This window comes from Saimiri boliviensis, chromosome 7, assembly GCF_048565385.1.
Source record: "Saimiri boliviensis isolate mSaiBol1 chromosome 7, mSaiBol1.pri, whole genome shotgun sequence".
In the NCBI taxonomy this organism is placed as follows: Eukaryota; Metazoa; Chordata; class Mammalia; order Primates; family Cebidae; genus Saimiri; species Saimiri boliviensis.
Genome location: NC_133455.1, coordinates 59,275,201 through 59,851,916, shown reverse-complemented (window position 1 = coordinate 59,851,916; position 576,716 = coordinate 59,275,201). Strand labels below are relative to the sequence as shown.

Here is a 576,716-nt window from a genome sequence, read left to right as displayed (position 1 = left end):
AAGCAACTTATTTATATTTCTACTCATTTTCTCTCCTCTCAGAAATGAGGATAATAAAATGCATATCCACTTAGCTGCCCTAAAAACTTGGTAGACAGGGAAAGAAAGAATGAATAAATGAAGTAATGTCTGCAATTACCTGTAATATAAAAGATTCTTTTTTGCTTCTGTGCAACGACCTCCAGTAAATATTATAAAGAGACCTGATCAACTAATTTTTACTAAGGTATAAATGATTGATAAGATTTTAATACTATATTCAACTCAGGGGTATACATCACTCATATTCAAGAATGTACTTTAATTTTTAATAGTAAGATTTCAAACTTTACAGGTAAATGAGTATTTTGAAGGAAGAATGATGGACATTATGGGTAGATGTTTTCCTTGTGTTTTTTTTTGAGACAGAGTCTCACTCTGTTGTCCAGGTTGGAGTGTAGTGGCATGATCTCGGTTCACTGCAACCTCCACCTCCTGGTTTCAAATGATTCTCCTGCCTCAGCCTCCCAAGTAGTGGGGATTACAGGCGCCCACCACCATGTCTGGCTGGTTTTCATATTTTTAGTAGAGACAGGATTTCACCATGTTGACCAAACAGGTCTTGAACTCCTGACCTCAAGTGATCCACCTGGCTAGGCCTCCCAAAGTATTGGGATTACAGGCCTGAGCCACCACACCCGGCCTCAGATAGACATTTTTCTATTCAGAGAAAACACCCTCTCACTATCATACCTTGAGTAATACCAGCCCTCCAACTTTCCAGCTTCTCAGTGTATACAGACTCTTGATTATTTCACCATCCCAAAGGAAAACAGGAAGATTTACTTTAGAGTTAACATTATAATAGCAGGACCTGCTAAACAGGCAATAACATGTACCCTAGATGCCCTGGGTATGAAATATGTAACTTGAGAGTGGAAGAAAAATTAAAAAAAAAATTCAGGGGCTGGTCACCTTGGTGAAATATCTCAGAGACCTATGATTTGGGATATGAAGGGATATTCCCTCCAAAATGCCTCTAAGAAGGAGACATACTGTTTAGGGGGTTGCTTTGGATTTTGGAGGCAACATATCCCACATTTGGGAATGTGCTCTGACCTGTCTATTGAGGGAACCTAGAAAGCTATCAGATTTGAGTGAGAGTGAGAGTAAGACAAGACACTGCAGCTAGTTGAAGCCTCGGTGCCAAGCTCTGCCATTTAGTTTTTATGAGCCTACAGATCCAGTGGTGCTTGAAGTGTCTGTAGTTTGAGATGTCCTATCTACAGAGGAGATAAAAGACACATATACAAACCCCACCCACCCACTCAAATATGCACTACAAGCATCCAAACAAGCAGTATTCAAAAGTAAAAAATATCCTACTCTTGAGAAACTGCTCTTGGCTTGCTACTGGGGCCCACTGAAAGTCTGACCATGAAAACATAGTCTCCAATAATGACTTGAGTGTTTTTTGCTTCAACAGGTATTAATGTCAAGTCTTTCTAGCTTTACTCCAGCATCGAGTAGAAATGGCATCTGTAAGATCAGGCTTAGGCCAAACCTGTAGGCACTAAAAAATTGTAAAAGCAGGTGACTCACATTTCCAACATACCTACTCCTGTTGCAGTGCTACCTCACTGTCAACCAGCTGTGGCCTCATGAAATGTTTTCTATAACTAGCTAATTGAGGAAGAAAAAGTTCAAATCTGGCCTATATGGAACCCTGCCTGATAATCCAGCAGTGCACGAATGCCCTGCTGTAGCATTTTAACCCAGGGAGGAGGTGGGCCTAGAGCATAACATGGAAAGAAGATTCTTTTAGCAGGCAGAAAGTTGCATGGCATAAGTGATTTTCTACTTTTGTCTGAATGGTCAGAATCATGGCTTAGTACCAATTCATGGAAAGCATTTTGGAAAGACAATGATCGGAAGACTGGTGATAAGTAAGTTTAGTGAAGAAATATGTGAATAGACTTCTAATGATGGGCCCAGAATGTAAAATTATTTGTATCCATGTGAGTATTTACCAAAGTTCCTCCTCTGTTGAGATCTTCTGTAACCTTGCAGACAAAACCACTTTTCCTGTAGATGTCATTACATCTTTCCCCACCACTCGGGGACTTTCATAGAACACACTCGTCTTGTCATATATTACGTCACTTACAGACAGAAATCTTTATAGAAAGCTTAATGGGCTCTATTTAATACTGGTTAGTGGAGCTTATGGCAGAAGTGATTTGATTCTGGAAGTAGGAGCTATTGCAGTGGATTCCTGACTCTACAATCAGCTGCTGCTTTATATAGTTGTCTTATTGTGTCAGCGACAGTAGCTCTCATAGGTCCAAGTTCTAGAATGAGATTTTGTGCATCATTCCATGAATCTCAGACTACATTCCATTTCCACAGCCCTTCTAAAGATGGTTATTTAATAATACCCTATAACAATTTACATGTTTCTTCCAGTTAGTAAGAATGAAGTTTGTTTTTTCTCTTTCTGAACCCTGACTGATACAGGCAGGAAAGTCTTTCCTAATATCCTAAAGTTCTGCAGACAATTGTTTACATATAAGTGAAGATAATTTTAACGAGTGCCTTTTAACATGTGGAAATTTCAGAATGTTTCAACAGTAACTGATTCTAGTCTACCCTTAAAATATTTCATTGTTGTCATAATACTCAGAAAAATTTGAGAAACGGAAAAACAGTGTATAGATATTAGTTCTTTGGGAGTTTAAGTAAAAAAGATGTAACAGTGAGCTAGCAATAATAAAAAATGTTTGGAGATGTCCGTGGGATGTTTTGTGATTTATAAGATGTGCCATAGAATTAAAGTGTAAACAAGCCTTAATATCGTGCAAAGATAATATCTATTCGTTATTTTTAAAAAATCAGAGATTGAAATATTTTCTAAAAACAGAATCCTCCCACTGAAGTTGAGCAGTAATATAAGCATTAGTAAAAGCTGTCTGCCTAAGAGTCTCTAAATAGAAGCTTTTCTGGGTTAGCTTTATAGATTGGAAAATTTGGGGAAATTTCAAAACACGAAGTCTGTACTTCCTGGATCTCACTTTGTGCATCTGCTGACCTCATTTCTCATCATTATTATCAAGTGCTACAAGTAATAATTATAAATGATGCTTGTAAAACTTAGTGATTTTATGTAATATTAGAGGATATTAGTGCAGGGTCTACATGGACCTGGATGACCAATTATCTGTGTTAGTGCTTCTCAAACTGGGGACTCATTCAGCAAGTTGGAATGGAGCTTTAATTTCTGCATTTATAACAAGGTCCCAAGTGATGTTGATGCTTTGGGTCTTCAGATCACAATTTGAATAGGAAGAAATTTTAAGCAGAAGTTTAAAATATAAATCAATTAGTTGTCTTGTCTTTTTAAGATAGCAGCAATACTTTGATTGACTTACTCTTATAATCAAGAGAAATTATTTGGATGCTGCATCTAACCTAGATCCAATGCCAACTTAGGATAAATATTTACAAAGTAGAAAGAAGGGAGAGAATTTAAGGCTATGATTGAAAGCACTGACAGTTTGAACTCTAGTTTAACTCTCAGGCTTTTCTTTCTACATTACAAAGCAGAATCTGCTTTGTAGTGTGAACTTTGGAGTTAGCAAGACCTGGATTTGAAGCCTGTATGTAAAGTTCTTGTGGTGGTGGTATAAACTTGGCTAAGTTTTTTTTTTTTTTCTTTTAAACTCCTAACCTTGGTTTCCTGATTTGAGTGTCATAGAGTTGCTGTGATTTAAAAGGGACAACACAGGTAGAATGCTTAATTGAGTGCTGTAAATAGTAAGTGCTCAAATATTACCTATTTTGCTAGTTACTATCTTCAATAAGCCAATGAGCTTAGATCCAATTTAATTGTGATTTTTATTGGAGTAAGAAGTCTTGACCAAAAGTCTATTGGCTGTAACCAGTGAATGAGGCAGTTTTGTGATATTAGTTTATCACCATCATCCTCGTATCATCATATCATTATCAAATAAGAAGCTGATAACCACATCTAAAATATTTTGTCTGAAAGAAATTATGAATATCAAAGTTGGATAAATTTTATTTTCAGATGCTTATAATGGGAAATTATCTCATTTAAAACTTTTGGCTAAAATCTTTAAGTATCAGTATACTAAATTTTGTAGTTGTTAAAAATATATAAAGAAAATAAAGTTTGTCTTTATAAAGATTTAGCTGTGTAGTTGCCTTAAAGCCTCTGATGAATTCCATAAACATGCAGATTAATATTTAATATGTATTCAGCATATTCCATTTCAACCTCAAAAACTTTTTTTTCAATTGTGGAGGCATTTGTGCAGTTGTTTGCATCTGTAGAACCCCTAAAACTGTATTTATGTAAAATTACACTTCAGGATAATTGCCTATGTAATTAACATTCAGGAAGAAATTATTTATTCAGTAGCACATTTCACAATTCAATTTCAGTCTGTGACAAAGAGGCTTTTTAAATGTTAATCTTATGAAAGAAAATGAAGCAAATAGTAAAGCCTGTGGATTAATACAAGAGGCAGCTATTTACAGCATAACATTTTCCCCCACTGGGAATTACCTATTTTCTACCGGAGAGTCTAGGCATGTTTCAAACCTCACTGGGAAGTAGTGGGTTGAATCTTGTGTTTTGTGCATGTTAGATGGTTTCACATCAGGTGACCAAATAAAAAAGCAAAATGATTACCGATAATTTTGTTCTTGAAGATTTAAAAGAGACAGAAAGAATAAATACACAGTATGGTAGAGTTAAAAAAATAAAAAAATAAAGAGAGATGTTTTCTCAGTCTCCATTCTATGGAAATTTTCTGTTTTGGATAATAATGATTTCAAAATTCATCAACAGGATCCTCACCTCCCTTTCATCAGCTATAGCTTTTTCAGTAACTTATAGCTAATATCTGTTGAAAAACCCAGGAGCTATTCCTATCACATACCTATGATTGTGGTAACTGGTGGAAGAATGAGGGAGATAAGAGTAATTAAAAATATTATCATCTATTATTTGCATTTTTTAATGATTCCTGAATATCATGTTGAAATAAGATTAAATAATTTGATAAACACTCAACAGAACATAAAAATTTTGGGAAAATAATTTTCTAACCATACATGTGATAGGAGATTAAAACCTTCTTTGTCTTTAATTACTCTGGGACATAATGTAAGAGTTTGAGTTATTTAAAAAATAAATGTATGAATACCCATTTAGAAAGATTATTGATATTGATCAACAGAAATGAGATAACATATATTCTAGTTTAATCACAAAATAAAACTTTGTTGTATTTGTCACTACCTTAGTCTACGTCACCAAAACCTCTCATTTGTGCTATTGCACCAGCCTTCTTATGGAGGTCCTTGTTTTCACACTTGCCCAATTGCCTATAGAGCTACCAGAATGAACTTAAAAAAATATCAACTTTTATTTTAGATTTGGGTGGTACATGTTCAGGTTTGTTACCTAGGTGATGCTGAGGTTTGGGGTACTGAGCATGGTACCCAATAGTTAGTTTTTCAATCTTTCCCCACTTCTGACCCCTTCTAGTAGTCCTATTGCTGTCATCTTTATGTCCATGAGTACCCATTGTTTAGCTCCCACTTAGAAGTGAGAACATGCAGTAGTTGGCTTTCTGTTCCTGTGTTAATTTGCTTAGGATAATAGCCTCCAGCTGAATCCATGTTGCTGCAAAAGACATGATTTCATTCATTCCTTATTATGGCTACATAGTACTCCATAGTGTGTATGTGCCATATTTTCTTTATACAGTTCACCATTGATGGACGTTTAGATTGATTCTATGTGTTTGCTGTTGTGAATAGTGCTGTTATGAGTATATGTGTCTTTTTGGTAGAAAAATTTATTTTATTTTGGATACATACCCAGTAATGGTACTACTAGGTGTATTAGACTGTTCTCATGTTGCTATGAAGAAATACCTGAGACTATTTTATAAAGAAAAGAAGTTTAATTGACTCATAGTTCTGCAGGGTTGGGGAGGCCTCAGGAAACTTACCATCATGGTGGCAGAGGAAGCACACATGTCCTTCTTCACAAGGCAGTAAGAAGGAGAAATGCCAAGCAAAGGAGGAAAAGCTCCCTATAAAACCATCAGATCTTGTGAGAACTCACTCACTATAATGAGAACAGCATGAAGGTAAGTATCCCCAGGATTCAACTACATCCCACTGGGTCCCTCCCATGACACATGGGGATCATGGGAACTACAATTCAAGATAAGATTAGGGTGGAGACATAACCAAACCGTATCACTGAGTCAAAGGGTAGTTCTGTTTTAAATTATTTAAGAACTCTCCAAACTACTTCATACAGTGTCTGGAATAATTAACATTGCCACTAGCAGTGTGTCAGCCTTCCCTTTTCTTCACAGCTTCACTAGCATCTGTTGTTTTTTGACGTTTTGATTGTAGCCATCCTGACTGGTGTGAGATGGTATCTCATTATGGTTTTGCTTTGAATTTCTCTGATGATTAGTGATGTGGAACATTTTTTTCATGTTTTTTTGGCCACTTGTATGTCTTTTTTTTTTTTTTTTTTTTTTTTTTTTTTTTTTTTTTAGTAGAGTCGGGGTTTCACCATGTTGACCAGGATGGTCTCGATCTCTTGACCTGGTGATCCACCCGCCTCGGCCTCCCAAAGTACTGGGATTACAGGGTTGAGCCACTGAGTCTGGCCTCTTTTTTTTTTTTAATTGTACTTTAGGTTCTGGGGTACATGTGCAGATCATGCAGAATTGTTGCATAGGTACACACATGGCAATTCTCCATCCCTCCGTCACCAACATCTGGCATTTCTCCCCATGTTATCCCTCCCCAACCTCCCATCCCCCTGCTGTTCCACCCTTGGCTCCCCCAACAGATCCCAGTATGTGATGCTCTCTTCCCTGTGTCCATGTGTTCTCATTGTTCAATACCCACCTATGAGTGAGTACATGTAGTTTTTGATTTTCTGTTCTTGTGTCAGTTTGCTGAGAATTATGGTTTCCAGATTCATCCATGTCCCTACAAAGGACATGAACTCATCTTTTTTATGGCTGCATATTATTCCATGGTGTATATGTGCCACATTTTCCTTATCCAGTCTATCATTGATGGGCATTTCGGTTGGTTCCTGGTCTTTGCTATTGTAAATGGTGCCACTATGAACATACAGGTACATCTGTCTTTATAATAGAATGATTTATAATCCTTTGGGTATATGCCCAGTAGTGGGATTGCTGGGTAAAATGGAATTTCTATTTCTAGGTCCTTGAGGAAGCACCACACTGTCTTCCACAATGGTTAAACTAATTTACACTCTTATCAACAGTGTAAAAGTGTTACTATTTCTCCACATCCTCTCCAGCATCTGTCTCCAGATTTTTTAATGATCACCATTCTAACTGGTGTGACGTGGTATCTCAATGTGGTTTGGATTTGCATTTCTCTAATAATCAGTGATGATGAGCATTTGTTCATATGTTTCTTGGCCTCATATATGTCTTCTTTTGAAAAGTGTCTGTTCATATCCATGGCCCACTTTTGGATGGGTTGTTTGTTTTTTCTTGTAAATCTGTCTTAGTTCTTTGTAGACTCTAGATATAAGTCCTTTGTCAGATGGGTTGATTGCAAAAATGTTTTCCCATTCTGTTGGTTGCCAGTTCACGCTAATGATTGTTTCTTTTGCTGTACAGAAGCTCTGGAATTTAATTAGGTCCCATTTGTCTATTTTGGCTTTTGTTGCCATTGCTTTTGGTGTTTCAGTCATGAAGTCCTTGCCTATGTCTATGTCCTGAATGGTTTTGCCTAGGTTTTCTTCTAGGGTTTTTATGGTGTTAGGTCTTATGTTTAAGTCTTTAATCCATCCGGACTTAATTTTAGTGTAAGACCGGAAGGGGTCCAGTTTCTGCTTTCTGCACACTGCTGGCCAGTTTTCCCAACACCATTTATTAAACAGGGAATACTTTGTATGTCTTCTTTTGAGAAATGTCTGTTCATTATTTTGACAATTTTAAAATGAGGTTGTTGTTTGTTTTGCTTGTTTATGTTACTTATAGATTCTGGACATTAAACCTTTGTCAGATTTACTTCGCAAATATTTTCTTTCATTCTGTAGGTTGTCTGTTTACTCTGTCAATAGTTTCTTTTTCTGTGCATAAGCTCTTTAGTTTAATTAGGTCCCACTTGTCAATTTTTGTTTTTGTTGTAATTGCTTTTGAGGACCTAGTTATAAATTTTTTCCCAAGGCTGATGTCTAGAATGGTGTTTCCTAGGTTTTCTTCTAGGATTCTTATAGTGTGAGGGCTTTCATTTAAATCTTTAATCCATCTTGAATTAATTTTTGCATATAAGGTGAAAGGTATGGGTCCAGTTTTGTTCTTCTGCGTATGGCTAGCCAATTATCGAAGCACCATTTATTGAATAAGGAGTGCTTTTCCCATTGCTATTTTTTTGTCAGCTTTATCAAGGATCAGATGGCTGTAGGTTTGCAGCTTTATTTTTGGGCTCTCTGTTCTGTTTCATTGGTCTGTGTATCTATTTTTTTGTACCAGTATCATGTTGTATTGGTTGATTGGTTATTGCTGCCATACAGTATAGTTTGAAGTCATGTAATATGATGTCTCTTACTTTGTTCTTTTTGCTTAGGCTTGCTTTTGCTATTTAGACTCTTTTTTTGGTTCCATTTAAATTTTAGGATAGTTTTTCTAGCTCCGTGAAGAATGATGTTGGTAGCTTGATAGGAATAGCCTTGAATTTGTAGATTATTTTGGGCAATATAGCCATTTTAACAATATTAATTCTTCCAACTCATGAACATAGAATGTTGTTTTCATTTGTTTATGTCATCTATGGTTTCTTTCAGCAGTGTTTTGTAGTTCTCCTTTTATAGATCTTTCACCTCCTTTTATAGATGTATTCTTAGGTATTTTATTTTTATTTTTACAGCTATTTTAAATGGGATTGTATTCTCTCTGTGGCTCTCAGCTTGAACATTATTTGTGTACTGGAATGCTACTGATTATTGTACACAGAACGAACTTTTAAAACTCTTGATTATATCCAATTCTTCGGTTCTCCCTGAGCCAACTTCAATCACATCAGTCACCACTATTATTTTATTGAAGTTATTTTAATCAGAGTTTTCCAATGACCCCCACATTGCAAACAAAATTCAACAGTCAATTTTTAGCCTCATTTTTAACTGAGCTGCAACCCCATTTGACACAAATGATCATTTTTTACTCCTTGCAACACTATATTTAGTAAGCTTCTGGGCCATCAGAATTTCCATTTTCTTCCTACCTCACTGGCAGCTCCTTTTTAGATTTTCTTATACATGCTCATGGTGTGCTTCCTCACTTCCGTCAGGACTTTGCTCAAGTATCACATCACAGTGGGGCTTTCTCATTCCACTCTATTAAAATGGCAACCCATATGGTATACCCTATCCACTTTCCTTTCTTGGCTTTATAGCAGGCACATTGCCATCCACATACACTAGGCTTCATTTATTTACTTATTAGATAGCTCTCCCCTTCACTAGAGTAGTAGTTTCATGAAAGCAAAGGATTTGTGTAATTTTTTTATGGCTGTATTTCCTGTTACAAAGCAGTGTTTGATACATAGTTGGTGATAATTAAGTTTCTTAAATGAATGAGCAGATGTAACTCTTTTGCTTAAAATTTTTACATGGTTTACTTTTGGACTTAAGGTAAAATCTAAAATGCTTACTATGGCCCATAAGTTCTGGGTGACCTTCTCATTCCTTCCTCGTTAACTTCTTCTGTTCCTCTTTTTCTTGTTTCTACTTTGAGTTCCCAGAACACACCAAACTGTTTTCTGCCTCAGGGTCTTGATATTGTTCCCTATTCCAGGAACACCATTTCTTCCTTTGTGTGTCTGGATCCTGCTTATACTTTAGATATGGGATTAATAATTACCTACTCAAAGAGCCCTTCCCTGGCCATCATCGTATTTTCTAGGTATTTCTCTATTATTATCTATTACTGTACCCTATATGCTTCATTAATATCTCTGAGTTCTAATTACATCTTCTATATTTAAAATTGCATATAATCCACATGACACAAATTTGTCCCTTTAAAATATACAGTGTAGTGGTTATTAGCATATAATAAAAAGTTGTGCAACTATTAACACTATCTAATTTCAAAATACCTTTATTACCTTCAAAGGAAACCCCATACCTAATAGCAGTCATTTCCTTATTTTCCCCTCCTTGTGGTTCCTAGCCAACATGAATTTACTTTTTGTCTCTGTGGCATTGCATTTTCAGGATGTTTCTTAAAATAGCATTATATAATATGTGACATTTTGTGTCTGGCTTCTTTCACTTAGCATAATGTTTTCAAGGTTCATTCATGTTATAGCATGTATAATACTTCATTCCTTTTATGGTAAACAGCATTGAATTGTGTAAATATACCACTTTTTAAAATCCATTCATCAGTTGATGGACATTTGGGTTGTTTTTGCTTTTTTTTGGCTATTAAGATACTGTTATGAACAATTATGTACAAGTTTTGATGTGGATATATATATTCATTTATCTTGTGTGTATATAATTTTAATTATATGTTTATCTGCTTGTTCCTTATTTAATTGTCAATATTAAAAAAAGAATATGTTTTATGAGGTCAGGGATTATGCCGTATTGTCCACTTGTATAATAATTACTCAGTGTCTAGAATAATTCTTGGCCCACAACAAGCACTCAGTAGGTATTTGTTGAATAGTGAAGGCTTGCAGTCATACTATACACAGCCTGCTTTTTCAGCTCGTCGTTCAATGAATAGGTTAGCGTTTTATAGTGAACTTTTGTATTGTAGGAGTTCTGGATTCTAAGCTAGAATGCCTGGCTAAAAGTTTTTTCTGCCTGAACTGGATATGTGGCTTTGGGCAAGTTCTTAATATCTGTGGGCCTTACTTATTTTTTCATTCGTAAAATGGAAAGATTAGAGTAGATCAGATATTTTCCAAATATTTTATGTCAAGGTGAGTGTAATAGTCCATTTTCACATTGCAATAAAGATACTACCTGAGACTAGGTAAATAAAAAACAAAGCAGGTTTAATTGACTCACAGTTCTGCATGGCTGGGGAGGCTTCAAGAAACTTACAATCATGGCAGAAGGAGAAGGGGAAGCAGGCATGTTTTACTATGGTGAAGTGGTGGAGAGAGAGAGAGAGAGAGAGAGAGAGAGAGAGAGAGAGAGAGAGAGAGAGAGAGACAGAGACAGAGACAGACACGAGGTGGGAACTGCCACACACTTTCAAACCATAAGATCTCTTGAGAACGCACTTACTATCGTGAGAATAGCATGGAGAAAAATCCATCCCCATGATCTAATCATCTTTCACCAGGTCTCTCCCCTGGTGCTGAGAATTACATGAGATTTGAGTGAGGACATAGAGCCAAACCATAGCAGTGAGTGTGAGGTTTCTCAGGCACTATCCCTCTCCTTTGGCTGGAGTGACTATGTGCTTAGAGTAACATGTTTCTACATATTATTTTATTTAAAGATCACTATAGGAGGTATGTCAGAGCTTAAAAAAAGCAGCTTAACTCTTAAATATTAAATAAAAAATTAAACATTAAATATTAAAGTGACACAACAGAGGTAGGACAAGCTGCTCTCAGCTCTAACTTCCTGTGATTTTAAGTACACTTGGAAATCAAAGGAAAGAGGGGCAGGTTGAATGCCAATGACTCGGAGGAAAATTTTCAAGTACTAGCTGGATGGGGCCTGTTGGTGAAACTATCTGGAAACCATGTATGCCAAGCTGTGGTAGCATGTTGAAGGGTCAAAGAAAAGACCACATGGAGGATGAGAATATTACATAGATTGCAGTTAGAATTTGGAAGGCTGTAGATACCAAGTAATATTTGTGACCCAACACTCCTACAAACATTAAAGAGCTACTGCAGTGGTTTAAACAGGTGACTTGATTAAAAAGGAAGGACGATAAAGACATAGCAAACTAGCAGCCCACTCCAGCAACTGAGATAGGCCTTCAAGAGGCAGGCAATTTGATTAAATTACTTTGTTCACTGTTCATTCAGTGAATTAGGGACTTGCCATTTAGTTCTTGGATTATGTGAAGATTTTTCTGGTCTCTATATACCAGTGCATTTTTATTAGGAAGCTCACACTATTTTTATGTTTGAATCCTAGTAAGAATTTAAATTCTAAAGGGCTAGCTTGTTTGAGGTTTCTTTTCCTTTGTATTAAATTTGGTCTATTGTGGTGAAATTAGGTTGAACTCTTTAGAGTCCCTGTAGTGGTTATATGCACATGTAAATTTTTTACTGGGGATATTTGTGTCTCTCAGCTGAATGTAGGGTATAACTGAGTAGTTTTACGGAGTTCTAAGGTATTCCCCAAGTGAATAAAAGAGTGACTAGAGAGTCTTTTTATTTCTTGCATATTGATGGATGGAGATTTATTTGCAATTGACTGTGTTCCTCCAATGGGATAAGAACAGTGTCAGTCACAACCCATTAAGCTGACATTGCTTGTAATTGAAAGCTAAACAGGTTTGTGTAGTAAGAATTTTTTGTGTATTTGTGGATGTATTGAGGAGATGGAAGGTAAGATAGAAAAGATAGTAAGGAGGGAATTCTGTAAATATAATATTGAAACCTCAGTGTTTTTAAGGAACTTGAACTCTACCATAAGAGAGCTCCATTTAGTAAGTCATCCAAAAGATGTGTGTTAGAATAGATACCTGTTGCCTGAGAAAACCGATATCTCATCTTGAGTTATGTTTTCTACAAAATTATTTTTGATAATGGTTTATATTATTTATTATGAAGTCAGAACATGTATTTCTTGAGCATAAGTGGTGAATATTGACTATTGGAAAACAAAAATTATAAAGCTTGCTTTTATGGCTGGATTGGGATATGGAGGGTGTCAAAAGGAGATATAATGATAAAGTAACTTTTAGAGTTCAGGTTGTATTGTTAACAGCTAGTAGAACAGTGAGGAGGCAGTTTTGAAAATTGGCAGTCTAGATCAAGCTGAAGGTAATGATTAGCCATTTGTGCAGCTTGTCCTGCTTGCAAGGGTCTGGTTGTCTAACAGAGAAAACAAAAAAGTAAACAAGCTTCTATAATACAGATGGGGCTAATTGTATAGAATGTTTATAAGTGTGCAAAGACAGGGCACCTAAACCAATTTTGTTGATGTGGGGGGTCAGGGAAGTATTTGGGAATAACTGTGAGCTAAAATGAGCCTTAGCAAGGAGTCTGGAGTAGGAGAGTGATACAGGAAGACTTCCTAATAGAGGTAGCAGCATGCGAAAATTGCTAGATGTAAAGCTCTGGAGTACTATATGTCATTAGCTGTATTAGTTTACTTAGCTTAGTGTTCCTGGAGGTCTCTTTGATCTCTCTAGGACACCTCTCCTGGAGTGGAACTAGGGGAGACTGGAAAGAGACACAATTGAAGCAGTAAGCAGGGACCAGATCATGGAGGCTTCATAAACCAGGTTAAAGAATTTCAGTCAGTGAAATAAAAATAATTAAAGGAGAAAAAGAAATTGCCACAGCTGGAACCAATAACAGAGCCGTAAGATCGGAATCCAATATCTTACATTTACTATAGATTTTTTGAGTGGAAAACTTTAGGGAGGTAGAGACATGTCAAAAGAATAAAGTAGAAAATTGGAATAAGGAGAAATCAATACTTTTGGCTAAGATTTTGAAGTTAGGTTCTTCCCTAATTTAGCCTAACTCTGTTAAGCTTCTAGCTAATTTCATGTAGTGCCTCTACACAAGAGGTGACTTGAGGACTCCTCTAGGCTACAGACCCTCTGTGAGAAGAGTCTCCCATGGATCATAACAGGGATCACCACAAATGCTTGAAGGAGTGAAGTAGGTAACCTAATGGAGTGAAGTATGCTGGGAAGTGAGCAAAACATGCTGGGAAGGGAGTAAAGCATGCTGGGAGAGGAGTGAAACATGTTCCGGGGGAAACATGGGAGGGAAATTGAGCATGCTGATCCAGGCATGTGCCATTGAAGGAAGCAGCAGTTACTAGGCCAGCCGATGGTTGCCATGCAGCAACCCTGCCACGGTGTTGCCACATCTGCTTTTTCAAATATTGACAACAGATTAAAATGTCCTCTGGTCTCTGTATTTGCCTATATCATAGCCACATCCTATTATTTATGTTGTTAGAATCATAAAACGATGGAAGCTACCACCAAAATTTTCATTAAAAAATAATCAACATACAATTTCAATTTTTAGTAATTCCAGAACTCTGTCTTATTAGTTTTGAGTGCAAATATAAAATGCTGACTGGATGAGATATTTGCACTGGCCTCAACTGTACTGTCTCTTTTGGCAAACAACCTTTATGGACAGCCAGTTAATCACAGTTGCTTGGTGAGATGACTGAAATCAGATTTTGATTTTAATTTGCATCCAACTCCATGGTAGGCCTTGGTCTTAGATGTGCCTCTGTTCTTGTTTCTTTGTTGCTAAAATTCCCCTTTTGTTTATCAGTGAGATCCCTTGTCCTCTGGTTTCCTGATTCTGGCCAATGGGGAGCCTTAATCTTACAAAATACTTTAGTAAGATTAAGGAGTTCTGAGGGAAGGAGAGTAAGGTCATGTATTTATTCATTTAGATGCCTCAGGGAGAAATTGTAGAGCTGTTGAGAAGTTTCAGTAATATGAATTTAGCATAGTCACTGGTATATATACACTCTCAACAATACTTTTCTAAATTAATTTTTGTTTTTATAAGAGTGATTAATATAGCTTAGGAAGTCAAACATTATTTTTCTGTCTCTACTCTGGGAAGCTGATGTCCCTTTGGGTCTAAGGTTGGTTTTAGCTTCACTTCTAGTTCCAGATTTCTGCTTTATCCTTTCTGGCTCCCTATCTCCACTCAGAACATTAAAATGAATTTCTTATTATGCAAACTCTCCTGGAATTACTCTAATGTGACTGTGCCATCCTCTTCCTGTGGGAATCCTGATGATTCAATACTTGCAACCATTGTCATCTCTAAGTTACATTTCAGGCAGAGCCAACCTAACATGCAATTCAGAACATGCCACTTCTCTTCTAATATTCTATATATGTCCATTAGATTAGGCATTTGCTGATTGTATCATTTAGAATCTTTTATTCTAATAAAATATTTATCTATATTATTAAATTTCTGAATACTCCATTTGTTTCTTTTTTATGTTTCCCATTCCTTTGTTCTAGTGTTCAGATTTTTCCTTTGGGTTTCAGCTATTTAATATTTTTATTATTGTAAACGTATTTTATATTTTAAAAAATTTTATTCTGTAATCTCAAGTTTTCACAGTTCCAATCACAGATAGTTTTTAAGTTTGCTATCTCTTGCATATAGTGAACTATTCCCTCATGTTTTTTATAATGCTTATTGTCAGTTCATCTTTAATTTGTGTGTGTATGAGAGAAAGAGAAACAAAGATATGAGAGAGAGAGAGAGAGAGAGAGAGAGAGAGAGAGAGAGAGAGAATGGTATAATGATGCAGAATGTGGGAGAGTCACTGCAATTCACTCATTTATTCCAGGAGCCCTAGGAATATCAAAAGTCTGAAACCTATTTGATGCTATTTTATGTTAATTTATTGTCTTTGAGGTTCTGAACACCACACACCAGCACAGGCCTATTTTTTGGTATGTGATATTTCTAATAAACTTTCTTAGTTGTTTACTCACTCAGGAAGAGTTAAAGTAAATTACCATCTGCCTGTGTGCTAGGGGATAAATTTTTTCTAGTATACCCCTAAGTGAGCATATAACCCTTTGAAGGCCCTGGGTTTATGAGGATACCTTGGTTGCAACTCTCCATATACATAGGCCAGACAGATTCTTTTTTCCTTGTGTTTGTCAAGTCCCAAAATACTTTAGTAAGATTAACAGCTCTCCCTTTGACCCACCCCCAATTTCATTAGCATCAGCTAATGTCATCATATGGTGGCTTGAGGATCTCCATACTCTTACATGGTAGTTTGGGGGAATCTTGTTTGGCACCTGATTATTTCACTTGATTTTTTTCTGAGTTTAGTAATGCATTTCAAGAATGTTAAATTATAGCCAGATTTCTTACTATTTACTGTGGGAGCATTTCAGGTTATCAAGTCTGTTATATTTTTGGAACCGTACACTCTTGAATTGACTCACTAGTCTACTCAGTCTTTCTTTTTTGGCAAAGTAGCCATATAGTTGGTAGATTCAATAATATGTTTCTGTTTTCCTCCTACTTGGCTGCTGCAGCATTTGATACTCTCATCCAGATTTTCCTTCATTTAATACCCTATCTCTGCTTCCAGGTCATTTCTCACTTCTGATTTACCTTCAGCCTCTCGAATTACCTTCAGCCTCTCAATTTACCTGAAGCTTCTTTTATCCTCCACCCCTCCATTGCTGTGCTTCCTGTTTTTTTTTTTTTTTTTTTTTTTTTTTAAATAGAAACGATCATTTTTCTCTTACATATTCTCCCTGGGTGATTACATAAAATCATAAATTAAGCAATCACTTTTTGTTTGATGCCTCCCTGTGATTTTCTTACTAGTCAAATTCTTTCCTGAGCTCAAAACTCTGATTTAATTGATTAACTATTTTCATCTGATGTCCTTCAGGCATCTAAAACATGTCCAAATTTAAATTCATTACTTTTCTTGCAATTTCTTCCCAATTTTCTATTTTAACTTTCAGTATCATTGTTAAATTAGGCAGGAATAAGATTGAGTCTTTAAGATCAATAACTATATTTGAATAAAAGACTTTGACAATACCAAAATGTATGCTTATATATTTATCAGAAACTATATAATGAGCTTCCTATATCTTTTTTCCTCATTAGTATTTTCAATGTTTATGTTTATTGGGTTGAGTTGCTTTGCCCTGTCAGGCCATGAAAAACAGCTGTCTAAAATTTAAAGGCAAAAAGGTCAGGATTAAGTGGGCTTACCATCCTTATTTCTTTTTACACTTTCTAGGAAGAGTGCTAAATAAACTATGATGTATAATATTTTTACAGTGAGGACATAAAATAACATGGTATGCTGGTAAAATAGCTGTAAATTGTTACAGATAATGGAAAAGATATTATTGTCCTTTCAAGGAACTTGTTTGATAAATGGTCTGAGATAATCCCTCCATAGCCTATGTTCCAGCCATTCAGACTGCTTATTCCTCAAACAATCTATGAACTTTCACTTTGGGTCTTGGTTCGTGCTTTTCCATACCCTTTGGCACATCCCTATTCAAAACTTAGGTCAAATGCTGCCACTACTCTGAAGCTATAATCCTCTGAATTAGAATTAATACCCTTCCCTTCACTCTTCCCTTCGTGTACCACAGCGCTGATTTTTTCTTTTCTTTTTTTTTTTTTTGAGAAAATGTTTTATACTAAAAAGCATATAACATAAACTTATCCTTTTAAAGTTTTTAAGTGCACATTACAATATTGTTAACTATATGTACATTATTATACAGCAGATCTCTAGAACTGTTTCATCTTGCATGACAAACTTTATACCCGCTGGAAAACAATTCTCCATTTCACTCTTTCCTTAGCCCTTGGCAACCATTATTCTACCTTATTTTTCTATGAATTTGATTACTTTAGATACCCCATGTAAGAAGAAACATGTAGTGTTTGTCTTTATGTGATTGGCTTATTTCACTTAATAGCTTCAAGGTTCATTCATGTTGTGGTACATGACAGAATTTTCCTTTTTTTAAAAAGGACTAAATAGTATTCCATTGTATGTCCATACTGTATTTTCTTTATCAGTTTATCAACTGATAGACATTTAGGTTGCTTTCATATTCTGAATAATGCTACAATAGACATGGATGTTCAAATATTTCTTTGAGATCCTGGTTTTAATACTTTTGAATATACATCCAGAAATGGGATTATTGCATTTTATGGTAGTTCATTTTTAATTTTTTTGAGAAAACTCCATGCTGTTTTCCATAGCAGCTGTGCCGTTTTATAATCCCAGGAATACTACACAAGGGTTTCAATTTTTCCACATCCTTACCACCACCTGTGAATTTTCTGTTTTTTGATAATGCCCATCCTAATAGGTGTGGCACGATATTTCTGCCTTGCATTTTAGTTAGTTGTTTACATGTCTATTTTTTCACTAATCATAGAGTAGAAACTTTACTTGTAGTAACCTCACAGTGCCTAGTACATAGTAGGTGTTCAATACACATTTATATGTAATTCCTGTTAGCAGATTCTCTATGTCTTGTTGGTTATACATCAGAAAGTGCAGCTCTTTTCAATACCAGCCATATACTTCTTTTTAATAGGAAAATATGAATTGTGTTTCAGTATTATCCCTTTTCCCATGGAATTCTATTTCGTTCATGTATTCTATTACTCTTCCAAAATGAAAATTTTAAAGAAGAAATATTAATACATAATTATAGTACTTTATATGTAATAGCTTTATTTTGATGAAATGTTACATTCTATAAATCAACATGTAAATATTTATGTATAATATGTTTATCTACATATACTAATATATATAGGAGAAGGTATTTTGCATGTGATGAATTGAACTTGAGACTAATGACAACTCACCATAAAGGAACAAACTTGTTGAAAACAACTGGAACTACATGATTTATTGAACATAAAGGGATGAAAATAAGACTTTTTACCTTTATCTTTTAGTGTTGTACTCTAAGGTTCTCACGATTTTCTATTACAGCTTGCTAAAGTGAATCAATAAATCTCCACATTTTACTTGCAATGTTATTTTATCTTTCTCTTGGACATCTGCTCATACTTCATCCTTTTGAGAAATATTAAAAGGCTGTTTCCCCCCCTAAGATGGCCTGTTACAGCTGATGACCAGAAAAGATATGTGCAAAATAGAAAATGGGAGGACAGCAGGGCTATTACATATGGTCCAGTCACATTAGCTTAGATCAAAAGTGCTTATTCTGTTTTTTATCCCGTGTCACCTGATCCTTGGAATCTGACTTTAGGCAAACAAAGAAAGCACAAGCTCAGTGGGGCAGTTTAAAAGGTCACAGTTGAATATTTTAGGACTTGAATTGAACCTGGTCTAGAGTGACAAGGTTCAGTACCATATGTCAATACCAGTGAAAGAAATGCACAAAATTTCCACAATAGGAGATAAAATTCCCTGACAAAAAGGAAAGCAACTTTAATATATGGCTGCAATTCAGTGTTTATGAAATTATTATAAAAATAAACCTCAACAAAAAAGGCACCAATAGATCATAAGCTATTCTGGTACGATGTCTGTGTTGCCCTTTATTAGCAGAATATGTCAGCAGCTGTTCTTGACGTGATCGAACACGATGGTTTATGGTGCATTGCACTTGCTCTTCCCTGTTTCTTTGTATACAGCAAACTAGGATATCCATAGGTCTCGCCAGTCTCTGTAAGCAATGAAGCCACATTAACATTAATAACTGCATTTTGCTGCTTGTAATGCTTTTCTGTACAACTGTGGAATAACAATATTTTCCTTCTCCCATTTGAAATCTCCCCTGTTTATTTCTAGGCATCTCTGGGATGGTTCTCATAATGTCTAAAGAAGAATTCCATTAATCTGCTTTTGTCTCTGATGTCAGCTGCTCATGAGTCACTGTTGGAAGTGTCTCAGCACTGTCACTGGTCTTGGTGCCATGCTGAGCATCTCTGTTGCCCCTCCATAGCTGTTCCAAATTTTAGCCCTTGGGCTCTGCTAGGCCTGTGTAAATCATAAGTCTCAGGGAGTTCCTCTTAAACACAGCCTTTCTAGCTTCTGCTTTCAACCTTCAGCTATTTGCTAATTTCCACCTTCCGTTTTCTACTCTCTGCCCTTTAAACACACATCTACACACACACAAAGACACATGCACACAAATATACCCCTCATACCCTTCACACAGTTCAGACACTCAAGAGCCAAACCAAAAACAAGAGTCCTTCCTTATTTCAACTTAAACAGATGGGTTCAGAAGAGGAGGGGCAGGGCACATTCCAAGTATTTGCAGTCATTGTTCAGGTTCCACATGAGAATCCAACCTGATATTCATAATATAAGAGAAAGGGAAAATCAGGGTAAAACAGGTTAGATAGGGAAATGAGAGTATAAAACAGAAAGAGATGAGCTCAGTCATTGCAGCCTCTTGGGAAAAAAAAGGAATGAAAATGGCACACAGTAGTGCTTAGGAGTAGAGACTGTTGGGTTTCAAATCTAGCTCTGCTACTTACATGATTTGGGGCAAGTTACTAAAATCTGCATCTATTTTTTTCTGATCTGCAAATTGAAAATAATAATAGTATCTATCTGACATAGTTATAGTGAGGATTAAATTAGTAAGTGTATGCAAAGTACTTATGAAGGGCTATGTACCTATTGACTATATTAATTATTATTGTTTGCCATGAAAATCATAAATGAATCCTAGATTCTATATCCATGCCTTCATCGGGAGTTGAGTTAATTCATGCGCATCTGCCCATTTTGAAGCCACAGTCAACATTTCTGAATCCAGTGACAAGCTGTGTTCAGCAGGTTGTTAAACATCCCACCCTTCTTAGAATCTGAAATCCCCAACCCTGTTCACCATTGCTGTTCTTATGATTTCACTGGGACATATGCCATAGATAATCCCTGCCTTTCTGCTGCTCCGAGCCTACTACCTCTGCCTTCTTGACATTTTCAGATTGGCCTCCTTGTCTATTTGTCATCATAGAGGATTTTTCACGTCTTCTGCTTAGCTGGACTTGTGGTCTTTGTCTCTCTGAGTCAGTCCTCTCCTGTTGAAGCTGTACCCTGCCATGACAGGACTGAATATTTGGAGATTATAAGCAGATGGATTGTGATGAATATGATCTATTTTGCCCTTACTCATCTCAGTAACATGTGGCTGCTCGGCCAGCTGGGGTCTTCTTGAGGAAACTCTCCCAGGCCTCGCTCTGACCATATGCACTCTTGTCCAGATGGTGACATGGTTCCCCAGAGTCCTGAATCAAGTAATGGGAGATGGCAGGCCTATGCTGATTTTGCCTAGGGTCTAATACAAGCATGAGGTTTTTGAATCTTATTTCCTAATTTGGGAAAAAGGAACAAACCCTATGTGAAAATCATGTTCACAATGTGGTTTCAAATTCTCTCACAGGAAATCTAAGTTTGTGTGATTAAGTTAACATTCATAAATGCCAAGGCAAGAAAACAAATTAATTTAACTTTTGTAAAAGATAAAGATGATTTTGGATTATCTAATAATCTAATGTATTTGATTATTATCAGTCTGATTTCTCTTTGTAAAGATTCTTTATCAGTCTGATTTCTCTTTGTAAAGAGAATTTATCAGTCTGATTTCTCTTTGTAAAGATTCTTGCTACATTAAAATAGGGGCAAACATGTTTATTCTGTTAAGAATCAACTTGCTAAGGGGTAGAGACAAGTTGCTTTCACTTAAGGTTAAAATAACGACTTTACACTGTTTCCAGAACTAACTTACTTTCAAACAAATTATGGCTTACAAGAACAGTACATATTTGCTTAGAGTTATCTCTGCATATACAGTGTGTTTTCTGATGCATTTATGCAAGTGTTGATTAAATCCTTCATGCTGCTCGAATGCTTATTATCACTGAATTGTTGGTTAAGAAAATCAGAGAAATATGTTCCAGGGCCAAGACACAGACATTTTCGAGGCTTAAAAAAGAATAAATAATAAGGACATTATTTAAGAGCTTGAGAATTTAAAATAACTGCAAGGGGAATAGTTTATGGATTTTTTTCCAGTTAATATTAAAACCCTAACTATTTAAAATTTCAATATTAATACTTTAAAATATGAGCTTTGTAATATCTAGAAGCACAAAGATTTTAGGTTCTATAAGATCTATCTACCTATCATCTATCTACTTTCTGGTAAAGTGGCATACCTATCTTTTAGGTATGTATACCTTTAGTGTATGACATTAAAAGTTTCAGTAACATCCTTCTCAGTAACATGGCTTATTCTTGACATGACAATATTCTGATGATGATCTCCATTGTTTCCCTGTGCATCATCTATTTTCAATGTGTCTGCTATTGTTTATTTCTCACCCTGAAGATTAAGCCCAGTGAAAAGGAAAGAAAGGTTAGGAAAGGGGAGAAAAGTAATAAAGCACAAAAAGATCAGGGCAACAGCAATAATGTTGCCCAAATGATGTTCAATATTTGTGTTTATGGATAATATTTTTAAAAGAGAAAATCATGACCCTTACAAATATGAAATGAACATATGTCAAAAATTTTATTTAACTTTTTAATTAATGAGAACCAGTAAGTGTTACAACCGGTTAAAAGGAGAATGTAACTTACAACAATTCATATGTTCCTTTGGACAAAGTCTATTTGCATTTGTATGAACAGGAGTAATTTGCATAACTTTGAGCAAGAAACATTTTCATTACTATCAGTTTTCTAAAGAGTGTAGTCAAAACAACCAAAGGTAGAGCTAATCTTAATTGTTGAGGCATGACACCAACTTCTTTTCTTTTTCCTTTTTCTTTTAACTATTTTTAAATCATTCATAATGCTTTCTGACTTGTACACATAATGCCTAAAAATCTCAACATAACATTCATAAGGCAAAAAATTTAAAAAGCACTGTTGCTTTATTTCAAAATTAATGAAATTTTAGAACCTTAGCCCCTGGCTGGCTTCATAATTGATGCCTATCCATTGATTTCACCACCCTCTTAGACTTGACTACGGTTTTTGTTTCCTTATACTTAAAGGGAACTCCCTGGGTCACTGGAATACTGTGGAAACAGGAACCCTCTGTCTCTTTCCTGCTTCCAGACAAAGCACTTTGCTTGCCAGCCCAGCTCTTTGGGATAACAGAGTTTCCACACTAGGAGTGGCAAGCAGAGAAGACCAGAGACCACCATTCCCATCTCTGTTAGGGTGGTGCTAAGCTTCTCCCCAAAAGGAAGGCAAGCTATGAGGATGAAGAGCTTACCTTCCTTCCAAAGAAGGAACTAACTTTGTATGTAATAGATGGAAAAATATATACAGTGCAAAAAGTAACCATGAAAAAGCTAAAGTGGCTATGCTAGTATTAGATAAAGTAGACTTTAAAACAAATAAATATTTCTAATGATAAAAGGGAACATTTTATAAAGATAAAATAGTCACTATCAGGAAGATATAATAATCATAAACATATATTCATTAAGCTTTTGATAATTTAATCAGTGATCAGAAAATAACAGCATACCACTTCTAAAATATTTGGAGTTGTTGATAATACATATTAATTCCATCAACTATTCATCACTATTTTGGTCCAGGAATTTTAACAGGCCCCAGGGACCCAAAACTATAGACTGACTGCTAGTCTTGAAGAATTCAGGAGACACAGATATTTTTAAAACTTGCTAGTTTAATAATCTAATGTGATAAAGGATTTTAATCTAATGTGACAGAGTACTTGGAGAAAGTATTTTAAGAGAAAAGACTAATTTAGTACAATAATAAAATAAAGCTAATTTACTCTATAGATGAAGTCTTACAAAATGCATTTATAACATTGCATTTGATGATCGCAAGTACTTGCTTTTATGCAGCTGAAACAGTTGAAGTTCAGAAAACCCAAGTCCAAAAAACTGATATGCAAATATGCTTACAATATATCAAAGAAAAAACCTGTCTACAGAACTATACACATTATATCTTCCCACTAAAATGTATATTTGTGTACATACTGTATATATATACACACAAAAATTAGAATATGTACACAGGAAATAGGTTTTGGAAGCATAAACCAGGGTGCTAGAATTAATTGTTTTAGAATAAATATAATTATGGATGTATTTGGTTTTATTGTTTTTGCATGTAAGTATTTTCTGATTTTTCTCTAATGAACATGTATTGGCTTAGACATGTTAAATTGACAAAACAATAAAATTAAACCAAAATGTAAAAAGATAAAACAATAAAACTCTTAGAAGACTTAGGAGTTAGTATTTATGACTGACTTTTGAGAAGCAATACCAAACGTATAAGCAACCAAAGGAAAAGAAAAGATGAACTCCATTCAAAGTAAAACATTGTGGTATGAATAATAACATCAAGGAACTTAAAATAATTCACACAATAAAAGAAAATGTTATCAAACCACATATCTGATAAGAATCTTGTATCCAGATTAAATAAATATCACTTACAACTCAATGATAATATAACAAACAATCCATTAAAATGAATAAAGTGTTAGACATTTCTCACAATAAGTTATACAAATGATTAATAAGCATCATCAGTTATTAAGGAATTGGAAATTAAACTACAATGAGATATCCCTTAAAATACACTAGGACAGTTATAACGTAAAAGACAGACAATAACAAGTAATGGCAAAGTATGGAAAAATTGATATTCTTCTAAATTGCTAGTGAATGGCACAACCACTTTGAAAAACAGTTTGGCAGTTCCTTAAAATGCTAAACCTAGAGTTATCACAGAATCCAACAGTCACACTCTTTGGCATACACCTGAGAAATGAAAACACAAATCCACACAAGAACTTGTGCATGAATGCTCATAGCAGCATTATTCATAATAGCCAAAAAGCAGAAACAACTCTAATGTGTATTACCTGATGAGTGGTTAAATAAAATATAGTATATTCTTACAGTGGGATATTATTTGGCAATAAGGAGGAATGAAATACTGATACATGCTACAATATAGATAAACCTTATCCATATTAAGCTAATGAAAGAAGATAGTCACAAAAGATTACATGTTATATATATGATCTCATTAGTATGAAATGTCTAGAATAGACAAATCTATAAATATGGCAAGTAGACTAGTGGTTACCTTGAGATGAGGGTGAGGGAGTGTATTGAGAGTGACCGTTAATGGGTTTTGGTTACTTTTCGTGGGGACAAAGATGTTCAAAATTAGGTTGTGGTGGTTGTTACACAATCCTGTGACTATATTAAAAACATTGAAATGTACACTTTAAATGGGTACATTATACTGCATATGATTTATATCTCAGTAAAGCTGTTGAAAGTATTACCTTTTGAGTGCATCACAGTTAGCAAAGGCACTTTTCTAGATATTTTTCTTAAATGCTACAATAAAATTTGTTGGTATTTCTTAATAATAGGCATCATTTTCACACAAATTTTCAAGAGGAAACTGCGCTTCAAAGAGAGACAGTGACTTGCCCAAGGTGCAATTAACAGAGCTAGAAGAGGGATATTAAATCTTTTAAATTTAAATCTCCTGCTTTTTCCACTGTACCATGCCGTTGGTTATATCACACCTGCAAAGATCAAATTCCAACATTTTCCATATACTTACCTAACTTATGTGCCTGGATTTCTACTGGAATTTTGTAAAATTCAAAAACAAATTACTTGGCATTATTTGCATGCCATAACATGAAATGAAATTTGTTTAAACTTCTGTGAGCCAATTAAGAGGATTAGATATGAGTTGAATAATTAATTTTATTACAGTCGCAACCCACATCGCATAGGTCATCTAACTGGGAACTGAGGAGGAAAATGAACTCGATGTAACTTCTACTTTAGATCCCCTTATCTTTCATATGCATATTTTGTATGCTAAAATTCCAAATTTAAAATAAAATACAAGCTGCAAAGTGAATGAAAACAACAACCCTTTTAATCCTTGGTCAGTGATACATAATCGGATGTTTCTGTTTTCAGGAAAGTTAAAATTTTGTACTTTTACTCAATGAAGATGAAGAGCAAACAGCTTGATAATTTTATTACAGTTTGTAGGAGAGTGCCTTAGAAGTGGTGAAGGGTTAATATACTTACTAATCTGATGAACAATTTTTAGAGACGGCATGAAGTGCTCCTAAATTCTGCTGCAGTTCTTTTTCCAGAGCACTGCATGCTGAATACCGAAACACAACACTTCTTAGAATGTAAAATAAAACATTAGTTCTCTTTGACCCTATTCCAGGATAATTTGACTAGAAATTAATAACTGTCAACTAGAAATATTTTGCTGGCACTAAGGCAAAATGATGCGTGATTCCTCCTTCAGGTTACTCACACTGCAGACCACATTTACATTAGAAAATTAAGTTACTGGCTGGAGTGAGGAAAAGGATTTTAATTTGCAAAACAATTATTACTTTTTCTGAGGTCATGAATTTGGTTTTCTAGATATTTTGAAGTGCTGCCTCACTCAGTTGCTGAGTAACAAGGCTAATGATAAGGTTTCAATGACTTTGTGATAAAGTATTCAGTGTTTTACATTTGAATGGATCTTTACGAAACATTTGAAGCAAAATTTTTCCATGACAACAAAACAATAAAAACAAACAAATAAAATTAGTAACACATGTTTACCTAGTGCTGGATGAATACACACACATGTTTTTGAAGAAAAAAATAGACCTTATAAGACAAAACTTAAATTGTGATTAAAATCCATATTTAATTATACTTTTTTTCCTTTGAGATCTTTTCTCTTCATCCTACTCCTGGCCAAAGACACAAAATATATTTTTTCTCTCTATATATTCTTCTGTGCTACAGCAGCAGTAGTCCTGAATCTCTGAAAGTTTTTTAGACATCATTAGAAAGAATTGTGTCTTTTTCACTTTTTAATTCCATGCAAACAATCATTTATTGAGAGCCTTCTTTGTGTTAGTTGCTCCTCCCACATGACCTTTTTGCCAGTGATGGGAAGCACATGGGTTAGAGCCAGTTCAGTTTCCTTAATTCATTATCTACTTTTCTGCCTCTCATTCAACAACTGTTTGCTCATCTTTGACTGCCCTTACCAAATCATCATGGCAATAGTGTAGTTTGGGATCCCACAGCTTTGTTTTCAGGGCTGATGATGATTTTGATAAATTTGGGGTCATGAGGCAGCTTTGTTTTGTGTCTTCATCAAGAGTTTGAAAGGACAGATGGAAATGTGCCTATGGCATTTCAATGTCTTGGAATCCACTGGATGGCAGCAATGACACCTGAATTCCCCCGGGGTGGGGGTGATTATCCCTCAGAAATGGCTGGAGACTGACAATTTGGAAACTAAGCAGCTACCTTTGAATATAGAAGAAGATTGTGGTTGCATTAGTATTTCACGTCCGAATACACACTTTAGCCAAAAGGAAAAATTTGGATGGGCTATAGATTTAGTTGGAAAAAGTTGGGGTATTGTAACAAGACATAGCTGGGTTTACATGACATCTCTTCTATTCTACTAAATGACATTAGGCAAGTTAGTAAATGTGAGTCTTTTTCTTTATTTGTAAGATACAGACAGGAAAATTTATCACTCTAGATTGTCATATGGATTAAATTAGACTATACATAGGCTTAGATAGAAGGCATTTGAGTGTTAGAAAGCTTTATACTTTCCAGGAATCTAGTGAATAAGGACAACCAAGGAAAGACTGGGTAGATTTTGTGTTCAATTCCATGAGACTTCTAGGCTAGCAGCCTAGAACTCATTTGTAGCTGCTAAAGCATGCCAGCTCTCTAGCATTTTATGATTTACTGAGCATTGTCAACCCATTATTTCACTTTATTTTTATGAAATCCTTTTGGTAGATGTAGGGCCAGTATTTTATATGTATACCATTTAAACTCCATTTAACACAGATGAGAGGACTAATGGTCACAGAAGTATCGTGACTTAGCCAAAGTCACAGAGTGCTTTCATTAGGGGCCTCTTGTGAAAGGAGGGAATATGGAGGTCTTGCAAGCTTCATGGCATTCAGATCAACTTCAACCTACAATTTCTACTTCGTTTATTTTCTTGTAAAATATGTACCTCAAAGAGAAAAGAATGCCTTTTAAGGGAAAACACAGAACACATTCTAGTAATATTTTTGTATGCTTGACAATTTATGCTGATTGATTTGTTGTGTCCCCAAACAAATATCATTTCTATATTTTCAATTACCATTTACATTTCCTCTAAGATTTTATACCAGTCTAGTCATCTAATGAATTAAATTTGCATTCATTTCACTTCAGAAAGGTTGAGAGAATTTCCTATTATAAATAATTTAACAGAAAAAATTTACATAAATTGAATTCTTCAAATTTCGTTTTAATGGTATTGGCCATGAAAAGTAAATAGCAACCTAACTTGATGTGTACTTCTGCATTTTGTATCTAAACAAATTTTAAGGTAATGCTAGTTTTTTTTTTTTTAAGTAAGATTGTATTAAAGAAATTGTTCAGATGAGCAATTATAGTTTTCTGATTTTACTCTATACACCATAAATGATTTCTTTGGGAATGTCAGTATATTGCTGTCCTAAGAAAAGAAAATAGGAAGTGGATAATGTTTACTGATAAGAAATCTTTAAAAAAGGTGCAGAAATCAAGGTATGGGGAACATATTCATATGCACAGTGTCTTTACTCTCTCTCGCTCAGGCAATCAGGCCTAGTAATGAACTTTGATTGTTCCATTCAATTTTAGCAAGTAGCTATAATGAATCAAGTTACTCTATAACCTCATTAATACTAAACACCTCCCTTTCTAGCCTTTGGTTTCCTAAATAACTATCCATCCACATCTTGGTTAAGGACTTTTCCTAGTGCTCTTAGTAATTAATGGATGGTAGCATTACTCCACAGCTTCTTAAAAAGCCAAAGATCATTTACTATATTTGGAAAAATTCAATGGATGTCTGACAGCACGTGAGAGTTCCTTGCATCTGTCAATCTCTTATTTGGTCATCAATGTGCAGTCTGTCTGTTAGATGGTCTCTGTAGGTAGAAGTAAGCCTTGTTAATCTCTGTAAAACCCAGGAATCGCTGCTCCATCATTCCAACTTAATGGCTGATTTTTTATATGCTGGAAGAACAGTGCGTATACATTTAAAGTAGCAAGATCTCTGCAGATTCAACAGAATGCTAAGTGAAACAGAGATGCTTTCGTTGCACAATATAATGAATCAGAAACATGAGAAACATAAAAATTTTAAAAACATAAGCTTAAATGTCAGATTTTAGAACAACAACAACCCAAGTTTTTTACTATGTTTGATGGGAAAATGTTAGAACAAAATACTGCACTTCTCTTACAGAAACCTAGAGTCACATATACTAATTTATTTCTGCATATTATTAAAATAAACTTTAAGATCAGTTTTAAATTTTAATTTTTTTGTCTATAACAAAAATGGATACATAATTATGATTGGTGATGTAGATCATTCCTGATCTAGCAATGGCAAATAAGTAGTCTACATCAATAGCCTTGAATTTTACTTTCATTCATGGTCATTCATTTATTTATCCAAATAAAGATATATTTGTTTATTCAAATAAAGATACTAATGTGAATTACAGATAATATAGGCACAGAAAAAATGTGAAGTTACTTTCCATATGATCACAATTTTGTATCAGTGAGATTTTAAAAGGAAAATAATAGAAAATTTCATCATTGTGGTTTCTGGATCAGGTATAAATTTGGCCAAACAAGTTTGATTAAAAATCTAGCTTATAGCTATGTATGATTACCAGTTCTCAGCTAAAGGAAATGCAAAGTTGGGAAATTGTCACTTTGATATTCTTCTTCTGACATAAAATACCAAATATAGTGGCCTCAGACTAGAGATTCTTGCAATTTCTTACACTTTCATGATGCTGTTTTTTTTCCCCCTCACTCTTCAATTTGAGTAAGTTCATGTATTAGTTTCCTAAGATTGCTGTAACAAATTACTACTAACTGGGTAGTTCAGGACAACAAACATATATTCTCTCAGAGTTTTAGAGCCTACAAATTTGAAATCAAAGTATCAGCAGGATTGATTTCTCCTGGAGGCTCTAAAGGGTGGTGCATCTCAGCCCTTTCTCCTAGCTTCTGGTGGCTTTGGGCAATCCTTGGGGTTCCTCAGTTTCTACTGCATACGCATAACTCTAACTCAGTCTCTGCCATCATATGGCCTTCCCATCTGTGTCTCAATTATCCGTCTCCCTTCTTCTTATAAGGAGACTTGTTATTGGATTTCGGGCCCACCTTAAATCTGGATGACTTTATCTTGTAATCCTTAACCTAATTGTATCTACTAAAATGCTTTTTCAGATAAGATACTGACGGTTAGGACTTGAACATATCTTTTGGGGAGCCATTACTCAATCTATTATACCCCAGTTTCACAAATTGGTCAGGTCCAATCTAAATTCTGCCAGATGGCAGAGAAATAAAAGAATCAATGACAATAAAATTTTCACAAAGTCAAACGAATTCAATATATAGTTCTTTTTTCTGAGGTTAGTACTCCCTAGTTTCTTCTTATTAAAATGTGATAGTAATAGTAGATGGTAATTATTTTAAAACATTTTGGGTATTTTTTTTCTTGGCACATTTTGGAAAAGACTGTACTAATGCAATGAAACTCCCAAACTGATTTATCTGTCAATTTATTAGGACTCCTATTTGCCAGTGGCCAAAACTCTGTCTGAGAATGTAACTCTTTGAAGCTTTGGACTCATTCATCTGACATATATTTTTAAGTGCTTAATTTGTGCCCATCACTGTCTTGCTATAAATAAGACTAAGAATGTTTTGTTCTTTTGAAGCCTAAATTATAGCAATCCACAGTTTTTCAACTTTATCACCAAGAGGTAAAAAATATCCACAGCTACAGAGAGAGTCATTTTGAGAGAAGGATTCCAACTGGCTCAGCCTGAACCATGTGCCTTCCCACCCTTGAACCAATCACTTTCCCATTTTGGGTCACATGCCCAGCCCTGAGGGTCCACATGATAGGCCTATTGCTAAAAGGAGGTAAGAGAAACTACATAGACAAAAACAGAAGATGTTGATGACCATTACTAAAGGTCATCAAAAGTGTGTTTTTTTGTACTGCAAGTACAAGTAGCATTCAGTTTTGGTTTTTCCTTGTTAGTCCATGGTCCTTTTGTCCATCTTGGTATTTATTTCATGCGTGTGTTCTGTGGAGGTCTGCTGAGATGGGCTTGATGTTGGGAATGCAAATATAAATAGAACGCAGGCGCTTCCCCAAAATAACTCACAACTTGCAGGCAAGAACAATTGTGGACATTCAATTAAAATATAACATGGTAACTACTCTCATTGGGATCTGGGAAAAGTGCTGTTTGCAGAGATAAAGAAATAACTAAACAAGCTGGGAATGGGTTACAATTCACAAATAAAGGAGAAACATAGAGTGAGCCTTACAGGCATATACACAAAATGGGATGTGAAAAGGCACAGGCTTTTGAAGGGGAACTGCATACTTTCAGATAGTTTTAGGGTAGTTAGATCAGTTTAGGATGTGTGATGGGGACAGTGTGAGACGGAGTCAAAGGCTGGAGAGTGAAAGCCTTATATGACTTGGATTGCATCTTTTAATAAGCCTCTTAAATGTCTTTGTGGTGAGTAGTTTCTTCCTTCTTCAGTCCTGAATGTTGTTATCTAGTACTTCTTCTAAATGCTTGTTTTGGTCACGTTATCTTTTTGTTGAAAAACCGACATAGACTGCTATGACCTAAAACATACAGTGTGGCTTGGAGCTCTTGTTTTTGAGATGATACAAGTGAAGCACTTGAGACAGTAGCTGGCAGACACATGACCAGTTCTCATTTCATGTAAATTACTCATGTTATTTGTGTTGTTAGCCTGGCATTCCTGCATTCTCTAGGTTATTTTTTCAATTTCTTGTATCATCACTTTCCAAACTGTTCAAAACTCAAGGAACTCATTGTTTCCCAAATGTGTCTTTTTTCTCCCAACTTTGTTGCTGTAGTATCTTCATAGGTTGGAATCATACTCACATTTCAAACTCTCACTCAAAGGTTACTCCCATCTCCCTTAGTCAGAAGTTATTTCTTCTTTCTTCTTTTATAATTTTACTTGAACTCCTTTAAAGAAATTTAACATGGATTTTTATGCTGTAGTTATTTATGCATGTGACATCCTATCTAATTTTTACATTGACTTAACTCTAATTTTTTTTTTTTTTTTTTTGCTGTTGTTGTTGGCTAACTTTTCTTCTACCAAGGACTGCTACTGGATATTTTTGATGTGGGTTTTTTTGTTACCTTTCCTTATTGTGAATGCTGGTATGGGTGTGTTTGTTTCTAAAAGAGTTTTAAATAAATATAACAACTTTTATTTTTAAAAATGTATAAAAATTATTAACTTTTTCTGAAATCTTTAGCCAATGAAACAAGATAAAGAAATGAGGTATAAAAATTAGAAAAAAGGCAGCAATATTATAATTATTTGCAGAAGTTATAATCATTTACTTGGAAACAAAGTCTATTCAGTGTATTTGAGAGAATAAATTGAAAAGCTTTAGAAAGATTTAGATTTTTTAGTAAGGCAGTCATAAACAGACAATACTTTTGCAATATGCCAGTTAGAAAATATGTATGTATGTGTATTTGGGGAAGAATAATGCAATCTAATAGCACTTACAACAGAAGTAGAAAATGCTTAAGAATAAATTTATGAAGAAATCCTCAGGAGCATGGAAAGAATCAAACTCAAGGAATACTATCATGAAAGAAAGCTTAAGTAGATGAAGAAATACATCAAGTTCCGTGGGACATCTTACTATCATAAAAGAAGCTAATCAGTAATTTTTTTGTTTATCTTCAGATCTTGAAAAATTGTCCTAAAATTCATCCAGTAGACTAGAGATAACACTATCAAAAATGGCCTATTCACTATTAAAGAGTCCTATTCACTATTAAAATGTATTATTTAAAATAGTATAGAAAAGGTGCAGGACTAGGGAGACAGACAGTAGTTTAAAGGAAAAAGTCCAGAAATAGATGCAAGAATATGAACATATTTGACCTAATAAGTGTGGCTTTATAAGGAACAAATAGAAGGTGGACTATTTCATATATGACATTTGGATAACTGACAATATTTGGGAAAAAAAAAAACCAAGGTTAGATTACTGGAATAGCATATGTTGAGCTATCTACTAACGAATAGTGGCTTAAAACAAGACCCATTTTTATTATCTCTCACAGATTCTGTGGGTTGTGAATTTGAGAAAAGCACATGTGGTTGGGTCTGGCTCATGTTTTCTCATGATGCTGCAGTTCAATGGTGGTTTGGAGCAGCTGGGTTCTGGACCAGCATCTCTCTGTGTAGTGTCAGGGCCTCTTCATGTGGTTTCTTCTCATGGGTGACTTCTGGCTTCCTCACAATGTGGAAGCTGCAGGGACTCCAGATTTTTACATGGTGGTTGAAGGCTTCGGGACCAAGATTTCAGCCAGGAAGACAGAAACTAAATTGTATTTTATTACTGAGCTGTGAAAGTCTCACAGTACCATATCTGCCACATGCTCTTGATTAATACTGAAAAAAAGGTCTGTCCAGATTCAGGGGTAGGAGACATAGATCTGCTTTTCTGACGGAAGGATTATCAGTATCATGGTAAAAAGAGCATGTGGAATGAGAGAGATTGTTCCTGGTAAGAAGAGCATGTGGAATGAGAGATTGTAGATTGTTCCAGCCATCTTTGGAAAATACAGTCTGCCACACTATGTAACAGCTTGCTGACTGGGACTTCTTGGATAAATCTGAGGGAAAGTCTCCTCACCTCTCTACACTGATAACAACCATAATAGATCAACAATTTTCAAATGTTAGCATTTGTGAGAATCATCTGGAGGGCCTCTTAAAACAGAGATTTCTGGATCCTTTGGCTGGGTTTCTGATTTATTATGTCTGGGAATAAGAGGGTAAGAATTTGCATTTCTAGTAAGTTCCAAGGTGATATTGATGCTGCTGGACTGAGAAACACATTTTGAGAACCCTCGTTCTACATTATAGTATTTGTTCCTTTTTACTTACTACTATCCTTTATGTGGATGTCACGGGCTGAGTAAGCATTCCTTTTCCATGTGTTAAATTTCTTTCAGGATTGTTCCAGACCCCCATCTGCATTCATAATGGTCCTGGGGAGATTAGTAGGCTAAGGAGAATCGGAGAAATTTTCAGGTTTTGTGAATTTCAGCCAGCCTGCACCTCTACCATTTGGAGTGCAAAGGTTACTTGAGTTTTTGGTGGAAAGGAATACTACAGAAGATAATTTGTTGCCATCTGACCCCTTAAAAAACTTCTGCATCAGGTGCCCAAGATGAAGCTCCTCCTTTGTTAGTATCTTCCATTAAAGGGCTGCTGATAATCTAAGACAAGTTCTATCTACATAACACTGTGGTGATGGGCCCTGTATGACAAGTGTTGCTGAACTGCCCAAAACTTTTCACCACATCAGCATAGCGACCTGAAAAAGAAATTACAAGAGGCAATCTGGGATCCCATCAAATTTAAATATTCTTATAGTCTTCTTTTATGACTTTAAAAAATTTCAGGTGTAATTAATCCATGTGGGAAGACCCGAGTTTAGCTGTAAAATCAGAAAATGAGGGCAGATTGTACAATATGGTCTCCTGGGATCTGAAATTGGTGATGATGTTGTGGAAGCTTGGCATCCGGAGGACATCTGGAGATTTATTTTCCTGGTTTTACAACCCCAGGTTAACAGCTCCGAACTTTGTAGAAACCCTGATACTCTGACTGGAAAGCTTATTCACAGTTGACTTAAAAACTCAAGCCAAATAAAGCAGGCAGAGAAAGACATCTTTTCCCATAATTGTTCAAGGGCAACTTTGAATATTGGGCTCTGAGTCTCTTCATATTTATGTAAGATCATAGTTCTGTCTCATTGCACATAGAATCTTCCTTGTTCAATTTTTAAAGAAGATAATTATTTTCTAACCCCAAATTACAGATCTGCTAATGTAGTAGAAATTTATCTATCTTAATCAGTATATTCAGCAAAATTAACTCAGCGGTATATAGATTTAAAAGACCATAATTTTCTCCAATAATTGACTTCAAACATGCTCACTTGACATGCCCTATTTCGTCCATTATATAGAACTTTGACAGATGTCATTGTTTTTCAGTCCCTTTCAGGTTTATAAAGTTCAGTTTAAGGATTCCATCTCGCATCCAGCTCAAAGCACTACCTAAGCTCTCATTCATCCTTGGCCAGGTAGGGATTCATGCTAAGAAAGGGAACAGAAGCTATCATTTTTCTTCCTCCTTTCTTTCTGGGCTACTTTATCTTTTGGGATATTGAGGCCAGACATGAAGGATGGGTGAAGGAGAAATGTCTCCTATTTAAGTCACACTACTGTGGTCTTCCTTTATAGCTGATGGCTTCTGTATAAGGGGCACCCCAAACCTGAACTTCTTAGGGTCTATGTGTTTGTTTTTCAGGGGCCCCAGGGAAGAGTCACTACTGAATCATCCCTGACATGGGAGATGTGCTCCTGCAAGACTTCATGCAAGTCCCATCAGTCTTGGATCTCAGTGGTACACCCAAGCCTCACACTGCTGGGGCTTCTCTGTTGGTCAGGCAGTCTCTTTGGTTATTTTCTATGGTGTTCCCTTTCACTGGAACTCAATGAGACTTAAATTCTTGCCGCTTCAAATCATAAGTGTGCAGGCCAGCCTACTGATTGTTCTCTTCTCTTTCACTATTTCACTTTAATGTCTCCTCTACTGTTCATCTACATACACAGTATGGATCACTAATATGCTATGTATGGGTATCTCCAATGAGGAAGTGAGATGCGAGTCTATTTTCCTTGCAACCATTCTTCATCTCTGTGAGTGGCTTTCAACTCTGTCATACCCAGTGCCCTCTTTTAAAAACACATACTTTGTATTGTTTCTTTTTTAAATCATGAAATGAAATTCAGAGATAATGAAATTTTATAAAAGAGCATATTTAATTGTTAAAAGAACATAAATTTGAAAGAACAATACAACGCTCTAACTATAAAGGAGAAAGAAAAAGAATGAAGTTTATAATGAAATAATATGCAATGCATATTAATATGTAAGTGCTCTGACATGATTATACTAGAAAACATAATGAATATAGTCACATTCTTGCTACTGTTTATGATGAATATTTGGATTTAAGAGTTTTAAAAATCTAGAAGCCATTCTGTATATAGAAAGAAAATTTAAAGGTCCGAGCAATGGGTGGGCCCTAGTTAAAACTAGTGGAATGATAAGTAATAATAGCATGACTTATATGTAAATGGTAAAAGAAAAATAAAACAACCTTAACATGGTAGTGATAACAAGCCCTGGCAAACTACAGACTCAAAATGGAGGAAATTTAGAGTCAGCAAATGAGCTAGTCTTATTTGTAAGTGTAATGTGAAAATAGTTTCTATCTTATGACATTAGGTTAGTCAGTGTAGAAATAACAGAGAAAACATATTTCTCATTTTGAAATGCTACCACACATCAGGGTGCGTATTTAGTATCTGCATGTCTAGCAGAACACACTGGAATTAGGAAGGTGCAAAACAAATCTTCACTGAGTGGAATGCTCTTGTGTATTGCAGGATATCTGAAACCCCTGTATCCTTCCTGCAGAATGCATGTAATGCCCAACAAACACAGTGAGAACAACAGCGATAATAAAATCCTCTCAAAATTTCCAAAATGTTCTCCAAGGGATGGTTTCTTTCTTGTTCTTGCAAACAACACATTTTGATTTTTTCTTTCTTAAATGAAGCCAGATCATCTCATTGGTGTATTGCAGTGAATGCTGCTTTCACTTAATTAAATTTTAGCATGATGTCACTGATTTGCCCCAAAACTTAACATTGTATTTTCTACAAATGTAATATTGAAGATACTCTTATCACATGAGTTCTTTCTGTGCAGACTAATGGTACACATTTATTTCTGACTCCATACTGGGCTACTTCAGCTTCTCCTGAGTCCTACTCACTTTCAGTCATGTATCTAATCACATTTCCCTCTTTGTGTGGGGCAAATGAAAGCCTAGAGTCAAATTTCTGGCCTGTGTTCAGCAAGCTGATGGGATAGCATAGAATGCCTTATATCTACTAACTTCATACTTGATTAATGTCTTATTTTGTACCCTCTTTTTCCTTGTGCTTTTATCACTTCATGTACATACACAAAACATTACAAAATTTTATCTTCTTTTTTTTGAGGGAGAGTCTTGCTCTGTCACACAGGCTGGAGTGCAGTGTTAAGATCTTGGCTCACTGTGACCTCTGGCCTCCTGGGTTCGAGCAATTCTCCTGCCTCAGCCTCCTAAGCAACTGGGATTACAGGCTCCCACCACCACACCAGGGTAATTTTTGTATTTTCAGTAGAGATGGGGGGGGTGGTTTTCACCACGTTGGCCAGGATGGTCTCAAATCCCTGACCTCATGATCTACATGCCTCAGCCTCCCATAGTGCTGGGATTATGGGCATGAGCCACCATGCCTGGCCATCTGTTTGAAAAATAATTATTTTTCTCTTCTGTTGGGACAAAAGAACTCACTACTTCGAGTTTTAAGATTGCAAATGGAACACATGGTATAATTTCCTCCCTGAATCAAATCCCTAGAAATAATTATATTTGTGTCCAGTCAATTAATCAGTCAATCATCTATCTATGCATGTATCTATTTCAAAGTGTAGTTGCAAATATGAAGGACCCCCACTAGGTAGGCCAGAACCAGAGCTATAAGGATAACAAGCCACTAAAAATTTCTCGACCTTTCCAAGTGATGTCTGCCCAAGAAATGCCTATTGGTTGTGGAGCTCAGCAATAATGGATATGGTGACATGGGAAGGCCAGTCAGTCGGGTTGATCTCTCAATATCAGGTCCTATTCATACCAATTTGCTCCATATCACTAACTGGACTTTCGTGACTGCAAAATATTATTTTTTTGCTTGGAATTTGATTGTGAGAGCATCAGGCCACATGATTCCCCCAAGGAAGGGTTGTGGTAGAGATTACTTTTTAGAGGTGGTAGTAAGTTCTGCATCCTTAGGAAAGAGTGGGGTTCTCCGTAGTTTTTCTTCATATTGGGGAGTCCCCTGGATTACCATTATTAGCTACTCATACAAAGATAGCAATCAACAAGCTATACTTCAGTAACAACAAAAATTCAGTGCTAGGATATAGTTTTATACTGATGAGTATTTTGCAGCATATGTATTTTATAAACCACCTTAAGCCATTAAGGTGAGTTATAAACATTCTCAGTAGTATGATTATTAGTCATCTCTCTCCACTAATGCAACTATGCAAATAGTTACATTTTAAATCATCTTACCCTCCCCTCTCTTTAAAATACTTGTTATCTCACTCAGTATTTCATATTTTAATTCTGATGTTTATTCTGTTTTATTTATTAATGCTGGATCCAAATAATTTTAGGTTTACTTTGATATTAATAGCACAAACTCCATTTGCATTGATCTTAAGTCAACTTTCCTATACTTGAAGCACTGGAGTTCTGCAGAGAAATACACCTCTTCCTGGCAAATAATAATATAATAGTATGCTGTCTGTCATATACTAAAATGATGTAATTGACCAACTTTCAGGAAATGTTCTCTAAAGTTTTTTTTTTTCTAGTCATCATGTTGAATTACTCTGTTGGCTATAGTTAGAGACGCAGTCTTGCAGAAAGATATTTCTCTCTATGAAGTTAATTGACTCAGATAAGGAATGAATGTGCAACATTAGCCTCATAAGCAGCACACCCTCTAATCAAGTGAATTGCTGAAATAATATTTATCACCATCACATATAAGAATCTATTGTTTATTAAAAGCTTAGTGCCATTTGCTTCTCACATAGCATTAATTTATCTCCAACTATCCAGAAAGTTAGGGAAAAGCCAGTGGAAAGATAGAAGAAAGCCAGGAAATAGGAGACAGTAATGGGATGATGAAGTATCAGTTAGCTTTAAGTGCAAGCTCTGAAATCCATTCAAAATCTTTTCATCTCAGTTTGGAAAAAATAATTGTGTTGGTTTTCTTATATAAAAGGTGAGTTATTAAGCATTTAATGTAGTAATATATAAAAAGTTAGTGGCATTATTTCTTTTCTCCTGTTTATAATCACACTATTCTCCTTGGGAGGTGGGAGATCAGTTATTGTATTCCTAAAGAAACCAGGAAAATGAATAATTTCTTTTGTGGTCCTGAGGTTTGAAGTTACATGATGTGCCATTAAAAAGGGGCCAGGAAAAGAAAGGCTAGGTGTTTGATTTTTTCCCCAGGGGTTGGAGAAATGAAGGTTTGACCTTTCAGGCAGTGAGAGAATTCCTCAGGGAAGGAGAAACCAGAGGCCAATTGTTCATTTGTGTGGTGAAGGCCAGGATCTCACCAGAAAGTAGCATCTAAGAGGTGTCATGACTCCCCAAATGATATTTGTCTAGGTGTCAGGGAGGATTGTGTACCAAAAGCTCTCCTATGGAGACCACAGATTAGCTGGATGCTAATGATATGAATGCTATCTGCAGAGCAGTCCACCTTTGGGTGTGCATAGGCATGATGAACATTTCAGTTCAGACCAGGACTCTCCTTTATTTCCTCAGCATTTTGTAAGCTCAGGTGTCTTTTTAATATTCTACAAGAGGGAAGGAAGCCATTTAAAATGACTGACATTGCTGACCATGGAAATTGAGGGTCCAGAGGTAGATTTATTTGATATAAAAAGAAAACAGAACATTCTTAGCCTTTGTGTATGAGAAGAAAATGCTCACATTAGCATGCACACCTTACCTTGTTCACTCCTGAGAGTTTCTAAAGGGATTAGTGCTATTCCTTGCTGTTAACATTCTTATTCCCTTTGAACTCCTATATATAAAGAAGTGTGGGAATAATATTTTTATTTTGTGAAAACTCTTTAAAACAGGGTCAATTAGTTTTAACTGCAGCATATTTGAATAGAAAAATAGTGATGTTAATAAAATATAAATTACTTCCGTTTAGTAGAAATTCAAGTCATGATCTTTAGCATATGTAAAATAAACAGACTGTAAGCCTTGTTGCTGATTTGTGAATTCCAGAGACTAACTAGTAATTATTTGACTTACTGCAATGAAGATTACACCAAAGTGATAAATAGAATCATCATTTAAATGTACTGAGGCTGGCATAATTGAATATGTCATGGAGTCAGTATAAAGTATTTAGAGGTATTCTAAAATGAACAACAAACATAACCTCTAATTGAACTGGCACATGGCTGATAAACTACAGATTTTTGTTAGGATTCTATCAGAGAATAATTAGCTGAAAAAATAAGAATGGTACCTAAGATTAATGATAACATCAGTAAGCTACTTGAACTCAACAGGCTGATAAATGAATATGTGGAACTCAGCAATTAAGCACCTTTGACTTAAATAAAGCACCCTTAGTTGCCAGGAAAATTACCCATGGCATTTATGTTTCCATTGGGAAATATTTCTTGGGATTGGGGCAACCAAAGCATTTCAAAAACAATGGAAACAATAATCAAGATAAAAATATTTTAGAAAGAAATAAAGAAATAAAGCCTTCCTGACCATTATTATCTTAAGTTCTTAGCAAAATAACAGAGTAGATGTTAAGAAAAAAAAAGTATATATATGTATTAGTCTGTTCTCATGCTGCTAATAAAGACAAACCTGAGACTGGTAATTTATAAAGGAAAGCAGTTTAATGGACTCATAGTTCCACATGGCTGGGAAGGCCTCACAGTCATGCCAGAAGATGAAGGAGAAGAGCAAAGGGCTGTCTTACATGGTGGCAGGTGAGAGAGGGCTTGTGCAGGGTAACTTCCCCTTACAACATCATCAGCTCTCATGAAACTTATTCACTATCACGGGAACAGCATGAGAAAGACTCACTCCTGTGATTTAGTTACCTCCCACTGGGTCCCTCCATGACTTATGGCAACTGTGGGAGCTACAATGCAAGATGAGATTTGGGTGGGCACATGGCCAAACCATATCATTCTCCTCCAAAACCTCATGTCCTCACATTTCAAAACCAATTATACCTTCCCAACAGACTCCCAAAGTCTTAACTCATTTAAGAATTAACTCAAAAGTCCACAGGTGAAAGTCTCATCTGAGACAAGGCAAATCCCTTTTGCCTATGAGCCTGTAAAATTAAAAGCAAGTTAGTTACTTCCTAGATGCAATGGGGATACAGGCTTTGGGTAAATACATCCATTCCAAATGGGAGAAATTGTCCAAAATGAAGGGGCTACAGGACCCATGCAATTCTGAAATATAGCGGGGCAGTCAAATCTTAAAGCTCCAAAATGATCTCATTTGACTCTGTGTCTCGTACCCAGGTCATGCTGATGCAGGAGGTGGGCTATCATGGCCTTGGGCAGCTCTGCCCCTGTGGCTTTGCAGGGTATAGACCCCTTCTGGCTGTTTCATAGGCTGGCATTTTGTGTCTGCAGTTTTTCCAGGTGCATGGTGCACGCTGTCAGAGGATCTACCATTCTGGTGTCTGGAGGACAGTATCCCTCTTCTCACAGTTCCGCTAGACAGTGCCTCAGTGGGGACTCTGTGTGGGGGCTCCAACCCCACATTTCTTTTCTTCACTGCTCTAGCAGAGGTTCTCCATGGGGGCTCTGCCCCTGTAGAACACCTCTACCTGGACATCCAGGCATTTCCATCCAGCCTCTGAAATCTAGGTGGAGGTTCCCAAACCTCAATTCTTTACTTCTGTGCACCTACAGGCCCAACACCATATGTAAGTTTCCAAGGCTTGGGGCTTACCCTCTCTGAAGCAATGACCTGGGCTGGACATTGGCTCATTTTAGCCATGGCTTGAGTGAAGGGGACCAAGTCCAGAGACTGCACAAAGTGTCAAGGTCCTGGGCCTGGCCCAGGAAACCATTTTTTTCCCCTCCTAGGCCTTTGGGCCTGTGATAGGAGGGCCTGCTGTGAAGACCTCTGACATGTCCTGACATTTTCCCCATTGTCTTTAATTATGTATATTTCTGCAGCTGGGTTGGCTTGAATTTCTCCTCAGCAAATGGGTTTTTCTTGTCTATTGCATCATCAGGCTGCAAATTTTCTAAATTTTTTATGCTCTGCTTTCCTTTTAAATATGAGTTCCAATTCCAAGTCATATATTTGTGAATGAATAAAACTGAATGCTTTTAACAGTACCCAAGTCATATCATGAATGCTTTGCTGCCTAGAAATTTTTTCTGCCAGATGTCCAAAATCATCTCTCTCAACTTCAAAGTTCCATAAATCTCTAGGGCAGGGACAAAATGCTGCCAGTCTATTTGCTAAGGCATCACAAGAGTCACCTTTTCTCCAGTTCCCAGCAAGTTCCTCATTTCCATCTGAGGTCACCTAAACTTGGACTTCATTGTCTATATCACTCAGCCTTTTGGTCGCAACCATTCAACAAGTCTCTAGGGAGTTCCAAATCTTCCCACATCTTTATGTCTTCTTCTGAGCCCTCCAAACTGTTCCAACCTCTGCCTGTTACACAATTTCAAAGTCACTTTCACATTTTCAGGTATCTTTACAGCAGCACCCCACTTCTGGTACCAATGTCTGTATTAGTCCATTCTGATGCTGCCAATAAAGACATACCCAAATTGGTAATTTATAAAGGAAAGAGGTCTAATGGACTCATAGTTCTATATGGCTGGGGAGGCCTCACAGTCATGGCAGAAGATGAAGGAAGAGCAAAGGCATGTCTTACATGGCAGCAGGTAAGAGAGAACTTGTGCAGGGGAACTCCCCTTTTTAAAACCATCAGATCTCCTGAGACTTAGTCATTATCATGAGAACAGCATGGGAAAGAACCCCCCACTGCCATGATTCAATTACTTCCTACTGGGTCCCTTCCATGATGAAGGAATTGTGGAAGCTACAATCCAAGATGAGATTTGGGTGGTGACATAGTCAAACCATATCAATATGCATCCAGAGAGTAGTGAAAGCCTGAGTGATAAGCAGCATGGGCTGATACAGAACAGATCATGCCAGATATTGAATTGCATTCCTTTGATCAAATTACGAAATGGATGAGGGTAATTTAGTAGATGTAATATATCTGGACTTTACTAAATCATTTGCTTAATGCAGGTGTCCCCAAACTTTTTACACAGGGGGCCAGTTCACTGTCCCTCAGACTGTTGGAGGGCCACCACATACTGTGCTCCTCTCACTGACCACCAATGAAAGAGGTGCCCCTTCCTGAAGTGCAGCGGGGGGCCGGATAAATGGCCTCAGGGGGCTGCATGTGGCCCGTGGGCCATAGTTTGGGGATGCCTGGCTTAATGCGTTATGAAAGCTTAATATTTTATCAAAAGTAGCTTAACTATTTGTACAGATACATAGCTTGATATAAAGTCATACATAAAAAAAGGGAGATGAGATTTAGCAGCAATCTATGGAGTAAAGAAGAGGGTGGTGAAAAACTCCCTAATGCATGCTAGAAGAACAGTTGGTCTTTAAAGATAATGAGAACTGTCAAAAGAGGAGATAGGTGAGATGCTAATACCATGTTACAGGTCAGAAGGAACTTCTCAGATGTGATAACTCAATATTCATTTTAAGAGACATGGGCAAATAAATATTTTTACAATATAAGAAATGACACAAATATTGTCAATTTCTAGATGTACTAGCAAGTGGGTCTCTGGTCTGCCACCACCTAATGGTTTTGTTTCTGAAAAATCTCTGAGTTATCAAAAATTGTGTTATAAAAACTGTTGTGCCATCAGAACACAGGGCCTTAAATCTTAAAGAATCGGAAAAAAATGTGCACAAATAAAATTGTGTTTTCTGTAGAAATTTTAATAAATATTACCTTAGACCCTATCTAGGTTTGGGTCATTAATGATGCTCTTTGTTTTCTTATCACTATTAACTATACCACCAGCTCTGTGCTTCCATACATTCTTATCATCCTTATTACATCTATTATGATAAAGAAAGCAGCTGTTGTAACAGTTGCTTCAATTTTACTTCTTACATGAATGCGTTGGCAACCAGGCCTGATCCTGATATAACCAATAATCTGTGTTTTGTAAAACATGTTTTCTAATGTATCAATCACATCATAGTCAATTTAGAATATGGAAATTCGCTCTGTCAAATAAAAGCTGTCTATAGAAGTAAATTGTTCAGCCACACACCGAAAATAGATCTCATTCACAGTAACTGGCTAAAATTTGCAGTAGCTGCTACTAGATGGTGAAATCCTATGATGGCCTAGTATACTGATATTTTAACAAATTCCAGAGCTTCCCACTCACAACTCTTAAGCTTTTCCCAGAGTGGCTGATTGCAAAAGCTCTCAGGACACCCTAGCAGAAAGACCTATCGACCTTATCAAAGCAAGGAGATGCATTTTCCTTCTACTTTCCTTACTGTAAAATCCTACTGCAGCCAAATATGCTTATAAAAGTCGATTGTGCCTTATAAACTGCCCAAGTTTATAAACTAGAAAAGACAGCAATGTAGCATAAAACTCTTTTTAAGGCAAACATACTGTTACTATGAATCATTATTCTGTTTTCATCGCTGTGTAGAAATGTAAATGAAAAATAATACACTGAGGTTATTTTAGGACCAAGTATTAATATAAACTGTGAAAAAGAAGTAACAAAAATGATATTGTCATTTTGGAATTTGGACATTTATTATCAACACTTGGATATCAAAACTATGTCATTCCCATAGAATTAAGTCACATTCTAGGCAGAAATTTAGCAGATGAATTTTGACTGTCTTTTGATAAAAAATTAGAAGTGCATAAAACTATATATCTATGTAACAACTAAGGACAGGCATGAAAATTTTTTAAAAATTAGCACACACAAAGGCAACTAAAATATTGAATGTTTCCCTAGTCACTGAGACAACTGTAATATCTGGGGTCAGGTTTTTATGGGTTCTAGCATTTATTTACATTCCCCTCCCTCTCAAAGCATAGTCTAATGTGCCAATATCCAAGTTTGAAAAACATATGATGAAGTAGTGACAAAATATACTTGTTTAAGGAAGTCCCTCATTTCCTTTTGGAGGAACATTAAGTTTGATAAGAGTTCTGTTGTCTGATAGTTTAAGAAATTAACTTATTAAGTTCCTATCAGATTTGGAGTGGCCCATGAGGCCATTCCTGCCTTAGCTGCTTTTGTGTTATCAAACCAAACAGGTGTTTTTCTTAGAGTCCAGAAAATGCGGAACATAGAATCTCTAGGGAAACCAGCTTGTTATGGTCTGTAGGTGGTTACTTCTAAAAAGCTATACATTTTCTTAGGTCACAAGATCTTCTGGAAATACTATGCTTAGCTCAGATCTGGATACCTCCTTGCTGAACATACTGCTTACATTTTAGGTGGTAGATGACATCTGATTAGGAAGCACCACTTATATTAAAGAGTTAATGGTGTGGGCAACTGGAGTGAGGCTATGGAGTGATGTCAACAGGTGATGGTTGTATAATCAGAACTGGAGTAGAATTCTTTTGGCCATAAGGAATAACTTTTTTTGTAAGAAAGCTCATTCATATGGCTTTTAGTTATGGCAAACCCAAGACCTAGTCTGAATGGAAAGAAAACTACCCCTATTTCTCTGTTGAGGGATAAAATGAATTTGTAAGTTGTCTACTGGCTGCTAGGTAGGAACTTGTTTGAAAATGTTCTTGGGATTTTGGGTTTATTCAGGTATGGTGGGGCCAAGAGATAAAGAGACAACTGCCACTGAAAAGATAGTTTGTTACTCATAGTTCCCAAGAGGAGGGGCACACCAGACCATGCAGAGCCATGTGAGAAATGTCAGGATCAGTCAGGAGATAGAATTGTGAAGGGCACACACAGACAGAGGCTTTGCTGTGCTTCTCACAGGAAGAAATGGGCCAGGAAGGTGAGCTGCTCAGCAGGCTTTGGATTGAACAGTGTGAATAACTTCAGCAGGCTCTGGCCTGTAGAAGTGGTCCCTCCTTGTCTAGTACCTGGCCCTAGGGTAATCAGGGCAGGGGAATGCTGCCTCCTGGTGTGTAAAAGTCAGACGGAGGACGTGCTGGAATAGGGGCTGTGGTTTGGTAAGTTTGTGTATGAAAAACTCCATTCACTCCATGGGGAATAGTTTGCTATTTTTAAGAATTGGCTACATCTAGGAGTGGCAATCTCTCCCTAGTCAGTGAGGCCCCAGATAACAGAGCACCATGAAAACAGAAAACAATAACAAAAACATAGAGTTAATACAGAACTCTAGAATCAGGAGAAGGGTCTAGGTGTGAGAAATTTGAGAACAGCCCTAGCATCCTCATTGCTAGAACTCTAATATACCAGGGAGGCTCTGACCTCAGGGCCTTTGCATTTGCTATTTTCCTCTACCTAAACCACTCTTGCCAAACATAACATCATGGCTTCTTCCCTTATTTCCTTTATGTCTTTTTCTAAATATCACCTTTACAGTAAATCTTTCCCCTACCATCCTTCTTAAAAATGCACCCCTCCCTAAAGTTTCTCTGCCTTCTCTGCTTTACTTCTTTTGAAAACACTACTCTCTAACTTACCTACTTTACTGATTTATTTTGTTTATGATCTGTCTGGAATAAGTAGACTGCAAACTCTATCAAAGCTGGGGATTTAATCTGTTTTGTTCACTTCTGTAGCTCCATGATGTTGAATAGTGCCTGTACAGGGTACGAGCTTAATAAATATTTGTTAATGAATGAGTAAGTGAATAAGAAGTGACAGTCAGCATTCAGTTTAAAGCTGTTTTCTGTTTTCCATTCTCCCCAAGCCTCCAGTAACACTCCGTTATACACACAACCTTTACTAAGTGTTCTGGACAATGAACCAGAAGTACTGTCCTACTTGGAATGAAATAGTGCCAAGAAGGTGGAAACTCCAGGAGAAACCTCTCTTATGAATCAAGAATTAGGCAAGAGCAGGTATTCAGAGTAAAACTGGAATAAGGACGTATCCAGAAGAATTTGTAGGCAACACTGCCCTAATTCTCAAGGGGGGCAAAAAAGGATTTGTATTTCCCGTAGCATGTAGTGTGGGGAGTCAAATCATTTTATCTGAACATTCAAAAAGAAGTGACTCAAGATGGCTAGAGGGCTGGGGCATGCAGGCATTATAGTGACATTGCAAGATGGTCTTAGGTAAAAGACAGAAGCCTTAAAAAAAGTTTAATGGTAAGAAGCAAATTTGTTTTCTAAGGTAAATGCAATTCATAAAAGAAAGAAAGCACATAGGTTTTGTTGAAGAGTGAGTAGACAAGGCCATTACTTAGTGTTACTCTAGGTACTTGATGGTGTTTTCAGTGCATTTCACTGATAAATAAGAAACACAAAACCTCAGCATAAAATTTCATAGTTTGTGAGTCAACAGTACACGAACATGTACAATAAATAATATAGCAGCCTCTAGATAAATAAAAACTCTGCTATTATTTCCAACTCCTTGGCAAAGTTATTCTCTTTCACAAGATTCTACTTTTTTCAAGATTCTACTTTGAGGATTTTTTTCAGCCAATGCAATACTTGCTTTGTTTTGTCACCTAATTTTTCAGTAGCCTAGTTCTAGCTGATAATAAAAGAAATGAATAATATCCCAAGTGTATGCTCAATTCTGTGTTGTATTACTAATGGTAGGAACTATTTGTACATAACAGTAGACCATTTCTCTAAACTGAGGATAATTAATTTTTATTTGTGATATGACATATCTACTGTACACCTATGAAACAAGAAAACACCAAATTTTATTGCAAAGCTTGCTGATGGGATACAGTAAACTTCAAACATATTTTTGTATAAGTGAATAAAAGAATTTTTTTTCTCTAAGTGATATCGAGGAAATATTTAAATGTCAAGTAAAGCCTTGTAATTTTTATGTTCACAACTTTGTCAAAAAGATGTTATCTTCCCAGCAGCATTGTGTTATCGAAGATGCAAGCCTTAAATCAACAGCTGTTATTCCTCCAGCAAGTTATGAATTTTTCCTGATTTATAGCAATCATTCTTTTTATTTCTTTTCTCAGTCAAGCAGGGAAATTAAGGCTATTTTCATGTAAAAGATGCACGCATTGTGGCTTAGTATTTTACATAATCCACATGTCTTACCTTTTAAATTAAATTTCCACTGAAATGAATGTGATCTGAGGGCTCTTTTTGATTAATAAGAGAAATAGTGTTAGTAAATGGAAGGTAGAGACAACATTGTTTACATAAAAATAAAATGAAGATAACAGAGACATAACAAGAATCATTTTTATGATTTGTATTATAATGATAAATCAGAACCAAATGAAAATAAAAGCTGAAGAGATTTTGGGTAGCAGATGAGAGAAAATAATGCAGTGTTGTTTTTGTTGGTTTTAGGTGCTTTTTATAAAAATCTATTTTGTCTTAAATTAATCAGAAGTTACCTTTTAATGAATTTAGGTAAACAACACTTTGAAGTTAAAATCCACTTCTTAATAAGCTAAAAGTGACCTTGTAGTTCCTAAAATTGAGAAAATTAAGGACAACTAGCATTTATTAAGTCTTTGCAATGCAATAAATATTGTACATGAAGATTTTCTATAGAGCATCTAATTTAATACTGATAACTGCAGAACTAAGAGCTGTTATAGCACCTAGTTTACTGATAAGAACACTGAACACTCAGTGTCTGGCACAGTGCTTAGAGAGTGAAACAAGAATTCAAATCCAGGTCATCTGACTCATCAGAAGAGTCTTCAACATATGGAACACTGAAGCATTAGGTAGCACGAACTCTTGATGATGCTGAAGACAGTCTCTGGGGAATCAAGCACCCTCTGGAAGAAACAACAAATATAGAAACCATCATGTTCTTGATAGGGGTCTTTAGGGGTCACATTTATGAGTGAATGAGGTTTATTTTATTGATCTGGTATATACTATTTCAGAGGATGCTGTGTACCAGGCACTGTTCTAAAACCTTTATAAATATTAACTGCATGAGATAGACATTATCATCATCCCATTTTACAAGTGAAGAAACTGAGGCATAATTTAAATAACTTGCATAAGGAAACACAACTGATAATTGTAGAGATTTGACATAAAGGAGTTTGGCCTTATAGTCTGTAGTCTTAAACATACTACACTAAGGCGGCCTGTCTGTATTAGTCAGCTATTGCTTTAACAATAATCAGTGTCTTCCAACAAGCATATAATTTTCTTGCTCACAGGGCTTCAGGTTAACCATGGTTTGGCCAGTGTATGAAGGATTCAGCTGGATGGCTCTGCTTCCAATGGTGGGTTAGATAGATGGCTTTCAGTCCAGGCTATAGATGGGATTCAGGTTAGCTACGTATGTAATTGCTGGGAGGCTTAGGCTGAAGGGCTAGCAGCTTCCCACGATATGCTTCTCAGGCAGATCAACAGAGCACTATAGCTAAGCCCAAACTACAAGAGTATACTTAACGGCCTCTCCTCACAGAACATCTGCTAACATGCCGTTGGCCAAAGCAAATCTGGCCAATGGACAGCATCAGTAATGGGAAAGTATATTGTTGCACCAGAGCGAGGCAGTCAATATGTACAAATGGGAAGTTTTAAAGTCCCAAAGCAGATGTATGAGTCTTTTGAGAAAAATATTTTGTGTTGGCATAATTTTCCCAGAGCCACTTAGAACAGACATTTCTGTCTGGTTTTATGAAAGTATACTGTCTTTCTTCAAGGTTCAGAAGAGTCACATTTTTCCAAAATTAATGTTAATCATTTTTACTGACCGTAACTAGTTAAAACTCTCCATCATTGCATAGCCTCATGGTTTTTTGTTTTTTTTTGTTTTTTGGTATATTTTTAAATATAAAATTAGGCAGAAAAAGCAGATGGAAGATGAAAGATTAAACCTATTCTTTTATAGTGCCAAATCAAGGCAGAGTTGCAGCTATAATATGAAAGCAAATATTCAATTAAAGATGTTATTCATGATATGACTCACCAGTTACTAATACAATTGTAAGTCTTGTTGCAATGTAAAGCAGTTCAATCATATCAGAGCAAAATAACCCTAAAATATAAAATGGTTATTTCTTACCTTTTTATTTGTAGGAATTTGGAGCATCAAAATCATATCTTGCAGCTGTCACTTTTCAGTCATTATTTATGTTAAATATATTATTGACTGATGAAAGCCAGATATTCCTTTCTCCTCTTAAAACACTTAAAATAGTTGCTCTTGTGTTTTGCATTTTTGAGGAGTTCTTTTTGTGTCAAAAACATATTATGCCATAGCATAAAATCATTGCTTCAGGCCCTGCATGCATGATTTTTCTAAATGAAGATAAAATCTGTTAGGTTCCTTTAAAGTAAAAAAACTCATGCAACAAAACAAAATCCAGAAAACAGTATCCTACATACCATCCACAGCCTTTTAGATCAATTTATAGTACTTGCTTTGCACAAGTTTAATTGGAAATGTAAGCAAGACTTTTTTTTCTATTAATAACGTGAAAACAACAATGATAATTTTAATTAAGAGAATACATGCTTTAATTGATTTGTTATTTTCTTGGGAATTTCTGTATCTTGTACCCTAACAAAAGAAATCTTACAATGCTGTCAAAACTTATATGGGTTTTGGGATTTTTTTTTAAAATTTGGTTTAAATGGCCCTGAGAAATATTTCTTTATTTCCTGTGTCTCTCCTCTTTTAAGTAAAATATTTGGTTCATGGGTAAGAGCTATTCTCTAGAGTTAAAGCAGCTGGTGTATCAATATCCATATTTTTAAGTTGAAATAGCATAGTGAGATCATTGTGGATAGAAAAGAAGGAAATAAATCAGCTTGTGAGATATTATCATTCACTCTACATCGTGAAAAACAAATACAGCTGTTATATGCTAACATTCACCACAGATAAATTGAAAATGTATATCATAATTTAATGCAGTGAAAAAAGAGTTTCTATCACTAAAGGATGTACAATATTTTGGTAATATGGTTTATTAAAGCAAAGAAAATTGGCTATTGGGTGGTAAAATTGCAAGGAGCTTATCAAAGTGATGAATTGGAGACTCAATGTATAGAAAAAAATCATACCTATTTTGGAGCAAACCATATATTAGTGTTTATTAATCTCTAGAATAAGCTATAACATTGTGTGGTATTTTAAAAATATAAGAAAATATTGAAGTACATTTTTATTTTTTGTTTTCTCTGCACCTCTTATCTCTTTTGGGAAAAGGACTCAGTTTCTTTTGAAGAATACTTCTTCTTCCTTCTCTCCTATTCTGGTCGGAAGGGTTATTGCCATTCTGTAAACCTGCATTTCTGACCTTAGTGACTACTCTGGGGGCTGAGGGAGTCCCATAACCAAACTGAGCCAATCATAAGATTTTACCCTGTCTTCTCACAGTGGATGTGATTTCAGCAGGGGCTATGAGAGTCAGTACTTCTCCAGCAGTTTTATTTTTTTAACTACAGCCAGAAACTGGGAGTTTCACTGTAGGTCTGGAATAGGAGAGAATGAGGCTCAAATATAGCAAGAAGCAGAGAAGAGAGAAGTAAGAATCTTGTTTATTTTTCAATTTTTGTGTCTAGGTTCTAAAATCCTGGAAGCTGCTGTACAAAGGTTTGGTTCCTGGGCATTTTTTCAGTTTTGTGAGAATCCACAGTATCTTTCCTATAAACATTCCCTACTTTTTTTATTTTTGGTTCAGGAAGTTCAAGTTATATTTCTATCATTTTCAAGCAAAGGAATCCTGGCATATCTGTATATTCAATGCAATCGTGTATTGTATATGTTAATGAAAATGTTTATTTAAATCAGGTAAATATTCAATTAAAACTCCAGCATTTTTAAAGACCAAGTTGATGAATTTTAATTAGATAATAAGGCATTTTGGATTATGTGTCTTCAAGGAATGTTTTGTAGCATATTTACTTGTCCTCAAAATCCCTGAAGACAAATTTTTATTTTACTTCATTTTGATAGCTGGTGAGAAAACAAGTCTCTAGGCACTTATTTGCCATTTATGCAGCAATATTCATTGAAAATTGCTTTATGCTAGGTACTGTTCTAGGTGATATCATATTCAAAATAAAACAGGCATTATGGCTGTCTTCATAGAGCTTACATTTTAGTTGTAGAAGGCAGACAGTAAAATGTAATAAATACAAAAGTAAGAGTATATCAGGAGGTGAAAAGGGCCATGGAGAAAATAAAATCACAAAGCAGGGAAGGTAGGTAGAGGAACTGGGGTAGGGGTTACAATTTAAAATCAGATGGTCAGAGGGTCTTCAGTGAGTGGGTGAGATTGAACAGACTTGAAAGAGATGAAGCAATGAGCCATCAGGAGGGTGGCTATATAATTTATTATCCCAATAGAGACAATTTGAAGATTGTGCCTGTTATGCTGGGGTAGCAGCACAGATGGGAACTGATACAATTTGGCTCTGTGTCCCCACCCAAATATGATCTCCACCTGTAATTCCCATGTGTTGAGGGAGGGACCCAGTGGGAGGTGGTTGGATCATGGGGGTGGTATCCCCCATGCTACTGCTCTTGCAATAGCGAGGGAGTTCTCATGAGAACTGATGGCTTAAAAATGGCAGTGTACCCATGCAACAATCTTGCATGTTCTTCACATGTACCCAAAACCTAAAATGCAATAAAAAAATGCTAAAAAAAATGGCAGTTTCCACTGAGTATACTCTCTCTCTCCTGCCACCTTGTGAAGAAGGTGTCTGCTTCCCCTTTGCCTATGGCCATGATTGTAAGTTTCCTGAGGCCTCCCTAGCCATGGGGAACTGTGAGTCAGTTAAACTTCTTTTTGTTTGTAAATTGCCCAGTCTCAGGTAGTAACTTTATAGCAGTGCAAAAACAGACTAATACAGGGACTCTCTGTTAAAACCAGGATCTAGGCACACCTAGCTATGTGGGATCTGGAAAAGAGCCTTCCATGTAGCAAATAGAGCTATTGCAAAGGCCTTGAGGCAAGAGTGTGTTTGGCTGGTACAAGGTCCAGCAAGACCACTGTGGTTAAGGTCAATGAGCAAAAGAGAGGGAAGAAGGAAAAGAAGGAGGCCAGGCATTTCATTAGTGGCCCTGAAGGCCACAGTAAGGACTTTGGTATTGACTTTGAATGAAATGGAGAGTCCCTGGAGGGATTTATCCAAGGAGTGACGTGACTTAACTTGTGTTTGAAAAGGATGGTAGAATGTAGGTGGCCTAGACTAAAAGTAGGGATTTCCTTTAGAAGCCATCACAATAAGCTAGGTGAGGAAAGACGGTGAATGGTGCTGGGTGTGGGTGATAGCAGAAGCAGTGGTCAGATCCTTGATATATTTTAAAGGTAAAACCAGTGGCATTTGCTGATGAATTTCAAGGTGGAGTGTGAGAAAGAGAGAGGAGTGAAGAACGACTTTAAGATGTTTGGCCTGAGCAACAGAAGGGTGTAGTTGTTCTTTCCTATGATGTTAGAGATCATAGATGGAGCAGGTTTTAGGGGAACTATTAGATATGTGAACACATGTCACTAGACATGAGATATCTATGAAATAGCCAAAATAGTTCTCCTAAATAAAACTGAGATACCATCATAAGAGAATAAAGTCTTGAACAGGTCAAGTCTGAGGACATAGCATCAATTACTTGTTACGAATTACATGTAGTACCCAGAGAAAAGAAATGAACTTTGTCTGTCATGACTTATTTTCAGTGAGCTTAAGCCAGAATTTTAATGATGCTTCTTTTCTACATTCTCCAAATCTGTTCTTTCAACAATTCGGCATAGAATTTTCCTGTAGTTTTACTGGAACTACTTTTGCATGTTTTCTGTTCTCCAAAAGTTCTTATAGCGCTCTGGAGTGTATCTAATTGTTAACTTTTAAATAAAAATCTATGTGTTCTTTTAACACCCCTTCATTTTGAGCTTCTGTTTTCTTAAAGTTTCTTTCACCTTTTTTCATTTTCAAAATCACTTATTCAGTTTTATTTCAAAAGTAATACGTGTGAATTATAGAATATTTGGGAAATACATATACACAGCAAGATTAAAATCCTACACCAAAAATAAAAACTGCTAACATCTCAGGGTATGTCCTTCTCACATTATATAATACACACACATATATATATATGATGTGAGGACATATATATATATATATATATATAAATATATTTGTATATATAGTTGAATATATATTTATGTAAATCAAATGACATTATATTGTACATTCTGTTTTTGTAAGTCACCATTTTTATATGTAAGGTCATCTTGACATGAGGTATAACAACAATCAGATAGTTTCAAGCTCTCTCTGTCATCTGTTAACCTTATACCATCTGCCCTTAGCAGAGGGCTTTTTGCTTCCTTTTCTTTCTCCAATTAATTTTTTTTAAAAGACAAATTTTTCTGGGCATTACTTTTTCACACATCTTGATTCAACCTAGAAATTTAGTCATTGTCCTTATTTCTAACAGCTTTAAGCCACTCTCTTACCTTCATTTGTCCATTGTGTGCCTATAGTGATCACTGCCGGTCATGTATTATTGGACACTCATTCCCTTTTTCTTCGTCCTAAAAGGACTCCTATTTGTTTTAATTATCCCAATCCAACCCTGCACCCCACTCCCTATACATGCATCCATACGTCTAATCAATTCCATTTAAAACAATTAACATACAATGACTTTTTTGGTGTACAATACCAAAACTTTTAACATGTATAGATTCATGTCACCACTGCTACAATCAAGATACAGAACAGTTATGTCACCTCAAAACACATCACTGTGCTATCTCTTTGTAGTTGCACACACCCCCCTTATTCCTAACTCCTGGGGACCACTGATCTAGTTCTTACTACTCTCATTTTATATTTTTGAGGGTGTCATGTAAATGGAATCTACAGTGTATAACCTTTTGAGATTGGCCTCTTTCACTACACATAATGCCTGTGAATATATCCAAGTTGTGTGCATTAATATTTTATTTTTGCAGAGTAGTATTTTATTATAAATATGCACCACAGTTGCTTATTCATTTGTTGTTCATTTACATATCGAAAAACATTTCAGTTGTATCTAATTTGGGGAATCAGGAATAGAGCTGCAGTAAACATTTGTGTGTGACTTTTTGCATGAACATTTTTCTAGGGCAAACACTCAGGAGTAGGATTACTGGCCTTATAATAAGTGTATATTTAACTTCATAAGAAGCTGCCAAACAGTATTCCAGAGTGGCTGAGTGAGTTTTTGTTGCCATCAGCAATTTATGAGAGTACCTGGGGCTCTGCATGTTCACCTGCTTGTGGTATTGTCATGAGTCTCGTCTTATTTTTTTTAAATGTAGTCATTCTCATAGGTGTGTAGTGGTCTCTTGTCATGGTTTTAATTTGAATTACTCCAGTGGCTGATGATGATTCACATATTTTATGCACTCCTTTGCTTTACATATGTCCTCTGTGAAGAAGTTCAAGTCTTTTGCTTATTTTTAATTGAGTTATTTTATTATTGAGTTATAACAGTTCTTTTTATATTATGGATACAAGTTCTTTGTCAGATATATGATTTAAATATAATTTCACCAATTTATAAAATATTCCAGTATTATATTTAAGCCTCTTTTATGGAGCAAATTTTTAAAAAACATAATGTTTAATTTATCAATTTTTAAATAGATTATCTGTATGGTGTCATATCTAAGATATCTTTGCATAATCTTGGGTCATGAGGAATTTCTTTGAATTTGGTTATCAAAGTTGCTTTTTTGAGCTCTTCCTTCTCCACTGTCTCTCCAGCAATTTATAGTTCCCTGTGTTCCCTTTTTATAATTGGAAAGCTGGGGCTTTATTTACCTTGCTCTGCCACATTTCCAACTCCACGGCTAAGCATCAAGAGGCAAGAGAGAGAAAAAACTAGTGGGGGTTCTTGCCACCCTCCTGGGACCACAGCTCCTCTGCTCAGAGAATAAATTTATGCCAGGAATATCTTAAAGTACAGTATTCTTTTTTCTATATTTTGTACAAGCTGTTTGTTTTGGGTGCTGTAGGCTTCTGCTGCCATGACTATTGGTGCCAGTCGACTCTCCTGCTTCTTCAGCAGGAGGTAGTGGGCTGCTTCTTGAGACCTCTCCATCCACACCAATGTTCACATCTGGTTTTTGGGTTGTCTTGAGATCAGGCAGTGAAAGACTAGAGGGGAAAAAAACGATAACTCACTGCTGGTCAGAGATGATTTGAATCCCATCTCATTTCCCAATCTGCCTGGTACTATTCACTTTAGGATGTGGAGAAATAGGAAAACTTTTACACTGTAGGTGGGAGTGTAAATTAGTTCAACCATTGTGGAAGACAGTGTGGTGATTCCTTAAGGATCTAGAAATAGAAATTCCATTTGACCCAGCAATCCCATTACTGGATTATATCCGAAGGATTATAAATCATTCTGTTATAAAGACACATACACATGTACGTTCATTGTGGCACTGTTTACAATAGCAAAGACCTGGAACCAACCCAATTCCCATCGATGATAGACTGGACAAGGAAAATGTGGCACATATACACCATGGAATACATGCTGCCATAAAAAACAATGAGTTTATGTCCTTTGTAGGGACATGGATGAATTTGGAAACCATCATTCTCAGCAAACTGACACAAGAACAGAAAATCAAACACTGCACTTTCTCACTCATAGGTGGGTGTTGAACAATGAGAACACATGGATACAAGCAGGGGATCATCACACACTAGGCTATGTTGGGGGGAACTAGGGGAGGGACAATGGGGGGTAGGGAGTTGGGGAGGGATGTGAGATATAGGTGATGGGGCGATGGAGGCAGCAAACCGCATTGCCATGTATGTATCTATACAACAATCCTGCATGTTCTGCACATGTACCCCAGAATCTAAAGAGCAGTACTCAGGTAGATACTTGAATTTTGTCCCATGAGTTTTGTCCCAATTTTATTACTGCATTCAATGGGAGAGACAGGTTGGAGAATGGCTACTTCATCTGAACCAAAATTGGAACTCCCCATATATACTTCTTAATGGTGATTGGCTAAGGAATGACATTTAACTCCACTCTGGTTAATGAGATATGGAAGAAATCCTAATGGCAGCAGTCTCTGCAAAGTTTTCTCACTACTTTTACTTCTGAATGCTATTATATCAAGATGTGACATCTGGGACTACTGCTGCCATTGTGTTACCAGCCTTGGGAAAAAGGCAACACACAGATGGCAGAATAAAAACATGAAAAGAACCTGGTCTTTGATGACATGATTGAGTCTGCCCTACTTCAGGACTTCCTGCGATAAATGCTACTGGCTTTCCCCTTTAAGCTTTTTTGAGGTTTGGGGTTTGAAGCTTTTACTTGCTGCCAAAAGTATCTTAAAGTACAGTATTCTTTTTTTTTTTACATTTTGTACAAGTTTCTTGTTTTACTGAACTTCAGAGAGTTCCTTCTATTGTCATCTATTTTCTTTAAACCTGTGCTGTCCAGTCATATGTGGTTCTTAAAACACTTAAAATGTGGCTATTCTGAATCAAAAAGTGCTGCAAAGTGCAAAATATCAACCAGATGTTGAATAGTTTTAAAAAAGAAGGCAAACTATATTGTTAATAATTTTTGTATTTATTGCATGTTGAAATAATAATGTTTTGAAAATATTGGTTTAGTAATTATGCCATTAGAATAAATTTCATTTGTTTCCTCTTACTTTTTGAAATGTGACTACAAGTAAATTTAGTCACATATGTGACTCACATTATATTTCTATGTAACAGCACTGCTTTTGAGAATTCTCCCTCTTCCTGTTCATTGTAATATTTTATATTTGCATTGTCAGACTGTTTTAAGAGCTTTACAACCATCTTGATTTATCTTTACTTTTAAAGGCTTCATGGCTATTTTTTTCCTTTGCAATTGTGGAGTTCTCTTTTCCATACACTAAGTTGTTCTCAAATATGACAGACCTGAAGCTTGGAATTATTGTAAAAAATATTTTTAGTCTTATCCTCTGAGAACCTGATTAATTAGATCACAGAGCCCAGGTTTCTGTATTTGTATTTCTCACCCACTGATCAAGTATGTAGGGCATGGATAGCGAATAGTCCTACCCTCAAATATCTGTTTATGTTGACTACATCATAATTTTCCATCATCTCCCATCATTCACTAAGCCTGGTATTCAGTGTAAGGCTCTATTCATCACCCCGTGCTATTGGATTTATGTTATTATCCATTGTTTGCACATTGGTGTATAGATTTTAGAGACTATGGTGTTACTACCCACTACCTGGTGACTTTCTCATGTTGTCTATTGGATCTTTGCCATCATTTTATGTTACCCTGACATACTTCATAACAGCAGTCTTCAACCAGAGGCACACATAACTCTAGGAACAAATGAGCTTTCCCAAAGGATATTATATTAGAGTTGGGTATTGCAAATGATGCATTTAACAACACTGTAAGTTCAGCTCCTAATAATGGCCTAATCATTCTTTTGGCTATTAATTTCCACTGGCCCCTCATTATAGATAAAAATAATAATAAATCATCCATGGCTACATGAACTAATTAAACAAAAAGAGCACCATCATTTCAATAAAAGACAAATTCCAACTAAAATTTTACCTTTATGTTTGCTAGTTATACTAATTTTAAATATATTTATGATTTGAATAATTAATAATTTTAGTGAAAGTTTAATCCAGAAGAAGCTTTGTCATACTTAATGTTCCCATAAAATTTTTAAAAATTAAAAATTAACTTTATTTCCTTTTTTTTTTTTTTTTTTTTTTTTTTGAGACGGAGTTTCGCTCTTGTTACCCAGGCTGGAGTGCAATGGCGCGATCTCGGCTCACCGCAACCTCCGCCTCCCGGGTTCAGGCAATTCTCCTGCCTCAGCCTCCTGAGTAGCTGGGATTACAGGCATGCGCCACCACGCCCAGCTATTTTTTTTTTTTATTCTTAGTAGAGACGGGGTTTCACCATGTTGACCAGGATGGTCTCGATCTCTTGACCTCGTGATCCACCCGCCTCGGCCTCCCAAAGTGCTGGGATTACAGGCTTGAGCCACCGCGCCCGGCCTTATTTACATATTTTATTGAAGGTAATATGATAGGTTGATCAATAAAATATTTTTAAGCATAAAAATATATTAAATTAAAATAAAATTCTTTGGGGTTGCAGAAATAAAAATGTAAGATCAGAGAGAAAAAGGAATGAAATAAAATCCTGACTGCCAACAAAGAACTTGCTGATAAATTATTATGGTATTTAAATAGATTTCACTCACATTAAATGTGTAGACACAATTCTATTTTTAAATGTAATTATTTAAAATACACAAGAAATTTACATCCTTTATAACCATTTATACTTATATGAGAATTTTTAGATGTTAAGAATGTGAGAGGCATGGGAATAATTTTACAACATCTTTTATGGGGTGCAGGAAAGACTGATGCTCTAGAGTAAAAATTGTCAATTTATCTGGGCATTTTTTTTTCTTCAGCTCATCCTATTCAATATAAATTTCTCTTGAAGAAATCAAATAATGTGTGGTCCATATCTTGCCAGCTGTGTGACATAAATACATTCCTGACTCACCATACCCATGGCTTAGAAATCCAATCACATTCTTTCATTATATATCTATGTCTGTGTGTATGTATGTATGTGTGTGTGTATATACATATCTGCATACATATATATATATATGTATATGTGTATATATATATGTATGTAGAGAGATGGAGAGGTGGATTGGTAGGTAGATAGATATATATGTAGATATAGGTATAGATATAGATGTACATATAGATACGAGTGAATAGCTGGAGAGATGGAGGCTTTCTACTTTCCTATCTCTCCAGCTACTTACTTCCTATGTATTACTTTTCCTCCAAATTCTCAACCTTCAAAGGGAAAACAATAAAAACAATCTAACATCTTACAGCCCTACAAGGCTATAAATCCTTCAGTTTTCTAAGGTTTCATAGTCCTTCTAGAAGTTTCTTCTCTGTGGGAATTTTCCATTCTCTAGTTCCAACCAGAAGCAGCAGAATATTGTTTTATTTACAAAAGGTTCACCTTTACTTATACAAGTGTGTTTATACATCTGTGTACATAAAAATATGTAATTAAATTTTCAAAGTATAAAATATCAAACTATAAGTTTATAAAGGCAAGAAGTATTTATGTGAATGTATGTATGTATGGACACACACACACACACACACACACACATATATATTCAATATATTTTTCCCACATCATATTCCTCTATCCAGGAACTCATTTAAAAAGTTTTCAATATACTTAAGTTCATTCACATACACATGTATTTAGTGAAGGAATTTTCATATAACTGGGAGTATAGTATATATTCTGTTGATCTATCTTGTTATTCTAACTACAACAATGTACAAAGTAGTGTATTATATTTAATCATGCCCTATTATGGCCATGTAGAAGATTTACAATGGTCAGGCTCTTTCTCAGACACAAACATTGTTGTGAAAAACATTCTTGTTAATATATCTTTGTGCTCATGTTTAATTATTTCTCAAGGAGGGATACCTATAAATGGGATTATTTGATCAATGGTTATACATTTTCACTTTTTTTTTTTTTTTTTTTTTTATTGCATTTTAGGTTTTGGGGTACATGTGATGAACATGCAAGATTGTTGCATAGGTACACACATGGCAGTGTGCTTTGCTGCCTTCCGTCCCCTCACCTGTATCTGTCATTTCTCCCCATGCTATCTCTTCCCACCTCCCCACCCCCCGCCCCTCCCCCATTTCCCCCCAACAGACCCCAGTGTGTAGTGCTCCCCTCCCTGTGTCCATGTGTTCTCATTGTTCAACACCCGCCTATGAGCGAGAATATACGGTGTTTGATTTTCTGCTCTTGTGTCAGTTTGCTGAGAATGATGGTTTCCAGGTTCATCCATGTCCCTATAAAGGACGTGAACTCATCGTTTTTGATGGCTGCATAATATTCCATGGTGTATATGTACCACATTTTCCCTATCCAGTCTATCATCGTTGGGCATTTGGGTTGGTTCCAGGTCTTTGCTATTGTAAACAGTGCTGCAATGAACATTCGTGTGCACGTGTCCTTGTAGTAGAATGATTTATAATCCTTTGGATATATACCCAGTAATGGGATTGCTGGGTCAAATGGGATTTCTATTTTTAGGTCCTTGAGGAATCGCCACACTGTCTTCCACAATGGTTGAATTAATTTACATTCCCACCAACAGTGTAAAAGTGTTCCTATTTCTCCACATCCTCTCCAGCATCTGTTGTTTCCCGATTTTTTAATGATCGCCATTCTAACTGGTGTGAGATGGTATCTCAATGTGGTTTTGATTTGCATTTCTCTGATGACCAGTGATGATGAGCATTTTTTCATATGTTTGTTGGCCTCCTGTATGTCTTCTTTTGTAAAGTATCTGTTCATATCCTTTGCCCATTTTTGAATGGGCTTGTTTGTTTTTTTCTTGTAGATCTGCTTTAGTTCTTTGTAAATTCTGGATATCAGCCCCTTGTCAGATGGGTAGACTGCAAAAATTTTTTCCCATTCTGTTGGTTGCCGATTCACTCTACTGACTGTTTCTTTTGCCGTGCAGAAGCTGTGGAGTTTGATTAGGTCCCATTTGTCTATTTTGGCTTTTGTTGCCATTGCTTTTGGCGTTTTGGTCATGAAGTCCTTGCCTACACCTATGTCCTGAATGGTTTTGCCTAGATTTTCTTCTAAGGTTTTTATGGTATTAGGTCTGATGTTTAAGTCTTTAATCCATCTGGAGTTAATTTTGGTGTAAGGTGTCAGGAAGGGGTCCTGTTTCTGCTTTCTGCACATGGCTAGCCAGTTTTCCCAACACCATTTATTAAACAGGGAATCCTTTCCCCATTGCTTGTTTTTGTCAGGTTTGTCGAAGATCAGATGGTTGTGGGTATGTTGTATTTCCTGTGAGGCCTCTGTTCTGTTCCATTGGTCTATATCTCTGTTTTGGTACCAGTACCATGCTGTTTTGATTACTGTAGCCTTGTAGTATAGTTTGAAGTCCGGTAGTGTGATGCCTCCCGCTTTGTTCTTTTTGCTTAGAATTGACTTGGCTATGCGGGCTCTCTTTTGGTTCCATATGAAGTTTAAGGTGTTTTTTTCCAGTTCTGTGAAGAAGGTCATTGGTAGCTTGATGGGAATAGCGTTGAATCTGTAAATTACTTTGGGCAGTATGGCCATTTTCACGATGTTGATTCTTCCTAACCATGAACATGGAATGTTTCTCCATCTGTTTGTATCCTCTCTTATTTCGTTGAGCAATGGCTTGTAGTTCTCCTTGAAGAGGTCCTTTACGTTCCTTGTTAGTTGTATTCCTAGGTACTTTATTCTCTTTGTAGCGATTGTGAATGGCAGTTCGTTCTTGATTTGGCTCTCTTGAAGTCTATTACTGGTGTATAGGAATGCTTGTGATTTTTGCACGTTGATTTTGTATCCTGAGACTTTGCTGAAGTTGTTTATCAGTTTCAGGAGATTTTGGGCTGAGATGATGGGGTCTTCCAGATATACAATCATGTCATCTGCAAATAGAGACAATTTGATTTCCTCCTTTCCAATTTGGATACCCTTTATTTCTTTTTCTTGCCTGATTGCTCTGGCTAGAACTTCCAGTACTATATTGAATAGGAGTGGTGAGAGAGGGCATCCTTGTCTAGTGCCAGATTTCAAAGGGAATGCTTCCAGTTTTTGCCCATTCAGTATGATATTGGCTGTTGGTTTGTCGTAAATAGCTTTTATTATTTTGAGATACGTTCCGTCAATACCTAGTTTATTGAGGGTTTTTAGCATAAAGGGTTGTTGAATTTTGTCAAAAGCCTTCTCTGCATCAATCGAGATAATCATGTGGTTTTTGTCTTTGGTTCTGTTTATGTGGTGAATTACGTTTATGGACTTGCGTATGTTGAACCAGCCTTGCATCCCCGGGATGAATCCTACTTGATCATGGTGGATGAGCTTTTTGATATGCTGTTGCAATCGGTTTGCCAGTATTTTATTGAAGATTTTTGCATCTATGTTCATCATGAATATTGGCCTGAAATTTTCTTTTCTTGTTGAGTCTCTGCCGGGTTTTGGTATCAGGATGATGTTTGTCTCGTAAAATGATTTGGGAAGGATTCCCTCTTTTTGGATTGTCTGGAATAGTTTCAGAAGGAATGGTATCAGCTCCTCCTTGTATGTCTGGTAGAATTCAGCTGTGAACCCATCTGGACCTGGGCTTTTTTTGGGTGGTAGGCTCTTTATTGCTGCCTCGACTTCAGACCATGTTATTGGTCTATTCAGGGTTTCGGCTTCTTCCAGGTTTAGGCTTGGGAGGTTGCAGGTGTCCAGGAATTTATCCATTTCTTCCAGGTTTACTAGTTTATGTGCATAGAGTTGTTTGTAATAATCTCTGATGATGGTTTGGATTTCTGTGGAATCTGTGGTGATATCCCCTTTATCGTTTTTTATTGCATCAATTTGGTTATTCTCTCTTTTCTTTTTTATTAATCTGGCTAGTGGTCTGTCTATTTTGTTGATCTTTTCAAAAAACCAGCTCCTGGATTTATTGATTTTTTGAAGAGTTTTTTGTGTCTCTATTTCCTTCAGTTCTGCTCTGATCTTAGTTATTTCCTGTCTTCTGCTAGGTTTTGAGTTTTCTTGATCTTGCTCCTCTAGCTCTTTCAATTTTGATGATAGGGTGTCAATTTTAGATCTCTCCTTTCTTCTCATGTGGGCACTCATTGCTATATATTTTCCTCTAGAGACTGCTTTAAATGTGTCCCAGAGATTCTGGTATGTTGTGTCTTCGTTCTCATTGGTTTCGAAGAACATCTTTATTTCTGCCTTCATTTCATTGTTTATCCAGTCAACATTCAAGAGCAAGTTGTTCAGTTTCCATGAAGCTGTGCGGTTCTGAGTTAGTTTCTGCATTCTGAGTTCTAACTCGATGGCACTGTGGTCTGAGAGACTGTTTGTTATGATTTCTGTTCTTTTGCATTTGCTGAGGAGTGATTTATTGCCAATTATGTGGTCAATTTCAGAGTAGGTGTGATGTGGTGCTGAGAAGAATGTATATTCTGTGGATTTGGGGTGGAGAGTTCTGTAAATGTCTATTAGGTTTGCTCGTTCCAGGTCTGTGTTCAGGTCCTGGATATCCTTGTTGATTTTCTGTCTGGTTGATCTGTCTAATATTGACAATGGGGTGTTAAAGTCTCCCACTATTATTGTGTGGGAGTCTAAGTCTCTTTGTAAGTCATTAAGAACTTGCCTTATGTATCTGGGTGCTCCTGTATTGGGTGCATATATATTTAGGATCGTTAGCTCTTCTTGTTGCAGTGATCCTTTTACCATTATGTAATGTCCTTCTTTGTCTCTTTTGATCTTTGTTGCTTTAAAGTCTATTTTATCAGAGATGAGAATTGCAACTCCTGCCTTTTTTTGCTCTCCATTTGCTTGGTAGATCTTCCTCCATCCCTTTATTTTGAGCCTTTGTGTATCCTTGCATGTGAGATGGGTTTCCTGGATACAGCACACTGATGGGTTTTGGCTTTTTATCCAATTTGCCAGTCTGTGTCTTTTGATTGGGGCATTTAGTCCATTGACATTTAGGGATAGTATTGTTATGTGTGAATTTGATGCTGTCATTTTGATGCTACCTGGCTGTTTTGTTGGTTAGTTGATGCAGATTCTTGATTGTGTTGCTGCTTTTTTACCATTTGGTGTGTTTTTGGAGTGCCTGGTACTGGTTGTTCCTTTATATGTGTAGAGCCTCTTTCAGGAGTTCTTGTAGAGCAGGTTTGGTGGTGATGAAATCTCTGAGTGCTTGCTTGTTCACAAAGGATTTTATTTTTCCTTCACTTATGAAGCTGAGTTTGGCTGGATAGGAGATTCTGGGTTGAAAGTTCTTTTCTTTAAGGATGTTGAATATTGGCCCCCAGTCTCTTCTGGCTTGTAGGGTTTCTGCTGAGAGATCTGCTGTGAGTCTAATGGGCTTCCCTTTGTGGGTAACCCGACCTTTCTCTCTGGCTGCCCTTAGCATTTTCTCTTTCATTTCAACCCTGGTGAATCTGACGATTATGTGCCTTGGGGTTGCTCTTCTTGAGGAATATCTCTGTGGTGTTCTCTGTATTTCCTGGATTTGAATATTGGTCTGCCTTGCTAGGTTGGGGAAGTTTTCCTGGATAATATCCTGAAGAGTATTTTCCAGCTTGGATTCATTCTCTTCATCACATTCAGGTACACCTATCAGACGTAGATTAGGTCTTTTCACATAGTCCCACATTTCTTGAAGATTTTGTTCATTCCTTTTTGCGCTTTTTTCTCTGTTCTTGCCTTCTCTTTTTATTTCATTGAGTTGGTCTTCGACCTCTGATATCCTTTCTTCTGCTTGGTCAATTCGGCTGTTGAAGCTTGTGCATGCTTCACGAAGTTCTCGTGTTGCGTTTTTCAGCTCCATCAATTCACTTATTCTCCTCTCTATGCTGTCCATTCTCGTCAGCAGTTCGTCCAATCTTTTTTCAAGGTTCCTATTTTCTTTGCGATGGGTTAGAACATGTTCTTTTAGCTCATTGTAGTTTCTTACTACCCATCTTCTGAAGTCTGATTCTGTCATTTCATCACCCTCCTCCTCCATCCGGTCTGGTTCCCTTGCTGGTGAGGAGTTGTGATCACTTTTAGGAGGAGAGGTGTTCTGGTTTCGGGAGTTTTCATCCTTTTTACGCTGGTTTCTACCCATTTTTGTGGGTTTATCCACCTGTTGTCTGTCTCTGTCCCAGGGAGTTGGAGCTTTATGAGTTTCCGTTGCACTACTGCCTTTTTTGATTTTTTGTTTTCAGGTCGGACCCGCCCAGCTAGCAGGACGCCTAGCCTCTGCCTGCCCGCAGGGGCTTTGCTGAGCTGCTGTGGGCTCCGCCCAGCTGCCCTGAGCTCTTCCCTGTAGTCCTTTTTATATGGGCGTAGTTAGAACTGTCTGGGCAATGGTGGCCCCGCCTCTGTTATGGCGGACTCTCTCTGTTGTGGCAGGTTGCCTCGGCAACGGCGGGTTGCCTCGGCAACGGCAGCCTGCCTCGGTAGCGGTGGAGAGTCTCAGTAATGGCGGAAGCCCCTCCCCCACGGAGCCGGACCGTCCCGGTTCAGCTGTGCTTGGTTTGAAGGGCTCAACCCAGAGGGTTTCCAATTACTGTTTTTGTTTTCGTTGTTGTTGGGGGTGGAGGGGTGGGACCAACCGAACCTGATCACCTGGCTCCCTGACTCAGAGTCTTTTCTTTTAAGTTGAACGACCCCGCGTTCCGGTCACTTGTTGAAAAGGCGCCGGGATCTCCCGTGCTGCGACTCACGGAGTCGGCTCGAACCGCGGCGCCGGCTCCTGGCGGATTTTTTGCCTAGGAATCTCCTGGCCTGGCTCGCTATTTCAGATGAATGGGCTATTCTGCCGTCTCAAGGCTCTGCTCGCCAGCTAAGAGGGCTCCCAGACCAGTGGCTTTTGTACGGAGAACCGCAGCAACAGGGAGTGGTCACAGCAGCCGCGCGGGCGGAATCAGCCCCGCGGGGGCCAAAACAGCCGCACCGGCTGGGACTGCGACGCTGGCGACCCCTCTGCCTGGGTATCTCCTGGTCTGTGGGCAATAAGAGTTCGTCTGGAAATGCAGCGTCCACTCACCCTCTGCACTTTCACTGGGAGCTGAAGTCCTGAGGTGTTCTTAGGCGGCCATCTTGAAAGTCGGTCCACATTTTCACTTTTAATTGATATTGTCCTTGAAAAAATGGTGCCATATTATGTTCAGATAACAATGAAAAAAAATTCCCTATACCTTCTGCAAAAATGCATATAGTAACTCTTAAAATGTGCCAACAAAATAGAGAAAGACTGAATTCTTGTAGACATTTTACTTTTCCGTCTTTGACTTCTGTTGCATTACTCATGAGAAGTGACATGCACTTATTTTGCGTTTCAGTAATACTGTGTTTCTTTTCTTTCTCCTGTAGGCCATATTTATTTACTCGCTATTGTTTGAATATGGCATTTGATTCCCCTCTGACTCTTAAGAAACATATTTTCCAGTTTTCCTTTTGGATAATTTCCACATTTCTACTTTTGTCTTCATCTTTCTTGATCAGCAGTATAGAGAGGTCTTCCTTGGGCCTGTTCACGTTCTCCACAAGCAGCTGACTTATTTAACATAAACAGCTCAATATTGCTTCTGGTAGGGACACAAACTGAGGACACACCCTGAAGGGCTAACGGAATAATCACCTCACCTTCTATTCCTCTTGCTTTTGGTTAGTTCTAATACTTTGTCATTAAGTGTTGGAAAAGTCATTTTCTTCTTCATATTAAGGTGGTGCTTTTGAAACTTTTCCAACAAATTGTTCCTATAAGCACAGAAGAGTGAACTTGCAAGTAATGTTATGTTTTTCTTATTCTGAACCTCTGAGTAAATTAAAGCTGCAGGAATATTTGTCATTTTCTTCTGTCGATTCTTTTACTCTCTGACACAGAATATCCTGGGTAAGAAAAACTATATTAAGTTGGGTGAAGGTCAAAATCATGATTAATTCAATTCAACTTTACAACAACTTATATATTGCATACTAAAGCTCAACTTAGCAATTACAGTAATCCTTCAGTATCCATGGGGGATTAATTTTAGGACCCCACAGAGACCAAAATCCATGGGTTCTCAAGTCCCTTATATAAAATGGTATAGTATTTGCATATATCCTGTGTATATCCTCTCATATACATTAAAGCATATCTAGATTACTTATAATACCTAATACAACATAAATGTTATGTAAATAGTTGTTTTACTGCATTGTTTAGAAAATGAGAAAATATCTGTACATAATACAGATGTAAATATTAATTTAAAAATATTTTTGACCTTCTACGTGGTTGAATACAAGAATGTGGAACTCATGGATAGGGAGGGCTGACTGTATATGGGAATTTGGGGGAAAGTTTTGACCTTTGACATCACGGAGCCCCCCGAAAGAGTCTCAAGAACCTCCACTGGTCCATGGACCATATTCTGAGAACTTCTAATCTAGAACAGTGGCTCTCCATCTGTCTGAACATGATGGGTACTCTGAGCCTCAGACCCAGAAATTTTGATTCAATTAGTTGGGATAGGCCTAGCAGTTAATATTTTGTAAAAATTCCTGAGGTTATTTTAACTTGCAGCTGGAGTTCAAAATCACTGCTGTAGAACATAGCATAGTGTTTTTCATAATAGACACCTAAAGTATATTTTGGGATTGTACTGAAGTATCTGAAAGTGCAAAAACATTTAAAATACAATAACATTATCACAATATTGGGCTATAATGTGTAGATTAGGGTTATTTTGTGTGGAGACTGAGCCAGAGCAATTTCAAGACCTTCTTTTTCAGAATTACTGACACCAGAATGGTATTTTGGAATTTCGTTTGCATTAGGTATAGACCACTAGTTTATCTATCAATCTACCTATTTATCCACCTATCTTATCTATCATCTATCTGTTTATTTATCATCTATAAATCTGTCATATCTATCATTGATCTGTCAATCATCTGTCTCCATATGTATGTATGTATATATGTATGCACATATATAGCTAATGGAATAGAATATTTAAATTTAATGGTGAAGTGTTTATTCATATGTGTTTTCAAATACATTTTAAGAAACAATCAATATTACAAATGCTTTTTCTAACTCATTGTGAAACTCCCTCCTAAGTTTTCTGAGACTAACCCATTTCAGAGGATAAGTCACTGGAAATGAAACATCAGAGAAGAGTAAAGAGAACGAAAGCATAAGGTTGAGAATTTACTGATTGTGTAGCAGTTTTTCCAACTCTTGAGTACAGAAGAAGAACAGAATTTCTGTTGAGTCCTCTTGTTGTCATGTCTTCTATGCAAACCCTATTGAGCTGTGAGAATTTCAAGAGCAAAGACAGAACCAGAAGTATAATTCTTGAACATAGCAAAATTAAGGTGCAAATTCTTATAGATAATGCTTTTGCCTTGGCAGATGTGAAATATAGGCAGTTTCCTAAAAAACTAAACAGTTTACACATTTGAAACCCTCACTGATAGATCCTAATGTTCTTGTTTATTACACTGTTGGTAATTCTTTGGTTTTAAAAATAAAACACAGATTCTCTAATAGGTTCACTTATAATAAGTTTAATATTAATGGATACAAAGGGTGTTGAGCTCCGGTTTTTATTATTATTTTTAACCAAAAGAAAATTAGAGTGTATCCTAGGCCTAAATATAAAAGATGTAACTATAACACATCTAGACAAAAGCCTAGGAGTACCTCTTCGTGACCCTGGGGTAAGCAAAAATTTCACAGAAGACAAAGGTAGCTAATAGCAAAACTTAAAAAAATGGTAGATCAGATCTTAGTAAAATGAAAACACTGATCTTCAAAGACATTCTTAAGTAAAACAAAAAAGTAAGCCATGAATTGAGAGATAATTTTTAATAATCTGTGTACTTGACAAAGAATTATATCTGTAATATATAAACTCAGTCATAAGAAGAGAAACAACCCAACTAAAAATAAGCAGAAGATTTTAGCATATGCTTCACAAAAGAAAATATATGAGCTGGGCATGGTGGCATGTACCTGTAATCCCAGTTACCCTGGAGACTGAGGCAGGAGGGTTAGTTGAGCCCTGGAGTTTCAGATCAGCCTGGGCAATATAGTGAGAGCGCTCAAAAAATAAAAAGACATGAAAGCTGGTAAGCACATACAAAGATGTGCAACATTATTAGTCATCAGGAAAATGTAATTTAGAACCACTTGATATACAGCTATACACACACCAGATTGGCTACAATCAAAAGAATAAGCAACTGTTAGCAAGAATGCAACCGGAACTCTCATGTGTTGTTGATGGGAATGTAAAATATTCTAGCATTTATAAAGTTAAACAAATATGCACTTACCCTTAGATTCAGTCATTCCACTTCTATTTATCCAAGAGAAATGAAAGCATATGATGGCATACAAAGACTTATATTAGCTTTATTTGTAATAGTTCAAAACCACAAATGACTCAAAACATTCAAGTACAGGTAAATGAATGAACAAAATATAATATCTCTTATAAAATTTATATAATGAAAGACTATTACTCACCAACAAAAATAAACTGATAAACACAACTGCGTGGATAATATAAAAAAATTATGCTGAAGAATTTAAAGAAGCCAGATGACAAGAGAATATACACTTTTTGCTTTCACTTAAGTACAATTCTAGAACAGATGAAACTATAGTGATAAAAAGCAAAATAATTTGCCTGGGGCTGGGGATCAGAGCAAGAGGCCAAGGGAACTTTTTAGGGTGATGGAAATGTTCTGCTACTTGATTATGACGATGGTCACAGAGGGCCGAATTCATTTGTCAGCTTGGTATTAAACTTACACTTAAAATGAGTGGTTTTTATTGCACATAAATAAGTTTCAATGTAAAATATACATGTTGGTATAGGTAGTAATTGTTATAGAAGTTTGGAGATGAGAGAGATTATTAAGGGCTGACAATGTAGAATGTAGAGATGTCAGTTCTGGCTGAACACTATGAAAAGCTGCTGAAGGCAGTAGGAGGATCACACTGGCTTTGGAGTCAGATAAACCAGCTTTGAGGATGCTTCCTCTTATCTAAATTTTAGTACAGATTGGAACAGGCTGAAAGATGTGTTTCTCTGTATGATAAAGGTCAGAGAGTAATCAGGAACCAGATAAAAAGAGAACTCATTGTGTATAGTCAGAAGGCAACTTAAAAAAAAAAAAACAACTTTCTATTAAGTTGCAAACAGACTCTTAGTGGATGCTCAGAGAATGTTTGGCACTAAGCTGCTTTGAAATGCTATCAGAGGTGTCTCAGTCTCAGAAAGGCTTCAGAGTAGATCTGAGGATTTCTTTCCCTTTGGCCAGAGAAAAGGCCAGATATAGTCTCACAGCCTAATGTTAAAGCTAAAAGTGTATGTTCCTGCTTTTACTTCTTTGACTTTTACCCAAAATGGCGCGTAACTTTCAATATAATTTGCAGATGTATAATTGTTTGATTTTTATTGCATACTTTAAAGCAATCTATTTAGAGCATAAGATTGCTCAGATTATCTCATTTTTCCTCTGGAAAGCCACTTTTTGGTCTCTCTTATTTATTTAACTTTTTATTTTGAGATCATTGAGATAAATATGCAATTACAAGAAGTAATACAGAAAGATTCCATATATCTATCACCCAGTTTCTCCCAATGCTAACATCATTTTGCATAACTGTAGTATACTATCACAGTGGGAAAAGTGACATTGATTATAATCCATTTACCTTATTCAGATTTCACCAGTTTTACATACATTCGAGTGAATATATATGTTTAGTTCTATGCAATTTTATCACGTGTAGATTCATATGACTACCAACAGAGTCAAGAAACAGAATAGCCCCATCACCATAAGGTTCCCTTACATTTATAATACAACACTCTTCCAGCCCTCTCACCCTTACTGTATATACCCCCTGATAACCACTAATCTTTTTCCCACTTCTATAATTTTATCATTTAATAAATATTGCAGAAACAGAATCAGAGTACATAACCTTTTGGAATTGGCTTTTTTTTTTTTTCCCACTTAGCACAATTCCCTGGAGATGCATTCAAGTTATTATGTGTATCAACAGTTCATTCCTTTTTATTTCTGAGTTCTATTTCATGGTAGATACAGATGAACCATAGTTTGTTTAACCATTCCCCCATTGTAGGACATCTGAGATATTTCCAATTTTTGGCTACTATGAAAAAAATGCTATTATGAACATTCATATATAGGTTTTAGTGTAAACAAAAATTTTTATTTCTCTGGAATAAATGCTGATGAGTAGAATTGCCAGGACGTATGGTAACTCCATGCTTAAATTGTAAAGAAAACTGAAATGGTTTCCCAATGTGGCTGTACCTCTTTATGTTTTTTACTAGCAATGTATGAATGATTCACTTCCTTTACATCCTTGCCAATATTTGGTGGTGTTACTATATTTTAAACATTTTAACCTTTCTGATAAGCATATACTGATAGCTAATTATTGCTTAATTCACATGTCCCTAGTGATTTATGAAGTTGATATCTTTTTACATGCATTTTTGCCATCTGTATATCCTCTTCAGTGATGTTTGCTCATATCAATTTTTTAATTGAATTATTTCATTTTTACTACTGAGTATTGAAAATTGTTTATATATTCTAGATACTAGTCCTTTGTCAGTTATATGGCTTGCAAATATTTTCTTTCAGTCTGTAGCTTGTCTTTTTTATTCTCTGAAGAGTGTATTTTTGCAGAACAGAAGTTTTAAATTTTAATAAGGTCCAGTTTATCAACTTTTCCTTTAATGAATTATGCCTTCGATGTCATCTAAGAATTATTTGCCTCATCCTAGATCCTGAAGACTTTCTTCTATTTTTGTAAAATTTGTTTTATATTTTACATTTAGATCTATTACCAATTTTGGTTTAGTTTTTGTTTAAGATGTGAGGTTAAGATTGATACTCTTTGTTTTTGCCTATGGGTGCTCACTGCTCCAGCATCATTTGTTAAAAGGCTATCCTTCCTTCATTGAATTATTTCTGCACTTTTATCACAAATCAGTTGGAAAACAATCAGTTGGAAATATTTACATAGGCCTATTTCTGTGTTTTCTCTTCTGTTCCATTGATCTGAGTCCATGCCTTGGCAAATACTGCACTGTCTTGATTACTGTTGCTGTACTGTAAACCTTAATATCAGGTAGAGTAATTTTTTTCACTTTCTTCTTATTTTTAGATTATCTTAGATATTCCAAGGTTAGTGCTTTTCATATAAATTTCATAGCAGGCTACCCAATGCCTATAAAAAACTGCCTTGAATTTTGATAAGCATTTTCTTATACTTAGAGATCCATTTGAGGAGAATTGACATTTTTACTACATTAAGTCTTCTAATTTCTGAATACAGTATGTCTCTCTGCTTATTTGTCATCACTCACCTCTTTCAGCAGCATTTGCAACGTTCAGCATCAGATGGTACACATTTTCTGCTAGTATTTCATTTTCCTTGGGTTGATTATAAATGTTTTAATTTTGTTTTTTTTATATGTTTATTGTTACTACAGTAATTCTCATGTAATACCATTGGTAGGTTCTTGGAAACTGTAATCTTAAGTGACATGATGTCTGGCAGGTCCTGGAATAATGTGGTTTTGCTCAACATCATTTTGTTAAAACTTTGATGATGAAAAATTGGGTTTAGTTTTATGTTGTTTTGTTTAAAGTCACAGTTCCCAAGAATCTATTGATGGTGTTAAGGAGAGGACTTACTGTGCATAGAAATGACATTGGTTTTCATCTTGATCTTATATCCTGTGATTTTGCTGAAATCACTTTTTAGGTTCTCGGAGTTTTATTTTTGTATGACGCAGGGGATTTGCTAAATAGATGATCATGTCATCTGCAAATAGGGTCCGTTTTATTTCTTCCTTTTGAAACTGTATGCGTTTTATTTCTTTTCTTTTTCTGCTTCTCCCCTCCCCCATTTCAGTGGCTAGAACTTGTAGTACTGTGTTGAACAGGAGTGGTGAGAACTGAATCTTTGCCTTGTACCCTGTCTTAGAGGAAAGCATTCTGTCTTTCACCATTAATAATGACAGCTGTAGGTTCTTAAAAAAAATGAGCTTTATTTTTTACTGCAATTTTAGGCTCACAGAAAATTGAGTAGAAGGTACAGAAATTGCTCCCGTATCTCCTTTCCCCATACATATTTAGCTTCTCTCCTTATCAACATTCCCCACCAGAGTGATATATTTGTTATAATTGATGAAAATACTCAAGGTTTATAAAGACACTCTTCATTAAGTTGAAGTAATTCCTATCTATTCCTAACTTACTGAGAGTTTTTAATTACAAATGAATATTGGATTTTATCAAATGCTTTTTCTGCATTAATTGATATAATCATCTTCTTTAGCTTGCCAATTCTTCCTCCTTATTCTGTTTGTTTGGGGGCTTATGATGATGAGGCTTGCTAGGAAAATTGAGTCTTGGCAAAAAGCCAGGTGTCAGTCATGAAGTATTATAAATTAAATTCAAAGGAATGGATTCATAATACATAGTACAGGAATTCCCTATGGTACATTAAAGTTGAGTGGCAGTTAGTAGAATTAAGCATGAATTCTTAATAGTACAGGAAAGGATACATGTATGTTGAGTTCTGGAGCAAAGAGGAATGTATTGCCTAATGAGGAAAAAAAAGCCACTATTTTCTAGGATTAACTATGTCTTAAGCATAGTGACCTCATTTCAGTAACTAGTACTGTATAATAATACTTATGGAACTTTACAGAGACCTACAATCTAATCATTCTATTTCATTTTCTTTGTTTTTAACCTTCCACTCCTCTTAGCCCTACTTTCCTTCCTACCCAGTTTTGATTTTGGTCCATGTTTCTAATTGCTCCCCTGCCAATATCCTTTATGGTCCTTGTCCCTCTCTTCCCTGGTTGTAATTGCTTGACTCTCAATCCTATTAAATCCATCTCTCCAACTACTCCAGGCCTGCACACACATGCAAAAAGTGGCCCCAGAGAAACTTCACATTTGTGACCACTAGTATCATATAAGCATTTAGGCCCAGGATTCCTAAGGCCCAGCATTTTCATTATCTATGTTCTATTTACTCTCCCTCTTAGATTAGTATATCCTTTTCCTTTTTTCCCCAAACCTTTAACATCTTCTTCCTCATTTTCATTCAGCTGATGGTCTTGCTTCCCACTTTATTGAGAAAATAGAAATGACTAAAAAGAAAAGAATTTTTATAAGCACCCACTACCACAGGTACCCACTGGTTCTTCCTACTGGTTCTTACAGATGAATTGTCTGACTTCAAACAAAGACCCATGCCTTTTCTGTTAGAACCCACCCCTCTCACCCATTATAGGACAAAATTCCAACAAATCCCTTTCTTTCCTGCATCATCAATATTTTCTGATCACTTCCATTAGCATATAAACATGCTACAATTAACTCTCACCCATCCAAAAATGATGTCTTTTTCTCTACCACTCTTTGAAGAAAAGCCCTTGGAAATATTTGTCTGTCCTCTCCATGTACTACTGCTCTTTTCCCATTCACTCTTGAACCTTCTCCATTAGGCTTTTTCCTCCAGAACTCCACTGAGCCTGTTCATGTGAAGGTCACTGATGGCTTGCACAATGCCAAATATAATGATCAATTCTTGGACCTCATATTCTTGACTATTAGCAATACTGACACAAAAATCTTGATCTTCCTCTCAAATTGCCCCTCCCTAAACTTTTGCCGTCTTAATAAATTGTGAAGTGGGTTCACCACAACCAGTCCCAAGAGAGGACTTTCAATCTGTGAAGGACAGCAGAGATCATCACTCTGGCAACCACAAGGAACAGGAGTCTGAACACCTCTGTCCACTGCATCCTTAGCTGCAGTGTTACCAATTCCCTGAGACCATGAGACAGAAAATACTTATATGCAACGTGTTATATGAAGCAAGTTAATTACTTACAGATAGGCTGCAAGAAACAAAACAAAAAAGCCAGTGATTCATTGTGAGTAGGTTCCCCAAGGTTTGACAAAGCTGCTTCAGGCAGATGGAGTCTTGATTGTGCTTGCTTCAGTTGAACCACAGCTGAGGAACCTGGAAAGGCAGCCTGCCCTTCCCCACAGGGGCACTGTGACTTGGTGGATAAGCTTTGAAGTTAATCCTGCTTCCCAGGAGAGAAGAACAATCCACGAGCTGTCCCTGGCAGTTCCTCTTTAACTCAAGATGTTACATTCCCTAGGAAGTACAGAAATAAGGTCCAGGCTGTTTCAGGCAGTTCCTCCCTATCTCAGAACATTGCATTACTGGTACATTCTATAGTTATTCTTGATAACTACCAACAAAAAAGAGGGAGAACTGGGTGGGTCCAGGGCTATTCAGGGAACTGTCCTGTGATAAATGTCAACTTCATCCATCTAGCTGCTCAGATCAAACATCCTGATATCAACCTTGAGGTTTCTCACCTACACTCCATGTATAATCCTTCAGCAAAACCCAATCACTTCTCATCACCCCTCTACTACCATCCTTATCCAAGCTACAATCATCTCTTGCATGGATTATTTGAATTACCCTAAAACTGTTGTTTTTCCTTTTTATCTTTCAGTGCATTTTCACCAAATCTATCAGGACTTTTCTAAAACCTACAGTAGATCATGTTATTCCTCAGGTAAAAAGTTGACCATCTGTCAACTTTCATTACTCATTTTTTAAAAAATGGTCTATCTCTCCTGTTAGAATGCAAGCTCCACAAGATCAGGAATTTTCATCTTTTTTGTTTACTATGCCAAGAACAGTACCTTCCACACAGTCGTTGCTTAAGAAATATTTGTTGAATGAATGAATAGCAGAGATGACAATCTTTGGACAAGTTTCCAAAGAGAAGCCTCATGATCTAATACTGGCATTAGTTACCACATTGAAAAGAGACTGCTGTAAATTGAGGAACACATCCTAGCCCCTTCCTGTGGTACCCAGAATATCTAAGGAGATCTGCAGTCCTTTGAGAGGTGTGGAGAAGATCCTGGGCTGGAAGAACAGACCCAGGCTCTCATCAGCACAGATGAAGCTTACTGAGAATGGCTCCACTGGATGACAGCAAATAGCACTCATACCAGCTATGTCTGAACATGGCATCATGTGAAATAACCAGTAACTGTGGTATACAATTCTAGTTCCAATAGTTTTTGATTGTAAGGCTCTCAGAGGGAGTTAAGACATTGGGAATTATTTTCATGAGGCCAAGTGGCTTAATTTTTTTTAATCATCTTCATTGCCATCTTTATGATTATCCTTCATAATTATTGTAGTGATTATAAGGAGGAAAGCACCAGGCTATCTAACACAGGTTGAATATCTTTAATCCAAAAATCTGAAATCTGATGTTCTAAAATCCAAAACTTTTTGAATGCCAACAGGATGCACTCCAGGTCACAAATGGAAAATTCCACAACTGACCTAAGGTAATGGGTCACAGTCGAACAGTCAAAACTTTGTTTCATGCACAAAACTGTTAAAAGTATTACATTATCTTCAGGATGTGGTTTTTTAAAGAGTATATAAAACATAAACGAATTTTGTATTAGACTTGGGGCCCATCCCTAAGATATTTCCCTAAGATATGTGCAAATATAACAAAATCTGAAATCTGAAACACTTCTTGACCCAAGCATTTCAAATAAGGGATCTTTGATATTTCCCAAGTTTCTGTGAGTCAGATTCAGGCAAGAGAGCTAAAATATCTCTCCCAATGTAACTTGGGGTCAGTGTTTCTCAGATGTTTTAGATGAATGATTATTGCTGGAGATTTTAGACAATGTGATGATTGTTTTCTTTCCACCTCCCCTTTTATTCCTAAAGAATGGTAGTCAAGGTAATTTGAATTTAGATTTTCTAAAGTTCCTTCTCTTTTAATAACTTCACACGTTCCTGAAAAGTGCTATTTAGAGTGACAGACTGTTGCAAAGCCCTGACTTAATGCAGAGGAAGATGGCTTAGAAAATTAAGAAGTTCAAAAAGGGGAACGTTTACATCCTGATTCTTTCTTTTCATGTTTTAAGTGAGGAGTTTGAGTACTTTAGATTATAGGGGCAAGAAAAATTGCTGGAGGTTGACTTCTCTTTAATTAATTTTTAAGAACAGTTTAAATCTCTGGTCCAAAGAAGGGAAAATAGTGATAAAGAGGAAGAGGGAGGAGAGACAGCTGGGTAGAAGATGAGGTGAAGAAGGGTAAATGTGTAGTTATTCTTTTCTCTTGTCTCACCAGATGCTACTTAACCTGTTTGTCAGGGGGATGAACAGGATGAGGCAAACTACTTTATGTTCATAATAGGTTCTTCCAGTAGGGTGAATGCAACTTCCAAAAATAAAGGAGAGTAGAAAGGAAAATAAGTAGAAAAGGAAAAAAAAAATAAAAGTAGTGCAGAAGGTATTCTCAAGTATCTTTTGCTGTGTTTAGCATGAGTACATGGACTATGTGAAGGGAAAATGTGAATAGGCAAAGCTGGAGCCTACAGGATGTCAGCAGAGTAGATAAACCCCAAACAGTAAAACCTGTTTTAAAAAAAAACTAGTTTGTTGATGTTATGTAATTAATTCATCTTCTTTTCGATTTTATTGATGCTATCATTAGCTTCCCATTAATGTCCCTTTCTCAGCTTGTATAACTAGAGCTGCACAATCAGAGCTTTAAAAAGAATTAATGAGAATAAAATTGCTTCTCTTCTAATTTTCCATTTTCAAATAATTTCAAACTTGCAGAAAATTTCCATGAATGAATTTAATAAATTTGCATGAATAGTATGGTGGACTCCTGAGTATACTTCTCCCAGAAATTTGATTCAAGTTTTGCCTGTTGTTCTCATAATGTCCCTAGAGTAAAAAGATCCAGTTCAGGAGAGCATATTTTACTCAGTTGTCTGTCATATCTCTCTATCTTCCTTTAGTCTGAATGAGTTCTGCAATCTCTACTTGACTTTCATAACCTTGACATTTTCGAAGGTCAGTTATTTCATAGACGTTCTCCAAATTTCTGTTGGCTGATGTTTCCTCTTGATTATAACCAGCTTATAAATTTTAGAGAAGTGATGTTGTGTTTTTCTCATTACATTTCATTAGGTGACATATGATATTGATTTGTCTCATTACTGGGAGTGTTAACTTTGATCACTTAATTCAGATAGTGTTTCTTAGGTTTCTCCATTATAACGTTAACTTTTTCTCCCTTTGTAATTACATATTTTGTAGAAAGATACTTTGAAACTATGTAAGATTCTGTTTCTCATCTCACTTTCATTCACTAATTTTAACATTCATGGATGTCTTACTTGAACTCCTTTTGCATTTATTACTTGGCATTCTAATGTAAGAAAGAATCTCTTACCCAAACTCTTACCCATTTATCTTCTTCCCATGTATCTATTTACTTATATAATTGTGGATTCATGGGTTCCTCTTTCATTCAGTGGATTATAATCCATTACTCTCATTACTTATTTTTATGCTTAAATTGTTCCACATTTGTTAAGCAGGAGCTCCTTCAAGGTGGCTCCTGGATCCTTTGGTCACGTTCCAATTGTTTTCCTGAGAAATTTCTTACCTTCTGGCCCAATGACATGTTCAAAGCTCCTTATTCTTTCTGTGCTCTACTTTTAGTCTCGATAAACTTTTGTTTCTTATAGTGGAAAGATGCATTTAGAAATCAAGACTAGGCATTAAATTTGCTCATTGCTGCTCAGGCATTGTTGCTCCCAGGTCCCTTCAGTGGATGCACACAGCCACGCCCTTAAATTCGTGTTTATTTACATGCCATGTATACTTATATATCCACTCTTCTAATTCCAATCTAATACCACAGCATTCATCTCAACTTTTCCTCTTTCCATGTTTGTACCTTCTCCAGCACTAGGAAAGTGGATTCCCTGTGTGGAGTCAAGCATCTGATTCTACCAGCCTCTGCCCTGTTTAGCAGCCCTCCCTCCGCAGACCCTGATTCCTGTCAAACTGCCTTCACGCCAACTCCAGCTTCCACTTTGTGTGGACCCTGACACTCACTGGATACCCTTTCATTGGGAAGAAAGAAAGGCGAGCATTGGCATCATTTTCTAACTGGCCTTTCTGCATTGGCTGGCTGTTTAGGCATCACATAAACATAGTAGTGAATTGGTAGTGTAAGTTAAAACAGCAGAGTTACAACATGTCAGTGTTTTATTCATTCAAATTCAACTTAATTAAAATACTGAAAATATTGTAAGATTGCACATATCTTCTAGGGCCATCTATATATACATGTTGCTGTACAGGAATGGATCCACAGAATCGTGGTTTTTTGCAATGTGTGGACAGTTTAGGAATTTTTTTTCAAGTGCGAATTTGTCATTAGATGCTTCTTACCTTATATGTTGATTTCAAAATCTAACTCTTCTGTCAAATATGACTCTATTGTATAGCGTAAATTGTCTCAACATCTAGCCAAATTATTTTTTCAGGAGTATCATTATTTGATTTCCAAAAAGGAAGCTGAGAGGATCCCACACTGATTCTAGAACATATTGCTGACCCATTCAGGAAAAATAATACAGTTTTTCTTTGGTAGGTAATCACTACCTCTCTAAAATGCAGACTAATGCTCTGGTGACAAGCTTCTAGGCTAGCGCTAGGGGAGAGTAGGGTCTTGGCTGTGGGGCCAACTCCAATAGAGTGGCTCACTGGGGCAAGTCACAGGAGGCCAAGCTGAAGAGCACCCTTATCAGGCATGCAGCCAAAAGCGTGCTGGGCAGGGAAGAGGATATAAGCTTTAAACCAGAGAAGGGAGTAGTAAGGGCCAAGAAAGTGATGATGAGTACCACTAAATGGAGCCTTCATTCATTCAAAATATGCTTATGGACAGTATGTCCCAGAATCTTGCTTGCTATGTGGATATGGAAATGAATACATGTATTTCCTGCCTGGAAGAAACTTTCTTTCTAGTAGAAGAGAATGATGCCAACAGTTACAAGTATCTCAAGAGTTTTGCTACAGTCTTAAATTTGTGAATTTTGACAGCCGTTTCTAAATTACTTTCCATAAGGCTTATACCAAGTTACAGAGTTGGAAGTCACTTCTAAATGCTACTTTTAACACCACTTTCATACAGTATTTTATGTCTTTGAAAGGTATAGTTTGAGAAAGATTTAGATTAAAATTTTAGATATTTCCCCCCTTTCTTTCATTTCTTGAAATATTAAGTAAGTATTTAAAAAGTAGATAATGAATTTCTGAGAAAAAGTCAAAATGCCTACTGGTTGTATGTTCCCAGATCTTGATGGTACTGGACTGGACTCCAAAGGGTACAGAAAATTATCTTTCAGTTAAAGCACTAAGTTATCATTTTGTTTAGTGTTCATTTGTTCATTTACCATACAATTTTGGAATCGCTTTTGGGTAAACGAAGGTTATTAAGCTTAGTGTAAAGTTATCTGGACATTACAAAACCAGGCACATAACAAACTTTTCTGTAGGTGGTAATGTGGCTGGCAGAGACCTATTTTGAGGATTTTAAAAAATGATAGATTACTCTTAGTTGTTATACATAATAAGCAATGCTATCTGTGATATTTACCTACCGCAGACTTCTGGCTTTTGAAAATGGAATTCGGCTCCTTTCTCTTTAATTTAGATACTTACTGTTTGTTAGTGAGCTCTCTTTTATAGTTGCTAGTGGAACTTCTTTTGCTGCGGACATACTTTCAGTTCTATAGAGTTTGTGGGCAAAACGGTATTAGAAAAGCAAGTAAATCATCGTGATGTTCTATATATTACCTTGGCAAATAATTCTTTGGGCAAAAGCTCTAGACTAATAAATGAGAGCATGTGGATAATTTATAATTGTTTCTTTTTTAGAATCAATAGCTTGGGAATGGAAAAATTCAGAGTGCTTTGTCATGGCATTATTGTTTGAATTAATTTTTTACAAAACAATTTCAGTTCATTTGGAACTGGCTCTGTGTCTCTTCAATTTGTACTCCCGAGAAAGAACTGAAGGATACTGAACTTTGAAAAAAAATTTAATAAAGTCAGTTTATAATGGAACACTAGAAGATAAAGTTCCTCAGGCCTAATTCTTTTGGAATTGTGGGAACAGACAGGGGCGAGGGTCAGCAGCTGTCCATCCATCTGCAGAGCAGAAGCTCCCCTCTCAGGCTGGCAGTAGCAGGCAAAGGCTGGTGAAGTGAGACTGAGGTCAAGACTACAATTCGTTCTTTTGTTTTAGTGCAATTTCAACTAGCTAATATGTACAAGGTATTTCAGGAGCATTAACATTTTGAGCCTTAGGCAATCAGATCTGAAGGCTCATTCTGTTTGATTCATAATGTGGATTATATTTTATAATGTTGCTAGGACTTGATTATTTGCACATCCTAGAAGGTATAGCTCCTGCTCTGAACATTTAAAAGGAAACTGCTATAGAACATTGAATAATAAACAGAAAGCGACTATAAGTAAATCTCATAGAATTAAAAAAATTCTGTAATCACAGTGTTATAATTAAATGTTTGTAAGTTTATTTTTACTGTCTTGGTAACCACTAAAAATGGAGGAGTAGCACAAGGAACCATTGGTGCATTTTATGCAGGTTAGCATAGTGATAAATACTTTATTCAGACCATCTAGAAACATACACATTCCTCCCTCATCTACTTGCAACTATATCTTTACAGATAGATATAAAGACATATACATACCCAAATAAGATACAAGGGCCACGGAAAGTGTTTGTAAACATTAATGTTGACTTGTGGACATACATTGATTTGAAACAAATCCTTTACTTTAAATAGCTTTGATTTTCTGTCTAGAAGATGAAAGAGAACATTAATAGCCATCGCTTATGAAGTTTACCTAGTTGAATGTTAGCACCTCTAAAAATGAATCAATATTCATTACTTTCCCACATTGGAAGGTAAAAGGAATAAATGATTTTTTGAAACTGAAAATGAAATTCTCAGAAATGCCAAGAAAATCTTTAGTGCAGTCTCGTTTTAAGAAAAATTGAAGAGAGATCATCAAAATCTTTTCATATTAAAAAGGCGATTGGTATATAATGTAATCAAATCATTTAGGATCTGCTTAATTTGAAATATGTAACAGAGTAAAGGTAAAATATGTTTTGCTTCTTATAACTTGTTTAAAAAAAACCCATATAATTAATAATAATGAGAAGAGGATAAAATGTATTCTGGGAATTGTGTGCTGAAGTATCAGCTATTTGTATATAGTTCAGTCTACACTCTCCCCAAAACTGTATGTGTTTAAGAGGTTTTCTGGAGGGTCCCATGCAGAAGTTTGTTCAACTTAAACTGAAGGAAGACCTACTCTCACTATTAAAGCTGAAGTTGAAGCATGGGGGGCGGAGAATGGTCAAAACTTTTCATGGTCCCCAGGTTAAAAAATAAGCCCTTTCTCTAGTGTGTGTGTATATCTTATTTTTATTTTTATTTTTTTGGTTCAACTATAAGAACATGACTTGTTCAGTGACAGCCACATAACGGTTAAATGGAGAACTATAGATTAAATGTTACCATTCTAGTGCATCTTTTAATTTGCTCTTATACCAAATCTGTAGGAAACTGGATATATGTTAGAATGTCATGGAAAGATTGATATATCAATAGGTATAGCAATTAAAATGCATTTCCTGAATTAGAAAGCACAATACATTGCTTTTAGAGACAAAGCATAGGATTCACTCATTAAGAATAATGAGAGTTAAATTCTAGGGTTTCTGCCGTCTTACTCATGGTATTTGACTGCCCTGGTTCTATAATCGGATTTTAGCAAGCCTATAAAAATGCTTAAAACTTTTTTGTTGTTGGTGGTGTGCTTCCAGCATAGATAATAAAGAGTTTATGTCATTCAGGTTTTAGGTCAAATCTGAGGTCTTATTGCATAACCGGGGAAAATTACTTTTTGAGTAACGTACAGTATAACCTTCAACTCTTAATAGGGCAGGAGTTCAGACACAAACACTTACACATTCAAAGTGACCAGATTACATATGATTTCTACTTGTTCTGAAATGACTCTATAAATGCAATTTAAAAATTTATTTGTCCACTACAACACATGAAAAACTTAGCAATAAATTCTAACATGTTCAGGTGAAACCATTTGTTTTCACTTGGCTATTCAAAACATTATTATCACATCTCTAATACATGAAGAATGTTTGGAAACCTATAACACATTTCCCGTGCGTCTCAATTAAAAAAGACATTTCGATGCACTATACTGACTTTTCCTTATTCCCTTGTAACGGCAACATAATTAAAAAATAAACTGAGTAAGGTAACTCAATGCAAATTCAATCTGATGTTAGAAGTAAGTTGCATGTGAGACTAAATCAGATACGGTAGATTTTTCTAAAACAGGATTAAGCAGTGTTTCAAATCATCTAGAATCAATTATCATGGGACACTGTTGTAGAAATGATGATATTGAGTTAAAAAACATTTTTCTTATTAAAAAAAATCACAAGTCAGAGATTGTCACTTATGGTATGCAAGATAAGTTTGGTGATGATTCTGTAAATGAAACATCAATTTTTGTGTAGACTCCAGTATTTCTAATCTATGAGAAGCAGGTGTCTCATAGATTCTGGTGTCCAAAATGGCCAGTTTCAGAATCTTCTTGTGAAGTGGTTGTGTCTCTGAGAAAACAAACAAAATTGCCTCACATGTGAATCATATCACATTTCTTTATAAGTCTAGCTTCAATACAAGCAGAGTTAAAAACCAAAAACACCCGCCAAATCCTATGTATGAATTGTTGCTGGCTGACCCACAAGGTGGCACTAAAGAGAAAAGTGACAAAAGTAAAGATCACAGGCAAGTTAGATATTAAATCAATTCTATTATGAGAATACCATCTATTTCATTAAATGAGCATCCATATTTTAATATGGTGATAACTCAAAACAGTCATCTTTAGGTTCATTTTTTAAAAATAGGGACTGTTCTGGAGCCGAAAATTTCATTCAGTCAAGCAGCTGGTTGTTTTCAAGAGTTAATAATTGAATTTTTTGTGTAGTTATTTTATAGGAAAGTTATTTTTTTTCTAGAAACAGACTCCATGGCTATTATTTGATTATAAACTCTGACTGTTGCCCTTTTATCTTTTGTATTGTGCCTAGTGCTTAATGTTAATATAAATGTAAAAAAATCCATCATATATAACTTTATAATACTAAGTATACTAACATATATAGATTTTTATATTTTTAATTATAGCATGCAAATAAATTTTTAAAATGACCAAGAAAAAGTCATTTTAGCCAAAGCCTAATTGTTTGAATTTCAAGAATAATTCTTGGATCCCCAAACATATTTTTCACCTGACTTTTAAGGTGCCTGGAGAGTAAGTTCTGAGCTTGTATAAGGCCGTGAATGGAACAATGCTCTCAGAAAAACATGTACAGAGAAAAAAATGGCATGATATTGGTGTAACCTTGGTGTGTAACCCTAGTGGAATCTTATAGTGTCATGTGGTGGAAGAAATTGGTGATTTTCTAGCAAACATCTCTGAATATAAGCAAGCAAAAGGGATGGATCAAAAAAGAAAAAAGCGATTTTTCAGTTCACGATTAAGAAGATAAATAATTTATGTACTTGATCTAGTACTTGAAGATCTAGTACTTGAAGAAAAAAAATAAGAATACATCATTTTCCATAGTTTGAAAGTAGGAATTCAGTGAGGTTTTAAAACAAAACAATTGCAATTACTGTTGTGTATTTGTTATATATTCTCATATTGTGATATATTCTCTAACAGAAGGTGTGCTTCTCATGTTGACATGACTGTACCTTTGACCAGAATCCTCACTTGGCAAAACTATGTATATTTTATATTATGTTATATATTATTAAAAATAAAAAAAGCTATGGTTCAAAATTAGCTTTAAAAATCTACATACAGATATATAACCTCAATACTAGTGATATTTCATTATCTAAATGAAAAATGTCACCATATTTCTTCTAATTTCTCTTCATCAACCCATTTACAATAACCACGTGTTACTCAGGTTAAAAAAATACCATAATTACTTCACTTAGACAGCTATATTGATAAACATTTACATATTAAGCAGAATCTATCTGTAGTAAGTGAATTTTTAAAGTGATAAGCAATATTTTATTATGAAATGAAGGAATGGGGAATAAATTATTAGAAGACAGAGAAAATATATATGGACTAGAAGATACATGTGGATGAAATAAAGCTGAATATTGTATGTCTTTATTTAACTTTACATTAATATTTATCTATGTGTGTCTTTGAAGCAGATACTTTCACGGTTTGAAAGAGGTGAGGCACCATTCAGATTACGTAAATTTGTACTGTCAAATAAGCCTGTGTTAAATATATATTTTTGGATGCATTGAAGAGGTAAAATTCCTAAAGCATGTAAACTGTTTATTCTGCAGTATGAAAATAAGCTAGTCAATTTTTTTAATTACTTAGTTCTCAATCCAGGAGGAATAATATTGTCGGATTTTCTTTTTATCATTATCTTACAAAATTATAATTATTTCTCTGTTCAGGGTCATACTACATTATTCTCTATTCATTTATTTAACAAACACGTAACACTTCTCATGTGCCAGGCACTGTCCTCTTCAAGGAGATTATAGACCATGTATGCGTCAGTGCTAAATCCCTAGCATAGTGCCTGGCACTGACTTCACAATTAATGTAGCAAGTACTCATTAGGCAGTTGGGTAGATTATATTTGGCCTACCTTTCAGGAAGTTGTATGACATAAAGGTTAAGTATACAGGTGGTAGAATAACCTGCCTAGTTTTGAATTCCAGCTTTGCCACCTACTAATTAAATGACTCAGGGCAAGGTAATCTTTTTTCAGCCTCAGTTTCCTGATTTGTCAAATGGAGGAAATAATAGCATTGACCTCATGATTTTCATGATTACATAAGACAGCATAAAATGCTTAGACAAATACTTGGCACAAGTTAAGCCCTTGACAAATCTATGCTATTATTATTATATTCATACATTTTTCCTGCCATATCTATCTGGAAACATGAATTTGAGCAATTTAAGTTCATGGTAACAATTATATGGGTACATTTTAATTTCTTGAGTAACTGGACAAATTAACTAGTTCAATGGAAATATTTCTGGAACAATACTTAATTTCTATTGTTTGTAGACGTTGGTTTATATTAAGTTTGCAGGTTTCATGAATAAATTGTAAATATTTCCATGATATATACTTTGCCTTTTGATAAAGCTTTCTTATAGAAGTCATAAACCAAAGAGACTATAGTGAGCACTAAAGAGTTTTAACATAGCATTAGAACCCCTCAAATAATGATATAACTTCATTGAGATACTAATTCTCTTTTTGGATATAACATTTAATGCTAAAATTGGGAATAACACTTGAATTATTTGTTCATTCTTTTCTTACCTTTGTTATTTAGACATATCCATTTTATGCTGTGAGGCTTGTTCTAGCTTGGCTTAAACATAATCATGAGACTTTTCTGGGACTAATAACATATAGTATTATATTAATCAGTTAGGAAATGTTTCTGTTAAAAACAACTTCAAGTATGAGGCTACAATGAGCTCTCATCATACCATTACACTCCAGCCTGGGTGACAGAGTGACATCTAATCTCTAAAAAGAAAATATAGTAAAAAGTAAAAATAAAAAATGAAGAAAGATAAAAACAATTTCATAGTTCCACAGATTTTTATGAGGTAAAAAGATATCATCAGATTTAGATGTAATTTCCATTTAGATTAATCCTTTTAAATAAACAAGTCAGACAACTAACAGTTAAATCAAGGTGTTAATTGTTGTGGACAAACTGCAGAGATCGTGAAATTTCACTATCTCAATTATAGCTAATTTTAAGTAATTCTTTCCTCATCTTCAAGATCTTAAGGAATGTTCTATCTGGAAGGGTGGTGCTTATATGAAACCCCTCAACAACATCAACAGATCAGTGGGCCAAATGTTATGAAATTTTGAAAGTTTGCAATATAAAAATATTAATAAACTTTGCAGTAATGTTTATTTCTCCAAATTAAAAATTTCATCAAATGATCAGTTTCAAATTTCAAACTGATTTTTTGCTGTTGCCACATGGCGGCACCACTTCAGTTGCTAAACAGAAAGTTCACCATTCTTTTTTCACAGTGGTCTCCAGTTGTGGGAGGTCTTCAGAAACATATCCCTGTCATATGATACATCAGCCTAGTTTTGACTGCCAGACTAGTAAGATTTGTTTGTTTCTTCCTGTACTTTTTCTTGTACAGTGTGCTTTTATAAAATTTACCCATTAAAGTCTTAGTTTTTGATGAATTATTTTTTGCTTCTCATGAAGATTAATTAAATATTTCTTGAGAACATAAAGAGGGTAGTATATTAGCTCCTGTATATTTTTCACAGAAGTCCAGAGCTGAAAAATACCCACAAATCTAACTGCTTTACATGAACACATTGAGAAATTGAGTCCATGAAGTAACTGAGTTGGGGCAATGGAGGGATTCCGGAGCTGAACAGGGTCTAGTTCTTTCTCCTGAGTCAAGCTGTTTCTGGACATGAGGTTTTACTCACATGTGAAGAGACACCATACACAAAGGCACCTAAGTATGTGGTTCTATACACAAACCAGTGTGAAAAGAAAAAAAAAAAAGGCAGTTCAAGTGTAAACAATCAAAAGGTAAGACCCTGAAGCCAATGCATTTACTCAAGATAGTTCATTTTGATCATTTCAGGACCGAGGTGTAGATTTTATTAAAAACAACTTCCATTTGGCCTCATACATATTAAATATTCAGACTGTTTTTACTTTTACAAGTTTCTGAATCAAATGTGGCCACATCATGACTTGAATGATATTTGTTGGCTAAATAAAGTAATCATAAAATTCTCCTAACAAACAAACATGTTTCTGAGAGAAGCATCAGGCTCTTTGGGAAGTTTAATTTCCTTGTTTACGGTACTGCATGGCTCTAGTATTGGCAAAATCAAACTTATCTCAGATCCAGTGACCTATAACACTGAAAGGAACTTTAAAAAGGAATATTAGTAAACTATGTCTTTAATATTTTTGTGAGGTGCACACTCTGAAATGTCACCCCCCCCCCTTTTGCTTTGGAGGTAGAATGAACATCCTCTAGAAAAAGAATATTAAAAATTGTTTTACCAAAGTGCTTGCTTCTTTGGGAAAGCATGGTATATACATTCAGAAATTAAAAAAAAAAAAAAAAAGAAAGAAAAGAAAACTTGCTGAAAACCTTTCTAACATTGATATAAAGGAGATAAATATTTGCCTACTTGATCTTAATACTAAGTTTTATTATGCAAACCTACATTTAAGGAGAATCCATGAGCTAGTAAGTTGTGTCCACTCTATATTAATAATCATATGTCCACTCGGGTCTGAAAAAATAATCCATTTAGTAATTTAATCACAGTAAGTAGAGACTTTACTAACTGATAAATGCATTATTTAATTCTGACATATTTGAGATTTGCCATCTAGTAATTTTCAGAAGTACGTAAACACATTGATAAAATACAAAGAACAACAGATGGAGGTAAAGAGTGGAAAGAGATAACAGATTGAGAATGCGAGTGAGGGAAAGAGGAAAGGTGAAGAAAACTGGGTTAAAGGGTACAAACATACAGTAGGACAGAAGGAATCTAGCTGTTCAGTGTTTGAGAGCAGAGGAGGGTGACTATACCTTGCAAAAATGTATTGTACTCAGGTGATGGACACCTTAAGTATCCTAACTTGTCACTACACATTATGTGCATGTAACAAAATTTCTCATGTATCCCACAAATTTGTACACATTTTAAAAAAAAGGACAAACAGAAAAAGCCTTCTTTGAATCTTTTCTTGACTAATGTTTTAGAAAGAGAAAATCTTACAGATCCCTTAGTGGGTAACCTCTTCCTTTAGGCAGTGGTTCTTAGAATTTTGGGAAGGATTCCAGAAGCCTCTGGTAATCAAATGCACTAAATCCATGGATATTGAATCATTAATATTGAATTACCAGTTTAAAACCTGAAAGTCAGAGAAGTCTGGTGACCTGCTGAGGATTTTGGGACTCCTCTCACTTGCTTGCACTATAGCTCCTGATTCTGTGAAAACAAACCAATGAACCCCAACTCCTCAATTCTTAAAATGCATACAGCCAGATACATATGGACAGCAAGAGCACAGACATTTTAAAACAGAGCAGAAAAAAGTAACTTGAACAGAATGTGGCATTTCCCTTGGTCTGTTGCTAACGGCCCACATACAACATGCTTAAAAAATCCCACCCTGGCACTTATTTTCATCATCACTTAAAAATGATTCAAATGGACATTTAAAATGCATGGCATTGAGCATGTATCCCATCTGGGGATAAATGGAAAAGGGCTTCCTCGAGCAGGGCTGTGTTTTTTTTAGTGGTTATCAGACTAAGGTTGATCTGTAATTGGTCTCTTCTCTTTGGTCATGCTTTTAAAGGCAAACACAATATTTTAATTGTCTATTTTTAGTACTCCAAAGTCAGAAGCATTAACCATTCCTTTTTGTAATAAAATAGCTATGGACACGATTTGTAAAATGTCTTCAAGATTTGAAGACATGAAAGAAACATGTAAAAAGGAATTACCTCATGTTCTTTCTAGTCACTTTTTTAATTGACCCAGAAGCCAATCATATTTTGTTTTATTAAACACTGGAGACTCCTGCTTCTTAGCTGTCACCTTTGGGGTGGCTGTTTTCTGAATATTGTTCCAATTAAAGTTCTTCACACAAATTGTGAGGGTTGGATGTCCCAGATACTTATATACATACTCTTCACTATATTTTTAAACTCCAGTGTGCTCAGGCAAGAGTCCATAACCAGCTACGATCCTATTTTGATGCTGCCTGCTGTCAGCAAACTGTCTATTGATAACTATCTTAATAAAGTTTAAACAATTTTCATGGTAACACTGGTAAGCTGCATGAAAGTAATTATGGCTAGGTGCAATGAAACACTGACCAGTCATGGAATGTATTCGTTCACTGTATTAAGCTCATAGCCCAGCTTTTCTCAGTCTCAAGCTTTTGGTCCTGAATGTTACACTGTAGGCATTGTGTTTTAATCATTTCCCCAATCTAAACATAGAAATTATCCTATGGGGAAAACATCACCTTGCTTTGGTCTTTACTTCCGGAGGATTTTAATGCTTCATTGCTAACCATTATTTTAGTGCTGCACACCTGGACACATCACACAGTATAATGTAATATATGTAGTCAGGCTTTGGAGAATTTATTTCAATTTACATACAATCCTCCAAATCCTCTGTCGAGCTTGATGTGAAATCTGACACAGCCACATCTCCCCAGCAGGGTCTTTCTTTGCTCTCTCTGTTAATAGCCAAAGGCTCCAAGGATCTCTCCGTGGAGCGCGGTGGGGCTAAGGAGTCAGGAAGAGGGGTGACTGCGGGGCTTGTTGCGCTGAAGATTTACAATGTACTTCTCGCAGGCGGCTCAGCAACCCCCTCTGTGGCTGTGGGTGTCTGGTGTGACAGAGCGGAGAAAAGCTCTCTAATCTCCCAGCGCCTGCCTCTGCCGCTCAACCGCTCCCCTCCCTCCCGCCTTTCCTGCCTCCTCGCGCGCGCTCTCTCTCTGCCTTTCTCGGGGAGTTTCAGTCCCTCAATGCAGCTGGAGTAGCCCTGGCAATCTAAACCCGGAGCCTGTGTATATTCACACACGCACACACACGCACACACATGCACACGCGCTCGCACATACGCACTTCGGCTCTCCCCCTGGGGATATGGAGCAAACCCAGAGCTTCATCTACCTGAAGGGGATGGCCCGGCCGGACACTTCTTTCTCACTTGTCATCTCCGGAGGGCAGAGCAAGATTGGAAAGAGGGAGGCTCGCTGTCGGGTCTGCAACCTCCTGCTGTTTGCCGCCACCGCCGCTTAAAGTGCCCAGGGTGGAGGAGAAGGCTTTTCCAGGACGGATCTCGGTCGTAGCTTCGCGGCCCTAGGACTTCCTCCTGCTGGTTCACTCTAGTCTCTCCCACCTCGGCCATCCTCTCCTCTCCAGCTGCAGGGTGTATGGCTCGGGTGCCTCCCGTGCTGTGGCCGCCGTCACTGCTGCTGCGAGCACATTCCACCCAAAGGACTGAACGCCGCCGCTGGAGTGGGGGAGAAAGCGGAAGCCCTAACTTCCCCCTCCACACCCTCGCTCTCCCCACTGCTCCCGTCCTTCTCCCCAGCCAAGGACCGGTTGGAAGCCTCCCGCGGAAAGCGAGGCGAGAGCGCGGCGCAGGGGAGGGACAGCCGGGAGCCGCAGGCGCGCAGGGGCGGGAGCAGCATGTGCCCCAGCGCCGGGTGCTTGCCCGAGAAGTAGCGCGCGCTGGGCAAGCAAGACGCTTTCCAAGTTGGGCGCGTCCCAGAGCTCGCAGCCCGGCGCCTCGGCAGCCCGAGTCCAGAGTGAGGCGGGGCTGATGGGGGTCGCTGAAGCTGCCGTCGCTGGTGGCCAGAACCCGTCTTAAAAGAACCCGGGCCAGCATTCCCAGTAGCGCGCCCTCGGCCCGCGTGCGCTCTCCCATGCCTGCTCTGGCGGTGGCCCCGGTGGCCCGCTCGCGGGGGGTGCGAGAGGGGGCGGGGGAGGAGGAGGAGGCGGTGTGATGGCCCTGGACGGCGAGCTGGGGGAGCAAGAGGAGGAGAAGAAAAAGAAGAAGAAAAAGAAGAGGAAGAAGAAGAAGGAGGAGGAGGAGGGGGCCGAGAAGAGCAGCTCACCCTTCGCGGCCACGATGGGGGAAGACGACGCCGCGCTTCGGGCTGGCGGCAGGGGGCTCTCGGACCCGTGGGCAGACTCCGTGGGAGTGCGACCCCGCACCACGGAGCGCCACATCGCGGTACACAGGCGGCTTGTGCTGGCCTTCGCCGTGTCCCTCGTGGCATTGCTCGCGGTCACCATGCTCGCCGTGCTGCTCAGCCTGCGCTTCGACGAGTGCGGGGCGAGTGCCACGCCAGGCGCCGACGGTGGCCCCGCGGGCTTTCCGGAGCACCGCGGCAACGGGAGCATCCCCGGATCGGCCCGGCGCAACCACCACGCAGGCGGGGACTCCTTGCAGCCCGACGCTGGTGGGGTGGCCAGTCCGGGAACCCCGTCCGCCCAGCCGCCGTCGGAGGAGGAGCGGGAGCCTTGGCAGCCGTGGACGCAGCTTCGCCTGTCGGGCCACCTGAAGCCGCTGCACTACAATCTGATGCTCACCGCCTTCATGGAGAACTTCACCTTCTCCGGGGAGGTCAACGTGGAGATCGCGTGCCGGAACGCCACCCGCTACGTAGTGCTGCACGCTTCCAGAGTGGCGGTGGAGAAGGTGCAGCTGGCCGAGGACCGGGCGTTCGGGGCTGTCCCAGTGGCCGGTTTTTTCCTCTATCCGCAAACCCAGGTCCTAGTGGTGGTGCTGAATAGGACGCTGGACGCGCAGAGGAATTACAATCTGAAGATTATCTACAACGCGCTCATAGAGAATGAGCTCCTGGGCTTCTTCCGCAGCTCCTATGTGCTCCACGGGGAGAGAAGGTATGGAGGGAGGCGGTGCCCCGCGCCGCCCCACCCCGCCGCGCTGCTCGAACCTCAGGCGGCCGGCGACCCCCGGGACCCAGCTGGCTTCCAGTACCTGGGAAGCCAGGGGTGGGGGAAAGAAACGAAAGCTGGGTAGGGCAGTCAGAACCTCGGGGTCTCCTAGATGCCTCGGGGTCTCCCTGCTGCCAACTCCGCAAACTGACTCACCCGTGCCAAAAGATGAATGCCGCCCCCTCCTCTAGTCGGGACCTCTCCTCTTCCCTTCAAAGTTCCTTAGCCATCAAAACGCAGGGCTCTTTTTCTGAAGGATAGTTGGTAATCTGAGCGATGCCAGAATGACAGGAAAAGCTTGCCAAGTTACCGTCCAGGGAAAATTCTTGAGCGCCAAAGGTCAAGACAGCAGCGCATCCAGGTTAGGATGCCAGGGCAGGTCAGGGACATACCGTCCCTCCCCCGCCCCAACATGCCCATCTCCCCTGACTGTAGTAGTCCCCTGCCAGGTGCAGAGCTGAGGATGGGCTTTGGCTGAATAAAGTTTCCCCAAACTTCAAGTTGAGATTCGGAGTGAAAAGAGTGGTTTTCAGAGATAGGCTGAGAGAACCCGGACGGGGGTGGAGGTTGCAAAGGCCAAACCCAGGGAGAAGCAGCTGCGCGGGCGCTGCCAGCTCTGTGCTAAGTCAGGGCGACTCCAATTTTTTCATGAATTGCTTGTTCATGAATTGCTGTCTCTGGAGATGATTCCAGTGGTGAAGGATGGAAAAGGTAGTGGTCAGTCCCAAATGCCTTGTTAGTGAGTATCTTTGGCGGGTTTTACATTTGGGTAGTATTGTATTTAAAAAAAAAAAAATTCTGAGAGGCCATGGAGCTTTTCATCACTTGTTCAGATCTCAGACTTCATAATCCAATAGAACTGAGTTCGAATCTCTGCTGTTCATCTAACTGTGGTGATGGTTTGAGGAAGGTAATTAACCTTTTCTTGACGTGACTACTTCTAGTACTTATTGCACACCCATGAACTCAATCCGACAAGAACTCTATGAGGTAGATGCTATTATCAGCATTCCTTATTTTACAAGTGGGGAAATGGAGGCACAGGTAGGTCACATAGCTTGACCAAGATCACCAAGAGTGAGCAGACAAAGCACAGATTTAGACCCTGGGAGTTTGGCTCTAGAGAGTAGACTTTTCATTCTCACTTGGGGATACCAATAATAATATCCTACTTTAGAAGTTGTATAGATGTTTATGAGTGAATGCATTACAAAGCCCTTACCCCTGTGCCTGGCATATAGAGTGCCCACCATAAATGCTAGCTCTCTTGAGTGTCTTGTGGCAGTAAGCTCTCAGGTATATTGTGGAATGAGTAAGTGATTCTTTTTCTTTGCTCTAACTCCGTCATTGCTAAAATAACTTCAATTAATTAAATGGCTGATGAACAACCAAGTCGAGCTTAAAAATTAAACCAACGACTTTAGAAGAGGAGGCAGGTTATAGATCAGTAATGAGGCAGAGCCTCTCCTTTTCTCAGGTGATTCTTACAACAGCAGAACACTGGGGCTCAGAGAAGCCCAGAGCCCTGGAGGTCAGCAGGCTTGTCAGTGGAGAGCTAGGACTTGAACTCTGGTTCTCCAATCCCGGGTCCAGACAGAGCTGATGCGGTTTGGAACCTCTCAGAAGAAGTTATTGTACAAGAGGCTGTGGAAATTGCAATGTGTTGTGAAAGTAAGCAAAAGTTGTATTATTTATAGAGTTCTATGAAGCAACTTCCTATAAATAAAATACCCAATGCTTTAGTAGTTGTATGATAGTTAAAACCTCCTATGAGTGAATGTATAAATTATTCACTTTCTAACTCCTGACATCAGATATGGATCATTTAAATCCCCTTCTACCACTTCCTCTAACATGTTCTAAAGAATACAGATTAAAAATCGTTTTAAACCCAGAATTATATCAAATATGGGGGAAAGGCATAGAAAACAAATTTGCATGCTGTGTTTAAGAACAAGCTTGTTATGTCAAAATGTCAATAGTGGGAGTTGCATATCATTACTGATACATCTTGCTGTGGTGAAATAAATGCTTTCAACAAGTCCTGTTTTTTGAGCCATGCCAAAATATATTTGGCAGAACTGAGTTTGTTTTGGTCAGTGCTTTCAAATTAAAAGTACTTTTAAAAAGACCAGATGTTTCTGCTTGACCCATAACTGATTTCCTTTACCCCTAGTGCACATTTGTATTCAAACTCTCTCCTGTAGTTTTCCCCAAAGAAGTAAATAAGTTGGGTGGAAGTTTAACCTAGTTCATACATAGTTAAACTCTTCATCCCAATAGAAATACAGGACTCAGAGTTCTGAAAATCCCAGCATTGTTTTGTTTCTAAACAGCATCTTAGAGAAAGTCCTTGTTCCTCATTTTTCCTTTCTTCGTTATTATTACCAGAGTGCTGATAATTTCTTGGATGTTTCTGCTGGAATTGATAAGGCAAAAGAAATGAATCTAATAAATTATTTCATAGTTATGTAAACTTTCTACTTATTAAGCTTTTTCTTTGTTACTAAAGCCACTTGGAGCATTTTTAAAGAGACCCATATCAGCATCTCAGATAGGGTTATACTTTTATTGGTAGGTTTGTCCACAAAATGTAATGTAAATTGGCATTTTAAAACCCACTTTCATGTAGGGCACAGATGCAAACACTGAATTTTTATTTGATTAATAATTAAATATTTTGGTCTTTCGTTAGATATGATTTTGTCAGTTTAATTATAGGATAATATCTGTAATAAAAACAAATATTTAATCTGGCAAAGGAAGTCATATTGAGCAACTTGAAATACTTAAAAGACCAATACTACCATGCAGTCCACTTCTCTTAGCCTATGTGGAAACAATAACTCGTTAAAATCCTATCAGTTCTGATTCTTCAACTCGCTTCTCAGAGATCTGAGCAAAAGAATTTTGGTGATGGCAGGAAAATTAAATTCCACTGTGTGCTATATACCTTGGACCCCTGGAAGGTTTTATCCACTGCTGGGTGTTGTAGGTAGTCTGGCTTTGTACAACTGGGAAGACTTGCTTTTCCTGGTTTCCATACTGTAGTGTACAAAGGTTAAAAGATGAGGACCCTCTTGAAGCCCAAGGTTTTTTCAAGTTGAGACAAATTCTCTACTCTTGTTTACTACACTTGTTGAATATTGAAAATAAATTCTCTTAAAATCAAAATGTTTACAAACCAAGCAGTAAATTAGGCAGAATACATACTCACTTTTTCATCAACTAGGTGTGCAGCAGGCAGATAAAAATGGATATGTATTTATGCCATAGTCTACGACAAGATAATATGCTTGCTTAGAATTAGATAAAATGTTCATTTACCTGAAATAATTGCCGCTTTTGGGTAGCCAGATGGAGAGCACACCCATGTTCAAAGTAGGGTACCTTAATTTAGATCCAGATGGTTGGATTGAAAGGTAAATATAGCCAAGATAAAGAACATTCTATTCAATTTCAAAAGGGAGACTATTTTCCTTGACAAACTTTGATAGGGTCTATAACATGCCAAAGTGAAAGATGACATTAAAAATAGGAGGTCCTTTTCTATAAAGGGTTGTTTACAGAGAAACTATCATCTCCAGGTAAAATGAGAAAATAATAGTGGTAGTTCTCAAAGAGAATTGGGACCATCCTTTTGCAAAAATCTTGGGGAGAGAATGGAGGATTTTATCTCTGGATAGGCATTTGCTCTACTGTGGTGTTAGTGTGTGTAATTTGATGCCTTCTAATTTTCTCAGAATGAATTAATACTCGTGATATTTAATAATAACAAGAAATTCACTACATTAGTTTTAGATTGAAAGCAGCTTCATTTCTCCCATTCACTTTGCTAAGAAGATAGCTTAACATGAGCAAGTAGGATCTTCCTCTATTGAGGGCTGTGAACTGAAAAAATCTTTTGAGAACCATTTGTTTCTGTAAAAACTTTTTTCTATGTATGATTCCTTAATGGACTTAGCTCATTGTTTTTATGTCAGGCTCACATAACCATATGGCAAGACTGAGTTCAGTGCAGGATTTTGAACACAATTCAAAATTCCACCAGTAAACCGTATCTCGACAATGTTTACTAAAAAAGAAGCTCTGACCATTTAATAATGACTCACTCAGGGAGAAAATTTATGCAATTGTTGTTTGTCTTGCTGTGATTTCTGTAGTGCCATTCGATTTGATCACCCTGGATAGTAAATACACAGTTTTTTCCAATTATTTTGATTGACATAAAATTGTATATATTTATTGTGTATAACCTGATGTTTTGAAGTATGCGTATATTTGGAACAAATGTAGCTAATTAACAAATGCATCACCTTGCACAGCTATTTTCATGCTGAGAATACTTATCATCCACTCTCTTAGCATTCTTCAAGAACATAACATATTGTCATTAATTGTAGTCACGCTGCTTTACAGTAAATCTCTCCGACTTATTCCTTTAATGTAAGTAATTAATGTCCTTTGACCAGCAGCTCCTCAACTCCATTCTTCCCCTAACCTCTTAGTGTCTGGTAACTTCCGTTCACCATTCTACTCTAATTATATCGGGGTGACTTTTTTAGATTCCACATATGACTGAGATCATGCGATCTCATTTGTCTTTTTATGCCTGGCTTATTCACTTACATGAAGTCTTCCAGTTCATCCATGTTGTCCCAAATGACAGGATTTTCTTCTTTTTATGGCTGAATAGTATTTCGTTAGTGTGCGTATACATTTATTTCTATTCGTTCATTAATTGATGAACTCTTAGATTGGTTCTGTATCTTGGCTACTTTGAATAATGCTGCAATAAACCATGTTTCAGATATCTCGTCAACATAATGATTTATTTCTTTCTTTTCTTTTTCTCTTTCTCTCTCTCTTTTTTTTTTTTTTAGACAGAGTGTCACTCTGTCACTCTGTCACCCAGGCTGGAGTGCAATGGCATGATCTTGGCTCACTGCAACCTCCACCTCCCAGGTTCAAGCAATTCTCCTGCCTCAGTCTCCTGAGTAGCTGGGATTACAGGCATGCACCACCACACCCAGCTAATTTTTGTATTTTTAATAGAGACAGAGTTTCATTATGTTAGACAGGGTGGTCTCAAACTCCTGACCTCATGATCTGCCTGCTTTGGCCTCCCAAAGTGCTCGGATTACAGGCATGAGGTACTGTGCCCGGCCTCAACATAATGAGTTATTTTTCTTTGGATATATAATTTCCCAATAGTGGGATTGCGAGATCATATGGTAGTTCTATTTTTAATTTTTGATGAACCGTCATACTGTTTTCCATCATGGCTTTACTAATTTATAGTGTACTAATTTCCACCAGTAGTGTACAAGGGTTCTTTTTGCTCCACACCCTTGCTAACTGTTGTTATCTTTTGTCTATTTGATAATAGCCATTCTTATAGGTGTGAGTTGATAATATCATTGTGGTTTTGATTTGCATTCCCCTGATGATTAGTGATGTTGAACAATTTTTCATATACCTGTTGGCTATTTATATGTCTTCTTTTGGGAAATTTTCATTCAGGTCTTTTGCCCACTTTAAAAAACCAGGTTGTGTGTTTTCTTGCTATTGAGTTGATTTCCTTATATATTTTGTTTATTAACCATTTATCAGATGTACAGATTGCAAATATTTTCTTCCACTCTGTAAGTTGTCTTTTTATTCCGTTGTTTATTTCCTTTGCTGTGCAGAAACTTTTTAGTTTGATGTAATCCCATTTGTCTATTTTTTTGCTTTTATTGCCTGTGCAATTGCCTTTGTTTTTATTTATTCAATGTAACTCCAAACTGAGCCTATCTGCTTTGGATCTCTTTCAAATAAAGATGGATCCGATACTGGCTTTCCCAGTATTTGTTTAGTATGTACAACATGTTTGTTTCTTTAAACTGATTGTTGCCACTGCTTGTGTGGCTGGGCTTGAGAAAACAATGCAGGATGATGTTTTAGGTGTGCTTGAGAATGGTGACATCTGGTCAATATGATTACAAAAATAGGACTTACCTCTTTAAGTAGGACTTCAAAGACTGATAAAAAATGGTGAGGAAGAAAGAATTTACCTTTAAGGCATAAATGTTTTACGTCTGTAAAGAAGGGCATCCCTCCTTCGCCCCCAGGTTCATCCTCCCAAACCCCAGCAATCATAATCTTCATCATCACCATCATCATCATCATCATTTCTTAATTCTTCGCATGTTCTTTACTTCTTCCCAGATTTACATTAGTGGCCAGCTTCCACCAGGATTTTTCAAAGTTCCATGCCATCCGACTTTATACTACGGGAGAGTGCATGCTTTCTCCCACAGACAGAATTATATTGGGCAGAATTTTGGAAAATTCAAATGTGAAAAATGTTTCCTGCTTTTTCCAGGTTCCTGAGCAACCTGAAATGGCACACAAACAGGCACAGCTGCATGATGGTGGTGGAACTGTGAGGGTAGACTAAGATTGGCAATGTTGCATGGTGCTGAGTTAGGGTGAAGAACCCAGGCTCACTCTTCCTGCCCTCTTTGCCTTCAAGCGTCTGAATGCCTGGGTGGGTCTGACATTTATGAAGCTCTGGCCCCAGTTGTACAGGGACAGGATAAATTAATTCCTCCCAGTGCACACCTATGTGTGTGCTGCAGGATGAAGTTTTGTTTTAATCATTCAAATCTTTCCTCACTATACAACTAAAAAAAAAAGTCAGAGGATAGACAAAGAAAGTACTTTAAAAACTATGGTTGTTGGTTGCTTTCAACATCTTTTAAACATAGATTATTGTAAAAAATTTTATATTTTGAAAAAAAAAATAGTCCACTTTTGTTGTGTTGCTGGATGGAAAAGTGTGTGTATTTAGTGTGGTCATTCTCTTCCCCCTAAGCAGGGACTGTGGAACCAGACTGCTTGGCCTCATGTCCTGTCTCTGCCACTTATTAGCTTTAAGACCTTGACCAGATTTCCTAATTGCTGTGTGTCTAGTGTCCTCATCTGGAAAGTGGAGATAATGATATTTTATTGTACAGGGTTGTTGTGACAATTACATCAGTAATAAAGCACTTAGAACTGTCCGATAATTGGTAAGCACATCCGTAGTTATTAAATATAATTTTATTATTCCATGGCTGGAGATCTATTACTTGGACTAGTACCAGGATGTGTAGGATGAACATTCTTGCTTTGAGGTTTCCCCTTGCTGACAGAACAGTAGAGAAATGGTCACCATGGACATTCCTTTGGCTGATGTTTGTTTTTCCAACCTAAGCAGAGTTCAAAAGACAGGGAATGGGAAAAGAAGGTGGAAAGGAAGAAGAAGAGCCTGGTTACCAGAAAGAAGAGAGAGAAAAGAAAGGCTGTGGTATTTCAGCCAGAGAACCCCCAGCTTGGATCAAATACTGTGAGATGGAGAGTGCTGAGTGAGCAGAAAGACTGAGGGAAACAGAAGAAACACACAATTCTCTGATTTCAGCACTGCTCTCTGTTAGCAGTGAGAATAGCAGGAACCAGAGACTGAAGGGTTAGCAGGGCACCAGGACAGCAAGAAGAAAAGCCCTAAGTATCAAGGAAAGGTATCTCAGTCATTAGATATTGTTCCCAAGACTTTATGTGAGTTTTGACAACAGCAGTACTTTATAATGCTTATATAATGTTTTGCCTCTCTCCAGTAAAAAAAAAAGCAAATGAATCTCAGACACTAATTTTATTTATTTTTATGAAAACCTAATATTATGGCCTGGGAAAGTTATTTTAATGCACTCATAATATCCTTCAACAATGATGATCAAGTACTCAGTACATATTTTTGGTAAGCATATTTAGTACATAAATGCTGAAACAATTATGAATATTATGCTCTGTTTTTATAACACGATTATTCACATATGCACCACTTCCTACATACATATTGCTGGCATTATTGCCTTATGTTTTTAGTTTACTCCAATGGTTATTTAAAAAAAAAATAGACTACACACTTGCTTATAGTATTGAATATTCAGCAGGAGTACTTCCCTTCTGAAATAGCAGAGGTTTAATGACTCATTGAAGTGCATAAAAACACACAGTCTAAACAACGACCCATTTTGGCTTAAAGAATTTTGTCATCGGGTAACAATTTGCATTTTGGATTAACAATTTAAAACGGGACACGTGTAACTTCCATGACCTTGTAACAGTCTACTTACTGCAATCAGTTGAATAGTAACTAGATGTTCCACTGAAACTTTTCTTTAGGTCTTGGGAGTTTTTATTACCAATCTTAAACTACTGCAATATTAAAGAAATAAGTAGGTTCAAAATCAAAATCATTTCACTGTGTTATGCATAGATGTGGCCAAAAAGGAAATCTTTCAAATGATCCATGCTGTTTGTGAGGCTTTCTCGTTTTTGGTGGATTCCACAGTGAAATGCCTTGAATCAATCTGAATAATACTAACCATGTTATGCAAATGTTTGTCTCCTCTGCATATCTTACCTTTATGAAAAGGCAAACTGAAAATAATAGAGCAGAAATTGTTTTGTATCACATACTGTAATTTGTTGGCAATATCAACCAGCATTAATGCATTACTTCTGCTGGATGTTATCATAATGACTTGACACAAGTAGCTTGCCTGGTGAACTTCCGCAGAAATAAGAAGAAATCAATTCTCTATATCCTTCAGAGGCAACATGGAGCTTTAAGCCTTCCTTCTTAGCTCAACCAAAATGTCAAATAGACAAGTTGTTAAGAAAATAAAGTAATTTATTTTAGATAGAAGAGAATTAAAATACATGTATGTTATTCACATTTTTCCAGTTATGCTAAAATGACATTCGAGGAATCACACTCCCAGAATGTCACTTTTGAAAGTGGAATTTTTTTATGGTAACAGACAGATTCATTAAAAGATAAAAATGATTTTGTTTAAAAAAGCAGGAGCATAACAGACAGCAAAATACTTATCCCATTATCTTCTGCCTTTTGCTGTTTTGTTTTACTTTTTGCTGTATTTACATGTATTTTCATGTCTATACTATATATTAACATATTTCTATTTTTAATCAATTTTTTTTTATTTCTTACACTTGGCATCCTGCTTACCACCTCAAACTCACCACAAATTCACTCCAAACTCATTATTTTATTTTCAAAATCACTGTTGCTATGGGCCTCTTTGATGTTTTTAATGACAGTAAGAAGAAGAGAAGTCTCACTTCCACCAATTAAAGGCAACCATAAAATATATGCAGTGAAGACAAAATTATAGTTTTGAAATTCTACAGGCATTGTTGCCTGTTAAGGGCACTGACTGACCTGAAACTGGCTCTCTTTGTTAGAAAAAAGAGTATCAAGGGTGAAAAAGATGTTACAGATGAACTTGAAATACTGAGATCTGATGTAACCACAATCTACAAGACAGAAGACAGGGCACAAGCTTAGTATGTCAGTGAAAACTTTATTGAAGGCTTATTTCTGTGCTACCTATAGTCAACTTACTCATTTCTCCATCCAACTCTGACCTTTAAACTTCTACCCAGGTTTTAAGACCAATTCTTATGCTTTCTTTTTCATAAAACCTTCTTTGAGTTGTTTAAGCTGGTGACTTTCAACTGGGACAATTTCTTCCTACAGTGGACATCTGCAATGTCCAGGGACATTTTTGCCCATCTCAACTGGGGAGAGATGATACTGGCATCTAGTGGTAGAGGCCAGGGATACTGCTAAAGATCCTTCAAGGCACAGGACAGTCCCCACAACAAATAATTATCTAGTCTAAAATGTCTGTAGTGCCAACATTGAGAAATTTGCTTTAGAAGAATGTAATTTCTTCATACATTTTTCCCTCTTTGTCATGGCTTTTTGTATAATAACTGTCCAGGTATATGTTTAATTTATTTTATTAGCATAGAAACTCTTTGCAGGAAGGAAACATATATATTTATCTTTTTCTCCCCAGTATTGAACACTCAGAAATGAATGATTAAAAGAAGCAAATGCATTATAGGACTTGTAGTAAAAAGCTATTTAGTGGTAGTGTAATTTAATATCTTTAAAAACCTATCATATTTGGGGAATATTTTATTTCTGATGTTTGTTCAGTATATGATCTCAAGCTTGGAAAAGACCTTAAATGTAATCTAGTCCAACTGCTTTTCTTTACCAAGGGACTTTTTTGATTTTCTAAGTACTGAATTGAAATTCAATTGCAATCATCTTCAGGTGCCAGACTGTGAAATTGGTATTTCCTCATTTGGACATTATCAGAATATATGGTGGCCCTCTGTGCATAGATATATACTGTGTGTATGAATTCATTAAGAATATTAATTGCAGAAGAAGTCACTAGGTGATCTTTATAGTTCTTTTCAACCCTGAGGATCAGTGATTTAAATTGCTACCTTCCCTTACTTACTTATTTGGTAAGGCAAAAAGACTGTACTATGTTTTTTCTCTGCATAAATATTTGTTCTATCAAATTATCCTTAGCCCAGAGGTATTTACATCTTTTACACCTAATAACTTCTTACCCACTAATTACTTAATATCAAAGACATCTTTGATTTTTACTTAAAGGCTAATTCATCCTAATTACAACCTCTCTGTTGAACTCTTGCAGAACTCTTCCCCTAGTATTATTAGTTGTCCTTTCATTTCCCATGAAAAATATTATACATATACATATATATATTTCATGGAAAATATATTTTTCAATTAGACTGCAAAGGCCTTGAATACAAAATTGGTAGTATGGTAAAAAATTATACAGAGTACCTAATACAAGGTAAGTATCCCCACTCCAAAAATCCAAAATCTAAAGTGTTACAAAACCCAAAACTTTTTGAGCACCAACATGATGCTCAAAGGAAATGTTTATTGGAACATTTTTTTATTAGGACTTTTGGGTTAAAGATGCTCAGATGGTAGTATGTAATTCATATATTCTAATATCTGAAAAAACCCAAATTCTGAAACACCTTTGGTCCAAAACATGTTGAATAAGAGATACTCAACCTGTATAGTATAAAACTCTCAGATAGCAGACAATATTCATTCAGTGATTGAAATGGAGTTCTCAGATATTTCAAAGTTAAAAGGGAATAACTTTGGCTCATATGTAAAATCCCATGGGCATCTTTTAAATAGCCTCACTGAGAAATATTAAGCTCAATGGACATTTTAATTAATAAGTTGAAAGATAAGATTCATGAGCATTATGTAAGGTAAAAACATAGGAAGACAAAATTTTAAATAGTACATTTTAACTAAAAGGTACTGACATTGCATTAAGCAGAAAGTGTATTACTAGCAGCAGAAAAGACTAAGAAAAATATTATCATGAAACTGGCAAATTGGGAAAGAAGACTCTTTGATACCTACAGCTGAATTAAGACATTGTTTATAAATTATGGCTAAAAGTTAATTTTACTGTTTTGAAATGTAATTCAGAAAATGTGAGTTCTAGACCCAGCTTTGTGCTAATTGCCTGTATAACTTCAGACAAATCATTTAATCCTATTGGATCCACTTTTTCAACTTAGAAATTTATGACAGTAGGACAACTTGTTTCTAATATTGCTTCCAGCTTTAACTTCATATTTGTATGATTTACAATTAAAATTTATTTTCCATATATTATCTCATTTTATTATTTTAACTTTTGTAAGAGAAGCCTAGAAAACATTGTATTTTCCTTCTACTAATGAAAAAACAGGGTCAGACAGTTAAGTCACTTAACTAAAAGCCTGGCGTGTAGCAGCCTGATGCTGTTTCCAAGATAACTCTCAAAAACCTTGTCTATGAGAACAACAATTAATCTTTAAAAGGTTTTATTTTTCTTTATTCTAAAACTAAGCTTTAAGAAATTAGGTCCTCAATGATCAAAGTAAGCTGTAATTTAAAAATAGTGTAAAATTTGTACCTCGTGCTTCAAGCTAGGGATAGCCAATAAGATTCAATACGCATGCCAACCCGTATTGATTGGCAGTAGTCATCTGAAATGCTGTGCTGAGAGTAATTCTGAGGCCAAGTCTGGGTTGAGTGGGAAAGTTGCCATGTTAGATTAACCATGTATATCATGAATAATGGAGAGAGGAATGGTGGCAGAACTACTTCAAGCCTTTTAAAGAAATTGCTTCAGAACGCAATAATATTCTATTAACATTCTAATATTGACTTGCTTTATATCGTTTCATAACTAGTATTATTAAAAAGTTTAATTAACCTTTGTCATGTATGATTTCTTATTTAGAAGAGTGAACTTCTATTTTTTTTTTTTTTTTTTTGAGACAGAGTCTCACTCTGTCCCCAGGCAGCAGTGCAGTGGCACAATCTCGGCTCATTGCAACCTCCGCCTCCCAAGTTCAAGCGATTCTCCTTCCTCAGCCTCTGGAATAGCTGGGACTTCAGGCACATGCCACCATGCCCAGCTAATTTTGTGTTTTTGGTAGAGATGATGCTTCACCATGTTGGCCAGGATGGTTTTGATCTCTTGACCTCATAATCCGCCTGCCTTGGCCTCCCAAAGTGCTGGGATTACAGGCATGAGCCGCCACACCCGGCTGAAGAGTGTCCTTCTTAAAGTACTTCATCTTTGCCTTCATTTGTAACCATAACCATAAAAGAATATAGAAGGTGCTTTCTATAGGAATTTTAATAAGATACCACTTGAAACATATACGTATATGTTTCACTCAAGTTTTCAGATATACATATATATAGGTATACATATATAACATATATATACCTGTATATATGCATATGTGTGTGTGTACTCACACTGACATACTTATATTCATATATTTATATTAATATACATCTGGTATATTAACATATATTAATATGGCATATATTATGAGTAGTAAAAAACAATGTTTTCCAGACTATTCAGTATAAACATTTGTTCCTGTGCTCCAAGAAAGTTTGAAGATATGAATCAGCAACTGCTCCATGCTATTCACGGTCATAGGTGCTTTACAGCCTTTCTTTTCCTCTAAGCTGTATAATACTTTTTGAGTTAGACTTGATTATTTATTTTTTCAGCAATGACCAACTACATCTCAGGAAAGTTTAATAATTGCCAAGATGGCACAGCTAAGAAAGTTGTGGAGCCAAAATTCAGACCAGAATTTATGAGATCTTAAAATCCTTTTTCTGAACAAAACCAGGCTGTGTCTTGCTGAAATTTTAGGGCACAGATATTTCCTAAGTGATGATCTATATCTACATATATCTGAGGACAGTTTTTGGATTTTGGTTTCATTGTCCTTATTTGTTGTACAGCTTCAGGGAAGAAAGTGAAGCACACCAAAAAGGAGAATCATCACTTTCTAGTTCAGGCCAGTGTGATGCCATTGAGCTGTTTTTCCTATCGTATGTAATGTTTCATCTAACAAGCAGTCTTCTGGGTTTAGAGAATTTATTTTAATTGAGACAGAAACCTCCCTGAAAAACTTTTATTGTTGGAGAAATATATTACATATGGATTGTGCTTTCATGCTATTTATGGACTTAAGTTTGGTTCAGAAAAATATTGCAATTTGAAATAATATATTATTTTATCAACAGAAGCATGTAATGTGGCCATAACTTAATGCACAACACAAATGTAACTGAGAATGTCATTTTCTTTTTTTCCAGATTCCTTGGTGTTACTCAGTTTTCGCCTATACATGCCAGAAAGGCATTTCCTTGTTTTGATGAGCCAATCTACAAGGCTACTTTCAAAATCAGCATCAAGCATCAAGCAACCTACTTATCTTTATCTAACATGCCAGTGGAAACTTCCGTGTTTGAGGAAGATGGATGGGTTACGGATCACTTTTCACAGACCCCTCTCATGTCCACGTATTATTTAGCCTGGGCAATTTGCAACTTCACATACAGAGAAACTACCACCAAGAGTGGGGTTGTAGTAAGTATTTTCAACTTAATGATGTTTTTGGATAATGTACACTCTATAAAGTAACCTGATTTCTGGATTAACAATGAATCATTTCTAACCTTTTTATGTCTTATATAGTAGAATTCTTTCTTTAGTTCTTTTGGGGGGTTATATGTTTTGCTGGTTTCAAAGTGTCAGAGAGGAACCTCTCTTCTATAGAGCACCCTGACCACCTCCACCTCCCTCCCCTATCATCCTTGTTCCTCCTCATCTCTGAATTTTCTTATAGACACTATAAGAAACTATTGTACATCTATCGTACATCTCTGGAATAACTGCTGTCGTCGGTTTTGGCAAATTGCCTGCTTCTCTTTGTATGATTGGGAAAGCTACTTCTTTTTATTGTAACATATTTTAAATATGTACAGAAAATGTGGTGAGTAATATAGTAAACACCATAGACCTACTAGTCAGTACTATAGAACTAAACATTTTACCATCTTCGGTCTAAGTTTATTGCTGAGAAAGTAAAACCTAGGGTGTAGTTGAAGCTCTCTGTATAACCATTCCTTGATCTCGTTGCGTTGGCCTTGATCCCTTAGAGATCAACACTGTCCTGAATTTGATGTTTGCTATTTCCATGCATATTATCCTACAATTATTTCATATCTGTATGTAGACACACACACACACACACACACACACACACACACACACTTTTACAATACATACCATGCTTTAAAATTTTATGTAAGTGATTTTCTATTGTAGATAATATCCGGCAAGTTATTTTCATTTTATTTTCTTAGGAATCATGAGATAGAGGGAGCCTTGTCTGTATTAAATTTATAGTAAGAATCAATTAGGTTTTCTTTGATGACTATCGTTTGTGACATCATGGTATTCTAGGCACTTTTCACATGTAATTGTATTGCATTAGGGTAGACTATACCATGTTGAATTAACATTTCAATGGCTTACATGATATATATGCATTTATTTTAATTTTTATATTAACACTAAGGCAAGGTATTATGATTCCACTTTTTTCCCAAATGAGTAAATCGAGTAAAGTTTAAGGAGTAAGTAACTTGCCCAGGGTCTAAACATGGGCAAATGTTAGACCTCAGACCTCGGTTGATTTAATCCTAAATTTTGAGCTTTTTCCTTTGTGCCCTATGAACTCTGTGTTTCACCATTTCACTTGTGTGTCTATAAGAAAATTCAGATTGTGACTTTCCTCTTCCAGTAACCTTTGTATTTCATGTTGCTTGAACACAGCAAAATAGGTGAATAGAAATCTATATTTTTAATTTGTAGGAAGTTCATAGATCTAAAATAACCTAAATTTTGAAAAATAGTTTTGGCTAAAGAAATTTTCCTCACTGTTACTTTTAATTTAAATCATGATGGAATCTGTTTAAAAAATAAAATCTGACAGCATACAAAATCAATGTCATTACTGAAAAACCGCTTGTAATGAATTCATCTATCAAATCATTAGAATTATGTTTTAAATGCAGACTTGTTAGAAGGCTAGTAGGCATATTACTCTTTGGACTTAGAATCATTTCATATGTTGAATTCCTCTGATGTTTGTTAATATCTTCTATGTGTATTTTGAGGTTGTACTCATTGGACCATACACAGACATGGAACACAAAGACATCTCATTTCCTTTTATGTCTTCAAAAGTTTATGACTGACTTGCTATAGGTCAGCTAGCATAGAGTACACTGGAAATTCTTTTTTCTAGTTTGTTTTCTTTAAAGTATCTTAAAAGTGGTTCTCAGCCCTAAACAATGTTGCTTGTTTCTAAATGACCCATATTTTAAAGCCAGATACACTTGTTATTTAGATGTGACTTTTTATTAGAGCTAAGAATCTCTAAGTGATTAATAAATACTTTTAAATTCCTGCTTAATAATTTTTACATAGAAATGATAAAACATGCTACCGGAGAACACTGAAAGGTGAATTGAAATAAAATTTTAGATTGCATAACCTAAAAATACTAAAATCTATAAAAAAGAAAACAAAATTCCCATTGGGAGCTCTTATTTATCAACTGTGGAAATATAGTTTAAAACTCGACTCCTTTTTTTCTGTCACTCCTTTGAGAAATCTAATCTGTTTTCTTTTCACTGCCTTTCCCCTTTATTATTCAGAGCATATGAGAATGACATTTCTCAACACTTAACAGCTAGAAGGAGTGAAAGTTTAGTTTTAGAATCTTGGATGTGGGATGGTCACATGAAGTCCAGGTGGTCATTTCAGATCAGAAGCCGAAGCAATTTTCTTTGCTATGTGAAAGAGGAACTTGAGTAGCATATTAATAATGCACAGCTGAATGGTAACAGATCCCCAAGTGTGAATATTTGAGACATTTTCATCACTGTTGCTATTTGCTTACCAAGCTACCTACACTTTGCAAGACACTATTCTAAGTAATTAGAAAGGTTTTTTAAAAATCTAAAATTCCTCTGGTACAGAGATTGCAAATTCAAGCATTCAGACTGAATCCAAAGCTGCAGCTATGTTTTGTTTATCCATCCCCAAAATGGCTTAACAATTTTTTATAGTAGTTGTCAACATTTAGAAAGTGGAAGATCACACATAAACTTACTTATTTCTGGCTTTTCTTGAAAAATGTAAAGCTCTTGTAACATTAAGGTCACACTCCTATTTGGTAATATTTGTTCATTCATGTATTCCTTCCGCAGATATTTACTGACTGCAAGCCAGCTATTGTTCTAGGCTATTATGATATAGCTGCAAACAAGGCGGAAAAGATTCCTGCTCCCAGGGAGCTTATATTATAATGAGGTGAGAGAGCCAATAAACAAAAAAATACAAAAACTATGTCCAGTAGTAATATATGCTAGTCAGAAAATCACTGTGCTAGAGCTTGGTGGTGGGGAGTTTGCTTCCCAGTTTAACTTAATCCAGACCACTTTTGTTCATTTGCATCTAGTCCATTTCACTAATGTTTATTTTCTGTTTGGATCAATCCTATAGACATTTGGAGTTGAAAATCCAGAGGGTAGCTTATGACTATGTATAGGAAAAACAATGAATTCAATAATTGTGATTTAGGAATATTAGTATTCTGTATTCATGAATTGCTTTGATTGAAAGTTGTAGAAAATAAGTTCAAGACTAGTTGAAAGAGGGAGAAATTGTTAAGGCTTGGAGTCTAGGGGTGTGCTTTATGGAGAAGATAGGATTCAGTATGGTCCTGAACGATGGTTTGGTCTTAGAGAAGCAGATAATGTGTCTATATAATTCTTTGCCAGGGAAATGTTAATAGGAAAGACACAGGAGTAGGGATATCTCTGTGGAATATAGTATAGTATGATGATTATAAACATTGATTTTAGAATCAGATTCATCTGTTTCAGGATTATTCCTCTGCTTTACTTCTCTGCAAGCTTTGTTAATTAACTTCTTTTTATTCTGATTTTCTTGTTTGAAAACTAAAAGTATGGATTCTTCCTTTGCAAGGTTGTTCTGGTTTCTATCATGTCATAGAAAACTACTCCAGAACTTAGTGGCATAAAGCAGCTATATTATTATACTCAATGCTTGTGTAGGTTAGGAATTTGGAAGGGCACAATGGTGGCACCTTCTCTGTGCTCAGTGATGTCTGAGGCCTCAGTTGGGGAAGTATGATGTTTGGGGGGTGACTTGATAAGAAGGGGCCAGAATCGTTTGAATACATCTTTCTCTGGTGATTGTGCTGTCAGTCTTCTGGAATGTGAGCTGAGGCCATCAGCCATACATCCATGTGTGGCCTCTTCATGTGGCCTGGGCTTGTTCAAAGCACGATGGCCTTAGGATGGTTGGTCTTCTTACATGGTAGTTCAGAGCTCCAAAGATGCGTGTCCTAAAAGAACTAGGTGGGCATTATGTGGAATTTTTAAACTTATCTTCAGAAGTCACAGAGCATCATTTCTAAGACATTCTATTGGTTGTAAGCGAGTCACTAAGGATAGTGCTCATTCAGCAGAAGAGGGCATGAGACCCCAGCTCTTGATTGGAGGAGTGTCAAAGAACGTGTGGGCCAGTTTTAAAACTAACACAGTCTGCTCTCTGCCTGCAGACTACTAATATTCATCCTACAGACAATAGATACTTGTCAGTGGGTCTCATCCCATGCAACAGCAGGCTCAGACTTGAGTCCAGGCCTCAACATCTAATTTAGGTTCAAGCACAGAAGAGATAACTTGGGTTTGTTTTTTTGGGCATAGTTTCTCTCATTCTGAAGACCAGTTAACGAAAGATACAAGCTATCTTACCTTGCTTTTCTCTCTTCAACAGACAATAATAAGACTGAAATATGGTTATGACAGAAGCCATTTCCATTCAAGAATGGAGGAAATGGGAAGATACGGTAGTCACTAGCCACTAGCCCATAGCAATTCTGAAACCCAACTGGGCACATGTTACCAATTCCTTAATTACGGATGAATGGCCCGTCCCTGTGAACTGTTCTCTTTGGCATTTGGCCCCACCCTCTGGGCTGTTTGTTTTGCCTTCTGAGCCATCCTTTCTATTCCAATTAAAAAGTAGTTTGTGTTTAAAACTAAATATTGATAGTTGCATAAAAGTATACCCAGTGCATATCTATGGGTTCTACATCCCTGGACTCAACCAAGTTCCCTGGACTCAACCAACTGTGGATTAAAACCATTTAAGAAACATTATTTTGGTATTGAATAAGAGCCAGACTTTATTTTTCTGGTTCTTCTTCCCTAATGTGGCAACTATTTACATAGCATTTACTTTGTATTAGGTATTATATGTAATCTAGAGATAATTTAAATTATGCAGCAAGATGTGCATGGGTTCTATGCAAAAACTATACCATTTATATATGGGAGTTGAGCATCCATAGATTTTGGTTTCTGTGGGAGGTCCTGGATACCAAGGAATGACTGTAGTTTGTGTTTGCAATTGAATTGAATAACCTCAGCTTGCTTCCTACCAGTAAAATGTTGGGCCTACAAAGACCTATTTTTCTTTTGTATTGGCTCCATTACATTCAGCCCAAGCAGGTATACTTATGTTAAAAAATGTTGGCTTTTTATGTATCAAGTTATATCCACTCCATTAGACAAAATGACACCCACAGATCTCTTTAAGATGAACCTTTGTCAACTTTGAGGCTTTGTGGAATAAAAATACTTAGTTGCTCTTTTATTTAACAGGCTTTATGAGGCATGCCCTTAAGATCTTTATAAAACCTTTCGCCTTTTTGAAGAGGTTATGGGGCATCACTTTAAGAGTTTCTAAGGTCTTGATAAAGACTCGCCCTTGGCTTCATTCTTAGACCATTTTTTTCCTGACAGTGACCTGAATTTGTTGTTTTTCTGAAGCTGTTTCTTACTATGAGAATCTTCTGTTATCTGAAGAGGCTGAGAAGAAGAAAAAGTTTTAATTTCAAAACCAGCAAGCCCTGGCTCTTTTATATTTTCTCTAAATTTTGCTTGAAAACTGGACAGTTCAATTTTAACCTCATCTCTTTTCTTTTATAATTTTCATGGCCAGTGAGAAGAAGCCAGGTAGCACTTTTAATGTTTTGCCTGAAAATCTCCATAGCTAGAAAATATAGCTCAGTGGTTATATTTCTCATTTTTTCCCAGCATTACAAGTAACGAGGTTTCCATACTTTTCTCTGCTATATAGCAAAGGTCCCCTTTTCTTCAGCTTTCAGTAACATTTACCTTGCTATCCTTCAAGCTCTCACCAACAGCCTCCGTAAGCCCTAGAGGCTTCTGCTAATATCCCAAGGCTTTTTCAGTTTTTACTCAGAGTCTAGTCTCCAAATCAATGCCACCTATTTCAAGGCTTTTATTATGGCAGTGCCCTAATTCCAGGTATCAAAATTGGTTCAAATCAACATTGACGAATAAGAAATAATTTTAAAATATAGCAACAAAAAGTAACCATTTTTAATGCTCACTGTGAAGAGTATTGTGAGCATGAAAATTCTGTGAAGAGTTTGAATGGTACAGAGCAGATAACAACTTATCTCTGCTACACAATGTCTAGGGCCTCAGCAGGAGAGGCCTCATTGATTGGGGTTAACTTGATTGCTGGGGGTAGCAGTCTGACTGCACCTTTACTAAATGACTTTACTTGATGTCGTGTGTTTTTTGGAACCTCAGCTGGGGCTCTCATCTGGGGCATCTACCAATGGTCTCTCCAAGTGGCCCCAGCTTCCTTGTATTAATAGCATAGTGGTCTAATGTTGATGGGATTATTTGTTTTTTCCTTCATAATATGTTTGAGTTTTTTGTAGATTCTGGGTATTACTTCTTTGTCAAATTCATAGCTTGTGAATATTTTTTCCTACTCTGTGGGTTGTCTGTTTACTCTGTTGATTATTTCTTTTGCTCTATAGAAATTTTTGGTTTATCAAGTTCCATCTATTCATCTCAAAAAGGGAAATTTATCAGAAAATGATCAAGGCATGTCAAGGAACCCAGGTTAGGGATGGACCTAGGGCTTGGAGCACGGTGGGCAGCTCAGAAATTCTATTTTGGGTCTTTGTCAATGCTTCTTCTTTACTTTACTCTCTTACTAGGGACAGGCTTCCTCTTATCTTTGGTTTATATGCTGGAATATGCCTGCCAAAAGTTCCCAAGTTTTTCATACTGATGGGAAGACCCCAAGAAAGAAATTGATGATTATTAATTTCCAAACTCGTAGGAGTGAGTTGAGTGCCCTGGCTTGAGTTAGTAATCACTGCCAGTTACTGCGCATAGTATGCACGTGACATCCTGTTGTTATGGGATCTTTGGGGTGTCGTTTTTCTGTCTGGGAACCTGTGGCCAATGGCACCTTTGCCTGAGTTTTACTTGAGCCTGCTGGGCTCATTTCACTGACTTTGCCTGCAAGCTGCGCTTGGCTCACACTACTGGCCAAGGTCTCACACTCGCCAAGGGTGAGTCAGGTGTGGAATGGTGAGGGGTGTGTGAGTGTGAGGTCCAGCCACTGTGAACAATCAGATATGGCAGGTACTGCAGTGGGACAGGCAGCTCCAGATGCTGTCATAGGCACCAGACTGGGCGCACCATAAGCAGCTTTTGTGGCGGGTACTGGGGAATATAGTGGCACCTGGAGACTTGGAGATGTCAGGAACCACAGGGTTCCAAAGAGGGAGTCCCAGCCCTAGCTCAGGGAGTTGCCAGGTCTGGGCTCCCTGAAAGACTGCAGCCCTTCTTTCCTTCTCTTTGCCCACAACATGGCAAGCAAGGGGCATGTCTCAGCCCTGTTTGTGTGACAGTTCTTTTAGCCTCACCATTCGATGGGTCTTGAGTTCTTGTCCTATGACCAGGAAGAATGAGGTACATAGACAAGTGGAGGGTGAGCAAGATGAAGAGGAGCTTTACTGAACGATAGAAAAGCTCAGAGGAAGCCCGCAAAGGGGGCAGCTCCTTTCCACAGCCGGGCTATCCCAACGAGTGTCCAGCTCCTAGCAGAGAGGGTATGCTTCTCTCGGTAGCTGGTCATCCTGCTGCTTATGCAGCTTTCAGCGAGGAGGCCCTAGAGTGTGTTGCTGCTCTGTGCATCCAGTCGTGTGGACATCTGCTCAGTTATGACTAAGCCTGGGGTTCTTATGAGCCTCAGAGGGAGGAAGTGTACATCAGTTGGTCCATGGGTGGCCATGGGTGGGTCTGGAAAAGGCACCACAAGTTCCTACTCTGGTCCATGGGACTGGCAGCCTGTCCCCTGGCCTCACTGGGGACCCACCCCCTTCAACCCAGGAAACTGTTTGCTTCCTGTTGCCCTTTTATGGCACCCATGGGGCATCTGCAGGCCAGCACTGCGCTGCCCTTACTTAGCCCCGCCTTGGCTTCCCTCCTGTGGTCATTGGTACCCAAAATTTGGAGGGCACTGAGGCGGCAGGGAGCTGCCACGTCAGCACTGCCCTGAGCATGTGCACACCCAGATGCGCTGTGACAATGCTGGAGCTTGCCCCGACTTTGCTCCAAGATAGGAGCAGGTAAGAACAACAGGGAGAAACCAGGCAGTGGGAGCAGGCACTTCTGAGCCTGCAAAGGCAAGGGGCGGGGGCTTTCCTGGGCCCCCAATAGTGTAGGGATGCTTGGGTCCACAGCTGGAGTTTGGGTGGCTGCAGCTATGTTGGGGGTTTGAGGGGTAGGAGGATTTGTAGATGGGGCTTCTGCCTGTTCCATGGAGAGGGAAACTTGGGTGTTCAGCCTAGTTTTGGCAGCTGCAGCAGCACTGGGGAGCCCCCGTCCCAGCTCAGAAGGGGTAGGGCTCCCACTTGTCTCTGGCTCTCACAGGCTTCATGGGGAGTGCAGCCCAGGCCGCGCCTCCCTGCTGCACCCAGTGAGATGGCAGTGGCTGCTCCAGATGGCCCACCGCTGCCATCACTAGGATAGGAACATGGTATCCTCTACTTCAACCTCATGGGCGGGAATATATGTTGCAAAAAAGAAGGAAGTTAAGAGAAGGGATGCTTGGCAAAAGACTGCTACATGTACTCAAAACATACTGTTTAGTTGTATTGTGTGGACTGACTACAATAGGAAGGACACACAAAATTTACAGCAATGGTGTGTATATATTTATATCCACATCCAGGAAAGTACTAGGCACATATGTATAATGTACATTCCTGCTGCTTATTTTTCTAAATGTGACATTCTGTATATATACTTAAAGCAAAAGACTATTCTGTGAAGTTTTCTACTGAAAACAAATTAAGTTTTATTTTAATGAGGGAACTAGTGGCATGTAGTTTAATGCACTCTAAGCATATATTCTATTTTTTTTAAATAAAATCACATTAGTAATAGAAGTCCTGTTGTCATTATACATTCTAATAAGATTGCATTACAAATGTAATAATAGCCGGGCGCGGTGGCTCAAGCCTGTAATCCCAGCACTTTGGGAGGCCGAGGCGGGTGGATCACGAGGTCAAGAGATCAAGACCATTCTGGTCAACATGGTGAAACCCCGTCTCTACTAAAAGTACAAAAAATTAGCTGGGCATGGTGGCATGTGCCTGTAATCCCAGCTACTCAGGAGGCTGAGGCAGGAGAATTGCCTGAACCCAGGAGGTGGAGGTTGCGGTGAGCCGAGATCACGCCATTGCACTCCAGCCTGGGTAACAAGAGCGAAACTCCATCTCAAAAAAACAAAAAACAAAAAACAAAAAACAAAAAACAAATGTAATAATAGTCCATAAAGAAAGAAAAAGAAATAGTAACAAAAGAGTTGGTTTATCAGCTATTTAGGAATATAAGTAGAGGCTTTCTTCCTACCCTAGGAAGAGTTAGTCATCTTCTTCCTCTCTACTTTCTGAAAACCTTTTACACTAATCTCTTATAGCTAGCTGTCTTCCTGCTGTTCATAGAACTTTCTTATCAGCTCCCTTAGACTGTGAACTCTTTGAAGGCACCATCTTTGTAAGATTAGCAGTTCATGTTATATATAGAAAATAACAGATACTCAGTGAAATTTCACTGGTTGTCTGAATGAGTGAATTCCTATCAGAGATATCACAATGTCAAGGATTTTTAAAACCTTTTGTCTCGGTTAATATGTGAGGCCTGAAAATTTCTGAGAAATAATTTTGACCAATATTGAAATAAAAATAGAAAATGTTATAATATCAATATCATCACTTTTCTTTTTTTTTTTTATTGCATTTTAGGTTTTGGGGTACATGTGAAGAACGTGCAAGATTGTTGCATAGGTACACACATGGCAGTGTGATTTGCTGCCTTCCTCCCCTTCACCTATATCTGGCATTTCTCCCCATGCTACCTCTCCCCACCTCCCCACCCCCCATCCCTCCCCCATTTCCCCCCAACAGACCCCAGTGTGTAGTGCTCCCCTCCCCGTGTCCATGTGTTTTCATTGTTCAACACCCACCTATGAGTGAGAACATGTGGTGTTTGATTTTCTGTTCTTATGTCAGTTTGCTGAGAATGATGGTTTCCAGGTTCATCCATGTCCCTACAAAGGACACGAACTCATCATTTTTGATGGCTGCATAATATTCCATGGTGTATATGTACCACATTTTCCCTGTCCAGTCTATCATTGATGGACATTTGGGTTGGTTCCAGGTCTTTGCTATTGTAAACAGTGCTGCAATGAACATTCAGGTGCATGTGTCCTTATAGTAGAATGATTTATAATCCTTTGGATATATACCCAGTAATGGGATTGCTGGGTCAAATGGAATTTCTATTTTTATGTCCTTAAGGAATTGCCACACTGTCTTCCACAATGGTTGAACTAATTTACACTTCCACCAACAGTGTAAGAGTGTTCCTATTTCTCCACATCCCCTCTAGCATCTGTTGTCTCCAGATTTTTTAATGATCGCCATTCGAACTGGTGTGAGATGGTATCTCAATGTAGTTTTGATTTGCATTTCTCTAATGACCAGTGATGACGAGCATTTTTTCATATGTTTATTGGCCTCATGTATGTCTTCTTTTGTAAAGTGTCTGTTAATATCCTTCGCTCACTTTTGAATGGGCTTGTTTGTGTTTTTTCTTGTAGATCTGTTTTAGTTCTTTGTAAATTCTGGATATCAGCCCTTTGTCAGATGGATAGACTGCAAAAATTTTTTCCCATTCTGTTGGTTGTCAATTCACTCTACTGACTGTTTCTTTTGCCATGCAGAAGCCGTGGAGTTTGATTAGGTCCCATTTGTCTATTTTGGCTGTTGTTGCCAATGCTTTTGGTGTTTTGGTCATGAAGTCCTTGCCTACGCTTATGTCCTGAACGGATTTGCCTAGATTTTCTTCTAGGGTTTTTATGGTGTTAGGTCTTATGGTTAAGTCTTTAATCCATCTGGACTTAATTTTGGTGTAAGGTGTCAGGAAAGGGTCCAGTTTCTGCTTTCTGCACACTGCTGGCCAGTTTTCCCAACACCATTTATTAAACAGGGAATCCTTTCCCCATTGCTTGTTTTTTTCAGGTTTGTCAAATATCGGATGGTTGTAGATATGTTGTGTTGCCTCTGAGGCCTCTGTTGTGTTCCATTGGTCTATATCTCTGTTTTGGTACCAGTACCATGCTGTTTTGATTACTGTAGCCTTCTAGGATAGTTTGAAGTCCAGTAGTATGATGCCTCCTGCTTTGTTCTTTTTGCTTAGGATTGACTTGGCTATGCAGGCTTTCTTTTGGTTCCATATGAAGTTTAAGGTGTTTTTTTTCCAGTTCTGTGAAGAAGGTCATTGGTAGCTTGATGGGGATAGTGTTGAATCTGTAAATTACTTTGGGCAGTATGGCCATTTTCATGATATTGATTCTTCCTAACCATGAGCATGGAATGTTTCTCCATCTGTTTGTTTCCTCTCTTATTTCGTTGAGCTGTGGTTTGTAGTTCTCCTTGAAGAGGTCCTCTACGTTCCTTGTTAGTTGTATTCCTAGGTACTTTATTCTCTTTGTAGCAATTGTGAATGGCAGTTCGTTCTTGATTTGGTTCTCTTTAAGTCTGTTATTGGTGTATAGGAATGCTTGTGATTTTTGCACGTTGATTTTGTATCCTGAGACTTTGCTGAAGCTGATTATCAGTTTCAGGAGACTCTGGGCTGAGATGATGGGGTCTTCTAGATATACAATCATGTCATCTGCAAATAGAGACAACTTGACTTCCTCCTTTCCTATTTGAATACCCTTTATTTCTTTTTCTTGCCTGATTGCTCTGGCTAGAACTTCCAGTACTATATTGAATAGGAGTGGTGAGAGAGGGCATCCTTGTCTAGTGCCAGATTTCAAAGGGAATGCTTCCAGTTTTTGCCCATTCAGTATGATATTGGCTGTTGGTTTGTCATAAATAGCTTTTATTATTTTTAGAGATGTTCTATTAATACCTAGTTTATTGAGAGTTTTTAGCATAAAGGGTTGTTGAATTTTGTCAAAGGTCTTCTCTGCATCAATTGAGATAATCATGTGGTTTTTGTCTTTGGTTCTGTTTATGTGGTGAATTATGTTTATGGACTTGCATATGTGGAACCAGCCTTGCATCCCTGGGATGAATCCTACTTGATCATGGTGGATAAGCTTTTTGATGTGTTGTTGCAATCAGCTTGCCAGGGTTTTATTGAAGACTTTTGCATCTATGGTCATCATGGATATTGGCCTGAAGTTTTCTTTTCTTGTTGAGTTTCTACTGGGTTTTGATATCAGGATGATGTTGGTCTCATAAAATGATTTGGGAAGGATTCCCTCTTTTTGGATTGTCTGGAATAGTTTCAGAAGGAATGGTACTAGCTCTTCTTTGTAAGTCTGGTAGAATTCGGCTGTGAACACATCTGGACCTGGGCTTTTTTTGGGTGGTAGGCTCTTAATTGCTGCCTCAACTTCAGACCTTGTTATTAGTCTATTCAGGGTTTCGATTTCTTCCTGGTTTAGGCTTGGGAGGAGGCAAGTGTCCAGGAATTTATCCATTTCTTCCAGGTTTACTAGCTTATGTGCATAGAGTTGTTTGTAATAATCTCTGATGATGGTTTGAATTTCTGTGGAATCTGTGGTGATCTCCCCTTTATCCTTTTTTATTGCATCAATTTGGTTATTCTCTCTTTTCTTTTTTATTAACGTGGCTAGTGGTCTATTTTGTTGATCTTTTCAGAAAACCAGCTCCTGGATTTATTGATTTTTTGTAAAGTCTTTTGTGTCTCTTTCTCCTTCATTTCTGCTCTGATCTTAGTTATTTCCTGTCTTCCGCTAGGTTTTGAGTTTTTTTGATCTTGCTCCTCTAGCTCTTTAAAATTTGATGATAGGGTGTCAATTTTAGATCTCTCCTTTCTTCTCTTGTGGGCACTCATTGCTATATGTTTTCCTCTAGAGACTGCTTTAAATGTGTGCCAGAGATTCTGGTATGTTGTGTCTTCATTCTCATTGGTTTTGAAGAATGTCTTTATTTCTGCCTTCATTTCATTGTTTATCCAGTCAACATTCAAGAGCAAGTTGTTCAGTTTCCATGAGGCTGTGCAGTTCTGAGTTAGTTTCTGAATTCTGAGTTCTAACTTGATTGCACTGTGGTCTGAGAGACTTGTTTGTTATGATTTCAGTTCTTTTGCATTTGCTGAAGAGTGATTTGCTTCCAAGTATGTGGTCAATTTTAGAGTAGGTGTGATGTGGTCCTGAGAAGAATGTATATTCTGTGTATTTGGGGTGGAGAGTTCTGTAAATGTCTATTAGGTTTGCTTGTTCCAGGACTGAGTTCAAGTCTTGGATATCCTTGTTAGTTTTCTGTCTGGTTGATCTGTCTAATAATGACAATAGGGTGTTAAAGTCTCCCACTATTATTGTGTGGGAGTCTAAGTCTCTTTGTAAGTCATTAAGAACTTGCCTTATGTATCTGGGTGCTCCTGTATTGGGTGCGTACATATTTAGGATGGTTAGCTCTTCTTGTTGCATTGATCCTTTTACTATTATGTAGTGTCCTTCTTTGTCTCTTTTGATCTTTGTTGCTTTAAAGTCTATTTTATCAGAGATGAGAATTGCAACTCTTGCTTTTTTTTGCTCTTCATATGCTTGGTAGATCTTCCTCCATCCCTTTACTTTGAGCCTTTGTGTATCCTTGCATGTGAGATGGGTTTCCTGGATACAGCACACTGATGAGTTTTGGCTTTTTATCCCATTTGCCAGTCTGTGTGTTTTGATTGGGGCATTTAGTCCATTTACATTTAGGGTTAATATTGTTATGTGTGAATTTGATACTGCCATTTTGATGCTAGCTGGCCGTTTGGCCCATTAGTTGATATAGAGTCTTCATTGTGTTGATGCTCTTTACCATTTGGTTTATTTTTGGAGTGGCTGCTACTGGTTGTTCCTTTCGGCGTGTAGAGCCTCTTTCAGGAGCTCCTGTAAAGCAGGCCTGGTGGTGATGAACTCTCTGAGTGCTTGCTTGTTCACAAAAAAACTTTATTTTTCCTTCACTTATGAAGCTTAGTTTGGCTGGATGTGAAATTCTTGGTTGAAAGTTCTTTTCTTTAAGGATGTTGAATATTGGCCCCCACTCTCTTCTGGCTTGTAGGGTTTCTGCTGAAAGATCTGCTGTGAGTCTGATGGGCTTCCCATTGTGTGTAACCCGACCTTTCTCTCTGGCTGCCCTTAGTATTTTCTCCTTCATTTCAATCCTGGTGAATCTGATGATTATGTGCCTTGGGGTTGCTCTTCTTGAGGAATATCTTTGTGGTGTTCTCTGTATTTCCTAGACTTGAATATTGGCCTGCCTTGCTAGGTTGGGGAAGTTTTCCTGGATAATATCCTGAAGAGTATTTTCCAGTTTGGATTCATTCTCTTCATCACATTCAGGTACACGTATCAAACGTACATAAGGTCTTTTCACATAGTCCCACATTGCTTGGAGACTTTGTTCATTCCTTTTTGCCCCTTTTTCTCTAATCTTGCCTTCTCATTTTATTTCATTGAGTTATATATCTTTGACCTCTGATATCCTTTCTTCTGCTTGGTCAATTTGGCTGTTGAAACTTGTGCATGCTTCACGAAGTTCTCGTGTTGTGTTTTTCAGCTCCATCAATTCACTTATATTCCTCTCTAATTTGTCCCTTCTTGTTAGCATTTCATCAAATCTTTTTTCAAGGCTCTTAGTTTCTTTGCATTGGGTTAGAACATGTTCTTTTAGCTCACGGAAGTTCCTTATTACCCACCTTCTGAAGTCTGATTCCGTCATTTCATCACACTTATTCTCCATCCAGTCTTGTTCCCTTGCTGGTGAGGAGTTGTGAACCCTTGTAGGAGGAGAGGTGTTCTGGTTTTGGGTGTTTTCATCCTTTTTGCACTGGTTTCTTCCCATCTTTGTGGATTTATTCACCTGTCGTCTTTGTAGTTGCTGACTTTTGGATTGGGTCTCTGAGTGGACATCCAATTTGTTGATAATGAAGTTATTTCTGTCTTAGTTTTCCTTCTAACAATCTGGCCCCTCTGCTGTGGGCTGCTGGGGTCCACTCCAGGCTCTGCTTGCCTGGGGATCACCTGCAGCAGCTGCAGAACAGTAATGGTTGCTACCAGTTTCTTTTTCTGCTATCCTTGTCCCAGAAGGATACCCGCTAAATGTCAGTCTGATCTCTCTTTTATTAGGTGACTCTTTGGATATATGGGGGTCAGGGAGCTGCTTGAGGAGACAGTCTGTCCTTTACTTGAGCTCAAGTGCTGAATTGTGAGCTCTGTTTTTCATTCAGGGCTCCTGGGCAGGTACGTTTAGGTCTGCTGCAGCAGAACTCATAAACACCTTTTTTTTTCCCCAGGTGCTGTCCCAGGGAGTTAGAACTTTATTTATGAGTTTTCACTGTGCTACTGCCTTTTTTTTTGTTTTTTTTCAGGACTGCCCTGCACAGCTATGAGGCAGCCTAGTCACTGTCTACCTGCAGAGGCTTTGCTGAGCTGCTGTGGGCTCCACCCAGCTGTCCTGTAAACTTCCCTGCAGTCCTGTTTATATGGGAGTAGTTAGAACTGTCTCGGCATTAGTGGCCCGCCTCTGTAATGGCGGAATCTCCCTGTAATGGCAGGTTGCCTTGGCAATGGGTTGCCTCGGCAACGGCTGCCTCGGGCAATGGCGGACGCCCCTCCCCCACAGAGTTGGACCATCCCGGGTTCAGCTGTGCTTGCTGTGAACTCTCAATCTAAAGAGTTTCCGATTGCTGTTCTTCTGTGGGGGGTGGGACCAGCTGAGCCTGATCACCTGGCTCCCTGCCTCAGAGCCTTTTGCTCTCTGGGGCACCGCAGCTGCACGGGCGGAAACAACCGCAGGGGTTGAAAAGGCCCAATTGAATGGTAGACTCTCTCCCAGGTGTTTCAGTCGCCTGCTGAAGAGGCGCGGGGTCTATGTGATTTCCCCTGCGGCGACTCACTGCGCCAGCTCAAACCGTGGCGCTGAGATTCGCGGGGACCTTTTTTTGTGTTTGTTTGTTTTTGCCCGGGAATCTCATGGCCTGGCTCCCTGCCTCAGACCCCCCTTTAGTCAGATGTATGGGTGACTGCGCCTTTCCAGGCTCCAATCGCCAGCCAAACGGGCACCCAGACGAGTGTGCCGTGCCGGGGCACCGCAAAGCAGCTGCACGGGCCAAAACAGCCATGGGGACCCAAACGGCCGCGGTGGCCGAAACAGTCGGGTTGGCAACCCCTGCGGTTCCTCCACCTGGGAATCTCCTGGTCTGTGGGCAATAAACATCCGTCTGGAAATGCGGTGTCCACTCACCCTCTGCGTTTCAATGGGAGCTGCAAACCCGAGCTGCTCCTAAACGGCCATCTTGGATCCTCTCCCAATATCATCACTTTTAAGGACGTTTGCAGGAAAATGTAAGTGAAAAGAGTTACAGAAGAGACTCAAGTACTGAGGAGGAAAGTTTTACTCCCAAACAGGGAAGCGAATACAGTGCAGACTCTGAGGAGAAATGGGATGGTTACTGTGAATAGAAAGACAAAGAATTGTCTCTGTTTTTCATTAGGAAAGCAGCACCTGGGTATTGTTGATTTGCTGGTAATAGCTGAGTCATAGCCAGATGGGGTCTGGGGTGGTTCGGTGGTCTGCGGCCATGTGGATACCTTTATTGCTATTATGATGTCCAGCTCACCTCTGCTGCATGAGAGCCATGCCTGAGTCAGGTATGAGTCACCCAGTCAGGTCTGTGGTGGTATCAGAAGGCTACATGGCCAGGTCAGAAGTTTATTAGAATCAAGGAGTTAAGAAGTTAAAAAGAAAAGAATAAAATTGATGAGCCTCCAGAAATTTCATTAGTGTAGTGGAAGCAGAGCCAATAGGCTCTACTACAGAGTAAGTGTAGAAAGAAGAAATGGATGTAGTGATTGTAGACTATGCTTTTAAGAGTGCTAGTTAAGAAAAGGGATAAGAAAATTATTTATTCAGAGCCTGTTGCAAGGGGTTTTAGATTGTGGGAGGGCTGAATCTGTAAGAAGAGAACAAAAGGTTTCCAGAAAACAGCCACAGACTACCTAATGTTTAATGGCTTGTGTCTCTAGGGGAAATAGCAACACTCTGTTGTGCCTTTCTGCAAGTCTGAAGAACTCAGAAATAGGAATAGAGAAAGCAGATGTAGGGAGATTGAACTTGGGGAATCGACAAGGCACACATAGCCAGCAGTTAGGAAAGTTCCAATGTGTTGTTGGAATCATTGGCCATGGTATCCAGAGAAGCAAGGAGGCAAGTGACCCCATAATAGAACTAATGCTCAGAAAAATGCATAGTAGGGATGGAGAATACAAGTCACCATGAGAATAAAAAAAACAAGAGTAGAGAGATGAAGTGGATGAGCTGGAAAGATGGTATGTGACAGAGAGGAGGGTTTCAGATTTCAGGGTGAATTGGAGAAATTTTAAGCCTGTTATAACAAAGTTGGGTGGATGAAGGGAACAGAGGATAGAATTACAGAGTGAGCAGAAATAAAGTAATCAGAAGGTTGTGTTGTAACAGATGCCAATAACATGGAGAGGTGATCCTTGAACAGGTCGAGAGAATGTCTGAAAAAGCTGTAAGTCAGGTTTCAGATTTGTGAAAAATGTTCAGGAGTGTTACCTTCAGGGCCAGATAGAGAAGAAGAATAGTGAAAGCAATGAACTCTAAAAGAAGAGAGTTGTTTTCAAGCAAGTGGAGGAGCAGTGGTGTACAAGCAGCAATGGCAGGAGCTGGGAAAGTGCTCATCCTTCTCTCTGCCTCCAAGGGTGGATGAGAGCATATCTGCTTAAGGATGAGAGTGTGGGCAGAAGCAGTGGGAGTCAGGGGTTTGTGCAAAGGATGAAAGTATTGAAAAAAAGGATTATTTATACAGCAGACAGAATGGTAGACTGGAGGGACATGTTAACAACCGAACAGGGGGAGGACTGAGCAGGCCAAATTTAGTTAGTGGAGGAGCTTATAGAACCATTGAGCCCCAGGGTTTCCATTGGGATACTGATGTAATGGCATGGTCCTCAGCAAATCTCCATCCCCTTGTGGCTGGCTTGGGCTGATGGTGGATTCAACGATGAACGATAATGGGTTTTGTTATATAATCCACGATTTATCAACTTTCCTGAGGTTTAAGAGTCTACATATTGAAGAGGCTGACAGAGCTAGTAGAAAGAGCTTGAAGTGAAAAACAGATTATAAAACAGAACAGTTTGGTCGGTGTATCCATGATTATGCTATGTTTATACTTGATAATGTATGTGATAGATTGCATGGTGCACAGCTAGGTCTGTTTTTCTTTCAGTAGAGAGGAAGGGGATGATTCTGGCTGTGATCTTCCTTCCCTTTCTCTTCTTGGTAGAATTTTGGGTGACTGCAAAGGAAGTTGCCAGTCCAGTCGTCTCTTAGATAAGGTCCTGGCATATCGAGAGTAAAGTAATGGTATCAAGTCTGGTAATATTAAAAAGTTTGCTCTTTTCTTTCTGGCTTCAGATTTGTGTTTATTTTTTGACTTTCTTCTCCTTTTACATTCCAGTTCTTTAAGACTTTTAAGGACTGTTTTTGGCCAAGCCTTTATAATCCAAGAAAGGTAGAGTGTTGTGTAATACTGAGGAAGAAGGGATTATGAGGTTGGAGATCTATGCAGGAGCCAGATCTTGAAGGGGTTTGTATGTTATATTAAGGAGATTTGATTGTATGCTTTAGACAGAGGGGAACCATTAAAGGATTTGAGCTTGGGAGGGCTTTAGGGTTATATAAGGCACATTCTTTAGAAGCATAGAAGTAATACAAAATGTCTTATCCTCTTTGTCAAAAGACTCTCAATTGCTTTTCTACATTATTTACCTGACCAGGATCTGTTTTCCTGTTTCATTAAGGCTGCCATATGGATCTAGCTCAACTTTCCTGAGGATTAAGGAATAGGCATTAAGTAACTGTCTGGGCAAGCAAGTAGAGTTTAGGTTGCAGCTGGGATAAAAAAGTGGGCAAACTTTTGCACAAAATGTGCTGCAGTACAGAGAAGAATCTCTGGGCGACCGTGATACAAAACAAATGATAAGACAAAATTACATTCTAAAGATTGGTGTCACTGAGATTCAGTGGTTCTTATAGGATTTGACATCAAATTTCAGAAAGATTAACAAGACATTCTTTTGAGATACATTAATATTTCTGGGGATGAGACTTGTATGAAACAAAGAGACAAATTATTTCCTGGAGAACCAAATATTATTCTTGAAAGGCTTTGTATTCAGATGGATAAATAAGGTTGAATATTCAGAATGGCAGAAGATAGCAAAAGTACTAATAGTACGGTCTGTCCTCAGCCACTGCCACCTACTAATGTTTCTTGATTTCCTTATCAGACCAGATGGCAAGATGAAGACTTGCTGGGTCTGTGAGATGCTGTTGTTTTCTCATTAAGTTTAATTTGGGGAGGAACCAGCAAATGCCTAAAACCAATCACTACCCATATGTGCTGTTCACATGGTACTGAAAATCATTTCTTACTGTCTATCTTAAAACCATAGAAAAGCATTCCTTTATTCATTCACAAACATATATTGGGAACTGTGTTCAATAATGAACTGAAATATTTTCAAAATTCTGTCATGATTAAGATCAAAGAGAGAAGTGACTGAGCAAAATTCAACAGAAGTTCATATACATGTAGGACTTTGAGTTACAGAGAGAGGAAAAATTTCTAAACTTTTCTGATTAACCTTAATCAACTCAGTGTCCTTTTTGGGCTGAGCACCATGTTAAATGATTTTGTTTTCATGGGGTTTAGGAGCCAGATGATAAGACAAGATAAACATGCTATCACACACTACATGGTACAAGATGTTGTTTTACGAAGAAAAGATAACTTCAGTGGGATGCTAGTTGTTTGAAAAGAACAGAGAAGAAGACCAATGAGGGTATGCATAATTATTGAAAAGTATCGGATCTTGAGGGATGAATAGACATGGTAGGTGGAAAGCAAGTTAGAGAGTTTTCTTTGTGATAGGAAGAGTGTACACAAAAAGGATGACCACTGGGTTTTCTTAGAGCCAGAAACGTCTTTTTTTAGTTTCAAGAATGACTGCAATTTAATTACTTAGTGCAGATTTAAAGAATATTGTTATAACAAGGAAGTACAAGAGGATAACTGTTCTTCCAGGCAGTGTTAGGCTTCATTTCCCCCATGCAGCCTTGCCCCAGCTGGATTGTTTTCATTCTTTGAACTGTAATAGGCTTTCCATGTTTTAATCATTGGACTAATACACTTATGTTGTTGCTTTCTCACATTCTTTTCTCACTTAGTAGATTGCAGGATCTGTGAGGACAAGAATTGTTTCCAGTGAAAAACAGACTCATATAATATGTATACATATTCCTGGGCAGCTCACAGAGATAGGTATTATATATATGTGTGTGTATTTTATATATATGTATTTTGTTTACACAGACACATATAAATACGTGTGTATATATATTTATTATATATATATTTGGCACCTTGGGAGGCTTATAGAAATAATGTATGGCGTGTGTGTGTATATATACATATGTTCTCACATGATATATATAGTATATAAACACACATATACACACATTATATATGTGTGTGCATGTATGTGTATGTGTATTTGTGTATGTGTGTGTATATATAATCACGGTACATAGCATAGCACAGCTCCTTGGCAACTGTAGTCACTCAGTAAATATTCAAAGCATGATTGATATAAGATGCAGTCTGAAGAAAATTCAATAGGTCTTGATGAGTGCCTTTACTTGAGTGACAAAAAAATAGAAGTGAATCAAAGAAAATCTCAAAGTTTCAGGTTGCCTGACTGAGTAGATGGTGCATTAGCCCTGTGCTGTTATTTCTGGAAGTTTTTCTCTTTGCATTCTTTCCCTTCCTCTTTTACTTTCACCCACTCTTCTCTGCAGAATTCCAGGTTCAGGAGGAGGACTGGCCAGAGTGAAAAATTTTGCTTCCTTTTCCACTTAACGCTATGTGATCCTGTCGTACCAGTGAGAGAAAAATGAAGAAATACAGAGTTCTTTTTTTTTTTTTTAATATGGCAAATTTATTACATGTGTCTCTCTGATGAAATGTAAATCTTTTAAATGGCAAGTCGGGATGAAAGTTAGGTTATCTTCACACATGCCTAGAATTAATGCAGAAGTGTCTCAGTATTTCAGATAGGGGAAAAAAATAAAGTACCACTTTGTCTAAGTGGGAGAGTGGTCTCTTTTTTTTTTCCTTTTAGTAATTCATTAGACAAAGAGAAATCCCATCAGAAGGGCCTTTGTGGGAATGTAAGAGATGTTTACGGTGGAGACAATCCTTTTACCTTACCTTTTCCCAGGGAAAGGCAATGTGAACAGTGAGAGAGGGAAATAGTCCTATGCAAAAGAATCAATGGAGAATTTAGGGATCCTATTAAATGATGTGTTTTTAAAAGATCATAGAGGAGTCAAACACAGGCTGGGCAGAGAAAGTGGAAACAACATTGGTGTTGGGCAAGTTGTGATTGGATTTTGAATTCCATCACTTAGTAGAGGCAAGTTCCTTGACTAGATTTGTATTCTCTTACACAGAATGGAGATAATGTAGATCTTGTAACACAGTTGAGAAAGTTAAAAGGAAGAGTGGCCATCAAAGTACTTGACACTTAAGAGTGTGCAAAGCTTGGCAGCTACATAGGCAAGATCAAGTTGATGTCTCACCAGTGAGCAGGCTAGGACTGTAGGTAGGGTGAAGGAGAATGAGCACAGAAGGTTAAATGGGAGCCTCTATGGGGACAGCTTAAAAAAAGGTCATTTGCAAAAGGCAAGGAGACATTGCTTATAAAGTGAAGACAGGAATACTGCTTTTTCTGTTACAATACTGCTATACCTACCAGCATAATGCCACAGTGGAAAGTGTTGCAAAATTTGGTTTATTTTTCCTGTGATTACCAACATCATGCAAATGACTTATAACCTAATTATTAGAGGAAGTGAGATGTTTGTGAAGTATGTTCATTTATGATTCTGTTACATGTGGGAAGATGAAAAGTTCTGGGGTTTGTGAAAGAATTGCTTCCAGGAAGGAACCAGAGAGAAAAAGGTGTTTGAAGAGATAGAGATTAAATCAGTAACCTAATGCTTCTATGCTTTTTATCTGTGTGTGTGTGTGTGTGTGTGTGTGTGTGTCTTTATATACACAGTTATATCCTGCTAATTATCAGGCTGTGATTAAAGGTGGGGTGGAGGAAAACAACATACAACTTGAAAGATGGAAAAGAGGATATTTCTGCCCTACTGGAACTTCATAAAATTCATTCAAGTTGTTTTATTTAAAAATTGGATTAAAAAATAATTTGTTATGTGTTGGGTACTATTGTAAGGTCTTTACAAAGATTATCTCATTCAATATTCATAACAATATAAGCATGTTTCTACCACAGCATTTTGATAATCTGTAGATACAGAAACGGAGGCTGAGAGAGATGGCGTAACTTGCCCATTGTAAGTGCTGGAGCTGGGCTTAAGCTCAGGTGATCTGACTGCAGAGATCCTGCTCTTCACTGTTTGGCAGATGCTATGATTTAATGACTATAGGCAGACACAGGGGTGTCTTGTTCTCTTCGTGGAACTTACTTGTTAGCTAGACAGGAGACACTTCTCAGAGAATGTGTATTTTGAGTATTCTAACCACAGATCTGTTGAGGAAGGGACCCCTCTGGTGCCCTTTGGAACAGGGTTTCTCAAGCTTAACACTCTGGACCTTTTGGACTGGTTAACTTTTGTTGTGAGAGTTTGTCCTGTGCATTGCAAGATATTTAGCAGTGTCCCTGGCCTCAGCTTACTAGGTGCCAGTAGTACACTTGATGTGACAACTGAAAATGTCTCTAGAGATTGCCAAATGTGCTCCGGCAAAATCCCTGGTGAGAACCACTATGCTTGAATAATGACGCTGGTGATTGATGATCCTATGGTGGTGACTCCATCTGGAGGTGTGAAGCCCATTTGGAGCTTATATCCAAGGAGTGACATGAGCTCATCAAGACTCGTTTCACTCACTCATCTCTACTTACTTCTGCAGACAAACATGGACTCAAATGCAATGAATGGATACCTAGTACACATCACTAGAGACATTGGAATTAAAGCAAAAGGAGTAAGAGATAAACATTTCCTTTTAATTATTGGAAACAGCTACAGATGTAGAAAGAACACATGAGAAGGAAATTTTTATAGTATCTTCTATGGTCAGGGATTGTTTGGAGGCTTTAGGGATGGTTTGAGGGTTGTTCCATTTGCCATGTTTCCAATGCACTATTTGTTCATTTACCCTTCATATTCTAAATGTATGAGACTTGATGGAGCCCTTACAGCAATGGCTCTTAAATCACATGTGCATATTAGAGTCACTGGGGAACGTTGTTTCAAAATTGACATTTATGGACCCTACTCTAGACTTAGTGAATCTGCACCTCAGATATGGAAGCTCAGCTTTAAGGGTATATTAAAAGTCTCAGAGGTACACCCTGGAGTAAGAAGCATAGACTGAAGTTTTTCTTCCCATGCTCTCTATTTGGGATGATCTTTGGTGGCTCTGCTTTTCCTCCTTACGGGCACAGTAGTCACACATAGGTCATGTCTTTAAAATTAATATTAGCCATAACGTTCTTATATGCTATACCTAGCTGCAGACAATGTTGGGAAATATAATCTCTGTCACATGGCCATGTGTCAAGCTAAAAATGAGGAATTCTTAAACTAAGTATCTAGGGGAATGGACATGGGTGGATAATTAGCAGTCCTTGCCACAGACTGTTAAAACACAGCCACAGTGTCAGACAGTTGTTGAACACAGAACATGTTCCAGGGGAAGAGAAAAGCAACCAGGTGGTATGACTCCTATCATTATCCTTACTTTATAAATGAGGAAATGGAATCTGGAAGGACTGAACACGATCATTGTCACATAGCTCGTGGATGTTAGAACTAAAATATTAAATAGGTTCTATCTGGCTTTACAGGTGTTTTCCACTAGACTATCTAATTACACTCTCTTAATTTCCTCAAGCAATCTATTAGTTACAGTTTTTAGAGTCTTTAGATTTATAAATATATATAGCATATTTGGCCCTTATTGGTATAAGAATGTCAATAGTCTTAATCATTCAGATTTTATTAGAATCATATTACTGTATATCTTGAATTTAATATCTGCTTTGTTTTTGTAGTTTTAAATGAGTAAGGGAAATAGCACCATAAGGTGGGAACAGCTGCAGAGGAAGGTTGATGTTATTTAGTAAATTTGGCAACATTTTGAGCTTATAGTTCCCAATAATCCAGAGGATCATACATTAATAAAAGGAAATCTTCAAGTTGTCATAGTGATCTCACCAGGGTATGCGTCATAGAAAATCTAATTTGGATTTGTATGAATATATAGGCCTTTCTCCATGATAGCTAGTTGATGAATCAAGTAGAAAAAAAAATCTAGTTAAGCTTATTTATCATCTTGAGATGACATAGTCAAACAGCTGTCTCTAGGAAGTCTTAGATCAATGTCTGTCTATTCCAGAGGGCAGTTAATATGAGTCCTCCACAGCTAAGTCTAGCCCTAAAATGCTTACTCTCACCTGGAGTTTTTCCTTAGAATTATTTTGATTCCCAATATCATCATGCCAGATTACACATATAAATGAACTAGGAATGTTTTAGGAAATTATTAATATAGGAAATTTATTTCTCCAGGCTATGATTGACTTTTTAAATGGTGAGTAATTCATAGCATGCTACTGTCTTTAGGGAAGTATTTCCTCTTTAAGTAGGTTGTATGGGATTGTAGGTCGCAGATAAGCAGAAATTGGTCTTAATGTCCCACGTGTCTGTCATCTTATCCTGTGGTTAAAGATTTAGAGGAAGAGAGAGCATGAGAGAGAGAGAGAGAGAGAGAGAGAGAGAGAGAGAGAGAGATAGACAGACAGAGACAGTAGGTAGATAATAACTTTTTTTCTATTAGAATACTCCACTAGTAAAAAAGACCTCAATGAAATTTCAACAATAAAATCCCTTGATTATAGGAAATAGTTACCTGAGTGTTATCTCATTTGGCGTTCTTTTTTTTGTATTTTTATTTAAAAGTATTAAAATCCCAACAATAACAGCAAACAACTCTGACCAAGTTAGAAAGATAACATTTTGACATGATAATAATAATAAATGTTATTCCATAAATTAGGTTAAATTATTTCAACAATCCTGAAAAATGGATCACTAAATCTCACTAAAGGCTCCAGCCTAGGTTCATTATGTACAATTACAGAAAATTATGATGAAACATTGTTGTTGCTCATGGTTTGACTTCTACAAATGAAATCACAGAATCATAAATTGCCATTGGAAAAAGTTAAATAATTTGTTACCTAATGGTAATTATGCATCCAGGAGGATTTTGGCTACAAGAATCATTTGCCTCTTCAGTAACAGGTTCTAATATTTTCAATAGGATTCACCCTAACTGTATGAGAACAGTTGTGTTAGGATGTACCTACAAATGGAGAAAGGATATTTCTGTATCTGGTTTAATATGCAAGAGAAGGGCATCAAATGCTTGGGGATTCCCAAGCTGGCAATACAAAACAAAACAACAAAACCGAAAGTCAACAGCAGTGAGATTTTATTGTTGAAGATGTGAAGGCTGTGTAAAAGAGTAGGTGCAGTCTGAAAAGAGTAGATCATTTACTGGTTTCACTGATTCTGTGCCTAAAACGTGAATTCTTCTCAAACATGGTTATATGAATTCTCCACACACTCCAAATCTTAGAAGACACTCCTCGGTTTCTCTATTGGTGTTCTACCTCTCTTTGCCTTGGCCATTATTACTTTTTAGCTTATTTGTACTTGACACTCCAGTGGTACAGACAGTTCCATCTTGCCAGGCTTATTACAAGTAAGAAGCACTAATCCAAAGGCAAGTCGCATGCAGTTTGGGTTGTTCTGTTATTCCCTTTTCCCCTCTGCTGCCTCATGGCTGAGTGTTTTTTCTGCTGGTGAGTATCAAATTAAAACTCAGTTTTCTTCTAAAAAATTAAATTATGAGATTAGATGACTTAATCTAATATTTTGCAAGAGAAATAAATAGGACTTACATACATCTACTTCTTACAAATGTCTTCTACATTTGTGTATTCACTGAAAACAAACTAGAGGACAGTATTCATTGATGCATCCATCAGTTTTTGATTCCATGTCAGGAAGTAATTATGAACTAAGCATAATATCTCTAAATCACAGGCTAGTCAATACTTTTTGAAAATCGGCATAGTACTAACACTATTAAATCAGAGTGGGGAGGACTTATTTTATGATACACAAAATTCCAGTGTTGAACTATGTAAGGCAGACTTTTGCCCTAATTTCTCATTTATTTTAAATTTACATTAAACAACTTGGCAACAGTATTAGAGTAAGTAGTACATACTTCAGCAGTAGCAAACAAGAACATAAGCAGTGTTGTCTGTGTAGGTATCATGATTTAATTTATTCAGTCATGCAATAATGTTCTTTTAACCAATACTTACTTGAAGTTTCACATTTTTCCAGGCACTATTCTGGGCACTGGGACAGAATAAATAAAATGGGCAAAACTTCACCGAGTTTACATTCTTTCTATTCCAGTGGGGCAAGGTTGACAGAAAAATTAAAATGTACAATATATAAAATGGTGATATATGCCAAGGAGAAAAGCAAAGCAGAGAAAAGGAACGATGCAATTCAAATAAGATGTTAGGAAGGGCCTCTCTGAATGTGAGTGTTTGAGGAGAGACTGAACAGAGAGAGTGGACCTTGGGATATTTGGAGAAAGAGGATTTCATACAGAGGGAACAGGAGTTGAGGCAGGGGAATGCCTAGAATGTTTCAGGTGTTGCAAAGGCATTAGGAGGAAGAGTAGAATGGTAGGTGATAAGATCAGATATGATTGTGTATGTGTGTGTACATGTGTAGGTAGGGCCTTATGGGTGAGTATAGGGACATTTACTTTTTGTCTGAGTGCTATGGGAAGCCTTTGGAAGGTTTCAAGCAGAGGAGTAACATGTCGGACTTCTTTTTTTCTTTTCTTTTTTTTTTTGAGACAGTTTCCTTCTCTCGCTCTGGCTGGAGTGCAGTGGTGCGATCTTGGCTCACTGCAACCTCTGCCTCGCAGGCTCAAGCAGTTCTCATGCCTTAGCCTCTCGAGTAGCTGGGATTACAGGCATGTGCCACCAGACTCAGCTAATTTTTTTTATATCTGTTTTTAGTAGAGATGGGTTTTTTCCACTTGGCCAGGCTGGTTTGGAACTCCTGGCCTCAAGCAGATCCACCCATCTCCCAGAGTGTTGGAATTAAAGGTGTGAGCCACCACACCTGGCCAGACTTGTATTTCAAAAGAATCTCTTTGGCTGGAGTGTGGGTATATACTATAATGGGGTAAGGCTGGGGGCAGAGAAATTATGTAAGTGGTTTCTGCAGCGTGTGGAGTGCAGAGAAGTAGTGGGATTTGGGATATATTTTGAAGGCAGAACTTTTGGAATTCATGATACGTATTTGATATGGGTTGTGAGAAAATGAGAGAACTCAAGGAATACTCTGTTTTATGTTAATACAATGCCTACCATTTCCAGGTTATACAGGGAACAGCTGAGCTGTTGCTCATTGTTGACAGAAAGAACAGTTCTGAATGAGCTCAACTTAAACTAAAATGAAAATCTTTCCATTGTTTAAATGGATAATACTAAATAACTTAACAAGGCAATTAATGAAGGCTTTGAGGATGAACTTTGCAGCTAACACATTTTATGTGCACCTGTAAAAATGAAGTTTTTATTACAAATCACATGCCTTATGGTCAAGGTAGGATTTTTGTTTGTTTCTAGTTATGCCTGTCTCTTTCATGTTATATGGTCTAGCGTGCTTAGGATCCCACCAATAACTGCCTGGAAGCTTCAGGAGAATCAAGACTGATAGTGTATTTTTTGCTTTCTTGAAAATCATCCTCTGGTTTACATCATTATGGAAGGAGGACCTGGAGAGACTATGAGTTGGGCTCTAAGAGCAGTGCAACTCTGACTCCTGCATTTCTTGGTGGCTGAAGCACATTTTGTTCTCCTCTGGTCCCATAGACTGTTGGTACTTCATGTGCGTGTGGGTGAATGTGAGGATAAATTGCCTGAGATTTGGTATTTGCCAATAACTTCTACAGACAATTGATATCTGAGAGAGATCATTTAACAGGCATGTGGAATATTCATTCATTTTATGTCAGTAGATGTGTATGGCACAGAGGAAGGACTTTAAAGTTTGACAGATTCTGGAACTGATTCTACTATGTGTTAGCTGTGTTACTTAACCACTTTAAATAAGTAATCTAATCTAATAAGCATAATAAAAGCTTGTTAGATAAAATGAGATTACATGTGTAAAGTACTTGGCATGTGGAAGACAATTTTTCTTCAATTTTTATCTATTCTTGCAGTGTATTACCTTGTCAGAAACTAACAAGCCCAGTCTAGATTATGTCAGTAGCTCTAAAAATGCTTTTATTGAGTAATAATTTAATGTTATACACTCATTTTTTTTTAAAAAAAGAAGGTGGTACATAAAATGTCCAATTAAGTATTGTTTTTATATATTTTTCAAAACTGTTATGCTATCTAAAATCTCACAAGTAAAGACTAAGTGATCATGGTATGATATGAAGTTATCATACCATAAAGAAACTTCTCTAATCCAGTATTACTCCCTCTCTGACTTAGTTGAGAGGAAACTCCCATCTCAATTTAGTGTCTAGTTGCATAATTTATCTGACTTCACCTTTTGATAATTCTAATCCACTTCAAGTTCATTTCTTTGTTCTTTTTTAAATATTAGAACTCTTGTCACACTGAGCTTATTTTTAATTAACTTTTTGAGGTATAATTTATGTACAGTGATGGCGCCCTTTTAAAATGAACAATTCAGTGGGTATTGACAGATGCAAAACCACTGCTACAATCAAGGCAGTTTCCATCACCCCCAGAAGTTTCCTCTTGCTCCTCCCTCTGTTTCCAGTCCCTAGTAGCTGGTACACTGAGTTTGAGCTGGTGAGCCTTTTTACAAAGTCATTTTTGAGGTAGAAGGCAGATGGCATTTGTTTGAGAAGCAAAGAAGAGGTGAATAGGAAAGACAGAGAACACCTACTCTTTCAAGCTATTTGTCTGTGAAGAGAAAGTCCGAGAAAGAGAGTCAGACACAGATTAAGGGAAGGATTTTTTTTTTTAAATTTTAAATTTTAGCATGTGTTATGTGCTGATTGGAAAAAGCAGAGGAAAGGGAGATTTTGAAACTATTGGAAAGATGTGATCAATGATGCAAGAGGGCCCCCAAAGTGATAAGGGGCTGGGACAAAAAGCACAGTTGGGGAATAACTGGAAACAAGAGGAAAAACAGCTTTTCCTTGAAAAGAGATGAGGTGGTCTAATATGCAGATAAGGGGTATATTACTATACCTGGAGAGAATTGAAGAATTCATATTTGATAGTTCAATTTCCTCAGTCAAATGCAAGAACAATTTAGATGTTGAGAGATGCAGAGGAGAAAAAATATGAGAAGGTGTATTTTTTTTCCTTCCAGTTGCTCTTTTTTTGATGCTGGAGAGAATTTGCAGAGGGTGTAGAGGAAAGACGGGAAAATCAGGAAGTTGAATGCTTGTAATAGAATGGTTGATGCTATGCTATGCACCATGAAGTTTAAACAGATCAGGAAACTGGTCAGAGTCAGGAGTCAAGGGGTAGAGGTAAGGTGAAGAACATTTTATTTTCCCTGATAGATCTGAAGTCCTATTTAAAATAATACAGTGAAACGCTGATCATTCTATTTTGTTGTTAATACAATTCTGTTTCCATTAAAACTAATGAGGAGAGAATATACATCTGTGAGACTGGGACGTATGCCCAGCACAAGAATAATGGAAGATGCTATGACACACAGTAGTTCATGGTGCTGGACCGTGGAATCTGGAGCTCTATTGCCTGTATTGCCTGTGTTTGGATTTTCTAGCTGTGTGATCTTGTGCAAGTTACATAGCCCTTTTATGTCTGACTTTCTTCACCTGTTAAAGGGAGACAATAATAGTATTCACCTCATAGTGTTGTTGTGAAAATTAAGTGTCTTAGTATGTGCCAATACCTAAGTCTAGCTTGTATTATTAGGAGTCAGTAAACCTGAATTCGAGTCTCGTGTCTAAATTCAGAGCCTTCGGTCTGCACCTGTGGGTAAGCCATTCAGCCGTTGCTGATTGCTTTTCACTTACTTGTAAAATAGGTTTAATAATCTTGACTGCATATATTTTATTGATAATTGAATGGCATAATATACATAGAAGTATTCCATAACTTTGAAACACTCTATTTCCACATAATGTATTAATTGCATTCCAGTTAAATAGAATAAAGCAGTAAGTGTGAAAATGCTATGAAATATGAAATGTTTACATAAATGTAGAGCCACACTGGGAACTGAAAATGTTTTGTCAGTTATTGTTATAATACTTTTGATTATATAGTTATATGACTATGTTTTTAACTTGTAGCTCTGAAGAAAAAAAAATGGCGAGAAAGCAGCCATTTAAATTCCTAATTAAAATGAAGTTTTTGCTTTCCTCATGGATCTATTTCCTTCCTTAGCATGTGGAGTGGAAATTTGACCGTGCCTAATCAATACCAATTTCAGCTGATTCCGACCTCTAATGGTATTGAGTCAAGAATTTATTCATGTATAAAATGTTGCAAGTTTTTAAAAAAGATTTCTGACAACTCTGCATTCTAGCTTCTTGAAGTATTATTGGAGAAAAAAATCAGAGCATATTTTGTCACTCTGGGTATGCTACTTTCTTTTCCCTTTTCCAATTAGTTTTTATTAAAGCCAAATTATTGATATATATGTTATATACAATGATATTTATCCTTCTTGAGTATATAGTTCTAAGGATTTTGACAAATGCAGATAGTTGTTAACCACCACCACAATCAAGATATAGAACATTAGCATCACTTCATGTCTCTTTGTGGTCATTCCCTTACCCCGACTCCAGGCCTTGGCAGCCACTGATCGTTTCCCTTTTCCCATTGTTTTGTCTTTTCCAGAAAGTCATTTATATCAATTAGCTATTTTTTAAATGGGTTCTGGAAACATGTTATTGGACTTCATTATCAATGACATCCAGATGTATCCATCATCTGTGCATGTGTGAACAAATCAGTCTATGCATCTACAGTGTGGTCGTCTATGGGCAGTTGAATAAAGATGGTGCTAATGAGTTTACAGATACAGGCTTCATTCATAACTTAGAGCAGCTAGGGCTACTGGTGCAGTCTTCGTGGATGGAATCAGCACATTAACATCTTTGAAAATCAAGCAAAAGTGAAAAACGGAATGTTTTTCACTTGCTATTCAGTAAATATTGCTGACTATTCATCAAATAAGTGATACTTTAATGGGATTCTAACTAAATAGCTTTACCTACTGTCAGGGAGAAACTCAGTTAATCCGTATGATGAGAATGATAATAATGACAGTATTAATCCTATTTTGTTCATTATGCTGGCCAATTTGGAGTATCATAGTTGAGTCAGTACATTTTGGTAGATATCCGGTAATACAGAAGCTGGAGAAAAAATTGACAGCAAAATGGGCAATTGAGGGGCAATATAAATTCTTCCTGTAACGTGGGGAAGAATAAAACTCATTATTTAGCTGTCTGCTGTGATAGCATCAAATCATTTAGTACTTTCCTTCCAGTAAGGCATCTTTTCTTACACTTCCTTTTTTAAAAAAATTCTTATTTTCTTCATTAAGACTATTATGTAAATTTCAGTGTCTGGATTGCAGCATTAGCATGTAGAGAGAAATGGAAGCAAAGTGAACCAATACTTGCCGAGTTTCTGCCACATGTGTTATAGACACTTAAAATACATTTTGCTTTAATCCTCACAAAAACCCTGAGAAGTAGGTACTGTTATCCGTTTTACAGATATGCAAACCAAAAGAAAGCTTCTCTAGGGTCACACAGCTAGTAAAGTCAGGGCAGCTATGACTGCCCTCAAAGGCCATAGTCAATTACTTCACCTTGCTGATTTCCTGTATTGCTTCTCATTAAGCGGCATGATGACTTTTCAGCGTCATCCCTTATGCTCTATTTATCTACTGGCTAAATGTATTGATATTGTTCACAGAGCATCAACTTTATGATTATGTACAATTGTTCAACAAATAACAGGAATTGCTTTTCATTTTCTATATTTAGGAGGTTAGAACAACTTATAATAAATATGATGACCTTTAGGTCAGACATTTCCTGTAAAGTAATGACCAGACCTTCTCTAGCTTGCTATTAATTATGGTCCAAGAGCACTCAGCCATTATTTTAAAAATAATAAAAATAAATAACACAACAAATGATACTTCGGTTATTATGGAACAGTGTGGTGGGTGTTAAAAAGGTAATATTGGTAGCCTACCACCATTTCCCGTTACTTCACTCAGAGAAGATGAACACAGTTTCCGGGAGGCCACAAATTTACCAGATTTCACTGGGCTATATTATTCTCTCAAACCTTAATAAAATGTCACAAAGGTTATAGTTCCACTTTTTAAGGATATGCCACTTAAGAAAATGAGATAAAACATCAGCTTCTTAGGTAGTGAAAAAGCATTTGGTCCAGGAATTTTATTAAGTAATAAAGTAGTGACCCACACCTCCACTATTTTCCCCCTTCCTCCCTCTTCCTTCCTGCATGTCTGCCAATATACATCAACAAACATCTAGTTTTTGAGGATCTTGAAGCAAAACTTTTCTTAAAATTTTAAAAAACTTTTAAAGAAAGTCATCTTTCCTCTGTCCTTCAGACAGAGAAAGAGGAAGCTCTTTCGTTCTTTGTTTTTAGCCATTTGAAATATTTTTACTCTTGTGATATAAGCCTTTTAAACTGTATTTGATTGGAATATAAACATTCAAATTCTTTAGAGCTATCAGGTTTATGATTTCATTATTGTGGGCAATATTTACAGTCTCAAACAACTGGGCCAGATAAATAGTTCTACTGTTTTCTTAAAACCAAAATATTTGGCTGCTTTCAGCATATTGACAGATTTTAAAATATTTTCAGAATTTCTTGGTACTGTAGAATACCTGATAGACCAAATATCAATACAAGATTTTTTTCTTGTCTCTGTATTTTTTCTTTTCCTTTTGTCCTTCTATTTCAATTAAAACATACAAAAATATTTTTAATACTTCTTAAATGTTCAAATGAGTGTTTTTTTAAAAAGCTATCTTAAGCAAATGTGATATAACTGTGGTAGTATAAGATACAGCCCAAAATATATTACTGTACTGAAATTCTATCATCGAGAGGGTGTAATAATTTTTATATTTTTTTCTTTTTGTTGACTCCAAACTGCGCCATTTTATCATGGAAAAAGTATTCTCCTAGAACATTTTTTTTTTTTTTTTAGAAAAAAAAAGAATAATAAGAAAAAGAATAAAGAAGAGGAAGAAAGAGAAAGAGGAAGAGGGAGAGAGAATGGGGGTATTGCTTTATTGCCTGGGCTAGAATGCAGTCTAAATATGGGTATGCCTATAATTGTCCTTAATAATGGAGACATAAAAGAAATTGAGGGAAGAAATAACAAACAAGGAGCCAACCAACATTTCGTTTAAACTTCTAAGTTGATATGATGTGGTACTGATAAGAGTGTATATTCTGTGTATTTAAAGTGGAGAGTTCTATAAATGTTAATTACATTTACTTGTTCCAGATCTGAGTTCAAGTCCTGGATATCGTTGTTAATTTTCTGTCTCATTGATCTGTCTAATATTAATGTTGAAGTCTCCCACTATTATTGTGTGGGAGTCTAAGTCTCTTTATTAGTCTTGTATGTCTAGGTATTCCTGTATTGGGTGCGTATACATTTAGGATCTTTAGCTCTTCTTGTTGTTGCATTGATCCTTTTATCATTATATAATGTCCTTCTTTGCTTCTTTTGATCTTTGTTGCTTTAACGACTATTTTCTCAGAGGCAAAAATTGTAACTTCTGCTTCTTATTTATTTATTTTTGCTCTCTGTTTGGTTGGTAAATCTTTCTCCATCCCTTGTTTTGAGTCTTTGTGTATCCTTGAATGTGAGATGGGTCTGAATGCAGCATACTGATGGGTTTTAGTTTTTTATCCAAATTGCCTGTCTTTGGATTGGGGGATTTAGTGAATTTAAATTTAGAATTAATAATGATATATGTGAGTTTAATACTGCCATTTAATATTAGCTGGCTATTTTGCCTATTAGTTGATGTAAGTTCTTCATTATATTGATGCTCTTTACTTTTTGGTATTTTTTAGAAAGGCTGATACTGTTTGTTCCTTTCTATGTGTAGTGGTTCTTTCAGAAGCTCTTGTAAAGCAGGCCTGGTGATGATGAAATCTCTGAGTGCTTGCTTGTTCACAAAAAACTTTATTTTTCCATCACTTATGAAGCTTAGTTTGGCTGGATGTGAAATTCTGGGTTGAAAGTTCTTTTCTTTAAGGATGTGGAATATTGGTCCCCACTCTCTTCTGGCTTGTAGGGTTTCTGCTGAGAGATCTGCTGTAAGTCTGATAGGCTTCCCTTTGTGGGTAACCTGACCTTTCTCTCTGGCTGCCCTTAGTATTTTCTCCTTCATTTCAACTCTGGTGAATCTGATGATTATGTGCCTTGGAGTTGCTCTTCTTGAGGAATATCTTTGTGGTGTTCTCTGTATTACCTGGAGTTAAATATTATCCTGCCTTACTAGGTTGGGAAATTTTTCCTGAATAATATCCTGAAGCGTATTTTCCAGCTTGGATTCATTCTCTTCGTCACATTCAGGTACACCTATCAAGCGTAGATTAGGTCTTTTCACATAGTCCCATAATTCTTGGAGACTTTGCTTGTTCCTTTTTGTCCTTTTTTCTCTAATCTTGTCTTCTTGTTTTATTTCATTGAGTTGGTCTTCGACCTCTGATATCCTTTCTTCTGCTTGATCAATTCGGCTGTTAAAACTTGTGCATACTTCACGAAGTTCTCGTTTGTGTTTTTCAGCTCCATCAATTCACTTATTTTCCTCTCTAAATTGTGTATTCTTGTTAACATTTCCTCAAACCTTTTTTCAAAGTTCTTAGTTTCTTTGGATTGGGTTAGAACAAGTTCTTTTAATTCACAGAAGTTTCTTATCCACATTTTGAAGGCTGCTTCTGTAATTGGAACACACTCGTTCTCCATCAAACCTTGTTCTGTTGCTGATGAGGAACTGTGATCCCCTGCTGAGGGAGAGGCGTTCTGATCTTGGGTATTCTCAGCCTTTTTTTGGCTGTTTTCTTCCCTTCGTTGTAGATTTATCCATCTGTGGTCTTCATAATCATCGTCTTTGTAATTGGGTTTCTGAGTGGACGTCCACCTTATTGATTCTCAGCACCAAAATCTGAGCAACCCACTGCGCCGACTAAATCGGCGGCATTAAGATTGATGGTGCTTTTCTGACTCTGCACCAAGAACCGACGTTCCAAGGCGCCGGCAAAACCACTTCGCAGGTCACAAGAGTTGCGCTGGGGACCCGTGGGGCTCCTCCTCTGGGAATCTCCTGGTAAGTGAGCAACAAGAATTCATGTGAAGAAGGTGTGGCGTCCTCTCGTTCTTTGCGCTTTCACTGGGAGCTACAATCCCGAGCTGCTAGTGATCAGCCATCTTGGATTTCTCTAGAACATCTTTTTTTTTAAGCAAAGTGTAGAAGTATTTAGAATAAATAATCTTAGTGAAGTATGAAATATATAGCACAAAACTTTTGGGGGACAATTCTCTAAGGTTTTTCTACAAGTCTTGTGAAACCTTTTGTTTAATTCTGGATTATCCTTTAAGGATGTTTGCATAGTAAATAAGTTTCAAAGCTAGAGATAGTGTCTACCTCTGGGGAAGAGGGCAAATTTGTTCCCTGATCCGGACAAACTCCTTTAGGGACAAAGATTAGGCAAGTTTGCTTACAGTTCACTTTATAAGATTGAGGATTTTTCAAGCTTGGGATTGCTCAGATCCACTGTGTGTGCAGCATCCATCTGCTTTGTATCACTCCCTCAAGACCTGGGAGCAAGGAGAGCCCATATGTAAATGTAGCTCGTGCTGCCTGCTCTTCTATGAATAATAAAGTTATTTTTCTCTGACCCAAGGGTCTCATGTCTTTTGTCAGCCTCTATGAAACTGTGGCAGGCTAAACTCTTAACTTGCAAGCAGTGTAAAATCTCAGACCCTTAGCAGTTCTTGACAAAAAATTGTGTTTTATCACATGTGAGCTGAATTGAATACTAGAACACCAGACATCTGGTCTTTTCCTTTCTTTTCTCTTTTATTTTCCTTTCCTTCCTCCCCTCCCTCCCTCCCTCCTTCCCTTCCCTTCCTTCCTTCCTTCTCTTTCTTTCTCTCTCTCTCTCTTTTTAAAAAAAAAACCTTATAAATTGCAAACTTAAAATCTGTTGCTCTGGATTTCCGGTTGATTTTGCAAATTAAATGCACTAAGAATGAGCCATTCATATATAATATTTTTCTTAGAAACATTATGTACTATGGCAGCATTTACTGTAGACACAGTACATGAATATGAAATTAATTTTATTTGCATAAAGTTGCTACTGATTCAAATGAATGTCACTAAAGGAAAAATTGTAGGAAACACTGAAATGATAGTTTTGGGTTTGATATATCTAGAGTTTGTAGTTCTGTGGAGTGCTTCCCTTGGGACCTACCAAGAGTCTCTGGTGAAATTTATATTGAATTGTGGCAAGTATATTAAAAAAAAAAATCAGACTTTTTAAAAGTAAAGATGCCTGGTAACTGTGAGTTTAATGTTTTGTGTTTGGCATTGTGTCTTTTTATTTTTATTCCATATTAGCTTCCCTGATTAAATGTTAGAATTAGGAATTGGGATTTGGAAATGTGGTTACACTTACAAAACATTTTTTAAAACAGTGCATTTAGGACTAATGCTCAGGTGGTTAGATGGCAAGTTTGCACTCACTGAACTACAAATACCTTTTTAATATAATTCATGTTTTAATTACACATTTACCAAGTTAACTTGTTGCTATTTGGTTGTTTGGGCAGTTATATCTGTGTAACTTACATTAGGATGATTTCTTAAAATGTATTCAGAATATTTTAACCCTTAGCTTTTTAAAAGAATATTTTTGTTCAATTTAAAGGGAAACTGTGTCCTTTATGTTTTTAAAACAAGTTGACTCATTTGAAGAGTTTCTCAGCTACTTGCCTCAAAAACCTTTGCATAATTTAGGTGAAGAAGATAAACTTTTACTTTAGACTCTGGGGAGATTAGAAAGTATTTTAAAGTGATAGCTAAGAATTGCTTTCTGCTAATTTTGTAAGAAAAAAACAAACTGATAGGTCTTACAGAAATTCCTCAAGGTGGCAATATTTTATGGAACAAGTAGTTTAGATTTCGTAAGTCCATATATACTTAAATTTTTTTCAAGCAGCCATCTGTGCCATAACTCATGATTTCTTGTGCATTTTAATCAGCATCTAGTTATGCATAGCTCCAGCCTTATTGCCGTCTAAATACTTAAAACAGTAAAGTGCTGCAGGATATTAAGACATGTAGCTGTAAAATTATGGTATGCACTTTCTCTCTGTACCTGAGCAGATGATCTGCAAATCAAACTCTCTCAGAGGCACATCTGCAGAGCTGCTGGAAAATGTGCTGGCCACAGGAGTCCAAGACTGGTGGTTGAGCCTGCCAAGGAGCCTAGGTGTCTTTTGGTCTAGCCTTGGGTCTTCCAGTTAGGCAGCACTGCCTGATGTCCTCTTGCCCCTAACTCACTTTGATCAGCCTGCGGGTACTGATGGGAAAGGAGAGCTGGCAATGAAGCATTATTGCCATGTAGCCTGATTTTCTGCAGCATTTTTTTTTTTTAGAAAAAAAACCACAGAGCTTTATTATTCTCATCACCAGTGGCAGCGGTCTCTATAGGACAGGGGAGTGAGTTCTGTTGACTGACAGGGATAGGTGGCTCCTACTTGCCGGCGATGAGCGGGTTCCTCAGGACCACAATGACTGAGTCTGCACGCAGGAACATCTTGGAGATGTGGAGGTCTTTGTTAACTGGCTTCAGCTTCTTCTTGCCCTTGCCGCTCTTGGGTGCCTCAGTCCACATCTCCTTCACGTTCTCCAGCACCATGTTGCAGGGCCTATCGAAGGTCTTCACGCGGCCCAGGAGCTTCTTACTCTCGCGGCAGTTGATGAGCACTTGGGTGTTGCTCTTGACGGACTGAGTAAGCACAGAGTGGACCCGTGTTAAATTCCGCCTCCTCTCGCTTCTGCAGCTCCTCCGGGGTCATCTCACTCTTGGGCTTGTTGAGGAGGCTCATGTTGGTCCCTAAGCTCTTGGTTCACTCCGGTTTCCTCTGCGTTGCTGCTCTTCTGCAGCATTTTAATTGCATTGTGTGGCCTTGGAATTATGGTTACTTTAAATGGATGCTCAATGATCTTTTCCCTCGTTTATATGTAATTTAGCTGGGGGAGAAAAACACACATAAATTCCGTTTCAAACAGAAATGTGTTGTGCCAGCTGTGGATTGAGACCTGGCCTTGATTTGCAAATTTTCCTAGATTCAGAGGATGTTCTGCCAGTTGCCAGCATAATAGCTGGGATATGGCTGAAGGGGTAGCTTCTCATTGAACATATTCTATTCCAGCTTCTGAATGCACGAAATCTATGGAACTTTTTCCTTGAAAAGACACTGATATATTTACTTGGAATAGCATTATACACACATAAATCAAGAGTTCTGGCAAGAAAATCAGTACTTGCAGGTTTTAGTTCTGAGTCATGGATTTTTTATATGACTTTGTGGTAGTTATGCTGCTGCACCTTCTCATTTTAAAAATAAGGGCATTGCCTGTGAACAGGTACACTAAGAGCCTGGAAGCTACACAGTGTATAGCGAATGCTCACAGCTATCACTGAAATATACATACAGAAATGTGCTCAAGTCATATGCTTATGTCTCAGTGACTTTTTGCAAGATGAAAACACCCCAATAACTACCACATAGATCAGGAATACCACCAGTACCCATCATGGCCCTCTCAGGTTTCTCTTGGTCACGAACTCCACCTCGTTCTGAAAGGAAAGTGGTGTCCTGCTTTTTACACCGTAAATTAGTTTTTGTGTGTTTCTGAATCTTGTATAAATGGAATCATCCATACATGCTCCTTTATTCTTGGCTTGTTTCACTCACTATATGGTTGTAAAATTTATTCATGTTGATGCAGGTAGCAAAGATCCCATCATATAAATATGATATGATTTATCTATTTAAAAAATAAGAATGCATTGGATTAAGTGACTCTGTAGTCTCTCCTTGGTGTATAGTTGAAAATGGGATGATTGTTCAGGGAAATGTGTCATGGTGTATAAGTTACATGATTATCTTGTCGTAGCTCATATAGGATAGCATTTAATACAGACTCAAATTCCTGAGAAAGTAAAATATAGTAATTTTTAAAGATGAAGATGTTTGAGCCTAATAAATATCAAAAGAAGAATTATGTGTTTTTATTATGCCCTGTACTACTAAATTCACTAAACATATACTAAGCATCAGACACTATATTAGGAACTTTTAGTTTTAACAACAATTCTGAGGGTATCATAATTCCATTTTTATAGGTGATGAGACCGTCTTAGAAAGTTAAAATTAGTTGCCTATTTTTATACAACTTCTAAGTGGCAGAACTGTAAATTTAGTCTGCTTCATTTGACTTAAAATTCATAGTTTTTCTACTGTATTTCCTTAAAGATGACCAAGGTATAATCTCTACATGCTTGGAGTATGCATTCTTGTGGGGTAGGGAGATACGAGTGGGCAAATTAAATGAGAATTTTAACATGACAGATAAATATTGTAATACAGGTGTCTTAGTTTGTTCCTGCTGCTATAATACAATATTGAAGGCTGGGTAATTTATAAACAATAGAAATTTACTTCTCACAGTTTTGGAGGCTGAGAAGTCCTTCAGAGAAGTGGGAACTATAGGTACATGTAAAACTTTTCCATGTAAGGAATTTATAGCCATCAAAGTGCTTTCATTATGAGAGAATCATGATCAGAAGCTGTACAGCACAGCAGTGTCAATGTCTTTTAACAGAAGACCACCAGTAACACATCTTTAACTGTTCAGGTTGGATTTACTGTATGCTTCAGTGAAGGAAGGATGGAGAGAGGACACAGTTGGTGAGAACTAAGGCTTAGGAGTGGGAACAGGACAGTGTACCATGGCTTGGGATTGAATGAACTGGCGTCTGGTGAAGGCTCACTCTCTGCTTCCAAGATAGTGCTTTGTTGCTGTGTTCTCACAGCAAACAGGACCAAACAGGCTCCAATAACCCCTTTATAAGGACACCAATCCCATTTTTGAGGGCTCCTAATTGCTTCTTAAAGGCCCTATCTCTTAATATTGCATTGGAGATTAAGTTTAAATTTTGGACATAAACATTTAAACCATAGCAACAGGTGTGGGAACTATAGGTACATGAAAGAGGGACACCAATGTCAGCCTGCAGGGTAAGGAAGGGGTTAGAGAAGGGGGGAATTGGAGGATGGAATGGGCAAAGAACATTCAGGGCATAACAGTGGCATATGTAAAGGTATGAAATATTTGGAAAACAGTGCTGTGGTAAGACGTTCAAGATGGGTGGCAGGGGTGAAGGGGCAGGAGGAAGGATGTGGTAGGAATGAGGCTGAAGAACACGGCACAGATACGATGTTGGGGGAGTGAGTTTTTCTTCCCATGAGCTAAAACTTTTCCATGTAAGGAGTTTATAACCATCAAAGGGCTTTCATTATGAGAGAATCATGACTAGAGGCAGGACAGCACAGCACTGTCAATGTCCTTTCACCAAAGACCACCAGTAACACGTCTTTAATTGTTCAAGTTGGATTTACTATATGCTTCAATGAGGGAAAAGTACAAAGCTAAGAGCAATGGCAGGGCTGTGTCTCAAAGGGTGTTAGAAAATACTTGCTGGATTTGGATTATGGTTGGGTGATTTTGTGGAGTCCAAAGAAATGGGGGTACATTCTAGATAAGGCTCTCAGTAAACAGGACAATACAGTGACTTGGTTCCTCAATACATCTTATCTAGAAGGAAGGCAGACAAGTGTAGGCCTAAACTTGTAATTGGCAGAAAGCAACAGTCACTCATATTAGCTGGGAGAAGGTGATGTGTGATATTTTTGTGAATTTGCACAGTGACCTTGTTTGTGTGTGTGCTTAGACACGATTATGAATTGGTCTTGGTGCTGGTCTCAGTTTATCACAGTCACAGTGACCTTGGCCAGTGCTGATGTTCCCTGAGATTGTTTTGCCTAAGAGAACATCATGGCTCAGCTGTGAGTGTGAGGCCAGCTCTCCCAGGTGTCAGACACTTCTCGTTTTCAGTTGCTAGGAGTGCAGTGTGTGAATTCTAACTGATCCTTGTTATATTCTGGCTCCATTATGTCTCAGCTGAGGGATCTTTGAAAAGTTATTTATTTTGGAGGGGGGGGGCTTAATTTCCTTGTCTAAAGTGGAACTATTTCAGAGTTATGAGGAATATATGAAATAATAAGTACTTAGAGCAATTCCTGGCAGGTGGTAAAATCTCAATCAATAAATGCTATTATTATCATTTTGTAATGATTACTCTATCAGACTGGGGGAGGGTATGTGTGAAAAAGGAATGGCAGAGAAATCACTGGTAGGATGACTCTGGAGGGCAAATGAGGAGTTTCTCTCCTGAATTGACATAGTAGAAATAGGCACGAAGAGAGGGCACAGTTGGTGAGAGCTAAATGTAGGGAGAGAGGGCCGGGCGCGGTGGCTCAGGCCTGTAGTCCCAGCACTTTGGGAGGCCGAGGTGGGTGGATCACGAGGTCAAGAGATCGAGACCATCCTTGTCAACATGGTGAAACCCCTTCTCTACTAAAAATACAAAAAATTAGCTGGGCATGGTGGCACGTGCCTGTAATCCCAGCTACTCGGGAGGCTGAGGCAGGAGAATTTCCTGAACCCAGGAGGCGGAGGTTGTGGTGAGCTGAGTTCACGCCATGGCACTCCAGCCTGGGTAACAAGACTGAAACTCTGTCTCAGAAAAAAAAAAAAATGTAGGGAGAGGAAACAGGATGGTGTACCATGGCTTGGGATTAAATGAATGGGTAGGATGGGAGGTCACCATTAAATACTGGGAATACAGGAATAGAAAAGCACATTTTAGGGCAGACATTATGCCAGATGGAGATGTCCAGCAGACTGCTGATGACACAGGACTGAAGCTCAGAAGAGAGGTTAAGTGCTGTAGCCTCTGTTGCTTTCTGATGTCTCATAGAGGGGTCAGCTGTCTAGGTGGAAAGAGAAGTGCTGCTTACCTTGACCTCAGTTCCTTCCTTGACTTTCCTCTGCAGGACTGTGGGAGTGGGTCTCTTTATTTCATATTTGGCATCAAACCTAGGCATACCTCAGTAGACCATCAGAAGTTATGGATTTTACTTTAATCAACAACATGAAATGTTTGTATGTCAAGAACTTGTCAGAGATTTTTAACCTCGAACTCTTTTCTATTCAATACTTAATCAAAACTTGGATGAAAAAAATGGTACATATGGAATGCCGGAAAGGTATGCTTTTCTAGATACTTTCTTAGGTGGTAACCTCATCTCTCTTTGTCTTTCTCTATTTATCATCTATCACCACCTATCTGTTTTTATTAATGTGGCCCTCAGATTTTCTGAGTACCTGGGCTGGACTATGTTGGCTCTTCGCAGGATTGCTTTTTACTGAACCATGATTTGGCATTATGCTGGCGGCTTGCATTGAGAGATAATAAGAACCATTGTTTATTTTTTATGCATTGTTTTGATATTGTGGATAATCTAGTTCTTTATATCGCCCAAAGGGGACATTATGAGGACTCTTGGGAAAAAAATGTTTCCTAAAAATTAATAACATGTTTTTTTTCCCCTCCTGGACATAATTGAATTGAATAGCTGATGATGTTTCCCTCTTTCTACTGACTGCTAGGAAGTTCAGAGTAAAATAACACTCCCTCCTAAAGTATATGATAATTATGGTATTTAATTATGGTACTAATGATACCTCTGGCTTAAAAAATTATTTATTTATTTATTTATTCTCCAGGTGAAACTTGAACCCTTTGATGTTATTTTATCTACCCTACTTTTATTTTCCCTTACACATGATTTTCTCAATTAATCTAGTCTTGTAAATTGTTTCAGTTTTTGTTTGGAATGAGGAGTGTATATGCATACACCAGTGTACCTACACATACACAGAGAGGCATGTGCATACATATACCTACAGCCCTCCCTCAATATGCCTGGGGGATTTGTTCCAGGACCCACTATAGATGCCAACATTTGCTGATGCCATTGTCCCTTATATAACATGGCATAGTATTTGCATACAATCTGTACTCACTTTCTGTATATTTTAAATGATTTCTAGATTACTTACAATACCTAAAAGAATGCAAATGTTATAGAAATAGTTGTTATAGTGTATTGTTTACGGAATAACGGCATGAAAAAAATCTGTACATGTTCAGAGCAGATGGAACCTTTCATTTATTCCCCAAATATTTTTTATTTGTTGTTGGTTGAATCCTCAGAGGTAGAACTTATAGATACAGAGGGTTGACTGTGTGTGTGTGTGTGTGTGTGTGTGTGTGTGTGTGTGTGTAGCAACTAATGGAATTGCATTGGCATTTCTATGTGAAATATAAAAATAAAAGCAACACCTCATTTCTGTCACTCCAGAGTGTTACCTTAATAAAAATGATATATTTAAAAAAATGCAATATGTGATAAAATATGGGTCAGGCTTTTTGCTTATATAACAGAGTATATTAGGTAAAGCTCTGGATTTCAAATCAGAAGATTGGATTTCACCTTTCTTGGTCTGTTACTCGCTGTGTGGCCTCAGGCAAGCTGTTTAATCATTGCAAGTTTTGCATTTCATGGTAAAGTGAGGGTGAAAATACTTGCTCTAGCCAACTTAGCTTTATTAGAAGGATCAAATTAGATAATGCATGAGCCTTTGTAAACTGTAAAGAGCTATAAGCAAGATTATTAATTAAGCTTTGATTCTAAGTGAAGGATATTTCAACTTATTGGTGGGAAATATATCTACCTTAGTGCAGAACAGGAATCATCATCTCGAATGACAATAAGAATGAGCAGGGTGAGAGAAAAATAAACTTGTGATTCTCAGCAATTTTTATGTCATTTTCAATAGAGGCATTAGTAATAGAAATGCTTATCTTTTAATTTTACAATAGCAAAATGGCAGTTGACACTCGGCCACAGTATGAGTAGTGAATGGTAGAAACTGAGATGACAAGAGGGGTCAAGTGCCCTGAGCAAGAGGCAGCCGCTGTTTATGCCAGCTGATGGCTTCTGGGGAAGAACTGGGGATGGTGTGCACAGATAATTTTTCTCAAAATAATTTGGGAAATTAAATTCTTGTAAGTTCTATCAGTTTATAACTTTTTGCAGTTAGTTCCGAATTTAGAAAAATATGTAAAATGGGTTAACCCTGTTCAAGGAAAAACCAAACATGATATTTGACCTTTGAGAGACTTGTTCACTATTTCTGCTCTGGAAAGTGTTTTCAAAATTCATCTTGTGTTTGAGTCTACATAGATCTAAGGAAGAAGGCATTTGTAAGTTATTTTTAGAAAGTAAAGGTGTGTCTATTTTACCAAGTAGTACAAAGCCTTTTCTCTGGTGAGTATAATTAAAACATATGTACATTATGTTTTAAATGTATTGTTTTGTTTTTTTAGAGGCACTCTTTACTGTGAATGGATTATAGAGGTGTACATTAAAATGCAAGGTTAATATAGTTGTAAAGTACAAAAATAGCAGTATTTGTAAATAACCCTTTGTGAATAATTTATAATTTTGTTTAGTGTTTAGTGTTGGTGCTCTCTGCCTAGTTGTGGATAACACACATATATATCTATACACACATGCATGCGCACAAACACACACACACACACACACACACACAGCCCAAGAGTCCTAGAGGCTATGTTCCACTAACATCAAAGGAACTGTTGACTGCTTATTATAGTAGTTCTTTTTTTTTTTAAATTATAGTAGTTCTTATGCATAGGAGATCACAAAGTATCGAAGACAAAATAGGACACAGTTTATTCACCGAGTCTATAGATGTACAGTCAATCCTCTTTCTTTGCAGATTTCTTATTTGAAAATTCTCCTATTTGGTAAAATGTATTTGTAACTCCCAAATCAATGTTTGTGGTGCTTTCATGGTCACTAGAAGATGTGGACAGAATGGCAAGAAAATTGAGTCACCTGAGGTCAATCTTCTCAGCTAAGATTGAAGAAGAAGATGCTCTAGCTATTTGTTTCAGCCCTGGTGCTATCAACAGTTATTCCTTCTGTGGTCTATTTAGTGTCACTTATTTTCTTGCATTTTGCAGGGTCTCTTTCTCTTGGTGATTATTTAAGGATCGCTACTTAAAATGGCCCCCAAACGTAATGCTTAAATGTTTATCTAGTGTTTCTGTGTACAAGAAGGCTGCCATCTGCTTTATAAAGAAAATAGTGTGTTAGATAAACTTTATACAGGCATGAGTTATATTGCCGTTGATCATGAGTTCAGTGTTAATGAACAATATATATTAAATAAGCTGCTTTTAACAGAAATAAATATCAAACAAAGTTATGTATTGATGAGTTGACAAAAATGCGACCAGAGGCTCATGTTAACTTAAATTTGTATTTTCCACAGGGGCAATGATTCAGTATTTGCTAATTCAGTGTTTGCAACAACTTTACAGCAATAAGAGCTGTGAATAATGGTGATAAGTGTTTTATGAAAACACTGAGATGATCGATTGATTTTCAATATGCATACAGATTTGCAGATACTATTTCTGTATTAGAAGAAATACCTGACAAACTCAGTGCTAGCTAGCTATGTGATAAACCGTAAATACATTTTTAGGACTCGAGTTATCTGCATTTGTGTATTACATAATGGTAGATATAGGGGGTGCAGAAGCCTGGTTGGGGACTTGGCCTACCTGGGTTCTTGTTTTAGCTGTGTTACTGATTAGCTGTGTAAGATTGGAGAAGCTATTTAGCCATTTTTATTATTTTGGACTATTTTTTCTTATCTCTAAAATCAACAAGTAGAGTGAAGATTTCCGAAGTTCTTTCCAGTCTAAAATTATGTATATTTATAAATGAAAGTCTTAATGTAGCACTCGTGGTTTCCTATGATCTTGGGAAAGGGGAAAGAGAAAGGTTACAGAAATGTGTCTATGTAAAGCACAATGCCCACCATTAAGAACTAATAACTAACTTGGGAAAGCCCACTAAAATTGAAGTAGTAAACAGTAAGAAGTGATGTGTAATTAAAGGATAAATTAGATCCTATCGAGCAGTGGTTTTCCACTTGGATGTGGATGGTTGAGAGTAGCTTGTTAGAATCACCTGGTGTGGAATAATTTTCCAGATTAACTACACGTAACCCTCTTTTCCACTTTGTGCTGTCCCTTAGAATGTGTTCTAACAGAATAAGCTTTAGAACATGTGGTAGTGAAAGTTGTATAAGTTCTAAGAAAAGGACAGTAATCTACCTGCTGTCATTCTTAAGTTTTGTCCTTCCCACAACTCCATTTAGGTGATCATGGTGCTGAAGGGGCTGCTTTTTTCACAGCCATGTTTGCTCCAGGTGATCCTGACTCTAACCCCTCACTCAGTTTCGCAAATGGTTGGATTATATGAGGGCACCTGACACAGAAGAAGCTAGTTTATAGGCTGTGACTGACTCTTAGAAAAGCTCGGTGCCAAAATACGAACTGACCCAATCCGATTTCCTCTTAGCAAATTTGAACTGGGGAGTAGTTACAGAACGAGACAACTGTGGGAATTGAAGGCCAGATAGAGGCAGTTGTGATGTATAGAGAGGTTGGGTTGTCATAGATGGGTGTCTTGCAAGACGAAATTATGGAGTGAGAGAGAGAGAGAGAGAGAGATGGAAAGGAGAATCCGGCTGATAGAGATGGCAGCAGAGAAGTAGATGCAGAATGACCATCTCAGTCACATTAAGGGCAAAATATTTATTGAAAACCCCAAGGCTTAGCTTTGCTACAAAGTTTTATGCTTTCTGAGATCAAAATTGACTATAACCCATGGTCTTCCTGACACTAGATTGTTCAACACTTCCTGTGCATGTTTATCCTTACCATAACATTGATTCAGTTTCTTTCTTGGAAACAAAGGGTCTAACAAAATTGAGTAGTGAGGCTGTAGTAAACAAAATAATTTATGTTTAGTGAGTACCTACTAGATACTTTTTATTTGTTAATTTCAATTAAAAACTGACAAGAATCTTAGAGGCATTTGAGGCCCAGAGAAGTTAAATGACAGAATCAGAAATAAGTAAATGTGTCAGAGCCAGGACTAGAAGCTTCGTCTCCCTAATACCAAAGTCTCTGCTGTTTACATACTGCTTCCCTGAATAGAGGAAGGCTTCAGAGAGGAGGGGAGGTACAGGTGATGGAGATGATTTACAGCGAAGGAGAAATGGGCCTTTCACGTAGAGGTAAAAATGTCATGAAGGATATAAAAGGGAATGATACATGGAAGAGAAATTAGGTGAAAAGTTAGGCATGAGCTGAATATTTCTATTGTTAAATATGGCCCACAGGAGTCATCAGATCAAGGCTCGGGAGTTAGGTAGGGAAGTGCAGACTCCAGCAGGTACAAGAGAACTATGTTCCGTTTGTGACATGGTGAAAGACCGGCTGGTTCTGTGGAGAAATTAGAGTCAGGGAAAGGGGTGGAATGCCACTGCATAAATGAAAAGTTTATATTGAGGATAACTTTCTCCTAAAGCAGTAAATTATTTTCCCTTTTTGCATCTTTACAGATCTCCATTTTCATCTCTAGATTTCTATATCAGAAGGAGGCCTATGACACCATCTTCAGTTTTATTTTATAAAGCTCCTTCATGGATAACTATACTTAGATGATGTTCTCTTATTTTTCTGTTACAAACATCATTCTGGACATCAGGTATGGCTTGACTTTTCAGGAACCCCTAGTGATCTTAATTCTAAATGTATGGTAGGTTGTACTTTCAGAGTGTGGATCATCAACTGGGAACTTTTGAGCCAAAATATTCTTCTTGGGGATAACAAAAGAGGGGCAAATTGAATCCAAATGGAAAAATAATTTAAGAAAAGAAAAACAGAATGAAACTCAGTGGAACTCTTTTGACAAAAACGTTGTCCATAGTCATTTGCTTCATTTATTTTTAACTTGAAAAAACCCTTATTTTGTGTTATGTAGACATAACATTGTTATTTTTAAAAGGCTTAATTCTAAATGAAATTCTATTTTCTTCAGTTTAAATCTGTACCCTCCAGTTTTATCCTCATGCAGCCAACATTCTTTTAACACTGCCCACTAAAGAGATTTAGATTTTTATCTTCAGAGGTTTATGTAGTTTTACACGTTTATTCAAATCCCAGATAGGAAAAATCTAGAGAAAGAAAGCCATTAAAACAAATGAACAGTTCTGTTTACCAAACAGCCTTTTGTAAAGCAAGACTACAGTGACAATTTTGTTGTTGTAACTGGAATTTGATGTTTTAGGAATAAACGATGCAAAAATAACAAATAACTCCAACAAAATAAGGGATTATTTTATAGAAAAAAAAAAGGCCAGAGAAAAGACAGTACTTTTCTTTTGTCAGAATTATTTTACCTGTATTTAATCATTTTTATATCATCTGTAAATCTCTATTATTTTCAGGTTTTCAGTGATTTTAATCAATGGTTATCAAGTCATGTTTCCGTCTATGTTAAGCACCATGGTGAAATCTCTCTATTGTAAGATTAAGTTTAATTACTTTGAAATGAGGAACTATTTAGTGAAATTGACAATATAGTGAAGCCAAGTCTTATTTTAATAGTAGGTTTGGGTTTTTTTTTTTACTTAAATTAACTGGATAATAACATGTTGTGCAATCCACTATGCTTTGACACAAAATAGGATTCTTTGTTTATGTAACTATAAAGCAGAAATATAATGTGGTGTATTCACTCAAAGAACTTGCCAGTTTATTGGAGGAAAAGGGTCTTATTTTTGAGGAACCACTCAAAACAATTATCAATTCAGTTCTCCAAGTATTTGGCATTATTAACAAACTGCATAGAGACGGAACAACTCCAATATTTGGATATTTGGAGGGTCTCTGCTTTTCTTAACCACCAACTGTTCCATGTTCATGAGAAAAAAAATAGTCTTTATTATTATTGTTTTTAATGGACACCTATCCAGTTCAAAAATAAAAAGTATTTACTTGTAGTCAAAAAACATGAATCCTGTTTCATTCTGGCACTTAGTGGACCACATGACTTTGTTCTGATTTCTTCATGTTACCAGGCTTCATCTATAAAATAATAGTGTTTGGACAGGAACAGAAAACCAAACACTGCATATTCTCACTCATAAGTGGGAGTAGAATAATGAGAACACATGGACACAGGGAGGGGAACATCACACATCAGGGTCTGTTGAGGGGTGGGAGCAAGGGGAGGGAGAGCATTAGGACAAATATGTAATGCATGCAGGGCTTAAAACCTAGATGATGGGTTGATAGGTGCAACCAACCACCATGGCACGTGTATACCTATATAACAAATCTGCACATTCTACACATGTATCCCAGAACTTAAAGTAAAATACAAAACAATAGTGTTTGGATTAAATAAAACTTTCAAGCTTAAGAAGTATACACAACAGAAAATTAAGAAAAAAATTATTGTGGACCAACACAGATTTGTCAACTTTTAGTTTGTCAAGTAATCACAAGTAACTCTTCCCCCAGCAAATCATCTTCATTGCCATTATTCCATTAAATAAAGTATTTTAACACCAAAAAGTAGGAAGTACAGTTTCAGAATAACAGGTAATCCTTCACATTGAACAAATTGAGCCTTATCAAAACTTGCTCCATTGCCCTTACTTTTTCTTATTTTGACTTAACTTTGACAAGGAGTGGCAGCAACTTTGGGACTCTTATTTGGGAACTGCTAAGGTATATCTATATGTCTATATTATATCTATATTATATATCTATATCCATATTATGTATCTCTATATATCTATACCTACAAGCTCTACAGTTCTTTGATTTTATGATTCTATGTTTTGTTTCTTCCATTAAGCTACATTTTTACAGTTTGGAGAAAGAAATAAGATCTATTTTCTGATTTTCATTTTTTTTGATGTGACTTCCTTGTGAGAACTTTTATCTCACTTGTATCTTCCACACAATCACAGATATTTCAGAAAATTGAGCTGACATGTCTAGTGAGAAAAGGGGGCATGGAGGTTGGAGACACTGAGTAGGAACTCTAATTAGTGAGAATGAAGCCCAAGTCAGGGAGCCTTTTCTTATTTTTGTTTAATTAACCTTTGGACTTCTACTGAGAAAATGAGGCATATGGGTGAGACCTGAGGGTTGGACAGTGATAGGAGTATGGTCTAGATTTCCCACTGATTAGGAGAGTGTGTGAATGAATGAGTGAATGTCCTCTTTCACATCATTAAGACTTCTCCTGGTTAAAGAACTTCGGTTACGTTTATGATGTTCTAAAACTGTTTGTATTTGGGGAATCATTACAGTTAAATGGATCATCTAGCAGAACACACGGAATCACCAAACTGATCATAGAGATTTATTTTCAAAATTCAACACCATGTTTATGGTAACAATAGCAACAGAGGAAACTGCTCTGAGGCCACAATTAAGAGAAGTTGTGTATCACTTTAGAAAATTTTTTTTGTTTGTTTATCTGCTGGCAGACATGAACACTTCTTTTTGTTGTTGTTTGAAACTTAATTCTTGGATGAAACTAGCTTTTAGCAGCTGTTCTCTTTTATGGGATTAATTTTAAAAGGAAAAAAGATGTAACATAAAATTAACACCTAAGCTATTTGATTGCTTATCAGACTGTAAAGGTTTTTTTTTTTTTTTTTTTTTTTTTTTTTTTTTTTTTAAAAAAAAAAAAAACAACAACAAAAAAACCCAACTTTGACTTTCAAAGATTGTTTTGGGAATTTGTTTTGCTCAGGCTTCTTTTTGCCATTTGTCTCACACACATTTCCTCATCAATTTTCTTGCTAGAAATGTGTCCAGGGCAAGCAGCCCAGTTTTACTAATTATCCTTGCTTGGCTTTTGCCTAATCAACACCAGTCACTTGGATTTTTGCATACTGTCATGCATTGTAAATGGCTCGCCAGTATCATCAGAGAAAGAAACCTGGTTTGCTATGTTTAAACAATGTCAGGTCATGAATTATATCCACTAAAGCCAAAATATTCAAATCTGAGGCCTGGAAAGTCCATTCTAAAATTGTTGCTAGTTTGGTGTACTTATGTTTTTCCATGTAGTGACACAAACTAAAATTAGTTTTCTATAATGGTTACCCTTCATATGTTGGGCTAGGCATTCAAGGACAATTAAAATAGAAGCTGAGTATGATAGACATATTATAAGTAATTGCCTAATTTGGAATTTCTTTTTCATGCTGGGTTACCTTACTACAATTTAATAGTTTAAATTTAAGTTTGATCTACATTCATTTCACAAACAACATTCACGTTGGTTTCTACAAAACGCTTGTGCATAAGCCTAAAGTGTAGTTTAAGAGATGTTGCATTTATTTTTGGATTATTGATGATTCAATTCATCATGATCTGAGGAAAATAAAAATGAGAAAGCAATTTGTTCCTTTATGATTTGGGGGCTTTTGTGGGGGCATATGTATCATCTTTACTCTAGACACTTCTGGGATTTTAGTACATTTTTGCCATGTTATATTTTAGGGAGAAACTGTACTACATATGCATAATAAGTCGACTGGGCCAGAAAAAAATTTGCTGAAATGGTTGAACATGAAAAGACTTGGGTGAAGTAATTTTACAGAGAGGAAAATTTTCTTTGCTGCTAACTGTGTCTTGTGATACTATTAGTTTTCAGGTAGCATAATTTCAAGGGCTTTTCCCAACTGGCATAATCTTTTTTGCGTAAACAGTTCATTGTTTATTTTAGCTGATACCATAATAACTAGATTAATAGCTAAATTATATAAGCTTCTTTGAAATAACTTACCCTTTATTATCAGATAAAGATTATATAAGTTACACTTTTTATGTGGTTCATTTCTCTGGTGCCACTGAAAATATGTCTACATAAAAATACAAGAGAGTTTCAAAGTTTTGTAAAGTTCTTATTCATTTCATCACAAGTATTTATGAAGAGCTCATCATATTCTTGTCTTTTGCTAGATTCTTGGGAAATAGTAGATGCTTCCCAGCTCACAGTTGGCTGATTATGGACCAATAAGAAAATCAGCGATTATCATATATTGTCTATTATGTTAAATGAAGCAGAGGGCATTATGGCAAAGTATAATAAAGGCACATTTTTAATTTTGGATATTTATTAAATAAAGAATAGTGGCTGTTGAACTTATCCACTGTAGATAAACCTGTCCTTAAAAGTTTAAATAGCAGAAAGCAAGCAACTGAAAAAAATTAGGCTACAAGAAAATACCGTTTGATTTGGAAGCATGAATCAGGTATATTTAGAACAGATCTTGGGTAATCAGAAATTTACTATGATGATAGTAAATGCATTGAATCCATTTTTTCCCCTCCATGTTGGTAATGTAATACCTTTTCTTACCAAGTCTTTAAAGGGTGTTGTGTAATATTTCAAAGGCAAGATAATGGAATTTGTTCAAAAAACCAATTTCTTTGGTTTTTGAGGACATTTCTAGCTAATTTCTATTTTGTTTGTTATTACATCACAGATTGCATTGTTAATGGTAGAATCATATCTCCGTATTAAAGACAAATAGGTGATGGAAGTAGAACATTTTCTTTATTATTTGTCCCATTTGGATGGAGAAAAAAGAAGTTCCCATCTAGTTTACACCATTAAATAATGGCTTATTTATTCTATGCCAGATAGGAAAAAGACGTCTAGGGGCTTTTGATACCAGAAGGAATCCGTTGTCCTGGATTCAGTTTGTTCTCATAGAAATCTAAGAACGCTGATATGTTAGGAGGGGTGGAGAGAAAGAACCAAGAAAAACGTAAGGGAATCAGAGATGAGAGATGAAAGTGGGACTCCACAAAAGATAAATGGACCCGCTGTCAGTGCAGCGGGATGAAAATGAGATCAGTGCAGGCAGTGCCATTCCCCTCCTCACGTCTAGCCACAAACACTGCTTTAAATAAAAACATCTTTCTTTTATTTCCCATTTCTTGCTTGCTAACTTAAAGATAAGTGACTTGCTTGCAAGTGCAGTGGAAAGGAAATAAAATCAGTAACAGGCAGTGCCCAAAATGCCCCAGCTGCTTGACGGCCTGGCCTTGAGCAATACACAGTTTTTATGGAAAAGTTTTACTGTTCTCCTGTTAAGGAAACAAAAGCAACTGTCTCCACTCCTCCCACCCCCCTCCTCCCAATTCTTAAAAAATAAAGGCAAAGAAAAGGAAAAAACCAAAACCATAGCTCAAAAAAGCCAAAGCAATTCAGAATGATGCACGCAGTTGGTTCATGTGACCACGGGGATATTACGTGAGCGAGCGGAGGTATCAGAACTGGAGCTGAGCGAGGAGCGTTCTGCCTAGAATGCTGCTCTCCGGGGCGATGGGAGAGCCTGTGGTCACACTTCGGCAGCCAGGGGTCAGCTGCTGGTAATTAGACCCAGGGGTGTTTCTACGCAGGCAATTGGATACGCAATTAAATAGTTTGTGAGCAGCAGTTTGGAGCACTCTCGAAGGGTGGCAATTAGGGAGCTCTGTAATTGAAATAACTGGTTAGTTTCATATACAGGGCAGGACAGTTTGGTGCTGGAAAGTAGGAAAATAAAGTACTTTCAGAGAGAAAATAATATGTTATAAAAGGAGACATTTAGTGGGTAGTCCTTCCTGTGCCTGACACTCAGCTTGGGTGGTTTACATCTGCGGTTTCCTCAATTGCTAGAATAGCGCTTCTCAAACTTTAGCATGCCTCAGATTCACCAGGAAAGCTTGTTAAAACTCAGATAACTGGGCCCCATTGCCAGGATGCTAATTCAAGAGGTTTAGGGTGGAGCCTGAGAATATGCATTTCTAATAAGTTTCCAGGTGATGTTGCTGCTGCTGCTCTGAGAACCACATTTTGAGAACCACTGCCGACATGAAACCCTCTGCAGTGATAGCAGCAACAGCAAACTTTGAAAACCTGCTGCATGCCAGGCAATTTGCTAAGCAATTCACATCTGTTATCTCATTTAATCTTTACAAAACTTTATTGGGTATATTATTTACTCTCTTTAAGTGTAATGCTTTGGGCTCCCACAAGTCAAAAGATTTACCGAAAGACGCAGATAGAACAAATGATGGAGCCAGGATTTGAATGTAAGTGTTGATCTCCAAAACCATGTGCTAACCACTATCCCAGAGCACTTCCTGGCATCTTGTCTTTTCACAAAGCTTGAGTCGTATTTTTGACCTGTTCCTGTATTCCAAGAAAAGAATGGAAAAAGCTACTGAAAATGATTAATTCTCTTTACTTACTTAGCAGAGACTGTGGAAATACAAGAAAGTTAACTCTCTCAGTGAATTGTACCTTGACAGAAAGACATTTTATTATGCCACCGAATGAACTAATTCTCTCTGCTATGGAGCTGCTCATTTGTCACTTTGCTCTACTTCCAATGCCTAAAAAGAACTGTGAGATACAGACCTCCTGGAAACGGTGGCATCAGGTGTGGCTAAGCAAGCTGGGTGGAACTTCATGGAGGAGGTAGGACTTGGGCTGAAAAGGTGGGTGGACCTAGGTTTATGAGGAAAAAGGAAGGAGTTGTGGGGCACTCTATGAGATGAGTGTGCATTTGCATATATGCAGTGAGAAAAATGACCCAACCTAGGGGAAGCGGTGTGGCAAGAGGTGGAAAGATAGGCATATTGAATTACATATAGATCAGTTTGATGACTAGAATGAGGAGTTGGGTTTAGAAATGATTCGACCAACCCTACATAAAGGAAAATTGAGTTAAAGTCAATACATTCCTTGTCTGTATTTTTTACTTCTTGTGCTAAGCTATTCTTGAGTTGCTATAAAGACTTACCAGGGGCTGGGAAATTTATAAAGAAAATAAGTTTAATTGGCTCACTGTTCTGCAGGCTTTACAAGGTATTGGCATCTGCTTCTGATGAGGGCCTCAGGGAGCTTACAGTGATAGCAGAAGGTGAAGGGCAGCCAGTGTATCCTATGGTGAGAGCTGGGACAAGAGAGCCAAGGGGGAGGTCCCAAACTCTTTTAAACAACCAAATCTCGAGTGAACTAACTTACTTACCACCCAGGAGCTTGGGGCTAAACCATTCATGAGGAATCTGCCCCCATGATCCAGTCACTTCCCACCAGGTCATCACATTTCAACATGAGATTTAGAGGTAACAAACATCCAAACCATATCACTTCTTTAATAATGTCTCATCCACAATTATTTATTGAAAAAATATTTATTGAATATTTGCTACGTACTATGTACTGAGTCTAGTGGACGAGGCACAAGAGTGAGAGTTAGAGGACAGAGACACTGCTCTCAGAGACCTTACAATGGAGCCCTTTGCTATTTGATGATGATCAGCAGCATCACTCTTAGGCATCATCTGGGTATTTGTTAGAAATGCAGAATATCAGGTCCAGCGTAGACCTCCTGAATTAGAATCCACATTTAAACAATATTTTGAGGCAATTCATGTGGACATTATTGTTTGAGAAGCACTAGACAACTCAGCTTTTAGCACTTTACCCTCTTCTCAAATTTACTGAAATTATCACTGTCTTTGAAGGATAGTCTGACTTAGGAGATGAATACATTTCTCAGGAATTTATGAGGATGTGAAGGAAATAAAGTCCTTGACTAATGGTTATCAGGTCCTTGATTTAATGCCTCCAGTAATGGGGAGTACACTCATTACCTTTCCATCTCTTCTTCAGCTTCTATCACAGGGAAAAGAACTTTGGTGGTACTCGGTGAAGACTGACAGATTGGTTAGATGATGGAGAAACTAATACAAATTAAATCAGAAAACCCAGATTGTCCTTAACATTTACCAATATGTATGGATGTCCTACTGTAAGATTCGATGCTAGGATAAAAACAATAAGGAAAGATATTTTAGATTTGAAGGTTGTCTGAATTGGGAAGTGTCAAAAGTTAGGAATTTGGAATAGGAGAGAATAATAATCCAGGTGAAGATAATTGAGATGTAGTTTTAGAAAAGGTGTTTTGGGAAGATATTGTGAAAAATTTGTGACAGTAATGAGGTTAAAATCATAGCTCTGCACTACTGAAGATTTCTTGTTCTATACATTAAAAGTGGATAGACATGAGTGGTAGAAACCCAGGAGATGGAAATTCACAAACCTCAATAATTAAATGTACAGAGAAAAGTGCATACACATGCTCTTAGTAAATCTTGTTACACCTGCTTGCCTATGTGGCATGAATACATTTCTGCAGATGGAAATGGGAACAAAAATATCTTAACACCATCAGATTGAGCCAGTGATTTGAATTTGGGGTTGAGGTGAAGTGTTATTTTGAACCCTGGTCATCTGTTAATATTTTTCTCCCAGGAGTACATAGACTTCCTTTTGGAAATCCTGTTACTCAAGAAACGTAGGTTTTTAAAAAAGTATTATCATGCTGAATAATTCAAATTTAAGTGGCAGTGCATGGAGAAAAGTGATGTTTTATGGTCCAGTTATTTAGGGATTAAAGTCAACCTTTCGATTTTCTATAGCTAGTGGAATGGGTATAATTTTAGGTTTATTGAGAGTCTTCTGAATGGCTTTCCTAATTACTCTCTCTTCTTTTAATTCTTTGAAAGTGGAAAGAGAAGAGCAGCAGTGGCTTCTACCATTAGAATTGTATTTCAAGGGGCACAGCATAAAATAATCACATTACAGTGCTCATGGAGAGTAAAAATCTCTGTGTAATATATTGTTCAGCAAATCATTCATCATCATAATTGCCATAGTCGACATTTTGCTCATTTGTAGGTTTTTTCTTTTTTTGCCAGAATTTTTCTTCAGTAAAAATGATTTAAAGAGTAACTACAGGGTTCAATCCGATTCTTCATGATAGAACTGAGATAAGAACAGTGTATCTTCCAAATCAGCTCCTACTCAAACTCTACTTTATTGTGAATGCACATTCCTTAAGAGCTTGCATTTTAAGAGTCCACAGCTAAGTTGGGGTTCTAGCACCAGAGTCACTAGCAACCCTGCCCTAATGGGAAATGAAGGGGAGCTGGATGTGGGTGTTTATAGTGCACCTTTTACAGGACATTTTTTTTACTTGGCAGATGGCCTAATGCCCAGGTGTCTGATCTGCAACCAGGTAGGAAACTTGTTTCTTCAGCTAGGAAACTTGCTCATCCTGGCAAATGCCCTTGTAGCTCTTGTCTGATCCATATCCAGTTTATCTGTGCCTGATCATCGCTGTAGCACTGGGAGCCTGACCTTGTGTTCACTCTGGCATCCCAGGGAAAACCCAGCCTGAGTAGGCCCGAGTTCATCAGACAGAAGGCACAAATTCAATACACCACTGCAATACGAAATAAGTTCAAAGATTTATTACTTACAGATCCTGAGCGAAGAGGGTGCAGTGACTGAGGGCAGTCCTTCATCCCTGGGTCATGCCAGGCAGGACTGAAAAGAGTCAGGTAGGGAAAAGAAGAGAGCATGGCAACTAACAGTGGATATAAAAGGAATAGGATCTTGGTCACTTTTAAGTTCACAGGCAAATGCTGGAATGATCCCTTTAAAGGAAGCAGCAGGAAAGCAGAGAGCCCAGTCTGGTAGGCAGGGGAGATGCCTCTAAGTGCCTCTGGCCACAGCCTAATCCCTTTGGGCGTGGTGTGGAACTGGAAATGGTATCAAGGGTGACTGCACCCTGTTTCTGGTGTAAGAGAGTTAAACTTACATTCAAAATGGATGCGGAGGCAACATAAAATTATAAGAATTCACTACAGCTTGCCAATCACAGAGAATTCTCTTTATGTGGTCTTGGGGGTATATTCTAATCCCAACAAGAGATTTCAGGGAGTACACCCGATTATTACTGCAAAGCCTTTATATCTACGTTAGGAAAACTAATTCTTTTAGCTGCAGACATTAAATGCAAATGACCAAGTGGGCACACATGTATGATACAAGAAATTACTTTGGCATTTAATAATCTTCTATTTCAGTCTTTTCTGTGATGGGCCAGAAAGATAAAGTAGATACGAACCAAAACAAGACATTTGGCACCAAACACCAGACTGTACTTGGATAAGCGTATGTCATTCACGCCTTCTCCTACCTCCTGCCAACTACCTCTCTGCACGCACACAATCATTCATTTATTAAGTGCTCTCCATGAACACTGTAATGTGAGCAACTTGAGGGCATGGATAGTGAAGTAATCATGTAGGCTTGCCCTGTAGAGCCTTGCATGTAGGAATTTTAAAATAACACTTGAACTTATTGAATACAAAATTTAGTAAAAGATTTCCCAGAGATTGTGGCAACAATTCAGAATGTTCTGATTTATATCTCTGGTGATTTTATTTGGAATCCCCAAATTGGAGACAATTGTTTGATAAGTGGGCAGGATGTTTGAATTCAGAGCAGCCTTAAAAAACCCAGGGTGTACAATTGCTACATCTGTATTTCTGTTAAGGAGCATCAGGTTCATGAACAATTATTTTAGAAATGCTTAGTGAGCAAGTTGGATAATACATTTAACACATTTTCAAAAAAAGAAGTAAAAATTGTAAATTTAGTATGAGTTTTGTTAGACATAAGCACATATAGGTAGTCAGTAATGGAAGTATATATGTAGGATGGGGATTGAAGCATTTATGGTGAGGCTAAAGATGTAGTTTTCTTTAGGTGCCATTATAAGGAGAAAAGAGTTTTAACATTTGTTGAGAGCTTGCTGTTTATTATCTATTCTAAAACTTCAGAACCAGGTTTTATTATACCTGTTTTGTCACTGGAAAATTGAACCTCAGATTGGTTATTTGACTCCAAAAACTGTGCTGCACACTGTTTTATGTTAAAACATTGTAAAATCTTAGACCAACAAAAGGAAATCAGCAGCAAATACAGTCTCTCCTAGTCCCAAAATTTATCCATGTTAATTATCTATGAATGAAGATACCATGGGAATTTCTTCTGTGCTTTTTCCTGATATTTAATCAGCTCAAGGATTGTCCTCTCCATGAAGTTTACCTTCTCTGTGTCTTTTAGCTGCCAATGGCATGTCAACATGTTGCATTTAGTTATCCCTTTCTGTGTCTGTCTTTCACAGGAAACTCAGCACCTAGAGCCATGGTACTTGTATTAGTTCATTTTGTGTTGCTGTAATGGAATACCTGAGACTGGATAATTTACAAACAGTAGAAGTGTATTTGGCTCATGATTCTGAAGGCTGAAAAGCCCAAGAGCATGATGCCAGTATCTGGTGAGGGCCTTTGTGCTGCATCATCCCATGACGGAAGGTGGAAGGGCAAGAGGTGTGCAAGAGCAAGAGAGCAAGAGGAGACCAAAGTCACTTTTTTTTTTTTTTTTTTTTTTTCTGAGACAGAATCTTGCTCTGTCACTCAGGCTGGAGTGCAGTGGCATGATCTTGGCTCACTGCAATTTCTGCCTCCTGAGGTCAAGTGATTCTCCTGCCTCAGCCTCCTGAGTAGCTGGGACTATAGGCATGCACCACCATGCCCAGCTCATGTTTGTATTTTTAGTAGAAACAGGATTTCACCATGTTGGCCAGGATGGTCTTGATCTGTAGACCTCATGATCCGCCTGCCTTGGCCCCCCAAAGTGTTGAGATTACAGACATGAGCCACCACGTCTGGTCCAAACTCACTCTTAGAATAAGCCCACTCTCATGATAACTAACTCGCTGTTGCAATAACAACATTAATCTAGTCATGTGGGCAGAGTGCTCATAACCTAGTCACGTCTTATTAGGTCCCACTTCCCAAAACTGCTGCATTGGGGATTACTTTCCAATATAAAATTACTTTGGGGAACACATTCAAACCATAGCACTTCTCAAAGTGTGGCCTGCAGGCTGGCAGCATTGACATCATCTGTGAGCATGTTAGAAATGCAGAATCTCAGGTTTCACCCCAGACCTACTAAATCAGAATCTGCATTTTAGGGGACTCACCAGGTGATTTGTATGCATTTTAATTGAGAAGCACCATCCTAGCACATGATTATTTGGAGCAATTAGATGCAACAGTAAATGATAGTAACACACAGGAAGCCCACTTCTCTGCTTGGATTTTAGGAAGGTGTGGTTGCTCCAGCTTCCTGGAGTGGCACAGACAGGTCCCCAGAATGTCAGCTGACAGAAGTCTTTTCCTTCTGCTCCTATAGTTGTTCTTTTCAGGCTGGGATGAGCTGCATGGCTGAAAGGAAAGAGAGATAGTCACACTCCTCATGCAGGGGCAGAGTAGCTTTAGGCACTCACCCTTCTGGTGCTCTGCCCCAGTATATCCCAGGCAGCAGCAAACAACTCTCAATACAAATGTGCTCTGAGGCCAGGAAGAAACAAAGGGAGAAGTAAATCTAAAACTTCATTTGTAGACCTCCTTCAGAGACAACGAGTAGTTTCTCTCCTTAATTATTTATGGTGTTACCTTGGTGGTATTTATAGATTATGATCAGGTTCCCTCCTTGAAGCTCATTCTCTAGACTGTATAAATTTAGCTTCCCTGAGTGTGTCTCGTATGTCTTTTTCTCTGAGCCAAGTCTGAAATGCATTCTATTCCCCTTTGCGTGCTCTGTGATTTATCTGCATTATTCCTAAACTGCTTGAGTCAGACGAGTTCCTTCTTATGCCTTTCGGTGGTCTACATTCACTGCTGCCTCCCTGCCTTTCTCTGCTGTTCCTAACATGCATATCTGAAATTTGCACTGGTATTATTATTATTTTTAATTGTCAGCCCCCTGCAAACATTCAGGGTAGCAGATAAATACACAGTTTTCCTGTTGCATGTGATTGGCTGTGGTTACATGTAATACTAGCAACACTTAGGTAGGAACTTAAGATCTGTGAAAAATCTATCAACAAAATCAAGTTAATCTTCAAACAGAACTCAGAAAAAAATTGTAGAAATTTCGAATCTGCAGGAATTTTCTGCTAACTGGAACTCGAAAATATGTTTCAGATGACTTTTTGAGCAAGTGTTGCTGTGCCTGCTTATGTTTTCACACAGAATGTTGGAAAGAAATGCCTTTCCTCTTTCTTGGCTATACTTATTTATTAGATTGATGCCAAGCTTTTCCTCTGAAGCTTTTTATTGCCAATGTGAGAATTTATTCTACCATCCTGCCTTAGGCAAAAATCCTGTTGTTTTCTAACTAAGGATGGTGGTGATGATTGTTTTTCTGCTTGGCAGTTGTTACATCATGGTTAGGGTTGATCCAGTAAACAGAATGTGATCTTAATTGGTGTTTCCTAATTGAAGTACTTGGTATTTTTTAAATAATTAAAGAAAGATGAAGAAATAGCTAAATTAACCTTCACAACGTGGGATCATGGATGGCAGAGAAAAGAACGTATTTGAGCATCAGTGTGTGGTATAAATGGGACAGAAGTGCTGGGCCAAAAAATGTTGGAGTGTTAGGTTCTAGCTTTTTATCTGTCATGTGTTTTGTGACCTTGCCCACAGTCACTTGTTTGTACTGAGGATAAGTTTCTCCTACTTCACAAGGCTATAAAGAGGATTCAGTGGTTGATGTATGTAAAGCCCTGTGCAAACAATGATGTGCCATAAACATATCAAGTTGCAGATGATGAAGATGCTGTTGCTACTGTTGCTTATAGTAATGTTAACTTAAGTCCCATGTGGAAGACATATTCTAGAGAAATTTTGTGAACCTATAGCATGTCTTTATAGAGAGATACTAACAAAAGGAGACTTGTAATTTGTGATTTCTCCATCAATTCTAAGATACCACAATCAACATAGTAGTTTGAGTAGTTCTTTAAAGAAGAAAGAGCCTTTAAACTCTTTCTCTTTTGAAATTGGCTTTAAATAGAGAGGAGGAAAGTATCATATTAAACAAATTCAGTCTATCTGTTTTCAGCAGAAGAATATTTTTGGGTAAAATTCTAGAAATAACCTTTTTCTTTGATATGTCAAATATCGTAATCTATTGTATGACAGATAATTGCAGTCTCACTTTAACTGAATTTCCAGCATGGTGGAGCAATCCCTATGTAATATTCCACCTTCTTCACAGCTCTTGATTTCTTGGGATAATCCTATAATTTTTTCTGTTTTGGTACATTTTTACTCCTTGAAGCTCTTACACGCTTGTGTTTAATTTCTGCTAATTATGTTTACCTTACATTTTACTGAAAATATTGAAACTTTTACTTTCAAATTCCTCATTTACCTTTTCAATAATATTGACTAGTATTATTAGCTTCTTCCACTGTTATCTCAACAAATGACATGTCTTTTCTTCAAAACTGTCTTTCTCTACTTAAGCCTTAACCCTTGTACTGACTGATTGTGCCATTTCACACTGAGAGTGTACTTTGATAAGACTGTTTAAGCTTTTTGGGCATCTCATTTGCCTCATCTCTAAGGAATGTCAACATAGAACCGATAGGGCACTCCAACTCTATCTTCCTCCATTTAGCAGGATTTTGCTCTCATAGTTATATTTCTAATGAGCATCTTCTATTTTTCCTTTATTGATTTTATTCCTTCTGCCTGAAAAGATGTAATTATTTATTGGTTTGATTATCCATCAGTCTGTTCATTCAAAACAAAATCGAATCATGGTTTTATTATGTTAGGCTTTGCACATTTAGAAATGAATGAGACACAGCCCATGGCTATGGTGGATACTCTGGTGCTCACCCATCCCCCATCTGCTGAGGATGCCTGCTACTAAAGGATCATGGTTGAGTTCCCCACTGGAAATTGCCTCTGGCTACAGGGACCTTATTCAGTCAAGATTTATCTCCCTGGGAGAGAAGAGGTAAGGGCAAAATAAATGACTGTCTGATGTACAGATAGCAAGATATGCCTTCTTGCCTCAATTTGTGTAACAGTGAAGAAACTTCATGGCCCCATATTTCCCTTTAGGATTGGTTGAAGCTTCAGTTGTAACTGCACTGCTAGTCAGCTTCTGCCTCTGCCCAGTCCTGGCTTCCCCATTTCCTTATGGGTATGTCTTCTAAGAGTACATCTCAACAAACTTTCTGTATGCAACTCTCTTTGTTACATAACTCACCTGGGAATATGGGAACTCAGAAAATGATAGAGAAATCATGATTGATGATCTGATACTTGGTGTGTGTAGAAGCTAGCTATTCAGATGAAGCAGATAAAAACAATATAACCAACCAAATGTTTTTGTTATAAGGCTTGATATATTTGGGCAACCCTAAATAAAAATGAACTCTGCATAAAGTGAATGGCTGTGTGCAGTAAGCATCTATTGCTTTATTTCTGTCTAGCACCCATTTCACTTTTTTTCCAGTATTCACACATTGAGTTTGCTGTGAGGAACTGTTTTAGTTCAGATTGGATTTAGTTGTAAATAATGAGAATCCCACAAATAACAATGGCTTATACTAGAAACGTGCCTATTTCTCTCTCACATAAAAGAGGTAGTCAGTTTGGTGCTGCTGGGGTGCTTCGTGGTGTTAGGGACTCGACTTCACTCTGTGCTATTGTCCAGCTATGGCTGGCTTCCAGTGTCAAAGCCACTTAATGTCCAAGATGGGTGCTAGACCCATCTACTCCTTCTGCATTTCAGCCAGTAGTAAAGAGGAAGGGGAGAAAAAGGCTTGTCCCCCGCCCCCATCTTTAAGGATACTTCCCAGAGTTGCGGACTAATAATATATATTAATAGAAGATGAATCTGGTGTTTATAAAGAAGGTTCTAAAAGTTTTCTAAAATTAGCTTCTTCAACATCCTGAGCTGGTAAGTTACAAGAATATTGAGAAGGAATATTTGAAAATGTTTTTGGAAGAACTAGTGTACAGAAATGATAAGCTACAATACAGCAGGAAAAAGCCAGTATTAGGAATGATAGAAACACACAATTAAAAATCATTGCTCAGGATACAAATATGAGGACAAAGTAACGACTTTTAAAACTCCCAAATTTCTGTGGAGTGATCTGAAATAAAACTGAAGCTTACTGAGAGACAGAATTGCCCATATTTGGTAGTTCTCTTTCAATTGTGTTTTACTGTAATTTTTGATTCTATTCACTCATTTTTATCATTACCTAATAACCTAATTCAAAGAAAATCATGGTTATAACCTTTTTGTTAGATTGGCAAATACTTGAGCAGTGTGATTTAAGTGAAAATAAGTTACAGCTGCCATACTAAAAATTTGTTTTAGTTCTCAACTAATTATTTCTTTTCAAGTGTGTACTCCAAGCTAATTTCTGTGTCTTGAACTCTTAGAAAACAGAATGGGTTTTCAAGAAGAGGGAGGTTCCTGGTATTTGCTAAAACTTTGAGAGATGTAACTCCCTAAATAGTATTTTTGAATATACTCTGCCTCTTTTCTAAAGAAAGCAATAATGAAGAGAATATGGTTAGTATAGGCGATTAGGATGTGGAATTGGGTGAATTAATCTTTTTAATTTTCATTAACTAGTGAGGTAAGCAATTAACGAATAAAGAAAAACATTAGACCTAATCTATATGTTTTATAAGTAGATTTAACTAGTATATTTGAGGAAGAGCTATTTTTATTGTCTTAATATTAGAGGAAGATGAAGTTGTACATACAGGAATTAGAACACATTCACTGATTTGCTTTCTTCACTCTAGTTTTGTGTAATATAGTTTTATAGAAAGGATCCTTGGATGGAGCTTTTTTCCCCTTTCATCTTTTTGGAACGCAGCCATTGTAGCAACTAAGCTTTGAGATATTGTTTAGTTTCCATGATAATGCTAATAATTATAGCCAGTGTGCAGCATTTATTATGTGGCAGGCACTGTGGTGAGTGTTTTACACATGTAATAATTCTAACATCCTATGAGGTGGGTCTTGTTACTACCTCTACTGTGTAACTAAACAAACTGAGGAATGAAGAGTTTTTATATAACTTGCACAAGGCTACATAACTAACTTTCAGAACCAGATTTCTAATTCAAGCAGTCAGACTTTAGCCTATGGTCTTAATCACTGCTTTACAGCTAGCATATATTGATGATGTCGACTTGAATGGCCCAAAGAAAACAGAGAAAGTCGCTTCTCAATATTGGGCATTGGGTTATTGGGTATTGGTGCCAGGAGACACCCCCCACCCCCACAACCCGTGTGCATACTTAACTCTGCACATGCTCAAGTCCTCACAGTTGACCTGTGCTACCTGAATATATAAAAAAGTCGGCCATTTATATATGCAAGTTTTGCATCCTGCAAATGCTACATTTTCAATTAGCATTTGATTGAAAAAAATATGCCTGTGAATGGACTTGCATAGTTCAAACACCTGTTCAAGCGTCAACTGTGTTGAGTTGCAAAGTTAAATGTCACTAAGATTTTCATGATTCTTACCACAGTCCATAACACTCCACATTTTCTTGTCTTAAGCCAGGTGTAACTGTCAACCTACTAACTGTTACTTTAAGTTCAATTGCATGTATTCCCTCCTATTTATTGTGCCAGTTGTTTATGTTTTTGGTGTTGTTTGTTTTAGATCATTCATAACTGATGAGTATTCTCAATGGATATACTTTCTTATATGATCTTTGAAGTGAAAAAAGAATTATGACTTTAGATATAGTAATGTGAGACTTAAAAAATTTAAAAGAAGGGTTGAACTTCCTAAAATGAACTTCTACTTCATTAATTCTACAATGAGAGAGCCCTTCTCAGGGCTGGAGAACCTCTTGTTGGTTTATGTCCTGAAATAGATCATTTCTATCACATTGTTCTTGAAAACTTATCTTGCTATTGTTACTCTTGTCTGTCTAAATCAGCTTTATGGTAGAATTATATTTAATCTCCTTTATATTTTTTACATTCCTTGTAATTTTTTTCATTGGACTCATTTTCTTTTCAGGACAAGATTTCCTGAACATATAGCCAGATTAAAATGAGCTACATTTTTATTAATACTTCAATAATCACTGTATTGGAATTTATAGAAAGTTGAGTACTGACCCAAAGTATTATTGGTGCTTTTGTAGGAGTAGATGAAAAACTATTATTTGAATCTTATTATATAGACATAAACTTTTAAAGCCTCAGTTTCTATGTTTCTGAAATGGACATGATTATTATAATATTTCATAGAGGTAAAGTGTGGAACGATTAAAATAAGGCTGTCTGTGTAAAGCATCAAGCACAATGCCTAGCAAGTAAGTGCTTAATAAAGGTTGCTACTATAACTATCACATATCTTACTTAATTTTTACAAAAAAGTTTTATTAATCCTCATTTGCTACTAAAGAAGTTAAAGCCTTTGGGGCTTAAACGTGTTGCTTAATGCCACATAGCTGATAGATAATGGACCAAGATTGGAGTCCATAAAATTCATTTATTCATCAATTTAAACTGCTGAGTCCTACTGTGTGCCGTGTCCTGGCTTGGGTTCTAGTGATAGGATAATGAACATAAAAGAGCATCCCCTGCAAGTGAGCTACATGAGCAAGGTTTGGCAATAACAATTGTGTAGATAATTCCAAATAATCTGGTGTCCTGTTGGTGTGCAAAAGACAATAAAATTAGAGAGAGTGGTATGAGTCCTGGACTGCCCCTAATACATGCAAAAGTGTAGGTGACTCCCAAGTCTCCACTCCTCAGTTTTGACCTGCTGCCGACCCTCTGTCTTCCTACTTCTGCGTGAGCATCATAAGGAACCCTTTTCTTATGGGTGAACATCCCTGGCTGCACATCTCTCCTTCATGGTGTACACCTAGCGGGGAAGGATTAAAGAAAAGCGGTTTGTGCTGGCCTTGGAAAGGGACTCTGGGCCTACTGTGTGCTGGTATGTTTAACAACTAGCTCTCTGATTATAATTCCTACGTGATTGACATATGACACAGTGGTTGATATGTTTATTTATGTTGATGAGCAAGTGAAAGTGAAACAGACAAGTAGGACTTCACTCATTAATCAATGAGGACTGTAACTATTACACTACTACTGGCAGGATGTGTCTTTTTTTTTTTTTGTATTACTAAATACATGGAAAACTATGGACATGACACATTTTAAAGTTTGATTGCCTTTATTGATATTTTCTCCATCACTTTCTTCTGCTTGGACAATCAAGAAAAAATAAATCAAGCCCTGATTTGTAGTATTTACCGATTTATATGGTGTAGGTACTTTCACTAAAGCCAGTTTCCAGTTACTGGCATGATGTCATTGAATGCAGAGTCGGGAAGAGATGTGCAGTCACACGGCATTGTCTAGTATGGCCACCATCAGATGCAGTAGGCATAAATAACAAGTACACAAATAATAGTAAAATAGTTAGAAACTAATGAGTTTTAAATGCTAACTACCTTTGTTTTCAATATAACTGATCTGAGTTTATACAACTTATTTTTAATAATGGTCATATCTAACACCTGGCTTTCAAAATTTGTGAAAATTTAACAGTGGGCTTTAGTGAACCTGTAGGTGAATGCCTCCAGGACACCATTGTCTGAGATGTTTGGCCTTGGGATTTGGGTTTTTAGGTATACAGAGCATTGTTTAATGAGTGGAGGAATGTGTGGGCTCTTGGTGGGCACATTCCTTGGATACTCTATCCCTTGGGGAGACAGGAAGCTGAAGACGAAGTAAAGAGAGATTATTCAAAGCCCAGGGCCAGTGTAGGGCCCTGCTTCCCCACAGAAAAGGACAGTTCTGAGGCCAGATCACAGAGTGCCTTTTAGTTTGCCTTCTGTACTTCTCAAGCAGTGACAGGTGTTCCTTGTTTGAGTGAATCTGTAAATATAATACATTTTGATACGACATCAATTTTACTCAGGAATTTGAGAGGAAAATCCATTAGTTTTCTATTAAAGAGTGAATGTATCATGGAATGATATGCAAAATTTACATTTGCTTTTCAGTGACACAGAAACATAAATTTCATGCTCAAGGTGGTTTATTTCTGGATACCTCTGGAAGAGTCTAACATTCTCCTCTGCTATTTTGGGGCCTTCTGTGGACGTTGAGACCTGTTGTGGGAACTGGCTCCAGCAAGCTACTGTTTGGGTTATTGGAGCACAGGATTCTGAGTTCTGGGGTGTGCTCAACAAAGGGTTGGTGATGAATCATGAAGGTAAGTTCTGAAAGATCTGTGAGAGCAGAGAGGGTAGAGACGTTTACTCAGCTTCATCATTAGTGGGCGTGCAAGTTGTCCCTCACAAATCATCCAGCCAAGATGGTGGAAATGCATGCTAACATCCAGCAGGCACACTCTTACCACTGGACCAAGTTAGAGCTGTTGGGTCTGTCTGCCCATGTAGTGTGCTTTTGTGTTAACTGTTCCTCTAAGGAGCATCTTTATGTTAAGGCATCCTCCACAAGGGGGTGCCATTTCCCAATTTGTCTGCCTGGGAATGGTTCCCTTTTCTCAAGCACAAAGGCACTCTAGGTACTACTGTGCTAGCATGTGCTGCAGCTGGATTTTTTGTTACTAATGCCCGGTGCCAAACTTAGAGCCTGGCATGGAAGAGGCTCTCATTTGCTGGATGAATGAATGGGTGTAATGCCATGGTGAGATTCATATTTCAAGCAGATCTTTCTTGGCAAGCTGTGTAGAAGGTGGTATATTCGTTTGCTGGAGCTGCTCTAACAAAATACCACAAACTGAGTGTCTTAAACAACAGAAATTCACTGTCTCACAGTTTTGGTGGCTGGAAATCCTAGGTTAAGGTGTCAGCAAGGCAATGCATCCTCTGAAGATTCTAAGGAAGGATCTGCTTCAGGCTTTTCTCTTAGCTTCTGGTAGTTCCTTGATGTATGGCAGCATCACCTCAGTCTCACATGGTGTTCTCTGTGTGTGCCTCTGTATCCAAATTGTCTACTTTTTAAGGATGCCAGTGATATTGGATTAGCAGCCCAGCCTACTCCAATATGACCTCATCTTAATTAATTACATCTGCAATGACCTTATTTCCAAATGTGGCATATTTCTAAATAAATTCACATTCTGGGGATTAGGACTCCCAACGCTTAAGTATTTGAGGGACTCACACCCATAAGAGATGAATTCAGTGGGGACAAAATGAGAAGCAAGAAGACAAGTCTAAATGAAAGATGCTGCCATCCTGGAATTGAGTAATCAGATTTTGGGTAGAGACAAGAATCTTTGCATTCTAAAATCAGCAATGTATTTATTCATAGATGAATATCAATTAGGAGGCTGTTTTCATTACAAATTGTATATTATCTACTACTATGTAATGTAACAGACTATCTCAAAATTTAGTGGTTTAGAAAGCAGCGTTTACAGTCTCACTGTTTCTGTGAGTGAGCAATCCAAATGCAGTTTAGCTAGGTTATCTGGCTCAGGGTTTCTCATGAGGCTGCAATCAATATATTTGCAGGGGCTGCAGTCATCTGAAGGCACCATTGGAGGTGGGGCCACTTCTAAGTTACTTGTGGGTTTTGGCAGGATTCAGTTCCTCGTGGGTTGTTGTAATGAGGGCTTCAGTTTCTTGCTAGCATTGGCTGGAGGCTGCCCTGAGTCCTTTGCCATGTGAACCTCTCCATAGGGCAAATTACCCTCACAACTCAAACTCACAACACAACAGCTGGCTTCATGAGAGTTAACAGGCTAGAATAACAAGATAGAGCATAAGGGAGGATCATAGTCTTGTCTAACCCAATCTTAGAATTGGCCTCTCATTACTTTTGCCATATTTTATTCATTAGAAGCATATTACCAGGCCCAGGTGACATTCAAAAGAGGATTACACAAGGGTGTGAATACCAGTAGGCAGGGGGAAATCACTAAAGGCCCTTGTATAAGGCCTACCCACGGCCAGGTACAGTGGCTCACGCCTGTAATCCCAGGAATTTGGGAGGCCGAGGCAGGCAGATCACGAGGTCGGGAGATCGAGACCATCCAGGCTAACATGGTAAAACTCTGTCTCTACTAAAAATACAAAAAATTAGCTGGGCATGGTGGCATGCGCCTGTGATCTCAGCTACTTGGGAGGCTCAGACAGGAGAATCGCTTGAACCCAGGAGGTGAAGGTTGCAGTGAGCTGAGATTGTGCCACTGTACTCTAGCTTGGGTGACAGAGTGAAACTCAGTCTCCAAAAAAAAAAAAAAAGGCCACCCACACATAGGTTTTATTGTTTGTGTAAGATAGGGATTTGCACTTGAAGTAGTTGCTCAACTTTTAAAAAACATTTTAATTGATGAATAAAAATTGTATATACAGCATTTATGACATACAACATGATGTATGTACATATGTATATACATATATGTATATACTCATATATATATACACACATTGTGGAATGGCTAAATTATGCTACTTAACATATGCATTGCCTCACATACTTTTTTGTGATGAGGACACTTACAGTTTACTCTCTTAGCAATTTTTAAATATATTTCTGTCAGTCATCTTGGATTTTCTTTCTTTAATCCCATTAAAGCAATAGAAAGCCTCTGTGCGCTGGCTTAATTCTCGGTGTGTGCATGCTACACCACATCTCTTCTGCAGCGCCCTGGACCACTGGTGAGGCAGTTAATCGCTTTGATCCCTGACAGTGGCCTTGATCTTGTACGTCTGGGAGTCTTGCTATTTGAGCAACTCTCTAATTGATTCAGGCCATCTTTCCTTTTTCTGGTGTGAAATATTTTTAAAAGATTATTCAAGAAGCTGTTATAAATCTTAACTGATGTAAGTATGCTGAGGGTGTTAAATCTCTGCCTTACTCTTCCTATCAGAGAAGCTAGGACTTTTTTATTAGAGAGTAATTTCACAATAGAGACAGAAACTTGAAATGCTTCACCTCAAATCTGTGGTAGCTAACATAATATTTTCTTAAATTAAAAAATGCCTTTGTGTGCTCCAATCTATATGCATTCTTTTGAGACCTATATATTCAGAGAAATATGTTGGTACTTTGATGGATATAAATGGCCATAATAATAACCATATAAATTTTCTGGAATTTTTCTTTACTTGAAATCATTTATTTTTACATTTTCTTTGAGCTGGAAATCTTTTGTTTAGTAGAGGTCTTTTTATTTTGCTAATAGATTTTTTCCAGTAAGATATGGTATATGGTAAGTTTGATTTTTGTTTCCCTATTTCATGGTTAATGGATTTTGCTTTTTCAAGCTGAACTGTATGTCTTTCCCCTCTGACATGTTTCTAGCTTGAAGGAACGTAGTCTCCCTCTGGTCCATTAATATTAGCAATTGTAAGTGATGTAATCCTGTTTCATTTCTACTGTGGATTTTATATCGTACTTGTAACTTCTCGTACATAAAGTTGAGTTTAGCTAAGCATGCATTTCTGCAATTTTTCCTATGAATATCTTTGCATTCCTAGAAATATTAACCATATAGATCAGAATTCATTTGCTCATACAAATATTCTGAATCATCATAGAAATACGTGGTTTTATTTCTAAACTGCCTGACTTTTTAAAATTGCCTTTATTAGGTAAATAGATGTTCTTTACGCTTCTGAAAATTTTAAATATTATATGACAATCTTGAAAGAAATATCACCAGCAATGTTGCTATCAGAGGGACTTTATTTGTTGCCTTTGAAAACAGTGAGTATGAACATGGTTTGGTTTTTCTTCCTTCTGTTTTACCTCTAGTAAAAGGATTTCTTTAAAAGGTAGTTGGCATGCTTTTAGGTCCCTTTGCCTTTTTTGGGGGGTGGGGCTTGTAGACAAATACACACCTTTACAGCGTTCAGAGCAGTAGACCCTGCTTACTTTACCCTGAGGCCCAACAATATTTGTTTTTTTGTTGAGGGTGATGCTTTGTGACTGTAACTAATTGCGTTTACAACTCTTGTCAAAGAAGACCAAACCATTTGGCCTTGTGATTGATTTTGGTGTAGTAAAAAGAGCATGGACTTCGAAGTGAGAAAATCTGATTAGGTCTTGCCCTGTTATTTCCTAAATATATAACTATAAATGAGACACTTTTTTGAGATTTAGTTGCCTCATCTGTAAAATGGGAAGAGCTGTCATGCATTTCTTATCCATAGCTGTTAATTACAAGCCAGAATATGCTTGTTCTTATACAGATCTAAAAGATAATGAAATAAAAGAGGTACTGGATTCAAGTCTGTGATATCAGTCCTTTTCTTCAACTGATGGTTTATACCATTTTATAGACCATTTTCTGTATTCTATGTCCTTTTTTCTTAAAAACTACAATTTACTCCTTCCTGTAACCTACTTTCCTCAACAACTACATATGCTAGCATCACTTCATCTCTTCCTCTATCTCCATGTATTCTTGCTGTACTTATAAAACTGAGGTTTTAATATTTATTATTAATTGCTATATGTCTTATTCAATCTTGTACCTTTCAAAATACCAGGAGACAGAGACAACTAGCACAAACTTTCCTTCCTAAGCATCCCTCCTCGTTTGGAGCATGGTCATGCCTGGAGGAAAGTAAGAAACATAAGGATGACAGCAGTAATGGCGATGATAGCTCCCACGCTTCTCTCTGTTGCAAGCCCTCTATGTACTATATATCTCAGTATGTTACATAATGTAATATAGAACATAATAAATTTTAATCTTCTTTTTTGTAAGAAATGGAGGCTCAGGTAGGTTAAACAGCTTGTCCATGGACATATAGCTGGTAAGTGGCAGAGTAACAGATTGATACCAATGTCAGTGTTTTCAAACAGCGCCTGCCTGTGCTGATGTATAGGCCCCAGTTCCAGAAGGTGGTTGGGATGGCTTGTTCTACTTGCCTAGGTTTTGATCTTCTAGGTACTGAACTCCCTTCCAGAATTGCTTATGGAAAATGAGGCTTGATAGAACAAATAGGGCTACAGATATATTCTAAAGATTAAAACTGGGAGTGTTTTTGTGATATGTGAATGGATATTAACAAATAACTTGATACTCCAGTTGAGAGAGGACATGGCAAAACTCACAACCTTCCTAGTGGTTTTGGCTTAGCAAGGGAGAAAACATTCATTTAAAAATTCCACAAGTGCAATTACTCTGAAAGACAGGTTCATGGTCAATGTTACTATGAGTGTCTATAATAAAGGAATCCAAACATAGCCAGGTAGAACTAGCCAGTTGCCTGCAATTGACTGTGAACGTGAAGGAAAAACTGTAGCAAAAATCTTTACATGTGTTTGTGTTTCTGTCATATACACTTTATTCAACACATGGGAGAGCTAGAGAAAAAGGTTAGAAAAAATTCTAAGCGTCTTCGGGTTTCACAGATAAAATACTTCATAAGCTGGAACAAATTCTTAGATAAGAATAAAGCTCTGGGAAGTAAGCATCCTGCTTGTGATAATCAGATGTGATGAAGAAACAAATGAGGTTAACAACAATGAAAATATTGGATGTCCCACAGGCTAAAACAGAATCATATGTTGGTCTGCAAAATTAGTTCTGCCATGTTACAAAAGTTTAAATTACAAAATATCCAGAACTAAAAGTGTTCTGTATCACAAATGGTGTAGAAACTATTTCTTTACTGGATCCATGGAAAATTCTGATTGGATATTCCAGCAGTTGCAAGAGAGCAGATTCCTTTTAACATACAGAGATGTGCTCAACTGGCAGCCATAATAGAGAAGGCAGTACAATGCCTAGAAAGATTCATGGAGAAGTTATGAAAGAGGAATTCGTTGCATCTCTCCTGTCCTGTCCTGTCCTATCATATTGATTTTGCCTCTTCATTGTCTCTGGAGTTTCTGATCCTCTCTTCATCTTCATCACTACCAACTGGTCCAAGCTACTACTATCTCTCAGCTGGACTATGGCAACATCGTTGTAATTGGTTTCCATTCTTGCTGTCTTTCCAATTCATTCTCTAAATTAGATCCTCCTTTGCTGAAGCCCATCAATATCTTTCCATTGCACTTAAATAACTAACACTTAAGATAGCCATATATTTAGGTCCATTCTGGACATGCGTTTTCTCCCAGGTTTATCTTGCATCTTCTTTATTCTGTTTATCCTAGCTATTGCTGTGGACTCACTATTCTCTTTTATATCCTAGAGTTTTGCACATGTGCTTCCCCCTACTCATTTGCTTATCAGCTTAACTCATTCTTTTCTGCAGATGTTGACTCAGGGAAGTTTTCTCTGATCTTCCTGACTAGGTCAGATTATTTTAGTATAGACTCTTGTTGTAACATTGACCATGAGCCTGGCTTTCAGAGTAATTGCACCTTTGCGTGACTTTTACATGAATGTTTGTCTCCTCTTCTTAGTCGTAATAGGGTTGTTGTCAGTTTTTTTCTCATTTTTGTAAACTCCAGAATTCAGTAGATGTTTGTTAAGCTTAAATTGAATGATTGACTGAGTGAATCAGCTTATCAGCTTTGGAATTTGTTGAGGGGAAAAAAAAAGATTTGGCCAGCATTTTCTTAATTGTGTCTGTTTACCTACTTAGAATATTATGGATGCGGATAGAAACACGTTGTTGATCACCAGGATGCCTTCTCTATCAATGTGTGAATTCTTGTGTAGATCACCTGGCCTTGTCATTTAAAAATGTTGAACAGAGTCATTTATTAGAAACCCATCTGAGTGGTATGTCGAAGTGGTGCTGGCTGGCAATCACTAGTATTTCTAGTTTAGCTCTGATTCCCACTTCCCCATTTTTATATAAAATAAACTTTTTCAAGATGAAGACAGTTACTTTTCTGTTGATAATACTTTTGAATATATGTTTAATATATAATCTAGTAATTATAAATTTATAGATCTGGGCGAGGCAGTTTGTGGGGCACTTTATCAATTTCTGTGTTGTTCTGAGTTACTAGAAAAATGTCCACAAAGTTTAGTGTTCATTACATAGATTTCCTTTGAACACTGATTCTTATCAAATGCTTATTGGTGCTCTATTATGACGTTTTTGAGGGTTTTCTGTGTAGTTTTATAAATGATTGCTAAGAATTCTATTAACTATGGCCTTTTAACAGTGATAAATAGTTCCTCTGAGAATCTTGCAGAAAATTACACTGGGCAGCCTGTTTTAAAGATCAAATTATAATGACTTTGAAATTGAGATGAAGTACTTGTCTCTGAGAAAATTTGACAGAATCTGTACCTCTTCTGTGCTTTTTTTTTCTTTTAAAAAAGCAGTACTTGTTTCTGCTTCTTTTCTTTAAGAAATTACCCAGTGAAACCATAGATACAATTATTTAATTTTTCCAGTTTGGAAATAGGATTTGTTTTTCACCCACACTTGTAGATTTGTGCTGTAGACATAGGAAAATGGAATATAAATTAAATTTTATTTAAAATGTATTGATCAGATTAAAAATACGTTGACATTCAAAATTATGTTCACAAAAATGACCTAGCAAGGCAGTGAGCAGAAAGAGCAAACAGTCAGGAGTTTTGTAAAACAAAACTGAAGTATTTAATTTGTGATCACTCATTCATTTATTCATATGGAAGCATTTGTAGTGGTTTAATACCCAGAATATACAAGAAGCTCATGGAAACTAGAAAGGAATATATAGGAAATACGGAAGAAAAGTGGTTGAAGGATATAAATGGGCAATTTATAGAAGAGGCCATTTGAATGAAAAAGGAAAGTAAAAAATATAATAAAAGATAATGATAGCTAACATTTATTAAGCATATTCTTGTCACAGATTTTGTTCTTGGTGGCTAATTTTTTAATGACTTAATTCATCACAGGAGAAGTACTAGTCATTCCTATGTTACAAAGGAAGTGAAAGATTCATCTACCTGGGATCCAAACAAAACTGCTTTGAGTCACAGAGCAGTTAATATACTCATGACTACTTGGATATAAATGGAAATCTGTTTAAGAACCTCTTACATGTATATGGACACTCATCTCACTAATTATTAGAAAAATATATATTTATATAATAACAAAATAATACCTTACCATAATCAAATTTGCAAAAATGGGAAATTTTGATAATTACAAATGCCGGGGAGAATGTAGAGGTAAGGGGAGACCTTTTCTACTATTGATGGGTATGTAAAGTGGTGTGGTCATTTCAGAGAGCTTCTTGTAGATCTTATGGAAACTGGGTATGCTAATCCTGATGTCAGGGCAGTTCAACTCTTGGGCATGTGCTTGAGAGAAACTCTCAATATGATGCACATGGAGATGTGCACTTGTATGCTTATTACATCAAGTTGGGATGTGGTGAAATGGATCCTTGTTATATTCATAGGATAGTATACTATGGAATACTCAAAGGAAATTCACTGGATTTTACATGTAGAAATGTGATAGATCTCAAAATTAGTCAAATGAACAAATAATAAAAGTAAAGAAGAAAATGACATTATAATGTAATACCATTTATTTAAAAAATCTAAAATACAAAATACAGTATGTTTTTCTGGTTATTCTTACATGTATAAACAGATACGATTGATGAATAGAAAGTATAGAAGAGTAGTTACTAATAAGGAGAGAACAATGGTCTTGGGAATCGGGAATAAAAGGGAAAACAATAGTAAGAATAAAAATCCAAAACAGAAGAGGAAACTTTCACAGACCACTGGTAAAAGTATAGCATAGCATGATCTTAATGTGGGCAAAAATTTGGCTTTATTTATTGCTGTATCCTGAGTTCCTAAATGGATGCCTAGGGCATAGCAGGTGTTCTAGTAAGTAAAATGGGAATGAAAAATGAATGTATAAATTAAGAATGATGAACTCAAATATGAGATCCAAACAAAACTAGTGTCTGATGACCTTTCCCAATTTTTAATTTTATATAATAATTTTAAAAAATAATTTTTAACAATTTTATAATATGTATATAAAATACATACCTATTTTCTCATTTTATATATACATAATATATATTATAGATAATATATAATATGCATATACATAGTTATCTGTGTGTGTGTTTGTGTGTGTGTGTGTGTAGACACTAGGTCAGTTGTCTAGTTGTAAGTACAAAAGTGAATCAGATACATTCTTTGCCCAGAGGTGCTGTAATCTATTTGGGGAGACTGAGTGAAAAACTGTTAATCATGCCAAATATGATAAGTGCTATGAGATAGGAATCTCAAGAGTAGAGTGGAAGCACAGAGGAAGAATTAATAAATGCTTATTCATTTCTTAATTGTCATTTTGACAATATTTATTGAGTTCCTGCTTTGTGTCAATTCCTCTTCTAGATGTGGTGAATACAGGGTGGGACTTCTTAGTCTCCTGGGGAGAATAATCTTATTCAAATAATCACACAACAAAAAGGAAGGTGCAAAATTGCTACTGTGCCAAGTATTTCTTATGAAAAATTATGGAAAAATAATGAAACAAAAGCCTTGATCTACATTTGGATTCCAAGGATGGTTTCTCTGAAATAGGGGTGAGAAATTTGAAGGCTAGTAAAAGTTAATTCAGAAGTGGTTGGGGTCTGTGGAGAGTTGTAGTTGGAGAAGATGTTCAAGATTAAACAAACAGTGTATCCACTGCTGGTTAGACTGATCATGCAAACCTTGTAGGCCCTTTTCCTTAAAGCAAATAAAGGTTTTAAGATGGAGGCTACATGAAACAATTGCCTTCTAAAAAGAACCTTCAAAACCCAAAAGGACAACCTAGGCAATACCATTCTGCACATAAAAAATAGCAGGCCAGGTGCAGTGGCTCATGCCTGTAATTCCAGCACTTTGGGAGTCTGAGGCAGATGGATCATGAGGTCAGGAGTTTGAGACCACCCTGACCAATGTAGTGAAACCCCGCCTCTACTAAAAGTACAAAAACTAGCTGGGTGTGGTGGCACACACCTGTAATCCTGGCTACTCAGGAGGCTGAGACAGGAGAATCACTTGAACCCAGGAAGCGGAGGTTGCAGTGAACCAAGATTGCACCACTGCACTCCAGCCTGGGTGACAGACCGATGCTCCATTGCAAAAAAGAAAAAAAGAACTGGCAGAGATTTCATGACAAAGACACCAAAAACAATCACAACAAAAGCAAAAATTGACAAATAGAAACTTATTAAACTTAAGAGCTTCTGTACAGTAAAAGAAACTATCAACAGAGTAAACAGACAACCTACAGAATGGGAGAAAATATTTGCAAACTATGCATCTGACAAAAGTCTAATATCCGGTATCTTTAAGGAACTTAAATTTACAGGAGAAAACAACCCATTAAAAAGAGGACAAAGGACATGAACAGAGACTTTTCAAAGGAAGGCATACATGTGGCCAAGAAGCATATGGAAATAAGCTCAATGTAGTTGGTCATTAGAGAAATGCAAACCAAAACCAAAATGAGAATACCATTTCACACCAGCCAGAATGGCTATTATTCAAAAGTCAAAAAATAATGTGTGGTGAGGTTTAAGAGAAAAGGGAATGCTTATACAGTGTTGATGGAGTAAGCAGCTATTGTGGAGAACAGTGTGACAATTCCCCAAAGAGCTAAAAACAGAATTCCCATTCAATCCAGCAATCTCATTACTGGGTGTATACCCAAAGTTATGTAAGTCGTTCTACCATAAAGACACATGTACGGGAATGTTCCTTGCAGCACTGTTTCCAATAAGAAAGACCTGGGATCAATCTAAATGCCCATCAGTGGTAGACTGGATAAAGAGAATGTAGTACATACTCACTATGGAATATTACACAGCCATAAAAAAGAATGAGATTATGTCCTTTGCAGGAACATGTTTGGAGCTGGAGGCCATCATTCTTAGAAAACTAATTCAGGAACAGAAAACCAAATGCCACATGTTCTCACTTGAAAGTGGGAGCTAAATGACAAAAAAACATGAACACAAAGAGGTGAGTAACAGACACTGAGTTTACTGAGGGTGGAGGGTGGGAGAAAGGAGAGGAGAAAAATAACTAATGGGTACTAGGCTTAATACCTGGCTGACAAAATAATCTGTATTACAGACCCCTGTTACATGAGTTTACCTATATAATAAGCCTGCACATGTATCCCTGAACTTAAAAGTTTTTAAAAAATCTGGCTACATTGTGAAAAGTGGATGTAGGCAGGAAGAAATGGATGTTGGAGGTTATGAGGTTTACAGCAGTCTGTGTGAAAGATGAAGTCATTTGACTAGGATGGTAGTGGATGCAGAGAAAAATGATGGATTAAAAATTTCTTAAAGAAGTCAAATTAAAAGGGCTTGGTGATGGATTGGATTTGGGGTGGTTTGGTGAAGGAGAGGGTCAGAGCAAGAATGACCTGAGCAGGATAAGTAAAAACAAAGCCACATTTAGAAATATCATGGCGAAACTATGAAACACCAAGAACAAAGAGAAAACCTACCAGTCATCCAGCGATCATTTTGTTAGGTAGATAATAACATTGTGGTTATATAAGAAAATATCTTTATTTTTTGGAAATGCATATAATATGGATAAAATGACATAATATCTGTGATTTCCTTTAGACAATTAAGCAAAACAGATGAAGCATATTCTTGATAGTTGTTGAATCTGTCTTCAGTTCTCTCTGCTTTTAGGTATACTTAAAACTTTTAGGTATACTTAAAAAACCTTTTTTTTTAATATGTTTAAATAAAGCAACCAGATAGAACCCAAAGCAATTTACAGATACAATTCTATTCCCATCAAACTACCAACAATGTTCTTCACAGAACTAGAAAATATTATTTTAAAATTCATATGGAACCAAAAAAGGAGACTGAGTAGCCAAGGCAATCCTAAGCAATACCTATTACTTACAAAATTCACCAAATACTAGTCCACAAAAAGAAATACTTAAGAAATACCAGGATCTTCTGACTTGTTCATTCTATATATTTGCTACTTTGTAAATTTTGACCTACATATATTCATTTCCCTTTACCCCAACACTGGTAACTCTGTTTTATTTTCTATCTCTATATATTTAATTTTTTAAATTCCACATATAAGTGATATTAGGCAATATTTTTCTTTCTGTGTCTGGCTTACTTAACGTAATGTTCTCTAGGTCCATCCATGTTGTGGCAAATGGCAGGTTCTTCTCCCTTTTAAAAACTGAATAATATTTCATTGTATATACGAGCCACAGTTTCTTTATGCATTCATCCATTGATGGACACCAAGGTTGTTTCCATGTCTTGGCTATTGTGAGTAGTGCTGCAATGACCACTAGAGTGTAAATCTTACTTGGTATTCCTCTAAACAAGTGGATTATAGTTTCTCTTGTCAAAAGGGAAAAATAGGTAACTGTGAAATGATGACTATGTTACTTTATTCTGCTATAGTTACTACTTTACTATAGTAATGATGTACATTATGTATAGCTTAAATATACACAATAAAATGTATTTTCACAAAAATAAATACCAAGAATCAGTAACAAAGAGACCATGCTTTTGGCAATAAAGTTAGATCTCAATACTAAAAAGATAACTGAAAAATTACAACATTAGAAAGTTAAACTTCTAAATAATTTATGAATCAAATGGAAAGTTATGAAATATTTAAAAATTAATGAAAAGTAAGAACACTGCTGATTAAATTTTGTGGAATGCAACTAAAACAGTACTTAGGAGGGATGTATAGGATATAGTGTAAAAGATCACTGTAAAGATACAGTTTAAAAGGTCTTTGTTAAAACATGAATGATTTAAAATTATCAGGTGATCACTTTATTGAAGAGTTTAGGGAAATAGCAGAATACATTTGACTCTTGAATATGGGTTTGAACTGCACAGCTTTCCTTATACATGAATTTTCTTCTGCCTCTCCCACCCCTGAGACAGCAAGATCCACCCCTCCTCTTTCTTCTCCTCAGTTTACTCAGCAGGAAGACAATGTGTCTGAAAGAACTTCATGATGATCTACTTCCACTAAATAAATAGTAAATGTATTTTCTATCCTTCATGATTTTATTAATAACATTTTCTTTTGTCTACCTTGCTTTATTGTAAGAATACAATGTAGAATATACTGGACATACAACATTAGTGTAAATCAACTGTGTTATCAGTGAGGTGGTTGACAATAGGCTATTCGTAGTTAAGTTTTGGGATAACTAAAAGTTATACATGGGTTTTTTATTGTGTGTGGCCAGCACCCCTAACCACCACATTGCTCAGGGATCAACTGTACAGTGAAATCAGAGAGAAAATAATTGAGATAAGATTAGACATTAATGAAATAAAAGCTAAAGGAATACTAGAAAGGCTCAGCTGAGCCAAAAGAGAATTATTTGAAAAGACAAGACCTACCTCTGACAATCTTAATGGAAAAAGAGAAAAGGTACAAATATTGTTAGAACTGAATGTAATTATAGATAAGGGAGAGATTTTAGAAATAGAGAGTATTATGAAGAATTTCCTACTCATGCTTATAAAACTTAGATGAAATGCGTAATTTTAAAGACAACTGTAAGTAATCAAGAACCTTAAAGATACTGAATCAGTTGTCAAAACTCACTACCATCTCCTCTACAAAAAAGAACCACCAAGTTCTTACAATTTTATAGGTATGTTTAGGTATGTTTAACCAACACTTTAGGAAAAGTTAAATTTTATCTTAAACAAAAGAAGAGAGCTTCCTAACATGACTAAGTACATGTACTTTACTCCCACCTCCCCAGGAAAGCAAACAATTTGACACTAGAAAACTTATTACTACTACCTTGTGACCAGTTCAGATCACACACACACACACACACACACACACACACACACACACACAAAACAACATATCTGAATGGAGGTGAAGAAACTCTTAGAAAAATCCAACACTATTCATGATACAATTCTTGACAAACAATGATTGAAGGGAACTTCCTTATCTTGCCAGCAAGAATTGTAGTTGATAGTGAAACAGTAAAAGCATTTTGAATAAAGCCAGAAATATGATAAGGGTAGCATCTTCCGTGGTTCCTATTTGACATTGTTCTAGAAATCCTGACTGAGACAAGCAAATACAAAACAACATAGAAAAACTATTTGAATTAATTGAGAAAGTTGACTTGTTTCAAAGTCACTTTAGAAAAATCAATAGATAGCTAATATCAGAAACAATAGATTAGAAATATGATTTTTCAAATCCCATTTACAGTAACAACAAACCATAAGGTATCTAAAAGCAAATCTAATAGAAGTTGTGCAAGGCTTATACACAGGAAATTGTAAAAGTTAGAAATGGGTCAAAGACTGAAATAAGAGATCTTATTCAAGGGGATAAATGCTAAGATCTACTATTTTAAAGGTATCAAGTCGTTATGTAAATCCAGTGCAATGCTAGCAACATTTACAGTAAGATTTTGTGTACAAGTGTGGAAAATTATCCTAAAATTCATAGAAAATAATGACATTTTGAAAAAGAATAAGGAGAGGGTTTTGGTCTTATGAAGCTTTGGGATTTATTGCTTGGTTTTAGTGATTACAGAATCTGGTATTGGCACCGTGAGAGACTGACTAGCCATTAGGAAACTATGAAGAGCCCAGTATATATGAGAACTCGATATGTGCAAGAAGGGCATTATAAGTCAGTGGGAAAGGCAAGATCATTCAATAAATAGTACTGAGACAATTGATTATCCACACAGAAAAAGTAAAATGAGATCCCTATGTAATACATTCCACATGAATGGAAGCCCTGACTTTGAAAAACAAAAGTCTTAAACTTTTAGACGAAAACAAACGTTTGACCTCGAGGGCAATGAATGATTTCTTTAAAAAGACCCAGAAAGTACAAACCCTAAAGAGAACATTTTGATGTCTGACTACTTCCAAAGTAAAAATTTCTGTTTGATCAAGGCCGTAATGTACAAGACTGTCATAGACTGGGAGAAGATTTTTGCAAATTGCACATTGACAAATGATTACCATCCAGGATATACAAGAATTTCTACAAATCCTAAGAAAAAGATAAATGATCCAGTGGTAGAATAGACAGGTAAAATAGGCAGTTTGCAGAACAAGGCAGTTTGCAGAAGAGAAAAAATTAAGAGCTAATAAACATACAAAGTGATGCCCGACCTTACCATAATCAGAAATATGCAAATTACAACTAACAATGGAAGACTATTTCATACCTATTGTTTAACAAAAATCTCAAAATAGAATTTTGGTGAAGATGTGAGGAAGCAGGGCTTGTACTGGAAAGATGTAAATTGGTACAACCCTTTTGAAGAGAAATAGGTAATAGCAAGTAAAGCTGAGTAAAAGGCAAATATAAAATGCATTGAAAATATACTGTACAGTTGATAGTGGAAGCCGATACTTCATGGCCATGGGTAATTATAGAGCAGAGGGAATGGGAATAAGATGAAAGGAGTGTGTTGTAGTTATAATATTTTACATATTTTTTAAATTTAATTTAACGTTCTGGGGTACATGTGCAGGTTTCTTACATAGGTAAACGTGTGCCATGGTGGTGGTTTGCTGCACTTATCAACCCATCACCTAGGTATTAAACCCTGTATGCGTTAGCTATTTATCCTGATGCTCTCCCTTCCCCGATCCCCACCACAAGCCCTATTGTGTGTTGTTCCCTTCCTGTGTCCATATGTTCTCATTGTTCGCCTCCCACTTATAAGTGAGAACATGCAGTGTTTGGTTTTCTGTACTTGCACTAGTTTGCTGAGGATAATTTGTGTATATTACTGTCTGTTTCTCCTTTTACTTCTTTGTTAATTCTTCTGTGGAATTGCTCTCTAAAGCTCTTTTTTTGTCTGTCCTTCAGACCTTTTAGAAGAACATTAATTTTACCATTTTAAAAAAATTCCATAGAATTTATTCATGTGTTTTGTTAAAATTATATGCTTTGGAGGTAAAAGTTCAGATATTTTAACAAAATTGATGTGTCAAACTGAATAAAAGATCAGATTTTGTACTCTGACATGCATTATCTATAAATGCCAATAGTAATATTTCATAGAGTTGTTGGAAAGACACAATAAAGTGTAAAAGATAAAAAATATCCAAAGCATATGTGGAAAATATCAACATTAAATCTGTTTGAGGTATAAGAGCAATGTTATATTATTCTTTGTACTTCTCTATATGAGTAGGTGTTTTATAATTTATTTAGTAAAAGAGTTGAATGAAAAGGTATGAGAATTGATACAGTCAAGATTTTAAGGACATGGATAAGTGGCTGTTCTTGGAATTCATTCCCCTCAGAAACCTGTATCAGTGTTACGTCCTCACTTTATATTTTTCCTCAAGTATCTTCTGAGTGATGCTTTCCTTGGCATTGGACATGTCTTAATTCCCTTATCCGCTTTATTTTTATGTTGAAAACTTAGTAATTAACATTCTATAAATTGTATTTATTTGGCTATTACCTCTCTTTCCTATGAGAATGTAAGCTTTCCACAGTAGAATTTCTACTCGTTTGGTTCACTCTATGTCTTCAGCACCTAGGAGAAGTTCTGGGACAGGGTAGCCTCTTAATAAATATTTGTAAAATGAATGAACAGCAAATGAATCTGAAGGTTCTTACTCTGGAGGACAGAGGGATGCCTGGATCATTAAAAGATGCAGGAGAGATAATCGGTGAAGACAGAATGCTGTGCTTGAACTGCCTGGTGTTGATTTAGAGGGGAAGATGGTATATGTCAAAGTGAGGTCAGCAGGCAGCTGGAAATCAAGGAATCAAAGGACTGATGGGCCAAACTGAGTTGATACTGAATTCAACTCAGCATTCGGCCCCTGTATTTACAAATAGACGAACTTGGCTGTCAGTCTTGCTGAAGAAGTTTGATCAGGCATAAAATAGATAGCTTAATAAGGAAATTCTTTAAATTTATTCTCTCACTTTAAAAACAAACAAACCAACAACCACAAAGTGCAATTCCGTTTGCTACAAAAGAGGTACTCTATTTCAGAGGGATTAAATGCTACCGTTTTATCTGTGGGCTGTGACAGAATTAAACAACTTTTTCTGATTCCCAAACATTGGATCTGACTTATCTGTTGTTTATTGCTTATGTGCAGCAGAAAGATTAGTCATTAGAGTTAAAAATAATAACAGCCGTGTTGACTGTATTTTTATTGAATACTCTGATGTTGAAATAGATTTAAGAAAACATGATACATATTTTTTCCTGTTAGGCTTTTGCTAAATATTTCTTTCAAGCTTTGAGGTTTGCTTGTTGTGGGGCTAAATGAACAAAACCTTCTTCAGGTGACTCTAATCCAGTGGTTCTTCAACTTTAGAATATATATGATTCAACTGTGAGTTTGTTCAATGCAGGGTCCCACCTGGGAGAAAGGATTCAGAACTTGTGGTGTGGTGGGGGCCCAGGAATCTGAGTTTCAAACAATGACCTTTGGTGATTCTGATGCAAATATTGGGGGACAACATTTGGAGAAAAAGCACTATAGATGAGTTTAACTTTTTAAAATTATTTCATTTTTCTGTGTACCATTTACATGTATTAATGTATTGCAAGTTTGGTAATAATACAGGTGAGTAATACAGGTGTACTAAAGTTAGCAGTTTGAAAGCTGTAAAGAATTATACCTACAATAAAGAGAGGAGCACAAAAATGAACACACGCTGTGTTCCCACAGGAAGTTGAAAATCTAATATGAAGCAGTGAATTAACTGGCAAGAAGATAAGAAGGTGTAATATATTAGTTTCCTATTTTAGCTGTAATAAACTTTGCAATTCAGTGGCTTAATGCAACACAAATTTATTATCTTACTGTTCTGGAGATTAGAAATCCACTCTGAGTTTTATGGTGCTAAAGCAAGGACTGTGCAGGGCTGGCCCTGTGGAGGTTCTATAGGGTGGTCTTTCCAGCTTCTAATGCTTCATGCGTTGCCTTCCCTGGCCTGTGGCTCCTTTCTCCATCTTTGCATCTTCTCGTTTCTCTCGGCTTCTGCCATTATATTGCCTTCTCCTCTTCTGTGGTCCAAAATCTTTCTCCCTCCCTCTTATAATGACATTTCCAAAGTGTGATTACACTTCAGAACTACTTGGATAATCCAGGATAATCTCCAGTAATCCAGAAATCTCTTAATCACACTTGCAAAGTCCCTTTTGCTGTAGAAGGTAACATTAAGATGTAGCTATCTTTGGGGGTCATCATTTAGCCCACCACATATTTAGAAAAATGTGACAATATCAGTGTGAATATAGCAAAATCCTGCCCTTCCAAAGAAGTCCCTGTAACTTAAACTTGTGAATTCCACAGCGTAGTAAGTAATGTGAAGTGATTTACAAGAAGAGACTGTACAGTTTGCCACAGTGCTAATTTCCTTGCCTGAAGCAAAATGCAGTTGGAAGATGTAATCAATCTATTATAGCAACATTTTAGAACTAGAGTGGACAAGGACCTTCAAAGTTTATTGCCATTTTATGGGAGTCAGAAACATGTTGTCAATCCCTATTGGGTGCAAGGCATTGTATTAGACATCGTAAGGAGTGAAAAGGAAAGACAGACCCAATGATTAAGAAACTTAAAGTCCTGTAGAAAGATGAGCCAAACACACTTTAAGTATAAGGAGCCTACACACCTATTAAATAAGGGCCACAGGGCCCAGGAAGAACCACGTAGTATGTAGCAAACCTGTTTCAGAATTCTTAAGTGTTTTTCTTAATGAATTTTTAGTAAAATTCTATAAAGAGGGAAAGGGGAAGTATAAGCAGGGATAGGCCATTAGAGCAACTTGATTAATGACAATACTCTGGATTTACCTTATAACAGTGTTTGCTATAGTGCAAAATTTAGTATAAGGCTGATTTTTGACCTCAGTAAGGAAGTCTAAATAATTGTTCTCAAAATACCTATTATATCTATTATATGTATCTGTGGTACAGATTCTTGGTGAGATTTACCAAAAGGCTCTGATATTTCTGTCTGCAAAGTGTTTGTTTTAGACTGATAGGTTTTGAGGTAGTTGTGGTTTTCATATTATCATGTATCTCATTCTTAGCACTGAGATTTTATTCCCCATCCATCACCAATTGTACATTCTCCTCCTCCTCGGAATGAGCTCCTTGACTATGGTGATGGAGAGTGCCTATTACTGACTGTTCTTGCTAAAAAAAAATCACAGAACAAATTCCTCACCTGTAATATTATGCTTTTCTACTCACTGGCCTTGTCTCGATGCCTCTTAGGTTCTGTTGCCTAAATAATCTCCCTTGTTGTTTTCAATCATGTCACTCTGCCTCAACTCCTCAACACTGCAGTGGCTCTCAGCTCCTCAAATCCATGTCTAGTCTTCATAAGAGAGGTCGAGACCTCCGCCACATGCTACTGTGGGGCCAGTGCCTTCTCCTTCCTCCGTCCAGCCTCCTCTTTATGTTTTTTTGGCTCCTGAATGTGAATCTTGGCATGAGTTCTCTGTTCTGTTAGACTATCATGTATATTTATTTCATTTTTGCTTAGAAAAAAAGTTATCTTCTGAATGTAAATAAGACTAATACTCCTGGGTTTTTAGTTTCTTGTTTACAACAACATCCTTTCCTCTTTGTATCAACCTGCTCCTTTTTCCCTGAATTGTTCTGTTTTCCAGATTTGTAGGACGAACCCCCAAATCAAGTTATACTCACATAGGTGAATTAATTCATCTTTACTGGCTGCAATTTAGTGCATTGTAGTTTTGAAATTATTTAAGAAAGGGACTAGTTTTTCAGTAGGCAAAAGGAAAAGTAAATATATTGTTACTAGTGGTATTTTAAAGCTGTGAAATAATTACTGTGTCTTCCAAAGTTTCTAATGTACTCTTGCAGTGTAAAATTTTCGCAGAGAATAACTCTGGCAAGTCAAAGGTTTATTTAGCTTAAAGTACCAAATTACAAATGTCAAATTAGAGAAAATGTTATATAAGTCTTTAACAGGTGCACTACTGTTGTAAATGTTTTTTCTTTTTCTTGAGTGTGTGGTGTAACTATACACTGTTTCACATAATTATGTAACAGTTACCACAACTCATTTTTAAACAACAAATAATTAATACAGTCTGGAAGAAAGGCTTTAGACAGAGAGATTTAGTTTCACTCCCTTGAAAGAGAATCAATGACTAGAAAATATTTTCAAATTCCTAACAAAATCAGAATTTATTGCTAACTCTGGGTAGTTTATGATGATAAACTTAAAAAGTCTGTAAGGTACATTAAATTATTAGAAGATAGTCCCTAAATTTATTTAGTAGAAGATTTCACAACATTTCTGACAACTGAATATATCTTCTTATATTTTTTGCATTATATTGCAATTATCTATGTATTTTTACCTTTCAAAAATTTTAGTATAATGAAAGGTAGAACTTTATATGTAAGAATTTGAATAGTTGCTCATCTTTACTTTCATGGGACTCTGACGTTGTTCCGCATAGCCAACATCATCTCTTTAGAGAAAACTTTTCTGAAGAGCTCATGTAAATTAGGTCCACTTTGTTATTTTAAATTGTAGGACCATGTTATTGTGTCTCCCCTAGTGGATTTCAAGCTTCTTGAAAGAAGGGAGCTTTTGTCTTTTGCTTACCTTTGGACACTCAGCATGTGAATAGTGACCTGACTCTTAATAGACCGTTATTAAGTATTAACTGAACAAATAAAGTCTCATCGATGAAATCCTTTAAAAGTCTTTGATGTTCTTTTTCTAAATGGCACAGCTATGAGACATAATTCAAATCTATCTGAAGTTCTCTTCCATTTTGACACCTTCCCCAAGAATATTCTACCCTCATAGTGTTGAATATCTGGCACCAGCACTCTGTTTCCTACCCTTGCGTACACAGCCAGCATTCCACGGATTGCAGCACTTTTTTCTGCCAAGTCCAGATGTGTCTCAGGATTCTTCCCAACTTGTCCTCTAAGCAGCCACCCACATTGTCAGGATAGCTGAAACTTTATTGCCATCTTTGCCTTGTGGGAAAGTGAGATGACTAAAGGGATTGAAGATTCCTTTCAATGATAAAAATACTTAAAATTCTGTAACAAGATGACATAAGCATATTTATAGTGAGTCCATGAAATTACAGAGCAAAGGCCTCTAGGTCCCCTGGAAACACCAATAGGAGCTCCCATTTTATTCTAAGGGATCAAAAATTTGTAGCTGTCCACTCCACCTTAGCTCATCACTATGGTGTGTTGCCACCAGGGTGGCGCCATAAGAATATTTTTCCACAGCCAGCTTCTGTTTCATATTGGTTATTACAGTGATTTCTGATTTATCAGTACCAAGTTCATGGCCAGTCAGGAAAACAAAGAATGCTCAGGAGTAAAGGATAGAGAAAGGTAGCTGCGCAGTTGGTTTGTGTTTTCAAGGGAAATAAAAAATGTAAAGAAGTAAAACTGTGTGAAGAAAAAAAAAAACCTTTGAATTATTGTTTGTTCAGAATAAATGCAGACTAAATGAGAATAATTTTGGTATATTTCTATGACACACCAATCTCTCAGACATAATATGATAAATAGATAACAATAAGCTATAGCCCCTGAAAGGAACTTTAAGCTGAGTCCCAGAAAAGTTAATGACTCTCACTAGAGAGTAGTTAGTGAGAAAGTTAACCCCCCAGTCCCTGCATGCCTTTCCCTAGTGTCATGTCCTTTCCACTGGACTAAATATTCAGGGAGTTTGGTTCATATTAGTTGTTGGAAGAAGCTATGTAGAGGAAGAGATAAAGCCTAGTAAGCAATTTACAGTTTCAGAGCCGGGCTCTTATCATGGAATGTCAGGAAATGCCACAAAGAAGCAGGTGTAGTAAAATTATATTTTATTGCTTTTGAGTAATAACTATATTTATGAAGATTTACTCTCTATGTTATGATTAAGTAGGACCTAGTTACTCTAAAAGAAGAAAACAACTGTGATTTTTTTCACTGTATAAAATGAATTATTGTACAAAATTCACTCAATCAACCATACAGGAATTACTCAGTTTGCAAAATACTTTGGACTTATCTCATACTTATTCAACTGGGTCTCATGTGTTCCAGCAGGTCACTGGCATGAGATACTGTAGTACAGATAAGGTGAATTATTGTTTTTAAGTAAAAATGCAACTGCAATTGGCTTTACTTCGTAACTAAAGGACATGTTCAACTAGCATTAGGACCGATTGAATAAATCCATCTATTTTTCTGCATTCCTACTACCATCTCTCCAGTCCAAACCACTGTCATCTTTCACCTGGACTTCTATGATAGTCTAACTCATGTCCTTTTATTTGTTTCTGTTTCCTCCTAATCCATCATCTTCACTGCAGCCAATGTGTCTGCTGAAACCTAATTCTGATCATGTCATTCTGTGGATTAAAATCTTAAAATGACTTGCTTGTGCCGACGGTATTCAATTCGTATTTTGCAATTTGGTTTACAGACACTTGTGTAATATGTTTTGCAGCTTCTCTTTACTTCTCTAGTGTCACCTATCACAATATATCTCCTCATTTTTCTAATTAGTCTTTCTGCGTGCAGTTTTAACAAGCAGCTTTCTATATCCCAGTTCACCTGGTATAGATGGTTGTGATTTTTTTGAAATATGAAACTAATTTTTTCATGTTCTGGCTTAATATCCTTCTATGAATGCTCACGGTTTTTTTTTTTTTTTTTTTTTTTTTTTGAGATGGAGTCTTGCTCTGTCGCCAAGGCTGGAGTGTAATGGTACAATCTCTGCTCACTGCAACTTCTGCCTCCAGGATTCAAGCAGTTCTCCTGCCTCAGCCTCCCAAGTAGCTGAGATTACAGGCATGTACCACCACGCCCAGCTAATTTTTGTATTTTTGGTAGAGACAGGTTTTGCCATGTTGGCCAGGCTGGTCTTGAACTCCTGACCTCAGGTGATTCTACCTGCCTTGGCCTCCCAAAGTGCTGAGATACAGGTGTGAACCACTGCATTCAGCCAATTCCCACACATTTTAAAATAATGCCCTAGTATTCAGTAATCCCTTTAAAGTCACTTAGTGTTTGGTCAGAATCTTTGCCATAGTATATATTGTTACTTTAGTCTGGTATATTATCCTCCTCTTGGTAGCTTCCTATGTCCAGCTTATTCTTTAAGATTCAGCTGAAACTTCCCCTCCTCTAAGATGAGTCCTTATTACATACTTCCTACTTCTTTAGGACCTATACATACCTGTAAGATTCACTCATTTGTTCATTTATTCATCAAAGGTGTATGTATCAGGCATTTGAGAGGCTAAATGAACAAAATATTTTGACTCACAAAACTGGGTCTTTCATGTGACTTGCTGTAATAGATTAAAGTATTTGCCCTCATGCAATGTAAATTCTGGAAAAATGGTAGCAAGAAACAAAATGAATAAATAAAACATGTATTTTGCTAAATGATGATAAGTGCTTCAGGAAACAGTAAGTCCAGAAAAGGAGATAGAGGGTCCTGGGGTCAGAGGGAATGATGATTTTCAGAAAGTGTGGGATTTGGACAAGTATCTAAAGAAGATGGAGGATTGAGCCATGGGGCTATGTAGGGGCAAACTCAATATGCTTGATAAAAAATCTCTCTGGTATGTTTGAGGAATGACAAGGAAGCTAGTGTTATGAGTAGATTGAAGTTAGTGTGGAGCAAAGTGCTAGAATATGAATCCAGAGAACTAAAAGGGACTAGATTTCCATAGGACATTTTTGGCCCTTGTAAAAACCTGGGTTTCTACTGTGAGAGGAGAAGCCTCTGAAGGATTAAAAGCAGAAGAGTGTATGATTTGATGCTCATTTTAACAAAGTTTTCATTTCTGTATATATACCAGCTTGAAGGGAGCAAGGGACAAGACATCTGTAGGAAAAGTAAAGCAGTCATTCAGGCAAGAGATGGAGGAGGCTTGGACCGGGGTGGTAGTAGTGAGGTTGTGAGAAGTGGTTGGCTTCTGGATGTGTTTTTAAAGGTAGAGCCAGTAGGATATGCTCATCAACTGCACATGGAGTGTGAGAAATGCGGGAAAACAAGGATAATGTTTTACTCTACCATTCTGGTAGAGTAATGGGAAGAAAACCTTGTTGCAATGAGTTCAAGGGAGACTAGACAAAGGGAATATATACACATAGGCAAACGCCCTATTTGCACCTATTGTCCCAGGTTGTAAGTATTCTCAGATATGTTTTGATTTGACTGTTGACTGAAATGTTCACCCTGGCTATACAGGAAACACTTTCAAAAAGCATGTATGTAAACCATAGCTGGAGGAACTGTGGTCAAGAGAGCTTAGATTGGTGATGTGGGAGATAAAGGGGGGAATTTGGAGAATTATGTCTTTGAAATGGCACGAGATTAAATGTGAAGGGCTTAGCCTTGGAGAGGAGCTTAGTCAGTTCATCTTTTGTAATGGTGGGGGGAAGGGACAGCACACTGTTATATTTCTCACATTGTATTTTTGTTGTTAATTAATTTGTTTTCTACACATTATGAACCTCTTAAGAGCAGTAAGTATAAATGTCTGGTTCATTTTGTGATAGGAATTTTATTGTTCTATTTCTATTCCCTAGTGCAATGCCTGGCACACAGCAGGTACATAATAAAGGTTTGAATGAGTGAATGAAGATACTGTGCCAAGCATGTATATATTTTATCTTCCTGTTCAAATTGTATCATTTCTGTCAAATCTTGACAACTAGATTAATTTAATTGTGTTTCTCTTGTCTGGGCATACAGATAACTTGGCTACCTGGTAAGATTGATTGATGGGAATGGCCGTATTTCCACCAACAACAGGGAAGTGTCTTAAGACTAAAAGCAGTGACATTTGCTATATAATTTTAGAGTAGTTCTGGTTATGGTTTTAACATGAATCTACTAGATAGTTTATGTAGAACCTTTTGAAAGCTATCCATTCTTCCTCAGTATCCATTTTACATTTATGTTTTACCATTCATATGGCAGGTATCATTATCTGTGGTTACAATCTAACTTAATAAATGACAATGTCTTTGATAATGGTCATTGCATCTTCATTGCTTTTTATCTCAGTAATGCATGTCTTCTTCATTGCTAAATTAAAAATGCTTAGTCCAGGCTCTGATACAAGGTGGGTGCCAAATAAATATTTGTTGAATGAATGAATGCACAAATTAATGAAGACTGTCTCTTGTGGATGTGGTTGATGCATAGACAGACTAGATTCTTTTTCCTGTTTGGTATGCATACCTTCTAGCTCCCACTGCTTTGCTCCTAACAGCTCACACAGGACACCTTCTCCAAAGGACTGTCCCTGGGCAGTGAGACCTGCATCACCAAGATGCTCAAGAACCAGACGTGCCTGGGGTTTTATGTCTTCCCTTTGATAACCAGTAGCCAGTGACAAGGTGTAAGAGTATAGAAGTCTAGTTCTCTTGCTTCAAGGCAGTGTGAACTCCCCAGTGTAATTCGCACTCCAGAGCTCCTGTGGATCAGGCTAAGTCCAGGACTTCACCCGAAATTGCACTTTTGCTTGGCTTATTATCCTCCATTATCCTGCTTCCCCCATTCCCCTGTAAGTTTCTTCTTAGAGAACTTCTTTATTAAATCTCTTATACACTCATCCTTTTTGAAATACGTGCTTCCTGGAAACTTTACTTCAGATATTGTATGTTTATTAACAGTTATTGTCAGGGGTAGGAGATCCTAACCACTGAATTTTTAAGAGTGCCAAGTTCTACTGTTGTAGATAGTCTCTTCTGATAGTTTTTGGTTTTCTGATACTGCCAGCTCAAAATGTTGGTGAATGTAGACTAATTTCATTTAGTTGTGGGTAGGAAAATAGCTTTACAATTTCAGTAAGTAATTGTTACAGAATTCAGTAAATAACATATTGCATTACAAGTCTTTGGCACATGTGGTCAGAATGTTTTTTCCTTAACTTCTACTCTTTTTGATTACAAACATTTCTGTTCTCTCTTCTTAGGCAGAGATAATAAAGAATGAATCATATAATCAACTTTTATTATGCATCATAATAGATTATGTATAATATGTACAACTTTCTTTTTTTTAATTGAATGTAAGTATTCACTTCTGTATACTGAGTAAACCATTTATTTTTCTATGTATTTGAAAAGAACAAAAATTCCCTTATCTGTAAAATGGGGTTGGAAGTAATGTGTTTTACAACTGAAAGCACTTTACCAGCCAGCTGGTGGCCAACATTTTTATTTTATAAATGAGAATATTGGAGATCCAAAGAAATTAAGTAATTTGTTTAATACCACCCAGCTTGGTTAGTGGCAGAGTAGGACTAAAATTCAACTCCCAAGCCACTGCGCTCTCTACTGCTCCACAAAATATATATTTCTTATTCACAGAATTGATATGAGGATTAGGAACCACATCTGTGAAAAAGAGATTTAGCCTTTGGAAAGAAAGATGCTGGATAGTTTTATGAAAGCTTTATGAAAACTAATCTCATTTTAACCTTTTCCATGCAATTGTTAGTTTTGTTCAGTTTGACGTTACTTGCTTTAGGCTTTTTTTTTTTTTTAATTTTTTTTTTTGGGCCAAGGACTAGATAATATATGATGCTTGGTTTAAAAATCAATATTAAATATCTGGATTGTGTTAGAAATATGAATTACTTCTGCTGAGTTTGAAGCCAGGAGCAGTTGCAGAAAGCCTTCCAGAATTGTTGCTGTGTACATAAAAAGTTTTCTATCCCTACTTTGCATTTTGGGAATAAAGAAAGTTGATTCTAAAGAAAAGAAGGAAGCATAAATTATATAAACATTTTTCTCAGGGTGTAATACTTTGGAAGCTTGGTACACAACCTGTCTTTAACAAACCATGAATTTTCTCTCCTGCCAAGTCACCATACCCTGCCTACTTTCAGCATAGTCAGGGACCCATTATACTAATCCACTGTACCTTCCTATCTCTAGCAAGCACATGTAAATGATAACTTTGAATATTTATTTTGATGCAAGGTGTGTAAATCTTCTCAGTGTCATCTTGTAAAGCGAGGAAATTGTGACTTGCTCTACTTAGTTACTTCAATTACTTCATTTGTTTAAGATTGGTTCTTTTAGCCACAGCGTGCTTTGCTATAGCATATGAACAAGAATCCTGTTTAAATTTTGTAGTATTCTAAGTGATTTGTGTAGATTTGTATTTGCAGGGAAGATAAAACTCACGTGCTAAAAGGCTAAAGTAACTTTTATATATATTTTTAATTAGGTACGATTATATGCAAGACCTGATGCTATCAGAAGAGGATCCGGGGACTATGCTCTCCATATAACAAAGAGATTAATAGAATTTTATGAAGACTACTTTAAAGTGCCCTATTCCTTGCCAAAACTAGGTAAGAATTTTCTTGGTTATTTTATTAGAAGGGCTCCTTGAAGGTAGAATTTCTTCTTCATGTGTTTATTTGAGCCATCCAGAAGCATGAAAATTTTGAGATTTATATATTTAGAGAAGATAAGCATGAAAAAATAATTTCTTTTTTTGAGGTAAAATAAGATTTAGTGTTTCTGGAGTCTTGCCAGTAAGTACTCATAGGAATTAAGAAGGCATTATGTTAGTTTAGGATTCCAAAAGACAAACCAAATATCTGTAAATTTGTTGAGTATGTACTATGGAGGGGTGCTTGCCAACGTGATATTAAATCAGTAACACTACCATAGGGGTAGGCACAACTAGAAGGTTTTCCATATAAGGGAGTTAAGACCCAGGGGGTTTTCCATTCATCTAGACAGCCAGTAAGTGAAGGGATTGGGATTTTAAACTAGGTCTTGATGACTCCCAAAACAACTCAGTATTTTACTTGGAGAAGACTTTCATTAATTTGTTTCTCCTTTTAAATTTCACATGTCAGAACTTGATGTACGTTATCCCTTAGATCATTTTTGTTTAGTCATATATCCAGTACACTGTTACAGTAAGTTGAATACAAATAAGAGAGAAGAGAAACTTGGTAATAATGGAGATTGTATTCTCTGTGAATGTTCTTCTATTTTTTCCTTGTACAAAGGGAATGCACTCAGTAATTGTCGGTCAAATGCATAAATGCATTAATTTGTTATCTGAATTTGAATGAGGCTACTGCTTTTGCCAGGGAGTGAACAAGACTTTCCAGGAAGTTAGAAGGGTCCCTCCATGAATTAGAAATGTGGAAGTTATTTTTCCTTCCCAGAAAACTTGTTTTGAAATATTACATCACAACAGTCCTTTATTCCCCATCTCATCCGTCCTCTTCCCTTATCTTTCCGAAGAGTATTTTTGGTCAGATTCCATATTAAAGGTATTTCTCATTGGCAAGATTAAAGTGCTTGCTCGATCAAAAGTTTTTGTGTTTGAACCACATGTTCCCCTCCCTGTAGAACCGGGCTGCTTTCATTAAAGTACTTGCCTGCTGTGTGGCCTTAATGGTCTTGCAATGAGTAGTTGGTTCAGAAAGTCAGCAGAATAGTTGTTATTGTTATCAATGGGTGTGTCATACAGTTTTCATGAGTGATATTACAAAATTCTGAGATCTTTTTGAAATATGTGCTTTTAGAATTCATAGGCAAAATGGTACTTTAAATAGGATCAATGTTTTGTTTCGTTCTGTTTTCCTTCTCTTTCCTCCCTGTGTATCAACTTCCCTATTAGAATCTGTTATATGTAAATCTCCCTGGTGGTCACCCAAGGCAGAAAAAAATACTTGACCTTATTTGCATGGAAGGTGGCACTGCTATCTACTCCAGGTATAACTGCTGGGAATTTCCCAGCTTGACCCTAATGTAAAATTCACAAGTGCTTATACTGCAAGTGCAGCAAAAGAAATAAAATGTGGATCCTTATTTGTCCCCTTCACACCAGTAATTAGCAGAGAAACTCAGTTTATACCTTCGGGGGGTTCCATGTAACTGTCAGCTTGCAGCAGGAAGCATTTTTGTTCCTCTGTTTCACTCACAATTGAACCACGCAGACTTTCACCTGTAGAAAAGAGCTTCGTTCACCATTACCACTGCTTGTTAAGCTACCTTATGATGTATATAATTGAATGACTTGACTTATCCCAGCATACTTCTTTTTATATATCTAGGGGAGTTACCATGGCCCATGGTGCTTTGTAAAATTCCTCTTAAAGTTCTATTTATTTTATATATCTACAGATATTTAGATCTATATGTTAATGGATTTATAAATATGTTTTCTAAATACCCCCTACATAAAAACCCCTAAGCACATATGCATTTTGACATCCCTACTTTCTACTCTACATTATGAATTCTATTTTAAATAAATTCTATGGAGACCAACTTAGTCTTTGTTGGTGATGCATATAGAGGTATCCTAGATATCACCTGAGGCTGCCTTGACTCTTCATATCTAAGATGGTTTTCCAGATCCATTCTATCCTTTCTGCATGCCCTAATTTGTTCTATAAGCATTTATTGAGTGCCTACCATGGACATTTTCCTATGGAAAGCAGATACACCAGTGAGTGACAAAGGCAAAAATCTCCTCTCTCCTGGGCTTACATTCTTTTAGGTGGAGAAGACATTAAAGCAATTAGTAACATTGATAGCATATCAGATTGGAGATACATACCATTAAAAATAAAGCTGAAACAGAGGGATAAGAAGTGTGGGAGACAGATGGGACATGTGAAAGAGGCTGAGTTTTTTAAAATGGGCAATCATGGAAGACTTCATTGGGAAGGTGGCTTTTGAGTGAAGGACTAAACTCAGTGGATATCATGGGACAAAAATTGTAGGCAGAGGGAACAAAGTGCCTAGGCATTGAGGTGAAAGTTTTCCTGGTGTATTTCAGGAACAACAAAGAGGCAAGTGTGACAGGAGCAGAATGAGTAAAGGGGTGAGAAGTTGATGATGTGGTTAATGTCACAGGTGGCCCCAAACTTTTTACACAGGATAAATGGCCTCAGGGGGCCGCATGAAGCCCGAGGGGCCATAGTTTGAGGACGCCTGGTTAAGGAGGAATGGTTGGGTGGCAGATCACAGACCATCGGCAGAGCAGGCTGTAGCTTTTCCCTTCCTTCCTTTCTCCCTCCCTCTCTCCCTCCCTTCCTGTTTCCCTCCCTCCCTCCCTCCCTCCTTCCTTCCTTCCTTCCCTCCTGTTTTCCTCCCTCTCTCCCCCTTCTCCCCTCCCCCTTCCTTCCTTCCTTCCTTCCCTCCTGTTTCCCTCCCTGCCCCCTCCTCCTTCCTTCCTTCCTTCCTTCCTTCCTTCCTTCCTTCCCTCCCTCCCTCCCTCCCTCCCTCCCTCCTTCCTTTCGTTTTGTGAGGTGGAAATCTATGGGTCAGTTTTAAGAAGAGGCATTATATAATCTGATTAATATTGTTAAAGGTCATTCTGTGGCTAAATTGAGAATACACTGTAGGGCAATAGTTCTCAACTGGGGGACAATTTTGTCCCTCTGGTGCATTTGGTAATATCTGGAGACGTTTTTGTTTGTTACAACTTGGGAGGTGAGTACAGGGTGTGTTACTAAAAGTTAGTTGGTAGAGGCCTGACTGATACTGTTAACCATCCTAGAATGCACAGAATGGCTCTTTACAACAAAGAGTTGTTTAGCCCAAAATGTCAGTACTACCAAGGTTGAAAGAATCTGATATAAGATGAAATGACAGAGGCGTGGCAACAAGCTGCAAAGCTGTGGCAAACAGGAAAAAGAATCCAGTCTGTCTATGCATCAATCACATCCACAGGAGACAGTCTTCATTAATTTGTGCATTCATTCATTCAAGAAATATTTATTTGGCACCCACCTTGTATCAGAGCCTGGACTAAGCATTTTTAATTTAGCAATGAAGAAGACAGGCAGTGACACTTGCTATATAATTTTAGAGTAGTTCTGGTTATGATTTTAACATGAATCTACTAGATAGTTTATGTAGAACCTTTTGAAAGCTATCCGTTCTTCCTCAGTATCCATTTTACATTTATGTTTTACCATTCATATGGCAGGTATCATTATCTGCGGTCACAGTCTAACTTAATAAATGACAGTGTCTTTGATAATGGTCATTGCATCTTCGTTGCAAAATTCAGACCAAATATGATGGCTGCTTGGATGATGATATTAACAGTTAGAGGTCAGAAGTGGTACCATTCTGAATATATATTGAAAGTAGTTACAAAAGCTTTTAATAATGGACGAAATATGTGATTGTAAGAGAAAGAGAGGCATCTAGGGCAATTGCAAGACTTTGGTCTGAGAACTAAGAGGATGGAATTGCCATTTACTGAGACAGAAAGATTGCAGAAAGTGATGATTTTTGAGACTGACATGTCTATTTAACATTTAGGTGGCACTGTTGTATCTGTAAGAAATCCAAGTAGACAGCTGAATTTGAAAATATGGAATTTGTGTGAGTAATCTGGCTAGAGATGTGCATTTGCCAGCATACTATGATGTGTAAAGCTGTGAGGCTGAATGGGACTACCACAGCAGGGAGGGCAGGTGGAAAAAAATAGGAGCAGGTGGGGACTGGTCCCATGTTCAGAGGTTAAAGACTCCTAGGATTCAGTAATGGCTACTGAGCAGGAGCATATGGTTGATGTTAAGGAAACCAGATATTTGTGGTGTTTAGGACGTGGAGTGGAGAAAGCATTTCAAAGAGTAAATAATATTTGTGGTAAATCACGTTAGATGAGGTCTCAGAATTAACCATTCATTGATGCTAGCAATATGAAGGTCACTGGTGACCTTGACAAGAACAGTTCTAGAGCACAGACGTGCTTAAAAGCAAATGGACTTGGAGTTGGGGAGGGGAGACAGTGACTAGAAGCAGTGAGTGAAGATCACCTGTTGGTATTTCTGAAAATTCGCAGTGGGGAGGATTCTGGGAATGGGGAGAGGGGGAGACAGACCTGTGGTATAGCAACACCCACCTCTGGAGAAGAGCTGTTTCTGCGGAAGTGATAGCATTTCTTACTTCACAAATTATCCCTATTCCAAATCATGTCCAAGGAAGGTGTGGAATTTGCCTCTTTAACTGGTTTGCATGAGAAAACCAAAAATGGAAATAAATAACTAGGAAGACTCTTCATCAGTTGGCCTGACTTTACAGAAGCTTTGGAGGGAATGCTAGTATATGTGAATTTCAGGGTGTTACATTGCAAAACAGACAAACAAGAAAGTAAAACAAAATCTTAAATCTTAGTATTGGATCCTTCTCTTAAAAGTTGTTTTGCTGTTCTGTCATAAACTCTACCATACCTTGTTTCTTCCCAAAGTCTTCTTTATTTCTGATGTGGAATAGAAATTTCTCTACTGTGGCTTCATCTCATGCTAGTTCATCTCTAAGGATTTGAGTTTCCACCTCAGGTAGTTTATCAGGATAGTTTCCTGAGAGGAATTTTGATGCTAGCTGTTAGGATAATGCGTTACTCTTTTTGTTTTATAAAGATACTCTTTTATCATTGTTATGCCAAAATAAGTAACCAGTGCACACTGTGTGAAAATTTGTTTTTAAATCTCTAAATTAGGTAATTAAAACTATTCATATGACGTTTGCAGAAATTTTCTATTTTTTGGTGTTAAATTCTAATAAGAGGTATAGTGCCTGCTTAATACAATACTGCAATCCCTTCTATATCTATGTACACTATTTTTGTAAGAACTCTCAGATGCATGGAGAGTTACTTTAAGAGAAAGTTGTAGACATATAAATAATTGTTATTTTTTAAATATCCCAAACACATATTGATAACAACAACAACTGGAAACTATTTGTGTTTACTAAATGTGAGCACTTTTAAGGATTTTGACCATTCTAATTTTTTTATGGAGAAAGAGTCTGGCTTTGTCACCCAGGCCAGAGTGCAATGGCATGATCTTGGCTCACTGCAACCTCTGCCTCTCAGGTTCAAGTGATTCTCCTGCCTCAGCCTGCCTGGTAGCTGGGACTACAGGTGTTCACCACCACACCTAGCTAATTTTTGTATTTTCACTAGAGATGGGGTTTCACCATGTTGGTTGATCAGGAACTCCTTACCTCAGGTGATCCACCTGCCTCAGACTCCCAAAGTTCTGGGATTACAAATGTGAGCCACTGTTCCAGGCTCCCCACTTAATCTTTATTGCAGTATTCAGAGGTAATTTCATTTTGTTTTTGTTTGTTTGTTTTTTTTTGGCACTCAGTGACTAAGTAATATGTTCTGATCACACAGCAGAAAACGTATATTTGGAATTCAAACCCAGGCTGTCTGGCTCCAAAGTCTTGGGATTTATTGAAATGGATTCCAGAACTTTTAAGAATTCAGAGATTAAAATATAGGTTGCCTTATAAACTCAATAATTTGATTACTAGAGGAATGATGTAACAGCTATTTTTGTTAAATTTTTACTGATGTTAAAAGTAATCCATGGTCTTTGTAGAAAATTTGAAAACTTTAATTTGAAAACTTAAATTCAATTTTACTAACCTGAAGATATATGAGTGCTACAAATGTTTTTTTTTTTTTTTTTTTTTTTTTTGAGACGGAGTTTTGCTCTCATTACCCAGGCTGGAGTGCAATGGCGCAATCTCGGCTCACCGCAACCTCCGCCTCCTGGGTTCAGGCAATTCTCCTGCCTCAGCCTCCTGAGTAGCTGGGATTACAGGCATGCGCCACCATGCCCAGCTAATTTTTTGTATTTTTAGTAGAGACGGGGTTTCACCATGTTGACCAGGATGGTCTCGATCTCTTGACCTCGTGATCCACCCGCCTCGGCCTCCCAAAGTGCTGGGATTACAGGCTTGAGCCACCGCGCCCAGCCTACAAATGTGTTTTAATCATAGGTGCACTATAGTTAATTAGTCATCAGATAAAATGACTCAGGTTTGTATTGTAAGATTTTATTATTCACACAATTTAGACTTAATGACAGACAGTGTTCAGTTTCCTTTTACTACTACCCTGTAATTTGTAAATCAATGTTTCATAAAGGAGTTTGGTTGATTGCTTTTATTTTTTTCAAGACACCATGCTTTTATGAAGAATTCATTACCTATCTGAAACAGTACTATGATTGTTGAAAAAGCACAGGTGTTTTGTAACTAGAATTTCTGGCCTCAAGGAGATTGTGGTTTTGTTGAGGAAAGAATGCAATATTTACAGAAATGAATGAATGAGAGACTCATACAATATAGACTATAATCAAAATTTGTAGAAAATATTTAGTACCATGTTAAGAGAGCGGGATTGTTGTACAATGCTGTAGGAATAAAATGCACATAAAGAGAATTATCTTTACTTAATGCCAGACCAAAAAGTACATGAATGTAATTCAAGAAGAAAGAGGAGAAGAGGTCATTTTGAGAATTGTGTAGTAGGAAATCTCATGAATGGCCTAGGTTCTATGTATCATGCTGATGGAGTGAATATTTTTCCATAACGGAAGGGATAAATTATGGGATAAATTGTCTTATTGAAATTTATAAATATGAGGCTAGCTTAAATGATTTATTTTTGCTTAAGATACAATAAACATATCTTTTTTTATTGTGGTGATGATGATTGTGATAATGATAATAATTTAATACTTGCAAATACTAAAGTTTTTCATCACATATTTATATTGTTAACATTTTATAAAATATTTATAATGATTCTGGACATTTTATCCTCCGTGGTTATGTGTTTTTTTGTCTTTAAATAGTGAATGTATCTGCTGTTTTTAATTTGAGATGCCACATATAATACTATCTTCATCTTAATCAAACATCTCATAATTCGAGCCTTTTCTTATGTTTTTTAAAGTACGACTTTTCTTACCTTGCCTTTGATTAGGTAAATATAGAGTTACTATGTATGTGTTTTGTCACTGGCCTAAAGTAATACTGCCTTTTAAAATAAAACCTCTAGGGGTTCTTTATATGATTTGGCAGTTTGGTCTAATTTTATGTAATGTGAATTCATTCTCAAAATGTTCCTTCAACAAGAGCTCTTCAAAATATTTGATCGTGTACTAGAGCTATTTAATTGTATGGTTTCTTGGTGGAAACTAACCTGAGGATCTCTCTTTGGTTACCACTCTTAGTAACTTTCTGGGGACTTGGCTAAGGTGGTAGTTTGTCTTCAAAGTTAGCAAATACCATAGAGAAATAAGGTGCTTTAAGGGACTAACCTCTCCCCCCCATTTAAAATCAAGTAAGTGTTTTATTCCTATTTTATGAAGGTAATTTAATTCTGAAAAACCCTTCATATGTTTATTTTCTCATAAACCAAAATGCGGTTATTATTTCTTTCAAGGAGAAATATTTTTATGTGTTTCTAACCCCCACTCTGACAAGCATTTGTGCTAAAACAACACCAAATTATATTAAAATGGACATAGTATTTCAGTAACAGTTATTTTAACATAATTTAACAAGGTCTTTTATCCCTTCATTAATTCTTCTATAATATGACCATTTAACTATTCTTGTTAGCTATTTTGCAGCTATTACTTGCTGTATACTTTCAACATTACACTCACAAACCAAACATATATAGGATACTTAATGTTTATGATATTTAGCCACTAATGCAAAAAAGAGAAATAAACACAATAATAAAGATAAAAGAAATCAATGAAAACAATGTGTTTTAGTGAGAATAATGCATAAGATGATTACTTCTATAAACTATTTAATGCAATACAAACCAACTTACAACTGAATTAATTTTATCAGCATTTATTAAGTAGTTTCTATGTACCTTGTGCTCAGCAGTGATAGTAAGTGGCCTTTTCTCCTAGAAGCTTAAAATCTAGTTGGAGAGAAGTTTTTTATTATTTTGCTAGCTTGACAATATTGTTACATGTTTGATTCATTTACTACCCTCCTCCCCCTTTCTCTAGTTTTAAGAGTTTCAGACCTTCACAACCTTGGGTTTAATCCTAAGCATATATTCACTAATTCTACCAGGATTGTAACCTAATCAGGGCATAGTTATAACGAGGCCTCCAGGGAGTTGTTTTATGTATTCCAACAGTGTTTTGGCCGTTACAACATCGCCATTAAATTAGGATATAACCATTTTCAACATTTTCATATTTAGTCATTGCATAAGCCTTGTTCCTTATACTCCACTGTTTTCCCTGTTATTATGGATCAACTGGCATTGCTCTAGTAATAGATACTTTCTGCTCAATGTCCTTGAGCAGATGAGAGAGGATAGGATGCACCTCATCCTCTCGCATCTGCTCAAGGACATTGCTCCAGCAATTTTTCTTTTTTTCTCCTGAATTTTCAATTTTCTCTCTTTACTGAATTTTTCCCTATCAGCATTAAAAATATGGTGTTGTTTCTCCCAACATAACCACACACATGCACATTCACTCAAGCTACTGACTCATTTTTTCCCCTTCCTTTTACAGTTAAACTGTTTGAAAGGATTGTCCATCTGCACTGACTCCAGTTTCTCTCTTGCCTTTTGAATGCATTTTACATCAGACTTCCCCTCAACGCTATACTAAAACTTCTCAAGTTCAATAACGCCTCCACATTGCTAAATCCAAGGCTCTGTTTTCAGTCTTTGTCTTGATCTGTCAGCAGCGTCTGACACAATTGTTCTCTCCAACTCCTTGAAACACAGTTTTTCATTTGTTTTTTGGGGCAACACATTTTTGTTTTGTATTTCCTATTAATTGGCTACTCTGTCTTCTTTCTCCTGCTCTTTTGCTTTTCTAGCTGCTTAAACTATGAATGCCTAAAAACTCAGGTTGGAATCTCTTGTGTTTGCTGTTTACATTGATATTGACTGCCCTTCGTTACCTCATCCAATCTTACGGCTTTCAACACCATATGCTGATACTTATGATTCCTAAATTTTTCTCTCCAGCCTGATTCTTTCTCTTCAACTCCAGACTTTTAGTTTTACTGATATCTATGCTTGGATGCCTAGAGAGTATATTAAATTGACATGTTTAAATTTGAGCCCCAGATCTTAACACATCATGTAGATGTAAAATCTTGGCCTTAGACACTTTTTCTGTAATACGACACATCTGACCTATCAGAAAATCCTTTTGGCTCTACATTCTACATGTATCCAGAATCTGAACACTTCTTACCATTTCCACTGCATATACTCTCATTCCAACCACCATACTCTTTTGCTTGGGGTCAAGAGTTCAACCCAAATAAGATTTGAAGTTAAAGAGTTAATTTAAAGAGTTTTTGTGAAGGATGTTGAATTTAACTGGTGATGATGTTCTGCTGTTCAAAAAAAAACCAATAGCTTCCCATTACTCATGGAGTCTAGGATTCTGATATGGTCTGACCATGTCCCCACTCAAATCTCATCTTGAATTGTGGCTCCCGTAATTCCCACATGTTGTATGAGGGACTCAGTGGGAGATAATTGAATCATGAGGGTGATTTCCCTCATACTGTTCTCTCGGTAGTGAATAAGTCACAGATCTGATGGTTTTATAAGGGGAATCCCTTTCACTTGGTTCTCATTCTCTTCTGCCTGCAACCATGTAAGATGTGCCTTTTGCCTTCTGCCATGATTGTGAAACTATAAGTCAATTAAACCTCTTTTTCTTTATAAATTATCTAGTCTCAGGAATGTCTTTATCAGCAGTGTGAAAACGGACTAATACGGTAAATGATTCTTTCTTTGGCTCTCAGACCTTGCATGCTTACCTCCTACCCAAAGCCCCTTGGACTCTCTAATCTCGTTTATTTCCCTCCTACTCCCTCTCTGCTTCAGCTGCACTGTGTTCCTCCAACAGGCCATACCCACTCCAGCCCAAGGCCTTTGTTCTTGTTCTTCTCTCATCCTAAAACATTTTTCCTTCAAATAGATGCATAGCTGAAATATCATCCTGTTTTAGTGAGGTGTTCTCTGACCCCTCTGTTAAATTTCAGCCTTGCAGATTGTTTGCAAAGTCTCTTCCCTGATTTATATTTCTCCATAGTAATTTTTTATTATATCATCTAATTTGTGTTTTGTTTATGTATTATTTTCTTTATTATTTGTTTCCCACATCTCCCTTCTTTCTTTACCCAAATGTAAGCTGTATGAAAACAAGAGTTTTTGCCTGTTGGTTCACTGCTCTATTCCCTCTACTGAGAGGTGTGCCTGGCCCAAAGTGGCACTCAATAAATTCTTGTTATATGAATAATACCTAATTTTTTCCTGTTGTAACCATTTTCACCACATAGGAGAGAAAGAGAAGGCAAAGCTTCAGCTACTTTGTCAATAAAATAAAATATGATTTCAAACAAATAATGGTGATAAACTTTATAAACTACTAAGAAAACTCTTTTCTGTAAATAAAAATGGAAGGGATAAAAGATGACTTAACTGTAGTTGCAGCTATTTTCTCATTAAGGATATTGTTGGTGAAAAATGAATTAGTACCTGTAAGAAATAATGTGCTTTTGGATTATTATCATAGCAATCTTATGGTAAGGCTATTAAGAAGTTATGTTTTGTACCCGGGATGCTTTTGCAATTGGAAAATGAAATAAGTATCTAGTCGTCCATCAGCCCTTCTCCTCCTTGTTTTTTTAAATGAGAACATTTACTACGGATTTGACAAGCATCTATTGTATCCATACGAACTAGACAGTGTTCTACTTGGTAACAGAAAAGCAGCAGTTAACAAAAACCAGCAATCCCTGTCCTCATTGGACTTATATTTTAATATGGGAGAGAGGCAGAAAAAAAACTTATGTGGTTATATTTGAAAGTGATAGCTGCTACAAAGAAAATGGAGCAGAGAAGAAAGTGTCAGAAATGGTGAGTGGGTAGGGTTTGCAGTTTTAAACAGGTGGATGGTCCCATAATGCCTTGCTGAAGTGGTGATAGTTGAGTCAAAATCTGAAAGAGTACAGAAACCCTGAGGAGGAGGGGATCTGACTTGTGGAGTAGTACCAAAGAGATCAGTGTGCTGGATCAAAGTCAGCGAGACGGAGAAGCGGGTGAAATGAAATCTTTGAAACAATGGTGGCAGATGCTGAAGGATCTGTTGTCTGGCCACTGAAAGATATGTACTTTCATTTTGAGCAGAGGTGTTGTCCTAGTCACCTTGGGGTGCCACAACAAAATACTGTAGACCACGTGACTAAAATAATAGAAGTATATATTTCTCACAGTTCTTGAAGCTAGACTAGGGTGCTGACGGGGTCAGGCTCTGGTGAGGGCTCATTTCCTGGCTTGCAGATGGCAGCCTCCTTGCAGTGTTCAGGCATGGCAAAGAATGAACAAGTTCTCTGGTGTCTCTTGTTATAAAAGCCCTAATCCCATCGCGAGGGCCTCATCCTCATGATATCATCTAAACTTAATTACCTCCCAAGGTCCTATCCCCAAATGCTATCATATTAGGTCTTAGGGCTTCAGCATGTGCATTTTGAGGGGATACAATTCAGTATATAGCAGGCACAATCTGGTGTGACTTACATTTTTAAAGGATCACATTGGCTTCTTCATGTAGAACAGACTGTTGGGGGATGGGAGCAAAGATCAAAGCAGAGAAAAGCTACTGTATTAATCTGAGAAACTAGTGTATGGGATGAGTGGTAGTAGTGGAGGTGGTAAGAAGGGGGCAGATTCTAGATATATATTACAAGGAATTATCAACAGGATTTGCTGTGTTATAATAAGATTCAAACGAAGGCTTGATGTTGGTTGCTTTCAACTGCAGTTTAGGAGACTGTGACAAGCTTGAAAAACTATGAGCTTTGCTTTGTTTTCCCATGTGGTTTACTTGCCTGTGTAGCTATAGTACAAAGGACCAATCTTTTTATACTTCCTTTTGTCTCTCTTGGTTATTTGAAATCAACATAGCAAGATACATAATTTGTATTTTCTGTATTTTCTAACCATAGCAGCTGTATTTAGAACAAAATAATGGTTGTAATAATCCTTTTCGTGGAGTGAGTTGCTTCCTTCACTGGCTATTGGTCAATCTGGAGTTAATTATAGCCAAATAGCAATCCAAATCCCTAGAGGAAAGGAGGAACATTTCATTAAAATCTAGCTGGGGATTACTGCTGACAGAAGCATTGCCAATCAGCCAATTTTAAAAGAAAGGTGACCATTCTCATAAACTTTAGAGCTAAAATAGCTTATATTGAGATCAGACGGTTTTTCAAAATAGCTTCATTTCAAGTAACTGAGACTGAGGGATAGTTATGTAAATTAGGGTTAACCATCTAAAAGTCAATTAAAGCAAAATACTGTGTAAGAGAGAAATAGTCAAAATGCATTTTTTTCTTTTCTTCCCAGTGTTATTGTAAGTGTTCTTTATCTAGAACTTTTCAGACCTTTCCATTGTAAAGATGCTCCATGATTACTTATTGATTGATTATCATTTCTAAGTTTTAGGAACTCTAAGTTGTTATTAGAGTTCACTCTAATCAGGACATCACTCCTTTACATTTTGCATTGAGGTCTTATGATCTTATCAGTTAATGAAGCATAATAAAAATCTTTGCTTTAAAAGGTGGGATAGCTGCTTGTAAATTTGTGGGGTGAGAAGCAGAGGTACTATTGTATCCTGAGTCAGGCATGTTTATTTTGTTCACTTGCTCGTCTAATATAAAAGATGAGTCCTCAGCACATCCTATAAAATTCAACTTGGATAATTATTGAGAGATTGTTACAAGAAAAAGGAACCTTAGAAATTTCCAGCCAATATAAAAGTGTTATATCATTTTAATAATAATAATTTTTAAAAATTCAGCTTTTTTGAAACATCTTAAACTTATGACTTTATCCATTATGACACTGGAGGGATTTAGGATTTGGATTGAAACATTTTGAGAGGTTTCAAATGAAAAATGTGCCCCTGGCCCACCTTTTGGTCATAAAGTCTTTCATTATTGTTTTTGAGAATTTTGATGCTGCTGCTCATGTACTTTGAAATGTAAAGTGGACTGAAGTGTGAAACAAACTTTAGCCTGTAAGGGAGGTTGCAGTAGACAAGCAGAGCAAATCCAATATGGTAGTCGTAAATGAAGCCTTCAGGGCATCTCTGAAGCTTTTTAAAGTGAGATTTTGAAAGAAAGAGTGAGTCCCAAATGCTATTTTTCAGTTGGAGGAATTTTAATGGTTTGCAACTTAGACTTATTCTTTATTGGCTTTGTTTTTTTTTCCTTATGGGTTCAGTCTTCATATGGTAAATAATTCACAAATGACCTAGATTGTGTCTTCAGTAGGATAGAATAGGATGTTTTTAAGCTTTTAAATTGTAAAGCAATTCATTTTATTTTACAGACTGAAAAATATCCACTATGCTATAAAATAATTGGTAGGTTGATAACGTTTAGGATCATTTAGCTTCTTAAATACTTTGAGATATACCATGTCAATTTTTATTAATATTAATAAAGGTCGCTGATAAATGGTATGAAACTTGATGAGCCAAACTTCTCTAGTGGACAAAACCAACATTCCATGTCTGTAGCAGAAATTTGGGCATAATTTCTTATACCTATTGCTGTGGACTGAATTGTGTCTCACCAAATTTTATACGTTGAAGCTCTGAAGCTTAACGTAACTGTAGGGAAATAGATAGAGGGTAACTGAGTGGTAATCAGGAGGCTTTATTAAGGCCATATTAGGTTTTTAAGGTGGAATCTTAATCTGATAGAACTGTTGGCTTTCTAAGAGGAAGAAAGATCTCTCTCTCTCTCTCTCTCTCTCTCTCTCTCTCTCTATCCCTGCCATGTGAGGACAAAGCAAAAAGATGGCCATTTACCAGCCAGGAACAGTCCTCCCAGAACTTGATCATGCTGGCACTCTGATCTCACACTTAAGTACATTTCTTCTGTTTAAGTTACCATGTCTATAGTATTTTGTCACATAAACCTAAGCTGACCGATACACCTATGTAAGTCTTGGATCGTTTTCAATACCGACTGGGGAGATTTGTGGTAGTGATGCCAACGAGGACATAGCTAAAGTAGAGGGTGGCAACCACATTAATTACTCAGCTCTTTCAATCCAATTCCATTTTGTTCGAATTGCTTTGATTATTTCAGAAGTAATGACTAATTTACCGCCTTAAATATCTTTTGCTCTGTGTCATCCCTCCTTCTGATCTATAGTGAAATAATAAGTGATTGAAAAAAATTTCATAATGTAAAGAAGCCTCCATAATCAATATCACAATGATCAGCAAACTTTCTCTGTAAAGAACCAAAGAGAAAACATATTAAGCTATGTAAACTTTACAATCTCAGTTACAATTATGCAACTCTGCCATTATAGCAAAGCAGCCATAGACAACATATACATGAATGGATATTCATGCATATGAACATGAATTGTTGTGTTCAGGAAGGGTTGTGTTGCAATAACATCTTATTTACAAAGCAGATGGCTGGCCAGAACTGACCCATGGACTACACAGTATACGGAACCCTACATTATTTGATGACCCCTTTAGTTTACAATATAAAAATTACAAATCCCTGAAAGGCACTTATTCGAGATTTATTTTTCTACATTTTTGTATATGCTCAAGAATCAAACTGAACTGGCACATTTGAAATAACTAGTACATTTTGTTCCTTTTAAGGCCATGGATTTGCTTATAAATATGTGCAGAATCAGCACATTAATGGAATTTACATTTGTATTAATAAACACTATATACCCTATTTTATATATGATATATCAATTTATTAATACATGCATTTAAAAACTATACACTACACATTTGTATAAAAATTTACATATACTGATTTATATTAATGTTTCATATATTGTATATTTATATTCAATATGACATGTTAAACAAAGAGTCCTGTTGCTTCTTGTTATTTTACATTCTCACCTGAAGTGAATAATGTCAGGAAAGCCTGAATTTTTTTTTGTCAGGATTAGCACAGTTATTTTTCTCTGCAACCTCTAATAATGCTTCAAACTAAGAAGGAAGATAGAGAGTCATGGCTAATCATATAGACATTTGAATTGGTGACTGGACTTAAATTCCAGATCCATGTGTCTAATAATAATGCATATTATTGATAGAATGCTTGCTGTCAAAGTACTAAGTTCATTAAGGCTCATGCGTAGGTCACTGCAGTCCCTGTTTCAGATCTTGGGCCCCAGAAAAGTGGTCCTCTGTATAGTAGAGCTATTCCTGAGAAATTCAGGGTGTGGGAGGCAAGGGCAGTGAGGGGAGTGCATAAACAAACAGTGAATCTCAGAGAACACATAGCATGTTTCAGAATCTGTCACATTTTTAAACCTAACAAATGGTAAAATTGAAGATCTGTTCCCACAGTGTCAGATTTTGTATATCTGTTGTCAAACATATCAGTCACTGAAGATATGAGATGAAGAAAACTACAAATAAATGATCACAAAAAAGAAAATACACTGATCTTCATTCTTGGATAGTGGTAGATTTATTTTGATCGATATAATACTGTGTTATGGTTGACATTTTTTTTTAGTACAGAGACCAGAGAGCGAATCTTAAAATGTTGAGCTGAGATGTGAAGTATGTTACAAGTATCACAAAGATATTACTATGAATTTCATGAAAATATTAAATCTTGCTGTTAATAAGTCTTGTTTCAAAAGTATAGTAGAGTCATGGTTAATATATCAATCCAACTCTCATGAATTTTCTTTCTGCAGTCCTTCAGTGGGAGATAATGAATCAATTGGAATTATAGGTAGTAACTGTGAATGTGTACACCTGACTCATATGAACATACTCAGGTATATATTACCCATTGTGTGCATTGAAGTTAACAAGTTTAAGAAATATGGTTTGGACGATTAATTCCATTGACTTGGAGATCTTAAAATGAACTATTATCAGGCTTACTTTATCATGCTTAATTTAAGTCACCAGAGTCTAATAAATGGTGCAAGACACTATTTTCTGAGCTCTCAAATTCTAAACACAAAGAAATTTGATTAATAGACCAATTAACATATTCTGGAGATACCACTTGCAACAGGATTTAAAGGAGATCCATAGGGGAGCAAATATTCTTGCCATGAATACCTTTTACCTTCCAACACCATAACAGACTGCCTAAGAGATCACTACAAGGAAGAATATCATAATTATATTAATTAACCTTCCCCAGAGAGATGATTAATTCATTATCATTATAATCTCAAACACCCCAGGGCATCCCTGAACACCTTGAGTCTTTTTCATATATATATATATATATATATATATATATATATATATATATATATATATATATATATGTACATTCTTCAATCATTCTTCAATCTGATTCAAATTCACTTCTGTTCCAGACTCTCCCATTCTGCCCATTGGAACTCCCCTATTCAAATTCCCCTGTGTCCTTAACTTCTATAAATATTTTTAACTCTTACTGAAACTTGGCAATATGTTGAAGACACTCTTTCCTTGTGGCTCTCTCAAGTGTGAGCAATTTTCCTTTCACACCCACAGCATACAAGTCTCCATATAGGTGTTACCCTTATTGTTTAGAGCTAATTCCAGATTACTATTTATCTTTACCACCTTCCTAAAAACTCTGACTACCTGAGTGAAGGCAGGTTAAGCATGCCTCCTGCTTCCTCATCTTGGTTGAATTCATCTACTGTTGCCTCCCAGGGATCATATTTCACCAAATAATGTTTTCTTAAAAATTTTAAATTAAAAAATTTTACATATGTATTGCTTACAACATGATGCTCGGAAATATGCATACATTGTGGAATGTGTAAATCTAAATCAAGCTAATTAGCACATGCATTACCTAACAGTTATTATTTTTTGTGGTAAGAATACTTAAAATCTACATTCTTAGTAAATATAATATTGTAATTAACTATAGTCACCATGTTGTACAATAGATCTCTTGAAGTTATTGCTCCTATCTAACTGAAATTTTGTATTCTTTGATCAACATCTTTCCAACCTTCTCTCCTTCTTCTTCAATGAGGTTATTGATGAATCTGAAACACTGACTTTTTATCACTGGTCTATCATCCTAATTGGTGACTTCAGTATTCATAGTGATGATCCTTCCAACACCATTGAAAGGTCTTCATCTTCTCAGTTCTGTTGATCTTTTTCATTGCCCCCAATTCAGTCCACAGTCATACCCTGGACCTTGTCATTTCCAATAACTGTACCACCTCGAAACATCTTCATTTCAAGCATCCTATTCTGCTTGCAGCCTCCTACCTTTGTAGCCTTGTTTTTTCAGTTCTTTTGCTCCAACAACTTGTCACCCTCCTTCTCTCAAGAATCTTCAGCCTATGAATTCTACACATTTTCAGGATCATGACTCTTCTCATAGTCTCCATCTCATTTCACACAGCTTAGATGATATAACATATCATTGTATCATTCCTTTGCTTTTCTCTTCCATGCTTTTGGGCTTTTCTCTATCACTCTCACCTGAAAAGCATCTACCGTTGTTAAATCCTACACTATGCCTATTCTATGCCTGCATTGACTTGATCATGGTGTTTACTTTAAATTTATGACTGCACAGTAAAGTGAGCCATTATTTTTTTGCAGCAATCATTCTATATTCCTATAATCATTTTGCTCTTCTGTTCTCCAAGAATGCAATCTCACATCTTTTTCCCTCCCCTCAGACCTCTAGTATACTCTTCCCTTCCTCAATCTTAGCCAATGAACTGGATACTTACTTTATTATTATTATCATTTTTTACAAAAGCAATCAGAAATGAATTCCTTCTCTTACCTACTTGCGTCTGTACTCATATGTCTTGCATTCCCTCCTGGTATGCCATATATGAATTTTCTGTACACCTGTATGAGACCAGCTCCTTCACAAATGGTCTTGACCCTACCTCCTCTGGCTGTTTTTCAAAGTTTGCTCTAAAAATGATCCACTCTTTCTCGCATCATCAGGTCTCCACTCTTCCAACTAAACATCTTTAAACAAACAGGCTTCAATATATCCTTTCTTAAACAAACAAATAAGAAACAATTTTCTGATCTTGATTCCCCTTTTGCTATGATTTCTCTGTTTCTGTTAATAGCATATTTTCAGAATGTATTCTCTACGCTCTCCATTTTTTACCTCCCATTATTCTTTGAGCTCATGTTAATCAGGCTTTGAGTTTTGCCTGTGACTCTAAGGATGCTGTCTAATGGTCAGGTAAGAGACATAATTTTACTTGTTCCCTCCATAGCATATATGAGAGTTGTTCATTCACTTTTTTAAAACTTTGTTCTCAGCCATGCATGGTGACTCAGGCATGTAATCCCAGCACTTTAGGAGGCCAAAGTGGGTAGATCATGAGGTAAAGAGATGGAGACTATCCTGGCCAACATAGTGAAACCTCTTCTCTACTAAAAATACAAAAATTAGCTGAGCATGGTAGCATGCGCCTGTAGTCCCAGCTACTCAGGAGGCTCAGGCAGGAGAATCACTTAAATCCAGGAGGTGGAGGTTGCAGTGAGCCAAGATTGTGCCACTGCATTATAGTCTGGTGACGGAGCGAGACTCCGTCTCAAAAACAAACAAAACAACAACAGCAAAACTTTATTTTCTTGGCTTCTGGAATGGTACACCAGCTTCTTAACCTCACTGACTATTCTTTCTCAGACTCCTTTCCTGTGTTCTTATTTTCTCAATATATATATATTTTATGTTCCAAGAATGGATTCCTTGCTCTCTTCTGTTCTCAAATGTATCTCTCCCTATTGATCTGATTCAATACCATGGCTTTGGAGCCACCTATATGCTTATGCATTTATATCTTCACGTCTGACCTCTATGCACTCCAATTCCTTATTTGAAATTTCCAATGTGAAATTCAAATGCAAATATGTCAAACATAGAACTCTTCGCCCATCAAGCCTACCCTTTCTATCTTTTTCATTTTAGTAAATGGCAAAGCCATGCATCAGGCTGCTCTGGTAAAACAGAATCAAAGTCAGCCTTGACTCATCTTTTCTGTGTACCTCTTATGCAATCTATCAGTAAGTCCTACAGGTTTTTTCCTTAAAAATAAGCTCTTGTCTTAATAAGTGTCTGCATTTTCCTGCTATTCCAAGTCACCGAGCCATCATCTTTTTCCTTCTGAACTATTGAAACAGCTTCTAAATTACTCTCCTTACTTGAATTTTTGCAACTTTTCCTATTGTCCATTCTGTTATCTAAACAACAACCAAGAGTAAACCTTTAAAAACACAAGTCACATTGTATCAGTATCTTCCTCTATTTCTTTCTGTCAAATTTAAAACAAGTTCTCACCATCAGCCTGTGAGGCCCTCCACCATCTGATTACTGCTACCTTGCTGACCCAACCTACCATTCTCCTGTCCTCACGCCTCCCTATTGATATGACCTGTTTATTGCTTATTTGAATACATCACTCTTACTTCCCTCAGAAACTTGACGCTGTCATTCCCTTAGTCTGAAATGCTTTTCACTAGAGATATATTTTGGAAATATGTTCAAGTGCTACATTCTGAGAGAGAGAGAGAGAGAGAGAGAGAGAGAGAGAGAGAGAGAGAGAGAGACGGAGAGAGAGACATGGAGACTTCCCCTTTTAACATTATCAAAAGTAACTGCCTTTGAGGACCTGTCTTTTCGTTCTTTTTTTAACAGCATTTATTACATTCCATTGTATTATGTACTTTGCCTTTTATATAGCAGTGTCTACTTAGTCAATTGAAAGTTTCATGAGGACAAGAATTTTATCATGATATTCTTAATGTTTCCAAGAGTATTTGACATATGGTAGATGCTTAATTAATGTACATTAGATAAGAGAATTACCAAAATATCAGTGTTTTGTTTCAAATTACACCTGACTTAAACTATCTTTTATAAGAAATTTGAACAACTTTTAAATTACTTTAAGTCAGCAGAACTTCATTTTTAATAAATTAAATCTTATTTGGGGACCCTATGAAGACAACAAATATAAGCAGAGCTTCTCTGGTGAATGGGATTGGTGGAGTGGTAGAGTATCCCTCACTTTACCCATCTTCCAGAGGTGCAGATTAAATTGCTAGATGCTTTATGTTAATATAAACATTTTTACAAGTCCAAGCTTGACATGTTTACAAATTAAAAATTAAAACTCTAAGCCAGGGTTCCCTAACTCCCATGGCATGGACTGGTGCCAGTCCGTGGCCCGGTAGAAACTGGACCTCACAGCGGGAGGTAAGCAGTGAGCATTATTGCCTGAGCTCTGCCTCCTCTGAGATCACCGGTGACACTAGATTCTCATAGGAGCACAAACACTACCGTGAGCTGCACATGCGAGGGACCTCTAGGTCGTGCACTCCTTATGAGAATCTAATGCCTGATGATCTGAGATGGAACAGTTTAATCCTGAAACCAGTCCCATACCCCTGCCTCTGTCTGTGGAAAAATTATCTTCCACAAAACTGTTCCCCAATGCCAAAAAGTCTGGGGACTTCTGCTTTAAGTAGTATCTGAAGGCTAATGTTAGAAAAATCTTCACGGAATTGCTTAATAGAAACTTCCAAACATTAGATCATGAAATTGAGTTTGCAAGACAGGAATATCTAATTTTTACTTGGAAAGTACTAACCATTTTATCCAGCAAGTGGGTCATTTTTCTAATTTCTGGAATAGTCTGACCTCAAATTTGCTAATATTTTATTTATTTAATAATAATAAACTGCTCTTATGCAGCTTATAAACATATAGGAAACAGAGATGTTTTACTTATTATATTGTTCACATAAGAACATAAATATCAATGTTGCAAATTCTATTTCTCACCAAGAAACTGGTTTTTATAATGAAAAACACTGTAATTCTTGACGAAAGCGAAAATTTGCACAAAGAAAGTTCAAATTAAACCCAGTTTGTAGTTGTTGAGACATATAAGCTTAAAAATAACTTCCTTTCACTGGATTTTACATGATTTCTGCATGTTGAATGAAAAAACTTTTTTCTTCTGATTCTTTATTAAAGTGTAGTCATTCTTGTAACTTTAAAAAATTGGCTACTTTTTTAAAAAAGAGTAAACTTTCAATGATAAATGGCAAACAGATTTCTAGATTCTTTATTGCCTCTGTATCTCAATTGTCTGTGGTCAATTTTAAGATGTAGATGAATAAGCTATCAAGGGAGAAAATGGAGTGTAACAATTTCAGGTTTAATTTCCCTCTCTGCTACTAACTCACTCTTTATCTTGGGCAAAAATCTCTCTGGAGCTCAGTTTTTAAATGTAACAAATGGGCATCTTATAATTTGTCATATTCTTTTTGTCTAGGATATTGACATATGGATATCAAGACTTTTGAGTCAGAAAGTGACTTGAGTGGATATAGAGTAGATACCTATGTTAAACTTTTCTATCTGATTCGGTAAGGGTGTCTTCTGGTATATTAGTAAAATGAATTTTTACAGTGAAATGTACTTATACAACCCTGCAGCAGAGGGTATTTTGTAGAGTGTTCAAGTTTATTAATATTAAAGTTATTCCTTGGTTTTTGAGAATTATTACATGGCAATGTGAAAAAATAGTTGCTGGTATTAGTGACTATTGGTATGAGCAATTCTTTTGCTCAGAGAAGAGGTAGACTACACCTACATTTAATTTAATACGTAGGTGTAAGCAAAATCAGATTTTACATACTGATAAAAATTCTCAGTGTAAACTGCTGTTGGTTATGCCCAATAACTTTCATTTATAGATATTAGATATTCTCGAAACTTGGGATAGTAGTGAGGATTTTGCAGAGATACTAGCAGAAATACCTATCAAGTTTTACCATGTATTTATAAGTAACTTTAGAAAACCATATTCCTAGTTTTAGAGATTTTAAATAAACCATATTAGAACTGAATTATAGGTTACATGTACTGTTAAATCACATATTTTATTTCATTGTACATAGTATGTTATTCAGACTTAAGAACAAGTTTGTCTTAGAGAAGCTATGATTTCTGGAACACTTTGCATGTGTAATAATGTTCTTTTGTGTCTTCTTACCTACAGCACTGTACTTACTTGCTTAAAGAAGTGATTTTTAATTATAAAAGAAGAAAATGGAGTAAAACAATTTCTTCTTCTTGGGTTATCAGATTTTATACACAGTTAAAATAAATGTACTCCACTGTGCTGAGAACATTTAGGGAATGTTTTTAAAAATAAAATATTTTAGGATAGTCCTTTTTAACAAATTTCTCCTTTTTTTCTATGCTTAACACTTATTCAGCTCTACTTGTTTTCTAAATAAGTTACAGTAGGGAAAAATGTAAAAATGAGAAAATAATTTTTAACCATTTTATAAATTTTTAAGTGATACTTGGCTTTTGGTGGATATTTGTCTTTATTAAAGGCAGATTTCCATGACAGTTTTGCTTTTTCAATTTCTCATTAAGGAGTTAATACATACGTGATACTAAGTACAGAACAATAACAGCTAACATCTGCTGAGGTCTTGCTGTATACAAGGCTCTTGCCACATTGGAAGAATTGTCTTAGGCCATACATGAAATATACTAACACTAGTAATAGCTGATGAGATAAAAAGTATTTGCAAAAAAAAAAATCATAATGTTTTCAGAAAGTTTACAGATTTGTGTTGGGTCACATTCAAAGCCATCCTGTGCTGCAGGCGGCCCATGGGTTGCAGGCTGGACAAGCTTGATCTGTCCCATGCCTCTCTCCTGGCTTCTGGGGGCTTGCAGGCAGTCTTTGGTGTGGTGTTCCTTGGTCTGTGAAAGCATCACTCCAATCTCTGCCTTTACGTTTAAGTGGCATCCTTCCTGTGCTTGTCTTTGGTCTGCATGGGTCAAAATTTTCCCTTTTTATATCGACATCAGTCATACTGAAGCAGGGTCCATCCTAATGATGTCATCTTAAGTTGATCCTCTGAAATGACTATTTCCAAATAAGGTCATATTCATAGGTATTGGGGGTTAGATGTCAACATCTTTTTGCAGACCACAATTACATACATAAAAAAATCCCATTCTAGTTTTAATGATGCTAGATTTCTTATGAAATAGCCTCATTGTGGTTTTTTTTTCCCCCCATAGGGCATATGTTTTTCATCCTTGAATCTCCCTTTGCTTCATCCAATATCATTATTTAGCCAGTTGGTATCTTCTCATTGGTGGTCCTAGCAGAAGATCACATACACAGTTTAGTTAAGCCCAGAAAAAGCTGGTGCCTATGATGGGGATTGGGGGAACAAAAGTGACTAATGTATAATAACCCCCAACACACTTGCATACATACATGCACACATGGGCCTCTCTCAGGAAGCTGAGAGTCTAAGTTGTATGAACAAAGAGACACATGATACATAGTGTGACAAGGATCGAGATAAAAGCTTGTTTGGCTTGTTGTGAGAACACAAAGGAGGGACTCTTCCTTGAATAAATGATTGAGCTGAGCCTTCAAGAATGAAGGTGACATGAGATATACAGGAAATTTTCAGGGCCTTTGTATTGATTTTTTTCAGATAAAATAATAAAAGCAGACTGAATTTTACTGTTGTCATCCGTTTTTCATCCAACACACTTTTGCATTGTTTGCTATGTGCCAAGCACAATTCTGTTTTACATCTATTTTTTTTTATTGCATTCTCACAACAACCTGTTGAAATAGGTCCTAATATTTTTCACATATTTCCAGTGAGGAAATTGAGGCTTAGAAAAAGTAAAAGCTTGCCTGGGATCCCTGAAGTTTAATCCCAAGTTAGACTTTCTCCAAATATTTATACTTTCCTTCAAGAAAAGATGGATTCTGAAACAAGGGCCAGGACTGGATTCCCAGGGACCTGCATTAGACACTGGAGTAGAATAGGCCAGATACAAAGGCAACAGAGTTTGAAACCAAAGGTTAAATAAGATTCTGGAATGATGCCAACATTGAAACCCAGCTAGGAAGTCCAAGTCTGACTGCTGGCTGAAGAGGATAGTCAGAATCAACAGGAAGGAAAGCAGGATTACCAGGTTAGTTTATGGGGGCTAGGAGTAATGTCGGAGGTGAGGGGTTAGGTGATAGTTGAAGATGGTTTTCAGCAGGCGTTTCTGATTTTGACTATGGATAGAAAGAAAAATGTTAAGGAAATCAAGTTGACTTGGACTTGAAGTCTGTGCTTTTTACAACTAAAACTGAATGCACACAAACACATCTTTGCCTGTGTGTATGTGTCTGTGTTTCTGTGACATCAGTACTCAGTGTGTTGTACTAGCCAGATGTATTAGTCTGTTTTCAAGCTGCTGATAAAGACATAACTGAAGACCAGGCATGCTGGCTCACACCTGTAATCCTAGAACTTTGGGAGGCTGAGGCCAGCAGATCACCTGAGCTCAGGAGTTCAAGACCAGCCTGGACAACATGATGAAACCCTGTCTCTACTGAAAATACAAAGAAAATTAGCCAGGCAAAAAGTAGCTAGACATGATGATATGTGCCTGTAGTCCCAGCTGTTTGGGAGGCTGAGGCAGGAAAATTGCTTGACCTGGAAGGTGGATATTGCAGTGAGCTGAGATCATGCTACTGCACTCCAGATTGAGGAGCCTGGCCAACAGAGTGAGACTCTGTGTCAAAAAAAAGGAAAAAAAGAAAAAAGAAAACATCATAAAAAGATTTATTATAAAAGAAAGAGGTTTAATTGACTCACAGTTCCACATGGCTGGGGAGGCCTCACAATCATGGTAGAAGGCAAAAGAAGAGCAAAGGGTCATCTTATATGGTGGCCGTCAAAAAGAATTTATGCAGGGAAACTCCTGTTTATAAAACCATCAGATCTCATGAGACTTATTCACTATCAAGACAACAGCACAAGAAAGACCCACCTCCCACTGGGTCCCTCCCACTGCACATGGGAATTATGGGAGCTACAATTTAAGATGAGATTTGGTGAAACACAGCCAAACCGTATCACCAGACTATGTGGGTTAAAAATCTGAGCTCTGCTACTTCCAAGTTATCTGACCATGGGCAAGTTGGTTATCCTGTCAGTGCCTCTGTTCCCTTGTCTATAAAATGAGGGTAATAATACTATCTTTGTGTAAATCACGTAGACCAGTACCTAGTGTATAATACTTTATAATTAACAGTAGCTATTGATTAGTTATAATAAATTCTTGAAGGAGATTATAATGAGGGAGACAGATCTAAGTAAAAAAATGACAGTATCATAATGATTATTTATTGAGTGCCTATTATGTTTAGTGCGTGTGCTAAAGACTTTTAGGAGTTATTCCACTTAACCCTTAAGATATCATTAGCTGTTTTTACAAAAGACAAAACAGACAGTAAGGGAACCATATATACTGTAGATATATCCGATAGGGCACCATCCCAAGATGTCTTAACTTGGCTGTGGGTATGAGGGCAGGTCATGGTAGACTTCATGGAGGAGATAATGTTTAATTTTTTATCTGTAGACTTGAAGAAAAATGTATATAACTTGCACGTTTTGTTCATTTAAATGGACCTCTCCATAGATCACTATGTTTTCTGTGTTTATATGTCTCCACTCTCTGCAATGGTCAGCCTATGGTGATTTGAGTTAGCTGTACATTGGCATCTCTGATCTCCAGTTGTACATTGGTGTTTCTGGTCTCTAAAATTTGTTTAATTCCTAATTATACTTTTTCCCAGAGCCATCACTACATTAAGCCTATCTCATTGAAAGCTTCTGTAATTTCTTTTATTTTCTATCCAAAGCCTTCTCTCACATCTGTTCTCCAAGTGCTTGGACCACAGAAGAGAAAATTAAAAGCAAATAGAAAACCAGTTGGCTACTTCAAAGGCATTTTATGTAGATTGATTTAAAACCTCACTGAAGTCTTTTTTGTTATTTCCTAAAGGGCGAATGCTTGTTCAGCGTAAAGGAAAACATAACGTTTTTTGAAGATTATATTCCCAAGCAAGTTGGCAGTGTTACATATGTGAACCAGTTACTGAGGAAAAGATTCTGAGGGTGTGAATATCAAATAGATGGTCAGTATCCCTGTCTTCAATTCAAATCACTATTACCTTTGCACAAACCTTTGCTTTGTAGGACTTGCCAACTGAAACAGCATTATCTCTGTCTCATTAACTCTCCTCAATATTCAAACATTTCTTTGCTCACTAGCTCATAGAACTTTTACTTCTCTCATGCTTAAAAAAGAAAAGGAGGAGGAGAAGCAGCAGCAGCTTAAGTAACTTGGCTGTTTTACTAGAAAGCACTCAGAAATCTAGGACTCTCAAGTCTTTTATATAAAATAATAGGCTGTGTTATTTCAAATACTGTGTTTACAAAGCTCATACTGCTAAAGATTAAAAGAATGTGCCTTGACAAATCTAATTCTGAGCAGGATTGCCTTCTCCAAAACAGATCAGTTGCATTGAAGTAGAACTTCTGATTTATGAGAATTAGGGCTTCCAAGGGAATTGTATAGTACCCTACCTGTCAACAGATTTTGTTTCCACTGAGATTCACAGTGGAAGTCCAGCAAAGTCTAGCAAAACTCTCTTGGCTTGTAATATTATTGCTTCTGAGCAGAGTTCAAGGTACTTGGGCTTTTTCTCATGTAAGAAGCGCTCTGTTTTTAGAGGAAATAGGGTTTATACTGTTAGGTGCTGGTTGTCTTAATAGGAAGTGAATGAAGTTCCTGGATCTTTTTGGTGAGGGTGAATTTTTTTCTCCTCCTGAGGGAGAGATTCTCATAAGTATTGTTAAATATCTCTTGATCTTTTAGAAAGCTTTACTGCTCTCCTCCCATTCTTCTTTCTTTGTGAGATACTTATTTGCCTTTGTTTTCACCTCTAGAGTTTGGGTGTTTTTATAAATTCATGATTATAAAATTCCAACAATTCAGTGCAATTTGGTACATCACGCAGTTTTACTTCTATATTTTAAAAAATAGTAAATAAATGGTGAAAATAGACACTAGCCTTCTCACCATAAGCATTGCACAGATTACTGCTAAGTGTGGGGTTAAAATTTAAAAAACTCAAATTTTAATAATTTGTTTTTCATTTTGACAAATGATATCAAAGTGTACAGAATGTTTCATTTTTGACTGCGGTATGAAAACCAGTGCCAAGTAAGAGGACAGTTCGCTTCCCATGCAGAATTTACAAAATGACAAGCTGCTCGGTAAGTCTTATACTCTTCAGCATGATCAAGACCATAAAGAATCAGAGATATGGGGGGATGGGTTGTCACAAAGGTTGTCTTGCAGAGAGCTACTGCTCTGTGGAGAGTTTCCATTCTGTTGTCTTTGGGAGAGGAAGGGTCTCTTCCTTCCTCTGAAAGCTAGGTGGGGAAGGCTTCAGTGAGACAACTTAAAACTCTAATTTTGTCTCCTGCAGTTAGAAGCTATAGAGGACTCATGTCTGACTCACTTGTGAGAAAACTAAAGCAGAGGTTGGGATGAGGTCTGACTCCTGTCTGAGAAATCTGGAAGTGATAAAAGATTGAAAGATTGCTCTATGATAAAGCTAAAAGAGGGCTGATGTGTTTTGATTTACCTTCACTTCCAGAGTCAGAGCAAGGGATATGGAGCATTTCCCATAAGCTGGATATAGGTTACACAGGAGAATGCTGATGTGGAATCATTTTAGAATTTGTCCAGTAGTCACCTTCAGAGGAAAGAATCAGGGAGAGGTCATTTGGGACAACGTTTGCATTGGAATAAAACAACTAAAAGTGCTGCCTACAATAGAAAATAAATGTCTTTTTAAAAATATAAGCTTTAAAGATATAGTAATGATCTACCAAGTTAAAATATAAGTCAAAACTGGAATCAGAAGGTAAGAGAGTCATTTAATCTACATTTCTCTGGGGATGTTTGTCAAATGAGTTAAGCTTGAATAAAAGTGGAATAGGGTAAAGGGTAAACAAGCACAGGGCACACTCCATGTGGAAGTCTAATAGACAGCACCTTTCTGTAGATCTAGGAATCCCAAGGAATGAGAGGTAATTAGAAATAAACTAGCCTCATTCTCCCAGTATCATGCATTTGCAATGAACAGTACCTTGATGCTTAGCAAAGCAGAAGAGGGAATTGCCTTAGTTTGTTTTCTGTTGCTGTACCAGAATAACACAGCCTGGGTAATTTATAAAGAAAAATTTATGTCTTATAGTTCTGGAGGCTGGGAAGCCCAAGATGGAGGAGGCAGCATCTGTGAGGGCCTTCTTGCTGCATTATAACACAGCAGAAGGCATTACATTGTGACAGAGCAAGAGCAAGTGAGCTAGAAAAAAACTTGCTTTTATAAGAAAGCTACTCGCTTGATACTAGAGTAACCACTCTCGGATAAGCACTCTCTGACAATAACGTTAATCTGTTCATGAGGGCAGCATACTCATTAATTCCTTAATTCATTCATAAAGAGGAATAAACACGTGACCTTTTTGGAGAACAGTCAAACCACAGCAGGAACTCTAAGTTATAACCACACCCTGGCTTTTGTGAGTATTAAACACCCAAATTTACTAGACTCTTTGGTTCTCGTTATCCATAGAAACCTAGCAAAAGTAAATTAAAATATTTTCTGCAGAAAGGTATTTTCATCTTATTCTTAAAATGTACCTATAAACACACTTTTAAGGAAAATGACTAGTGGGCGCTCACTGGCAATAATAACCAATCACACACAAAAAAACAAGGACACTAGTATTAAGATCCAAAACATAAAACAGAAACAAACCTACAAAGACTCCATATATTGTGACTATAGCCACCAGTTATAAAACACCATGCTAAAAATGTTTAAAGAAATAAAAATATTCCTGATATTAGAATACTCAAAATGTGCCCTAGAAGATTGGAAAAACCAAATCAAACTTTTACAAAAGAGAAATGCAAAAGCTGAAAGTAAAAACTCAATAAATGAATCAGCCAGAATAATTACTCTGAAGATCAGTCAGAATAACTTTACAGGATGTAGCATGAAGAAGCGAAGAGATTAAAAAATATATAACAGAGACATTAAAAAGTCATGGAGGGCAGGAAAGAAAGTCTAATATATGAATTCTCATATATGTCTAATCAGAGTTCCAGAAGAAGAGAACAGAAAGAATAGAGAGCAGGAAATATTTAAGGAACTGTTGGCTGCAAATGTTCTTGAACAGAACGATAATATTAATCTATGGAGTGAAGATACCCAACAAATCTCAAGCATGACAGGTATAAAGAAATACACACTTGAATATATCATAGTGAAACATCTGTGTACCACATACAAGTTAAAATCTTAAAAGAAGCCAGAAATGAAAGAGAATTATCTTTAAAGGAATAGCAACTAGACTGAGTTAAATTAATAATAACAGTGAAATCAGAAGAAAGGGAATATATATCATTATTGTATTAAATGGAAAAATATTAACAGAATTGTTGCATATCCAAAGAAATGCATTTTAAGAATGTCAGTAAATAAAATACATTTTTCAGGCAAACACTGAGTTTTTCAATGACAGATACTATCTGATAGAAATACAAACACATGGTGGAGCAGATAATATTAATATATTGATGTCAATTCATCTCGCTTCTTTTAATAGGGACCTCATGTCCTGATGACAATCAAATTTGACCATATCACTTTACCAGACAATACAATGTACATGGAAGTGACAAGCAACACTTATAAGCACTGTGGAAACTGGTGTCCCAGATAGAGGATGCCTCTTAAGCTTTGATTTTGAAATGAAGAGCACATTCAGCAGAGCTCTAGTTGATCCTCCATGGATGTAAATATGAGAGAAATAAACCTTTGTTACTGTAAGACAATACAATTTTGGATTTATCTATGATTGCTGTATGATTTGGACATGTGATTTAGGCTGAAGGAAAATGATCCCAGAAGGGAAATCTGGAAAGCAAAAGTAATGACAAGAAGCTAGAGGCAAAATAGGAATTACTTAAAATGATAATAATGTATTGTGGGACATAAAATAGGACTATAGTAACTACTTATGATAACATATACATTGAGAGGGGAATAAATATAATTTAAGTGTTTGAAGGTCCTTGCATTATCCAGGAATAGGGCAATTAAAGTATTATACAACTATCAAAAAAAAAAGGTGATTAATAAAGCCAAAAAGTAGACTTTCTAAAAAGAATAATGAAATTTATAAATATCTGTTGTAATCAAGGAATAAGAGGTAAAGGACAAATAATTTAAAGAGTAAAAAAGAGATCATAGATACCATATATATATATAATATTAAGGATTTATTAATATTTCATGTCAATAGTTTTGACAGTTAAGTAAAATGAACAAAGCGCTAGAAAAACAAACTTACTAATGTTGACAAACAGGTAGATATATGTGATTAGTATTTTATCTATTAAATAAATAAAGTATGTTAAAATATTCCTATAAAGGACTCTGAGTCTATCTTTATTATCGAACTCTGTCATATTCTACCAAACAGTAGAATAATTTTTATTCAAATTTTTAAATATCAGTAGAAAAGAAAGCACATTTCTCAATTTATTTTATGAGGTAAGCATAACTTTAATATTAGAACCTGACATGACCATTATAAAAGGTAAAATTAAAGGTCTTTCTCATTCATGAACATACATAAAAACCCTAAACAAAAGTTTGCAAATATAAAAATACATTGTAAAGTTTAACTTATTTCAGAAATGTGAAATTAGACATTTAAAACCAATCAGTATAAATCAGCACAGTTAAAAAAAAAGAGAGAAAATATATGATTCTTTTAATAGAGGCAAAAAAAGCATTTAGTAAAAGTCAACATCTAATTCATGACAAAAGTTTTTAGAAATTAGGATCAGCATGTTAATATGATGAAAGATTATTTGCAAACATTATATAGCAGAATCAAATGTTAAATGACATTTAACATTTTCTCTTTTGGATAAGGAGTCAGACAATGATGCTGGCTGGCTGGGTACCACTTTTAGTCAACATTACATGGTAAGCCTGACCCAAATCAGGCAGAAAAGAAAGAAAACATTTGAGATTAACAAACAACGTACAAAATTGTGATTATTTACAGTTGGCATGATTCTATAAAGAACATTGGCGAGGTTTATGATTATGACTAATGAGAGTTCAATTAGGTGCATATTTATATATAATAATGAACTACATTTCTATATGCCAGCAACATAACAGTTAAAATGAAGTAATACATATTTTACTCCAGCTTAAGAAAATATGAAGCAATTGGGAATAAATCTAATAAAGGCATAGAAGAATTCTGTGGAAAAAGTTATTAAAATGTATATTAACATGACCTAAGTAAATTTAGAACAAAAATTAATAGAGTAAAATAAAAATTATGAAAAATGTCAATTCTATCTTAGTCAAGACAGAGTTGATTTCTATATATTTAATGAATTTTAAATGAAATTTCAGCTGACTCTTTTGTTAAATTCAACAAGCTTCTTCAAAATGCATATGGAACTTCGAAGGGTCTTAATAAAAGCCAAGAAAATTTTGAGAAATATAATATGAAAAGAATTGACTTATCAGGTATCAAAACATATTTTAAAGTTATGTAATTATGACAGTGGCACGGAGCTAGGCAAGCTGATGAAAAGAACAGAGTAGAAAGGACCCACTTATTGAGGGATATTTGAGAGGTGGAAGAGGTAACTTTGCAGGTTATTGTAAAAAAGACAAACTTTTTAATAAATAATTCTAGACCTTTTAGATATCAAACAGAAATAAAATTAAAGTTGACACCTGCCTCACACCATATAAAAACTGATCTTAGTACAGATTAAGGACCGAAATGTCAATGGTCAAATGCAAAGCTCTCGAAGATAATGTAAGAGAATAATTTCGAGGTAGCAAAGTCTTTTTTATGCAAGATATAAAACCAGTACCTATAAAGGAAAAGATTGACATATTGTTTTGTATTAAAATTAAGAAGATATATCTATCAAAAGTCCCCATTAAAAGTGTGGTAAGACAAATGACTCAGTTGAGGAAATTGTTAAAATTTATATAACCAAAACCAACCAAACAAAAAGGACAAATACCCAGGACTCATACAAGACGTACACATCAATAATAAAAGAGGCGACTTCAAAGAGAAAACTCAAATGGTCAATGTGTATATACAAAGATAACCAATTTTATTAATATTTAGAGAAATAATTCTACAATGAAATGCTATTATATTCTCACCTGGTTGGTAAAAATTATAAAATCTGACAGTACCAGTCACTGGGGAGGTTGTAGCAAAACTCATGCATAAATGTAAACTTATCCATCAATTTAGGAAGGTCTGACATTATCTAGTAGAGTTGAAGATGGGCCCTGTCATATGATCCAGCAAATTCACTTCTAAGTATACTCTTAAGGTGCTCTCAGGCATGTACCTCCTCAAGGTACATGGACAAGAATATTCACACCAGAACTGTTTATAATAGCCAAACACAGGAAAGCACTATGTGTAGGTCAATAGTAGAATGTTGCAGTCACACAATGAACTAATAAAGCTGTGAACATGAATGATCTAAAATCCCACAAAGATAGCTTTGAGCAGATGTTGAAATTCTCAAAATTATACATACTATGTAATTTCATTTATATGAAATTAAACAGCAAAACTAAACTGTTGTATATAGTTTTGGGGATGCATAACTAGGTAATAAAATTTTAAAGGAATGTAAGGAAATGATCACAAATATCAGGGTTGTATTTACCTCTAAGGGGGAAGAAATGGGTAGTGATCAGGGTGCTGCACACTTTGAGGGTCATTTGTTATGAAGTGGTTTGTTAAGTTCTTTTTATTGACCTAGAGGGTGATTATATGGGAGGGTGCAATATATCATTATTTTTAAAATTACATTTGTGTTTTATATACTACTTTCATATATGTTATTTCATAATTAATAATTTTTAAAAGATCTTGTTAGGCAAAAACAGATCCACGTAAGTGTCAGTGTTACTTTGGTACCCAGGCCATTCTATGGCATAATTTTTTTAAAAAAATTATTTTCAGCATACATTTATTTTGCAAACTATAGAATGATAGGTTTCTAGGCTTTTTTTGGGTAGAAGAGAACTTGAAGTTCTCTAGAGCTAGCTGTACCATCCAATAGGGTAGCCACTAGCCATGTGTGCTATTGAACACTTGAAATGTGGCTAATTCAAATGTGTATTTAAAATACACACTGGATTTCTAGATTTAGTATGAAAAAAGAATATCAAAGATCTTATTAATTTTTATACAGATTATATATAAAATGACATTTGGACTATATATGTGGTTAAACTTTATTAAAATTAACTCTACCTGATGGTAATCCTAGCACTTTGGGAGGCCGAGGTGGGTGGATCACCTGAGGTCAGGAGTTTGAGACCTCCCTGGCCAACATGGCAAAACTGTGTCTCTACTAAAAAATTCAAAATTAACTGGCCACAGTGGCAGGTGCCTGTAATTCCAGCTATTCAGAAGGCTTAGGCAGGAGAATTGCTTGAACTCAGGAGGTGGAGGTTGCAGTGAGCCTAAATTGAGCCATTGCATTCCAGCCTGGGAGACAGAGCAAGACTCCTTCAAAAAATATTAACTCTTCCTATTTCATTTTTTTTTAATTTGACACTAGAAATTTTAAACTACATATGTAACTAATTTTATTTATTTATTCTTAAAAATTATTTTTAAATACTTTAAGTTCTGGGGTACATGTGCAGATTGTGCAGGTTTGTTACGTAGGTATACATGTGCCATGGTAGTGGTTTGCTGCATCCATTGACCCGTTACCTACATTAGGTATTTCTCCTAATGCTATCCCTCCCCAATCCACCCACCCCCTGCTATTCCTCCCCTATCCCCCCAACCCCCATCCCCCAGTGTGTGATGTTCCCTTCTCTGTGTCCCTGTGCTCTCATTGTTCAACACCCACTTAAGAGTGAGAACATGCGGTGTTTGGTTTTCCGTTCTTGTGTCAGTTTGCTGAGAATGATGATTTCCAGTTTTACCCATGTCTCTGCAAAGAACATGAACTCATCTTTTTTTATGGCTGCATAGTATTCCATGCTGTATATATACCATCTTTTCTTTATCCAATCCATTATTGATGGGCATTTAGGTTGGTTCCAAGTCTTTGATATTATGAACAGTGCCATAATAAACATATGTGTGCATGTGTCTTTATAGTAGAATGATTTATAATCCTTTGGGTATATACCCACTAATGGAATTGCTGGGTCAAATGTTATCTCTGTTTCTAGATCCTTAAGAAATTGCCACACTATCTTCCACAATGGGTGAACTACTTTACACTCCTGCCAACAGTGTAAATGTGTTCCTATTTCTCCACATCCTCTCCAGCACCTGTTGTCTCCTGATTTTTTAATGATCACCATTCTAAATGGTGTGAGGTGGTATCTCACTGTGGTTTTGATTTGTGTTTCTCTAATGACCAGTGATGATGAGCTTTTTATCATATGTTTGTTGGCTGCATAAATGTCTTCCTTTGAAAACTGTCTGTTTATATCCTTTGCCCACTTTTTAATGGGGTTGTTTGTGTTTTTTTCTTGTAAATTTGTGTAAGGTCTGGGTAGATTCTGAATAGTAGCCCTTTGTCAGGTGGGTAGATTGCAAAAACTTTTTCCCGTTCTCTTGGTTGCCGGTTCACTCTACCGGCAAAATAGTTTCTTTTGCTGTGCAGAAGCTCTTTAGTTTAATTAGATCCCATTTGTCTCTTTCCGCTTTTGTTGCCATTGCTTTTGGTGTTTTAGTCATGAAGTCTTTGCCTATGCCTATGTCCTGAATGATATTGCCTAGGTTTCCTTCTAGAGTTTTTATGATGTTAGGCCTCATGCTTAAATCTTTAATCCATCTAGAGTTAATTTTTGAATAGGGTGTAAGGAAGGAATCCAGTTCCAGCTTTCTGCATATGGCCAGCCAGTTTTCCCAACACCATGTATTAAATAGAAAGTCCTTTCCCCATTGCTGTTTTTTGTCAGGTTTGTCAAAGATCAGATGGTTGTAGTTGTATGGCATTCTTTCTGAGGCCTCTGTTCTGTTCCATTGGTCTATGTCTCTTAAGGACAATGTCAATTGAGTCCATTTTATAGACAAGAACATGAGTCCCAAATATAGTAAATTACTCGCTAAAAACTATTCTATCATAATTAATACAGACATTAAAACTAAAAATTTTCCTGAGGTTTCTGGATATAAGAAAAGTTCACAGTCCTCTAAAACTAGATTGTCATACCGTTGTGGTAAAATACAAAGAAGGTTACCTTTGCTGTAGCACAAATTTGAGTTCAAATAACAACAATGTAGCTATGCCACTTTCATAAAGTTACTTAATATAATATAATAAGGTCTTAATTTCTTTATTTATAAAATCGTATAATATTAGATCACTAAACAATTGCATCAGTAAAATGAGATAGGCATTGCTAGTTCTTGACAAGGTGACTTTTAGAGTAAATCTTTAAGTGTATTTCACTTTAGTATTTATATAGGTTGCCCCTGTCTTAGAATTTTTCATTTGCTTATATGTTGTTTTGGGATTGAGGCCTATTACTATTTGTGTTTTATTTTACTTCTACAAATGGATTCAAAGTTGCTATAGGCAGATTTGAGGACACATGCTGACAGAAAAGTTTCTAAGCACACACACACACACACACAAATTTCTATGGCCCGGGTCAAATTTTAAAATCAATGCTTAATAAACTTAAGAGTTTTTAAAGAAGCAATGAAACTGATTAGTTTATAAATTAGTAAGGAGGAACATCAGAGCCCACTAACCCCTTTGGATAAATTTGAAAGATTAATGGAGATAGACAATGAAATTCATGGGCTGTAATACTAACCAATGTTAGTTATTAGCTACTTGGGGTTACTGCATTTTTACATAGAATTAGAAGAAAAACAAAGAAAAAAGAATTAAAAAGACCTTCATAGATTTTAGTTTTAAACAATGAATTGAAAAAGGCAAAGAATTTCCCAGTAACAACTCTGTCGAATTAAGCCTAGAGTATGGTAATTGAATAAGGTCAAGAAGAAAGTGACTTAATTTGCAGTTATGTAAGCAATAAAGACCAGCATCTTGGTAGTAAGGCTGTTAATTACTATGATAACCCACTAGAGCTGGCTAGCTGTAAAATTGCTTTCCCTAAAATGCTTTCATTTGTATAGTGTTTCATTTTGGAAGAGACATGAGATATATTAATTGATCTCTGCCTAGTATCTTCTAGGGTGAGGACAGGGAGAACATAATTTATTCATTTACTACTCTTTGTTGATCTCTTTACATATATTAAACCATTAATTATTACAGCAGCCTTGTGACAGTAGTGTTACTATGCTTTTATTTTTAATGAAAAAAAAAACCTGAGATTCAGAAAATGTAAATTGTCTAAAGTCACATAATTAGTAAGGGACTAAACAAGGATTTGAATTTAGTTATATTGATCTGACCTGAGGCCTCTGCAGGTGTCTGTCTTTGGCAGGGGCTTCTACATTTGTTGGTTCACGAATCTGTATTTTAGTATTTTGGCAGTGGAACCCTTGATATGAATTTAAACAGATGATGTCTCCATGTGATATGCTGCTTTGCATTGCCCAGCTCCTCAACACCTCACTTGGAACCACTGCTACAGCTCATTAATGTATTACTTAGTTAAAAATATTTTTAGCTGTTATGGATACATAAGAGTTGTAATGGATACATGATAGTCGTACATTTATCGGTTAAATGTGATATTTTGATACTAGCATACAATGTGTAATAATAAAATCAGGGTAATTGGGATATCCATCACCTCAAACATTTATAATTTCATTTTGTTAGGAACATTTCAATTCTACTATTTGAGTTATTTTGAAATAACACATTACCATTAACATATATATATATATGTATAATACATATATGTAACTAAGTATAGTCATCCTATTGTGTTAACACACACTAGATCTTATATCTTCTATCTACCTGTATTTTTGTTCCTGTAAACATCCCCTCTTCCTCCTTTCTGCTTCGCCTCCCTACTACCCTTCCCAGCCCCTGGTAATAATCATTCTACTGTCTCTCTCCATGAGTTCAATTGTTTTTTGGCTACCACATATGAGTGAGAACATGCACTATTTGTCTTCCTGTGCCTGACTTATTTCACTTAACATAATATCCTCCACTTCCATCCACATTGTTGCAAATGATAGGACTTGTTTACTTTTAATGGCTGTATATGATTTTGATTTGCATTTCTCTAATGACCAGTGGTGATGAGCTTTTTTTCATGTTTGTTGGCTGCATAAATGTCTTCTTTATTTCACAACTGTGTATATGTACCACATTTTCTTTATTCATTTGCTGATAGACAAACTGATTCCGTATCTTGGCTATTGTGCATAGTGCTGCAGTATACATGGGAGTGCAGATCTCTTTGCTATATTGATTTCCTTTTATTTTTATTTTTAAACATATATACCCAACAGTAGGATTGCTAGATGATATGGTGGCTGTTTTTGTTTATTTGAGGAACCTCCTTACTGCTCTCCATAGTGGCTGTACTAATTTACTCTTCCACCAACACTGCATGAGAGTTCCCCTTTCTCCACATCCTTGCCAGCATTTGTTATTGCGTGTCTTTTTGATAAAAGCCTTTTTTGACTGTGGTGAGATAATATCTCATTGTGATTTTAATTTGCATTTCTCTGATGATTAACTCTGATGCCAAGAGTTAATGAGGGAGGAGCTGTTTAAACACTTAAGATGGAGACTCAAGAATGAGTAGATGGACCTAGAGAAACAGAAAATAACAACAAATTCTGATGGTATAATTGGTGGTTAAAGAAATGGGTGTTATGTATCCAGGAAGTTTCTCATTGAAGTTGCTAGGGAAAAGATGTAAAAAGTTTTGTACAAAATGATAGAAGAAGAGAAATGTGACTAAATTGTTGTAGTCCATTTTGTGTTGTGATGTTGTGCATTTTTCTATATTTCTGTTGGCCATTTGTCTTCTTTTGAGAAATGTATATTCAAATTTTTGCCTATTTTAAAAACTGGAATATTTGTTTTTTAAATATTGAGATATTTGAGCTCCTTATATATTCTGCTTATTAATTTTTGTCAGATGGCTAGTTTGCAAATATTTTCTCCCATTCTGTGGGTCATCTCTTTCCTTTGTTGATTGTTTCTTTTGCTGTGGAAAAGCCTTTTGTCACCCCATTTTTTGCTTTTTTCTGTTTGAAGTCTTAGTCAAATTATTTTTACCCACACCAATGTCCTGGAGAATTTCTCCAATGTTTACTTTTAATAGTTTCACAGTTTTAGGTCTAAGTCTTAATTCATTTTGGTTTGATTTCTGTGTATGATGAGAGAGTTCTAGTTTCATTCTTCTGCACATGGATATCCAGGTTTTCCAGCACCATTTATTGAAGAAACTGTCCTTTCTACAAAGTATGTTCTTGGCAACTTTGTCAAAAATGAGTTAGGTGTAAATATGTAGATTTATTTCTGGGTTCTCTATTCTGTTTCATTGTTCTATGTGTCTGTCTTTATACACATACCTTGCTGTTTAGTTATTATAGCTTTGTAATGTAATTTGAAATCAGGTAATGTGTAATGTGATGCCTTTAGCATTGTCCTTTTTGCTCTGAATAGCTTTAGCTTTTCTGTGCCTTTTGGGGTTCCATATAAACTTTAGGATTATTTTTCTATTTCTGTAAAGAATAGCATTGGTATTTTGATTGGAGTTGCACTGGATCAGCAGATTGCTTTGCCTAGTATGGACATTTTAACAGTTTTGATTTTTGCAATCCATGAACATAGAATATCATCCAATTTTTTTGTGTCATTTTAAATTTAATCAATATTATATTTTTATTGCAGAGATCTTTTGTTTCTTTGGTTAATCCCTGGGTATTTCATTTTATTTGTAGCTATTTTAAATGAGATTACTTTCTTGATTTCATTCTCAGATTATTTGTTCTTACCATAGAGAAATTTTACTGATATTTGTATGTTGATTTTGGATCCTGGACTATTAACCTTTAAATGACAAGTGTTAGTAATCACAAACAAGCTGGAACATAATTTTGATAGTCCTAAGTTTTAATGTGTTATCTCAATAGACATGTAATTGGAATCAGTGGGAACTGAATGTTGATAGAGATTATCAATTAGACTCTTTTAATTTTTCAAATTTCACATCTGCTTTGGCTTATTTGATTACTTTTTAAAATGCCCTGTACAGTCTGGGACAAGCCACAGCATATTCTCTCTGTAAAACAATTGTGTTTTGTAACTTGCTCAGACTGATTCTATCTTTATCAAGCATAATATTGATAATTTTGAATTCGTTGTTATTTTTCAGAGGGGGGAAAATTGTGTGGGAAGGTGGGACTTTAGTAATGCTATTTACTGTATTTTATTTACATTGGTGCTTTGTGACAGACTTTTTTCCCAAAAATCATTGGGCTGTGAGATTCTAGTTGGTGCATATAATTTATATTGTTACTGAAGTTTTCCCTAGCTTGATTCATGAATTTCTGAATCAACTAAATAAGCCTGAAATATTTCTAGATCATCATAATTTCCTCCAAACAAATACTAATAGATTTTGTTTTTTAAGTCTACTGACCAGATTTCATTAGTCTTTCTCATATTTTTCTTTTTTTTCTCAATTTCTTGGTAAAATTCAAAACATATATTTTTTACCAAATGCAGCAGAAAACTGTATGTTTCATATATGGCCATTGTCTGGAAGAAGACACTGTAAACTCAACTAAACTGTCTTGTGTTTTCAGATGTCTCTATTATTTAAAAAAATATTTTAGACTTTGGGTTTTAAACTTATGCTGAAGTTTAAATCTTGCCATAATTCCTATTTTATTAATTCTTGCTATCAACGATAACTGGCAGAGAGTTTGTTGCTCAATTTCGCTGAGGCATAAAGATGTGAATCAAAAATGGTTCTCAAAAGTAGCTTTTAATTCTCACATTTATTCCGTCATGAATCAAAGTTTTCATTACTTCAGTGTTTCTCTTTTTGTATTCCATTTTAGTGACAGAATGTAAGATTAATATTTTCATGGATGACTTAAAATGTGTGATATTTACTAGTAAAATGCCAATTTTTTTAGATAAATGCATATTTAAAATATTTAAAAGCTGTCATTTGCATACAAGATAAGCGTGATCTGCTTCAGGTTCTGATGAAAACATGCAACACAAAATCATTGATTCTTTTCCTATGTGAATTTTTTCTTTGTCCTCCAGCTATGTTACAAAACTGATTAAAATAGATTTTTAAAAAACTTTCCATAGAGACTGGTGAACTGATTTCCCTATCTTTTAAGGGGAAATCAGAGTGACAATAGAACAACTTTCATGGGAGGTACTCAAAAGTACTTTACAAACATTGTCTCATTAATCCTCACACTGATAATTGGTAAACATTATTCTCCCAGTATTTCAGGTGAGAAAAAGAAAATATCAAGAGGTCTTACTGTTTCAAATCATGTGCCGAGTCAGAGATCAAGTTTATAATAGAATTTTGTCTTTTGTTTCTGCTACCAAGGAGCATTGCTGTGTTCTGTGCATTTTGATGCTAAAGAAGAGGAGGAGGCTTCAGAATAGTCTCTATTATTAAAATGTTATCAAGGAAGCACATAGATAATGATGATAAGCAGAAGTTACTTTATTTGCTTGGGAGATTGAATGAGTATAAGTACTGTCACTTCAACTGAAATCTGGCTAAAAGAGATATTAAGTTCCTTTTTTTTTTTTTTTTTTTTTAAATGATATTTGGATGACCTGGATGGTAGGCCTTTTTAATCCTTTTTTTTTTTCTTTTTTTTTTAATTGCATTTTAGGTTTTGGGGTACATGTGAAGAACATGCAAGATTGTTGCATAGGTACACACATGGCAGTGTGGTTTGCTGTCTTCCGTCCCCTCACCTGTATCTGTCATTTCTCCCCATACTATCTCTTCCCACCTCCCCACCCCCCCAATCCCGCCCCCATTTTCCCCCAATGGACTGCATCTGATCTTCGACAAACCTGACAAAAACAAGCAATGGGGAAAGGACTCCCTGTTTAATAAATGGTGTTGGGAAAACTGGCTAGCCATGTGCAGAAAGCAGAAACAGGACCCCTTCCTGACACCTTACACCAAAATTAACTCCAGATGGATTAAAGACTTAAACATCAGACTTAACACCATAAAAACCCTAGAAGAAAATCTAGGCAAAACCATTCAGGACATAGGTGTAGGCAAGGACTTCATGACCAAAACACCAAAAGCATTGGCAACAAAAGCCAAAATAGACAAATGGGACAAAATCAAACTCCACAGCTTCTGCACGGCAAGAGATATTAAGTTCTAAAGGGAAAGGGGTAGGAAGTAATTCGAGGAGAAAGCAACTATGCTATCCAAGAGTTAATGAGGGAGGAGTTAGTTAAACACTTAAGATGGAGACTCAAAAATGAGTAGAAAAATCTAGAGGAACAGAAAATAACATCAAATTCTGATAGTATAATTGGTGTTTAAAGAAATTGGTGTATTTATCAAGGAAGTTTCTTGTTGAAATTGCTAGAGAAAAGATGTAAGAAGTTGTATACAAAATGATGGAAGAAGAAGTGTGTGACCAATTGTTTTAATCCATTTTGTGTTGCTGTAGAGAAATACCTGAGGCTAGGTAATTTTAAAAGTGCAGAGGTTTTTGGCTCATCGTTCTGCAAGCTGCACAAGCATAGCACCAGCGTCTGCTCCTGGTGAGAGCCTCAGGAAGCTTTTAATCATAGTAGAAAGAAAAAGGGAGCAGGCATTGTCACATGGTGAGAGTGGGAGTAAGAGGAAGATGCGGAATGTGCCATACACTTTTAAACAGCCAGACCTCATGAGAAATCATTCACTATCTCAAGAATAGGACCAAGGGAATTGTGCTAACCATTTATGAGAAATCTTCTCCTATAATCCAGTCACCTCCCACCACACCCCACCTCCAACATTGGGATTACATTTGGTGGGGAAAAATATCCAAGCTATATTACTTTGTGATTAATAAAAATGTACTTACCTCCTATAAGTTAGCAGATTAAAGGAGATACCTGATGTAAAGGGTCTAGCAAATTGTGGTTACTTAATAAATAAACATTAGTTGCCATGCATTTCCTTTCCTTTCCAGATCAAGATGACTTGTATCCCAGTGAATTGCAGATTTTTGCTAGACTAGGGTAGTCATTGAGGAATCATGAAAATATGAATGGAAATGGAGAAATGTCTCATTTTCTAAAGAAGCAAAAATATAAATTAGTAAAACTATAGTCAACAAATAAATAAAAACATGTTCAATTTTAGATTGCATTATTTCAAAGTTTTCCATCAGGAATATAATGGGATCAGTCATCTCTGTTAAGCAGTGCATTTTTCTTCTTGGCCCCTGCATTCTGCTACATCCTATAGCTAGTGTGAGACAGGCCACCTCATATCTCTAAGATCAGTACTAAAATTAGATTGAATGCAGTTAGTCGACCCTAGTTTGGAACTCTGACAGTATCTATGCAGTCCAGCCCTAATTTTTGGAACTTTGGCCTTAATATTCATATTCTTAATCCTTTATCTTGGCAGCAACTCCTGGTATCCTAATTTTCATAGGATAATGGTTAGAAGTTGAGGGAACAATCTTGGGACAGAAAGACTGTCCCATGTATGGAAGGTGCAAACTGTTTGCATAAGCAACTACAAAGGACTTAAAACCTTGCTGATTTAAGCCAGTATTATATTCAATGGGTGTGCATCATAGGATATATGATATTATCCAAGGTTCTTTGTATCATATGGGTTCTTAGTCATAGATAGGGGAATCTGAAAACTTCATAAAAGTAGAGTTTATTTCTGGAGAGAAGTTCTTGAAAAAATCTAAGGGGATTAAATTACCATCAAAATAGACTGGGTTCAATTATACCAGAGTTTAGGGAATAAAACTAATTATAGAGACTGGCCACACAGATGGTATATAGGTATGCTCTAGATCAATTTCACACATATTGGGATTGCCTTCATGTTTAGGGTATCAAGTATGGGAAATACATCTCAACTATTAGTAGGTAAATTAACATTCTCGCAAACAGAATTCTCAAACTCGGTTTAAAGGCTGGCCATGGCTCTGAACCTGCAGGTGGTAGACTTTTTGTACATGTGGCATGACTCCTAAATGCTGAATACTTCCTATGTATTGGATTCCTTTCTTACAGACTAATTATGGGAATGGTATCATTTCTATACCAAACATAAACTAGGCTGAATGTTCCAGTTATCTCATTCTGCATAAGAAATCAACTCAAATTAATCAACTCAAATTTATATCTTGGAAATTTAATCCCCCATTTGTCACACATCAACCATTTTGTTATGCTCATAGGTGTGTCACTTGTGTCTGCTCCACAATGTCTAAGGCTTCACTTGGGTGATCCTGAGGCTGGAGGTGACTCTTGAATGGCTGAAATATAACTTGAAGAGTTCTTACTCATGTATCTGATAACTGGGCCAGGCGGAATTGAGGCCTGAACTCAGCTGTGACTGATGATATGAATAGGTACACATGGTCTCTCCATGTGGTTTGCCTTCTTACAGCATGGCAACTGGTTCTGTAGGTAATGGCCAGAGAAGAAGCACATAGAAAGAACTGTCTGAGAACCAAGACAGGAGCTGTAGGGCTTCTTTTGACCTTAACTCTAAAGTAATGTGGCATTATTTTTGCTATATTTTGTTGGTTACGACAGTCTCTAAAACCAGCCACATTTGAAAGGAAAGGAATTTGCAAAATCATGTGGTGGAAGACATTGCTGTGGGAATTTTTGAAAAAAATATCTGCCACACTATGCTGATTTTAGTTAATTTGATTATTATTATTATTTTGAATAATGAGTTGAAGTGGAAACATCTAGGGAAACCTGTAAGTCACTTCTTGCTGCACACTTAGGCTTTTTTTAAGGCTCATCTATGTTGGTAAAAGCAGTTCAATTATGAGTTTTAAAATCATCATTGCTTCAGGACATTTTTGTAAAAGCTGTAATGGTTATATACTCAAATACCCTATTCAATAGAAATGTATAAACAAGAATGCCAAATATTTTATGGTCCAGAGACGATAGATATATATGTGTATCTTTATTCCTTAATATTGACACAGATTTATTGTTATAAAAAGACTTGTGTCTTTTTCATAGCTATAATGATTTACTATCCCCCATCCTGAAACAATGATTTAAAATATTCTGGGGTTGCTACTGTTCATTTCTCGTGTTATATTATTATAGTTTATCTATAGAAATACAGTAGTTTCTTTTCATTTGGGGTTTTGTGGTTCTTAGAAGCGGTAATAGGATAAAATCTTGCCAATTTTGTGCTGCACCTTAAAACAATGACAAGAGTTTGAAAATTGGTTAACTCGCAGTTAGAATCATGCTGAAATGGAAAGGGGTGACATTTATTACAACTTCTACCATTTAATCTTTGCATTCCCTCTACAATCCTTCAAGTCTATATTCATTAGCAGTGAAAGAAAAGTTACTGTGTTCTGGTTTATGCAGTGTCAAGTGACTGAGACATTTTGATTAGCAATCTATCTTTTCAATTCTAGCCTGTGATTTATTCTTGGAGAGAAATGGATTAAGATAGGAATAGTAATTTTTATGGCCTCATAAGCGAGTAATACAAAATGGTTTTATTTCAATATTATATCTTTATAGACTACCGAATGCTTTCATTTTATTCTTCCAGGAACAAATTTATTTCTGTGAGAAACAGCAAATATGTGCAAGAAATAGTTGACTGTTTCTGTAACATCTTCAGCTTCTTGACCTTCTGAGTGAAGATAAATTTACTTACATTGGTCTTCTGCTGTGGTTTGAATGTGTCCCCCAGAATTTATGTCTTGAAAATTTAATCCCAATGTGACAGTGTTAGTGGATAGGGCCCAGTCAAAGGTGTTTAGGTCAGGAGGGCTCTTTCATTATAAAAAGCCTTGGGGGAGTAGGTTTTCGTCTTTGTGCTCTTGCTCTTTCATTTTCTACTATATGATGACTCAACACTTTGATCATGGACTCCCCAGCCTCTGGAACTGTGAGCCAATAAATTTACATTCATTATAAATTACCCAGTCTGAGGTATTTTATTATAGCAGCAGCAAATGGACTGAGATACTCAGAGTTCTTTTGGCTCTGGTCCTATCATCACTTCCAAATTTCTTTTAGAATCCAAACTTGTTTTTATTAATCCTTCCTTATGTTAAAATTATACTGATTTATACTTCCATGATCACAATATACATGATCCTTGACTTATGATGGTTTTATTTAAAATTTTTCAACCTTATGATGGTGCAAAAGTGAACATATTTAATAATTAGGCTAAGCTATGGTGTTTGGTAGGTTCGCATATCACACGAATTTTCGACTACAATATTTTCAGCTTACTATAGTTTATTGAGATGCAACCCCATTCTGAGTTGAGGAGCATCTGTATTTACCTTCCTCTTTCCATAGGATCAAAGTGTTCCTCCACTTGAGGTACTTTTCTTCTTTCAAAACCACCAGTCAAATTCTGTTCTTTTTTTTCTACACAAAATTTTTAAAATCACATGTATATTAATATGTTCTTAAATTATAGTAACTTGAATGGATAAACTGAGGATTGATTTCTTTGTGTATTCTTCTCTGCGTTACAAGCAAACTGTCTTCATAACTTGTGATCATCATTACAAGATCAAATAACTTTTATTCAAGTTCAACATCAAAAGTATAATTACCAAGAAACATATAAACAATGTTATATATTAGTTATATCAATTTTTTATACTTTAAGTTCTGGGGTACATGTGCAGATCTTTCAGGATTGTTACATAGGTATACACATGCCATGGTGGTTTACTGCATCCATTGAAATTTATAGCACTAAATGCCCACATGAGAAGCGAGGAAAAATCTAAAATTGACACCCTAATGTCAAAATTAAAAGAAATAGAGGAGCAAGATCAAATGAACTCAAAAGCTAGCAGAAGACAATAAATTATATTCATCTTTTAAGGTGGTGTGGGTTTTCTGATTTCTACTCTTAATGCAGCAAGAGAAGCCTAGAAATCTGCATTTTTATCAGACAACAAAGTGATTCCAATATGGGTGTTCTGTTCACCACACCTTGAGGAATTTTACTTCATGGAATGTCATAGGCAGAATAATGTTCTCTTAATGACATCCTCCTTATCATCTTGGGAAACTATGGTATGTTATGTTAAATGGAGAGGGAAATCAAAATTGCAAATAGGTAGGTTGTTGTTTGCAATCAGTTTACTAAGGTTGTGTATAAGTTTACCATTACATGGGAGACCTCCTAGATTATCTAGGTAGGTTGCATATAATCAGAAGTCTTTAAATATGGAAGAGGAAGGAGAAGAGGAATCAGTCAGAGAGGGTGATGTTGTGACGGAAGCAGAGCTGAGAGCGATGTCATGTGAGAGGTAGTAGACATGCCCATGCTGACTTTGAAGATGGAGGGAGAGAGCCACTAGCCAAGGACCTCTAGAAGTTGCAAAGAAGGCAAGAAACAGATTCACCCCTTCTACTAGTATCCCAGAGCTGCTATAACAAAGCACCACAAACTGGGTTTCCGTGTACCACGCAATTTAAAGAATCTGGTTCAAATTATTGGAAAGAAACTCGCTACCTTAAAATAACAAGTATGTTTTCTCATAGATTTAGACGTTAACAGTCCAAAACTAAGGTGTCAGTAGGGTCATCCCTGCTCTCCTGCTCTGAGACTCCGGGTGGGATCTTTCCTTGCCTCTTCTGGCTTCTGGTCGTGGCCATTGATCCTGGTGGTCTTGGCTTGCTGCTGCCACACTCCAGTCTGTGCCTCTGTCATCACATGACATTCTTCCTGTGTGTTTCTGTCTTTCATGCCGTTTTCCTCTTCTTAAATGAATATCAGTCATATTGGATTAGGTCCCCACTAATGACCCTGTCTTAACTTGCTTCAAGCTACAAAGACCTTATTTCTAAGTAAGATCTTATTCACAAGTATCACGGGTTAGGGCTTCAACATAAAAGAATACAAGGCTGCCCAGTGAGACCTGTGTTGGATTTATAATCCCCAGAATTATAAGATAATCAGTTTGTATTGTTTTAAGCCACTAAGTTTGTGGTAATTTGTTATGGAGCAGTCACAGAAAACTAACACATGGACCAACTCAAATGCTGTCTCATCTCTGAAGTTCATATGTCTTCTTGCTGAATTCCATCTATTCTCCTAGTTTGAACTTGTTTATACTTCTCTAAATAAACTTTCATTACTAATCATTTCCTTGTTGTTTTGTTACATTTTGTGTCCCTTTAATATTAAAGCTCTTCAGGGAAAAAGCAATTTGTTATTTGTATCTCTTTGAGAAACTGGCACCTAATATTCATTTAATAAGTATTTAGTAGAAGAATGCTAAATTCTCATCTGGAATATAATTCCTTGTCATACTGTCAAGTCATTTTTCCAGAGTAGCTACTTTGAAACTAAAATAAAACTGAAATCACAGAAAGGAAAAAAAAGTCCTTTAAAAATGTGCTAACACCATTTTATAGTCACTTTTACTATAGTTACTATAAAAACTTTACTCCTGTAAGAAAAATGAAAGCAATATTGGTCTTGTGTTTTACATTAAATTTTATTTTGGGTTCAGGATAGCTTGATAAAAAGAGGAATCACATATGCATTTTGTTGTTTTTGTTAGTTTAGCTTACTCTAAAAGTGCTTTGCAAGTGTAGCACAGGAAATGGTGGCATTACATTGGCCAGCAAAACCCTCAATGATTTTCCTTGGAAATTATAGCAGATCAGTTTTATTTTTCTGTTTGGTTCAATTTCTGTAACTAATGTAACTTGTATATTCCTGATTAAATATGCCTGCTGCATATAGTTAATATCAGTCTTTATTTTTATTGTATAATTGCTAACTGTTCTGTAGTACATTTAGATCTTTTTAAATTCTTACTTATAGAAGAATTTGAAAGAATCTGTTAACCAGATCATCTGTGTGTATGTCTGTTGGCTCCATTTAGCTTAACAGTTGTACTTTAAGTTATCAAATCAATTGAGTTTCCATAATTTATCTTTGGTTAAGATTCTCACTTTATGACAGCTGATGGGATGCTCTTGAAATAATTTTTCATCACAAGACAAGATTGAAGATAAATGGAAAAACAACATTTTTCTCTTGTCTCAGTTCTAAGTAACCATTTATTTAAGATTTTTAAGTTTCTGTGCCATATTCTGTTTCCAACATATGTTGAAAGAAGCAACTTAAGAAAAATTTTGATATTGCCTGATATTATTGATGGAAATTAATGAATTAACTAGTTAATTAATTCATTCGCTATTTGCTTTTTACTATAGGTCTATGACAAATAAATCTTACTCAGTGTTGTGGTTACCAAAGGCAGCAGCAACAACAACAAGAATAAATTTTCACTAAAGAAACTAAGAAGCTCTAGAACTATTGGTGTTGCCGAAACTACTAGACATAAAATTACAGGTCTAAAAGAAAAGCGGGACATCAAGTTTTCATGCCAGTAAACACTGGTGACAGAATCAAACAGTTGACATGGTGGCAGGGATGACGCTAACATTATTAAGGACTTATTTGCTATAGTGTGCAGTAAATGGAACTATATACAAGTGACGATAGTATGTATAACTTCTCAATAATTCAAGGTAGATTTGGTTTTAAAGTATGTAGTAACATGTTATTGGAAATATCCTAAATAAACATATGTTTAATTAACTGAAGAAATAATCACATTGCCATAAATATTTTCTCTTTGTTGAATGCAGTAGTAAGATTATTAATGTATTTTAATGAGTAAAATATGTTCATAAGAATATGGCATATTTGTTGGGGCTTCCTGTTCTACAGGTTGATAAATTGCAGACTTTATGTGAAAGAGACTGAGGAGGAAAGTTTCAAAACTTCTAAGAAAAACACTTTCAGTGGTGTAATTATATAGTGCAACTGAATATTTAAAAAATAACAACAGTAACAAACACTTCACATTGTGCCAGATACTGTTATGAATAATCTACATGTATTTACTCTACTAATCCTAACAATAAGCTAAGAGGTAGGAACCATTATTTTCCTAATTCTCCAGGTGAGGGACCTGAGGACTAGAAATAGTAGGTTACTTGCCAGAGGTCACTTATGTGGCAAGTAGTGGAGACAGGACAGGTTCAACAGCTATTTACTGAGTGCCTTTGTATGTTAGGTAGTGTTACAGGTGCTGGAGATATGGCAGCCACAAAATGGACTTTTAAAAATCCAGTTCTTATGTAATTTACATTCTTAGGGATTATTTTTCCTGGGAGAAGGGATCAGTTTTCAAGAAGTAAAGAAACATCCTTTAGGAAGCCACAGAGAAAATGACTGCTATTACTCCATTTTTTGTTTTGTTTTGTTTTTTTCTCATATTTTTATCACGGTCAGACTTCTTTCTCCACAAAAAGAAAATTCATCTTCATCTTAATCATTTCTACCTAGTGGCCAAATGCCATCTATATATAGTCCTGACCCTCTGATGGTCCAGAAAACTAAAAGTGAATCTTTAGTTATCCAGATTCTAAAGCAAATTCTGGCAAATTATATTATCTAGGCACTACAGCAGTGGTATATTTGAGGCTTTGTGGACCATACAGTCCCTGTGGCAACTACTGAATTCTGCCTGCTGTTGTAGCCTGAAAGTAGCCATAGACAATCTGCGAATGAAAGGATGTGACCAGATTTGGCTTTGCAGATCACTGTTTGCCAACCCCTGATCTAGAGGGTATTACCACCTGGAGACAGAGGCATCTTTCCCAATTTCTGTATGTGTGCCACTGTGCCTGAGCTAGAAGGGGTCTTAATTATGGGCTCTATCTTCTCCCTTAGAACTTTCTCCACAGTTTTTTTAACATCTCTTTTCCCCAGAAACCAGCCGTTCCTCTTCAGCTTCTGGGTAGGGCTGTAAGTCATTTAATCTTACCGTATTTCACATTGTGTAGTATAATTTTCTGTTAGCTCATGAACGATATCACACTAGAAGACTTAAATTGCTTTTTACTCTTCTTTTAGTCTCAATACCATCTCCCTCTATCTGTATGTATTCCTGGCTTTTTTGGGGGGTGAGGGGGAAGGAAAGATTGGGAAAAGTATCACTACATGGGATATTTTACACTCTTTCTCATATTGACTTAATGTATCACTATTGCAATTCACATCAGTTTTTGAGAATGCAAAACTAGCACCAAAAGGGTGGCTTTAATATATTTAGCTAACATAAGGGGAAAATGCTACCACAATAGAGTTCTGTGATGATAGAATAATCTGCCATCTGAGATTGAGAGAGCACTTTCCCTTTATGTGTTCATGCACAGGCTGGATGGCCATATGTTCAAGATGCTGTGAAGGTAATTCTTTTATTAGATCATAAATTAGATAGACTATTGATTTCTGAATCCCACATCTGTGCCAAATTGGCTGTGTCAGAATGACCTGGACAACTTGAGGAAAACTCACATTCCTAGGTCATGCCTCCAGAAGTGTAGTAGGTTTAAGATGAGGTTAAGTGATATTCCTGTTTTGTAAAACTCCACATCATTGTTAGGCACACAGACAACATAGAACATTTAATGCAAAAATAAATATTAACAGTAATCCTAACAGCCAGACATTTTACCTTTTAACGTTTTAGTTTATGTTATTTCATAGATATGTAATTTTGCAAAGATTGAGTCTGTATATACATTGTGTTATTATACCCTTATAAAATTTGTCCTAACCATATACTAGGGACATATTTCTATGTCATTTCATAGGACCAAATGTATCTACAGAATGACTCTTGATGACAAGCAAAGTATATTGTAAGATTTGGATATACTAAATTATTTCACCCATTCTCTGTGTCATTTGTAAGCCATGTGATGGTGAATACTAATATGTGGGTGTTAATATGTATTTCTGTCTCTATCTCTGCCTGTATCTATATCTATCTATGGACATAGATGTATGTATTTATATACTTGCTGAAAGGCTTTTGTCAATTATGGATAAAGTATCAAAAAAGATCAAGCATTCTGTCTTTGATTGACAAAGCCTAGATTAATTTTTTAAATATAGCAGCTTTATTTTTTATTTCTTTTTTATTAGAAGGGAGGAACAAATGCTGGAAGAGAAATTTGCTAATCAGAAGTTCAGAGGACCTCTTATAACAAATTTCACTGAGTGCCACAATACCAGGCCTGTAACAATGATGTTTCTTTCTTCCTCGCATAGAAGTTTCACTTTTGTAGCCAGTTGCTTCCTAGGTTCTTTACCTTAGTTGATTTGCAGGTGGTCTGTTTTATATGAGCCATGGTATAGAGGCTTCCTTTCTCACCCCCTTTCTCCTTGGGCTGGGTGTGATCTAGAGGCATTAGAGAGCAACAGCATTACAGAGACTGTGTGGTGGACATCATCGAACATTTCAAGCCTCGGTTTGGGGCATCCAGGGGGAAGTGATCTGGAGAAGGAGCATGCCTAGCATGCAGGCATCTTGGGTCACAGTGAGGCATTAGGATTTTCTATATAAAATATGTCATTTGCAAATAGGGACAGTTTCTCTTTCTGATACAGATGCCTTTTCTTTCTTTCTTTCTTTCTTTCTTTCTTTTTTTTTTTTGCTTAGTTACTCTGGCTAGAACCTCCTCCAGTATAATGAATATAAGTGGAGAGAGTGAAAATCTTTATCTTGTTCTTGATCTTAGGGGGAAAGCATTTAGTCTTCTACCATTAGGTATACTGGTAGATGGAGGTTTTTCATAGATTCCCTTTATTACATTGAAGAAGTTCCTACCTATGTATTTTTCTTAGTATTATGAAAGGGTGCTAGGTATTATCAAATGCTTTTAATGCTTCTATTGAGATGACCACGTGAGTTTTGCTCTTTATTTTATTGATATAGTGCATTATCATAATAATTTTTGGATTTTAAAGCATCCTTGCCTTTTGGGATAAATTATATTTGGCTATGGTGTATAATCATTTTGATGTATTTCAGGACTTGGTTTGCTAGCATGTTGATGATGATTTTTGTGTCTATATTCATGAGGTATTAATCTGTATATTTTCTTTTCTGAAGTATTGTCTGTCTTTGGTCTCAGAGTAATATTGCCTTCATAGAATGACTTGGGAATTTTCTATTTGTGAAGAACTGATATTAATTCTTTAAACATCTGGTCCAATTAAATTCAGGCCCCTTTGTGGGAGTAATTTAGGGTCAATCTTTGAGTGGTTTGACTCTAGTTTATGAGTGGGGTGCTGGACAGGAGCAGTAGCCTTTGGTCTCCTTGGCTTACCTCCTCGAACATGGAACCTTTGCCCTATGAGCAAGCTGAAGCAAAGGCAATTAGGAACTCACTATTTTCAGCCTCCCACACCAATAGTAGAGTCTACCTTATAAGGGGGGACTGGATGCAGAAAGAAGACTGTTATCTCTTGCTGCACATTCCTGGAATTTAGCCTCTGCAACATGGAGCTGGAGAATTCCTGAAGCCTGTCTTTCCAGAGGAGATACTGTAGCCCTTGACTGAGTGCTGGTGGGAAAGAAAGCCCTGAGCTCTGTCTTGTTGGCTGTCCCTGCCCACTGTGGAGCTAAAATGGGAAGCTGAACTGGGGAGAGGAGTGAGTGAGGACCAGAGTGCTACAGGCAATCACTGTTCTTACTGAGACTTAGTAAATTTTCTTAAATTAATGTTTCTTGGCCAGGCACTTTGGGACGCCAAGGCAGGAGAATCTCTTAAGGTCAGGAGTTTGAGAGCAGCCTGGCCAACATGGTAAAACATTATCTCTACTAAAAATACAAAAATTAGCTGGGCATGCTGTACCATGCCTATGGTCCCAGCTACTCTAGAGGCTGAGACAGGAGAATCACTAGAACTGGGGGGGCGGAGGTTGCAGCGAGCCAACATGGCGCCACTGCACTCCTGCCTGGGCAGTAGAGCCAGACTCTCTATGTCTCAAGAGAAAAAAAAGTTTGTCATGTGTCTTTGGCCAACTTCTAAATACTTCATGTGTTTGCTCTTTTTATAATTTTCATCAGGTAGGTTTTTTGCATGTGAAAGGAATAGTTTTATGGAGCTCCTCATGCTGCCATTCTGGATATATTCTGAATCCCTAGGTTAGATTTTCAGTCACTTCTGAAATTCCTGTCAAAAATAAAGATTTCTCAATAGTCATAATAAGCCAATTTGGGGAAGCATGGACAAAATGACCTTTTACTTTCTTTCTAGTAATAAGGTCCCATGCTCTAATGCATGCCTCTTGAAATCCACGCTATAGCTGTCTTTAGGAAGATCAAAGCCTCTGGGAAATAAATCAAAATATTTACCTCTATACACTTCGTCTCTGTCCACTCCCAATGCTTTCACACTTTGATGGGAACTAATCTCACCACTTGTTCTCCTTCTGTTTTTCCCCCGTGTTTCTCCCTTTGTAAGTTATGTGCCATTCCAGAGTAGAACAAGGGCATAAAAAGTTGTTCTTTGAACTATGGACCAGAGACGGCAAATTTAAATAATTTAAATATACCTTACATGTTAAATGTGTAGAGGAGATTCCAGAACTGAGGACTGAGGCAAATTAAAGGTGTACCACCTTTTAAAGGGAAGACTTCTTTGTCAGCAGTTCGTTGTTCCCATATGAATATGTTTGTCATTGTTGTCAGATCTTGTCATTCTTCAAGAGAAGCTAGAAATGCAGATTTATTTGATATGTGAAAGCTCCCAATTTTTAAATTGCTGACTAATTAAAAAGAAATCCTGCAGATTAAGCAAAACATGATGCCATCTATACCTCGTCACCAAATGAATTTGTATCTACTTTAATAATCTGTCTTTCCCAAAGTATGGAAATCTGACATCAAGCTGCAGCAGTTTATTTAACTAATCTTGTCAGGACTGATGTCTGTTGACATCAGTTCATTGACATTGGTGGTCTTTTAGCTGTGTTGGGGAATTAGGCCATATCTAAACTGGTATGTGAAGCTATTCAGGGTTGAGTGATTCTCACCTAAATCTCTTTCATTCAGGTTTGTTACATGTTTGATTAGAATATAAAAAAAATCTTGTAATTTTATGATATTAATAACATCGTCCTGTTTTTATTGCAAAAAAGCACATAATACACTTGATTCGATTTTGTGGATACAGTACTTGAATGAAGATCCTTAGCTGGGAATTTTTTTTTTTTTTTTTTTTTGGGGGGTCAGAGTTTTCTCCATCTACCGTTGCCCTGTGTTTGTTCTGAATGAAGTGGTTAATAGGCATTTTTTCATAGTTCTTTGGGGATGCAAAGTAAGAATTTATTATAATTAGCTGTTACAAGAGAAACACATAATTTTGAACTAATGACCTGATAGGTAAAGGAATAAATAGCTGCAATATAAAAACCAGTTCCCAAGGACATAATTATGCTATTACAAGCAAACAGAGAGTTTCTGGCTCATTAAGTAGGAAAGGCAAAAAAAAAAAAGTATAAATGATAAAGGTGGAAATTTAATTTTTTCACTTGTTCACATATTTTCCCTCCTGACCAATAAAAACAAGAGGGAGGATTTTTACACTAAATGAAAATATAAACGACGAAGCCTTTCTTAAATCCAGGGTCATGTATCTGTCCTCAGGTGTTTTATTATGTGGAGTTTGACCTTTATTTAAAGAGCATCTCTGTTCAATGATAATTGATGATGCTTTGAGTGAGAGTTTGTGACAGTCCTTCTACTTATTGAAAATATTTTTCTTAAGGTGAACATGCTTTTTTTTAACTTTTGTCCTAGCTTAACCTTTGGAAATATCATGTCAGTTTAGTTGCATTTATAGATTTAATTAACATGTTGTGTTTTTTTCCAGGTCATTAATAAAATATGGAGTAAGACCAGACTTATTTCTAATCCTAATAATTTACCAGCTTGTTTAATTTAATTAATCATTTATTCTTTTTTGCCCTGTTGGCTTTTAGACTGATTTGACTATCATAATACAAACCTACTAAAATTTTAAAATGTTCTTCATATAAAGATATTATACTAATTATTTAATTGGGATTATTTTGAAGGCCTACAAAGTAATAGTGTTTTTTTGTTTTGTTTTGTTTTGTTTATTCAAGTGTACCCCATCTGCTGGACTTGACAGCGTTCTTAAGAGGTCAGGCCCAGTGGTAAGACATGGCCTGGGAATAATTACTAATGCTTCTTTTAAGAATATTCCAAGAGAATCAGCCTGACCTACTCTTCAGGATCAATGACCTTGAAAGTTCAGTGAAGTTAACATACTAAAGAACTGAGAGTAAATTTTCTCATTTTCTTACTGCCTTGCGTTTAGAAGCCCATTCTGTTTGGTGCTGTCCAGGAAACATCTGGACAGGTGAAATGCAGTATGAACTCCTTTCTTAAGTGTTATAATTGAACAATCTTGTGAGCTTCATAGATCCTAGAGCACTACAGCAAAATTTTAACATGTACTCACCCATCATCTACATATTAAATTTATATTAATATCTGGACATCCTCCATTGGCTATTTTCAAGTATTTATATTTTCAGCTTATACATGTCCTGTTTAAACTAAATACATATATTCCTTTGTATTTGAGGTAGGCAGTATAGTATCAGGCATACAAGCCAGACTGAGCACGTTTTTTGTTTACATCACTTACCAGCTATAGCATGATCTTGGACAAGTTTATTAATTTCTCTGTTTCCCTGTGCATAAAATAGCAATAATAATAAAAGTACCTTCCTATTATTTTGGGTTATGAGGATTAAATAAGTTAATAGTAAAGCACTTAGAATATTGCCTTACAGAGAATGAGTGCTCTGTGGAGTGCCTCTTTGTAACCTTTCCTTTTCTCTAAGTTAATTCAAAGTTCATCCCTTTCTGATCTTCTGCCACCCATTTCTCATTTGTAATTTTGCTAATCCAACTTTTGTTCATCTGATATTTCAGGCTTTTAAAAGAGGCCTCATACCTTCATTCTGTTGTCCTCAAGAACTAAGTAATTTTTGTCAAACAATACTAAATGGGAAAATTAATTCATTACAAGTCAGACTCAGGCAAGTTTTGAACTACTGTTGTCATTTTCAGCTTATTATATGTTTTGATAACGTTTATGGAATTATAGTATGGTAGAAATATTCAAAATCCATTTTTAATACATCTTTATACAAGTGCAAAATAGATTCTATTCAATTTTTTAAAAAATGTTGGCCACTTTTTAAAACCTGACATGCAATTGCGTATATTTATCATAAACAACGACCTATTTTGAAATATATATATATAGTGGAGTAACTAAATCTAGCTAATTAACATATACATTACCTAATGTAGTTATTTTTATGGTGTGAACACTTTATATTCGTTTTCTCAGTATTTTTCAAGAATACGATATATTATTAAATATGGTCACCATTTATATACTAGAACTCTTTTTTTTTTTTTTTTTTTTCTTTTTTTTTTATTGCATTTTAGGTTTTGGGGTACATGTGATGAACATGCAAGATTGTTGCATAGGTACACACATGGGAGTGTGCTTTGCTGCCTTCCGTCCCCTCACCTGTATCTGTCATTTCTCCCCATGCTATCTCTTCCCACCTCCCGACCCCCCGCCCCTCCCCCATTTCCCCCCAACAGACCCCAGTGTGTAGTGCTCCCCTCCCTGTGTCCATGTGTTCTCATTGTTCAACACCCGCCTATGAGCGAGAATATACGGTGTTTGATTTTCTGCTCTTGTGTCAGTTTGCTGAGAATGATGGTTTCCAGGTTCATCCATGTCCCTATAAAGGACGTGAACTCATCGTTTTTGATGGCTGCATAATATTCCATGGTGTATATGTACCACATTTTCCCTATCCAGTCTATCATCGTTGGGCATTTGGGTTGGTTCCAGGTCTTTGCTATTGTAAACAGTGCTGCAATGAACATTCGTGTGCACGTGTCCTTGTAGTAGAATGATTTATAATCCTTTGGATATATACCCAGTAATGGGATTGCTGGGTCAAATGGGGTTTCTATTTTTAGGTCCTTGAGGAATCGCCACACTGTCTTCCACAATGGTTGAATTAATTTACATTCCCACCAACAGTGTAAAAGTGTTCCTATTTCTCCACATCCTCTCCAGCATCTGTTGTTTCCCGATTTTTTAATGATCGCCATTCTAACTGGTGTGAGATGGTATCTCAATGTGGTTTTGATTTGCATTTCTCTGATGACCAGTGATGATGAGCATTTTTTCATATGTTTGTTGGCCTCCTGTATGTCTTCTTTTGTAAAGTATCTGTTCATATCCTTTGCCCATTTTTGAATGGGCTTGTTTGTTTTTTTCTTGTAGATCTGCTTTAGTTCTTTGTAAATTCTGGATATCAGCCCCTTGTCAGATGGGTAGACTGCAAAAATTTTTTCCCATTCTGTTGGTTGCCGATTCACTCTACTGACTGTTTCTTTTGCCGTGCAGAAGCTGTGGAGTTTGATTAGGTCCCATTTGTCTATTTTGGCTTTTGTTGCCATTGCTTTTGGCGTTTTGGTCATGAAGTCCTTGCCTACACCTATGTCCTGAATGGTTTTGCCTAGATTTTCTTCTAAGGTTTTTATGGTATTAGGTCTGATGTTTAAGTCTTTAATCCATCTGGAGTTAATTTTGGTGTAAGGTGTCAGGAAGGGGTCCTGTTTCTGCTTTCTGCACATGGCTAGCCAGTTTTCCCAACACCATTTATTAAACAGGGAGTCCTTTCCCCATTGCTTGTTTTTGTCAGGTTTGTCGAAGATCAGATGGTTGTGGGTATGTTGTATTTCCTGTGAGGCCTCTGTTCTGTTCCATTGGTCTATATCTCTGTTTTGGTACCAGTACCATGCTGTTTTGATTACTGTAGCCTTGTAGTATAGTTTGAAGTCCGGTAGTGTGATGCCTCCCGCTTTGTTCTTTTTGCTTAGAATTGACTTGGCTATGCGGGCTCTCTTTTGGTTCCATATGAAGTTTAAGGTGTTTTTTTCCAGTTCTGTGAAGAAGGTCATTGGTAGCTTGATGGGAATAGCATTGAATCTGTAAATTACTTTGGGCAGTATGGCCATTTTCACGATGTTGATTCTTCCTAACCATGAACATGGAATGTTTCTCCATCTGTTTGTATCCTCTCTTATTTCGTTGAGCAATGGCTTGTAGTTCTCCTTGAAGAGGTCCTTTACGTTCCTTGTTAGTTGTATTCCTAGGTACTTTATTCTCTTTGTAGCAATTGTGAATGGCAGTTCGTTCTTGATTTGGCTCTCTTGAAGTCTATTACTGGTGTATAGGAATGCTTGTGATTTTTGCACGTTGATTTTGTATCCTGAGACTTTGCTGAAGTTGTTTATCAGTTTCAGGAGATTTTGGGCTGATATGATGGGGTCTTCCAGATATACAATCATGTCATCTGCAAATAGAGACAATTTGATTTCCTCCTTTCCAATTTGGATACCCTTTATTTCTTTTTCTTGCCTGATTGCTCTGGCTAGAACTTCCAGTACTATATTGAATAGGAGTGGTGAGAGAGGGCATCCTTGTCTAGTGCCAGATTTCAAAGGGAATGCTTCCAGTTTTTGCCCATTCAGTATGATATTGGCTGTTGGTTTGTCGTAAATAGCTTTTATTGTTTTGAGATACGTTCCGTCAATACCTAGTTTATTGAGGGTTTTTAGCATAAAGGGTTGTTGAATTTTGTCAAAAGCCTTCTCTGCATCAATCGAGATAATCATGTGGTTTTTGTCTTTGGTTCTGTTTATGTGGTGAATTACGTTTATGGACTTGCGTATGTTGAACCAGCCTTGCATCCCCGGGATGAATCCTACTTGATCATGGTGGATGAGCTTTTTGATATGCTGTTGCAATCGGTTTGCCAGTATTTTATTGAAGATTTTTGCATCTATGTTCATCATGGATATTGGCCTGAAATTTTCTTTTCTTGTTGAGTCTCTGCCGGGTTTTGGTATCAGGATGATGTTTGTCTCGTAAAATGATTTGGGAAGGATTCCCTCTTTTTGGATTGTCTGGAATAGTTTCAGAAGGAATGGTATCAGCTCCTCCTTGTATGTCTGGTAGAATTCAGCTGTGAACCCATCTGGACCTGGGCTTTTTTTGGGTGGTAGGCTCTTTATTGCTGCCTCGACTTCAGACCATGTTATTGGTCTATTCAGGGTTTCGGCTTCTTCCAGGTTTAGGCTTGGGAGGTTGCAGGTGTCCAGGAATTTATCCATTTCTTCCAGGTTTACTAGTTTATGTGCATAGAGTTGTTTGTAATAATCTCTGATGATGGTTTGGATTTCTGTGGAATCTGTGGTGATATCCCCTTTATCGTTTTTTATTGCATCAATTTGGTTATTCTCTCTTTTCTTTTTTATTAATCTGGCTAGTGGTCTGTCTATTTTGTTGATCTTTTCAAAAAACCAGCTCCTGGATTTATTGATTTTTTGAAGAGTTTTTTGTGTCTCTATTTCCTTCAGTTCTGCTCTGATCTTAGTTATTTCCTGTCTTCTGCTAGGTTTTGAGTTTTTTTGATCTTGCTCCTCTAGCTCTTTCAATTTTGATGATAGGGTGTCAATTTTAGATCTCTCCTTTCTTCTCATGTGGGCACTCATTGCTATATATTTTCCTCTAGAGACTGCTTTAAATGTGTCCCAGAGATTCTGGTATGTTGTGTCTTCGTTCTCATTGGTTTCGAAGAACATCTTTATTTCTGCCTTCATTTCATTGTTTATCCAGTCAACATTCAAGAGCAAGTTGTTCAGTTTCCATGAAGCTGTGCGGTTCTGAGTTAGTTTCTGCATTCTGAGTTCTAACTCGATTGCACTGTGGTCTGAGAGACTGTTTGTTATGATTTCTGTTCTTTTGCATTTGCTGAGGAGTGATTTATTGCCAATTATGTGGTCAATTTTAGAGTAGGTGTGATGTGGTGCTGAGAAGAATGTATATTCTGTGGATTTGGGGTGGAGAGTTCTGTAAATGTCTATTAGGTTTGCTCGTTCCAGGTCTGTGTTCAGGTCCTGGATATCCTTGTTGATTTTCTGTCTGGTTGATCTGTCTAATATTGACAATGGGGTGTTAAAGTCTCCCACTATTATTGTGTGGGAGTCTAAGTCTCTTTGTAAGTCATTAAGAACTTGCCTTATGTATCTGGGTGCTCCTGTATTGGGTGCATATATATTTAGGATCGTTAGCTCTTCTTGTTGCAGTGATCCTTTTACCATTATGTAATGTCCTTCTTTGTCTCTTTTGATCTTTGTTGCTTTAAAGTCTATTTTATCAGAGATGAGAATTGCAACTCCTGCCTTTTTTTGCTCTCCATTTGCTTGGTAGATCTTCCTCCATCCCTTTATTTTGAGCCTTTGTGTATCCTTGCATGTAAGATGGGTTTCCTGGATACAGCACATTGATGGGTTTTGGCTTTTTATCCAATTTGCCAGTCTGTGTCTTTTGATTGGGGCATTTAGTCCATTGACATTTAGGGATAGTATTGTTATGTGTGAATTTGATGCTGTCATTTTGATGCTACCTGGCTGTTTTGTTGGTTAGTTGATGCAGATTCTTGATTGTGTTGCTGCTTTTTTACCATTTGGTGTGTTTTTGGAGTGGCTGGTACTGGTTGTTCCTTTATATGTGTAGAGCCTCTTTCAGGAGTTCTTGTAGAGCAGGTTTGGTGGTGATGAAATCTCTGAGTGCTTGCTTGTTCACAAAGGATTTTATTTTTCCTTCACTTATGAAGCTGAGTTTGGCTGGATAGGAGATTCTGGGTTGAAAGTTCTTTTCTTTAAGGATGTTGAATATTGGCCCCCAGTCTCTTCTGGCTTGTAGGGTTTCTGCTGAGAGATCTGCTGTGAGTCTAATGGGCTTCCCTTTGTGGGTAACCCGACCTTTCTCTCTGGCTGCCCTTAGCATTTTCTCTTTCATTTCAACCCTGGTGAATCTGACGATTATGTGCCTTGGGGTTGCTCTTCTTGAGGAATATCTCTGTGGTGTTCTCTGTATTTCCTGGATTTGAATATTGGTCTGCCTTGCTAGGTTGGGGAAGTTTTCCTGGATAATATCCTGAAGAGTATTTTCCAGCTTGGATTCATTCTCTTCATCACATTCAGGTACACCTATCAGACGTAGATTAGGTCTTTTCACATAGTCCCACATTTCTTGAAGATTTTGTTCATTCCTTTTTGCGCTTTTTTCTCTGTTCTTGCCTTCTCTTTTTATTTCATTGAGTTGGTCTTCGACCTCTGATATCCTTTCTTCTGCTTGGTCAATTCGGCTGTTGAAGCTTGTGCATGCTTCACGAAGTTCTCGTGTTGCGTTTTTCAGCTCCATCAATTCACTTATTCTCCTCTCTATGCTGTCCATTCTCGTCAGCAGTTCGTCCAATCTTTTTTCAAGGTTCCTATTTTCTTTGCGATGGGTTAGAACATGTTCTTTTAGCTCATTGTAGTTTCTTACTACCCATCTTCTGAAGTCTGATTCTGTCATTTCATCACCCTCCTTCTCCATCCGGTCTGGTTCCCTTGCTGGTGAGGAGTTGTGATCACTTTTAGGAGGAGAGGTGTTCTGGTTTCGGGAGTTTTCATCCTTTTTACGCTGGTTTCTACCCATTTTTGTGGGTTTATCCACCTGTTGTCTGTCTCTGTCCCAGGGAGTTGGAGCTTTATGAGTTTCCGTTGCACTACTGCCTTTTTTGATTTTTTTTTTTTTCAGGTCGGACCCGCCCAGCTAGCAGCACGCCTAGCCTCTGCCTGCCCGCAGGGGCTTTGCTGAGCTGCTGTGGGCTCCGCCCAGCTGCCCTGAGCTCTTCCCTGCAGTCCTTTTTATATGGGCGTAGTTAGAACTGTCTGGGCAATGGTGGCCCCGCCTCTGTTATGGCGGACTCTCTCTGTTGTGGCAGGTTGCCTCGGCAACGGCGGGTTGCCTCGGCAACGGCAGCCTGCCTCCGTAGCGGTGGAGAGTCTCAGTAATGGCGGACGCCCCTCCCCCACGGAGCCGGACCGTCCTGGTTCAGCTGTGCTTGGTTTGAAGGGCTCAACCCAGAGGGCCTCCAATTACTGTTTTTGTTTTCGTTGTTGTTGGGGGTGGAGGGGTGGGACCAACCGAGCCTGATCACCTGGCTCCCTGACTCAGAGTCTTTTCTTTTAAGTTGAACGACCCCGCGTTCCGGTCGCTTGTTGAAAAGGCGCCGGGATCTCCCGTGCTGCGACTCACGGAGTCGGCTCGAACTGCGGCGCCGGCTCCTGGCGGATTTTTTGCCTAGGAATCTCCTGGCCTGACTCGCTATTTCAGATGAATGGGCTATTCTGCCGTCTCAGGGCTCTGCTCGCCAGCTAAGAGGGCTCCCAGACCAGTGGTTTTTATACGGAGAACCGCAGCAACAGGGAGTGGTCACAGCAGCCGCGCGGGCGGAATCAGCCCCGCGGGGGCCAAAACAGCCGCACCGGCTGGGACTGCGACGCTGGCGACCCCTCTGCCTGGGTATCTCCTGGTCTGTGGGCAATAAGAGTTCGTCTGGAAATGCGGCGTCCACTCACCCTCTGCACTTTCACTGGGAGCTGAAGTCCTGAGCTGTTCTTAGGCGGCCATCTTGAAAGTCCAAAAACTACTAGAACTCTTAAAATGAAATTTTGTTTCTTTGAACCAATTTATTTCTAACCCCACCCCAATCACTGCAGCCCTTGGTAAACACCATTCTGTTTTCTACTTGTATGAGATCAACTTTTTTAGATTTCATATGTGAGGGAGATCATGTGGTGTTTGTCTTTTCTGTAACTGGGTTATTTCACTTAACATAATGTCCTTCAGGTTCATCCATGTCATCACAAATGACAGGTTTTCCTTCTTTTTTAGGACTGAATAGTATTTCATTGTGTGTGTGTGTGTGTGTGTGTGTGTGTGTCTATTTTTTCTCTCTCTGTATATATTCTTTATTCATCTGTTGATGAATACTTAATTTGATTTCATATCTTGGCTATTGAGAGTATTCTACAGTGAACATGGAAGGGTGATATATCTTTGACATACTGATTTCATTTTCTTTGTGTATATACCCAGTAGTGGGATTCCAGAGTCATGTGGTAGTTTTATTTTTAATTTGTTGAGGAACCCCCATACTGTTTTCTGTTATGGCTGTACTAATTTACATTCCTATCAATGTGCAAGGATTTTTTGATGATAGCCATTCTGACAGGTATAAGATGATATCTCAATGAGATTTTAATTCGCATTTTCCTCATGCTTAGTAATGTTGAACACTTGTTCACATACTTTTGAAGCTATTTTTATGTCATCTTTTGAGAAATGTTTATCATGGTGTTTTGCTGTCATCAGTTTTGTGTGTGTGTGTGTGTGTGTGTTTTCCATTGGATTACATGTTAATCGAGTTGTTTAAGTTCCTTATATATTTTGGGATATTAATCCTTTATCAGATGTAGAGTTTGCAACTATTTTTGCAAAATCTTTGCAAAGACTTTTTTCTTCACTCTGTTATTACCTTTGCAATGCAGACTTTTTTGGTTTGATATAATTTTCATTTGTCTATTTTAACTTTTGTTGCCTGTTTTTGTGATCATATCTAGAAAGGCATTACCCAGACCAAGGTCATGGAGTTTTCCCCCTTTTAGTAGTTTTGTACTTTATGCTTAAGTTTTTAATCCATTTGAGTTGATTCTTGTGTATGGTTTGAGATAAATTCAATTTTATTTTTTCAGATATCCAGTTTTTCAAGTACCATTTATTGAAGAGATTGTCCTTTGCCCTTTGTGTGTTCTTGGTGCCTTTCTTGAATGTCAGTTGGCTCTAGATGCATGAATTTATTTCTGGGTTCTCTATTCTGCTTAATTGGTCTATGTTTCTGTTTTTTCCCCCGTACAATACTGTTTGGATTGCTATAGCTTTATAGTATATTTTCAAGTCAGGTAGTGTGGTACCTCTAGCTTTGTTCTTTTTGCTCAAGTTTGCTTTGGCTATTTAGGGTCTTTTATGGTTCCATACAAAATTTTGAGATTTTTTTTCTATTTTTGTGAAGAATATCATTGGTTATTTTGGTAGCAGTTGCATTGAATTTATACATTACTTTGAGTAGTATGAACATTTTAACAGTATTAACTCTTCCAATCCAAGAACATGGGCTTTCTTTTATTTATTTGTATCTTCTTCAATTTCTTTCATTCATTGTTTCCAGTGTGAATATCTTTCACTTCCTTGGTTGAATTTATTTCTAGGTACTTAATTTTTTTTGTAGCTATTGAAATGTGATTACTTTTCTGATATTCTATTTTTGTGTGTGTATGTATATCTTGAAGCTTAAAGTATTAGTTTTAACAGTGCTTCAGTGGTGTCTTTTGTCTCTTCTATATATAATATCATGTCATCTGCAAACATGGATAATTTAACTCTTCATTTCCTATTTGGATGCATTTTATTTCTTTATCTTGCTTAATTGCTTTGGGTGGGATCTTCAGTACTATGTTGAATAGAAGTGATAAGAGGTAGCATCATTTTCTTGTTCCAGATCTTAGAGATAAAACTTTCAACTTTCCTGACATAATAGCATGCCACTGAGTATTGAATTAGTTGTCATATGTAGTCTTTATTTTGTTGAGTGACATTCCTTCTATACTTTTTGAGAGTTTTTAATCATGCATGTTGGTGCATCTATTTAAGTGATTATTAGTTTTTGTCTTTCATTCTGTTAATGTGATTTATTGTATGTACTGATTTATGTATGTTGAATTATTGTTGCATCACTGGGATGAATTCCACTTGATAGTGGGTAGTGATCTTTTTAGTGCACTGTTGAATTTGATTTGTTAGTATTTTATTGAGGATGTTTGCATTTATGTTCATCAGGAATATTGGCCTGTAGTTTTCTTTTTTTGCAGTGTCTGTCTGGCTCTGGTATTAGGGTTATGCTGTCCTCTTCTAATTTTTTGAAAGACTTTGAGAATAATAATTATTATTTTTTCTTCATACATTTTACATAACTTAGAAGTGAAATCATTAGGTCATAGGCTTTTCTGTGATGTGAGACTTTTTGTTACTTGTTCAATCTCAATTTTGTTAAATTTTCACATGCATATTTTAAAGAATAAATTGGCATCTAAGATGACTTTTTTTGCAAACTTTTTTTTTGTTTTGTAGAGGGCTAAAAAATATATTTATCTTTTAAATTTCATGTTAATGCTTGATAAAATACATAAGCATGTATTAAATGCTAGCACCTATATTGACTTATTTAATCTTCATAACAGTCCTATAGCATATATCAATATCAACATTCTTTGACAAACACAGTAACTGAGGTACAAAGAGATTAAGCAGTGTCAGCAAGTGTCAGACTCAGGATTCGATAGGTAGCCCAGCTCTAGCATCTGAGGTCTAAACCCCTGTGCTGTATTCTTAGTGGGAGCTGTGGTTGGCTTGGAACATCAGAGTAGATTGCACCCAACACAGGGTCTGTCACAGGTAGATGTTTGGTAACTGTTAATGATAGCAACCGGGGCTTCAATTTCTGGGATTCAGATGACATCACACATTTACTTTGACTACAAAGGATGGAGATGTGCATATTCAAAATGAATATTTATCAAGAAGCTAGTAACAAATGACTCAATTAATAAACAATACACACTTGGCGACTTTTTGAAGTGAAGAATATTCATGTGTTATGACTTTCTGAAATGAGAATAATCAGAATAAATTAAGGGGAATCAAAATACTATTATCTTCGGTTCCATGCGATCTCTTTAGATTTCAGTACTATACAAGGTGATAAAGGCTTAAATAAAAAAAATCAATGGGTAAATTTTAACTACTTGTAGTTTACAGTGGCTATGTTTTAATAGGCTCTTTCTGTTTTATTTTTGCTGTTGTTTTGCTTTGATAATAAATTATGATTTGCCTTCCTCTCATATAAGGTTTTCTCTTTTTATAATGGAAGTTATGTAGTTATTTGCATGGAAAAAATAATTGTTTGGCTAAAGCAGTAATAAAATCGACTAATAATAACTTTTCAATTTTCCCTGTACTCTTTTTGCTTCTTCCTACCTCCATGATGACTGTCTTGCTCTTCCTCTCAAAGCCTTCAGTGACAAATAAGGCAGTTTATCATTGCAGTACACGAGGTGATTGACATCAAGCTGGACAGGCAGGAAAGGGAAAAGGAGAGGAGGTGTGGGGAAAGCCTGATGAGAAATACAGCTTTCTTTTAATCTTTCTGGAGAATATCTGAAAATGTTTTTAAGCGGTTTACTGTTATAGGCAGCATCATAAAATATAATATCACGTTTGAGTTTAATGAAGAGAGCTGTTATAGTTGTATTCTCATTTCCAGAGAACTCGAAGCTATTCCATTCCTGTTGACATTGTTGGCCAAATACATCACATGCGTATTGAATTTTGATTAGTTCAAAATCCACAAACAAGATAATAAGGCCAATGCTTGTAAGAAATAGAAAAAAATAATAATATTTCCATGATACTGCTTGAAGTATAAAATAAATAAATAAGTTGGTTTGAACAGGAATTCTCCTGTTTTCTGCCACCCATTTTTCCTTGAGTAAACTTGGGAACAGAAGACAGAATTTTCTAGAGCATTCCTTAGAACACTAAGCAAAAGTGGAGGCTGTTAACTGAAGCCACAAGTCTCCTTATATTTTCTATAATTCTTTAGCTATATTAAGAACAAAGTTTCACCTTGCAAAGAGGGGATAGTTCCTAAACGATGCTGGGATTATTTGGGATTTACATTGGCATCCTGCTTCCTCCTGCCCTTCTACATGTGACTTAGTTAGGTGGTCGATAACTATTATTCACATTGACTTTTAAATGTGATTAAGGCTTTTCACTCAGTTTAAAGAAAATATTTCTATTTTTAAGTCATCTTGTTAGAGAGCCTTACTGATGTGAGATAAAATGCAAAGGAAATTTCTGTTCCACAAAGAGAGAGAAGAGATACTTGGGCAAGTATCACTTATCCACATGGCTTTGCAATCTATGGAAGTTTTACTGCTGTCACTTCTTTACTTAGTCACTCCTGAGCCTAGAGCAGCCTGGATCTCATCCTCAACAATCTATTGAAACTACCTGGCCAAGGCAACTTTGCCAAATCCAATAAACACTTTTTCCTTACTTATCTGTCTGCATCTCCTTGCTGCATTTGGTGTTATCGATTCTTCTTGCATTCTTGGAACTTTATTTCCTCTGATAGCACTATCTTTTGGTTTTCCGTCGACCACTTTGATTAATGCTTGCTGGATCTCCCTTCATGGATTATGAGTCATAATTTTGCAATGGATCCAAACAGCATTCAGTTTCCCTGATCCTATTTTGCACCCTGACCAGTCCTGCTATTCCCATGTATTTCATGTCTCAATTGTTTGCACTCCCATGTAAGGAGCTGGCCCAAAAGCCATAAACAATAAGGAGAGGAGTCTTAGGTTCCGTTACCTTACTGCCTTCATATCAGTCATCAATTTTACATCTTAACTATTTCTTAATTCTACTTTTCCATAGTCCTGTTAACACTGCACAGCGTGAAGACTCACCTGTCACTTATTTTCATGCCTTCTGTTATTTCTACCTGAAACCTACCTTTCAAACTTGAAAAAGGTAAATCTGACCATGCTATTCTCTTACACTCTTCATTGGCTTCCACTTACTTCTAGAATAAAATACAAGTTCTTCCCATGATATATAAGGTCCTCCGTGATTTAGCCATTGACTACCACTTTAGTTTTATTTTCCCCAAATCCTGTGCTTCCAACATTGTACTACAATAATACTACAATAATATTCTATAGCTTGTTTTCCACATATACTTTGCTACTTCTCCCGTGTGTGTGTGTGTGTGTGTGTGTGCGCGCGCACGTGCGTGTGCGTGCATTTTCCACTACTTTATCTGCTTGGGATGCCTTGTATTCTCATTCTTTTGGTTCATACCTTCTTTATCTTTAGGGGAGTCTACTCAAGCACCGTTACTCTAGAAAGCCTTATATGTTTCCATGATTGAATTAGATGCTCTCTTTTTGTATTTTCCTAGTGTCCCAGGTATTATATTGTACTTACTGAGATGTAAACTATGTTTCATGTCCTTTTTGAGTCCTAAGAAGCAAGGATTAGGTACTATTCACTTTTTTCCTTCTAGGATTTAGTATAATAGCTAGGTATCCACATAGCAATGATAATGAAGTAAACTGGCAAAAATAAGGAAAACTTTTTCAGTATTATGAGAAAAAAAAGATAACACATTGAGTGGAATATTTTGCATTAAGCTGCATGTACTTTATTTATTTTACATTATAATGTATTGTGACAATATGGTCAGGAAGACAGGCATTTTATTTGGCTCTTGCTATAGATCCTTTCTATATTTCTGAATTTAGTACTAACAAGTAGGTAAAAGAGCTGTTCGCTGCAGATGGGAGAGGCTGCTATAGAAAGAGAGTGGATTCCAAGGGAAAAGTAGTGTTAGTGTGACTTACTGTTATCAGGATTTACGTGTGATTTACATATCAATTTACTCAAATATTCCATAGAAATGAGATAATTTTTCAATTAAAGGGGCCATAAAGATTGTGTAATTCATCATCCCATCTGACTGGTAATTTTGCCAAAGACAGAGCCTGGAAGATATTGAATAATAAACTAAATGTTAATTTATTTCTTTCCTCTTTTTGCATATAAAGAAAATAAAATTTCAACATCAGTTTAAAATAAAGAAACCAAAATGCCTTGGCTTTGGGTCACATAGTTTCTTATAGGCAAAGTTAAAAAATCAAGGTGCTCCTGATTTTCAGTGCACTCATCTTTTAGATGATGTTTTAATTTCAATATTTTTTAAGACTCTCAAAGATGAAGTTTTCTCTTTTATAAATATAGACTCTAGGAGATACTCACACATGTAACCCACAATCTTGGCAACGTCTACTACAAATTCCCTTATTCTAATTGCACTTTAAAAGTCTGTCTTTTATTGGCTAATTTATGCCCTTCAAGGTACTGGGTGCAGCTTGAAGTTTTGCTTAATTTTTTTTAAGGAAATGGTTTCATCTTATGTTTCTTTGTTACTTAAATGTTATTGGCATACCCAACAGGTTTTTTTTTGAAAAATCAGGTGATAACAGAATAAAGTAAGAGATGATAGTTATCTTCAGATATTGAACTAAGAACATCCTGCTAAACTTTGGTTTATTATTCTAATGGCAAAACTTGAAGACTTTATAAGGACATAGCTGAGTAAAGTATCTATTGTCCTAAACGTGGGCCTAATTGAAGGGATGTGGAGAGAAGTGAGAGATGGTATTTAATAATTTACTAAGATTAAATCTAAACTATATTATGAATACCATTTATTACAGGCTAAGAAATGTCTGTTAGTGAATCTGGGGAGTGAGCCACTTGAGCTAACGGAGCTAAGGATCACATAGTGAAGGCAGTGTATTCTAACGGAGGCCTGGTAAGGAGAGACTAAATATTCTCCTTGGTCTTTTTCTGTGCCATTCCTATGGCCTTTGTGAAACTTTGCTTGTTTACTGGTACTCTGGCAGAGTAATAAGCAATTTTCATAATTTTCTATTCTCTTTCCTCCCATTCAGATATGTAATTTGACTTTTTTTTTTTTTACCCTTTTTTTATTGCATTTTAGGTTTTGGGGTACATGTGATGAACATGCATGATTGTTGCGTAGGTACACACATGGCAGTGTGGTTTGCTGCCTTCCTTCCCCTCACCTGTATCTGTCATTTCTCCCCATGCTATCTATTCCCACCTCCCCACCCCCCCGCCCCTCCCCCATTTCCCCCCAATGGACCCCAGTGTATAGTGCTCCCCTCCCTGTGTCCATGTGTTCTCATTGTTCAACACCCGCCTATGAGTGAGAATATACGGTGTTTGATTTTCTGCTCTTGTGTCAGTTTGCTGAGAATGATGGTTTCCCGGTTCATCCATGTCCCTACAAAGGACGTGAACTCATGGTTTTTGATGGCTGCGTAATATTCCATGGTGTATATGTACCACATTTTCCCTATTCAGTCTATCATCGTTGGGCATTTGAGTTGGTTCCAGGTCTTTGCTATTGTAAACAGTGCTGCAATGAACATTCGTGTGCACGTGTCCTTGTAGTAGAATGATTTATAATCCTTTGGATATATACCCAGTAATGGGATTGCTGGGTCAAATGGGATTTCTATTTTTAGGTCCTTGAGGAATCACCACACTGTCTTCCACAATGGTTGAATTAATTTACATTCCCACCAACAGTGTAAAAGTGTTCCTATTTCTCCACATCCTCTCCAGCATCTGTTGTTTCCCGATTTTTTAATGATCGCCATTCTTACTGGTGTGAGATGGTATCTCAATGTGGTTTTGATGTGCATTTCTCTGATGACCAGTGATGATGAGCATTTTTTCATATGTTTGTTGGCCTCCTGTATGTCTTCTTTTGTAAAGTATCTGTTCGTATCCTTCGCCCATTTTTGAATGGGCTTGTTTGTTTTTTTCTTGTAGATCTGCTTTAGTTCTTTGTAAATTCTGGATATCAGCCCCTTGTCAGATGGGTAGGCTGCAAAAATTTTTTCCCATTCTGTTGGTTGCCGATTCACTCTACTGACTGTTTCTTTTGCCGTGCAGAAGCTGTGGAGTTTGATTAGGTCCCATTTGTCTATTTTGGCTTTTGTTGCCATTGCTTTTGGCGTTTTGGTCATGAAGTCCTTGCCTACACCTATGTCCTGAATGGTTTTGCCTAGATTTTCTTCTAAGGTTTTTATGGTATTAGGTCTGATGTTTAAGTCTTTAATCCATCTGGAGTTAATTTTGGTGTAAGGTGTCAGGAAGGGGTCCTGTTTCTGCTTTCTGCACATGGCTAGCCATTCCTATGGCCTTTGTGAAACTTTGCTTGTTTACTGGTACTCTGGCAGAGTAATAAGCAATTTTCATAATTTTCTATTCTCTTTCCTCCCATTCAGATATGTAATTTGACTTTCATGAATCTCTCAGCCTGCTTAGTTGCTCTCTATGTGTTTTTCTATTCCTATGTGACCTTTCCAAAAAATACTTCTTCTTCTCCAGATGGCTTCTAAGACGTCTCTAACAAGTCATTATATAAAGGTTTAAAGAAAAATACTCACTGACCAAGAAATCACTAAAATATCAGATATTGAGCATGTGGTGCCTTAGTTGGGATTTTTTTTTTCAAATTGCTTCTTCAAGGAAATGATATGATTTAATGCTATTAAGTACAGATGAAGATGAACTATGGAACTGAGATTATCACATATTTTTTAATAAGTGACAATACATTATACATGTACAATACTATTTTTCTTCCACTCTGAAGGGCTTATAGTTAGAAATATTGCACTGTTCATAGGTGTATTTATCCCATAATAAAATGCCTCAGCCCTTCTCATTTTGAGATCAATAGCTTGTGCTTCTCAGGTTTTTCAGAGACACTCCCAACCCATTTCAACAACGTCTCTTGCTTCCTACCTCATAGCTAGATATTCTTTCATCCATAACTCATATTTCAAAGCTGCCCTAACAGTTATTTCTGTGGCTTTGATGAGTTCATGTTAGGTAGAAGTGTGCCCTATGTAAAATAATTAACTGTTACCAAATATATCGTTCATCTTAAGCTTTTAAAGAAAGAGTACTGAGGGGACTTCCACTGATTTATTTCCAACTAACTCATTCATGATTGACTTTTTCTAGATCAGAGGTTACAAATGGTCAAGGTATAGGCCAAATATGGCACATGGACAAATTTTATTTGGTCTTGAAGGTGTTATGAAGCCTTTGAATTAATTGCCAGGCCAATATTTTACAGGTGGGAGAGTTCACATAAAAATCCAGATTACTAGCTTGCTTGCTTGCTTTTTTCCCCCTGGCTTTCTTGAAATATTATAATATCTGGCAACACTGGGCCTGCATTCCCACATGGGCACTTGTTGGTTAGGGATGAAGGTTTTAGATTATGAGCTCTCCAGTTATTTACAGGTCTCTACTCTATTTCATCCCCATTTGTATTTCTCCTGTCCCAGTAGAATTTTTAATTGGTCTATGCCCTAGACCAGTGCCTCTCAAATTTTAATTTCCATGTGAATCACCTTGGGATCTTGTTAAAATCCAAATTTCAATTCAGTGATGGGTGGGGCCCGACTGTGTATTTCTAACAGGCCTCTAGTGCTGTCAGTGTTATCATTCCAGGGCAAAATTTTGAGTAGAAAGGTTCTAGACCAGTCTTCATATATGATTCTTAACCAAAAGCATTAGCATATACTTAATCAAGCAATCTGTTTTATGAAACCCTGATGATGATTCTGATACACATTCATGTTCGAGAACCACCATCCAGGTCTATCTTGGGTAGGAATACCATTTCTAAAATCACCTAAGTCTGATGTTTTAAACCCTGGCTGGATATTAGACATCATCTGGAGAATTTTCAAAAAAGATAGATGCTTAAGCCCCACCTCTAGAGCCTTGGAGAGAATTGATCTGGAGTGGGGCCCAGGCATCAGTATTTCTAAAAGGTTCTCAATTTATTCTAAGGTACAGCACTGCTAGGAACCATGCTCAGTAAAGAGAGTTTCTTGGCACATTACCTGAATGTTCAATAGCTCTCTTGTCAGAAAAAATTTATAACTGTAACACTTCTAACTTAAGTCCATTTGTTTCTTGCTATATCCCCATGAAGAAAAAAGTAGCTGATTTCCTATCATGTTCTTAATGATTACTAGGTCCTTTGGTCAAAAATGGTGTTTCATAAGTCACCTATTTACAAGTGTCTTTGTTATTTTGAAAGCCTGTTTCACTATCTTCTTGCAGAATGCATTATATTTCTGTGCTTTATGGACTAAGAAACATTTCTTGCTAATTCTGTTGACACAACCTAATAGATTAAGTTGTGTATTGCACAACTTTAGAAGGCTGTCATTAATGTTTGTTGTCATCATAGATTTGTGTATTTATTAAGACTGTTTTCTGGTTGATGTCATTACAGTGCCTTGAGTAAGAGGTGGCTTTTTTAAAATTATGTAATGGCTTCATCTGGGCTAGCAATAAGCCTCTATTTAGTTTACAAAAACAAAACAAACAAAAAACACTATAAATTCATGATAAAACAAATTTACTTCAACTGAAAAACATGCTATGTAACAATTGTTTGACAAATAAGCATTAGTTTTATTTAGTATCAGTGCTAAGCAGTTAATACACTTTAATTAGCTAATCTATTGGTGAACTTATGGTGGTAGTGATCCAGAAAACTTATTTGAAGGTTAGATATTAACACCTAATTCATTTGACTATTTTAGAACTATTTTTCAAAGTTGTGTCTATTATGTATTATGTTCTGAATTAAGACATTAAGAATTACCACTTACTATGTCTAAAGCATCTTAAAGTATGTAAAATGCTATTACAGGTTAGCCCAATGATCTGAACCAAAACATTACAGAAAGCAATTTAGGAGAGAAAAACAATAACGAAAGGAGACAATATTATCACTAGTCATTTTGTTTGCCTTTGGAGGTAATGGAAATTTTTTATTTTTACTATTTATTTATTTATTTATTTATTTTTGGTATGTGTGGAAGAAGCAAAGGAATAACTTAAGCTAACTCTGCAAAAATAATGGATCATTTGCCTTTGGGCTTAAAGTGTAAGTGACTGGCTTGTAATGCCACTTTACCACCTGCTGTTATATTCAGTCAGAGTGGAAATGAAACATTTGTCTATTATAACAGCCAGTACTGTGCCTTATATATTTTCTTAATTTGAAAATGTCAACAGAACATGGTTTGCATCTTACCCAGTTTCTTCTTTTCGTCTAAAGTTTAAAATTTACTAGTTCTTGTAAAGGGTAGTGTTTGTTTATGGTGGAGCACATTTTGACGTTTTTTCATTGACACCAGATAATATACCATACTAAAGAATGCAGGCTTTCAGTAGGCAGCAAAATTATGTTTGAAATAGAGCTCTAACTAAACTTTTAGATGAACTCATTGTCACTTAAGAAAAGGAATTTAGAGCAAGTGGACACAGAGTCTTGCCTTTTGTACTACAATACTATGACAGGGGATTGAATATTTGCAGAAATCAACATTGGTAATCCATAATAAACCTGTAAGTGTTGCCTATTTAATGTTTACCTAGGTAATAGCAGAAGTGCGTGTGATCTGATTTTTGAATTCTTTTTTTCTGGCATTGCATACACACTGCCTTTACTATTTTTTTTTTCTTCAAAAAGCTTTTTAAAACAATAGACTTTAGTGCAGACTGCATTATTAGTAATAGAAGAATAGATAGGTTAGGGATGATCTTTTAAATATCTCATAGCTCTGGGTGCAAATCCCTACTATTTTTGATTTATTGTTCGGCCTTTGAGTCCCTTTTCCATTAACATAAAAATAGAACAGAATGCAGCATACAGTTGAGATTTCAAATATGGTCTCTGAAGCTAGGCAGCCCAGGATTTAACTATTTGGAAGGATTTAAAGACAGACATGGTGTTATGGGAAGAAACTTTTGTTACTATTTTCCATTAGTAGCAAAAAATGGAATTTTTGAAGTTAATATCACAAAAAACACTTTGTTCTCTTTCGTAATATAAAAAATATTTCCTCCTTTTTCTCTACTTATTTTACCTCCCCTTCCTCACCTTTTCCCTTCCCCTGGATTCACAATCTTGGTTAATGGAATATCATGATTCCATTCATTTCCCCATTCATTTAGCATGGTCTATGCTTCTTTGCTGAGTTTCTCATGTGAATTTAATATTAGTTAATTACCAAGTCATGCCTGTTTTCACCTCTGAAATTCTTCTATATTTTACATAGGATTCTATATTCTCTTACTTGGACTACTACAATATCTACTTCTATTCTCATTCCTTTTACGCAGTAATTTTCAAACTTCATTTCACTTTTGGGCCACTTGACAAATGAAGAGGCCTAGGTCCTACCTTAGAAAAATTAAGAATCTCTGGAAGTGAGCACTAGGCATTGATTTTAAAAATTTATTAACTATTGACAAATAACAATTGTATATACTTAATATGTACAACATGATGTTTTGAAATATGCATATATTGTGGAATGGCTAAATCAAGCTAATTAACACATGCATTACCTACCTCACATACTTATTACTCTCTTAGCAATTGTCGAGAGTATAGTACATTGTTGTTAACCATAGTCCCCATGTTGTTCAACTTGAACTTATTCCTCCTATCTGACTGCAATTTTGTATTCTTTGGAGACATACCCATAAGCGGGACTGCTGGATCATATGATAGTTCTATCTTTTTTTTTTTAGGAGTTTCTACACTGGTTTTCATAATGGCTATACTAATTTACATTCCCATCAACAGTGTGCAAGTATTCCATTTTCTTCACATCCTCTTGAGCACTTGGCATCTTGTTTTTTCTATAGTAGCAGTTCTAACAGGTGTCGGGTGATAACTCATGGTGGCTCTTAATTGTATTTCCCTGATAATTACTGATGTTGACTTTTTTATATACTTGTTGGCTATTTGTGTGTCTTCTTTGGAGAATTGTCTATTTCAATGCTTTGCTCATTTCAAAATCAAGTTATTTGTTTTCACTATTGAGTTGTTTAACTTTCACATAACTTTCTTATATTAACGCTACATCAGGTATAGTCTGCAAATATTTTCTCCCATTCTTTACTTTGTCGATTGTTTCCTTTGTTGATTGTTTCCTTTGTTGCACAGAAGTTTTTAGACTGATATAATCTGATTTATTTATTTTTGCTTTTTGTTCCCTGTGCTTTTGAGGTTGCATCCAAAAAAATCATTTTCCCAGAGAAATACCATAGAGCTTTTCTCTTATGTTTTCTTCTAGTGGTTTTACAATTTCAGGTCTAACATTTAAGTCTTTAACCCATTTTGCATTGGCTTGTGTATGTGGTATGAGATCAGGGTCTAATTTTATTATTCTGCACATGGATATTTACTTTTTCCAGCACCATTTATTGAAGGCAATATCCTTTCTCTGTTGTGTGTTCTTGGCACATTTGTCAAAAGTCAACTGACCAAAAATGCATGGACTTATTTCTGGGCTCCCTATTCTGTTCTGTTGGTCTATGTATCTGTTTTTATGCCAGCAGTATGGTGTTTTGATTTCTATGGCTTTGTAGTAGATTTTCAATTAAGGTAGTGTGATGCCTCTGGCTTTGTTTCTCTTGTTGTTGTTGTTCAAAATTGGTTTGGTTATTTGAGCTCTTCTGTAGTTTCATATAAATTTTAGGCATTTTTTTTCTGCTTCTGCAGAAATGTCATTTGATAGTAATTACATTGAATATGTAGATTGCTTTGAGTAATTTATCAATATTTTAATAATATTCTTCTGATATATGAATACAGATATCTTTCCATTTATTTTGGTGTTTTTCTATTTCTTTTCTTTTTTTTTGAGATGGCCTCTCACTCTGTTGCCCAGGCTGGAACTCAGTGGTGCAATTTTGACTCACTGCAACCTCTGCCTCCTGGATTCAAGCGATTCTCCTGCCTCAGTCTCCCAACTAGCTGGGACTACAGGCATGTGTCATGGCACCCCAGCTAATTTTTGTATTTTTAGTAGAGACAGGGTTTCACCATGTTGGCCAGGCTGGTCTCAAACTCCTGGCCCCAAGTGATCTGCCCACATTAACCTCCCAAAGTGCTGTGATTACACATATGATTTCTATTTCTTTAGTCAGTGTTTTATAGTTTTCATTGTACAGGTATTCCACCTTATTGGTTATATTTATTCCTGAGTACTTTTTTTGTAGATACTGTAAAAACAGTGGGTAGACCCACTGTTGAGATCTGGGACAAAGTTTAGTTCTCACTTCCCTCTCTTTCCTCATTGTAGAGGGTATCTCTCTCCATGCTGTGCTGCCTGTGGCTCAGAGAAGGGTGATGTGGTTAATGTAAACTGTTCTTTCTACCTTTTTCAAAGTGTCTTTTCTGATTTCTGTGCAACACCCAGGTGCTATATCTCTTGCTTTTTTCTTAGCTCTTGTGAAGATGTTTCTGTGTGTGGATACTTATTTAAGTTAATATTTCTATGGAGAAATGAGTTCTGAAAAGTCCTATACCACCATCTTACCAACATCCCAATTTCACAACATACAGGCATTCATATATTCATATTTTTTTTTAGTTTCTCAGGTGTCTCAAATTTATGACAACATTTGAGGATCTGTGTTCCAAACTCTTTCTATACAACAATGATTCTCAAAGTGTTTTCTCCAGACCAGTAGTGTCTACATCACCTGGAAATTTGCCAGAAGTGTACATTCTTTGGCCCTACCTCAGACCTACTGAATTGAAAATTATGGATTTGGGGCCCATAAATATGTATCCTAATAAGCCCTCAGATGATTCTCAATTTGAGAACTGCTGTTCTGCATCAGCATTCTCTCTCTCTCTCTCTCTCTCTCTCGTTCTCTTTATATTTTTTATTATTGTTTTTTAAGTTCCGGGGTATATGTGCAGGATGTGCAGGTTTGTTACATAGGTAAATGTGCCCCATGGTGGTTTGCTCCACCTATCAACCCATCACCTAAGCATTAAGCCCAGCATTCATTAGTTCTTTTCCCTAGTGTTCTTCCCCACCAGCCCTCCCTGACAGACCCCAGTGTGTCTTGTTCCCCTCCCTGTGTCCATATGTTTTTATTGTTCAGCTCTCACTTACAGGTGAGAATATGTGGTGTTTGGTTTTCTGTTCCTGCATCAGTTTGCTGGGGATGATAGCTTCCAACTTCATCTATGTTCTCAAAGGACATGATCTAATCTGTTTATATGGCTGCATAGTATTCCATGTTGTGTTTATATATCTATATGTATATCTATCTATCTATCTATCTATCTATCTATCTATCTATCTATCATCTATCTATCTCACATTTTCTTTATCTAGTCTATCATCGATGAGCATTAGCCCCCCACAATAATAGTGAGAGACTTTAATACCCCACTCTCAGTATTAAACAGATCATCAAGGCAAAAAATTAACAAAGATATTCAGGACTCGAACTCAGCTCTGGACTAAGTGGACCTGATAGATATCTGCAGAACTCTCCACTCCAAAATAATATAATACACATTTTTCTTAATGCGACATGGCACTTACTCTAAAATTGATCACATAATTGAAAGTAAAACATGCCTCAGCAAATGTAAAAGAACTGAAATCATAGCAAACAATCTCTCAGACCACAGCACAATCAAATTAGGACTCAAGATTAAGAAAACCATTCAGCTATTTGACCCAGCAATCCATTACTGAATATATACCCAAAGGATTATCAAACATTCTATTATAAAGACACATGCACACGTATGTTTATTGTGGCACTGTTTACAATAGCAAAGACTTGGAACCAACCCAAATGCCCATCAAAGATAGACTGGATAAGGAAAATGTGGCACATGTACACAATGGAATACCATGCAGCCACAAACAAGGACAAGTTCATGTCCTTTGCAGGGACATGGATTGAAACTGGAACATTCTCAGCAAACTGATACAAGAACAGAAAACCAAACACTGCATGTTCTCACTCATAAGTAGGTGTTGAGCAATGAGAACACATGGACACGGGGAGGTGAACATCACACACTGGACTCTATTGGGGGTTTGGGGACTAAGGGAGGGACAGTAGGGGGTGGAGGGATTGGGGAGAGATAACATTAGAAAAATTACCTAATCTAGATGATGGCGGTATGAATGCAGCAAACCCCCAAGGTATATGTATACCTATGTAACAAACCTGCACATTCTGCCCGTGTACCCCACAACTTAAAGCATAATAAGAAAAAGAAAAAGAAAGAAAACCACTCAAAACTACACATCTACATGGAAACTGAACAACTTACCAATGAATGACTTCTGGATAAATAATGAAATTAGGGCAGAAATCAAGAGGTTCTTTGAAACTCATGAGAACAATGAGACAATGTACCAGAATCTCTGGGACACAGCTAAAGCAGTGTTAAGAGGGAAATTTATAGTACTAAATGCCCACATTCAAAAGCTATAAAGATCTCAAATTGATGCCTTGACATTGCAACAAAAGGAACTAGAGAAGCAAGAGCAAACAAATCCCAGAGCTAGCAGAAGACAGGAAATAACCAAGCTCAGAGTGGAACTGAAGGAGATAGGGACACACAAAAAAATCCTTCAAAAAATCAACAAATCCAAAAGCTGTTTTTTTTTAAATAAATAAATAAATAAAAAGACTGCTAGTTAGACTAATAATGAAGAAAAGAAAGAAGATTCAAATAAACACAATCAGAATGATAATGGGGATATCACCACAGACCCCGCAGAAATACAAGCAACCATCAGAGAATACTATATATACCTCTGTGCATATAAACTAGAAAATCAAGAAGAAATGTATAGATTTCTGGACACATACACCTTCCAAAATTGAACCAGGAAGAAGTTGATTCCATGAATAGACCGATAACAAGTTCTGAAATTGAGGCAGTAATAAATAGCCTACCAAACAAAAAAAAGTCCAGAACCAGATGAATTTTCAGCTGAGTTCTACCAGAGGTACAAAGAAAAGCTGGTACCGTTTCTTCTGAAACTATTCAAAACAACTGAAAAGGAGAGACTCCTTCCTAATGTATTTTATGAGGTCATCATCATCCTGATACCAAAACCTGGCAGAGATACAACAACAATAAACTTTGGGCCAATATTCCTGTTGAACACTGATGCAAAAATCCTCAGTAAAATACTAGCAAACTGAATCCAGCAGCACATCAAAAAACTTATTCACCATGATCAAGTTGGCTTCATTCCTGTGATGAAGGGCTGGCTTAACACAGGCAAATAAATGAAATTCACCATGTAAACAGAACTAAAGACAAAAACCTCATGATTATCTAAATAGATGCAGAAAAGGCCTTCGATAAAATTCAACATCCTTTTATGTTAAAAACTCTCAATAAACTAGTTATTGAAGGAACATACCTCAAAAAATAATAGCCATTTATGACAAACCAACAGCCAATATCATACTGAATAGACAAAAGCTGGAAGCATTCCCCTTGAAAACTGGCACAGGACAAGGATGCCCTCTCTCACCACTCCTATTCAACATATTATTGCATGTTCTGGCTAGGGCAATCATGCAAGAGGAAGAAATAAAAGACATTCAAATAGGAAGAGTGGAAGTCAAATTGACCTTTTAAAAATCATTAATAATCTTATAGCTTTTAAATATACAAGTAAAAAGAAAGTGAGTACATTATTTTTTCCCCTCAAGAGTTGTATTTATTAGTTTTTTTTATTTCAATAGTTTTAGGGGAACAGGGGTATTTGGCTGCATGGAAAAGTTCTTTAGTGGTGATTTCTGAGATTTTAGTGCTCCCATCACTTGAGCAGCGTATACTGTGCTCAATGTGTAGACATTTATCCCTCACTCCCCTCCCATCCTTTCCACTGAGTCCCCAAATTTTGTTATATAATTCCTGTGCCTTTGCATTCTAATAGCCTAGCTCCCACTTATAAGTGAGAATAAACGATGTTTGGTTTCCCATTCCTGAGTTAGTTCACTTAGAATGATGGCCTCCAGTTCTGCCATGTTGCTGCAAGAGACATTACTTCATTTCTTTTCGTAGCTGATTAGTATTCCGTGGTATAAATACATACCACATTTTCTTTATCCACTCATTGGTTGATGGGCGTTTAGGCTCATATTTTTGCAATTGCAAATTGTGCTTCTATAAACATGTTTGTACGAGTGTTTTGTCATATAATGACTTCTTTTCCTCTGGGTAGATACCTTGTAGTGAGATTGCTGGATCCAACAGTAGTTTTACTTTTATTTCTTTATGAAATCTCCCTACTGATTTTCATAGTGGTTTTATTAAATTTCCACCAGCAGTGTAAAACGTGTGGTGAAAGGCTCCCTTTCACCACATCCACAGCAACATCTGTTATTTTTTGATTTTTAAATTATGTCCATTCTTGCACAAATAAGGTGGCATCATGTTGTAGTTTTGATTTGCATTGCCCTGATAATAGGTGATGTTGAGCATTTTTTAATGTGTTTGTTGGCCATTTGTATATCTTCTTTGGAGAATTGTCTATTCATGTTCTTTGCCCACTTTTTGATAGGATTATTTGTTTTTTTTTCTTCCTGATTTTTTTTTGGTTCCTTGTAGAGTCTGTTTATTAGTCCTTTGTCAGATGCAGTTTGTGAATATTTTCTCCTACTCTGTGAGTTGTCTGTTTACTCTGCTGATCATTTTAGTTTTGCTGTGCAGAAGCTTTTTAGTTGAATTAAGTCCTATCTATTCATCTTTGTTTCCATTGCATTTGCTTTTGGAGTCTTTGTCATGAATTCTTTGCCTAAGCCAATGTCTAGAAGAGTTTTTCTGATGTTATCTTTCAGCATTTTTTATGGTTTCTCAAACTTTCATGTCCATAAAAATAGTTTGAGGATCTTTTAAAAATGCATATTTTGATTTCGTTAGTCTGGAGCTGGTTTTGAGATTCTTCATTTCTAACAAATTCTCAGGTGATGCCAGTGCTGCTGATTCATGAACCACAACTTGTAGTAACAAGACTATATTGTGATAGTTTTCTCCCTAAACACAAATAGTTCATGGTCCTGGACTACTTGAGTAAAAACCCATAAAGCTATACAATATCCTTCAAGATTTATTTGCTTCTATCTTAACTCGCCTCCTGCCATTTCTCTTCATGGATCTTAGGCTTTCCAGAACACTGAGAATGCTTTATGATTCATTGAACACAATATTTTACACCTCTATTCTAAGAGTCAGTAATATAGCATAAGGAGGTAAAGAAGGAGGAAGCGAGAGATGACTACATGAAGTCTCAGAGTCAATGGTGATCTCAAATTTACTAACTTAATGTCTTTTGTGTTCTCAGGGTTAATATTTCTGATATTTCCAAGTGCTAAGTTTTCTCAAAAGATGATCAGCATAGAAAATTTTGCAAAAACTTTCTCAGGTACTCTTTGCCATTAAAAAATGTATGTGATCTAAAAATGTGGCATATCTTTATAGTATAATAATAATAACCAACTGGTTATATGGTACAAAAATCTGCACACTTTAAACAAGTGTTTAGTAGTTCTAAACTTTAAAAATAATTTTATAAGTCAAGGATGAAGATTTTTAAAGTTTTTTTTTGTAAAGGTAAATTTGGAACTTTTGGTATTTAATATATTTTATAATGTTATTTCTTTTGTAGAAATATTTTTTTCTGAAATATGATTATACTTATTTTTAATTGAGTGTAGAATTTTTAATGGATGGATTTATGTTTCCAGTAACAAATAGGAGTGTTGAGGTTGGCAATTACATTAAATATGAAAACTTACCTAGTAGTCAACAAATTATTAGACTTTAGGGTGGTAGAGATCAGTAGGTCAAGTTTAAAACAGTCTGAGATATTAGAAGTGTCAGTAATAAAAAGTTAGAGGTATTTATAGAGCTAATTTGGAGACTTTGCAAATGATTTTTTAAAACTATTATTGGCTATTATTGTTAAATTGGACCTTTTGGGACAGAACCCACAAGTATTGCTTGGTTTTAATCTTTCTGTCTGCCTGGAGTTATATAGGACTACATATAGAGGAGTCTATTTCCACTATGAATTTAGAATCATGGACTCATAGAATTCAACTAGTTTACCAAAATTTGGCTAATCTTAATCCTACATATATATCTCCTATATACACACACACACACACACACACACGCACACACATATATATATATATACTCATACACATATATTCTGTATTTTGATGTGTGTATATATGTAATATTACACAGTATATATACTTATATATACTCAGTATGTATACTTATAAATATTATATTAATATATAATTATACACACACACACACACACACACACACACACACACACACACACAGACTCAGAGAATTAGATATATGTTCCTTGAGTTGGTTAGCTTTCATCCCATTCATTTTGGGGCATTCCCTGGCCACGCTGGAAGCCTGGAAAGGTGGCCAGGCTGTAAGTGTGCCGTCCCCATCCAGGACTGGAATATTCCAAATGCTACTGCAAAACATGAGCAGATGCTTTTGTGCTCTTGGACCTCTGCATTTTAATATAGCACTTCATGCTATGTTTATATTAGAGTACTGGTTTTCGTTTTAATAACTATTCAAACAGATTCCAAGTACACAAATAAAAGATTTGCATAGTATATAAGGAGGACAAGAAAAAACAAATAATAAGGAGGGTGTTATCATTTTCTTCATGGTAGTCTCCTGTCGCAAATGTAGTGATAAGTTACATGTCGTTTTGAGCTATAGAACTCTCATGCTCTATTAACTGTGGTGTTAAGAAAATAGCTCCTGGCAATTTTCTATTATGTCAATTCCCTGAGTATTTACATTAGGAGAAACATTTTTATGATGAGTAAAAAAAAAAAAATCTCTTCTCAGCATTTCTCCATTATGGGTACAAAGCATTTTCTTCCTTATAAAATACAATTTAGGAGTATAACTTAGTGATTCACATTAGATACTGGAGCTTGGAGAGGTAAAGGGTTCAGTTCAATCTCTGCCTCATTATTAGTTCTTTCTGTATTTCATTTCTTGATTTAATGTAAATTGAACTAGGGAATATTTGGAACACTAGTAATGGGTTTTGAAAAAAATCATCGAATAGAAGCTCTCAGAAACCCGTCTGTGAAAAAATTTGGAAAAGCCAGTTTCTTTATACTCTCAAGAAGATATTTATAACAAAGCATTAGGTACCTTCAGTTATGAAAGACGTGGCTCATATTTTGATCAATGTCTCCCAGCTGATACATAATTCAGCCCGAGTGGGACATGGTATTCATTTTTCTTCATGACATTGAATGACTTGATGGTATTTCAAATGGAAAATCTGTAAGTCTGGATTATAAAAAAGATAAAGTCTTTTAGTAGTATGCAGGGCAAGGACTAAATTGATAAGATTCTATTTTTAGTTCCCTTAAAGGCAAATTAGCTTCATTTTAGTGTTAAAATGTAGTAAAGTAACACCATGTCATCATAGTTTCCATTTCTGTAATTGTGCTGTTTTTAAATTATCTGTTCTTCTCTTTTCGCTTTGCCCTCATTACTCCAAGCACTCTCAGTTGTTCCTAGGAACCTATAAAATTCACAGTGAGTTTCAGTATCTCCTGTTTATACAACCAGCTCTTATAATCCATTTATTGTTTAGATGCCAGCTAATATTAGGTAATACTACGCACCGCAATAAGTGATTTAAAAAGTCAAGTAACCTCTGGGTATCGGTGTTTTTTTGTTTTTTTTTCCCTCGTGGGCGTCAACAAGTATTTGATTTTGTTTGGAATTAATGTTATACAGTTTTAGACTAAGAACAGATCATTTGGTTCCTTGGGATAATATGTTTGCATTTTTTATTGAATATTGTGTGAACTACTAGTATAGCTTATGCTGAGAGGAGCTGGCCTTAAGGCACAATAAATCTTTGTTTTCATTTTGCCAAGCCTACATAAATAATTTCTTTTAGAGGTAACCACTTTGTACTCACACTGTCTAAAGTACATAAGAATTTGGAAATACATTTTACTGACAACTGCAAATTTCAAGAGTTAAGAACACTCATTTATAAATAGTGCTGTTTTCATACTCCCTTCTGCTGGAAATGTGAATCTGTCAATTAAAGAGTGTAAAAGAGCTGTTCAAACTGCTAAATTGATTTCCAGCTACCTCAGACTTTTAAAACAGGGGAGACTCCTGAGTTCCATGCTGTGGGATGGGCCCAGATAGCAACTGATCCTCATTAAAGACCTGATTATGAGAACCGCTAACCGAGCACTGGTTTTTCCTTCCCTTCAGGTGATAGTGCTAATATATGTGATTAGATTTGGTATTACATCTGTGTAAAATATTTTACAATTTATTTGGAAAATCTGTTGAAAACAGTATTGAATGAGAAACTAGTATTATTTGAAATTGTTAACTAAAATTCAGCTACTTGATTAGATATTGCCTGTGTTTTATAAATATACCTGAGATATTCATAGACACTGTCAAGTCTTCCCTTCCCTGTGAATGGATCGCTACTCTTGAATGATGCAATGTCACACTTTCCTGGTTTTCTTTCCCCTTTGCATGACAGCATCTTGTCAGTATACTTTGCGGGCCCTACCCCGGTTGCTGTCGCCCTCTGCCTGTCTCTTAAATTTCAGTGCTCCTCAGGCATCTGTCTTAGCCCTCTTCTCTACTCAGCATTGGTCGTAGTCTCCTCCCATCCATGTGCTGAGGACTTCTTAAATCTTTTTCCCCATCCAAGCCTCTCCACAATGCATCAGACTTCTATAGGCAGCCTCTTAGTAGATATCTCTATTTGGATGTTCTAGGGTTGACTCAAACTCAGCGTGTCCAACACAGGATTTGTCAGTATAAGCTTCAGGTCGTATTGATCCAGTTTTTTTTTTTGTTTTTTTGTTTTTTTTTTGATTACTGAAAATACTGCACTGTCACTTACTTCTTTGCATATGCTACTTTCTTAACCTGAAATACACTTCCCCTCTGGCTACCCACTATTCTCACAACAGATCCCATAATTGACATTCTTTAAGGAAGCCTTTTCTCATTCTTATGTCAATATTAGAGACTTCTTTTATAGAGTAATGGTAATAATAATAAAGATAATGATGATAATGATAATTATTAGTTTCCAATTGATGCGATAATAAATTAGTACCTAATTAGTGGCTTAAAACAAATTTATTATCTTACACTTATGTAGGCTGGAACTCTGACACTATTCTCGTTGGAGGCTTTTGGGGAAAATCGCTACATTTTCTGAATGATTCCAGTTTTTAGAGACTGCATTCCTCAGCTCATGGTCCCCTTCTACCTTCAAAGCCAGCAATGCCTGGTAGAGTCTTTCTCACATTTCAGCAATCTGACACTGACTCTTTTTCCATCTTCTGCGTTCACTTTTGAGGACACTTGTGATGACATTTGGGTCCACCTGTATAATCCAGGATATGCTTCCCATTCTTAATTTCAGCTGATTAGCAATCTTAATTCTGTTTGCAACCTTAATTCCCCTCTACCAAGTAACCTAATAGAGTAACTAGTTTCAGGAATGAGGATGTGGATATCTTTTATCCACAATAGCTAACAGTTATTGAGAACTTACCACTTGCTAGGTACTGTTCTAAGCACCCCACATATATTATTTCATGAGGCTGTCAAAAACTGTGAGGAGTCTAAGATTTTACCTTATCCTACTTGTAATATCAGCTAGTCAGACCACCGTTGTTTCATGAATGCTTGCAAAAGTCATGAAACTCTTTGATTAGAAATAAAAGACATTATCATTCTAGCTACAGTAGTAGCCAGAGTATAAGCAGTTTTTCTTTTTATAGAGACAGGGTCTCACTCTGTTGCGTAGGCTGGAGTGCAGTGACATCATAGCTTACTGTAACCTTGACCTCCTGGGCTCAAGCAATCCTGCAACCTCAGCCTCCAACCCAGCTAGGACTACAGACACGCACCATAACGCCCAGCTAATTTGTTATTTTAGCAGAGACAGTGTCTGACTATGTTGCCCAGGCTGGTCTTGAACTCCTGGGTTCAAGTGATCCTCTTGCCTCGGACTCCCAGGGTGCTGGGATTACAGGTATGAGCCACCGTATCCTGCTGGTATCATTATTTTTTGTGCCAGTTCCCAGAGCCCTAATTCCCAAGAGTGACACAAAGAGGTCCAGCTGATACCTGCACATGCAGTGGATTATATGACAGGTGAGTGTACCTGACTCCAGGGAATGTTGTTCTTTTATAAGTGATAGTATGTCTGCCAGCCTTTTGCTCTGGACAGCATACTATCTCTGTTTTTGCTGTATAAATGTCCTTAAAAAGATAGTGTGGAACAAAAGGCAGTCAGTGCCTGTGCTCATAAGATATACAGAAATGTGAGAGACCCTTGAGAAATGTGTTTCAACAATAGCCCTTGCAGTAATCCTGCAAAATAGTTGCAATAATATTCATCCTCATTTTACAGGTGAGGAAAATGAGGGGTAGAGAGGATCAGTAACGTGCCCCATTAAGTAGCAGAATTGAGTTCATGTTCTTAATCCCTGCTCTATGCTATAGCCATTATACTGTGCAGTTGTACCATATGCACTACATTGTAATTGCCTTCATGTGTGTCTGTAATATATATGCTTTTCAACTTGTTTGTATCCCCTATTGGTTTTTGAGCTCCATGAAAGTTTAAAGGGACTATGTATTTACTGTTCAATGTTTATATGCCCAACTTAGATCAGTCTGGCCAGTATTAGGTAATGAGTAAGTGTTTTTGGAATAAATAAAAATATACTGTAAATGGAACCTTAATAGGAAGGAATCTTATATTCAACCTGTATTCTTTGAGATAACAGAAAATCTTTGTTATATAAGGAGTATTAGTCAACTTAACCTATCACTAGTGGATGGCAATAGGGGTCATTTAATGTCTTTTCTGTGTTCATACCTAATTCTGTTTCTTAAAGCAAAGACTGTGATTCTGAAAGTAGTAGATGCACAACAAAAAACGCACAACATGATGGTGAAGACCAAAGTGGCCCTAATTTTAAAAATTAAAGGGACAAGAAACTGACAAATGTTCCCTGTGCTTATGGGATACATCCTTTGGCAAAGAAAGCCTTTTTTTCAGGGAAAAAGGAAATCAGGCAACATATGAAAAGTGTTCCTCCATTGCAATTGACAGTAATCAGTAAGTGTCGAGGATAATTGATTGCAGAAATGAAAAAATTCTTTTGAATGTGTGGCAGGAGGATCAGCAAAAACACTGACTGCGTATTATGGCCTAATGCTAATTTAGGAGAATGCTATGAGTTTGAGAAATTGAAAGCTAAGTTTCTGAATGCAAGTAGTGCTGATGAAAGTTCTGCTATAAGCCACAATGTATAGCTGAAACTAGTCTATTTTGAATAAATGATGCCCCCAAGAAAAGTCCATCAGGAAAAAAAAATGTATTTTGCTTTAAAGTTTTGAAGGACTGACTTTTAAATTTGGTGGGAATGTATCTAAGAATAGCAAAGTTTAAACTTTTTGTCAAACAAACTGAAAAAGAGTCATTAAGAACCTAAGTTGTTTATGAGTAAAAATCTTGAGAATATACCCTTGAAACGAAGAAAAAGAATGGTAGTTCTCATTTTATAAGTGTTAGTTATGAATTACTTCTGTAAATTTTATATTATTGTTACTATTTCAAGTGTAGTTTATATTTTTACTAGCCACATATATTAATCTTCAGAGCAAGATATTTCATTTTTTATTCTTAAACACAAATGCATATATAAACAGTCTTGAGCAAGAGTCAGTTATGATATAATCAAAATACAACTTTCTTTTTTAAACCTGCTATGCCTTTAAAATTTATTTATGTCCTTGGATGATAATATGGGCATATCCTATAAAGCTTTTTGACTAACTCTTAAGTAGGATCTATGTTGCTTCAAATCATAAGATAAAATTTCAATTTGAAAATTAAAATCTATAATGTAACATATTAAACTAAATTTTGTCTTTGTTTGAAGACTCCTCTTCCTCTCTTTCCTGAGGCCTATGATGCATTTGATTCCTCAGGATGGGGAAGAACTGGAAAGATCTCAAATAGTGATAGCATTTATCCAGCATTACGTAGGACTAAGTGCTTTACATGGTATAACTCACTTAATCTTCACAGTAACTGCAAGGCGGGTACTGTTAATATCCCCATTTTATCCATAAGAAAGTGAAAGCTGAGAGTGGTTAAACAATTTGGGTTTGGATCCCAGACCCAGTATGGACTCCACAACTTGTAGCTTTAGACATTATATGCATCACCTTCTGCCAAGAAGATCTGAGAGCAGATCTGGAAAAATAACATGGAGTGTAATTGAGATGCTACTAGAGTACAACCTGGTGACAGCATTAAAGGTAAAATTCAAAAGGTGAAGTGGGGCAGGACACAGAAGTAAGGGTCAGGTCAGAAGCCTGCGGATTGGAGCACAAGATGGCTTTGGATTGGAAGAATCAGTATGCATAGAACCGATCTGTGAATTGTAAGGGAATGCATCTAAGTCAGGCGTCCCCAAACTATGGCCTGCGGGCCACATGCGGCCCCCTGAGGCCATTTATCTGGCCCCCCGCCGCACTTCAGGAAGGTGCACCTCTTTCACTGGTGGTCAGTGAGAGGAGCACAGTATGTCGCGGCCCTCTAATGGTCTGAGGGACAGTGAACTGGCCCCCTGTGTAAAAAGTTTGGGGATGCCTGATCTTAGTGATACTTTGCAGAGGAGAAGAGAGGTGATTTAAAAGAGCAGCAGAGTTCTTTACATGGTAGAGTGAAAACAGGGAATTCATGAGCAGAACTGTTGAACTGAAGGCCCGTTCCTGAGTGGTATGGATAGTGGTTATACATCTGTTTGGCTTATGATTGCAAGCAAAACTAGTTGTAAGCTATATTTAGCATGACTTACCACCACAAGGTAACCATTTATTTAGCAATTACTATTTGAATATTAGCTGTGTGCTTGGTACTGTGCTAGCACTGGAAATGTAGCAATTAAGATTAAAACTGCTCTGTCTTTCTGGTTTGGGTTGATGGTTCAGCTTAGATACTAATTTTTTAAAAACTTTTATTGGTCATTTGATCAAATGTATTCTGCCTCCAACTCTGTTATACTTTAACATATTATATGTAATTTTTATGATAGTCTCCTATTGTCTTATTTGTCTCTTTGTGTATAATTTGGGCCCCTGCCCTACCTGCTGTCCCCAAGCCCTCAAAACTAGAACATGAGCTTGGAGACAGCAGCATCTTTGTTAGTCTCCTCTGCTAGAACAGAGTAAGTACTCCTCAAACTATTGAATGAATGAATGAATGAATGCATGAATGAATGCCTGCTTCAAATAAGTATATTACATGTACAGGGAAAACCAGAAAGAACAAATCTATAGAATTTATTCTGTTCTGAAACTGCAACTTCTATTAATGTATGGGCACTTTAGATTTTCTGAGCAAAAAATCTTACATCCCATCAGAGACAAGTGTTGCTTTTCAGGAAAATGCCAGATCCCCTGACTACACTATGGGCTTGGCAGCAGGTCTGTTTTCTGCCTGGGCATGGAGGGATTGGCTGTTGAGGTGATGCTCCTGAGTTGCTGGGATATTTATTTCTCCAGCATAAAAATTCTTGTCTTCCAGGACTTTCTATCCCTTTTCACTCAGGATTAAGGTTGAAGTCTGGGGCATTCAGGTTCTGATCTTATTATAGACTTTCTTATGAATCTCAAATTAGCTAAATAAATGGATGGCATATCTGTAATGAACTGATAAGTTTGAGTGTGGACAACTGGAAGACAGAAATTGGCTGGTGAAGAAATATTACCAGGAAAAGCCAGCACTCTAGGAAATATGGCTTAGGCAAAAGGAAAAGTACCAAGAGAAAGTAGGACAATTGATAACTATCTGAGGTCACGTATCACAGAGCCTGGAGTGTGAGCTTGATCCTGTAGCAGAGAATATCTGAGCTAGAGGATACCAGACTCTTTCACACTGGAGCCAGGACTTAGAGCAGGTGTCCCCAAACTTTTTACACAGGGGGCCAGTTCACTGTCCCTCAGACCATTGGAGGGCCACCACATACTGTGCTCCTCTCACTGACCACCAATGAAAGAGATGCCCCTTCCTGAAGTGCGGCGGGGGGCCGGATAAATGGCCTCAGGGGTCCACATGTGGCCCGTGGACCGTAGTTTGGGGACGCCTGACTTAGAGGAACCCAAAGCTGGGGCAAAGCATCTTATTCTGAACTGACTACCTATCATGACCTGTGAGATCAGAATCTGACTGTGGGAGACAGGAAAGGACTGATATTGTACACATGTTTTTGTTGTTAGTGATTATTTAATAATTTGGAAAATATTAGAGTGCATTTCTAGCTTACAAGGTTATGCATCAGAAGGGTAACAAGGCAACACTTCTACTAATGCTGGAGACTAGATTTCAGTTAGTATATACTATTGAACAGACCTCATTTAGTGATTCTTTGGACCTTTTGCAAGGTTGTAAAGTTTCTCATTGCATGATGTTCTCAGGGTAATGGGCCATTTTATTTTATGGGGGCTAACTTTCCCTAGAGGACAAAACAAAGCTGCAAGGCTTTCTTCACTTTCCTTTAGTATGTACTATTAAGCCAGATTAAAAGGGGAGAGGCTTACACAAGGAGGCACAGCACGTTGGGGGCCTATCAAATAGCTGTCTACTGTAAGATGCTTAGATATTTTCATCTAGTTCTCAAAGAGAGCAGTCTGGGCATGTGGGTGGTGATGGGTAGCATTGAAGTGGATGAGAATACTCAAAGAAAATAAGTAGTAGAGTGAGTGTCTTAGTCCATTTATGCTAATACCTCAGACTGGGTAATTACCAAATAATAGAAACTTATTTCTCATAATTCTAAAGGCTGAGAAGTTTAAGATAGGGCACAGGCAGGTTTGATGTCTGGTAGGTTCTACGCTCTGCTTCCAGGATGACTTTTTGTTGCTGCATTCTCCAGAGGGGGTTAATGTGTCTTCACACGGCAGAAGAGATCCAAAGGGATCAAGGTAGTTTCCTCCAGTCCTTTTATAATCAATTTATGAGGGCAGAGTTCTTCCAACTTAGTCATTTTGCCAACGGCCCTACCTTTTAATACTACTGCAATGGGGATTATATTTCAACATGAATTGTGGAGGGTACACATTTAAACCATAGCAGTGAGTAAAATAAAACAACACAGAATCCACAGATGTAAATCCTGGAAACGCTGATTTTCAAAAGTCAGAGGATGGCAAGAAAATGAAAAACAAAACAGAAAACAATAACAAGAAGAGCTAATCTGAGAAGTGGAGAAAACACATGGATATTCTGTTATTATAGACACTAGTCTACCATATGATAATTCTCAGCAATGCCAAAAAAGATGAAATTTGAGAAGTATCCATGAGAATTTGTGAATTTACTTATTCAGAGCTGTTTTAGGATAGTGTTAAGAATAGAAGGCAAATTATAGTGCACTGAGGGTGAGTAGGAGGCAAACAAGTAGAGCAAGTCAGATTTTTGTTAATTTATGTTATCACATTCACTAGTATTATATGAATTATTTCCTGCCTATAGTTTTTGTACTATATTATTAATTGGAAGCAGACTACTATGCATAAATTTATCAAGGATTTTCTTTGAATTTCCATGTAAATTAGATTCTGAAATATTTGAATTTTCTTACTTCTGTTTTCAAGTCATATGAAAGAGTTATGGGTGTATATTTTAATGGATATAGCCTCATAACAATTCTTTTTGCAAAAATTAAAATAATTTAATTCATTTTGAATTAATGTCACCTGCCTTAGATATACAAAAGAAATAATATTTTTGTTACTGAGCTTGGTATTTTTTTTGTGATCATGGTATCTCCCCTGCCAGGTAAGTATGAGCTTGGTATTTTTTTAATAGCTTCATTCAGGTGCAGTGATTTATAATAAACTGTCCATATTTAAAGTATATAATTCGGTGCCTTAACACATATTTACACATAGGAAATTATCACCATAATAAACATATTCATCACTCGCAAAAGTTTCCTGTGGCTATCTTCTAACCCCTCCCATCTTTGTCCCCAGGCAACCTCTGATTTGCTTTCTGACACTATAGATTAGTTTGCATTTTCTGGAATTTTATGTAATTAACATGAATCATACAGTAGATATGCTTTCTTCTTTTTTACTCCATATAACTATTTTGAGATTCAATCATGTTTTGGACTGTAACTATAGTTCATTTCATTTTGATGCTGAGTAGTATTTTCTTTCACTGATATACCATACTTTATTTACCTATTGACAGAGATTTGAGTTGTTCCTAGTTTGTAGCTACTGGAAATGAGGCTTTTATAAATATTTGTCTACAAATGTTTGTGTGAATATACGCTTGATGTAGGTGCTCTTAGTTATAAATCTATGATATGAGGTTGCTTAAGCTGTGAAAACATAAAGCAGAGGCACGATTAAGAATACTTTTCCACAGTTGCTTCAACAAAATCTAAGTTTCTTCAATACTCTGTTATAAGGTTAGTAGCATACAATGTTTTCTTTGTTTTTTCCCTACTCTGCCATCTATAAATGTGGTTCCTTATTATAAAACTTGTAATCTTGTTACCCAGGCCTGACTTTTGTGACCTCATACCTCTGAATACCAACTAGTATGTAACCAACTGCCTGTTTAGGTCACCAATGCTTGATGTCTTTGTCACCAACCTCCAATTTCCGTACCATACTTGCTTATGTGTTAGTCAGACTTTTGCCATCTGACAGTTGCTCCCAAGTCTACCTTTCTCTTCATTCCAAACTCCCAGACTGCATCTGACTCATATGTGTGGAGTCTTCTTTCTGTGCTATTTGAGCCAATCCAAATCCCAACGTGTGGCTTGTGTATGTTCACTTAGCCTTGAGGACTAATCACTCTTGGCTCCTGGGGGACTACAGCTTACAGTTGCCTCTACTTTGTCACAGGCTTAGGTCAGAAGGCTTGTTCATTAGTCACATGTTCCTACAAGTAAATGACACCAGACTTGCTTTTGTTGTTGCCATCTACTGGTGAAAAAGTTGACACACTGTGGTCCTGTTGTCTGGTTTGTTCATATTTAAATAAGGTGTCAAGGTAGAATCATATGTAAAAATATTTGTTTGTTGTGAACTTACAATTCATACCAGTTGTCTGATCTGTGTTTCTCCTCTTTATATATTTCAGCCGCATCATCTTTCTTTGTCCAACATACTTGTCTCATTTTCATTTTTCTTAGAATGCACTTCTGATTTCAAACAAACTAGCTTCTACCGTTATTCACATTTCAGATGAAATGTGACTACCTTAGAGAGGGCTGTCTTAACCACACCACACCCACCCCACCAATCAGTCACTATCTTACTCTGTTACATTGTCTTTGTAGCATTTGTCATTTACTAATTTTCTCATTCATTTATTACTTGTTAATTGACCTCCTGCACATACTCACGTATGAATATAAGCACCATGATGGCAAAGAGCAAGGAGCTTGCAGGACAGACCAAAACAATGTCTATTTTGAGCCAAGGAGATGCTCAATGAGTATCTGTTGTATATATGAATTCATAGATTACCTTTTTCTGCCCATTGATATCCTATTTACCTTTTGAAAAACTATCATCTCTTTGAAAACCTCCCTAATTAGATTTGCTTTTTCTCTCTCATAGCACTCTTAAATGTTCAATTATTGGCTTGTATTTCCTTTTTCTGTGTGTTATAGCTGTTATGCCATCATGCTTAGTCTAAAATGTAGTGGAACATATGGCTCATATTTGACTTATTTTAATATACATTTCAGACTTAAGATCACAACTGGCCCAGTGTGGTGGCTCATGCCTGTAATTCCAGCACTTTGGGAGGCCAAGGTGGTTAAATCACGAGGTCAGGAGTTTGAGACCAGCCTGGCTAACATGGTGAAACTCCATCTCCACTAAAAATACAAAACTTAAGTGGGCGTGGTGGCGCATGCCTATAGTCCCAGCTGTTTGGGAAGCTGAGGCAGGAGAATCCCTTGAACCTGGGAGGTAGAGGTTGCAGTGAGACGAGATCATGAGATCACGCCACTGCACTCCATCCTGGGTGACAGAGTAAGATTGCATCCTGCAAAAAATGAATAAAGAAAAAGTAAAACACAACCAATGCTGAGAAGATATTTGTTAAAGTCAGGAATAAAGAAGAATCAACCTTAGTATAAGACTGTTGACTATTTTATTCTTTTTCTTATTTCGAAATATTTAAAGCATGTGGAAAAGAATCAGTAATATTATAATCAGTACCTATCACCAACAATGAAATATTATTATTAAAAACGTCACTTTTTTTTTAAATCACTATTTAATTCACTGTGTAACTGTCTTCCATCCTTTTCCCCCTCCTTTCTTCCATGAAGGAAACGTGATCCTGACTTTAATGTTTATCACTGCTATGTGTGTGTGTTTTATGTGTGCATTTTGCCGTTATTGTGTCTGTGCATGTCTTCATGTATGTGTATCCATTTATAACACATGGTGTTATTCTACTTGTTTTTAAGTAGTGGATGTTATTTTAGGGTCATTTTACTCTGCACTTACTTCCTTGACATTGTCTTTCTCAGAGTGCCCATGTGAATGTATGTAGTGTTAGAATCTAGTTGTGATATCCATTGTTTTGATTGCTGTGTAATATTTCTTTATATACCAATTTCTCAGTTTCTTTGTCCTTGACTGTGCTTAAAAGCACTTAATTTTCCCTTTTCACTTATACGAACAATACTATAGTGAACATTCTTGTGTCATTTTCTGTTGCATCATAGGGAGTTACTCCAGGGTTATATGGAGAAGTAGAACTTCCAGATCAGAGACTGCAAACACTATGTTTGGCATTGTTCAGCACAGGTGCTGGACTGGGCTGCTGTGTTCAAATTCTTACCCTGCCACTTACTAGCTTTCCCAGGAAGCAATGAGCCCTAGCTATTTTCAACCTGTTTTCATGAGCATGCGTGCCCTACCTCCATCCCTGGCATTAAGTAGTCACCTTGGCTTAGGTCCTTTTGGCTCTGGAAGGATCTGCCAGAGTCAATTCCCAGCCGCCACTGCCTGCTTCTGGAGCCCGTGCCCAGCAGGCCTGTGGCTTCACATGCAATTACCACTTTGTGTTTCTGTACCATTTCTGGTCCAGGGAGAGGTTCACTTTCGAGCCTGGAGATGTTTTTAGTTTTCCCTTTTAATATTTTATTTATCATCACTATGTCTCTGGAGCAGAGGGAGTACATCAAAGCATGAACTCTTTGTGTCGCCATAACCAGAAGTTGATAATACCTCTATGACCTTTTAAAATAAGCACAAATCTTAGAATCATCTGATCACAGGTATTTAAAGCTGGAAGGCATTTTAGAGATAATTAAGGCCAATGACCTTATTTCATAGGTGAGGGAATTGTGGTCTTAAGAAATTAAGTGATTTACTGATGTCGCTTAACTAGTTGACAATGACAGAGCCAGACCAGAGCTTGTGGGTTTTCTTAATAGTTTGTTTTTTTTTTTTTTTTTCCATTATATCCACTTTCAAAGCTTTCTCTGGAAGATATATTTACATGCAACATATTACTTTTAAAAGAACTGGAAAAATACACTAGAATTTAAGCAATTATAAAAATAACATCACATTTTAAAACATATAAAATGCTTTCTCTTAGACAATATTGAGGTAAAAGTAAGAATATAGTATTTACTGCATTGAGTTGAATGTATTTTCATTAGAAGGCACAACACCTTTGACTCTGTGGGTTCCTACTGCATTTGATTTCCTTGACTTATAAAATTTATTAGGATGGGCCCATCAATAATGGCACTGATACTTCTAGCTACGTTTAACACTGGGCTTGAAAATGAACTGTGATGAATGGATGTGACCAGCATTTGCGGTGATAGCCTATATTTCTGCTGTCATGCAGAAATGGCAGGTAGTTCAATTTGCCAAAAAAAAAAAAAAAAAAAAAAAATCACTAAGTAAAATCAAGTATTCCTTATAATTAGGATTTCTGGGCATTTTTAGGATATAAATTCAGAATCTGGTGTCTTTGTTAAAGCCTTTGGAACTATTTTATTTTATTTCTAGATCTTTTAGCTGTACCTAAGCATCCGTATGCTGCTATGGAGAACTGGGGACTAAGTATTTTTGTGGAACAAAGAATACTGCTGGATCCCAGTGTTTCATCTATTTCTTATTTGCTGGATGTCACCATGGTCATTGTTCATGAGATATGTCACCAGGTATGAGAAAAAGAATCAGGTGTAAGTATAATGTGCAAGTTATTGAGAATGATTTTGAATACCTAGGTTAAGAGCTAAATTATTATCCTTCCAATTAAGTTTTAATTTTATATAGAACAATATGTAGTTCTTTCTGGAAGATATGCCATTTTTCTCAGATCGTAGCACAAACAAAAGCAAACACACTGATTACATTGAGTAGACAACTGTCATTCCATTTAGTTGAGGAGTGAGATAGCACTGCCACCCAGCACCCCCTTTGGATTCCTTGTTTAGTCAGTTATCAACCTTGCTTTATTTTCTTGTGATTATTAGTGTGTATATATGGTAACTGTGTGATGGCAATGATTTATTGCATCACTGCAAGATGCAGCTGAGTTTTGTGTACGTGTCAAAATTTGCTTTTGCTGAAATCAATTTGTTATTCCCCTTTTCCCACCACATAGACACTTATGAAGCCTTTCACTAACCCAGCCATAGACTCCTTGTTCTCAAGTGATTGACATTTTTTGTCTTGGCATGTTTAGAAATTCATATGTAAATTAGCCAATTTTGTAGTGAAGCTAAGATAAAATTAATTTCATTTTGATTTTATACACTTTCTCACAATGAATGGAAAGTATTAGAGAGATTTTGCAGTGCTTATTTGAATCTTAATTTTAGTGGGAAAATATCACTGAAAATAGATATTCATGCCAATTGAAAGTGATACCTGTTCTGGCAACCAGTAATTATGGATAGCTTTAAACTTATAATGCCAGAAATCTCATTACGATACAGTATGATTCCAATACATTATAAACCCCACACCTTTTTAAAAGCTAAAAAAACTAAGGACAGAGTGATGTGAAAAATGCTGTCAGTGAAAGAAGGTAAACCGTTAAATGCTAATAAATGAATACTGACTTAATGATGTATTGGTCCAGGTCTGACAACCATTTACCTAAATGTCAGCTTATATATATATTTATTTATTTTTGAGAGTGAGTCTCACTATGTCATCCAGGCTGGAGTGCAGTGGTGCGATCTTGGCTCACTGCAAACTTCGGTTTACTGCAACCTTCACCTCCCAGATTCCAGTGACTCTTCTGCCTCAGCCTCCCAAAGTAGCTGGGACTACAGGCGCCCACCACCACACCCAGCTAATTTTTTTTTGTATTTTTAATAGAGACAGGGGTGTTTTACCATGTTGGCCAGGCTGGTCTCGAACTCCTAATCTCAGGTGATTCACCTACCTTGGGCTCCCCAAGTGCTGGTATTACAGGCGGGAGCCACCATGCCCAACCCCTACATGTCAGTTTTTTGCATTGAACCTATAAAATGTTTGTACCTGCCCTACTGGTCAGATCTCTCATGTGTGTTCCTCACCTCAGAGACTTAAAGGGATCCTTCGCAGAGATGACTGGGGCTCCTAGTCTGTACTAAAGAGGATGGTTTTGACCTAGTATCATATAATTATTTGAGGCAAAAGCAGTTCCTTTTTTGAATGCTCCTATAAATGACAAGTTAGATATATAGGTCTGTTGAAATGAAAGCACACTGATAATGTATAATTGTTTGGAGAACTGGATTTAATTTGTTTCATATTTTAAGTTCTTTCTTGTTATAGCTTACTTTTGGTAGGCCACGTACTGTGGAGTAATGAACCAGAAGTTAGTAGAAACACTTAAAATAATTTCCATTGTCATTGCCCAATTAGTTGCCATGTTACCTTTCCTGCCCACCTATTTGTTGTCACAATTCTGAAGACAGGTTTTCAAGTTAAAGGAGATACATGCATTTTTAAATTTAAATAATTATTAAAAAGTTAAACATTTACTTTGTGGCCCTCAACATATTGAGAGCTGTTTTTATTTGTATTTCAATGAGAGATCCTCTTGAAGAATAGGAACTTTATACTGTTCCTATTGAAACAGTCAGCCAAGCATGTTAACGTGGCTCCTAACGCCCAGCATGATCTGGTACTTGTCTGCCTTTCGGTACTCTTCCACGCTTTCTTCCTCCTGGTCCACTATGTTCTAGCTGCACAGGTCTTTCTTCTGTTTCTTAAATAGCTCATTCCCATTTAGAGTCTTCACATTAAGGGTTAATTACATCTCCCTGGAATTCTCTTTCCCAGGCTTTTCTCATGGCTGGGTCTTTCTTATCACTAAACTGTGCGCTCAAATGTCACTTGCTTAGAGAGAACGTTTTTGCTTTTACAATCTAAAGCAGTTCCTCCATTCCTGTAGCATTTTATTAGGATCTGAAGTTGCCTTGTTCATTTGCTTATTTGTTTTTTTATTGTATACCTCCCCTCATCTGCCCTACCTCTACAATAAAATGTCAGCTGCATGAGGAGGAATGTTATCTAATTTTCTTTACGGAATCTTGTCTTTAGGCTAGCTCCTGGCATATCATGTATTTTTTTTTCTTTTTAATGAGAAAAGAATTCCTTTAACATTTTCCTGAACTAAGCAAGTTTCAGAGTAATAAATCATGATCTAATCAAAACACCAGTTAAAATTACATTATTTTTCATGAAGGCATCTTACAGAGTTTTTATTATCATAGAATCATAAGAGTCAAGTGTGAGGAATCTCAAAACCCCTTAGTTTTATCAGTAAGCAAATATGTCTTCTGAATTGCTTCTGGCACTAGAGGGTGATGCTTACTTACCTCCTGTGATGAACTACTCACTATCTTTCAGGGCATATTTTCCCATCTTCGGCCATCTCAGTTTGTTGGAGGGTTTTCTGCATTTTCAGCAGACATTTACCTATGCTAATTTCCATTCTCTAGTCCTGGTTTGTCCCTCGTAGGGTCACAGAAAACAAGCCTTTCCTCTTCTACATAATACATCTTCAAATATTTGAAGACAGCTGTCATCAGTTTTTCTCTCCTGAGCTCTTTCTTCTCCAAGTCAAATATTCTTTTGTGTTTATAGATTATTCTTTTTTGTTCTTCTCTGAATGCATGTATAAAAAAACTAGTGTCATCCAAGTAGTCAAATAAATCAATACAGTCTTGCCGTAACACATTTTAAGATCACAAAATCAACTGGGGAATGAATTCCAGTTATAATAATCAAGGTTTAATAGATGTAATTTTAGATAAAATAGATTGGGGATAGATTTTATTTCATTTGATGACCATTAATTTTGTTATTGCAGTGGTTTGGTGACCTTGTGACACCTGTGTGGTGGGAAGACGTGTGGCTAAAGGAAGGGTTTGCCCACTACTTTGAATTTGTTGGTACAGACTACCTGTATCCTGGCTGGAACATGGTAAGTGCACTTGAATTACTTGAAACTTTTAGTAAAAGGCTGATCTAGTGTTACATTAGGCTTATATCATCATTACAGGTGACTAAAAATAACAACTGATGCCCCCCCAAAAATCAACTGTTCAATAAAATGTAACCAAAAATATAAATGTTAGTATTCCTAAAGAGTTATATTTTATATATTAGGAACTATATATTCTGATTTGCTATTCCTTAGTTTACCTAAATAGAAATATTTTCGATTGCAGTATTTTATAGTAAAGGAAAATTGTCCTTTAAAATAAAAAACTCAAGAGTCATTAATAATATTTTAGACATGCAGAATATCAAACATAGAAACATGAGGACTTGCCATCTCATTCATGAGATAAAACATAAAAACAATCTAAAAGATGTGATGTATTATTGTTGTAGTTACATGTATTTTTAGGATTAAATGACTTAATAAGAGGTCATTACTTTTACTTGTGAAGAGTTATTCATATTATACCTGTATTTTAGGACTGTCAGAACTTGAGAAAGGTTTTGGTGACTTAAGCTATGCTGTTATAGGACATCCTAGAAGAAAAACTAGAGGGAGGGTATAGTTTTGCTATATGCCTTTCTTTATCAGTTTTTCATTTTATATAAGCTTTCACTGATCAATGAGTGACTGTGTAATTATTAAATAGAACCCAGGGTGTGTGTGTGTGTGTGTGTGTGTGTGTGTGTGTGTGTGTGTATATATATATATATATATATTTCTGAAATTTAAAATTTGAATTTATTCCAAGTGGTACTATTAAATTCAGTAAAAATGTTCCAATATTTATCAACTTCCAAAAGCTCAAATTTTATTTGTGACATAGCATAAGTGACCATATATATTTAAACCACTTTATTGAGGTAAGATTAACATATAAAATGCTGTACATATTTAATGTATGCCCCTTGAAAGTTCGGAGATAAGTATATATCCGTGAAACAAATGATCACCACAGTCTATGCCATAAATGTATTCATCACCTCTAAAAGTTTCTTCCCACCCTCTCTACTTATTGTTATTTGGCAATAAGAACACAACATAAGATCTGCCCTTCAGCAAGTTTTCAGGTGTATGATACAGAATTATTGAATATACACCTTATGCCGTACAGTAGATATGTAGAACTTATTCGTCTTGCATGACTGAAGCTTTGTACCCTTTGTCTAATACATCTTTGTTTCCTCTACCCTCAAGCCTCTGGCAACCACCATTCTACTATTTGCTTCCATGAATTTGACTATTTTAGTTTCCTCATTTAAGTGGAATTATATGGTATTTGTTTTGTCTCACTTGGCATGATGTCCCAAGTTCACTCATGTTGTTACAAATGGCAGAATTTCCTTGCATGCCTATACCATGTTTTCTTTAGCCATTCGTCAGTGAGTAGATTGCTTCCCTATATATTTTATACTCCTCTCTTTTGGTGTTCTAAAGTATTAATAATAAGTCATTACCTGCGTGTCTGTTACTCTTCCAAGTGTAATTTGAAGAACACATAAACCAACATAAAATATGAAGGCATCTGTAAGTCATCATATAACTTCTCTAACATAAATTTAACTGACTCCTGCTGAGTAAAAAAAAGTGAAATTACTTTTTTAACAAAAATTGAAGATAGCAACACCTATCAACATGCTTTAATTATTTTCATGCAATTTTACCTGTATTTTATGAAGGCAACATGATTCATTTGCACAAACGTACAAGATAAGTTTATTTGATTTATGTGTCTCGATATTTATATATGTACAACATAATTTTAATATCTTCCTTGAAGTGTTTTATTTTGGCATTCAAATTAATTAACAATGCTTTTAAATGACTTTGAAGAAAAATCACCAATACAATGTCATATTATTGAAAGTATTCATTAACAAATGTATAATTTTAAAATGTAAATGTTTATGGTGACTGAAACATTTCCAAAAGTATCTTTTGGTTTTAGATGACTTTCAACCAACGTTGTTTAAATTTCTCATTTAATTTTTATTATGCTCTAGATTATTACTGATTTATAATTTCATTATGTTTCAATATTAAAAGATGTCCTTGTTACAAGTGACATGTTATGCATAGGTATTTTTTTTTTAGCTCATTCTGATACTTGTGATAAAATTCTTTCTAATCACTATTATGAAAAATATATCTTAGTAGTCAACAGAATTATTCATGGGGTGAAAACTGACAGCTTTCGATTGTTTTAGCTTGGTACTATATCTTCAGTTTCAGTGTCCTCATTCCGGATTTTGTCTCTGAATGATTTTTCATATTTCTTCATCAGTTACATGGTAAATATAGGTCTTCTATAAAAGCTTTTTGTAGGAGGTATTGAAAATGAACACAGAGTGTAAATAGGACAACTGAGACTTTGCTCTTAATTAAACACAGACCGTGCATTAGGAGTATAAAAACCTTGAGGTGATTCAGATATAAGATTTGATTACTTCTAAATCCATATTTAATAATTAAGAAATGAAAACTAATGATGGAACAATTACAGTGTCACAGAAAACTCATCCTATTAAAGTAAAAAATGAAAGAATAAACTCTGTTACATTTAATTAGACAGTTAATAGTGAGAAGAAACGTCGTATTATGATTTTTTTTTTTTTTTGGAGACAGAATCTCGCTTTGTGGCCCAGGCTGGAGTGCAGTGGCACAATCTCTACTCACTGCAACTTCTGCCTCCCAGGTTCAAGTGATTCTCGTGTCCAGCCTTCCAAGTAGCTGGGATTACAGGTGTAAGCCACCACATCTGGCTAATTTTTGTATTTTCGGTATAGACGGCATTTTACCATATTGGCCAGGATGCTCTTGAACACCTGGCCCCAAGTGATTCACTTGCTACAGCCTCCCAAAGTGCTGGAATTACAAGTAATGATGTATTTTTAAGTTTAGGTTATACAGGTTTAAAATGCTTTCTGATATTTGATTACTTTTGCTTTTTAGTTTGCGGAATACCTCAATATGCAAAATCCAGAAACCCATAGAAATAAACTCTATAATGAAATTGCCCCCCATATATCATTAATACCTTCTTTACAAACAAAATTTTAAGAATAGGATAGCCACATAAATAAGAGAGGATATTAAATGACTTGAAGCCTGTGCCAGCACTAATTTTCACAATGGCATCAGCAAAAGAGTGAAAGAAATACTCAAAAGAACAAGAGTGATGGCTGTGTCAGCAGTAACTCATATTATTGTGCTATGCCTGTGACTGCATGGCTGAGGCTTCATTAGACCTGAGCCTGTAATAAAAAAAAACAAACAAAACAAAACAAAACAGAATTCAGGCTTATGTCAGGAGTAAAGAAATTCAGGAAGTTGACCTCTTTTGTCATTAGTCTCAGAAACAGTGCTGTTCATTTTTAGGCATCAAGTCTCAAATGCTGAAAAACAATTTTATCTGCTAGAGAGACACTATGGCAATCTACCCTCCATTGACTAGCAATAAAGAAACCCAGAATTATATAGTATTGTTAAGGAAGCCCTTGTTCTGACTTAGGCCAATATACTTTGCTTAACTGTTAGTAAAATCTTAGTTGTATGTATGTTTGTTTTCAGAGCCAGTTCATAATACAGAAGTAACCAGTTCTTACATGAGGAATACTAAATAGAATAAAATTATCACAATATAAATTTTTGTGATAATTTTGTTCTCTAGCAAACTAATTAATTTATCATTTTATAGATATGGGGTTTTACAGGCATTATGATATAAGTCAGGGGAATAGATAGGAAATAAGAAGCTCAGATTCCAAGAAAGGCATTTCCCCTTTCTAACTCACCCTTATCATTTGAAAAATGGGAGAATTATACTGACTTAGTAAGTTCACATAATTTTTTTGAAGACAAAATAACTTATGAGGTCTTTGAAGTGTATGAACCACGATACAAATGTGAGTAGACGTCACGGACCTGGGAAAATGAATGCTCTATTAGGAAAGTACATTGATTTTACATAGAGATACTCTAACATTTCCAACCCTAGCAAACCATTTTTCCTTCCTAGGTTTATACCAATAATTTATACATACAAAACAAACTTGGCAGCTAGATTCAGTCTCACCAAATCAATTCTTATCTATACTGGCAATGTGGACTATTCCATAGGTACATAAGCCTTAGATAATGTTTCATTCATCAAATAGAAGTGTCAAATCATTAGAAACGACATCCCCAGCATAGCACTAAAGACACATTTCAAAGAGGATTCATGTTATGAGTAGTCTTTTTGCTTGATGTTATTTTATCAAAGTTGGCTGTTAGTGACAACATTATTGGACGGATCAAGTTACAGTATGCCACTGATGACAATCATATTAAATTTTATTGTGTTTCCTGAAAACAGATGAAAAGAAGGAGTAACACATGCAGTTACTGCTCTTCAACTCTTGATCATTTTAATTTGAAAAAAGTTTATGATAGCATAATTTTAATACAGCAAAAAGTTACATAGTAAAATACTGCAGTGAAGAACTCCTTATTTTAAAGATCTGGTGCTAATGCCGGTCAAGTCATATCCTCTGTGCATATTGCATAGGTTTCATTGTAATTTGTGTAGTTTATATTCTTGGTGACTCCTTCAGGTTCCTGAATGTAGCATTACAAGAAAGTGCTTCTATAATTAAAATTATTAAACATGAGTATGTGTTCTTTCATTAAAGAAACTGGGAAGGTAAAGAGCTTCACACACCAAAAACATTGTAGTTATACTTTGATAATGTCAGGAGATTGGAAATTTTCTCTTAATTTTTGTAAGGACACATACCTGGGCATAAAGATAATTATTAACGCAACTAAATTTTAGTCTGCAAAATAATTCCTCCAAAGTAGTAAACTAGAAAGTGATCCAATTGTTTTAATTTATTGGTATTTTATTCTCAAATGACTGGTACCTAGTGAATGTGAGAAATTTAAAGGCTTCTTAGGGCTGGGCCAAAGGGCTTTTGGTCTTTTTGATCCTGTTCCATTGTTTACAAGTGATATTTACATTGAGAGACCATAAGGAAAGTGCAAAGTATGCTTGCTTGGGTCTGATGGAATCCTAGTCTTTAAAACGAACCTCTTCTCTGACTGCATTTTCCTTTCTCCGTTCCCTCCTGCCTTTTTAAAGCTATTTTCTTTTACTCAACAGAAGTTGAACAAATCATTGGCTAACTGAAAAATAGCCGATTTGCTCTGCAAGCAAAGTTTTCTCCTTACTGAAAATATAAACTTCCTTTTAAAGAATAGAAACATTTTTCCCATTTAAGAGGAACTGGGGACCTGCAGCTCCCTGTTATGGGATAAAGGTTTACTTTTCTCCTAGCATTAGCAGTTAGAGCAGATTTTGGCCTTGGTGGATAATGGGCCTATAGCAAAGACAAAGAAACTACAAAGAGGATATAAGAGCAGCAATGAGAGCAGCAGCTAATGCCATTAAAGCAAAGTACCTCCTGTGCTGTCGTTGTACTCTGTGTACGTTTGAGGAATCCTAATGTGCACATGCACCATGCATTGAGGATTAGACTAGAACTGTTAGGCTGTACATATTCAGATAATCCAAAAAGAACATCAGAGTTAAGCAGTCCTGACACTGGAATCTAACCAGTGGAAACTGAAGAGATATTAATACTTTTTAGCAAAAACAAAAACAAAACAGTTAAACTAAGAGCTATACCTGTTACACTGAAAGGTTAAACTAGCTCTCACTGATGCCAATGCAATAACAACTTGTATTTATATATTTTTTTCTCATTTTAGGACTAATTCTGTGCATTTTAGAAAATGTCTTATTGTAACATTAGTACCCATGTTAAAAAACATCTGTTAGAAAGATGAATGAATAAGACTGGACAATCTTTGTTAATTGGTCAAGTATATTAACTGATTTAGAAATTGTGTAGCACAAATATGTTTTTGAGTATAATACTACAACTGAAGAATATATAATATATACATATTTTCATTTTGTTTGCACTTGTGATCTTTTATAAAAATCAAGACTTTGGATTCACAGTTGCTTGGGAAATAGAAGCTTTTGAAGAACCTCAGTGTTATAAAGGTGTGTTACATTTCAGGAAATGTAAACTGTTTTCTTTCATTGCTTCAAATGGAAGACCAGCTTTTACTAAGTAAGATGCCTTTAGAAAAGGAACATAAAACAGGCATAATTCATTAGTATTCATGTATAATCACCGTATAGTCACATATATTTTTGTCTACTCAGGTAAGCATCTGGAAGGTTTTTTTTTTTAGTCACATTACCTCACATTCTTTCCTATATGAATTTCTAAAATTTAAAACAAAGCTGAAAATTTTAAAAAATATGCATGTTTTTAAAGGATGAGATTTTTAAAGCCAAGTCATTTTGCTTGGAAAGATTGTTTCAGGTTTTATATGCTTTAAACCTGGAGATATAAGATAAAGAACACTCCCTATGGAATAAAGTATTTCTTCTAAGCACTGTTTTAGGATTTTCATGGTGTCAAGGTCCTTTTACATTTTTGTAGGAGTTTCCAATAACTTTACAGCATTATTTCTAAGAAGAAAATACTTACTAAATCTGGAGGCTAACAATAATGCAAGGCCATCCTTTCTCATATCCAGAAAAACTGCAGGGAAAATCAACTTATTCATTCTCTTTTCAGGTAAGAACAGTTTGTAAGAAGAATATTCCAGCTTGCTAAAAACTGTCAGACACCACTTGATAAACCAGAAAAATTGATAATGCCAAAAATTGTACCAAAATGATAAAATGTTTTCTTAGACATTGTTATTCTCAAATATATACTAGTGGCCATAGCATATTCAACCTCTATTTTATCTATCCTTCTCACCACTCCTCATAAAAATGTTATTCTTTTTTAATACATTAATGTTCAACATCTGATATTAGTAAGATTTTCTCAAGTAAAAAAGAATTTGCCCTGCAAAACCTCTAACGTGAACACAGCCAAAACTAAAAGCTGGGGACTCGGAGGGCAACCAAGGAAAAATTTATTGATTTTCTGATTACTAATCATCCTTAACCAGACAGCTATGTGTTTTAAAAGACATTAGAATACAACTAATTTCTAAGCAAGGAGTGATTGTCTCAGTCCATAACACTTTATGGGACTTTTGTTTTTTACTTTCATCAAGGTTATTTTAATACTGTTCAAGATATTACTAGACAAGGATGCCAGAAATGAAAGTAGTGAGTTCAGGTGATGTAATAATAATAATAATAAAAACAGAAAACAGCCTCCTGTAAAGAGAATGCTAAAAAAAAAGGATAATTTGAGGTGGTGAAGATTTTGCCTCAGTTACTCCTTTAACAGTTTTAGTAAAGACTCATGTAGCATTTACTTTGTAGCACTAAACACTTTACGTATATTAATTCACTGTGAAATAGAGTAAGACCTGCCAGCATCTGGAGAATGCACAATTTCTCTGTTGTCTTTTTTATTCTGGGTCTGAAGAGTATCATATTGGCTAGATCACTGCTCAGTTCTGCCATTCAGGCAGCTCTTCTTAACCATGAATTCAAAAAAGATTTTTGGTAGAACATGTTTTGACACTGAGCTGAATAAATTCTGTGTGTATACCATTCACAAACTTGAGTGAGCTCCCTTTGAAAATTGTTATGTCTTTAGCTTTTGGGCTTTTCCTAGAATTGATGAAATACAATTCCACTGATTACAGTCTTATTTTCGTCAGTTTGTGTCATATGCGTCATTAAAGGTGAAGATACATGGGAATGCTTTTCTCCCCTTAGCACTCACTTCAAAAACACCTGTGTCCAATGAATTCCCTTAATCATTTTATTTTTTTCTTCTCCAGATTTTATTTATAGTTCAGTGAGGTCCTTCTTAAGTGCTGTTGGTGGTATACTAGCTGAATAGTTTTATATAAATTAGTTTGATGTACTGCTGCCACATTTTTTATTCCCTTCATTAATATATTTCCTTCATTCGATTTATTTCAGTCAGAGAATTATCAAGCACCTAAAATGAGCCATTCATTGTGCTAATTTCCATGGAATAAGCCTCATGATAATATTAATATGGAATTGCTATCTGTCAGTTTGTTGTGTACATTGTATTTATCTTTTGCTTGGTGGCTTCAGTTAGTCAATGTGGATAAATGTAGGATTTTTTTTTTTTGGCTCTTAGCTGACCAATCATACCTCTGTCAGAAGTAGTTTCATTTACAGAGCAGCTGAAAAATGCAGAGCCATCACCTCAATCAGATTGTTCACATTCTTAGGTATATTTGAAAAATAAAATTACACATGGTAAGTTTCAGAGAATTAGCCAAATCATGGAACAATCAGAACATTTAGCTACCTATTATTCTTTTTATATTACATGGCTCAAACGTATTCTGTAATGTTTTTTCTGATTTACCTAGTTACAATGGCCATTTCATTTAGATTTTCAGTATGTTTCTGCTCTGATAAGTCATGCTTTTGAGTCTTGCTTCTTTCCCTAAACATCACAGCTTTGCTTGCAAGATAGGTCACTTAAAAAGCAAATTTCTGTTCTTTTGATGGTAGTGACAGTGGTAGTAGTATGGTGGAATATTTTCATCAAAATGTGGTTTATTTTATAAATGTCTTGAATAAAGACAAGTTTAGATCAATTGCCCCTTCAGAGGAAAATTTGGCATTAGTTATATTCTGTTCCTATTTGCATGACTGGTCCAATTTGAAGCACCTGAATCATGAAACACTCTTGGTGATGACTAATTAAAAACTAAAAAACTCTATAAACAAATTTATTGCCCTAGTTTTAAAACAGGGCACTTTTCTTGAAATTGTTGGCTTCTTTAGAGAGGTGGCAGGACATAGCACTTACCAGGCTGAAAAATAATTTGGCTTCCTACAACAAGATAATATTTTTTATCTATTGCTAAGTATTTTGCTGGAATATTTGGGCTCCTTACTGACCAAATATTTCTGAGGTTTAATCTGCATTGACTTGTTCTTTTCTTTAAAAAAATTAATAAACACTTACTGGATCCCTCCCACCCCACACACACAGACTTTTTTTTTTTTTTTTTTTTTTTTTTTTTTTGGTGCTAGTTTCTCAGTTAGGGATGGGAAACACTCAACTAAGTATGGAACAACAATGCCCTCTAAGTCTTACAGACCTATTTTACCAGTCTAGTTAGATTGTCTTTATTAGAGTCAGAGTGATGCTACTTTACAGTTAGCTAGACTTAAATTCAATTCCTTTTTTCTACCTATCCCATGTATTAAATTTTTGGCTCTCTGCTACTTACTACCTGTGTGATCCTGTTTATTCATATTTGACGTATGTATGAAATTCTGGGTTGTTTATATCACAGACTAGTTTTAAGAATTAAAGGAGTTTATATTCTTACTATCATTTTAAAATCAATATTATTGTTATTACACTTAAGTGTAACAGTATTACTTGCAGGGTAATTATATATAACATTTTTATGCTTTATTAATGTTTTGCAAGTTCAAATTTTACATTCTAAAGAGTAAAGCTTTTCTCTACTAATTATACAATCAGTTTATAAATATTTTAATAGCTTACTCTGAAATGCAGTTTTAGATGATACATTCCTAATTGATTAAATTTCTGGGCTCTTCATACTCCATAGGTTCTAGAGTTGTTTGCTATGTGTTATCAAAATTTTCAAATTTCAAAAAAGATGCTTTTTATTTTCACTAGAAATATAAAGACTTCTATTATCTGATAAGTACAAGTTTTTATCACAGTAGGTTATTTGATAGATTGACAATTCATATCACATTCAAAGTAAAGTATAAAAATGTGCTAATTTATAAAATCATTGATCAATTAATAAGAATTAATAACAATTTTGTTACAGAATTAAGATCAGTTGAATGGCTATTTATTTTGTAAATTAAAATAACATAAATTTATCACCATGTTAATAACTTTTGGGAGTCGATTGACTCATCTTGGAATTCTTTCAGACCTGAATTATATGAGAAAGTTTCCATTAGAAATTTAAACAGAAAGAGAATCTGTTAAGAAAATTAGTCAGTATACTTTAAAAATCCTCTGAATTACATTTTATTAATCAAAAATTAAAATGCCTTAATTCTTTTATATGTCTGCAAAATATTGGAGACTCCTTGTGATTAATGCAGAAAATGAACAGGTAAGTATGAAAAAAGATGAGCCAATTTTATTTTATTGAAATGGCCTATCAGATTGTTAAAAAAAAATTAGCATGGAGGAAAATATTCTTACTGCCAAAGTAGACTTAAGATTCCCTAAAAGGTGAAGAAGGTATTACCTCCTAGAAAGTTATAACAGACAATGAAATCAGGAAAACAATTTATTATCTGAGTAAGGAGTTCAATAAGAGCTATAATTCATTTAAAAGAACCAAATCAAATTTATGGAGCTGTAGAATTCAGTCAGTGAAATAAAAAATACACTGAAGAGCTTCAGCAGCAGACTAGAATGAACAGAAGAAGGAATCTAGGAGATAGGTCTTTTGAAATGTTTGTCAGAATATTTTTTAAAAAATTAAAAATTGTGTAGATAGTCAATGAGATTTATAGGACACCATTAAGTGAAAAAATATTTACATTGCACAATTTTCAGAAAGAAAAGAGACAGAAAATAAAGAGAAGCCTTACTGAAATAATTGCTGAACATTCATAAGTCTTGGATGTGATGTGGTCAAAAGTCCCCAGACAGTCCCCAAACAGAGGCAACTCAAAGAGTTGTTTTCCATGGCACATTTTGATCATACTATCAATAGTGAAAGACAAAGAGAAAATTTTAAACCAGCAAGAGAAAAGCACAGTCACACATGAGTAGGTCTCCATTAGATTATCAGTGTATTTCTCAGCAGTTATCTTGCAGGCCAGTACTGGAAAAAAAAACAAAAAACAAAAAACAAAAAACAAAAACCTTTGTAGACAAAAATACTATACCCAGCAATTTTGTCCTTCAGAAACTAAGGAGGAATAAAGTACTTCTTAGACAAGCAAAAGCTAAAGGAATATATTACCAGTCTACTTATAAGAAATGCTTAAAAAAGTTCTTCATATGGAAATTAAAGAATGGTAATTACTGTCATCAATATGTATGAAAGTATAAAACAACTGGTAGAGGTAAATGTATTGTCAGATCCATACACTGTATTACAGTGTATTGGAGACTGTATTATAGAATATTGGAGAACACTCCAATACAGTGATGGTGGTGTATAAATCCAGTATATCTTTTGTATGAAGGTTAAAAGTATAAAAATAACTAAAGCTACAATAAGTTGTTCAGGAACACACAATATAAAAAGATGTAAATTGTGGCACCAAAAACATAAATTGTGGACAGAGATGGTAAAAGTTCCGAGTTTTTGTATGCAACAGAAGTTAAGTTGTTATCAGCTTAAAACAGTTGATTACAACTATAAGATGTTTTACGTAAGCCTCTTGACAACCACAAAACCAAAATATGACAGCAGATACACAGCAATAATTAGGAAGGAATCAAAGTTCGGAATTACAGAATATTATCAAATCACAAAAGCAGATAATAAGAAAGGAAGATAGGAGCAAAGGAGATATAAAACAACAAGAAAACAAAGGATATAATGGCAATAGTAACCTATCCATAATAACCTTGACTGTAAATGCTTAAATTTTTAAGTAAAAAGACATAGAGTGGTTGGCTGTATGATAAAACAAGATCCAACTAGGTGCAGCCTACAAGAGATTCACTTAAGCTTCAAGGAGACACACAGGATGAGAGTGAAAGATGCCATGCAAATTGTAACCAAAAGAAAGCAGGGGGGCTATACTTATATCTAATAAAACAAACTTCAAATCACAATCAAAAGAGGCAAAGATAGTTAATATTAAATGAGAAAGGGGTTAAATCATCAAGAGAATATAAATGTTATAAATATGTATGTACCTAACACTGGAACACCTAAATAAAGTAAAGCATGCATTAATGGACATGAACGGATAAATAAATAGAAATACAGTAATAGTGGGGGACTTCAATACCTCACTTTCAACAATGGATAGATCAGTCCAAAATAAAATCAATAAGGGAATATTGTACTTGAGTTGCATTTTTGCCCAAATGAACCCAGTAAACATATATAGAACTTTTATCCATCAGCAGCTGAATGTACATTCTTCTCTAGAACACATGGAACATTGTTCAGAATAGACCATATGTAAGGCCACAAAACAAGTCTGAGAAAACTTAAGATGACAAATACGTAGCATCATTTCAAACCACAATGGTATGAAACTAGAAATAACAAAGAGAATTGTGAAAAATTCACAAATATGTAGAAATTAAACAACATGCTCCTGAACAACCAATGGGTCAAATAAGAAATTGAAGGAAACAAAAAATATGTGCTGAGACAAATGACAATGAAAATACAACATGTGAAACTCTATGAGAGGCAGCAAAAGAAGTTCTATGAGAGCATTTTATAGCAATAAATGCCTACACTGAAAAAGAATCAAGCTCCAAAATAAATTATCTAACATTATACTTTGAGGGACTAGGAAAAGAAGAACATACTAAAGCTTAAATTAGTGGAAGGAAAGAAATAATAAAAATCAGAGCAAAAGTGAATCAAATAGAGAACAGAAAAAAAAAAAAACAGAAAAATCAATAGGACTAAGAGCATTTTTTTTAAAAAAACAAAAAAACAAAATCAAGCTTTTAACTAGCCTAATTTAAAAAAAGAGAGAAGACTCAAACAAAAATATTAAAAAATAAAGTGAAGAAATATGAACAGATATCTCAGAAATAAAAAGGGAGATAAAAATAAATGGAAATAAATCACATGCTCATGGATGGAAAGAATTAATATGTTAAAATGTCTATATTACCTAAAGCAATGTACAGATTCAACATAATTCCTCTCAAAATCCCAAGGGCATTTTTCACAGAAAAAAAGAAAACAATTCTAAAATTTATATGGAAACATTAAAAACCCTGAATAGCCCAGGCAATCTTGAGCAAAAAGAACAAAGCTGGAGACATCACACTTCTTGATTTAAAATATATTGGAAGGATATAGTGATCAGAAGAGGGTGGTACTGGCATTAAATTAGACACATAGAACAGTGGAAAAGAATAGAGAGTCCAGAAATAAATCCAAATATATATGCTCTGCTAACTTTTGACAATGGCACCAAGAAGACACAATGAGAAAAAGATTGTATCTTTATTACATGGTGCTGAGAATGCTAGATTTCCATATGTCAAAGAATAAAATGAGGCTCTTGTCTTACACCATCCATAGATATCAACTAAAAATAGATAAGATCTAAATGTAAGACCTGGAACTATAACACTTTTAGATGAACACATAGGGGAAAAACTCTTGGACATGGGTATTAACAATGATAACTTGGTGTGATACACCAAAACCTCAGGCTTCAAAAGGACGTAAATAAATGGGATGACATCAAACTAAAAAGCCTCTGTACAGCAAAGGAAGCAATGAAATAAAATGGCAGTCTGTGGAATGGGAAAATGTTTGCAAACCATCTATCTGATAAGGCATTCATGTCTAAAAGATATAAAGAACATATACAACTTAATAGTGGAAAAAGAAATAATTGAAAAATGAGCAAAAGACCAGAATAGACATGTCTCCAAAAGAGACATAAAAATAGCCCGCAGATAAATGAACAAATGCTCAACATCATTAATCATCAGAGAAATTCAGGTCAAAATCATTATGAGATACCACTTTATACCTGCTAGGATGACTGTTATCAAAATGTTAAAAGATAACCAATGTTGGAAAAGTTGTGGGGAAAAGGAAAGTCTTGTATACCTGGTAGGAATATACAGCTATTATGGGAAACAGTATGGAAGTTTCATCAGTGATTATAATAGAACTACTGCATGACCCAGCAATCTCTCTTCTGCATATATACACAAAGGAAATGAAATCACCGTCGTGTAAAGATGTATGTACTCCAATGTTCATGGAAGCATTATTCACAATAACCAGGATATGGAAACAACGTGTTTGTCAGTGAGGAAGTTTTGTGTATCTGCACGCGCGCGCGCACACACACACACACACACATTTTGTTCAAAAGAACAAAATAGTGCCATTTGCCATACCATGGGTGAGCCTGGAACAAATTATGCTAAGTGAATAAACCAGACACAGAAAGAACAATTTTGCATGATTTCACCTATATGTGGAATCCTAAAAAAAAAAAAAAAAAAAAAAAAAACCTCAAATATATAGAGACAGAGAAGAAAGCAGTTGGTATAGGTGGAGAGGTGGTCCAAAAAATGGGAAGATGTAGTTCAGAGGATACAAATTAAAAGTTATGTAGGATGAGCAAGTCTAGAGATCTAAGATACAACATGAGGTCTATAAATAATAAAATAATACTGTGTCTGTGATTCATGCTAAATGAGTAGATTTTAGCTGCTCTTGCCCCAAAACAAACAAACAAAAAAATAGGTAACTGAGATGATGGATATGTTAATTTGCTTCACTATAGTAACCATTTTACTATCTATGTATATCCCATGATATGCTGTATACCTTAAATTTATACAATAATGTTTATTAAAAAGAATATTTTATAATCACAATTCATAGTTTAAGCAACAAAAAAGAAATAAAAAATAAATGAAAGCTAAATGATATGCATATTTTAAAGGGTTATATGAAAGCACATGGCATATGGAGATTATTTGCAGCATTTTTTTTGGGCTGCTAGAATCAGAATGAGCTATGTAATTAGACAACCTGTTCATAATTATTACTGTGATTGACATTACTTGAAGCACATTCACAATTGTTTCATAAGACCCAGGATTATCATAATTAATGAAAACGTGAGTGACTGATTGATAAGTTCTGTTATATCAATATTGCTATATTTTTAAGGTTCTTGAGTAAGTCTGCAGAAGAATAAGAATTTGGTTGTATATAATTAAGTTCATTTTGTGTTCTATCTTAGCATTTTCCGTTAGCTGCATCACATCTTGGATAAAATGAGACATGACGCACTAAGCTTGGATGTTAAAAAACAAAACACGAGGCAGCTGACGGAACAGACCCCACGATTTAACCCACTTGCTCTGTGTTCATCATGTTTGAGAGTATAGCAGCTCATAAAAACTCTGCAGAGGGTTATCTCAGATAATAAGAGGCACAAAAATCATCTGATACATTCTTATACAAATATAATCGCTTTTTTAGTTTGTGCACTGATTAAGGCATTTTAGAGATTTTGTGGCTTGGCATTGAATGAAACATAGTTGATGGTTGAAAGAAATAACATATGAAACACATTATTTCAGTTACTTGTAATGCTTGTGTCAAACACAGAATAATGTTATATCAGCAAGAGATATGGCTGGAGTCTTGTGATCATGTACCACTTTCCATAAAAGGTTTTGCAAACAAATAAAGAAGTAAACTTTTCAGTAGAGTGCTTATTTCATTGTAAGCATTAGTGGTGATTGTTTTTAAAATTATTTTTCAAAAATACCTTCTGTATATAAATGTGTTTACACAATATTGGCTTTAGTATAAAAGAACTGTTTTAACAAGCTGCAAGTGAAAATAATTATTAACATCATGGAGAAGTATATTTTACACATGAGATTTTGAAAGGTTAATTTTTAAAGTGCATGGCTATATGGAAGCAACATTTATTTTTACTAGCTTTTACTTTCTCTATCAGTATGATTTAGCTGTGCCTAAATTATTTACTAGTTAACTAACTGATGATATTTTTTTCACTAGTAAACCTAGCTAACTTTCAACTGGTGAAAGTTAAAATACTTTTGGAAATTATAGAACTCTATAAAAAAGTTGGATGACAATATAAAATTTACAAAATAAATTTCTTTCAATGTTATAGGAAACTTCAAGACTACATAATTTCTAATTTTCACAAATATGGCATTGTGATATATGCTCACAAAAGATGATAATTGCAAAGTTACAGGGATACTATTTTACATAGAGTAAATCTGATGGATATTTTCCCCCAATATATTTACTGTTTTTGAACTCTTGATCACATTTCTCTGCTTTAACCTTTGTCATGATTTGAATAGGTAATGAAAAACGAGAACGAAAAACACCAACTGTGAAATGCTAATTATACGTCTGTCCTTCATTCTAGCCTTGTATAAGTAAGAAGTTCAGTTTAGTAATAATTCATGTGATATTTTGTTTAACCTAGGGACTCTTTAATGTCTTTATCATGTTGTAATATGGATTTCCAGAGAAGTAAAACATAAATGATATATCTTATTTGTTCTCTTTATGATAGATCAAGTAAATTTGAATCAACATGGTCTTAGACACTGAAAGCATTTTTACTCATAACATTCTCTCTACTTTCTAATCCCACAGTATTTTATATTATTAATAATGCTGTACCCATTACATGGCATTAATGGGCTGTACATGTATCTATCTTTCATACCATAATGGAGTTGCTTGAAGGTAAAATTGTGTCTCAATTATGTCTCCTTCGCTTCTAACACAGGACCTCCTATAGATGAGGGAGTCAGTAAACATATGTGGAATTAGATTGCATTGTTCAAACATTATAATTTTAGTCAGACATTCTATTGGTTTGATTACAAGGACTAAAAAAGTTCCTTTATCTGTATTTAAGAAATTACATCCAGATACTGTAAACAGTAAAAATCTAGAACAGGACATTACATAAACACATTAAAATAATGAAAAATGAAATAACTGTATTTGGATATCATGTTTGCATCTACATACATTATATGTCTGCCTACATTTATGTTTATATCTATACTTAATGTATGCATTACAGATTTTAAAGTAAATACATTAGTTGATCACCATTAGATATAAAATTGAGCTTTTAGAGAAAAAATTGGTGCAATGTGTTTTGATCACAAGATAAATCACATATTGTGTGCTATTTATGTACAATCATGCAATATTATACTGTTTCTCTGTTTCCAGTTGCTTATCACTCTAGTCCACTTTCCCACTGTTCAGAGATATTCAGAGATAATTCAGTTATATCTCTAAATGCGGCCCTCATGATGTAACTTTCTAACCCTAGCTTTCTGACCAGACATGGAGAAATCATGATGATTTCCTTATCTCTCTTCCTTTTCTCTTTACTAGTAATTTACTGTGTTATACTCTGACTTTGGCCATGCAAAACTCTGTAGTCCACCAAACAAACCATGGTATTTCAGGTCTCCATGACTTTTCCCACATATTCTTTTCTGTCAAGAATGCCCTTTTCTTCCATTCTGCCTAGAAAACTCAAATCAGCCTTAAATATTCAATTCAAACTCTTCCCTGACTCAGGCAGGATACATAACAGACTTTTCAGTGTAGTCACACTACATTCTGAACCTACTTCTATTTTTACATATAGCAGGTTGTGTCTTAACATTTGTTTTCATCTTTCTCTGTCCTACTTTTATAGTCTTTGCATGTAGGATTTACGTCTTTTTATCTTTCTGTCCCCAGAACCAGGCATACCATCTGGGATATAGCAGGTGCTTAATAAATATTTGTAGAACTAATTATCTTATTTAATATTCACAACCACATATGTTTACAACTGAGGATGCTGAGGTCTAAAAAGTTTGAGTAACTTGCTCAAGGTCATACAAGTAGTGAATGGCAGATATCCAGTCTGGGGACTGCAGTGTGTCTGCCTTTTATCCTAGGAATACCAGAAAAGCCATTTATGTTCAGATCTGTCCTCTAGAAAATTGAGTATTTGTAGCTGCTCTGATGTAACCAATGTCTGCTTTGAGAAATTTTCTTCTGCTTTTTCCATGCCTATGAATACCTCACAAAAAATTGAATTGGTTCAGTCTTGGCTCTTATCTTCCTTGTCTCTGGTTTGATGTGCCTAACTTTCTTTGATCTTGACTGAGATTATTCTGTAATCGGTTGGTCTACTTTTGTTTGTTTGCTTGTTTGTTTTCCTTGGTGACAAAGTCAAAATATCTGCCTTGTATTGGTCTTAAAATTAGTCAGCTTTTTTATAGGAACATGCCAATATTCTTACACTTATTTCCTATTTTCCCATCCATCACCAGTGACTGTGGCTACACCAGCCATATTCTCTTTTAAACCCTCAGACTTTGACATGTTCAGTCAGAAGCCATTAGAAGACATTAAGAAATATAATTTCTCAGGGTTATCTAATGCTGTGATAAGAACTATTAATAATTCTCTTCACAGATGCTACTGAATGTCAGTATATGAAATGCTAATATTGTAATAAATTTTAAGAGAGTGAATACTTTGTGATATTTCACTTATATTTCTATATAGACTACTATTTATTATCAAAAGATTTTTAGCATTTGCGTCTTATCTTAGACCCAGGCTTTTACTTTCAGTTGCCTGTAGCACATATACTTTTAGAAATTAACCTTAATTTTCCTTGGAAAACGTCTAAAACTGATTTTTTTAGCATACCCTCCAAACCAAACTTTTTTTCGCTTCTCCAGTTCTGTCAATAGTTCCTCCCACATTTTTGTATAAGTTTCACCAAGTCTAAGAACCATGTAGTTATCTCTGAGTATTTTCTCTCCTTCATCAACTAAGGGAAAGAAGGCATCCAAGTATCACAGTGATTGAATTTTCTTCACTGAAAATATCTCAGATCCAGCAGTACTTCGGCAACAGCTTGTTCTAATACATCATCACTACATCCCACTTCCTGTCTCCTTTTTACATGCATCAAATAATCCTGTGTACTGCAGATAAGTTAATTTTCCTAAGCCACTACCTTTATTATGTTGTTATGCCTGCTGTTGCCTATTTATTAAGACCAAACTTGAACCTGATAATTGAGAATGCAGTCTCTTTTTTTCATGTTTCCTCTGCCATATTTGCCCTTTTTTTTAGTTGTTTCCCCATTTATCTGAGTAAATGCTCATCCTTCAACAACGCACTTTAATGTCACCTCCTCTATAAAGCCTTTTCTGAACTAATCAATCATTTCATCCTCTGTGTTTTATAGCATCCATCATATTATATTACAGTTTGCTGTTTATCTGTATTTTTTTGTTCTACTCTTGACTTATTTAAGGTTAGGGACTGGGTTTTGCTTATATATTCATTCTTCAGATGCTGCACAGTATCTGGCATAGAGTGCCAGATTTAATATAAATTTAATATAAATTAAAAATTTAATATTTATTTTCTAAATGAATGAATGAATACATAAAATAATGGCAGCATTATTTTATATAATGTTCATTCTCAACTCTGCATTTACTCACGTTTTCCTTACTTTCTGAAATGCCTTTGTACTCTTCTCCAAAAATTCAAATGCAATAGATTTTTGAAAATAGTTGAACACACAATGATATATTTGATATTATTTAACTATTAAATGTGGACACATATTCAACCACTCTAGTATCTATATTAAAGTGGTGGAATTTGTGGTTACTTCTGACACTGAACTTCTTTTAAACAGATTTTAAAGTTCTCCATTTTGTCTTACTGTGCTGCTTTTTCAAAGTGTTAGATAACTTAACATGGTGACCTTAAAATATGATGTAAAATGATAACTACCTATTGAATATTCACCACAAATACATTATTTCCACACGCATGTGTACATACCTCCCACGCACACACCCATACACCAAACTTTGAATTTCCTTCAAGAGATAGATCAAATTGTATTTCTTCCAGTAAACATTCTATGAATCATTCTGTTTTACAGTATTTGTATTAGTCTGTTCTCATGCCACTAATAGACACATATGTGAGACTGGGTAATTTATGAAGGACAGAGGTTTAATTGACTTACAGTTCCACGTGGCTGGAGAGACCTCACAATCATGGCAGAAGGTGAATGAGAGCTTGGCAGGGGAATTTCCATTTATAAAATCATCAGATCTCATGAGACTTACTTACTATCTGGAGAACAGTATTCGGGAAATAGACCCCATGATTCAATTATCTCCACCTGTCGCTGCCTTGACTCATGGGGATTATGGTAATTCCAGGTGAGATCTGAGTGGGGACACAGAGCCTAAGCATCTCAGTATTGCTTTTCTCAAAACCACTTTAGCATATTCAGCCTGTAAGATAAAACGATTATTTCATTCCCTATGGACAACTATTTTGTTTTATCTTTTATCTCACATTAAAGTTAGGATTTCTTTAACTTCATTTTTAAGCTTTAATAATTTCAGGTAAACAGTAGGCAATTAACCAATACTTAATCTTGGTGATGTTGTTGATTTTGATGATGACGAGAGCCCCTGCCAGGGCTGACAGGCAGAGATCATTTCTTATTTTATAGTGACACAGGTCTTTATACAAAATTAGCACCTTTTCTGCTGGAAACTCTGCAAGTCTGTTAAATTGAGTTTGCCTCTGGCTAGAATTTTCTTTTTTGCTCCTCAATTTAAAGAGGAGGAAAAAAAGTTCTGGGCTTTGTAAGTGTTATCCGGCCAGGCTTTTTGTTTCCCCTCTTTCTTAACCCATTTATGCACATAAGCCTTTTGTTTTTTTCAATTACATAATATAATTCTCTCCAACAAGATAGACACATGAATCTTTTGCTAATGATTTAACACTACAAAACTTAAACACTGCTTATTGAAATTCCACTGACTAGGCAAGGTTTGTTTTTGTTTTTCTCCAGAAGCATGAGGCAATATATAATATATAATTCATATTTCTTTTAACAGAAAAGTTTCCTATTTGGAATTTACTTTAGATTTTATTTTTAAAGTTACATAACCATTTACTTTATACCATTTAAAAAAATTACAACTCTAGCAAACCAAGGTATGTTTAGTAAATTTTAATATTGATCGATATTTATTGTTATTAAATATTAAGATGAAGATTTAAATAAAACATTATTTTAAGTTCACTTTACCTGGTTGTTTTAGATCAGGTGCTTAAATGATTTGTAATAGAGGAGGTAATTGCTTTTTAAATGGCTAGATATTATTTTATCTTCAGAATGGAATCACATCTTCAGTTGGTATTTCTTATAAATAGAAGTGTTCATTGGTCAAGTTGAAGAGTAATTATAATTTCATAATTTCTTCCATTAGTTCTAATATCAGATAGTTTTCATCTACATTTTTAAATTGAATGAATAACAAGATTGTATATCTGCTTAAAAGTAATATTAAATTGTGTCTTTTGAAATTGATACTTAATTTTTTCTTATTCTGTAAGTCTAGGCTATTTTTCTGAGATCTTACTGCTTTTTAGTGGACTTAAATGAACAATGTGAATACTACTCTTATTAATCTTAAAATTCTAAAGCATAAGGTTTAATTCTACTCTCTAGAAAATTAGTTTGAGAAGAAATACAGTATTATGTAGTATTTGTCACTTAATTCACTTAATTCAGTCTAAATTTGAACTTTTCATATGTGGCGTCTTAGGGTCGGGAACATTACTCTGGGAATCAAAGTGTGATTTGATTCAGTGGTTACATATAGTCCTCTTGGATAGAGCAAAGACCATTGCTGTGAAACTCTTAGAGCAAGAGAGGATTGAAGAAGTTAAATATATGGACCGTAGACTATAAAACATAACCTATTAGAAAATAAACCTCACAGTATTACAGTTGGATGTCTAAATAAATTATCAATTAAACATACTAAATTATTGAGCAAATGAGGATGAAAAAAAATCCTTTTTTAAAATCAGATTTAAATTACCACACACGCTTAGATGTCCAGTTAACAATTCTTTTCTTGGCGTATATTTTCTCCATTTCCATTTCCTTATATCCAGGATTGGTGTACTCTCAGTTTGAAATTATGACTCACTCAGAAATAACATGCTGTTTATCTGCTGGGCTCAAATCTAGGAGACTCCAGGAGTGAGTTCAGAATTAGCTAGAGCAATTTAAGCATTGGAGTCTTAATCTCTGTAATGATACTCCTCAGGTCACAACTATCTAGGGGCTCTTTAATCCTTGTTATATTTTGCAGTTTCTTTTTTCTTACTCTCCTCCTTCAATGAAGGCAGGAGGCCAGGAGGACTACTAGCTGCCAGCATTTCTATTAATGAAACCCTAGCTGTTTCTTTAAAGCAAATTTTCAAGAATAAAAAAAGAGAAGTATTTTTTTTTTCATAGTGTATTTTTTTAACATAGCAAAGCAGCTTTTAGCAGAGCAAATACTAATGTCTCAACAGGCAGAGAACTGAAGTCTCATGGTTTTTCTGTTTTCACTTCATAGTAATAGATTATTAATACCTATGGATCTCCACTTTATCTCCACTATTTTGAATTCACAAGTACATCCACCAATATTTTAGCTTGATGTGAAGAATGCCTTTTATTACTTGTTGTGGTCTCTTGAAATTTTTCAGAAAAAAAAATGTGTGTGTGTGTGTGTGTGTGTGTGTGTGTGTGTGTTGTGTGAAAGTGTGAAAAGGGCAGGAAAGGAGGGAAGGACAGGGAAAAAAAGAAAGTGCTGTTCAAATGGTACTAGAAATCCATGTTACGAATAACAGATAAGTTATACTGAACTTATCTAAAAGATTTGGGACTGGAGTTACAGTGTTTACCCTGTAACATGCACAAATAAGCCTGCATCTTATCATCGTTACTATTGCCTGCCCATTGTTCAAATTTGCTTTAGCCACTGTTAAAACACAGAGTCCAGTCTTTTTAAGTATTTAGGAACCAATGTAGTCCATTGATTTTATTTCATGTTGTGCTCAAGTCAACCACCTCGGTTTTAGAGTAAATTAAGATCCTCATTTTTTACTGGGTTCTCTTTAGAGATGAGTCATGCCATGTAAGTCTGATGAACATCAGTAATTAAGTGATACATGTTATGTTCATGTCATGATACACATTCTCTCTAAACATGAATCACCTATGATATTGCCCTGTCTACTGTATTGCAGGAAAAACAGAGGTTTCTGACCGATGTTCTGCATGAAGTGATGCTGCTGGACGGTTTGGCCAGTTCCCATCCAGTGTCACAGGAAGTGCTACAGGCAACAGATATTGACAGGGTGTTTGACTGGATTGCATATAAAAAGGTGGGAATAAAGAACAAAGTGCCAATTAGATATTTCACTACTATGATAGCTAAACTAATTCATGTTAGATGTATATATTTCTTTTCTTCTGGGCAGATAGACATAGACTGTAAGTTACAAAACATAGAGTCACTAGGTTCATATCATTTTATGAGCTACGTCTTTGCTTTAAAAGTTGGTAAAATGGAGATTAATGTTTGCCAAATAATGCATAGAAATATTGTAAATATTAATGAATAAATATTTGGAGACTCAATATGAAATTGCTCTACAAATGGTGTTATATGTCAGTTATTATTATTATTAATAAGAGAGTTGACCCATATAGTGACAAACTATTTTTCACCAATGCCCTTACATAGTAATTTATTTTGATGGCGCAATGCAAATGGATATAGGTAATGACATCATACATGCATTTTATAAACATTATTTAAAACAGATTTGAAATTTAAACATGTTTTCTGAATAAGCATAACAAATGAAATTTTAGAACGACTAGACTGAATGGAAACAAATAATTTTGAGCCAATGACTAGATATAAAAATAAGGTAAAATATGAATTTTTCCCAGTTACTTGGATTAGGATTTTTCTTTATATCCATATCTTTTAGTTGTTCTAATTTTAACATAATGATATGCCTCTCAGTATTTCACACTCACTAGCCACTTAATAGAGTTAAAATAGGGTCAAAGTCTGCTGTCATCTTTAGTGTAACTTAAACTACATATGGTGGAATTTCTATGTACTTTTTTTTCTTATGAGACGGAGTCTTGCTCTGTTGCCAGGCTGGAGTGCAGTGGTGTGATCTCAGCTCTCTGCAACCTCTGTCTCCTGGGTTCAAGTGATTCTCCCGCCTCAGCCTCCAGAGTAGCTGGGGCTATAGGCACACACCACCATATCCAGCTAATTTTTGTATTTTTAGCAGAGATGGGGTTTCACCATGTTAGCAGGATAGTCTTGATCTCTTGACCTCGTGATCCACCCACTTCGGCCTCACAAAGTGCTGGGATTACAGGGTGTGAGCCACTGCACCCGGCTTCTATGTACTTTTTTATTGACTTAATAATGTTTTAAGTGTTTTAAAAACAATGACTAATGTTATTTTTATACAAAAGATATTTGTATTTAATAACTGAAGATGAAACTGATTCATTAGTAGTCCTCGGTATGGTAATTTAGATATTTGGTTTTGCACTCAGGTTATGACTATCTCAATGATTAGTAATTAGTTCTGCATATTATGCTATAATATGTAAAGATCCAGATTGTATTAAGAGAAAATCTCTTTTCAAGTCACTGGCTAATTGTATTGGCTCAAAAAGGGTGTTGTTCTGATGTTTTATAAAAATAAGTGGAAGTACAGAACCACGAAATACATATTTCTTGGCTTCTTTGTCAAAAATGAGTTAAGTCTTTTAATTTCAGGTGTTCTAATGGTACCTCATTATAGTTTAAATTGTATTTCTCTAATGACTAATTATATAAACTTTTTTTCATGTGCTTATTTCTCCTTATATGTCTTTCTTGGTGAAGGGTCAGTTTAAATTCTTTGCCATTTTTAGAATTTTTATTGTTTGTTTTATTATTGAGTTTTGAAGTTTCTTTTCTGTATTCTAAATACAAGTTCTTTATTAGATATATGACTTGCTATGACTTGCAAGTATTTTTTTCCAAGTTGCAGTCTATGTTTTAGCTTCACAGCAATGTCTTTCTAAAAGCCAAAGGTTTTAATTTTAATAAAATCTACTTTACTATTTATTTTTTGAACTAGTAGAGCTATTGTTATTATAGCTAAGAAATATTTTGATAGCTTAAGGTCATGTTTTTTCTTTTGTTTTTAATTCTAGAAATATTTTAGTTTTATATTTAGATTTATGATCAATTTTGAGTTAACTTCTGTACTGATGTGAGGTCTGGATCAATTTTTTTCCTTTTTTTTCTCCTTTCATGTATTCCTTCTTTTCTTTTGTACTCTTTTCCCTTCCTTCCTCTGTTCCTTCTTTCTTTTCTCTTTTCATTTCTTTCTCCTTCCTTCTTTTCTTCCTTTCTTCCTTCTTTCCTTCCTTCCTTCCGTCCTTCCTTTCTTCATATTGTTTAAAAGCCATTTCTTGAAAAGTCTATATATTTCTCCACTACATTGTCTTTGCATATTTACTGAAGATCAGTAAACTATATATGTGTGGGTCTATTTCTGGCTATTTTATTCTGTTCTATTGATATATTTGTCTCTCTCATTTCTAGTACTACACAGTCTTAATCACTGTAGCTTTACAGTAAATTCTGAAATAAGGTCCTGTTAGTCCTCTTTGTTCTTTTTTTTTTAAGTTTCTTTGGTCTTTTGTGTATGAATTTAAGAATGACTTTGTAAACTTCTACAAGACTTATACTGGAATTGCAGGATATGTGTATTGTGTTTATAAAACAATTTGGGAGAGTTGACATCTTCGCAATATTGACTGATGCATGAATACAGTATGCCTCTCCCTTCCTTTAGGTACTCTTTATTTCTATCAAGAATTTAGTTTTCAGTGAATACATTTTTCATATTATGTTTTTCAGATTTATCTCTAAGTATTTCACATTTCTAGACTATTATGAATAGTATTATTTTAAAATTTTATTTCTAATTTTTGTGTTGCCATACATAGAATACAATTCATTTTTTCATATTTATGTGGTACAATGTTAAATAGAAGTGGTGAGAGCAAACTTTTATGCTCTTCCTAATTTTAAAAGCAATACCTTCAGTCTTTATCCATTAGGTATGATGTCTCTAAATATTTATAAATACCTTTTATCAGGTTGAAGATGTTACATGTTATTTCTACATTGCTAAAAGTTTTAATCAGAAATATATTTTGACTCAATGCTTTTCTCCAACATCTATAAAGACGTTTATATATCTATATATTTTTCTCTCTGTCTCTCTCTCTCTCTCTCTCTCTCTCTCTCTCTAGCTATCTATCCATATATATATATTTGTTAATGTGGTAAATGATGATTTTTTAAATGTTAGACCTGCTTTGCTGAGACAAATACCATCTATTCATAATATAAAAAACTTTTTAAAAATAAATTGTTAGATTTAATTTGCTAAAAACATGTTTAGAAATTTTGCATCTGTGCTCATGAAGGATATTAATGTGTAGTTTTCTTTTTTGTAATGTCTTTCACCTTGTTGTCACTATACTAATAGCATCATATAATGGAAACTATTATCTTTTTCAGCTTTCTTGGAGAATTTGTTTAAAATTTCTGTTGTCTTTTTTGGACGTTTGTTAGATTTACCAGTACAACAGCAGGGACCTGAAATATTCTTCCTTGAAGGTTTTCACTAATAATTTAATTTTGTTAATATATGGTGAATTGTCTATTTATTTTAATGTGGGCATTGGTAGTTTATTTCTTTCTCAAGGACTTTGCCCATTTCATCTAAAATGTTTAATTTATTGGCATAAAGTTTTACAGGATCTATTCCTTTATTATCCCTTTAACAACTATAGCATTTGTAATCATATAACCTCTTTCATTCCAGGTAATGGTAATTTGTGTATTATTCCCTTTTCCCTGATTTGTCTAGCTGAAGCTTTATAAATTTTATTGATCTCAAAAATAACCTTTTCTTGTAATTGATTTTCTCTCTTGTTTTCTGTTTCATAGATTTCCTTTCTTTTTTTTTTTTTTTTTTTTTTTGAGACGGAGTTTTGCTCTTGTTACCCAGGCTGGAGTGCAATGGCGCGATCTCGGCTCACCGCAACCTCCGCCTCCTGGGTTCAGGTAATTCTCCTGCCTCAGCCTCCTGAGTAGCTGGAATTACAGGCACGAGCCACCATGCCCAGCTAATTTTTTTGTATTTTAATAGAGACGGGGTTTCACCATGTTGACCAGGATGGTCTCGATCTCTCGACCTCGTGATCCACCCGCCTCGGCCTCCCAAAGTGCTGGGATTACAGGCTTGAGCCACCGCGCCCGGCCTCATAGATTTCCTTTCTAATCAATATTTCCTTTTTCTACCTACTTTGAATTCAAATTCTTCTTCTTTTTTCTAGTTTTCTAAGGTAGAAGCTGAGGTCATTACCTTGAGACCCTTCTTCTATTCTATTTTAAGCATTTATTCTGTAAATTTTCTCTTAAGTGTATCACCTAGGAAATCTTCCAAATTTTGGTTTGTTGAAGTTTCATTTCATTTTCAGGTACTTCTCCATTTCATTTGTAATTGCCCCATGTCTTATTCCAGGTATGTTAGTTAGATTCCAAATACTTGAAGATTTTCTCAGAAAATTTTCTGTTATTCATTTCTTATTTAGTTTTATTGTGGTCAGTGAATATACTCGGTGTGAATTGAATCTTCTTATATTTATTATGGTTTATTTTATGGATCAGAAGTTGATATGTGTTGATAAATGTACTGTATCCACTTCAAAAGAATATGTATTCCACTAGTGTTAGCTGGAGTGTTCTATAAATGCCAATTAGTTGAGGTTGGTTGATAGAGTTGTTCAAGTATTCTGTATCCTTATTGACTTTCTGTCTACTTGTTTATCAGGCTTTCTTGATGGGCCTTCATTGTGTAGATTCACTCACATAGTACCAAATCAAACATCTAAAACTGTGGAGAAAAGTGGTGACCTAGTTACCTGCTGGCATAGCTGAAAAATAGTTTTCAAATGTGAATATGGATAAATGAGGATTAAAACATTTAGGTTGAAATTTCAGGGTCTTCATTTTTATAATCTCAGCATCAGGGCTTGATGTGCATTCAGTTTCTTAGCCTTGCTCTTTGATTTGGCTTCACTCAGGTTCTTTCTATAAGAAAACTAGTTTGTGTGTAACGGACAATAACCAATTACTTTGTAAGTGGAACAAAGGTAAACTATGTTGGGTTTTGTAACCAAGGTAAACCACATCATTGTGGGATGTATGGCAGGTAACATAGATGATTGTGGAAACATAAATGATAACTGCTAACATTTATTACATGAATACTCTGTACTAGTGACTGAACTAACATTTATATATTTATTATGTAATTTAATTCTTATAATCATCTGAGGGGTTGTTATGATCATAATTCTCATTTTAAAGATAAGCATGTTGAATTATGGTAAATTCAAGGATATGTATCCCAGAAATTCAGGTTCCAGAGCCAATTTTGTTAATTATTACCATATTTGATTAACAAGCTTGGCTGGAACACTTATTCCAAAATTATTTGATAAGCCCCTGCTTATGTTCTAGGCACTGTGTGCTGAGTGCAAGAGATACAACTATCAATAATACACAAAGGAGCGACATCATGTAAATAAACCAGTGCAGTAACATATGAGTGTTATCTAGCAATATTTCCATATTAAATGTTGACCCCTACCTGAAATCATCTTAAGCAATTTAGTCAATTTTGTTGACTAAATAACTGGTAAATTTGATATGTAGTATTAACTTTCGGAATGGTTAAATTAGATATGTATATTATCATCAGAACTCTACCTTTCTTCAGCTTTTTGGATCTGTTTCTATTTGACTTAATTTCTAGATGATCCTTAGGAGGATCTAAGACTCATCTCATATGAGCCTTCATCTTGTGATCCTAATGAGCTCAGAGAAAGAGTACATTGACTCTCACCCAAAGGAATCTATGTCTATTTCCCCAAAAAGCTATGATTTGTTCTGATTAGGAAATAGATTATCGCCGGCCAATCCCTGTGTCCATAGGGATGGAGTATTCTGACTGGTCAGTTTCGGTCATGAGCTCATCCTCTGTGATGTGAGACAAAAGTCACATAACTGTTAGGCTCCCTAGGATCACTCAAAGTAGAGGAGGAACAGTTTCTGAAAGAAATAATGAATGCCACCTCAGAATCTAAGGAGTTATGATGGTCATATGAACAAGATACAGTCGCAAGATAGGGGAGTCGAGGAGAACTGTGAAAAAACAAGGCAAGCGTTCTTCAGAGGAAGCTCAGAAAAGGTGATTAAGTGGAACATCAAAGAGTTCAACATGATCATAGCAGAATGTGGATTTTGGGTAGAGGCAGGCTGGAAGAATAACCTGGATAAGAACTTGGAAGACATTTCCTTTCACACTAAGAAGTTTATATGTATATATGTATATATGTATGTATGTATGTATGTATGTATGTATGTATGTATTGAGAAAGAGTCTTACTCTGTCACCCAGGCTGGAGTGCTGTGGCTCGATCTTGGCTCACTGCAGTCTCCACCTCCCTGGTTCAAGTTATTCTTCTCCCTTAGCCTCCCAAGTAGCTGGGACTAGAGGCACGTGCCATCACACCCGGCTAATTTTTTTATTTTTAGTAAGTAGAGAAGGGGTTTCACCATATCGGCCAGGCTGGTCTAGAACTCCTGACCACCTGACCCACCTGCCTTGGTCTCCCAAAGTGCTGGGATTACAGGCGTGAGCCGCTGTACCTGGCCAGAAGTTTGTATTTTATCAAATAGGTCAAACAGAACCAAGAGTTTAAAGCAGAAGAGTAACATTATTAAAATTGCATTCTAAAAAGAATATTCCCGTAGATGTCATAGAAATGGAGTTAATATTGATAGATTTGGATAATTCAGTAAAGATTGTAGAGGCTGGAGTTGCTCTTCTGTATTCTTCTCCCTAAAGATCTCTGTTACTAGTCAACATTAACCTCTGCCAACAATCAACCCCTCATTGCGTCAGTGCTTTGCTAGCTTATCATCTCTTGTAATTATTCCCTTAATAATTATTCTAATTATTCCCAATTCTGTTTTTTTTCTTATTCTTCCTGAATAGTAATTTGAATACATTTTAAATAACTTTTTTTATAAGCAAATGTATTATAGGTGGATAGACGATTATAAAAAAATAAAGGTTAGTAACCAATAGACCAGCTACTAATTTGGGGTTGAATTTAAGAGCTGACTGCCTTTGAATAAATACTTAATAATGTTCAACATGGATAGTCCTAAGACCACTATTAAAAGAAAAGAAAAACTCATAAAATTGCAACCTTTTTTAGAATGGGAAGAGAAAACTACTCTATTTTAAAATAATTAGATCTGGGGAAGTAACAAGTTTCCCATTTTAATAGTAGATTTAAAATGAGAATGCTTTTATTCTTAAAGTGCAATGGAAGCAGGAAAATATTGTCCATGGACAGGAAGGACTAGAATAGATGGACTGAGACAGTCTCTTTGTTCTAAAAGCACCAAGGACATAACAATCAATGACCCAATAACCTAGATGATGAAAGTGAGTGAATGCTCATTAAATTTACATATGATGCCAAGGTGGAGAGGGTTGCTACAAGCTTGGAAAAGAAAAATGGACTTCAGCAAATTTAAAGAGGATCCTTTACAAGCAAGAACACTTTTAAGCAATTCTTATTTCATGGTTAGTATATTTGCACACCAAACAAAATTACATAGAATAAAAGATAAGAGAATTAGCAAGTGAAAAAACTCTTCAAGGGATCATTGCGGATACAAATTTTTTAAAAAAGTAATGGTGGTAGAAATTTAACTTGCTGTGCTTTGCCGATATATTCCACAACTAAAGGATCCTTGTATGACCAACAGAAGTCTGCGTGAAATTTCTATCATCTTTAGAAATAAATTGAAAAGGCCAATCATCCATTTGTATCTGTCGTTCCTTGTAATACCTGGCTCCCCATCCACAATGTCATGTCAGTCGGGTGATGATTAATGCACAGACAGAGCACTAATAATTCTACACACAGTATGCCTTATTTCTGCAGGGGATAAAGAAAGATAATGCCTATCTTCAAGAATGCAAGCAAGCCAGGCACGGTGTCTGATGCCTGTAATCCCAGCACTTTGAGAGGCTGCTTGAGTCTAGGAGTTCAACACAAATCTTGTCAATATAGTGAAACCCTGTCTCTACAAAGCATTTAAAACATTTTTTTAAAATTAGCTAGGCATTGTGGTACGTGTCTCTAGTTCCAGCTATTCAGAAAGTTAAGAGAGGAGAATTGCTTGGGTCCAGGAGTTAGAGGCTACAGTGAGCTATAATCATTATCCTGTACTCCAGCCTAGATGAGAGAACAAAATCCTATTAAAAAAAAAAAAAAGAAAAGAAAAAAGAAAGAAAGAAAACAAGAAAGAAAGAAAGAAAAAACAAGAAAGGAAAAGAATGCAACCCAATAGAAGACGTAAAATACATGAAATAAAAATAGTAATTATACTATGAGTACTACTAAAGCATGTCTATAATTCAATGAGCACTTACTATGTACATTTTTTGTGTGTGTGTGAAATGCTTCGCATCTATTATCACATTGGAATGCGAGCATTTTTAACTAATTTTACTGATGAAGAAACTGACACTGAGATAGTGAAATGATTGCCGCAGCATCAGATATTTAGCAAATAAACATTTCAGAATTTGATGTCGGATATATATAAGTTTAAATCCTGAGCTCTTATCTACAAAGTATTCACAAATAAATATATTTCAAGGCAAGTTATGATATGGAACATCTCAGTGGATGGCAACTCCAAGCTCCCAGGTCACCCTTGATCCTTTTATCCAGAGACAAGGATATCTCGTCTCTGCCATCAAAATATTTCCAGAATCTAACTTCTTCTCGGCCCCATCACTGTTGCCACCAGATAAGGTTTGAATTTGTGTCTGCAACCAAATATCATGTCAAATTGTAATCCCCAATATTGGAGAAGGGGCCTGGTGGGAGGTGATTGGATCATTGGAACAGATTTCCTCCTTGCTGTTCTCCTGATAGTGAGTGAGTTCTCGTGAGATCTGGCAGTTTAAATATTTATACCATCACTTCCTACTGTCTTCTTCCTCTTACTCCAGCCTTGTAAGATGTGCCTCCTTCCTCTTTACCTTCCACCATGATTGTAAGTTTCCTGAGGCCTCCCAAGCCATGCCTCCTGTACAGCCTGCAAAACTGTGAGCCAATTAAACCTCTTTTCTTTATAAACTACCCAGTCGCAGGTAGTTCTTTATAGCAGTCCAAGAACTAATACAGAAAACTGGTACCGCGAGTGGGGCATTGCTATAAAGATACCTGAAAAAGTGGAAGCAACTTTGGAACTGGATAACAGGCAGAGGTTGAAACGGTTTAGACGGCTCAGAAAACCAGAAGATGTGGGAAAGTTTGGAACTTCCTAGAGACTTTTTGAATGGTTTTGACCAAAATGCTGATAGTAATATGAACAGAGATGGCCGGGTTGTTGAAGTCTGAGATGGAGATGAGGAAATTATTGGAAATTTTGAACTTGAGTGTGATGGTTTATGTTATCTAATGGAATAGATTTCTAAGCGGCAAAGCATTCAAGATGTAGCTGGGCTATTTCTAACACTGTGTATGCTCAAATGTTTGAGCAAAGAGATGATCTGAAACTGACACTGGAATGTAAATTTAAGAGGGAAGCAGAGTGTAAAAGTTTGGAAAATTCACAGCCTGGCCATGTGATAGAAAAGAAAAACCCATTTGCTGGGGAAAAATTCAAGTGGGTTGCAGAAATTTGCATAAGAAGAGCTGAATGTTAATAGCCAAGACAATGGGGAAAAATGCCTTGAAAGCATTTTAGAGATTTTTTGTAGCAGCTCCTCCCATCACAGGCCTGGAGACCTAGGAGGGACACATGGTTTCATGGGTCAGGCCCACAGCCCTGCTGCTCTGTGCAGGCTTGGGACATGGCATTCTGTACTGTGGCTGCCCCAGCTCCAGCCGTGGCTAAAAGGTGCCAAGGTATAGCTTGGGTCATAGCTTCAGAGGGTGTAAGCCATAAGCCTTGGTTGCTTCCATGTGGTGTTAAGCCTGTAGATGCACAGAGGGCAAGAGTTGAGGCTTGGGAGCCTACACCTCGATTTCAGTGGATGTGTTAAAATGCCTGGATGTCCAGGTGGAAATCTGCTGCAGGAGCAGAGCCCTCATGGAGAATCTCTACTAGGACATCGTGGAGGGGAAATATGGGGTTGGAGCTCCCATAATCCCCTCTGGGATACAGCCAAGTGAGGCTATGAGAAGAGGGCCACTATCCTCCAGATTCTAGAATTATAGATCCACTAACAGCTTGCACTGTGCACCTAGAAAGCCACAAGCACTCAATATCAGCCCTTGAGAGTAGCTATGGGAACTGGTCCCTGCAAAGCGACAGGGGCAGAGCTGCCTAAGGCCTTGCGAGTCCACCCCTTGCGTTATTGTGACCTGGATGTGAGACATGGAGTCAAAGGAGGATATTCTGAAGCTTTAAGATGTAATCACTGCCCTGCTGGGTTTCATACTTACATGGGGCCTGCAATCCCTTTGCTTTGGCCAGTTTCTCCCTTTTGGAATGGGAGTATTTACCCAATGCCTGTACCTCCATTATATCTTGAAAGTAACTAACTTGTTTTGATTTTATAGACTTATAGGTGGAAGGGGTTTACCTTGTCTCAGATGAGACCTCAGATTGGGGACTTTTGAGTTAATGCTGGAATGAGTTAAGACTTTGGGGGACTGTTGGGAAAACATGATTGTATTTTACAATGTGAGAAGGACATGAAATCTCATTTTGAATTGCAATCCCTAGTGTTGAAGGAGGTACCTGGTGGGAGGTGACTGAATCATGGGGGTGGATTTCCCCCTTGCTATTCTCATGATAGAGAGTGAGTTCTCATGAGATCTGGCTGTTTAAATGTGTGTAGCACCTTCCGCTGCTCTCTTCTTTTTCTGCTCCAGCCATGTAAGTTGTGCCTCCTTCCTCTTTGCCTTCCGTTATGAGTGTAAGTTTCCTGAGGCCTCCACAGCCATGCTTGGAACTGTGAGATAATTAAACCTCTTTTCTTTAAATTTTCTAAATTACTCAGTCTCAAGTAGTTCCTTACAGCAATGCGAGAACGGACTAATATACCACCCCAGTCTGAATCAGCACCATTTTACCATAATCATTTTCTACAATGTCTCTCTGTTTTTAATCCTGTTCCCCTATAGCCTATCTTTACCAAGAATTCAGTGATGTTTATAAAACCTGTGTCATGTTGTGCCAGTTCTTTACTAGAAACCCTATAATAAGCCCTTCACACTTGCAAAATAATAATGAAAGACACAGTCTTCACAGTGACCCACAAAAGCCCTTCCTGATCTCAGCTCATTCTCTTCTCCCCAGGTACCTATAAACCCCTGACCCTTATTTTATTTCTTATCCATCTGAATTCTTCTCTGCTACTCTCCCTTTACTCATGGTGCCACTGTTCTACCAGCTCCCTTGTTTTCCCTGAGGTCTACCAAACTCCCTCCCACATGAGGGCCTTTGAATTGGCCTTCTCTTTGTATGATAAATGTTATTCCACATCGTGCATGGTCCCAGCTTGCTCTCCTTGAAACTTTTACTTAATGTCACCTTCTCAAGGAGGCTTCCCATTTACAATGGCAGCTGACACCCTCACTCTTTTTCCCACTCATTTCCTTATTTGGATCCTACTATGTTTACTATATTGTTGGCTTTCCACTTTCCCCCATTGAATGTGAGCTTCATCAAGGCAGAGATCTATGTCTAGGATTTTTGCTAATGTATCTCCAGTACCTATTATACTGCCTGTGTGCAATAAGAACTCTTATAAGTATTTGTTGAGTTAAATTAAAGTAAATGTCAGAAAAACAATATAAACAAAGCATTCTGGTGTTTCAGATGGAAAGATTCCATCAGTTGATAGGAATTAGGAAAAAGAGTTGGCACTTGAAACAAGATTAAGGAGTTTACAACGTAATTCCATATGAATTACAGAAGGGAAGGAAAGACTGCGTTGCCCAGTCATTTAGTTTTCTAATGAGTTTTCATCACATGTGGCCTGACCCCTCAGCCCTGAACCTCATGGGACCCCCTTCTGTGAGCTCAGCTACCCTCCTGCTGTCTCTTCCTTCCTGCCTCAGGCACAATTAGCCTCCTGTTCTGCAAGTCTTCACGACTTTTATTTTTCTAAATAGGTCCTACCTAGACTTTGCTTTCCTTATTCACAGTGAACCAATTACATATATACTAACAAATGAATATAATAGATCAGTATTTTGTGATACTCTAGATATTTTATGGTATCCAGTATATGATATTTAGTGATTAAATATAATACTTGTCATTTCTGTAAAACAGTTGGACAATAGGCTTTAACTGGTGCATATGACGGCAATAATAGGCAGTGGTACTATCAGTTGTTCTTGGTCATGGGACATCCACTTATTTAATCTAACAGCCTTGTAACATACAAAGCATATATTATTACCTTCAATTGACATATCAGTAAATAGAGGACTAGAAATTTTAATGATGTGCTGCAGCTCCTAAGCATCAGAGCTGGGATTCACACCTTATTGTTTCTAAGTCATACTCTTTTCACTCACCAGAATTCTTGTCTGTTGTGCCATTGTTTCAATAGAAAATATGATTTGAGTTTTCGATCTATGAATGAAAAAAATGTCTTATTTAAAAATAAGTAACATACTGGCATGCATATCAAAAATCAAGGTTATAAAATCTGAGAAGTTATCAGCACTGGTTATGATCGTCTCATAAGGAAAATGTGAACGAGCTTGAAACTGAAAAAATTAGGCAAAGGAGAAAATTCCAGAGAAAAGAAGGGAGGAGGAAAGATTGATTTTGGAACATTTGTAGATAAAGCCTATTTGAAAAGGCTAAAGAACTTACATATGTCCACCCCGGAGGAGAGAGGGCTAAGAGGTGACTTAATAATTGGCTCTAATATGTGAATGGTCATTATGGGAAGGCTGCTCACCACTTTTCTGTCAACATCAAGGTCAGAGTAAGATAGAGGGACTTAAATTATAGGAAGAAATTTCAATTAATATAAGAAGGAACTTCTTGACATGAAAGGCAATTAAACTTTTAATATGAACTACTTAGGATTGTGAAATCTTCATTCTTCGATATACTTTAAAAATAAAATTAAAAATGTGCTCCCAAATTAATAAATTAAATTGGAGAACTATTGAAAAAAATTCCTCCTGGATATTGACTTCACATAACATAATAGTCAGCTAATATAAAATTTATAGCTTGTAAGAAATTAATTTTGTATTTGCATGTTTAGTTTGTATCATTACGTTTCTTTTTTATTATAAATATAGCAGTGTGAGTGGTTAATAAAAAAACTACTAGCTTTTTAGGTAAACAGAAAAAATTTAAAAATAATTCCCATCTATCTCTGAATGGTCTACTGATACCTATTAAACATCATCAAAATAATTTCCAGATGGAACATATTTTTGTTATTCTTTTTCTTAGTTACCAGACTTTGCTTTTAAAGCTAAATCAACCTAATACTGCACCAGCAGCAATTTAAAGACATTCTGTAAAGAAAATGCCTATTTGCCTTCATAAAGAAAATGTACCTGGTGGGAGGAGATACTTTTATTGATATTTTTGTGATAAATGCCTTTACTGCTTACTGGTAAATTATTAGTTTCTGCATTTTGCTGACAGAGGCAAGTTTTCCTTTGCACACACATGTGACTGATTCATTGCTATTTAATGGTTTCTTTTTATTTTTCCCTGTGCCAAACTTAATACTTAAAACAGCTTGTTTTTGTTCTAGATACTTGTACTTCTCCCCATTAGATGTTCATCTCTGGTTTGGTATTTACTTGATGAGACTGAAAGAAAAGTATGTATTTAGTTAAAATAGGTAGCATATTGCTTAATAGGGTAGGAAATAGGCTAATCCTATTCAAAGAATTCTTGTTATCTTCTCCTATACCTCTTTGTATCACATTGTATTGTTGTTAACTAATGGTTTAGAAAGCTAATATTGTATTGTTGTTAACGAATGGTTTAGATAGCTAATGTTAACTAATGTATTTGAGTTCCTTTGCTGCACACAGCTTCTTTTTTACTTTGCCAAAAAGCTGAAGGAAGTGCAATGTTGGTTTTGACTTTATTCTGCTCTTACACTGGCTTTGTGAGAGCTAGAGTGGTGACCTCATGATATGAGAAGCTTAAGATACAGAGCCATGTAACTCTTAGCTTGCAAAACTTGACTTTAGTGAGATTCTGCTTTTACGGCTTTCAGAAAGACTTTTACAGCTACAGTTGTTCTTATCTTCTGCTTAGGCAAAAAGCTTAGTTCTAATGACTCTTGCAGTGGGTTTACTTATTCTAGACTTCATCAGCAGTCATAATAAAGAATAAAAAGTTAGTATTTAAGTTAGTATAAATGGTAATATACAAAAGGATATTTCATTCCTGTAATGTGCTCACCTTGCAACTGTATGTAACTATAAGACCAAAAGGCACCACAATGTATCTCAGAATGGAATGGTGCTTCAGTCAACAGCACAAGGTCATTTATCTAGTTGGGCTGTGAAGCTCAAATTATTTTATACAGGATATTCAAAGAAATGGCAATTGTAAAAACTAAAAATAAGTGGAAATCAGCCAATGTATATTTCCCTAGCCTGTAAGACAGTTAAAAAGATGGATTGTAATGTTTTGAATAGATTTTCCAGAATGGCAGAATTCTATAGTACTTAGAAAGGAATAGGCTGGGTGCAGTGGCTCACACCTGTAATCCCAGCACTTTGAGAGGCTGAGGCAGGCAGATCACCTGATGTCAGGAGTTCAAGACTAGCCTGGCCAACATGGTGAAACTTCATCTCTACTAAAAAATACAAAATAAAAAATTAGTTGATTATGGTGGCATGCACCTGTAGTTCCAGCTACTTAGGAGGCTTAGGCAGAGAATCACTTGAACCAGAGGTGGTGGTTGCAGTGAGCTGAGTGAGACTGCAATACCACACTCTAGACTGGGCAACAGAATAAGACTCTGTCTCAAAAAAAAAAAAAAAAAAAAAAAAAAGGAATAATTAAGATGTAAAGGATAAATAAGCAAGCCAGCTGGAATTAAGGGTTGACATTTTGATAAATGAGAAGTATACAGGAAGGAAAAGGAGAATAGAGATAAAAGTTCCTATTTGCAGAAAGAAGATTTGGAGAAAAATCAGAATAAACATATTTAGAATATAAGTAGTGTTTGTACATCTAACAGTATTGGAAGAAGTAGAACTGAATCGAATTTTCCTGTGGAATAATTGTGAATGAGTTGTGTTTTGGCATTTGAGGAATGATTTCTAATCAATATAACCACAAACCAATTTTTAATCAACCACATGATATGTTAATGAAATATGAACATCTTAAAAAGCCCCATACAGTCACCAGTGTTACACATGAAGTTCAGAAGCATTGGTACACAGTTGTTTTTACCACTGAGGACACTTTTTATTACTATTTCTTTTTCATGTGAACGTAAATATTATCTCACTTTATTATAAAAATTATATTTTTGAAGTATTTAAGAATTCAGGTATTTATCAATTAAAGACATATAAATATCAATCCGAGTTTCCGCTTCAAATAGGTCAAACTATGTTGCTCCATGGGGCAGATACAATTTGAATCAAACAACAAAGACATGCTTTCTCTTTGGCCCAAGTAATTTTTTCTCAGGTAAATATGTTATTTCCTTGGAAATGATGAAATTGTTTTTGTGGACACACTGTTACAGATATTTTTATGGATTCCTTCATGGGAGGCTAAGGATCATTTGATGACCTTCTGAGAAAATTATTTAGAGACTACATGTTGTCTCCATTCATTATCATTCATACTATTGCATATTTCCTAGTAGCACCAAAATCAAGTTGTTGATTTTTCTACCTTTAAAAGTAGAACGTCTTTCAGCTTTTTCCGAGTTATTTTTGAATCAGTACTAGGAGGCCTAACTATGATTTCATACAACATAACTGTTACCTTGAAGACACAGAGAGATTTTTTAAATAAGTATAAAATCTGTCTTTTTTCTTAAAGGCATTTTCCCAAGTGGAGAATTTAAGCATGGTTTTTAAGTTTTCACAGAGATAAGAAGAGAAGACAAAGCTGAAGGTGAGAAGTTTAATGGGAGGCCTCCCATAAAGCCAGGACCTTAAAGAGTTACACCTTAGTACACAGATGAACTAGAAATAAACCTATTGCTTCCTCAGGGGACTGCAAAGAAATTACCTGTTCGAAACTTTGGCAGAAAGTAAAGAGGGAAAGAAAATTTCTCCCGAAAATTTGCAACTACAAGCAACCTTTGACTGGCATTCGATCTCAGATGAAAACCACATTGGTACACTGTGAACCTTAGGTCAGGATTTAATTTAAAATGGTTGGTCCAGGACTAGAAGGTGTCCCCAGACACCAGACAAACACTAAAACATATCCTTTTTTAGGAATGCCCACCTTCATATCTCACCTCAAAAAATTCCCACAGATAAATCTCAAGGAAAAAAACCAATTTACACTCAAAAATCACCAATCACACAAAGTAACAAGTTTCCACGAGGAAGATACAGCAGAAACAATTAAGAGAAGAATTATTTGTGCATAAGACATTGGGTGCATGACTTAGAGCATAAAATATTGTATTAATAAATTTGAGGAAATAAAAAGAGACATTATAAGCAAAATGTAAGCAGATTTAAAGAACATCTAGTGAGAATTCTTAGAAATGAAAATACAATAACTGCATTTAAAAATATAGTAAATATGACAGATGAATTTATCACAGATTTAAAAAGATAGAGAATTATAAACTAGATGATGGGAGTAAAGATACTATATATTCAATAGTTATGCAAGAGACATAAAGATGTATAGAAAAGGCAGGAGAATTGGTAACACATGGATTCAAGCCTTAACTTCACTTAATTTTTTAATGCTTCGTTTCTTATAAAATTGTAGCTTCTTAGAATCAGAAAACTTTTGCCTGAAACAGTGACATCATTTTTAGAAACAGAGCTCTGAGTTTGATCTAAGCCTTAAAGTAATAACGTTTCACCTATTAACATAGCATGATTTTATCATCTTTATTCCCATTTATTACCATCTTAAAAGCTTGGATGAGATAAAACTGTTATCTACTTTTAAATTGTACTTTTTCACATTAATTGTCATTTATTGTTTGCTGTGTTCCCAGAGTTTTACCAGATATCATCCAATTTAAACAATCAATTAAGCTGAAAGATAAATTATTTGACCCAGACTCATATAGCTCATGAGTAGCAGAACCAAGATTTCAACCCAATCTTCCTGAATCCAAATTCTGCCCTGTTGTGTGATTGCCAGATCACATAGTCAAATAGGTATTGACTTTCACAGTAGGGAATATTATACATGTATCCAAATAATTTTTAATTTCATCTGACCACTTATTTCTTCTCTCATTGGAAATAACTTTCAGATACGGTTCTGTCTTTCCTAACACCATCAGTCTCATGATTTCATAGTTCCCAAAGAGCCTATCGTGATCAGAGACTTTAATTTCATTGCCTCCCTTCTCATCAATCCCTATTCTACCCTATTTAGTATTTTCTGGCTTACCCCTGCCTTTGAGCCAACAGCATAAGGACCTCAGAAAAATGCTATGCCAAGGCTATATTGGAGCTGAGAGACCCTGAGTAGAGATGAGCCTGGTCTAGAGGGGAGTGTGTGAGTTACAGTGATTCTTAGAAACATGGTTTGGCTTCTGCAGAGTGGAGCACATCCAAGCAAAGCACCGTGTGCCATTTCGTTGTGTGCTGCCTCTCTGCTGTCATTTTACAATAGGATGCAGTTAGCTCGGTGGCATAAAAATATCTGGCTTAAAGTCGAGAATTTTTGATATGTATTCCCCTGGTAAGTACTGTAAGCCCAAGTAAAGCAATGACCAAGCAGCCGAATGTCTGTGTTTTGCTTACATATTTCCCAAACTGTTTTCCAGCTCCACAATTTTAAGATGAAATGTGCAAACATTTATTGCCACCTCATTTTCCTTCTGGAAGGGGATCTGTCACAGCAGGAACCTTGCTACTAAATTGGAGCCGTTGAAACTATTTCAGTGGTCACATTCGTTAAGAGTAAAAGCGAGAATTTTAAGTGCTATCTAATGCCTAAAAATGTTGTTCCATTTTGAAATGAGTGTGGTGGTAGGGTTGGGGAAAAGTTAGCATGTTTAGAGATAGTTAGATCTGAAACAGTAACCTCAGTTAACATGTATATAATACTACGTACCAGATACTTTTGTATGTATTTTTTACATATATTAAGTCATTTATTAGAACAATCACATGCTATATTAATACTAGTGAGAATTAGTATTAACTCTCATTTCCATCTCCATTTTACAGATGAGGACACTGAGGCAGTAACTTACCAATATTGCAGTTAGTAAATGGTGGAGTCGGGATTCAAACACTAGCCATTCTGTCTGTGCTCTTAGTCACCTACACCAGACTGGTTACCCTTTGATTTCTTTTTATGCGTATAGAGTGCATTACCAATAAAACATGAAGAAACACTCATTTCTTTTTCAATAGTTATTATATTTTGTAATTATTTACGTATATCTGTTTAGTCCTTTTAGAATTAAAGTTTCAGAAATATCATATTTATCACCTAGTACCATGACTTACAGATAGTGAGCAAAACTAATACTTACAGTTAATGATTTAGAATGAATTTAACAGTGATTGATCCTGCTCTCCAAGCTCATGGAGGCCTTAAGGTAGTCTTGCAAATTGAATTTCTAGTTGCTTCAGATTACTAACAGCAATGAGTTTTGATAATTTTTTTTTTCAATTTTGAACATTTAGCATGAAAAGGGAAATAAATATGGCTTTGTACTATAAAGCGATATCATACTTTATTAATAAATATTCCTCTTAACTTTTTTTTTTTTTTTTTGAGACGGAGTTTCGCTCTTGTTACCCAGGCTGGAGTGCAATGGCGCGATCTCGGCTCACCGCAACCTCCGCCTCCTGGGCTCAGGCAATTCTCCTGCCTCAGCCTCCTGAGTAGCTGGGATTACAGGCACGTGCCACCATGCCCAGCTAACTTTTTTGTATTTTTAGTAGAGACGGGGTTTCACCATGTTGACCAGGATGGTCTCGATCTCTCGACCTTGTGATCCACCCGCCTCGGCCTCCCAAAGTGCTGGGATTACAGGCTTGATCCTCTTAACTTTTTAAAGAATTTAGTTTGAACTAGTTACATCTCTTTGAAAAATACTGGAGAATAAAAGTTCTTTAGTTTGCTCTAAACTACTTTCTTCAAGCACCAAGTGATATTCCTTATTTCTAGTGTCCTGTGACTCTTTATACAAACCCAGTGGAGAAGTTAGGAGTGTGAAGAGCTTGCTCCTCACCTCCAAGATGAAGGTCATGGAAAGCAATGAACATATCCGCCTCTCCACATCCCCTGATGCCTTTGTCAGCTCACAGTCTGATGGACCATTGATCTGCCTCTTTATGGCAGTTTTGTTCCTAATTCCACTTTTGTTTACTTTAAGAGCTAAATCTTTCACTGTTTTTCACTTCTGCTTGAGAAAACATTTTTATAGCTTTGGGACCAAATTTTTTTTTTTTATCACCTTATTTTAATGTCTCCTATCAGTGTCTCCTATTTAATGTCTCTTGTTGCAGGCTGAAGCTGTGATGTTGCTGGTGGAATACATGAGAAACTTATCACAAATGAAGTAGAACATTGTTTCTTTTTCATAAGAAATAAGGATATAAGAGCAAACTGCTGTTTTTTCTTTTTTACATTTGCTCTATGTTAAATCATAAGAATGTTAAGTTCTAAAATAAAAAGATGCTAGATCACCAAGTATTAGGGTGCTTATTTCTCTGAGGATGCTATTAGTAGCAACTGTCAATATTTTCTCTGTTGGTTAATGGAAAAAGAATGGAAGAAAACTACAAGTAGAAACTTGCTGTCACATACAAAAAGCTAAAGTTTGGAGATGCCATTACTGGGCCTGTGATGTAGATATTTGCTTAGAGAATATTAAATGCTTACTTATAGGTTTCTAGGGTAAAGGGCATTGTTTATTTTTACATATGTATCTTGAGAAGTTTTATTTTATAAAGGTGGTGCTTCCCAAAATGTGATTTGTAGAATGCTAGTTCTACAATGTTTTAGAAAAAATATTTTCTTACTTTTAACTCAGATATTGAAACTTCGGATTTCATTGATTTAGCTTAATGGCATTACCCAAAAGTGTACCTTCAATGAAATCCCTAAACAATGAATTTCTTACATGAGTTTACCGAATCCACTCTAGTAACATTGTATTTACTTGTCTTTATATAAAAACATGGGCTGATTCTACTCATGATCCACCACTGTCAGAAGTGTTTGCTTTGTGATAAATGGCTTGTTTTAGTTCCCTGGATGATATGTTTTTGAGTTTTGAAACTCTCCAGGGACAGAATACATCTGTGCTTTGCCAGTATGAAAACAAAAAGCAAAAACTGGAAGTGAAAGCTGTCCTGTTTTACAAGCTGGGATGGTGATGATTATTTACTTTATTGACTGACTTCTAGATTTTATCAGCTCCTCAATAGGAACCTGCTCTTCGTTATCCTCCGCTACACATAGCATCCACACTGAAGTTGCGACTTTTGCCTCTCTGGAAGAAAAGCAAAGAAATAAATAATCAATTTCTCAATAATATACATGAAGAGGCTAATTTATTTTTTGAGAACAGCTGAAGGTGGTTTGATGAAACTTTCATCAGGGCATTTCATTCTCTCTGTAAACTCTCCCTGAAGTCAGAATAGCAGAAGGAGAGATAGAGAAAACCTTACTCAAGCAATTATTTCCCTTATCCTGCAAATATTCGTAGAGCAAAATAATTTTCTTAGCTTCTAGAAAATCAGTCATATCATGTATGAATGAATTCAACAATGAAGATTACAAAGTGTCATTCAGTTAACAAGACCATGCCCTAGACAAGAATTTTTTTCTTGCTTCTCTACATACACATGAGTGATAAAACAAGGTGCAGATCTCAATTGATCCATTTCCTTTGCAGACTAATTGCTATGATGTAAAGATCTGTTACGCTGGTATTCACTTATAATACATCTTTTATTTATTATGGATCTAACAGGATGGTAAACCCAGTTTTATAGCACAGTAGAGTTTGAGAAGCATGGCTTTATTCAATATTGTTCTTGAACTCAGTGATGGCCCATCTGTATAAATAACCTCATCAGTCTCTTATGTGAGCCCATCCTTGAAGATTTCCTCATATGGATGCTTAATGAAAAAGTATACTACGCTTTTGTCCTTGTCTGTCGTGTCAGAACATGAGATGTTCATCACAACTGTTAAAAAAATCTTCTACTATAAGAGAAAGCCCCACGACACTTTGTCTGAAAGAGTAAGTAGCTTATGTATCTTGGTTTTCAAGGGAAATAGAAAATCCTGAGCACAAATGAAGGGCACAGATATTTATGGTTATATCTAGTGGACCCTTTTCATGTGGGAAGTATGCCTAAAATTCCAGAGAACTGACCTCCACGACTCAAGTGTCCTTGATTTAAATTTCCCTAATTTTCCGTGGAGTCTTTTAAACACCTGTTCTCAATGATGTATTTATCCATCCAAGACAAAACTTAAGCTAAGACGTACTTGAATCTGGAGTTTCTGAATTAAATGAACAAGCTATGGATGTTTACACAAATTATCCTGTGAACAAAAGTGTACTCTTATTTACTTCAATTTAATGGTATTTTTAAAAATCACTTGAATATGTTCATGTTTTAGGAAAAATGGTTTTGAAAATCTGGAAACTCCATTTAAAATAAGAATAAATAACTGCCATTTAGATAGGTGCATTATTTTGAAATAAAAAACCTCTATTTTGAAGTGAAACCCAGTCTTAATTTTTTTCTTAAAGTTTATCATTTCTAAAAATATCAAGTCTTTTAAAACTAAAGAATGCAGTATAATGATATATTTAATAGTAATTAGATTAATAAACTAATTAAAAATAAAATTAAAAGATTATGCCTGGTATACCTTAGGATAACATTATTGAAATTTAGACTTGGATTTGTTTGCCTTTACCATGTATAATCGTATGGAGCCTTGAAATACTATACTAGATTTCTCATGTTTTGTGTGTGTGTGTGTGTGTGTGTGTGAGAGAGAGAGAGAGAGAGAGAGAGAGAGAGAGAGAGAAAGAGAGAAAGAGAGAAGAGAGAGAGAGAGTTGGTGATTTTTTCGCCTTCCCTTTTTTCCAGCATCAGTGAACTATGATAGGAAACCGTTTGGGAGCAGCTGTTTGATTTGTTTGTTTACTGAGAAAGTTATTCTACTTTCTTGCAGATCAATACTTAAATTTTTTAATACAAAAAGAAAATATAGTTTATTCAGACTACCTTTTGGGAAACAATCTACATGTACCATTAGTGATTAATGCCAAATAGTAAGGCTTTCATGGTTTAAGGAACACTTTCTGCCTTTAAAGTGTTTCTATGTCAGACATTTTTCCCCTGTGGTTATTTAACTCCCAGAGAAGTTGAAAATCAGCTGACTACATCTACTTCGTATAAAACTTTCCTTCATTTGAAAATTATTAAGTGTTTGGCCCCCATTTTTCCAGAAAATTGTATCTATTTTTCAAAACATTATCTATGGATTTTCTGTGCTATCTTCTGACATTTTTACCTATAACTTTTTTAGCACATAGTTATCACAAATCATGTTCAGTATAATGTTTTTTTGTTTGTTTGTTTCTTTGTTTTTGCATGATATTTTATATCCCAATAGTATGTCCATTCTGAACACTTTCCGGATACTCAAAAGCAAATACATGTATTCTACTGTTCTTTGACTGGATTGATTTCTTTATACATTTTTCATATAACTTATTGCTAAAGTCCTTTTTCTTAGCAACTCACATAATAGCAATTGCTTACTTTTTGTCAGCTTTTGGTAGAGTTAGAAATATTACCTCAAACCTCCAGCTTCTTTGGACTTGGTTATTAAGCTTGTAATTAATATTTTATGTTGTTGGGATGACTGTCCTTTCTAAACGTTTTGTTAATGACAAGTCATAATTCAAAATTATTCTTTAAAAATAAATATGCAAAGACATTTTCTCAAATACTTTGAAATCAGTTATTCATACCCTGCAAATTTTCTCTGGTAACAAAAGGATTACACAAAAGTGCCTGTCCTCTGGCATAGTTCATTCTTTACTAAATGTCACTTTCATTAGGGAGATACTTGGTTATGTTTCAGCTGAACGTCGAGTGAGTGAGCTGTGTCTGCACATGGATATCTGAGTTTTGGAGCCATGTGTCTTTAGGACTTTGATATAAATACCAAAATGAACCTTTACAATTCAGAATTCTAATTTAATGATTAAATAGATGAGATTGAGAAAAAGAGTGAAGATATATTAAGAGTATTAGGGCAAATCAATGAAAGGAAATTATAAGTTTGGGAATCGGAAAAGAAAAGTCACTGTAAATGAATACTAAAATCTGCATCTCATTTTAAACAATTATTTTCTTCCTGACATCTCTACTTGGGTTTGTTTCTAGAAAATGGAAGAAATATTTGTCAAGTATTAGCCTTTGTCTCAAATAATGCTGCACTTATACTTAGTTAGCATTTTATTTTTTCCTATCGTTTCTCGCTAATATTTTGCACATTGATGCAGTTACTGTTATCTAGTTTAGCAGGTGTGTACTGAATGTCTAGCCATGAAGCAAAATGGCAAGTATGTGTTATATATGAATTCTCAAATAAGACAGACTGTTCTATTTACTAAGTTATTTAATATATATCAAAAACAAGTGCTATAAAATTGTGAAAAAATTTTAATTTTGACTTGATTTGGGAAAGATTTCTTAGAAAAATGTGATGTTAGAGTTATGCCACATAAAGTTAAGAATTTGACTTAGGGCAATTGTGGAATTTCAGGCATGGAGAATGTATACAAAAATAAGGATAATGGGAAGTACAGAATCTGTTTCAAAGATCAGAAGAAATGCCATCAGAGGCATGAGACCAGATAGATAACTCTTTTCATAGTCTCTCAAAAGAGAATATTATTGCTCTGATAGTAGGAGGAGTTAAAAAAAAAAAAGCCAGAGTCTGAGAAAGAGAATATGAAGAAGAGACAGATTCAAGAAAATATTCTTTTCATAAGAATCACATACCCATTAATTTTTTATTTTAATGTTACAAATATGAAAACTGAAATATGCAATACATATTTTATATACATCGATATTATATACATCAATATACACAATAAAATATTAGAAGTAAAAAACTAGAAAAAAGTCATGAATTTCATCATGTAACTAAATGTGTTTGTAAACCGGTTTATGAATAACTTTCAAATGTTTGAGTGTTTGGCATTTTGATTGTTAGTTGCAAAAGTGAATGTTTACATTATTGAGAAAATGTGGTATTATAAGTAACTTTTAAGAAGCTAACATTATGCTCAACTTTCAGGCAAAATATCTGACACTAGAATTTCATAACACCTCTTTAAGAATATGCCATCTTTTATACTAGATGGAAATTAGAAAAGTATTTTGTATTCAAAATGTATCTAAAATGTAATTTGTAATAATTCTGTTAAGAATTTTATTTGTGACATTTTCTGGCATAATATTATGCAAGCATCTTTTAAAAGTCTTGTTTATTAAGTATATTTGAAATCCCTTCTTCAGTAATATTAATTCACATATTTTTCTTAATACTCAAAGTTTCATGTTTCTAGCTGTGATAGTTTAACTCTGACAAGGGACACTTTTTCTACAATAAATGATAAGATATTAAAAACACACAAGATGTTGCCTTTGTGTAGTTATTGTGCAGCCTGTTATTCATAAATTCTAAACTGAATTTGGGACTCAAAAATATTTAGATTTTTACAAACAAATAGTGTTTTCTGAATTTCTTAAAACAAAATTAAATTAATTTTACTCATTCAATACTGTTACTGGTTTGGGACATTTTAGTCTTTCACTGGATCCAGAAATAAACAAATATTTTTTCAGCATTTTAAAACCTAGTTTATTAATATATCTTATTGTTTTGAATAAGAATAAATGAAGGCTAAGTTATATTAAGTGGTTTTCCTACATTTATGATGATTAAACAGTTTATTTCTACCATTAATGCAATTAATCATAATAATTTTTGCTGTTAAACAATTATTGAATTTCTAGAATGAGCTCTACTTAAATATCTTCTCTCACTTCATAGAATACATATTTTATATATAGATTACATTATATATTGAATATCACATGTAATTATTATGTTGTCTTTATATTAGTGTATATTATATATGTGATGTTTATCCCATAAATTATATATATATTTGCATACATGATCATATGAAAGATATTGGACTATATTTTACATTGTCCAGTTTGCATATCAGTTACACAGCATCATAAAAAGTTGGAAAGCTTTTTACTCAATTTTCAATTCCTTTATAGTACTTTATCTAAAACAAGGGTAATATGTGGCAGTGTTTCCTTAAAAGTTTATTTGCCTATAAAACTGTCCTGGATTTTGGATTTTGGTATGTGTGTTTACTGTTGTTTGTTTTTGGTGTATTTCTTATGTTTGAATCATTATTCTTCTTTGGTGAAATTGTAGTTTTATAGAAAATTCCTTTTTTTCTTTTTTTTGAGATAGAGTTTTGCTCTTTCACCCAGGATGGAGTGCAGTGGGGTGATCTTGGCTCACTACAAACTCTGCCTCCCCGATTGAAGTGAATCTCCTGCCTCCCCCTTCATACTAACTGGGACTACAGGCACATGCCACCACACCCAACTAATTTTTGTATTTTTAGTAGAGACGGGTTTTCACCATGTTGGCCAAAATGTTCTTGATCTTCTGACCTCGTGGTCCACCACCTCAGCCTCCCAAAGTGCTGGGATTACAGGCATGAGCCACCACACCTAGCCAAAAATTCTTTCTTTTAATCTGATTTTCATATTTATTAGTAAATGTTTTTAGAATATTCTTATTTTAATTTTTAAAACTTTTTCCATAACTATATGCCCATTTTTAATACTTATTTTTTCTTTTTTTCTTCTTTTTTACCTCAATTTCTTTCTTGGAGCTTTGCCAATTTGTTAGTTTTTTTTTCATAGACTGTGTATTATTTTTCATCTTCTTAACCATTTGTTTCTATTTGGTTATTTTTTGCTTTTATGTTTTATCTTTCTAGGTACATTCATTTAATTGTACGGTATTGTTATGCTTCAAATTTATTGAGTTGAATGATTTCATGCAAGTGCTATTTCTGACACTGTTGAAAGTTTTTGTTTTTTTGTCTCTGGCATCTGTGATTCTCTTTGAATATATTTTGGTCTTCTATTATCTTGAATATAGACTACCCTGTTTGAATGCTATTACCTGAGGATACTGAAAAATCATACTGCCTCAGTGAAAGATACATTCTGAATTTCATGAGAGGGGAGATTGATGAGTTCTTGTGTATAGGCTGAAATCTCAGTCTGGATTGCTGATTTGAAACTAGCAAGGAGTTGGTGCATCCTTAGCCAGGATCGTATTTCATTGGCAATGGAAAAGTTATGTCATCGACAACCAACAGATATGCGAATAGTTAGTTTAAATAATCTAATTAAACTAGATTAATGTAATTAAATTACCTACATGTAGTTGTGGGAAAGAGATGAAGTCACGTGAAACAATTTGTGAGTTATTTAAAATAATTTGACAAATTTCTTAGTTCAGACTTAAAGATTTATTTATGACTTTGGAGGAGACAAAAACATTCAGAGCTAACATAGTTGTGGAGAGTTTCTTATTCCTGTTTTCTTGTCCCTGGGATCTGTGGTCCTTTTTGAATACCTGTTTGGTCTCCTATTATCTTGAGTATAGCCTATCCTATTTGAATGCCATTTCCTGAGAATACTCAAAAAAATGTATGGCTCTAGTGAAAGATATATGCCAAATTTCATGACAAGGGAGATTGCCTACTGTGTACTCAATTTTACGGGGCACGGAGCTAACATAAAAAGGTGATATTGATAATGATGAAGATAATACTACCTACATATACATTTTTGAAGTTTATTATATGCCAAACAGTGTACCAAGGACTTTATATGAATAATTTAAATTAATTCTCAGGAAAATTTTGAGGTAGATATTATTCTTAATGGTTGTAGTATAGCTGTGTGGAAAATACTATGGTATGGACTTTTTCTGTGATTTTAATAATGTATAGAGCTTAGAATATAGAATCACAAAGGATTACCATTTTAACTGATATAAATAAGTTTGATTAAACATAAGTATGTAAGGCATGCTCATTGAATAATGGGAAGATGAGCTTAACCAGTGTAGAAGCTGATTATTTGGTCATATGGAAAAAAACATTGGTAAGTAGCGGTAAATCTCATTATGTATGGGCTTGATTACTACTACAGGACTTTTCTTTAAAGTAAAGATTTTGGGGGATGGGGAACTAACATAAAAATGATGACAGTGATGATGATGATGGCATCAATACCCATATATTTTTTAAGCTTATTATATGCTAAACACTGAGTATCAAGTGCTTTATATGAATAATTTAAATGAATTCTCAGAAAAATTTTGAAATAGGTATTCTTATTATTAATGGTAGTAATATATTTGTCATCATCATTACTATTGTTATGTTCTGATTGTAGATACTTAGATCATCTCACATGCCCAAGTACATGACAGAGCTAAGACTCTTAGTAGACATTATCCTTCTAAGATAATTATTAAAATTAGTCTGATGTGCCCCATAGGATAGATTCCTGAGAGTAAGAACACATCTGAGGTTGTCTCTAGGAGGTAGTGAAATAATTCAGCCATGAAAAGGTAGAGGCTTGGCCTCAGGAAGTAATAAATCATAGAGGACTCCAAGGCTCCAAGCATGGGTAACTGAAGCAGTGGGGCATTAATTCTGTTTTCTTGTGTGGAATTAATTTTCTTTCCCCTTTCATTTTATTTTTTCTCTTGTTCTATCTTATCTTCCAGCCTTTCTTTTTTGTAATCAATTTGTGAGTAAGGGATATTCAGGATAAGTATTTCTTTTTCTGTTCTTCAGATGCTAAATATAACTATCATATTATTGTGGAAAGAAAAGGAGAAGAAAACATGTTTTTCAAAAAACCATGGAGGATTTAGATATGCCTTTATTCCATACCAAAAGACATGCTTCAGTAACAAATCTTGTTAGAATGTTGTATTATCTCCACACGTGTCCAGATATAGTGCAGAGGCATCATTTAGAAATTTACATTTTAAAAGTACTTTGATTTTGAATCAACAGACTAATCCTTTCAATAACTCAGAAAATAACAAGAAATTCTTACCTCATAATTTTTTCGCTAATCAAAGAAATCAACAACTGAGTGAATGGAAGCAAGTAACTTTGGACAAACCACCTACTCCCTTAACCTCAGTCTCTCCCATGTGCTAACTAAACATAATGATACATTATTTCTTACCTTCTCCTTTGCTGGAGTAGAGCAACCATTGAGGGAAGACATTTGTAGTGTAGAATATATACCAGCCAAAGATTTCCTGAAAGGACTAAGAAGGAAGAGATTATTTTGTTTTGGTGAATGTGCTATTTGTTTAAATAGAGTATTCTCATTACCAACTTATTTTAGGAACCTATCATTAGTTTATACTTGTGTGGACTTCCGCACTTAAAATGGATCTACTAGGTTAGTCTAGATATTCTAAGAAGCAGAAAACATTATATGCAAAGGATTTATTTGTTAAAGGAGTCAGGGAAGGTAAAGAGAGCTGCCTTCAGACCACATTACAATTAACAGCCTCTGCAAGGAGAGAGGAAAGGAAGAAGCATTGGGTTGGTAGTTTCAGACTTCAGCTCTATTGCAAAAAAACCATTAATCCACACAAATGATGAGTCCTCTAGTTAAAGGTGTCCATTAATAGAGTCTCCTGTCTCACTAGAACAGGTGTGCAGTTATTACACTGTTCTGCTCAATGATTGGCTGGAAGTAAACTGAGGAAAGAGTGGCCTTTGTGATGGTAAATGCAGAGGGACAGCAGTGAGAAATCTGAGAAGTGCATTTTCACAGATGCCACATCCACATACAACCATAAAAATATCACTATTTTCAATTTTGCTAGCGCTTTGTTCTTATTGAACCTGCCATAAAGTAGCTTTAAAGTAGCTTTATGTCTCCTGGACCATAAACATGTCCTATTCTGCAGGTTCATATCTGTCTTCTATTTCATCCCTAATCCTGGGAGTATGAGTCAGGCATTTCAACTATGTCCCGCTGAATTAAGTTCTCCCTTCATCCTCTTCTGTGAGCATCTCACTGATTCTAAACTCCCAGTAACTCCAAGAATTTCTTTTATATTTTTATTCTTGCTATCCACATGTTTCCAGAGATAGTCATGTAACTATTTGACTTGGAACCACAAAACATTATCTAAACTGGTTGAAGATATTGATTTTGGAGTCTGATATAAGTGGGTTTCTAATTCTGGCTCCATTGTTTACTACTCATGTCAATTTCTACAAGATGCATAAACTTTGTGCCTCAATTTTCTGACCTGATAAAGATAGTAATATTTTTCTTATGATATCATAGCCTTAGCATGTAGTACAAATAGTTACTTAATGAATGACAGGTACATTACTGATAACTTCAGTTAGGACTTACCATATGTTTGCCCCTTTGTCCCTACCCAAATCTCATATTGAACTGTAATCCCCACTTGTCAAGGGAGGGACTTGTAATCCTCATGTGTCAAGGACGGGAACTGATTGGATTATGGGGGCAGTTTTCCCCATGCTGTTCTTGTGATAGTAAGTGAATTCTCATGAAATCTGATGGTTTCATAAATGGTAATTTTTCCTACCATGCTCATATTCTCTCCTGCTTCCTTGTGAAGGAGGTGTGGTTACTTTCCCTTTTCCTTCCACAATGACAGTAAGTTTCCTGAGGCTTCCCAATCCATGTGGAACTGAGTCAACTAAACCTCTTTCCTTTATGAATTATCAAGTCTTGGGCAGTTCTTTATAGCAGTGTGAGAATGGACTAGTACAACTTTAACTTTCCTACATATTTCCACATCTTAAACTCCTTATTAGATTTTCAATGAGTTACTTCAAACCTAGTCCCATTGTTTTCAACTCAAGTTATCGTCAGACCACATCTCCTATGTTATTGGAAAGTGACAGTCCACCACTTGTTTAGTATTTTTTTGAGATTCTGCTGTGTACCAGGAACTGTTTTTGGCAATGGGCATATAATGGTGACAGACCAGGTCCCCTCTTTGATGGAGATTACAGTCTATTCTGTGCAATGTGCTTTCCTTACTTCTGTACTTTACACTTCAAATCTCTTATTTATCTTTACATTGTCTGCCTCAGTCCTGCCTCAGAGTAGATTGTTATTATTCTTTTTCAAGATTAACTCAAATTCTTTTCTCATCTAGCTTTCCTAGAATCTTACTTCAATAATGAGTTCTTGATTGACTGTGTCTTCAGTTTCTATCCCACTGGATCATCTTTTGCTTTGCAAAAAAAAAATTTCTCCCATTTTCTACAAAAAAAAAAATACAAACAAACCTTTCATGTGAACTTGCTTCTAGCTTTCTCTTTTCTTCCTTTTGTTTTCACTTGGCTTTCTCACCCACAAGTCTATTGAATAGCTCTCTTTTGAATATGGCCTACTAAGCACTTCTCCTAGCTATTATTTTCCTTGAAATCTGTATCACTAATTATAAAAACATGTCTTCTATGACACCACTTATGTCCAGTTTGCCTTCGAGTTTTTTTTTTTTACAATATGTCATTTTTTTCTCTTAATTTCATTTATTCATTGATTTCAAAAGTATTTGTTTAGTGCCTGTTTCAAGCACTGAAGTGCAAATCATAAAAAAGAATAAACAAATAGAAAACAGAATGATAGAATTCTACGATTCTGTTTTCTATGTTTCCTACTAAAGCCTTGGAACTTTTCTCTTGGCGGACTCACCCACTCTAATTCCCAGTTTATCTATTCAATCACAACCTTCCACCAAATTTTATTTCTATGGTTGTACTTGCCCTTGTTTCTTGGGTTCTATACCTATTCCTCACACAGCACATTTACAAACAGATGTATTGTATTCACCTCATCAACACTTTCTCTAAATTTTGTATATCGGCTAATGTCATCATCCACTCCAGCTTTAAAATACAAACTTATCTTTGTTCCAATCCTTAAACCTATCTCTGATTTTTTTATCCTCATTGATATCATTTTTTTTTTGGTTATTTTACTTCTTCCCTGGAGTATCATAGTTAAGTCTCCACTTTTTTAAGACCAATTTTCCAAATTCCTTAGCCCTGGTATTCAAACTCCTCTAAAAACTGTCTCAATCTTATTTTCCATGTAATCTCTCATTGTCTGGTTTTATGCCCTGTCTTTCTATATAATATTCCCTACTTGTGATTTCCACTTTCACACCTGCTTGACCATTTAAAGTCCATGCCTGTGATAACATGCAAATGCTTTCTGTTTATCTTAACTCATGGAACTCTTATCCATCTTTCAAGGTCCAACACAAATACCACTTCTTTAGATCCTCTTTATCCTTCATCCCTTTAGATATAACATCTCCTTCTGAAACACAGTAGAATACCTTATTTTGTCATTTATTTTATTTTTCTTTGCATCTCATTTCACTAATGAGATTTTGAGATCCTCACAGACAGAGGCTTGCGTCATTTAGGATACTGACCATACCACCTTTTGAGAAGATCTCTGTCTCCAAAAGTGAGGATTTATCATTGAAGCATACCAATGAAGGAATAAACTGTATATCCTGGCTGAATAGCTCTTCTTCAAGAATACAAAGTAATTGTCATGCATGCAGAATTTTCTCTTTCTCTCTTATCCATATATTACATTAAGGGAGAGACTCCTCTGAGCCAGACATAGGAAGAGAGAAGTACCAAGTCATGAGGACACAGGTTTTTCTCTGGGAATGTTTACTATAATGAAGGCTGATGTGGATGCAAATGGCTACAATGTAAAATAAAAGAAAAATTAGGTGGGAACTTACATAAGAAAGATATTCCTAATATAAAAATTACTAAATGATGAATGAGTTTATAAGCATACTTTTGTGGAATATTCATTATGAAACTTTAGAAAAATCAAGTAGATATCCTAATATATCCTTGAACATTAGTTTAGCAAACAGTGATGAGTTTTCTAGAGCAAGTCTCAAAAATTCTTAAATCTTACAGAAATAGTATATTTATGCTTCATAAAGCTACTCAGCCTTCCTAAATGTCCAGTTTGTTTGATTGGGGATGGAATTTTGAATCACAAGGTAATATACATTACAATATTATAAATGAAGTTTGCTTGATAAACAAATGCTTTAAAGACATGATGAAAAAGGATTCTGTATTTTCTTAAAAAAAAGAAATTCCCAATGAGCCATGCCTGTGTTAGGGGTTGTGATCTTCGTTATAATCCATACATAGTATGTGCTTAGTATATATTGGCTAAACCATGACAGTTGGAGAGTCCATCTGTCTATGAAGTTCTGTAAAATAAAGATTTTTAAATTTTAGCTTTGGAAAGAAAAGGCTAGTTAAACATAGAAGAGGGCATGCCTCTCCAGAAACTATTAAAATATTCAGATGGGTAACATAGACATATTTTCTAAAACTTAATTGAGTTATGCAATATAATATAATCAGTAGCTAAGTGATATTCTATAATTTTTGAATACTGATTTTACTTCTAGTTTTTCTTTCCTGTTAGCACTCTCTCCAGTCTAATTCAGACAGGAAAACTGGTACATTCTTTATGATTAGAAAGAATTCTTGTGTCATTAGGCCATGCTAAATTAATAGTTTTTATAACCTGACAAGAGACCAAGTCATCATTACCTGGAGGGAAACATCTGAAGATGTTAAATCACCTGAAGATGGCTTTTCAGTACTGAAGGAAAGTTTAAGTTGACTGCTTTAAATACTAAGTCTCAATTCCCAGGTGGCAACAGTCAGGTTTGCTGAAAATTTGACAGTTTCCACCCTCTGGATGGGTCAATTATATTGGGAAATGTATAGGAGGAGAGCTTGTCAAGAAAATTCAAGGAACAGAGCTGTTACATTCTAAAGGGAATTCTAACCTAGTCCCTGGATTGAATCATAAGTGCTTATGTTTTATGGTCATGTGCAAATGTGCAGAAGATAAAGAGGAAGAGCTAAAGAAAGAGCAAAGAATGAAAGGTGTGAGAAGAAAAAAAATCAGAAAAGGCCTAAAACTATCGTATTTCAGCCTATCATTTGTTGAGATGAGAATAAAATACTGACAAGGAGCAATTTTGATGGTGGTTGAAATTTTTTGAAACACTTCTTTAATGGTGATTCATAGAGTCTGAGTATTACACTACATTGAAGTCCCAGAATTCTAGCAAATTATTCTAGTAAAAAACTATGGAAATTGATTGTTGTATTGCCAGACTGAAGAGCAGTCCAGTCTCTGAATGATTCTATATGTGATTCTTATGATTTTCTCATAAATAGAGACATCTTGCAAGAAATGAATTAAAAAGAAATGCGGTTGTACATTTATACATGGATATCCTTCCCTGAGCAAATTATGAGATTTTAAGTATAAGACCATGTTTTATTAAATTTGTCATATATAGTGCTCAATAAAATGTTGATTACTCCTGAATTACAGCTTATCATTGCCCTGAGATATTCTTTCTAGAGGATTTCCATTTTGTAGTTGTAAGTTTTACATAAAACTTTAAAATTCACAAGACAAAAACATGAAATTGTTATCTCTCAGTTGGAGGTTGTTTTCATGATACTTCTGTTTCTTATGAAAATAGAATAGCATGAATGAAGTAGACTAGATTTGATTAAAACAACTTTACATTCATGATACTATGTTGAAATTCTTTTTTAAAATTATTCTTTCCTATAGGGTGCTGCTTTAATAAGAATGCTGGCTAATTTTATGGGCCATTCAGTTTTCCAGAGGGGTCTGCAAGTAAGTAAAATGCTTTTTATTTTCTTTTACATTTTTCCTTGTCAATATATTTATTTTAAGGATATTTCACAGCTTGGGAAATGGCTAATGCAAAATTGCTGAACTTGATGGAAAACTTTAAGATGTGTAAGGTAATCAATGTCTTTCTATATGACAAATGAAAGTTCTAGATAGGATACTCACTGTATCAACTGACAAAACTTGAACTGTTGAACAATTTAGAATCTGTTTGATATGCATTTTTAAATTGAAGTAATTTAAAAATATTCCAGGTTCCAAATACTCTATAAAAGATGTTCAGAAAGACTGCCTTCGTCTTCCATTTAAAGATTCGAATAAGGCGAGAACAAATTATGTTGGCATTATTTGAATCATGCATTTGAGAAATCTTAAGGCTATTTTTCAAATATGTACCGTTTATGTTTTTGTTATTTTGCTGTTAATATGCATAGATTGTTATTTGTTACAAAGGTTTTTATTTGTTTTTATTTTAATTAAACAATGATTTTCTTTTAAAAGAAGAAAGAAAAAGCAACAGTTACATCATACTGCATTTAGAGTATAAAGTATGGAATCTAAGAATGGGTTCTTAGAAAAGAGAAGATTATTAAACTTCTTAAAGCAGACACAAATATATATATAAACCTTTATTCCATTGAATCTGCTGGAGTAAATCATGTTCCTAGTAGCTGTGATTGATGAATTATTTATGATGCATTCTGCTACTTAGAAGTGTCCTTTAAAGTAAATTGATGTTCACCTGAAATACAATTATGCTAAGACAGAGAGAGCAATCAATCTTATCTGTTCTTAGTAAGCTTTTTATTTGGAAATTTAAATAAACTACATCTGGGTCCAGGTCATATTTTAGTAGTATAATTCTATCTGTGCCCCCAAATAAACTGAAAGATAAAATACGAGGTAAGTGTTATCTATGTTTTGACAAACTCTCTTTACTTAACACAACAAAAACTATACATATAAATGTTTTGAAGATAATTTCCCTCAGAAAATATTTTTAAAGATTTGTTCCAGCAGGGTTTGAAATTTAGTTTCGTCAGCTCTTTCCATTAGGGACACCTTCAGAATAGGTGAATCCATCCAATCTATTTGCTGTATGTTAAAGGATCTATTCTGATCACATAGTTGGGAAAATCTTTTTTTTCTCAAGGAGTGCCCTTCATGAATATCAGCTATCTGGAGGAATGTCCTTTCTTATCCCCATTCCTTTGTTTTTCCCCATTGAAGTTGTAGCATGACTGTTTCAGAAAATATCTCACTGTTCATAAGGGCAACACAAATTGAATTTGATTTCTTCATAGCAAGTTGATGTGAAATCATTTTCTGTAGAAAATTCTTATTGTTTTTCTTCGTCTATGTGTATGGATTTGCTCAGCAGATAGAATAACTACAGTTAAATTATTTGGAAAGGATTATCATTTTGCAACATTTTCTTCATCCTGTCATACTTTCTATGGTGTGCAAAATGTATCAATTTTAATACATTTTTTTCCACTAACCCAGTCTGCTCAGTTTTATATGAAACAGTTAGAATATACCCTCCAACTCACATCATATTAAACTTTCATTCCAAGCTTGTATTAATGTGTGCCTTTATGCTCTGGTACTTGATTTGGTTAATTTTCAACTGAGGGACTCTATGTTTGTCAACATTGCATTTCATTTGCTTGGTGACATCTCATTGATCAGATAGATCTGTATCCTTCAGTACTTCGCTTGCAGCTTTATTTATACTCATCACTCAAACTGATTTAGTGTATCATCAGCAGTTTGGATTAGTTTACAGTATATCCCTACATTTAGGTGATAAATTATCATCTCCTGTGCACGAAGATGTATGGGATACATTTTGGAGATGACCTCCTGAACAGACACTTCATGTCATGGTGCTGAGTGGTCACAGAGTTGATATTAATATGCTTCCCATACAGAAGGCCCTGGGGGGTCTTGGTTTACAAGTTGTAGAAAGAGCTAATCTGGGCTGTCAGCACTTAATTCTGCTGAAAAATCTATGAATTGTTTTTACATTAACCATGGCTATTTCCATGTTGACAAATGGAAGTTTATTATTTTCTATTTCAAATTGTGAATAGTGTGTTTTACATATATATTTTTAGTCTTCATTTTTTTCTTTTTTCCTTTCTTCTCTTTTTGTCTCTTGCTCTCTCTCTCTCTTTTTTTTTTTCTGGGCTCAGACCTTAATCCTCATGTTCCACATAGGAATGATGTCTTAATGGTGTTTCTTCTTGATTTATTATCTACCTAAATTTTGTGTTCTCTTGCAATTTTATGTATCCTTGTGACCCATCTTAAGGTCTTTTGGGAATGAGGCAAACTTTTAAAAAATACATACATGAATATGTGTGTGTATATATGTATATATAATATAGAAATGTAGGTTTCCAGTTAAATATCATATTGATATTTAACTTATAAAGTATCAGTGTAGATTCAACTACAGTTTCAATTTTTTGTAATATTTTCTATGGAAATATATTTTAAATTTCAATTTATATGTATTTTTTCAGCAGGAAGAGACTCTAGAGACTTTCTGAGAAAAAAAAATGTTTCTAACAGTCATATAACCCATTGGATCAGCTATGAGAAAGTTTAGGAGAACAATTTCTTACTGAATAATCATGGCTTTTCTTGGTATTGATACATTTTGGTCTAATTCCTCTTATTTATTGAATTTCTTGTGGTGCTTTTTTTTATTGCATTTTAGGTTTTGGGGTACATGTGATGAACATGCAAGATTGTTGCATAGGTACACACATAGCAGTGTGGTTTGCTGCCTTCCGTCCCCTCACCTGTATCAAAAAATAAGTCTTGCATAGCTGTTCTCTTCTAATAAATTATCTCAAACTTTGAAAAATAAATAGAAAGTATATACATACAAAAAAATAATTCTTGATACCACCAACAAATTTGCTTTCATTTTAATGTTTGAATTGAAAGTGGAACTGTGTTGAGCTTGAACATTTCTGTGGCTAGATTATGTATTACCAATAAATAATGTATATTTTTAAATAAAGAAAAGTTTACATTTTTGCAAATTCTACATGTCTACTTTCTATGTAATTAATTTCTCAAAATGATAGTAGGCATATTTTGAGAAACTTGAGTCAATAGAATAAATAAGGAGAAATAATTCATTTCTACCTCCAATTAATAGTGATCTTTCTGCAAGTCACTAGACCTCTCTTGACTTCTGATACTACAGTTGTGAAATGTAAGAGTTCGACTAAATACTGTAAGATTCCTTTTCTCTTTTATATTCTTTAAATCTAGGATTAATTTAATGCAGTTTTCTAGTTGCACGATTTGGGTTTGACATATTTAATTTGGGCTGGCTATTTTAATTTGATGGAAACATTTGTAAACTAGATATACAAGAGTGAGTGACTCCTTTTTCTTGAATCTTTATGCATTTGATTATTGAGACTATATAATATGATTATCTATATATAGAACTATAACCGTAGTCAAACCAGAGCAGCATTTTTCTGTCACAGAGATTTTGCTGGTAATAGTTTTCTTTTGCTAGTATCAGGAAACTACCTCTATTTCCTTGGCTTTTATTTACTTGCTCACTTTTTTTTTCCTGCTACTTACTTTAATAATTGTCTCTGGATACTTTACATTTTTGTGATTAAGCTACAGAGGTTTTTAGATGTCATATGCTAAGAACTCTTGAATTTCTTGGTAATTGTCAGTGTAAATGCCATCTTTTAAGGTTGAAATTTCTACGTGAACGCTTGAACTCTGCTGAAACCAATTCTACTTATTGGTTTGGCATTTAGGTATATTGGAGTTGGTTTTGAGAAGAGCCAGCATCCTCCTTGATGAGTGATGTTACACGGAACTCAAACAAGGAGAACTTAACTTTTTCAGAGACAAGAAAAGCTACTAAGGAGTCTCAGTAAAATTTAGACCTCTGAGGCCTGCATTCTGATTCAGTATCCTATACCTTCCTCAACACCCCAACTCTCACATAAAAGACCTAATAAATCCATAAAATTTATCTGAGTTATAATTTTGCCACTCAGAATTTTAAATCATAGTTTATTTTGATTCTAAGGTTGTAAGAGATACATGACTCTTTTAGCATAGTCATAAATCTCTGGTTCCCTGCCAAACCTTCAGCTGATAATTTAAAGCACCAACATTATTGTTTGCTTTCTGGAGTCTCTCCAGACCAGTCAGAAATAGCCAATTCTCACAAAGACTTTGTAATTCTTTATTCTGCCATAATTTTTTATTGAAATAGTCATTTGTTTTCCCAAAGCTTATTCTTCAGTTTAGGAAATTATCGATGATCATTTAAGAAACATATGAAAAAATGCTCATCATCACTGGTCATCAGAGAAATGCAAATCAAAACCACATTGAGATACCATCTCACACCAGTTAGAATGGCGATCATTAAAAAATCTGGAAACAACAGATGCTGGAGAGGATGTGGAGAAATAGGAACACTTTTACACTGTTGGTGGGAATGTAAATTAATTCAACCATTGTGGAAGACAGTGTGGCGATTCCTCACTGGAATAGAAATCCCATTTGACCCAGCAATCCCATTACTGGGTATATATCCAAAGGATTATAAATCATTCTCCTATAAGGACACATGCACACGAATGTTCATTGCAGCACTGTTTACAATAGCAAAGACCTGGAACCAACCCAAATGCCCAACGATGATAGACTGGATAGGGAAAATGTGGTACATATACACCATGGAATATTACGCAGCCATCAAAAACGATGAGTTCACGTCCTTTGTAGGGACATGGATGAACCTCGAAACCATCATTCTCAGCAAAGTGACACGAGAGCAGAAAATCAAACACCATACATTCTCACTCATAGGCGGGTGTTGAACAATGAGAACACATGGACACAGGGAGGGGAGCACTACACACTGGGGTCCGTTGGGGGGAAATGGGGGAGGGATGGGGGAGTAGGGAGGTGGGAAGAGATAGCATGGGGAGAAATGACAGATACAGGTGAGGGGACGGAAGACAGCAAACCACACTGCCTTGTGTGTACCTATGCAACAATCTTGCATGTTCTTCAATGTACCCCAAAACCTAAAATACAATAAAAAAAAAAGAAACTGTTTTGGCCCTAAAATGATTAATTATCATGATCCTATCACTCATTATCAATGATATTAGCTTCTTTAAATCTAATCAAGGCAGGCAAACAATGTTAGATAACCACCTTTGAGGGTCTGCAATCACTTCTGGTATGTAATTCTGCAATATACTGAAACCCTTAGTAATATTTCAAGAAGAAAGGGAATTAACATTGGATACAGTAATTTTCTAAAACTGTTGGCAGGGTTATGCAAGTAGAGATCAGGAAAGCCACTGCCAGCCTTCTGGAAATATAGAAATTTGAGTTTCTTAGGGAAGTAATACACACATTCTCAGCTGCCTAGAGTAACCCTGAAAGCCATTGGCTATAGTTTACCCCTGCCTTTTGCCAAAGCCCACATGCCTGCTCTCTGCTATCTGAGCAATGACAGCTCCTCCTTCTTTGCAGCCACCCATATCTTTTATGTGTGCTTTTCATTTTGCAGAACATAAAGTTGAGCCTAACTAGCAAAGAATTCTTGGAAATGTAGCATTCAAGCTTCTAACCTATACAGTGCACAAGAAGGTAGATGGTAGGGGAAGTGATGGTGAATGGCTAACAGTCTGACACACATAACCTGTAAATGTCTTTGTTCTATTGATTAAATTTTATTTGCCTTATTTTTACAGGTTGTTTTATTACCATATCAGGATTTAAAAAGTATTAACTTCTTTATTCATCTCTTCCTTAATATTGTATTAAGACCATATGATACAACTCTATCTAGGGCAGAGAATGTTCTCAACTGATTTCAATAATTTTACCATGACATATGATGGAAGATATAGGGAAATAAAATCAACAACTACCATATTTTACTAATTTCATAACTTTAGTCTGGTTGTTTGTGGTCTGTAGTATCCAGTTTTACTTTGCATGAGTTGATTTGATTGCATCAGGATGAATCAGTACCAGTAATATATAAAATTTATAAATTTCTGAAGTGATTACTCATAAAATAAGGAGCTGGAAAAAAAGATGGGAGTTTACTACTGTGAATAATTGTTTTGCTTTTGATTAACTTTAGAATTTCAGACTTTGGTTTGCATAATCACCACTGTAGGATCCTCATTCCTACCTCCCCAGGTGGGCCAATCCTCCTGGGATAAGTTAAAGTACAGAGAGAAGAATCTGAGCAGCAGTTTGCCTAAATTGCTTTTGATTTAAGACCACCTCTACATAGGACATCTGGAAAGCATGATTATGTGTTCTCCCAGCCCAGGATTTTCTCCTAGCAATAATTCCAGTGAGTAATGATGACTAAGAAAAATCTGCATAATACATGACCTGTTGGAACTTAAGTGAAGTCAGTGAGAAATGCAATAGGCAGGTCAGCAGTAACCAGAAACTGTCTCTTGCACAGAAGCTCAAGTTACACTTTTTAGATATAATATCATTCTTACATTTAGCACCTCATTTTTGTTTGTGGTATACACAGCTCGAAATTTCTTCCTAGGTCATCTCTAAGGACAAGCTAGCACGATCATTCATGGGATTCCTGCCTATTTAATATTTACACTATTGGAATCTGGTTTGCTCATTAAAATGTTGCAAGCATAAGTAGAGTACTTACTAGTGTAATATTGGGGTGGAATATATGCAATGTAACCCCATTTCTGTCCTGTCTTTCTCTTGGGCAGACTTTAGTACTCAATGTTGTTGAATTTCTCTTTCCTTGTGGTACCTGGAATATAAATATACTGCAATTTTGCCTTTTTTTCTATCTCTATAGAAGTTCTTGGTGATTTCGCATAGCTCCCTGAAATATTCTGTTCTACTATAAATAAATGTTTTAACTGAATTCTTTCTCTAATAACAATTGCTCACCTTACAACATATTTTGGTAATTATCTTTCACTTATAGGGTTCTTAGTGTTTACATGCATATACATTACTTTTCATCCATCTAGTTAAAATATTCATTTGGTAAATACATGGGAATCTACTTATTTTACCTTGTTTTTATAATTTAAGTCCAATAGCTAAAATCCTGATTCTACATAAGTGGAATAAGTCTCACTTTTAAATAAGTAATTCAAGTAACAATTCTTTTAGATATATGTCTTTACATGACCTGGATTTCCCTTATTTCATTTTTATGTTTTAATCTCCCTAATTACATTTTTTGGATTTTTCTGGTAATAAAAATTAAAGCTGTAATTTTAAAATCCTCAGATAGCATTGATTGGTTTGGTAGCTATTAAAAAAATAATTACTACCTGTGCTATGGCTTTTTCTTTTAAACAAAACAATATTGTTTTAATGATTTGAGTCTAGTAGCAGCATTCTTCATGTTGTTATGAGTCAACACCAGGGTACTGAAATTATAAAGAAAGATAATTATTAAGCTTGATATAAACTGAAAGCCTGAAATTCCTATCAGAAAGTGAGTCACCTTCCTGCTCAACCAGTGAAGGTAATTCAGCATTATCTAAAATATGGTTGAATAAAGAAAGATTTCTCTTGATTAGTATTTAACTGCTTTTTTCCATAAGGTAACCTACAGCAAGATGTTTGGCTCCAATTATCAGGGTGGAAATTGCTTATGCAAATCAATGTAAGGCAATGAGGTGTGGATAAAAAGCAAAAGGGAAATATCATTATTATTGGTTTGTGCTCATAAAATTCTGATAGCCTGAAGGTAATGATAGGCAAAAAGCCATAGGGATTATTAGTAGCAACAACATACTCAATAACTTGTTTCAGTGAGGTGTTATATGTTAACATGTGTATGCAGAATTTTTATTTGAAAACTGCAGGCTTATTTTTGTGAGATAGAGTTTTGTCCCTTACATGTAGGTTTTCAGATAAGTAAAAAGTCGAAAAATAATAGAGGAACAGAGACAGTGTGTCAAAGTTAATTTTCTTTCTGAAGAGATAATATTGTGTTTTTATCCAGATGGCAGCTGAATCATACTCAATCTAAAATGAATGACCATAGACAGCTTTTGCTCAGATGTCTCCTAGTTTTGCTTAAAACGCTATGCAGTTTTAGATATGCTATGGGTTAAAAGGTTAACAACTTGATAATAATTTGATGTGTTAACTCAATATTATATGATAACAATGTTATCATTACTAATTTTTAATTATTGGATTTGACTTAATTAGCATTATTAGCATTATTAAAGACCTAACTGTAAAGGAAAATTAGTGAGCATGTTATAGAGGAATAAATATTTAAGTTTGAGAAAAGAGTTGATGGATTTCAAAATTAAGAATTCCGTCTTTAATACAAACAAGTATTTTAAAAAAGGAAATAGCATTCTGTATTCAAATTTCTGGATCAGAGAGAAATAACTTTTATTCATCAGTTACAATTTTTTAAATATACAGCCACTGATTGAATCTTCATTAATTTGCTTGTGATTTAAAGGTTAACTGACCAATATGGCTGTGTAACATTAACCAAAAAGCCCTTATTTTTAGAAACATATATCTCCATTTAGTCATCCTTCAGGCATTTGTCCAGCTCAACAGGAGAACTTATAAATTTATATTTATTGGTTATCTTTTATCTGTTAGTTAAGGGCTCAAGATGTATTGCATATTAGCTAATCGGATTGATACTATAAAATGACGTTTTGGTTATTTAAATGTATCTGTGAAATTATTAGACACATTTAGTTGATGTATGGATGTATTTGTATTTTGATGTATGGATGTATTTGTATTTTAGAATGTGTGTAAATGCATACCGATCTTTGTAGACATTGCCATTTGGTGGTTGGGTTGCAAGTTCAGTGGTACAATAAACTTGCCTTACAGGCATTTTTCTGTAAACTACTTAGTTCTTGCATCAGCAGTTTTCTTTCTTTTCCATTTTAAATTTATTTTTCTTTTTATTTGATGTTCTCTTTTTGAAAAGTGCATGTAATAGCCTAGAACTATATATTTGAAATGTTACATAAAATTCCTCCTAAGTTAAAAATACTTTCTCCTCATTTACTAATGTTTTTATAATTGCTTGACATGATTCTGTCACATAGCTTAGTTTAAAATAGTAATATGACATAGATATAACATAATATATTTTGTTTTGTCCATGTTTGTGAGCATTTACGTTGCTTTCCAGTTTTTGTTAAATAACACTCTAATAATCTTTACATTGTGGATTTTTTCCCTTATATTTTCAACTATCTCTTTAGATATATTTTTAGAAGCATAGTATAATTTTTTTTCTCCAAAATATTAAACCAGTATATAATGCTAGAAGTTTAAAGTTCTCTCTTTATACTACACTAAGTAAACAGCATTCTTATAAATTTTCAAAATAAATTTCTTACTAATTTAGTAAGTAAAATATTTATTCTATTATTTCAGTGTATATATTTTATCATAAATGAGGCTGTGAAATATTTTAATACATACTCTACTTGCATTTCACTCTTTTCATTTACTTTTTTGTAAGATTTATCCATGTCTCTTATGCGTTAAAAATTGAGGTCTTACTCTCTTTTTAATAACTTTATATAGTTATAAAATAAAAGTAATGAACTATAACATATTTACTGTAAACTCTTTTTCCCTGTATTTAGTATGTCAAAATTATTGCTATAAAACATCATGTTATAAATTAGTGGTTTAGGAGTGTTGCAAAGGCTTAAGTTACATATTTTGAACCTGGTTTATAAAAGATTCATATGCATCTAAAATTCCATTCTGGTCTATCTTTGTATTTTCATTTATGGAAGACAGAGCTTCATGTTAGCATGGCATACAAAGAAGTGGTGTCATCCACTTGTTATACTGAATCTGATACCCTTTTGCAACCAGTCTCCTGTATTCACCTTCTCTTCTGCTCAAGGTCTCTCCCTGTGATTATTTTACAGATCATTTTCTTTTCCATTTAAGAACAATAACACACGTAAGTGTCAAAAATCACTTCTTAATGTTTTGTGCTAATAAACCAAAATCATAATTTATCTTCCTATACCAGCTTTGCTTCATTTTATATATAAGTTCATGTTCCTCACCCAATAGACGTACCCAGTCATTCATTTATTCCACGTGTATTTATTATGCACCTACTCTATGCCAGACATCATGACAAGTACCAAGTATTCAGGGCATGCTGTACATGGCAGATATGACTTCTGTTCTCATGAATCGTATAACAGGATAAAGGATACACACAATAGATAGGAAAAAAGTAATAAATATATTTTTACTCAATGTGAAAAATGCTGGGAAGTAAAAAATAGGATTCTGTGAGAAAGCATAGCGAGCAGGTGGTTGGAACAATTCTAGATTGTGTGTTTAGGGAATTCTTCTTGAGAAGATGGTAGGTATGCTGAGATCTGAAGGAAGAAAGATGGAGGTCAAGGAGATTCCAAGAAGAGGGAAGAGCCCTACAAAGGGCTAAAACAAGAACTGAGCATGTTCAAGGAAAATAAAGAAACTTGTGAGTGAGTAGAGTTAGTAAGAACAAGAGGTAGGAGACGTGAGCAACAGCCAGTCGCACAATGCCCAATAGTCTGTGCTAAGATTAATATTATTCAAGTGCTGTATTAAACAGTTTTAAAGTGGATATGCCATGGCTCTATTTATATATAGAACAGTTTTCTGGCTAATTTTAATAATACACTGGATTTGAGGCAGTCAGCATACCAAGAAAGGGATTGGGCAAAAAAAGTAAAGAGGATATTTTAATACTCAGGTGAGAGATTATCAAGTCTTAAATGGTTCATAGAAATAGAGACATAGGGCCGGGCGCGGTGGCTCAAGCCTGTAATCCCAGCACTTTGGGAGGCCGAGGCGGGTGGATCACGAGGTCAAGAGATCGAGACCATCCTGGTAAACATAGTGAAACCCCGTCTCTACTAAAAATACAAAAAATTAGCTGGGCGTGGTGGCGCGAGCCTGTAATCCCAGCTACTCAGGAGGCTGAGACAGGAGAATTGCCTGAACCCAGGAGGCGGAGGTTGCGGTGAGCCGAGATCGCGCCATTGCACTCCAGCCTGGGTAACAAGAGCGAAACTCCGTCTCAAAAAAAAAAAAAAAAAAAAAAAAAAAAAAAAAGAAATAGAGACATAGATGAATCCCAGATGTTTTTTAATGGTAGAATTCAATGGGCCTGAAGATAAATTGGTCGAAAAGTGTGGTATTCAAGGGGAGGAAGAGAATGTAATCAAGAATCATTCTGAGTTTTCTGGGATGAGGATCTGGAACCATTCCCTGAACGACTGTAACAATTTGAGATTGAGAGAAGAGGAGCCTGGGGAGGTGATTGAGATGGAACAGCTGGAGAGGCAGGCAGAATACGAAGGGCATCATGTCACAGATGCCAAGAGAAGAACTTGTTTCAAGAACAAGAAAGTGGGCAACAAGGTTGAATGCAGTAACAAGGTGGAGAAGGATAAAGACTGTAAACTGTTTTGGTAGCCTGTAAATTAATTGGTTTCAGTGGAGTAGATTAAAGAGTGAATGGGAATGTTGAAATGGAAACAGAGTATGCAGAATAAAACTAAACACAGTTTTTCAGGAAGGAGATAAGAAAAACATGGTCCGTGGTTACAGGGGAATAAAGGCTAAGGAAAATTTTTGTTTTATTTTTAAAGCTGAGAGGGAGCTGTACTGGTTTGAAGCTGGCAGGATGATTCAAGGGGTGACTGATAATGTTGGAGAAGTGAGATACAATTCCAGAACCTGGTTCACTGAGAAGGTGAAGGCACTTGTCTTTAATAGGATACTTATTTCCAGTAAATTTGGAATGCTGGCAATAGGGAAATGAGAGAAATCCTTCTGATGACTTACATTTTTTCATTGTTTTTTGAGAGAAAGTCAGTAGCTGAATGAAAGTGAAGTGAGAGTGGGAAGTGGAGAAATTTGAACGTAGCAAATTAAAAGAGTAGAAAGGTACTTTCTGACAGTTTTGAGTTCCTATTTGAATTTGGTGATTATGAATTTATCATAAGCTCAGTTTTTCAATTGTATGATTTTCTCCTGTGATATTCAGCTGGATGAGTACAGGTTTGGAGAAGACAAATACTTGGATTCCTCCATGACTGGGATTTTTGCCAAGCTGCTATAATTGAAGGACAGTACAACAAAAAAAGATCAGGCTGTTTCCCAGGAATTGGTTAAGATGATTTACGAAATCTAAGCTGGATACTCAGGAAAGAGAAGGCAGGAAGAATCTGACAGAAAGATAAGCTGCCATTAATAATAATAACAGTAAACAATATATTAGCAAAGTATAATATTATGATTTTAACATTAACTGAAAGAAATCCTCCAGGCTTCTGAGCTTATGGGAAACCTAACATGCCCTTACTGAATTCCCCTTATGTCATGTTCATTAATATGAAAATATTATAGATAACATTTTCTGTTCAGAGCATATGCTAAAGAGCCCTGTGGTCTCATCCACACTGATTCTCAGTCTGACTGGTTTTTCTGAAATGCGTTGATTAGTGAATGGGAAAGAAGTAGATAATTGCATGTTTCTTGAGTTTGATGTATATCTTTTCTGAACCTTTCTGGTCACCTGAAGATTAGTTTCTTTATTGCATTAGTGCCAACTTGGGTCAGTCTCTTTTGTGCTGAGTCAAATTAGTGTGCCCGTTCCATGAACTACCCATCAGAGGTTTTGTCATCACAGCAGAGCTCTGTGAAAGACAGGGTGCTAGACCCCACAACTTGAACTGTCCAAAACCTATTACTTTACCAGATTTGGAAAGAAGTCTTCTAAACAGCATTTCTCAAGCCTAAAGGAAGCTTTGTTCTCAATTTTTCTTTTCTTTTTCTACTGCTCTACCACACCCCACACCCCACCTAGGTGCTTTCGTCCTTCAGGTTAGTCCATATAGTTTTCTTTTTCTTTTCCTTTCTCTCTCTTTCTCTTTCTTTCTTTCTTTGTCTTTCTTTCCTTCTCTCTCTCTCTCTCTTTTCTCTCTTTCACTCTCTCTCTTTCTCTCTCTCTCTTTCTCTCTTTCTATCCTCCTTTTCTTTCTTTATTTCTTTTCTTTTCTTTTCTTTTTTGTTTTCTTTCTTTCTTTTTTGTTCTTGCACCCAGACCGAAGTGCAATGGTGCAGTCTCAGCTCACTGCAACCTCTGCCTTCCTGGTTCATGCTATCCTCTTGCCTCAGCCTCCTGAGTAGCTGGGATTACAGGCAGCTGCTACCTTGCCCAGCTAGTTTTGTATTTTTAACAGAGATGAGATTTCACCACGTTGGCCAAGCTGTTTTCAAACTCCTGAACTCAGGTTATCTGCCCCACTTGGCCTCCCAAAGTGCTGGGATTACAGGTGTGAGCCACCAGGCCTGGCCAATTCCATACAATTTTCTTATGGTGTATCTAGAAAATTTTAGCTTCTCTTGGAGGGAACATTGAAAAGGACTTTTGACACTAGGTTTTTTTTTTTTTTTTTTTTTTTTTTTTTTTTTTTTTTTTCCCCATGTAAATTGCTGTTAAGTAACTGAAGTTTCTTGGCTGCTTTATGTGGCTGATATTTTCTAAGTCATTTATTTGTTTTATGTCATTTTCTGTTCATACTCTTATCAGGTAAGTACTATATTATGTACATTTTTTAGTTGAAGAAATTAAGGTTTTCCCTAAAACCGAAGTACAATGCACTTTCTCCAAGATCACATGACTGGTAGGGATCAGCCTGAGTTCATACCTAGTTTTTTGTTCGTTTGTTTGTTTTTTAATATACACCTTCTTTTTCAACTAAATTACATTTCTTCCCAAATTGTCACCAGCACCAGGGCTGGGCGAACAAAGAGGTGGGAGAGGGGAATTCTGTGTACACGCCTACAATCAGTGGGCAACTTGATTTACAAGAAGCAGTGCATTTTTTTTTACCAACCAGGATGTAATCTGTCTATTTTGTGAGTGAGTGGTGATCAGAGCCTTTTATCAGGGTGTTCAGAAAAAGCAATTCACAAGCTTCATTTTTACCAATAGATTCACTTTATGTCTCAGTAATATGTCATGCTAGCAGCAAAAGTGAGAGGTAGAAATATTTTAGTACCCCAGAACTCCTCTATGGACTATGACACTTACATTATTTCACTGACAGGTGTACGACCCTGTCACCTTGTTCTGGAATGGCATACAAATCCTACAGTGGTAATATCATAACTCTGGTGATGTGCCTGCATGTTGAGGAATTGATGGTATGATCTATAATTACAACATAGGAGATATTTAAAAACAAAGGGGTGTGAGAAGATGCCATTGTCTGTAATTTTAAGCAAACAAACAAGAAAACCTTTCATGAACTGGCAGGTTGTTTTGATTTACAATTTTATGATGTTCTACTATATTTAGCAGACTTTTATAAAAATATACTTATTCTTACGAAATTTACATTAATTGGGTGGAATACCGGATTTTTAAAACATGTAAAATGTCTTTTTGTTCCTAGTGGACTATCTAAATACTCCCATATTTAGTAAAGTAAGCCACTTCTAAAGGTAAATTTAGGGTAAACACATTTAAAAATTCAGAATTAGAATGAGATGCAAACCATGATAACTGACTTTCAACTATGCTGCTTCTATCTCTCCAATAGCTTTGTTTCCTAAATGTGTCATCTTTTTTTTTTCTTTTAATGTCTTGTGGCTTGAAACTGCTGTACCTCAAAAAATTTAATAATCGTTCTTATTATACTGGACTTCCTTCTTGGACATCTAATATACTTTAATAATAAAGGAAAGTTTCAATAATTATTTATACCATTTTTATCTCTGACTCTAATAGAATTAAAATATAAATTTTACTTTTAAATCTTTGCATAATGCTTCCTTAGTGCTTTGTTACTCACTTTTACTAAGTCTTAAAGTTATCACCCAATTTCTAGATATGAATCCAAATAATTATCTTGGTCTGTGGTGTAGCTTTCTTTAAGTTGGTCATCTGTCATTGTTTTTGTCTTCTTGCTTCTGTTTTTCAAGGTTAGAGAATGTAAAAACATCCTCTGAAGTGCATGGGCCAGGCTTCAAATTGGTTTTATCCAACACTATGTGACATTGCTGTGATCTGATACTTTTAATCTACTTTTGTTGCTGTTCATGGATTCCTTTAAGATCACGGTACTCTAATAATGCACATACTTACAAATATGTAAGTTCAGAACTTACTGTTCTCAGTTCAGAAGTCCCTGTTTTGGAAACTTTAAGATAAAATGTTGCTTTTAAAATGTTTTTGCTGTTGCTATTCTGAGTGCATTCCCCCCCTCTAGTCTACAGAACCTTCTGTACTTTGTATTTCAGCTTTGATCTTTCTCTCCAACCTTCTTGTCTGCCTTCAAAACAAAAAAATTAAGTATACATCTCTTTCATGCCATACCTACTATTCATAACAACAAAAACATAGCTGATGTACTAAATAGAATTTAGTGTTCTTTAGATTTTATTTTGTATGAGTTGTAGGCAATAGTTTATTATTCTTACTTGGATCACCAAGATAATGGAAAGTGTCTTCCTTCATTTTGTTTAACCTATTAGGGTTGTATTATGCAAGCAACAGGGACAAACTGGTTAAATTAGGCAGAACGAAAATTACTTGAAGGATGTAGGTAGCCCATTGAATCATTGGGAAGACTGAAGGATGAGGCTTACGAAATAGAATAAGAACTAAAGGAGACTCAGAAATCAAGAGATGTAGCCAAGGACATGCCACAGGAGTGCCAGGCTCAGCTGCTGCCATGAGAGGGGCTACCACAGGACCCCCCGCCCAGTGGCTGCCATTAGAAGGGCTACCACAGGACCCTCTGTGTCACCATGAGAGGCACTACTCTTTTTGGATTCACAGTTCTAGGACAAAACACCTCCTTGTCTGAGGCCAGAGCACATGCGTAGGCATTAACTGCCAGGGAAAGTGGAGAGTGAGTATTAAGTATTTTGTCCCTTCCATTTGAACAGAGCAAGGCAGAGATTATGCATTCCTTCCAGATTCCATAGTGAGTGATTGCCCCCCAATAAAACTGGTGTTTAGATGTTGGAAAGCCAAAAAACGACAAATGCCCACTACAAATTTTTTGAGGTACAATTATTCTTGATAGAAAGCAATGATATTTCAAACCCTGGCTTCAGCCTTCTTGTCACATAGTCAGAAAAATTGGTGCTTGAATTTACCCAGCATTTCCAGACTAGTCTTTCAAGTATAGGGCATCCTACTTCCCAGTGTCAATGAGTCCACCTTCCCAGTGTCAGCAAGACTTCCCTGTCTCACTAGAGAAAGCACTATTGGTGGTGGTCATCTCCCTATACCTAGTTGCCCATTTTTTTCTTATTGTCTGAATTTTGATTTTTTTTTTTCAAGTTCTCACCTTCTTCTAAACAGCCATATACTTGAGAGGACTATGTCTTTCCTTGGGTAAAGTCCAAACAATGGTTCCTTAAAATGCAGTAACAGATTCTTGATAGAGCACCTGATGCAATTTTGACAAATGACAAATGCGACAAGTTTGCTGCAGAATTTGAAGGAAACAATTCCTGATTCTTAAAAAGAGGTTCTCAGGAAGAAATTCTGTCTCTTTCCTCTGAACAATGTCACGTCTGAATGTGATGCTTGGGATTTCTGGTGCCATCTAGCCACAAACCTGAAAATGGAGCTAAATCATAGATAGGGGTAGCACCAAAATAATTCTAGAAGAAAGTGGCTGAAGCTCAGTCCTACCTACTTATAGGAAAGAATAAATACTGCTATTTTAAAAGTCATTCTAGGATGGATATTTATTACTTGTAGCTAAACACATGTAAACCAATCCACGTGGTTTTCACAGAACCATCCCTTTATGTCTCAAGAATAAACCATTTATGTGGTTAATCCTCTATCCTAGCATGCTAAAGGACTCTTTAATAGCGAAGCAATTATTCCATAATAATTTCCATGTAAAATTTAAAAGATAATAGTGCTTTATTTCCTTAACTCACTCTTTACTTTTCCCTTGTCTTTATTAGTCCTGTTGGCTTTTACACAGGACGTGTTATGACCCACGTCACTTGTTAGCAAATGAAATAAAACAAAAATGGTCTTGTATGCAATAGTTCACAAATTTTGGTGACACTATATGCAATCGTATGTATCTGTTCAAGTTATATGCCTGACAAATATATACTGAAATCATAAATTATGTCCTGTGTTGTATTTAAATATGACATTTTGGGGGATTCTCACAGATACAAGAAATCTATGCCTACTGCATTGTCAGTTATCAACAGAAAAGAATATTGCAAAAGGAGAGACAAATATCTCTCTCTCTCTCTCACACACACACACACACACACACATCTATATGTAGAGAGTACTTGTATACTAGACTGGGCACAAAGATGTTGGTTAAATAGTGGTAAACAACACTGGCAGTATCATTAATCTCATCGAGTTTACAGACTGTGTGAACAGTCAAACTAATAAACAGGCAACTATGACACAATGGGATAAATGCTACTATATAGAACAATGTGTGAAAATACAAAAGAGATATTTAACTTAGCATTAGAAAGGTGGTTGAAGTGGATGAGAAATAATTCCTGGAGGAAATGCATCAAAATTGAGTTCTGGAAATTGAATTGAATTGAAGTAGGCAAAGGAGAAAAAAATGTAGAGAATTGCATGTGCAGAGAGCCAGAAATGAGATAAAATATCCATTAGGCATCTTCAGAAAGCTGAAAGTGGCTAAATTAATGCAGGGAGCAACAAGCTAACAAAGACATTTGAGAAATACAGAGGGACAAGATTATGAGGGCCATTTTTTAGATTATATTAAGGAGTTTAGATTATATTCTGAACAAAGCAGGGATTTATGTATATTTGATCAAAAATATTCTGGCTTTGTGGGAGAGAATAGATGTGATAGGGACAGAGCAGAAGCAAGGGCAGCTGTCATTATCCACGTAAGATTCTGTAGAGTGATTGACTAACATGTAAGGGAAAGTGGGAATCTTGGAGTATATTTAGGTCATGGATTATTATTTGAATGTGGTGGAAAGGGTGATCAGGGCATCAAGACAGCTCTTTGGTTGAGGAGGATGTAAAGGTCATCATTGGAGAAGGGCCACCAAAAGGAGCCAATATAGGGGAGGACAATGAGTTCAGTTTTGAATACAACTCAGTTATCTTTATGGCATCTCTTAGATACTGGATTTCGGTAGGCACAGGCATGGGGTTTGGGTGTAGGCTGAGGACCCTGAGGTCCAATGTTACGATGTATTAAATGATGTTGATAATATCTACCTCTTAATGTTGTGTGGACTGAATGAGATAAAATATAAGGCAACTTGAACAGTGTTGGAAAGGAGACAAATATTACTGTTTTCATGTGCTGTGTTCTTCCATGATTATTGATAATGATGCATTTCCTTCTCAGTTACTCAGTTTTCTAACCTATAGCCTGAGATTATTAAACAGATTACCAAAAAGAATGCCCACTAAGTATTTATGGTATATGCTTGGCTCTCTTCACTCTTTTAACACTGTGTATTGAATCATTTAATTATCAGAAAAAATATATACAGTAGTTATTTTATTATCCCCATTTTATAGATGTGAAGATAAGCACAAAGAGTTAAACAACTTTCTAAAGATCATATAGCTGGTGAATGTTGGGCATTAAGAAAGGCTCTTGTTACTGCATTTTAAATCACTGTACTATGTTGCCTCTCTCCATAGGCAGATGTAATATATTCTTGTTTAATAGGCTTTTAACTTTTAATTAGTCTATATTATTTGTTATGTTCCTTAAGAATATTCTGGTGATTATCTTTATTTTATTCCTTAAAATAACTCTATTATTTCAGAAATATATAGTATAGAGAAACCACAATTCTTTTAAAGTTAATATTAAAACATTCTTCTATTTTATGTCATAATGTCAAATCCGCTGCAGACTGACTTTCATACACATAAATGTAAACTTAGATTTCCATTTCCGATTTATATCTCTAAGGACTTTCATGTTCACTGACTTAGAGGTTTGAAAGGAACTTAAAATCATTTTATTCAATGTGATACCAAATGTGATTTCATCTTGCCAAGTAGTTATTATACCAAGACTGCTATAGCTTCAGTCATGGAAATCTTCCTACACAAATCACATCTCAGTATCTGTAGTTGTTCTTAGTAAGCTTTTCTTCAACATGTTTCCCCTGTACTAGAAAGTTGTCTGAACACTCTCTAGTGCTCCATATATTTTGTGGAATTAATGAAAAAATATTAAAACACACTCATTATCCTTTAAGTTTCTTTATAATTCTGCAAAATTTTCTCACTTCCGGCTATGAGTATGTTTAAGCAAGCTTTCTCTTAAAAAAAAAAAAAAAAAAAAAAGGAAACTTTTTTAAAAAAGTTGGCACATGTAAAATTCCAGTAACATCTGAATATTAGGGTTACTGAGAGTTCAAGAAGATATGTTATCTTCCCTGAATACAGAGGCAGGCAAGTTGGAAATTGCTTCTTATGTCTGGATAATTTTCATTTCAGCCTGCTTAAAGTGGAAACTTGAGTCTTATTCTAAACTGAGGAAGGAACAAGTAATTCAAACTGGCGATATTGGGACAAGGTCAACTCATACTGTGAATAGACTTTTGTTATCTATGGGAAGAAAATTGTAGTATATTGGATTTTATAGTTAGCATTCCATTGTTTCCCTTTGCTGAATTAGCCTAGCAGCACTACCCATAAACAGAACCTAAGAGTAAAGAGTTCTAATTTTAGCACCTTTTATTATTACATCACTAAAATAAAATGCAAGTTAGGTATATTGGCTAAGGCCTGTAATCCCAACCCTTTGGGAGGCCACAGGGGGAGACTAGCTCAAGGCCAGGAACTCAAGGCCAACTTGGGCAACATAATGAGATCTTGTCACTACAAAACATTTTAAGAAAAAGAAAAACAGCTGAGTGTGGTGGTACCTGTGCCTGTAGTCCCAGCTATTCAAGAGGCCAAGGAAGGAGGAGCACTTGAGTTTGGGAGGTAAAGGTTGCAGTGAACCATGATCACATCACTACACTCCAGCCTGGGCAACAGAGTGAGCTCTTGTTTCAAATAAAAAATAAAAACATAAAATAAAATGCACATTTATATTTTATAAATATTTTTCCAAAATTTATTTATTTAAGTGTAAAAAGCATAAAGAATAATTTTGAAAGTTAAATCTAAAATAATCTATTTAAATCCTGGACCCTGGGTTCATGTTGAAAAACCTCATATGGAATGTTCAAAGCCAAATAAGGATTCAGAATGGTTATTCGGAGTTGTATGTTTTTAAGAACAAAGTTTTTTTTTTAAAAAAAAACAAAGTTGTGTTTTTTAAAAAACAAAATAACACCCGATGCAAGGATGAATTTGCGGCTGCTAAGTTAGTGTTGTACATTGCATCTCAAGGCAACTGATTAAGTGGGAGCTGCCATTTTCTGTGATGTGAATTGCCAACAAAAGCTGAATCTGTCACAGGTGTTATAATTTGTATTTCAGGAAATTTGCTTCCCCCAACTTTAATTATCCCCAGAGTAGCCCACTCCATATAAAGTACTGAAGAAGTCAGCATTTTTCTGTTTAGTACTTTGATGTAATTTGGGATTTTGTTTACTATCTATGTGTTGCAGAGATAATGGAATTTCAAATGGAGGAGGGGGCCTTTTACAATATAACAGTATTTTTAATATTCATTGTCCATTCTGAAATCAGAAAAATATAATACAAACCAGCCATAACTAATTAGCACATGACAAGACAAACCACACGTTTTAGAAGAGAACAAAGTGTGGATTGAATGGAAAGTGTATAGGTTTTACCACTAATAACTGAACATTAAATATGTCAAGTCCTAAGCCCCAAAATATTAAATAAACTTAGGAATAACATTTTCTTATGAAATATTAATGTGTGTTTCAAACCTATGGAAATAAGTATTTATCATTATTGTAATGGGCAGCCTTTCCTTTGCAGAGAGATCACTGAACTAGAGACAGATGGTGGAGAAAGTATTCTTTTGGCAAAGCAGTCCCTCTTAATATCAGTATAAATTAGCTATTTCTTTTTTTCATAAAATAAAATATTTCTTTTTCAACATTTTAACACAAAAGGCTGGTGGGAAAGTTTCTCTAAATATTCAACAGCAGAGGTAGTGTTTTCAGAATTGACTGAGGTTGACTTGCTCAATTAGAGAAAGATCTTTGACCCTGGATATCGGTAAGAAGTGATTATAGCTATGGAAATAATTTTTAAGAGATTAATATTGTTTGACAACTTAATTAAGAAATATTTTACAGCTAAATCTCTGGAATATTTTTAAATGAGATTCTTTTTCTTTTCGTATGTCCTTTTTATTCATATAATTACAACAAATGATAATTATTAATTGAATTGAGAAATAATTGTGTTTACTAATTACTGTTTAGCCCTTGAATTGTAATTACAACTTTATATTCTTGTAGGATTATTTAACCATTCATAAGTATGGCAATGCAGCCAGAAATGATCTCTGGAATACATTATCAGAGGTAAAGTATAGGAATCTCAAATATCAAAACCTCTACTTGAATATCTGAATTGCATTTAAAAGACATTCAAACCTTTATTGACATTGAGTTTGTTTTTACTTTTTACATTTTTCATTTGTTCATGTTGATTTTTTGTTTTATATAATGCATTGTAAAATAATGGAGTTTAAAACTAAACTACAAATTATGTTAACAGATATCTTGCCTACTTTCAAACATGACAGTGCTTCTGAAGTATAATTTTAATATGGTATAAGATATTCATGTTAAAAAATAATTAAGTTTAAAATTTTTTTTCCATATGTCAAATATTTAAACATTACACTAGACATGCTGGGAATACTTACTGATGCTTCAAGTTCTTGCTTTAACAATAACATATATTTTATATTTTTATGTTATGTAAAAAATTTAATGTTAATGTAACTGTCATTTTTATGTACATGTATGAAGCTTAACTGGGGGCAAGAAGATTAATTCCACTAACACATTATATTGTCTTCACTGACTTTAAATGTTTTCATATATAGATAAATAGTAAAGATACAAATAAAAATGCCTTAATGTTAATTATGTTGATAATTCATATATATAAAACTAATTTATACATCTTTCCTTGTAAAGGCTTTAAAAAGAAATGGGAAATATGTAAATATACAAGAAGTAATGGATCAGTGGACACTCCAGATGGGTTATCCTGTTATCACCATTCTGGGAAACACAACAGTGGAAAATAGAATAGTAATTACTCAACAACATTTTATCTATGATATCAGCGCTAAAACTAAAGCACTTAAACTTCAAAATAACAGGTACAACATTCTTTTTTACATGGAAAATAATTGATTTTATTATTAATTTTACTTTGCAGTTTGAATGTTTCAGAGAGCATCAGTATTACAATTCTGAAATGTCGTAAGTGAAATATAGTTCTTGTTTCTTTATTTACACAAGTTATTTTCATTTTGATTCTTCTTTTACTCTTGTTTCCTGGATATCTGAAACTTCAGGCTGAAAAACATCTAAGTTAGTTGTTTAGGAGGACAGAATTTTAAATAATCATGGTGGTTAAAAACAATAAAATGTTATTTTTCACTTTTCTCCATGAATGTTTTTTGAATTAAATGCAAGAAAGTTAAAATGTATTGCTGTGAATTAAAAGGAATTGAGCAAACTGTGAGATTTATAAAGCAAGTGAGAACAGAAACTAATAATGCTGAAAAACTAATTGAAACAAAAATCAAATTAAATAATGACTGAGTTAAAGAAATTTAAAACAATACTTTAAAATGATCTAATGATAAATGCCACTTAGTATCAACATATGTTCTCTTAGTCTCATTTTTAGTGTTTAAAACCAATAAAGACAGCATATATAGAATCTTTATTTGTTGTTTCTTTAACTTTCTGCTGAAACGCTTATTTAATTACTGATAACTCGGCATGTAGCATTTTTGTTTCTTTTCTACTTTATGTTTTCTGACTGTTTTGTGTCTCATTAAAGGCTAAGCCAAGCAATGACAGTAGTACTGAAATCAGTACATTTCATTTCATTTAAGATGCCCTAGTAAGACTTTGGGTCCTATGAGGACTGGGATTGGGGGTAGGGGATGGGAGGTACAGGAAGAGGGAGAGAAGTTAAAATTGATAAACACAATGAGATGTTTAGATTAGGTTACTAATGCTGTCTCCCATTACCTTGGAAAATTAGGGGTATGACTTTATCATCCACCAGTATCTAGGAGATCTGGAACAGACATTAAGTTTGCTTTGTCATCTCTAAGAAGAATGGAAATTGTTCCCCAGTAGGCTAGCTCCAAGACCAGCAAATCACTCAGTCAAAGTGACTGAGAAATTCATGAATGTTTCTGGTGACTACATTTGGAATGTGATTCAGAAAAGCAGTGTCTTACATCTCTCTCACCATATACTATACAGTCTATATTTACCTTCAACACACTACCCTCTGCAATCCAACTGTGTGGACTCATGGAGTGTGCTAGTCCCCTGCCACACTGTCACCACTGTTAGGGACTGACTGTCAATGCTTCTTCCCCCAGCCTGGATTCCCCACAACTGCCAAGTGTTGTTTCTAATCCTCTGAAGTCTGGCCCCAGGCAAAACAAGCACAGCACAGGCATCAACTCTGGCCTTACCAGGAAGTACATAAAAACTACTTGACTGTGGCAAAGTTAGAGAGATTCAGGCCAGGCCTTTGAGAATGATCAGTCTGACACAAGCATCATTGATGCAGAAAAACCTAAAGGACACGCAGATGACAGAACAAACTTTGGACAGAAATATTCTGTCAACCTATAACACACATCAGATGTACCAGCCGGAGTCTGATTCTTTAAAGGAAGGATCTCTCCCAGGCTGTATAAGCATATGTAACATCTAGACAGCTTTGTCACTTTGTCTTCTGGAGTTATAAAATCATATGGATGAGTTTGAACTCTGAGAACTTAGCATATAAAATATTAAGAGTAAGATAATGCAGGATATCCTATTAGTCTCAAAAATGATTTTCTGTTTATTTTGCAATTATAGAACTTGTAGCTGAAAATGTATTATTGCAATTTTATAGTATTGATCATTTAATTAACTATAACAATCTGATCAAAGCTTCAATGCAGCTCTATCTGGCCTATGTATATAACCTTCCTAGATCTTTATTTCACAATGCAAACAGTTGATGGAGTAAAACCAACTGCCTATCTATTTCAGAAATTCTGTTATTTGAGTACGTTTTCTGAGTCAGGAAAATCAATTATTTGTCTTTTTATTTTTCTAAGAAATATTGGAACATCACAGCAATATGCCTAGAACATTTTAAGTAAATCTAGTGATTATATTTTTCTGTACAATAGTTGTACTACAGCATAGAAAGGCAAGATCTTTACATAACTAAATAGTCACATTAAGTTAGTTGATGTGTAACAGAGTGTAAAGTATATTCTAGAATTTTGGTACTTGGGAAGTTGTGAATTTGCGTAGACTTCTTCTTTACAAAGTTAATGCATTGCAATGTTAAGTAATGTCTCCCTATACACTGAGGAGCTTCTCCACATTCTTTGCTGCAGAGAATTATACTTACCTCCACAGTCATATTTTCCTTCTCTTAATGCCCTGAGGACAGTGACATCTGAACGGTTTTTACAAAGTCTGCACAAATGCTTCATTAATATTGATACTATTTTGTAAAAAGATGTCTGATTCCAGTTTATATACACCTATTCTCTGCTACCTTAATATAACCGTTAGAATAAAAGTTGTTTTATTATAACAATGAAAATGACTGATGAAGAGAGGTAGTCCTAGGTACTGTTAAAGAAAAGAATATCTTGGGGGGTCTTTTTTAATGCTTAAAATAAGATGACAAAAATTCAAGTTAAACTGAAACAGCTGGAACACAATCTAATTTGCTATTTTTTCTAATATCTTTTTAAGCATAATCCATTGGAGTCTCAGATTTCTTTACAACACACAGGGCTTTTCACTCAACTATGGTTAGGGTCTTCTAGTCTTTTAAATTATAATCACAAAACAACATAATTATCAGGCTTTCTTTGATTTTAAAATAAAATTTATGAAAAGTTTACATATACATTGTTTGAAAAGTTATGAAATGTATTGACAGTACAGTAGTTCAGAAAATACAAATTTCAAATATGCTTGGTAACTTGGAACTTTTGTCTTTGTGACTATATGTGGATTTTGGTTGTGTCTGTGCATATACACATACACACATAGACTAGGGAACAAAAATATTCTTAGGAAAAATAGATTTTTTTTTTAAAGTTTTAAAAAATGCTCAAAGTTTGTATTCCCAAACCATATAATTAACTTGCATCAGAACAACTATGTGATACAATGTCTGACATTTTGGACCTTGCTGTATTTATGTAGTATTGACATGCCAGTATTTATGTGAAACATTTTCTTGTATTTTAGAGATTTTTTTCTAAAACCCAAGTGTTGAAACAAATGAATTTTTATCATAATCTTTAGTTGTTTGGAATAAATAATTTAAGTACCTAGAAATTATGTTTATTTATATTAGGGGCATACAATGATTCACAAACATTTTGTGATCATGCCACACACACAAAAAAAACACACATTTATCCTTGAGAATTTGTAAATGTCCTCAATTTTTTATATTCTTCACCTTTTGACAAAATTACATGGCTTCACAATTTAGCTGACCCAACTCAATATGGACGATATGTACCAAAGTCAAGTTTATTAAGTTAATCTGTCTTAAAAGATTTTATTTCTTAAAATAAAAGGTTTGATGCTTTTTATTTCATTTTATTCCAAGTTCATTCAATCAAATTCAATAGTAATTTTACGATTTAAAATAGAAATGCCTCCTATTTTCAGGATTTTTCAAGACCTAGGTTTACAGAAATGAGCTTATCATTTGAGAACCAGTCCCAGAATTGGACATTGTTGTCTCTTGACTATTCTAATTAACCAAAAGAGATCCATTATTTTTAGAGAAGAGTTGTTTATGAAATATATCAGTTTTTTTGGTCTCTTCTTCACAACAAATCTGTCATTAAATATCTGGGGCATATTCTTAATCCTATGTTGGAAGCTTGGAAGTATTTGTTAAAAAGTTTACATGGGTGGTTGTTCATGAACTACTGTCTGAAGAGTCAATATGGAGTTTGCTACTATAAATTTTTTTTATTACCAGATGGATTGTGTGGAGTCCATATTAGTATAGCATAGTATCTCCACATAGTTGGCACTCCAAATTTTTTTTTTCAGTAAGTATAGCATACGGTTTTAAAATTAAGAACTGTAAATGTATTATTTTGACTTTCCATACTGGAGATAGGAGTTTAAAATTATGAATTTCTTCCAACCTTCCATTTGGACTCTTAACTATTGCTGAGTTCTGTTTATTGTGAATGCAAAACATGAAATAATAAAATAGCCAAATTCCACATGACAGATTCATAGGAGATGTCCTCCTCTCTTACTCCCCGAAAAGACATATTCGTTATAATGTTTATTACCCTCATGCATGTTTCCTGAACATTTTTTAATTCTTCATTTATTCTCACAGTTATTGAGGTCGCACAATGTCTCTTCCTACATTTCTAAAATAGAAAAATATTATTTTCCATACTGGAATTTTTGGCTACCCTATTGATAATGGTGAAATGATAGATTGAAATAATCTGGCTGTATTTCAAAGAAGAAAACGAATATAATCATTGGACTTATTGTAAAAATCGTCCAGCATATCTCTGGCCACTCATCTGAAACTAAACTGACATTACTTCATGTATAAGCATAGGCCTCATTTTTTAATCCCATAAAAAGGTAAATGTTACAAAATGCTTCTCTTTAATAGCTGAGATTCATGATTGCTCCCTGCCTGTTGGTGGATGCTTTGACACGTTAAGTTAGAAATTCCATTTCACAAAACAGAGCATTAAGTATGTCCCACAATATTCTTTCTGCTTATCTGGATTTTAGGGGAATTTGTTAGTTTAGTTTTGTTTTTTTCTTTTCCTCTGAGTAACTTTAGATATGCCATATTAACTTTTCTGTAAAGTACCTTAATAGAGTCCCACAGAGTCATTAGATAATAAATAAGGAGAGTATTAAAATGTAAATGTATGAAGCCACTGAAATGAGTCTTATTCTAGTATAAAAACAAGTAGAAAGGAGTTATATTTAGACTTTAATCAATATGGCCCAGATGTATAGATATTAGTTACTTTTATTTCAAATGCAAAATGCAAATCTTTATTTTCCAAGATACATTATTTTGTTGGCAGTTCTCTTTGCACTGAAATTAAAATTCTTAGAGGCCAGGTCTTCTTAATGTAATTGAAAGAGTGAATTCATCTTTTTGACTTATGCCTTACTTTTATGATTGGAATTTTTTTAGTTCACCTAATGAGAGTAATAAAAATCACAAAGAAGGCGCATGGGAAATGTTTTTTGTTTTTGTTTTGATAAAGCTATTTTTATTCTTAAAGCTTCTCTTTTATTTTGCAGTTACCTGTGGCAGATTCCATTAACTATTGTGGTAGGAAATAGAAGCCATGTGTCTTCAGAAGCAATTATTTGGGTGTCTAACAAATCAGGTAAACTATATATTCTCCCCTGAGGAACTATCTGGTTTCAGATAATTGTTTAGCAACTTAACCTCTGGTTTCAGCTGTTATAAAATGTGAATAAAGACAAATTAGAAAGAGAATTTAAGAGAATGATTATCACCCCTATAAAATTGGATATAGTATGGTTTCTAAATGGTCTAATTTCAGTCTGTTTATGTAATTACTAAATTTGTTTCTTTAATGTTAAAGAGAAAACTTATAATTATTTGTAATACTAATCTTAAGTGTTTAAAATTGTATTATTTCCACATGGTGGGAGCCCCCTCCGGGATTTCCCCTCTGGAATCCCCTTCCACACTCTTCGTGGAAACCTTTCTCTTCTCCTCCTTTCCTTCTCTTTCTCTACCTAAATAAAATCACCTTTCTGCAACAACAACAAAAATAAAAATAAAAATAAATAAAATTGGATTATTTTATAACCCCACATGTAATTAAAATATAATTATAACCTCAAATAGAACAGTATGCCAAATGCTGGAAACACAGGACTCATTTTTAATTCCCCTTTTCTGTCTTCTCTTTAGCAGACTGTCTCTTTAAAGGATAAGACAGGCAATATTCTCCATAGAATTATGTAATTACAGGGCCAGAAGGTGGGGGGCTTGGACAGGTCAGCAAGCCATCTCTTATGTGGGGTCAAACCTCAAGGAGCAGGGAGAGATGAGATTCTATTCTCTTTCTAAATATCTTCAAATAAGATAGTGACCTATTTCAATTTCCTGTCAGAAAGCTATTCCTTGAATCCAATCTATAGCCCTTCCTTCTAGAGTGTGAAACAGGTCTCTTTTATTTCTGTTTTCCGTGAGTTAGAAAAAAGACAGTTGTTATCTTTTATGTAACATCTAATTTAGATTTAGACAGTCAAGTGTGCCCAGATATTGTTTTTCCTACTCCTTCCTCAGATGCTGTTAATTGATATTATTTTGTTCTTTCATAAGCCTTATTTTAAAACCACAATTTTTAAATTTGAAATAGGGTAAGTATAAATTAGTAAACAAATACAGTTTCTTCTCCTCAGCCCTGATATTATAGGGGTGGGTTAAGTGCTCAGAGTACATACATGTATGCATGCAAGAAAAGTTGCTACATGAAATCTAATCTGGTTATTAGCAGTACGAACACTTATAGTTCCATGTAGATGTTCACATACATTTTCAGGTTATTGTATTTCTAACACATAAAGACATTTGATGAAAACATATGCCTTCATTTATGTATACTGTATATGAAACATTGATATTTAATATAGTGATGCATTGAAATACTTCAAAAATTGTGTTTTTTCTTTTAAAGTGTTTATTATAATCTATTCTTTCATTTACTAGAATTAGTATTTGTACCTTAATTCTGAATTCACAGTTCCTGTATTATTTGACTTTATATTTGTCTTTTCCTGTTATGTAGTTGTTTAGCTACATAAGTTATTGTGAAGTGATGAGTGAGAGCAGTGAGTTGTTATAATGATCAAATTAGAAAGAAGTCATCTCTGCATAAGGTTCCTACAAGCTTGAGAAAGAACTATCTTCAGAAATAAAGTAAAATATTTATCTTTGAAAGGTAGAATGGAAGTGGGAAAATTGAAGGAGTGTAAAGATACTAATCAAACATCAGAATTGGCCCAAAACTTCACTTTTAGATAGTGCAAGTATTCAGGATTAGTAATTCTTGTGGATACCTTTCTGGGTCAATTTCTTCTAACTTTCTAGTTATTTCCATGCTGTTATTCATGATATATTCTTATTCTTCACAGAGTATCAAGAATAGTATCCCAAGCTGGGCACAGTGGCTCACACCTGTAATCCCAGCACCTGGGAGGCCAAGGCTGGTGAATCACTTGAGATCAGGTGTTCGAGACTAGCCTAGCCAACGTGGTGAATCCCTGTGTTGACTGAAAATACAAAAATTAGCCAGATGTGGTGGCACATACCTGTGATCCCAGCTACTTGGGAGACTGAGGCAGGAGAATTACTTGAATCCAGAAGGCGGAGGCTGCAGTGAGCCGAGATCATCGCTCCACTGCACTCCAGCCTGGTGACAGAGTGACATTCCATCTCAAAAAAAAGAATAGTATCCCAGCTTTCCTTGACCGATAGCCACCGGTTATGTTTGAGGAATAGTTTTCCTTTACAGTTTTTCATTATTATTCAAAAATAAAACAATGTATTGATTCAAACCATACATTTGCCTAAAATATCATCTATCTTGTTATGTATGGTCCTTATACACAGCTGCAAAGTTTGCACAGTACCTGACTCTAGGAGGCGCCATTTGCACAGGCTATGCTATGAATGGCACAGGCCGTCAACTCCAAAGTTGTATAATGTACCAGTTGAACATTTTAATGAAAAACGACACATTCATAGCACTATCTTCTGTTTGATATAAAGTTGTCACATTTAGAATGTCGAAACTTTTGAAGATTTCCCCATACTAAGATAATGTTTTCTGAAAACTTTGTAAATAAAAAAATTTACAGTTTACAAGAGGCATCTGAAGGACCACTTTCCTGTTTGCCTTTTCAGTCCCAGTTTAATTGTATTCAATTTTTTAATGAAGTATTTTATTCTGACTAATAAAAAAACTAACAGCAAACAAAAATTAGGAAAAAAGGAGCAAAGATTGTTAACTGTTTCCTTTTATATGTTGTCCTATCTCCTCTTTTTCAAAATATTGTCAACTAAAAACTGTTTCTCAACAAAAGCATGAAGAAAAAAATCTGCCCAATTCTTATAAATATGTGTAAAACAGTTACATATTTAATTATAACAATGAGGTCATTGTTTTTGTAGTTTTCATTGTCATTAGTGTTATAGCTTTGATCTACATTATATTAAGGCAGTCAGTGGTGGATAATATAAAGCATAAATTTGATTTGAATCATCATATATTCTTGACATATCAATTTTTGTTTTGAGTAGCTGAGATTACAGGCATGCATCACCATGTCTGGCTAATTTTTGTTTTTTTCTTAAGTAGAGACAGGATTTCTCCATATTGGTCAGGCTGGTCTCGATCTCTCAACCTCAGGTAATCTGCCCGCCTCAGCCCCCCAAAGTGCTGTGATTACAGGCATGAGCCACTGCACCCAGCCTGACATTCAATTTTTGAAACTACTTTAGATGATATTTACTTAATGCCAAGGTAAAGCATAGATCATTTTAGCTTAAAAATAATTTTTAAACCAATTTTTTCAGTTTAGAAAACAGGTTGAAGTGTTTGTATTTTTCATTCTTATGAAAATATCAAAAATTTAGACATTTATACATGTAGTAGCTTGCATGTTGAGTGACTATTCTGTTAATGGTTAGTAGAGAGGAATGCATATAATGCCAAATGTTAGGAAGGAAAATATTCAAATAGAAGAGAAATTGATCCTGAAAATTAAAGCAGACGTGAAAAGTAGCATAATGCGGTATTGCTTTCTTGAAACGCTAGTTTATTTGAGATTCACAACCTTTCAAATGCGTTTTATTTTATCCACATTTTACAAGTGAGGATATTAAGGCCTGAGAAGTAATTTTTTCAAAAAGTCAGTTGGTTAAGTAAAGAGGTGGCTTTAGAAACTTGGCTTTCTTTGCTTCCTATCCTTCCCTTGACTTTGCAAACACACACACGCACACACACACACACACGCACACACACACAATTTTAATACAATGGTAGATTGCTTTACAGATCTGTCAGTTATGTAATGTGATGTCTTTGATTATATGCACATGGTTCTTTATAAATTTTACAAAATATCCTCATTTGATTTTCCTGAGTCCAGTGATCAAAACTAGTAATGTATTATTTTACCTGAGTTTGTCTCATATGTTACTCTTGTTACTCTGGTTGACCTTTTTTTAAAAAAATTAAATTACCATTCTTTGCAACCAGCAATTATTGGGTAGAGATACCTAATCTCTTTTTCATTAATATTCCAAAAGGAAGTATAGAATATGAAATCTTACAAAATACCAACTGCTCTGTACCTCAATAGTCTAAGCCGTGTGCCATTTTGTATACATTCTAAATGTAATTTTTAATTATTATTGCCAGCATCAAAGATATAACTTCCATACATTTTATTATGACACTCATCAAATACCATACCTCATTAGGCCATTGGAAAAGATCTCTTTAAAATTCATTGCTTGCCATTAGTTCATTTGAAGAACATTTTAGGGATATAATTAACTAGAACTGAAAAGATATTTAAAAATCTATTACAAAATTTTTCAGGGAATCGTTTCTCCAACGATCTCATTTGTAACAAAGGCATAAAAATATTCATGAACAGTAATAACCTTCAGGTTTTAGTAGTAAATTTAATAATGACATACTTAAAAACAATAGAAGCCTGTCTTTCTTATTCTGGTCAGACATTGTAGAAGGTACAGGAAGTATTTTCCTATTTTAATATACATATTAACTTAAATTTGACTATATCATATCTATAAGTTGTTGAAATTGAATAAGTTTAAAAACTAGATCCAAACAGATCACATGGGACTAAGTTATTCTAGTTGTTTAAAATGTGAACAGGAAATAACTTTAAAAATACAGTTACTGTTATAGGAACGTATGACCATTTCAAACTTGTAAAAATCTAAATTATGTGTTTATATATTAAACTTGATGCTTTAACATTGTAACTTTTTGAAAAAAGAAATACTTCTTAGACAAAATGTGTCATCTTTTCTCAGCTCAAGTGAATTCAATTATAGCTTAAATAATTTTTGTTATAAAGATCTTAGTATCCTTGAAGACACTTAGAAATTAATTAATTCTGCCTTCAAGGATGCTAAGATTTTTATAACAAAAAAGAAACAGTATGCTCAGTTTTTTTTTTTTTTTTTTTTTTTTTTTTCCAGAGGGAGTCTCATTTTGTCACCCAGGCTGGAGTGCAGTGTTGCGGTCTCAGCTCACTGCAACCTCTGCCTCCTGGGTTCAAGCGATTCTCCTACCTCAGCCTCCTGAGTAGCTGGGATTACAGGCTTGTGCCACCACACCTGGCTAATTTTTGTATTTTTAGTAGAGACGGGGTTTTACTATGTTGGCCAACCTGGTCTCAAACTCCTGACCTTGTGATCTGCCTACCTTGGCCTCCCAAAGTGCTGGTATTACAGGCATCAGCCACCATGCCCAGCCTTTAATTTTAAAAAATCATGTTTTCTTACTTATTTCTGTTGTCATCTTTACATCTGTAAAATAGATATAACGTTCTAAATCTTTGTAGCTATTATTTGAATAAACATATTAACTTTAGGAAACTATAAAATCATAGTTTCAGAGACTTGAGAAATGATTTGCATTTTTGAAAAAATATTTGATGATTTATTTCTCTGAGTTCCATGAATTAAGTATAATATATAAATATGGTACATTTAAATGTCTTCTTCCATTGAATCATAGATTTGGAAGGAACCTTAAGGGCCATTAGTTTTCCCTCAGGTTACAAATAAGGAAATTAAGGACCAAAGAGAATCAATGGCATAAAATGATAAAATCTACAGCTTAGTGTAGATTTTTGAAAATTGATCATCTATAACATGCATTGGGTTAATTAGTTCACTTCATTTTAAACCTGAGAAATGAATGGTCATTAATGTCCACCCAGTAAGTTTTGTGATATAAACTCTTCTTGTGTGGTCTCTACTTGAGAGACAGTACTCTGTAAATGTATTCCTTCAAGGAAATGAGAGGGTAAATTTATTTCCTATTTTGGAGTCTGAATGTGTAAAACGTTTGACATGAGTAAGAATTAGAGATGTGTCCCTACTCACACCAGAGGCCGATGGTTTCCGTGATGCCTTTTATGGTTTTGAGTCATTGTAGAAATTAGAGTAGACCCGTGTGGTTTTGATATTTTTTCCTCCTAGTTATCAGACTATGTATGTCTGTGTGTCTGTGTACATTTAAAGTCAACTTTACTGTGTAAATTTTATAAAACATGAGTCCTGAAAATCAACAACAAAATTATCAGAGTTGTGAACTGTGTTTCTGTGGAGTTAGGAAAGACTAAATGTGCAGTGAATAGTGTCCTCTCTCTCTACCATTTTTGAAGGAGTTAAATATGTAAGAAGTTATAATATCGTTTTTAGTTTTTACTGGGTTATATTAATTGAATTAGCTGGTGAGCATAAGCAAGTTACCATTTTCCAAAGTGATCCCAATAAGCAGAATTTATTATCTTTGTTTCTAATTGTATGTGGAAATATTAAAATCTTGAACAAGGTTTATTTTACTAGCATTATTGATAATGTTGAAAAGTCTGTTATTTATTAGTTCTCTCAGTAAAGCGCAAGAAAAAAAGTCAAGATATAACAATGACTTTTCAGTAAATGAACTCTTTTGTTTTCATCTTTTTTTTAACTCAATAAAATTAGGAGAATATGCATCTAAAGCCTCTTCTTTCATTCTAGTCTTATATCCCCCTACTATCTAATTAGAAGTCACCTGAATATAGCCATAGATTTCTAGGTTACACTTACTTTGAGAAAGAAAATTATGTATATGTAATGAGGTTTTGTCAAGAATAAAAATGGTAATTATAGGAAAACAGTTAATTGAGATGATGGTGATTAACCAACTAAAGGTTTTTCTAGCAAATTCTAGATGCAACTGATTAAAGAGTAGGTTTCAATTAGGCATTTAGAATGACATTCACTTTTAATTATTGGTATTATTATACCTGGTGTTAAGAAAGCATACTTCATTCTATTTTAACTCTTAAAATTTTAAATCTATTTATCCCAAAAATGCTGTTTTTAGAACACCACAGAATAACTTATTTGGACAAAGGAAGCTGGCTGCTGGGGAACATCAATCAAACTGGCTATTTTAGAGTCAACTATGACCTAAGGAACTGGAGATTATTAATTGATCAATTAATCAGGAATCATGAGGTACACTCCAGATTTGCCTATCAAATATCTTTTTCTGATATGTAAACATCTGCCATTTTAACCCTAAGTTATCCTATTGTTTTTTCTAATTGGCCTTAGGTTCTTTCTGTCAGTAACCGTGCAGGTTTGATCGACGATGCCTTCAGCCTAGCCAGGTACGTTTTCCTGGGGATCTCCCCAATAAAAATTCATGCCTGCAAAAGTTCCTCTATTAAGCTACATAGTATATGTAAGTTTTTTATTTATGGCATTTAAAAAATCTGTTTCTATCTTATGTTCTTTGGCTTTGGATATGAATTCTATTTAGTCTCCCAAACTTTCTGTCAATAATAGCTATAGAGTATTCCTAAGTCAGGATAAGCTTGATCATTTTCTCCACAAGTCGATTTAACACTGAAGATTAATAATCTCTTCCCAATTTCAATAATGAACTCTATAAAATGACCATTATGTCATATTTAAGTTTTAATAGAAAATGCCTTCAAGTAATGGCATTTTTTTCCCCTGCTATTTACAAGTATATCTTTTTTAAATTTTTTTGAATGTTATTCATTCTAAGAAGCTTATGCTGCAAAACGGAAATAAATAGTCCACTGGGTAAAACTTTTCTCTACAAAATATATGTCAATCTTATAAAAGACTTTAGTTGTATTATAGTAGTATTTGTGTTATTTTTGTAACTAGATTTATAGTATTAAAATCAGTTATTCCTTTGAACAGTCATTAAATGGAATAACGTTGCTCATAAACTGAAGCTATTTTCTCAATTTTGAGACTAAAAAGTAAAACAAACACTGTCCCTTTAATATTTTATACTGTTTCACATCCAAGTACAGTTTTAATTTTAATAATCAAATTATACAAGCTGTCAATTAAGACATGGGTAACTCTCTTTACTTACCTGGTTATCATGATTTACCACATTTTCTTCTAAGATAATCATGGGAAAATGGTTAGTTATGCCTGTGCTGATATTAACACATGACTTTTCTTAGTAATAGGCTTTGTTTCATACATGGAACCTGAAACTGCTTTTACAGCTTATATATTTAATCAAAATTCAATTCTCTTCCATATGTTAAAAAGCATATTACACAATACAGCATTCTAATCCATCAAAATAATGAGCTTACACATAGAAGACTTGATAATTACTTTGATACAAAGCCGAAGTTTGGGATCTAATTACAGAGATTGGTTTTTGTAGAAACAAATAGTATAAAGGAGAGAACACAAGTAATATAGAGGTTAAGAAAAAAATTTCAGTTGCTTTCCTATTTAAAAGAAAATACTCTGACTTTTGCCTTCTTTACTGCTATGAAAGAAACCAAGAATCATTTTTCTTGGTTTCTAATATTGTTCTATGTGGTGAGTGGTGCTGTATCAGTGCCTTATTCTGACCAGGCAAGAACAATTTTAGGCACAAATTTGCCTAATAATTAAATGGCAAACCTAAGGATAATTTATCAGCGAGGAAATTGCTAATGAAATTGTACCAATTGAATGTATTTGTGTAGTAAGAACTGGGGTTCAGTTCTAGTAAAGATAAATGAAGACTTTTTCATGCCATAGTGCTATCTTATTGGGCAAAAATGTAGAAATAACAGGCTATATGAAGGCCTGTTGAGATAATCATGTGTGGAGATAATGATTAATACGTAGCTTTTGCTCTGCAGTAAAATCTGAAAACTTTGTAGAAACTTTTATGTACAACAGAAAGATTATTTTGGCACAGAAGTTTAGAGAGTCCAGAAAGCCAGAAAGATAGTATATTTAATGTGATGACGTACTGAGAGAGGAGCAGAAAAAGAGTGAGATGTTGAGTACCACAAGGTAAGGGTAGGAAACTCAAAGAAAGCTGTTATCATTGGCTAATAATTATTAAACACTTTTAAGAAGCCAAATGCTTTTCTATTTTATATATAGTAGTTTGTTTAATGTTCAGAACTTTATAAGATATGTAGACAGGTATTATTATTATTCTCAGCTTAAGTGCAAGGGAATGGAAGCTCAGAGAGGTCACACAGCTGATAATTGGCAAAGCTGCAGCCTGGATGCAGGTGATCTATCTATAGAGCCTATGCCATTAACCAGAGCACTAAGCTGCTTCTTAGAAATAATAGTATTTATTCTAATAAAAGATCCAGATGATATAGAAGGATTAAGGGGTTTTGAAGCAGTTGTTCATGTGAATCCGTATGGGTTTGAAATGATGGTGAGAATGCAAATAAGTAGTAATAGCATAGCAATAGAGGCCAGATGGAAAATAAAAGAGAGGGATCTGGTTGGGCATGGTGGCTCACACTGGTAATTCCATCACTTTGGGGGGCCAAGGAGGGCAGATCATGAAATCAGGAGAGCAAGACCATCCTGGCTAACAGGTGAAACCCTGTGTCTACTAAAAATGAAAAAAAAAAAAAATTAGCTGGGCATGGTGGCACACGCCTGTGGTCCCAGCAACTCAGGAGGCTGAGGCAGGAGAATAGCTTGAACCCAGAAGGCAGCAGTTGCAGTGAGCCGAGATCATGCCACTGCACTCCAGCCTGGCAACAGAGCTAGACCCCGTCAGGGAAAAAAAAAAAAAAAAAAAAAAAGAGAGAGATCTATTGACTCATCTGCGTTAAATGAAAATGATAGAAGTTATTTTTAGATAAAATATTTTATTTAATTTTGGTGGATAAATTCTTTTTCAAAAATTAGATTCCCTTTTTCTGAGACAGAACATTGCTTTCAATTCCAATTTTGGGAGCCTTAAAAGTTTGAAGTAAATAATTTCATGATCACTTACATAAATTCACCTGAAAAACATGAAAATCTCATTGAATATGTACTTACAATTTGTTTTATTGCTCATGAGGTACTTTTCCTAGTATAGTAAGAGTAAATAAATATAACTTTAGATTCATTTAGGGAAATTCTCTGCACTTACTTGGAGTTGATCATTCATATTTCATTGTAGTATGGTAAATATTCCATAATTTTGCTATTCAATCTATATCAACCTTCTCTCAGTCTCCTGAACACCTAGTGTACTCTTTGGCTTCTGTAAAAGGTTAGCAAATATTCATCAAGTACCTATTACTGTTCTGATGCTTTTGTGAATGACTTCCCTCAGTCTTGCCAATGAACCAATGGGGTGGATGTGGTCACTGTTGCCATTTTACAGCTGAGCCATTGAGATTAAGAGAGGTTAAGTTGCTTAGCTAAGGCTGCACAGCTTTTGGGGCAGGGGTAAAGGTGGTAGTTCAACCCCAGACAGTGGCACAGCACAGTCCATGACCTCAGGTAAGAGTGACTTTGCCCATTACATGAAACTTCTTGCTATCCTCATTCCTTTTGACTGTTGAGGGTATTATCATTTACTGAAAAAATGTATGATTTTACTTACCCTCCCTCAGTGAGGCCTTATGTGTCCTTCTTAGCAAAAGTAAGGTGATACTCTGTGGATCTGTGTTACTTTGTCACCTTGTTGCTCAACCACTTGCTTTTCTGGGTTCTCGATAGTTCCTTGATGATGTGGAGGAGAAGGCCTTGTGTCATCATATATTACTACTGTCTACCGTAATGTTTGCTGCAGAATTGCACCTGTATATATTTGTAACATGAATTGATAATTGATTATGAATTATTTAGACTATTAACTTCATGTCACTATTTGTTGCTGGATTAGGCAAACTTGCTCTAGTCATTCTTTATTTGGTTATTTTTTAAATATATAAATTTGCCTGAATGTGCTCTAATTGTAAAGGACTAAAACAAAACAAGAAATACAACGTGAAATCTTTTACTCTCTTCATTCACACCATTTTATCTTCCTCACAGGTGAAATATTTGGCATGGATTTATCTAGCCATTTTTTTCTTTATGCTTTCTTATTGTTTAGATTTTAGATTTTTTTTTTTTTTTTTTAATGAACAGAAGTCTGTTCTCTGACTCATTGCTAAAAATAAATCTGGGGATCTTTTCGTTGTTTCTAATTTCTTGCTATTAGAATCAAGACTGCAGTGAACGTCCGTGAAGAGCCTTTTGTTGTGTATGTGTATTTTTTTAAGATTTTCTTTTGTAAGTTGAATTTGGGGTTCAAAGAGTATGACTTTTTAAAAAAAGTATTAGAAATTGTATTCAGAAGGCTTTTCCAATTTAACCCTCCATAAACCATGTGTGAAAGGGTCCAATTTCCTCAAATCTCTCATTACAATGAACCGTATACATTTTAAAGATTTTGACAGTCTACTGGCAAAAGTAATTTTATAAGGGTTATTCATTTCTGGTTAAAAGAAGTGCTGCATCCTTTCATATCCATCTGCTGTTCATATGTTTTCTTTTGTGAATTATCACCCAATTAAAAACAAAAGATTAAAAACCTAATAGAAAATGAGCAAATGTGTTTCCTACTATAATTTCCTATATATTTTGGATGCTTTTGGATATTAATCCTTTTTTGTAGCATAGACTTCACAGCAGTTTTTACTTAACACTATGCCATTTTTTAAGAGGTTTTTAATATATATGTCAAGCCATTCCTTTTATAGCATTCTGGTTGTGTCTCACCTAGAAGGGCTTCCCTATCTGAAAAATTGGAAAATATTCTATTTTTCTTAAGAGGTTGTTTTTGTTTTATATCTGTATCTTCAACCCTTCCTTCGCTAATCAATTTTTATGTTTAGAATGAAGTAGAAGTCTAATTTTCTTTAAAATTAATAAGTGCCAATAATTTTAATCCTACTTACTTAAAGGTTTTCATTTTAGTGGATTTGAAATGATATATTTATCTTAATGCAAATGCCCATATTTTAGAGAATTTTTTATTTAGCTTAATTGCTTTCTTTGTTCTTTTTTGCACCACAATCATATTGTTTTAATAGGTTTAAACTTATTGTATGTTGCAGTTGGCCAAATTTTATCTTGTTCTTTTGCAGAATCTTACATATTTCTTGCCAATATAAATTTTTGAGTCATTTTGACAAACTCTACTAAAATTACACTACAGTTATGACAAGATATGCTTTGGATTTATAAATCAATATGTACAATATAAACATCTTTTCAAATTTGAGCTTTTCAATAGCAATAGTATTTGTCTTCATCTGTTCAGTTCCCTAAGTTAAGCCCTATGTTTTTATGTACATGGGTTCTTATAACATTGTGTTATTTTATCATTTTTGAAAAGATATATACTGCTTTACAATATGGCACTGTATCCACCCTAACGTATTGTAATTTTTAATGCTTGTGGATAAGGAATCAATACATTGCCTTGTAAGTTTCATTGTATTATGGCTTGCACTTTAAAATTAGTGACTAAAGAGCCTAAATATTTTTGTTGTTGGGGTGTTCGTCTTTGTTTTTGCTTTTTTGTTTTTTGGAGACAGAGTTTCACTCTTCTTGCTCAGGCTGGAGTGGAATGACAATCTCAGCCCACTGCAACCTCCGCCTCCCAGGTTCAAGTGCTTCTTCTGCCTCGACCTCCTGAATAGCTGGGATTACAGGCACCCACCAGCACACCTGGCTAGTTTTGTGTTTTTAGTAGAGATGGGGTTTCACCATCTTTATCAGGCTAGTCTTGAACTCCTGACCTCAGTGATCTGCCCGCCTTAGCCTCCCAAAGTGCTGGGATTACAGGTGTGAGCCACTGCGCCCGATCTGTTTCTGGTTTTTTGTTTTGATAAAGCATTGTTGTATTGGGGATATGAAAGTGAACAATACATATTTCTTGTTTTTAGTGAACTAAAATCTACCAGGGAAGATGCCTGGTGTGTAACTATATTCAGTGTATACATGCTATTAATAAAATGTTATGAAAGCCTTAAAGAGTAAAGAATTAGTGTGGCTTAGGAAGATTATGGAAAACATCAAAATATTCTATAGGAAATAACATCAGGAGAGTAAAAATGTACTATGGAAATACATTAAAGGTTTAAAAGCAGGAGAATGAGAGCAGAAAAAAAATCTAAATTAGAGGGCAAACTTATGGCAGAACTATTATAGCAGCAATGAATGCCTCATGGCACAATCTGGGTAAATCAGAGATTTGAGTTTTCTCAGGAGTGGAAGTGGCAGCTAGATCAGGTAAATATTCTTACTAAATTTTTGAAATTATCAGTTTAATATATGATAGAAACGGAATATTTAGAAGATTTACAATAGAAAGAATAATCACCAGGTTGGATATTTAAAGCTTTTAACATGCTCTGAGTACAATTTTTAAAGTTATAAATGTATATATCACTGGGTTGTGAATTCACATGGTATTTTATTTAAAAATATCCAAAATACTTGGGAAATTATTTGAAAAACTGTGTATACCCAATAGCAGTACAGGGATAAATCATGATCGTCATTATCATCATCATTATAATTATCATCATAGTCCTCCTTGCCCTGGGAAGTTACTATGTTAATTTTTAAAATTTAGTCACCAGTTTCCTGTAATATTCTATTTCAAAACACATGCAAATCTATTGTGTTTTAATATCATACCATACTTTTCTAGCATCTGTAACATATTTTAAAAATTATGTTATAGACTGTTCTGTTAAAAATCCAGTAACTTAAAAATTTGCCCATCATGAGGGCAAATTATTACAAGTTAGCTCACAAACTGTTAAGAAATAAGATGCTGGTTACATTTTGTAAGTTATTAGTGTTTTGTTAAAAAGCATAAGGACATTAATTGTCTAGAGGTTATGTTTGTGCCTTTTAGAAGTCCTGTTGGCACTGGTGAGCAGTCATCAGTACTGCACAATCCATGTTTGATGAATATATAAGTTAAAAAATAATAAATAAACTTTTATTGACTTGTCTAACGGCTTTTGAACTTGAGACGTATTAGAAATGTGGGAATTCAGCACAATAGCCACTGAATATATAATGGCTAAAGAAGAAGAAAATTATGAGAACATTTCAAAAACTTAACTTACAGATTTTTCTTTTTCATTTCTGAGCTAAGTTTCAGAAATGGAAACAGCATTGTTAAAACGACCTTAACAACATTTGCACAGTGTGGTCATACCTGGCCTTTTTGGGAATTTTTCAGCACGGTTTTTGTTAGTTCTTCTGTGCCTTCTGGATGGCTCTCTTGTACCTTGTTTAGGGTTTCTCTGGCAAAACATATGTTGATCACGTTTTCACTTATTGCAGAAAATAGTAGTATGATGTGTCTGAAAAGCAAGTGCACCCTGCCCTGGCTAGATGAGAAGGAGTTTTTCCTACTTTGATAGCTGGTTGTTTAAATGTGTAATATGCTGATCTTTCACAAATGAAATAGAGAAGGAATGACCTATACATCTTTTGTGAGAAATACTTTGGCAGACCAGACTTTTTGTTTTGATTTTCTCATTCTCTACATCACTTCAGCTGAACACTGCTATGGAAAACCTGATTAAGGATCGTAGATCCCTCTAATATACTGACTAATGCTCTATAAATGTTGATATTAAAAAGGATGCTTAGTTTCAGAATTCTTTCTTTAATCCCTATCTTCTGTTTTTACAGTACTATGCAAATCTCAGTATAAAAATTTTTCTCTCAGTTGTGTTTTACAATGAAATTATGAGCATTAATAATAATAGAATGTGGATTCAAATGCATTGTTTATTGCTCTCATTGGACGTGGAGAGAAGGATGATCATTCAGCTGTTTGTATTAGATTCATTTTGGGAGTGGTGTCTATGTATGGTTATAGCTCTTAGTTATCTTTTGTTAAGCCACCAGAATATGTTTGCAAAAGGATAAATATAAATATTAACTATGAAGTCCTGAAAGTGATAAAATTGTTTATTGCAAACTAAGATTTATTGTTGACTATATGCTTCCACTCTTCTGCCATTGACCGAAAGTTATTAAAATTAGCTTGTTGTTATCCTGTCAGCCTTTCTAACCGGTGTAGTTTGTTCCATGGTATGAGCAGTGACTCACAGTGAATCCTTCCAGGAGCTTCATGGTCATTCCCAAAAGATCACATTTCTCACATCTCTGAGGCTGGGGATTCTAATTATCTATTTGTCATCATCAGTGAAGGCTCAGTCTTGAGACATGCAAAAAAAAGTCACCTTGAAGCATTCCTGTTTTATACCTTTCTGCATGCAATTATTTAAAAATTCATATCCAAAAGACCTCTAAATTAGTCTTAGTTTATGAAACACTTTGCCACAGATAAATGTTAAAAATAGTCTGAAAACATTTTCAGGACATTTAACTGTAACAAGCTGGGAGTCTTTAGACTAATTTCTATTATAACTCAGTAAAAGCCGAGAGTATATTTCTGGATTTTCAAGCTACACTGTTCCTGCAGGCATATGCTGGTTTGCTCAAGGTTAGAGATTGAGTTAATACATTCCTTTGAGCTGTCTTTAGAAATCTGTTGAGGGTGGAGTCACAGATGTTGTCCTTGGGATGAGGATTTATGAGGAGCTACTATACCAGGTACTTATGAGAAGTACAAATCTCCTGAGGCATTAAGGGCAGGCTTGTGGCTCTTAAGGATGGCAAACTTTCTTAGAGACTTTTAAATTGTGCTGCATTAAATCAAAAGTAAACTTGTAACCTTCCAGTACCAAATTTGTGTTTCATCTCTGTAAGAGAAAATGTTTTAATATTAATGCCTACTGTCTGAGAGCACTGAGTAGAAAGTAAAAGCAAAGTATTTTGATATTATTCTGTAGATTTGATCCATTTTATTTTTTCTATTGACAAAATATTGTATGTATCATATACAACATAATGTTTTGAAGCATATATATGTTGTAAAATGGTTCAGTATTGCTAATGATTATATGCATTATTTCATATTGTTATTTTTATGGTGAGACACAACATCCACTCTCTTAGCATTTTTCAAGAATATAATATATTGTCATTAACTATAGTCATCATGCTGTACAATAGATCTCCTGACCTTTTTACTTCAGTATAACTTTGAATCCTTTGGCCAATATCAACCCAACTCCTATTCCTCCAACAACCCTAGCTTCTGACAGTCACCATACTAGTCTCTATTTCTATCAGATCATCTTTTTTAGATTCTACATGTAAGTGAGATTAGGTGGTATTTGTCCTTTTGTGCCTGGCTTATTTTACTTAACATAATGTCCTCCAGGTTCATCCATGTCATCATAATGAGAAGATTTCCCTTTTTAGGGCTAAATAGTGTTCCATTGTATATATGTACCACATTTTCTTTATCCATTCATCTACTGATAGGAACTTAGGTTAATTCCATGTTTGGCTATTGTAAATAATTCTGCAATAAACATGAAAGTGCAGATATCTCTTTGACAGTAACAGTACTTTAAAAATATCATATTGTCCCTATATTCTCCTAATAAGCATATAGCCAAAGTAGAGCCTCTGTGTTGGGAAAACCTTACCCATTCATTACCATTTTTATCATCTTCTGAGAGAAGCTCTGCCTCTGCCTTGTGCCTGCCATTTAACTGACTACTATTATCTGCACATACCTGAACATGACCAGTCTATGCCATGGCTATTGGCAACCATTTGCTTGAAATTGCTTAGCTAATATGGGACTACAGCCTCTATGTGTCATTTTATGTCTATTTCTTCATATCATTTTTAATTTTATTAAAATTTATTTGTTAATCATTTCTGTATTCTAGACGTTCATTTCTGCTTTTATCTTTCTTCTTTTTCTTACATTTTAAACACTAATCCAAGTCTGTATTATTTGATTTCCTTTCCTAGTTGGTAAGAACATTGACTATCAAGTTACATAGGATTAGAATTCTTGCTCTATGAATTAACTAACAATAAATAAATGTTATTTTTGTTCTGTCCCTTTTCTACCTTTGCAGCCCATACTTATGGTCACTCCAGAGTAAACAGACATCATTATTATTTCCTGTATACTATCTTACAATCCACTGTATTCATTGATCTTCTTCTAAACTGACCCCTTTCCTAGGCTGTCCCAAACCATCTGTAAACACACATCCTAATGCCAACTCTAAAAGGACGAGGAATATGGCTAAAACATAACTGTTTGTGCTTCTGCTAAAGAGGACAGAAACTACTTGCTTTTTGATTTGATGTGAGAATTCTGTTAGGGACTCAGCCAAAATGGGATACTCTCTTCTACCAGAAAAGAAAATGAGAGGTAGACCAAGTCTACAGAAAAATTAAACTGAATCCTTCTGGCATTTGACATGTCAATGTAAAAGCCTCATTTTTATAAAGATCTCTATCTACTCTGTTTCTCAAAAAGCTCAAAATAACAAAACTCTAAAGAAATCTTTACAATGAGTAATATATGAATACAGGTACTAATACAGGCTTTATGTTCGGTTAATTACTTATTGCTTTAAGTTGTCTCATTATGTTTTCCCATCTGAGAACAAAGAGTCAGAGGAGATGATTTCTGATAATGCTTTTTCTTACCAAACATGCTGATTAGCCAATGATAAAGTAAAGAGTTGCTTATATTTTTTATCCCAGAACTCATGAAGTCTATTTTGGGCTTCAACAATAGGCAAGGTGGCAGTGCTATCATGATAAAGGAATTAGATTAAGTTAATAGAAAATAAGCATTTTACATTATTTTCCACTAGTCATGAAATATTAAAGATTCCATTTTTAAGTATGAAGAGGTGATAATTTGGGGAAGAGTAAAGAAAGGGAATTTAGTTCCAAGATTTTGTGCAATGAAGGTGAGTGGTTAATTCAAAGTAACATACACTATTCTTACTTGGCAGATCTTAAAGCCTTAGGAGGTGGTTTGAAATATATAATATTCACCCTTAATTGCATGCAATTTGAGCTATTCTTTGTGGAATGCTTCAAATGTTCTTATGTGGAATGGAGTACCAGTGAAGAGGTCTTCACTATTTTGGATGTAAGAAAACCTCAGATTAGGAAAACCTGACTTGTCGCAACTATGACAATGCTTACTTAATGTTAACAATATAAGTACAGGCCAACACAGAAGCTAAGAAGTAGTGCTGGGCCTTGTGAACTCAGACCATATTTGAATCACAGATTAGATTCTTCCTTTCTAAACTAGGAATGGCCTAGAGTGTAGCTGACTCAGGCCTCTAAAGGGAGGTAGCAGAAATTTCCTGTTGCTCAGCTGCTTCATCTAATTAGGGTGAGGATTAAACAGAAGTTCAATATAAACTCTCCAGGTCACCAGGTGGTAGTACTAACCAAAAAGGAAAAAAAAAAAAAAAGAGTTTGCTATAAGGAAGAAAATATTGTTAGTTTGGAAGTCTGTGTTTGACAAATTTGAGTAAGGCTAATAGGCCCTGAAGAGAATAATGACTGAGTATCAGAGAGTTTTATGTGGATGGTAACTCAAACACACTCTAAATTAGTGGACAGTTCTTGGGAATGCTGTAAGAAACGGCGAAATAGAACTATAGATGAAAATTAGTTGGTGTTGCATTCCCATTGTGCAAATATAAAAAAGTTAATTGTGTAAGCTGAGGGCAGATCATGAATTTTATCCGTGACATGTTGAAGGAAATATTACTTATCCTTTTTCAACTGTTGGTAAAACTAAAATTATTATAGAAAAATAGTTACTGTGCAAAGCAGTTAAGTCCCTGTCCTCTCAGTTTACTATAGTTTTTAAATTTTCATCTTTATAGAGTTTCTCAGGTTTCCTATTTTCCTTTTTTCTAATGTTTTAAAATTTTGTTGAATTTTAACATTGGTAGATTATCAGTTTTTTAAGTATGAAGAGTTGAGAAACCCTTATGAAAATTTTTGTTTCAATAGATGCAATATGTAGGTTATTTCCATAAATTAGGTACAAAGTATGTACATTAATGAGTTTTCAGATAGATGATAGGTCAGTAGGTATATAAACAGATTACATGTATAGATAGATGTTAGACAGATGAATTATCTGAAAGTAGGTAGATCTAAAAGTAGATGGCTAACAAAGACAGAGCCATGAAACTTCATCCTCTGATGAAATTACTATATTTAGCCTCAGAAAGACATCTTTGTTATATTATCATATGAAAAAAATTATGTAGAATTTTAAAATTAAAGAATAATAGCTCATGTTTAGTAAAAATAAATTCAAATGATTTTCTTGGTGTAATAAAGATACTACAGAGAGAGAACTATTTTATACACATGAATTATATACTAAATTGTTATCACATGTAACATAAGGTTACAAGTGTTGGATGCAGAAATTTTAAAATATTCTACTTACGATTATGGCAAATCAAATGTAAGGTATAAATATGTTCTTAATTTCTTGGTCTATTTTTAAAAATTTTAAATTTTAAAAACACATAAAGGCTCATAGGAAAACCTTTCAATATTTAGTCACCAGGTGCATGTGCTATCATCATTCAATACCTATTTCTCAATCAATTTCTGAAGTGTATACCTGCAATATTAAATGAACTATATGTTCTCCTTATCCTGTACAGGTAAGCAATAAGCAAGCATCTTTCACAGACAGGCAAAATGAAAATCCTGAGAAGCATGAGAAGCACTTGACAATGCTTATAGTGGGTTGATCTTTCTCATTTTAAATTTTGATGCTTGTTAGTAAGAATAATTAGCAAATGGCAAATTCTGTAATACAGTTAGTCAGCGTTATCTTTCTGTGATTTAATAGCTTTGTACATTTGGAAATAAATGGGCATTTAAAATATATGTAGAAAGATATAGAAAAAAGTGAATCAAAGTGGTATATTATATTCACATGGGACAGTTCACTTATGTAGCAAGTATTTCATAAATACTGTTATGTACCATACCCTTTTATAGACACTAGAGTGAATAGCAATAGTGAATGAAAGAGTGAATAGTGAATGAAGTAGCCATTTTCCAGTTGATACTTGAGAAGTAGTTTGAAAGAAGTAAATAAGGGAACCACGTGAGTGGAGCACTCCAGACAGAGGAAAACAAGTGCAAAGGCCCTGAGGGAGCATGTGCTTGGCATGTTAAGGAAAACAGGTAGGTGTGGCTCTAATGGGGTAAGTAAGGAGCTTTGCAGTCTAAACGTGTTTAGGCAGGAAAAGGACATTGATCATGCAATAAACTATTGTGAGAATTTGTTATTTTATTCAGGGTGAAAGGGAAAGCCTTTGGGAAGGTTTTGAGCAGAAGAGTGACATGACCAGACCTATGTTTTTAAAGGATCACTCATTCTGTCTGCTCTGTTAAGAATATACTATGAGGGAATGAGTGAGGAAGGAGGGAGCCTGGTAAGAAAGACCATCAGGACAAACTCCATAAGGAGAGTTGTTGAAGATGATACTTTGACTCTACCTGGTGTACTGGTACATTCTCATGCAGCTATGAAGAAATGCCTAAGACTGGGTATTTTAAAAAAGAGAGATTTAATTGACTCACAGTTCTGCATGGCTGGGCTAGTCTCAGGAAACTTATAATCATGGAGGAGAGGGAAGCAAACATGTCCTTCTTCACAAGGCGGCATGAGAGGAAAGTGGCGAGCAAAGGGGGAAAAGCCCCCTTTAAAACTATCAGATCTCCTGAGAACTCACTCACTATCATGAGAACAACACAAGAGTAACTACCCTCATAATTCAATTACCTCCCACCAGATCCCTCCCCATGTGGGGATCATGGGAACTAGAATTCAAGATAAAATTTGGGGAAGGACACAGCAAAACAATGTCACTTGGTAAGAAGCAAGAGATGCCCAGAGCACCTTGTTAGCCTCTAGAGTGACAGAGGTTCACATATCATGCAGATATTTTCTCTAAACATTAGAACTTAAGTTGTATGTAGAATATATTTTATTATGATTTATTTGTATTTCTCTGATGACCAATAATGTTGCAAATCTTTTCATATGTTCATTTGTTTTTCTTTTTTATTTCTTTTGGACTTTGTAATTTTAATTATAAATTTAGTTTAAGTTTTAAAATTTAATTTTAAAATTATAAATTCAGTTTAAATTTAAATTAAGTTCTTGGATACATGTGCAGAATGAGCAGGTTTGTTATATAGGTATACATGTGACATAGTGGTTTGCTGCACCCATCAACCTGTCATCTATGTTTTAAGTCCTGTATGCATTAGGTATTTGTCCTAATGCTCTCCCTCCCCTTGCCTCACAGCCCCAGACAGGCTCTGGTGTGTCATATTCTGCTCCCTGTGTCCATGTGTTCTTATTGTTCAAGTCCTACATATGATTGAGAACATTCAGTGTTTGGCTTTCTGTTCCTGTGTTAGTTTGCTGAGAATGATAGTTTTCAGCTTCATCCATGTCCCTGCAAAAGATATGAACTCAGTATTTTTTATGGCTGCATAGTATTCCATGCTATATATGTGCCACATTTTCTTTATCCAGTCTATCATCGATGGACATTTGGGTTGGTTCCAAGTCTTTGCTATTGTAAATAGAACTACAATAAACATACGTGTGCATGTATCTTTATAGTAGAGTGATTTATAATCCTCTGAGTATATACCCAGTCATGGGATTACAGGGTCAAATGGCATTTCTGGTTGTAGATCCTTAAGGAATTGCCACACTGTCTTCCATAGTGGTTGAACTAATTTACACTTCCACCAACAGTGTAAAAGCATTCCTATTTCTCCACATCCTCTGCAGCATCTGTTGTTTTCTGACTTATTTTATTTTTTACTTTAGGATCTGGGTTACGTGTTCAGGTCATGCAGGGTTGTTGCATACATGCATGCTATATCTGGCATTTCTTCCCATGTTATACCTCCCCATCCTTCCCACTCCCACTGTACCTTCCCTAGCCTCCACCAACTACCTCCAGTGTGTGCTGCTCCTCTCCCTGAGTCCACGTGTTCTCATTGTTCAACACCTGTGTAGAAGTGAGAACATGTGGTGTTTCCTGACTTTTTAATGATCGCCATTCTAACTGGCATGAGATGGTATCTCATTGTGGTTTTGATTTGCATTTCTCTAATGACCAGTGATGATGAACTGTTTGTCATATGTTTGTTGGCCAAATGAATGTCTTCTTTTGAGAAGTGTCTGTTCATATCTGTTGCCCACTTTTTAAAGTTTTTTTTTTTCTTGTAAATTTGTTTAAGTTCCTTGCAGATTGTGGATATTAGCCATTTGTCAGATGGAGAGATTGTAAAAGTTTTCTCCCATTCTGTAGGTTTCCTGTTCACTCTGATGATAGTTTCTTTTGCTGTGCAGAAGTTCTTTAGTTTAATTAGATCCCATTTCTCAATTTTGGCTTCTTTAGCAATTGCTTTTGGTGTTTTAGTCATGAAGTCTTTGCCTATGCCTATGTCTTTAATGGTATTGCCTAGGTTTTCTTCTAGGGTTTTTATGGTTTTAGTTCTTTTGTTTAAGTCTTTAATCGCTTTTCAGTTAATTTTTGCCTAAGGTGTAAGGAAGGGCATTCAGTTTCCTTTTTTCTTCCTTCCTTCCTTCCTCTCTCTTTGTCTTTCTCCATTTTTAGAGACAGAGTCTCACTCTGTCACCAGGCTAGAGTGCAGTGGCACAATCTCAGCTCACTGCAACCTTTGCCTCCTGGATTCAATTGATTCTCCTGCCTCAGCCTCCCAAGTAGTTGGGACTACAGGTGTGTACCACCACTCTCTGCTAATTTTTTGTATTTTTAGTAGAAACGAGATTTCACTGTTTTAGCCAGGATGGTCTCAAATCTCCTGACCTCATGATCCACCCACTTTGTTCTCCCAAAATGCTGGGATTACAGCCATGAGCCACCATGCCTGGTCCATTTTCAGTTTTCTGAATATGGCTAACCAGTTTTCCCAGCACCATTTATTAAATAGGAAATTCTTTTAACATTTCTTGTTTTTGTCAGGTTTGTCAAAGATCAGATGGTTGCAGATGTGTGGTGTTATCTCTGAGGTCTGTATTCTGTTCCATTAATCTATATATCTGTTTTAGTACCAATACCATGCTGTTTTGGTTACTGTAGCCTTGTAGTATAGTTTGAGGTCAGATAGCGTGTTGCCTCCAGCTTTGTTCTTTTTGTTTAGGATTGTCTTAGCTGTACAGGCTCTTTTTTGGTTCTATATAACATTTAAAGTAGTTTTTTCTAATTCTGTAAAAAAAAGTCCATGGCAGATTGATGGTAATAACATTGAATCTATAAATTACTTTGGGCCTTATGGCCATTTCAGAAGACTGATTTTTCTATCCATGGGCATGGATTCTTCCTATCCATTTTTGTTCATTTCGTTTGTGTCCTCTCTTATTTTCTTGAGGAGTGTTTGCAGTTCTTTTTGAATAGGTCCTTCACATCCCTTTTAAGGTGTATTCCTTATTTTTTATTCTCTTTGTAGCAATTGTGAATGGGATTTCACTCATGATTTGGCTCTCTGTTCATCTATTATTAGTGTATAGGATGCTTGTGATTTTTGAACATTGATTTTGTATCCTGAGAATTTACTGAAATTGCTTATCAGCTTGAGTTTTTGGGCTGAGACAATGGGGTTTTCTAAATACAAAACCATGTCATCTGCAAACAGAGACAATTTGAATTCCTCTCTTCCTTTTTGAATACCCTTAATTTCATTCTTTTGCCGATTGACCTGACCATAACTTCCAGTACTATGTTGAATTGGAATGATGAGAGATAAACCTTGTATTGTGCCAGTTTTCAAAGGGAATGCTTTAAGCCTTTGCTCATTTTCTTTTCATATGTTCATATTTTATATGTAACATATCTGTTCCCACTGTTCACATTTTTTGCCCATTTTTAGAACTTGAGTTGTTTATCTTATGATTTAAACATGAGTTCTTTGACTATTCTGAACCAAGTCCATTTGTGTTGTCTTGCAAAACTTTGTTTGGCCTTGAAAATTTTTCTCCTAATTTGCACTTGCCTTTTATATTTTATAACATCTTTCAAGATTGAAAGTTTTTAATCATTTTGAGGTCCATTTTATCAATATTTTCTTTTAATGTTTGTGCTTTTTATGTCTATTTATGACGTCAATACCACACCCAATATTACAAAGTTTGTCTTCTATGTTTTCTGTGAGATTAACAATTTTAACTCTTTCGTAAGTCTATGACCCATGCTTGTTAACTTTCACGTGTATGATCTGGGTTATGGTTACAGTTAATAATTTCCATTCAGTTATTTAGTTGTTTTATTACCATTTGCTGAAAAGACTTTCTTTTTTCATTGACTTTCCATGGCAACTTTGTATAAATCTATTGACTATATAAGTTTTAAATCTACTTTTCTTCTGGTTTCTAGAGTCTGTTCCATCGATTTATATATTTATAATAATGACAGTACCATGCTGTCTTAATTACAGTAGATTCACAGTAAGTCTGGGAATTTGGATTGAGGTTGCTTTGACTCTATAACTCAATTTGGAAAAAAATGTCATCTTAATATCTATGTCTTGGCATATCTTATCTCTTCACATTTATTTAGGCTTTTGAAGTTTCCTCTGCAATACTTTGTAGATTTTGGTGTACAGGTCTTTCACATCTCTTATTACATTTATTCCTGTGTATATTATTTTTTATGTCATTATAAATGAAGTTGCTTTTCAAATGTCACATTTCTGCTTTGTTGTTAATAGATAGCAAGGATTGAAAACTGTAGTGCACTCACTGTCCAACAGTTTTTGTAAATAAAGTTTTATTGGAACACAGCCATGTCCATTTACTTATATATTGTGTATTTCAACTTTTATACTACAAAGACATAATTGAGTAGTTGCAAGAGATCTGAAATATTTACTCTTTGTTTCTTTGACAACTTATTATATAGAGAGAAATATAACTCATTTTCGATGTTGATTTTATGTCCTGCAACTTTGCTAATTTCATTTATTATTTTGCATAGTGTTTTATGGTTTCCTTAGGGTTTCCTGTAAACATTGTAATATCATGTGGAAATAGCAATAGTCATATTTTTCTTTCTGATATGTATGCAATCTATTTCCTGTTGTTCCTTTACTACACTGGTTAGGATCTCCAAGTCAAAAACTGAACAGAAGTAGGAATAACTGACATCCTTACTTGTTTGTGATTTTCATAGATGTTGAACCTTATACTGCTAAGAATGATAAGTGTAGCTTTATAGATCTTTTTTTGTCAGAATGGGGAAGTTACCTTCTTGTTTTCATTTGCTATTTATACCTTGAGTAAATGCTGAATTTTATCAAATGCCTTTTCTGTATCTATTGAAATAGTGATATGTTTTTTTAACATGTAGTGAATTATATAGTCATCTCTCAGTAGCGAGGGGGACTCGTTTCCCCCATAGCTTAGATCTCTCCCAGCAGATAAAAAAATTCACAATATTCAAGATTTTTATATAAATGATGTAGTATTTGCATATAACTTACGCACATTCATCCATATACTTTAAATCATCTGTAGATTAATTATAATACCTAATATGATGTAAATACTGTGTAAATAGTTGTTATACTGTATAGCTTAGGGAATAATGACAAGTGAAAAAAGTCTGTAAATGTTTATTACAGATGCAACCATTCATTTTTTTTTAATATTTTCAATCCCAGTTGGTTGAATCCATAGATATGGAGCCCATGAATATGGAGGGCTGACTGTATTAATTAATTTTTATATGTTAAACCAACCTTGCATTCTAGGAATAATTATGTATTAAACTTTTAAATATTGTTAAATTTAATTTTTTTTAAGGTTCAGCATGTATAGTCATGAGGAATATTGTTTGTATTTCTCATTTCTTATGATTACTTTGTCTGATTTTAGAACCAGCCTTCATAAAGTTGGGAAATGTTCTTTCTTGTATATTTTCTGAAAGAGTTTATGTAAGATTGCTGTTATATCTTTCATATATTTGATAGAATTTACCATACATATTTGGTAGAATTTACCATCAGATGGCAGTTGATGCCATGTAGGCCTGAAATTCTCTGTATGGGAAGATTCTTAATCATGAATTTAATTTTGCTCATTGATATAGTGCTATTCAAGTTTTCTGTTTCTTCTTGAGTCTATTTTGGTAATTTGTCTATTTCATCTAGATCAGTACAGTCATTGGGATAGAGTTATATAAAATATTCTCTTATTATTCTTGTAATATCTGTGGATTCTGTGAAAGTGACTTCTCTCATTATAGATACTGATAAGTATGTTTTCTCTCTTTTTTATTATTCTTCTAATTAGAGTAATTTTATTGATATTCTCAAAGAATCCATTTTTAGTTCTGTTAATTTTTAAATTATTCTATTTTCTATTTTATTTATTTCTACTCTTTATTGCTTTCTTCTGTCTGCTTAGAATTTAATCTACTTTCCTGTTTCTAGTTTTTAAAATGAAATCTTAGATTACTGATTGAGATCCTTCTTTTTCCTAACATATACATTTAAAGCCATAAAATGTCTTCAAGGTACAGGTTTATTAGCATCCCATAAAATTTTACATATGTTATCATTCAATATTTTCTTATTTCCTATGTGATTTCCTATTGATAACAATGATTACTCAAGCATATTGCTTAATATATATTTTTTGTTTTTATTGATATTTTATTTGTTATTTTTAAAACAATTCCATTATAGTTAGAGAACATACTCTATATGATTTCAGCTTTATATTTTCAGTCTTGTTTTATGGCCTAGATATTATTCTATCATGGTAAACATACTGTGTATACATAAAAAGAATGTATTCTGCTGCTGTTCAGGGCATTCAAATCAAGATGGTTAATAGTGTTATTCAGAGTTTTCTCTTTGTTGATATTTTGACTAGAAGTATAAACTGATAAGAGAATGGTCCTATAATTTTTAGTCATTTGGAAACTAGTTCTCATTTTGATTCAGTCAATTTTTGTTTTATGTATTTTAATGTGGAAAATACACATTTCTGTTTGATAGCTCTCTGATTAATTGATATTTTTATCACTAGGAAATATCTCCCTTATGTCTGGTTGGGAAGTGTTCTTCCTTGTATATTTTCTGAAACAGTTTATATAAGATTGCTGTTATGTCTTTCAGATATTTGATAGAATTTACTATATATATTTGATAGAATAGGTATGTGAAATTTATTTTATCTGCTGTTAATATGGTCACTCCAGTCTTCTTAATTTTACGTTTTGCATGCTATTACTTTTAATCTATTTGCTGTAAATATCTGTATATCTTTACACTCGAAATACATTTTTATACAGCTTATAATTTTAAGAATTTTCATTCTGACAATCTCTGCCTTTTCATGAGAGTGTTTAGTCTTTTAATATTTAATGTAATTATTAATTCAGTTGGATCTGAATCTATCATTTTGTTGTTACTGTTTTCTTCTTGTCTGTTATTGTTCCCTTTATCTTTTTACTATCTAGATAATTTCAGATTTTCTTTTTTTTTTTTCCATTTATAAATTAGTCGGTTCTCACATGCTAATAAAGACATACCTGAGACTGGTAATTTATAAAGAAAAAGTGGTTTAATGGACTCACAGTTTCACATGGCTGGGGAAGTCTCACAATTATTGCAGAAGGCAAAGGAGGAGCAAAAGCATGTCTTAAATGGTGATAGGCAGGAGAAAGTGTCCAAGGAAACTGCCCTTTATAAAACTATTAGATTTCAGGAGACTTATTTGCTATCATGAGAACAACATGGAAAAACCCACCTCCATGATTCAGTGACTTCCCACTGGGTCCTTCCATGCAATTCAGGATGAGATTTGGGTGGGGACACAGCCAATCCATATCACTGTTGGATTTTTAGCTGTGCTTTTTGCATGATTTTTCTTCATTGCTCTACATACTATAATAAGCATCTTTAACTTCTCAGTTATTTTATGGTTAACAATTTACCCCAGCAAATAAAATATAGAAATCTTCCAACTACAAAGGTCCATATGCTATTTGCTTCCTGGGTTTGTGTTATAATATACATATAATGTGTGCATATATATGTGTGTGTGTGTGTGTGTGTGTGTGTGTGTGTGTGTATATATATATATATATATATATATATATATATGTTAAAAACCCCAAAAGAAAATGTTATAATTTTAAAAACTTTTATATAATCATGAAGAAATTAAGAAAAACAAAACAAAACAAAGGGAAAACAATTTTGCACATACCCTAATATTTGCCAGTTTTGAATTATTCATCAATTTTTGAGGATATGGGTTTTTTTTTTTTTTTGCTATTATTTCCTGAAGTGCAATTTCTGCTGACAAGAATTCTTTAAGTTTTGTTTTACATGAAGATTTCTTCATTGCGTTTTCAATCTTCAAGAGTTTTTTATTATTATTATAAAACTATGGATTGATGGCATCTTACCCCAACCACTTTAAACATTTTTTTCACTGTCTTGTGGCCTCAGTAGTTTCTGATGAGCAATCAGCCATTAATTTCCCATATTTCCATGTGCAATTGTGTATTATTTCCTCCCGTATTCAAAACTTGATTTTTATCTTTGACTTTTGACAGTTTAACTGTGATGTATGCGTGCATGTTCTTGGTGCTTATTCTACATGGTATTTGTTTAGCATTGTGTATTTGCATTTTTTTCATTAAATTTGAAAAAGAGTTTGGCTATTAATTAGTCAAATATGTTTTTCTCTCCCATTCTCTCTTTATGTATTTATATTATTCCAGTTATACTTAATGGGAGCCATTTGATATTATCTATCTTCTCCCCGGTGTTCTTCACCAAGAATAATTTGTATAGATCTCTCTCCAAGTTTACCTTTTCTTCTTTTCATTTTCCCCATGTTCAACCAGCTGTTAAGTTTATCCAGTAGAACTGTGTTTTTTAGCTCTTCAATTTCCATTTGGTTGTTTTTGTATGTTTATATTTTTTTCTGAAATTTTATGTTTCTTACCTGAGCTTTACATACCTGGGGCACAGGGTTTGTACTAGTTCTTTGAGGACAGTTAAAATAGCCATTTAAAAATACTTGCATTAGTTCCAACTTCTGATTCACCTCAGTTACAGGGTTGATTATTTTTACATATGTTTTATTATTTTGATTCCTCAAAAGTTAATTATTGTTGGACTATATACTTGGTATTTTGCATATTATGTTGTGGTGATTCTCTGTTTTTGTTTTTGTTCTCTCTCTCTCTCTCTCTCTCTCTCTCTCTCTCTCTCTATTTTTGTTGGTTTCTTTATTTTTCCAGGTAATTTTCTTGGGTGGGTTTAAAATACAGTTTTTTTTTTTTGTTGAGGCAGCTCCAGTATTAGTTCAGCTCTTTTGCCAGTAGATAATATTTTAAAAATCTTTTTCATATGTGAGTGCTACAGTGATCAGTCAGAAAAGTGGATAGAGTTGAGGAATATGCTCTTCGTCTCTTTCCTTTTTGGGATATCCTTACTCACTTCAGCATTTATGATTTCCAAGTTCATTTTTGGATGCCAGTCCAGAAAGGCTGCAAGTTTTCCACATGTTTTTAGCTGTCACTATGCCACTACACATGCTGTAGAAACTGCACTTAGCCCTAGTCTAGAAGGGAAACCTCACCCCTATTTTATAGGTAAAGTGAGTAAGGTTCAGAAACGTAAACTTACTTGCACAACTTGCAATTTTTATTATTAAATGTAAGAACTGGAATTCATCAAAACGAATCTAAGTGACTCCAAAGATCATCTATTGTCACCCTTACAACAGTTATTGCAGAGGATTAAATTCTCTGATACTTTTATGCTCATTGGGACAATAATGAATATTATAAAGATTTTTTAAAATATTGCTAAGTATAAGGGACAAATAAGAATTACTCATATAATACTATTTGGTATTTATATATTGAAATAGTTCTCACTTGTCATTCAATTAAAATTAAGAGTATTCTCTCTATTTTATAAGGTAGTTCTTAATAAAATAAATCTTAAATGCTCTCTAATATTCCATTTTATGGGTATATGTACCATAAATAGCCTAAACAGTTTCATGTTATTGTGAATATTTTCAATCTTTTACTTATGAATTACTCTAAAGAATATTTTTGTACTTAAATTTTTATTATTAATTATATACTAAGATATGTCTTTTAACTTTCATTGTTAGGTGCATGATTGTAAATACATTTAAAACCATTGAGACAAATTGTCAAGTTATCAGTAAAGATAGGCAGATTTCTCGCAAAAAGAATATGAGAGTGTTTTCCAGAGTGACTAATTTTAAAACTGATGTAATTCATTTCACTTTTTATATTATTCTATACTCTAGGCAAAAAGGTCAAGAAATAATTATTTGTAAACAAATAATTGTCCTTTCTCTTAAAATTTTAATTAAAATTTGCAGTGGCTAAGTTCATTGACACTGGAATTAAATATGAATCATAATCTTAGCTCCAATAAAATATGTGGCCTTGAGCAAGTTACTCAAGTTTACATAAGTTTCTCTTAGGCTTAGATTCTCCATCTACAAAATGTGGATAAGACAGTATTTGCATCACAGTTTTATTTTGAACATTAAATAAGATATTATAATTAAAAAGTGCAATATAGCCTTGGCCCAGTGAGTGTTTATAATCAGTATTTTTTGCTACAATATAACAGTCCATGGCAGGCTCAGTTACGGATCTCAGTCATAACATTCAAAAGATAATTTATATTGAACTGAGATTTTAGAGCTAGAAAACTAGTGAATCAGGGATATTTGCTATTTACCTTCATTTCACATCAGTGTAGAACAAATTATTCAGGATCGATATTATTGAAAATATATACCCAAGTTTTAATCTGAGTTCATTTTGATGAAGTTATTGACTCTCGGTTTTCATCTTAATTCATCTTTCTATGTAATATAGTCTTTCCTAGTTTCCCTTTGGTAAGAAATATCATTGTAATCTAAAATAATCCTAGTATGCAAAATGTAATTTTAGATATGTCGGTTGCATATTAATATTAAATTTAGTAGTTTCGGTAGAATAGTTACAAACATCTTTGAATAAATTGGCTTGAGAGCAAAGAACCTTTTAAAACCACTTTTACATGGAAAATAAAAATTCTTTATCAAGTAATAGCTATTCGAAATACTTGTATTTCACTCATTCATTGAATAAATGTATATGAGGACTTCACTGTAACACTGTCTTTAACTAGATATATACAACAAAAATCTCATAGAATATCCTCAAATGCCTTAGAATTTAGAAAGCTATTGCAATTTCACAATTATCTAATGTAGCATTTTACCTAACATAGTACATTGGTCTAAGGCATTTAATGTTTGTCTAAAATAATATTGGGTGGTTTAAAAACACATATAAACAAGGAAGGAGTGATCATTTCTGGCTAGTATACTGACAATTTCCTAATCCTTCACAGAAGAGGTGGCAATTGAAGATTTAGAATGACCTTTGATCCACAAGGAAACAAGTAATATCACATGAATGTTATAAAGACATCATCCAGCATTATCTGATACATGATCTTAAGCATTTTAGAAGTAGGTAGTATTTCAGGAAAGTCTTCAAAGAGACTCAGAATTAATTGACTGCAACAGATGAATGTAGAAAAGGGAGGAAAACATTTTAAAAATCAGCATGAAGATAAAATGAGAGTATCTTTGTTAAATTTAAGTTTAAAAAGGAATTCCTTACTATTATGAAAATCCATTCTGAATTTTTGATTTAAAAACATGCTCAGATTTCAAATCTCCAGAGAGGAGATATACAAATTGTGGCTATACCTAGTTAGAGTGATCTGCAAAAATAGAAAGACCATTTAAAAGTGTTCCCTTTGCCAACCAGTTTTATTTTTTATATGATCCAGTTTTAAACCATATTTCTCTGAATTATATCACTGAGAAAGCACTATAAAAAAGTAAAAAACTCTCACTCTGGAGAATGTAAGTGTCTCTAGTTATCCACTGCTATATGGGAACCCACTGATGATGTGAAAATATGAATGTCTCTCTTTGAGGCCTCATTGAACTGAAAATATTTGGGGTTTCTTAGTGGTGGATCTGTGCTTAGAATATTAAATGGGATGCATTTTTGGTAATTATTAGCAATTTTGTGATATTAGCAATAGTGATTTGTGAAAACTAAGAGAGGGACCAGGCGTGGTGGCTAACACCTGTAACTCCAGCATTTTGGGAGGCTGAGGCAGTCGGGTCACCTGAGGTTAGGAGTTCAAGACCATCTTGGCCAATATGGCGAAAACCCATCTCCATTAAAAATACAAAAATTAGCTGGGTGTGGTGACATGCACCTGTAATCCCAGCTAATCTGGAGGCTGAAGTAGAATTGATTGAACCTGGGAAGTAGAGATTGCACTGAGCCAAGATTATTACACCACTACTCCAGTTTGGGTGACAGAGCAAGACCTTGTTTCCAAAAATAAAAAAGAGAGGGATATATATATATATATATATATATATACACACACATATATAAATATATATATATATGCACATACACACACACACACACACACACACACATATATATATACATTCTAAAATAGAAACTATGAGACTTTTTTATAATTTTTAAAATAGAAAGTATATATAAAGTTTCTTTAAATACACTAGTGTGCTACACTATTTCTCTTTAAACATGTCATAACTCAGGAGGGAAAAAAAAGAAAAACTGTTGCAATCTTTTTTATTAAGACACCTCATTTGTTAAAATACAATTTGCTTCAGATATTACCAAGTAATATTTATTTGTCCAAAAATATTGAGAAAATTTAACCAACTCTTGCCAGAACAAATTAATTACGTAACATACTTAAAAAATGGCAAAAAAAGAAAAAAAGGAAATTAAAAACACTCAAATGTTTTATATTAGTAACTAACAGAGCTTAACATCAGTGATCATATCTATGAATACAGTTAGAAGCAACATTTTATTCAACATTTTGTTTATTTAGAATCAATTACCTTTATTCATATTTGTTTGCCTAATTTTCCAGCTAAGTTTCTACATTGCTTTTTATATTTGAAAATCCTAGAGAAAACTTTGCTTGATAAAATTCAAGGAGTAGATAGGCTTGCCACATACCTTCTTTATATTAAATGAAATGCCAATTTCTTGCATGTTTGTTTTATATTATTTATTAGCAAACTGGGAATTTAAATGCTTACCTTCTGCAGTTTATCTTTTGAATACAAACCAATGTCGAGTATCTTCCAGTGAGGCACAGATCTCTATGTCAAGTCAGGAAACCTATGAATTTGCAAGCTGGTTGTCCCTTATGCAACCAGGTCTAAGTGGTGGGGCATGGAATAAAACCTACCATTCTAAATAGGGATAAATGGAAGACACAAGGGTCATTGCGAACAATTCCTGGAGAGTAAAGTTTCTTAAATAGATTCTGGTTTTGCTTTGTGAGACTAGCTTCCTGGCTAGTTTTTCTCTATTTTTTTTTTTTTTTTTAATTTTAACTTTTGTTTTACATTCAGAGGGTGCATGTGCAGTTTTGTGGCAGGCATATATTGTGTGATGCTGAGGTTTGGGATAGAAATGATATAATATGCAACAGTAAGTTTTTTAGTCTTGCTCCTCCTCCCTCCCTTACCCCTCTAATAGTCTCAGGTGTCCGTTACAGCCATTTTTATGTCCATGAGTACCTATTGTTTAGTTCCCACTTATAAATGAGAAAATGGGGTATTTGCTTTTCTGTTCCTGCATTAATTCACTTGAAATAATGGCCTCCAGCTGCTTTCATGTTGCTGGAAAGACATGATTTTATTTTTCATGGCTGCGTAGTATTCCATGGTGTGTATGTACCATATTTTCTTTATCTAATCTACTGCTGATGGGTACCTACACTGATTCTATGTCTTTGCTGTTGCAAATAGTGCTGCAACGAACATAAAGACAGCAAGTGTCTTTTTGGTAGAACAATTTATTTTCTTTTGGATATATTCCTAGCAATGAGATTGCTGGGTCAAATGGTAGCTCTGTATTATCTGAAAATCACCACAGGCTGCTTTCCACAAAGACTGAGATAATTTATGTTCCCTGTAACAGTGTAAAAGTGTTCCCTTTCTCCATAGCTTCATGAGCAACTATTATTTTTTGGCTTTTTAAATAATAGCTATTTTGACATGTGAGATCGTATCTCATTTTGGTTTTGATTTGCATTTCTCTGATAATTAGTGATGTGGGTCGTTTTTCATGTTTCTTGGTGAATTGTATGACTTCTTTTGAGAAGTGCCTGCTTATATCTTTTGCCCACTTTTTAATGTGGTTATTTGGCTTTTGCTTATTGAATTATTTAAGTTTTGTATAGATTCTGGATGTTAGATCTTTGTGAGATGCATAGTTTGCAAATATTTCCTTGCGTTCTATAGTTTATCTGTTTACTCTGGTGATAGTCTCTTTTGCTGTGCAGAAGCTCCTTAGTTTAATTAGTTTTCACTTGTCAATTTCTGTTTTTGTTGCAATTGCTTTTTAGGAGTTAGTCATAAGTTCTTACCCAAGGCTGATGTTCAGAATGTGTTTTCCATTCTGGTAGATTTTCTAGAAAATCCTATATTTTCTTCTAGGATTCTTAGAGTTTGAGGTCTTACATTTAAATCTTTAATCCATCTTGACTTAATTTTTGTGTACAGTGAAAAGCAGTGGTTCGGTTTCATTGTTCTAGTGTATGGCTAGCCAGTGATTTCAGCATTATTTATTGAATAGGGAATATTTTCCCCATTGCTTATTTTTGTCAACTTTGTTAATGATCATATGGCTGCAGGTATGTGACTTTATCTCTGTAATCTCTATTCCATTGGTCTGTGAACCTGTTTTTGTACTACTACCATAGTGTTTTGGCTTACTGTTGCCTTATAGTATAGTTAGAAGTTGAGTGATGTGATACCCCTAGCTGTGTTCTTTTAGCTTAGGACTGCATTGGATTTCAGCTCATTTTTTTGTTACATATAAATTTTAGAATAGGTTTTTTTTCTAATTCTGTGAAAAATGATGTTGGTAGTTTTGCAGGAATAGAATTGAATCTGTAGATTGCTTTGGACAGCATGGCCATGTTAATGATATTGATTCTTCCAATGCATGAACATGAAATGTTTTTCCATCTGTTTGTGTCATCTATAATTTCTTTCAGCAGTGTTTTACAGTTCTCCTTATAGAGATCTTTCACCTCAATGGTTAGAGGTACTTTAATTTTTTATGTGACTATTATAAATGAGGTTGAATTTTTGATTTGGCTCTCAGCTTGAATGTTATTGGTGTATAGAAATACCACTGAGTTTTGTTCATTGCTTTTGTTTTCTAAAATGTTACTGAAGTTGTTTATTAGTTCCAGGAGCCTTTTGGTAGAATGTTTAAGTTGAGGCTAATGCTCATTTACCATTTTTGAAAATTCTAGGACCCTTCAGAATTATGCTAAATTTATTCTTCCTATGCTTTATATATGAAACAACAAAGCCTGGATGACAACACATCTATTTACAGAATGGTTTGCTGAATATTTTAAGCCTACTGTGGAGACCTACTGCTCAGGAAAAAATATTTCTTTCAAAATCACTGACAATGCACCTAGTCACTCAAGAGCTCTGATACAGCTGTAACAAGAGATTAATGTTGTTTTCATGCTTGCTAACACAACATCCATTTATAGCCTGTGGATCAAGAAATAATTTTGACTTTTAAGTTTTATTATTTTAAAAATACACTTTATAAGTCTATAGTTACCACAGATAGTGATTCCTCTGAGGAATATGAACAAATTCATTTGAAAACCTTCTGGGGAAGATTCATCATTCCAAATGTCATTAAGAACATGTATGATTTATGGGAGGAGGTCAAATTATCGACATGAACAGAAATTTGGAAGAAGTTGATTTCAAGTCTCATGGATGACTTCGAGGGATTTAAGACTTCAGTGGAAAAAGTCACTACAGATGTGGTAGAAATAGCAAGATAATTAGAATCAGAAGCAGAGACTGAATATGTGGTTGAATTGCTGCAATCTCAGTATAAAAGTCTAATAAATGTGGAATTACATCTTATTTCTTGAAATGTCATCGACTACTGGTGCAGATAGCGTGAACTTTGTTAAAATGACAACTAAGGTGCTCTGCCTGTGAATGCTGCCGAAGAAGCATCATTAAAATCTCTCTTCTCCCTGCGATCATGTCCAAGTCAGAGTCTCTTAAAGAGCCGGAACAGCTGAGGAAGCTCTTCATTGGAGGGTTGAGCTTTGAAACAACTGATGAGAGCCTGAGGAGCTATTTTGAGCAATGGGGAATGCTCACTGACTGTGTGGTAATGAGAGATCCAAACACCAAATGCTCCAGGGGCTTTGGGTTCATCACATATGCAACTGTGGAGGAGGTCGATGAAGCTATGAATGTAAGGCCACACAAAGTGGATGGAAGAGTTGTGGAACCAAAGAGAGCTGTCTCAAGAAAAGATCCTCAAAGACCAGATGCCCACTTAACTGTGAAAAAAACATTTGTTGGTGGCATTAAAGAAGACACTGAAGAACATCACCTAAGAGATTATTTTGAACAGTGTGGAAAATAGAAGTGATTGAAATCATGATTGACCAAGGCAGTGGCAAGAAAAGGGGCTTTGCCTTTGTAAACTTTGATGACCATGACTCTGTGGATAAGACTGTCATTCAGAAATACCGTACTATGAGTGGCCACAGCTGTGAAGTTAGGAAAGCCCTGTCAGAGCACAAGATGGCTAGTGCTTCATCCAGCCAAAGAGGTTGAAGTGGTTCTGGAAACTTTGGTGGTGGTCGTGGAGGTGTTTTCGGGGAGAATGACAACTTTGGTAGTGGAGGAAACTTCAGTGGTCATGGTGGCTTTGGTGGCAGCCATGTTGGTGGATTTGGTGGCAGTGGGGATGGCTATGATTTGGTAATGATGGAAGCAATTTTGGAGGTGGTGGAAGCTATGATGATTTTGGCAGTTACAACAGTTTTGACCCATGAAGGGAGGAAACTTTGGAGGCAGAAGCTCTGGCCCCTATGGTGGAGGTGGCCAATATTTTGCCAAACCACAAAACCAAAGTGGCTGTGGCAGTTCCAGTAGCAGCAGTAGCTATGAGAGTGGCAGAAGATTTTAATTGGAAACAAAGCTTAGCAGGAGAGGAGAGCCAGAGAAGTGACAGGGAAGCTACAGGTTGCAACAGATTTATGAACTCAGCCAAGCATAGTGGCAGCAGGGCCTAGCTGCTACAAAGAAGACACAAAACCTCCTGTGTATTGGCAAAAAGCTCGAGGACTGTATTCATGACTAATTGTGTAACAGGTTACTTTAGTTTCTGTTCTGTGGAAAGTGGAAAGCATTCCAACAAAGTGTTTTAATGTAGATTTTTTTTTTGCACCCATGCTGTTGATTGCTAAATGTAATAGTCTGATTATGACGCTGAATAAATCTTTTTTTGTTTTTAAAAAAAACAACTAAGGATTAAAATATTATCAACTTACTTGCTATTACATAAAACTTACTTGATAAAGTATGGTTTGAGAGGATTAACTCCAATTTTGAAAGAAGTTCTACTGTGGGTAAAATGCTATCAAACAACATCTTATACTACAAAGACATCTTCAATTAAAGAGTCAATCAGTGCAGAAAACTGGATTGTGCCTCATTTTAAGAAATTGTCACAGGAACACTAGCCTTCAGCAACCACCACTGTGATTCAGCAAGACACTGAACCAACAAAAAGATTATAGATTACTAAAGGCTTAGATGATTGTCAGCTTTTTTCTTAGCAATAAAGCCTTTTTAATTAACATGTGTACATTCTTTCTTTAGACATAATGCTATTGCATACTAACTAGACTAAGTACAGCGTAAATGTAATTTTTATATACACTGGAAAACCAAAACATTTGTGTGACTTGCTTTCTTATAATACTTGCTTTATTGCAGTATTCTGAAACTGAACCTACAATATCTCTGTACACGGTAACCCTTAATTTTGAGGTAATTGGGTACATGAAGTCTGTTTGTGTCCTCAGGATTAAAATAAAAACTTATTTGGTGAAGAACAAGCTGAATTCTTTATAGATACTAATTGAATATCCTATGAGAGCTTCATGAGCGTGTCAGCCTCCACACATCGTTCTCAAGATCCATATTAGCAGGATCATATTTTGTTTGTTCTGCTTTGATTTTTAAGGACACTCAGTTAAAGGGAGATTTTATATATATATATATATACATATATACATATATATAGATATATATGTATATATATATATATATATATACATATACATACACTTCTATTTCCCTGATTTCTTAAAATCAACTTCTAATAACAACCCTAACAAGGAAGGGAAAAGAAAAATCTCAGAGTTGAAAACTACGTGTGTGTGTATGTGAGACAGAAATACAGAGACAGACACAACTCCAAACACAAAAAGTAAAGAACTACTGATGAATATTGTGAATTGTGGATGAAACACAGAAGGATTCTGAGAAAAGATGGAAATCTTGCAGTTCCTCTATAAAACAGAGAAATCTACAAAAATAAGACACATCTCTGAAGGGACTGTCTTATTTGGAATCATGAAATCTGGAGGTATGGTGGGTTACACTGATAAATATTTCTCTGCATGGAAGAGCATGAAACAAATTCAGGACTGAAAGAGAAGACATGCAAACCTACCATTTTTGCAAGAAGGAGGGGGCAGAAGTGGTGGGCTGGCGAAGAAATATATATGGCAATTGGCTTGGCAATCATTAATCGAGACAGCTGGAAAAAAACAAATTCTAAATCACCACAATGAGAACCTGCAATATACAGGGTTGAACTGTGCAGCACACAGCTCTCCAGCATATACTGAAATGGAACTAAGGAGCAGAAATATACCCCTAAACAGATGGAACCACTAATTTGATTAGAACCAGTTCTGAAATAACAACCCTAAATGTAAACTGCTACTCCTTCAACCTATTCCCCACGATTGCCCTTTAGCCACCATCGAGAAGCAACTACTTATACTGGATATGACCTGCCCTTTCAATTATGAATGATATTTAAACATAAACCAGATGGAAAGCCTTAGAACTGTAGAAAATACCCAAAGAAAGATAGTTAGCAATAGCAGTAAGGACAGAACTATAATACCAAGCAAAAACTTCAAATATACCCATTTATGTGAGTTCAAAGAGTTCAGATAAAGAAATATGGCTTCTCTGAGGTGAGCTTGAAGAAAACATGAAAAGAATCAAGAATAGATAAGGCAACAAAAAGAATGAAAGTGATCTGGCATTGCAAGAAAGAAAACCATGTTAGAAGCGTTAAAAATATCATAGATTCAGAGGAAATCATTGTCAGGCAAATAGAGAATAAGCTTGCAATAGCTGATGTAAATGAAATGGAAAAAGCAATGAAAATCATAATGAAACAAGAGACATACTATGTGCTGGGGGTGTGTATGTGGTGTATGTTGGTGTGCTGGTGTGTCTGTTTGTACTTGATATTTATGAAAGCAAAGGAAAAGAAGTGTGAAGATATAGGCAGAGTAAACGTTCTTAAAATAACAATGAAAAGATATAGATTGGAAGGGAACCCTGTATTTTAGGAATGAAATCTCACTCAAAGGAATTAACATTGAAAAATATCTTGGTGAATAAACTGTGCTTTAAAGATTAAACAATTCAAGTTAGCTAGAAAGTGGAAAACTTGTGCAGGCTTAGATTTCTATAAGCAAAAATAATCCAGTGGCTAGAATACAAAGTATTGTATGTAATCGAGTTATCCTTTGGCTACTAAAGGATGATGGTAAGTCTTGAATTCACTTACACATGGAATCAAAGATAAAGAAACAAAACAATTAAGGTTATGGAATAGAAGGTAAATTTGTAAACCAGGAAAATTTACAAGTAAGTTAACAAATGAAAAGTCCAGAGGGGATCAAAAACAGGTGGTATAAAGTGTAAGTGTGCTTATTTCCTCATTTTTTCTTAGCAGAGTCTCAGAAGCTACAGATTAAATGAACTAGAGACAAATCTATAGGAAAAAAATTCTTTTAAGATAGTTTAATTGAGATGACGTTCTCTTTGAAATAATCAAGTAGCAATTGTTTAAGTTTTTTTTTTTAAGGTTATTTTAGTCAGATGGGGTGTGCCAGTGTCTCATTTATCTAAAATTATCAATTTTGAAAAAGATTTTATCACTTTATCATCTTTTCTCCTAAGTTTCTGTTTCTTAATATTAAACGTGCTTCCTGAGAAAATTATTGTTAGTATTGTGTATTAAATAACAATGACCATTATTAAATTAATGTTCCAGAATTTTCTTCTTGTATCAGTGGTTCTCTTATTGAAGAGAAATTTCTAACTCTTTCAGTGTTATGCTTTTAATTTTTATCATACTGTTGAACTACATGTGATCATTTTAGCAAAATATTAAATATTCTTAAACTGATAGAATTCTTATTAAAAAGTATCACTTTATTTTTGCACTCACATTTTGGAATAATATTAATATATATCTTTGTTCTGAATTAGCTAGCACTTTTTTGCTATTGTTTTGTATTTTCATTGATACTGCAACTTTAGAAAATTACTTCTTACAAGTGTTAATGAGGGGTAAATTTTCAGACAGTAAGCAAGGACTTAACTATGAGACTGTTATTAAAATTAATGAGTGTCACTGTTAGAACATGGTAAATCGATACCATTAATGTCTTCTAATTGTTAATCATCATTAAGGAGTTAGAACATCATTATCATTACTTTTTTTAAGCTTTATTTGAACATTATCACCATTAAAGAAAACCAAGGAAAAGATACAGTCATATTTCTGAACTGAAGGTACAAGAGTAATTAAATATTTCTAGATGAATAGTGTATCTTGAATTTTGTGAAGCTGGAAGTTGCAACTAAAATTGAGAAATGCAATAAGTAGGTAGCCATTAGAGGCAACTGCCTCCCCCATAACCTCTGTGTCTGGAAGTTACTGTCCCAAAGGACCAAAAGTATCAATTATTGTAATATATAGGTATTAGGTGATTTCAAAAGGGTTTCAATGTATTTTAATTCTAAGTATTAAAAATTTCCTTAAATAAATCCAGAACTCTCTGTAGGTTCAAATGTCAAAATAACTGTTAGCAACATTTCTATGTCATGATTTACATTATATTCTTTGTGGCTCAGTATGTTTTTTTACCTTTGCCCTTCATTTCTTTTGGTTACTATTTAGCATCCTTATGAGAGAGAGAGCAAAGTACCAAAAATCTAACATTTCTGCTTCTCTGAAAGATGGTTTCAAGTGGGCACAACTATCTTTTTGAAGCTACTAAACCATTTCCTATATAACAAATTATATATTTGAAGTCTTTTCTGTCTCACTGGTAATAAAACATATTTTTTCTTTCCACACTTGATCTTTAACAACATTGAGGGATTTTAATTCTAACTTAGAATACAGTATAATATTCTGAGAGGCAGGAAAACTCACTTTAAATCATACAGGATTAGATTAGACATTTCATTTCTCTGTAAATAAAAATGGATATTTTACTGAGATGAGAGAAGGTGAAAATGCATGGCACACATAGAAGGTGTGTCCTTCTCTATCCATTTTCTATTATTCATTATTGATTGAAAGTTTCTTTGACATGCTCTAATATCTTTTAGCAGCTATAATTCAATGTAAGAGAAATGTGAATGACTGTTCATTATTGTTACTAAGTGAAAAAATCCTTTTTTTTCCTTTGATGTAATAGAAAAATGTTTAAAGACAAACAAACAAAATGCCTTTCTTATGTTGTACAATCTACATGAGACAGATGATAGGATATTTTTCTAACTGATGGCTGAGTAAATCTTCATCTTCATTGTTTCCACAGTGTTGACTAACATGCTGCCAGTCTGGGTTCCCACTTCTGATTTAAACACTAGATTCAGAATGACTTTGGAGGGTTGTGATACTCATGAATTTATGGGGCACTTGTACGTGGGATTCTCATCACTGTACAGCAACCCTGTCATTTTTGTGACAGAGCCTGTTTGACTGGTTTCAGATTTATGAAGGAAATAATTCAGAATGGAGTAATAATTTTCCCTTGGCAATTACACAACCATTTGGTACTTTGTCCCTAAGGGGAAAATGTGTTGGGATCTGTATATGAGTTTATTAGCTCCATGTAGGGAACAAATCAAGGTCAGAATATGGATGCATAGCACGTGATGCTGAATTCCAGTTCTGGTTCTTCAGGCTGCCACGTTTGTGTGGCACTTTACAGTTTACGAAATACATGATCACTTCCGCTTGATATTCCCTATATTTCTCTCCCATATTTTCTTTTACTAGAACATAGGAAGGTGAATAAAAAATATCACCAGTTCCTATTAGAATACTGGTAAGAATATCATGGGTTTGGTGTAGGAAGACTGGTTTCAAATACCAGTCCTACCCTTATTTGCAATATGTTCCTGGAAAGGTTAGAAAACTTTTTTGAGCCTCAATTTTGATCCGTAGAATGGCGATGGTAATACTGCCAATCTGAAGAGATTGTTTCAAGGATTTAGTCACATAGTGTATGCAAAGCTTTGGCACAGAGACTGACATATAAGGAATACTAAAGCAGTGTTGGCTGTCACAGTGCCTCTCTGATCTATGTAAGGTTCTCTGCTCCTTTGTCTGGGACCATTTACTGCTTTACAAAGACTGAAAACATATACTCAGAGATTTTCCAAGAAACACATGTTTAGCTTAATAATTCTAATTTGGGCATTCCATCCAAAGAAAATCATTCAGAACATGTAAAAGCATTATGTATAAAGATGTTCATAGTCCTGTTATTTATGATGTAAAATGTATGTATAACCACAATATTTAACAATAGTGAACTACAATTATCTTCCTAGCAGAATATTGTTAGAACGAATCCAGAGGTAATTATGAAGAATTTGAATATCATGCAAAAACTTTTTTTGAGTACTGATTTTATTTACTGCTCTTTTCTTTCTTTCTTTCATTTTTAACTGTAATTTAGACTCAGGGGTACATGTTCAGGTTTGTCATGTAGGTAAATTGCGAATTATGGAGATTTGGTTTACAGATTATTTTGTTACGCAAGTAATAAGCATAGTACTCACTAGGTAGTTTTTCAATCTTCACCCCCCTCCCTTCCTCCACAATAAGTTAAATATATAAACTTTTGTGTGTAATATATTAAAGGCGAAACTTTTGTCATAAACATGAGACTAGAGAAGACATAGTTATTTTTAAGTTGTGTGGTTTGAGTGATGTTTTTACTCTTTTCTAGTTTCCTGTTATTCACACACTTCTCAAAAAAGCAGCCATATAGGAAGTTAGAAGCTTCACTGATTCGTGGACCTTTAGGTTAATGATTTGATGTCTTGATGGCAGTAGGCTCAACCTCTGAAATATCCTGTTGGAATTTTTTATTCTTTTTACTCCCACGTGGCCCTTTAGAGCACTAAAAAACTTCACTGGCCAATAAGCAGGATTCCATAGTAGCTTTAAGAGTTATATTTTCCATGGAAATCATAAGCGCTGAGGATTTTTTTTAATTCATTTCAGGCAGTAGTCTGTATTTAAATTCTAGACTAATTCTGCTAATTAACCCAAAGTGTAATATATACCTTCCTGTACATGAAGTATATATTCTTTTAAAATGGATTCATTATTGAAATTATTTATCAGTGACCCTTCTTTATGTTTTCTAATGCTGCTTTAATCAACAATAAAAAATGTGTGGATTAGCTTTTGTTATATTCTTTTCTGATATCTTAATGAGAAACTTTCTAAAACAAGCATCATGCATGGCCTATATTTAAAACTCATGTTCTCTATTTTTATGTCATTCATTTCACTCACTAGGTATATATTTTTCTCATATAAGTATAGTCCGTATAGTGAGAGAAGATCAACTGGGAAATCATATTGCACTTCCTTCTCATCTTGAAAGATCACGTGGCACATTTGAGTTTGCTCTCCATAGCAGCCAGAGTCACCCTTTTAAAGTATAAATCAGATTGTGTCATTTCCCAGCTCAAAAACTTGCTGTGGCTTTCCATCACACATAGAAAAACAATCTGAGCTCCCACTGTGCAGCAAAACATTCAGGTGCCTGCATGTGTGTGTGCACCTGGGTCTGCACTAGGTCTCTGCAGAGGCAGAAGCAAGAGCCATACGCAGACGGCCTGCTCCCACAGAGTCACCTTCTAAGCACATGAGAATGAGAATATCACCATGGTGCAGGGCATCCGACTTCCAGAAAATGTAACTGATGTAAGAAAGCAACTCTCATCATCTTATTTAGTGTCACAGCAATATTCTGCTGTTTATGGTACTCCAGTTTTTCATGAAGATTTAAAAAGAAGAGTACCTGTGGAACTGGCATAGGAGCATGGCAAAAAAAAAAGGGTTCTGAAAATCAGAAGTGATTAAAGCAAGGTAAAGAACTGGATCAACCAAGAGAGAGCCGCTGCCAATGAGCTATGCTTCAGAGAGGCTATCAAGTGAGGAGGAAGGCTGTAAGGCAAAGCCCCTGGCTAAGCACCTGGAAGAGAAAGACTTAGTGGCAAAGCATCAGGATGTATTTTACAAGGAGCAGCTGGCTAGACTGGAGGAGAGAAGCTGAGTTCCACAAAGTCACCACTGAGCAATAGCAGAAAGCTGCCAAAGAGGTGAAGGCAAAGTTCAAGTGACATGAGTTTTGTCCTGTCTGTGCTGATCTGCAGGCCAAAATTCTTCAGTTTTATCACCAGAGCACACACCAGACCCTAAGCATCTCTGCACTAGCCAGCGTGTACATGTGCTGTGTTCATCATGCCAAACAGAACATGCTTGAGAAGAGAGGATAAAATCAACTCTGGAACAAGCAAATCTCCTTCAACATTAATTTCAGAGGTAGAACTGTTTTTTTTTTTTCCCTAGCAAGAAAATAATGCATTTAAAGAGAATACCATTAAAAAGAAGCACCAGAGAGTGAATTTGGCCAGATTATATCACATTTTGATCAGTAATGATTTGAAAAGGCAGCCTTCTTGACCTTTTTGCACTTTGAACTTCTACAGGCCATATAAACGTTCTCTTCTACCCAAGCTCCTTCATTTCGTGAACACTCAACAAAGACGGGGGTAAGGGTGAGGCTGAGTTATTAACAATTGGAGTGTAAAGAAGAGAGGGAAAATCTTAGATCTTAGGAAAACAGTGCTGTGTGAAATTGTCTAGGCTGTGGCATTTTGGTTTTCTCCTTCGACTCTGTAGGAGTTCTTTCACTTTCACTTCTTATGATGATCACGCAAATAAGAAGATAAAACGGAGAGAAAGTTTACCTCTTATTAGAATAATGTTTATGATTACAAGTGAAATAAGTTTTATAAATCAATATAAAGGCATCTTTACCATATGCAATCTCTTCTCTATTGTGAATACTGACATCTTTTCTTCACTCACATAATAATAACAAATATATTTTCTGATAGACAAAAGAAAACTTATCATTTTGGTTTTTATTATTATAAAAAGCCCTTATTATTTAAGGTTTTCCATGCTGTGGTTACCATTGACCTCTGCAACTTCATACCCTAACCTTTTTCCTCAGCTAACTCCACTACAGCTACAAAGACCCTGTTATTCTTCCAACATCCCAGTCTATTCTTATTTCAAGACCTTTGAATTTGCTATTTCCTCAGTCAGTATTCTCCTCCGGCCAAAACTGCTGTTTCCTCAGTCAGAATTCTTCTCTCACCAGAATCGATCAACCTGTTCTCTCACTTCATGCAGGTGACATCTTCCCTCACCACCCTATTTAAATCACTCCCCTCTAATTTTTCTTTCTCTAGCCCTGCTTGCTTTCCCTTCATAGCATCTGCGATCACACTATGTATGCATTTGTGTATTAAGTCTAACGTGATAAATGCCATGAAAGTGACATACAAGCCAGATGTGAATGGAAGGAAGGAAGAAAGCACTTAACTCTAATTGAAAGAGGTATTTTGAGAGGTTGCCTCATGGGATAGGATGAGCAGGAGCTTGTTTCTCAGTCCTGGCTTTGAATTCTAGCCCTGCTACTCATTAGTCAGGTGAGCATTTTTGCTAATCAGAGAAAAATCAAGCAGAAATGTTTGTATAATGCCTCTACATGCTCACTGGCTGTAAAGCTTTTTTTTTTTTTTTTTTTTTTTTGACGTAGACTAGTTAATTTAAAGCTGTTGTCAGCAAAAGAAACAATCATTAGAGTGAACCAGCAACCAACAGAATGGGGAAATTTTTTTGCAATATATCCATCTGACAAAGGGCTAATATCCAGAATCTACAAATAACGAAAACAGATTTACAAGGAAAAAACAAACAAACCCATTCAAAATGGGCGAAGGATATCAACAGACACTTTTCAAAAAAAGACATATATGAGGCCAACAAACACATGAAAAAATGCTCCTCATCACTGGTCATTAGAGAAATGCAAATCAAAACCATATTGAGATACCATCTCATGCCAGTCAGAATGGCAATCATTAAAAAATCTGGAGACAACAGATGCTGAAGAGGATGTGGAGAAATAGGAACGCTTTTACACTGTTGATGGGAGTGTAAATTAGTTCAACCATTGTGGAAGACAATTCTCAAGGATCTAGAAATAGAAATTCCATTTAACCCAGCAATACCGTTACTGGGTATATATTCAAAGAATCATAAATTGTTCTATTATAAAGACACATGCACACGTATGTTCATTGTGGCACTGTTTACAACAGCAAATTCCTGGAACCAACCCAAATGCCCATCAATGATAGACTGGACAAGGAAAATGTGGCACACATACACCATGGAATACTATGCAACCATAAAAAATGAGTTCATATCCTTTGTAAGGACATGAATGAATCTGGAAACCATCATTCTCAGCAATCTGACACAAGAACAAAAAATCAAACACCGCATGTTCTCACTCATAGGTGGGCATTGAACAATGAGAACATATGAACACAGGGCAGAAGCATCATACACTGGGGTCTGTTGGGGGCTTAGGGGAGGGACAGTGAGTGGTAGGGATGCTGGGGAGGGATAGCATTGGGGGAAATACCTAATGTAGGTGAAGAGTGGATGGAGGCAGCAAACCACATTGCCATGTATGTACCTATGCAACAATCCTGCATGATCTGCACATGTACCCCAGGACCTAAAGTATAATTAAAAAAAAAAAAAAGAAATCTGAATAATGTAAAACAAAGCTACCTTCATACTAATTTCTTTTGTTTTTGAAAATATGGTTATGTTTCAAAAAATGGGTGGTTTATATTTTTTTAAAAGCTGTTGTCTAGATAGCGGTGGCCTTCTTATCTTCTATATGTGTTATCATTAATAAAATAGATGAGCAAAAATACTATAAATATCACTCTAATAGAATTTTCTCATCCTGCTATTTTTTTAACCTTCAAAAATGCTTAATTTTTTAAAAAAAGTTTACATTTAAGTTTTAGTATATTTGGCAAGTGCTCCTGTTTTTAAAAGTTATGACATTATTGCCATAATTTAATTTAGATTAAGGAACATTTATTGAGTGCCTATTTTGTGCTAGATTCTTCATTAGGCTGTGGGGATAAAAATATGAGTAGAGCATATTTCATTTTCTGAAAGAGATAAGATAATACTATGAGAAAATCATGACTAATGTCATGGTAATTATTATAAATAGAGATGTTTTCAGAGTGTTAGTTGAACCCAGAAAATAGATGCCTAATTCAAGTTTGGGAGGAGGGTTTCTGAAAGAGAAGGAGCAGAAGGAGGGGCTCTGAGATCTCTTCTCTGTGCACCTTTCACATTACTAATTGTGTTAGGCCATTCTTGTAATGCTATAAAGAAATAAGTGAGACTGGGCAGTTTATAAAAAAAAAAAAAAAGAGGTTTAATTGGCTCACAGTTTTGCAGGATGTAAAGGAAGCATAGTGCTGGTGTAAGCTTCTGGGCAGGCCTCAGGTAGCTTTTACTCATAATTGAAGGTGAAGTAAGAGCAGACACTCACCTGGCAAAAGTAGGAGCAAGAGAGAGAGTCAGGGAGAGGTGTCATACACTTTTAAATGACCAGATCTCATGAGAACTCAGCATTAGGAAGACAGCATCAATCCATGAAGGGGGATTTGCCCTTATGATCCAAACACCTCCCACAAGGCCCCACCTCTAATATTGGGATTTGCAATTCAACATGAGATTTGGTTGGGGACAAATATTCATACTATATCACTAACTTTATGGGGCTACAAATCAGTAACTTCCTTTTACATCTCTTCAGATAATGAAGCAATGCCTAAATTTATATATATATATATATATATATATATATATATATATATATATGTATGTATGTATTTAAACTGATCGAATGAGCTGTTCATTGACAGAGATACTTCCCTTTTATTTTTTTCCCTGTGTTTTTTTCCCTTTTATTCCATGGAACATCAAGGACTATTGGGATTTCCAATCTGTACCATAAGATTTCCCACAAAGAGCATATAAAGTGTTTTAATAATGAATAATAAAGAATAATGGACAAAACCTTGAAAACTTTTTAATTAAGCATTTCAGCAAGCGCTTTAAAAATCTGTGCCCTAAGGGATAGTGACAGCATCTTTGGCGTATATTGTGAAATATGTAGGAGGCTATTTACTGGCTTTAAATGAATATTCCATTAATAAAGACTAGAGTATGATGCGCCTAAGAATCTGAGAATTGTGTTTTATTTTTCTTTAAGTTTAAAACCCAGAAAACAATTGTCTTTAAAACAACTCACAGTAAAATAGGTTATTTTTCTGTAAAAGCCACCCATCTCATAAGATTAAAGAGTCAAAAAATTCACAGGAATTCTGAATGATTTTTAAAAAGAGATTTTGGACCTTAGGTGGAAACAAAGCCAGTTAAGGTCAGAGCATTTCAATGTCAGCTAATGTAGTCTTGTTTTAATCATTTTCTTATAAAATACATTATCTTATACACCTAAAGATATATTTTATTTCAAAGTCTTGTAACCTAGAGAAGGAGGGGGGAAGGGAGGGAAGGATATATGTGTATGGGTAGCAAGGGATGGGAGGAGCAGCTGTCAGCTGCAAATGGACAATCTTTTATTTATTTTTGTAACATTCCTCATTTGCCTCTTTCTCATTGTCTGTTCTTTCATTCCTAAATCACTGCTGATCCTCATCCTCAGTCCAGTAGTAGGGAAAAGAGATATAATCTACAACCGCTTCCTAAAATATTAATAGGACACATTTAATTATATATGAAATATATATAATATGTATCTTTAAATTTGCTATTTTTAAAATTTTGTTAGCAATATTTCCCTGTGATGATGCAAATTTAGGAAAACTGCATTTCAGCATCAGAACCCTAAGTGTGCTTCCCACTGGGCTGATGACTGTGAGCTAATGTAGTGTTTCATTCATTGGATTACACACACTTCCCCTAAATTGACTGCATTATCAGTAGTAGTAATCACAGATATCATTACCAGCCAATTACAAAAACACACACCTAAGCTAGGTAACCTATACCCAACATTATCTCTTACAGTTCTTACTTTTGTAATGAAGCTGATCATCCTCTTGTCCAATTAAGTGTGCCTACATATCATGATGTAGTAGGCTTCGATGCAAGCACATTACATTAGGTAGTTGGTAATTACATGTTTTGGTATCACAGCAGAATGAGGCCAATTTGAGTATAATCTGTTTCTTATTCTATTCAAGGTCTGCGTTAAAGAAGGTTAACTGCTTTTAAAAAAAAATGACCCCAAAATACCTTTGGATCAGATACAATGGAAATTATTTCCGCTTACACAACAGGAGTGGATGTGAGAACTGTCATGGTCATGCAGTTATCTAGGGACCCAGGAGGTTTTTGGCATATTCAATACAAGACTTCCAAGGTCTTCTGGAAAGTTCACTTAAGGAAAAAGAACATAGAGTAGCTAATGAGAGATGTCTAAGGACAGCCTTGGCAGAGAGGCATATTCATATTCTATGGGCTAGATATTAGTCTCATGACCACACCTAAGTACCAGAAAAACTGGAAAGTATAGTTCGTCCAAAGAAGAAGAGAATAGCTTCAATTTTGGTGAGCAGTTAGTGATTTTTGCCAAAAAATCCTCAAAACAGAACTTGCTGTATTTCCATGCTTAGTGAATGCTTTTCCTTACTTACTTTGCCATTATTTGGAATTTCTATCAGATTTGCTTTGCTTTTTTCTTTTAACACAATGCCAGATGTCTTTTTTTTTTTTTTTTTTTTTTGAGACGGAGTTTCGCTCTTGTTACCCAGGCTGGAGTGCAATGGCGCGATCTCGGCTCACCGCAACCTCCGCCTCCTGGGTTCAGACAATTCTCCTGCCTCAGCCTCCTGAGTGGCTGGGATTACAGGCACGCGCCACCATGCCCAGCTAATTTTTTGTATTTTTAGTAGAGACGGGGTTTCACCATGTTGACCAGGATGGTCTCGATCTCTCGACCTCGTGATCCACCCGCCTCGGCCTCCCAAAGTGCTGGGATTACAGGCTTGAGCCACCGCGCCCGGCCGGCCAGATGTCTTATCAAACCTAGATCCGTGTCCTGCCTCCTAGACTTGTACATATTAAGCAACTAAAAAATGGAGAATATAAAATTACAAAGTATTTTTCAAGTTTTAAATACGTAAATTGTACCCATACTATTACAATTATTTTTGAGTAGATTGAATTGTAGATGTTTGTTAGATTAAAAGCTTTTGTGGCTAAAATGGGTGTCTCAGCGCCATCCTTTTATTTTACAAAGAATGTGAGGGCTGGAGACAGAAATTATTTGCCTAATTGTATGAGTGCAGTAGTAGTCATGTTCAGGCTCTTTCTCAAATCTGAGTTTCTTTCTATAACGTTATTTGTCATCTTTTTTATTTACAGTCAAATTTCCTACAAAGTCTAAGTCACTAAATAATGTCTATCCATTTCTAGAGATGAAGTAAAACATAATAAATTATACTTGACATAAGGCTATCATGTTCAAATCTATAGGAAACAAGATTCAAGCAACTTTCCAAACTTACTTGAAGATTTGTAATAAGTTAGCTACTTTCTAAAAGTTTTTCTTAGAAAAAACATTACTTTTCTTATTTGTTTAACAAAATACTAATGGCTTCTAAATAAATCTTCAAACTTTAACATTATACAATCCATGGCATGTGTAAAGAGAAGGTGAATATATAATCACCACACTATTATTAAAAGTTAAACGTTTGAGAAAGACAAATTATAAGATCTGAACTACTGGAAGCTACATTTCTTTTAAGAAAGTAATCTGAGGCATTATTTTAATTAAAAAATTGTATTACTTTTTCAGGGAGCAACAAACCTGTGAAATCAAGATTTAACTTACTATTGGGATGTTATACTAGCTAAATTATAGTTGCTTCTTTAATTATTGTTGCCATAGTATAATTTCATTCTATTTCTACAAAAATATACAGAATGGAAATTGCACAGGGGACTGGCACAGATCTAGAAATACTCTAAATCATAAATTTTCAGATTTTCAAATTCTATGAAATTTGGGGTTTGCTCACTATCTTATTTATGTGAATTATGAACCTGTGGTTGATCTTGTACTACGAATGAATCAAAATCATTAGAGTGACACACATTCTTTTGTTTTAATTAAAAGAAAACTGCAGCACCCTCTTCAGAATTGGTTTTTATTATGAACATCATAAGCACAATTATAAGTTAATACTCATCTATAGGGTAATTTTTGCATATGACATTGAATTAAGACTAAATAATAGGGAACAATTATTTTAACTGAAGATGAAAAAGGCTTTGTTTCCTCCCTGTTCACTTTCCACCATGTGCAAATACAAAGATCCATCTAATTTTGTTATGTTACAAAAGAACAGTGTGAAACATAGATAAGCAGGACAACCAGGCTTTGCTGCTTTCATAGATCCTTCTTCCCTGTGTTAACAGTCTGCATTCAGTTGATTTTGTTTCAGTCTTTTTGTCTTGTTATAGCAAAATACGTTAAACTGGATAATTTAGGAACAATAGAAATTTTTGTTCATGGTTCAGGAGCCCGGGGTGTCCAAGATCAACTTCTGGCAGACTAGATGTGTGATGAGAGCTTGCTCTGCTTCAAAGATGGTGCCTTCTTGCTGCACACATACTGAAAAGAAGAGTCAAGAAAATTCATTGGAACCTCTTTAATAAGGGCATTAAGCTTATTCATGGAAATGAAGCCCTTATGACCTAATCACTTCCAAAGGCCCTTTTTCTTAATACTATCACAATGGGAATTAAGTTCCAAAACATAATTTTAGGGAAACACCAACGTTCAAACCATTACAAATATCAATGCTAAAAAATTCCACCAAAATATATAGTGTCACTATATACAGCAAAGATGTCAAGGCTAAGACCATTAATGTATTGTGGACTGTCATTTATATTGCTTTGATTTTGCAATAATATTATATACAGTCTATGGGAGAAAAGAGACATACTGTTCTTTTGGGTTCCTATTCTTGATATGGCTTCTTAAACTATAGACAATATATATTAAGATAATTTTTAAAAGGTACAATTTAGTATTTTATAAGGAAATTGATATTGGTTCTCAAAGTGACACATTTTATTTCTAAAGAAAAATAATACAAGAGTCGATTCTTGTTTTAAAATTTTTGAAATTTGGACTTTATTAAAACCTAACTCAGATTTTCATCAGTGTTACGGAAAGCAACTTAAAAAAGGTTTGAAAAACATGCTGTTATTGTAATCTAGCAAACACTCAAAGCCGCAAATTGACATTTTAATTTTAAAAATACCTATTAAATATCATTACACTGAGCTAAATGACAAGTAAGACAATACATGGAAAAAATGAAATTACATTTCAGTGATCAATTATTTTCAATTGTGTGTTAACCTCTGAAGACTTTCTGTGAAGGAACATACCTAGACTTGGTTTTTCTTATGTTCCACAATTCATTACTTTTAAAAAAATATGCATTCTGATGTTTTGTATTCAAAAATTTTAACTTTAACTGTCCAACTCTGCATATATTAGGCAGCATTGGCATCCTAACTATGACTATATTTTAAAAGTTAGTAATTTTATTTTTATAGCAGTGAATATGCTTTCTTTATATTATGATAAGTCTTGCTTTTCTGTCTTTTAGTTGTATTAAGTGAAAATCTTCATTTGTGCATCATGTGTCTATTGTGCATATAATTAACATTGACTTCTTCTTTTTTTTTTTTTTTTTTTTTTTTTTTTTTTTTGCCTGTAGAGCTGGGTATTTGCCTCAAAATATTCCTCTGGAGATTATCAGATACCTGTCTGAGGAGAAGGATTTTCTTCCTTGGCATGCTGCCAGCCGAGCCCTTTATCCTCTAGATAAACTACTGGACCGCATGGAAAACTACAATGTTTTCAACGTAAAAAGATATAATTTTTCTTTCTAATTTTTAGAAAATACACTTTTTATTTTTTTTCTATGATTATATATGCAACTGATCCCAAGTTATATGAGTTTGTTCTTCTAGTTTGTGTTATCTTGATTTTTGTACTGATTGTCTATGCAACATATATGACAATTATTTGAAGATGAAATTTAATACACAAGCTACCTTTTGCTTTGACCTAAAAGTGTCAATTAAGCTTAAATGCCTCAGAGTTTAAGAAGAAATACACATAGCAAATTTTTAATGTTCGAACATACTTTCCAAGAGTTAGAGGGCTCTGTGTTCACAAAGGACGTAACCAGGGTAGAAAGATCCCAAAGATCTTAACAGAATATAGGTATTTTCAGTAACGATTCTTAGTCATTATTTTTATCCAAAAGGGCATAGTGAATTCAACTCACTGCCTTAATTAACAAGGATAAGATCAACACTGAGGCAAAAGCCCATTCATAATTGGGTCCAAGGGGATACAGGAAAGCAAACAACAGATAATCCAAATACACAAGAAGACATGACAAACATTCCAAAATGTTACCTGACCAGATTTTTCTAAACTCAAAACCTAGTAAATCAAAATTACTCTGCTGACACCACCTAATCTGATTTAATAATCATTTTCGCTAAATTAGGCTTAAGTACTGCTCATGAGCCTTTTGATTCTTAAATTTCTTATCACTAAGGCATCTATGATCTTTGAACACTGTTTGTTTTCCTTTAGTTATCTTAAGAGCTGGCCCTGTATTTTATAAAATCATCCTATTTCTTATAGCATACTGACTATACTAATTAACCCACACATTTGGGATTACTGACAAGTGGATTCCTGTGACATGAAATCTTTTTATTAGAGCCATCTGATTTCTGATGGCCATCAGAATTCCTTCCTTTTTATTTTTACTCTAAACCTACAGAAAAGAAACTTTGTTTTTAATGATTTTTTAAATGGAAATAATTATGTTAATTGTTAGTTTTGTCTAAGCTCTGAGATAGGCACACAAACAAATGGGTCATTACAGTTACAATATGATTTTTTTTTTATCAGATTGCACATTTATTTCTCCCTAAAACAAACACTGCAATATTAAACCTTTGTAAAAGTAAAATATATTTTTGTATATATTTTTACATTAGAACAGTGTATTATGTCAGATTCCTTGTTTTCAGTAAACAGTTAAGAATATTTTTCATTGTAATTTCAGTGTTCGTAGTTTGTATTCCTTTGGCAAAATTCAAGGACCACCTTAAAGTGAGGGAGAGCCAACCTGGGTAACATGGTGAAAACCCATCTCTAAAAAAAATTAACCTGGCATAGTGGCTTGTGCCTGTAGTCCCAGCTACTCTTGAGGCGGAGGTGGAAGGATGGCTTGAATCTAAGAGTCAGAGGATGCAGTGAGTGGTGATTGCTGGCACTGCACTCCAGCCTGGGTGACAGAGTGAGGACTCTGTCTAAAAGAACAAAAAATTGTGAGGGAGAGCATGCCTTACCTTGGTACTGATACTTAAATGTGTCATTAGCTGAATGAATTGTTGACTTTGAAGTACCATTATCATTACATTGAAGAGTTCTGTGTATCTCAGCTTCATGAATACTAGGCTATTGGTTGGGCCAACATAGTTGTTTTTCATTAAATATTCCCTGTTGATATAAAATGCACAAATATTAGATGTCCATTTTCATATATCTATATACATTTTCACATATGAATGCATAACTGTTATCAGTATTCTTTGTTTTCCTCATTTTGTTACAAAAGTCATCATCTAAAATATTTACTCCTGCAAATTATTTAGCAATTTAATAGGAAGAAGAGTAGATTTGTACCATTCCAATAGCATTTTATCCATGTTTTTTATATTTGAAATACTAAATTCAATAAAATTATAATAGAACATTACTACACTTATAATTTTGCTGATTTGAAAGTAGGTATATTTAAAAATATTTTAATTTTATTGTAGAATTTTAATTGTCAGCATACAGAAGTTTTAAACTGACCTTATCTTTATTTATTCTGCACCCCACTTAGGAATATATTCTAAAGCAAGTTGCAGCAACGTATATCAAGCTTGGGTGGCCGAAAAATAATTTTAATGGATCTCTTGTTCAAGCATCCTACCAACATGAGTACTGTTTCATTTCTTATCCTTTTATTTTCCCCTAGAGCTGTACAATAATGTACTACTAGTGCCATTGTGACTTTAGCAGCACGAGACAATCTTCCTTTCATTCTTCATCTTACATTTCACTTTCCTGAGAGGACTGCTGCTGGGTAGAACAATTTCCATTGCCTGATCCTGAAAACAAAGACATTTCCTGGCTGTGTTTTAATTTAAGATCTACCTTTATTGATGATATTGAGATCGGAAGCCATGCCCCTCACTGGAGTGTTGTTAAACTTTTAGTATCTTTAACTTCCACTCTGTCTAAGGGTCTTCTACTCAGCAGCATAGGATTTCTAGATCTAAAAACCATTTTTATGTTAATAATTTACTTATCTACTATTTGGGGAAAAAATTTCCCTAACTTGCTTTTTAATTTGTTTCTATTTTGATGATACCTAGAGAACTACGTAGAGAAGTTATAATGCTGGCCTGCAGTTTTGGCAACAAGCACTGTCATCAACAGGCATCAACACTTATTTCAGATTGGATTTCCAGCAACAGGAACAGGTAAATCAAAACATATCCTGTATTTCTGGTAGTTTTAATAGTGCTTTCATACTCGCAATGGATGCATTTCAAACTGGAGAAAAACAAGACAAGGAAAAACAAGAGCAGGCAACAACATTTTGTGTCAGGTTCACAGCTTCCTGATAAAAAAAGTATGAAAGCCACAATATAAGTGTCTTCGAAATGTTTCATTGATTTTATGCTAACTTTCCTAATTTAGGTCTTTATTTTTAAATATATATAAGTTGCCACCTTATTTCAAGTTTTGAAAGCTCTGCTATCCCATAAGAACAAAATAATGAAATTCAGTCCTGACTCTTTCAGGTTCTTTATAAAGGTTGTGGTATTTATTCATAAAACAATTACCAGCATTTGTTACAAACAAAGTAGCATAACAAATGTTAATATTAAAAACAAAAAATAAAAGGTTATGAAAAAAGATCTTTACTTTTTCAGTGACCCTTGACAATGACCTTAAACTTGTATCTTATCTTAGAATTTTGCAATATAGTATTTTAATATATAATATGAGGTTAAAGCTGTTTAATTGAATTACTTTTGAGGAAGAAGTACTGTGCTAAATGTCACTTGTTAATGAAAAGAATACTAAACATAAAAATAATCAAATATATTGGTCTTATGCCTACGGTACTATAATCCTTCTTAAGGTGTCTTTATATTTTCAAAGGTATTAATGTATCATTTCTTTTTACATTTTGGACAACTGATATCCATTCCTCTCCAGTTTTGGTCCCCATAACTAGAATCTTCTCTCCTAGGAAGGAAGAGAAGCTAGGGATTAATTTGTACAGATGATGCTATTTTATGTGCAACAGTGGGCTTGTTCCTTATATGTGTGTGAGCGATGACCCACAGGCAACAAAGAAAGACACTTGCTCTGATAAACTACAGGTGTCCCCAGACTTTTTACACAGGGGGCCAGTTCACTGTCCCTCAGACCATTAGAGGCCGCCACATACTGTGCTCCTCTCACTGACCACCAGTGAAAGAGGTGCCCCTTCCTGAAGTGCGGTGGGGGGCTGGATAAATGGCCTCAGGGGGCTGCATGCGTTTGGGGACGCCTGAACTAAGAGAACCACAGTCAGTATAACCTACTTATGTAACAAATTGGTATTTGTCTTGTTAAGAGCTATTTAGGTTTAAATTTAATATCTAACTGACTAGATCAAAGAGTAATTATTCTGTTCAAAAGGTCTCTGTAGAAATCTTTCACTACATTATTTAGTAAGTCATCATAATACCTCACCTTCCTGTAGCATTTCCTGCTTGTTCCCTAAGTTAATTGTTTCTGGTCTTAGACTCAGCCACAAAGAAAAATATGTTAACAGCATCATCTGCCAGTTAATCTATTATATGTTTGAAGACAGTGATCCAATATTTCATCTGTCTTCTCTAGAGCCAAAGTGTACTCGTTTTTTAAATTTTCAAGATTTTTTGCTAAGTCTTCTGAAAACCATTTTATTAGATCTGAAAATGTTATAAAATTTTTATTTGTTTGTTTTTGTTTTTGTTTTTTTTCAGACAGAACTGAAAGTTTTTTTTTAAATTGTAATTTAGGTTCTGGGGTACATGTGCAGATCATGCAGAATTGTTGCATAAGTACATACACAGCAAGGTAGTTTGCTGCCTTCATCCTCTCATCACCTATATCTGGTATTTCTTCCCTTGTTATCCCTCCCCACCTTCCCCATCTTTGCTGTCCCTCCCCTAGTCCTCCACTACTGACCACAGTGTGTGATGCTCCCCTCCCTGTGTCCACGTGTTCAACATCCACCTATGAGTGATAACATACAGTGTTTGGTTTTCTGTTCTTGTGTCAGTTTGCTGAGAATGATGGTTTCCAGATTCATCCATGTCCCTTTGAAGGACAATGAACTCATCATTTTTCATGGCTGTGTAGTATTCCATGGTGTATATGTGCCACATTTTTTTAATCCAGTCTATTGATGATGGACATTTGGGTTGGTTCAAGATCTTTTTTTCTATTTTTACCATGTCCTTCAATTCTACCACATATAATCAGACCATGGAAGTAAAAACGTATCCAAAATAAGTACAGCTAAATTTTTATTAAAATCCATTATCATATATACATATAAAAAAGGTAAAATATATTATTGAGAAATTAATCTCTTCTTTCTTCCCTTTTGTTTTAGTGTGTTTTACTTGTTGTTTTGCTTTGCTATAAACACCTGCCCTTTTTCAGACTGATTATTGTTTTAAACACTTTAGTGGGTCTACTCATATAAACATGTTTTCCTACCATGTTATTAAAATTGGACTCACACCGTTGTATCACCATGATTTTTCTAGAAAGCATTCAAACCTAATATCACTGTCTAAATTTTAGAAATATAGCTGTTGAGAAAAATGCTATTTTAAAAACAGTTCATTAAGAATGCTTTTTGAACAATTCTCAGTACCATCTGTTAGCTGGAAATCAAAGAGGCGGATCTTAAGGTTCATAGAAGATACTGTTTCTTAAGCAGTTTTATTTTGAAATAAGAACTAAGTACAAGATAGAGTGTGAACACAAAGCAAGGAAACATTACAATCTTGGAGGGATCTCATTCTGATTCATGAAGGATAAGTAGGCCTTAAGTGGATAGGGCAGGACTGAAGACAGGGGTAAGTGTCTATGAATATGCAAGGTGGGTAGATGGCAATTCCAGACAGAAGAAAGCTACATGGGTTGCTGTTTAATTTCGTAAATGCAGTAATGTTTGACTTGTAAACTTGAACAGTTCATCAGCTCATTTTGGTTTTGGTTCCTTTGCCACCTAGGTGGCAAAATAATAAAATTTGGGCCAAATAACTTAAAGTTCTTTTGTCATTTCCTTCATTAATTTTATATTATATTCTCTGCTTTGCTTTCTTTTGTAACTGGGAAAGTAAACATGTTAGTGAAACTAACTCTGTGTTTACTAAGATTTGCTTAACCAACTATATGGCATGCCCCAGCAAACACAAGTCACCTCCTGCAGTGAGGAAACATGATATCCACTAAGCTACTACCTGGGTGTGAAAGATCAGAGATATAATCTGTATTTTTTTTTGATGACAGCTTGATAATTAAACAATAATGCAATTCTGTAGTTGGTGCTGTTTAAGTTCCTTAAACTGAGTCAATAAAGAGAAGAACATTTTTTTTTTAATGGCCCTATAGCAATAGACCAGTAACCCTTATTTGTTTGCTTTTTGTTTGTTTGTTTGTTTAATGGGAGCCTCAAATGGAGTGATTTACAAAAGTCATCTAAGAATACTAGAGATAATGTAGTAGTAGACTTGTAAAATACCTTTGGAAATATATATTTATTTTAATATATCTACAAACAGTGAGTTATAGAAGTAGCAGGGATTGCAAATGTGGGGTGTTGTACTACTAAGCGGCATAATCTTGAAACATTGAGGATATGGGTAAAATGAGTGATATCAGAATCTCAAAAATAAAATGAATGTGAAAGGCACTGCAGAGAGGGATAATGAGATCAAAATATGCAATGAATATCTAGAGATGGTAGCAGCAGAAAGAAAAATTCAAGAGTTACAGAGGATGATAAATTGAATGAGTTGACATTCTAATACCTGTTAAAATATTCAAATGCTACAGTATGTTGAATTGTAATGGTGATGTCATGCATAAAAATGGATTGACTACATTCAGGTCTTGTTAGGCTGCATTTTGGAGACTAAGTTCAACAACCAAAAAAACGCATTTCAAAAAAGAGACAAATTGCCAAGCATTTGGTGGAGATACAATACAAATGATAAAAAGATCTTGAAAACATGAGCTATGAGAGGAGCTTGTGAAACTTGAAAATCTCACTCAAAAAAAAAAAAAGACACAGGAAAGATAATGGCCTTTTTCTATGTATAAAAAGCATTATAAAGGGAATGGAAATTGGTTTCTTTTACTGGTTGGTGCAAATAAACAAGAAATAATAGGCCTAAGTCTCACTGAGTAAAACAGAGAATACATAGTATTACTGCAGATGAACTGTTATTTGAAAATCTCTTTGTTAAAACAAAATTTTGTACAGTTAACTACACAGAGATCAAATATGGCATTACAGGGTTTTCTCTAAGTAATAAATTTAACTGGAAGTTAAATATATATCCATAATAATATATTAAATACTGTTAAAAGGCACAATTTAAAGCTGTAAGCTAATACAAAGTAAAATTTTAAAGGATTTAATCTAAAGCATTATTCAATAGATAATAATGTCCATTCCTTAATATAAATTGAACTGGTATCCTTGCTATATTTAAAAGAATACCCTGAAACAACACAGCACCTTGTTTATAGTAAATGTTTATTGAATTGAAATGAATTGGGAATTTATTTTGAAACTGAAGAAATTAAGGCAATTCTGTAACGAAATTCTAAGTAGAGGCACATCTCTACTTTGCAGCATACATAATAGATGAGCTTCACTAACTAATTAATTATAACATTACTAATATTGTCTTTAATGATGATCATAAAGCTATATTGTCTTTATTTACTGTATTGAACATTTATTACATTATGGGTGCTGGCTAAGTGCTTTTTGTGTATTATCTCACCATTTTTATTTTTTTTACCATAAAAAAATTATAAACTTACAAAGGTTATGCAACTTGCCAAGATTATATATCAATAGGTTGCCTGCCCCCTAACGCTGTTGCATGTGCTTCTGTGGTATATCAAATTACTACATATCAGTAAAATACAATTGTTCAAAAATGGTAAAATAAATAAAAATTGCCCAACAGACCTCAAGTGCTCACTTCAGTGAGTAAGCCACAGTTTTATGCATATGCGCTTCATGGCACTACATGAAGAAGCCAGTGGTTTTCGAACCTGAACATGCACCTGAAACATCAAATGGGATTAAAACAGTTTTGTTGCCCTCAGAGTTTCTGATTGAGAAGGTAGAATGAGGCCCAAGGTTTTGTATTTATAACAAGTTCTCAGGTAATGCTGAGGCTTTTGGTATAGGTACCACACTTTGGGAATCGCTGGTGTAGGGAATGGTAACTATTTTTTAGAGTCGAAGACACTTGTGATCAAACTGAAGTTGTTTCCCTAAATAACCTTGGGAAAGTCTTTCAGTTTCCTCATCTGCAAAATAACAATCATATTACCAACCACGCAGGTCATGAGAGTTACGTAAAATAATGCCTATGTAATACTTAACCTTTGTAGGAAATTATAAAACACCAGTTTTATTCGGAGCTACCCTCTACTTGTTTTCATTATCTTTGGGTAGTGGGTGGTGTGAATTTTAAGTGGGAACTGTGGAGATATAACACTTATTGAATGCCTTCAATGCTAAATCTAACCTGTAGGTTTTGAGGCTTACAAGGGTGTGACCTGTAACATAAAATATAAAACAAAATGCTACCATGGAGATTCTCAGTTAGGAGCAGGAGAACATATGCCCCTTTCCCCTACTTTGAGGAATAATGCCTTTCTTGGCCACCTGGCAAATAGAACTGTTTCATCCTTTCTCTTCTTAATCAGTTGCTATTCATGGCAAATGTCCCTTTGTCACCCAGAGCTCACTTTATCTCAGAGTGTAGAGTGCTCCACATAGCTGTGTTTCTTTGTGCCTGATCCTTATCTATCAATGTTTGCTTTTCTTATGTGAGAACATAAAGGCGGAGGGACAAAAGGCTCTTTCCACTATGGTCTGTGTATATCTCATCCAGAAACCTCATGTTTTCTTTCCCCAAAACATAGATCCTAACTTATTGCTTATGATTCCAAGTTGGTGTTGTGCTATTTCCTCAGTTCTTTCTTTTTCCACTATTTTTCTTTTTCTTATTATAAATTGTTCCACTGTAAATTTTCATAGGCTAAAGCCAGACCTGCCACTCGAGTGCTGTAACCAGCACAGACATTTTGTAGACCGGTGAACACAGCAAGGAGTTTGTATGCAAAGGCAAAATCAACAGGGCTGCCCACCCCTCCAATGAGCTGAGCTCAGGAATTAGCTTGTCTTTTGTCACTAAACAGTTGTGGCTTTAGACAAATCAGTTAATTTCGGAAAATCTCAACTGTATTTCTGAAGTAAGGAGATTGCCCCCAGATTTCCAGTGCTTGTATCAGCTCTAAAAGTCCAAAATTTCACACTCACTGTCTATGAACATAAATCCATACATCATACGATTTTCCCACGATAGGACTAATTTTGTTTCTCTTTATATTATTTTGTTGAATGGTATATGTTCATTTACGCATTCACTCAATAAATACACACTGAGTAACTCATATGTGTTGGGCACTGTTAGACGTTTAGAATATTTCATTCATTCAGTCAACTAATGCTAGGCCCTGTTATGTGCCAGGAATTAAAAATACATGATTCCTGCCTTTACACACCCCAAAGTGAGGTGGAGTGGTAAGGAGGTAAGAGGGAAATAAGAGTTGTTCAAAATAGTCACACAAAGGTAAAAATGCCACTCAAAAATAGTGCAACAAATGAAAGACTGGGGGCATTCTGAGAGACTCTCATATGAGAACTTGAACAGTACAAGGAGAAGAGGAAAAAATGTCCAGCCCCAAGAGTGGCTAGTGCAAATAGAAAGGATTGACGCTATTTGAGCATTATTGAGGAAGAAAGAGTGACAGGAATTAATGGCTGCATTATTGGGTAAGATAAAAAAATGCATTAAGGACAATTTACTAGAATAATTCAATAGCTCTCAAACTTTATGTACATGTTATCTCCTAAAATAATATATTTAAGTTTACATCTAAAATTCTCCATCATACATTTAGATAATTGCAAGGATTTAACTTCTAACAGATTGTTGTAGACATTTTCAAACAAAATATTTTCAATCTCTCTAAATGTATCCAGTATAATCTAAAAACTTAGCTTTTTTTCATGTTAAAATAATGACCATTAGTCATAGCTATTTTTTACTTTAAAATGACCATTAGTCATTTTTAAATGTGATGAAGTATTTAATAGTCATAGACTTTATATCATTTCTCTCTCTTCCCCTAACTTACGTTCCAATATATTGCTGCCTGAAAACCTTTTATGTATAATTCTATCATACCTCTCTGCATAAAAAAAGTCTAAACACACATATATATGTTATTTTTTCATGTCATACTAAAACCTTGTGTTAAATTTGTTTTCTAATTTGAGTAATCATCAAAATTGTTAATTTGATAAATAATTTCCAAACATAAAAATTGTTAAATATCAAAGCAAAAAATAAGATGGCCCATTTTCCAATAAATTTACATATTCAAGGAAAAATATTACTTATTTCAGAAAGAGAAAAGTTTCATCATCAGTTTCATCCCTATTTTTATGTGAAAGTTGTGAGAAATCTTATGTATAAAAATAAGTAGGTGGGAACAAAAGGTGTTTTGTTATAGTAATTTGACACAGTTCTTTACAATCTTCCCAAGTTTTGTGCTAAATATCACACAGTAATCTATTACCAAAATTTTTAGTTATCACCTGACAATTTGATTAGGTCTTTCTTCAAATTTTATAGAAGAGTTTAAAAATTCAAAACAAATTTCCTAAATATCAATACTAATATTTAGAATTTTCTGTTTCCCACTGTAGTACAATGGAGCTCTGGAAAAGGCAAGATAAGTGAAAAATATGCTTTTCTCCTGGAAAGTGGAAGAAAACAGAAAGGATTTTATTAAAAGTATCCATATGAAAGTTGAGCATTTGTAACTTGATACTCATGATACTATCCATATTTTGATGTACTCCTTGGAAAGTGTTCCTTTATCCCCAGAGGTTTGAACACCTCATTTTGAAGACCACTGCACTAGCATGCTGGTAAACAGTGAAAGGGTGATTACTTGGTGAGATTTTCCAGGCAGAGAATATACATAAAGAAGAGTTCATCATTAAGAACTGAGAAATCATTGGGCGCGGTGGCTCATGCCTGTAATCCCAGTACTTTGGGAGGCCAAGGTGGGCGGATCTGAGACCATCCTGGCCAACATGGTGAAACCTCGTCTCTACTAAAAATACAAAAATTAGCTGGGCATGGTGGCATGCACCTGTAGTCCCAGCTACTTGGGAGGCTGAGGCAGGAGAATTGCTTGAACCCGGGAGACGGAGGTTGCAGTGAGCTGAGATGGCGCCACTGCACTCCAGCCTGGCACCTGGTGACAGAGCAAGACTCTGTCCTAAAAAACAAACAAACAAACAAACAAAAAATAAACAAATTGAGAAATCACAGTATTAATAGCTGGATGTAATCCAGACATGAGCTGTGGCTCTTGACCTTAACATTTACAGGGTATTCTAAAGTGGCTTTATTTCTTTTATCAAGTTTTATAAACCTTTTTGTCATTTATTCTTAATTCTTTCCACTAAAAATCCAAAGACTTTTACTCCCTGTTTAAAGAAATAGATGCATATCTATATAGATATATTAATAATGACATATTTTATAAGGATTTATTCCTGGAATTGATTCTTATAGATATCCCCAAGGACCTTACACAAGTATTTATTTTATTTTTACTCATTTTCCCTTAAAATATACAACTACTTGCACTCTATTTTATATTACATAGTAGACAATTCATATCTTAGTTTCAAAGTAGTTTTTCTTACTTTCTTACTATTAATAGCTAGTTAATGCTGATTTTACAAATCAAGTTATATATCTCTTTTTAACTCCTACTGACCCTGGGCATAGAAACTGCTTTTTTTCATCAGAATATTAAAAATTATTTCATTTTTAATTTGTAAGAGTTTAGAAAGCATGCCATAAAAAGTAGTTATATTCCCAGTGGATTATGTTAAGTAGCTAAAAACTGAGCAATATTTTTAGTCATTCATATTTTTCTTGCCTGGGAAGTAATACAGCATCTCACACTGTAATTTTGTTTGGCTAGTTAACCATCCTGTATTTTGCACAGTATGGGACACTGCTGATAGAGAGTGTCATACACCATTCTTTATTTTACCCTGTGCAAATTCTACCCTACGTATTCTTCATGATAGGCTCATTGAGGGTGAAAGGAAGAAAACCATAAAAAGCCTACATGAACATTTGTAGTGTAGATTTTAAAAGTACTTTTAGCTAGTTTTCCATCAATGCAAAACTTGAGGGCAGTTTTTATTGTTCTCACTTGCATCACATGCTTAGAAAAATAACTTTAAGATAATCATCTTCCTTCCCTCACCTTTCTGTCATAGGAATTTTATATATCAGTAGTTATGGCTATTCAGTTCATTGTGAATTGTTGCCTGCATAGTTTTGGCACAGAAACTTAGAGATTGGTCATAAGAGTCTTTAAAGAAGAAAATGGTATGGGCACCTCTGGCATTCACAATTATCACCAAAATCATCATCACTATTGACACCTCATTTTTAATTGATTCCTTCATAGTTCTTTAAGGTTGAAAAATAAAGTCTTTAATATGCTGCATCCCTTATTGTGGACAGTTGCAATGTTGTAGGGCCAGATTCACCAGTCTACATATGGGCAATGGCATGTCTGGTTAATAGTCAACTTGACTTTCTTCTTTTAGAAACAAGGACAAGTTCTATTATCCAAAATAGAGTACAGTAGCACTGTCATTTGTTTCTTTACCCTCCAACGCCTATGCTGAAGCCACACTCCCACCTCAGCCTCTTATGTATGCCTACAGCCCCACACCACCACACCTCAGTAATTTTTTTTTTTTTTCTTGAGACGGAGTTTCGCTCTTGTTACCCAGGCTGGAGTGCAATGGCGCGATCTCGGCTCACCGCAACCTCCGCCTCCTGGGTTCAGGCAATTCTCCTGCCTCAGCCTCCTGAGTAGCTGGGATTATAGGCACGCGCCACCATGCTCAGCTAATTTTTTGTATTTTTGTATTTTTAGTAGAGACGGGTTTTCACCATGTTGACCAGGTTGGTCTCGATCTCTCGACCTTGTGGACCTTGTGATCCACCCGCCTCGGCCTCCCAAAGTGCTGGGATTACAGGCTTGAGCCATCGCGCCTGGCTTTTTTTTTTTTTTTTTTTTTTTTTTTTTGAGACAGGGTCTCACTATGTTGGCCAGGCTGGTCCTAAACTCCTGGCCTCAAGCAATCCTCCTACCTTGGTCTCTCAAAGTGTTGAAATCAAAATGACTTTTAACTTTTCTAAAATAAGAATTTATTGCATATTTCTTTCATAGTTATAAGTTAACTTGTTTAAGTTAATTTAACTAATTTAAGTTAACCAGTATTAATTCAAACCCTTATAGTACTTGATTCATATATCACAGATACCGACTCTCTGTCATGGTCCAGCCATCATGTTAAAACGCACTAGGGATCCATTGATGGTTCCTGTCTGACAGTCTAATGGGGTAGAACAACACTAATCAGATGTCATACAAATAATATAGTATTTTAACTGTGATGAGAAGCCAGATGGAAGGTTTACAAGAGAAGGGGAATTTGACCTGTCAGTGAAGTTGGGTTCCCTGCAGAATGGCAACTAAACTGGGGTCTATGGGAGAGATGCACATTCTTTAGACTAAGCAGGAAAGGGGGGTGTTAAATGGAAGCAACAGTGTGCAAAAATGATCTTCCTTCACAACATCCTTTCCCAAGATTAGACTCTTGGTACTTTCAAAAAGTTGCGCTGCTTGGGCAGAATCTGTACTGAAACAAGAACATCTTCTAAAAATTTGGTAAGATAATTTTTAATTTAATCACTTTGTTTTGTTTTTATTTGCTGAGAGGAGCAAAATCTAAGTTGATTATTCTCCTTCATCAAAGCTTTAGAGGATCTCTATTCTAACATTAGAGTATGTTACCAAACAAGTGTTTTGGAAAAGCTATGTAGAAGAAAAATAATATATGAAATGTAGTGAGTGTGCTTGCTATCTGAATTTATCCTATTGTGAATTCTTTTGTCAATATGAAAATCCTTTTCATAGGCAGGAATTGCTGCTTGGCTTATCATTTGTAAAATTACAGGTCTTCATATATTACAATTACTTAACTAGTGGCTATACCTGAATATAGACAAGAACTTTTTATCCTTCTTTTCCCAAAGCTTTCCTGAAATCACACTGAAAATACCACTATTCCTTTCTATGTAGAGAATTTAATACATGCCAACTCAATTCAGTCTGTCATGAGATAAATGTTTGACTGAATGACCTACTTGAGGGACTAACTAATTTGGTTGTATTTTTAATTTAGTTTTTATATAGCAGGGACTTTAATTGCTTCTACAGCTAATATAACTCCAGTGAGTGCACATTTCTATTCATTTTCTTATAGTCACATTGAGTTTCTAATCTAAATGCATTTACGATTTTATATTCTAATTTAAAATGCAGAAATAATCATACACTTGTATTCGTTTTCCCAGCACTTTGGTCTGTTTCCTGACATTTTACTGTTCAGAAAAATTTTGTTACTAGCCATGCATAGAGCCACACAGTCAATAGTTATTTTTTCAAAGTATCTTAATTGTTATAGAAGTATGCTTTTTTGAAGGTGATGTGATTTAATTTAATTTTTTTTCTTTGCAGTATAATTGGATCTCCCCCATTACTGCCAATAGTAATTTTCTTATTGTGTTTGTATTGTTTGCCTAAAATTATACTGATGTCAGACACTTTTGTGTCTTTTATCAAAAGATATGCCTATTGATTCATTGTAGAATAGCTCTATTTTCACAGTAGAAGTGCTAACTGAATATAGATTCACATGGGCAACTGAGAACAATGCTGATTAAACTTACAATAATAAGCATTATTATTTACTAAACTGGAATTTTGTTGGCTGAATAGCCAACAAAAATATTTGCAGCTTCCAAAACATTTGTACTAAAATACAGTGAGTATATTATACTGACAGATTCAGAGACACTGAGTATAAAATTCATCGCAGTCACTGTCCACTACAAAGAAGAGATTTACTTCACATTTTTCTAATGTAATATAAGCATTGCTATTATCACTAAGGGGAGTCCTTCAACAACACTAATATTTCCTTTTTGTTTATTTTTTCCCTTAATGATTAGGCATATACATATAATTTACTTTAATTCAAAATAAAAATAAAAATAAAAATAACTCACTAATGTTAGTCTTCTTTCTAATGATACTATGATAACATTTATTTAACATTGTGATCATTATGATAAAATATGGAAGCATCAATAATGTTTCATTATATATATATATATATATATATATATTATTTGAAAAGTAGGAAAATTAGAACTTTTATGGTTCAGAAATTTTTAGCAATAGCAGCAAAATTGAAAGGACACCCACATACATCTATGGATTGAATACTGGCCTCCTAAAGATGCCTCCAAATCTTAATCCCTGCGTTTAAATGTAACTTTATTTAGAAGTAGTATTGTTGCAGATGTAAAAAGTAACAGATATCTCAATATGAGATCCTCCTGAATTTAAAGAAATCTTGAAATCTCGTGATGAGTACCCGTATAGGGGAAAAGTAGTCACAGAGAAATGGGGGAGTAAGTCATGAAAAGACAGAGGTAGAGATTGGAGTAGTGCATCTACAAACCAGGGAGCACCAAGCACTGCTGGAGCCAGCAGAAGCTGGAGAGAGGCATGGTGTACATTTTCCCTTCAGTCTGCAGGAGAAAACCACCATGGTTTTGAACTTCTGATTTCAGACCAGCGATAGAATACATTTCTGTGATTTCAGGCCACCGAGTTTTTGGTCATTTGTTTTGGCAGCCCTAGAAAACTAACACACACACACTCAGTGTCTGCCTTATATTCAAGCCTTGATTTATAATAATATTTTGGAGGGTTTTCCTTTGTTTGATGGAATATCAGGGAGATATTGCAAATGAAATTTTTCACTTTCCTGAACTTCATCCTATTTTTACTTAGGGTTTTCTTTAAGAAAAGGAGGAAACAATTACTTCTTGTTGCTCACAAAAGTAAGATAACATTATAATCATCTGCCATTATAATATTATTTTTAAATATATAGGGAAAAAATCATGGGAGTAATTCATGGCATAAAATAGAATAATATATGGAGATTACCCTAAAATTCATGCAAACTCACCCATGCTCATTTTTCAGGATCTCTTTACTTTTAAGTATTAGAGTTTCTTCATTTTTTCTTTCTAATGACTTGTGATTCTATTTATAATTATGAAATCAAATAGAAAAAATAAAGTAACACATTTAATTTTCACATATAAATAAACCTTATTTTATCCTGAAATATACAGAGCAGGCATTCGACATGTACAGTTTTCTCATTCTCTTCAGACATATGTAATACCATAATGAATTACATGTATATTTGCATGTATACATTTTAAATATTTCAATTTTTCCACAAAATAATAAACCATGCTAACTCTCCTAAAATGTATTTCTCAGGTTATCATCTAACAATGCAAAATATGCCTTTTTGCCTAATTTGTAACTTTTTCATCCACTTTTGCCACACTCCTTTTTGTCAGAATCTAGGTTATTTTGTCTTGTTTTCAATAATTTTCTGTTACTTCATAAAGTAGGACTAGATTCTTAACTATTTTAAGTGAGTATCTTTTGTCAAATTTAATTACATCAGTATTCCTTAAAAGACACATATATGTATGACATTCATCATGTGTTTCACTGCTTTTCACATAAAAAGATAACAGGAAGGTCAAAGTACTTTTCAGTAAAGTCATAGAACCTCTCAGATTGGATGTGAATAAGAAACTTTCTCTATTTTTAAAAAGTACATTTTTTAAAAAAATATAATAAATTAAACTATCAATTAAAAGTCTAAGAGAATTGTATTTTGATCAATACACATAAACACACACACAAATAGCAAAAAATTTTTTGGCCAAAATAAAATCCATTTCTGGTTGGGAAACTTTCAATGGAGAAAAATGAATTATTGTTCTCCTACACAAGACAGCTTTATGGTTATGCCAAAAACTTAACAAAATTGCAATGATCAATTCTTGCCAGTCTGAAGAATCAGCCTTGTTAATCTCAGTGACCTTGACAGTTCATTAGAGAGTAAGGTAAACCACATTTGCACTGATTCCTCACAGTTTGGGAAATAGTACATTGATTGATAAGATAAATCTGTGTAATTTTTCAACATTTGTATGAAGAATAGAAAAGGTGATGACAATTGCTATAAATCTTTCCTGAGCAACAAATGTTATTTGTTGAAGCGAAGCCTAATATAATCCAGTGGAGCTTTCATAGACACTCAGACTTGGGTCATGATTCGAATGAAGACAGTGCTCCTGTATTTGCTATGGTAACTAATGTGTCATTCTTATAACTTATCTTTCATCTTAATGGTTAAGCTGAAGTGCTAATTCCTAATTATTGTCACTCAGACAACACCATTAATTTTTGTTTCTAGAGTTAGGCTTTATATGATAGCAGGTACTTAGATTTACAGTGCCTTGACCAGAGCTGAGTGAAGCAGCAGCTTAAATATTCAGAGTCAGGATGGAGCAGCGAGTTGAAAAGCCTTGGATAACAGGAAGGTGATTATCTGGATACAATTTATCTCATCTTTAACAGAGGCGTCTATAAATAGGGCAATTTATCAGCCGTTTCACAACTTCTACTACAATTGTATACGTCTTAAGTATTAAATTATGTTATGCTCTTAGAGCTATATATATCAGCAGCCTGCTGTTCACTGTTTTAGACTGAGTCATCATAGATATCTTAATTTTTCTACTTTGGTTATAAAGCATTTTTGAACCCTTATAGGTATAATTGATTCTGGATATATTGCAAGAAAATTATAAGGGTTCTAAGTTGTGAAATGTTAAATATCCAGCATTTAGGCTTTTCAGTATGAGGTGTTTAAAATTGGGCCAAAGGAAAAAAAAAACTAGACAAGTCACAAATTTTCCTCTAATTATTTGCTTTTTTTCCTTTACCTTTTTGTAGGTCTTTGTCATTCTTGCCTTTGTCATTCACACTGAATTTTTTGTCTTCTGTGCGTTTCTCACTTGTGTTCTTTCTGTCTTTCTACTTTTCCTTTGATGTCTCCTTTCTGACCTCTTCTTTTTAATGTTATCTGGGCCACTCAGCTTCTAATGTTTTTGTGCTTTGGCAATTATATTTTATAAAGTGGTCTTATAGCCCAGATATTTAACCTTCATCATCTCTCTTCCTGACTATCCAATTGTATTGCTGCTAGAAATAATAGCAATTTTATATATAGAACTTAAACCTTTAAAAAGTAATTTCATATATATTACTTAAACTTAGATAAAGTGAATGTCCCTTTGAAAGTACATTTACTTTAATTTTAAAAGCCACTTGAAAGAAGTGCAGTTACTTTAAAATGTAATCTTTTGATAAATTCAGACTATTAAGAGTTAAGATCCCTTGTACCCCACCAGTAAGCCTTTTTCTTTTCATGTAGAAAGAGCTGCATATGCATCTTTGCAAACAGGCAAAATTAAAATATTAAGAAGTATTGAACATCATTTTAGGACATATTGAGATAATTTTAAATACATTTGTTCTGTTCTCCACTATTTTCTCCAGTGCTATTCTTTTGAATTCCACAGGGCTGTTGCAGACTGTTTTTGAACTGCCTTTTCCTTTGTTTTGAGATTTTCCTATTTCTTTTTGTTATACTCAAGGTTCAAGGGGAATGTAAATGCTGTTTGGGCACAAGTGAGAGAACTCCCTAGAAACAGAAGCACCCTAGCTGTGGCATGAAAGGCGCCTAGCAAACAACACCGCTGCCTAGTGACCTCTCCATTCATCACTGCTCTTTGTTTCACTTGGGATTCTGTCCTCTCTTTGCTAGGGGCATTGTAGAGATTTCTAGAAACCACATTCTTCCTAGTTGCCAGGGTTTTTATGAATTTAGTGGTACCCTATTTGAGTGACAGGTATACTAGTAAAGTTAGGTGGGATTATAAAAGCATTTTATTATAATGCTTTAAACTCGAGACATATTATCAGTCATGTTTTTCGATAAATTGCTCATTCACTCAGTGAGATTCTTTAAATTTTTACTGCTGCTTTTTAAAAATTCCATTACTCATTTGGGAAAGATAGTTGTTACTTCATTTTAATAATAATAGTAATATAAATAATGAGGAGGAGGAGATTTGTTATCAAATATTGAGAACAATTTGCTATTTTTCCCAGCACTAGGCAATGCGCATTGTGGAGATAAAGCCCCAACCAAAACCTTTATATACACCAGGCACTGTGCTAAGCACTGGACAGACATCTCATTTAATCATTGTAACAGCCCTGTAAGGAATTATTATCCCCATTTTCCAGAAGGGGAAACTGACATATAGACACAAAAAGTAGCTCATTCCTTCTAAACACCTTTAAGTTTTATTCATGGTGGCTTTATTAACAGCAGACAAGAAGCTAAAGAATGAGGATAGAAAGAAATGAGAATAGAGGACACTATGAACAAAGTCAGCCTCTGTAAATGCAGGTTATTTTTCAGTTTGCTATTTCAAAGTCATGGATTGTCTATCCCTAAAAAGGACAAGCATTTGTAAGGCAGAACAAGATTTGGAATATTGGCAAGGAAGCCTCCACCAAAGCTTTTAATTTTCAGTTAGAGTAGGCAAACAATCTTTCAAATGAATGAATTAATTATAAATTAATCAAGTGTTAGGCCTCACTCTATATCAATGGTGCGTGTAGTGCTACTGAAAGAATGAAGTGCTCTTAGAGAGCCTAGATTTGAGAAATGCTTTTCATTGTCTTTGAAAATAATTAAATCCACATTTCAGTGTTAATACAATCACTAATGAAAGACTCTTGTACTCACAGAGCAAGAAAGGACTTTAGAACCCATGTGTTTAGCCCTGTCCAATTAGGCTAAAAAATGAAGGCCAAGGCAATGACCTTGACTTACCTGGACCTAGAGGCAGTCACTGGTTAAATTAGGCCTGCCAAAAACTTGCTTAGAAATAGACTTATGGCATAATTATCTAAATTTGAATTTTAAATATATTTTTCCTTTGGCAAGTATAATTTTCCTCTCTAGGATATTTTAAATTTATCTCTACATATTATTCAATTGCATTTTTGTATATTGAATGCATTTTATTCTAACAGTAAGTAACTATTTTTACAAATGTACTTATACATTTACTTATTTCCAAACTAATTATAAAAGTTATTAAATAATTAAACACAAAATATATGAGTTCAAAAAAAGAAAGAGTACTTATAATGACCAAACCCTGAGGCAAACATTAATATACTTGTTTGTCCTTTCAGTTTATTTTTCCTAAGAACATACACATTATGTAATTTTTGTAAACTTACGCAATGGTATTACACATATTATTCATTAACATATGCATTACACTTTAGCTTTAGTATATTTTATTATATGACTAAATATTAATCTATGATATCATTCTCAGTTGCTATTTGTATGTTAACTTAAACCAGTGCCTTATTGTTGATATTTTAGTTGAGTTCATATTTTTTTACTATATAGCAATGAAAACATTCACAACAAAATCTTTGGAAATTCTCTCAACTATTTATCATGTCAATTCATTTCACTGTTTTTCATTTAGTAACTAAAATACTGTGCCAGGTACAGTGGCTCACACCTGTAATCCCAGCCCTTTGGGAGGCCGAGGCAGGTGAATCATGAGGTCAGGGGTTCGAGACCAGCCTGGCCAAGATGGTGAAACCCCTATCTACTAAAAATACAAAACTTAGCCAGGCATGGTCGTGGGCTCCTGTAATCTCAGCTACATGGGAGGCTGAGGCAGGAGAATTTGTTGAACCTAGGAGGTGGAGATTGCAATGAGCCAAGATTGCACCACCGCACTCTAAACTGGATGATAGAGCAAGATTCCATCTCAAAACAAAACAAAACAAAACAATAACAAAAAAAAACAATTTACTATGATTTAGTTTCATTCTACTGTTGTTATGAATGAACAACATATTTTTCTCCCAAATTTGTATGTTGAAATCCTAATCCCCAATGTGATAGTATTAGAATGTATGGTCTTTGGGAGCTATATCACCATTTGTGATGGTGAAGCCCTCACAAATGCAATTAAATACCTCATGAAAGAAATCCCAGATTGCCTTTTAGCTCTGTTTCTACCACATAAGAGTTTAAGAAGTCACCAGACTACAACCTGGCAGGAGGCCCTCGCCAGAACCTGACCATGCTGTTACCCTAATCTCAGACTTATAGCCTCCAGCACTGTGAGAAATAAATTTCAGTTGTTTATAACCCTCCCAGTATATGGTACTTTGTTACAGCATTTCAGACTAAGGCAGCCATCATTATTATTTAACTCAGTAAAACACTTTCCTGAAAGATGCATGTCTTTATTTTTCCACTTACTTAATTTTTTTAACTTTTACTTCCAAAGCATTTGCTCTGAGTAAGATAAAAAAGTTACATATATCACTAAAATATGAAAATAATTTCACAATGATATACTAAACTTCTGTGCTTTCAAAAGTGTTATCATACAAAGGAACTCTGTCACAATCCTATTTAAAATGAGAGTAGAATAAACTATCATACAAGTTACACTAATTAGGTAATAATTTCTGTAATGTCAGTATCCTAAAAAAGATAAAGGTATTTTATTTTGGCTAAGCATTACCCCATTCATCTTGTATGATGTAGCTAGGAGAGGCTAACTCACTGTTCATGTTTATCATGTATACGGTACCAAGAGAAAAACAAACACAGCTTTCTTTCCCAGATAATAAAATTCTATTAAAGAATTTAATGCTCAGGCAGCATTTAAAGAGAAATGACTGAGAATATTCACATTCTTATAAATAATTTCCATGTTCACTAGGAGGGGCCTTCTCCTTGTAATCCTAATATCAGGAGTCTCACAGGACTCATTTGTACCGCTCATAACTGTGGGTTCTGTGGGGTTTTTTTAGCTCATGCTTTACAAACAAATGAGCATTTTCATTTGTTCCTAATGACTTTGGTTTATACAAAGAGATCTTAAACTGTCCCCAGAGCAACCATTTTGCTGAAATGTTATTAGAACGTCTTTACAAATTTAGCAACAAAAGGGGGTTTCATTAACAGTGGAAGTCACTGGGAACTGAAGGCCCTTGGCATATCTGATGCTTACCAATCTTGTTTCATTTATAGGCATGGGCAAAAATGATCTTGTGAACTTTACATTGATTCTTCATCTGCTACATGGATAAAAAACATGAGGAGTTGATGGAGTGAGAAGATGTGCTATTTATTTTCTCCTCCTAAGGAGCCATAGAAACGTATGCAATTGTATTTCCTAGCATCTGCTAATAGAGCCATATCTTCCCTGATATTTGGGGGATTTGTAACTGAGACTGAGGACTATTTTTCAAGGGACCATCAACATGCTTTAAATTATATACGTAAACACGTGTATTTCGTTTTCATGGTAATAGAATTTCATCAAATTTGATATATCTGATATGTGAAGGACAGCCATTGAGAAGACTGAAACTTGACCAGCAGTGTTTTGTAAAGCACATGCAAAGTATGCAGTCTTTCCCTTCATTTGAAGCTACAGATACAAATATGGAACCTGTCTTTATTCTAGGCAGCTTTGCTTTCAAAGACCTCCTTTGCCCAGTATTTGCGTTAGATTTCTTCAGGGTGGTCTGTCTATTATTTTATCCATTTGTGTTAGATTCCTTCAGGAAGGTCTGTCTGTCATTTCATCCAACATTTTATTGCTGGGTGTCCTTTCAGACTCTCTTCTTCTTCCTCTGTATATGACCAGTTTGCCTTGCAGCAGCTCCTTAAATATACTGCTACTTTATGTCCTTTTAACTCACCCAGAGGCTGTGTTTTAACAAGTATCACTTCAGTGCTGCTGAACAGAATGAATACTTATTGTCGGAAATCCAGTCTTTCCAACATCAAACGTTTATCAAAGATGACTGATTAAACTGTGGATTTAAAAAAAGTAATTAAAAATAATTACAGGTAGCAACTGTGTCCAGTTCAACTCTCAGAAGATTATATGTTGGATGCATTGGTATTACTCTGCAGTTCACTGGTTAGGCCCAGAGCATGGCAATCATACCCTCTTGAAGGGTGTACAATTTTTGGAGAGATGTCAGCAAGATGGTATAGCAGGAAGCACTGAATTCTTCTTTCCCTGCAAACACAATGATTCAGCAATGACTTATGGGCAAATTCCCTTTGTGAGAAATCCAGAAACTGATTGAAATGTTCCTATGTCATTAGTGAGTGTAAGATCACTCATCAAAGGTCATGGAGAGATTTAGGACACACACTTTTCAGAAACTCTACTCCCTAGCACAAGGTCAAATGGTCAGGAAGAGGCTTTCTCCTCCCAGCTTCTCCTAGGGGAGAAAAGAGGTAGGTTCATGCATCCAGTATCTTACTATTTGCAATGGTATCCCCTAAAAACTGGCTTCTGTCTTGCTTACTTTGGAACTCTGAAAAGTTTAACACAATCTAGCCATCTGAGGAAAGTGGAGATGGTGGCTTGAGCTAGAGATGCCATAATTTCTTCCAGCACAGAGTGATAGGATTAAACAAAAATTCCAATTATTGATAGCCTCTTGGAGAGGAAAATATTTGATCCATGCTTCCAGTGCTTTAATGTTTCTGGTACTGCACAAAGAATGAGCATTTGCTTTGCTAGGCATGGAGCTCTGACAGAACTGACATAGTCTAGCCACCTGGAGGAGGACAGAGATAGGAGTTTGGGCTGGTAAATGTCATAAATATTCTCTACTGCCATCACAGATTAAATAGAGGAAAAATCCCAGCTCTTGGCATCCCATGGGGAGGGAAAGAGTTGATCTGTGCATCCAGTGCTCAGACTTCTCTGAGGCATCCCAAAGAATTAACATCTGACTTCTCAGTCTTGGCATTCTGATGGGTCTGGTGCAAGCTAGCCACTTAGGGGAGAACAAAACAGTGGCTTGGACTGTTAAACACTGCAGCTTTTCCCCAGCTCAGCACAGAGCAAGCAGATAAAAACCACAGCTGCATGCTTCTCCCTGGGAATAAAGACAGTTAGTAGAAGTTTTCAGAATCTCTAGCCAGGCTACTAGGTGTGTATCTTCTTCTATACAAGGCCAGTTTGTGAATTTGGAGAAGTAATTGATTAATGTGCAGATATCAACCAATAGTCAAGAAAAATAAGAAACTAGGAATGATGTTCCAAAGAAAATAATATGATAAATCTTCAAAAATTGACTATAATAAAACATATGATTTATCGGACAGATAATTCAAAATAACTCTCATAAAGAAGCTCACTGAAGTCAAGAGTACAATGCATTTAAAATAATTTAAACAAGAAGATAGAAAACATTAAAAAGTATGAAACAGATAATGAAGCTGAAGAACACGTTAACTGAAAAATTTACTATTAATAGAAGGGTTAAACAGCAGATTAGATACATAAAGATGGATCAATCAGCGACTTTAAAGACAAGAATTTAAAGATTTACTTAGAAAAAATGCTGAAAAGAAGTGAAGATAGCTTAAGGGAGTTTTGGGACACCAGGAAGTGGACCAATATACACATCATGGAAGTCCAAGAAGCAGAAGATAAAGTGAAAGGACTAGACAGCTTTTTCAAAGATACAATGGATGAAAACTTCACAAATCTAGAGAAGGAAATGGACATTCAGAAGCAAAAAGCCCAAGCACACCAAATAAAGTGACCTTAAGGAAATGTACATCAAGACACATTATAATCAAATTGGCAAAAGTAAAAAAGATAATTTTGAAAGCAGCAAAAGTGACTTGGCACATGCTAAGGAACACTTATAGAACTATCAAAAGATTTTTCAGCAGAAATCTTGCAAGTTAGAAGAAAGTGGAATGATATATTCAAAATGCTGCAAGAAAAAAGAAAACTGCCAACCCAGAATACTATACAAGCAATAATGTCATTTAAAAACACAAGAGAAACAATGACTTTCCTAGGCAAACAAAAGCTGAGTGAGGTCATCACCAGCAGACTTGCCTTGAAAGTAATGCTAAAGGAAACTTTTCAGGTTCAAATGAAAGGATGCTAAATAGCAACAAAATGGCATAAGAAAATATGAAACATATAGATAAATACAAATACATTATTACTATAATGGTGGTGGTAAATAATTTTTAATTTTAATATAAAGTTTAAATAAAAGTATTAAAAATGAATATAACTAAAAATATATTAAAAGGTACACAATATGAATAATAAAAATTGTGAAAACAAAGTCTGAGGGCAAGAGTTAAATTGTGGAGTTTTTGTGTGTATTTAAGCTTAAGTTGTTATCAGCTGAAAATAGACTGTTACAATATATGTGTACATCAAGGTAAGCACACTAATAAAACCATAGAAGTTATAAAAAAGAGAAGGAAAGACAAATAACAGCATATCAACATAAAAAATTCAAAAATGAAGACAGTAAGAGAGGAAAAGACAGGAAAAAACCTACAAGACCACAGAAAACAATTTTGTTAAAATGGCAAAAACAAATTCTTCCCTATCAATATTACTTTAGATATAAATGGATTATTCTTCCCAATCAAAAAACAGTGGCTGAATGTATTAACAAAACAAGACCTAACTGTATAGTGTCTATAAGAGTCTCTTAGTTTTAAGGACACTTACAGTATGAGAGTAAAGGGATGGAAAAATACATTCCGTGCAAATGGAAAACCGAAAAAGAGCAGCTATAGCAGGCAAAACTTTAAGTCAAAAACCATTAGAAGAACTATGTTAAAAGTGTCAAACCACTGTAAAGATATAACAAATTATAAACATACATACATTCAACGTCAGAGCACCTAACTATATAAAGCCAATATTGACAGAACTGAAGGGAGAAATAAAAAGTAATAAAAATAGTGGAGATGCCAGTATTCAACTTTTAATAATAAATAAAACATCCAGACAGAAGATCAATAAGACAGGACTTACAACACTATAAACCAAATAGGCATAACAGACATGCACAGAATATCCTATCCTATGACAACAGAATATACATTCTTCTTAAGCACACATAGAACTTTCTCCAAGTTAGATCACATGTTATGTCATAAAACAAGTCTTAACAAATTTAAGAAGATTGAAATCATACCACATACTTTTACTAAACGAAATGAAGTGAAACTAGAAAGCAATAGCAAAAAGAAAATGGGAAAATTTACAAATAGGTGGATTAAGCAATACACTCTTAAACAATAATTGGGTCCAGAAGAAATCCAAAAAGAAAGTAAAGAGTACATCAAGACCAAAAAAAAAAAAAAAAAAAAAAAAAAAAAAAAAAAAAAAAAGAATGAAACGTCATACTGAAACTTATGGGATACAGTTAAAGCAGTATTAAGAGGGAAGTTTATTATAATAAACACCTATATTTATAATGACCTGAACCTACCTTTACACCTCAAGGAGAAAGAAAAAGGACAAATTATCTACATAGTTAGCAAAAGGGAGAAAATAACAAAGAACAAAAATAAAATAGAAAACAGAAAAACAATAGAAAAAATCAGACAAAATTGATAAATCTTAAACTAGACTAGTTAATAAAAAAGATGGAAGACTCAAATAAATAAAAAGAGAAATTAAGGGCTAGATATTACAACTAATGCCACAGACATAAAAAGAATTAAAAGAAACTACTATAAACAATTATATGCTAACAAATGAAATAACAGAAAAATGGACACACTCCTACAAAATGTAGCCTATCGATATACTAACCAGTGAAGAATTAGGAAGTCTGTACAGATCTATAACTGAGATGGAAATTGATTTAGTACTCAAAAACCTCTAAGAAAGAAAAACCTGGGACTAGATGACTTCACTGAAAGGTAAACTCTACCAAACATTTAAAAAATCCTCCAATCTTTTCGAACTTTCAAAAACAATTGAAGAGGAACACTTCCAAACTTATTTTACCAGCATCACCCAGGTAGCAAAGCCAGGCAAAGATATCACAAGGAATTAAAACTACAGGTAAATATCCATAATGAAAGTAGATGCAGAAATCCTCAACAGAACACTAGCAGCCTGAAACTAATAGTACATTAAAGGATAATACACCACGACCAGCTGGTATTTATCTCTGAGATGCAAGGATACTTCTACATACAAAAATCAATTAATGTTATATACCACATTATTAGAATAAAGGATAATCACATGATCATCTTAAATACAAAGCACTGACAAAATTTAATATCTTTTTATGATTAAAAAAAAAAAACTCTTAACAAATAAGGAATAAAAGGAAAGTACCTCGATGTAGTTAAAGCCATACATGAAAAGCCTGCAATTAACATTATATTCGATGGTGAAAAATTGAAAGCTTTTCCTCTACAACCAAAACCAAAATCAAGAAACCTCCTCTAACCACTTTATTCAACATAGTTCTGGAAACCTTAACCAGAGAAAATAGAGAAGAAGCAGAAATAAAAGACATTCCAATGGAAAAGGGAGAAGTAAAATTGTCCCTGTTTGCACATGAATTGATCTTATGTATTGAAATCCCTAAAGTTTCCACCAAAAAACTGTTAGAACTGATAAACAAATTCAGTATATTTGCAGGATATAAAATCAACATAGAAAAATCAATGGTGCTTCTGTACACTAACAATAAACTCTATGAAAAGTAACTCAGGAAAGCAATCCCGTTTACAACAGCACCAAAAAGAATAAAATAGTCTGGACATGGTGATGCATGCCTGTAATTTCAACACTTTGAGAGGCCAAAGTGGGAGGATCACTTGAGGCTAGGAGTTTAAGACCAACCTGGAAAACATAGAAAGACCCCATCTCTATGAAAAAAATAACATATAAAAATAAACTTTCCAAAGAATAAAATACTTAGAAATAAACTGAACTAAGGAAGTGAAAAGTTTGTGTACTAAGATCTATAAAACATTTTTGAAAGAAAATGACATTGATCTTGGCAATGATTTCATGGATATGATTTCAAAAGCATAGGCAACATAAATTGTGGGATTGCATTAAACTGAAAAGCTTCTGCACAGCAAAGTGAATACTCAACAAGAGTAAAAATTCAACTTACAGAATTGGAGAAAATATTTGCAAACCATATATTTGAAAAAGGATTTATCTCCAAATTATGTAAGACATTTCTTCAACTCAATAGCAAAACAATATTAATCCAGTTACAAAAAGGGGTAAGGATTTGAAAAGACTTTTCTCCCCAGATGACATAGATTTGGCCAACAGGTATATGAAAAAAAGTCACTAATTACCAGGAAAATGAAAATCAAACCACAGTGAAATTCAGGAAAGCTATTATCAAAAATCCAAACACAGCAAGTGTTGTCAAGGATGTTGTCAAGGTTGCCAAGGAGAAAGCAATACCCTTTCATGCTGCTGTGCAGCTGCTACGGTAAACAGTATGGAACATTCTTAAAAAACTAAAAATAGAACTACAATATGATCCAGCATCCCATTTATGGATATTTATCTAAAAGAATTGAAATCAAGATATCAAAACATATCAACATTCCCAGTTTGTTGCAGCATTATTCACATTAGCCATGATGTGGAAACAACCTAAATGTTCATCAATAGATGGATGGACAAAGAAAATGTAGTGTACACATACAATGAAATACTATTCAGCCTTTAAGAAGAAGGACATTTTTCAATATTGACAATATTGATGAACCTGGAAGACATTATACTCAGTGAAAGAGCCAGTCACAGAAAGACAGATATGATTTCATTTATATGAGATATATAAATGGTGAAGTTCATGAAATTAAAGAGTGGAATGATGATTGCCAGGGACTGGAGACTTTTAACATATGGCACCAGTATAGTATGTGGCACTCAAGTGCCTTCCAGGAAACATAGTTGTTCTATATTTATACATTTTTGTTCTATATTTATACATGCCGTTTCTTCTTGAACATCGATATTGGGGATTGGTTCTATAGGTGATAAAAAAAATCTGACCTAAAGGGCTCTATCCCTATATTCTCTCTAGTATATTAATAGCTTATTAAATATATCTTAGAAAATAAATTGTTACTATAATATGCTTAATATTAAGGAATTGTACACTGATGAGTTAGTGATTTCAGTAGATATTTTATTGTTTTTTTCTTGCAAGTTTTTATTCACTCTTTTGGCAAAAGTAGGGCAATAATGCAGTGTTTTGTGCTGTTGCCTATAATATATGGAGGAAAAGATTCACTCTTTTTTATAGCTGTTTATTTAAGTTATTAAAGATAGAGGCATCTCTGTAATCTTAACCAGAATTGAATGTATCCTCCAAAACGTAGTACTAATGCTTTCCTTAGTGATTTCAGGTATCCCCTGTGTCAAGCTGGTTATAAACAAAGCAGACAGAACATGTCACCAATAAATGAGAAGGCTTTTGTTGGTACTTTCTACAGGGGCTCCAGGGCTGAGATGAAAAACAGGAGAAAGATGTGAAGCTCTTTAATGGGTTATTCTATGTCTGCATTCCTTTTGTTTCATTAAAAACAAATCAAACAAAATGCTTTCTAATGCCACAAAGAAAAAGGGCTTCAGTTAACAAAATTAAAGTAACTTTTCTTCAAATACATTATTTGTTGAAAAAGAATAAGTTTAGCCTTTTCTGGAAACCATGAATTTTGCATGATACTTTCTTAGAATTCTACACACCTGATATAGTGCCACAATATCCTGATTGTAGTTCTTCTTAGCTGCTTAACAAAATGAGTTTCAGATCCTCTTACTGGTGGTTATTCACACACTTCTTCCTGTTTTCCAAATATTTATTTAATCCTAGCAGTATTTTAATCATCAGGGTCCTAAATCTTTAGAAGGCATTGTTTGCTTTTGCTATCCAGAGAAAGAAGTTTGTAATTATTGGCCATATTCAAATTATAAATGAGAAATTTGATAATAGATTAGTGAATGTTGAAAAAGGCAAAAATGTATTTTGAAACTTTTTCTTAAAGTATTGGAGCATTCTGTTAAAGAAGCATATTAAAAAGTCAGTAAATATAGGTTACATACCAAAACTTAAGGAAAGAATATTTAGTAAGAAAAATCACTATGGAAAAGTAGACATGATAATTTATAATTTATGAAGAGTCAATTCTTATTAAATACTAAGTTTCCCAGTATAACACTGTATTTTGGATGAAAGTCAAATTTTAATATATTTTAAGTCCTTCTATAAACATAAGAAAAAATAACTTTCCACTTATGTTTTGATATCTGTTTATTACCTATACTTACAGTCTTCTAGGTCTCCAAAATTTGGAGGGTCGCATGAGAAAATTACTTACAGAGAACGTTATCTAAGAATTTAAGAGAAAATGTTTCTGTTCTATCCAAATTAACTAGTCTTCTCAACCAGTAATTTCTTGTCATTCTTGGGTCTACCAATTATGAGACTGAAATCTTTGTATAGTAAACATAGTAAAGTTGGTGAAAAGATAAAGTGCCTTATTTTCATGAGAATGTGAAGCCTTTATGTTACTATTTTTGTGTAAGTATAAAGAGTGGAAATAACAATTATGTCCAAAACTACCTTGGAATAAAATTTTATTTTATTCACTCAGTGAAAAATCTTTTTAAAATATTATTACTATGTAGTATGCTGTTTCAGGTAAAGCCTAATTAGCAAAATAATCTTTTTAAAAACTGACTGTAGTAAAGCAACATCTATCTTTATTATCAAAACTGTGAAGTTTTTAATTAATAGAAAACCATCATGGGTTGCTTCTTTAGAATACCACTAAATGTTAGAGACATCGTATACTGTACAGGAGTGTCACTACTGGATGAGGATGTCTGGGAATTCATATGGATGAAATTCCATTCCACCACAGCAGTTTCTGAGAAGAAAATATTATTGGAAGCCTTAACTTGCAGTGATGACAGGAATTTGTTAAATAGGTAAGTAAATTGATTTTCTAAATTTGTTTCTGTAATGAAAGTATTCTCTGTTAATGAAATTGCTCTAAAGTTGCTTTTATTTACTTGAATATATGTTAGTTGCTTTAAAATATATCGGCCTAAAGGTTAGAAAAACTGCCATGTTAATGATTAAAGCTACTTGATTTCATTGATTATATCTTTTTATGACTAATTATATTATGTAATGGATACATGTGTAAGAAAAGATTTCATTATAAAAGGAAGTGTTTAGTATAAAGAATTTTAAAGAAGAATTTGCATCATCAAACCAGAATTGTGATTTATCCTTCCACAAGATTTTTTTAGAGTTTAATGCTTTTAGTTAAAATACTATGAGTTTGATTCTCTCTCTTTTATAAAGAGAAATGTGTTTTATTTTTAAGTTTGCACTAAAGATTGCACTAGACTATTCTTTTGAAGAATATAACAAACTAGGGCCTATAATTTTAGTAAGATTATTAAAATGTTTATGTTATTAGATTAAAAATTTTTACAAAATTATATCTTTATAGGCTTCTAAATCTGTCACTAAATTCTGAGGTGGTGCTGGATCAAGATGCAATTGATGTCATAATCCATGTAGCTCGAAATCCACATGGACGAGATCTTGCCTGGAAGTTTTTCAGAGATAAATGGAAGATATTAAGTACCAGGTAGAAATAAGAATTCATTTATTCATACCTGAATGAGTAAATAAAAGCTGATATATGAGGAATAAAGGCCCAAGTTTTGTATTAAAGCTAAGATCCATGCAATAGGATTTGATTTTAAAATATTCAACCAAGATGAATGTTGCCACTCCTGTGAAATTCAAAATTATTTTTAAAAGTCTGTAACTTTATTCATTTATTAAAACTGATAACCTTACTAAGTTATATGTGCAAATATTTAGAGTATAAAAGGTTTAGCCAGGCAACTTTCCTGGAAAATCTATCCAACCGTCCAAAGTTGAAGAAAACTGTATCATAAAACCCCTATATCTCAAATATGCTATAAAAATGATTTATAAATACCGTGGTATTACAACAAGAAAACTTTAATTACTTCTGAGGACCTGTTTAAATTTTCTTTAAATATAAATAACTTCAAATACCTGAATAATATCATGATGCAGAGAAGGATTATTAATCACTTGAATCATTGTATAATTCCAGTTGCAGTAAAATGTATTCCCAGGACATCTTGTTTTATGGTGAGAATTCTTTCGTCTCAATTTCAGAAATTATTTTATTATACATTTAAATATATTATAATATATGCTAATTTATTACTCTGATAATCCCTATGGCCTTTTAAAATTAAATTTATTATAGAGTATGTAAATGCTGCTTGTTATTCTCAAACTTAGATATTCCCAGACAGTAAGCAGACCTACTGTTCTGTTCATGAAAAGCTAGTGTGTAAACTTTATTATTTCTATTATTATTATTTTTTTATTGCATTTTAGGTTTTGGGGTACATGTGAAGAACATGCAAGATTGTTTCATAGGTACACACAAGGCAGTGTGGTTTGCTGTCTTCCGTCCCCTCACCTGTATCTGTCATTTCTCCCCATGCTATCTCTTCCCACCTCCCCACCCCCCCTGTGCTCCCCTCCCTGTAGTGTTCCCCTCCCTGTGTCCATGTGTTCTCATTGTTCAACACCCGCCTATGAGTGAGAATATATGGTGTTTGATTTTCTGCTCTTGTGTCAGATTACTGAGAATGATGGTTTCCAGGTTCATCCATGTCCCTACAAAGGACGTGAACTCATCGTTTTTGATGGCTGCGTAATATTCCATGGTGTATATGTACCACATTTTCCCTATCCAGTCTATCATCGTTGGGCATTTGGGTTGGTTCCAGGTCTTTGCTATTGTAAACAGTGCCGCAATGAACATTCGTGTGCATGTGTCGTTGTAGTAGAATGATTTATAATCCTTTGGATATATACCCAGTAATGGGATTGCTGGGTCAAATGGGATTTCTATTTTTAGGTCCTTGAGGAATCGCCACACTGTCTTCCACAATGGTTGAATTAATTTACATTCCCATCAACAGTGTAAAAGTGTTCCTATTTCTCCACATCCTCTCCAGCATCTGTTGTTTCCAGATTTTTTAATGATTGCCATTCTAACTGGTGTGAGATGGTATCTCAATGTGGTTTTGATTTGTATTTCTCTGATGACCAGTGATGATGAGCATTTTTTCATATGTTTGTTGGCCTCCTGTATGTCTTCTTTTGTAAAGTATCTGTTCATATCCTTCGCCCATTTTTGAATGGGCTTGTTTGTTTTTTTCTTGTAGATCTGCTTTAGTTCTTTGTAAATTCTGGATATCAGCCCCTTGTCAGATGGGTAGACTGCAAAAATTTTTTCCCATTCTGTTGGTTGCCGATTCACTCTACTGACTGTTTCTTTTGCCGTGCAGAAGCTGTGGAGTTTGATTAGGTCCCATTTGTCTATTTTGGCTTTTGTTGCCATTGCTTTTGGCGTTTTGGTCATGAAGTCCTTGCCTACACCTATGTCTTGAATGGTTTTGCCTAGATTTTCTTCTAGGGTTTTTATGGGGTTAGGTCTGATGTTTAAGTCTTTAATCCATCTGGAGTTAATTTTGGTGTAAGGTGTCAGGAAGGGGTCCTGTTTCTGCTTTCTGCACATGGCTAGCCAGTTTTCCCAACACCATTTATTAAACAGGGAGTCCTTTCCCCATTGCTTGTTTTTGTCAGGTTTGTCGAAAATCAGATGGTTGTGGGTATGTTGTATTTCCTCTGAGGCCTCTGTTCTGTTTCATTGGTCTATATCTCTGTTTTGGTACCAGTACCATGCTGTTTTGATTACTGTAGCCTTGTAGTATAGTTTGAAGTCCGGTAATGTGATGCCTCCTGCTTTGTTCTTTTTGCTTAGAATTGACTTGGCTATGCGGGCTCTCTTTTGGTTCCATATGAAGTTTAAGGTGTTTATTTCCAGTTCTGTGAAAAAGGTCATTGATAGCTTGATGGGAATAGCGTTGAATCTGTAAATTACTTTGGGCAGTATGGCCATTTTCACGATGTTGATTCTTCCTAACCATGAACATGGAATGTTTCTCCATCTGTTTGTATCCTCTCTTATTTCGTTGAGCAATGGCTTGTAGTTCTCCTTGAAGAGGTCCTTTACGTTCCTTGTTAGTTGTATTCCTAGGTATTTTATTCTCTTTGTAGCAATTGTGAATGGCAGTTCGTTCTTGATTTGGCTCTCTTGAAGTCTATTACTGGTGTATAGGAATGCTTGTGATTTTTGCACATTGATTTTGTATCCTGAGACTTTGCTGAAGTTGTTTATCAGTTTCAGGAGATTTTGGGCTGAGATGATGGGGTCTTCCAGATATACAATCATGTCATCTGCAAATAGAGACGATTTGATTTCCTCCTTTCCAATTTGGATACCCTTTATTTCTTTTTCTTGCCTGATTGCTCTGGCTAGAACTTCCAGTACTATATTGAATAGGAGTGGTGAGAGAGGGCATCCTTGTCTAGTGCCAGATTTCAAAGGGAATGCTTCCAGTTTTTGCCCATTCAGTGTGATATTGGCTGTTGGTTTGTTTTAAATAGCTTTTATTGTTTTGAGATACGTTCCATCAATACCTAGTTTATTGAGGGTTTTTAGCAGAAAGGGTTGTTAAATTTTGTTGAAAGCCTTCTCTGCATCAATTGAGATAATCAGGTGGTTTTTGTCTTTGGTTCTGTTTATGTGGTGAATTACGTTTATGGACTTGCATATGTTGAACCAGCCTTGCATCCTCAGGATGAATCCTACTTGATCATGGTGGATGAGCTTTTTGATATGCTGCTGCAATCGGCTTGCCAGTATTTTATTGAAGATTTTTGCATCTATGTTCATCATGGATATTGGCCTGAAATTTCCTTTTCTTGAGTCTCTGCTGGGTTTTGGTATCAGGATGATGTTGGTCTCGTAAAATGATTTGGGAAGGATTCCCTCTTTTTGGATTGTCTGGAATAGTTTCAGAAGGAATGGTATCAGCTCCTCTTTGTATGTCTGGTAGAATTCAGCTGTGAACCCATCTGGACCTGGGCTTTTTTTGGGTGGTAGGCTCTTTATTGCTGCCTCGACTTCAGACCATGTTATTGGTCTATTCAGGGTTTCGGCTTCTTCCAGGTTTAGGCTTGGGAGGATGCAGGTGTCCAGGAATTTTTCCATTTCTTCCAGGTTTACTAGTTTATGTGCATAGAGTTGTTTGTAATAATCTCTGATGATGGTTTGGATTTCTGTGGAATCTGTGGTGATATCCCCTTTATCGTTTTTTATTGCATCAATTTGGTTATTCTCTCTTTTCTTTTTTATTAATCTGGCTAGTGGTCTGTCTATTTTGTTGATCTTTTCAAAAAACCAGCTCCTGGATTTATTGATTTTTTGAAGAGTTTTTTGTGTCTCTATTTCCTTCAGTTTTGCTCTGATCTTAGTTATTTCCTGTCTTCTGCTAGGTTTTGAGTTTTTTTGATCTTGCTCCTCTAGCTCTTTCAATTTTGATGATAGGGTGTCAATTTTGGATCTCTCCTTTCTTCTCATGTGTGCACTCATTGCTATATATTTTCCTCTAGAGACTGCTTTAAAAGTGTCCCAGAGATTCTGGTATGTTGTGTCTTTGTTCTCATTGGTTTCGAAGAACATCTTTATTTCTGCCTTCATTTCATTGTTTATCCAGTCAACATTCAAGAGCAAGTTGTTCATTTGCCATGAAGCTGTGCGGTTCTGAGTTAGTTTCTGCCTTCTGAGTTCTAACTCGATTGCACTGTGGTCTGAGAGACTGTTTGTTATGATTTCTGTTCTTTTGCATTTGCTGAGGAGTGATTTATTGCCAATTATGTGGTCAATTTTAGAGTAGCTGTGATGTGGTGCTGAGAAAAATGTATATTCTGTGGATTTGGGGTGGAGAGTTCTGTAAATGTCTATTAGGTTTGCTTGTTCCAGGTCTGAGTTCAGGTCCTGGATATCCTTGTTGATTTTCTGTCTGGTTGATCTGTCTAATATTGACAATGGGGTGTTAAAGTCTCCCACTATTATTGTGTGGGAGTCTAAGTCTCTTTGTAAGTCATTAAGAACTTGCCTTATGTATCTGGGTTCTCCTGTATTGGGTACGTATATATTTAGGATCATTAGCTCTTCTTGGTGGAGTGATCCTTTTACCATTATGTAATGTCCTTCTTTGTCTCTTTTGATCTTTGTTGCTTTAAAGTCTATTTTACCAGAGATGAGAATTGCAACTCCTGCTTTTTTTTTGCTCTCCATTTGCTTGTAGATCTTCCTCCATCCCTTTATTTTGAGCCTTTGTGTATCCTTGCATGTAAGATAGGTTTCCTGGATACAGCACACTGATGGGTTTTGGCTTTTTATCCAATTTGCCAGTCTGTGTCTTTTGATTGGGGCATTTAGTCCATTGACATTTAGGGATAGTATTGTTATGTGTGAATTTGATACTGTCATTTTGATGCTACCTGGCTGTTTTGTTGGTTAGTTGATGCAGATTCTTGATTGTGTTGATGCTTTTTTACCATTTGGTGTGTTTTTGGAGTGGCTGGTACTGGTTGTTCCTTTATATGTGTAGAGCCTCTTTCAGGAGTTCTTGTAGGGCAGGTTTGGTGGTGACAAAATCTCTGAGTGCTTGCTTGTTCACAAAGGATTTTATTTTTCCTTCACTTATGAAGCTTAGTTTGGCTGGATAGGAGATTCTGGGTTGAAAGTTCTTTTCTTTAAGGATGTTGAATATTGGCCCCCCATCTCTTCTGGCTTGTAGGGTTTCTGCTGAGAGATCTGTTGTGAGTCTAATGGGCCTCCCTTTCTGGGTAACCCGACCTTTCTCTCTGGCTGCCCTTAACATTTTCTCTTTCATTTCAACCCTGGTGAATCTGACGATTATGTGCCTTGTGGTTGCTCTTCTTGAGGAATATCTTTGTGGTGTTCTCTGTATTTCCTGGATTTGAATATTGGTCTGCCTTGCTAGGTTAGGGAAGTTTTCCTGGATAATATCCTGAAGAGTATTTTCCAGCTTGGATTCATTCTCTTCATCACATTCAGGTACACCTATCAGACGTAGATTGGGTCTTTTCACATAGTCCCACATTTCTTGAAGATTTTGTTCATTCCTTTTTGTGCTTTTTTTTCTGTTCTTGCCTTCTCTTTTTATTTCATTGAGTTGATCTTCGACCTCTGATATCCTTTCTTCTGCTTGGTCAATTCGGCTGTTGAAGCTTGTGCATGCTTCACAAAGTTCTCGTGTTGCGTTTTTCAGCTCCATCAATTCACTTATATTCCTCTCTATGCTGTCCATTCTCGTTAGCATTTCGTCCAATCTTTTTTCAAGGTTCCTATTTTCTTTGCGTTCGGTTAGAACATGTTCTTTTACCTCATTGTAGTTTCTTACTACCCACCTTCTGAAGTCTGATTCTGTCATTTCATCACCCTCCTTCTCTATCCGGTCTGGTTCCCTTGCTGGTGAGGAGTTGTGATCCCTTTTAGGAGGAGAGGTGTTCTGGTTTTGGGAGTTTTCTTCCTTTTTGCGCTGGTTTCTTCCCATTTTTGTGGGTTTATCCACCTGTTGTCTTTGTAATTACTGTCTTTCAGATTGGGTCTCTGAGTGAGCTTCTAGTTCGTTGATGCTGAAGTTACTTCTTCTTCTTCTTCTTTTTTTTTTTTTTTAAGCTTTCCTTCTAACAGTCTGGCCCCTCTGCTGTAAGACTGCTGAGGTCCTCTCCAGGCCCTGCTTGCCTATGGATCACCTGCAGCAGCTGCAGAACAGTAAGGGTTGCTGCCAGTTTCCTCTTCTGCTATCTTTGTCCCAGAAGGATGCTCGCCTACTGTCAGTCCGTTCTCTCCTTTATGAGGTGGGTCTTTGGATCTATGGGGGTCAGGGAGCTACTTGAGGAGACAGTCTATCTTTTATTGGGGCTTAAGTCCTGAGTTGTGAGCTCCGTTGTTCATTCAGAGCTGCTGGGCAGGTATGTTTAGGTCTGCTGCAGCTGAACTCATAAAGCACTTTTTGTTGCCAGGTGCTCTGTCCCAGGGAGTTGGAGCTTTATGAGTTTCCGTTGCGCTACTACCTTTTTTGATTTTTCTTTCAGGTCTGACCCTCCCAGCTAGCAGCACACCTAGCCACTGCCTGCCTGCAGGGGCTTTGCTGAGCTGCTGTGGGCTCCACCCAGCTGCCCTGAGCTCTTCCCTGCAGTCCTGTTTATATGGGCATAGTTAGAACTGTCTGGGCAATGGTGGCCCCGCCTCTGTTTTGGCGGACTCTCTCTGTTGTGGCAGGTTGCCTCCGCAATGGCGGGTTGCCTCGGCAATGACCGCCTGCCTCCATAGTGGTGGAGAGTCTCAGTAAAGGCGGAAGCCCCTCCCCCACGGAGCCGGACTGTCCCGGTTCAGCTGTGCTTGGTTTGAAGGGCTCAACCCAGAGGGTTTCCAAGTACTGTTTTTGTTTTCGTTGTTGTTGGGGGTGGAGGGGTGGGACCAACCAAGCCTGATCACCTGGCTCCCTGACTCAGAGTCTTTTCTTGTAAGTTGAACGACCCCGTGTTCCAGTCGCTTGTTGAAAAGGTGCCGGGATCTCCCGTGCTGCGACTCACTGAGTCGGCTCGAACTGCAGAGCCGGCTTCTGGCAGATTTTTTGCCTAGGAATCCCCTAGCCTGGCTCGCTATTTCAAATGAATGGGCAACTCTGCCGTCTCAGGGCTCCGATCGCCAGCTAAGAGGGCTCCCAGACTAGTGGCTTTTGTATGGAGAACCGCAGCAACAGGGCGTGGTCACAGCAGCTGCGTGGGTGGAATCAGCCCCACAGGTGCCAAAACAACCGCACTGGCTGGGACTGTGACGCTGGGGACCCCTCTGCCTGGGTATCTCCTGGGCTGTGGGCAATAAGAGTTCGTCTGGAAATGCGGAGTCCACTCACCCTCTGCACTTTCACTGGGAGCCGAAGTCCTGAGCTGTTCTTAGGCGGCCATCTTCCCAGCATTGGCCAACTTCATTATTTTTAAGCGCACCTTGATCAGTTGCCCTGGTATAATGATTCTAGTTAACATGGATGTATTGGAGCTCCACCAAGATGGCCAAATAGGAACAGCCTCAGGTTTCCAGCACAAAAATGTGCACAAACCTGGGTGACCATTTTAACTGGTGCCTGGAATGCCTACAAGACAGAGCTACCCATTCCCCTGCAAAAGAGGGGGCTGAAGGCAGGGAGCCAGGTGATCTGGCTCAGGGTCCTACCCCCACAAAGACCACCAGTCTGAAATGTACTGGCTTGAGAGTTTTTCAGCCAGCACAGCAGTTTGAGCTCGACCCTGGACAGTCAAGTTCCATGGTAGGGGAAGTGTGGCTGCCATTACTGAAGCAGTCTGCCATTACTGAGGCAGATGTAACCTTACCTGTGTAAACGAAACTACAAGGACATTTACTCAGTAGCTGGACAGAGCCTGCAGCATCTCAGCAACACCTCTGCAGGCAGACTGTAACTAGACTCCCATCTTGCTGGGCAGGGGATCTCTGAATAAAGGCAGCAACATGTCAGGGACTTATAAATAAAGCCCCGCTTTCCCAGGACAGAGCACCTGGGGAAAGAGGCTGCTGTGAGTTCCACTGCAGTAGACTTAAACGTCCCTGCCCAGCAGCTTTGAATGGAACAATGGAGCTCTCAGCATAGCACTTGAGCTCTGATAAGGGACAGACTACCTCCTCAAGTGGCTCCCTGACCCCTATATAGCCAAAGAGGCACCTCATAAAGGAGAGCTCTGGCTGACATCTGGTGGGTACCCTTCTGGGATGAAGATACCAAATGAAGGAACAGGCAGCAATCCTTACTGCTCTGTAGCACCTGCAGGTAATTCCCAGGCAAGCAGGGTCTGGAGTGGATCTCCAGCATTGCTACAGCAGAGGGGCCTGACTGTTAGAAGGAAAACTAAAAAGCAGAAAGAAAGAGCTTCAACATCAACAGAAAGGACATCCACTCAGAGACCCCATCTGAAAGTCACCAACTTCAAAGACAAAAAAAGTAGATAAATCCATGAAGATGGGAAGAAACCAGCACAAAAGGAATGAAATTACCAAAAACCAGAATACTTCTCCTTCTCCAAGGGATCAAAACTCCTCGCCAGCAAGGGAACAAAACTGGATGGAAAATGAGTTTGACAAATTGACAGAAGCAGGCTTCAGAAGGGGAGTAATAAAAAACTTCTCTGAGCTAAGGGAACATGTTCTTACCCACTACAAAGAAACTAATCACCTCAAAAAAAGTTAGATGGAATGCTAACTAGAATAACTAGCTTACAGAAGAACATAAATGTCTTGATGGAGCTGAAAAACAGCATGAGAACTTCACAAAGCATACACAAGTTTAAATAGCCAAGTCAATCAAGCAGAGATATTTAAGACCAACTCAATGAAATAAAATCAGAAAGCAAGATTCGAGAAAAACGAGTAAGAAGAAATAAACAAAGCCTCCAAGAAATATGGGATTATGTGAAAAGACCTGATCTATGTTTAATAGGTGTACCTGAATGTGATGAGGAGAATAAATCCAAGCTGGAAAACACTCTTCAGGATATTATCCAGGAGAACTTCACCAACCTAGCAAGGCAGGCCAACACTCAAATACAGGAAATACAGAGTACATCACAAATATTCTTCAAGAAGAGCAATCCCAAGGCAGATAATTGTCAGATTCACTGCAGTTGAAATGAAGGGAAAAATGCTAAGGGCAGCCAGAGAGAAAGGTCGAGTTACCCACAAAGGGAACACCATCAGACTCACAGCAGATCTCTTGGCAGAAACCCTATAGGCCAGAGTAGAGTGGGGGCCAGTATTCAAGATCCTTAAAGAAAAAACTTCAAACCCAGAATTTCATATTCAGCCAAACTAAGCTTCATAAGTAAAGGACAATTAAAATTATTTATGGACAAGCAATTGGTCAGAAATTTCATCACCACCAGGCCTACCTTACAAGAGCTCCTGAAGGAAGCATGAAACATGGAAAGGAACAACCAGTACCAGCCACTCCAAAAATGTACCAAATAGTAAAGACCATTGACACAATGAAGAAACTGTGTCAACTAATGGGCAAAACAACCAGCTAATATAAAAATGGCAGGATCAAATTCACACATAATATTAACCTTAAATGTAAATGGGCTAAATGCTGCAATCAAAAGACACAGACTGGCAAATTGGATAGAAAGTCAAGACCTATCGGTGTGCTGTACTCAGGAGACCCATCTCACATGCACAGATACACATAGACTCAAAATAGAAGGGATGGAGGAAGATTTACCAAGCAAATGGAGAGCATAAAAAAGCAGATCTTGCAATCCTAGTCTCTCATAAAATGGACTTTAAATCAACAAAGAACAAAAGAGACAAAGAAGAGCATTATATAATGCCAAAAGGATCAATGCAACAAGAAGAACTAACTATTTTAAATATATATGCACACAATACAGGAGTACCCAGATACATAAAGCAAGTTCTTAAGGACCTACAAAAAGACTTAGACTCCCGAACAATAATAGTGGGAGACTTTAACACTCCACTGCCAATACTAGACAGATCAACAAGAAAGAAAATTAACAACGATATCTAGGACTTGAACTCAGATCTGGACCAAGCAGACCTAATAAACATCTATAGAACTCTCCACCCCAAATGCACAGAATATACATTCTTCTCAGCACCACATTGCACTTACTCTGAAATTGACCACATAATTGGAAGTAAATCACTTCTCAGCAAATGCGAAACAGCAGAAATCATAACAACCAGTCTTTTAGACCACAGTGCAGGCAAATTAGAACTCAGAATTAAGAAACTCGCTCAAAACCGTACAACTACATGGAAACTAAACAACCTGTTCCTGAATGACTACTGGATAAATAATGAAATGAAGGCAGAAATAAATATGGTCTTTGAAACTAATGAGAATGAAGATACAACGTTCCAGAATCTCTGGGACACATTTAAAGCAGTGTCTAGAGGGAAATTTATAGCACAAAATGCGCATATGAGAAATAAGAAAAGATCTAAAATCAACACCCTATCATCAAAATTTAAAGAGCTAGAGGAACAAGATCAAACAAATTCAAAAGCTAGCAGAAAACAAGAAATAACTAAAATCAGAGCAGAACTGAAGGAGACAGAGACACGAAAAACCCTTCAAAAAATCAATAAATCCAGGAGCTGGTTTTTTGAAAATATCAACCAAATAAATAGACCACTAGCCAGACTAATAAAAAAGAAAAAAAAAAAAACAGAAGAATCAAATAGATGCAATTAAAAATGATAAAAGAGATATCACCACTGATTCCACAGAAATGCAAACTACTATCAGAGATTATTACAAACAACTCTAGGCACATAAACCAGTAAATCTAGAGGAAATGGGTAAATTCCTGGACACTCACACCATCCCAAGACTAAACCTGGAAGCAGTTGAATTGCTGAATAGGCCAATAACAAGGTCTGAAGTAGAGGCAGCAATTAATAGCCTACCAATGAAAAAAAGTCCGGGTTCAGACAGGTTTACAGCTGAATTCTACCAGACATACAAAGAGGAGCTGTTGCCATTCCTTCTGAAACTATTCCAAACAATACAAAAAGAGGGAATCCTCCCTAACTGATTTTATGAGAACAACATCATCCAGATACCAAAAACTGGCAGAGATATAACTAAAAAAGAAAATTTCTGGCCAGTATCCATGATGAACATAGATGCAAAAGTCTCCAATAAAATACTGGCAAACTGAATGCAACAGCACATCAAAAAGCTTGTCCATCACAATCAAGTAGGCATCATCCTGGGGATTCAAGGCTGGTTCAACATTCACAAATATATAAATGTAATCCATCACATATACTGAACCAAAGACAAAAACCACATGATTATCTCAATAAATGCAGAGAAAGCCATTACAATATTCAAAAGCCCTTTATGCTAAAAACTCTAATAAACTAGGTATTGATGGAATGTATCTCAAAATAATGAAAGATATTTATGACAAACCCACAGGCAATATCATAATAAATAGGCAAAAAATGTAAGCATTCTCTTTTAAAACTGGCACTAGACAAGGGTGCCCTCTCTCACCATTCCTATTCAACAATTAGGCGAGAAAAAGAAATGAAGTGTATTCAATTAGGAAAAGAGGAAGTCAAATTGTCTCTGTTTGCAGATGACATAATTGTATATTTAGAATATCCCATCATCTCAGCCCAAAGTCTCCTTAAGATGATAAGCAACTTCATCGAAGTCTCAGGATACAAAATTAATGCATAAAAATCACAAGCATTCCTATACACCAATAACAAACAGAGAGCCAAATCATGAGCGAACTCCCATTCACAATTGCTACAAAGAGAATAAAATACCTAGGAATGCAACTAACAAGGGACATGAAGGACCTCTCAAGGAGAACTACCAACCACTGCTCAATGAAATAAGAGAGGACACAAACAGGTGGAGAAACATTCCATATTCATGGTTAGGAAGAATCAATATCATGAAAATGGCCATACTGCCCAAAGTAATTTTTATATTCAATGCTATACCCATCAAGCTACCAATGACCTTCTTCACAGAACTGGAAAAACTCACTTTAAACTTCATATGGAACCAAAGCAGAGCCTGTATAGCCAAGACAATCCTAAGCAAAAAGAACAAAGTTGGAAGCATCATGCTACCTGACTTCAAACTATACTACAAGGCTGCAGTAATCAAAACAGCATGGTACTGGTACCAAAACAGAGATATAGACCAATGGAATGGAACAGAGGCCTCAGAAGTAATGCCATACATCTATAGCCATCTGATCTTTGACAAACTGGACAAAAACAAGAAATGGGGAAAAGATTCCCTGTTTAAAAAAATGGTAATGGGAAAACTGGCTAGCCGTGTGCAGAAAGCTGAAACTGGACTCCTTCCTTACACCTTATACAAAAATTAACTCCAAATGGATTAAAGATTTAAACATAAGAACACCATAAAAACCCTAGAAGAAAACCTAGGCAACACTATTCAGGACATAGGCATAGGCAAGGACTTCATGACTAAAACATCAAAAGCAATGATAACAAAAGCCAAAATAGACAAATTGGATCCTATTAAACTTAAGAGCTCCAGCACAGCAAAAGAAACAATCATTAGAGTGAACCGGCAAACAACAGAATGGGAAAAATTTTTCACAAGCTACCCATCTGACAAAGGGCTAATATCCAGAATCTACAAATAACTAAAACAAATATACAAGATAAAAACAACTCCATCAAAAGGTGGGCGAAATTTATGAACAGACACATTTCAAAAGGAGACATTTATTTGGCCAACAAACATATGAAAAAATGCTCATCATTACTGGTCATTAGAGAAATGTAAATCAAAACCACATTGAGATACCATCTCATCCCAGTTAGAATGATGATCATTTAAAAAATCTGGAGAGGATGGGGAGGGATAACACTGGGAAAAATGCCTGAGGTAGGTGCAAGGGGTGGGACAGGAAAGGGAATAGAGACAGCAGACCCCCATGGCATGTATGTACCTATGCAACAATCCTGCAGGATGCAGGATGTGCACATGTACCCCAGAGCCCAAAGTATAATAATGATAAAAAAAAAAAAAACTCTGGAGACAACAGATGCTGGGAAGTATGTGGAGAAATAGAAACACTTTTATACTGTGGTAGGAACATAAATTAATTCAACCATTGTGGAAGACAGTGTGATGATTGCTCAAGGATCTAGAAATAGAAATACCATTTGATCCAGCAATCCCATGACTGGGTATATAACTAAAGGATTATAAATTGATCTATTATAAAGACACATGCACATGTATGTTCACTGTGGCATTGTTTACAATAGCAAAGACTTGGAACCAACCCAAATGCCAATCAGAATAGACTGGATAAAGAAAATGTAGCACATATACACCATGGAATAGTATACAGCCATAAAAATGATGAATTCATGTCTGTTGGAACATGGATGAATCTGGAAACCATCATTCTCAGCAAACTGACACAAGAACAGAATACCAAACACCACATGTTCTCACTCATAAGTGAGTGTTGAACAACAAGACCACATGGACACAGGGAGGGGAGCATCACACACTGGGGTCTGTTGGGGGGTGGGGTGCTATTGGAGGGATAATAAAGGGTGGGGTGATTTGGGAGGGATAACATTAGGGGAAATACCTAATGTAGGTGATGGGGGGATGGAGGCAGGAAACCACCATGGTGTGTGTATACCTATGTAACAATCCTGCAAGATATGCATATGTACCCTAGAAGTTAAAGTAAAATAAAAATTAATTAAAAAAAAAAGAATGGATGTATCATACTAAAATACTCCATCCATAGAAATTTCATTGTCAGAAAATACTGTTATTTCTATAAGACACATTGACTTTTTAAATATTTTTAGCTCAGGTCTTTTAATAGTTGGATGATTAAAGCTTGCTTTGCTTTTGTGCATATAATAGAATGGTCAGACAAACTTAAGGTAAAATTAATATATACAAATATTTCACTTAAAAGACTATAAAACATCTACCAATGTGCAGTTTCTAGAGGGAGAGGTTTTGTAAATCAGAGTTCAGTGCAATGCAATTATAGGGATATATAGTTTATTGCCTACCAAAAAATATTTGATTCCTGATACGCCTATTTTGTCTCACTGAATTCATGATGTCCATCTTATCTAAAACTCTGATAACTGTTTACTCTGACAAATAGCATAATCTTCATGGTCTCCTGCTCCTCTGTCAGTCTTTGAATGTTGGAGTTCATGGAGCTCTGTTGAAGGCACTCTTCTTTCCATTCTGCAAGTTCTTCCTGATTTTAGTTACCTTCTACTCTCATGGTTTCAATTACTCCCAAATCTGTATCTCTAATTCAGACGTTTTATGTAAGTTTCTCCCTGTGATAGGTAATTGCCCATCGAGGTTGCCTTTTTGAGCGTGCTTGCAAGGCCAAATCCATGATTTTTCTCTCGTCCTCCTTTTCTCAGTAACTCTTATAGCCATCCACCAAATGCTCAAGCACAACACTTGAACGTCAACATAGGCTTCCTTGTTTGTTTTTTTTTTTTGCCATGTATAACAATTAGACTCTAGGTCATGTCAATTTAACAATTCCTAAAGTTTGTTGAATTCTTCCTCTCTTTTCTTGCTGCCACTTCCCTATTGCAGGTTCTTGTCTCTTTGCAGTACTCTTACAATAATAGCCTCTGTCTCACTGCCTCTGTAATTATACAAACACACTTCAGCCTCTTCCCTTTATCCCAAGAATCATTCTGAAAAGCAAATGTGATATTTCCCTGCTGTAAAAATTTCTATGTGAGATTTATAATCTAAGCCCCTTAATATATCCTCTGCATATTTTTTCAGCCTCTTGTTCTTCAATCTCCAGCCTCAAATGTATCAAAGTATGTACTTTCTTTTCTTTTCTTTTTTTTTTTTTTTTTTTTTGAGACAGGGTCTCATTCTGTCACCCAGGCTGGGGTGCAGTGGCACAATCACAACTCTGCAGCCTTGACTGCCTGAGCTCAGGTGATCCTTCCACTTCAGTCTCCTAAGTAGCTGAGACTACAAACATATGCCACCATGCCCAGCTAATTTTTCTACTTTTGGTAGAGACAAGGTTTCACCATGTTGCCCAGGCTGGTCTCAAACTCTTGGGCTCAAGCAATCCACCTGTCTCAGCTTCCCAAAAGCACTGGGATCACAGGCATAAGCCTCGATGCACTGTTAATATCCAATTGCTTGGAATTGTCTGCATAAACCATGTCTTTTCATGTCTCTTTGTCTTTGTTTATGTTGATATTCTACCTAAAATTACTTTCTTCCCTGTTGCTCAGAGCTACTCCATGCTTAATCTAGATACTATTATCTCCTAGAAGCCATTCCCAAGACCCCACAGCTACAGAGACCCTCTCTGAGAGCTGTGTATAATTTTATCACCATTGCATTTAGCCACAATATGTGGAAATTATCTGATTACATATCTAGCTCTTCAGCTAGATAATATAATACCTTCAAGGAAGAGACTGTGCATTACTATTATTTTCATAGGACTATATAAGTAAAAACAAATAATACTTATTTAGAAAAATAATTGTTATTTGCCTGGATAATTGGACACTTTTGTGACATACTGATTGAGAATAATCACTTATATTATTATTGAATGTCTGTTTGCTTTTACTTAGTTAACTTTTTTTTTTCCCCATGGAATAGTTCAATGTTAGAATCACAAGAAATCTCAGTGGTCATTTAGTTTAGCCTTCTCATTTTATAGATGAGGAAACTAAATTCTACAGAAGCTAAATTAAATCTTAAATTAGATACTTAAGATCCCACAAGCTAGGGAACATTAGAAAACCTCTTATAACAGTGTGTAAATCCCTGTCTTTAAAAACCCAGAGCCTTATTTTTATTATACTTACCTTAGTTCTAAAAGTATGATAACCTGTAATAGGTATTGTTAGCATAGTGGGGACAAATCAGTAAAATGAGAATTCTTTTCAACTCACTGATACAAGTTGCTCCTTGTCTTGGGTCAAAAGTCAAGTAATTGTGTTTGTAGAATAAAGATTAGGCAATCCAAATGAAAAAGTAGATGTTTTACTTTAATGTACATATGAAAAAAGCTAATATTTTGGAGAACATTTTTGAGAATGCATTTTGCCTCAGTTTCTAAGAATGAAATATGACAATGCCAGTGTCGATTATGACTAACCATACCAAAGGATCTGACAGTGCCCAAGTTGATCCTGCAGTTCCTCTTGCCTTCGCTGGAATCATTTTCCCTTCCAGTGAGCTAGGTTGCTTTGTAATTGAAAATTTTAAAATAGTTTATTCTCAGGCATGGCTTAGAAATATACTGTTAATCCCTAATCCAGTTATAGAGTGCCCCTTTAAAAAAATGTGCTACAACTCAAACTTCTCTGAAACAATGGGAACCATATCAGGTGGGGTCTGATGATATCCCATAGCCATAACTCTTTGTTCCTCCCTGACTCCCTAGAGAAGTGGGCTTGGGTGCTCAGATATCTGGCAGTCTCTAACAACATTGATCAAATGGAACTTGACAAGAACTCTAAAAAGTCTTTATGGTAATATTTTTAATTACTACCTGCATTGAAATAAACTCTTATTTTCTTTTGAGGTATGGAGAAGCATTGTTTATGAATTCCAAACTTATCAGTGGAGTCACAGAATTTCTTAATACTGAAGGTGAACTCAAAGAGGTAAATATTTTAAGACGAGGTCTAATTATTTTCTTTTATAAACATCTGAAATTGTCCATTTACTTCAGTCATTTCTTTGCAACAGATTCACATCCATTCCTTTTACTTACACACGTGCACCACACACACACACACACACACACACACACACACACGTTAAAGATGACTCAATTCATGATTTGCAAAGGATATTTTTTAACATATCTAACATTGAAGGCCTGCAAGAAATATTTGAATGTAATGATTTTCAGTCCTGGAGACCCACAATCTGCTTCAGAGATCATTGATCTAATCAGCTATTCCTCAAATGATTCTATTAACTCACTGTAAGATTCACTTAATAACAAAACCATCCTGTCAATGGCTCAGTATTTGTATAAAGGTCTAAGGTTGGTGTTGAGATACAGACTGTATGTCTCACTGCTTTGTGGTCAGTCCTAAACAGACAGTAGGCATACTGTACATAATAATATTGGTTTGTGCTATGTAGCCTCTTAAATGAAACAACTTATGCATAGAATGAAGCATATCTGCTAATATATATTGAGATTAATAAATTGTTTTAAAAATGCTTGGTAAAATCACAAATGAATTTCATTAATGAAAATAAACCTGATTTTTAACGACTGGTGTCGAGGTTACGGGAGTATGTCACATTTCCTTACTATGTTATTTCTGGCTTATTACTCTGGAAATTTAAGCTGGCGAGTTTTGTTTGATTGTTTGTTTTGCCATTAAGTCACGTCACTAATATAGAGAGATTAGAAATGGGGAGGGGTAAGGAGGTAGGCAAAAAGAAGCAAAATATAGACTCTTTTAATTGATTACAATGAATTGTGCTTCAACCATTAATTGCCTTTTCTTGTGCTCCTGTTCTCTATTGTAAAATATAGCTGATATGTGGCATTGAGAATGATGGTTTTCTCAGTTTTCACTGACAGAATGTCTAATGCTGTGCCCTGCAGCTAATCACACTAAGCAGCATTCCCTAGAATCATCAACGCTGGCACCATCCTTAATGTCTTCTAATATTGTCCAGTTTCCTATGATTATCCCGCATGCATGCACCAACTTGGATTCTTTCACACCATGAGCTGAGCTAAGCTAAGTCTCTGATTGCAATGATTTGAAATTCAGTCTTTATCCCTGCTATGTGTGTTCCCAACCCTGAAGGATTAAATTTGAAAGCCCCAGAACATTTTTTACTGTTTTTTTTTTTTAATAACGGAAGCTAAATGGAAAGGACTGTTTTCATATCCATAAAGAAACAGAAAGAAAAAACAATCCAATTAATGATTGCTTCCAATTTTCTCTGTATTTAAATGAAGTACTTTTAATTTCATGATTTTACATTCAATAATCTGGGAATGAAAGACTCATTTAGTCACAACCTGTGCAGCCACTGAAGTGAGCATGAAGCGAAATCTCTCCCCCTCCTCTTCTCTCCTGTTTGCTCCCTTTGTTCTTTGTGCTTCTCTCCTTCTCTTTTATCTCCTCTCCTCCCTGCCTCTCTCTCATCCCTTCTCCTATTTTTCTGCTTCTCTCTTTCCTCTAACTCTGTCTGCCTTTCATATTTTTCTGGACTTGATAATACCCAGGCCCTGAAAAGAAAATATTTTAGACATTTTATTGATTTTATCACATACTGACCGTTTTGTCTTATATATTTCATGTGTTTATCTAATTTTTGCAATTTATTTAATTACCATTTTAGATGTTTCAAAGTGCCCCTAAAATGAAGGGTACAATTTCAAAATTGAAACTAAATTATGGTTTTTATTTCATTACCTACAAAGCAGCTAATGTCACAATGCAGTTTCTCAGTGCCACGAGGAATGAATCTGTTCACTACGGAGTTACTTACTCTGGCTTTGCAGTTCAGCAGGTGCTGCCTGAGGCTCTTTAATACTTTCATCATCTATAAGATTGAGGAACACTTTTGTCAGGTGGGGTGGGGATTTTGTTTTTTATGATGATAACCCCGCTTTCTTAAATAGAAAAGGCTGAGAGAATTTCAGTCACATTCTACCTTAACCCATAAACCTCATAAGCAGAAAGCCCAAGGTGCTGCCTTTGGATATGGTATATTCTTATTTCTAAGAGTTTATAGATCAAAAGGGAATCAGCATCTTTATGAATTCTGAAAACTCATTCCAGATTTTAATGATCCTCCTTAGCTTTAAATGCATTCAGTAGAGATGCTTACGCTGGTCCATGGTTTCCTCCCCAAAACAGCATTCTAGTACCTGAAACTGGAGTTTCCTTTTAATTACATGGCTCTAGCAATTTGAACAATATTTCTCCATGAGGCAATCTATCATTTATTTCATTTTAGATTAATGGAGACAATCTTCTTGAACCTCGGATGCCCTTGCCATTTTTCCACACCAATGACCATTAACCAATCCTTTCATATGCCCATTTTTCCACTTTTTAAACTTAACATACAACAATGTTGTGGAGGAACATAGAGCCTATGCATCAAAGACTTTGCATTTACAGTTTTAATATTGAAGGTATAAAGTTTATAATAGGGCAGTACTTAATTCTATTTATTTATACAGTTACTAAGAGTGTACTATGTTTTACAATCGACTCTAAAAATAATTTATCTTATGATGTTGAAATCTAGGATATCCTGAAATAAGAGGGACATTTTTACTGCTAAAATATTTCTAATAGAGAAATTAGCAAACATCCTTCAAAGCTGTTTGCTAAGAAGATCAAGGAGCACAAACAACATTGCCATTTTTTACTAAACATTTTATCAAAGTGCATAAACTTGCAAAGCATACCGTAGTATAGTTAGAAAACACAATTACAAAAACAAAAACAAAAACAAAAACCCTAATTTGGCAGCATAAATCCTACCGAAGAGCTGAAGAAATAAGCAAATTGGATTGCTAAATGCCTTTATTTTAGTCCAAGCCCTCTAAAGTGAGGCAGGGGTTTGTAAGGCACTGTGAGCATGCACTAGGGCCAGTTACAGGCGATTTCGACCACTGGTTGGATATCAGAGCTATGGATAATTACAGGGCCTAAGATCAACTAATGGCAACTGTGGAAAGTGGGCCAGATGTGTTCCGAAGAATAAGTTCTTAAGATGCATATAAGGCACCTCAGACTGTCTGAACCCACAAGGGGAGTATTTTTTTACTGTACTTAAATCATAATGTAAGAAGTCAATCTCTAGAGACCCACCAGTTCACATTTTCTACTGAGAGTTCTTTTGCAGGATAATCCAACCTACTATCCTTGTGTCAATAAACGTTTATATTCAAGCCCATAGTTTGCCTTTGAGGAGGACTTGAGAGTTTTACTTCAAGTGTTTAGGCTGGCTTACCATTTCATAAGGAAACCAAGAGCACGCTCCACAGAGTTAAAGTTGTGCAAGGGTCATTTTTGACTCTCTGGTGTATTCAGTGACTGCCTAGGAAAACATGTAATAATTCAGAATATACTTTAAAAGGAGTATATGTGACTTTTTTCTGATTGACCTATAACATGTAAATAATGCCGTGACAATATCATATTTTTGTAAGAAATTAAAATTCAAAGCATAGATCAAAATATATTACATTTTGCTTTATAGACTGGATGAGTCTGAACATAAACACAGCAGTACAAATGTATTATTGTGTTAATCAGATAAAGTTTAAAATTGTGATTCAAGTACTTCTATTAGACTTCCTTTTATATATATGTGTATATACATTTCTATCCCCATGGCACAATGCCTGTAATATTTGTTAATTCCAATCCCTTTGCTTCTTCCCTTTTTTCTTAGTATATGTAATTTGTTCAAATGCCAAATCAGTTTTAAGAACAACACCTATAATTTTTTGTCATACATTGGATATTTTACATATTTGTTATAAAAGCACAGTGGGTTTGAAATCTTCTAAATGATGTACCTCTGAGATACAGTTATCCATTGCTAATGCTGCTGGGCAAAGGGCTTTGTAGGAAAGCAGAGTAAAAACTGAGAAAACCCATCAGCATCATGTAATCAAAATAACATTTATAAATACACTAAGCTATCCATGAACAAAGTTCTAAATTAATTCAGAAAGTTATAACTGCATTTTAACTCTGTCCTCCACCACCATTTCTGCCTGCCCCTGTGCCAATCTTGATACACTATATTTCTCTCCTGGCATATCCTCCATGTGGCACCCACCACATGATGAATCACACTCCACACTAATTACACCACATAATGTTTCTGAATTGCAAGTTGATTTTTCACATTTGTCTATTAGCATCACAATTGTTAGTTCGTTGCCAGCTTCTTAAGATATATCAAACAGAAAGGAAAAACTTCTGGTATTTAATCTTGAAGGAAAATCTCTGAGTATTTCCAGAGTATGTGAACTCTCTAAATAAAATTTTATGCCAAAAATATGCCAAAACACTTAAAAATTATAACATAAATGCTCAGATTCTCTAGGTAACACCGTATCCCTCCTTCAGTCTTTCAAAATCTAGTTACACAGGTGATTGCAATGTCATTAATCATCAAGATTTCAGAGCATTATTTTTTTTTCGACCAGATAATACTTTGGTTATTCCTTGACATCAAAGATAATGTCAAGCCCAAAACCATTCATTTGGAGAAAATAAAAAATAATTTTCTCTCTATAAATAAAATGTGAACTTTAATTCTTTTATTCAGTTTTTAAGGCTACTTTGTACATTGTATATGCGTTGAAGTTAGAACCAGTCCTAACTTCAATCTTATCAACTTATTTTGAAATGATAAATTAAATGTCTGTTTTAATATCTAATCATGAAACATGAAGCTGAATTTGGAGCTATTAAGTTGTAATGTCCACTGCTTTGTGTGTTCCAAAATCAATTACCTCACAACTAATTGACATAATCTGTTTTATTTCATTTTGTTTACCAAGTTCACTTCACAATATTAAATATATCTTCTGTAGTGATTGTGGCATTTTGTTTCAAATGGATTCTGTTTTCTAATTTTCCAAATAGATTCTTGTTCATGTATATTGGACATTAGTTCATTTTAAGACATGCAGATTTACCATTTAAAATTTCTTTTTCCAGCTCAAGAACTTCATGAAAAGCTATGATGGGGTAGCTGCTGCTTCTTTCTCACGAGCTGTGGAAACTGTTGAAGCCAATGTGCGCTGGAAAATGCTTTACCAAGATGAGCTTTTCCAATGGTTAGGAAAAGCTCTAAGACATTAATATATGTATCTTATAAACAATTCAACTCAGACTTTTATGAGAAAACATGCTTTCTGTGGAATGAGGAAAATGTGCTACTTGGAAAATGGCCAGATTTTCAGTGTTAACGTGGGAGGAATTTTTTTAGTTTTTACATTTTGGTTTTGCGGGATGTTTTTTGTTTCATTCATTCTGCTCTGTTTCTCTACTGGGTCTTCCTCTCTAAAGAAACTCTTGCAAGTGAAACTAGCCATGATTGCTTCAGCTGTACATTCCTTGCTGTACAGGACCAAATATGATAGTGATGCATGTTGATGTACAGTCAATTTGGAAAAACTTACCCAGAATATTCTGTGCATGGATATATGGTCCTGCCTGTGTTCCAGCATGCTTATTTCAAACCTCCAAGGTTGTGTGTGAATATGTGTTACATCCAGGATGGGCATTATGCAAAAGCACAAAGATTATATATGACAATCAGTGTTGCAATGAAAAAAAAAAACTAAAAACAGAAATCATATTCTCAATATTGGGCAATGTGAGAGGTAAAAGAGCCCTTGAAATGATTAATATCACTTATTTCAGCACTTAGATTGTCTGGCAATGATTATTGTGTTGCTAACTCATTTTCTTTGAGTTAAAGCTGTGAATACATTTTAAAAGGCATATAATGTATGCATATGTATATGTACATAGGGAAGACTCATATGTATATAGTATGTTGTACACTGCACATGTACAAAGAATGTCTTCAGATCAAAGAAAATTTATCTCTTTTTATAAACTTAAGGACAGTTGCAAAAGGCTTCAAAGAATTTATCTCAACATTATTCTATGTCCTGACTAAATTTCTCTACTGTTACAAATTTTTCGTCTACTTCATAAACAACGGTCTATTCTACTACATGAAGATGAGTACGAACAAAATTTTTGTATAAACTAACCACTCTTCCAATTCTCCTGTGTCAGTTTTGCCTATAGATTCTGCCATTTTTTTTTTTTTTTTTTTTTTTTTTGGCCAAAGTTCCTACTGCATGAAACAATTATGTAAACTTATACTTATTAGTGCTGAGAAAGAATTTATTTTCCATCTTGTTTGTTTTCCTACCTTACGTTGGGTAGTCCAGAGAGTTAAAAATTCTCTGTATGTTGGTCTTTATGTCTGTGTTGCTCTAATCCTCCACTAAGCAAGCGTACCTCAAGTGGGTCTATTAGCATTTAATGACCTTTTATGCCGGTTGTGCCATCCCTTAAGATGAAAAGTTCCTTTTCTTATGTTAATGTACAAAGCTTTTCTTTTTGCACTGACAACTCTGTTCTACCTGGGAATTTTGAATAGCCATTTTCATGGCTGTGTATGTAACACAAATGTTTTTAAATGGTATTCTCACCCAGTAGGCCAGCTCTCCAAACACTGCTTAGATGCTTCAAAATAGCATATTTTAAGTTTGCCAGTTTAAAATACCAATGCAACTACTCGACGGAGCCAAATATTTGTAAATCACTTCCTATATTCCTGAGGTTTTTCATGCCTCCAAATCTTACAAATCATTGAAAGAAATATATTATAATACTAATCACTGAATAGTGAAAATAGTTAGACATTTTAGAAACCAGAGCCATAGAATTATTTTAAATTACTAGAAAAGAGGAACTATTTCCTAATCTATAAAGTACCACCTAAAATTGAATTTTATCATTTAAGCAATTAATACCGATTAGTCATACTTAACTTTTTCAGTACTTCATTCAATTAAAATACGTGAATTTTAAATATTTTATGTGATGTGCACAGGCATGATAATGCTTAGTATAAAATCTAAACTTTTTCCATTAATCAGAAGTGATAAAATTTATTTACTAAACATCACATTTAAAAATTCTTGATTAAATGGGTAACTTCTAAAACATAACAATAATAAACACCACACTGCAATGCAGGTCCAAAATATGTGCTATATCACCACTGAACTCATGTAATACATAAGAAAAAATTAGAGGTGGATGTCTTGTTTTGTGTCATGAATTACTAAAAACTCTTAGTTGTTGTGGTATATTTTGAGTAAAATTACCATTTCCAGATCCGAGTTTGAAGAGATTTCATAGTTGTATTTTCCTCCCCGCTGTTAATAATCATAATCCTTTTTCAGTATTTTAGTGGCCTTGAACAACTGGTTTATCTACAATATCAAATCCTAGGTGTATAATTATGTGCAATGTTCAATACCTCTTGTAATACTTGTTCAACAGTATAGTGGTATCAATGGTATTAAGATGGCATTTTTGTTCTACATATTTTTCAATAATTTATTCTTTCTAATGTTGAAATTATATCAGGCTTTACTGGGTTTTTTTAGTTGTTGAAATAAGTAATATTTTCAAAGTAATAAAATAACCAATGATATCTCTTGGAATAATCTGTAAAATGTAGTTATAAAATTCTATTTTCTACTTAGAGTTTTTATCTTTTCTTTTTTGTTGGTTTTACAAATTATATATATGCATGAAATAACAAACTGTTGAAAGTGTCCAACATCTAGTCATAACAATTTGCTGTGCCTATATGTGTACAAAAGAGTAGTTTCAATTAGAAAGGACAACATTATTTATCACATTGAGTATTAAACATTTCCAGGTAACTTGTAAATAAATAATTTCCCCATTTTTACATATTTTTTCTTAAAATTTTTCTATAATCTTTGAAGTTTCTAAAATACACAATCTCAACCTCTAAGACTAATATCTTCAATACTAGATCTATTCTTGAGTTTCAATAACAGGTATTTTTGTTGGGTCATAAACTCACATTGGTTTATATTATCTCCAGAACAATTATATCATAGGACTGAGATTTTTGTGATAGTATTATTTACAAATATTATAACTATAATATCTTGTGAGGCTATTATTAAGGTTATGCCGTGTATTGATAAAATGCATTGCTTTCTCAAGAACTGTTACACATGTTGTTGTAATTGACTCATCACAAAAACATAATAAATGTTGTTATCCCTAATATTCTGATGAGAAAACTGGGGCTCAGGTAGCAGCATGAGCTATTTAAGACTACAAAATGGGGGTCAGCACAGTGGCTCATGCCTATAATCCCAGAACTTTGGGAGGCTAAGGTGGGAGGATCACTTGAGCCCCAGGGGTTTGAGACCAGCTTGGGCAACATATTGAGACCCCATTTCTGTAAAAATAAAAATGAAAAATTAGCCTGGCATGGTGGTGTATACCTGTTGTCCCAGCTATTGGGAAGGCTGAGGTGGGAGAATTATTTAAGACCAAAAGTTCAGTGCTCTAGTGAGCTATGATCAGTATACTCCAGCTTGGTTGACAGAGTGAGATCCTGTCTCTAAAAAAATAAAAAATTCATACAGTTGTTATTTTGGGAACCAATACAATAACCTAAGTCTATCACAACACCATTCCCCAGTAAAATAAAAATATTTATTGAAAATATCTCTATCCCTTGCATTAGTTGGAAATTTTCCGAATACTAGACCAGCATCAAAATACACAATTAAATATATATGCAATAATTACATTGTTTGTTAACTTTTGCATTTCTAATTTGCAGATGTTAAAGTGGATAAAATGTTAAAATTTACTTTGGTCAGTATAATTAATCAAATATTGGGACAAATAATTTAATTCATTTAGTTTATTAATTTTATTTCTTGTCTATATCTTTTGTTGAACAATTGTTTAAACATAACCTTAAAGTACTGATAATTTGCCTAATTTTCAACACAAATTTGATAAATTCAGTTTATAGTAACAGATGCTCAGAATGCAGATAAATAGTGTGCACTTAAATCAGTAAAAATAATATTCAGTTAAATGTCTATAAATCTATGCATACTAAGTTGTGAAAAAAATGAAATTATAGTACTACTGGATTAGATAGAATAAAGGAATCTTTAAGGAAGTTTACAATAATACATTTAATTAAAATCTACTGGTGATTAGAATTTTAAGGAATTCTTTTCTAAGAAGTTGGAGAACCTAAAATAGCTTGCTTATTCTCCTGAGTACTGTCATTAAGTAACCATGTACTCCTAGTACAGAAGTATAAGCACATATAATGAGAAATAGTTAAGATTTCTTACACCTGTTTTTTCCTGTATCAGAGATCATAGCTGAATTATCATTTGACACTAATAGTTACATATTGTTTCAATATGTAACTACACTTTAAATTAATATAAAACTATAATTAAAGAAATGTTTATTGAGCATCTTTTATTTCACAAGGCACTTACTGAGGAAAAGGAATACAGAAGATGAATAAGGCCTGAAGGAATTCATATCAAAATAAATGAAGAAAAATGAAGAAATAATGAACTAGGAGAATGAGGCCAACAGGAAAAATAATTCCTTGCTACAGTGAAGAAAGTAAATCATTTTTAGGTATACATAATATACAACTATTTTTGTACACCAGTTCTCAAAACTTTTATGATACTTAGCATAATTTTTATTGTTTGATTTCCTAGTGCTAAACTGTGTTTTACAGAAATATGTTACATTTTGAAATTATGATCAATATGGTTTAAACTCTAATAATTGGAATGTAAATTGGGATGGAATCTATTATTAAGAAAAGCTGTTTGAATGATTTAGTAGTATTAGTAAGTTGCAGAAATACTTTAATCTACTTATGAAAAAGTAGTTCACGTTTTCTAAAATGGTTTCAGCATACTATTGGTATCTCACAATATGTTAATTTTAAACTAATCATATTCTTTAAAGCAGATTCAATAATACTTATCCTAAGCAATAATTCGTTGAAATTAGTATATGTGAACTTATGAAAAAATGTTCTTGTAAAATATTCTAGAATCCCACATTTTAATTATATAAGAATAGTCTTTTGTTCAATTGCTTTGAACTAATGATGAAGTTTTTTAAAAATTTTAAATATTTTATTTAATGTGATATAGATTTAGGAAAAGTCTAACAAAAATGTATTTCAGTAGTTTTTATTTTTTATTTTGTGAAATTTTATTTTAAGTTTAGATAAGGAAAGTTTTTAAATTGTCTTAAATATTTAATAAAAGCCGTTGTTAAAAATATATGTTCTAATGTTAACTATACTATATGTACGTCATTGCATGCATTTTGTTTTCTAAATAGGTTTTTCACAACTGGCCTTACTAGTAGATGATTTTACCCTAGATTTTGAAAACATAGTACTTTAATAGCTTTTATTTCAAATACGTAGTACTTTAGGGATAGTACTTTGAAAATGTTTATCTTTTGTACATTCCTAGTTCATTTATTAATGTAAAAATGAAAACAAAATGAATCTTTTGTTATGAATTAAATGTTTGTGCTGTATTAATGTTAGGTGAGTTAAGATAGAGAGAAGCAACAAAAATTCAAATGCCTACTAAATGCTAGGCAGTTTATAGGTGTTATCTCAATTAATAACCCTGTGAAATGTCATAGATCGAATTCACCAAAGAGTAGATGGAGGCAGAGTTGTTATCGGTTTACATAATTAATTAATTGTATTCACTGGTATTCAAAACTCTGCAAACTCAAGTCTTATATGGCTCACACTAGTCATTAATCTGCCTTCAGCATGCATGAAAACATAATGTTTATTTGTCCAGACCATTCTCTATAGCAGATTTGAATAGGTACTTAGTGTACTTCATCATTGTCACTGGCTCTTTCGAAAGAAGTGTTAATTAGTGTATTCTGGTTTACCATTCATTTCTTAACAAGGTTCCTTTATACATTCCATAACAAGTTTTCATGAAAACATTTTACTTTAGCATGTTGTGCAGTGGATTTTAAGCTATAATAGGTCATTAGCAGGTACTTCAGCCAACAAGCCACACACAGGAACTTAAGTGAAAAGACAGAATGAATTGCAAATCTTTTACCAGTGGACCACAAAGTTAAGGTTGAGCTTCTGTCTTTGCAAGTGGAGGAGACATATTAGTCTAACCAGAACTTCCCTTTTGATTAACAGCGAGGTCAGAGAATTATCTCTGTCTTTCTGTTTAGAAGTAGAGATAGACTGCAATTGCTTAATTTGTTTGAGCTTACATTTTCAATGGGTCTGCTGTGTATAGATACAGTCTAAGACAAGTGTTTTGACTTGCCTCTGCATAGGTCAACTTCCTTCTCATCACCCACATTTCTCTTATGTAAGTAAATGAAAGAGTGCAATGTTTTACAGAAAATATTACGGTGGAGTTAAGAACATCTGCCTCAAATGCACAGTGCATTTAGTTTTTTAAGTTAATCATTTAGTAGCTACCCTTTTAACCCCTCCCATGTTTACAGTATTTCATTTGCTCTTGTAAACAATTCTGTTCCCACCTTTACATAGCTTATGACCTGCTGGGTGAGAACATTCCTTATTAAGTTTTTGCTTTTCATTTTCATTTAAAATAGCTTTATTAACTAGCATTACTCAAATGCAAAACATTTTTCAAGTGAATATTTCCTTAAATGCTGTATTTTACATTTCAAAATATTGTATAATAGCATTTTCACATTATCCTTTTGAATGCTACCTATATATTGCCATATATAAATATATCTATCATTTTTATTCCTATATTTTAATCTCTTTGCATTTTGATAATATTAAAAAGAGATTAGGGCTGAAAAACCAAAAAGGATTAGGACTTGCATTATGGATTGTCTAGTTACTTGAACAATAAGAGAAATTCTATCATTGAGCTTTGATAATTGGCTTACTGGACACTACTGACTTTATTAGACAATCTTTAAAAAATATTATATGAACTATTTTGAATGAGCCTAAATTTATTCAGTAATAAAGTTTTTTCCCTTAAAGCTATTCCCCAAGTGAACAGACTTATTTAAAATATGCCATATAAAAGCACATTTTCATTCTACTATTTTATGATTTTGAAATTAAAAATCATAAAACTTATGATTTTTACACTTATTTCTTTCAGTAAATAAGTGTTAAAGCATTGACCAAATAAATAATCTTTTGTTAGTTTAGCAGATAAATGTTTTCTATGGTATGCCTTTAAAATTATTCAGTAAAAATTGAATTAGCGTGTATTCAACATGAAATTTTTATTCCATTGTGACCAAGCACTAACAAAATTGATTTTTCTAAGTAAGAAAATTTGTCTTCTGTATTTTAAGTGAATTAATATGAATTTTGCCTCTGATAATAAAATTTTGTACAATAATGTATAATGTATCACAATTTAAAAAGTTTTAATCTTCTGACATGCAGATAAGGCCAAAATAAATAATATCATCTGTTTTTTAATGCTTCTATTTTCACTTGAAAATACATTTTTAAAATGTTGCACATATATACTGTAGAGGTCCCTGCAAATGGAAAAAAAAAATTATTCTCTTCTGACACAGATTTTTTCAAAACTATACACATGCTGAAGCTAGAATAAAAATGTATGTATTTGTGCTCTATTGTATAAAGAAAAAAATACCAATTTGGTCTCCTTTCTAATTATATGACTTTAGAATAAGTGAAATGATCTGCACTTTGGTAAAAAGTAATTTCACCTGAAATGCATTTCAGATTGCTTTTTAATAGGTGTTCTGCCTTTGACAGACTGTCAGGCTCTGAATTTCAAGAACAGTTTTCAATAACAGGGCTATAAAATATATATAATCATGACTTGTAAATAGTACTCAGAATATATTTTCAATGTCTCTGGTTTTTCTCTTTCTATGAATTGGGCAGAAAACAGTAGAACTTGACTTTGTGTAGCCACTCATTTAAGCCTTTCTCATCATACTTTATACAGCCATAGATAATCCTGCTCTGGTCCATGAACATGAGGGAAAGAAATAGAAGGCCTTCCAAGCCACAGTAAAGAATATTTCTATTAGAGGATATAGTCCGTGTCTTGTGTCTATGTGTATCATGTGTATGCATGTATGTACTTCTATTTCTCCAGTAGTATCTATATTATATATATGTATAACATATTATATACATATATTTGTACCTAACTATATATATAAAATATCCATATAGTATGTATACACATAATACTATCTACATATATATACATATGTGTATATATCCCATACAGCACATGCACATATATGTTATTTATTTCCCTGTCCAAATAATTGTGCTGCAGAAAAATCACATAAGTCAGAAAATGGCTATTGGAAAGTATCAGTTGGGTACCATCTTAACTTGGAGAGCCTGTCAAATGATTGGTAATTATACTGGCAGGATAGCCAGGATAATCTCTAAAAACTCTGAGAGAGCTTATAGATTCTGGCTCAGTAGATGGTGAGTAGCATATGATCATCTACATTTTGAACATGGATTCTATGTGATTCTGGAGGACGCGATCAGTCTAGGCTGCCCTTTTAAGAAACATTGGCTAGAGTGGTTCGTGTCGGTGACTTTACATTAGACTCACCTGAATTGTTTTTAAAACATGCTGATGCCCGGGCCACACTTCAAACTAACTGAAGATAACCCTGGCATGGGGCATTCATTTAAGCATTTTTTGAAACACCTGATTTTAATATATAGCGTTCAGAACCCCTGAGAGAAGTTACCAAATTAGGCATAAAATATCTTAAGCATTAATTACAGAATCCTACCAGAAGTGCCTAGTTTTCAAAAATCTAAGTTCATACTATTATTTGGCATTCTTCACCAAATCAAACAGGTGTTCTCCATTATCTTAATAGTGAAAAGCAAACAAGAAGTTTGGACCATTGACCTTACTGCCCTGACATGTTGCTGCCACGGTTTAAATCTGAGAGTGGTCTGGCGCCATCCACATGGGTGCCTGATCTTTCCTGGTTCTGACTCTGACTTTCTTCTGTCACCTGCCTTACCTTATCACCAGCTTTACCCTGTAGTCCTATATAAATGAATACGAATAATTCCACAATCAACAATAACAATTTTTAAACTTTTATTTTGTTTTGCACATGTATCTCAGAACTTAAAATACAAAAAAAAATTTTTTTAAAGAAGAGGAGGTTCCCATTGGAAAAGTTTATTATTAAATGACTGTACCTTTGCTCTGCTGAATGGAACATTTTTTTTTTCTTTCTGCTTTTCATTTCGCAGTTCCCTAACATTAGAGATCAGGAATGACATACGTCAAAATTGTTATGCAGAAAGATACACACCATAAACTATTATTAAACACTATTGTCATCTGAAATGTTATTCTTTTTCCATATCTCTTTTTTGTTGTTGTTTTTAATTTACTCTCCCTTCTCATTCTCTCTCATGTGACCTGCCAGCTAAGCATTGAGCCATTTCAGCAACAGACACTCTAGTTTTACTTGACATTGCAAAAAGAATAGTGGAAGATTTAAGCTGTTTCTATATCAGTATGCATAATAGAAAGTGACATGTGTTCCTGGAATTGTCAAACAAGACCCAAAGGGCATCTGGATACATAGAAACTGCTTGGTTGTACTTTTGAGTCTTTGTGTTCGTTCGTCAATCCTTGAGTTCTGGCTTCCCTTGGGTTGTTAAAATTTGCTTTTCTTTCCTAAAGTCTCTAGCTAATTAGAGATTTTAGCATGCAAACTAATCCCCCCCCCCCTTTTTTTCCCAATAAAAGGAGAACTAGAAATATTGTCACTTCTTGAACATTTTAGCAAGCTGGTAGAGGAAAGAGTGAATTCTTTAATTGGATAACTCTTGAGCCATATCTGACAAAAAATAAACTCTAATCCTCCTGTCCTCCTTTCATTATTTTTTTCATTCTCCATCTTTCACCCCTATGTAATTGTTTTTATAGGATTTAGTATTGAACCTATTTTCATGCAGAAAGGAAATTTTGCTGTAGAGTAAGACCTTCCAAGTTAGTAGCTTCTTATTAAGATATCAGAATTCTTATGATGAATAACTTTACTGAGACATCTTTGATGAATTTAGGTCTGCCGAAGAACTCCAACAACTGCCTGCTAGGTAAAAAAAAAAAAAAAGAGAGAGAGGGAAATATTTAATGAGCAAAGATCTATGTAGAAATCCTAAAGCTAAATCTTAATAGGAATAGCTTTATTCCATCCACTTGGAGAAATACATGAAATTTTAGCACAAAATCCCTATAAAATAAGGGAATGGAAACTAGGTTTGCCATATTTATGACAGTGGTTGACTTTAGATGACAGTGGTGGACTTTAGCAGGCAGAAAATATGCAAAGATGCAACAGGTATGTAAATAACTACAGGCAGTTTCAGTATATCATGAATATATTTTATAGCCAATGGTTACTCTGGTTCTTGGTTAATCCAAATATTTTCAAGGGATGATATTTGAGAAAAATAATTGGGTGGAATAGATGTAATGTTTCAAGTGATAAGCACAACTTCTAAAGTAAATATTACTTTCAATCCTTAAATCTTATTCACATTGCCTATGAAACACAAAAGCTGGCTGGTGTTTATGAGGCATTTAAGTGTAGATGTATGTGTGTATGTTTTCGATGGAAGAGAAGGGAAAATAAGAAAAGGTTAAGAACAAATGACACAACTTTTAACCAAGCATATTTTCACATGAAATTAAAGTCCCATGTTACATGTGAATATATTCTTCAGTCTTTTAGAATAAGTTTCTTCAATTTGTTAGTTTGAAAACCCTCATATTATTGCATATGAAAATGTACCTGGTGAGTTAGAGGAGAGATTTAGGTTGAAGTGTAATATGATTACTTTTCATTCAAGAGAAAGGATATGAGTTTCTAGAACTGTCAAATAAGATTCAGTAGATATCTGGGTACATAGAAACTGGGTGTTCTCTTGAGAGCAAAAACAAACACACACACACAAAAACAGCAAGACCTAACTTTGGATAAATTAAAATGAAAAACTCATGTTGCTCTTTCTGATTAGTAATAAACACAGGAACTCCAAAGTGAGAGGTGAAGATGAGCATCTCTTTGTTCTGCCGTAAATTCTTTTTAAAATAGAGATCCCATGTGTTGTTTCTAGACATTCTCAATTACTTGGATCAAATGACTAAAAGCAAATTCTTTGCCTGACTTTCATGCACAAAAATCAAATATGCTTTAACTATAGATGTTTTCCTTACTTACTATAATACTCATCTTCACTTGAGATATTTGGTTTTGTAATATAGCCCTAGTAATGATTAGCCAAACTGCGAAGATAAAGCAAAATATCATTTGGCATACCCTAGTTTCTATATTTCTAGTAACATCTAAACTTACAATTTCCTTATAAAGACGAGCGTGATCTACATAGCTCTTGGCTCAATTAAAGATCCAAAGTTTGAATAGCCAACTCACAGTTTAATGCTGGCCGTTTTTTACACACAAGACAAGGTATTAATATTTTGTTCTTGCTAAATGTTATGTGAGCATTTGAGGATCTCGATAATGTCATTCCTTGTAACTTCTCTTTCTACATGTGAGTAGCATGCCACCTTTGTCCTCATTTAAATAATGACATGAGACATCATGGGTTTTTCCCCCCCAAATATCATTGTGCCCGTAGTTCTGTTACCTGCCATTAGTTTCTCAGTAGGTTATGTGTGTAGATTCAGTGGCTATTTTTACATGGTACTATATGTTGTTTTGGGACAACTTCTCTGTGTTCACAAACTATGAACTGCCTTCTTTAGGATTTAATAAAGTAGCTAAAATAACATGGTAGCAGAAACTTACACTTGTACATTTTTAATTTAGCTACCCCCAAAACAGAAATGGCAACTATCAATATGCCATATAGCCAAAAAATGGTTTTAATCTATCTTACATTCTATCTTTTCTTTTCTTTTTTTTCTATTTTTGAAATAGAGTCTCTCTCTGTCACCAGGCTGGAGTGGAGCAGTGTGATAAAGCTAATTTTTTGTATCAATGTAACTGTTTCTCCTCTGAACAGATTTTTTTTTTACCTGTATATAGTCCTTACTGACTATGTTATCCATATTTTAAATCAATATATTTTATCTCCTAGCTAGATAATGAATTCTTCCAGGGTTTAGGTGTATTTATTTCCATTTTTGACAGAAACATCAACTATAATAAATTCTCAATCACAATTTCTTGATTGAGAACAACTTAAATGCCAGCACTAAAACCAACAACTTCCCAGTACGAGCAAAAACAGCAGAGGAAGAAGCGTTTTAAGAATTTAGAGGCACAACCAGAATTAAAAGTGTTGATCATTTTAAAGCATTGCAAAGCTAAAGCTTTAAAGCTCACACTATGTCTTTAATTTGTCCTAAAATATCACTTTAGAGCAACATTAGTTATCAACTTTGATCCACTTGGAGTAAGTAGAAGAAGAGGAGGATAATAAGATGCTATTTCATGACACATCTATTACAGTAATTCATTTACAGTACGGAAACTTTGCCAATGATAAATGCATGTTACTGTGGTGCAATTATGAATGTTCCTTCGCTTTTCAACAATAAAGCTGCCAAAAGGTTGCAAAATCCACAAGGGAGAGAGAAACTTTAGTTGAAAAACTGAACTAACCAAGATAATTTTTTTTAAATAGTGTCTATGTGGTTTATTCAAAGAGATTTTTGTTCACTATTAATAGAAATTCTGTGATTTTAAAAAAGCACATTTTCCATTTAATGATCTACCAACTTCACATATATTTGATTCTGCATGTGTGCTGCTTTCTCAAATTATCATCTAGAAAACATTCACCGTATCTTCTTTTTTGCCACAAAATGTAAATCTATCCAAGAAAATGATACCATTAAAAATTTCAAATTTCTTGCAAGATTTTGGATTGGACTGGGAACATTTCATTAACCTGTTATTCTGTGATATTTTAATATAAAACAGAGATCAGGTAGAATTATATAATCTTTACTAAATGCTATTGGTCTAATCTATAACCACTATGGAACTAATAACTAATATTTTACTGTTAACCTACTGTGTGCACAATCTATATTAGATGCAATGCTGACATTAAAGTAATATAAGGCATAGTTTTTAGTCTAAAAGAACTTTTTCTTATTTGGACAAACAGCAATTATAAATAGAAAAGAATACTATGTAGGGTACAGTATAGTAAAATGTATTTACATATATATATGTATATATGTTTTCCTGTATCCTGTAATATATATAAAATATATATAAATTTTTCAAGTTTTATAAATTATATATAAGTATATATTAATAGGTTAACATAAATGTATTCTATATTATATATTTAATATATTAATATATTTATTAATAGGTTTATATATCAAATATATATATAATAGGGTACAGGAAAACATACAAAATATATTTTGAGGTTACTACAGAGAAAAGGGAAAGTTGTGTCTGGACTGAATGTTTTAAGAAAGCTTTGTGGAGTAAATGGAGTTGGAGAAATATGACTAACCATTACCTGTGGTTTCCATGAAAGGCAAGATAAGAAGCTGTGGGGCCATGTGGGTAAAAATGACATGTAATGATATTGAAGAAGTTAAATAAGAAGACTTCAGGGATCTCTCTTCTTCACCATTTTCATCCACCAAAGTTGCAGAAACTCACTTTTTTCTGATCTGATGATAACAAAGTATTTCCATTTTGAGGTTTATTTTTTAGAATAGTGATTACTGTAAGAAGAATCTAATATAGAGAACAAATGCCTTCTTAAAATGTGAGTGATGGAACTATATGGCAGGAAAGGAAATAAACAAATTTATGTATAATCATTTAATGTATTTACTTCATGATTTTTTTCGCAATTCTCAAGCCTCAAATTTGTTTCTGTGAGGGGTTCTGGCCTAGGATGTGAAGGGGATCACGGAGCATGAAGGGCTGGAGAATTGGAGAACCACTGATTGATTGGGGTAATGAGGATGAAATTCATCTGGATGTAGAAACTGCATTCTTCAATGAGTCAGCTACTTGCTGAACCCTTCAGGTCAGGTGATGTAGGTAATTTACTAGTTTCCAGAAGTTGAGAAACTGAAGTGGAAAGCTTATCATCTCTCAATTTCTTAGACTTTCTTTATAGAACAGAAAGAAACAAGGAAACTTGTGACAAGGATTACATGAACCTGGTGTAGTAAGCAGTGACTACTACAAAGAAGTGGACAAAAGGGCAAGCTGATTAATTTATTTAAATATATGACTGCTGCTGATTGTGCTGAAAGCCTAGTTGAAACTTATTTTTTCCCTCAACCAATTTTATAAAAATTCAGGGGAGACAGTTTGAAAAGCTCTTCAAGAAACTAATTGGAATTAATCATGTAAGTATATGTCTTCCATAGTTCAACAAAGGATTTTTGTAGGGACTGACTCTAATAACAATTCTAACTCTGTTTATCTGTTTAAAATTCCCGTTTGTCTTGCTTTTAACCAGTTCCTGCATGCTTTCCATACTGAGGCCAGTTCAAACTTCCTACAGTCAAATTTGTATCATGTTTAATGATTCTCTTTGGTCTGTTGCAAAAAGTTCTTTACCCTAACATTCAAGATCTTTTACAATTTGCCTTTGATGTACTATTTATTCCTTGGTTTTCATTTTCTGTTGTACATCACACATTGGCTATACATTTCTTGACTCCTTTGCAAGCTTTTTGTGGTGATGAGCATTTAGAAAATTCTCATTTGCTGGAGGCTAGATATGGGCTATTTACCAAACACACATTTTATTTTATTATTTTTTTTTTGAGTCCTAGCCCCAGCCTCTGCTGCTTTAGCTACATGCTAACACAGATAAGGAATGCTAGTTTCCTTTTCTTTAGTAGACTGTTGTGTGAGGGCAGATAAAATGTAAAGTAGGGATGTGAGTGAGAATAAAATGTAAATGAGGGATTGCAAGCTTATGCTCAGAGATACAGGAGACAGGAACCCCCCAACCATTTGCAGATGGATACAGGAGAGAGGTAATTGATTCCCCTCCCCCAGCTCCACCAAGACCATCATTGGCAGGTGCTATTGGTTACTGTTCATTGGCTGCAGGGGTGAGCCAGCCTGGCGCCAGCAAAAGATAACAATTACTCAAAGCTGAGTAACAGAAAACCTGTAATTGCATATTGTTTCAAAAATGAGCTGATCATAAATGGGCACGTGCCTGTAATCCAAGCTACTAGGAAGGCTGAGGCAGTAGGATCACCTGAGCTCAGGAGCATCACCTGAGCCCAGGAGCTCTAGATCAGCATTGGCAACATAGTAAGACTCCATCTTAAGAAAAAGAAAACGACAGAAAAAGTGAGCTCCTCACTTTTCGGGCCTCCCTGCTGAGTTCCCTGGCATGTCTTTCCTTCCAGTGTCCTGCAGCTCTTGAGAAGAGCTTGCCCTGCAAGGTGAGAACCTCTTATTGATATTTTATATACTCTTTCATCAATTTTGGATCAACTTCGAGATAATTTTTGAGAAGTACTATTAAATCTGTCCTGTTGCTAAACTCTGATTCCCTTTCATCAGAACTGCTCCTCAGAAAACCATTATTTTTAATAGGCTAATCAGGGTAAAAGGATTCCAACTCTCCTCTTCACCCCTCTCCCACCCACCAAGGAAAGCCTCACCTTTTATTTCATTTTTAAATTCTATCATTCCTTTCATCTGAATATACTTTATCCTTTTATCACTGCCTTCTCAATGCTGTTTATCTTTTAAGGCTCTAAGCATATGTTCTTAAAGCAGGGTACTTGGGCCATTTCTAACTATATCGCATAAGGTGCAGGTTACAAACGCAGATGCTAGGAATCAGAATCTCGAGGAATGGTCCAGATATCTACATTTTAACAAGCTCTCCGCGTATTTTTGTCCATGCAGAAGTTAGAGAAACACTGCTCTACTCAAATGCTATGAAGTCATTTTCCTTCCCCTGGAAAACCAACGTACTTTCTCTGTTTTTGGAATTTCTTTAAAAAAAAAAAAGTTTGTTTTTTACCCTTCCTTTAGTATTTATAACATTTTGTCTTATAATTTATCCTAACATAATGATCTGTGCACTTGTTTTATTCCCTCTAGAAGAGATATAAGCTCCCTGCAGGCTAGGCCTATGTATCTCCAGACCATATGGCATGGGGCTTTGCTTCTAGCAGGTGCTTAATTCTTATCTCTAAGAATGCATGAAATGTTACCTCCAGAACTTTCCCCTCCTCTTCTGTCAAAGCACTGTGAACATAAGCTACAATGTAACTCCAAATCGCTTGTACCATATTAAAATAAATGAACTGCTTAGAAAACCTCTTGCTTGAACTAAGCTTAGTTCACAGAATTTGGTCCTAGATAAATAGTTGACTCAGGCTTTTTTGTTCTCTGTAAATCTCCTTATCAGCAAAAGGTTTATTTCTGAAACTCATGGCTCAATATAGTGAAAAGTAGTCACTTGAATCAAGAACTAAAGAATGATTCATGGTTCAGGTCATAAAAATTACCTATTTGTCTGTCACTGGTGAATCATTTATGATATCCTTAGTACAGTCTGAATTTTCAAAAGGTTAACTTTGGATGTGCATTTTTAGAGTGTGTATGTTTGCTTGCAATATGTCAAACTACAAAAGGGCATTTTCATAAAATATCACTGTTTAATTTCTACAAAATCCATGTGAACGAAGAAAGCATACTCAAATCACAAATTGGAAACACATCTTGGACTTCAAATGTTTAGCTGCAATTACCATGAGACTATTCCTTGGTATTTGGTTTTCCTGAAATCAGGATATAATCTAACTATTTCAAACATGCCTTGCTATGGATTTAAATGAACTGAATGACCTGCTTTGTTTTCTAATATTGAAAAAACATGATGCATTTTCTAAATTTCTAATAAAGCAAGTAAAATCCAGTGAAACAAACACACACAAACAGAAAATGTGATTAAACTACTTATTTTGTTAAAAAAAGAAAAGCTTACAAAGAAAAAATGAATTTCTCTAAGTTTACTGCAGATTTTCTAAGAGCTTTAATTAGCATGCAATATTGCATTTAAGACATTAAATATTAGTGAAATTCTATGAATTCATTACACTAGAGTTGACATCTAAATAATAGCCATCATAGAAAGGATATCACAAATACTTTCACAGAGGTGAAATAAATATACTTGAATATTTTACAGATGTATGCCTTTCTCAAATGATAGAGGAGAAAAACATTTTAGGGAGCAAACATTTTATGCAGGAAAATTTTACAAAAGCCTAAGGCTTAAATAAAAGGTGATGTGATATTTTAAATTCAAAGGAAAAGTAACTTATTAGCATGCCATCAAAAAAGTAATATAAATGCAGAGAAATAGACTGTCAAATGTTAGAAAGTACACATTTTAGAACTATAAAATCTCCTCACAATGAGGTATCCTCTGAAAAATTCCAAGGAAGCCTGACTCTGTCTCTCAGTCAACTCAGTTACATCAACTATCCCCAAATTCAACACTCTCTATCCAACTTCTTCTGGATCATTTGCAAATCCCAGACCTAAATCAGGTTTGAGTTTCTACAGAACATTTCTGAGTGTATCTTGTTGCTTCCTGTCTTTTCCCTGCCTATCTTCCAACTCTAAGATTCCAACCTACACATCTCTGCTAAAATGATTCTTTTTAAATGTTGTTTTCATCAAATCACTCCTCTGCTTGAGAATTTAGAGTGACTTTCCATAACTTGTTACATAAAATCCTAACTTGCCTTGCAGTAACATCTTTCACCAACTGGGCTATCCCTTCATTCAATCAAACAAACAGTCATCACTCTCAGAAACATGTGGGCCTGTATACATTACATAATGTGCTTGATGTTTTTAGGAACATTGCGAAAGATTTTTGAAAAAGTTTACTGATGTCCTTTCAATAGAATGTTGAATATTATTTAGGGTACTCTTCAAGAGTTATTTTATCTAATGTTATTTCAGGGTATATACCTTTAAGTAACTTGTGACTGGTGTAGTTTTCAAGTTTCTAGGGATAGAGATAAACTTCTGGGAGGCTGATGACAATGTGGATATTTCCTGACCATAGTGATGCAAATGATTCTTGCTCTTGGCAGTTTGAAGAACTGGTCTTATAAAGATTAAGCCTCTCTACTGTTGTTCACATTTTACTCGTTCCCTCATTAATTAACGAGTTAAAGCATTAAACTGTGTTTATTTTATATTTTTCTGCCTTTTAAAAATTATGAGTTAACAGGGTTTACTATGCATAAATCCTATTGTTGCTTCTTTGCCTTGTAAGTCTACATGTGTCACCTGCCCTTCCCTCTTCTAGTACATAATTAACACTTCCTTTGAAACTCAATTCACATTCACTCCTTTCTGGAAACCTTATCAATATGAACGGTGTTAAGAAATAGTTAATAAGAAATTAACCAAGGAGATAATTAATGGGAATAAGTAAGATGTAATAAGCTTGTGGACTGTTTTAGAGGACTTCCGGGGGTCCACTGAAGGTGGGGGTGGGGGGCATTGTTTAAAATGCAGGAATTCACATCTTCACTAACTTTCTATATTTCCAAATATTGTTTTATAAGTATTACTTTTGTAATGGAAAAATATGGCAAACATGTTATTATGGTCTGCATTTATTGGTAATGAAAAAATTTCCAGGGACAACAAATTGTTCTGTTGTACTCTTCTAACATCTATAAATTTCTGTAACATCTATAAATTACTTTTACAAGAAAATTACTGCATATTCTAGTCTTTTCTTTTCTTTTCTTTTTTTTTTTTTTTTTGAGACGGAGTTTCGCTCTTGTTATCCAGGCTGGAGTGCAATGGCGCCATCTCGGTTCACCGCAACCTGCGCCTCCTGGGCTCAGGCAATTCTCCTGCCTCAGCCTCCTAAGTAGCTGGGATTACAGGCATGCGCCACCAGGCCCAGCTAGTTTTTTTGTATTTTTAGTAGAGACGGGGTTTCACCATGTTGACCAGGATGGTCTCGATCTTTCGACCTCGTGATCCACCCGCCTCGGCCTCCCAAAGTGCTGGGATTACAGGCTTGAGCCACCGCGCCCAGTCTTTTCTATTAATAAACAAAATGTGCTTTCCTATACCACAAAAAAAAAAAAAAAAAAAAGGGCAGGAATTCTCCAGTTTCCCCGCAGACCAGCTCGGGCTCTTCGTTCAGTTTCCCGCCGTAGAGCTCTCTGTTTCTCCTCCCGGGGCTGGCCAGCCAGGTAGGGCCTTTTGTCGCCGAAGCTCTTGAAGGAGGGAGCGCTGTGACTCCGGGTTATAAAACTAGTAGCCAATCCGGGAAGGGAGTCAAAGATCAATCAATCCAGAGGACGTGTGAAAGAACTCCTCTCATTGGACAAGAACATGAATGGGGCGGGAATAACTCAAGAGTTAAAACTCCAGCCTCCCCTACCGGAGCAGATTCCTCTCCGGATCCCCTTTCACTCTGCCTAATAAACGACTTTCAGGTGCTCTTTGGGTCCGTAAGATTTATTTCAACGGTAAACTCACCGTGCCTCAAGGGCCCCTTTCCCCGTTCTTCAGGATTAGGAAGGCCAAGAACCTAAGCTCCAACTGGCGTGGTGGTTCCCGCTTCTGTGATGACCTAGCCACTCGAGAGACCTGGGTTCAGCTCCCAGCGTGGGAACCAAGGAATCCAGCTGCAGTTTTACTTCCTCAGTAACAAGCTGTTCAAAAGAACCCTCAAAGCACCACATGTATATAAAGCCACCAGGAATGCTGCTATACATTAACATAATAGATGAAAAACTGGCAAAACTGGTCAGTAACGACTGGGCAATAAATCAGCCACGTCTCCACTAGAAACAACTTGCATGCCTATGAACAAGAATCATTTACATATGGATATTATACAGTTTGCTGGGCATAGTTCTAAGCAACAGAGATACAGTGGTAAAAACAAAATCCCTGCCTTCTTTTGTGTGCGTGGGTGCGGGGTGGGGCGGGGGGGGGCAAGGAGTTAAATATTAAACAAATAAATATGTAATATGGCTTTTAGAGAGAAGGACTCTCTACAGAGAAACACAAAGCAGGATACTAATGCCAAGTAATATTGGATAAAGGGGAGTATTAATTTCTACGGAGTAATCAATAAGGTCTCCCTGCAAAGGTGATATTCAAATAGAAACCCGAAGTAAAAGGAAGCAAACTGTGAGGCTGTTAAGAGTTAAGGGGAGATAATTACACATATAGATAACCCCGAGTACAAAAGTCCCAGAGCAGGGGCACTGTGACTGCAACTGGGCCTGATGTAGTGAAATGTAATGAGTTTCAGGAAGAGGAGCTATGTATAAAAATGTCTCTGGGGCGAGTATAGGAGGAGGCAGAAAAGGAAGCTCATGATGAACTTTCTGGCCTCTTTCATGAGACTGATTTTTTTACTTCCAGGGAAATGGAGCATTACTAAAGAGTTTGGGCAGAGGCAAAACATGACCTGACATGGGAAGCATTCTGACTATGATGGAATGAATGGTCTAAAGGAGTGAAAGGGAAAGCAGGGACATCCACTGGTAAGTTTGATGAGTTTATTTTTATCTCCCAAAATGATATGTTGGTCTTAATCCTCTGATAATTGTGAAAATAGCCTAATTTGGAAAGAGAATCTTTGTAGATGTAATCAAGTTAAAATGAGGTCATTATGAATTAGGGTGGTCCCTTATCCAATAATTGGTGTCCTTATAAAAAGAGAGAAATTTGAACCCATACAAACAAGGTCTTATGAAGATGGAGACAGAGATTTTGTTTATGCAATTCAAGGAATAGTAATGGATTGCTGGCAGCCCCCGGAACCGGAAAGCAGTAAGGACCTAGATTCTTTCCTAGAGGCTTCAAACAGAGCATGGCCCTGTTGACACCTTGATTTTTTTCCTTAAGCCTCCAGAATATGATAAATTCCTGTTGACTTAGGCTAGCCAGTTTATGGCACTTTTTAATGAAATCCCTAGGTGAGGAAGGAGACCCATAATCCTCTTAAGCTTCTAAGAGCCCTTCCACCTAGACTTCTACATTGCATTTCAGTAGGAGAAGTAAAGGCTGGCAGACCTGGGTTCCACCCTTAATTGCACTCCTGTAGATCGAAGGCATGGTATGGAGGAATCTTTCCAGAAGGCATTCTTTTTGCTTAAACATGTTCAAACCCCTAGTCATGTACCCCATGCCTACTTCATGGATTAAGACACTTTCATATATAATTTCTAGAATTGTAAGCCTTTAAAAGGGCAAGAATTTTCTTTGTCAAGGAGCTCAGTAGTTAAGATAGTTTCACCTGCCGCAGCTCCTGGCCAAATAAATCACGACTTCCTTCCCAGATTGGTGTTCAAGAGGTTTGTTTGCGGTCTTTCCTATTCCATAGGATCCTGAGGGGGAGGGTTTCACCATAATTCATGTGAGAGATGATGGTGACTTTGTCAGATTGGTGTTGGTGGAAGTCTTGAGGGGCACTGGATCCAGGGTACTTTAAAAAGATAAAATTTTCATGATTTTCTGACATGTCTGTGCTGTATGGAGAAGCATTTGAAGTAATTCAAGGACGTATGCAGCCTTTTGCTCTTAAGAATTGAACTCAAGGAAACCTGACAGCCATATTTCTGAACAATAATGACAGATGTCCATGATTTTTTTGTCGAAAATTTGCAATGGAGATCAAACCTAGAAGGATCAATTATAATAGGAGTTGTCTATTACTGATCTCATTCTTTGTACTAGGCTCTTAATATATACATGTCGTTTAATCCTCCCAAGACTCCTGCAATATAGACATTTTTACCTTCATTTTACAAATAGGAACCCTTTACTTAAAGATATTTCGTATGTACTCAAGGAAGTATTATAGGAAAGACTGAAACCCAGATTTTCCTGATGCCAGCATCAATTTTCTATTGAGAAGTAAGCAATGCTTTAGGAGATAAAACAATGTTTCTGAGAAATTAGGATGCTAAGTAAAACATTTCATTTATAGCTCAGTTTTAAGATGCTTTTCATGTATTCTTATAATGTATGGAATACTCTTGCCTTTGTTGTTTTGTGTCTTCATGGAATCTAATTTACTGCTAACCATGAGCAGACCCTCAAGGAATACTCACTGGTTTTAAATTGATGTACTAACTGGCCCCTGGTATTAGACAGATTTCTGTGATGGTGTATTATTCTATAGAGAATTATCTGTTTATATATACTGAATACAGGTTAAATAATTCTTATTTACATTTGATTAATACTTTACTATTTACCAAGGACTTTCATACTAGTAATAATATTGACAAGATAAATAACAGGTCCTGTTATCTATTGCTGTATACCAAATTACCCTAAAATTTATGGACTTAAAACCAGCTGTGATGGTTAATATTGAGTGTCAACTTCATTAGGTTGAAGGATGCAAATGGGTGTATCTGTGAGGGTGTTGCCAAAGGAGATTAACATTTGAGTCAGTGGACTGGGAAAGGCAGACTCACCTTCAATCTGGGTGGGCACAATCTAATCACCTGCCAGTGTGGCCAGAATAAAAGCAGGCAGAAGAATGTGGAAAAAGACTAGATTGGCTTAGTCTTCTGGCCTACGTCTTTCTGCCATGCTGGACACTTCCTGCCCATGAATATCAGACTCCCAAGTTCTTCAGCTTTAGGACTCTAGCCTTCAACCACAGACTGAAGGCTGCACTGTGGCTTCCCGACTTTTGAGGTTTGGGGAGTTGGACTGGCTTCCTTGCTCCTCACCTTGTAGACAGCCTATGGTAGGACTTCACCTTGTAATCATGTGAGTCAATACGCCTTAATAAACTCCCCTTTATAAATACATCTATGAGTTCTGTCCCTATAGATAACTCTATAAATATACCATCTATTTTTTTTTTTTTTTTTGAGACGGAGTTTCGCTCTTGTTACCCAGGCTGGAGTGCAATGGCGCGATCTCGGCTCACCGCAACCTCCGCCTCCTGGGTTCAGGCAATTCTCCTGCCTCAGCCTCCTGAGTAGCTGGGATTACAGGCACACACCACCATGCCCAGCTAATTTTTTGTATTTTTAGTAGAGACGAGGTTTCACCATGTTGACCAGGATGGTCTCGATCTCTTGACCTCGTGATCCACCCACCTCGGCCTTCCAAAGTGCTGGGATTACAGGCTTTAGCCACCGCACCCGGCCCCATCTATTTTTTAAAAAAGTATTTTTCGTTATTCTGGGGGTTGACTGGGCACAGGTGGTTCTTGCTCAAGGTTTCTCATGTAGTTGAGTCAGACAGTGGCTGGGTCCAGAGTCATCTTAAAGATTTCTTCATTTACATGTCTAGGATTGACACCAGCTAGAGTCGTACTTGAGCTGTTGGCCTGAATGCCTACACATAGCCTTTCCACGTGGCCTGGCCTTCCCCATACTTGGAGGCTAGATTCCAAGAGACAGTATCCAAGGTGATAGGCAGCAGATGCAGTAGTTTCTTAAGGACCAGGTCTGGGAACTGTCACAGTGTCACCTCTATTGAATTATGTTGGTCATTTACAGAACCTAGATGCAAAGGGAGGAACATAAACCCCACCTCTTGATGGACAGTGCGTCGAAGAATTTTAAAATCACATTTAAAACTGCCAAATGACAAAAACTTGATTGTTCATATTTTATACTGGAATGGTTAGAAGTTGAGAAATTGGGGACCTTTCCTAAAATTACAGCGTTAATATGGGCTATAACAGTGATTTGAACCAAATTCTTACTTTATTGTACTTTGTATTATCAGAAAGCGGTGAAGTGGAGTGCTCGAGAACTTGATATCTGGAGTCATATTGTCTGAATGCAAATTTCAGTTCTACTTTCTAGCTTTATGATCTTGAGAAAGTAACTTGTCTTCTCTTGCCTTGGTTTACTCATATGTGAGATGTTAGTAATTGTAACTAATACATATAGAGAAGTAAGAAGATTGAGCTAATAGACATAAGAGCTTAGAACAACACCTGGACTAGCGTATAGTAAACAATCAATGAGTCAGCTATTATTATACATTTCACAACTGGCTGGCAGAATTTTGAAGAAATTCGGCAATTTTGTGGGTTTGATGTGTACGTGTAAAGCGTGCATGGAGGAAGTTTAAGTGACAAATGACAAGTGTTTATAAGAAGATGAGATAGGTGTTCTGCAAAGTGTTTAGTTACCTTTCTTCTGTACTGTCATTGAATCAGATTTCAATCTTATGCTTTCCACCTTGCATAGAAATCTTCTGTTTATCCATTTGTCTCCTTGCTAGAATGTCAGGTCAAGGAGGACAACACTATTCTTATTCATTTGTGTTTCTTAGTGACTTACACAGAATATGGCACTTAGTAGGAGTTCAATACATTGGTAAAATAGATGCATAGTATGTCAATACTCGAACAAAAATCTGAAATGAGAAAAGGGTATTATATTCTGTAAGGATTTTCTTTTGTGAACTTGTGGGCTTATCATAGTCTGAAATTTTCAAAGAAAGTACAGGGAAGGAAATACAGACTTATGATAACCAAACACCCATTTACTTTAAAACTCATTCATTCATTCACTCTTCCACTAAGAGATGAGTTATTTACCTCTTACAAAAGTGTAAAATAATTTTGAATTATTTCTATTTTAGAAACAACTGATTATGTATTGTGCAGTCCAGCCACTCAGATAGGGCTCGTTACTGTGTTTATATTCAAGCAAAAGTATCTTACCGTTTGAATTCATTGTCAAGCCTGGTAAACGTTAGAAGCTGCAGTCATGTTTGAATACACAGAGAACTAAGGAACTCCTCTGCCCTAAGAACTTAGTAATTTAAATTTAGTTTTAAAGTTTACATTTTATTTTGACATATGATGGTTTTTATCTTTGTTGTGATGTTGGTAATCTTTTGAGGAATAGCAAAATGACTTAGAATTCTAATTTCTAGAATCAATATGAGAAGAAGAAAGATAATAAAGCTCTAAAACTCCCCAGATTAGTAACTGAATCAATAGGATTTGATGCAAAGAGGTCTGTTGACACTTTATGATACTGTCCTTCTTGGAATGTATAGGAGAGTCCTGCCTTGTTCCATATTGTATAAGGTATCCATTAAATGCAAATTATCCTTCAATGGAAAGGCAGAGATTAATAAGTAAAACAGTAATGTTTCATTAAATGAGCCTGATGAGAGAGCTCTCATAAAGATTCCTCGAAAATATTTATGAAATAAGAATAGTTGCACAGTGATTACTGAATGATAAATTTGAGGAAAGAGGCCCTACCTAAAAAAAGGTACTATTGTGGAAAAAAAAATTATAATAGGTTAAGCAATTTTTGACAATTTGGTTTGGGATGTAATCAATGTAATTGTTTGCATAAGTATTTTCTTGGTACTTTCTGAGTTTCCATCAACTTTTCTGTCTGTTGTCAGTAATTTCTAGATCATAGATAAGGGAAACATAATTAAGAAAATATCTCTCCTCTGGCTCTGTTACATTGTCTACTTCTCCTCCTACTCACATTGAAAAAGTAAGGAAAGCTTGATGTTAAGGAAATGTTCCTCTTGCATTAGTTCAGTGTAGATTTGTTTTGTTACGTGAGTAAATACTTGGTTCCCTAGGGACTTAAAATCTCTCATAAGAAAAATTACTCAACCGGTGAATCAGTTAATGTTATTAGGAAGAGGGCACTGACCAGCTGTTCTCTTCTTGAGGGACAGAATTGGCCGAAATAGACTTACATAGGAAATGGAAAGTTATAAGGAAAGAAACATTCCTGATGATAACGTTGATAGAAACCTAAAGGGCTCATGTTTCCTTCCAAGAGTAAATGTGACCCAGTAGATGAAAGCTAGCCTGTAACCTGAGACAGGATCCTGAAAAATCTGCACTTTTTCAGCCAAGTCTGTATCCTTGGACCATTTGAGTTTTCCTAGCTGCCATTTAATTAACTGAAAAAGGGGAGAAGATAATATTCAACTTTTAGAACTATTGCATAGATTTTAAAACGATTTACATAAAAGTCTTGACACATAATTCACAGTCAATAAATGGTAGCTGTGATTATTTTCACTGCCTCTGACTTGGGAACATGTAATCTCCTATCAGTTCAAGGTGATTTCAGTGGCAATGATTTTCTCAGTCTTCATTTGGAGGAAGGAAGCTTGGCAAATAACACACAAAGTGATTCTTAAGAAACATAACTGATAATGATTATTTTCCCTTTAATAATAGGAGAATGAGAATTCTCCGTATTTCCTGGAGGAAGAAACCCATTTTTCCCTAATAGTATCTCATAATGTGCTGGTTCCCATATCCCTGCCATTCTAATTTATAATAATAATATGCTAATTTTATGCTTGTAATCTTAGATTGGATTAAGTACCAGATTTTTAGAGAAATAAATGATAAAATATATTTCTTTTGGAATATTTTTATATAGAAAAATACTTAAATACTTCCTGTGATTCAATGGTTATGTTTAGCATGTCCATCTAAAACTTGATTATGTCTCGCTCAGGCTGGTCTTTTTGAGTACACTTTCAATGGTAATGTGTAGTTGTTTAAGAGAAAGAATTTTGATTTTTTAATTTTAATGTTAATTATGAGATTTTTTAAGAAGAGCATTAAAGAACTCTTTAGTTCTTTAAAGTTTCCATCACATTTTTTGGTCTGTTTGTTTATACTGAGATTAGGAATAGTCCTATTCTTTTAGTTTTGCTTGTAATTTTTTTTGCGAATTAGAACAAATAAATAAATTATATCAACATGCATTGTGTGCAAATCCCAGACCTACCTACCTTGAAATTTTGAAATTAATATAGATACAAACAGTATATATTTTCAAGCCATGAAAAAAATAAAAACCCAAATTAGATTAATCTGTGAAGGGATCTTATGGCTCCCACTGACTTTTCTTATAAGATGGAAACTATGACAACTGCTGTGGGCTTCTTATCACAGGGATCTTCTTCCTTATACTAGATGCTCAGTACTTTTTTTTAGAGATCTTAAGGAAGGAAAGCAATCTTCCATCCCCAGAGCAGAAGTTGGCTTTTATTTGCTCCTATTTTTCTCTGTGTGGCATTCTCTAACTTTTCTATCAGATAAATTAAACAGAGTGTTTTAGATTGCCCTTGCTGATAAAGTTTAATCAATTAAAAAGTATTTACAATGTGCTCTGTACTGTGATAAGTATTCAAGAGATAAACATGGAAAGAAAAGACATGGCATGTCAATGGCATACTTACTGACATATTTCTTGGAAGAGCAAGATTTATTCATACAAAGTAACTTACAGGCAACCATTTTTTTATCTCTCCTAATTTATTCCATTCCTTCAATCATTCCTTCCCCCAAAATTTATTAAAACATACCATCTTGTAGAAAGTGCTAGGCTAGGCTTTGAGGTTACAATAGAGAAAATAAATGGTTCTTGCCTTTGCAGATAATGTAGCAATAATTATGAAGGAGTTGTAAACAAAGAGCAGTGAATCCATAAAAGAAAGAATGCCTAAATCTGAGGGTAGGTTAAGGAATTCTTGATAGAGGTAATTTTTTTTTTTTAAACTGACTCTTAAAAGTTGATTTGGATTTCATCAAACGGAGTGTGATCAGCCATGCAGTAGGGTATTGGGGCTAAAGGCATTGTTACCTGGGGTAGAGTGAAGGGACACATGTGGAATTGTGAAGCATAACAGCATATTTGGAAAATGAGTAATGCAACATTGCAGAAAAATAGGAACAAAGCAAATGACAGAAGATGGGAATGCACTGAAAGACAATGGCCAGATAATGAATTATCTTAAATTCCTACTAAGGCATTTATGTTGCTGGAAATGGGAAGTCATTGAAGAATTTCATGAAATGGGCTATCATGATCATATTTGAGTTTTACAAAGATAATACTAGTGGTAATTGAAAATTAGGATAAGGGTGGAGGCTCTGATATCAGTTGATAGCTTATTGCATTCATCCATGACAGATTTGATGACTTTCTGAACAGAAGCATGGCAGTGGAGGTAGAGCAAAGGTAATGTCCTTGAGAACTATTAGGAGGCAGAGACTCTAGGATGTAAGCCACTGTTAATGTAATGGCTATGGGATAGGGAAGAGTTTCCAATCATAAACAGGTTTCTGGCTGGAGATACTAGGTGTTTTCTGTCAATAAGCCAAACCTATTATAGACTTCATGGCACAGAACTGGGCAGACATAAACAGTAGGGATACTTATAAAGCACATGTAGCTCTCAGGTATCCCACAGAATTTGTTACAGAAGAATATTTTTGGGGGGGTTAGACCAGGTTTGGGGCAACCTGGCTACATTTTTGGGGAGAAATCTGATGTGTTTTTTCTTTGGTAATGTTAAGAAACTTATTACAAAATTAGCAACACAGGTGTAAGTTCACACATCGTTACGTCCCATCTTACATTCTGAAAAGCTCTGCACCATAAAAATTTTTCAACATTTAAGCTTCATTAGTGTCATGGAAAATCCACCTCTGGCTAAGATATAATTTTATTTCTCTATCAGTTATATTCCCACCTGTATACACACACACATACACACACACACACACACACACGTGCGCGTGCACACAGACACTCACTTTTATTCTTCTGCCCTGCCCTGCGCTCCCTGCCAGGGAATTTTGTGGTTATTTCTTGTAAAGTCAGTTTATTTTGAAATCTTACAAGGCCACTGAGCCCCTTGTGAGAAGTCAGTACATTTTTTTAACACTTTAAACACAAAATATTAAAGTAACATTTCAATCTGTAAACAATACAATACTTATTCTTAAGACTATCACAGATAAAATAAAGAGGTTTTAATAGCAATTATATTCAATATGTATTAATTAAGCACTAAATAGCAGATGGTCTCTTTATATGTGGTAACTTCTTGATCCTCACAGAAATCCTCTGTAGTAGATTCCATTACTCTTCCTAATTTACAGATGAGAAAACTGAGTCCCAGAAAGGTTAAGTAACTTTCTCAGGTTGTAAGCAGTTCATAATTGGTAGGGCCAAGCTTTGGATCTCAGTGGTTTGGCTCTAGAACCTGTGCTCACTGCAACTTTCATGTCACTGTCTCGCTCCCACTGTCTCACATGAATTTATTCATGTGAATTTATTCACATGATAGACAGAAAGCACAGAGACCCTATTTGTAGGCATTTTAGTGAACTGTTAAAAAATGAGCTCATGAAGAGAGAGAGACAAGTTAGAAATAATAAACATTTACTAAGTCCCTACTATATACTAATGTAGCTAAGCCTGGGAGACCTTTCCTTTCTGTCCTCTTGGATATGTTCCTACTTTCTTTCTAGAAGAAAAATATCAGGAGAATTGATGATAGAATCACTCTGGATTAGGAGCCCATTTTCTGGTTGTAGAACATTGTACTCTACAAAGACAGGTCTTTCAGTGCTCTTCAGATCCCCATGGGATAAAATGGCAAGAATCATTACTCTTCTGTCTTCCCTGACCAAGTGAACACTGACTCCCATATGACCTAATTCTTCCATCCTTCTTGTCTTCCATGGAACTCACTTCAAGGCTGTCTTTGCAAACGGAGGCTTTCAGAGCCCAGGCATGTAAGATAATTCTGTGAAGCAGAGCAGAATAAGACGATAGGGAATGGTAGGATACGTGGAACCAATACGCATATACATACTATCCAAAAAAAATATTCAAATTCACTTTAGAAACAATACAAACAGCAAACACCCTGCTAGCCAAACAAAATCTCCAAACAGACGTGGGTTCTTTATTTTTAGCCAACCATCCTGTTTGCCAGCCCATTTCTCTTTTTTTTATTGCATTTTAGGTTTTGGGGTACATGTGAAGAATATGCAAGATTGTTGCATAGGTACACACATGGCAGTGTGATTTGCTGCCTTCCTCCCCATCACCTATATCTGGCATTTTTCTATCATGTGTCATCTCCTCCCCATTTCCCATAAACAGAATAATGGCCTTAAAAGATGTCTGCACTCTAATCCCTCAGAAACGGAATATGTGATGTTACTTGGCATATGAGTCAAAATTAGGGACCTTAAAATTTAGAAAAAATTATCCTGAATTTTCTGTCTGGATTCGATCTTTAAAAGTACTTAGAGCTTTAAAACTACTTAGAGAACTACCTCCATTGAATCAAGCAGAGGGAAAGACATAGAGTTTCAGAGTGAAGAAATAGATGCCCCATTGCTAGTGAAAAAATGAAAGGGATAAAGAGCAGAATGCAAGTGGCGTTTGGGAACCAAGAGAGGCTTGTGACTGAAAGACCACAAAGAAACAGTTACCTCATCTCTCTAACCATAAGGAACTGCGTTCTGCCCACTAACCTGAATGAGAAAGCTGCCTCTTCTCCAGAGCCTCCAGAAAGGAATGAAATCTTGATTTCCTCCTTGTGGAACTCTAAGTATAGGACCAGCTGTGTCACGTAATGCCTGAACTTCCACCCCATAGAAAATTTGAGATAATAAATTGGCATCTGGATTTCCAAGTGTTTGGTAATTTGTTACACTAGTAATAGAATTCACAGTTCCCACTCCTTTTGTCTTACATTGTGGCATCTCAGACTTCAGCTGCATATTAATGGAATTAATTAATTTCTGCTGGCCCCAAGGGGACATGTGAAAAGGAAGCACTCCGGCCCTGTGGCTGGCTGCAAGTCTCAGACAATAGATATTGAAACTCAAGTTTTTTCTCTCTATGTTAATCAAGGCTGTGGCCACTTTTTCTCCTGAGTTATGTCAAAATAAATACTCCTCAGCAAGGAGTTCACTAATTGTTTAAAGACCACACAGTCTATTTAATGCTATGCATTTTTTTCTGTTTTCTCATTTAATCCTTCAACATTGATGAGTACTATTTTTCCCAGGTGATGAAACTTGCAGGAAAGTTCAATTACAAGTAGTAGGATGGCATTCAAATTTAAGTCCTTTGAATTTTAGCAGTGGTGGGGAAAGTGTGGATTACTGTATTACAAGGCATTGGAAAGCTGGGATGAAGCAGAATTGGGTCTTATCCATCCTTTCAGCTCAGATGTACTATCTCTCCACCCTTGTATGTAAACCTTTTCTGTCTTTGTAAGAAAGTGATCCCACCCCAGTGTCTGTAACTAGATTTATGACTGTCAGTCGAACATTTAGAGCACCAGAACACTTGATTAATTGCTAGAGGGCATTTGTTATTTTATTAAGGTGTTTATAATTGAAAAATCATGCACTAATCTCATGGAGTGAAATGTGTCGATGTATTTTCATAGAACATCATCTGTTGCTGCAAGGTAGCTGAGAGGTCTGCATCAGTTACTTCCTCCATCCAATTCCTATTGTTTCATGCTCCCAAGGTACCCTTTATTTCTTTAGACTGAAAAGATTATCTTGGTAGGCTCATTGTTATTCTTTCACTGAATTGTAAGCTCCATAAAAGCAAAGACCATTGTATCTCCTGGAATAGTTCCTGGAACATAGGAAGTAAGAACTCAATGCATTTTTGCAAAAGAAAGCAAACGATGAAATCCCGTAATTAAAAACAATGAATAATAAGAAGTGTAGTGTTTTATTGAGAGAGTGAGAGGGAGTCTTAACCTGCACATTACCCACCTGATAATACTTTTTTTTTTTTTATAGTGTGGGAAAGTAGCTACCAAAAATTCTAAGTTATATGAAAACTCTTAATTTGTTTTAAAAATTTGTCTTCTAACTTTGGCTTTAATTCTTTTGTTATTACTGTTTTTGCTTGTTTTGCAATGATTTTTTTATGTGCTCATGGCTTGACTGAGAACAGGCTGTTATAATTTAGAGAAAGAAATATGATTAAAAGGTACAATGCAGCCAAGTGGAAGTTTGACTATTTAATCCGAGTTCAAGGCTGCACTATTTTGTATGAACCTTTTGGGTGAATTAAGAAAAAAACAAACAAACAAAAGAAAAACATTTCCCTTGAGCAGACTAGATGAATGGAGATACCCCCACTGGCATATCTAGTCTGTTTTATACACTGAACAAGCTGAACAGCTACACATAGCAGTCCTGCCTGGTTGACTATTGTCAGGGATACCAGTATAACATCATTTTGGGCAATTCCTAAGACCTCCTTCAGCTTTTTGTTTCACTTTATTTATTTATTTTTTGTACCCATGTCCAAACTCCAGAATGCTGTATGTCCATACCTCTTCTCTGAAGTCTGCTTCTCATAACCTCACATTGAATGGCCCTCTGAGTCACTTTCTACCATTTTGATTTTGGACATTTTTGCTTTTTTGGGGGAGTGGGGTGGGGGGGTTTGTTTGCTTCTTTGGCCTCCATGACCCTAATATCAGGGAATGACATTTTCAACTCTGGGCTTGGCCCAGCAAAATCCACAACCCCACTCAGAACAAGCCTACCTTAGCATCCTAGGGGAAGAGAGGAAATTTAAAAAGCACCAAAGCTTTTAAATAACTTATGCAAGTACCTCAAAGAACAACTTGAAATGTATCCATGTGATCAGAAGCATCAGACAAAGGTAGAGTCAATGTGGTGTTCTAAATGGCCACAGGACCTAATTGCATAAATTATAAGGCAAATTTGATTGCCTCCGGAGGAAAAAAAAATGCATTGAACCAGCTGAGAAGTAAAAAGAATCACATCACAAAAAGTTTCATTATGTGGAAATGGGAATTTTGCCTTATGTTCAAAACATAACTCATGAATGCATATTATACTAACATTGATCGTTATTGATCACTCTTTGGCTGTTCAAAGTGAGCAGGTCAGCAGATGTATTGGGACATCTACTACACTTCAGTAATCACATTCATTAAAGTACTCTAGGAAAAATCATTGTTATTAATAAATATCCTTCCTCTTAATATTTTCTTCTAAAGGTCTATTATTTCTAAAGATACTACAATAAAAAACAATCATCTAATATTTAAAATAATCTAAAAATTTAGGGAACAAAATCTAAGACTATTTCTTCTAACTCTGGCCATAGCTGTTAGAGCCTCATTAAATAATGCAAAAACCTGTTCTCAAACATAGCTGTCTTCAGAAATTCCCCTTCCACATCCATCATCTATCATGATGTTTTCATCAGCTGCTTCTAATGATTTTGTTGCTGCTTCTGACTTGAAATTTTAAGATGAATGAATTGATAAATGGTTGAATGAATGCATGCTAACTTAGAACTGTCTTGTTCTGAGTAGATGGAAGTCAGTCAGATAGCATTGATGGGGAATGTGGGCAAGAAGAGTGCTCTTCTTTGCCCATATTAATGAAACTCTGTCGTGTTATAACTCAATAATTTCAGCAACTGATGGGAGACAGACGGCTGAGCTGAACACAGGAATTTTTAAATAGCTCAATGTTCAGGTTGCACAATGAGAACACGTTAAGAGGTTTGACATCTTTATCCAATGAACTTATATAATTTCACTGTAAATGTATTTTTAAAATTTACTTAAATGAAAGTAATGCATTTAAATGGTAATAAAACATCTGAAGTATTGAAATCTTCCTTTTTCTAATCCAAATTCTTGCCCAGCAATTTCATTCCTTGATGATAACAATAACTCCCTGATTACAATCTTTCATCTATTTTTCTAAAAATAATTGTAAAGATAAGCACATTTGTGTATGCACACACATCCTTTTTATTTATACTAATAGGATAGTACTAAAATACATTTATATACTTCACTTTTATCTGATAATAATATATTTTAGAAATCATTTTATACCAGGACATTGAGACCCACTTCATTTTTCATATTTTCAAAATGTATCAATTATATTCAAAGCAATGGTAAAGATTAAGTTTTACCTGTCCTCCCACTTATACATAGATGCAACTATTTCATAACCTATTTTTGATTTTAAAATCATTTGGTGATTAAGCCACTATATAATCACCCCTATAATAGCCTTTAAACAATTACTTTTGAGTTCCTTTTATGAAACATGATTATTTATCTTGCTGACACTAATTCCCTCCCTCTCTTTTTAATTTTTGATAGCTACATTGATTATCTTTGCAATTTTGAATAATAGATTTATTACGATTTCTTTATCTATGAACTTCAGTTAGGATCTAGGATCCCCTATAGTTATCTTACCTTCTGAGGTGGAGACTACACCAAAATCCATCCTCCTCTACTTCAACACTAAAACAGTTTTACTTAAATGTGACTGCCCAGCTAAGTACTATAATTCTCAGAAAACCTTGCTGCTAAACGTAATCATGTGACAAAAATCTTGCTAATACAACATGTTGTGGAAATGATATGTTAGCTTCTATATATTTGCTTAAGAGAACATTATTACCTTCTGTGATGGTTACTAGAGAGTGTCAACTTGATTGATGCAAAGTATTGATCCTGAGTGTGACTGTGGGAGTGTTGCCAAAAGAGATTAACATTTGAGTCAGTGAGCTAGGAAAGGCAGACTTACCCTTAATCTGGGTGGGCACAATCACCTGCCAGCATGGCCAGGATAAAAAATGAGCAAAGGAACATGAAAAAACTAGACAGAGTTAGCCTCCCAGCCCACATCTTTCTCCCATTCTGGATACTTCCTCTCCTTGAACATTGGACTCCAAATTCTTCAGCTTTGGGACTCAGATGGGCTTTCTTTGCTCCTCAGCTTGCAGATGGCCTATTTTGGGACCTTGTGATCATATGAGTTCCTTAGTAAACTCCCATATATATATAAATACTCCTTAATAAACTCATATATATATATATATATATATATATATATATATATATATGACTATTGTTAACTGCCCCAGATATCCTGAAGGAAGAATATGAGAGGCTCAGGTCAGCTACTAATTAACAAAAGGATTGTGCAAAAGTCAGAAAGTCTCCATGGCGATAATAAAGAAAATCACAGATCTTTAAGTGAAGGGAACAGGATCGGATCTGCTGGTGTATATCTCCGATTAGTTCTGTCCCTCTAGAGACCCTGACTAATAAACATTCTATTCTTTTCACCTTCCTCTGATTGAAAAGATGATCACTAGTGTGGCTTAGAAGCCATATATTTAATATTGTAAAACTTCTGTAGTCTTGGACTCTGAAAGATGGCATGAAGAGACTAGATATTGACCAGAAATGTTGAGCATCACTGAGAGGCAAATAAGCTTCTATCCTTTTTTTTGAGCAATAGCATTTTGGGAGGGTCTTTGTTATATCTTTAAACTCTAAGAAGTAAAATTGTTTCTTCCTTTTTCCATCTGTCTTTTCACTTCCCATCATGTGCAGCATATGCAATTCATGTCCTGCTCAGATCCTCTTAGCATTCTCTGTGCCAGTGCATGCCACAGTGCCCTGCTGCAGATGCCTGCCACTGTCAGTCTCAAGGTTTTCTCTCCTCTCACATCTGAATGTAATAGAAAGTTACACCCCAGGAGCAGTTCTTTGCCAGTGATGGACAGGAGTTTGAAGATAAATGCTTTAGCTTTCCTGAAGTTTCCCTTGGGAAATTATAATCTTAGGGCACATTTTACGTAGTCTCCAAGAGCTCCTCAGCAAGATTGCATTCTAGTTGCCCACCTATTTAACTTGATTGACAGCACACTTTTTATTTGTCTTCCTTTCCTTATTGGTCTTATTTCTTTCTTCTCCTGACAATACTTAGGAATAGCTCTTGAATAAACTTCTTATCCTCAATTTTTTATTTTTGTTTTTTTTTGAGATATGCTAGTTCAGGAACTCAAGGTAGTATGAGAAGTTCTGATCCTAATCTATCTCTTGATAAAAAAGTATTCTGAAATTAGAGAGTTTGCCAGTCATATGGTGATAAGAACCCCATCAGCAGCTCTTTCTGAGCTCATGTGAATGGCCTCTTGATGTAAACCTTAGGACCAGCTAGTACAGGAGCTAAATACCTGGGCCTGGATCAATGGTGATTTGCTTGATATGTTGATGCAAGTGGAAAAGGAAAACTGCCACATTTACTACTCAGAGTTGGACAGAGAGTGGTGAGGAAAAGTCTTTCCTAATGGGCAAAACTTCATTTAGTACATCTGGTCATAAACTTTAGGGAAGGAAGAAGTGGTCTGAGATAAAGAAACTCCTGGGAACTGGTGCCTAACTTGGTAATGGATGGATGTATACCCTGGCGTGCACAGCATCACAATTGCTAAGGCTCTTACCTGTGATGTATCGTAATAAAATACAGGTGGAAGGGGATGCACTCCCTTATGCTATAGCTCTAGTCCTTGAGAGACATGGTGGAAATGATTATTATTTGCATCTTGGAGTTGATTGACTATTGCTAACTGCCCCAGTTATCCTGAAGGAAGAATATGAGAGGCTCAGGTCAGCTACCAATTAACAAAGGGATTGTGCAAAAGTCAGAAAGTCTCCCTGGCAATAATAAAGAGAATTACAAATCTTTCAACAAAGGGAACAGGATCTGCTGAAAATCAGAAATTCCTGATTTTAATTGTTGTGCTGTTATACAGATTTAAATTTACAATCCTCTTGCATCAATGTCAGGACACTGAGAATGAAGGAGTGGTACCCTTAGAGCTAGGTGAAGATATTTGGGTGAATGGACTTGAAAAACGTGAATTCTCACTTTTTTTTTTTTTTTTTTTTTTTTTTTTTTTTTTTTTTGCTTAGAATTGACTTGGCTATGTGGGCTCTCTTTTGGTTCCATATGAAGTTTAAGGTTGTTTTTCCAGTTCTGTGAAGAAGGTCATTGGTAGCTTGATGGGGATAGCGTTGAATCTGTATATTACTTTGGGCAATATGACCATTTTCACAATATTGATTCTTCCTAACCATGAACATGAAATGTTTCTCCGTCTGTTTGTGTCCTCTCTTATTTCCTTGTGCAGTGGTTCATAGTTCTCCTTGAAGAGGTCCTTTACATCCTTTGTTAGTTGTATTCCCAGGTATTTTTTTTTCTCTTCGTAGCAATTGTGAATGGCAGGTTGTTCTTGATTTAGCTCTCTTTAAGTCTGTTATTGGTGTATAGGAATGCTTGTGATTTTTGCACATTGATTTTGTATCCTGAGACTTTGCTGAAGCTGCTTATCAGTTTCAGGAGACTCTGGGCTGAGATGATGGGGTCTTCTAGATATACAATCATGTGGTCTGCAAATAGAGACAATTTGACTTTCTCCTTTCCTATTTGAATACCCTTTATTTCTTTTTCTTGCTGGATTGCTCTGGCTAGAACTGCCAATACTATATTGAATAGGAGTGGTGAGAGAGGGCATCCTTGTCTAGTGCCACATTTCAAAGGGAATGCTTCCAGTTTTTGCCCATTCAGTATGATATTGGCTGTTGGTTTGTGGTAAATAGCTTTTATTATTTTGAGATACATTCTGTCAATACCTAGTTTATTGAGGGTTTTTAGCATAAAAGGCTGTTGCATTTTGTTAAAGGCCTTGTCTGCATCAATTGAGATAATCATGTGGTTTTTGTCTTTGGTTCTGTTTACATGGTGAATTATGTTTATAGACTTGTGTATGTTGAACCAGCCTTGCATCCCCGGGATGAAGCCTACTTCATGGTGGATAAGCTTTTTGATGTGCTGTTGCAATTGGTTTGCCAATATTTTATTGAAGATTTTTGCATCTATGTTCATCATGGATATTGGCCTGAACTTTTCTTTTCTTGCTGAGTCTCTGCCAGGTTTTGGTATCAGGATGATGTTTGTCTCATAAAATGATTTGGGAAGGATTCCCTTTTGCTGTATTGTTTGGAATTGTTTCATAAGGAATGGTACCAGTGCCTCTTTGTATGTCTGGTAGAATTTGGCTGTGAATTCATCTAAACCTGGGTTTTTTTTTTCAGTGGTAGGCTCTTAATTGCTACCTCAACTTCCAACTTTGTTATTGGTTTGCTCAGGGTTTCGACTTCTTCCTGGTTTAGGCTTGGGAGGATGCAAGAGTCCAGGAATTTATCCATTTCTTCCAGCTTTACTAGTTTATGTGCATAGAGATGTTTATAGTAATCTCGGATGATGGTTTGTATTTCTGTGGAATCTGTGGTGATATCCCCTTTATCGTTTTTTATTGCATCTATTTGATTTTTCTCTCTTTTCTTTTTATTATTTGGCTAGGGGTCTATTTTGTTGATCTCTTCTAAAAACCAGCTCCCGGATTTACTGATTTTTTAAAGGGTTTTTTTGTGTCTCTATCTCCTTCAGTTCTGCTCTGATCTTAGTTATTTCTTATCTTCTGCTAGTTTTTGAGTTTTTTTCATCTTGCTCCTCTAGCTCTTTGAATTTTGACAATAGGGTGTCGATTTTAGATCTTTCCTTGCTTCTCCTGTGGGCATTTATTGGCCTCGGAGGCAACACCACACATCTACAACCATCCAGTCTTTGACAAACCTGACAAAAACAAGAATGGGGAAAGGAGTCCTTGTTTAATAAATGGTGTTGGGGAAACTGGCAAGCCATGTGCAGAAAGCAGAAACTGGACCCCTTCCTGACACCTTCACTAAAATTAACTCCAGATGAATTAAAGACTTAAATACCATAAAAACTCTAGAAGAAAACCTAGGGAAAACCATTCAGGACATAGGCATGGGCAAGGATTTCATGACCAAAACACCAAAAGCATTGGCAACAAAAGCCAAAATAGACAAATGGAACCTAATCAAAATCCATAGCTTCTGCACAGCAAAAGTAACAATCATTAGAGCAAATCTGCAACCAACAGAATGGGAAAAAAATTTTGCAATCTACCCATCTGACAAAGGGTTAATATAGAGAATCTACAAAGAACTGAAATAGATTTACAAGAAAAAAACAAACAAGCCCATTCAAAAGTGGGGAAAGAACATGAACAGACACTTTACAAAAGAAGACATACATGAGGCCAACAAACATATGAAAAAATGCTCATCATCACTGGTCATCAGAGAAATGCAAATCAAAACTACATTGAGATACCTCCTCACGTCAGTTAGAATGGTGATTAAAAAATCTGGAGACAACAGATGCTGGAGAGGATGTGGAGAAATAGGAACACTTTTACACTGTTGGTGGGAATGTAAATTAGTTCAACCATTGTGGAAGACAGTGTGGCGATTCCTTAAGGACCTAGAAATAGAAATTCCATTTGACCCAGCGATCCCATTACTGGGTATATATCCAAAAGATTATAAATCATTCTTCTATAAGGACACATGCACACAAATGTTCATTGCAGCACTGTTTACAATAACAAAGACCGGGAACCAACCCAAATGCCCATCGATGATAGACTGGACAGGGAAAATGTGGCACATATACACCACAGAAAACTATGCAGCCATAAAAAGAGATGAATTTGTGTCCTTTGTAGGGACATGGATGAACCTGGAAACCATCATTCTCAGCAAACTGACACAAGAACAAAAAATCAAGCACCACATGTTCTCACTCATAGGTGGATTCTGGACAATGAGAACACATGGACACAGGGAGGGAAGCATCACACACTGGGGTCTGTAAGGGGGAAATAGGGGAGTGACAGCAGGGGGTGGGGAGTTGGGGAGAGATAGCATGGGCAGAAATGCCAGATATAGGTGATAGGGTGGAAGGCAGCACATCACACTGCCATGTGTGTACCTATGCAACAATCTTGCATTTTCTTCACATGTACCCCAAAACCTAAAATGAAATTTAAAAAAAAAAAAAGAAAAACGTGAATTCCCATATTATCTCAGGTATTCTACATCAGCAAAAATCCCATCCATCTCATCACTGCTCCTTTCAATAAGAGAGAATCCAACCTCTTTTTGTTTGCATGCCTTCCTTGCTTTAGATCTTCCACTGCTTCACCCATTGCCTTTAGACCAATAAGTAGAGTTATTTCTGCATGGCTCAAGTAATGAATAGTGTACCAGAAAAAAGGGAAATAATAATTTACCAAAAGAGCAACAGGAACTGGTTGAAATATGCTACCAGAAATTGGGAGAATGTGCCTCAGAATTAATCTTGAAATGCTGTGCCAGGGCTAGGGGATGGGAGAGTGGAATATAAGACTAGATAGTGAACACTATGAATGTATGAGTCCATTTTCATACTGCTATGAAGATATACCTGAGACTTGGTAATTTATAAAGAAAAAGAGGTTTAATGACTCACAATTCCATATGGCTGAGAAACCTCAGTCATAGCAGAAGCTAAGGAAGGACAAAGGCACATCTTACATGGCCAGAGTCAAGAGAGTATGTGCAGGGAAACTGCCCATTATAAAACCGTCAGATTTCATGAGACTTCCTCATTATCGTAAGAACAGTGCAGAAAAATTCCAGCCCCATGATTCAGTTGCCTCCCCTTGACATGTGGGGATTATGGGAGCTACAGTTCAAGATGAAATTTGGGTGGGGACACAGTCAAACCATATCATGCCACTCCTGACCCCTGCCAAATCTCATCTCTTCACATTTCAAAACCAATCATGCTTTCCCAGTAGCCCCCCAGAGTCTTAACTAATTTCAGCATTCACTCAGAAATCCACAGTCCAAAGTCTCATCTGAGACAAAGCAAGTCCCTTCTACCTATGAGCCTGTAAAATCAAAAGCAAGTTAGTTACTTCTTAGATACAATGGGGATACAGGCATTGGGTAAATATACCCATTCCAGAAGGGAGAAATTAGCCAAAATGAAAAAGCTACAGGCCTCATGCAAGTCCAAAATCCAGTGGGCCAGTCAGTCTTAAAGCTCCAAAATGATCTCCTTGACTCTTTGTCTCACATCCAGGTCATGTTGATGCAAGAGGTGGGTTCTCATGGTTTTGGGCAGTTCTGCCTCTGTGGCTAAGCAGGGTACAGCAACCCCCTGGCTGCTTTCATGGGTTGGTATTGTCTGTGGCTTTTCCAAATTCATGGTGTAAGCTGTCACTGGATCTACTACTCTGGGGTCTGGAGGATGGTGGCCCTCTTCTCACAGCTCCACTAGGCAGTGCCCCATTGGAGACTCCATGTGGGAGTTCTGACCCCACATTTCCTTTCTCCATTGCCCTGGTGGAGGTTCTCTATGAGGGTTCCACCTCTGCAGCACACCTCTGCCTGGATATCCAAGTGTTTCCATACATCCTCTGAAATCCAGGAGGAGGTTCCCAGGCCTTAATTATTGATGTCTGTGCACCTGGAGGCCTAACACCATGTGTAAGCTGCCAAGGCTTGGGGCTAGTACCCTATGAAACAACAACTTGAGCTGGACATTGGCCCCTTTCAGCCATGGCTGGGATACAGGGCACCAAGTTCCTAGACTGCACTAAGCAGCAAGGCCCTGGGCCTGGCCCACAAAACCATTTTTTTTTTCTCCTAGACCTCCTGGCTTTTGATGCAAGGGCTGTGATGAAGACCTTTGACATGACCTGGAGACATTTTCCCCATTATCATAGTGATTAACATTTGGCTCCTTAATACTTACGCAGATTTCTGCAGCCAGCTTGAATTTCTTCTCAGAAAATGTTATTCTTCTTTTTGTCAGGATGTAAATTTTTCAAACTTTTTATGTTGTGCTTCCTTTTAAACATAAGTTTTACCTCCAAACCATATCGTTGTGAATGCATAAAACTGAAAGCTTGTAAGAGCACTCAAGTCACATCTTGAACCCTTTGCTGCTTGGAAGTTTCTTCCACCAGATACCCTAAATCAGCTCTCTCAAGTTGAAAAGTCACAAATTTCTAGGGCAGGGGCAAAATGACATCAGTCTCTTTGCTGAAGCATACCAAGAATCACCTTTGCTCCAGTTCCCAATAAGTTCCTAATAAGTTCCTTACCTCCATTGAGACCACTTCAGCCTGGACTTTTTGGTGAAAAACATTCAACAAGTCTCTAGGAAGCTCCAAATCTTTCTGCAGCTTCTTGTTTTCCTCTGAACCCTCCAAAGTGCTTCAGACTCTGTGTGTTACCCAGTTCCAAACTTGCTTCCACATTTTCAAGTATCTTAATATCAGTGCAGCACTCCTGGTACCAATTTACTATATTAGTCCATTTTCATACTGCTATGAAGAAATACCTGAGAGTGAGTAATTTATAAAGAAAATGAGGTTCAATGAACTCACAATTCCACATGGCTGGGGAGACCTCACCATCATGGCAGAAAGCAAAGGAGGAGCAAAAGCATGTCTTACATGGCAGCAGGCAAGAGTGTGCAGAGGAATTGCCCTTTCTGTCATGAGAACAGCACCAAAAAAACCCCACCCCCATGATTCAATCATCTCCTACTACGTCCTTCCCATGACACATGGAGATGATGAGAGTTATAATTCAAGATGACATTTGAGTGGGGACACAGCCAAACCATATCAATGAATGTAGGGGAGTAGTCTGTCATAACTTGGGATTAAAATTCTGAGAATATGATCACGAGCTGCTTCTATCATATTATTGGGATAACTGTTTAAAGCTTGGAATGGTAGCCTACAGTAGATTAACTTGCTTTAGCAGAGTGTGACAGAAGGGACAAAAAATGCATAGAACTGATCATATTAAAATGAATTTATTTATCTAAGTCTGGAAAATAAATCATCTGAGTATGTTTCCTGGGGATGCCTGGAGGACACTCCTTTTAAAGTGATAGAGAATTCATTACTGACAAAGGTGTCAACACTCATGACAAGTAGAGTTGTGGCTGTGTCAATGTTTCTGGGTTGATGATAGAAGACTTTTATATAGGACTTGTGTCTTTGGGGTCAATATGGATAATAAAATCATGGTATATTTGATATCAGGTGGCAGCACTTAACCATCAATAGCAAAGCATATCTACTTACAGTGATGGTTAGCAAGGTCTGAATGACATACAAAGGACCTACATTGTAGATCTATTTTATGTAATAGGTCATAGAGCTAGGGATGAGATAGATAGGTATCCAGCAACCAGCATTAGTTGACTTGTATCACGGTCAGCTCCCTACAGCCTGTGGGCCAAATCTAGTCTTTCATCTGTGGAATATCATGGTGTCCATTTATTTACCTACTGTTTATGGCTGTTTTGTGCTACAATGATAAAGTTAAGTAGATAAAACAGAAACTGTATGGCCTACAAAACTGTGAAATATTTACTGCCTAGCTCTTTACAGGAGAAGTTAGGACCCTGACCTGTGTAATCAAACAAGGTCAAGAAAATGTGAGAAGATTGATGTCAGCCTGTGTAATGGAAAATCGCAATTCTTGTTTCCAGACCTAAGCCAGTTTTCTGACTCAGAGTTACTGATTGAAGGAAAGGCAGAACCCAGAAGAAGGAATACACATAAAAGGCAATAGCAACCCCCTACTCCCATTCCTTTGTGTCTCCCTATCCTATTAGGGGTATCATACATTGAACAAAGGAGACATACACTGATCTGCCAAGAGAGCACTTAAATACAGGTTCTGTGCTGTCACTAACACCAGAGTACCACAAAATCAACATGGGCACCCTTGTCAAGGGAGGCATACAGAGGTCAAGGGATGAATGACGTCCTAATTCGCATCCATTTCACATACATAAGGTGTAGTAATTTTTCTGGTCTCTGAGGCAATATTCAGTTTGGATAAAGTTTTTATATGTATACACCTCACACTGGTTCTGTCACCAGAGACTCTTGTTTATAACAACAAACTCTCCCTAAGCTCACAGGCGCATACTCTTTGAGGATTCCTTAGGAACAGCTGATGAAATTGCAAGGCACCTAGGCCTAGATCATGGATAGAATGTTTCAATGTTGGTTCAAGGGAAGAAAGTACTTTTGTCACACTACTATTTGTTGGAGTGGCCCTAAAATTTGGCAGGGAATGAAAAGATTTTCACTGGGCAGAGGCTTACTCAGTATATTTGACATTAACTTTATGTTAAGAAAGAAGTGGTTTGAGATACTCAGAATACCGGGAAGAATTGAATAGCTTGACAGCTTGTTTAAGAATCTGGAAAATGCAAGTGTAGATTGAAAACAAGAAGATATGGAAAAGAGGCATGCAAATGGGCACATATGGGAGTGACATAAAGGCTTGTTGATTTTTTTTTCTTTTGCTTTGGGACCATTCTCAGTAGAAGTTTCAATTTCAAAGAAGCTACTAAAATCAGGTGGACAGACTTACTCATTTCATATGCACTGGCCAGTCTCTGTTCTTCTAACGTAGTACTTGCATGAGTGGCCCATGAATAGAGAAGCCATGTTGGCAGGGATAATGGCTGTCTAAAAGACCAATAGCAGGAGTTTCCTTTTGCCAAGGATTATCTGCTGCTGAATGTCTGACTAGTCAGCTACAGGAGTATCGCTAAACTGCCAATATGGTATCATCTTTTGAGGAATCCAACCAGTCACTTGGTGGCTAGTTGATTATATTGACAAAAGTTCATCCTTATTGAGATTGATATGCCTCTCATGCCTAGAGCGCCTCAGCTAATAACATAATAGTGCTGGAAAAGCCTCTCAAAGTGCATATAAGGTGTCATCTGGAAAGGACATTTTTCAGTATTGAGCATTGGCCTTCAAGGTGCAGTATATACTTTAAATCAATGGCCATTTTATGCTACTGTGATGTAAATAGCTAAAGTACATGGGTCTATGAAACAAGTGGTGGAAGTATAATAGAATGTCTGCAACTCAACCTTACTCCTCTTTATCCTTGTCCTTAAAATTTAGTCTCTATTAGACTAAAATTGTTGGTTCCTTTACGAGGTAAGGGGAGGTATAGGGGTACAGTTGAGGGCATAGTGAATATTCAATTAAATATAAGCTAAAGCTGCTACCTGATCATTTTAGGCTACTTATGCCAGCAGACCAACAATCAAATAAAAGAAAGAGTATACTACCAGAGTATTTGACCTGATTATTACACAGACGCCATGCTTCTCCCAATGATAATAATAAATGAGCAGTTGCAGTAAACAAGGTTTGATAAGGGCTCTGTAACCAGGGGGCTCAGAAACCTCATGATGAAGGTCGGGGATACCCACCGCACTAGAGCAATAGAATCAGGTCCAATGGTGAGAGAAATCTAGAATCAGTGCCACTAAAGAGAATAAATATCTAAAATAGTAGTTTGTCCCATGAAGTCCCTAAACTTACAAGTCATTTTTCTTTCTTTTCCCTAAAAATTTGGACTGGCTACCAGCCTAAAGATGAAGTGATAGCACTTAGTAATGGAATCTTGGCATGTCAGTAGATCTGAGCAATGCAAGAGGTGGACATTAACAGAAACTGTTAGCACTCCTCTCATATTCCCTTATCATTATTGTTCCCATACATTGTTTCTTGCATTTGAAAACCCCTGCGACCCTGCATGAGGGCTTTCTCTCCATACTCCCACAGGACAGGCCATAAGTATTAAGCTTCAGTAAGTGGCAGGTGAGATTTGGAAGACACATACCCCAGCATCTTGGCCCTCAGTGGAAAACAACTCTGAGACTGGATTAATCAGAGTTTTCCAGTAAGAATGAGGGTCAGATGCCAACAGAAGTAATGTGCTTAATAATTTTTTTATTGTCTTTCTTCCCTTCTCTGTCTCCTTTCCTCCTTCCTCTCTTGGTTTTTCCTGGAATTAGCTCTAGTAAGAGACCTGCACTGAAATCTTTATCCTAGGGTCTCATATCAGAAAAATTCATCTTTAACATAATACATTTTTCATGCAACAATATTTTACATTCTGTTTTGTCATTAGTCGTAATATAATGGCTTTGTTTATAAAGCCATTATAAAGCTTAATATAAAGGCTTTGTTTTTTTTAAAAAAAGGGGAAAGCACAAAGCCAAAAGGCACTAAACAGAGGTCACATGATTAAGATTAGTGATATATTGTTTGCTACATGACAACATAGGATAATTTCTTCTCCATGTGTCCAGTGTTAAGGCTTCTGAGCCACTTAAAGAAAAAATCTGAAATCAAATTGATTCTCTTTTCTCACATTGCATCAATTTACTTTAAAATATGCATTTTGATTAATTTTATATATTTAGTTTCAGGTGTTGAAGCTCAGGAAAAGATAGCTCAAGATATGCCACTTTGAACTTCAAACCAAGAGCCCCTTGAGAGCGGCAAATGCAGGAAAGGCCTTTTTCTGAGGTTCCTTATGTGACTAAGGGAAGTTCTTCTAGAAGGAGGGCATTTGTCATGAGCCCCCTCTCCTATCATCCCAACAAATTAAAGATTAATTCATAGGAAAGGATACTAAAAGTCCACATCATCTATTCTTCTGACAACTGCTACCTCAGAAATTTTATTTGCATTACAAGGCAACTTTTGTTCATCATGCATTTCCTGCCCTCACCCTCCCATAGCTTGTGTTGCCAACTCCCCTTGAGAAGCCCCAAGCCCCTATTTCTTTTTGCAGCTCAAAATGCTATTTAAGCTTCAACCATCTGGCCTTTCTTTGAGTATCATATTTTGTGTGGATCCCATGCATATGTGCACATAATAAATTTGTATGTCTTTTCTCCTATTAATCTGTCTTCTGTCAGTTTGTTCCAGCAACTCAAATTAAAGAAAGTGGAAGAAAATTTCCTTCCTCTCTAAAGTTGCAATGAGAAGCCAGGAGGACAAATCTCTCTGCTCACTCTGGAGGCTGTGAGACCCTGAGACCTGAAGAAGTGGGAAAAAGTTAAGAATTATTGTCAAGTCAGTCTTCTGGCTTTCTGCCTGTGGAGTCTGTTTGAGCAAGTGACGGGAGTCTCTCTTTCTCTGTTTCCTTTCTAAATGTAGATTAGCAGGAAAATAAGTGTATGCAAATTAGTTCTTGTATAGCGACTCTGGCATTTTTTAGTATGAGTATTTCTGTTTTATGATCCCTTCTCTCTCACAGATATTCTTTGTTTTGCTTTGTCTTCATCTTTTGTGTCATTTTGTTATAAAGAGAAAAAATATAGAATACAGAGATAGATCCTATAAACCTGCTGTTCAAGCCAGCCTTGAACTGGTAAGTTCACAGTTCTCATTAGACCAGCTTCTGCTTAGACACCATTTCCTGTGGGTGCCCAACACAAAAACTTGATGAGAGGTTCTCCTTTCATATTGTTTTGTGTCTTGCGAGCTTGGCTTTGTGACTTAGTGAGGAAGGACGTCTCTCTCTTGTTTCTGCCATCCAGAGGGATGCAACTGACAGGTCGCATCAGTCAGCTAGTCAAAAACGGTCGTAATTCAACACACAAAGTAGCAAGCAACATTCTCTTTGTCAGATTGTTCCGTTTCTCAGGGGAGTTTATCTTAAGAGTCTCCAGTCCATAAAGGCTTTTGTCATCTTAACCTTTGTTGCCTGGATAGTGCTGAGAAAGCCGAATCCCCATAATGCCTGCCCAGCCAGTGTCACAGACGATCAGGTCTGTGACTGGAGGCACTTCATGTGGCACCCCATGTGTTCATAGGAGTCTGTAGATACTGTATTCACAAATACAACCCTTAACTGCCTATGCTGATGAAAAGTTTCTTTGCTTTCTTATTCTGTCTCTGGGAGTAAACTTTCAAAATTAGTGGCAGGGCTGCATTTTGTGTACCCACTTTGACAATGCCATGGTATTCTAAATCTGAACAGTAACCTCCCTGTTATTCCTTGAAGAAGGCTTATTGATTTTAGTCACTTTTGGAATAAATTAGCTATGTTTTAAAAGATTTTTTAAGAAAAGATTTTTTTAAATCAAATTAAAAAGATGATATAAAGAAATGTAAAGACTAACTTTAGAGAATTCCTTGGCAAAATTAAAAGCAGGAATCAGTTAAAATTCATAAATTCCCTTCCTCTGAGCTAAAGATCTTTTGGATCTCTGAACCCCTGGTTTAAAATTTCCCTCCTCTGAATCTAGCTCTGTTTCATCAGGAAATTTCTATAGCTCCAGATAAAAAGATTTATGAGAATTATTAGCCGGGCTCAGTGGCTCACGCCTGTAATCCCAGCACTTTGGGAGGTCAAGGGTGGTGGATCACAAGTCAGCAGCTTGAGACCAGCCTGGCCAACATGGTGAAACCTTGTCTCTACTAAAAATGCAAAATAATTATCTGGGCATGGTGGTGTATGCCTGTAGTCCCAGCTATTTGGGAGGCTGAGGCAAGAGAATTGCTTGAACCCGGGAGGCGGAGGTTTCAGTGAGCCTAAATTGTGCACCTGCACTCCAGCCTGGGCAACAGAGCAAGACTCCATCTCCAAAAAGTTATTTTAATTAATTTATAAGAATTAGTTAAATTAATTGTTTTGAATTGGTCTGACTCTTGACTTCTGGGGTGCCATTTGTTAGTGATAATTTTTTCTTCTATGAACAGCTTTTGTTTCTCTGTTTATCTTAGCAATCGATGTCCTTTTTAAAAAACTTTCTGTCTTTTGAGGGGGATACAAGTTATGGGGCCTTTGTGTGTAGGCAACCAACTGAAAGGTTGAGAGCTCTAAGAATATGGCTGGATAGAAATGTGGATGGTGCCTCATTTATGGCTAAGCGTACTAACTGGAGCTTTTCCTTCTTTTTATCTGTCTTTAGGGTCTTTAAAGGGCTGGATCTTTTTGCTTTCTATTAAGAAACCTTGGTTAAAGTTATTAAAAGACTTAACAATTCCAGTTTTGAATATTAGTTTTTGTCTTGATTCACTTGTAGATATACCTTTGGTCTAGAACTTTGGCTTATATTCAGAGTGTGATAAGATTCCTTTTTTGTCTTATATCTTGATTGGAAATCCCCTTTTGATATTAAAAAACAAAAAAGCTTAAAGATAATACAACTAAATGGATGGGTCAGTCCCTCAGTATCATTCAAGCTGCAGATCAATTCTTTGAGGAGTTAAAAGCAACTGTTAGTTTCTGACCAGTTGAGTCTTTTATAAAAACAGGAATGTGCATTTAGAGGCAATTAGAAGCCTATTTATTTTTATTAATCCTAAAACCTCAGCTACCTATCTCAGGATGCCTGCAGACATTGTAAAATGTCAGAATATTGGAAACAAAATTGTCCTGCACTTAAAGAAGAAAAAATAATTTTAAAAAGATCTCTGTGGTCAGAAGTCAGCTTAATTCAAAACTGATATTCAGCCTACAGTTTTTTTGTAAAGGCCACTCTGAGTTTCTCTACAGGATCCTGCTTTCCCTACGTGATCATCTCAGTCAACTGAATTTCTCTCTTCTCCAAGCCATGCTAACTATATATACTCTGCTCCCTATGTTTCCTTTATTTGCTGCCATGATTTTTGCTGAGGATTATATAATACTTCATTGTCCTCATTTGGAGACTTAAGATATCTCCAAACTGGCTCCTCTAAGACTTGTTCTTTCATTTCCTTCTGCCCCTCCTTCCTTTTGCCACCCTCAATCTTTCATCTGGTTCCCTTGAATCCTTGATATGTTTCCACTTTTCTTTCTCTCTTTCTCTCTCTCTCTCTCTCTTTTTTCTTTTTTTTTCTTTTTTGAGACAGGGTCTTGGTGTGTCATCCAGGCTGGAGTCTAGTGGTGTGAATATGTCTCACTGCAGCCTCGAACTCTTGGGCTCAACCAGTCCTCCCACCTGAGCCTCCAGAGTAGCTGAGACTATAGATGCATGCCACTATGCCTGGCTAAATTTTGTATTATTTGTAGAGATGGTGTTTTGCCACATTGCCCAGGTTGATCTCAAACTCCTGAGTTTAAGCCCACGTCCTGTGCCCAGCCAGATTCACATTTCCATAAAAGAATTTAGTTAGACTTCTGAACCTTTTCTAGGTCCACCCGTATATTTATTTCTAAAATCTGTAATGAAATTGTATAATTTTATGTTACCTGTGCATCCATTTTAAATCCTTCTCTGTGCCTGATCTTATTGACACACCCTAAAATCCTTCTTGGAAAAACTTGCCTTACTTTCTCTTTCTCTTTATATGTAAATTTCCTATTTCATCTTCTCTAGACCTTAATAGCTATCTTTTGGAAATAAACTTCAGGGTAATGACTCACCAGAAAAGAAAAATCGTTTAAAATTTGGCTGGGTGCAGTGGCTTACGTGTATAATCCCAGCATTTTAGGAGGCCGAGGTAGGTGGATCATGAGGTTAGGAGCTCAAAACCAGCCTGACCAATGGTGAAACTCTAATAAAAATACAAAAATTAGCCAGGCATGGTGGCACACCCCTGTAATCCCAGCTACTCAGGAGGCTGAGGCAGGAGAATCGCTTGAACCTGGGAGGCAGAGTTTGCAGTGAGCCAAGAGGAAGCCATTACACTCCAGGCTGGGTGACAGAGTGAGACTTTGTCTCAAAAAAAAAAAAAAGACCAAATAAAAAATATTGAAGGACTTCCTTAATATTAGCAAAGGGCTTTAGCCATGTGAACAGGTTCACTTAACTTGCAAAAACATAATTTGGATGCAACTGTTGCTTATAAACTATTGAGTTTTATGTTATGCTACCTGTCTCATAGCTAAAAATTTTTAAATGAAATCTATAAGACCTTTGTTTATGTCTGTCTGTATTTTTATGTACTGCATTATCACTTTATGTTTTATGTTATTTTCATACATTTTAATTCTGCATGAAATAATATATTTTAAAATTCCCATAACACACTGTGATTATAATTTTATAAAGTCAAAATTTATTAGCTTTATCTCCAGATTCACCTTTTCTAGTGTTCTTTATTCTTTCCTACCTCTTTAATGCTTCCATCTGAGATTATTTTTTTTTCCTGAAGCACTTCCTTTAGTGTTTTCTGTGGGCCTATGAAATATCTTAGTATTTGTTCTTTAAATTTTTTAATTTTATTTCAACTTTATTTGCGAAAGACGTGTGTGTGTGTGTGTGTGTGTGTCTGTGTATAGAAGACTATGCTGATAGTCATTTACTTTTAGCAATTTGTAGATCTTTTAATATTTTCTGGCTTTCATTAAGTTGTCAGTTTTTAATGTTGCTCCTTTGAGAGTTATGTATTTTTTCCTCTATTTTTTCATTGACTATCAGAATTTTAATTAAAATATGGCTAGGAGTTTTATTTTCCATTTTTATATTGTATTATATTTGGTTTTCATAAAACTTTTGAATACATGGCTTGATGGCTCTGATAATTATTTTGCCAAATATTGATTCTTTTTCATGTTTCTCTTTCCTATCATTTTGGAGCTCCAATTACACATTTAAAATCTTTTCCCCTGAACTCATATGTTTCTGCAATAATTTTCCCTGTTTTCTATCCTTTTATCATTTTTGCTTATCTATAGGTGTTTTTTCCAGATCTCTTTTTCATTTCATAATTTTATTTCTGCTACCAGGTTTGATAAGCAGCTAAACATTCATAAAATTCCTAAATTCCATTCTGTAATGTTTTCTGTTAAATTTCAGAATAAATTCACAGTTGCTTTTGATTGGGAATGGAGGAAATATTAGTCTAAAACAAGTTTGTCTGTTCCTGCAGGAATATAAATAAATAAACATCACTTTTTTATACCTCTTGAAATGATCATCTTTTCATTTCTGAACAACAAAATACAGTGAATTGTCTATTTGATTTCTTGATATTTGTTTGGGGAGTTTTGAAGTTATGAGATTAATCCCACATGGTCATGTTGTAGTTTTGTTTAATATATTGTTAAATCCCATTGTTATTATTTTTAAAATTCCAGTGTTTGTATACATAAGTACAATTATTTTGTAGTTCTTTGGATAATCATTTTTAGGTTATTGTTACGCTTATCAATCTGGTTTTTAAAAATTTCAAAGCTTTTTCCTTTATGCTTTTGGAAGATGCACATAGCAGTAAAGATACAATATAGAGTATGTTAATTGTTAAAGGTGAGAACTGGGAGCCCTGAATATCTAGAAAAGTGGTTCTCTACCAGTGGTTCTCTACCAATTCCCTCCATAAAACATCTGCAAATGACCAAAAAAAATATTTGATTGTCACATCTAGAGTCTGGGGACACATATTAGCATCAAGTGTATATGGGCTGGGGATCGTGCTAAAAACTTATTTTGTACAGAATAGCTTCCTGCCACGAGACATGATCCTTTCTAGTAGTGGTGAAGTTGATAAACCCTGGTCTGGTCTAGTTGAGTACTTGGCTCAAATTGTGTGTAGATGTGTGTAAATATGTGTGTGTGTGTGTGTGTGTGTGCATGTGCATGTGTGTGTACATGCACACAAACATAGATGTGTGTTGGGAAGGGTGGAATGAGTAAGGTTTCAAGAATTGTATAAAATAATGATAAGGGCATAATTAGGTGAGGTAAGTGAGGGGGCAGCTGAGGAAAGGGTGTTCTTTGTGAGCAGCAGGTACCCACGTAATAGAGAATGGCATATGTTATTTGAAAATCTATGTTTAATAGATTTCATAAAGCCACCATGGGGGATTAGGATGAAGATTCACACCAACAAAAGGTTAGTATGGGAGTATGGGATCAGATTATAAAAGACCTTCTAGCCAATGTCTGAGAGTTTGGCAGGAGGTACAAGTTTCAGTTAGAATATTTGAAGGAACGGTGACATGGCAAGACATGACTTTTTAAAAGATTACTGTAACTAAAGGGCAAAGACTGTATTGGAGATAAGCAATATCAAAATCAAGGGAAAAAAAGTGGCTACCAAAATAAAATAGAAGAAAATATATTGAGAGGATTTTCTCCCACTCTGTGGGTTGCCTGTTTACTCTGCTGATTGTTTCTTTTGCTGTGCAGAAATGTTTTTAGTTTAATAAAGTCCCACCTATTTATCATTGTTTTTGTTGCATTTGCTTTTGGGTTCTTGGTCATAAAGTCTTTGCCTTAACCAATGTCTAGAAGGGTTTTTCCAATGTGATATTCTAGAATTTTTATGGTTTCAGGTCTTAGATTTAAGTCCTTGATCCATCTTGAATTGATTTTTGTATAACGTGAGAGATGAGGATCCAGTTTCATTCTTCTACATGTGGCTTGCCAGTTACACCAGCAGTATTTGTTGAATAGCGTGTTTTTTCCCTACTTTATGCTTTTGCTTGCTTTGTTGAAGATCAGTTGACTATAAGTATTTTGCTTTATTTCTGGATTCTCTATTATCTTCCATTGGTCTATGTGTTTGTTTTCATACCGGTATCATGCTATTTAGGTGACCATGTCCTTATAGTATAGTTTGAATTCATATAATATGAATTCCAGATTTGTTCTTTTTGCTTAGTTTTGCTTTGGCTATGCAAACTCTTTTTGGGTTCCATCTGAATTTTAGGATTGTCTTTTCTAGTTCTGTGAAGAATAATGGTGATATTTTGATGTAAATTGCATTGAATTTATAGAGTGCATTTGGCTGTATGATATTTTCACAATATTGCTTCTACCCATCCATGAGCATGGGATGTGCTTCCATTTGTTTGTGTGATATATGATTTCTTTCAGTAGTGTTTTGTAGTTTTTCCTGTAGAGGTATGTCATCTCCTTGGTTAGGTATATTCCTAAGTATCTTCTTTTTTCACAGCTATTGTAAAAGGGGTTGAGTTCTTGATTTGATTCTCATCTTGGTCTCTGTTGGTGTATAGCAGAGCTACTGATCTGTGTACATTAATTTTGCATCCTGAAACTTTGCTGAATTCATTTATCAGTTCTAGTAGCTTTACAGAGGAGTCTTTAGGGCTTTATATGTGTTTGATCATATCATCAGCAAACAGCAACTGTTTGACTTCCTCTTTACCAGTTTGGATGCCCATTCTTTCTTTCTCTTGTTTGATTGCTCTGGCTAGGACTTCCAGTACTATGCTGACTAGAAGTTGTGAGAGTGGGCATCCTTGTTCTATTCCAGTTCTCAGAGGGAATGCTTTCAGCTTTTCCTCATTCCGTGTTATGTTGGCTGCGGGTTTGTCATAGATGGCTTTTATTACACCTTGAGGTATGTTCCTTCTATGCCGATTTTGCTGAGGGTTTTAATCACAAAGGGATGCTTGATTTTGTCAAATGTTTTTCTGCATCTATTGAAATGATCATGTGATTTTTGTTTATAATTCTGTTTATGTGGTGTGCCACATTTGTTGACTTGCATATATTAAACCATCCTTGCATTCCTACTATGAAAACTACTTGATCATGGAGCAAATCTTCACAATCTATATGTCCAAAAAAAGGACTAATGTCCAGAATCTAGGAACTCAAATTAGCATGAAAAAAGAAATCTCATCAAAAAATGGGCTAAGGACAGGAATAGACAATTCTTAAAAGAACGATATACAAATGGCCAACAAATATATGAAAAAATGCTCAACATCACTAACAATCAGGAAAATGCAAATCAAAACTACAATCCAATACGAACTTAGTCCTACAAGAATGGCCATAATCAAAAAATCAAAAAATGACACATGTTGGTGGGGTTGCTGTGAAAAGGGAATAACACTTTACACTGCTGGTTGGAATGTAAACTAGTACAATTGTCATAGAAAACAGTGTGAAGATTCCTTAAAGAACTAAAAGTAGAACTGCTATTTAATCCAACAATCCCACTACTGGATATATACCCAGAGGAAAAGAAGTCATTTTATGAAAAAGATACTTGTACATGCATGTTTATAGCAGCACAGTTCACAGTTGCAAAATATGGAGCCAGCCCAAATGCCCATCAATCAGTAAGTGGATTCAGAAATTATATGTATATACATGTATATATATATGTATATATATATACACACACACACACACAGATATGTATATAAATAAAGTATATATATATTTTATATTTATATACACAATTCCATTCAGGTTTCTGCAAATGCCATTAACTCATTCCTTTTTATGGCTGAATACCATTCTGTAGTGTGTGTGTGTGTGTGTGTGTGTGTGTGTGTGTGTGTATAAATGCTATGAGGATGCAAAGGCATAATAATGATATAATGAATTTTGGGGACTTGGGGAAAAGGGTGAGTGAAGGGTGAGGGGTAAAAGACAACAAATTTTGTACAGTGTATACTGCTTCAGTGATGGGTGCACCAAAATATCACAAATCACCGCTGAAGAACGTATTCATGTAATCAAACACCACCTTTTCCCCAAAAATCTATGGAAATAAAATAATAAAATGAAACAATAAACAAATATAAAATAAAATTTAAATTTAAAAAGTAGAAGAAAAAGGATAGTAAAAAGAGAGGGAATTGAAATACTTTGCACTTATTTGTTAAAATTATAGTACTAATATTGATTCCATTTTCTTCAGTTGAGTTGGATGTTGCAAGTGAAAGAGTAGCTAAGGACAACTCCCAGATTCTGGACTAGGTAAACTATATGAATAATTGTTACATTAGACAAAATAAAGAATACAGGAGAAAGAAGAGATTGTCAGTATGATAAATTGCATCTAGTTTTATTGATATAGAGGCTCAACTGGAACTATCAAGTGTACAGTATGATTTAAAAATCTATTATAATTTTAAAAATAGTAATTAAGAGGAGACAGGATCACAATAAATGACTTATAGAAGACAGTAGAGAATTGATCTTGTTGAACACTAATGCTTACAATATTAACAAAAACAGAGGGGAAACCCTCAGAAGATTTTGTGAAGGAGTGGTCAGAGGGGTAGGAAGAAACCAGAGGAGAATGTTGATACACAATCCAAAGAAGAAAAATTTCAAAGTGAAGGTATTGGTAAATATTAGTATCAAAAATTAGTATCAAGTAATAGCACCAAACGCATCAAAAAATTGAATTAGGTGTGTACTTTTTAACCGTGTAGCACCTAAACATTCTGGAAAAGCAACTTCCACGGTTGGCAAATTTAACTGGTAGTGGTTTGAATAGGAGGTTAGAAATTGCCTTAGAGATGTTAACATTGCTGTAAAGGAAGGGTAAAGGGTAAGGTTCTAGTAAAGAATATGGGTTTCAACCAGGGTAGATGAAAAATTAAGCATAAATGATTGCGTAACTTTGCTACATATATTAGCCTTTGATAGCAAAATGGTTTTTAGGTAAAATGTTACTTCAAGATCTAAAGAAAAATGATCTTATTTCCTTAAATTACTTTTCTCATTTATATCTTTAAATTGTGTATAAAATTTGTTGTTTTGATTGTAATGTTTTTTCTTGGCCTTTTCCAGAGAAATGTGCTTGGAAATAGCACATTTAAATAATTTTAATGCTACATTCCAAGTTGTTCACAGAGATAACCCATTGCTTTTAATCTATTACACACTGGGAAAGGGAGTGAAAAAGTAGAATGTATAAACTGATGTATTTTTCTACAGCTTTTTTAATTTACAAAGATTGGTTCAATAGCACCTAATTGCAGCATTCCCCACAATAGAATTCAAAACTGCAAACTTATGAGATTTTTTTTCCTTCCTAAGAGTGATTACAAGAATGAAGAAAAATCCCAATGGGCAGTTTATCATTGCTATAGATTTAATGCAAAATTATCTACTGGTATGATATCAACAAAAATAGGAAAATGCAGTCTACTCTTGATTAGCCATGTTTAGCCATGTGCAAATAGTTTTGTGAGTTATAGTCACAAATTTTGATTCCCAGTAGCCCAAATCCTTGAATTCTCTCAAGTTTTACAGGACTTGTGCTGCTGGGCAAAAAAAAAAAAAAAAAAAAAAGGCATTTTAATACTAGTATTAATATGAGAAACTGGATTAACAAGATAAATTAGTTCATTCTGTATGTTTTAAAGACAGTTATATTTTGCATTATAGATTAAACATTTTTTCCTCTGTGTATGTGTATGCATCCTATATGTTTAATATATTTGATGCCAGAAACTTTTACCAAGAGATCTGGCTTCTGGGAAGGACCATCACTGTGAAAACAGGCCATTACTTGATTTTTGTCTGTTTCCCCTATTTGGTTGTATGACTTGAGGAAAATTACTTAACCTCTACTGAAATTGAGACTGTAAATAACTTTGGGGATTTTATAAACTACAAATTAGGCTGGGTACAGTGGCTCACACCTGGAATGCCAGCCCTTTGGGAAGCTGAGGCAGGAGGATTGCTTGATTCTAGGAGTTTGAGACCAGCCTGGGCCATATAGGGAGACATCATCTCTACCAAAATAATAATAACAATAAGCCAGGCATGGTGGCACTGACCTATAGTACTAGCTAGTCAGGAGGTTGAGGTGAGAGTACCTAACACAGAGCCTAGAATTTAACAGAATGTCTGTTCTTTTATCTCACAGCATGTCAGAAACTTTTCCACTTAAAGAGAATAAAAACATGCTTCTGTTCAGAAAGCTACAAAGAGCTATGCTCCAGAAATCTAAGCATTTTTGTAAGGTTCAGCCTCCTACCCTTTATTCTAAGTCTTCTCTCTATTTCTTGCGACTCTAGTTTTTGTCCATTCCCTATTTTCACTATGTTCACTATTCATAATGTTCACTACCTAGTCTCATGAAACTACTGCTTTATCTCCAGTTATCATCATTTGGATCTCCCTTAGTTCATGCTCTGTGACCTTTATATTAGTCCTATCATCACTGCCACATTTGCATACTAGGATCTGTTAAGCAAGAATTATTAGAGATGATTGGAGAATTATTACAGATGATGTTTTGAGGTGATCTTTTGCACTGGATCCTAACAGACCAGAGCACAGCAAAATGGCATCACTTAATGCTAAGTGTCACATAATTATATTGAAATTTTAAGAAAGCAGTGGGATCCCCAAACAAACAAGTTTTTTCTGAAAACAGGATATTCACAGCACCCAATCTAAAAGAGCTCAGGGCCACCCGAGTCAGTGTAATAAGGAAGTGCCCTGTGATTTTATCCTTACAAGAAAAGAAACTTGAAGTAGCCAAATGTTCAGCAATAGTTTTTTTTTTTTTCTATTATTGTGTTTTGTTATTTTTGCCTTACAAATCCCACTGTTCTGTCATTGCCCAGTGGGAGGTTTTATCTATTTGATAGAGTAAAGGCTGTCCAATTAATGAATCATGAATAAATGCCAATTATATCTTTAACAACATTTATTCTAATTTTGCCTTTTAACAGACTGCAGCCTTAGGCTAGTGCTATAACCTATCTTTTCAAGAGGGGCGTTTGACTAAGAGTGTTAGTGATATGCTTTAATGCAACTTTCACCTAAAAGAAAAGAGTCTCATTGTATTGGCTTGCTTGACATGTGACTTTTGAGGATTAGGGTACCTACTTAAACAACTCTCTAATTACCCCCTTCATTGTCATAAGCTATGTTTCTCTGTATTAGTCATCGTCTTATAAGCCAGTGCTGATTAATAGGAAAAACTTTGAGAAGGACATATTCATTTTGCCTTCTCAATAAATATTTATTATGCAATTTATATTATGCCAAGAGCACTGGCTAGTTGTTTATGACTCTTAGCTCCTACTTGCTCATCTATACTCTTCTCTGTATTGCGAGAACGGGAAAGCTGCAAATAGTATTTCCCAGCGGATTTTTGCTTAAGTTATGTCAGTGGGAAGCCCTGACCAGAGAGTAGATGACGAAAGAGATGTCATTTTAATTTTTGCTCCAGCAGAAACATACTAGTCATAGTTAAAGAATTTAAAAAGTTCAGTGCAGCTAGAGTAGTGAATGAGTAGGGGGGAAATATAGTAAGATAGTCAAACAGTACAGTGGAGACCAAATCATGTATGCAGGGCCTTTGGAGTATAGGTATTGTCTGTAGATTACATTCATGGTATGATGGAAAGCCAGCAGAAGGCTTGAAGAAGAGGACTGATAAAATGTTTTCTGTGCTAAGAGACAAATTAACTACTTGGTTAAAACAGTCTGTAGTTATGTGGAAATAAGAACAGTATCAAGGACATCAGTTTGGAGGTTGCATCAGTCAGGCAAGGTAAAAACAATGCAAAGTGTCCTGTGGGTGGAGGCATTTCTACCTGCAGCACTGTAGGTTTCTTTAATTTCCTGGTACCACCACACCAACAGGGACTTCTACAGTTGCCGAAGAAGGGAAAGAAAGGTCTAGAGAGTCAGCAGTGTTAACTAAATGACTTCATTTGGAAGTGGAACAGATTACATTTCTACATATTTTACTTTCCCAGGCAAGTCACATGGCCAAGCAAGAATTTTTGTACCCACAAATAGAAAAGAACCAGATATTGGTTAACAAAAATAATACCTCCCACAAAAGCTTTTTTTAGTATTATTCGGAAAAGATAATGGTAGCAGTAGTGAAGGGGTGGAATATGGACAGAACTGATAGCTATTGGGGATATATTTTGATAGTAGAATTGAAAGATATGCTGATGAATTGGAAATGAGATGTTAGAGAAATAGAATAGTTAAGAATGACACCAGAATTCAAGACTAGAGGAATATATGAATGGAGATGTCTTTTAATGTGATGGGGACTCCTTGGGAATTGCAAATATGGATATGTCAAGTTTGAGGTGATAACTAGGCATTCAAGGAGAGATGTCGCAAGTCTAGCACTTCGAGGAGATGATTAAGCTTGAGTTATAAATTTGTGAGTCATAAGCATTAGATGATGTCTTAGTCTGTCTTCTGTTGCTATAACTGAATACCTAAGACTAGATAATTTATAACAAAAGAAATTGATTTCTTATACTTTTGGATGCTGGAAAGCCCAAGGTTGATGGCCTTCATCTGGTTAGGGGCTTCATGTTGCTGAGCTGGTTTTCAGGTCTTTCTTTTCTTTTAAAACCACCAATATTATCATGGGAACCCCACCTTGACGACCTTGTCTAATACAATTACCTCTGAAATATCCTACCTTTTAATATCTTTACAATAGAGATTAAGTTTCAATCTGAGTTTTGGAGGGAACTTCCAAACCATAGCAGGTGGCATTTAAACAAATAGACACAAAAATATAAACTAGTACCAGAAAAGTAACTGCATTTGAGGGTAAGTGAAAAAAAACATGTTGAAAGTTATAGAATCGTTTTGTAGCCATAAGATAGCACATAATACTTCCAATTGTAACTGTGAGAAGAATAGGAAGAGCTAATGTAAGATTAAGAAAATGCACTCATATTTTAGCATATTGAGAATGAGGTGCCTCTAGATGTTAAGAACATTAAGGGAGAGAGAAGGGACAAAGAATGAGGACAGAATCTTGGAAAATAATTCACACTCAGAGAGAAGAAAGACAATTTAGAGAAGCATTCAATGAGGTAGAAAAACCAGTAACAAGTTGTCACAGAAATCAAGATAACTAAGAGCTTCATGAAGCGGGAGGTGGTTAATAATGTCAAATGCAGTAGTTTGAAGTATATGGCAAAATATAGAGGAAGTTTGGATTATCTAATAACTCAAGAGTTTGAATTATCTATATTTATTTTCTTGTTATCAAATCAGTTGACTTCACTCAGCTTTAAGTCAAAGTGGTTTCTCTGTTTCATGAAGACTTCACTGATTCTAGAACTGTTTAGTTTTTCAGAGACTGAGAAGGAATAAGAGAGAAAAGCTAATTTTCTCTTGCTAGAATAGAAAGGCATATTGTTTAGTATACAATGCCCATAATGGTTAATGTTTATCGAGCTGTTATATGCCAGTCTGGAGGAGCAGGTTCACTGTACACTGGTTATCAACTTGTCTAAGTCCACTGAGACAGAGCACATTCATATGCAGCAAGTTACATGAAGTGGATTTGTTATCTACAGGTAAGTAGCAAGGGACAACAGAAAGGTAGGATACCTTGTGAGATAGGCCACTAAGGCTCAGGACACCTGGCTGGGGCAGATGAAATCATTACGGTGTGCCCCACTTGCATCACACCTGAGGTGCCCCAAAACGCAGACCATTCTATATTATATAACTTAAAGGCAATAGGACCACTGAGAAAAGCTTTGAAGAACATTCTGCTTCCAGGGGAGTGAGAAACTAAGCCTCAGCTATGTCAGTTCCTTTTTAATTCAAGCTGTTACATTCCCTAGGAGTAATAGGAATAAAGCTGAGGCTGTTGCAAGCAGTTCCTTCCTACCTCAGCACACTGTATTCACAACATATACTATGGTTATTCTGAGAACCACATCAAGGAAAAGGGGGGTTCCCTCTTTTCTTAGTTATTTTCTTTTTCCTTGGATTTTCCTGGATGGGTCCAAGGCCACCATGGACAACAGTTATGTAAGTCTCTCTTCTATGTGTTTTCTCTCATTTAAGATTCACAACGATTTCTTTAAAACAAAACAAACCCCAGCAACTATTACTCACACTTCCTCCTCTAGCTACTACTCTTTTTCCTTTTTCTCTTTCTTTTTTTCTTTTCTGTTTTGCTACTAAAATTTCTTGAAATAGTTGGCTAGGAGTTGCTCTCTTTTGTTCCACCTTTTCTATTTCCTCTTGACCTCACTTCAACAGTGCTTTTGTCTCCACCATTTAACCAAAATTTCTCTTATCCAGGTCAACAGTCATTCTCATGTTATAAAATTCAGTAGTCACTTCTCGTTACTCATCTATTGATAGCATTTTAAACTGTTGATTACTCCTGGGAATATTTTCTTCCTCGATTCTCTGGAATTTTCTAAGTGTATATATATATTTTTTTAACTAGCCATTTCTTCTCAGTGCCCTTTGCTGGTTTCTACTGATCTTCTCTAACTTCAAATATTGGAATGTCATAGAGTTTAGTTTTTAGACCCTGTATCTATCATACTGACTGCCCAGAGGAAGTCACACAGTGTCATAACTTAAGATAATAGCTGCACATTGATGTATTCTAAATTTATATCTCCATCTTTTTCTGAACTTCAGACTCCTATGTGTAAATACCTACCAATTAGCATTTTAAATATATTACATCCTTAGCTTCTCTTCTCCATCAACAGTGCCCCTCTTCCAATTTTCAGTATTTGGTAATTTATTTCTGAGGCAAATCACCTTCTCTTTCTCTCCTACCCAACAGTCAATACATAAGTAAATTCATTTAAGTCTATGTTTTAATTATAACTTGAATCTGTTCACTAGGCTACTGCATCAGTTGGAGTTGCAATCATCTTATTCCTTAGACTTCTTTGTGTTTCCATTCTTTCTCTCCTATTGCATTTTCAACACATCAGCCAGGCTATTCTATAAAACATATACAAGCTTGTGTCATTTTTCTGCACAACATCCTCCAGCGGCTTCACATATCAATCAAAGTCTTTACCTTGACTCAAGGCCCTATGTGATTTGCTACCTTCCCATGCACTGTCCCTTATCTAATGAAGATCACCTTTTCCCTCTGTCTTACTTTGCTGGATCCTCATTGGTGACTCTGCTATTATTTGTACAAACCATGCATGTTCCTGACTCAGGCCTTTCTCCATGCTATTCTCTGCCTAGAATGAATTTTTTTTTTTCCAGAATATCTACATGACTTGCTAACTCATTTCCTTCAAATTCAATTATTTTGCTGAGATCCTCACGGAGCATCTTTTCTAATATATTAATAGCCTCCCTACTTTCCTTCCCTTTCACTCTCTATTTTTTGATCTTATATTTTCTTTGTTCCCTGACCAATTATATATTTATTTATGTCCCTCTCCCCTGTGCAAATTCCATGAAGTCAGAGATTAAACTTTATTACTGTTGTATCCCTGTGCCTACAACAGATCACAAAAGAACTGAAAATAGACATAATTATTTCTTTAATTTTAGTATTAAATTATTTGTCAAATATGAGATACCTACTAATGTTAACCTTATTTACTTATTAGGATCAGAGAGGTTTAGTACCCTGCTCAGTTGGTAAGTGGTAGAGATAGAACTCGAGTCTAGACTGAGTCCACAGCTCATGTTTCCATTCAATGTCTTGGCTATTCACAGGCCCCTGCAACCTTCTACCTAGCCCTCCAACTCTGCCTACTACATTTTTAGCAATTTGTGTTTCCCTCCATGTGTCCCTGTGACATTCATTTGAACCTGATTTTATTTATAAAATTGCATTTATGGCAGCAAGGGGCACAAAAAGATAATCTCCTATCCCCAGACCTACTCCAATCATCCCTGAGCAGAAGCTCCCTGTCTGTGGAGAAGGCTTTGCTATCAACTCCAATAATTAAGAGTTGGCAAAATTCCAATAGTCTACAGGGCAGATGCTTTTATCAATTTAGTTCTTAAAAATGAAAAGTAATTAGATAATTGGAAACAACTATGATGTATAATAGCATTTGAGACCTCAAGAGAAATAAATAGAACAAAATGAAAAAAAACCTAGAAAAACCAATATAAACCATCTTGTCATTCTAGTTATGAGGTTTCCAGGGGGAGAAAATGGATCACAAAAGAACTGAAAATAGACCAATTATCTCTTTAATTTTAGCTACAAATATGCTTAGTCAGACTTTGTTTTTAACCAAAATCATCTTGAAAGGTAAACATTCATTGAATGCTTACCATTTTTCAAGAGTATCAGCCTTCTTGGAGGTTTGAAAGGTTTTATTGGAAAAAAACCAATATAATGTATTTTAATAAAAAAGTAAACTGTATTTTTACATATATATATATACCAGCAAATAAGAAAAGTAAGCACATACAAGTCACTATATCACAGAATCAACATTATTCAAGATTCAGGAAAAAAGTTATTTAACTTTTATGTTTCTGTTTTTGTACATTTAGAAGATTCTGAGTTACTTTTTCTGTGGTATTAGAATGAACTCAAATTTCATTCCATTGAATTTATATAAATTCCATGAGTTGATAACAAGATTAGTATCATATGAATCAGAAAAGTTTTATACCTATAACAACCAGCTGTGCCTCTTCTCTTGTACTTTAACAAATATTTTCAAAATGTTGTTAAATGAATTATTGCTACCATTCTTATGTATGTTTTCAACTAAACAAGTCTTTGAAAAATTGCTTAGCTATCCAAAAGGAAATTGGCAGAATTATGTCCTTTGAATTTATTTAGCATGTTCTTTGAAGATAGCAATTTCCCCGCCTTAGAAGATAAAACAATGAGACAAATTCAGTCAGAAAACAAACTCAGTTTAGATAACTTGGGGAAAACAATTCAAATAAATCTATCAGAAATGTATTCAAAATACATTTTATCATTATTATTGAAAAAATTTAAAAAATATTTTTATTTTCAATAGTTAACATATTTTAAATTTATTGACTTGTAAATCTGGAAATGCCATTGGAAAAGAACACATCTATTTATTTACAATGGAATTTCTGAGGATGAGAATGTTCAGGTCTATTTTTACTTATATATGTGCTTATATAAAGATGAAGAGTTAATATGCATTAAGCACAAGAAAAGTCATTCTTGAAAATTATTGGACCATTTACTGTGTTGTGATGCTGCAATATTATTTAAAGAATTATTCCCCTTTGAACCGAAATTATTACTCAGCTGGAGTACTGTGGTCAGCCAGAGGGTATGTCTAAATATTGCACTTTTGAAAATATTTCTATCTGGCTGCATTGAAGTCTGCATTCTTTAGAAGGGCAACCAGAAAATAAATACTACCTGATGTTTAAGAACCATAAATTGCCTTGTCATACTATTCAATGACAAACAGATAAACAAACAAACAAAAAAAGTAGATTAAATGAGTATGGAAAGCATATTCAGTGAGTAAGCAACATAAAAGCATATTCACATAATCTGTGGAAAGTGAATATTATTTTAACTCAGTTCATAAGTGAGAAAGAAAGAACTTTTTCATATTCAAATAAAGGTACTGACAAAATCCAGAAGATTCTAAAAGATAAATATTCTTTTACAATGTCCAACATTGTGATTAGTGAAAAATAGATTTTTACAAAACCATTATCTATTTCATGGCTAATACAAATATAATTTATTTCTGATCAGGTGTAATTCCAAACAGTTTTACTTAATAAAATAAATTTCTTTTCAATTAATTTTTGATAACTATTTTAAGGCTGTATTAAAGAGCCTCAGATCCAGTTGAAATTATATTTCTACTGGCCTTAAATTTTTTTTGGAACAATCTGTGTATTAATCAATAAAAACATATACCTCTTGGCCTTATAAAAAACTTTCTGTCCCCTGCAAAATAGTTCAATAACAATTTAGTTTGCATACATTACAACATTTTTATAGCATAGTTTCCATTTAATCTACGAGCTCTGTAAGTAGCTTTCAGTGACAAAGCCTGGTAAGAAGCATTCTGGGTAAATCAGAGACAGAAATCATGGATCTGCCTTTGTTACTCAAGAGAAAAAGCACTCTGGCAGGGTTTTTCCAAGTAAAACTAAGCTGAAAGCATTATTACCCAAATCAGTCTATGTACACATCAAGTTGAGTCTTCAGTTGTAGCTTAGAGAGACAAGAACACTCAGCAGTTCAGAAAAATTAAAAAAAAAAAAAAAGACAAATTCCTTGGGCTTTAATCTATTCTGGGTATGCATTCCGAGTTCATGTCTCACAGGCTATAAGATCATCTTGACTCTAGGCTTCAGTTTTCTTTGCCATTAAATGGGCTTAAGAATTACACTCAAGTCACAGAGTTATAGAATGAATTACATGAGATAATATACATTAGACAATTTTCTGTCATAGAGAAAACAGTGGGTGCATACTGTGTTGGGTTTTGTTACTGCATTATCATTATAAGTATCATCATTACTATTATCATAGAAAGAATAGAAGCCAAGAAGTAGAGACCTTATGAAGAATGGAATGCAGCACAGATAAAATAAGGCAATTTAGGAAATGAAGTTGGCAAACTCTAGCATAAAGCAGATGTTTCTGTCATGCAGACCTCAGCATGCAGTTCCAGAGCAGGACAGCTCCTTAAATGTACTGCTCCAGGCCAATAATGAATCAGGAGGAGCACACATAGCCTCAAACTGTCATCCACACCACCCAGCTAAAACTTGTCATTAAATACATCCCTTTTTAGGTCATGTGTTGACCACTGTGTGTGAGAAAATCTTGTGTGATTTAGAGCCTAGCCAAAAACACAGTATTATCAAAATACTGTATTAAATTAAGAGGCATGGGAAAGAATGATGGAAATATGGGAGCCCTTAATCTTTTTCTAGCTATGTAGCATTCCAGCCTACATTCTTCTATTATAACTGTACTAAAACAGATTCTCCAGTTTCTCTAAAAAGTGGGGAAATGAGGATCAACTAAGAAGATACCTCATTAACATGCTTAAAAATGTAACACACACTACAGCTACATGACTTGACCTAAAACTTTGGTAAACAATAAGGTGTCAGGAATTACACTGGTAGCTGCTAGTTAACTAAAATTTGCTCACTTGAGAAGTCACATGGGACACTACTAGTAGGGTGGGTACAGAGAAGTATTGTAAAGAAGCTACCTATATACAGCTCCTGGCAATATTGCCTGGCTATTAGATCCTGGAGGTTAAATGCGGCAGGAAACAGAGCAGAGTGGTGTTTTTAAAAAGTCAATTAAAATCATGTCATTTCCCTACTGAAAACCTTTCAGAGTCCACTCCTATTACTTAAAAACAAAATTACATGCCTTGCAATTGTCTGAGTAGTGTTTTGTTTTGTTATTGCATTTTAGGTTTTGGGGTACATGTGATGAACATGCAAGATTGTTGCATAGGTACACACATGGCAGTGTGCTTTGCTTCCTTCCGTCCCCTCACCTGTGTCTGTCATTTCTCCCCATGCTATCTCTTCCCACCTCCCCACCCCGCCACCCCTCCCCCATTTCCCCCCAACGGATCACAGTGTGTAGTGCTCCCCTCCCTGTGTCCATGTGTTCTCATTGTTCAACACCCGCCTATGAACGAGAATATACGGTGTTTGATTTTCTGCTCTTGTGTCAGTTTGCTGAGAATAATGGTTTCCAGGTTCATCCATGTCCCTACAAAGGACGTGAACTCATCGTTTTTGATGGCTGCATAATATTCCATGGTGTATATGTACCACATTTTCCCTATCCAGTCTATCATCGTTGGGCATTTGGGTTGGTTCCAGGTCTTTGCTATTGTAAACAGTGCTGCAATGAACATTTGTGTGCATGTGTCCTTGTAGTAGAATGATTTATAATCCTTTGGATATATACCCAGTAATGGGATTGCTGGGTCAAATGGGATTTCTATTTTTAGGTCCTTGAGGAATCTCCACACTGTCTTCCACAATGGTTGAATTAATTTACATTCCCACCAACAGTGTAAAAGTGTTCCTATTTCTCCACATCCTCTCCAGCATCTGTTGTTTCCAGATTTTTTAATGATCGCCATTCTAACTGATGTGAGATGGTATCTCAATGTGGTTTTGATTTGCATTTCTCTGATGACCAGTGATGATGAGCATTTTTTCATATGTTTGTTGGCCTCCCGTATGTCTTCTTTGGTAAAGTATCTGTTCATATCCTTTGCCCATTTTTGAATGGGCTTGTTTGTTTTTTTTTTCTTGTAGATCTGCTTTAGTTCTTTGTAAATTCTGGATATCAGCCCCTTGTCAGATGGGTAGACTGCAAAAATTTTTTCCCATTCTGTTGGTTGCCGATTCACTCTACTGACTGTTTCTTTTGCCGTGCAGAAGCTGTGGAGTTTGATTAGGTCCCATTTGTCTATTTTGGCTTTTGTTGCCATTGCTTTTGGCGTTTTGGTCATGAAGTCCTTGCCTACGCCTATGTCCTGAATGGTTTTGCCTAGATTTTCTTCTAAGGTTTTTATGGTATTAGGTCTGATGTTTAAGTCTTTGATCCATCTGGAGTTAATTTTGGTGTAAGGTGTCAGGAAGGGGTCCTGTTTCTGCTTTCTGCAGATGGCTAGCCAGTTTTCCCAACACCATTTATTAAACACGGAATCCTTTCCCCATTGCTTGTTTATGTCAGGTTTGTCGAAGATCAGATGGTTGTGGGTATGTTGTATTTCCTCTGAGGCCTCTGTTCTGTTCCATTGGTCTATATCTCTGTTTTGGTACCAGTACCATGCTGTTTTGATTACTGTAGCCTTGTAGTATAGTTTGAAGTCCGGTAGTGTGATGCCTCCTTCTTTGTTCTTTTTGCTTAGAATTGACTTGGCTATGCGGGCTCTCTTTTGGTTCCATATGAAGTTTAAGGTGTTTTTTTTTCCAGTTCTGTGAAGAAGGTCATTGGTAGCTTGATGGGAATAGCGTTGAATCTGTAAATTGCTTTGGGCAGTATGGCCATTTTCATGATGTTGATTCTTCCCAACCATGAACCTGGAATGTTTCTCCATCTGTTTGTATCCTCTGTTATTTCGTTGAGCAATGGCTTGTAGTTCTCCTTGAAGAGGTCCTTTATGTTCCTTGTTAGTTGTATTCCTAGGTACTTTATTCTCTTTGTAGCAATTGTGAATGGCAGTTCGTTCTTGATTTGGCTCTCTTGAAGTCTATTACTGGTGTATAGGAATGCTTGTGATTTTTGCACGTTGATTTTGTATCCTGAGACTTTGCTGAAGTTGTTTATCAGTTTCAGGAGATTTTGGGCTGAGATGATGGGGTCTTCCAGATGTACAATCATGTCATCTGCAAATAGAGATAATTTGTTTTCCTCCTTTCCAATTTGGATACCCTTTATTTCTTTTTCTTGCCTGATTGCTCTGGCTAGAACTTCCAGTACTGTATTGAATAGGAGTGGTGAGAGAGGGCATCCTTGTCTAGTGCCAGATTTCAAAGGGAATGCTTCCAGTTTTTGCCCATTCAGTATGATATTGGCTGTTGGTTTGTCGTAAATAGCTTTTATTGTTTTGAGATACGTTCCGTCAATACCTAGTTTATTGAGGGTTTTTAGCATAAAGAGTTGTTGAATTTTGTCAAAAGCCTTCTCTGCATCAATCGAGATAATCATGTGGTTTTTGTCTTTGGTTCTGTTTATGTGGTGGATTACGTTTATGGACTTGCGTATGTTGAACCAGGCTTGCATCCCCGGGATGAATCCTACTTGATCATGGTGGAGGAGCTTTTTGATATGTTGTTGCAATCGGTTTGCCAGTATTTTATTGAAGAGTTTTGCATCTATGTTCATCATGGATATTGGCCTGAAATTTTCTTTTCTTGTTGAGTCTCTGCCGGGTTTTGGTATCAGTATGATGTTTGTCTCATAAAATGATTTGGGAAGGATTCCCTCTTTTTGGATTGTCTGGAATAGTTTCAGAAGGAATGGTAGCAGCTCCTCCTTGTATGTCTGGTAGAATTCAGCTGTGAACCCATCTGGACCTGGGCTTTTTTTGGGTGGTAGGCTCTTTATTGCTGCCTCGACTTCAGACCATGTTATTGGTCTATTCAGGGTTTCGGCTTCTTCCAGGTTTAGGCTTGGGAGGTTGCAGGTGTCCAGGAATTTATCCATTTCTTCCAGGTTTACTAGTTTATGTGCATAGAGTTGTTTGTAATAATCTCTGATGATGGTTTGGATTTCTGTGGAATCTGTGGTGATATCCCCTTTATCGTTTTTTATTGCATCCATTTGGTTATTCTCTCTTTTCTTTTTTATTAATCTGGCTAGTGATCTGTCTATTTTGTTGATCTTTTCAAAAAACCAGCTCCTGGATTTATTGATTTTTTGAAGAGTTTTTTGTGTCTCTATTTCCTTCAGTTCTGCTCTGATCTTAGTTATTTCCTGTCTTCTGCTAGGTTTTGAGTTTTTTTAATCTTGCTCCTCTAGCTCTTTCAATTTTGATGATAGGGTGTCAATTTTAGATCTCTCCTTTCTTCTCGTGTGTGCACTCATTTCTATATATTTTCCTCTAGAGACTGCTTTAAAAGTGTCCCAGAGATTCTGGTATGTTGTGTCTTCGTTCTCATTGTTTTCGAAGAACATCTTTATTTCTGCCTTCATTTCATTGTTTATCCAGTCAACATTCAAGAGCAAGTTGTTCAGTTTCCATGAAGCTGTGCGGTTCTGAGTTAGTTTCTGCCTTCTGAGTTCTAACTCGATTGCACTGTGGTCTGAGAGACTGTTTGTTATGATTTCTGTTCTTTTACATTTGCTGAGGAGTGATTTATTGCCAATTATGTGGTCAATTTTAGAGTAGGTGTGATGTGGTGCTGAGAAGAATGTATATTCTGTGGATTTGGGGTGGAGAGTTCTGTAAATGTCTATTAGGTTTGCTTGTTCCAGGTCTGTATTCAGGTCCTGGATATCCTTGTTGATTTTCTGTCTGGTTGATCTGTCTAATATTGACAATGGGGTGTTAAAGTCTCCCACTATTATTGTGTGGGAGTCTAAGTCTCTTTGTAAGTCATTAAGAACTTGCCTTATGTATCTGGGTGCTCCTGTATTGGGTGCATATATATTTAGGATCGTTAGCTCTTCTTGTTGCATTGATCCTTTTACCATTATGTAATGTCCTTCTTTGTCTCTTTTGATCTTTGTGGCTTTAAAGTCTATTTTACCAGAGATGAGAATTGCAACTCCTGCCTTTTTTTGCTCTCCATTTGCTTGGTAGATCTTCCTCCATCCCTTTATTTTGAGCCTTTGTGTATCCTTGCATGTAAGATGGGTTTCCTGGATACAGCACACTGATGGGTTTTGGCTTTTTATCCAATTTGCCAGTCTGTGTCTTTTGATGGGGGTATTTAGTCCATTAACATTTAGGGATAGTATTGTTATATGTGAATTTGATGCTGTCATTTTGATGCTACCTGGCTGTTTTGTTGGTTAGTTGATGCAGATTCTTGATTGTGTTGATGCTTTTTTACCATTTGGTGTGTTTTTGGAGTGACTGGTACTGGTTGTTCCTTTACATGTGTAGAGCCTCTTTCAGGAGTTCTTGTAGAGCAGGTTTGGTGGTGATGAAATCTCTGAGTGCTTGCTTCTTCACAAAGGATTTTATTTTTCCTTCACTTATGAAGCTTAGTTTGGCTGGATAGGAGATTCTGGGTTGAAAGTTCTTTTCTTTAAGGATGTTGAATATTGACCCCCAATCTCTTCTGGCTTGTAGGGTTTCTGCTGAGAGATCTGCTGTGAGTCTAATGGGCTTCCCTTTGTGGGTAACCCGACCTTTCTCTCTGGCTGCCCTTAGCATTTTCTCTTTCATTTCAACCCTGGTGAATCTGACGATTATGTGCCTTGGGGTGGCTCTTCTTGAGGAATATCTTTGTGGTGTTCTCTGTATTTCCTGGATTTGAATATTGGTCTGCCTTGCTAGGTTAGGGAAGTTTTCCTGGATAATATCCTGAAGAGTATTTTCCAGCTTGGATTCATTCTCTTCATCACATTCAGGTACACCTATCAGACGTAGATTAGGTCTTTTCACATAGTCCCACATTTCTTGAAGATTTTGTTCATTCCTTTTTGTGCTTTTTTCTCTGTTCTTGCCTTCTCTTTTTATTTCATTGAGTTGATCTTCGACCTCTGATATCCTTTCTTCTGCTTGGTCAATTCGGCTGTTGAAGCTTGTGCATGCTTCACGAAGTTCTCGTGTTGCGTTTTTCAGCTCCATCAATTCATTTATACTCCTCTCTATGCTGTCCATTCTTGTCAGCAGTTCGTCCAATCTTTTTTCAAGGTTCCTATTTTCTTTGCGATGGGTTAGAACATGTTCTTTTAGCTCATTGTAGTTTCTTACTACCCACCTTCTGAAGTCTGATTCTGTCATTTCATCACCCTCCTTCTCCATCCGGTCTGGTTCCCTTGTTGGTGAGGAGTTGTGATCCCTTTTAGGAGGAGAGGTGTTCTGGTTTCGGGAGTTTTCATCCTTTTTGCGCTGGGTTCTTCCCATTTTTGTGGGTTTATCCACCTGTTTTCTTTCTCTGTCCCAGGGAGTTGGAGCTTTATGAGTTTCCCTTGCACTACTGCCTTTTTTGATTTTTCTTTCAGGTCGGACCCGCCCAGCTAGCAGCACGCCTAGCCACTGCCTGCCCGCAGGGGCTTTGCTGCGCTGCTGTGGGCTCCGCCCAGCTGTCCTGAGCTCTTCCCTGTAGTCCTTTTTATAAGGGCGTAGTTAGAACTGTCTTGGCAATGGTGGCCCCGCCTCTGTTATGGCGGACTCTCTCTGTTGTGGCAGGTTGCCTCGGCAACGGCAGCCTGCCTCCATAGCGGTGGAGTGTCTCAGTAATGGCGGAAACCCCTCCCCCACGGAGCCGGACCATCCCGGTTCAGCTGTGCTTGGTTTGAAGGGCTCAACCCAGAGGGTTTCCAATTGCTGTTTTTGTTTTCTTTGTTGTTGGGGGTGGAGGGGTGGGACCAACCAAGCCTGATCACCTGGCTCCCTGACTCAGAGTCTTTTCTTTTAAGTTGAAGGACCCCGCGTTCTGGTCGCTTGTTGAAAAGGCGCCGGGATCTCCCGTGCTGTGACTCACGGAGTCGGCTCGAACTGTGGCGCCGGCTCCTGGTGGATTTTTTGCCTAGGAATCTCCTGGCCTAACTTGCTATTTCAAATGAATGGGCAACTCTGCCGTCTCAGGGCTCTGCTCGCCAGCTAAGAGGGCTCCCAGACCAGTGGCTTTTGTACGGAGAACCGCAGCAACAGGGCGTGGTCACAGCAGCCGCGCGGGCGGAATCAGCCCCACAGGGGCCAAAACAGCGGCACCGGCTGGGACTGCGACGCTGGCGACCCCTCTGCCTGGGTATCTCCTGGTCTGTGGGCAATAAGAGTTCATCTGGACATGCGGCGTCTACTCACCCTCTGCACTTTCACTGGGAGCTGAAGTCCTGAGCTGTTCTTAGGCGGCCATCTTCCCAGCATTCCTTCCTGAGTAGTCTTTAATAAAGTGACCTGGTTTACCTATCTGAACTTACCTTTTAGATATTGTCTCATGGCTGACACTACTTCATTCAGATCTCAGCTCAAATCCCACATTTCTGAGAGGTTCTTTCCCTGCCAGTCACTCTCCATCATTTTGCTTGGCCAGTAGTCATGCCATATACTGGCTGTTAAATATTATCCTTACTATGTTATATGTTTATTAATATATTACATATCAAACGAGTACTTTAAGGAGTACTCAAGTCATAGAGTTGTTGAATGAATTACATGAATTAATGTATGTTAAGCAACTGTCTCCATGCTTGGCACAGAGAAAATGCTGGATACATACTTGTGCTTATTTTCATTGTATCATCATTATGATCAGCAGAAGCACAAAATGAGAAAAGGGGCCAAGAGGGAAGCTGTGACAAAATAGGGCAGTTCAGGAAACTAAGTTGGCAAAATCTGGCGTGAAGCAGATATTTGTGTCACGCAGACCCTGTTGACTTTATAGTATTGATCGCTGTCCAAAATTATTTGTTAAGTTGATGGGTTTTTTTCTTCTATCTCTTCTTTAGCTCATAGGTGAGCCCCAGGAGGGATAGGATTTTTTCTGTTTTATTGTCTACAATTTCAACAACTCTTTGATATACCTTTAACATATATAGTATAGTAATGTGTATTACATAATGCATTAAGAAGTAAATGCAAAAACTGCAATTACTTCTGCACCAATGTAATGAGATTACTATATATTATGTTATATATATAAACGTATTTATGTGTGTATGTATGTATGTATATACATGGAGAGAAAGAGAAATGCATACAGATTTCAAGTTTATGATGGTGTGAAAGTGACACACATTCAGTAGGAGCCATATTTCTATATATAAACGTATTTATGTGTGTATGTATATATGTATATACATGGAGAGAAAGAGAAATGCATACAGATTTCAAGTTTATGATGGTGTGAAAGTGACACACATTCAGTAGGAGCCATATTTCAAGTCCACTTTGTTTTCCACTTTCAGTGCAAGGTTCAATAAATAACATGAGCTATTTGACAACTGATTTTAGTAGGCTTTGGGTTTGATAATTTTGCTCAAAAATAGGCCAATATAAATGTTCTGAGCACATTTCAGGTGAATAAGGCTAAATTCTGATGTTCAGTAGGTTAGGTGTTTTAAATGAATGTTTTGACTGGCAATATTTTCAACTTATTACGAGTTTATCTAAATATAACCCCATAGTAAGTCAAGGAATATCTGCACACATTTATATGTATATATATATATATATATATATATATATATATATATCTATATATACCTATGTGTGTGTGTATATATATATATATAACTCAATATATAATATATAATATAGTATAATATTCAGTATGACCTGATCACTGTCAATCAGAAGGGAAGCTGCTATATTGATGAAGCAAGGTCCTGGAGGTCCCTGATGGTTTAAACGTTAACCCTTTAGTTGATGCATCCATAAGTCTAAGAGCAATAATAGCCTGATGACCAGGTATTGGTGTAGGGGTATTCAGGAGCTGAGGCAGAAGCAATTTCCAAACTGTTAGGAGCATTTAACATTTGACTAACCCATGCAGCTTTCTTAATTATCAATTGCTACATGAAAAATTACCCAAAACTTACTGGTTTAAAATAGCAAACTTATTATCTCACAAATTCTGTGGGTTTTAAGTTCAGGCATGGCATAACTGGGTTTTCTGCTCAAAGTCTCACAAGGCTGCAATTAAACGTTTTGGTCAGACTGCATTCTGTTCTGGAGCTCAGGATCTAGCTGCAGGCTCACAGAGATATTGGCAGAATTTAGTTCCTTGTGGGTGGACATAGACTGAGGTTGTTATTTCATTGCTAGCTTTTTTTAATTTTTATTTTATTTTATTTTATTGCATTTTAGGTTTGGGGGTACATGTGACGAACATGCAAGATTGTTGCATAGGTACACACATGGCAGTGTGGTTTGCTGCCTTCCTTCCCCTCACCTGTATCTGTCATTTCTCCCCATGCTACCTCTTCCTACCTCCCCACCTCCGCGTCCCTCCTCCATTTCCCCACAACGGACCCCAGCATGTAGTGCCCCCCTCCCTATGTCCGTGTGTTCTCATTGTTCAACATCCGCCTATGAGTGAGAACATGCGGTGTTTGATTTTCTGCTCTTGTGTCGGTTTGCTGAGAATGATGGTTTCTAGGTTCGTCCATGTCCCTACAAAAGATGCAAACTCATCGTTTTTGATGGCTGCGTAATATTCCATGGTATATATGTACCACATTTTCCCTATCCAGTCTATTGTCGATGGGCATTTGGGTTGGTTCCAGGTCTTTACTATTGTAAACAGTGCTGCAATGAACATTCGTGTGCATGTGTCCTTATAGTAGAATGATTTATAATCCTTTGGATATATACCCAGTAATGGTATTGCTGGGTCAAATGGGATTTCTATTTTTAGGTCCTTGAGGAATCGCCACACTGTCTTCCACAATGGTTGAATTAATTTACACTCCCACCAACAGTGTAAAAGTGTTCTTATTTGTTCACATCCTTTACAGCATCTGTTGTCTCCAGATTTTTTAATGATCACCATTCTAACTGGTGTGAGATGGTATCTCAATGTGGTTTTGATTTGCATTTCTCTGATGACCAGTGATGATGAGCATTTTTTCATATGTTTGTTGGCCTCCTGTATGTCTTCTTTGGTAAAGTGTCTGTTCATATCCTTTGCCCATTTTTGAATGGGCTTGTTCGTTTTTTTCTTGTAGATCTGCTTTAGTTCTTTGTAAATTCTGGATATCAGCCCCTTGTCAGATGGGTAGACTGCAAAAACTTTTTCCCATTCTGTTGGTTGCCGATTCACTCTACTGACTGTTTCTTTTGCCATGCAGAAGCTGTGGAGTTTGATTAGGTCCCATTTGTCTATTTTGGCTTTTGTTGCCATTGCTTTTGGCATTTTGGTCATGAAGTCCTTGCCTACGCCTATGTCCTGAATGGTTTTGCCTAGATTTTCTTCTAGGGTTTTTATGGTGTTAGGTCTGATGTTTAAGTCTTTAATCCATCTGGAGTTAATTTTGGTGTAAGGTTTCAGGTCCATGGGCCACTCTTAGATACTAGAAGCCTCTCACAGTTCCAGAGGTGTATCCCTCTCACAAGTCCTCTTTCAGCTGATTACTTCTAGGAAAACAGGAGAATCTCTAATATCAGGGAAGGCTTGTCCCTGAGCTCTTTTAAAGAGCTCACCTCTGACCCTTCACCAGGCAGGGCCTCTGTATCAGGATCACACATGAACTGTCCCATCTACCTCCAAGCACACCCACTGGTAGTGGCTCTGAGTTTCCCTGGGGAGGACCACCCAGAGGCAACTAAGAACCCCTCTGCCTCTGCCACAGCAGTGGTTCCTTCCTGTTGCCCTCAGTCTGAAGAAGAAACAAAGAGTCTGAGGGCTTTATCTGCACTCCCAGCATGCCACAGTCACCATGTGGAGAGGAGCTCAGTCTCTCCTACCTGTGAACCCTTGACCCACCCTGCTCCTTATCAAGCAGAACCTTCAGATCAGGCCAGCAGTACAGCTGCTCAACCACCTGGCTGAACATTCCTGTAGCAGTGGCTCCATGTTTCTCTGAGCTGGGGTTCCCTGAACACACCAAAAACCCCTCTCTCACTGCCACTGCAGTGGTACTGCCCTTGCTGCCCTCAGACTGGGAAAGCAGCAAATACCCTGAGTGCTTTAGCTGCACCTCCAGCAAGCGGCAGTTGCCCTAAGAAGAAAATATTAGTCTGTCTTTCCTGTTACCCACCCTCCCTCTTTGCTCGTTACCAGGAAGGGCCCTCCTGTTTTGAGCTCACAGTTCAGCCACCCCATCCCAGACTGATTGCAGTGATTGATAGCAGCTCCCCATCTCTCTGGAGTAGAGACCCAAGAGACAAGGGAAAGGCCCTATACCACAGCCACTGCTAAAATCCCTTCCTATGCTGCCTCCAAACTAGTGAAGGAACATAAAGCCTGAGCTTGCACCGGAGCTAAGGTATGCAGCCTGGGAGTGCCAAGTTGAGATCTGCAGCCAGTACTCAAGTGGGAGATAAGCCCACCCTTTCAGAACACTGAGAAAGAGCATGGCTACAATCTTGAGGAAATAAAAAGGAGTCAAGTGGCTGAGCAGGAGCCTATGTACTAGCCATTTTGCTTATGTACCACCAACTGGATCACGTGCCAAAGGTCTTCATTTTCGGAAAATATCCAGAAAAGTCTACTGACCGTTCACAAGTTACACTTCAGTTAAAGGAACACCAGCCCATACATATAACAAAGAATGAGTCCAAGAACTCTGGCAGCTCCAAAAACCAGAGTAGCTTCTTTCCTCTAAACGACTGCAGTTGTATCCCAGTGAGGGTTCTCAACTGGGCTGAAAAGGCTCAAATGACAGAAAGAGAATTTAGAACATAAGAATGAAGATCACTGAGATTCAGGAGAAAGTTGACACCAACTCCAAGGAATATAAGAATTACAATAAAACAATAGAGGAGCTGATATATGAAATGGCCAGGAAAAGAAAGAACCAACATGATCTTATAAAGCTGAAAAACCTATTATAAGAATTTTAATGCAATTAAAAGTATTAATAGCAAAATAGACCACACTGAAGGAAGAATCTCAGAGTTCAAAGACTCTCAGAACTAACTCAGTCAGTGAAAAAACAAATGAACAAAACCTCTGAGAAATAGGGGATTATGAAAATAGAGAATATCCTGACTTATTGGCATATCTGAAAGAGAAAAAGAAAAAGTGAGCAGCTTAGAAAAGCATATTTCAGTGTATCTTCCATGAAAACTTCCCCAACCTTGCTAGAGTGGCCAACATTCAAATTCAGAAAATGCAGACAATTTCCACAAAATATTACATGACACCATCCTCAAGACACATAAACAGAGTCTCCAAGGTAGAAGTGAAAGACAAATGGCAGGTCACCAAAAAGAGAACCTCATCAGGCTAACAGCAGATCTTTCAGCCGAAACTCTATAAGCAAGGAGAGATTGGGGGCCTACATTCAGCGTTCTTTTTTTTTTTTTTTTTTTTTTTCTTGAGACAGAGTCTCACTCTGTCACCAGGCTGGGGTGTAATGGTATGACCTTGGCTCACAGCAACCTCCACCTCCCAGGTTCAGGCGATTTTCCTGTCTCAGCTTCCCAAGTAGCTGGGACTACAGATGTGCACCACCACACCCAGCTAATTTTTGTAATTTTAGTAGAGATGGGGTTTCACCATATTGGCCAGGCTGCTCTCGAACTTCTGACCTCATAATCTGCCTGTTTCAGCCTCCCAAAGTGGTGGGATTACAGGCATGAGGCACCATGCCTGGCCTCAGCATTCTTAAAGAAAAGGATTTCCAATCAAGAATTTCATATTCAGCTAAACTAAACTTTATAAGTGAAGGAGAAATAAAATCCTTTTCAGACAAGCAAATGCTGAGGGAATATGTTACCACCAGAGCTGCCTTACAAGATGTCCTGAAAGGAGTGCTAAACATGGAAAGAAAAGACTACAATTCAGCACTACAAAAGCACACTTAAGTACACATACTAGTGACACTTTAAGCAACCACACAAAAAAGTCTGCTTAATAACCAGGTAATGATACAATGACAGGATCAAATCTGCATGTATCAATACTAACCTTAAATGTAAATGGACTGAATGCCCCAATTAAAAGGTGCAAAGTGGCAAGCTTAATAAAGAATTAAGACCCAGTGGTATGCTATCTTCAAGAGACCCATCTCACATGCAATGATACTCGTAGGCTCAAAGTAAAGAAATGGAAAAAATTCTACGAAGCAAATGAGAAACAGAAACAAGCAGGGTTGCTCTCCTAATTTCAGACACAACTGACTTTAAACCAACAAAGATCAAAAAGACAAATAAGGGCATTACATAATGGTAAAGCATTCTTTAATTCAACAAGAAGAGCTAACAATCCCAAATATATACTCACCCATACAGGAGTATCCAGATTTATAAAATAAGTTCTTAGAAACTTATGAAGAGACATAAGTTCTCACACAATAAAAGTGGGAGATTTCATCACCCCACAGGCAGTATTAGATCATCAAGTCAAAAAGTTAACAAAGATATTTAGTAATTAAACTCAGCACTTGACCAAATAGACCTAATAGACCTTTACAGAAATCACCACCCCAAAACAACAGAATATACATTTTTTTCCTCATTGCCTCATGATATATACTTTAAAATTGACCACACAATTGGACATAAAACAATCCTCAGCAAAATCATAAAACAATATTATACCAATCATCTCTTGGACCATAGTGCAATAAAAATATAATCAATGCTAAAAAATCATTCAAAATTATACAGTTATATGGAAATTAAACAACCTCCTCCTGAATGACTGTTGGGTAAATAATGAAATTAAGGCAAAAGTAAGAACAACTTTGAGACTAATGAGAACAAAGATACAACATACCAGAATCTCTAGGACACAACTAAGGCAGTGTTAACATAGAAGTTTATAGCTTTAAAGCTCACATCAAAGTTAGAAAAATTAACAAAAAGTTAGAAGAGATGTTTAAGATGAATTTATTTCAATAAAATTAATTTTATTAAAAGCCTTTTCTCCATCTACTGAGATAATCATGCAGTTTTGTTCTTCTCCTTATGTGATGAATTGGGTATGGATTTGCATATGTTAAACCAACCTTGTATCCCAGAGATAAACCCCATTTGATCACAGTGGGGTTAGCAGATTAACAACCTAACACAATTAGAGGAACTGAGAAGCAAGAGAAAACCAAACCCAAAGCTGCAGAAGACAAGAAATAATCAAAATTAGATCTGAATTGAATTGAAACACACACACACACACAAACCATAAAAGGATCAATGAATCCATAAGTTTCTTATTTAAAAACATTAATAAGATAGACTGCTAGATAGATTATTTTTTTAATAGAGAAGATCCAAATAAGCAGTTAGAAATAACAAAAAGGACATTACCACTGACCCCAAAGAAATAAAACAAATCTTTAGAGTACTATGGACACCTGTTTGCACATGGACTAGAAAATCTAGGAGAAACGGATAAATTTCTGAACACGTACTACCTCCCAAGACTGAACCAGGAAGAAATTGAATCCCTGAACAAACCAACTACAAGTTCCAAAATGGAATCAGTAATAAATAGCTTACTAACCAAAAAAAGCCCAGAACCAGATGGATTCACAGCTGAATTCTACCAGATGTATAAAAAAAGCTGGTATCATTGCTACTGAAACTATTCCAAAAAGTTGAGGAGGAGATCCTCCTCCCCAACTCATTCTATGAAGCATCATCTTGATACCAAAAGCTGGCAGAGACACAACAAAAAAAGAAAACTTCAGACCAATATCCTTGATGAAAATAGATGCAAAAGTCCTCAACAAAATACTTGCAAACTAAATCCAGAAGCACATGAAAAAGCTCATCCATTATGATCAAACGGCATTTATCTCTTGGATGCAAGGTTGGTTTAACATATGCAAATCAATACACATGATTCATCACATAAGCAGAAGTAAGAACAAAACTGCATGATTATCTCAGTAGATGGAGAAAAGGCTTTTGATAAAATTCATTTTATTGAAATGAATTCATTTTAAACATCTCTTCTTGTTAAACACTCTCAATAAACTAAGCATTGAAGGAACATACTTCAAAATAATAAGAGCCATCTATGACAAACCCCCAGCCAACATCAATCATATTGCATGCACAAAAGCTGAAAGCATTCCCCTTGTAAACTAGACCAAGACAAGGATTCCCACTCTCATTCAATACATTCAATACATTCACTCCTATTCAATACATTAATGTTACTGGAAGTCCTATACTTGCTTAAAACAATCAGGCAAGTGAAAGAAATAAAAAAACTTTAAAATAGGGAGAAAAGAAGTCAAATTACCCCTTTTTGCAGATGACATGATTCTCTGTCTAGAAAGTCTGATAGTGTCTGTCTGAAAGCTCCTTGATCTGATAAACAACTTCAACAAATGTTAAGGATACAAAATCAATGTACAAAAATCAGTAGCATTCCTATATATCAATATCCAAGCTGAGAGCCAAATAAGGAATGCCTTTCTATTTGTAATTGCTGCAGAAAGAAAAAAATACCTTGGATACAGCTAACCAAGAAGGTGAAACATCTGTACAATGAGAATCACAAAATATTTCTCAAGGAAATCAGATATGTTACAAGTGGGAAAACAGTTGATGCTCATGGAAATGGAGAATCAATATTGTTAAAAGGGTCATATTGCCCAAAGCAATTTATAGATTTGCTGCTATTCCTCTCAAATTAACAATGACATTCTTTACAGATTTAGGAAAAAAACTATTTTAAAATTCATATGAGATGAAAACAGAGCCTGAATAACCAAGGCAATCCTCAACAAAAAGAATGAAGAAGAATGTAGCATCACATTACCTGACTTCAAACAACGTTACAAAGCTACAGTAACCAAAACAGTAAGGTACTGATATAAAAACAGACATAGAGACCAATGGGAAAGAATAGAGAATCCAGAAATAATGATTTTGTCTATCACAATTTCTTTACCGGTAAGAACTGAGCCATGAGCCTCATCATTCAATAAAATTGTTTTCTTTTGGCTAACTCTCAGGTGTAACTTACACATGTGATGTGATATCCTTTTTTTTTTTAATTGCACTTTAGGTTCTGGGGTACATGTACAGGTCATGCAGGGTTGTTGCATAGGTACTTACATGGCAAGGCACTTTGCTGCTTCCATCCACCTGTCACCTAAAGCTGGCATTTCTCCCCATGCTATTCTTCCCCAACCTCCCCAACCCTCATTGTCCCTCTCCTAGCCTCCCTGCAACAGTCCCCAATGTGTGATGCTCTCCTCCCTGTGTCCATGTGTTCTCATTGTTCAACACCCACCTATGAGTGAGAACATGTGGTGTTTGATTTTCTGTTCTTGTGTCAGTTTGCTGAGAATGATGGTTTCCAGATTCATCCATGTCCCTACAAATGACACAAACTCATTGTTTTCTATGGCTGCATGGCATTCCATGGTGTATATGTGCCACATTTTCCTTGTCTAGTCTGTCATCAGTGGGCATTTGGGTTGGTTCCTGGTCTTTGCTATTGTAAACAGTGCCACAACAAACATATGTGTGCATGTGTCTTTATGATAGAATGATTTTTAATTTGGGTATATACCTAGTAATGGGATTGCTGGGTCAAATGGAATTTCTATTTCTGGGTCCTTGAGGAATCGCCACACTGTCTTCCACAGTGGTTGAACTAATTTACACTACCACCAACAGTGTAAAAGTGTTCCTATTTCTCCACATCCTCTCCAGCATCTGTAGTCTCCAGATTTTTTGATGATTGCCATTCTAACTGGCATGAGATGGTGTCTCAATGTGGTTTTGATTTGCATTTCTCTAATGACTAGTGATGATGAACATTTTTTCATATGTTTGTTGGCCTAATATATGTCTTTTTTTGAAAAGCATCTGTTCATATCCTTCACACACTTTTGAACAGGTTGGTTTGTTTGTTTCTTGTAAATCAGTTTTAGTTTTTTGTAGATTCTGGATATTAGTCCTTTGTAGATTCTGGATATTAGCCCTTTGTCGGATGGGTAGATTGCAAAATTTTTTGCCCTTTCTGTTGGTTGCTCTTTAACTCTAGTGATCACTTCTGTTGTTGTACAGAAGCTCTGGATTTTAATTAGATACCATTTGTCTATTTTGGCTTTTGTTGCCAATGTTTTTGGTGTTTTAGTTATGAAGTGCTTGCCTATGCCTTTGTCTTGAATGGTTTTGCCTAGGTTTTCTTCTAGGGTTTTTATGGTGTTAGGACTTATGTTTAAGTCTTTTACAAACAATACAAAAAGAGAGAATCCTTCCCAAATCATTTTATGAAACCAACATCATCCTGAAACCAAAACCTGGCAGAGACTCAACAAAAAAAGAAAACTGCAGGCCAATATCCATGATTAATATAGATGTAAAAATCTTGAATAAAATACTGGCAAACTGATTGCAACAGCACATCAAAAAGCTTATCCATCATGATCAAGTAGGCTTCATCACGGGGATGCAAGGCTGGTTCAACATACACAAGTCTATAAACATGATTCACTACATAAACAGAACCAAAGAGAAAAACCACATGATTATCTCAATAGATGCAGTGATGTGGTATCTTTCTTTGAAGTACAGAATCTGGAAACTAAAGAGCCAATGAAATTGGCTTTGAGTTTGAGAAAAATAAATGCAATGGTATGAAAAAAGCTTTCTGATCATGCACATGGAGGTTTTCAACAGCCTCTCTGTGAAAAC

General features: G+C 35.8%; 1 protein-coding gene, 1 long non-coding RNA gene and 1 pseudogene across 2 annotated transcripts; 2 read left to right on the top strand and 1 right to left on the bottom strand.

The window, feature by feature from the left end:
* The first annotated feature begins 92,164 nt into the window (after positions 1-92,164).
* Positions 92,165-498,974, top strand: TRHDE (thyrotropin releasing hormone degrading enzyme). The gene is made up of 19 exons (XM_003927810.4): positions 92,165-93,136; positions 106,785-107,058; positions 202,409-202,535; positions 299,846-300,000; positions 303,153-303,266; positions 326,169-326,306; positions 360,115-360,180; positions 381,733-381,798; positions 382,423-382,610; positions 387,823-387,911; positions 394,701-394,834; positions 394,934-394,989; positions 440,934-441,081; positions 443,136-443,233; positions 443,671-443,778; positions 471,481-471,648; positions 472,182-472,322; positions 488,852-488,933; positions 494,004-498,974. Exons 1-19 carry the CDS (start codon positions 92,232-92,234, stop codon positions 494,145-494,147), a joined length of 3,201 nt encoding a protein of 1,066 aa, XP_003927859.2. The 5' UTR covers positions 92,165-92,231; the 3' UTR covers positions 494,148-498,974.
* LOC101052664 (small nuclear ribonucleoprotein Sm D2 pseudogene) lies at positions 145,042-145,447 on the bottom strand (annotated as a pseudogene).
* Positions 166,801-195,465, top strand: LOC141585102 (uncharacterized). The gene is made up of 3 exons (XR_012518411.1): positions 166,801-175,490; positions 178,846-178,960; positions 186,031-195,465. It is a non-coding gene; the product is annotated as an uncharacterized LOC141585102 (long non-coding RNA).
* Positions 498,975-576,716: the final 77,742 nt, after the last annotated feature.

What these genes read in the sequence shown, in the direction of transcription:
- TRHDE (XM_003927810.4), top strand. Translation starts at nt 92,232, where the DNA reads ATGGCCCTGGACGGCGAGCTGGGGGAGCAAGAGGAGGAGAAGAAAAAG. An exon ending in ACTGGATTGCATATAAAAAG is followed by an intron (nt 326,307 to 360,114) that starts GTGGGAATAAAG and finishes TCTTTCCTATAG; the next exon opens with GGTGCTGCTTTAATAAGAAT. An exon ending in GACAGGAATTTGTTAAATAG is followed by an intron (nt 471,649 to 472,181) that starts GTAAGTAAATTG and finishes ATATCTTTATAG; the next exon opens with GCTTCTAAATCTGTCACTAA.